A 540,093-nucleotide genomic window follows, 5' to 3' on the forward strand; every position below is an offset into this window, starting at 1 on the left:
CTGATCTGATGCCCTCTGCTCTTTCCCAGGGGTCACTTTGCCTTTTCCGTTTGCCTCAAGGGCCGTTATATTTCTCCCATTACACACACAAAATCTGTTTATTTTTAATCTTCCCATGTTCACATATCTTGTTTTTTTCCAAATTACTTTATCAGTACACATTTGTAGTACACAATGTTTATATAACTTGTAGGGAGCTAGTATCTGTAACACATCTCAATTCCTTTTATCATTCTATTTCCTGCCTCTGCCGCACTATTCGTCTCTTTCTTCTTTAAGAAAGACCTATCTCACCACTTCCACTAATTATCTTTTATTTTTCTCTTTATCAGTATAAGGGAATATAAGAGAAACCGTATGTCATTAAAGTCCATGAGTTTGATTTATTTCAATTAGCAATATCGTCTCAAGTACCTATTTTCCTAGAAGTGTCTCAGTTTTGTCCTTCTTTATAGTTGAGTAATATACCATTGTGTGTAAATACATTTTTATGTCCATCTGTTGATGGACATACAGGCCACTTCAAAGATTTAGTTGTTATGAATTGTGCTGCTACAAACTTGGGTATATATGTATCATTGTAATGTGAGGTCTTTAACAGTAAGATACCTAGAAGGGGACTAGTTAGTCCAAATGGAATTTCTACTTTAAGTTTTTTGAGGAATCCACCATACTGATTTCCATAATGATTGCACTAATTTACAATCCCATGAAAAATGTAGAAGAGTTTCTTTTTAATGCAGCTTGGCTGGCATTTATTATTATATGATTTCTTGATGATAGCCATTTTTTCTGGGATAAGATGAAATCTCAGTATTAATTTGCATTTCTTTAATGATCAGCAATGTTGAACATCTCTTCAAGTATTCACTAGGCATCTGTAATTCTTTTCTATGAAGTGTCTTTATATTTTACTTGAGCATTTTTTGATTGGGTCTTTTTTTAGCAGGGTGTATTTTTTAAAATATTTTTATATATTCTAGATATTAATCACCTTCCAAAAAAATAGTTGACAGAATTTTTTCCCATTCTGTAGATTGTCTTTTCACTCTTTTGGTTGTTTCTTTTGCTGCGTGTAGATATTTTCTTTATATATTCTAGATGTTAATTTGTTTCTATTTTTTTTTTCTTTAAAAACTAATTTTTATTAAGCCTACAAATATATCATTTATGTATGATTTATAAAAAAAGAAATGAAAACATTTTATAACACCTCTGTGTTTGAGGGTGTTTTCAGAAACATCTATGAACATATATTGAAAGCAATAATTTTATATTACTTTTACAGGTCTCCTCCACTTGAATAATTTTCAAGGTATTTTCCAAATAGTCTCTTACAATATGCATGATTTCCCTTAACTATGATTATTTTTGCCCATTTGACAATACGTGATTTAAATACAGTATCTTCTAATAGGGAAGAGAATAGTATCATTGGAAATCAGAGGTTCTTAATTTTAATGTCAACCTTTCAGTCTTATTTTTTTGTGTGATTTTGTATCTTAAAGAAATTTTTTCTTATCATTAATTTATAAAGATATCCGTTTATGTCAAACTAGAAACTTTGAATAAGAAGCAAAAACACAGATGCTACATATCGTAATTGATTGTGAGATCGATTACTCTCTGGGAGTTTAATGCAGGATGGCCAGCAACCATTGCCTACACTGAGAGTATTAACTGCTCGAGAGAAAAGAGGGATGTATTCGGGATTTGTTTTAAAAATACATTTCTGAGACTGTTGGTAGACTGCAACTCATTTCTCTCTTCCAACAAAGAAGGGTTTCAGAGAGGTTCCTAAAGGTTTGATACATGTTTTCTGCACTTAGGACCATGGAAGACTGGTACCTAATTCATACTTGACAGATCTAACGGGTGAGAAATTGTGTTTGGCTCTGATTGTGGAGGACCACCTAGACAACTCTTTCAACAAAGAGTAATAATCTCCACTTTGGCTCAACCTGGCTCTCTGTCCATATACTGATATGTATGGAGCCAGCTAGGCCATTTTCATTTAAATTGGCTCTCAGCAGTGTAAACAGGGCTGGTTGAGGTGTTGATGCATAAATCTTTGAAGCTAGGTAACAGTGGCTGTTTCCACATGTTGAGACTCCCAAAACATGGCTGAGTCTGACAAGATGAAAAGCCATGGCTCTGGGGCTGTCAAGTGGATTTGAGCCTCAAGGTAAGAGGCTAAGACTTCCCAGGGCAGAAATGTTAGCACGTCAGGGCTGAAGCACCACCCCTAAAACATTAAATGTTACTTCAGTTGTGTTATGCAGATTTGGTCTTTCTGCGTATCTTTGTCTCTGCATGTTGCAGAGGTGCTTTGAGGCCTCCTTCATAGCTCAGTTCTCAGTACTCATGCATTTCCACCACTCTCGGTCACTCATCCTCAAACCACTCTCTTCTTCACGAATTAAGAAAATTCTGCCTGTCTTTAATAAGAGGTGCTAGAAAAACTGGCTTTCCACATGCCAAAAAGTAAAACTAGATCCATGTCTATCACATTGCACTAAACTGAAGTAAAAATGAATCAAAGATCTAAATATTAAAACAGAAACATTCAATCTGCTGGAAGACAAAGTAGGTAGAAATCTTGATGACACAGAGGTAGCCAGAGAGTTCATGAACAAAACTCAAACTGAATGAGAAATATTTCCCAGAATCAACAACTAGGTTCTCTTCTTACTAAAAAGGTTTTGCATCGCAAAAGAAATCTCCAACAGAGTAAAAATAAAACCCACAAATTGGGAAAATGTCTTAGTCAACTGCCCCTCAGACAAAGGACTTTTATGTAGAACATATAAAGAATTAGAAAAAAATCAGGCCCCCCAAATTCAAAGACTCAATCCAAAAAATGGGCATCTGAGATGAATACACAAGTTTCAGATGAAGAAACACAAATGGAAAATACATATATGAAAAAATATTCAGCATCATGTCATTAGAGATATTAAAACAACATTGAGATTTCATCTCACTCCAGAAAGAATGGCCAAGATCAATAAATCAGCCAATAACAAATTCTGGAGGGGTTGTGGTGAAAAGGAACTCATCCCCACTAGGCATGTAGGCTGGTGCAAATGACTGAAAATCAGTGTGGAGATTCCTCAAAAAGTTAGGACCCAGCTTGACCCAGCTATCCCATGTCTGGGCATTTCCCCAGAATAATCGAAAACATACCACAGTGATATATGTGCATCCATTTTTATAGCAGCACTAATTTGTAATAGCCAAATCTTGGAAACAACCCAAGTGCCCATCAGTTGAGGAATGAATAAAAAAGATGTGGTATTATTACACAATGGAATAGTACTCAGTTATAAAGAAAGATTATATTGAGGCTTTTATAAGTAAATGGTCATGATTTGAGACCATACTAATAAGTGAAATAAATCAAACTCAAATGCAATAATACTATATTGTCTTCCTAGTGTAAGCAACTGTAAGAGCAAATATGATCCAAAATCTACAATAAATATTGTGTAAGGGTAAGAAACTCTCAAAGGGGAAAAATAATTGCTATGGGGAAAGAAAAGATGGGAAAAGGAAAAAAATACAAGTTCATATCTATATACATAAGATAGCTAAGATGACTATCCTACTAATTCTATTAGTTATTGGAAAAGACAGTTAATACTCAAATGATTAGATCAATTTGTATGTCTATATCTGGTTATCTAAGCAACCCTTTGAAGGTAACAATGTGCACTGTTACAACCACTATTAAATTTCTATCATCTTATTTTGAAAACCTATACTGTTATTGTTTTGGGTTTGCTGCTGCTGCTGCTGCTGCTGCTGTTGTTTGTCTCTTCTGCTTTTTGTTTTCTTTATGTGTCTTTTTTCTCTTAAATAAGTTTAAAAAAAAGAAGGAAAGGAACTGGGTCAAGGCCTTTGTTCTGATGAGTCATTAATCTAGGCTGGATTTACGACCTCCTAGGCTCCCCATAATTATGGGTATTTGTTAATGTCTTAATTCTCACTGTGGATAGACTGGAATTAACTTATTAGATTTCTAATAACATTTCCTGGGATTACAAGCATAAACTTCCTGGACTGTGATGAGGATGGGAAAAGGCTCTCTGTATCTTATGGTAGAGCAAAGGGAGTTAGCAGCGTGCATTATCTGAAATTTTTCAGGCAGAATTTTGTCTTAGGAGCTATGTATGGGATATTCTCAACAGAAAACCAGCCTGGTTAAATATTTTGTGCTCTTTATTCCAAAGATTAGGTAAGGGATCACAGAAATAGGGTAAATTCACTCACATTAAGGAAAGTGCAGTCAGGTCTCTAAAACATGACAAGATCATGTAGGAGAGAGCTAAGTTTAAACAATGCCAAACCCAGCTGTACACCTGTAAATATTTAACCAGCTGCCACCGAGGGTGAAGACAGAAAGTGTGAAAGAAAAACATTATTTAATACTTATGAAAGCACAGTAACATAAACATTTTTCAATGTTTATGATTTTGATGGGTATAGGAACCACTGCAAGCCAGTATTTATTTCTTTGAGGGACAAGGACTAGGCTCAACTCTAAGGGCAAGTGGAAATTTATCACCAAGAAGCGGTGTGGGGGTCAGTAGACAGAAAATTACTACTGAGTAGTAAAACATTAGGAGTAAGGAGGATTGTGGCCAAACAAATCTAATAGTATTCTTGTTGAAGACAGATCAGTATGATCAGATACCATTCTGGAAGAGGCTGAGGATGAGGAAATAATCAGATATTTAGGGTAATCAGATATACATTTGGGTGTTCTGGCTAAACTGAGTGATCAGAGCTCTTTGATAAAACTGGATTTTTCAAGGAAAGGTTGAGAAACATGACTAAAAATTTGTCTAAAGAAAGAATCTTTGTCAGAGAGAAAGCCTTGGCTTTTAGTTTGTGCAGAATCTGCTATGGAAATAACTTATCCTAAAACTTACTGAATAACATGATTTCTTCTTTTCTGCTTCTCCACTGAACTTATAGTAAAATGCAGCAAAACAGGAAATGTTAAATTTTTAGTGTGTATTACATTTATTTTTATATGATCTGTTTAATTACAAGTTTATGTACCCTAATGGCTACATGTAATAATGGAATTTGAAATTCCAGAAAATCTAGTAGTTATTCTTGGAACTAGTAAAATCTGGGTCTAGTGCCACATAGAAACGACTGTAGGAAGAACTTGCCTGCCTCTCTGTCTTTCCTGTGCATTGATTCTCAAAGGGTCACATTTCTTTTTTTTTTTTTTAAATTTTTTTTAAATTTTATTTAAGGAGAAAAGAAAAAAAAAGCAGAGAAAGGGTACAAGTTATACAGATTTACAGAAAAAAAACAAACAGTAGGAAATCACTAGTTAATGGATTACATATTGTCATCTTAGAAATAATTGTTCAAGTCACAAAATTAAAGCTTGTAAAGTAGACATTCCAACAATGATACTGCAAACAGTTCTGTTCAATGATCCAATAAAACTCTGTGATATCATTTTCTATCTTATACACTTAAATATACATGCAGTTATATAGTTTAGAACACTTTCTTTTCCTCTCTTTTGTACAATAACTATTACACATTTTGGGTTTCATTGCTCCCACGGTTCTTATTACTTTTTTGGAAGAGAGTAAAACCAAATGTGACATAACAGAACAGAATCGGTCAAGTCAAAAGGGTGGACATAATAGATAATGTAAAAACATAATACAAGGTGATCAACAATGGTTACCATAATGCCTCCCGCTATCTCTAATAGAATTGCCTATATCATTAGTTATAATACGATTGAACAAAACAGTAAAGAATAAAACTGACAAAACCAAAACATTGGAGACATTGTAGGTCTTCAAAAGTAGATAAAAGTCAACAAGAATGGGCATCATAATGAATCTCACTATCTTCACAGCTGTTGCCTAAACTTTCAAACCTGGTACTATCAAGCAAAACAGAATAGGGGGACATCAGTCAAAAACAAGATGGTGAGAGTAATACAGGGCTTTAAATCGAGATAATGGAAAGTCAAAGTGGGTTACTATAATATATCCTGCTCTTTTTTTTCCTTTAATTAAAAGGATAAAAATAAAAAAGTAAATAATGGAGTGGAGATTGAGATAAAGGAGGGCATAACAGTGAAACAGTGCAGATCAAAACATAACCATTTAAGCAGAATAGTGTTTCACCACAAGATAATCCTGACCTAAAAGTAGTTACCATATTGTCTCTTTCCTTGAAATCCTTGACTACAACTTCGTATACTGTAGCATTAAGTATATCAAAACAATGTAAAACCATTCAAGAGAATGACAGCATTACAGAGTATTTAGAATCGACTAACAGAAAATGAACAATGGTTTCTGTATAATCTCCTTGTTTTTAAAAGGTTTTTGCTTATACTATCGTACATAATAAAATCCAGTAAGATACAACCTATTTAGACCATTGGAGACAGAAGAACAAAAGCTAGATGAGACTTCAAAACAAGATGATACTAAATCAGTATTACCTATTAAGATGTCATTTTCTCCAAAATAGCTGTTCCTATCATCCAATCTTCTCTGCCTCATTTCTGTTGAGCTCTTTTTCTGTCAGTAGCTGTCAGTTTGTCTTCTTCATTTTGTTCTCTGCTCCATTCGTTGTGGCCTCCCCGCCACTATTTCTGGATTCTTTGTATTTTTCTTTTTTTAGAATATCCTGCAATACTCTCTGTAGAGTTGAATTGGTGGTTGCAAATTCCCCCAGTTCCTCTTTATCCTGGAAGCACCTTGTTTTTCCATCAATTTCCAGGGACAGTTGTGCAGGATATCTCAATCTTGGCTGGAGATTATTATCTTTCAAAGCTTGAATTATTTCCCCCCACGCTCTTCGTGATTTGATGGTTTGTGCAGAGAAATCTGCTGTAATTCTGATGGGCGTTCCCTTGTAAGTGGTCTGTTTCTTGTCTCTGACAGCTTTTAATATTCTGTTCTTGTATTGAATTTCTGGAATTTTTATTATTATATGCCTGGGTGTTTCTCTGTTTGGGTTGTAGGTAGCTGGGGTCCTGTATGCCTCATACATCTGAGTATCTTTACCTTTTGCTAAATTAGGAAAATTCTCCTGGATTATTTCTGTGAGTAGCTTTTGTAGTTCACTTGTTTGTGTCCCTATTTCTTCTTTTATGTTCTTAATCCTTAAATTATGGATCCTCTTATCATCTTCTTGTCTTTGTATTATTGCTGTTTGTTTCTTTGTTATTTTTAAGAAGTTTTCATTTCATTCTCCCATATTACAATTCTGCCCTCCAGTTCAGATAGTCTGTCCTTAGTTTCTTTCAAGCTGTTCTGCCAGGCTTCGATAGACTTCTTAGTTTTTTGGTAGTCCCTTTGAACCTGCTTCACGTATTCTATGCTTTCTCTGTTTTCTCCATCAAACAATTCTCCCCTCTTTTTCTGTTCTTCCATTCCACCATCTGTTTTTTTCTTGGGTGGTGCTTAGCATTTCTCTAACTATTCTGCATACTTCTAGCTTCAGGTCATTGATAACTTCATTCCTGAATTGATCTATGAGGCTCTCTATATGGCGCTTTATGTCTATTGGTGCGGTGTCCGCTATTGCCTGTTTCTCAGAATTGGGGGCCGAGGAGCCTTTCTTGTTGCTGCCTCTTCCCATATTCTCTGTTCCTTATATATGCAAGCTTATATAGGAGACCCAGCTTCTCTCCCTGTCAGCCACAGCCTGATCGAATTGCGCCGGTTAGGTGTTCCCACCCACCGCAGCGCACCAGGGAGTTACGGACCAGGCAGCCTACGTGGGGCCCGCCCCTCCCGGCCACTGTCAGGCTCTGGGATCTGGGTTGGGCCAGACTACTGGGTCCGCCAGCAGCATCATGCAGGCCAGGCACTTTTCACCAATCCCGCCCAAGAGGGGGATGTGTGGCTGGAGTTGCCACCGCACCCTGCTCCCGCAGGACTGCCCGGGCCCAGAAAGTCCTCTGCTGGAGTCAAACTGTGGTAGAGTGTCAGTTTCTCTCACTCACCTCATCACAAGTCAGTGCATGCCTCCCTGCCCGTCCTGTTTTCGACTCCGTTCGCAGATTGCCATTCTCAGAGCTTCCTCAAGTCTCTCTCCTTGCCGAGCCGCTGTAGAGGCAGCCAGCCACCGTGCGGCGGGAAACCCAAATCGAGGCTTCCAATGGCGCAGGGTCCAGCCTCCACACTGAGGCTTTTCTGTTCCTGTTTTAGCACTAGGACTGCATTCCAAGTTGGTTTCTCTCAGCCCAGTTCGTTCCTGAGTCAGCAGAGCATATCTCCACCTACTTATGTCTTCTTACTCTGCACCCTTCCTGACTTCTGAACCAAGCCTTTCAGAGAGCCTCCGTAGTATCTGTTATCTGTCCGCCATGTGCTCCCGGAAGTCAAAGGGTCACATTTCTAAAAGATCTTTCCTGTCCTGTTCACTATCTGCAATCTTGTCTTCAAGCTCTGAAATTCTATCTTCACTTTTGTTGAGGAGGTTTTGACAACTTTCAATGGAATGTTTGATTTCCTGTATATATCTCTTTGAATCTACTTCATGTATTGTTTGTTTCTTATATTGTTCATTGAGGGATTCTATCTTTTTGCATTGTTCCTCTAATTTTTTAACTGTGTCTTTAGATGTGTTCAGCATTTCTTTCATTACTTTTTTTACCTGGGATATTATTTCTAACTGGAATTCCTTTATAGCTTCCCTGAGTTGCTTTTTTATTTCAGTTGCTATTATTTCAGGCATTTCAGGTGTATGGCTTATATTTTCTTCTAGGTACATGGCTCCTAGGCTTTCTTGGGATGAGTTGGAGGTTTGAGATTGCATTTTGGTCTTTCGTCTTGTCATTTTCCTATATTACTGTGTTTTAAGTGATGTTCTAAAGATTCCCCTGGGCGTGCTGGAAATCAGCAACCTCCTGGGACTGAATGGAGGTTGCTGAGGATGGTCCAGTCAGGCCCACAGGACCTCCCATGCACCTCCGGTGTTCCAGGAAGCTGGGTGGGCTCCTAACCACTGTGGGTGATGGTCCAAGCTCTTCCCCAGCTAGCACCGATGTGCTGGAACTCACCTTACATTCCCTAAGCTCCCCTGATTGAAGAAGGTCACTGGGCATAGTCTATTTGGGCCCGTGAAACCTCCCGAGACTAGTTCAGTGTGTCTGGAAGTTGGACAGGCACTTAACCACTGGAGCGATGTTTTGAAACTCTTCTGGGGCCCGTGCCGATGTCAAAGGGTCAGATTTCATAGTTAGCTAAATGGAGAAGGACAACCAAGCTAGAAGAAATCAGAGGTGTTAAGTCTTGGAAGTCTCAGTTTTCTGAATGGCTTGGTTGAAAGAAAGTGAGTTAGTCCTTCATTCAACAATATAGACCTAGTATGGAGCACACATAAAAGTTGTAAGTCTGAAAGAGGGCAGTTAAAAAAGAAAAACAGGAGGTCAAATGAATGTTGAAGATGAAAGATGGCAAATAAAAATGGATTGCACTCTCATTGGGCTCATATTCATTACAATTGCATTGCTTGTGAATAACCTACCCCAGGCAAGACCCACTAGCATTTATCAGCTACTGCTTTTTTGTTTTGGTTTTGTTTTTGGTGGAATTGGAGACTGAAACCAGAGTCTTTGCACTGAGTTATATCCCAGCACATTTTCTTTTTTATTTTGAGACAGGGCCTCACTAGTCATACGAACTGAGCTCAAATCTGTGATGCTCCTGCCTCAGCCTTCCAGTGTGCTAGGATTATAGGTGTCTACCACGATCCCTGGCTATTGCTTCTTTACTCATGAACTTTCCAATAAATGATTAATTAGACCACAACTTTACATTGTTATAAAGAAATCATGTCATTTTTCTCTTTGCTAGCATATACTACTAAATGAAAAGGCAGTTTTCGTCTGCTGGCATTTGGTGCTTGTGCTATGACAGTCACTGTTTACATAGTCATATGTTGCTCAATAATGGAGGTGCATTCTGATGTGTCAACAGGTGCCCTTTCCACTGTGTGAACATAACGTGCTTGCACAAATTTAGATGGTACAACCCACCACACACCAAGGCTTTGTGGTATGGCCTATTGTTCCTAGGCTACATGCTTGTTAGTGTACAGAGTAATGCAGGCAGCTAGAACACAGTGCTGTGTCTAAACTTATCCATTTAAACATAGAAAAGGTATAGTAAAACATGCTATCAGCCATATGAAAGTGTACATTGTAGGGGACTTCCCATGGAAGGATCTTGTAGGACTAGAAGCTGTTCTGGGTCAGTGAGTAAGCAGTTGAATGGATATGAAGCCTGGAATGTCATTATGCACTGCTGTAGATTTAAACCTTGGACTACACTAGATTTATACAAATATTTTTCTTTTTTTAATAATAAATTAACCTTAGGTTATTGTGACTTGACTTGTAGTAAGCTTGTTTAAAACACAAACACGTATAGCTTTGCAAAAATATTTTCTTTATCTGCTTACTTTGTAAGCTTAGTTCTACTTTATTTTTTATGTTTTAAACTTTTTTGTTGAAAATTTAAGATGTGATTATCTGCATTATCCTGGGATCAGGGCCATTGATATCATGGTCTCCTATTTCCACACCTTGTATCTCTGGGTATCATCAGGTGCAGCAACATACATGATAATCTCCTGTAACAACAGTGCCTTCTAAAATCCTTCCTAAAGGAACTGCCTGGGTCTTTTCTTGTAGAGATGTCACTCTTACAAGAAATTTGCCTCGGATGCTTTTCTTGGTTTCTTTTTTCATTCTAGATGTATTTGTAAAGCACCATGAACATTCCCCTCTATTAGTGAAAACCTCTTCTCATTAATGGATATCCAGCTGTTCTAGCACTTAATGTGTAAAATGAGTGTTCCATTGAGCAACTGACCTAAAGCATCTAGGTTTGTGTAAGGACATTTTTCGTAAGATGTTGCAGTTGTAATCAGTTAAACTGAGGCTATAACATTGTAATGTGGGCTCTGATATAATAATTAGGGTCTCAGAAGACGAGACACAGAGCAGAGACCATGAAGGAGCACACATGATGATGAAAGTAGAGAACAGAGAGTCACACCTACAAGCCAAAGAACACTAAGAATTTCTTGTAACAGCAGCCTCATATATCTTATGCTCATGGCACTAGTGGATTGCATCAAGAGGTCACACTGAGTGACTGATTAGAACCTTGTCTAGGTTTATGTAAGTATAATCTATGATTTTTGCCAAATGATGATATAAATCTTGTAATCATACATTTTTCAGAATGGCTTCCTGCTCTTCATTGATGCATGACTGTACTGTCAAAATCCACTGAGCTGTATTGTTATACTACACCAAAACTGGTTTGGCTAGGACTTTTGTATTTCTTTTTCTACATCTGTACATCTATAAATACATTACTTTGAATATATTTACATGCCAAGTTTTAGTTATACACAAATGACTCATTTATTTGGCAATCTTACGAGAAACCATTAAAATTTCAATTACAGTTTTAAGATTCAAACTATCATGTATATATTACCTTTTCTCCACCTAGAACTCTCCTTCTCTTCCTTTAGGATTATGTGCACTAGTGTAAGAAACTTATCATGGAACAGCCAGGTATGGTGCTGTTTGGGAGGCCGAGGCAAGAGAAGTTCAAGTTTGAAGCCAGCCTAGACAACTTAGTGAGATCTTATCTCAAAACACAAAAAGAAAATGGAATAAAAAATAGAGTAGGGAGGGGATGTAGCCCAATGGTAGAGCACTCCTGGTTTCCATTCCCAATATCACAAAACAAAACCTACATGAGGTGAGATCAAAACATAGAGTGAATGCTGTTGCCAATGCCCTCCAAAGGGAAGGCCAATCTTCACTGTGAGAAATGAAGCAGTGCCTTGAACCTTAATAACAGTGCATGGCAAGATTCAACTTGATCAGTATAGTAGGTTGTTGAGCTACGATTGAGAAATGTTTTTTTTTTTAAAGTGTACGTGTATCACAGATCATGAGCAATACATTTCATTGGAATTGTGCAATCACGGCACTTCATATTCCATCAAATAAAAACCTGATGAGGTGTGTTCTCATCTACCTTATTCACTGCTTCTGTTACTTTGTGACTTTTGGCTCCTTCCAATGTCAAAATGACCACGAAAGATAAACATTTTGAATCAGCTTAGGACACAGAGGCAGTTTTGACAGCTCAATTAAAGACAGGAAAGAGAACGTCCAGAAATGCTTCAAAACTGGCAAGAAAAATGGGAGAAGTGTGTTTGAAATGAGAGTAATATTTTGAGAGATATTTATTTATGACACTGGTAATTTTTAAAATTAATAATTTTTAAAAGGTTTAAATATTCACTATATTTTTAATCACATCTTAAACATTTTCTATATTTATAAAACATAAACATGTATTTTAAATCTATATTTTATACATTTATAAACCACACACATATATTGAGCTGAATGATTTTCCATTTCATTGTATGTAAATTAACCCTTGACAAAGAGAAGAAATGTAAACGATGATGTCATTCTTCAGTAGCTGGTTAGGTGTGTCTTGGTTTGTGTAGAGGGCTTTATTCATTCTTACCTCTCCTAAAAAATCTTCACTTATAATCACAAACTGTTCATTTCAATGAATTAATAGAAATTAGTAGTATAATCAGCTGTCTTGTCTGTGTGCATGTGTATATATAGTTTTTCTTTTCTCGTTTTTTTCTTCTTTCTTCTATCCCAGTTGTTCTTTCCCTTTCACTATATCTATTGTTTGATCAATTTTGCATGCCTATAATTTTGTACTCTATGTAACTACTTTGAATATAACAAATCACAGCATATTAAGCACTAATTTCCTACTATCTTTTTTTTATAAGATATATATATATATTATTTTTTATTTAAGAGGAAAAAGAGAAAAACACAAAACAAAACAAAGCAGTGTAAGGTTACACATAATACAGAACTACAAAAAAAACATAACAGTAAGAAATCACCTGTTAATAGATTACATATTATCATCTTGGAAATAGTTGCTCAAATCACAGTATCAAAGAATACAAAGTAGACATTCAAACAGAGAGACTGCAAACAGCTGTGTTCAATGATCCAAAAACATTAATATAGTCAGCTATTTAACACCCCTAAACACACTTGCTGTTATATCCGTTAGAGCTCTTTTTTTTTCCTCCCTCTCTTTTTTACAACAAAATTTACACATTTTGGATTTTATTACTCCTTAGTTCTTATTACTTTTTTGGGGGGGGGGAGAATAAAGTCAAATATGGCAAAACAAAGCTGTAAGTCAAAACCAAGGATAGACATAGCACATGATGTAGAACAGAGTACAAGGTTATTAACAATGGTTATCAACATTGTCTCTTGTTTCCTTAAGAGGAATTGTCTATCTCATTAGATATTATAAAGTTGGACAAAACAGTGGAGAACAAGACCAATAAAACTTAGGCATTGTGAACATTACAGGACTTCCAAAGGAGACAATAGTCAAACCAGAATGGGCATCTTTATGAATCTTATTGCCTTCAAATTAGTTGCCTATACCCTCAGACTTGCTACTATCGCACAGAATGGAACAGAGTCTAATCAGTCAAAACAAGATCTTGGGAGTATTACAGGACTTTAATTTCCTACTATCTTGAAAATTAAAAAAAAACCTCTATGTAAACTACAAGCCAAGGTAAAGTCACAAATTCACTATGCAAGCAGGTAACAGAAAACAGTGTTTGCTACCTAAATACAATCTTCATTGAGGTTCTATAGCCATTACTTTCAAGGATAGTTCAGGTATGCCTCTTCTATATGGGACTCCAGAGCCGTCACTATGATTCCACTTTTTACTCTATTCTGTAAACAATACCACGCAGCTATAAATTCCCAAGTGGAGAACTGGACTTCATGCTTTTCAATAACAGTAGAAACATTTTACTGCATAATCTCCTACTGACGGACATTAGGTTTATAGATTTTAAAATTTAGTGGGGTGACTATGATGGAAATACAGGAATAAATTCTTAAAAGCGCAAAGACTATCTCTAAAGGTAGATATATGTGAAATATTTTGATAAAAGCTGTTAAATATCTTCAAAAACAGATTCAATAGCTGGGAGTGGTGGTCCACACCTTAATTCCAGCACTGGAGAGGCTAAGGCAGGATTGTTGCAATTTAGAGTTACAGTCTAGGCTACAAAGTGAGTTTAAGGTCACCTTGAACTGCATAGTGAGACCTGTCTCAAAAAGACAAAACAAAACAAAATGAAACAAAACAAAACAAAAAACCCACACCAGACAGCTGATCTATTTTCCCTCTAAGAATATATGACAGAACTTATTTTCCCCATTTAGCACTGTCAATCTTTTCTTTGCTATATTTGTCAAACTGGTAAAACTAATCAGCAAACAGCTCACTGGCTTTATAAATTATATTTAGCATATTTTAAAATCTAGTGTTTTAATCAATTATAACTACAGAGGAAAAAAGCATGAAGAAGAGAGATGAAGAGATAGAAATACAAACTTCTTAGTAGTTGAGCCATTGATGAGTGCTATGGTACTTGACAGGCAGATATGGAGCAATTTGTCAAACTAGTTGATAAAATGAAGTCATCGTCAGAGGGATGTTGCATTTGGGTTTCAGAGTCTGTCGTGGCCTTATTACTTTGGTCATCAATTTTTCATACCAATCTTACACTGTGTTTACATGGAAAAAAACTTTTAAAAATCTTTATGAGACCCTGATAATACCTGATAGTAGCTCAATAACATTTCTGGTGTTGTTTTTTTTTTTCAATATCCTCATAATTTATAAAACATTTAAAACATATTTCTTCCAAGACAAATAATGTATATGGTTTCCTCTTATTTGGACCCTTTGTATTGCTGCTTTTAAGGCAGTATGTTATTCAAGTTCTAATAGACTAAACAATGAACAACTATAATAACAAAGCTCATATAGAATGGCAATAACAGCTTGTAGGCATCTTGGGTAAATGGGCTGGAGAGGGTTATGGAAATTGTATTTTTGGGATTGTCATGTATGCTCTTATTTTTCCAATGCTAAGTGTTTTCTAATCATGTTCTGCTGGTTTCATAGGTTTCATTATATCTTTTTAACAATTGTCAGAATAAGAGGTCATTAGCTGCTAGTCATATTTTCTATTATGAGATACTAATTATATAATAAGCTATCATCTTAAATTTCATGTATGGCTTCTTGATAGAATCTATCACAAAAGACTGCCAGAACCACAACTTTACACCAACGCAGCTGCAATCTTACATAAAAATTACTTCTGTGAGGACGTCTACCTACAAACTATTTAGTCTCTGAATGGCACCACCCTCATCATTGGTTGTTGTGACTAAGAACTATTCTTTTAGAATGCATAATCTTTCTCAGTTTTGCCTTTAAAAACTTTTCTTTTGATCCACTGATCCATTGATACATGGATTAAAGCAGTGATTTTAGTAACTTTAGCATTTTTCTTAAATTTGTTCATTGTGACTTTTCTATAAAAATATATAATATATATTAACAAAATATAGTATTTTTCCTTATCAACTCTGGTTATCCTTAAATACAGCTTGGATCGGAAAGGCAAGATATATGGTTTATTTTTCCCCTTTATTAATTTTAGCATAAATGGTACTTTGTAAACTCCAAAACTATCTAATTAGTATTTTTAGTGAAATACTAGGTTTTTAATATTTGATGTGCTTCAACATATTTGAAAATCTTTAAGTTAAATTCATTAAAAAGGAAGCTGATTTCAAATACTTCAACTTGAAATGTCTGGGTAGCCTGACAAGTTTTGTAACTTGACTCATCCTGCTTTAAAGAATTGGAATTGGATTTGAACCTGTATTTCTAACACAGTTGCCTTGCCCATTTTTTCATCTCAGTCCTGAACTGCAATTTTGAATTTTATAAAAACAAAAAAGTTTTCTTTACAAATTAATTTTTTAAATTGTGAGTTTTACTTTAAAAAGCACTGGCATTATGAGGCTAATCTCTGCAATTCCTTCTTTATGCCTTGCATATTGGCAACATTTTTGTATAAAAGAACCAAAGACGTAAAAATAATAGGATTCTTTTCTGCCAAAAAGGAGAACATCATTTAAAAAAGGAATCTGAATTTCAGGCCCAGAACTCTTCTAAGCCTAGATTGAGTCACCAGATGCTTGGAGCAAGCTCTGTTACCAGTGAAGTCACTACTAGGCCCTCTGGAGTAAGGAACACCCTCTGCTGGGTGGGCATTCTTTGCTGCTGAGGCAGAGCTGGGACCATCACAAATGTGGAAGAACAGGTGAGCAGACAGGTATTTAGATGTGATTTAAATTTGCAGGATACAGCATAGACCAACAAGTGTGAAGAGAACAGAGATCTAGTTCTTTGTCTATTTAGTATGGTTCTGCTTACTTAGAGTTGAGATGAAGAATGCTTTATTTGGTTTAAAAGTCAGCAACTACCAACCTTTTAGGTTTTCCCCCCACCACGTGTTTTAAACAGCAGTAACTTAAATATAGATCTAAATAATAATAAAAAAACATAGTGAGAAAGTCACTCCAGCAATGATAAGTGCATCAAACCCTGAGGTCAGTAAACTCCAGTTTCATTTACTTTCTTTACAAAACTTTAAAGATTTAATATGTGCTAGAGACTAGAAACTTCAAGACAAATAACTAAATATTTGCTACAGTAAAGTGGCTCAGTTGTGTCTTTAATCTTCCTCTGCCTTGGTAAGTGGAAACTCATCTAGCTTTGTTTTAAATTAGTGTAGTACAGCTTAGTCACAGGTATAGGTTCTCTTGAGCGATTTCCTAGCAGTGTTATACGTTGTATTTACACATCTGAAACATCAGATGGCACTGGGCAATTAAAATTTATTGACCGAAATATCCTTATGCGGAGCCTGAATGTAGTTTTAAAACTTTCAAGTAGATTGAAACGCATCAAATACGCAAAATTCTAGTACTTCATCAAGAAAATAATTACTTTTGGAGGCCGCCAGGCAGCACTATTATTTCTAAAATTTAATAAAGGGAGGAAAGGGAGCCAATATACTCTTTCCTATACAATTTGTGTTTCGGGATTAAAGAAAGAAAACTACAAAAACACCAATTAGATAAATTGATCTGAAAGTTTCCCAAACCTTTCGGAATGGAGCATCGAAGGGATTAAGATAAAAGGAAGCGCCTGGCGAGTTTAAGGGTGGACTGCAAAATCACTCTTTAGGTCGAGCGGCATATTCTGGCTTTAGAACGATCCACGGATCCACTAATGGAGACCAGGGCCGCAGGGGCCCATGGCTCTTCTAGATAAAGATCACAAGCACTTGCTACATTGTAGGTGACCTGGCGCATGAACCTGGCCCGGGTTATGAAGGCGACACAGCTGTTTTCCTGGTCCCTTTGACAGTAAATCCACTTCCCTTGTCACCCAGCCAAAAAGTGGGAGAAACCACACAGATTAGCGGCGGCAGAGCCACTCCGGAAGTGGACCAGAAATCCAGTGTGCATGCTACAGAACACTTCCGGGTGCGAGGCTGGGGGCGGGGCGATGCGTAGCGCGCCTTGGACGTCTCTGACGTGTGATGCGCCTGCTCCCTGTGGGTGGAGCGGGCGACTCTGTAGAGGTCAGGCTACAGCTGTCGGCGTCTCGACGTTTGCTTCTCTCAGCGCACTCAGCTGCCTGGCGGCTATTGCCACAAATTTTGTTAGTATTTCTAAACTCTGAATTTCCACTCTGCTGTGAAGCATCTTTTTGTTTGTGAGAAAGAAGAAGTTCAAGGAGAGTTTAAAAAGACTTTAGGGTCGGGCAAAGATGGAAGAAGGCCCTCAGGGTCCCGACTGGGATAGTGATGAAACCGTGATTGAGGGGTCAGTGGCAGAGAGCGACCTGGAAGATGATGAGCTGCCCTGGAGAAGGTGACCGCTGTGCGATGCAGCCATGGGATGGAGCCCTGGCGCTGGGCCCGCGGGGTTGGGTGGACTCGGGCTGGAGCGTGGGGTGGGCCAGTGTGTGGGTGTGGAAAGCAACAAGCGCCCACCGCCCTCTTCCTGGCTAGGGAAGACTTGAGGTGCATGATGGGTGACTTTTGGCATTACCGTGAAGTCTTGCCTCTTACACTGGGGCTGGAGGTACTACTGCACGGGCAGAAAGTTTTGAGTCTCAATTCCTTTAATACATTCTGGTTTATGGAATTTCGCTCAGGAAAATGTGTGAAGGGGAAACTGGTTCTTACCACTTTTATTATGAATATTGTATTAGGATTTTTAGAAAGTTGATATTTGTTGAGCGTGATATTTGTTGAGTATATTCTTTGGGCTCCATGCTGGAAGAAAATTTAAAACATAGAGGTTACTACCTTTGAGAAACGTTCAAGACAAGAAAAAATACTTCAATGGGTTTATTTCATTATAACGTGGGAAGTCTGGGAGTGTATGTGTGTCTAGGATTGTTTAGGAGCCCAAAGGTCTCTTAGTTCAACCTAGGTCATTGTCAATTTGTTGGGTTTGATTTATGAATATAAGCTTGAGAGGTGGATCAGGAATTAGCCAGACGATGAAGACTGTTCTTGGACAAGAAACCACATGGGTAAAAGTGTAGAGGTGAGACCAACAGTCCAATTGTATAGAATTGTAAAGTGGGGAGAGGCAAAAGAGGAAGCAGGGATGTAAATGTGTTTTCTGCTGCGTCTGTACTGGTCACTGCACCCACTTATTTGAATTACTATTCTTCTTTTTCCTGCTTTCGAAACTTTTTATCTTTCATTCTCAAAAGTTTGATTACAATGGGAACAACTTTGTGTTTTTTCTCTTTTGGGTTCATGGAGCATGGTGAATCTGTATATTTATGTCTTTCATGTCAAGTTTAGGAAGTTTTCTTTTTTCAAATATATTTTCCTGCACCAGTTTCTTCTTTCCTTCTGACACTTCAGTGATATGAATGTTAGATCTTGTGACACTGTTCCCCAAATCACAGAGCTTCTATTCACTTAAATATTTAGACTTACATAACTTCTAATGCTATATTTTCAGGTTTACTCACGCTGTCCTTTGTCATTGCTATTCTGTTGAGCTCATTTGGCGAATTTTTTATTCCTGATCAGTGTTTTTCTTCTAAAATATTTGTGTGGTCCTTTTAAAAGGTTTTTAAAATTTCTCTCCTCAGTACCTTCCATCCATTTTACTAATGTTTATTTTTATTCTAAGGAGGATGGTTATACTAGCTGCTTGAAAGTCTTTGTTTTGTAAGTCTGGCAGCAGGGTTATAGGGTTAAGGATCTTTTTCATGTCGAGTAATTTTGGATTGTATTCTGGAAATTTTGAATTTTATGTTGTGGATTTTTGGCCTTGTTAAGACTCTTAGAGGCATGTCCAAGCTTTTTACTTACCTGAGATACATTCAGTGACGAGGATTTGTCTTAGGTTCCAAATAAAATATATGATATATTTAATGTATATAAGTAACAAACTTCCCTTTTAAAATGTTGTTAAATAACATTAAAGAAAAAGAAGGCAAATGCTCTGCATGCCACAGATTTGACATGCTTGCTGGGTAGGGTGTTGTTTTTGTTTTGACTAGGTTCAGACTGCATACTTTGTTTTGCTTGTTTGTTTTTGAGACACGGTCTTGCTATGTACTTCAGGTTGGGTTTGAACTCACTATGTAACCGAGGCTGGCCTTGAACCTGTGGCAATCCTACTGCTTCAACCTCTCGAGTGCTGGGATTACTGGAGTGTACCACCAGGGCCAGCTGTTTCGCCTTCTGTATGTGATGGTCATGTCACTCTTTCCTAATCTATTTGAATCTGATGTAAGATTTTAATCTGGGTGTTGGGCAGTAGATGATATTGTAGTTCAGTTTCTTAAGCCTTTGTTGTATTTCCTAGGTTCTGCACCACATGTGGATAGCTAAGGGTTTTGCTTGGTCCTTTCATTGGGTCATGTACAAGTGATTTCCCTTTCTCCTTTTTTTGCCAGGAATTTTTCCAGACAGGATCTCACTATGTTGCTGGCCTTCAGTGATCTTCTTGCTGCTGCCTGCTAAATGCTGGGATTACAGGCATAAGCCATCACAGCTGCCTGTTGCCAGGGTTCTTACAAGCTCTTTTTCATGATATCTTCTCTATCTCTTGTACCCACTTGCTGTTTCTTATGATCAGAATGACAGGTTTCTCTTAATGTCAGCCTTCTCATTAGAATAGTTCCCTAAACCTGGAGCGACCTTCAGAGCAGTGTTAGGAAAAGAAGTGGGAAAAAAAAAGAGATTTCTCACCATATTCTTTAGGCTACAAAGACTTTATGCTGCTATGGTTGTGAACAGTATAGCTTTGATGTTGGCTGAGAAGTAGGGGAAGAACAAAGAAAACCTGAGATTCCTTACACATCTTCTAACAGATTCCCCTTTCCTTAGTCTTCTGGTTAGAAACAGGGTTTTTGTTTTTTTTTGTGTGTCCTCTGTGTGGTTCTGGTATTAGGCCTTCGATTAAACCTGGAAGACAAACAAACAACCTGCTCCCCAAAAAACAAGACAAAGACAAAATAAAAAATAAATTGAAATTCACTATTTATACATGGTTATTTAGATTTCAACTTTGGCCCCCCAAATACCTGCTATTATTGACTTTTCAGAGTTCTGAGATAGCTTTTAAAATATGTTTTCCTGCAGTATTTAGTTGTGAGTAGAGAAATAGGTTATAAATACCTCACTTTATCTTGGCCTGCCAATCTTTTTCTTTAATTGATTTTTAAGCATTTGTTTCAGTGTCATAAAACATTATTTTTTAGACATTATAGCCTTAAGTTAAAAATTAGTGTTCTTTCATTAAAAATCTAAGCCAGTGCTTTTAGTCTAAGCCAGTGCTTTTAGTTTTTGTTTTCTTCTTCATCTTTATTAACTTGTATGTATCTTGTTCTTTGTTTTTATATGTAAGTTCTAATTTTGGGATGAGAAATACAGTATAGTAGAGATCTCCAGTAGGCAGAACATTATATAGTTGCATATAAACAATGCTTAAGAAGTTGTAACAGGCTGGAGGTTTAGCTCAGTGGCACAAGCGCCTGCTGGGCAAGTGCGAGATCATGAGTTTAAGAAGTTTTGTAGCTACTAAAATCTTTTTGCTGAGAACTGAGAGTTTGGTTCTCTTCAGGAGTGAAAGAGGCTAGGGTTTTGGAGACTCAAGATACCAGGTGTTAATTTTGTGTGATAGAGCACTGAAGAGCTCAAACTTTGCTGTTTTTGCTTCTACGTCTGGAAATTTTGATCAGTCTACTTTGGGGTTCTGGAGGAGTTGCTATTAATCTGTAAAAATTCAAGCGGCTATTACCTTTTTAGGAGTTGGTGAATGATGGAATTGAGCTCAGGGGAACTATACTGCTGAGATACATTCTTAGCCTTTTTTATTTTTTAATTTGGGACAGCGTGGTACTAAGTAACTTGTATTTTGTTTCTAATGTATGCAGTGTATGTTCGTGTTTGGGAATGGAAAATAAAAGATTTAGCAATATAAATTTTCTGACTAAAAGTTGTTTTTTACTTCTAAATCATCTGTAAGGTTTTAAAATTGGGTAGTTGTTATGATTTGTGTTTGGATGTTCCCCTAAAGCCTCATGTAGTCATGGAGGCAGCTGAATCTAGTGATTATGGTTGGTCATTGTCTAGCATTGGAATTGGTGGCGTGAGTGCTGTACTCACCCGGGGTGGGTAGCTGGCATACAATATAAGGAAGGAAAGGTGGCCTGCTTTTGCCCTTTTGCGCTTTTCACTTTTGTTTGCAGCCGCCATGATCGGTTGCTCCTCCGCCATTCCACCCTGCCTTGGATCCAGCTGAGTATGAACTGAAAACTCCAAAAAATTGTTGAGCTAAATAAACTGTTTCTTCTTTCATTTTGGGCATCAGGTATTTTGTCTCAACAATGATAGAAAAGTAACCAATAAAATAGTAATCTGCAAAGTGGGATGATATGAATTAATAAAAGGAATGAAGTATACCTCTACCCTTTAGAACAGTTGCTCTGTTAGATATATTGTTGAGGAAAAGGAGAGAAAAATACTTTTATAATATTAGTGCCTATGTAAGAATACATTTGTATATTAAGAAAATATTGGAGGCATAAGTCATATAATTAAAAAGAATGGAGAAACAGAAGGTAGGTGAATGGAGAGGGACAGAAGAATCTGTAGATATAAATACATCTTGTGTATTTGTCTTTGGAACAATGTAAATGTTTTATGCAATTTAAATCAAATTAGCATGAAAAAATTCCTAAAAAGCAAAAATTAGATAAAAATCCCAATTATGTCTTGATTTGATATCATAACTACATGAAAAGGATTATTTTATAGGCCTTTTATAAAACTTAGTTATGCCAAACAAGATAATACTCTAAGGACATAAAGAATTGAAAAATAACTTTCTTCCATAATCTGGTATTCTAGGCTCCATGAGAATAACCAGATGCAAGCCTAAGGTACTATATACCATTAGCCTGAATTACTTTATACTCAAAAACTAGTATTTTTATTTTGAGTGCTTTATATTGAAAAACTAATGCTGTTATCAGTTTTGTTGGTCTGCCTTAATATGATTATATAAATTAATTTTGTTATAGTTCTAGAGGCTTGAAGTTCACTGTTTCTCCTGAGGCCTTTAGGCTTGATTTATAGACAATGCTTTTTCCTTGTGTCCTCACATGGACATTTCTGGAGTCTGTAAGGAACCCGGTACATTTGATGAGGTCCTTGTGACTTCACTAATTTTGCTTTAAAGGCTTTATCTCTCAAATCTATCTATAATCACAGTAGGAGTTAAGATTTTTGGAGGTATGGTAACTTAGTCCATAACAAATGATGAGCCCTTTGAAGAAGCTCTTACTAGGTAAAGAAGGGACAGTTTGATCATTGTTAAGAATAATAACAGCAACTTAAATCTGTAAATTCTTAATGGTCCTTTAAAAACTCATATTTCATTTTGAAAACTTACAAATTTGTATTTTCCTGTGTAGGCTATCTGAATACCTTTTGAGTAGCATGGCTCAATTAAGGGTAATTGATAAATTGATGAGTAAAAGTTTTTTTTTAAATAATGTATTTCCAGTAATTAAGAAAGAATGTTAAATTGATATACTTTATTCCTAATTAATCAACAGACCAACATAATAGTCTCAGTGGCCACTAATATCACAAATAGTGATAACCATACTCTTGTTATCTCTTGGTAGAAGCACATGGTGTGTTAGCTTTGTGCTGTTGTGATAAAATACCTGAGAAAAACAATTTAAGGAAGAAAGGTTTGTTGAATTAGAGGTTTTAGTTCATGATCATCTGGCTTCCCTGATTTTAGGCCTGGGGTGAGGCAGAAGTATCATGGTAGAAGGGTGTAGCATAGAAAAGCTGTTAATTAATCTCTTAGTAACCAGAAAGCAAGAGAACGGGTAATAACAAGAGAGGAAGGGCAGGGGCCCAGACATAGTCCAGATCAGATATAATTATAGTTTGGAGATACATAGGTGAATAATTATTAGCACAGACTAGAGTTCCAGTATTTTCCAGTTCTCTGTGTCCCATGATTCGGTATATTCAGCCAAGCCCTACTTTCTGTTTCTGCACCTCCAGTAATGCCTTCAGATTATAATCTCAATAGATGAATTAATTTGATGAAGTTAGAACTCTCATAATCTGATCACCAAAAAGTCCATCAACTGGCAATTAAGCCTGGGATCATTGGTTGAGATATTCAACCAATGTGATTGATTATGTTAACACCAAAAGGGATTAATAAAATGTGTGTATCTTGGTGGGTCATGGAGCCATTAACCTTGAACACTATATGTGGTCTCTGCTTCCTTTCTCTGTCTGGTGCTTCTCCCTTGTTCTAATTCCTGGCTGTCATGAAATGAGTAGCTTAGCTATTTTACATCCTTCTGCCATGTTGTTTCTGACTTGAAGCCAGATAATTGGACTGAATCCTATGAAACTAGGAGCCAAATTAAGCTCCTTTTTAAAGTTGGGTGTCAGGTATTATGTCCCAGAGATGAGAAAGCTGAAAGACATACCCTTTATTCGCCACATGGGCTTTGGAGGACATTTTAAATCCATGCCCTCCAAATGTGAACTTTAATTATATCAAATCTGTAATTACCATTTTATAAGAAAATAAAAGAAAACATACTAAATGATGTGTCATCAACAATTTCATGTGTGGGAAACTGTAGGAAAAGCAACCTCAGTTTCAATAAATTGCAAGGAAAGAGGAAAGGAAAGATAAGAGATTTTTTTCATGTACTACTAAAATATTTATTTTAGTTTTTAAAGGATAAAACCAAACAAAATGAAACAGAATAAAGCCAGTCAAAACAAAACAATGAAAGTGGAACAGGACATCTAAACAAGACAATAAAAAATCAGTAGTGGCTACCATAATTTCTTGATTATAGTTATTCTTTATGGAATGAGGTGAAATCTTGCAGACTGTTAAGACCATTGCAGGATTTACTTCTTACTGACTGATGCTGGCTGTTGAGACTGGAGGCCACATTGAGCTTTTAGTTGCTTATATTTTTCCTGTAGACTTTTCCATAGGACAGTTTATAAAGTGGCAAGCTGGTGTCCATCAGAAGGAAAAATTGAGAGAATAAAAGGGAGAAGGAGAACAAGATGGACGCTAGTATCCTTTTGTGACTTAGTCTCAGAAGTAATATCGTACCATGTTTGTTCTGTTGTGTTTATTAGATATGTTATGGGATACAGCCTATACTCACAGGCTGGGATTACACAGGGGCACACATACCAGAAATTATTTTAGGTGGCTTACCAAAGATTAAATTTCATATTGTTAAGGAATTATTGACTTTTGGTGTAATATTTATGGTTGTTTTGAAAGGTATGGTAATTATAGTTATATTATAAAAGAATTTTATATTTTAAAAGTTATATATCAACATACTTCCCTATAAAATAAATTATGTCCAGGATTGGCTTTAATGTACTTCAGTGGGAGACTAGCAGAGGGAAGAGTTGGTGCTTAAATTTGAAATTTTCCATCAAATTGTAAAAAGAAGCATGACTAGGTAAGTAAACAAAAACCCTCAGCTCCAGAGAACATATTACTTATTATTGATGATTCATTTTTGTATTCTTGGGTACTGCAAAATTATTTTTTATTTTCATTATTGTAAAATTTGTATAAAATTTACCATTGTAACCATTTTTAAGTGTACAAATTAGTGGCATTAAGGGTATTCATGTTCTGCAGCCATTACCAGCATCTCTAGTACCTTTTCACCACCTCAAACTCTAGGCTCATTAAACTATGAGGAGATACTCTCCTCCACCCTTGCTTATGGTATCCCCCACTTTACTTTCTGTCTGTGAATTTGACCACATCATATGAATGGAGTCATGTAATATTTGTCCTTTTGTGTCTAGCTTATTTTTTTTTAACATAAGGTTCATTCAAGTTGTAGCATGTATTTGTATTTCTTTTTTAGGCAGAATAATATTGTGTTGTATACACACAATATGTGTGTGTGTGTGTGTGTGTGTGTGTATTTATTTATTTCATGTGTGCATTGGTGGATATTTGGTTTGTTTGCATCTTTTGACTATTAGAAATAACTGTTCCATTAGCGTATATATGCAAATTCTGCTTAGCTCCCTGTTCCCTACTAGCTCCCTACTAGCTGAAATGTCAGTGCTGGTTAGTTTTTTGAGAAACAGCCATAGATTTTGGTTTAACACCATTTCGCATACTCCAGCCATGTTTTGAGTTCTAGTTTTTTCACATCCTTTCTGAAGCATGTTTTTGTATTAAAATTAAAAAAAAATTTATAATAGCCATTTCAGTGCATGGGAAATGTTATCTAATTGCAGTTTTAATTTGTATTTCCCTACTGATTAGTGACATTAAGCATCTTTCCAGATACTTACTGTCCATTTTCACTTTATTATTACCAAAATGTCTGTTCAAATCCTTTGCCTATTTTTTAAACAGAAATTTAAGTCTATCAAGTAACATATTGACCGTGGAGAATCATTACTATTTGTTAGTTCCGTATCCCTCATTGAATGTAGAGCTTTCTGATTATATCTTTTCTATCACCTTGATGTTGCCTTCAACACAGAAATAAATTTTTGAAAATTGAAGAAATTCTGTTTGTTCTTGAATGTTTTAAAAATATATACAGGCTGGGGATTTAACTCAGTGGCATAAGCGCCTGCCTTGCAAGCAGGTAGTTGTGAGTTCAATCCCTGGTACCGATAAAAAGGAAAAAAGACCATATATATATAAATATATATATATATATATACTGAGTTTTAGCCCTAGAATTTAAAAAAGTTTTTTATTTTATTGATATATTTTAGATATATACATAGCAATAGTGTTCATCTTAGGAACTTTGTACCTGTACATGGTATATCTTGCTGCTTTTTTTCCATTCAGCTCCCCTCCCTTCAGCCACTCTTCCTTTCTTTACCTACAAAAGCTTTGTTTCCATTTTTCCATCTATTCTTTTTTGTCCCATCTTTCCTTCCCCTTCCCTTTTTCCCTTTCTCATTTAAACCTTTTCTTCTGATTTTCCAATATTACACATTTTAATCCTCATTTACACTTTTGTTTTCTCACACCAGAGAAACCATGTGATATTTATACATGTGTATCTAATTTATGTTACTTAAGAGTATGGTCTTATGGTGCAGTTATCTAGAATGGCTCAGGATACCTTAATTATGGCAGAGTAATTCTCCACAAAGTATGAAAACATCTTCATTCATTCATTGGTTGGTGGGTATTTGGGCTGCTTCCAAGATTTAACTGTTACAAACTATGCAGCTATAAACATGGATGTGCATGTATTGCTGTGCTGTCATGCTTTTTATTTTGTGGGAAAGATACTAAGAAGGGGAATAGTGGATTGAATGGAACCTCTAATTTTAGTATTTTGAGGAATCGCTACACAGATTCTACAATCGTTGCACCAGTCTACGCTCCCATTAACAGTGGAGAAATGTTCCTTTCTCTCCACAGCCCTGCCAGCATTTGTTACTGGTTGATTTCTTGATTATAGTCATTCTTTATAGAGTAAAATGAAATGTCAGTGTTGTTTAAATTCTCATCTTCTGAATGACCAGTGATAATGAACAGTATTTCAGATATTTATTTGCCATTTTTTCTTTATTTAAGAAGTATCTATTCATTTCAGATGCATATTTTTAGATTGGGTCTTTAAATCTGGAGGTCTGATTGTTTTTAGTTTTTATATATTCTACCAATTAATCGTTTTAGGAGGAACTGGCAAAAATCTTTTCTTACTCTGTGGGTTGTCTCTTCACTCTGTTTGTGGTATCAGTTGCTGTATGAAAGATTTTTAGTAAGATAAGATCCCAGTTGATACTTTGTGATAGTTCCTGTGCTGTAGCTCTGGGATTTTAATCTAAGTTTTCTGTGCTTTAGAAAATTACAGAGGAAAAACCCACCACAATTAGTCCCTCAAATAACCTCACTTCATTTCTATTAAACAGAATTAAAGATAGTTATAGCTTTTCCCCAAATACCAAAAATAGTAATAGAATATTGGTTAAAAAATGAGTATGATTATGTGAATGAGTATTTTTCTTCTTGGATTAGGTTTCAATTAAAGTACATTTCTGAAATAATTTTTTAAATAGAAATATTTAACATTTGAGAAAGTTTAGGTATAATAAGAAATGACCACCATTGGGGACAGTTCCCGCAGGTAACCAGCACAGGACTCGAAAGCAGCAGTGAGCCCTGCCCCAGTACACTCACAAGCTGCCATCTGGGATGTTTCTTGCTGATAACCATCACAGGCCAGTGCACCCAATGGCCACAATCAGATACCTGTAGCCAGCCAGCATTGGCCAGGAGAACCAACCAGTCACACTTTGGAGAAATTGTAGCCAATGTGGGAAGTGCCTGGGACTCCACTACCCACTTGACCAGAAAAACCCAGGAAAAATGTCAAGAGAAAGAAGCAAAAGGCAGTCTCTGGCTTCCAACCCAAACAGAGCAAGTCCAGGCAGGAGATGTAAATATGGAAGAGATTGGGAGTTGTACATCTGAAGTTTCTGAAGTGATGGCAACTGCAGTAAAGAAACAACTTCATGAGATTGTAAAAGATACCAGAACAGAGATACTGTCTCAGGTAAAAGAAGAAATGACAAATACAGTAAAAGGGTTGTAGAGTGTATCTAAAGAAGATATAGGTTAAATAAAAAAAAAAAAGAGCATAGGAGCGTGAGGGAAACCTTGAATGAACAATATAGAGAAGAATTGGAATCCATAAAACAGATTCAGAGCAATACCCAGGAAATTAAAAACTCCATGGAAAGGTGACAAAATTGCTTGAAAGAGACAGAAGATAGTCTTTCAAACCTTGAAGAAAAGTTTACAGCTAGTGATCACAAAAGGAAAGAGCTCTTAAAAATAATGAAGCAGGAAATAACAACTCAACAGCTGTAAGACGACGCAAGAAAAATAAAGTAAGAATGGTAGATGTCGGTGAAAAAGCAGGAGTCAACACAAATGACATAGACTATTTACAGAAGTAATGGCAGAGAACTTCCCAAGCATGGGGAAAGGACCTGTCATAAGTGAGGCATGTAGAACTCCAGTTAGCCATACCAAAATAAATCTACACTACACTTAGATATATAATCAAGATCCCAGAAATTCAGCACAAGAACAGAGTACTAAAAACTGTTAAGAGAAAAGAAACAGATCACTTATAAAGCAAAAGTCATCAGAATCATGAAAGGCTTCTTAGCACAAATTATCAAGTGAAGAAGAGGTTGTAGTGAAATGTCTCACCTCCTCAAATAAAACGGCTTCCAACCCAGACTGATGTACCCTGAAAAGCTGTCTTTCAAAGTTAACAGAGAAATGAGATACTTTCATGACAAAGAATCACTGAAGAAATTTATGACCACCAAACCATCTCTACAAAGATTAATGAAGGACATTCTAGAGAGAGATAAAAATGACGATTCCAGGAATAGTGACAGAGAGGGATCAACCAAACAAGGCAAGTAGTTGAATGGAAGGGAAAAGTAGGCAGCCAGAGGCAGGAAAAGAGCAAGGCAGAAATGAGCCAGTGCGTGTTGGCCATACCCATTAATGTAGATGGCCTCAATTGACCAATAAAAAGAAACCCGGGCAGAGTTTATCAGGCAACAGGATCCATCAATATGCTCTATACAAGAAACACATTTAACTCAAAAGGAAATTCATAGAATAAAAGACAAAGGAGAGAAAACAATGCTGTACATGACAGGGAATCAGAAAAAAAGAAGGGGTAGCACGCGCATCAACTGCAGAATAGATGAGGAAGATACAACATTTTTACACAGTGGAAAGCTATTCAGCTACAAGAGGGATAATTATGAGGCTCTTGTAAGTAAATGGATGCAACTTGTGATCATGCTGTTGGATGAAATGGTTCGGATTCACATAGGTGAACATTGTGTTTTCTCCCCAGCATAAAAGACTGAAAGAGTTAGTGGGGATTGAAAATATACAATAGATACTGTGAAAATGAAAGGGGAGGAAATGTCTAAAATAGGAAGGTGGCAGCCATTGTTAATTTCCTATTATCTTATTTTAAATCCTGTATCATTTTCATTGTTGTTTTGATAGGTTTTATTCATTTTTAAAAATTATATCTGATGGCATAGGCAGCTGTTTCAAAGATACAAGACATATTATGGTAGCTATTGTTGATTTCCTATTGTTTTGAAGTCCTGTATTACTTTTGATTGGCTTTATTCTGTTCTGGTTTGTTTGATTTTATTATGTATGGTGGCATGGACAGTTACTTTAAACATAACAAGAGGCATTATGGTAGCTATTGTTGATTTCCTTTATCTTGTTTTGAAGTCCTTTATCAAGTTCATTGTTTTGTTTTGATTGACTATTGTTTTGTTTGGTTTGATTTTATTCTCTTCAAAATAAAAAAGAAAGAACAAGAAAAGACACTTAAAATGTTAGTTTTTGTTTCTGAAACCTGAAAGTAACCCGTGCCTTTTTTTGTATTTGAAAGGTTGCTGTTTGATCGAGACCCAGCTTTTACGTCTGGTGTTCATCCTGGTATAAGTGGTAGGTACAAAGGTGAGAATGGTTCTCTTTCCTATTTTATTAAATTTTAATTTTATTGTACTTAATGTGCATTATGATTATATTCATCAAAGGAAGTTGGTACTTGTACATACCATCTTAATTTTTTAATATCCCTTTCCTCTTCATATAAATACCTTTCTTCATAATTCATATCATATGGTACATACTACATGTATTTCTTTGATTAGATTGATGTATAATTTTTTCATTTTAATTTTAAATAAGTAAAAAATAATATACTTGATTTGAAGGGAAACAGTGTTTTAAAAAGAATAATATAGCACTACTTAATGATAGATTGCTGTCTATGTAATAACTTTATACAAAAAAATTGCAGTTCTTGGTTTTGATATGACAAATGGAAAACATCAAAATTCTCCGATCAAACAGGTGTGAGGAATTTTTATGTTTTTTTTTTGGTTTTGGTTAAAATGGCAAAAAGAGTAACTTCTTAACCTATAAAAATAGAGTAAGCATACTACTAATTTAGGATAAGAGGGTTTTTTACAGAACTGGTATTTTTCGCATTCTGTCTGTGGTGGTTAGAGTGGAGTTTCACTTTGATTGGCTTTGGGATCTGCTTAGGTAGAAACTAGTGGAATGGGCTTCTTGGTGTGTCTGGGTGAGTCACGGGAGGCATTGCGGGGAGGCATTGCCTTGGGATTTCTGTCTGATCCCTCAATGGTTTAGCCTTTTGATGAATTCATAGAAAAATGAGCTCTTAGAAGGTAGAGTCTAATTGGAGGAAGTAGGTCATGGAGGACATGACATTGGCTCCCTAACTGGTTCCTGATCCCTTCTGCTCTGGTACTCTTTCCCTGGTCATCTTCTCAGCCTCAATGAACTAAGAAACTTTGCTCTGCCACTCCATTTGGCCTTGATATGTATGTCTTGGAGCCAGCAAATTATGGGCTGAAACTATGAGCCAATTAAGCCTTTCATGCTTTAAACTGTAGGTATTGGATATTGTATCTCACTGATAAGAAGACTGACTAATATTAAAAATTGGTACCCACAATGGGTTCATTGTTGTGACTATACTTTGATCATTTGGTTTAGAAACCTTGGGAACTAGTTTGCTAGAGGAGTTGGGAAAGGATTGAAGATATGAACTAGAGTTGCCATACAGTGTTTACAGAGTGTGATGAGTGATTCTAATCAGAGATTGGAATATAAGAATTCCAATAGGTATGTGGATAGTAAAAACCAGACTCAAGCAGTTTCAGTTGGGAACAAGGACTCCATTGGCAGTTGGGTTAGAGGCAATGTGTATTATTACACTGTGGCAGAAAATTCGTCTACATTTTCCCCATATTCTGAAACTTTGTATGAGACTGAGGTTAAGAACAGTGGGCTAATTAATGAAATGGCCAGCTTATTATTCAACCTGTGGCATAAGTACTACTTTTATCCAGCTTTGTAGTGAGAATCAGGGCAAAAAGTAGAGCTAAAAAAATTTTAAAACTTAAATTTTGGCTCAGAAGGAATCGTGTAAAGTTGGGACCAAAGGAAGCGTGGCTGCTGAAGAGATTAGTACCATTAGAAAGAAGGGCTGGAGGTTTAGCTCTGTGGTATAGGTGCCTGCCTGGCATGTACAAGATCGTGAGTTTAATTCTCCAGTACAAAAAAACCCCACACATTAAAAAGAAACGAGTACTTTGTACAGGGACAAGAAGAAAGGTACCTTGATGTATCTTAGGAATCAGAAAGACTCTACCTATTTCAGGGTCAAGAGTGTAAAGTGAGAAATATTATGTAGAAATAGTCCCTGAGACATCTGCTCAAGAAGGGCCTCACAGGTAATTTTTTTTGCAGGATTCATTTTACTGAACTCAGTTCTCCAAGCCCTCAGAGGCCATTGTACTCACAATCCAAAGGAGCCCTAATAACTGCTCCAGCTTACAATAAATTATGGCATTGTTCACATGATGTTGATGTTACTGACTTGTTGGGCCAGGAAGGCTTTCATCTAGATTTGAAAGGAAGAACTGGAAGGAAGGAACCCATGAAAAGGCAGTACCTAAACTATAAGAATGCAGTCAAAGGTGCAGTGGAGAAATCAGGAAGCTGAAGATCTCTGGAGCATGAAAAGATGTATGCTGTGGATAGAATCACTCTAAGAGAGAGGTCGTGGTGCTCCAGCTGGGAAAGTCTCAGGGATGGGGCTGCCCAAACCCTTTGGAACTGACATTTTGCTCCTGGGTGTCCTGGATGCCAAATACAGAGCTCTAGGACTTAACATTTGCCCTGCTGGGTTTCAGCATTGCTTCAGTCTGATTCTGTTACCCTATTCATTCCTTTTGGAATGGGAATGTTTACCTTGTAATCATTGTACCATGGAATTACATAACTGAATTTTGCTTTTATATAAGTTCAAGGCTAAGAGTTTAACTTGAATCTCAAATGAGACTGAACTTTTAGAAAATTTTAGGGCTGTTGGCCCTTTGGAGAAGGGATTATTGCTTTTCTGGTTGTATGAAGGATAGTCGTGTTATGTTAGGTGGAATAATGAATTCACTATTGTTTATTTGGATGTTGGTGTGGTTTAAGGAGTTGTATCTGTATAACAAGTTGAGAAGGGATGTGGTATGACAGGGTTAAGTTTCAACTTGATTGGTGTTTTAGTTAGTTCTTTCATTCCTTGGGCAAAATACCAGCCCACAGCTTAAAGAGGAAAGATTATTTTGGCTCATGTTTTAGAAATTTCAGCCCATGTTTGGCAGTTTCAAATGCAGGAAGCGGCATGATAGAAAGGCTTTTTGAGGATGAAAACTGCTCTTGTCATGGCAGCTAGGAAACAGAGGGAAGGTAGGACCTAAGGAGGGAGATATACCATCCCCTAGTAACCTGTGTCTTCTGGCTTTCAACAACACCCTCAGCTCCTGAACTCACTGCTAGATGATTCCACTGATGAGTACAGCATGCCAACGAATTAGTCACCTTCCACAAGCTCTACCTATGATTATATGAGATCTTTGGGGGACATTCTTAATCTATACTATAAAAAATTAACTTTGAGATCTATCCTGGGGACTGTGGACCCGGCTTCTAGGTATGTCTGGGTGGGCAATTGTTATGGCTTCTGTTTAGAAGTCACCCCAAAACTTCATGGGCTTTTTTTTCGAGGTGGCTGGATCTTGAGTGTGTGGCATTGAAATTGATGCATGGTGTAATATTAGGTTCAAGGGCACTAGGATTAAGGGTGTGAGTGCTCCTCACTCTGAGTAGCGTGGATAAGATATAAGGATTAAAAAGAGCTGTTGTCATCCCTTATTTGATTTGCCACTTTCTGCCTGCCCTGAATTGTTTCTTCTATGTGATGTCTGTCTGCTCTGTTACCCTGCCTTAGAGCCAGCCAATTATGGACTGAAATCTCAACAAACTGAGCTAAATTAACCTTTCCTCCCTTATTTTGTCAGTGTTGGATATTTTGTATTCAGCAAACCAACTAAGATAGAATTTGGTGCCAGAGAAGTGGGGTAATTGCTGTGACTGCCTGACCATGCAGTTCAAAAGCCTTTGTAACTGGTTCATGGAATGGGAAAGAGTTAGAAAAGGTTTGTAGATGGCGGGCTGACAAAGTAGAGTTGGAATGCCTTAGACTGTACTTGATGGGAGATTCTCATCAGAGTTTGGAAGACCAGAAGCCTGATAGAAATGTCGCTGGTAAAGACCGTGCTCACGAGGCTTCTGCTGGGAAGAAGGAGTGCATTGGTTGTTGGGACTCCAGCTATATGTCTTATGCTTGGCAGAATGTTTGTCTGCATTTTGTCCATGTCTAGAGACTTCTCCTGAGACTGAGATTAAGGGCAGTGGAGTAATTAATTTTGTAGAAGAAATTTCAAAGCAGTCTAATGTTGAGGTGATGGCATGACTATTGCTGGGGTCTTTTAGCCAGATTTATGTTGGGAATCAAGCAAAGGACTTTGCAGAATGATTTAAAACCTTTTGAGTTTGGCCAGAAATAAAGCTACAGTAAAGCTATGGACTGCAAAGATAGAGCAATGGAGATCTTGATTGCTGAGAAGAACGGAGAATAGGAAAGATGGCCTGAAGGCATCACACTTAGCAGCAGGACTCCACCTTTTGCGGCCTCAAAATTGCAAAAGTGAAAGACTGCTTTGAGAGGTGACAGTCTAGGGAAGTTCTTCCTTTGGATTTGGTTCATAGGTATTCCATCCCAACAGCCAGAAGAGAAGCAAGCGTGGTACTACTCCAGCTAGCAGTGGACCCCTGCATCGTCCATATGGTACTAGTTTGGGGTGCATGCGGAATGCAAAAGTTGTGGAATCAGGAAGGGTTTCACCCAGGTTTCAGGAGGCCTGGGACACCAGGCAGTATGCATGTGAGAGGCAATGTGTAAATCTGTGAGTGTAAAGCCAAAGGTGGATTGGCGACCCCAGAAGTTTGGAGAAGTCAGGAATTTGGGTCATCTGAAAAAAAATGCAAGGAGGAGCAAAGTGGACCCATGAGAGAAGCTGTGGAACTACTACCACTTGCGACAGTGCTATGGAGGATAACCACCCAGTCCTTGGAGTTCACAACTTGCCACAGATTGCTGAGGATGCTAGGAGTGGAACTATGGGATTTAATGTTTGCCCTGCTGGATTTTTCTCTTGCTTTGCTCCCATTACTTTCTACCTCTGTTTGTGACTTTTAGAATGAAAAGTGTTTATCTTGTGCCGTCAAGTGTTGGGAGTACTTTCTTTTTCATTTGTATCAGGGCTATAAGCCCTGATAAGAGTTTGCCTTAAATCTCAAAGAAGACTTTGGACTTGGACTTTTTAGCAGGGTTGAAACTATTACAGCTTTAGCAACTCTTAGAGATGGACTAAATATCTTTCACATAAAGGAATGTTCAGTCTTTGGGGGGCAGGGGTAGGATGCTATGGTTTGTGTCTTGATGTATTCCCTAAACTCATGCAGTCATAGGTAGGGTTTTTTTCAGAGTAGGACTTTTCAGAGTGTGTGATCTAGGATTGATTCATGGTTCAATGCTAGGCTCAAGGGCACTAAGATTCAGAGTGTGAGTGCTACTTGCACTAAGCAGCCTAGGTAAGATATAATGGTTAGAAAAAGCAATGGTCATCCCTTTTTGCTTTTCTGCTTTCTGCCCTCCATGAAGTATTTCTCCTCTGCTGGACTACACTGCCATAGAGCCAGCCAATTATGTACTAAAGCCGCTACAAACTGTGAGCTAAATAAATCTTTCCTCCCTTAACTTACGGGTGTTGGGTATTTTGTCTCAGAAACAAAAGAGTAACCAGGACAATCATGAAGATGTGGCCTTGGTGTCTGTGTTTGGTTCCTTACCCCTTCTGCTCTGGCACTTGCTCTGCCCTTCTTCCAGGATGCTGTGTACTAAGCAGCTTTGTTCTGCCACCCCTTTTGCCATGGTGTCTCTGATTGGAGCCAGCAATAAGTTGTTGGTTTGTGTATTATGTCTCAATGGTGAGAAAGGTGTCTAATAGATCAACTCTATCTGGTTTCCATCAAAATACACATTGGTTATTTAGTTAAGAAAAACATAAATATGCTTATGTATATGTGTGTGTGTGTGTGTGTATATATATATATAACACTCACAATGATTCTATCCTCCTAAGTTTTGGGTCTAACACTCCTAAGTTTTGGGTCTAACACTCACAGTGATTCTAGTCTCCTAAGTTTTGGGGTACTGGTATGTGCCACCATGCCAGTCATAATTTTTTATTTTGAAAAGCAGTTTCACTAAATTACCAGGCTGGATTTGAACTTCCCTCCTCCTGCTTCAATCTCCCAAAGTGCTGGGATTATAAGCATGTACCACCACACCCAGTCAAATTGTTGCTTTTTAATTGAGAATGCACTCTTAGTCTGTAATGGTGGTGTACTATAGTAAAGTAGCAAGTTTTCTTTTTGTCTGATACTGGTGTCAGCTGTATCTTCATCATTCACTGGTACCAGTGCAGATGTGTCTCACCTTGATTGGCTTCTTAAATGTCAACCTATTCTTGGTAGACTTTCATGAATTTACTAGGTTGTGTGTGCTACTTAACCTTAAGCTTCATGACAGAACCATACTGTTCCACCATCAGCATTGGTAAAATTATGGTTCTCAGTCTTGACTCCTTCTTTGGGCTTTCATTGCCATAGCAAGTGGTATATATCTCCCCAATTGCTGCTGTGTAAAAAAATGGTACCAGTTCTGCACCAAAGGTGTCTACTTTAATTTTTGAGGTTATATTATCCTGTATTACATATTATTTAATGAATTAATATTTCTGGTATTTCTTAGTATAATCACAAATATCACTGTCCTAATACTTGTACCATTGCTTACTTTTCTGACTATTATCATAGAATAATAGCCTGAAAAAAGTCTTGCTGTTGAGGAGTATAACTGTCAGCTTTTCTTACATATGACCTCTAAAAAGATGGATTTTACTACAACACAGGACAAATTCATGGACATCAATGTATTATTTATTTATAGTTATTTGTATTTCAATTGCCTGCATGTGTCCTAAATATTTCATTTTATTATTGATTTATAAGATCATTTTATATATTAAAGATAGCAAATTTGTATCAGACTTTATTGTAGATGCAGTAATTTCCAGGTTATTTTTTTTATTTAAGGAGAAAAAGAAAAAAACAGAAAAAGGGTACAAGTTATACAGAATTTCAGAAAAAATAAACAGTAGGAAATCACTAGTTAATAGATTACATATTGTTATCTTAGAAATAGTTGTTCAAGTTACAAAATTAAAGCATATAAAGTGGACTTTCAAACAGTGAGACTGGAAACAGTTTTGTTCAATGATCCCACAAAACTCAGTAATATGGTTATCTATCTTATTATATATGTAGTTATATTCTTTAGAGCACTTTCTTTTCCTTTCTTTTGTACAGTGACAATTACACATTTTCAGTTTTATTACTCTCACAGTTCTTATTACTTTTTTTTGGAAGAGAGTAAAACCAAATGTGACATAACAGAACAGAGTCAGATCAAGAGGATGGACATAATAGATAATGTAAAAATAAAATACTAGGTGATCAACAATGGTTACCATACTGCCTCTTGCTATCTTAAAAAGAATTGCCTATATCATCAGTTATGATAAAATTGAACAAAATAATAAAGAATAAAACCAAAACATTGGAGACATTACAGGACTTTAAAAGAAGGTAATAGTCAACCAGAATGGGTGTCATAATGAATCTTACTGTCTTTACAGTTTTGCCTATACTTTTGAACTTGGTACTATCAAGCAAAGCAGAATAGAGGAAAATCAGTCAAAGCAAGATGGTGAGGGCTATACAGGGTTTCAAATCAAGTTAATAGGAAATCAAAGTGGGTTACTATAATGTATCCTATTTTTTTATTTTTCCCTTAATTAAAAAGATAAAAATAAAAAAGTAAATAATTTAAAAAAAGGAGACTGAGATAAAAGAGGGCATAACAACAAAACAGTGCAGGTCAAAGCATAACCATTTAAGCAAAATAGTGTTTCACCACAAGATATCCTGACATAAAAGTAGTTACCATAGTGTCTCTTCTCTTGAAATCTTTGAGTATAACTTCATATACTGTAGCACCAAATATATCAAGACAATGTAAAACCATTCAAGAGAATGACAGTATTACAGGGTATTTAGAACTGTCTATCAGAAAATGAACAATGGTTTCTGTATAATCTCCTTGTCTATAAAAGTTTTTGCTTATCACATATAATAAAATCCAATAAGATACAACCTATTAAGACTGATGGAGACAGAAGAATAAAAGCTTGATGGGACTTCAAAGCAAGATGATACTAAATCAGCACTAGCTATTATGATGTCTTGTTTTCTCCAAAAATAGCTGTTTCTACCATCCAATCTTCTCTGCCTCATTTCAAGTTATGTTTTTAATGTTATGTGTGAAATACTTTATTTTGAAAAAATTTTAAGTATTTGTAGTATTTTATTTTGAAGAAGTTTTTTTTTTTAATTTAAGGAGAAAAGAAAAAAAAAGCAGAGAAAGGGTACAAGTTATACAGATTTACAGAAAAAAAACAGTAGGAAATCACTAGTTAATGGATTACATATTGTCATCTTAGAAATAATTGTTCAAGTCACAAAATTACAGCTTGTAAAGTGGACATTCGAACAATGATACTGCAAACAGTTCTGTTCAATGATCCAATAAAACTCTGTGATATCATTTTCTATCTTATACACTTAAATATACATGCAGTTATATAGTTTAGAGCACTTTCTTTTCCTCTTTTTTGTACAATGACTGTTACACATTTTGGGTTTCATTGCTCCCACGGTTCTTAATACTTTTTTGGAAGAGAGTAAAACCAAATGTGACATAACAGAACAGAATCGGTCAAGTCAAGAGGGTGGACATAATAGATAATGTAAAAACATAATACAAGGTGATCAACAATGGTTACCATAATGCCTCCCTCTATCTCTAATAGAATTGCCTATATCATTAGTTATAATACGATTGAACAAAACAGTAAAGAATAAAACTGACAAAACCAAAACATTGGAGACATTGTAGGTCTTCAAAAGTAGATAAAAGTCAACGAGAATGGGCATTATAATGAATCTCATTATCTTCACAGCTGACACCTAAACTTTCGAACCTGATACTACCCAGCAAAACAGAATAGGGGAACATCAGTCAAAAACAAGATGGTGAGAGTAATACAGGGCTTTAAATCGAGATAATGGAAAGTCAAAGTGGGTTACTATAATATATCCTGCTCTTTTTTTTCCTTTAATTAAAAGGATAAAAATAAAAAAGTAAATAATGGAGTGGAAATTGAGATAAAAGAGGGCATAACAGCGAAACAGTGCAGATCAAAACATAACCATTTAAGCAGAATAGTGTTTCACCACAAGATAATCCTGACCTAAAAGTAGTTACCATATTGTCTCTTTCCTTGAAATCCTTGACTACAACTTCGTATACTGTAGCATTAAGTATATCAAAACAATGTAAAACCATTCAAGAGAATGACAGCATTACAGAGTATTTACAATCGACTAACAGAAAATGAACAATGGTTTCTGTATAATCTCCTTGTCTTTAAAAGGTTTTTGCTTATACTATCGTACATAATAAAATCCAGTAAGATACAACCTATTTAGACCATTGGAGACAGAAGAACAAAAGCTAGATGAGACTTCAAAACAAGATGATACTAAATCAGTATTACCTATTAAGATGTCATTTTCTCCAAAATAGCTGTTCCTATCATCCAATCTTCTCTGCCTCATTTCTGTTGAGCTCTTTTTCTGTCAGTAGCTGTCAGTTTGTCTTCTTCATTTTGTTCTCTGCTCCATTCGTTGTGGCCTCCCCGCCACTATTTCTGGATTCTTTGTATTTTTCTTTTTTTAGAATATCCTGCAATACTCTCTGTAGAGTTGAATTGGTGGTTGCAAATTCCCCCAGTTCCTCTTTATCCTGGAAGCACCTTGTTTTTCCATCAATTTCCAGGGACAGTTGTGCAGGATATCTCAATCTTGGCTGGAGATTATTATCTTTCAAAGCTTGAATTATTTCCCCCCACGCTCTTCGTGATTTGATGGTTTGTGCAGAGAAATCTGCTGTAATTCTGATGGGCGTTCCCTTGTAAGTGGTCTATTTCTTGTCTCTGACAGCTTTTAATATTCTGTTCTTGTATTGAATTTCTGGAATTTTTATTATTATATGCCTGGGTGTTGCTCTGTTTGGGTTGTAGGTAGCTGGGGTCCTGTATGCCTCATACATCTGAGTATCTTTACCTTTTGCTAAATTAGGAAAATTCTCCTGGATTATTTCTGTGAGTAGCTTTTGTAGTTCACTTGTTTGTGTCCCTATTTCTTCTTTTATGTTCTTAATCCTTAAATTATGGATCCTCTTATCATCTTCTTGTCTTTGTATTATTGCTGTTTGTTTCTTTGTTATTTTTAAGAAGTTTTTCATTTCATTCTCCCATATTACAAGTCTGCCCTCCAGTTCAGATAGTCTGTCCTTAGTTTCTTTCAAGCTGTTATGCCAGTCTTCGATAGACTTCTTAGTTTTTTGGTAGTCCCTTTGAACCTGCTTCACGTATTCTATGCTTTCTCTGTTTTCTCCATCAAACAATTCTCCCCTCTTTTTCTGTTCTTTCATTCCACCATCTGTTTTTTCTTGGGTGGTGCTTAGCATTTCTCTAACTATTCTGCATACTTCTAGCTTCAGGTCATTGATAACTTCATTCCTGAATTGATCTATGAGGCTCTCTATATGGCGCTTTATGTCTATTGGTGCGGTGTCCGCTATTGCCTGTTTCTCAGAATTGGGGGCCGAGGAGCCTTTCTTGTTGCTGCCTCTTCCCATATTCTCTGTTCCTTATATATGCAAGCTTATATAGGAGACCCAGCTTCTCTCCCTGTCAGCCACAGCCTGATCGAATTGCGCCGGTTAGGTGTTCCCGCCCACCGCAGCGCACCAGGGAGTTACGGACCAGGCAGCCTATGCGGGGCCCGCCCATCCCGGCCACTGTCAGGCTCTGGGATCTGGGTTGGGCCAGACTACCGGGTCCGCCAGCAGCGTCACACAGGCCAGGCACTTCTCACCAATCCCGCCCGAAAGGGGGATGTGTGGCTGGAGTTGCCACCGCGCCCTGCTTCCGCAGGACTGCCCGGGCCCAGAAAGTCCTCCGCTGGAGTCAAACTGTGGTAGAGTGTCAGTTTCTCTCACTCACCTCACCACAAGTCAGTGCACACCTCCCTGCCCGTCCTGTTTTCGACTCCGTTCGCAGATTACCGTTCTCAGAGCTTCCGCGCGTCTCCCTCCTTGCTGAGCCTTGCTGTAGAGGCAGTCGCCGCATGGCGGGAAACCCAAATCGCGGCTTCCAATGGCGCAGGGTCCAGCCTCCACACTGAGGCTTTTCTGTTCCTGTTTTAGCACCAGGACTGCATTGCACGTTGGTTTCTCTCAGCCCAGTTCGTTCCTGAGTCAGCAGTTTATATCTCCACCTGCTCATGTCTCCTTACTCCGTACCCTTCCTGACTTCTGAACCAAGCCTTTCAGAGAGCCTCCGTAGTATCTGTTATCTGTCCACCATGTTCTCCCAGAAGTCTGAAGAAGTTTTAAGTATTTGTAGTCTAGTTTGCTTTCTCTCAAGAGTTTTTTTGGTCAAATAAAAATGTTACCTACTTTGGCACTATAAAATATATTTTTCTTTTTATTTTCATTTATTATACTTATATATTTTCTATTTATATGTTCTTTTTCTTTTTGGGGTTTTTTGATACCAGGAATTGAACCCAGGATGACTTGTGCTTGCCAGGCAAGTACTGTGCCACTGAGATATATCCCTAGTCCCTACAATTATGTCTTGAATGTGAGAAAAGAAAGGATATATTTTTTTCAAATGGTTAACCAGTTTTACTTCAGTATTGCTGAGTAATGCATAATCTGTTTATTTTATTTTAATTTTTTTAGTTTATTAAAGTTTATTGGTATAATTTATATAGAATAATCATATTCATTGTAGGAAATTTGTATCTGTACATGATATATTTTAATTCCTCTTTTCTCCCCATTCCTTTTCCTTCCTTTCAAACTCCCATCCCCTCCGCATTGACAAAGCTCTGTTTTCATTTTATCCTTTATTTCTCATTTTTCTCTTCTTTTTTTCCTCCTCCTCCATCCTTAGTTCCCTTTCTCTTTTGAACAGTTTCTTCCTATTTCACAATATCTGTTGTACATTTTTGTCCTTAGTTACATTTTCAGCTTGGAGATGCCTCAAAAAATTAGGATTAGAGGTCCCATTCCACCCAGCTATTCCCCTTCTAGGTATCTTCCTGGAAGAATTGAAAGCATCATACCACAGTGATATATGTATACTCCTCCTGTTCATAGTGGCACAATTTGTAGTAGTTAAAACTTGGAGACAGTCCAAATGCCCGTCAACCAATGAATGGATAAAAAATGTGGTTTTAAAAAAAATACGATGGCGTATTACTCAGCCATAAAGATAAAATTAAGACATTTATTCATAGCTAAATGGATGGACCTTGAGACTATAATCACAAGTGAAGTAAATCGTGTACACATGTAAATATCATATTATGTCTCTAGTGTGAGAAAGCCTTTAAAATGCATTATTGTCATATATTTTCATACACATATAAACACATTTTCTGAGTCACGGAAGTTGGGAAGTGCAGCATTGCTGCTAAAAGATTCAGTTCTTCTTCAAAATTTTTTTTTTCATTGAGACAGAGTCTTGCAGTGTAGTTCAGGCTGACCTTGAACTCACTATGTAGCACAAAGTGGCCTCAAATTTGTGGTGATTCTCCTGTCTCAGCTTGCCAAGTGCTAAGATTACAGGCATGCACCACCACACCTGGTCCAAGATTCAGTTCTTGATGATGATTCTCTTTCTCGCTTGCAGATAGCTGTTGTCTTGCTGTGTGCGTACATGTCTTCTTTGTGCTCACAAGAGAGATTCTAGACTTTCCTTTTTATAAAGATACTAATCCCATCATGAGAATTCTAGTCTCATGAATTGATCTCAACACAATTAACTCCTCAGCCCCTACAAAATGATTGTGTGTGTGTGTGTGTGTGTGTGTGTGTGTGTGTGATACTGAGGGTTGAACTAGGATCAACCCTCAGGATCAGGTTACCACTACCTGATATTACATATAGGTTCCATTGTACCCAGCTACAAAATGATTTTTTATGACATTTTTCAGTGTCATATGAGTGTCACTGAGTTATTGTTAAAGCAGATCAATAAAACTAATACAAATTTATGATTATATTTCATTCTAGGCACACTTTCTCCTGAGATTCAACTTGGAGGCAAACTCAGAGAAGACTCACAGCAAATGAATAAAGATAAAATGATGTCCATTCTTACTGAGGATTCAGTATTACAGGTGTGTAGCATGTTGACTGAATACATATTAAAAATCAGAAATGTTACTTCTCAAAGTGGCAAATTGCTAATGATAATTTTCTTTGTGTAGTATTTTGCTTCTTTTCCTAACAGTTTTTACCTCTCTGTTTGCTCTATATTGATGAAGGCTAGTTGTTATAGGTGGGATTAAAATACCTCCCTCATTGCTTTCTTCTTCTGGTTGAATTATGAAAATGAAACAAAGTTTAACATGGGATATGAAAATTGTAAACACCTTCTTCATTTTATGTTAGCAATCAAGTTAAATTAGAAGAAGACACTAAACTGTGTAGTATAACTTGAGATATGACCCACTAAGTTTTGTGAGTATATGTGTGAAAATACATATACACATAACCTACAAATTTTGTTTAAATGCAAGCACTATGGAAAAAAGTAATGTATGTTACCATTTGCCAGTTGGCACTTTGGCATACTTTTCTTAGTCATACAAAGATACCTACTTAACAAAATTGAGAGCATTTCCATAGAGTGATTCTGAGAGATAGTTTAATGTTATAGCCAGGAAGGTTTTGTCTTGGTTACTTTGCTGTCACTGCAGAGACAAAATACCTGATGCTCAAAATGAGGGAAGGAAAAGTGTACTTAACTTACGGTTTGTAGAGGTTTTAACGTATTCTCAGTTGGCTCCAATGCAGAGTGATGTGGCTGAAGGGCAACCATTCATGGTGACTCTAGCAGAAGACCACAGTGCAACAAAAACAAAAGGGGCAAAAGAGAGGAGCAAGCCTGTTTCCTTTCGTTATATTGTATACAGGCTATCTGCTCCAGGGTGAGTGCAGCACTCAAACTGGCAGCCCCAGTACTAGACAATGGACCAGCCACAAAGGTTAGATTCAGCCAACTTCGAGAAGCATGCCCCCATCACCAAATAAGGTTTTGGGAAGACATCCAGACACAAACCATATCATGGTTATTACATAGTTATCTCTGGTAAAAAAGAGAAATTCACTGGTTTTTTTTGAAATCGCTATTTATATTTGGCTTCTAATATGTTTAAAATTTTGCATGGCAACTCAGAGTAAAGAAAAAAATAACATTTTCCTTCTATCTTCAATAACTATTACCAGTCAGTGTAGGCCACCTGTAGAATCAGGTATAAAAGAATGCAAAAGAGCCCTCTACGTACTGGAGATCCAAAGGATCCAGTGAAAAGTCTAGGCCTGGCACTCACTGCAGAGTCCTGTGTGAGTCTGTGTCGCAGACCAAAGAATCTGTGCTGAAAAGCTGAAGAGTCTGTACTGACAGCCTGGAAGTGGGCATCCAAAGGGAATGGAGAAGACTGGAGCTTCTCTGAAGAAACAGAAGCAAGACTTCCTTCTTTTTCTTTTTATTACCCCCAGCTGCAAACCTTTTGGTTAGTGCCACTAATACCTGAGGAGTGGGTCTACCATTCAGTCATATCTAGAACTATGCTAAACCAGTCAACTGGGTGTTTTTTTTTTTTCTTCACATCAACACCTAAGGTAATTGTCACAGTAACTGTAAAATGAGACACATTTTTCCACTTGCTTTGTAAGCATTTGCTGTGTAATTGTCACACCAGGCCCTCAATTGTACCTTAGTGCATGGTTCTGAATACTGTCAAACTGCTGACTATTTTCAAAATAGGGATTGCTAGACCTGTACTTGGATAGAATTTGGCAATGTATATTTTTAAAAACCCTTCTGAGTAATCTCTGGTAGTCAGCTGGAACAGTTGCTTAGATTATTGAAAAGTTAATTAATCAAGAGGACTTGCAGAGTTAATGAATGTGTCATTCAGAAGTTTATCATCAGATGGTAAATAAGTCATCTGATATGTTATGGCTTATATCTATATGTCCCCCCCAAAGCCTCATGTGCTCATTGGTGTGGCTTTGGGGAAGTGGCTGTATGTACAGTGTTGTGATAATTAAATTGGTTTACCATGGTTCTTATCTGATTGTAAATAATGGAAGGCCCAACATGGGTGTGGATGGTATCAACCAATAGACTTATAGCCTGAATGGAATATAAAGGGACAGAAAAGAAAGCGGCTGCTTCTTGCTGCTTCCTGCCTGCCCTCTTATATACTTTTTCCCCTGCGATGTCCTTCTCATGCTGCTCTGCCTCGGAGCCAGCCAACAGTATGGAAAACACTACAGACTGTTTATTTTACAATAAACCTTTCCTCCTTTAACTTGTGAATATTGGATATTTTTTTTTTTTTTTTGTCATTGTCTTTTTCGTTTTTATCGGTACCAGGGATCAAACTCACGACTGCCTGCTTGCAAGGCAGGCGCTTATGTCACTGAGCTAAATCCCCAGCCCCAAATATTGATATTTTGTTCCAGCAACAAAGATGTAACTAAGACATGGTGATTATGAGTTTGTTTTAAAATTAGGATGAGAAGAATAAATGAAGTACTTAATATTTGTCTCTCTTTTCACTCATTGGAAAACTAGATTTCCCTTACATCCTTGCTTTCTTTTCTGTCTACAATAAAAATTAGACAGTGTAACATTATTTAAACATCTGTTACAATTGTTAGTATCATTTCCTAAATTGACATGTTGCTACTTTCATCCACTTTTTATGTTTATTCTGTGACAATAAACTGTTTGAAATTTATGAGAGAAATTGATTTTGTCAACTATAGAAGTGTAAAGCTCTGAGACACTTTCAAGTTACTTGAAAGAAAAGATACATCTGTATAACAAAGCAGATTTCTAAATAAATTCTAGTTACTCAGATTTGTAAATAAATTCTACCTAACGACTGAGATACCAAGTGACATTTCAACCTCAAAAGAGTATTTTAGAATTAATGTTCTGTTTCAAATAAGGATAAATAACACAAAATTAGAGATTTTTGTCTTGATTTATACCATGCTAATTTTTTAAATTCAGGCAAAAGAATTTTATATTTATTATTTTGGGAGAGGGTCTCATAATACCTTTTCTAGCTTTTACATGTGTTTTTAATTTCTTACAGTTTTAAAATTTTATGTGGATAAATTTTTATTTTCTTTGGAGAATTTAGTGATATATTGGGAAAGATGATTGAAAACATTGAATGTCAAAACAGTATATTTTATGGTTAATTTTGTATGTCAACTTGGCTCAGCTATGGGATATCCAGGTAATTGCTCAAATATTCTTTGATGATGTTTAGATGAGATTAGCATTTAAATTAGTGGTCTTCAGTAATTTAATGCCTTTCATCTTGTGGTGGGCTTCATGCAGTGCTTGTTTCAGGGAGAGGGAACAAGTGGGAAAAAGAATTCTTCAGAAAACTGCATTTGAATTTCATCAGAATCATCAGCTTTTCTGTGTTTTTGGATTTTGGTCTTCAGACTTCATCTGTATCATCAGCTATTCTGGTTGTCTGCCAGCTTTCAGATTATAATGCACCTTTGGCTCTGTGTATCTCAAACCTGATAGCCTACTGCAGATTTGGGCTTACAATCCATAATTGCAAGGGCCATCTCATTATAACAAATCTGTTTTTCTGTACACATATCATATTGGTATTTTTATCTGGAGATCCCTCAATAAAGAGTAGATATTTCTAGTCCCATAAACAAAGATCATCTGTAAGATGCTGGTTTGACAGGGAATAATTATTATTCAATCTTGCAATAATTTGAGCATGCCAATACTTCCACCTTTTTGCTCTCTGAAATACAGGACTTTTTTTATGTGAGAGATGTGAATCTAGGTTGAATTCTTCTCCTTTCTGCAGCCTCTTTTATTCATTCTTACTGGTTTTGAAGGTGGAATCAGTGGAGTTGTTTGATAAACATGTAATAGAAGAAGGATAAAGGTAGGAAAGACCCAAGTTTATGGAGAAATTGTATATATATGCATGCCATATGTTGTAACATACCTATTGGTATTAATATCTTTACCTAATTAGTCGTGCCTTACTTGTCCTATATCTGATCATTACCTTTAATGATCATTTTGACTTTGGGGAAAGCCAGGAAGTTGTATAGTGCTAGATCCAGTGAAGAAGGTGTGTTAAGACCCTATAATATTTCTATAAGTCCTTATTTCTGTCGAATGGCACCTGACAGCAGCATTCATTGTTTCTGATTATACCTTGTAAAGATACTCACAAAAGAGGACTTCCAGGCCTGTCCCAGAAAATGGCAAGAGTAATGGGGTAAGAATGTTCAAAGTGAGAGGGTATATTTTGAGGGAAATTAATGATATTATGTGTTTTACTGTGATATTTTTATAATTCAAACACTATTTTTAGATAGTACTTGGTATACCCTGTTGAATTAACGTTTGAGAATTTTAGGTTTATTTGATGAAATTCCTTCTTATCTGTGGGTCTCTTGAGTTTCATAAAGTCTGAGAGTAATAATAGTAACAATTCTTTTTATAGTGATGAATGTTAGTATGCTCTAAAACCTTAAAATGGAAGCATTTTATCAGTCAATTTCATCTTTACTTGAAACAGACACAGTGATTTCAGATTTTCTGACATAATTTGAGAACTTAGCAAAGTTAATGTATCATTTAATGTTATTAGCATTAAGGTTGTATGATTTCTGATCCTTGGAGATAGTAGTATAATTTACAGCTTGACAAAATGGTACTTTAGAATCTTGAGTCATGAAGAAAGGAAAAACTAAGACTAAAAAAGGAGCACTCAATTTTCTCTTCATTTAAGAGTTACAACTTCTTTTTAGAAGAGAGTTTAAGACAAAGACCCAGGGGCTAAAAATAAGCAACTCTTGGAAGAAAACATAGGTGGAGAGTATCATGACATTGAACTTGACAGTGATTTATTTCTCTAATATAATGCCACAAAGAATAGATGAGTTAGACAGTGAAAATGAAAAAGTTTTGTGTATTAAGAGATCTTATCAACAGAGTAAGAAGGATTTTACTCTGTGTTATAGGAGTAAACATTTGCAAATACACCTGATAAGAAATAGATACCCAGATAAAGAATTTTTACAATGCACCACCAACAAAAAAACCCCAAACCAACTAAAAAATAGACAAAGGGGTCCAATAGGTATTTAATCAAAGAAACTGTGTAGATGACCAATAAACACATGAAAAGATGCTCAATGTCATTAACCACTAGGGAAATGCAAACAAAACCACTTTGAGATACCATTTTGCTTTATTTTGTTTTATTTCATTTTACGAACAACTTATTTAAAAAGAAATAGAATGTAAGTATTGGCAAGGGTGAGAAACACTCACTTGCTCTAAAGTGAAAGTGAAACTTTGATCTTGGTGCAAGGCCTGGTATCCCCTAGATTGCAGGCACACCAGAAGGATTACAATAAGCTTTTCATCCCTGAAGTGCAAGTCTCCATTGGTTCCTCATTAGCTGAGTAGTAGGAATGAACAGTCATTCTAGTTGTCTCTCAAATCTCCTTGTCATCCCTTATCCCTTCCTTACCGCCTTCTTCCCTTGGCTAATGGTTATGTTTTTCAATAGAAGATGCTTTCTTGTTGATTTTATTCCTTCCCCAACATTCTTTTGAGGTGCATGAGCCATGCAGTTTGTCACATCTTTGGCTATTAGCTACTAGTATTTTTCACTCAGCTAACTTCTTTGGATTGAAAATGAACCATGTTGTGTTTCTCACAGTAAAGATGTGAAATTGAAACATTTTATTTTAGAAGTAGAAATGTAAAATGGTACAGCCATTGTGGAAAATATTATGGTGGTTTCCTCATTAAACAGTAAAATTACTGTGTAACTCAGCAGTTCCTCTTCTGAGTATATACTTGAAAGAAGTGAAAGCATGAACTTAAAGAAATATTGGTACATTTACATACATTGCTATTTTGTTTACAACAGCAGAAAAGGGCAGAAATACTGCAGAGGTCCATCAGTGACGAAAGGATAAGTAAAAATGTAGTACATACCTGCAAAGGAAAGTTATTCTGCCTTAAAAAAGGAAGAAATACTGATACATGCTACAACATGGATGAATCTTGAAGATGTAGTGGTATCTTGGTTTATGAACTTAATTCATTCTGTGATTGCGGGAAAGATGGCTATGATCATGTTTGTGAAAGAATGATGGCTGTGGGCATGTTCATCACCTGATGCAGAGTTCACATACAAAGTTTTGCCAAATGCCTCAGTTTACAAACCAGATTGTTCATTAATGAATGCATCCATGAACTGAGGTACCATGGTATGTACTATATGATATATGTTGATCAAAAATGATGAAATATTGTATGATCTTCTTAAGTCTGTTTTGCTCAGCTTAGTTTGCTCTTTGCTGACCAAATCAAAGGAGGTTAGTTATTTTGCTAAAAAGAAAAAAGGATTTTTCAAAGCTCGATGCAAGGAGGTGGAGAGTATCTCACCACCCAAATCACCATTTCAAGGTATGCAGATACATTAAGGTCTATTATAGCAAGAAACAGTTGGAAAGGGAAAAAAGTGAGGCAGTAGTTTTTTTTAATTTTCAAGAGAAACCCAACAAAACAAAACAGAATAAAGCCAATCAAAACAAGGCTGTGAAAGTGGTACAGAACTTCAAAACAGGATAATAGGAAATCAACAATGGCTACCATAGTATATCTTTCTATCTCCACAGTAGTTGTCCATACCATCAGACATGGCAAAATAAAACAAAACCAACCAAAATGTAATATTGAATAAAATAAAACTATAAATTGGAACAAAACAAAGTAATACTGCACATTGTCATCTTCAAAATATTTGCTCAAGTTACCAGATACAGAGATAAAACAGTAAAATGGAACAAAACATTGGATTTCAAAAATAAGACTGGAGGAAATCCCCCATAGTTGACACAATGCACACTGCCATCCTCCAAGTAGATGCCCAGACCAACAGCCCAGGCCTGCAGAGTCAGCCAGACAATACAAGCATCAAGGTATTACTTTTCCTAGTTGCTGAGTCCCTAGAATCTGTGTGTGTGGTGGGGGGTGGGGCAAAGGGAACGCTTTTCTGGTTTTTCAGCTGCACACCCGCTGGCTCATGGAAAAGTGTGGTTTCTCTTCTGACTGAGGCTCTTACACACTAGTGTGGTAGAGCCTGCTTTACAGGAAGGTATGGTTTCTTTTCTGGCTGAGGCTCTTACCCATCAGTGTGGCAGAGCCTGGTTCATGAGAAGGAATAGTTTTTCTTCTGATTGAGGTTTTTTTCCCATCCTCAAGGTGGATCCTGCTTCACAGGAAGGCTTGGTTTCTCTTCTGGCTGAGGTCCGTACTGGTCAGCAGCAGCAGAGCCTGCTTCCTGGGAAGATGTAATTTCTCTCTTGGCTGAGGCTGATTCTGATCAGAATGGTGTGGCTGGCTTCACTGAGGCAATAGATTTGTCCAGGCTTGTTTCATCTCTCTCTGTCCCCAGACTGCCTCCTTTCCCTGTGGAAATGAAACTGGTATTTTGATGCCTCCTGCTGGATCCATTAGAAAGATGATTGCCTCTTGTGCATGATAAGTAAAATGTTGCAAGTATACACCCAGTGGTAGAAAGAAAAAGCACTTGTATTTGTTGAAGATAATGGGAAGATTTGCTTATGACAGGTCCATGTCAGCAGAAACAAAAAGGATGGCACAAACAGAAAAATAGTGCCAGTGCAATATGAAAATAAAGAGTCCAGTGCACAGAAACATGAGGCTTTTGAATTTTAAAAGATGTGCACCCCAGCCTGAGTACCTCTTATTTAGTCTCTTGGAATATTGACAGGAGTGATTGTGACAGAGTGCTGAGTCACCTCAAAGGCTTTCAGTCAGCATGAATGTCCTAGAGTTCACGCCGATCAAATTACTTATACGAAGGGACTGGGGATTTAGCTCAACGGCATAAGCGCCTGCCTTGCAAGAGTGTGGTCCTGAGTTTGATCCCTGGTACTGGTAAAAATACAAAATACAAAAAAAAAAAAAAAAAAAAAATTTCTTATACGAGATGCAGTTCATATTTACTAATCTTTAACAAGGTTGGAGTGGAGAAAAAGGTCAGGTGAGGAGAGATTTAATACATATGCGCTCTGGCCTAGAGCCTCGGAGGTTTCTTGGGTCTTTGTAATTGTGCAGTAAGTCCCTGATTTGCATTTGAGTTGTGAACTTTCACAGGTAGAAATGAACATTTATAGATGTAAACAGATTGCATAAGTAGCTCCCATGTCTGCTGGACAGTGTCATAGTTGTGCTGCTGTGTGCTTATTGTATAGTGTGATAGTGTACAGTAGTACAGTGCTCAGTCAGAGACCGGGATGCCCAGAAGCAAGAGGATGAGCAGTGGTGATGTGGAGGAGGGGACTGCTAGGATACACAAAACAACGTGCATTGTATATTTGTATCCAAGGTGTAGGAGACTCACTTTGTTGGACTTACAAATGAACCTGACTCATGAATGTTTTCCTGGAATGAAGCTCATTCATTCCTAAGTTAGAGACTTACTGTATTTTTGCCCTCTCAGAACAATGAAAGAAGGATTTGCTGTGGGGTAATCCCAAATTCAAGTAACCCCCATTATGCCACTATAGTACCAGATGTTGTGAGTACCTACATATTCTGTCCATTCATTTGAGCTGAGGAGAAGCAGGCATAACAGTTTAGACTTGATTTAAGAAAGTTTGAAGAAGCTACTTGTCTCTAAAGGAAAAAAACCCTAACTTTTAGTTTCATTTTGCAATGCTGGTTACACTCATGCAATATTCTTACATGCACAACATGGTGATTGCCATGGATGAGGGTCAAAGGTAATGGGTATTTTTTATTTAACCTATATTGAATTTTAGTTTGGGAAGATGAAAAGTCCTAGACATAATCATGGTAATGGTTTCACAACAATGTAAATTAATACGATAAAACTGTACACTTAAAAACTATTAAGATAGTAAATTTTAAATGTGTTTACTGTAACAAAAATGTTAAGAGTGACATAATTTTAAGTGTTAATTTTTTGGACTGTTCCACAAGATTAGCACATATCAGTTGGGGAAAGAAAAGAAAAAACAGAAAAAAACAAAATGATTTTTCTTTTCAGCAACCTCAAGATGACACAACACAAAATCAAGGTGTATTACAGTAAGTACACACATTTTTGCCTTTATTGCATTGTGGAGTTTTTGGGTTATAAAATTGTTATATTATTGAATAATTACCTTTGGTAGCGTAAATATCTGTTGTTTTATAAGTGTTCTAATTAAGTTTTACTTCATAAAAAAGATTGAATCAGATTAACTTGATTCTGTCTATTAATATTGCTGAAAGCAATTTATGGCATAGCATAAAGGAAGAATTTGTTGAGTTTACTAAAATTAGTGTAACTATTGTACTTTAACAGAGTTTATTCTTTCAATTCTTTTAAGACAATGTTTCTCAAAGCGTGGTCTAACATTCCTTGGGAGTTCCTGAGATTCTTTTATAGAGCCTATTAGGTAAAAACTGTTTTCATAATGTTACTAACATTATTTGTCTGTTTTCATGGTATTTATCTTTGCACTGACACTATAAAGCAATAGTGGGTAAACTGCTAGAGCCTTAGTAGGAATCAAAATGTTGGCACCAAACATACTAGTAGTCATCTTGTATTTCATACATACTAGCTTAAAAAAGCCAGTTTCACTAAAGGCTGAGTTTGATAAAGCAGAAAAATTATACTTTATATCCACATTCACCTTTGAGTATGTATCTTTTTAATATTCTGTGTGATAAAAAAGGAAGTATGCTTAAAGCATCTTGATGCTGAATAAAGTTTGAAATAGTCTTGAGGAAGGTAGAAATGCACTTTTATGAGCTATAAATATTGTAAGAAAACTAATTTTCCTTTTTATAATTGACAAATTGGTGATTCATTGTTGGTTGTATGGCAGACATTTTCTTGAAAATGAAGTAAGCTGGTTACTTCAAAGAAAACAGATAGGAACACAGAAATTGAAGCTTTCAAGTTAGAATGTTAGAAAACTTGTGTGCACCATTTCACCTCAATAGTTTTCCAATTTTCAGATTTTCTGACTAGAACACTGGTAAAATTTACAAAGGTGATTTAAAATAAATTAGATCCCTAGAACTCAGTACTTCTAATAGATCAGCCAGTGTATGAAGTTACAAAATCATGCACAGATAAAAGATCCATTCAGATTTGAGAAGGACCATCGTGAACAACATAAGAAGTTCATAAGGTTTTTTTCCAGTTTCTACTTTTTAAGCAACTTTAAGAATCCTATAATGTGTAGAATTTTGGTGTAATACTAGTATTGACTATCCATGCTTATTCAAAAAGGCTGATAAAATACTCTTCCTTTTTTCAACTATATGAAATGTATATTGATAGGTTTTTAGCCATATAAATCTGCCAATCATCATGGTGAAGGTTCAGCATGGTGAGGAGACCACTAAAACAAGACACCTTACCAGTCTTTTTCCTCTAGTGCTCCAGATCCAAAATAGACTTCCTGCCTTTCCTTCTCTCTTGTGATAAAGGCACTCCATTCCCTAGATAAAATGTCACTCCTGCTCCACCGTCACCAGCTAGGTTAGCACCACCACAATGAGTTAATGTAAACAGCCCCCAGCCCTTTGTCTAGCAATTTCTCTGTAGCCCTGTGCCCCCTCATTAAAGGCCTCTTCATACTTTGTCTTCTTCTTATCTGTCCTGGGCTGCTTCAGATTGAGAGCCAAAAATATTAAGTCATATATGATGCCAGCTTTTTGTCACATTATTCAAACAAAACAATACTTGGCAATAGATTAAATGCAATAGCGGGTATAAGATGATAGCTGTCTTCTATTAAGCCAAATAATGTAGCGATTATTTTTTAAAATATGAAATATTTAAATTTTCTCACTGAGTTGTTTTTTCATTTGGGAAAATATAATTTTTTGTAAGAATATGTAAATATATAAGTCATGTTAAAATCAACAAATATTTAAACTTTCCTGTAATTTTTATATTTAAATATAAATAAATATAAACCACAGAAACAAAAGCTCTTTCTGATCCTCAGTGATTTTAAGAGTATAGAGAAAAAATTTACAACCATTGTTATAAAATAACCTTCTTACCAATATATTAGCAATATAAGCTAGTTAACAGAAGTGGAAAAAAGATCAAGGATGATTATATGATTCCTTCTCTCTCACTTTTGGGCAATCAATCCTGAGGTGGCACAGAGAAAATGAGAGAAAAGACAAAGATGAAGAGGCTTTTAATGTGGACACAGGAGAGGCTGCAGAAAGGAAGGGGTGCAAGGGCTTTCAGCGAGAACAAAGAAGTGGAACTACTTTTATCAGTTTTGGCCCAGGGAGGAGTTTGGGAGGTGGGCAAAAGGACATATTAACAGCTGATTTGAAGGAGCATTTGCCTGTGCAAAATAGGAAACAGAAAGGTTTACTGGGGGCTTGGGATTGGAAAGGGCTTGGTGCACTGCAAAAAGGAATCTGGAATGAGAAAAAATATATAGAAGTTACTGGTGGAGTGATAAGTTGCTTCTCTGGGTCTGGTACCAAGTTGGGTGGGTATTGTGTTACAGATAACTAAACCCTAGGCTACCAGGATTGCTCTATTCTTTCTCTTTTTCTCTCTCTCCCTCTCTTTTTTCTCCCTCCCTCTCTGTCTCTCTCTCTCTCTGTGTGTGTGTGTGTGTGTGTGTGTGTGTGTGTGCTTTTGCTCATGGTTTCTAAATAATTGGGATCATCCACAAATTTGTGTCTTGTTTTTAACTTTTAACTTTGTTTTTAATAATTTCTCATAGTTATTTTCACAGATCATTATTGTTTGTAAACACATGAATTTTAATGACCTCATAATTCACTGTATGATTGACTGTGATACCAAATGGTAGATCCAACAGATAGATTCCAGGCTCTTTTGTATGATGAACAAAAAATGGCAAGCATATACCCAATGGTAAAAAGAAAAAGCAGGTATATTTATTGAAGATAACAACATCCAGGCTAGGCCAATGCCTGCAGAAATAAAATGTTTGGCACAAATAGAAAAACAGTGTTGGGGCAACAGGAAGATAAAAAGGTACAGCACACAGATAAATCAGACTTTTGGATTTTAAAAGATGTGTATTCCAGCCTGGGTGCCTCTCATTGGATATGATTCATAGGGTGCTGAGTCATCTCAGGGGCTCAATATCATGCACATGGGTTCCACATTTTACCCTAATTTAATTTTATACCTGAGATGCATTCCATGTATATGAACCTTTAAAGAGGTTTGGGTGGGGAAAAGGTTACTTAGGCCAGGGGCTCTAACTTGCATATATTCTGGCAAGGAGATTCAGAGATTTCCTGGATCCCTGTTATTTTATTTACTACTTCTCTCAAAATAATGGAAGTGGGATTGGCTCTGGGGTATTGCCCAAATTCAAGTGGTTGGAGAGGAGAATCCTCCAAACCCAGGTGTGCTATCTGTACTAACTATATTGTGCAACTTGTTTAATCATTCATCTGTAATTGGACATTTAGATCATATGCAGTCTTGTCTACTATAAGTAATTATTTAAAATGACTTAGATAAAACTTGGCTGTATTTTCAGACTTGTATAAATTGCAGTTCAATGAAAAAAATCTTACTGGTTCACACTGTGCCTTTATTTTGTTTTAGGTCAGCTTGTTTTCAAAGAACCACATTTTTGAAAATGGTCAACATTGTTTTCTATTTGCCTCAGAAATTATCATTCCAAATGAGTAATTTCAGTTTGCAAGATAAGTTACATTGATTCCATTTTTTCAGCCGGAAAGAATGCTCAGTTTATTATTCTAGTTTGAGATTTAGGTGTCTAAGCCTGGTGCATAAACACTGCTCTTAAAACATCTGAAGAAGAGGCAGTTTTTAAAAATAAGGTGTCTTAATTCCATCATTGCAGCGAATTAGGTTGAAAAAATAGCCGATTGTCTTTCTTCAATAAACTCATAATTATCTAAAGGTGGAGAATCAAAATTACAAATTAGGCATGGACTTCACTTTGCTTTAAGCCTCTTTGTTTTTATATTTTTGCCCTTTCTTACCCTGCTGTGAATATCTGAGAAAGTTCTCATTAGTGACTTTCACTTATATCTAAAACTGTAATACTTACATACAAAACTATGATAATAAGTTGTGTTTAAGGATGTAGAAAGCCAAGCTACACTATCTAGTACCATTTTCTCCTTGATCCTGTTGCCAGATTTTGAGACTAGAGAGACCAGTGGGTGAAAGAGGAAAATTTCATGTCCACAGACAGAGCCCCAAACAAAGGGCTCTAGTTTATGCAAGTGGTCTGTCTAGTGGTGTGAAACTGGTAAGTGGGCAAGCAAGTTTACAGAAGAGACAAAAGCAGTTAACCAAGGGACAGTTTTGTAATTTAGCAGCAGCCACAGAGGGGAAAGTTTAAGGAGGAACTGCTTAAGATTGAGGAAACTTGTTTTCCTTTTTAAGATTTGCTTAAACCCCACTATCTGTCATAGAGCCATTTTTAAGTTTGCTTTCAGACATATTTTAGCTTGTTTATAAACCTGAGTTCACCCATTAGTTTTTCAATTCTGCCCTTCGTTTTTGCAGTTATTTGAATCATAAATGTTCAATTGATACTAGTTAGTAAAGATTGAAATAATATAGCCAAAAAAGAGGTCTTATTTGGAAAGTTTTTAAATTTTACTTTGGGAAGTAGTTTTTTCTTTCTACTTAATAGTTTATTTTTATTATTTTGACTTTTTAGGACTGGAAACAATTTTGCAGTGTTCACTGTGTCATCTCCCCAGGCTGGACTTTCATTGGAGGAGCAAAACATTGAAGGTAAGTGTACAGAGTAAAGGTATATAAAGAAAATTTGTTTTTGCATAAAGAGATTAACTATATATGGATTTGTTATTTATTTATTATATAGAGTGGGCCAGTGTACATTTAAAATATAAAATCAGTATTGCTTTTTTTGGTACGGGGGATCAAATTCACAACCTCGTACTTGCCAAGCAGGTGCTTATGCTGCTGAGCTATATCCCAGGCCCCAAAACCAGTATTGCATTTGACCTTGGATTGTTCTGCTTGTAGTTTTCCTTGGGAGAAATAGGTCAGTTGCCATCAGAACCTGCTCCAAATCTCTGCTATTTTCAGTTGTGACTTTGAGACTTAAATTTGATTTTAAAAAAAGTGTTTTTTCTGTTTATAATATTAATATGTATATCATGGTTTGCTTGACTGGTAATTACACAAGCCAGTTTTACTTTTGTTTGTTTTATTAGCAAATAATTGTCCTTTTTTGAGGTGTCTCTTACAGATTAAATTTTTGTGTCACAGTAAATATTTGTAGTGGTCTGTGAAACTATGTGTTATATAAGGAAAGAATATTAGTACATGTTAAAAAATTGACAAAGATAATTTTAAAAGCTCTGTTTTTTGCTTTGTATTACCACTTATGTTCATCACCATTCTATTATGCTTTCCTAATGCCTAGGTTTTGGTCTATAAAACTTACCATTATTTTTTGAGACAGCATCTCACTATGTATGTTAGACTGGCCTTGAACTCATAGCCTTCCATACCTGCTTCAACCTTCTGAGTGCTTGAATCACAGACATGTTCCACCATACATGGCTTGTTCGTTTTTTTTTTTTTTTTTTTTGGTCTTTTTCATTTTTATCGGTACCGAGGATTGAACTCACGACTGCCTGCTTGCAAGGCAGGTGCTTATGCTGCTGAGCTAAACCCCCAGCTCCCGGCTTGTTCATTTTTTAACAAGTATTTACTATGAGTACTAAGGGTACTGTGGTTGTTGGAGTTCTAAATAAACCAAGGATCCTTAAAGGTAGCTAATCTGTCTTACAGAATCAGTATATCAGGATAAATCTGAACCATCATGTCATTTCTGAAAAGCAAGAACATTTTATAATGTCTGGGGCGGGGCTGACAAAATAAAGACCTAGCTCATTGTTATTTTTACTGTCTTGAGCTGTGACACGTTAAGTAGGGGGAAGAATAAGTTTTAGTTCGTGCAAGTAAGTTTGTGAAAATATGTGTTCATGATAATACTCAGCAAATATTAAAAGTATACAAAAGCTCATCTCAGTACAAGAATAAAAATGTCTTTAAAAAGCCAGAATCTGTTAATATATGTGCATTTTATTTTCTTAAATATATGCCTATATGTAAAGTATAGGACATTTTTGTTTATGATTGTATAAATAGAGACAAGAAAACAGAACTATGAATAAATCAAGTAGTATTAGAAGTAAGAATCAAACTAAAGAGGGGAAGGATCACCTCTGCAATATCAACAGTAACACATAAAAAAACATATAAGAAGTGAGGTCTGATATGTCCTAAGATTATAAATACATGGTATCCAGTTAAGGAAAATTTTCTATAGTGGCTCAACCCTGCATCTCTTAAAAGTTTTAAATGGCCCTCTGGAAAATTTTCTATAGTGGCTCAATCCTGCATCTCTTAAAAGCTTTAAATGGCCCTGCTTATGATGATAAAGTACTAAGTATATGTTTACAGTAATAAGAGAATAGATCAATGTATAGTAAAGGAGAAATAAGCTTTTCTAACACAGCCAAATAAAAGTTAAAATTCTGGGACAAAAATTAATAAAAAATAACTGAACTTCAAGGTGTTAACTTGGTAAGCTAGCTAGATAATTGACTACTCAGGTTTTAATCCTTTTGGGAGAAATAGTCCCATGTCCCATCAAAAGGTCAGATAGTTAACAACCCACATCCTGTCTCCTCAACTGGTAAAAAAATTACTTGTTTTATGATTGATATAATTTATGTAATCCTGGGGAGGTACAAACATAACTATTGGTTTATTTTGTATGGGAAAACATGTATTTAGAATTAGCCAGGTAGAGTTGGTTTACTGCTCCTGGTGTTGTTGCAATATCCAAAGTGTCATGATCTGAAGCCAATTTGAAATACGCTCCCTTCTCCTAAACAGGCCTGATCAGAATATTGACCTTGGCATACTGATGTCCTAGAACTTCTTCACAAACCTGTGTGATCTGGGGCTTGTTGTATGTTGTTGTCTTTCTTTGCAGATTCATGGAGGCACTTGCTGGTGATATAGTGGTTAAATTTGTTTCACCTGAGGATACTCTCCTGGGAATATTTGGGCTCCCACTGCAGTGTCTGTGCTGCTTGGAATATGGGTGGCATGTGGATCTCTTTTTGCTTCTTTCCTGTGACTGCTTTCAGTGGTTTTCTTGACCTTCAAAGCTTTGACTTTGAGAGAGGGTAGGACTGTCCTTCTTCATTTCTGGTAATCTCTTAGTGAATAAGATCCAAAGTAAGTATAACTTTACTCTTTAGAAGTTATAGGATCAAGAATAAAAATAATTAAGAATGATTATCAATGTAGTTATATTAATGTGTGAGCAGTAATAAATTGTACAACCACTAGTGTGTACCTTTTCTTTTTCCTAAATTTTTATTATGCATATTTGCTGTGCATAATAATTACATTCATTGTGGGGAGCTGGTATGTATACATGGCACATCTTAATCTGTTTTATATTCCCATCTCTTCCCCTTCCTCATATCTTGGTCCTCTTTCCATTTGCAAAAGGTCTATCTCTGTTTGCTATTATTTGTCTTTTATTTTGCTCTTTAAATTATTTGTGCTTTGACTTTCTTATATGAGAAATCATGTGAAATTAAGCTTGTGTGTCTTGATTTTTTTACTCAGCATTATTATGGTACATGCATTTTCCTACAAATGACTTAAGTTTATCTTTATGGTACAGTACCACTGTATTCATAAAAGTGCATTTGGTTTATATGGCTGATGGGCATAAAGGCAGCTTCCAGTATTTGACTATTCTAAGTTGTAGTCCTATATATGTGAACATACATTAGTATAACATGAAGTCTTTGACTCTTTCAGGGAGATGCCTAGATGGGAAGTAACTAGGTTGAATAGAATTTCTAGTTTTAGTTTTTTGAGGAGTTTCTATACTGATATCCATAGTGGTTGTCCTAAGTTCACATTCCCACTAACAATGTGAAAAGGTTCTTTTATTCCCAAAACCCTTTCAACATTTATTATTTGATTTTTTAAAAACATTTTTCATTTTTATGACAAAAAGAAAATATTTTTCATAACCAAATAATAAGAGAATAACTATAGTTATTATACTGTATATCATCTTTAAAGTATTTATTCAGTATAAGACATAAACCAAAAAGATTCTTTAAAAAAAGAAGCATAACAGGAAAAAGTTTCTTGTCAGTGAACTAAGGAAACAATTAGTATAAATGGGACAATTTAGGATACATGCTGAAATGTTTTTAAGACAATGGAATGTGTAACTTGAGGAAGTATTTGAATTTCTACTTCCTATTTCTCTTCAGTTTTTCTGTATATATATATATACACTCACATAAGAGAAACCATGTGATATTTGAACTTGTGTGTCTTATTTCACTTAGCACTATGTTCTCAAATCACATCCATTTGCCTATGAATGTCCAAAGTTTATCTTTCTTTATGATAATGTAATATTCCATTGTGTTATAAATAATACATTTTTTTGGTCCATTTATGTCCCTGTTTCCAAGACCTTGCTATTGAAAATTATGCTGCTATAAACATGGATATGCACGTATCCTTGTATTAGGCTGATTTGAACTCTTTTGAAAGATACCTAGGAGTTGCATAGCTAGGGCAAATGGAATTTCTACTTTTAGTTTTTTAAGGAATCTCTGCACTGATATCTATAGAGACTTACATTCCTACCAAAGAGTTCCTTGTCCCCCTTGTCCTCACCACTGTTTGTTATAGTATCAGAGTTTTTGATAATAGTCCTTTTTTTCTGGGGTAAGCTGGTATCTAAGAATGGTTTTAATTTGTTTTTCCCTGGTGGAAAATGTTGTTGAACATTTTTTATGTATTTATTGGCCCTTTGTACTTCTTCTGAGGAATGTTTATTCATTTTGATTGCCCACTTTATGATTGGATCTTTTATTTGAGGGGTCTAATATTTTTCAGTTCTTCATATATTTCTGATGTTAACCTGTAGAATAACTGGAAAAATTTTTCCCCATTCTGTAGGTTGAGTGATTACTTTCTTGATTGTTTCCTTTGCTTTGCAGAAGCTTTTTACTTTTATATGATCCCATTTGTAAATTTTGGTATTATTTCTTGTGCCATTGGATTTTTTTTCAGAAAGTTGTGAAACCATCTTTCATAATTGATGGCCATACTTAAAACATGATCAACATTCCTCACATAACTAGAAAAAACAATCTTAGAATTCATATAGAACTAGAAGAGACTGACTGATTACAGTAAAAGCTTTCCTGGGCAGCAGCAGCAAAACACGAGGTATCACACTCCTGGATTTCAACTAATACTGCAAACCTACTGAGATCTAAAACACACAAACAAACAAACCAATAAAAGTAAACCAGCATATATTGGCACAAACAGCCACGTTAATCAAGGGAACAGAAATTGAAGATGCAGAAACAAGCCAAGGACATTCACCTATCTGTTCTTTGACAGCGAACCCAAAAACACGTTGGAAGGAAGATAACCTCTTTAACAAGTGGAGTTGGGAAAACTGGCTACATGCAGAAGTTTTTATCAATCGTGATAGGTAGTTTTGCATGATTTATTAGTCTGGGACAGCAAGGTTTTTTATTTTTATTTATTTTTATTTTACTTTATTTTTTTTTATCAGGCTCTTCTGGCCTTAAAGGATGGTGTGGAGATTTCTGCTATAAAAATGATTTGCCATGCAAATGATTTGTTGTTTTTCTCTTTTAAAATTCTATCCTTGTGTTGGACTTTATATGTGCTGTTAAAGAGAGTATACTCCAGGGATTTTGAATGTGATGAGTGATGAAGAAATTTTTTTCCACTTGTGGCTGTTTGGAGTTCTGTATGTTTCAGTTACCTGTATATTACATTTTCCCTCATATTTGGAAATTTTTCTTCTGTGATTTCTGTAAATAGATTTTTCATACCATTCATGCTGTCTTCTTCACTAATTTCAGTTAATCTTAGGTTAGTCCTCCTTCTATCATCTAGGAAGGTATTGAATCTATTTTCCATGATCTCTTGTTATTTTTGAGGTATGCTTGTATATGGTCACCTGCATCATCCCGATCTTTTGATTGCTATTAATTAATTTTTGATGTGTGTCAGCATGTTTGTCTTTATATCCTCCACATGACTGTGGTTCCTTTCCAGAGAACTGAGTGCTGAACCAGTTATACTGTACCCTCCCTTTGTTCTCAGACGGTCACTTTTGCTTCCAATATACTCAATAGAAATTTTTGTCTCCTGAATTTCTGTTTGGTACGTTTTCATGGACTCTAATTCTTTGCTTAACTGGTCATTTATGTGTTTTATTGTTTTGATTACTTTAGCTGATTATTATAAATGTCTTTAATAACTCATAGGTCATTTTATTTATTCTGTTGTCTGCTTAGTAATGTGAATTTTGAGCACCCTGACTGTATTATTGACCTATTTTTGTTTATTTCTTCCTGTATTGCTTTGTATAATTCAGTTGTTTGACTGTAGATTTTTCTTCTGCCCCATTCATCAGCTTTAGGGGTGGACTCTTATTGCCTTGTCTTCTCATTCTTCTGTTATGGTATTCAAGGTTTTTTTTTTTTTTTTTTTGTATATTTTGGAGGATTGAGGGTCAGTAAAGTTGGAAAGACTTTTTGGTAGTATGGAGATCTCTTTAGTTGGTGTGTGCTCTCCATTGTTGTACTGTGGGTGTTTCTAATTACAGGTCATTGTCTCTCTCCTATGATCTGACCACCTCTGTTAATTTGGGAGGATATAGGATAATTGGCCCAGCACCCTGTTCTCTGTAAATGAACTGCAGTAATGTTGATGGCACAAAGACAAACCATATATTAGGATGCAATAAAAAAAGCAACAACTGTATTACTACTTGAAATAGTAAGAAAATCAACAATAATAGACACAAATACAAACCATCAATATTTAAATTTTTAAGGAAGAGCAAATTTCAAATTTTTGTGATTAGTTTAATAAAGCAAATATAACTTATTTATTTTATCAAATAATTAAATATAAACACAAAAGGTAGTTGATAACTCCTCTCCAAGCACTAATGGTTTTATGATTTTTAAGCCATCAAATAAATTATCAGTCTCAAACTATATTTCAGATTATGCCAAATATAGCACATTTTCCAAATTTAGGGAAAACCTGTTTAACACCTTTTGCAAGATACAGTTATTGACAAATCAAAAGTCATATTTATAAAGCTGTAGAGTTAATATCTTAGAGATTAAAATCATTTTTATAAGCAAATGTTAAACTTTTGAGATGGATGTTATAGGTGACATTATGCCTTCAGCATTCTTTTTCTCCCTTGAAGCTTAACTGTGATAACAGGTGTTATCAATTATTACGTAAAGGATCCATTTCCATTGTTATATCTAACCCCAGTATTTATAAAATAGCAAGGTTCCAGAAGACCATGCATTTTCTCCTGCCCTTTTGGCCTGCTGTGAGTCAATAATCCCTTATGACGTTGTTGACATCTATCATCACCCTCATTGAAGTCACAGGTCTTCTTGGGTGTTTTTTCAAAAGTACTGTGCACACCAGGATTAGTATTGTGGTGTTTCTTGCTCCCTGAAGGTGCTATGCCTAGAAACCCATAGCACTGGTAGTTCCCTTCCCCTTTGGCATCTCCTTACAACTCCTTCTTGCCTTCCCTCCATCCAGAATGTTTGTACTAGAAGAATGATTATCTACTATGTTGTTAAATCTCATAAGTAAACTGTTAAATTGTTAGCTTTTGTAACTGACTGTTTTCAAATGTAGTGCTATACTTTCCCAATTCATAATTCTAAATTTATGGTACTATTATTGGTACTTTAGAATTATTTTTAATGTATATATTTATTTTTTGGTACTGTGAATCAAACTCACGATCTTGCACTTGCCAGGCAGGCAGTTATGCCACTGAGCTAAATCCTGGCCCTACTATTAGGTTTTGGTCTCTCTCTGATAAGTAGAAAATGCATCAATTCTTTTAATAATGTATTAAAGGGTAATTAAGAATTCAGGAAGGTTCCTTTGCTTAATTGTACATTTAAAGTAAAATTTTCAGTTAAAAAGTGAAAACTAAATATTTTTAATACAGTAATAAACTGAAAATATTTTATTATCAAGTTTAAAAATAGTATCAACTGGTATAAAAGTGATCATTCTGCTAAGGAAGTCGTTATAGACAGTTTGGGAAAGAGCTCTTTGAGGACTCTTTCTTTACCATTCAGGGGAAGAAGGTGAACTATTTTTTATTCTTGATTTCTAACTTCCCAAGGCTTTAAAATTTTATTAAAAGGAAAAAAAATACAACCTCCTTGCAAAAATAGTTGAAGTGGTACCAGTTTTCTTAAAATGCTTCTTTTTTGTTGATATTAAAATTTTATTTTTTTAGAGAATTTTTTTTTATTTAAAGAAAAGGAAACAAAAATACATGGAGATAAAAAGGGTAGAAATAATACAAAATTACAGAAAAACAAATGGTAAGAAATCGCTGGTTGATAAGTTACATATTGCTAATAGCTATTCAGGTTACAAAATTAAAGTATTTAAAATGACATTCAAAAAGTGACACTACAAACAGTTCTGCTCAATGATCAAACAAAAACTCAGTAATATGGTTATCAGTCCTACACACTTGTTTTACATCTCAAAGAGGGTAAGATTAAACATATCAAAACAGAACAAAACAGTTAAAAAAACAATTTAAAGAAATACAAATTTCAAAGCAAGTCCACTGGAGATCTTCACTGTCTATCTAACTGTCTCTAGTTTCTTACAAATAGTTGTCCCTATCTTCACCCACTTTATATACTTATTGCATATTATAGAACTAATCAAATCATTACAGGATGATGAAGGCTTTTTAGGTCTTCAAGATCCAACATTAGGGAAGACAATAATAACTACCATTGCATCTCTCATTCTCTTCGTGGTAGCCATCCCCATCTCTACATATGCTGAAATTGAACTCAAGAGACCAGACCAGTGTCATTCTAATCAGCGAACAATAGTATTGATAGAATTTATATCATAATGCTACAAAATTAGCATTGGGTTTCTTAGCATCTCTTCTTCAGAGTATCTGTTCATTACATCTTGCATTATATAATCTGTTCCCGTAAATAATTAAAAAAAAAAAAACTCATGTGTGAATTTCTACATACATATCTATCCTCTCTGTATTTTAGGGAAAAACAAGTCATAACAAGACAGCAAAACAAATTCCTAGAAAAACATGCAATGGATAAGACATGTATGACCACAATATAGGTGATCTTCCATAGTTACTATGTTTTCTCTTGTTATTTTCAATAGATTTGTCCACAACATCTGCTTAATATAGTTAAACATAATATTACCTATTTTTATAAAAACACAACTTTGAAAGCATTGTAGGATTTGAGAGTTGTTAATAATTAATACCAGTATGGATATCCTTTACATCTTGTCATCTTCAGAGTAGTTGCCTCTACTTTTAGGGTTGATACTAACAAGCATACCAAATTCAAATAAAATCAGCCAAGGCCAACCCATGGTCTTATGATTCAGATTCAATTAAGATCAGTCATAGTAAGGCAATGTAAGTAATACAGGGTTTCAGTTTAAGTTAATAGGAAAGTAAGGATAATTACCATGGTATAACCTGCTATTTTTGGGTCAGATGTCTGTATCTTCAAATCTGACATGAGTAGACAGACCAGAACAAATTAAATTCAAACTAAATATAGCGGTAAGACTACTGTGTCTTTTAAATCCTGATACACTATTAACAATGACCTCTGCCTTTTTTTATAGTGTTTCAGAGCTGTCTATATTAAAGACTATAGCTTACCGTCTCTGCCTCATGTCTGCTACTCCACTTCTCTGCTATAATTTGTCCACCTTATTCCCTCATTCCAATGTCTGCCCCGTTCATTGAGGCCTCTCTGCCACTGTTTCTGGAATCCTGGTATCCTTTCCTCTCTTTCTCTGAAATGTCCTTTAGCACTCTCTGTAGGGTTGGATTGGTGGCCACGAACTCCCACAATTCCTCCTTGTCTTGGAAGCATCTTATTTCTCCATTAATTTTGAGAGAGAGTTTTGACGGGTATGTGAGCTTTAGTTGCATATTATTTTCTTTCAGGACTTGGAATATTTCTCCCCTTTTCCTTCTTGACTTAAGAGTTTGTGTTGATAAGTCTGTTGTTATTTTGATAATTTTCCCATTGTAGGTAATCTGCTTCTTTTCTCTGGCTGCTTTTAATATTCTGTTCTTTTGGTGGATTTCTGGAATCTTGATTATTATATGTCTAGGCGTAGATTTGTTTTGGTTGTAGGTAGCTGGTGTTCTGTATGCCTCTTTTATCTGGATATCATTTCTTTTTGCTATACATGGGAAATTTTGCTTTAATATATCTGTGAATATTCTTTGTATTTCATTTTTGGTTGCTCCTGCTTCCTCACTCAGATTCTTTATTCTTAAGTTATGTATCTTTTTGTCATCTTCTAGCCTTTGAATTATTTCTTTCTGGTTCCTTGTTATTTTTAAGAGGCTTTTTCTTTCACGATCATATGTCATAAATCTCTCTTCAAGTTTCAGAAGGCTGTCTTTAGTTTCTGTCAGGATATTTTGCCAGTGTTCAATGGAGTTTTTAGTTTCCTGGTAATCTCTTGGGATCTGTTTCATGTATTCTAAGTTATGTTTAAATTCTTCTTCAGATGTTTCTCTTTTCTGATTTCCTCAGTTCTTCCATCTCTGTTCTCTTGGGCAGGGCTTTTCATTTCTTTAATTAATCTCTTTATATCTTGCCTCACTTGGATCAGGAATACAGCTTTAAATTCATCTATGAGGTCATGGAGGTATTTTTTAATTTTGGCTGATGCTGTGTCCAGTATTGAATGGTTACTGTGCTTGTTCTCTTTAGTGTTTACTTCTCCTGGGCTTATTTTCTCATGTTGGGCAGCTGGAGATTTTTTTTAAATTTTTATCTCTTGTCATGTTTCTGGTTTCTTTCAGACTGGAGTGTCCTGGAGGTCTCTGGCCCTCTTCGTATTGCTTAAGGCCTTTCAGAAGCATGCTGACTTGAGTTTTTGCTGTCCTCCCCAATTTGCTGTTATCTGGGGTAGGCTGGGATGCAGGGACGGTGCAGGCTAGCCTCCAGCCTCTGTGCCAGTCAATCCGTAAATTAGGCTGTACTTTCTGGATGTCACAGAGTTGCGCCTATTTTGTATCTGCTTATTGGGCCCCAAGCAGAGGCTTGCTTCAGCCCCAGCAGATCCTGCCAGTTCTCTCTGTGTCAGAAGCAGCTGACTAATGTCACCGTGGCACAGGGTTGTGCCCAAATCCCAGCTGTTCTCTTCCAGACCTCTCTGTGCCAGGAGCACCAGGACAGTGAGTCTGCCCAATTCTAAGATGTCTTCCACTAGTTCTCTGTATGACGCTGAAGCCAACAGGGCGTCAGGCTCTGCCCAATTTCAAGATGTCCTCCACCAGACCCCTCAACAGGGTTGACTCGGTGATGTCACCGAGCCGCAGGTTCTTCCCAACTCTAAGATGTCTTCCGCCAGACTCTCTGTGTTATTGATGTCCCTGTTGTGGCGGGCTCTGCCCAGTTCCAGGATGTTCTCTGGCCAACCCCAGCAGCCACGGGACCCAGTCCCCAGTACTCACCAGGGCTCGGTGCAGGTCCTCCTCTTGAGTGTACTGCACACCATGCCTCTTGCCCTCACTGTACTCCCGGCACAGCGTGGAATGGTCAGAAAACTGCACAGCGTTTGGCTTTGGAGCTCCAGAGCCTTTCACAATCTCGTTTGGTACAGTGGTGCAGTCCTGGCTCCTTCTCCGGGTCCCGGGTCTCAATTTCCAGCAGTCACCAAAAGCCAACACAACTTTTTCTGTTGGGTCCACTGGTCAGTTTGCTGCATTAAAGGCGCAGGATTTCCAGCCTCCTGGTATCAGCCTTCGAAGTCTCAGCATGACTTTAAATCCTCCAGCGATGCTGTCTTGGTTAATAGGAATCGTTATCCATTCATCTGGCCCTCTCCATGTTGTCATATTCTAGCATCCAATATGATTTCTCCAGATAGACTCTCCGCCCAGTCCCCTAGCAAGCTGCCATTTTCCAGAATCCTAGAGAATATTTTTGACATTAAATTGAAGGTCATCTCATTTCCTTGCCTGTCATGTTTTTGTTCTCTCACTGACTTCTGAGGAACATTATTTCTCCTGGTAAGTGCAAATTATTTTAGATATCTCCAGTCAGTTTTGCATTCTTTTTCAACTTCCTGGTTATCCCCAGCTATTCCATTGTGTGACTTGAGGGCAGCTCTGGTTCTTTGCAAAGCAGGCTACAGCGATTGGGAACCACAAAACGCAGTACAGCAAGCATCAGCCGATATTAAAATTTTAAATAGATATAATTTTAAATAACTTAGCCCACAGAACATAACACATTTTTTGTCATAAAGTCCCATAAGCATAGGTATGTCAAACTCATATTTAGTCTTTAGAATATTTCTTTTTAAAAATTTTATTTAATGAAAGACTAACCAAAACAGAAAACGGGTAGAAATAGTACATACTTTAAAAGAAAAATAAACAGTACGAAATCACTAGTTGATGATTACAGATTGTCTTCTTAAAAATAGTTGTTCAAGATACTAAATTGGAGCATATAAAGTAGGAATTCAAACAGTGAGACTGCAACCAAATCTGTTCAGCTCTCCAGAAAAATTTAGTAATATGGTTATCAATCATATACACTTAAACATACATGCAGTTATCCATATCTTTAATTATGTTGAGATTGAATAAACCCAAGCAGGCTAATATCATTCTGTGCAAAGAATAATACCATTGCTGGATTTCATATCATGACACTCTGGGATCAGCACTGGTTACTGTAGTGTCTCTTTTTCTTCAAAGTATCTGTTCATCAGGTGTCATAAGATCAGTTCTCATAAACTGTTTATAGATTCTACACATACATGAGCCTTAACATGTATTTCTATCCTTTCTATATTAGAGGGAGAAACAAAACAAAGCAAGACAAAACAAAACAAAACAAAACAGTCCTATAAACACATAAAACCAGAAAGACATATAAGGCCATTATACAAGGAGTTCTACCATAGTTCCTGTGTTGTCCCTTGTTACCTTTAATAGAATTGGCTATATCATCAGACATAGTATAATTGAATGTATCAGTACATACCAGTATCAATGAAAACAGAACTTCATATATAGTATAAAACTTCAAAAGCAGGCAGTTATTAAACCAGAATATGTATCGTAATGAGTCTTGTCATCTTTAGTGTAGTTGCCTATACTCTTCTGACTGGATACTATCAATCATATCAGTTTTGAGTAAAATCATCTTCATTCTGTTTTCTACTCCATTCATTGAGGCCTTTCTGCCACTGTTCCTGGAATCCTAGTACTTTTCTCTCTCTCTAGAATACCCTGCAGTATTCTCTATAGAGTTGGATTGGTGGTTGTGAATAGAACCCAAGTTCCTCTTTGTCTTGGAAGCATCTTGTGTCTCCATTAATTTCTAGAGACAGTTTAGCAGGGTATATCAATCTGGGATGGAGGTTATTTTCTTTCAGGGTTTGAAATATTTCACTCCAGGCTCTTGACTTGATGGTTTGTGTTGAGAAGTCTGCCATGATTCTGATGGGCCTTCCTTTATAGGTTATCTGTTTCTTGTCTCTAACAGCTTTTAACATTGTCTTCTTATATTGAATTTCTGGGATCTTGATTATTATATGCTCTGTATAGCATATATAGCTCTATTTTGGTTGTAAGTGGCTGGAGTCCTGTACGCCTCATACATCAGAATATCATTTCCTTTTCCTATGTTTGGGACGTTTTCCTTAATTATTTCTGTGAGTAGCCTTTGTAGTTCTTTTGTTTGTACCCCTGCTTCTTCATTCACATTTTTTATTCTCAAGTTATAGATCTTCTTGTCATCTTCTAGCCTTTGTATTGTTACTGCTTGTTTCCTTGTTATTTTTTAAAAGGTTTTCCCTTCATAATCACACATTGCAAAACTGTCCTCCAGTTTGAATAATCTATCCTTAGTTTCTTTCAAGCTGATTTGCCATCTTTCCATAGAGTTTTTAATTTTCTGGTGATCTCTTTGAATCTGCTTCATGTGTTCTATATTTTGTTTATATTTTTCATCAAATGGTTCTCTCTTTTGTTTGAGCTCCTCCATTCTCCGTCTGTGTCTGCTTGAGGGGTGCTTAGTATCTCTTTTATTAATCTTCTTATGTCTGGCTTTATTTGGCTAGATATTTCACTTTTGAACTCATCTATGAGTTCCCGAATATATCTCTTTATGTCCACTGGCGCCATGTCTGAGATTGCATGTTTGTTGTTCTCATTCTCCTTTGTATTTACCTGTCCTGGGTCAATGTTCTCAGAGTTGGCACCTGGGGACTTTTTGTTGTTGCTTCCTCTTCCCATCTTTTTTGTTTTTTTCAGGAGGCCCCAGTTTCTTCCTTTGTTGGTTACAATTTTTCTGAAGCAAGCTGGCTTGGTGACCCTTCCCACTGCAGTGTGCTAGTGAGTTGCCCACCGGGACAGTGTATCCTGGCCCCTCGCCTTTGGATCAGTCAAGCTGCTGAGGCCTGCACTGTATTAGTATGTGCCACCTCCCCTCCCGATCAGTCAAACCTCTGAGGCTTCACTACATTAGTGTGGTTAGTGTGTGCTGCCACTGAAGGGAATTGGTTTTGGATAACCTATTGGGTCTCAGCCAGGTCACATGTCCCAGGCCTAGCTCACTCCACCAATCTTGTTTGGGAAGGGAACAACTGACTGCAGTCACTGCTCTCCCTTGTACTTGCCAGTCCTGCCTGATCCCAGAATGTCATCCTTTCTGTGGAATGGCTCCACTCCCGTCACCACCGGTTGATGCAGGCTCCTGGCCAGGTCAGTTCTCCGTTCAGCTGGCCGACCCCCAACCTCTGTGTGAGTGCACTTCCAGTGAGTCGAAGCGGTGGGACCTCAGATGGCTTGGTATGTCACCCGCTGTGGTGGGAGCACTGAACCTGTAGCTGTTGCAATAATAGCACTGGGACTATCTATTTGTTTGGTTCTTCTCACCTTAGTTTCTTCTTGGGACGAGAGAATTCATCTTCCTCTGTTCGGGGCTCCCACGCTGTATTATGTTGAATTCTAAGTTGACTATTTCAGGGAGCCTCTGTAGCTAGCTGTTACCTATCCCTAGCATATTTCTATTGATGAATTATTATTCACTTAATTTTGAGTTTCTCACATTAAACTATGGGTACTTTAAAATAATTCTTGATGAATTTTATGAATTTAATACATTAAACAATGAATGCTTAACAAGAAAAATGTCACAAAAATACTGAGTTTTTAATACTTATTGAATGTTTATAAAACATGAAAAATTTCAAAATCATTTAGTTTTTAGTGTACAAAGTCTCAAAAAGAATTACAATTCTTGATTTGGCTGCATAAGTGCTAAAATATTCCTATATCAAATACAATGAAAATTTCAACAGCATTCTGCAAAAAAATAATCTTTAGTTATCACATGGAAGGCAGTTCTCACACATGACAACAGCATGTTCCATACACATGTTATTGCTCACACTGATAGCACATGTGTTTTGCTTTCCTTGGTACTTTGTAGGACATACTTGACATCTTGCTGGTCTTGCTGTTTTGTCTGGAGGCTATTATATTATGCAACGTGTAGTTTACAGGAACATCTTGTTTATGTATTATATGTTTAGAATAGACGTCAACATTTTCACATAAAGGTACAAAGGATTGAGACAAGCACCATGTGCTTTAGGGCTACAGGATAACTAGAATCCTTGGCAGAATTTGTAACTCTGCTAGCTGGCCAACCAACTGACACTAGGCAGCCCATATTTGATCAGAACAAGGAATTGAGAGGACAGTGAAGGAACCTGAACAGGATCTTGGGAGGGTTCAAGGGCAGATGGGTACAACAAGTCTGTTCACAACATCATTTAGTTTATAAGTATATAAAGAAGGACCTGATGGCTGAGTTCTAGGATAGATTTTTAAATTGAGAAGATAATAAGTCTTTACCTTCTTATGCCATATTTTGAACCATCTCTTTTCCATAAGTCTTTTGCATCCCTACAGTTACCATGAAAAATCTGTGCTAAGTGCAGCAGACCTATGAACGCATTCAGTTCAGCTAGTAACGTGTCATAATAAGTACATTTTTTACTATGGCTATTGGTATTTACAAAACATTTTACTTGTTTTTCAGCCTATATAGCGTCTTGTAGCATTTCATCTGTTACAATTTCCAATACTGAATGAGTGTGCTGGCATTCTGTCCCATACCTTTCATTCCTGCCAAGACCTTCACTATATTTTCAGTTCTACCATTGAACTTAGTTCTACCATTGGATCATTTCTTTTGGTTTTGTGGTCATTTTTACAACATTTCAACTAGTTTACTCACATTGCTATTTTCTTCATCATCTGAATCAAGGAGACCTGCATTGCCTGTGTATATATCAGTGGATTCTTACTCCATTTCGCTGTCATAGGAATATTGGCTCACATGGCCTACATCAAAATTGTCATCGTCATCATCATCATGCACCCATACAACTCTTCTATAATGGATCATTGTCATCATCCATGCATGAGTAATCTGATGATTCACTTTTGACCTCACCCAAAACTTGCAAATTTGTTTTTTTTGTATGCCATTGTACTGAATGAGGCTTTTTCTATCAGAAAAAATCAAAAGAAAACTTTTCTTGAAACAAATCTTAGAGTGGTGTGGTTGTATTGTAGTATTCTCTGTGATACCCAAGGAACCATACACCAAATTTGTTAAAGGGAACTTCATGTTGATGAAAATTTTGGTTAATACATTTCACATATACACACTTTGCCTTGCATCATACTGAGTAAACACAAAGTTTGCTTCCTGTTTTCCCCAGGCAAAGGTGCCAAGACACACAACTGGCCACTATTACACTAAAGCAAAAATTTACAATAGAAACGTAAGGGATGTGTTTGTGGAACCAGTGTTATGCTCTCCAGGTAATTAAGATATACATGTGAATATATCATCACTGCTCTGCATGATATTCCAAAGCAAGAATAATTATTTGTTCTTGTGACTTTTGCTCCTCATCCTGAGAATGAGTGGAATGTCTTGATTTTAATCCGCCTAGCTCTTCATCTTTTAATTCTCTTTTACTCTTTGTCAAAAGTGAAATAAGAAAAAAATTTTGGAGAATGTAAAGTTCAACCAATATATTTATGCTTGGTTTTCCTCTGGAAATGCCTGTCTTGCTTATAAGGATACTGTATTCTGAGGTTCAGTGGATAATTCCTTGCTTTTACATTAAGTAGATACTGACTAATCAGAAGAAACCAAAAGAATGTCCTGTGTGCTTGAACTGTCAGTGAGCCCTAAATTCCTTCCCAAGTAGGTCAAAATATCAGGGTCTTCATGGTGAGGGTAGAAGGCAAAAGGAGTATAGAGGAGCAATGCCTTTTTTTGCCCTGATCCTTCCTCAAGCTGATTTGACATGAACTGCTGTAAACCAGGTGAGTTTGGAGGGCCGAAATGAAAACAGCGAAGTCTCAAGGGTAAGACAGCAGTCCTCTCTGGTCTCTAGCATGACCTTCTGATTTTTTTCCCCCTATATGAAGTGTTCATGCCTAACTTTAGGTAGCATGTATAATGGAGGAAATAATGACCTTGTATAGTCACAAGTACTTACAATAAAGAATAGCTAGAAGCCAGTATACTCAAGTTGCTTTTTCACTAAATTAATTCCAAATAATAATAATTCTATTTAAACTGGTATAATTTTTTAAATGGAATAATGTTGTAACTTCATTTCCAAACTAACATTTTGTGAATGAGTAAATCGGTATGAACTATTTGATATGTGACTCGAATTGTCTGAGGAAGTTCAATTTATGTGATTATAAAATGCTTGTTGAAAGGGTATATTGCTACTGCTTTAATAAAACATATTCTTCTCTTCTAGGGTCTGAAGCTGAAAATTCTGAAGTTTTTCCAGACCTAGAAAAGGTTGGTGTATCTAATAGGTTAATTAGATTAGTTATCTGGATTTTGATTTTTAAAAAGCCATGCTGACTAAAGTATCAGCCTTACTTAGACCCTCTTCTGAGAAGAGATATGACTAATAATTTCAGTAGATAGAAATATGTTCTTTTTTATTACATTTCTGTAAAGCATAATAAATACATTTATCACAGAGAATTAGTACATACGCATATCACCTCTTGTTTCTTTTTATTTATTCCTGTCTTCTTCCACCTGTCTTCCCCTGCATTCCTAGATCACCTCCCATCTCCACAAAGACTGTGACTCTGTTCCTTATATTCTATTTTGCTCTTTAAATTTTTTATACTTTATGTTTTTCATATATGGGAAAACATGCAGTATTTAACCTTTTTTATGGGAGAGTAGTATTTTGTTCTCTGCACATTTTCTTTATCCATTCATTGATTTATAGGCTGCTTCCAAGGTTTATTATAAATTGTATTGCTATAAATATGGATATATATTTATAACTGTAATTAGGTTTCTTTACCTCTTTCAGGAAGATACCGAGAAGAAGTATAGCTGGGTCAAATGGAATTTTTAACTCTTAAGAAATATCCATGCTGATTTCATAGTGGTTGTACTAGTTTATGTTCCTACCAGTAATGTAGGAGAAAAGGTTCATTTTTCCCCATAACTATACCAGTATTCGTTGTTTTTTGAGGGGTTTTTTTGGTACCAGGGATTAAACTCACGATCTTGTACTTGCCAGGCAAGTGCTTGTACCACTGATGCAAATTCCTAGGCCTGTTTTTTGAGTTTTTGGTGGTAACCATTCTTTCTGAAGTAAGATGTAATCTCATTGTTTTATTGAATTTCTGTAATAGCCAAGTATATTGAACATTTTTTCATTTATTTATTGGACATTTGTATGTCTTCTGAGAAGTGTCTGTTCATTTCAGTTGCCAGTTTTTATTAGGTCTTTTATTTTGTGGAGTTCGCTATGTATTATAGACATTAACCCTGTGTCCATGGAGTAGTTGGAAAACATTTTTCCTGTTTTGTAAGTTGTTTCTTCCCTCTGTTATTTCGTTTGCTATGCAGGATTTTAGTTTTATATTATCCCATTTGTTAATTATTGGTGTAACTTCTTGTTCGATAGGGACTCTGTTCAGAATGTACTTGCCTATGCCCATGTCTTTAAGAATTTTGTCTATTTTATCTTCCAACAAATTGTTTCTGTTTTAGTACTTAGGACTTTGATTGATTTGCCTTGATTTTAATACAGAGTGAGAGACATGGGTCTAGATTCATTCTTCTGCATGTGGGTACCCAGTTTTCCCAGCACCTTTTGTTAATGACTGTGTTTTCTCCAGCATGTTTTTGGCCCCGTTATTGAAGACCAGATGGCTGAAAGTATCTCAGGTTGTTTCTGCATCCTCAGTCTAGTGCTGTTTATCAGCATGTTTGTTTTTGTGCTGTTACCATTCTGTTTTTATCACTGTTGCTCTGCAGTATAACTTAAAATCTAGAATTGCAATGCTTCATGCTTTGCTCTTGTTTCCCAGAAATGCTTTTGATATTATGGGTCTCTTCCATGTGAATTTTAGGATTTTTTTTAGTGAATAAAACTATTGGTATTTTGATTGGAATTACACTAAATCTGGGTATCAGTTTTTGTAATATATCTTTTGATGATATTGGTATTGCCTGTCCAGGAGCAGGGAATGGTTTTTCAAAAGATAGAAATATATTCTTGTCTAATACATCTTTGAGAATTTATTCTTTCTTTAATAAATAGTATTTTCTTGATACGTGTTTGATTCTGTCAGCTATACCTGTCAGCTATTTCCTGCTGTCAGGCTTTATTTTTTCCCTCTTGAGATCAGGAGTCAGAACGCAGGGGAAAGAGCATAAAATTTGGAACCATATCTAGGTTCTCAGGGTAACTCTATTGCTTGTATCTGTGAAATATTGACAGCGTTAACTGCTTCGCACAGTTATTATCCACACTGGGAGCAGCAATGTTTCATTGTGTCTGGCATCTAACATTACCAAATAAATATGTGCCCTTCCCTTCCTTCAGTTCTTTAAAAATCTTTAAATGTTTAGCGGAGGGCCATTATCCACTGTGGATTTGTTTCAGATGACTCTGGTAAGCTTGATAAAAGTAATTGTTTTTTTCCAGCATTCATTTTTCACTGATAGTGGTGCAGTATCTCCTAATCACTTGAACTCTCTGATATTAATAGCTCTTTTAAGGAAAAGCATTATTTAAATAAAAAAAAGTTCTGAGAGTTCTGTATCTTACAGGTCTCTCTCTTCTGTTAGGACAGATAATTTAAACAGTTGAACAGATTATTTGCCTTCTGTAAATATGTTGCAGCCAGTGTTATTCTTGGTTCTGTATTAATATTTAATCATATATTCAGCCACTAGGAATTTGGCATAGCAAAGTAGTAAGTAATATTCTTTAAGGGAGAAAGTTGATGAAAACTTTGAGGATAAGCTGCAATATACAAAAAAAGAATCCAACAAATTTTTCATTTTAAACATTTTCTTATTTATACTACAATGATGGAATTTCTATTTGGAAATACGCAGGAACTAAGTGAAGACAAAGACTCCCCTGAAATTAGCCTGCTCTCAAATTCTGCTACTATGGTATCTGGTATTGTTGCTGTAAAGGAGAAATTCTTAATAGAGCCAGAGAAGATCTTAGCAGCACCGAATACAGTTTATGACCCTGGAAAGGAAGTCACACTGACCATGTCTTCTAAAGAAACCAAGGACGAAGAAAGCTCACTTGAAACTTTTGTGTCTGCCTTAGAAAAGTTACTAACATCACCAGAAAGCACCCAAGAAAAAAGACTGTTTGAAACGGTGAATGATTTGGATCCTGGAGAACTGATGAACACACTGAGTAACTCATCGAGTTCTTTGTCAATATCTTTGAGTGCTTTGTCACCATATTGTAGAGATTTACTAGAAAATACAGAGGGTGATGCATTCCCACCTGAGTTGCTGGCAGCACTGAATGCATTGTCAGAAGACAAAACAGGGACCGTTTGTTGCAGAAAAGAAGGTGGCAGTCTCATTGGTAGAAATGAAGTTTTGGAAATGGAGCCTGATACGTTTCAGACAGATGAAGATTGTACACAAATAACAGAGGTGAATTTTGAGTGTTTTTGTTTTACTTCACTATTTTAAATACAATTCTAACTTAACTGAGCTGCAGAACAAAAGTGTTACCAGTGAGCCAAGTAAGTGCAAGTATGAGTCTGATTCTGCCACGTATAGTACCTTTTAATGTCTTCATTGTGTTAAATTTAAAACTTCTACCCAGTTGTCAACCTGAAGCATTCTGTGATCTTTTTAGGACTTATTAGGAAGAGGTTTTAAGGAGTTATAAAGTTAAAATAGATTATTCTCCAAAATCTGAGAAGTTTGCTTATATGTTAAAGAATTCTTTGCCATGATTTTCTGTGGTAGCTCAGAAAATCACCTTGTTTCTTTGGGTGCAGAATAGATATCTGAATTTATAGTTATACATTGAAAATGTGCAATTTGGGCTGCCAGGTGAGGGAAAAATGTATGCCTATCTTAAGCAGAACTTTATGTCTTTGGCTGAGAATACCACCAGATATAACTCTTGGCTTTAGAAATACGTTTCCCCAGTATGCCTGGAGGACCTGCCATGGCTTACAGTGTGCCAAGTTCTTTTTTCATATTTGTCATTTGCATTTTCACTATAAAAATTCAAACGTTATAGAATTATGTAATAAGCAACAAATAACTTTAAGTAATAAGTAACAGAAGGTTCCCCTCATTTCCACTCAAAATAACTGACACATTTATCTCTAGTTATTTATTATATCCTGTGTAAGTTTATTTTATGTAGTAGCATTAGGTTATACAAGATACTGTGCAACTTACATTTTTTAAATTTAATAATGTATGTTGGTTATCTAAATACCAGGAAATACAGCACTACTTAAATATTTTTAACTTACCGAATTATGGTATTATAATACATGAATATACCATAATTTAACCAACTCACTAATGATAGTCATTTGTATTCTTTTCTTTTCTCCTCTCACCCCTCTTTAGTCCACTCCCTGCAGGTTCCTTTTCTTCCTTTCCTTTTCCTTTCTGTTCCCTTTGCCTCTTGTTTTTTCTCCCCTACTCTCCTCTCTTACTAAGTGTTCCTTTGACCATACCCAAGAAGTGTGAAATAGTGTAATGCTGAGCTCGTGTTTTAATATACATATATGGAATAATAATTGCATGCCCTTCTGGTTAAAAAATCTCAAAACATGTAACAGGACTAAAAAAATTATAGGAAAAAGGCAATAATCATGAGTATAAGCATGAAGATTAAATATTCTAATGTTTAAATTTGGAAAGAAGGATTATGGATAAACCATAGGAAATTATAATTGGTATTAATAAAGTAAATACAAATTTAGCAAGCCTTCAAGTAAAAGAAACCCTTTAAAAGTAAAAAGATTTACTTAGGACAAATAAAGTTACTCTTTTACTCATCTGTAATAAAATATGGAAACATCTTCTGAACCTTTGCAAAATGGATATATAAATAAGAAAGTTTAGATAATAAGTCAAAATATAAATATCTTCACAAATTAAATTTTGATTATAAAGGGTAAGTAAAAGCAATTCATGATATTGCTAATCTTTTAAATCAACATAAAGGAGGTTATGATCTTGTCACTCAAAATACCACTATTGCTGCTGTCAAGTAATAAAATAGTAGGCTGAATAGAATAACTAACCTTCTATGATCTTTCTAGTATTTTTATGGGTTTTATTATTTGCATTACCTATTTCTTGCAAATTAAAGCAGTAATGACCTTAGGTCTTCCCTTGAATTTTAAGGATGGAATTATTTTTACTCGTGATCTTATGCTTTTAAATATGCATTTTCTTTTATTACAATAATTATTATAGATTTTTTCATCATAGTGACATTTTTAAATTCAATTACTTTCATCTTAGAGGCATTTTTAGTACCATACAAGAAGAGATAAAATTTAATTTCTTCTAGTTTTAATTTTTCATTGTTATAATATATTGTGAATGTATTTATATTTTACAGACTATAGAAAACTCAACTTCATTTGGATCCCAAAGTTGGGCTCATCAAAATGTCACCATTTGTGAGCCAATAAATAATAAAAATCCAAATCCCATGGATAATACTTCTCACCAGGAAACTCCATATGTTTTACGGAGATCATCTAGATTAGAAAAACTGAAAGCAAACCGAGATGCAAAGTGTACAGATGAGATGTATAAGATGCCAGAAAAGGTTGTATCAAATATATATACCTGTGAGGATCAAATAAATAAGTCAGCTGAAAATTCGGGGTATGTTATTAATTATAGATGTCTCTAGGCATTCTGTATACCTAATAAATATATGGTGGGAATGCGAGGGTCATTTAAAGTTATCCCTAAATACCTTTTTTTATGTTGGTATTTTTTTTTATTCTGCAGTTGTTGATTAGTGTCATGCCATATGGTAAATCTTTTACTATCCCAAAAAACTCCATTTTTCCCTTCGTAGGTGAGTAGATTATATAGGAGCATGCCATGTTGGGGAATGAGGAGCAGGAGTTGCAGAATCCTCATAGTTACAAGTAACTACTCCTAAGTTAGAAGTACAAAGAGAGAGCTGCAAGCCAACAAGACTGGGCTTGTTAGGCACAGAATTATTTTCAGCTTACTCATATTTAAAACTATGTTGCCTCTTCAGAATAATTCAGTATAATACCTTTGAATTTTTAAAATTTAGTCAAAATTTGGTAGGGCTTTCCATGAATGCTTATAAAAAATTACATAATTTAAAAGTATGTTTGATTTTTAAGAACTCAAGATCCTGTTTTAATGATTGAAGATAAAAAGAAGAATATGAATTCTTCCAGATTCAAGGGTGAACAGATCAGGAAAAATGAACGACTTATATTAAAAAAAGGTGAGGCATATTTTAAATATTTCTCCATTTTTAAAGTTACTTATAGAAATAGAACTTCGGTAGAGAACATTCAAAGATGATCTGTCTCAAAGTTCTGTTTTATTGATGAGGAAACTGAACTTCAGAGATAATAAGGCTTTTCAGAGCATCACATAGCTTATTAGTAGCATAACTAGGATTCGATCCTGAATTTCTGTCTCATAGGCTGATATTTTTTCCATCATCTTATTTTGGAGACAGCTGTAATATTCTTTTTAAATTTAGGCATGTTAACAACTTAATGAAAGGTTGTAAGAAAGCATAAAGAGGACCAGAGAAGAAGACAAGTCCAGATTCTTATTTTTAGGTTGTATTTCTGTTCCTGTAGAACTTGAAATATTGAACTGAAAACTCTCAGTTATAATAAGAAACTCTAGAAACACTGGCTAAAAAGTAATTGTGGAAAAGTGGCCAAAATTGAAATTTGGACTATAGATTATATTGTTCAATTCTGAGTTTGATAACTGGTTATATAATAATATTCTTTAAAAATACACACTTAAGTATTAGTGGTAAAAGGGGATGGTATATATAGTCACTAATTTTTTAATTTTATGTGCTCTATCTGTATATGCACATATAAAGAGCGATGTGGAATGACAAAGTTGTGACAAAAATGTCAACATTGGATGAATCCTTTATTTCTTAACTTTCTGTAGTGGAAATCAAACCCAGGGCCTAGCTCTGCCCACTTTGTTCTATTCTTACAACTTTTCTGTAAGTCTGAATTTATTATACCGTAAAATTTATAAAAATTCTATAAATCCAAAGTTTTAAAATTAATACATTTAATATATAAATATAAACTAAACAGAATGAGATATCATTTGTAATTGTTACAATGGACAGAAAATATCTATTTTTATAACTAATAAGAACTATGCCACTCCTATAAAATGAAAGTTTAAAAATTCTACTGAAGAAAAGTCAGACAGCACCTCCTGAGAATCAGCCATGCTGGGACTGGAAGGAGCTGACCAACAAGCAAACTAACCAGCCTTTCTGGTAATCCATACAGACTAGGTGGGAACCAGGAAGAGAAAAGTCAGATAGCATCTCCAGGGAGCTTATGGGTTCATGGGCTGAGAATCACACTCTGCGACCCTGACCACCATCATCCCCCATGCCAATTCCCCCATAAGCAGCTGGCTGGTTCGGAGGACAGACTGAGTTGATAGCAACTGAGGTACAAAAAGCAACTGAATGTTTATATTGTTTGTTTGACTGTGCAGTCCTGGGGCTGGCAGTGTATTTATAGGGAAGATAACTATGCAATACGGCAATTTATGGGGGATTTCTTCTGTTTTGTTTTTGAAATCCAGTATTGTTCTCACTATTTCATTTTGTTCTGAATAATTGTTTGACTTTATTCAGTGTTCAGTTTTGATTGGTTTTATTCTGTTTTGTTTTGGTTTGATTTTGTTGTATCTGATGGAATGGACAACTATTGGTAAGATAATAAGATATACTATGGTAACCATTGTTGTATTCCTATTATCCTACTTTGAAGTTCTGTACCAACTTCATGGCTTTGTTTGGATTTGATTCATTGTTTTGTTTTGGGTTTTTTTGGGTTTTATTGTTTTTAAAATAAAAGTAATTCTTCTGAAGGACTTAAAAAAAGAACAAATGAACAACTAAATAGAAGAAACTTGTTCAGCATTGTAAGCAGTTACTTCTCTATGTCAATAAAAAGATATATATAGCTAGAGGGGATAGTTATGAAAATGTTATGTGGACTCTGGTACTCTCAGCTACTCAGGAGTTTAAGGCAGAGGAGTACAAGTTCATTGCTACCCTAGGCAATTTAGTGACACCCTAAAATGAAAAATAAAAAGAAATGAGGATGTAGTTCAGTGCAGTGCCCTGAGTTCAATCTGTAGTACTGCCAAGCAAAGCAAAATTAAAAAAAAAAGATTTTAAAAATGGTGATTTTAGAGGGCTGGGGATGTAGCTCTGTAACAGAACACTTGCTATGCATGCATGAAGTTCCAGGTTCAATCTCTAGTACCACAAACAAACAAGCAAACAAACAAAAAATGGCAACTTTTAGTTTACTGATATTTAAAAACTAATTACACATCTCTTTCTCCTTTTTGTGTGTAAATATAACTGATTAATACATAAAATACTCTTTCGTAATGTAATACAGTATTCTTTACTTCCAGAGTATTGACTGGATTTATCCAATTACTTCTCTTTACCCTAATTTTCAAATAAATATTGTTTACTTTTCTTTATTCTCTCATTTCAGAAAAACTGAAGATTAATAAAATGCCTCTCTCTAGCATAAACCGCCGAAATGTTTTTGGAGAGAACTTACTATATCAGGCTGTCCTATATGATGATGCTGATCTTGTTCATTGTTGTATAAAAAAAGGTGCAAATGTTAATCAGCCAAGTTATGCTGGTAAGTTAGAGTTATCAACCATTGTTGTACTGAGAATGTGGTTAATTGAGTCACCTTCATGAAAGTACAGCAAAATGGGCCTAAATTTAGTTCCAAACAGAGTTTCCAGATAATTCCTTGTTTAAGAAGCTCTTCAAAATTACTTTTATCTATTTCTCAGGGAAGAGATAGAGGTGGTGGGCATCAGGAGAAAAATATATTTGTCCTTCAGAGATAATGCCAAGAGGGGCCATGAATAATGACATTGTGCAGGAGGGAACATAGTTCCTGAGGCTAGCATTGTATGGTCATTATCTGTGAAGCTCAACTTTAAATGGAGGAAGAAACATTGTGCACAAGGGAAAATTTATGATACAGTAGGAGAATTTAACTCTGGGGTTATACTGTACAAGCAAAAATAATGGCCAGGGAAGTGGAGAGAATATAGAGTATGAAATAGAATTGGTGGGATAGGGAACTCCAAAATAGAGCTTTAAGGGTGCATCTCTGGTATAGTCTGCCTTGAGGGAAGACCCTGACATGTTCTGGAGAGAAGTAGTGATTCTTTAAAGAAACTAAAGTACTTTAATGCATTGTGTTTCACTGGACCAGCCTAGCAAGTTCTTTTGGGTGTCTGTAGTTTTTCTTTTAGATTTTATCACTTTGTAAAACAACGCAAAAAGTCTTTAGTGCACACAGTTGATATACCACAGCCCCCGAACAAGCAAGTGATTATGGGTGGTGTTCTAGGACCGTGTTAGCAAGGATGTGGTTTACACTATGTTTTATTAAATATGCACTGATGTAACCACTATGGTGTTATAACACATACTTTGAATACCTATTTTTATCTAGGCCATGTGCTCCCTTGATTTTTAGAGCTTTGTATTTCTTTATTTAGTACTCTTTGTCTCGTCATTGAATCCAGGAATTGTTCTATGTGCAATCAACTACAGTTTCTCAGTCATCCCAACATCCTTTTTTTTGGCATTAGCCTCTATTTTTATGTCCTCTGTAGCCATTCTTTACTTGTCTTTAGCCAAGTTCCTCAGAGTTTCAGGCACTTCTGTGACCTTCATGCATTTTGTATACTTAATTTTCAAGTCTTTTTCTTGTCTTTTTGAGACAGGGTTTTGTTTCACAGTTTAGGCTGGCCTTGAATTAACTTTGTAATGCATGCTCACAGTGATCTTCCTGCCTCAGCCTCTCAAGTGCTGGGATTGTCAGTGTGCACCACCATGCCTGGCCTTTTCCAGGATTTTTGAATTCTCTTAGTCTGTACTTTTTGTTTTTTACTTTCCATCTTACCTGTTTTTTCTTATTTCTAGCTACTTCCTCCTTCATAATTACAGAGGGTAGTATTCCATAGGGTCATTTTTATCAGAATTGCCCACAGGGTTTATTTAAAATGGAGTCATTGCTGTCATGAACCAAGAAGAAGCCAGCTCCTTCCTGTGAGCCAGCTGGTGTTCTGGCTTGGAGACAAGAAGTGCTGAGCTGCCCCCACCCCTGCCATAAGCAACTGGCTGATTCGGAGGAACATAGGGTGAGATGATAGCCACTGAAGTACAAAAGCAACTTCATACCTGTATTGTTTGATTTATTTTTTAAAAGAGATTAAGACAAAAGACGACAGAACAAAGCAGATCAGAACAATGTAAGCAACATAGTACTTAACCACAAGACAACCCAATATTAACAGTAGCTACTGTAATGTCTCTTTCTTTGAAATAGTTGAGCATACCTTCACATACGATAGTATCAAACATAACAAAATAGTATAAAACCATTCAAGAGAATGAAAGTATACTCCTCCCTGGTAAGAGGCAGTAGTGTGGCCCACTGCAGCCCTTCCAGGGGGAGAACTAGCAGTGTCTCCTGAGATCCACGCCATGTTGGAACTTAGGACTCTGGGAAGCCAAGCCAGCACCTCCCCTCCCTGGTAAGTGGAGGCAGGGTGGCAGACTGCAACCCTTCCAGGGGGAGAACTAGCAGTGTCTCCTGAGATCCATGCCATGTTGGAACTTAGGACTCTAGGAAGCCAAGCCAACACCTCCCCTCCCTGGTAAGCGGCGGTAGTGTGGCCCACTGCAGCCCTTCCAGGGGGAGAACTAGCAGTGTCTCCTGAGATCCATGCCATGTTGGAACTTAGGACTCTAGGAAGCCAAGCCAGCACCTCCCCTCCCTGGTAAGTGGTGGTAGTGTGGCCCACTGTAGCCCTTCCAGTGGGAGAACTAGCAGTGTCTCCTGAGATCCACGCCATGTTGGAACTTAGGACTCTGGGAAGCCAAGCCAGCACCTCCCCTCCCTGTTAAGCGGAGGCAGGGTGGCAGACTGCAGCCCTTCCAGGGGGAGAACTAGCAGTGTCTCCTGAAATCCAAGCCATGTTGGAACTGAGGATGCTGTGAAAACAAATGACCATTCTGCCTTCCTGCTTAGCAATAGTGAACCTACTGCTACATGGCCTAGAGTCAAATATCCCACTTCCCCTATCCTCCTTTTCCTCCTCCTTCCATCCATTAGCAAGTGGGAACCAGAAATCTGAGCATCTCCTGGGAGGTTGACCATAGCAAATAAGGGGGACTTCCTTCTACCCTTTCTTTGAAGGCAAATATTTTTATTACTTTTATGCTGTTTTCTGATTAGTGGTACTGCTCTATTCAATATTCTGTTTTGATAAGTTCTATAGTGTTCTATATTTCATCTCATTTTGATATATGGGATTCAAAGAACAACTATTATAAAGATAACAAAATATACTGTGATACCTATTACTGTTATCCCGGTAACTTGCTGTGAAGTTCTGTACCAGTTTCACTGTACGATCTTAGTTGGCTTTATTCTGACTTAATCTATTGTATACTTTCAAAATAAAAATTAAAAAAAAAAGAATGAAAGTATTACAGGGCATTCAGAACCAAATAAAAAACTAACAATGGCTACTGTATTAGCTCCTTTTCCATAAAAAATTTATTTATACTGTCACACATATTAAAATCCAATAAGATACAACATGATAGAACCAATGGAAACAGAAGAACAAAAGCATAGCAAGCCTTCAAAGCAAGATGATATTAAATCAGCAATGGCTGCCATAATGTTTGTTTTCTTCAAAATAGCTGTTTATGCCATCACACATAATAAAGTCAAACAAAACAGAATAAAACCATTCCAACTAATGAATGAAAACATAAGGCTTCAAACCAATGTAATGGGGAATCATGATTACCATAAAATCTTATGTGCACTTACCATTTCTTACACTAGGGAGACTATACAGTATTTATACATGTGAGTTTGATTTATTTTGCTCATGAGTATGATCTCAAGTTGCGTCCATGTATTTATGAACATCTCAATGTGATCATTATTATAGCTGAATAGTACTCCACTGTATAAAAATACCACAACTTTTTTACCCATTCCTCAGTTGATGGACACTTAGGTTGTTTCCAAGATCTGGCTATTATAAATTGTGCTGCTATAAACATGGGTGCACATATATCACTGTGGTATGATGTTTGATTGATTTTGCAGGCCTAAAGTCAGTAATCTGAGCATCTAGAGGATAACAGTATTGCAATATAGCAACTATGGGGATTTCCTTCTGAAGGTGATATCCACTGTTAATTCCCTATTTTCGTGTTTTAAAGACCTGTATCATTTTCATTGTTTGTTTTGTTTGATTTTATTATATCTGATGGCATGATCAGTTATTTTGAACATAACAAGATATATAACGATAGACATTATTGACTTCCTATTATCTTGTTTTGAAGTCCTGTATCACTTTCATTGTTTTGATTGATTTTATTGTGTTCTATTTTGTTTGACTTTATTATATCTGATGGTATGGACAGCTATTTTGAACGTAACAACAAGGCATTATGGTAGCCATTTGATTTTTTGTTAACCTTGTTTTGAAGTGCTGTATCACTTTCATTGTTCTGTTTTGATTAGATTTATTCTGTTTTATTTTGTTGAGTTTTATTGTCTTTAAAATAAAAAAGTCAGCTGTTGTTTCACTTCCAGATATACATGGGCACATACATAAACATACACAGTGAAAATCTGTAGGTTAAAACCTATAAATCTGTAGTTTAACAAGTTTACCCAATTGATTTTTATGCTTTTGAAGTAAACCTGCTGATAAGAGGTGTAAAACTTTCATGAAATGTATCAGTTCAACTTGGTGAGTTTTTGTATTGTTTCCTATGTCTCAGATGTTTGGTCAACAAAAAAGATTAATAATTTCACAAGGCTTAAATGTATTTTATACATCTTTCTTCTAAAAAGCTATATCCCTGTAAGAAATGGACAAAATATAGTAATAGCAAACTCAATATTTTTTCATAGTGTTACAGTTTGTGTCTGAGTATCCCTCACAATGATTCATGTAGTCATGGAGGTGGTTGAGTCTAGTGTTTGTGATTGGTTTGTTGTTAGCATTAGGATTGGTGGTTTGAGTGCTTCACTTGTCCAGGGGTGGGTAGCTGGCATAAAATATGAGGGAGGGAAGGAAGCATGCTTTTCCCTATTGTGCTTTTGCTCTTGTTGCTTGTGGCCACCATGAATGGTTGACCCTTAGCCAGTCCATCTCGCCTTCGAACCAGCTGATTATGGACTGGAACCTCCAGATTATTTCATTTTACGAGTCAGGTATTTTATCTCATCAACGAGAGAAAAGTAAGATAGAATTTGGTACTGAAACTGGTGCTGTTACTGTGACTATACCTGACCATGTGGTTCAAGAACATTTGGGAACGGCTTGTGGGAAGAGTTTGGAAAGGTTTGGAGATGTTACCTGAAAGAGTAGCCCTGGAATGGCTTAGTCTGTTCTCTATTGGAGATTCTGGTCAGTGCTCAGAACACCAGAAGGCTGATAGAAAGCCTGCTGGTAAACACCAGGCTCGGGAGGTTTCTGCTTGGAAGCGGGACTGTACTAGGTGCTGGACTCCAGATGATGTGTGTTATGGCTTGGCAGAAAGTTTGTTTGCACTTTTCTTTTATCTTTAGACTTTGCCTGAGATTAAGATTAAGGGTGGCAGAGTGTTTCATCTGGCAGAAGAAATTTCAAAGCAGTTTAATGTTGAGGCAGTGACATGGCTATTGTTGGGGGCCTTTAGCTGATTTATGTTGCAAATCAAGAACAAAGAGCCCATCAGGATGATTTAAAATGTGAGTTTGATCAGAAAACTGTGAATTGTAAAGATAGAGCTAACACTTTGATTGCTGGGAAGGAACAGAGAAATAAAAAAGATGGCCTGGGGGTGTCATGGAAGCACTGGGTCTCCATGCTTTGCAGCTCCAAAACTACAAAAGTGAAAGACTTTGCTTGGAGGAAAAAACTGTAGAGCACCATGCTGCATAATGGCAGAGGCAGTCACACGAGGTTCCAAAATGGTGGCAGTCATACCAGGTTCCAGAATGGAGACAACAGAGAGATGCTGTTCCTCACAAGTTTAGAGTGCTCAGCGATCCAGACACTTGACCCCTCCAGCCAAGAGAGAAAGCCAGGCTACTGCTGCAGCTGGCAGCGGACCTTGGCAGCACCCTTGTGGCACTGGTTTTAGGTGCATACAGAATGCACAAGTTCTGAGGTTAAGGCAGCTTCTTCCCCAGTTTTAGAAGGCCTAGGAGGCCAAGTAGTGTGTGTGCCCCTGAGAGGGCAGTGTGTGAAGCTGTGAGTGTGAAGCCAGAGGTGCAGTGGCTTCACACCCAGAAGTTTGGAAAAGCCAAGAGTGTGGATCATCTGAGGAAAGCTGCAAAGATTGAACAGAGCAGGCCTAAAAGAGAAGCCCTGGGAGCTAAAATCACCAGAAGTGCCATGAGGATGGAGTCACTCAAGCCTTTTGGAGCTCACAACCAGATTGCTTCAGATGCTGAGCATGGAACTCCAGGGCTTAATGTTTGCCCTGCTGGATTTTGGACTTCCTTTGACACCATTCTTTCATATCCCTCTGTTCGTACCCTTTGGAATGGTAATGTTTATCTTGTATCATTGTATGTTGAAAGTGTTTAACTTTGTTTTCATTTGTACAGGAGGTTACAGCTAAGAGTTTGCCTTACAGTCTCACTAGAGACTTTAGGACCTGGACTTTTCAGCAGTGCTGAACCTGTTAGGATTTTGGCAACTTTTGGAGATGGACTAAAGGTCTTTTGTAAAAAAGGAATAAATATGCATGAGTCTTTGGGTGCCAGAGGTGGAATGTTATGGTTTGTGTCTGGGTATTCCCCCAAAACCTCATGTATTCATGAATTTGGCTGAGTGTCATGTTTGTGATTGGTTTGTTGTTTAGTACTGGGATTTTCTGTACTTCACCTGACCAGGGGCGGATAGCTAGCATACAATATAAGGGAGGGAAGGAAGCATGCTTTTCCCTTTTGTCCTTTTGCTCTTGTTGCTTGTGGCTACCATGAATGATTGTCTCTTAGCCATGCCATCCTACATTGGAACCAGCGAACCAGCTGAGTATGAATAAACCTCCAAAAACTGTAAGGTAAGTAAACTTTTCCTTCATTTGTTTTGGGAGTCAAGTATTTTATCTCAATAATGAGAGAAAAGTAACCAAGACACATAGGTAACATTGGTATTTTATAGGACCTCATTTACTTTTTTTAACATAGGTCTGTGTTGCCTCGGCTGATCTCAAACTTGTGAGCTTAAATGATCTTCCTGTTTCACCCTTTGGAGTAGCTGAGACTGTAGTTGTATACCATAGTGCCCAGCTAAATCTTTGGTTCCAGTTTTTTTGCAGCGATTTTTTACCTATCAAAAAACAGAGGTGACGGGAAACAGGCTGGAACAAAACTCTATAAGTACTCAAAGTGAATCTCATACAGACTCATTACTAAATCTCTCTCAGACCAGTGTGCTGAACTTTACACAGAATTCTGTTTAAGATGTTATAGGCTTAACATTAGGACTGAGAAAAAAAGCTAACACAGCTCATGACACTGTTAAGCTTAAACCAATAGCAAGGCTAGAAACAGGTAACAAGAAATAGGAGGTAAAATTTTTGTGGACTGTATATTGTAGAAGATAGTGTAGTTCATACCTGATTGTTTATAGTTGCTGCATTAGAACATACATCTATATTATGATCTGGCATCTTTCAAAATTTTAAAAATGATTTTTTACATTAACAGATCATGTTACATGTACTTACTATATAAAATGCAGTATTTTAAAATATATGTACATTGTGGGATGACTAGTTAATATATATAATACCTCATATTACTTTTTTGATGAGAACTCCCTACATCCACTTTTTTCAAGAATACAATATATTGTTATCTACAGTCACCATGTTGTGCAATGAACTTTTTGAACTCAGACTGTTATACTGAAATTTTGTATTCTTTGACCAATATCACCACAACCCTCTCCACTAAACACCTCAGCGCTAGGTAGTCACTATTCTACTCTGCTTCTATGTTACCAACTTTTTTTGACTCCACACAGAAGAGATCTTGTGGTACTTATCTTTCTTAACATAGTGACCTCTTGGTTCATCCATGTATTCTCAAATGACAGGATTTCATCTTTTTATTGTGGATAAATTATATTCTATTGGATATATATATATATATATATATACACACACACACACACATTTTCTTGCACATTTTCTATGTCCATTTATGTTGGTTGATTCCACATTTGACCATTACAAATAAGCTACAATAAACATGGGAGTGTAGCTGTCTTTAATGTGCTGATTTTGTTTTCTTTGGTTATATACCCAGGAGTTGGATAGCTGGATCATGTATGTCATGCTTTTAAGTTTTTGAGGAGCTTTCATTTGTTCTCCATAATAGCCCTAACTTACATCCCCACCAGTAGTGTATAATAGTACTCGTTTTTCCACATCCTTATGAGAATTTATTTTTATCTTTTTTGATTGTACATTATGATTGGCATGATGTTATATCTTACGGTAGTTTTCAATTTGTGTTTCTATGATTATTAATGATAGTTGAACATTTTTCTCATACATCTCAGCCATTTTTCCTGTCTTCTTTTAAAACGTGTCCATTCAGATCATTTGATTATGTGTGTGTGTGTGTGTGCGTGTGTGTGCACGTGCACACACTTTGTTAGGGATCAAAAGCACTGAGCTATATCCAAAATCATCATTTGAAAATTTTTGTCTATTTTTTGGTGCTGAGAATTGAAGCCTTACACATGCTATGTGTCTGCTCTACCAGTGAATTGTATCCCCATCTACTGTCCAATGCATTATTTAGCTTTTTGCCTTTTTTTCTGAGTCCCTTGTATATTCTGTATATTAATCACTTCTTGAATAGTTTGCAAATGTTTTCTCTTATTCTTTGGGCAGTTTCTGTATATGTTTTCTATACAGAAACTTCCTAGTTTATTATAAGCCCATTTGTCTGTTTTTGTTTGGGAGAGGGAATTTGTCCAAGCCTGTACCAATGATGTTGAGCCTTTAGAGCTTTACAGTGATCGAAACAGCCTGCTGTAGCATTATGTACCATAGCTTCACTGTCTCTTATCTATACTAATGTGCTGAAGTGTTTCTTATTTTCTTCTAGTAGTTTCATAGTGTGAGATTTTGCGTTTAGGTCTTTGATCCATTTTTAAGTTGATTTTTATGCTTGGTGAAATAGTTTCACTGTGTCACTTGGAGTGACTGTACAGAGGCAGGGCAAAGAGGATGAAACTGAGATTACTTAGGGAAGATAATTAATTTAGTCATCAAGAGTGCCCACCACCAAGCAGTCTCTGGGAGAAGAAAAAGCCACCAAGTGGAGAACTCTGTGGCTTTTTTTTAGGATATCAGTGTAAGAGGAAAAATACAGGAGAAATGCAGTTAGATCCAGGAGCTGTTTCAAGGCTAGGCAGTTTTTCTTGGGGGAAAGGGAAGAACAGTAGGTGGATACAACATACTTTACTAATGGAAACTTACTATTTTTTTTTTTTTACTATTTTTTTTTACTATTCTTTTTCCTTTTTATCGGTACCAGAGATCGAACTCACGACTTTTTTGTCTTTTTTGTCTTTTTCCTTTTTATCGGTACCGGAGATCGAACTCACGACTGCCTGCTTGCAAGGCAGGCACTTATGCCGCTGAGCTAAATCCCCAGCCCCTATACTAATGGAAACTTACTGTTTAACCATGGATTATCACACAGCCTGTGTGCTTTTGCCCATAGTTTAACCATTCACTCCACTCAAAACCTGTGTGCTTTTTGCCTCATGGTTTAATTCTTTATTTCTCACAGAGCCTCCATGGTGTTTGTTTACAGTTTAGTAATTTGTGTGCTTTTGCCCCATATTTTAACCATTCACTCTCCATAGAGCCTATGTGCTTTTCTCCTGCATTTAGTCATTTAGTTTAATCTTCTACTCCTGACCAAGTCCCCACAATACTACATGTGGATATCCCATTTTCCTAGAATCACTTACTGAAAGGACTTTCCTTTTTCCAGGGTATATTTTGGAACATTGGTAGAAGAGCAGTTGGTATTGTTTTGAATTTTTATCATAGTACTTATTGTCCTTCTTGATGTAGAACTCTGCTAAACATTTTTTCTAAGGGCAATATCAAGGTGTTGATTTTCCCTCCATTCCCCTCTCTTTTCAAAAGGTCTGTTTCTCTTTTATGCCTGAAAGATAGCTTTTCTGGGTATTATATTTTTGGTTTGTAGTTTTTTCTTTCAAGGTGTTGAGTATATCATCCTGTTGCCTTTCTTTTTTACTGATTTTTCTTTTTCTTTTTTTGCCTAATTGTGTTATTTCAAGACTTGTCTTCAAGCTCAGGTATTTTTTCTTTTGCTTGATCTAGTGTGTTGTTGATACTCAGCTACTTTTATTTTTTTTGGAACCGGGGATGGAACTCACGGTATGCTCACCAAGCAGGTGCTTATACCACTGAGCTAAATCCCAGCTCAGCTACATTTTTTACTTTGTTTATTGAATTCTTCAGATCTAGACTTTCTTTTTTGGCATCTTTCTTATGATTACCTGTCTGTTGAATTTCTCATTCAAATCATGAGTTGTTTTCCTGATTTTATTGAGTCATTTATCTGTATTCTCTTTTATCTCATTGAGTTTGCTGGATAGCACTATTTTGAAATCTTTCTAGGCAACTCATGATTGCCTTTTCTTTGGTGTTTGGTGCTGAAGAATGTATTGCAGAGTTCTGTTACCCATGGGTAGGGCCTTGTGGTTGCTGGGCTACCTCCTCTCTTCCTCAGCCACCCATACCTGCTTCTCTCTTCTCTTCTATGGCCTCTCTTCCTGATCACTGCTAGTTCTTCTAGTTTGTTGCCCAGTGGTAGGTCACACTACATATTCCACCTAGACAGCCTGGAGCATACCCTAGTATTCTGCAGAGTTTCTTTGGAGGTGTCATGTTGCCTGGCCTTTTCAAGGCTTTCAGTGTCCTTAGGTTGATATTTGCACATTAGGCAGACAGGTTGTCTCTATCAATTTTATAGTATGCCTGTCATGCTAAAAGACTTGTGAGGGCTTCAGGCTTCTCCCAGCAGCAAATACTTCACATATCAGTGGAATAGTGGATATGGCCAGGGACTTCCTGCAAATGCGTTCCTTGCCCTGTAAAGTCCCTCTTGATTCAGGGGCTATCTAAACTGGGTGAGTGGGACTACAGATGCTGTATGTCTAACTGTCTTTACTAGAAGGCCCTCCTGAGTCTCTGGTTTGCAGTGTCTCTGTCCTATTCCTATGCATTCCTGCACTGTCCCTCAATAGTGAAATAGTCATTATTTTTAGTTTGCCCTGGTCTTTTTTGCTGGGGGGAAGTAGGCCAAGCCCTTGTGCTTAGCAGTCTTGCTCACATCACGGTTTCTCTAGCTTAAGATAAAAAATGTGGATATTAATTTTGTCTCCTTTTCCTGTATTGTGAGATTTGAATCCTTTACGTTTCCCTCTAAGTACTGCTTTAGCTGCATCCTGCAGATATTGATGCTTTATTTTCAGTGTCATCAGTTTGAAGTACTGTCGATGTCCGCTCCCGGCCGGCAGGAAAGACACACGACAAGGTCTGGCGGTGGTCAGGCTTTTCTTTATTCTCTCCTTATACAGTCTGCCCCGAAGCCTCTACCGGTCCGCTCTCCGCGGCTCCTTCCGTGCTTCAGTCTGCCCCGAAGCCTCTACCGGTCCGCTCTCCGCGGCTCCTTCCGTGCTTCAGTCTCTCTCTCTCTCGGGGGTGGAGGCACTGGCTATATATAGGATTAATAGCTAGGCAGACTACCCTGTGAGGCGGGAACTTAGTGGGGTGATAAGAAACAGGTGCCACACAGGCGGGCTCGATGAGAGGGGTAATCTAGCTCAGGCTTTTGTACTTTCCCACAGGCCTCGCAATCACCGCGTCTGATGACTTGACAGTGCCACGGCTCCCAACAAAGTACTTTTAATTTTTTGTATAATTTGTCCTCCATATAGTGATTATATTAGACTTTGTTTAATTTCTAAGTATTGGGAGATTTTGCTGATATTTTCCTGTTAATTGGTTTCTGATTTCACTGTAAAGTATGTAAATAAAGTATATACTTTATATGGTATTGATCCTCTTATGTTTAATGAGAATTACTTTGTTTCCTGCTATATGTTCTGTCTTGGTGAATATCCTGTATGTGCTTGAATGTTTATTCTTTGGTTGTTGGGTATAATATGTATTCTATATAAGTTAGTTAGATAAAAGTTTTGATAATGTAGTTCAGGTCATTTATCTGTTGACTTTTGTTTCACTACTCCATCATTTCTTTAAAATCAGAGAGATGTTAAAATCTTCACACTATGCTTGCAGAATTGTATATTTCTCCCTTTAGTTCAGTCAATTTTTGCTTATATTTTGAAACTTTATTAGGTGTATTTATAGTGGTGATTGTCATATTTTCTGAAAAATGATTCTTTTCATCATTATGAAATGTCTGTCTTATTTGCTAGTAAATACATATTTATCATGAAATCTACTATATATGATATAAATAGACATCCTAACCATCTTGTTTTTGTAGCTTAACTGTTTTCACCCTTTTATTTTCCATGTCTTTATATTTATAATGTTACTTCTAACTGGCATACAGTTTTGCTTTTTAAAATTCATTCTGCCACTCTTCCTTTTAATTGAAAATTAGAGTAACTGGTCAATTTACATTTATTATTTATTTATTTATTTATTTTTGGTGCCAGGGATCAAACTCATGACCTCACGCTTGCTACTTATGCTGCTGAGTTAAACCTCTGGCCCTCAGGTTACATTTAATATAAAAGGTTGGATTAAGACTGCCGTTTTACTAATTGTATCCTGTGTTTGTTTTGTCTTTGCATTTTCCCCAAAGTGGTTATTATAAGGATAATATATAAACTTCTAATATTTTAGCCTTCTTAGAATTATTATTATTTTTTTTATCGGTACCGGGGATTGAACTCACAACTACCTGCTTGTAAGGCAGGTGCTTATGCTGCTGAGCTAAATCTCGAGCCCACCTTCTTAGAATTAATATTATAGTAACTTCACTATAAAATGAACAGTGACTCAATGTTATCCTTTATGCCATTAATCATTAATGTATCAGATCTCTGTACAGTGTGAATAGCAATGCATATGTTAGAATTTTTTCTGTGTACAGTGTATGCATTTAAAGGAAATATATAGGAAAAAAAGTCTCTATTAATTATTTACCACTTGGGTGCTTCTCATTTCTTCCTTAAGACTTCATAAATAGTCTCATAGCAGAAGCTCCTTTAGTAATGTTTTAATGATTTTCCCTCTAAGGAGCATTGGGGTGTTTTTTGAAGCATTTCTAGTAGTTACACTGAGGTGTGTGTGGTACATTGAGGCCAGGGTAGCTGCTAACTGTTCTGGTGAAGAAGATTGTAAAAAGAACACCCAAAATATAAGTTTAGGAAGGAGCGACGATGGCAGATAGATAACAGCAGGCTACAGGGGCTCCCTGAGATAGTCAAATTACAATTCAACATAATACAGTATGCGGAGTCCCAAACAGAGGGAGATGAATTCTCTCGTCCCAGTAAGAAACTAAGGTGAGAAGAACCAATCAAACGTATAGTCCCGGTTCTACTATTGGAACAGCTAAAGGTTCAGTGCTCCTACTGCAGTGCCCGAACTTGTATGGTGGTGGCTTACTAAGTCGTCTGAAATTCTGCCGCTTAGACTCACTGGAAACACTGAAGTCGGGGTCGGCGAGCTGAACAGAGAGCTGAGCTAGCAGGGAAACTGAATCGACCTGTGGTGAGTGATGGGAATAAAACCATTCCACAGAACAAGGGACTCGAACAGACAACATTTTGGGACCAGGCAGGACTGGCAAGAACAAGGGGCAGCAGTGACGGCAGTCAGTTGTTCCGTTCCCAAACAGGATTGGTGGAGTGAGTTTGGCATGGGTCACGTGACCTGGCTGAGACCCAATAGGTTATCCATAATCAATTCCCTATGGCGGCAGGACACCCTAATGCAGTGAGGGCCTCAGCACATTGACTGACCCAGAGGGGAGGGGCCAGCATATGCTGTCCCTATTTGCACCTCAATAGCACACTGCAGTGAGAAGGGTCACCTAGCCAGCTTCAGAAGAATTGTAACCACAAAGAAAGAAACTGGAGCCTCCTGGAAAAAACAAAAATGATGGGAAAAGGAAGCAACAACAAAAAGTCCCCAGGTGCCAACCCTGAGAACATTGACCCAGGACAGGTAAATACAAAGGAGAATGAGAACAGCAAACATGCAATATCAGACACAGCACAAGTGGACATAAAGAGATATCTTTGGGACCTAATAGATGAGTTCAAAAGTGAAATATTTAGCCAAATAAAGCAAGATATAAGAAGATTAATAAAAGAGATACTAAGCACCCCTCAAGAAGACACAGATGGAAGAATGGAGGAACTCAAACAAAGGAGAGAACCATTTGATGAAGAATATAAACAAAATATAGAATACATGAAGCAGATTCAAAGAGATTACCAGAAAATTAAAAACTCTATGGAAAGATGGCAAATCAGCTTGAAAGAAACTAAGGATAGATTATCCAAACTGGAGGACAGTTTTGCAATGTGGGATTATGAAGGGAAAACCTTTTTAAAAATAACAAGGAAACAAGCAGTAACAATACAAATGCTAAAAGATGACAAGAGGATCTATAACTTGAGAATAAAAAATGTGAATGAAGAAGCAGGGGTACAAACAAAAGAACTACAAAGGCTATTCACAGAAATAATTAAGGAAAACATCCCAAACATAGGAAAAGGAAATGATATTCTGATGTATGAGGCATACAGAACTCCAGCCACCTACAACCAAAACAAAGCTACACCCAGGCATATAATAATCAAGATCCCAGAAATTCAATATAAGAACAGAATGTTAAAAGGTGTTAGAGACAAGAAACAGATCACCTATAAAAGGAAGGCCCATCAGAATAATGGCAGACTTCTTGACACAAACCATCAAGTCAAGAAGAGCCTAGAGTGAAAAATTCCAAGCCTTGAAAGAAAATAACCTCCATCCCAGATTGATATACCCTGCTAAACTGTCTCTAAAAATTAATGGAGAGACAATATGCTTCCAAGACAAAGGGGAACTTGGGAAATTCACAACCACCAATCCAGCTCTACAGAGAATACTGCAGGGCATTCTAGAGAGAGAGAAAAGTACTAGGGTTCCAGGAACAGTAGCAGAGAAGCCTCAATGAATGGAGCAAAAAACAGAATGAAGACGTGAAGCAGACAACTGATGGCAAAAAAAGGGCATAACAGAAATGAGGCAGAGAAGGTTGGTTATCTCTAATATAGATGGCCTTGAAACACTAAATTAAAAAAAAATAAAAACCACACGTAGAGTAGGTCAGCAGGTAGGGCCCACCAAGATGCTATTTTTAGGAAATATAATTAACATGAAAAAGAATACATAGACTGAAAATCAAATATGAGAAAACAATGCTCTATGTGACGAGAATCAGAGAGTACTAGGGGAAACTAGACCAGTATTTGTGGATAGGTTGGAAAGACAGGCTTTAATAAGTAAAGGAATACAATTAGAGATCAAGTCCAAGAGAGAGAAGGTTCGGATCCACTTAGGTAAATAGAAGGTTGCCCCCCAATTTAAAACCAAAGGTCTTGGTGAGACCCACAAATACACAGTGTATCCTGGGGAAGTGAAAGGAGTGGGAGAGTCTTAAAAAAGATGGCAGAAGATATTGTTAATAGTGTAGCAGGACTTAAAACCCACATTACTCGCACCACTCTGCTTAGATAAGATTTTATTCTGTCCCAGTTTGTCTACTTGCATTAGATTTGAGATCTCAGACAGCTATCCCAGAAACATCAGGATAAAGCACAGTAATCATCTTTAATTTCATACTATCTAAGTCTAGAGCCCAGTATGACTTACACTGTTTTATCATGATTGATGTTAGTTAAATGTGGTTTGTTTGATTGCTGTTTGGTATCAACAGATTTTATTCAAAACTGATATGATATTATCAAGTCTGAGACAATAGGCAACTACACTGAAGATGACAACACTCACTATGATACGCATTCTAGTTTGATTACTGCCTGTTTTTGAAGTTTTATACTATATACAAAGTTGTGTTTTTATTAATTCTGTTATGTACTGATATATTCAATTATACTTTGTCTGATGATACAGCCAATTCTATTGAAGATAATGAGACAACACAGGAATTATGGTAGAACTCCTTGTACAACAGTCTTATATGTCTTTTTCCTTTCGTGTGTTTGTAGGAATATGTTTTGTTTTGTCTTGCTTTGTTTTGTTTCTCCCTCTAATGTAGAAAGGATAGAAATACGTGCTAAGACCCATGTATGTGTAGAATCTATAAACAGTTTATGAGAAACTGATCTTATGACACCTGATGAAATGAGCAGATACTTTGAAGAAAAAGAGACACTAGCATATGCAGTGCTGATCCTGGAGTGTCATAGTATGATACCCAGCAATGCTATTATTCTTTGTTCAGAATGATATTAGCTTGCTTGAGTTTGTTCAATCTCAACATAATTGAAGATACGGATAACTGCATGTATGTTTAAGTGTATAGGACTGATAACCATATTTCTAAGTTTTTGTTGGATAGTTTAACAGAACTGGTTGCAGTCTCACTGTTTGAATCCCCACTTTATCAACTAGTGATTTCTTACTGTTTATTTTTTCTTTGAACGTATATATTATTTCTACCTGTTTTCTGTTTTGTTTAGTCTTTCTTTATATGAAAGTTAAAAAAAGAGAAGAACAAAATATACTTTTAAAGGTTCCCTTCTATCTGTCATATGGTTTATTAGAAGTTAACAGTTATCTTTGTTATTCCATTATCTTTGGCTAACAAAATAAAAGCTGTTTTATATAAGGACAAATGATTTTCTTGGAGCAATTTGTTATTTTTTAGTTGAACTTCTATAAATAAATGTGTTTGCAAATAAGGAGAAAAAGTAATACAAATCTTTTGATTGACTGCTAATGTAGCCTTGATACCTGAATTACTTCAGTGAGGAGGATATAAAGCCTTCCCTCTCTTTTATGTGTAAAAGTAGCCTGTAGCCCGTATGCTTTATTAGCTAAAAATTGACCTACACAGCTTTTTATATGGAGGAATAAAAACACTTTAAATATTAGACTTCTTTTTATATTTTTTGTAATGAAGTTCAAAGTTAGGAATTTGATGTATTGCTCAGATTTATAGAATCTACCAAATTATACAGAGTGTATTCATTGTGGTATAATAACTAAAAATTTGTAGGGAAACTTTCTAGAATTAAACTTTTTAAAGGATACTACAAAACAGTGTTAAAGATGCCAAATATAAACAAATATCATTAACTTTTCTGTATAGGTTGGACTGCACTTCATGAAGCTAGTGCTGGGGGATTTTATCGGACAGCAAAAGAACTATTAAAAGGAGGAGCAGATGTAAATTTCAAAGGAATGTACCAGATCACACCCCTGCACGATGCTGTGATAAATGGACATTATAAGGTATTATAAATGCATTTGTTTATGGGGAAAATGCTACGTTCTGTAAATAATGAATGACTCTAGGATTATACAGTAGAATAACATTTTTCAGTTCATTCTGTTAATACTCAGGAAGAATTTAAAATAAAATTTTACTGGGTAAGAGGTTTGTCATGTTGTACCTAATATGGGTGATGTTGTTTTATATTTTCTTTATTAACATTTTTTTTTGAGATGGAGTATGGTTCTGTTGCCCAGACTAATTTTAAACTCCTCGGCTCAAAGAATATTCCTGCTTCAGCCTCCCAATTAGTTTGGACCACGTGTACATACTACAGTGCCTGGCTAATACCTGCCACTTCACATACTATTTTTTAATAACTATACTATGTTCATATGGAGCTTTATAGGCTTTATTACTATTACTATTATTATTTGTACTGGGAATTGAACTTACAACTTTGCACTTGCCAGATAGGTACTTATGCCGCTGAGCTAAATCCCCAGCCTGCTTTATAGGATTTAGAAGAATATTTTCTTTTTATAGTGTTACCCAGTGATGTTTGGTCAAATAGGAGGTTCATAGCCTCTTGGAGTTATTTAAAAATTTTTTTATTTTTAAGAAGCAAAATAATAACAATCAAGTTTCTTAATATCCTATTCAAAATTCCCAGTGTTGTATAGCAAGTGTTTATTTGAATTAGACTCCAGCAACATTCAAAATTACATGTGTTCATTATGTCTCCGAAGGATATTTTAATCTGTAAGGAAAGTAGATTATTTAATACTTAAGTAAAGGGAACATGTGTACATGTGTATATCTGGTATAATATTGATGTTAAAATGAGAACATATATATATATATATGTATATGTGGGTATGTATGGGTGTATTGGGTGCATGGGGTGTGTGTGTGTATGTGTACACATGTGCATGTGTGCATCTTATGTATTAAAAGTCATTAGGTTGCTGACTGTTAACGATCGTTTCATTTTATCAGGTGGTTGAGGGGGGCTGGTTTCCTGGTCTTTCATTTTTCTCACTCTTTTTTTGGTGAATTCTTACGGTAATTTTGTTAGCTGGAGCCTCTTTCAGTCTAGTTTTTCTCTCCTTCCTCTGTCTTTCTAATTTCTTAACAGCAGAGTCTACCTGTGAAAGCAGAAACTGCTTTTAATAAGTTTCCTTGTAGATCTTAATAAATCTCAGTGAGGCCTTTATCCTGTCTTTTTCCTACCTGCAGGCATCTGTGTCTGCATAGGGTGTGTTGCACCTGGAGGCCTGGCATTCTTCAAAGTTGCCTCCTTCTGGTCTTGGTGTCTCTTGTCTTCTGTGCTAGCTTCGATATAGATATAGGACCTCCAAATAATCCAGTAATATAGTGGAAATATTATAATTTCCAACTTGCTAGATGTCCAGTATGCTGAGTGCATGTCCCCCAAAATCAAGGAATGAATTCTAAGGGAACCTGGGCTTTGGACTAACTGTATGCTTTCAACATGTTACAGCAGTTTTACATTTACTAGAGGTGAAGAAATCGAGTGGCCCTTAAAGAAGTAGAGGGAACCAAACTTTGTTTTTCTGGCAGGCCCACAGGAGCTGCATACTCCACAGTCTGACCCTCGAGCCTTTATTTATGCTGTCTTAAACAGAAGTTTTAGGCAGGAATGCTCAATCTGAGTTACAGAGGCAGAAGAAGGTGTAGTTAAGCATATGGAGTTTAAGGTAGGCTGTACAACAAGATACTAACATGGGAATAGAAGCAAGGTAACAGAAGTAGAATAAGACAGTTACTCTATGCAAGCTATCTATTTTGGTCTTAAGTTTCAGTTTCCCAAAGTTTAGTTTCATCATTTCCCCCTTCGAACCCTATACACAGTTCTATAGAGCATTACCATCTCCCAGGGGACTATATGGGCGGGGTGCCCTGATCTGGGCAGTGGCCCTCCTAGTGTCATGGTCTCTGTGAATCTCATTAGGGAGTTCAGGAGACATGACCCTATTGTCATGCGTAACAGGATGGTCAGCAGTAGCCCTAGTAGGGGCAGGGGCCATGATTTCCATTGGCCTAGGATCCAACTCTACCCTTTTTTAGTTCTTCCCTTTTCCACTAGATCTTGTTTTCTAATTCCCTGACTTTGGTGGTGATCACCCTTGACTGATTTATATAATAGCAGTCTTCCCTCAGGGGGAAGGGGTGATCTTAGGCCTGTGATATAGCTAAACCAGAAGTGTGTATCCTTGGACTATGCTCACCAGTATATTGGCACGGAGTAGCTTTATGGCAGCAGTTAGCTGCCGTGTAGATGTAGGAGTGAAACCCAGTATCCACCGGAACCGTGGCATCCACCCATGGTTATTGGGAGATTGTAGGAATTAGGGCATACGACAGGCACAGATTAGGATGTCATTACTGCCCAGCAAATCCAGGGCCACTTTCTATGGCCAGTTGGACTAAGACTTTAAGTGAAAGTAGTCTGGGGGAGAGGAGGTATCAGTGGATGGCTGGGCAGAAACAGATGATATCAGTTAAAACACCCTACCCACAAGAAGGAGGTTAGGCCAGCAGACAACTTTCACTTTGTGTCCAATTGACCAGGGTGACCTCAGCCAGGTCTATAGCCAAGAACAATGTTATAGACCCAAGGGTTGCTAAGAACTAGGGATGACAGTGGATTACAATTGGAGATAGCCTCCCTGAAGGATGTTCTCAGGCTTCTCAGACTAGTCAGCTTCCAGTGTGAATACAGCAGGGAAGTTGTCTCATAGCAGTGTCCTTAGGGTTGCATTGTGTCCCAGCAGTTGCTGCTAGAGTTGAGTTTCGAGGGTGTCTTGCAGGTTGGAGTGAGCAGTCCAGGTGGCTGGGACGTCTTGGGGTAAGCCTTTTACAGTCTCATGTGGTGTACTTGCAACTTTAACAATAGCCAGGTTGACAAGCACAACAGTGTTAAGGCCGGTCCACAGAGGCTGAAGGGTTTCCTTTTTCTATTCTTTAACCCATACTGAACCCCCTGGCAGGAATGAGTATGCAGGGCTGCCTGAGTCATTTGAATTCTCTTGGAGACAAACTTGTTATAGGAGAACACTTTCTCTAGGGCCTATAATTCAGTAGTCAGATTTGATTAACCTAGCTGCCTGACATCTCCTTTGGAGGATCTAATTATGGAAGGGGGTCTTCTGAGCAGGATTTCGTAGGGGGAGTAGCCAGATGGTCCTGGTATACATCAGGTCCATAGTAGGGCCAGGGATAGCATGTTAACCCAGGGCAGGTAGGTTTCTTAACAGAACTTGGCAGGAGTGCTTTTTAGGATATGGTTCATGCACTGTACTTTCCCTGACTCTCAGGTCTATGAGCTGTATGGAGATTCTGTTTAATCTTCAGCAAATTCACCTGAATGTATTATTTCTGGTATGATGGCTGGTTCGTTGTCATTTCCGATAGTGAGGGTAAACCCATACCAGGGAATGATTTTCCATAAGACCTTGGCCACTTCTTGGGCTTCTTATGCTTGTCCATGTGGATATGGCTTCTACCTAGCATGACTGCATATAATATGGGTAAGGTCTAGTAGATATTTGTAGCCACGGCATGGGTTTACCTCTAAGTCTTTAAAAAGGGAAGTCCTGGTGTGTTATATCCCTAACATGGACGTTGGCTGTTGGAGGGATTGTTTGGGGCACAGGTGTGGCATCAGTTACTTATGGTGGCAACATTCCCAGCCAGCGAATGTAGAAGTACTGGCCCCACAAAGTCTCTAAAGCTATCTTTCCTAGATCAGTGAGTTCATGATATTGTTGGGCCAACGAGAAAGCCATCTTCTGGAGTACATAGGGTTTCTGATCAGGTCGACATCACCATCCTCCTAGAGTTTTATGTGCTCCTTTCCTCCCAGGCCCATTGATCTTCCTATGGGAAATCTATTGGCTCTCTAGGCTGGACAGAAGCAATGAACATTTTAGGAGTCTCTTAGTTTAGGGCTGTTTTGTTTTTCTGTGCTGACCAATCTACCAACCAATTCTTTCTAGTAATAGGATCTTGTCCTTTTAGATATCTCCTTCGTACATGGTGGCCACCATCTTCAGTTCCCAGATGGCCTCCAGGAATTGGAGTATCCCATCCTTGTTTTTTATCTTTTTTATGCCAGCAGTCAGTAGTCTTCTCTTTGTTTGTGGCCCTGCAGATGTCAATTGTGGCAAAGGTATACTTGGAGTCAGGGTAGATGTTAACAGTCTTTCCTTTTACCCATCAGAGGGCTGAATGAGAACCCAGAGTTCAGCCCGTTGTGCTGACCATCCCTTTGAGAGGGGGCTAGTTTCAGTGACGTGATCAGTGGTAGTGATTGCATACCTGGCCAGATGTTCTCCATCTTGGATGAAGCTCCTGCAGTATATGAACAGGGTGGCTTCTGGTCTGGGCTCCGGAATATGAATAAAATTGGGCCAACTGGACATTTCATCAGTGACTTCCTGACAGTCATGGTATGAATAAAATTGGGCCAACTGGACATTTCATCAGTGACTTCCTGACAGTCATGGTTAGGGTATCCCTCAGTCAGCAGAAAGGTGACTAGATTCAGGGTCTTAATGGTTTCCAAGGTGACTGGAGGGTTCTTACAAAGTAGCCCTTAGTATGGAGTCATTCTGGAATTTGAGACTCGTTTATGTCCTTGGCTATTCATCAGGCATGACAGAATGAGGAACCTTGACCTGAATGGCTTGTCCCATGGTTAACTCGTCTTTATTAAATAAGGACAACCATGGCTGCTAGAACACAGAGACAAGGGGGCTGCCCCATGGCAACGGCATTCAAATGGTTGGACATGTATGTCAGTGGCCTCTGCCAGGGTACAACCATTTGAGTTAAGATCCTGAATGCTACATGATTTTTTTCACAGACAAAGTGGGTGAATCTTGGCTTATGTCTAGTAGCTCTAGCACAGGGCACAAGCACATAGTTTGCCCTCTTTGAAGGCTTCCTCTTGTTGGTCCTTGTATTTGAGAACTGAATACAGTGGCTTAACCTTTTCAGAGAATCCTATTATCCATGTACTACAGAGCCCAGCTGCTGCCAAGAATTCCCTGCTTTTTTCTTATTGGTAGGCCTTGGGTTAGAGCAGATGACACTATTTTCTTTCTGGTCCCAGAGAACAGCAGCTTTTTGTTACGATAAATCCTAGGTATCAGACAGAGGAGAGCCATATCTGCCTTTACAGAACACTTTCTGTCCTGCATTGAGGAGCTGTTGTTCATGTCCCTTCCCAGCAGTCTTGTCTCTTGTAACTTGCTAGCAGAGGTCATCTACATATTGGAGCAGAACAGTTCAGCTTGTCTCTGGGAAGGCAACCAGGGGGTGTAGGGGGACTCATTGATTCCCTTGGGGAGCCTTGTACAAGTCAGCTGAGTCTTTTGTCCTGTATTGGGGTCTTCCCACTAAAAGGTGAATGGGGGCTGACTGTGGGACCAGGTACAAGCAGGAGAAAGCATTTTTGAGATCTAAATAGGTGAACCAGGTTGTCCCAAGTGGAAGTGGGCTCAGCAGCATGTAGGAGTTTGGGATGACAGGGTATGGGGTGATGGTGGTATTGTTGACTCCCCAGAGGTTCTATACTTGCCAGTAACCATTTCTATTGGGGTTTTACTGGTAGCAGAAGGATATTCAAAGGGGACTGACACTCTATTAGGATACCCACCTCCTTTAATCAACTGATGTATTCCTAGAGTCTGATTTGTGTTTCCCTGGGTATGGCATATTGTCTCAGTCTGGCAGGAGTTGTCCCAGTTTTGAGCTGTGCCAGGATCAGAGCTCCACTTTTATCCAGTCCTGGTGGAGATCACCCCATATGCCTGGGTAAGCTTCCAGTAAAAGTGGGGGTTTAGTTCCTCTCTGTTGGCATTTTATAATTTCCATCCTTCTTTCCTGGGGACCATCACAGACAAGATCAAGTTTTCCTGACAAATCTCCTAGGTGTGCAGGTTGTCTGGGCTCCAATTTTAGTTAGTAAGTCTCTTCCCAGGAGAGGAATGGGGCACTCAGGAGGATATAGGAATTCATGGATTATTTCATCTACCCCTAACTGCCAGGTTTGTGATTGACAAAACAGGTGAGCTACCTGAGTCCCCTCTGATTGTAGTCTCTCTCTTTGTGAAGGGTAGTATTGAATCTTCTGTCCTTGAGATCACTGTGAAAATCACTGAATGGTCCCCAGTGTAAATCGTCACTGTGATCTCCCACATACCTAAATCTAGGGAGCCCAGTCTCCCTTATTCAGACTCAGTTTCTCCAATCTAATTAGGTTCTTGACCTCAGACTCTGTTACTCTTCTCATGGGGGATCCCTTTGGCAACAGGGGCATTCTTGGGCTTTGAGCATTCATTTTTTCTGTATTCACTGACCTTGCAGTGTGTGTATTGATCTGAATGCAATCAATGGTTTTTTGGTTTTTCCCCATGAAGTGGTAGCCCTGATCTCTGGGTAGGATGTGATCTTTCCACCTTAGCAGCAAGAAGGGAATCTTCTGTTATAAATGTTTATCATCCTCTCTCTGAGCTTCTCAGTCCTGATTGATAGAGACCTTGTTGGCTACCTCCAGGAGTGATTGGCATTCATTCCATTGAGGCCCTCAAGCTTCTAGAGTTTTCTGTGAATATCAAAAGCCTTTTTGGCCCTGAAAGTGGCATTCACCATTCATTGCTTCTCAAGACCTTCAAGTTCAGAAGGATGAAGATATGGAACACCTCGCAGAGCCCCTCATAAAAGTCCCCAGGAAACTCCTCTGATTTCTATATTATGGAAACGACCTTTGACATATTGGTGGGCTTCTTTGCCCCTCTTGGATTTCCCTGAGGATTGTCTCCTGTATCCTAGAAGGAAACTTTTTCCCCATAAGTTGCAGTCATATCTTGGTTTGTTGTCGAGGGCCACTTTCTTTGCCAATCTTCAGGATCTAATATCATGGTTGTCTTTCCTCAGTATTAAAGAGCATGAGAAGTAGCTGCTGACAATTGACCCAGGTATGCTAATGGGTCTAAAAACTGATTCCATGAGGTTGATGAGGACTTGGGGCTTCTTTGAGTAGGTCAGTGTGTGGTGCTTGCAGTTCAGAAAGTCTGTGGTGCTGAAGGATTGATAATAGAGTACGACTTGACCAGTCTGCTCAGTTTTATTGTCTCTCATCTGTGCAGGTTGCCAGACCTCACAAAAACATCTGCAGGGTTGGTGGCTGTGCTGAACGTAGCCATCTGCCAAGGAGCTCATCTATGTGGTCTGATTCTTCAGCATCAGTGGTGGCAGTGTTAGGGTCAGGGAGATTTGGATGAGGTGGGAGGTCTGACAGGGGTAGGCTGTCTGGGAGGGTTGGTGGTAAAAGCACAGATGGTAGTCTGAGAAAATATAGTGGCAGCTGGGATTCTTCTTCAGATGTACCTTGGTGAATTGGCTTCTTTTGACTCTTCAAGATTTAGTTCAGGTCCTGGGCAATGAAAACTCTACCGTATCCCTTGCTATTCATGCAAAATCAGACTGGGAGGCTCTGAGCAATCTCTAGTCAGAGTCAATATATGGGAAATGGTTTGGATGGCCTGGACTTCCTATGACTAGTGTCCAAACTAGACATCCAGGGTCCCTTTGGGAGACCACCCAGACTCAGAACAAGGTCAGTCAGCCTCACAAAGGGTCCACAATTCGGCAAGTTTTAACAACACCATATTCACCACCAAATCCCTTCCTGAAATTTTTTATTATGCAGTCTAGGACACTTACTTGGACTGCATGATCCCCAATTCTTGAAGTGTTCCCCCATGCACGATGTTCCAACAGACAAAGAAAGGAGTCCCCAAAGGAAACCAATCATGTGTCTGCTTCATGGGAACTTAGGCACATCATGTCTAAGGAGTACCCCTGTAAACCCAGGCCTGTTCAGTTCCCTATTGTGGGGGATAAATCAGTTATGCTGTATGGCATTACCACAGAAACACAGGTTAGAGCCCACTCAGACTCTGTAGTTTGTGCCATGGAGCCACAAATATCTCCACACTCACTTACACAATCTTTCAGAGGTTAATAACATTCCTCTTCTTGGAGATCCCTGCCTGAAGTCTCTGGACTGAGACTTTCAGAGGTGATCGGTCTCCCTTTCCCAGACAGGCCTGACTTGGGGCAGACCCCGCAGCGTTAACCTTAATCAGACCATCCCCAGGAGAACCAGTCTACCTCTCTACCAGTTCTGGTCAGGAGGAGGTTGGAATGCCTGTCAACCATCCTTTCTTGGTGAAAGGTCCCACCAAGGAGGTAGAAAGTACACCATCTCATTCTCTTGGGGAAGGTGTCTGGCAGCTTTCCCTCTCAGAACTCTGAGCCAGTGATGCACAAAGCCAGCACAGTTGGCTTCCCAGTAGGAAACCAGAATGTTCCAGAGGTTTTAGGTGGCACTCAAAAGGCAGAGGGAACCAAACTTAACGTCAGTAGGCTCAGAGGGAGCAGCATACCCCAAAGTCTGAGCACTGAGCCTTAGTTGGGCTGTTTTATGCAGAGATTTTAGGCAGGAATGCGCAGGCAGACTCACAGAGGCAGAAAGGGCATGGTTAAATACAGAGGTTTGAGGTGGGCTATAGAAGCAAGATTCCAGCACTGGGCAGTGCAAGCAAGATAACAAAAATGGACTGAGACAGTTGTTTTGTGCACAATATTTGGTCTTAAATTTCAATTTCCTAAAATTTTGTTTTCCTCACCGAACAAGGTCCTGCCTGGTCTGTAATCTTACCTGGCCATCTATGGTGAGTTCCGTCCCCTCCCCTCCCTTCCCTCCCTTCCCTTCCCCTCCCTTCCCCTCCCTTCCCTTTCCCTTTCCCTTTCCCTTTCCCTTTCCCTTTCCTTTCCCTTTCCTCTCCTTTCCTATCTTTATTTTTTGGCAAAAATAATTTTTTTGAATTAAATTCAAAAAACATAAAAACCACCTTATAGGTGGTTCCCTCCTTCTTCCTCCTCCTCCCTCTGCCTTCCCCGGAGGATTGGCTTACTTGTTACTTTTTTCTTTGTAAACTCTCTTCCTTTGCTTCTTCTTTTTTTTTTTTTTTTTTGGTCTTTTTCCTTTTTTTATCGGTACCGGGGATCGAACTCACGACTGCTTGCTTGAAAGGCAGGCGCTTATGCCGCTGAGCTAAATCCCCAGCCCCCTCTTCCTTTGCTTCTGCCTCTGTGGATCTTGGCTTTAACCTTTCCTTAGTCCTTGTGTAACTTACATGTTATGTGAAATGTGATAGATGACTTGAGTGCCGAAAGCCTGGAATAAAAGAACCTATGATTGCTAAGCTCATTGACTATCAGATGAAATCTGGGGTGCTCATCAAGCTGAGGTTGACAAAACTGATGCAGTCTTTGAATTTATTATTACAGTTTCTGATGTTGTAGAAAGGTACAGATGGGTCCAGTCTGTGTCAATGGCATAGCTCACCAAGTATACACCAAAGCTTCAACCCAATAAGCATTTAGATAGTACAAACAAGAGAACTTCACAACTGGTTACCAGATGTGCTTCATGTAGACAATAGTACAAAAGACCAGGAGTTGCTATGAAACTGTGATATAGAGATGTTAAAGTTATTTAGAAAGGTGTTAGATTTTTATTTCTTTTTTTATACAAAATTTTGCGTATTCCATTATATTGTCTTCTTGCCTTTTGATAATGGGAATATATATTGTAAATCATAGCAGTAAGAATTGATTTTTGATTGGAAAGGAAGAATAAGCAGTTTCAGAGAGCAGCTAGGCATTGTAGAAAATAAAACTGTCACATTTTTGGGTGCACCATGAGTTGGAAAAAGTTCCATTCTTTTTTAACATCAATAGGGAAATACCAGGTGGGTTTATTCCAATCACCTTGGGAACTTTTCCTTCCATTTTAGAAAAAAACTCAAAATTATTCTCATAATTTCTAAAAATAAGTAGAGATACACGTTGTCGTGAGGTTTTGATGAGCACACTGCAATTGAGATAGATGCCTTGATGCTTAGGCCAAGTTCTAGATCGAGTTCTGAGCCTGAACCCAGAACCGCCAGCTACCCATAGTGTTAAAACTTTTATTTAATCCCACTGTGGCCCAGTCTCAACCCATTCCAATCTGTGGAGATGATATTGATGGTGCAGGTCCAGATGAGTTTCTAGATTCTTGTATGTGACCAAAAAAATTGAACATTGCACACAGTGGTACAGAAGCTGCAATTACGTTTAATAAAGTTTAAAGGGTGAACATGTGCTCAACCAGCAGGCTCATACCAGAGGAAAGGAAGAAGTTATTTATGAGGAAGAAAAATGGTGCCAGTGCCAAATGGGCTTCAGGGTTTGAAATATGTGCTGGGCCTAGGGCCCTTCTGTTCGGTCTTTTAGAGCATAATTGACAAAGTGATTGACAGGGTGCTGACTCAGGAGGTGGCAATGGGGTGTTGCTCAGATTCTGAGTGGAGGGGAATAGTCCCATAACCCCTAACTAGGGGCTATCTACATTAGAGCCAGAGCAAGGTCCCACTTTCATACCAATCACCTGGGGACAGTGACATCCCACGCTGTATGTCTGGTTTTTCTTCTGCCAAAGACTCAACAACTCTTGGAAATGAAGGCACAACCAGGCCTTGCAGTACACTGATACCTGAATGAGAGTAGGAGACCCTGAGGTCCCATCATAGCACTCCTTTCCCCATACCTGCATGGTTCCAAAGATCAAGAGAAATGAGATGTACTCCTGAAAGTCGCTGTATGTCTGGGTTTTCTTCTGCCAAAGACTTAACAACTCTTGGAAATGAAGGCACACCAGGCCTTGCAGTACACTGATAACCTGAATGAGAGTAGAAGACCCCGAGGTCCCATCATAGCACTACTCTCCCCATACCTGCATGGTTCCAGAGATCAAGAGAAATGAATTATACTCCTGAAAGTGAGGTAAACTGTGTCTGCTGCCAAGCTCTGAGACCAGGAGCCAGAGACTCTCAGCACATCCTGTTTCACATCCCCATACTCCTACATTATGACCCACATGTCTAGTACACCTAGAGGGCTCCCACCTCCTAATCTGTTTTCCTTCCCATGCACTCCTGCAAAGACACAGCCTGACAGAACCAGTCATAGTTTTTAAAAAAGAGCTTTTCCAGGTGAAATGTCTTTTCTCTTTTCTTTCCTCTTTTCACCCTTTCTTTTTTTCCATGCTAGGGGTCAGGCCTAGGGCTTAACATGAATTAGGCAAGGATTATACCTGTGAACCACATCCCTGGCTCAGCCATTATTTCCTTGAATATTTTTCTGCTCTTTTTACTGTTTCTTCTCTTTCTGAAACTTACATTCTGTGTATGTACATTTTTTCTGACTCTCTGTTGTCTTTCTGTTCTTCTGATGGTATAATACTTATTAATTTCTGCAAGTTCCCTGATTTTCTATTCTGCAACTCAAACCTATTATTGAGTTCCTATTATGAATTTAATCTTGGTTATTATAATTCCATTTTGTTCTTTTTTTGTAATTTGTCTCTTTTATTGCTTCATTTGATGAATCATTGTCACTCTTTCTTTATACATGGTTTCCTTAATTCTTTTAAATAATAGTGCTTATTCTTTAATTTTTTTAAAAATAATATTTATAATAGTACTTATCTAATAGTATTTATTAATAGTATTTAATAGTATAATAAGTATTTATTGGTAATACAGAATAGTGAAGTTTGTTTTGGTATCTTGGCACACTTACATAACATATTTTGATGATTTTCATCCCTTTACCTGTCTCATTTTACTCCTCCCAAGCGTGTTCCCCATCTTTAAAAATCTTTCTGCTTTCTTGTCATCTCATTTTATTTACTTTAGATTCCTCATGTAGAAGAAAATTACTTTCTGAGATTATTTCATTTAACATGATCTCCAGTTGTATGTATTTTCCTGCAAATGACATGATTTTTTCCTTATGGCTGAATAAAATTCCATAGTGTATATATACTACATTTTCTTTATCCACTTATCCGTTGGTAAATATCTAGATTCTTTCTACAACTGAGCTGTTGTGAATTGTGCCAGTATAAACATGGATATACATGTACCACTATGCTGTTTTTAATTCTTTCTGGAATATACCAGAGTATAGGTAAATCAAATGGAATTTTTATTTTTAGTTTTTGCAGAATCTCCATACTGATTTCCATAGTGATTGCACTAGTTTACATGCTCACCAACAGTGTAGAAACACACACACACACACACCTGCTGCCCATATTTACCAGCACTCATTGTTTCTTTTGTTCTTGATAATAGCTCTTTTGCCTGTAATCTCAGTATAGATTTGGTTTGCATTTCCATAATGGCTTAAGACACTGAACATTTCCCCCTATACTTTTTGGCCATTTGTTTTTCATTTGTGTATTTATTGGCTTAATGTTTTATGGAGTTGATTTTTTAAGTTCTTTGCATATTCTAGATATTAATTCTCTATCAGAAAAATGACTAGTAAAGATTTTTTCTTACTCTTTAGGTTCTCTTAATTTCATCGTTTTCTTTGCTGTTCAGAAGCTTTTACATTTGATGTAGTCTCATTTACTGATTCTTGATGTCATTTCCTGTGCCATTGAGTCCTATTCAGAAAGCCTTTGCTGTGCCTGTAGCTTCAGGATTACCCCTATGTTTTCTTGTAGAAGTTTTACAGATACAGGTCTTATATCTAGGTCTTTGATTTGATTTTAGTGCAATATGAGAGATAGTTTCAATCTTCTGCATGTGGATATCCAGTTTTCCCAGTGCTGTCTTTTCTATGGTATATGTTTTTGGCCCCTGTTTGCAAAATCAAGTGACTATAGGTCCCCGTATTTCTTACTGTATCTTCCATTCTGTTGTGTGTGTTATGGTTTAGATCTACGATGTCCACCCCCAATTCTCATGCTCAGAAGTAGGGTTTTTGAAAACTGATTGGATCATGGGGTGCTGTTCTCATCATTGAATTCATTCACTAATGAATTTAATAACTGAGTGTGCTATTAGGGGATGGGGCCTGATTGGGAGAGGTAGTTTTCAGGGTGAGGGCTGTATTGACTTGGAAGGGTATTCTCCATTCCCAGCTCTTCCCTCCTGTCTCTCTGCTTCCTGGCCACTATGATGTGAGTACCTCTTCTCCCAGGCCCTTCCATTATGCCATTCCTGCATTGGAGCCAGCTGACTCAGGACTGGAAAATGTGAGCCAAAATAAACGTCTTTAAATTGTGGATGTTTGTTATTTATCCCAGTGCTAAAGGAATTGACATTATTGATCTGCCTGCTTTTGTGCCAGTACTACATTTTTTTATTACCATAACAGGTCATATAATTTGAAATCAGGTGTTATAATACCTTCAGTAATGCTCTTTTATACAGAAGACTTCTTTGGCTATTTGGGCCCTTTTGTGCCTCTATGTAAATTTTAGGATTATAAAGTAATGTTATTGGTATTTTTAATAAGAATTGCATTGAAGCTGTAACTCTCTCTTGGTAATACAGCCTTCTCATAACATTAGTTCTTTTCATCCATGAAAAAGGAAATTCTTTCCTTTTCTGTCTTTAATTTCATTTTTCAGTGCTCTGTAATTTTCATTACAGAGGACTTTCACTTTCTTTATGAAATCCATTCCTAGCTATCCTTTTTCTTTGGAAGCTATTGTGACTATAATTGCTTTCCAGATTTGTTTCTCAGCAGATTCATGATTGGTGAGTAGCAAAACAAAAGGAAAGATACTGAGTCAATTTGAAGTCCAGGATTGTGATGCTCCCTGCCTTGCCCTTGTTGGCCAAAATTGCTTTTGCTATTCTAGGTATTTTCTGGTCCCATATTAATTTTAGGGTTGTTTTCCCTCGTTCGTGAGGCATGGTGTTGGTATTTGATGCAGATTGCATTAAATTCGTATAACAGTTTTAGAAGTATGTCCATTTTTACTATATTGTTTTTGCCTATCCAAGAATAGGGAATATTATTCCATGTTCTCTTTAATCTCCTTTTTCAAAGTACTATAATTTTCATTATAGAGGTCTTTTACTTCCTTACTTAGATTAATTGCTAATTAATTGTTAGATCATTTTTCTGAATGCTATTGTGAAAGGTATTATTTCCCTGATTTCTCTCTTGGTGAATTCATTATTACTGTTGACTTTATATCCCACGGTGCTACCAAATTTGGTTTTTAATTCTAGGAGACTTTTGGTAGAGTCTTTTTTGGGTCTCCTCTGTAGAGGATCATATCAGCACATTTTAATAATTTAACTTCTTCCATTTCTACCCATATTCCTTTTATTATTCTTGTTTAATTGTTCTCAATAACATTTCAAAAACTGTACTGAGCAAGAGTGGTGATAGTGAACATTCTTGGCTGCCTGAAATTGAAGAGAAAGCTTTCAGCTTTTCTCCACTTAGTATGGTCGTGGTTGTTGTTTTAATATATATGGCTTTTGTCGTCTACTTCATAAAGACCTTTTACTCCAATTTTTTAGAGATTTTTTTATCATGAATGGATGTTGGTTTTTGTCAAGTGCTTTTTCCATATCTATTGAAATGATCCTGGTATTTTCTTTCTTGCTTCTGTTAATTGTATTTATTGACTTGTGTATGTTGAGCCATCTCTGCTTCCCTGGAATGAATCCCAACTTGGTCATGGTCTGTAATCTTTTTGATGATTTGATGTCATCTGTTTGCCAGTATCTTATTGAGGATTTTTGCATCTATGTTCATTAAAGAGATTGACCTGTAGTTCTCTTTTTTGGTTGGGTTCTTTTCTGGTTTTGGAATCAGGGTAATACTTGTTTCCAGGAATGACTTTGAGAGTTCTGCTTCCCTTTCATTAAAGAGTTTGAGGAGAATTGGCATTAGATCCTTTCTAAAGTTCTTTTGGAATTCAACAATGAATTCACTAGGGCCTGGGTTTTTTTCTTAATTGGTAGTTATTTCTGTTTTGAGGTTTGTTTGTTTTACTTCTTCAGTTTCATGGAGATACTAGATTTTTATATCTTCTTGGATCAGCTTTGATTATGTACCTGGAAATCTGTTTCTTCTCAATTTCTCTTTTTTTTAAGAGTATAGATTCTCTTAAGTAGTTATCTATGATCTTCTGGATTTCTGAAGAATCCTTTATGATGTCTCCATTTTTATTTTTAATTGTATGGGGTTGTGTTTTATCTAAGATTTCCTTATTTTAATATGGTTGGATGAGGTTTTGTCTATTTCGTTCAATCTTTTTTTTTCTGTCTTTTTCCTTTTTATCGGGACCAGGGATCGAACTCACAACTGCCTGCTTGCAAGGCAGGCGCTTATGCCACTGAGCTAAATCCCCAGCCCCTTATTTAATCTTTTATAGAATAAACTATTCAGTTCATTGATTCTTGGCATTGTTTTTTAATATAAATTGCATTACTTTTTACTTTGCCCTTCATAATTCACTTCCTTGAAGTATCTTTGGGTTTGGATTGTTTTTGTTTTTCTAGAACAGTGAAGTGTATAATTAGGTTATTTATTTGAGCTTGCTCTGTTTTTCTGATATGGGAATTTACCATTATTAGCTTCCCTCTTTAGGACTGTTTTCATTGTGTCCCATTGATTCCAGGATATTGTAGTTGGCATTATCTTTTGGTTGAAGGAACTGTCTTAATTTCTTCTTTAATTTTATCTGTAGCTCATTGATTATATAAGAGGGTGGTATTTAATTTCCATGTATTTGCATAGTTTCTATGATGTCTTTTGCCATTGATTTGTATTCTCATCCCAACATGATATGCAAATATATAATATCTACCTGGTATAATTTCAGTTCCTTTGCATTTACTTAAGCATGCTCTAGGGGCTGATATATGATCTCTTTTGGCAGATATTCCATATGCTGCTGAGAACATGTATTCAGTTGTTGGGTGGAATACTCTGTAGATATCTGATAAGTCCATTTGTTGAAAGGTTTGGTTCAACTTTGCTATTTCTTTTGACTTTTTTTGTCTAGTTGATCTGTTCATTTGTGACAGTGGGGACTTCAGGTTCCCTATTACAATTGTAAGCAGTGAATTACACATAGTAGCTTGAAATCCACTTTGCAGTTAGGATTGCTATTCATCATTTTTCTAGGTTACTGCTGCATTGAATGCTTTTAAAATTTTATTTAAAGAAAGACTAAATAAAACAGAAAATAGGTAGAAATAATGCATTCAGAGAAAAAATAAACAGAAGTCACTAGTTGATGTTTACATATTGTTGTTTTACAAATAATTGTTCAAGGTACAAAAATGGAACATGTAAAGTGGGAATTCAAACAGTGAGACTGCAAACAGTTCTGTTCAACTGTCCAACAAAAACTTAGTAACATAGTTGTCAATCCTATATACTTAAACATACATGCAGTTACCCATATCTTCATTTATGTTGAGATTAAACAAACTAAAGCAGGTTAAAATCATTCTGAACAAAGAACAATAGTATTGCTGGATTTCACATCGTGACACTCCGTGATCAGCATTGGGTACTATAGTGTCTTTTTTTTTAAATTTAATTTAAAGAAAGACTAAACAAAACAGAAAACAGGTAGAAATAATAAATAATTTCAAAGAAAAAAATAAACAGTAAGAAATCACAAGTTGATGATTACACATTGTCTTCTTACAAATAGTTATTCAAGATACTAAAGTGGAGCATGTAAAGTGGAGATTCAAACAGTGAGATTGCAACCAGTTCTGTTCAACTATCCAACAAAAACTTAGAAATATGGTTATCAGTCCTATACACTTAAACATACATGCAGTTATCCATATCTTCAATTATGTTGACATTGAAGAAACCCAAGCAGGCTAGTATCATTCTGAACAAAGAATAATACTATTGCTGGGTTTCACATTATGACACTCCAGAATCAGCGCTGGGTATTTTAGTGTCTCTTTTTCTTCAGAGTATCTGTTCATTTCATTATGTGTCATAAGATCAGTTCTCATAAACTGTTTATAGATTCTACACATGCATGAGTCTTAACATGTATTTCTATCCTTTCTATATTAGAGGGAGAAACAAAACAAAGCAAGGCAGAACAAAACCTATTCCTATAAACACATGAAACAAAATAAACATGTAAGACCATTATACAAAGAGTTCTACCATGGTTCCTGTGTTGTCTCTTGTTGTCTTCAATAGAATTGGCTATATCATCAGACATAGTATAATTGAATGTATAAATACATACCAGTATTAATAAAAACACAATTTTGTATATAGTATAGAACCTTAAAAACTGGCAGGTATCAAACCAGAATGTGTATCGTAGAGTTTTGTCATCTTCAGTGTAGTTGCCTATACTTTCAGACTTGGTACTATCAATCATATCAGTTTTGAATAAAATCTTCTCTGCCTCATTAATGTTATGCTCTTTTTTGCCATCAATTATCTGCTTATCTTCTTCATTCTGCTCCATTCATTGAGACCTTTCTGCCACTCTTTCTGGAATCCTAGTACTTTACTCTCTCTCTAGAATGCCCTGCAGTGTTCTCTATAGAGTTGGATTGGTGGCTGCAAATTTCCCAAGTTCCTCTTTGTCTTTGGAAGTATCTTGTTTCTCCATTAATTTCTAGAGACAGTTTGAGTATATCAATCTGGGATGGAGGTTATTTTCTTTCAGGGCTTGGCATATTTCACTCCAGGCTCTTCTTTACTTGATGGTTTGTGTCAAGAAGTCTGCCGTTATTCTGATGGGCCTTCCTTTATAGGTGATCTGTTTCTTGTCTCTAACAGCTTTTAATATTCTCTTCTTATATTGAATTTCTGGGATCTTGATTATTATATGCCTGGGTGTAGCTCTGTTTTGGTTGTAGGTGGCTGGAGTTCTGTATGCCTCATGTATCAGAATATCATTTCCTTTTCCTACTTTTGGGACGTTTTCCTTAATTATTGCTGTGAATAACCTTTATAGTTATTTTGTTTTTACCCCTTCTTCTTCATTGACATTCTTTATTCTCAAGTTATAGGTCCTTTTGTCGTCTTCTAGCATTTGTATTGTTACTGCTTGTTTCCTTGTTATTTTTTAAATGTTTTCCCTTTTTTCTCCCACATTGCAAAGCTGTCCTCTGGTTTGGATAATCTATGCTTAGTTTCTCTCAAGTAGATTTGCCCTCTTTCCATAGTGTTTTTAATTTCCTGGTGATCTCTTTGAATTTGCTTCATGTATTCTATATTTTTTTGTATTCTTCATCAGGTGGTTCTCTCCTTTGTTTGAGTTCCTCCCTTCTTCTGCTGTGTCTTCTTGAGGGGTGCTTAGTATCTCTTTTATTAATCTTCTTATGTCTGGCTTTATTTGGCTAGATATTTCACTTTTGAACTCATCTATGAGATCCCGAATATATCTCTTTATGTCCACTGGCACTGTGTCTGATATTGCATGTTTGCTGTCCTCATTCTCCTTTGTATATACCTGTCCTGGTTCAATGGTCTCAGGGTTGGGACCTGTGGCTTTTTGTTGTTGCTTCCTCTTCCCATCTTTTTTGCTTCTTCCAGGAGGCCCTAGTTTCTTTCTTTGTTGGTTACAATTCTTCTGAAGCACGTTGGCTAGATGACCCTCCCCACTGCCATGTGCTAGTGAGGGACAGGGACAGCGTATGTTGGCCCCTCCCTTCCAGATCAGTCATGCTGCTGTGGCCTGCACTGTATTACTTTGCACAGCCTCCCCTCCAGATCAGTCAAACTTCTGAGGCATCACTGGGTTAGTGTGGTTAGTGTGTGCCACCACTGTAGGGACTTGATTTTGGATAAACTATTCGGTCTCAGCCAGGAGCTTACTCCACCAATCCCATTTGGGAAGGGAACAACTGACTGAAGTCACTGCTGCCCCTTCTCCTTTCCAGTCCTGCCCAGTCCCATACTGTCCTCTGCCGGAGCCCCCCTATTTATGGAATGGCTCCACTCCCATCATTCATCACAGATCGATGTAGGCATCCTGCCAGCTCGGCTCTCTGGCTCGCTGACCCCCTGACCCCCGAACTCAAGGTAACTGCACTTCCAGTGAGTTGAAGCGGCGGGACCTCGAACAGCTCAGCAAGTCGCAGTGGGACCTTTGCAAGTTGTGGCAATATCTCGGTCAATTGCAGCGGCACCCCGAATTGTCAGCAAGTTGCCTTAATTTCTTCTTGAGATGAGAGAATTCATCTCCCTCTGTTTGTGGCTCCCCACTCTGTATTATGTTGAATTCTAAGGTGACTATCAGGGAGCCTCTGTAGCCAGCTGTTATCTATCCAACATCTTTGCTCCTCTCCATCTGCATTAAATATTATTTTACATTCTTTGACCTTTCGTTTCTGACTTTTCTTTTTGCTTAAATGTGTTGCTTGAATGAAGCATATTGGATCTTGTTTCTTGATTCTTTTTCTGAGAATCTGTGTCTTTTCATTGGTGAATTGAGACAATTCATATTAATAGTTGTAAGTGAGCAGTATTGTTTTACACTTGTAATTGTATCTGTTTCCTGTTGTGGATTCTCTTTCTTTCCCTTCAATTTATTTGCCTTGCTTAGTGGATTCCTTATGTTAGAGCGTTTTGGCATTACTACCTTCATTTTCCCTTTCTAGAGAATTTTTTGGAGTGCTGGTTTATGAATTTCTTTTTGTGATGGAAGTGTCTTATTTTTCTACTAATTTTAATGGTAATTTTGCAAGATACTTTCATTTATTTTCTTTGAGGGCATAAAACACTTCAATCTGTGCTCTCTTTGATTTGGGGTCTGTGTTGAAAAATCTGTAATTCTTGTGGTTTTCTTTAATAAGTGATTGGTTTGTTTTCTCTAGTAACTTTTAAGATTTTGTTCTTGTGTTGAATTTCTGTAATCTTGTCTGTGATTTATCTTGCTGTATTTCTTTTCTGATCATGGCTGTTTGGAGTTTTATATGCCTCACTTATCTGTGTGTGAATTTTTTTTTTCATGTTTGGAAAGTTTTCTGCTGTTTCTTTTGTAAACATGTTTTTAATACTCTGTGTGATCTTCTGATTTTTCATTCATTAGTAGCTTTTTGGGGTATTTTGCTCCCATGTTTTCTTGTTTTTTATTTTTTATTTTCTATGTTGAGGTTTGCAGATGCTTATGGTAGGTGGCTTTATTGCTAATTTGAAGATCTTTTTAAGTAATTTCTACTTTTCAGGAAGGTCCTCTAGGTCTGGCTAGCTATTGACCTTTGGATCTAACCCAGGATCTAGCCTCCTCTGTTTATTAGAAAGAGTAGGAGGCAGCTTATGTTGCCCAGTACCCAGTTCTTTGGTAATAAATGGGCTGCAGTATTGTTTATAACCCACACACAATCTAAATATTGACATGTAGAGAAAAATAATTGATAGCAATAATTATTTTACTTTGATAAAATAGTAAAATCAGCAATAACTAAATACAAATGATAATAACAATCTCTAATAGCTAATACTTTACATAAAAATTTTATGTCTTTAATCATAAAGACACGCTCAGTAGTTACAGTACAAACTCTGAGACAAACAGGATACTGATTTACAATAAATGTCTACTAAACAGAGCAGTTTTACCTCCATTAACATTAGAAGTGTTTGGCTGTCTGATGGCAGTGGCTTATCAGAACTTATTAACCATTAGTGTCACTAAAGTTGGTATACCACCACCCCCCACTGCTAAATTTTGACTGGCTTTAAAAAAAAAAAAACAATAGAAGTGTTCAGCTATAGTAAAACACACTATAGAGTCAGTTATGACGTTCAGTTTGTTCTAAATTTGTGTTCAAACACTAAAATATCTGAGAAGTGAACATATTTTTCTCATAAGAAATAATAGAAAATCAAATAATTGGTTCTGACATTCAGAAATTACATTTATAAGTTCATTTTTCCAGGACTTTAACAAATTTTGTAATGATCTGTTTCTTTAACTCTGTCATGGTTCTCACAGTATTCTTCTTAGCTTTACTTGTGGTATCACTAACTTTCTTTGGAGTCATGGTCATGATGCTTTATGCATCTAAAATGTAAAACAATACACAAGTGTTTTCTTATACTATCATAGTTTGAACTTGGAGTTATTTCACAACTAAATATCACAACAAGTTTCTTACACTAACACAAGTTTGAACTTGGGGTTATTTTACAACTAAGTATCTATAGATTAAAGGATTAATGATTATTCTACTAAGGATACTGGTATAGGAAGGGGAACATAGAAAAATAAAATTTGAAAAGTTAAGCAATAAAATATGAAAAGAAGGTGATAAAATAAAAAGATCCTGTTAAGGAGCAAAAGAAAATTATTAGTATTAGGTCACAATAACAAAAAATTAGGAGTAGGATAAAAAGCAATACAGATTAAACTAGAGGGGAAAAAAAGAAAAAAATACTAAGGAAATAAATTGACAGCAAGATTCCAGTCAATTAAAGCAGAGAGAGAAAGACAGAGAGAGAGAGAGAGAGAGAGAGAGAGAGAGAGAGAGAGAGAGAGAGAGAGAGAATGAATCAGGCAACCCTAATCAAACTAGTAAAAAATAATATTAAAAAAGAGGGAAAATGGGTTACGGTAAAACCCCAAACTGCACCCCCCAAAAACTATAAAAGAAACATCAATAAGGAAGGGAAAATGGTGTAAAGTAGGGGAGAAAACAAATTTCCAGAAGTGGTTAGCAAGTCAATTTCTCTCTTTATAGCCTGTAGGCTTGTGTAGTGAAACAGGTCCCCTATCCCCGCCCCATTCAGTGGGTACCCCTGTCTATGAACGTTGCCCAAAGCTGGGACCCAGGCCCAATAAAAGTGTAGGGCTTTTGATTCCAGGTGAATGCTTGAGTGGGCTTGGAGGGTTTGGCATGGATTCTGGCTGATTGGGCACCAATGTTAAGTACATGATGGATACGCCTGTGTCCATGGGACCAGCTCAAAACAACCAGATAGAGCTTCATACCAGGCCAGGGCATTTAGTGGAAAATTAGGTGTACCTGAGGCTGACAGGAAATTCTGATAGGCCCAAGGAAAACACTGAGTGCTGAATGAAATCTCACACAGGTCTGGGTCACCAGGCAAATCTGGTAGGCCTTTAGCCAGTTCTGAGAGTCAAGCATAGTTCCATTGGGTATGAGGGCTCTAGCAGGCCTGAGGCACCGTGCAGAGACCATTGTGAGACTGAGACAGGTTAGGGCAATGAGATGTGAATTCCAAAGAGTTTAAGTGACCGTGTCCCTATGATAATGCCTGCCAGTGGTTGCAGCTCTCTGCTCACTCTCTGGGGCTTTCCTCAGACATTCCATGTTCCTGACTTCTCCAACTTCTTGGGGGTCTCCATTGAACTTTCAGCTTTACTGTTATAGCCTCATGTACCTCTCTTCTCAGGAGCACAGTGCCTGGCCTCCCAGGCCTTCTAAGTCTGTGTGAATACCTCTCTGACCCCTCAGCTCTTGGATTGTGCAGACCTGTAAAACCAGTACCATGTGGATATGCCTGGGACTGCTGTTAACTTGAGAAGTAGCCTAAGCCTTTTACATAATGGCTGCAGGGGCTTCTGAGTGCCTGGATGGCTAAGCATTGTGAACAAAATTTCAGGATGTCCATTCCTAGAAGACCTTACTCAAGCAGCATGCCTTAGGACTCCCTTCTTTTAAGCAGTGTGTTCAGTTTTTCTGCCCTGGCATCTGTGTCTGGTGAGGTCTTTCAAATTCCTTCCATGTTTTCAAGCCATTTTTCCTATTTTCCTTTTGTAAATTACTTAGCTTCTTTTTAATGCTGATCTTATCAGCAACCATGATCTCTGTTACTCTTAATACTGTAGTCTCCAGCTTTATTGGAGTTTTCCTTTTGGCCAAACTCAAAACTTTTAAATTTATTCAGTTATGCTCTTTGCTCTTGATTTTCTGCATAAAGTTGACTCAGCGGTATCCATGCCAAAGCCTGAATATTGAGCTGTCTTGAAATTAACTCTATCAGATTATGTATTCTTTCACTTTTAATCTCAGTCTCCAGCAAAGTTGCAGGATATGACCAAAATGTAGACAAACAGACGTGCCTGAGCATAACACATGTGGCCTGGCGTGAAACTGCCAGTGGAGTCATCAGCTGAAACTTCCTGAACCTTGTCATTATGATTTCCACTTCTGTCAGCATTCTTGACTTCTGAGCTTCAACCAGACTTTCCCATCATGATTTACTTTCCTACACCAATATTTTATGATGATACATGCATTCTTAAGACAGCAGAGGTTTTCTCTATTGTCTCCTCTTGTGCCATTAATATCAGAGCCTTTGACATCATGTTTCTTTCTAATATCTGCTCATGGTATTCCAGGCTTTTTTCAAATTCTGTTAGTCTGTATCTGTTAATTAATACGAAAAATTTTCTGTACTTAAGTATCTGTTAAAACAGCTCCTCATTTCTTAGGGATTTACTTTCTTCAGAAGCCATTGGGGAGAATTTGTTGCTTGTCTCTTACAGTTTCTAGAAGTGGCTGACATTTCTTCATTCCTTGACTCAAGGCTACATCATCCCATATTCTTCCTTAGTCTTCACATTGCCTTTTCCATTGTGTGTGTGCTTGTGAAATCTCCCTCTGCCTCTCTTGTATAAGGATAACTGTGATAATCTCCTCATCCCTAAATCTTTAATGTGATCACATTTCTAAAGATTTTCCAAATAGGGTAATACATACAGGTTCCACAAATGAGTATCTTTGGAGGAAAGAGCATTTTTAAACCTAGTTTCATAAATATGTAAGAGATTTTTACTTGCTACTTAATACTTCCCTATTTTTTTTAACTTTCTATGACATCAAACATACAAATAATGCTTTTCAAACATTAATGTTGATATGTGAAATGAATGTAAATGTGCATCCACATATACAACCCACAGCCCAGAATACAGACAAGATTAAAAAGTAGTCCAAAGAGTGGTGTTATACCTGAGATTATGTGCTTATATTCTCAAAAGGGAGATTGGTAACTTCTTTAACTCATGTATGATGATGATGAGACTAGCAGATAAAGGGGAGATTAGGATAAAAAGTAAGTAAACTAACTGAAAAAGCAAGTAAACTAAATAAACTTAATGTCAGGACCTTAATGGGCCAAAGGTAAGCCTTGGGAAGTGAGAGCACAAAGGACAAGTCCCTGGGTAAACTTTAAAAAAAAAAAAAAAGCCCCAGAGGCCTGAAATGCAAAGAACAAAGAAATAATAGTCTGTTTTCTGGGCAGCAAAAGCCTGACAGTAGCAGACAGCTGCAATTACTTACCTGCTTACCTGCACATTTTCCTACATTGTTCTCATGTCAAAGACGGCATAAAAATCTGTGGATTTCGCACTCGTGGTTTTCATCTTTTGGAGCCCCTCTAAACAACAGGTAGAGATTTCCTTTTGTTCTAATAAACCATACCCAGTCGTTCCCCACTGCTTGCTCTGTGTTGGTGCCTCTGTCTTTGTCATTCTCAGGACAAAAGCCCAAAGGGAAGGAGCTGGTTACAGTTTTTGTTTATACGGGAAGGTGGCAAAAGGATACCTGTTGTGTTTGTGCACGACACACATTTGGAGGCTCACTAATATCAAAGAGAAGAGAAGATGATACAAGCTGTTTTAGTCAGAATATTTTCTCATAAGGGGAAATGAATATATATTTTTAAGTGCATACAATGAATAGTAATTTAGATCTTCTCATTCCAGACATTATTGTAGGATTTCAGTCTTCTTTTAGTATAATATACACTTCATAGCTGCTTCTTACATTCTCCTATAGAGCCATTTATTTTATTAAATAGTATTTTGATCATTTACTCTGCACCAGATACTGAATCAGGCATTGGAAATATAAAGACAATTAAGACATTTATTTGTAGTTAAAGATTTGAAGCAACTTAATATTTATCAATAGGGTACTTGTTGAATAAATCATAATACATATAGTAGACTGTTACACTGTCAAAAAGAAAGAGGAAGACGACATTAGTATGGAACTAGCTCTAAGGAATATTGTTGGGATGATGTGAGAAAGAAGGCAAGATACAAAGAAGTATGTATAATATATGACCACTTGTATAAGAAAATCTGTGTGCATTTATGTGATATATATATGCATATAAATATATATGCTCATACTTGTTGAACTAGATTAATGCTGGAAAAATTCAAAGGAAACTATAACCAGGGCTGACTCAAGAAAAAATAGTTTTTCTGGAGGAAGGGCATGGAGAAGGAAAACTTAGTTTCTTTGTATGCTCTTCTGAGCTGTCTGTATCTTGAACTATATTCATTAATTTCCTATGCAAACATTATCAACTAATATAAAAGGAAAATCATAATCCTACCTTCAAGAAACTTAACAGTGCAGTAAGAGAGACATATAAAAGAAACATAACATCAAGTAAATATATTGGGGGTTATAATAAAATACGTGCATTAAAGATGGGGACATCATTTTTCCCTGGGGCAGCAGTGGGTAGAGAGTGGTCCCGAAGAGTTGATTGATCAGAGTTTGAGAATGAGTGACAGAATAATGATTAGCAAGTTTCTTCCTGATTGTCTGAGGATAAACAGCAGTACTATGTATACCTATATACAGATACAAAGATATAGTTATCCACTGAAACTTGTCAAGTCATATTTGCTACTGTAACTGTTTTTTCTGTACAAACTGAGCTGGTTGTCCATGAACAATGAAGAATGAAGTTATGAACCAAAGGAGAAAGTAATGAGTCTCAGTGAAAATAATATGAAGTAAAAGCCTTTGGTAGAGATTCACTAAGAGCGGAAAGATATCCAATATGCTTTCTTTGTCTTGGCCTTATGTACATAGGCCGAACCAGAGAACTTAATTCAAAGGAAATGAGTCTTCTCTGAAGGGGATAGTCCTTATTTCTGTGTTGTCATTTCAGCATTTTATCCTTGTTTTCTTTTAATTTCTAAGCTTTAGTGGCTTCTTGATTAACCAGCTATTGATTAAATTAGCTCTTTTATCTGCCCCTGTTGTTAGACTGTTTGCTTTAAGTGCCTACTCATAATAACTGTACTTCTACTCATAATAACTGTACTTCTACTATACCACTGCAGAGCCCAATCCTAATTCCTGACATATTCTCTAGCTTCATTTCACCAGCAACTGAACTTCAAATATTTCTAGCTTCCTTCCCTTTCTTGCATATTTTCCTTATCCCTCTACCATTCCTGTTTCTAGGGATCCCAGTAGATGGCATTAGGTCAACTATCACATTGAGAATAAGCAAAGACAACCCCAAAAGGAAAATGAATTTATTTACAGTTTGGCCAAAGTATGATGACAGCTAGTCTGCCTCCTGGAACCCTCAGAAGCAATAGGATAAATGGGAAAAGAGTAGAGGTGGGAAGCCCAGAGATAATGCATATGTATCAAGCTGTAGGGTTACCAATCCAGTGTTTTGGTTTGGTTTGGTTTCATTTTGGTTTCATTTGGCATCATTCGAGTGCCAAGGACCAACACTTTGGGGACAGTTTCCATTCAGCAATTGGTTCTCAGCATTAGATGGTTGCCTATAGGAACCAAAATGGAGATACAACTTAAAAACGATGAGCAAGGCAATAGCTTTGTCTCCTTTAAATTTTGAGTTAAAAAAATGCTACATTCCCCTCTTCCTTTCTTATTTACCTTCTTCCCCTCTCCTTTCAGTTTAAAAAAGAACAATTGCTACATTCCCTCTCTGCCCTCCATTTTTTTTGTAAGAGAAGGGACCTGTGGGCTAACAAATTAAGTTTACTGAATAACAACTACATTAATTTTTGTTGGCTAAAGATGTTACAAGTAATCCTAAAAATATCCTTGAAAGCATATATTTATTGTGTACTAGAACACATTTACAATCATCCACTTTTTCTGGACTATCTTACATAATCTTTTTCTAGGTGGCAGAGTTACTTCTTTTGAGTGGAGCTGACCCGTTATTTAGAAGTGACAATGGAAAGTGTGCTTTGGATAAGGCTAGAGACTCACGTATGAAGCGTCTCCTTGAGAAATATATTCCTAAGTATCAAAAACTTCTTGCATCAGGTAAGATTAAAGTTCCTTGTTATAGCTGTTTCATTATGTTGGTAGAATTATAGAAACTGAATTTAGAATGGCAGAAATTAAATTTTTTTTTATAAAAACCTATTCAGTGACATATTCGCTGTATTCTTTTAAAAACAGCATACTGACTTTAGTATAGTAAGAAACAAAGGAGCTGAGGGAATCACTCCCTCTGTCCCCATTAGACTAAGCAGCACCCTTGGTTATTCCTGCTTCCGTTATTCTCGGAGAAGTAGACAATAACACAATCCTAGAAGCTCACTGATGCTCTAGGCAAGAGCACAAATGCCAGAGCGTTAGCAGAAGAGAGAGATTCAGTGGGAAGAACCTAAAGGAGAGGTGTCTGGCCTTTTAATTCCAAAAGTCTGAGTTGTCTACTACTTTTTCCTGTTGCTGCTGTTACCTTTGACTTGTGTATAGTGTTTTTCTGTCACCCCAGCACCTTTCTTGGTCTGGGTTGTACCATTGTTGGCATGGCCTGGCCCCAAGCATGACTTCCCATGATCTTCAGAAAACGTACTACATGCTACTGGGTGCACATTTGGCAGTTCTTTGTTCCTCATACATAAGACCTTGAACTATTATTGGCCCACTCAACTGTAAAATCTGGTGAGCAGACAGGCAGGATATCACCAAACCTCAGAAGATCTCATTAGACAATGAGCCAAGACTCTACTGCCGTACTACCCTGAATGCACCTGATCTCCTCTGATCTTGGACAATGAACCAAGGACTTTGTTGTATAGCTTCATTGCCTAGAGGCCTCACCAGACATGAGGCATTAGCAGCTCAGAGACTTTTGGAGACCTCAATAGAAGCGGGAAACCTACAACTCCGCCAGCAAGGAAGGTAACTTTCCTATTCTCTCTGGAGACTTTCTTTCTTCCCCTTACTGTGCAAAGAATAGATTCCTGGGATGAAAGGCAAACCAGTCACCATGTGGAAATGACTGGATTGGAAAACAAAAGGCCCTGATGGGACATGAGGACCCCTACAAGACAACTGGGCTTATATTCTGTTACTCATCCATACAGTGTTGCAGCTGTGACATGGGCCTCAGTAGGGTAGGGCCTAAGCCAATTCAAGCAGAATAGGCGAGTGGTTTGACATAGCTGCCTACAGCAGGGAAATAGAAGACATGGATCTGGGCTGCCTAAATTGTTGATTTTCTCTATGGATTACTTAGTAATTTGCCTTGGATTCGGGCAGCTCTTTGTTTAATGTTGAGAGTGTTTGTGCTTCTCCATGGATCATGGGCTCAAGATGAGTGCTTCCTTTTCACAGGTTTTAGGGTTTTTTTTCCTTCTCTGTTTCTGGTCTTTTCTCTCCTTCAGCCTTTTGGCTATCAGGTGTTCCATTTATTTAGTTGTTGGTTCTGGATTACCCAAAAATTCAAGTTAAGAGGTATAATATCTTCTTGACAAAAGTGAGATTTGTCTTTTTTTTTCACAAAAGTGAAAAAAATTAGTCTGTTTTAAAACTCCAGCCACTTCATCAGCCAGCAGCAAGCAGCAGTCAAGTGGGCTTTAGCTGACTGTATTTCCTTGGGGTCCAAAAGTCCACCTAGAATTATTTCTGAAGTAGTTTGCTTATACTGGTTTACCCTCTTTGTTAGTTGGTTTGCTTTTGTTGTTGTATTTGTGGCCTTAAGTTTATGCTTCTATCAAAAAGGATGCATCACCTGTACTTGTTGACTGAATTTACCTAATTCCTGACTTTTATGTTGAGATGCTGTCACCAGATTTGTATATGCTTTGTGGGTTGATCTAATGAGATGAGTTTTCTTTTTGGATGGGTCCCTTTTGATTGCCTAAGAGACATCCATCTAGCCAGACATTCCAGTTATGGGATCTTCTAAGTTGTATTTATAGGAGAAGCTACCATGGGTCCAAAGAAAGTAACAGTGGTGCTCACTTAAGGCTGGAGACATAGCTGCAAAAGTTCCAGCTTTACTAGGAGATGCCCGACATGATTTCCAGGAGATTCCCTGTCAGGTCCGTGCTGATGGGCATTGGCCCAGGGAGAGGCCTGCTAGCAGGAGATGCCCTGTCAGGTTTCCACTCAGAGAGACTACCCTGTGATATCCAAAGGAATTCGGCCTTACCAAGTCATGGCCATAGAGCTTAAGGACTCAGGCTATCAGGAGATATCCTGTCAGGTCCCAGCTGTTGGACACTGACCCAAGGACAGGCCTACTGGTATCCTAGAACCTAATTTATATTACTTTGTCTGTGGCTGGGAACAACCTCATGTATTCCTTCTGAGTCCAACTCTGATTGCTTCTTAACCATTGGGGAAGTGTTCCACACTAAGACCTTTCAACGAGAATGCCTCATATTCCTGTGTTATAAAAAATGACATATATACAGTTAGGGAAACTGAGATGTGGTTGTCCCTGGGCAGCCTAGATGCCATATTTAAATTATATCTTCACTATAAGAAACAGAAAAATTGATCAGAGGTGCCTGATGTTTGTGGCCCTTTACCAGATGCCTGAACTGTACTCACAAAATCATCAACCCAAAGGAGCAGATGCTGCAGAAGGCTCCTCCTCCCCATTGCCACCTCCTTAGCAGGCTGATCAGTTAGTACCCTCAGGAGATAGAGTCCATTTCCTAGTCCACCCCATACCAGCTGTAGGTCTATCTACCATAGTACACCAGATTCAAGGAACTCAATGTCTAAATCTACTGTATCCCTTGTAGCCAAGCACCTATGATATGGGAATCTCGTGGGAATTCTCTTTGACCTCCTCCTTATAATCTTCAGGCCATTAAATCAGATCTATCCATCCCCTCCAAGTGACTTAGGAACTATAGGAGAGCCTCATCCCCCACAGGAAACAAGTATTCCATGTTCTTCACGCAGCCTTAAGTCCCACTGAGTACACAGATAGCTGAAGGTCTGCAGGAAGATCCTGAAGTGGTGCTTTTTACTCCTCTAATTCACCACTGACCATTTTTTTCTGTTACTGTTCATTTAATGAAACCAAATGAACTATACTGTTAGTGAGGGACCAAAAATGATGTCTACTATTATAGCTACTCTTACTATGGGGATGCAAAGGTGTATTAAGAAATCTGTTAATTATGGTAAAGTGAACAGAATCATATAGGCCAAAAAGGAAAATCCAGCTGTTTTCTGTAACTGATTAATAGAAGTCTTTCATAAATATACTAGATCCATCTTCCATGGAGGGAAAAGCACTATTGGGACATCATTGCATTTTTCAGTTAGCCTCTGATATTTGTAAATTACAGAAACTTCAGATGGGCCCACAGACATCCATGACTCTTGCTGCATAGTGACCTTTTCTATGTTCAGCTATCAGGATACAGTGAAGAGTTGTGGTGGATTGATAACTGCTGGTCAACTTGTAATACCAGCTGAACTGAATCAGCATGGGGCTGAGCATGGAAGACTCATCTGAGGACTGTTATCAACATAAAAGGAGAACTGAAAAGAAAGAAGTGTTGTTGGTTCTCTGTGGTATTGTTGGATCGCCTGTTCCTGTTGGCTTCCCTGGAGGAGCTTGTCAAGCTTCTTTCCTAAAATGAACTTGGCTTTTCTCATTGTCAGAGGAGCTTGGGACCTCATTGTCACTGAGAATACTTTGAGAGAGCTCTTACTTTTACTATATTGCTTCCTGGATCCACAAGTGTTCTGTTTAATATCCAGGTGTGCTATTTAATCTCCAGGAGAAGCTTGTCACACTGGCTACCTAATATGAACTTTGCTAATTCTCCTTGCCAGAGGAGCTTGGGACTCGTTGTCACAGAGTATGGCTGTGGTACTTTTCCGGAGGAGCCCTGGTCTTATCTTGAGCATTGCTACTTGAGTCCAGTGCAGAACCATTAACCAGCTGGTACAGACTCTTCATTCCACTGGCACAGACTTTCTAGCTTCCAGCACTGGCCTTCAGGCCTTCCCAGTGCAGATCCATGAAACAGACTTGCATGAGTCATTGTTGTGGGCTCTAGGCCACCAGTTGGACTCATTCGGGGCATTGTTGTGGGCTCTAGGTCTTCAGTTGGATTCATGCAGAACATTTATGTGGGATCCAGACCCTCAGCTGGATTCCTTAGGTCTTCGTATGTGGACAGATTTCCTGTACTTACTATATTTAACTCTTTGGGTGACTATTATAAAACAATACTATAAATTATGTGTCATATATAATTGTTTTCCTTGCAAATCCTGACCACAATAAAGGTCAAAAGAGAAAAGGCTTATATTGTGGCTATCACAGTTGGCAAACTCACTCAGGTCATCTAAGGGAGAACTCAAAGACAATGAAAAAATTCCTGCTTCAAATACAAGAAGACTGAACACAGAGTGCATAACTACTAGCTACTCCAAGCTACTACTAGACCCTCATGTAAGTGTGAGGCAACCAGTGTGTCTGACTTATGGCACTAGAGGGATAACTGTTCCTGTTCTCAGAGAGGGGCTAGGATAGACAAAAACTCTCATTTCCTGCTCTAATGATTGAAGTGGCCCCAGAGAACCTATAGTGCCCATGTCCATGGATATCAGCAAGGAACCCTAGGTGATCTTTGACATTATAAGTGATCCGGTTTGGTTACTTATTGACACAAGGGTAACTCATTCAATTTTTACTTCCTTCTCTGGAAAACTCTCCTCTAGATCTATAACTGTAGTTGGGGTTGAGAGACTAGAGTCAGAGATTCTTTACTCCTTTCTGATGTGTCAGGTTGAAGGCCACAATTTTTTAAGAATAGGAAAATTTACTGAGAAAAGGAATGGGGAATAGAAATAGCCCCTAAGAAACAAGAGGTGTCCTGAATGGGTTCCCAATGAGCCCACCTCTCAAAGGAAGATTTGTAGAGAAAAATCATGATGCAGGTACAATATGGGTCAAGCAATAAGATCACAAGTATAGTCACTTAGATAATATTGATGTAATGGTTGCAAGGGTACATGAGTAATATCATTAATCTTGGTTGATAAGGTATCATCTTGGTCTTGCCTTTAATCCTAGCAGTCTTAGTCTTAATAGGTAGAAGATGACCCACCCCTAATGAGATAATAGAAAATCTCAAAAAGATGATATCAATAATCCCAAGCCTCCCTTCAGCCCTTAGGGAAGTATGTAAAACTAGCCATTGTAGCTTTAATCTTCAGATGCACCTCCAGCCACAGTCTTAATGAATTCTCATCTTTTGCACTGACTCTCGAGGGCTCAACCCTGTCTGACTGCCTCCTGTATTTCTATCTAACTTACCTATTTATAATATTTCCCCCTCTGAAGCAGTATCCCTGACTACAGTTAGAAGAGGTGTAGTTTTCATCTAGCTGCTTCAAGCTGAAAATGATTAATATAGGGGAAATGGCAGTCAACTGCCTTTTCTAGAGAGCTGAGAAGGCCACATATTTAATCATGAGTTTCTAATTGTCCCATGGTGTCCTATTCCCTTGCTAGGAAGAATTTTACTAGAAAAATTAGGAGCAACTCTCAAATTCTAACAAACGCCGAACAGATTTTACCTGTTGGGACTACACTAGGTTTTCCTGACCAAATTAGCCAACAGGCAGATATTGCTGTGAGGTATAATGGAATACTTGGTAGGGCAAATTCAGCTATGTCAGTAGTTATAAAACTCCCATTATTCTTATAGTAAAGCCCTAAGGAGGATATGGGATATTACAAGCCCCCCATCTCATTAATAAAGCTGTTATCCCAATATACCCGCTGGTGGTAGATCTATATACAATTATCTTCTGCATTTCAGGGAATACTAGTTGGTTCCCAGTCTTAGATTTACAAGACACATTTTTTCCATTCCCCTACTTTGGACACTCAGTTTCTATTTGCCTTTGAATTGGAAAATCCCATTTCAAGATAAAAGCAGCAGTATACTTGGAAAACTCCCACAGGAGTTTAGAGGCAGTCCTCACCTTTTGGCTCAGGCCCTAAAGACCCTAGAGTTTAAATAGGGAATCATCCTATATATGCATATGGTATTCTGCTTTGCTGTACAATTTGGGAGTTATCCAACTGTAAATCTATACAAACTCTCTGATTTCTAGCTAAGAAACAATATGATATAGTCTCCAAAGAAGAGGCTTAGATATCTCTCCAAAAATGTCAGTATTTGGGATATGTCCTAGGTGAGGAATAACAGTTGTGTAGCATGTAGATCCAGGCTATCTGTGATCTTGGGTCTCCTGCTGCCAAATAACAGTTTCGTTCTTTTTTTGTGAACAGCTAGATTTTGTAGGATCTGGCCACCTAATTTTGGACTATTGGCAAAGCCTTTATATGAGGCTTTAAAGGCCCTGATTCTGTGTCCTTGCAAACAACAAAAGTGACTCTCAATTCCTTTAGAGAAATAATGCCCTTACTCAGCTTCCAGCACTGGGAATACCTAGCTTAAGGAAACTTTTCTTCCTGTACATATCAAAAAAATAGAAAAATTGTTTAGGGAGTCTTAATCCAAAGGCTTGGAAAAGAACTCCACTCAGTGACATACTTTTCAAAAAAGTTAGATAGAGTAGCTGTTGGATAGCCACCCTGCCTGAGAGCAGTGGCAGCCATAGCTGTGCTAACAGAGGAAGCTACAAAATTAACTTGAGACAAAGATTAGAAGTCCTAACTCCCCACCAAGTCAGAATGATTCTGGAGACAAATGCTTACTGTGGTTAACAGGTGCGCAGTTTACACGTATCAGGCCATGTTCCTGGGGTTTTGTGATAACCACGTGAGATTATTATAAAAATCTGCACTGCTTTTAATCCTTTTTCTTTGATATCTACAGGCCCAGAAGTTAGCCACTTCTATAAACAATTTATCTCCAAGATCTATGCAGGCAAGCAGGACATCAATAATTTTTGCCTCTTCAGGAACCTGAAGAATTATGAGTCACTGATGGAAGTAACTTTCTCTAAGAAAGACATCAGAAGGAAGTTTATGCAGTTCACAACATGGTATTAAAGCCAAACCTCTTATTCTTGCTCATAAGGCAGAACTAATAGCTCTTACTTGGAAACAGATGTTGGGAAAAGGCAAATATCTATATAGGCTCTGAATAAGCCTTTCTGGCACTACATGCCCATGCAGCAATCATTTATTGAGCAAAGGCAGGAAATTCTATGACTCCTAGAGGGAGTTCATCTTCCCAAGCATGTCACACTCATGTGCTGTAAGAGCCACCAAAGAGACACATCTGAAGTGTCCTTGGGAAATCAAAAGGCTGGTAGGGAAGCAAAAAGGGCAGCCTACAGCCCCTTAAGACTAGCCTTCTGCCCAGTTAACAAGAAACCATTAAAACCTGTCTATGCAGGAAGATTTAGTGGGCCCTACGACAAGGGGGAATTAAAAAAACTCTGGTGGTATTTAGAAAAAAGATTGGTCCTTCTTGGGAGACATAGTGGAAGGCTTTAGTACTTTATAATTCCTTCCATATGGGAAGAGGTGTCACATTGGAAATGGTCGCTCAAATTTTTACAGGTCTAAGACTAACAGCAGCCATCCAACAGCTCTGTAAAACTTGCCTGCTCTGTGTCTACAACAACGTGGGCAACCCCAAAACACTCCTTTTTTAGAACTTGTACAGTGGAGAGGACATTCCCTGCCGAGGACTGGTAGTTTGATTTTCTTACATAGCACCATGGGGAGAATTAAACAGATGTTGGTCCTAATGGACACCTTTACAGGCTGGATTGAAGCCTTTCCTATTTGTTCATAAAAGGCTTTGGGAATAGTCAAGGTAATTCTTAATAGAAACCATTTTGCAATTTAGACTACCCCAATCCCTTCAGAGTGACAGTTAGACTTCTTTTAGCTCTCAAATAATTCAAGGAGTGGCAAAGGCTTTAGGAAGACAGGAACATATGCATTCTGCATGGAGACCTCATCCTCTGTAAGGGTAGAAACAGACAATCAGACCCTAAAGTGAGCTCTGGTTTAATTTTGCCAAGAGATATCTGAGTCTTGCTTATGAGAGGACTCATAAGGGTCCAAAGACACACCCAAATGGGCTAATCTTGAGCAATTTGTGTTGTTAAATGGGAGGATATTTCTATCATCAGATACGATAGTAGACTACAAGGCTCTTGCAGGTTTTTTTATTATTCTAACCCAAGTACAACAGGCTATCCGAATGAGATCTGGTAGCTCCTGGTTCAGGTGACCACCTAGTGTTCACCCTGGAGACCCAAGTGGAAAGAAGAGGCTCCTGCAGACCAATGAAAGCCAAAATGGAAGGGCTCCTTTTCAGTAATCCTTGCCATACTCAAGTGGTAAAGGTGGCAGAGACTGATATATAGATTCATATTTTTAGAATATAGCCAGTTCTATTTCAACAGTCTGTAGAAAAAAGACCAATCAAAAGGAAAAACCTACTCCTGTAAGCTTGTGGAAGTCTTGAGCTAGCTCTTCAAAAAGCAAGACTGGAGTGCTGTTACAGATAAGTAACAACAGGATCTTGCTAACCAATGACTCTCAGGATCTCATACTTTATCAGACATACTTCTCTGGCATGATTCTTTTCCACAGAAACCTTGGAGATCTTACTTACTTCTCATACTGGGCTAACAGTAAAGTTTATTTCTTGTATCGAACGGGCAACTCAACCATCACTAATTCTTTTCTCATTGTCTCGTAACAGTTTTTCTCATCATCACAGACAGCCACAACATCCCAAGGTAGCCCATAATGCCCACTAGGCAGGGTCTACAACCTCCAACAGCTAGAAGAAGCCATACAAGATAGAGACTTTGACGCCTTTAGCACCCTATAAAGAATTAAGGGTTTTGTGACTCTCAGTGGAAATGAAATAAGAAGTTAGGGTATGGCTAAAACTAGATGGGAAGGAGGATGACAGGATCTTGGAGCACACATGCAGAATAGTTCTCAGAATCTGCCTGCAAACTTCTTGAGAGAATTCAAGCAGGTTATTGATAGGAGGACCTGGGCATTTTGTAAGCATGAGAAATACGAAAATGCAAGTTTGCTATTGCACCTTGTAATACCACGCTATCTGCTCTAGGGTATATTAGTTTTCCTTTTCTTTCACTCAGCCCAAATTACCTGCAAAGCGATCATTTGCTCTGTACTGTTTTATTGTTCCTACCTCTAATGAATGTGAAACCTTGCCTCCATTTTTACTTATTTCATTCAATTCTTTGTTTGGGAGAGAAATTGCCTCTAAGCAGAGACTCTGATGCCTCAGAATCCACCACACAATTATTCTAACATTCAGTAGCTTAAAATATCAGGAACATATTGTCTCAGTAATCTTAGGAGCGTTTTAGGCAAACTGTTCTCTCATTAGGTCTCTCCTAAGTTGCAGCTATCTCAAGGCTGGACTAGGGCAGGAAAACTCTTTTGGGCTCACTCACATATTTGTTAGCAGGCCCCTGCTCCTTGCTGATTGTTGGCTGGAGACTTCAGGTACTTACCACATAAATTGCTTCACAGGACTACTGACGGCCTGCCTGCTAGCTCAGAGCAGGTGATCCAAGAGAGAGAATACACCCAAAACAAATACCAACATTTTTCATAAACTAATCTCGGCAATGGTATACTGCCATTTTTGCCATGTTCTATTAGCTTGGTATACTCTGAATGGGAGAATTAACCTCAATTTCCTCATTTTTTACTGGATAATATATTGTGTATTGTTATATTAAAGTAGTTTGTTCAGATTACAACATATAGGCATGAAAACAATTATAAAATAGCCAAACAATGAAAGCATAAACTGCATGTTACGTGGTTACCTATCTCTCATATATGTGTGTATATGTGTACTACATATATAGGTATATAATCTTTCCTCTTCTTTCTTTTCTCCTTTTCCCTATCCCACTTATTATGACCGTTTGAGCAGTTTTTTCCATTTTTGCAATATCTATGTACATTTTGAATCTCATTTACTCCTTCAGTTTTTTATACTAGGAAGACAATACAATATTTACACATTTCTTATTTATTTGACTTGTGAATATGGTCTCAAGTTTTATCCATTTACCTATAAAAGCCTCAAGTTTACCCTTCTTTGTAGCTGAGTAATACTCCATTGTATAAAAATTCCACATCTTTTTTATCCATTCCATGGTTGATGGGCATTTGGGTTCTTTCCAAGATTTAGCTATTTGTGCTGCTCTGAACATGGTTACATGTATATGGCTGTGGCATGATGTTTTCAATTCTTCTGGCAAAATATCCAGGCTGGGACTATCTGCACTGAATGGGATCTCTAATCCTGGTTTTTGAGGAATCTCCACACAGATTTCTACAGTGGTGGTACTATTCTGCACTCCCAACAACAGATATTTTTTCCCCTCAACCCTGTCAGCATTGGTTGATTTCTTGATGATAGCCATTCTTTTTAGGGTGAGATGGAATCTCAGTGTTGTTTTGATTTGCATTTCTCTATTGACCATTTTTTCATATATTTATTTGCCATTTTTGTTTCCTCTGAAAAATGCTCATTTTTGGATGCTGTCTTTAAGTTTGGGGGTCTGATATTTTTCAATTCTTCATATGTTCTAGATAGCAGTCCTTTGTGTGAGGGGCAATTGGCCATGATATTTTCCCAATTCATGGGTTTTCTTTTCACTCTGTTGATTATTTCTTTTGATGTGCATTTTAGTAAGACGAGATCTGAATTGTTGATTCTTTGATGTAATTCTTTGGAGTTTTGGTTTTGGTCATGAACTCTTTGCCTTCTCTTGTGTCTTCAAGATTTCTTCCTACCTTGTCTTCCAGTACATTTTTTAAAAATTTTATTTAAGAGGAAAAAGAGAAAAACACAAAACAAAACAAAGCAGTGTAAGGGTACACATAATACAGAACTACAAAAAAAAAACCATAACATTAAGAAATCACCTGTTAATAGATTACATATTATCATCTTGAAAATAGTTGCTCAAATCACAGTATCTAAGAATACAAAGTAGACATTCAAACAGGGAGACTGCAAACAGCTGTGTTCAATGATCCAAAAACATTGATATAGTCAGCTATTTAACACCCCTAAACACACCTGCTGTTAAATCCGTTAGAGCTCTTCCCCCCCCCCCTCTTTTTTACAACAAAATTTACACATTTTGGATTTTATTACTCCTTAGTTCTTATTACTTTTTTGGGGGCGAGAGAATTCAGTCAAATATGGCAAAACAAAGCTGTCAGTCAAAACCAAGGATAGACATAGCACATGGTGTAGAACAGAGTACAAGGTTATCAATAATGGTTATCAACGTTGTCTCTTGTTTCCTTAAAAAGAATTGTCTATCTCATTAGATATTATAAAGTTGAACAAAACAGTAGAGAACAAGACCAATAAAACTTAGGCATTGTAAACATTACAGGACTTCCAAAGGAGACAATAGTCAAACCAGAATGGGCATCTTAGTGAATCTTATTGCCTTCAAAGTAGTTGCCTATACCCTCAAACTTGATACTATCATACAGAATGGAGCAGAGTTTAATCAGTGAAAACAAGATCGTGGCAGTATTACAGGACTTCAAAACAAGTTAATAGGAAATCAAAAAGAGTTACTATTATATATCCTAATTTTTAAAATTTTTCCCCTTAATTAAGACAAACATAAGAAATAACTAAATAATTTTTTTAAAGAATAAGGGGGAGATTGAGATAAAACAGGACATAACAATATAACAATAGAGGTCAAAGCATGACTGTTTCAGCAACCTAGTACTTCACCACCGTATAACCCGACTTAATAGTAGTTACCATAGTGTCTGTCTTTTTCCTTGAAATATTTGGATAAAACTTCATATACTATAGCTTCAAATATTTCCATATCAACAAGCCCAGAATAAAGCCTTTCTAATTAATGAGTGAAAACTTTATAAGGCTTCAAGGCCACATAATGGGGAATCATTATTACCACATATTTTTATATATTTGAATCATTACTTACATTAGGGAAACTATTCGGTATTCACAAATGCGAGATTGATTTATTTCACTTAGGAGTATGGTCTCAAGCTGCGCCCATTTATTTATAAATATCTCGATGTGATTCTTCTTTATAGCTGAATAATACTCCATTGTATAGAAATACCACAACTTTTTTATCCATTCCTCAGTTGATGGACACTTGGGTTGTTTCCAAGATCTGGCGATTACAAATTGTGCTGCTATAAACATAGGTGCACATATATCACTGTGGTATGATGCTTTCAGTTCTTCTGGGAATATGCCTAGAAGTGGAATAGCTGGAATAAATGGGATTTCCAATCCCAACTTTTTGAGAAATCTCCAGACAGACCTCCACAAAGGCTGTACCAGTCTACACTCCCACCAACAGTGCAGGAGAGTTCCTTTTTCCCCACAGCCTCTCCAGCATTTGTTGTTGGTTTTCTTGATCCTGGCCATTCTTTCAGGAGTGAGATGGTATCTCAGTGTGGTTTTAATTTGCATTTCTCTAATGACCAATGATGATGAGCATTTTTTCATGTATTTATTTGCCATTTGCATTTCTTCATCTGAGAATTGCGTATTCATCTCAGATGCCCATTTTTGGATTGGATCTTTGAACTTTGGAGGTCTGAGTTTTTTTAATTGTTTATATGGTTTAGACAAGAGTCCCTTGTCAGAGAGAGAGTTCACTAAAATCTTTTCCCAGTTTGTGGGTTTTCTTTTCACTATGCTGGAGATTTCTTTAGACATGCAGAAACTTTTTAATAAGAAGTGGTCCCAGTTATTGATTCTGGGAAGTATTTCCTGTGCGATATGAGTCCTGTTCATGAATTCTTTACCTACTCCTATGTCTCCAAGGTTTCTACCTAATTTGTCTTACAATAGATTTACTGTTTCTGTTTTAATATTCAGATCTTTGACCCATTTAGATTTTAATTTAGTACATGTTGATAGACATGGGTCTAGCTTTAGTTTTCGGCAAATGGAGAGCCAGTTTTTCCAGCACCGTTTATTAAAGAGACTGTCGTTCTTCCAGTGAACTTGCTTGGCTCCTTTATCAAAGATAAGGTGGTTGAGTGTGTTTGTAGTTGTGGTTGTATCTTCTAATCTATTCCACTGATCTTCGGTTCTGTTTTGATTCCAATACCATGTTGATTTTACTACTGTTGCTTTGTAGTATAACTTCAAGTCAGGGATTGTGATGCTTCCTGCTTTGTCTTTGCTGCTTAGAATTGCCTTTGCGATTCCAGGTCTCTTCTGGTTCCAGATGAAATTTAGGAGTGATTTCTCTAGATCTATAAGGTATGTTGATAGTATTTCTATTGGGATTGCATTGAATCTGTATAACAGTTTTGGGAGAATGGCCATTTTCACAATGTTTGTTCTTCCTATCCATGAGCAAGGGATGTCTTTCCATTTTCTGAGATCATCTTCAGTTTCCTTTTTCAGTGTATGAGGTCAGGGAACATGCAGTGGCAATGTAGGATAGTTTTCTGAAAAACATCACGGTGTGGTGCGCATTGTATGGGGGTGTGTTACATTACATTCACTAGTAGGAGTGAGAAAACCATCACGGGGTGGTGTCAATCGGAGGGTCTGAATTAGGATAGGCAGTGAGTGGCAATGTAGGATGGAGAAAAGCACCGCGGGGTGGTCAGCATGGGGAGGTCAGGGAACATGCAGTGGCAATGTAGGATAGGTTTCTGAAAAACATCGCGGGGTGGTGCGCATTGTATGGGTGTGTGTTACATTACATTCACTAGTAGGAGTGAGAAAAACATCATGGGGTGGTGCGCATTGTATGGGTGTGTGTTACATTACATTCACTATTAGGAGGGAGAAAAACATCACGGGGTGGTGTGAATCGGAGGGTCTGAATTAGGATAGGCAGTGAGTGGCAATGTAGGATGGAGAAAAGCACCGCGGGGTGGTCAGCATGGGGAGGTCAGGGAACATGCAGTGGCAGTGTAGGATAGGTTTCTGAAAAACATCGCGGGGTAGTGCGTATTGTATGGGTGTGTGTTACATTACATTCACTAGTAGGAGTGAGAAAAACATCACGGGGTGGTGCGCATTCTATGGGTGTGTGTTACATTACATTCACTAGTAGGAGTGAGAAAAACATCACGGGGTGGTGTGAATCGGAGGGTCTGAATTAGGGAAGGCAGTGAGTGGCAATGTAGGATGGAGAAAAGCACCGCGGGGTGGTCAGCATGGGGAGGTCAGGGAACATGCAGTGGCAATGTAGGATAGTTTTCTGAAAAACATCACGGGGTGGTGCGCATTGTATGGGTGTGTGTTACATTACATTCACTAGTAGGAGTGAGAAAAACATCACGGGGTGGTGTGAATCGGAGGGTCTGAATTAGGATAGGCAGTGAGTGGCAATGTAGGATGGAGAAAAGCACCGCGGGGTGGTCAGCATGGGGAGGTCAGGGAACATGCAGTGGCAATGTAGGATAGGTTTCTGAAAAACATCGCGGGGTGGTGCGCATTGTATGGGTGTGTGTTACATAACATTCACTAGTAGGAGTGAGAAAAACATCACGGTGTGGTGTGAATCGGAGGATCTGAATTAGGATAGGCAGTGAGTGGCAATGTAGGATGGTGAAAAGCACCGCGGGGTGGTCAGCATGGGAAGGTCAGGGAACATGCAGTGGCAATGTAGGATAGGTTTCTGAAAAACATCGCGGGGTGGTGCGCATTGTATGGGTGTGTGTTACATAACATTCACTAGTAGGAGTGAGAAAAACATCACGGTGTGGTGTGAATCGGAGGGTCTGAATTAGGATAGGCAGTGAGTGGCAATGTAGGATGGAGAAAAGCACCGCGGGGTGGTCAGCATGGGGAGGTCAGGGAACATGCAGTGGCAACGTAGGATATGTTTCTGAAAAACATCGCGGGGTGGTGCGCATTGTATGGGTGTGTGTTACATTACATTCACTAGTAGGAGTGAGAAAAACATCACGGGGTGGTGCGCATTGTATGGGTGTGTGTTACATTACATTCACTAGTAGGAGTGAGAAAAACATCACGGGGTGGTGCGCATTGTATGGGTGTGTGTTACATTTTTTTTTTTTCTTTTTCTTTTTTTTTTTTTTTAAGAGGAAAATGAGAAAAACACAAAACAAACCAAAGCGGCGTAAGGGTACACGCAATACAGAACTACAAAACAAAACAAAACAAAACAAAAAACCATAAAGTAAGAAATTACCTGCTAGTAGATTACACACTATTTTCTTGAAAATAGTTCCTCAAATCACAGTATCAAAGAACACAAGGTGGACATTCAAACAGGGAGACTTCAAACAGCTGTGTTCAATGTTCCAAAAACATTGATAAAGTCAGCTATTTAACACCCCCAAACACACTTGCTGTTATATCCGTTAGAGCTCCGTTTCTTTTTTTTTTCCCCCTCTCTTTTTTACAACAAAATTTACACATCTTGGATTTTATTACTCCTTAGTGCTTATTACTTTCTTTGGTTGGGGGGAAGAATACAGTCAAATATGGCAAAACAAAGCTGTCAGTCAATACCAAGGATAGACGTAGCACATGGTGTAGAACAGAGTACAAGTTTATCAACAATGGTTATCAACGTTGTCCCTTGTTTCCTTAAAAAGAATTGTCTATCTTATTAGATATTATAAAGTTGGACAAAACAGTAGAGAACAAGACCAATAAAACTTAGGCATTGTAAACATTACAGGACTTCCAAAGAAGACAATAGTCAAACCAGAATGGGTATCTTAGTGAATCTTATTGTCTTCAAAGTAGTTGCCTATGTCTTCAAACTTGATACTATCATATAGAATGGAACAGAGTCTAATCAGTCAAAACAAGATCGTGGGAGTACTACAGGACTTCAAAACAAGTTAATAGGAAATCGAAAAGAGTTACTATTTATGTATCCTAATTTTTTTGAATTTTTTCTTTAATTAAGACAAACATAAGAAATGACTAAATAATTTTTTTTGAAACAATAAGGGGGAGATTGAGATAAAACAGGACATAACAATATAACAATAGAGGTCACAGCATGACTGTTTCAATAACCTAGTACTTCACCACCTTATAACCTGACTTAATAGTAGTTACCATAGTGTCTTTTTCCTTGAAATATTTGGGTAAAACTTCATATACTCTAGCTTCAAATATTTTCATATCAAGAAGCCCAGAATAAAGCCTTTCTAATTAATGAGTGAAAACTTTATAAGGCTTCAAGGCCACCTAATGGGGAATCATGATTACCACATATTTTTATATATTTGAATCATTACTTACATTAGGGAAACTATTCGGTATTCACACATGCGAGATTGATTTATTTCACTTATGAGTATGGTCTCAAGCTGTGCCCATTTATTGATAAATATCTCAATGTGATCCTTCTTTATAGCTGAATAATACTCCATTGTATAGAAATACCACAACTTTTTTATCCATTCCTCAGTTGATGGGCACTTGGGTTGTTTCCAAGATCTGGCGATTACAAATTGTGCTGCTATAAACATAGGTGCACATATATCACTGTGGTATGATGCTTTCAGTTCTTCTGGGAATATGCCTAGAAGTGGAATAGCTGGAATAAATGGGATTTCCAGTCCCAACTTTTTGAGAAATCTCCAGACAGACCTCCACAAAGGCTGTACCAGTCTACACTCCCACCAGCAGTGCAGGAGAGTTCCTTTTTCCCCACAGCCTCTCCAGCATTTGTTGTTGGTTTTCTTGATCCTGGCCATTCTTTCAGGAGTGAGATGGTATCTCAGTGTGGTTTTAATTTGCATTTCTCTAATGACCAATGATGATGAGCATTTTTTCATGTATTTATTTGCCATTTGCATTTCTTCATCTGAGAATTGCATATTCATCTCAGATGCCCATTTTTGGATTGGATCTTTGAATTTCGGAGGTCTGAGTTTCTTTAATTCTTTGTATGTTTTAGACAAGAGGCCCTTGTCTGAGAGAGAGTTCACTAAAATCTTTTCCCAGTTTGTGGGTTTTCTTTTCACTATGCTGGAGATTTCTTTTGACATGCAGAAACTTTTTAATAAGAAGTGGTCCCAGTTATTGATTCTGGGAAGTATTTCCCGTGCGGTTTGAGTCCTGTTCATGAATTCTTTACCTACTCCTATGTCTCCAAGGTTTCTACCTATTTTGTCTTCCAATAGATTTAGTGTTTCTGTTTTAATATTCAGATCTTTGACCCATTTAGATTTTAATTTAGTACATGGTGATAGACATGGGTCTAGCTTTAGTTTTCGGCAAATGGAGAGCCAGTTTTTCCAGCACCGTTTATTAAAGAGACTGTCGTTCTTCCAGGGAACCTGCTTGGCTCCTTTATCAAAAATAAGGTGGTTGAGTGTGTTCGTAGTTGTGGTTGTATCTTCTAATCTATTCCACTGATCTTCGGCTCTGTTTTGATTCCAATACCATGTTGATTTTACTACTGTTGCTTTGTAGTATAACTTCAAGTCAGGGATTGTGATGCCTCCTGCTTTGTCTTTGCTGCTTAGAATTGCCTTTGCGATTCTAGGTCTCTTCTGGTTCCAGATGAAATTTAGGAGTGATTTCTCTAGATCTATAAGGTATGTTGATGGTATTTCTATTGGGATTGCATTGAATCTGTATAACAGTTTTGGGAGAATGGCCATTTTCACAATGTTTGTTCTTCCTATCCATGAGCAAGGGATGTCTTTCCATTTTCTGAGATCATCTTCAATTTCCTTTTTCAGTGTATTATAATTTTCACTGTAGAAGTCTTTCACTTCTTTCGTAAGAGTAATTCCTAAATATTTCATTTTTTTGCTTGCTAATGTGAATAGTCCAGTTTCTCTTATTTCCCTCTGTGTAATTTTGTTGTTCGTGTATAGGAATGCTATTGATTTCTGAGTATTGATTTTGTATCCAGCCACATTACTGAATTTATTTATTGTATCTAAGAGTATTTCAATGGAGTTTAGGGGGTCTTCTATGTAGAGTATCATGTCATCTGCAAACAATGATAATTTAACTTCTTCTTTTCCTATCTTTACCCCTTTTATTTCTCTTTCTTGCCTAATTGCTCTGGCTAGTACTTCCAGTACTATATTAAATAGGAGTGGTGATAAAGGACATCCTTGTCTTGTACCCGATTTTAAAGTAAAGGCTTTCAATTTTTGGCCATTTAGTATGATGCTGGCTGTTGGTTTGTCATAAATGGCCTTTATTATATTGAGGTAAAGACCATTTATTCCAATTTTCTGTAAAGTTCTTATCATGAATAAGTGTTGGACCTTATCGAAGGCTTTTTCTGCATCTATAGAGATGATCATGTGATTCTTATTTTTGGCTTTATTGATATGGTGGATTACATTTATTGATTTGCGTATGTTGAACCATCCTTGCATTCCTGGGATGAATCCCACATGGTCATGGTGTATAATCTTCTTGATGATTTGCTGGATCCTATTTGCCAATATTTTATTGAGGATTTTTGCATCTGTGTTCATTAGGGAGATCGGTCTATAGTTCTCTTTTATAGTTGGGTCTTTCTCAGGTTTTGGTACTAGAGTAATATTTGCTTCCAGGAATGACTTAGGAAGGATTGCTTCCCTTTCAATTTCATTGAATAGTTTGAGGAGTGTCGGCATTAGGTCTTCTTTATATTTCTTGTAGAATTCTGCAGTGAATCCATCTGGGCCTGGGCTCTTCTTGGTGGGCAAGGACCCAATTACATTCTCAATTTCATTAGCAGAGATTGGGTTATTCAACAGTTTTATATCCTCTTGATCTAGCTTTGGTACTTCATATGCTTCTAAGAATCTGTCTATTTCTTCTGTGTTATCAAACTTTTGAGAGTAGTGGTTTTCGAAATAGGTGTTGATGATCTTCTGTAGTGATTTCTCCTTTTTCATTTCTTATTGCATGAATTTGAGCTTTTTCTTCCCTTTTTTTAATAAGGTTGGCTAGGGGCTTATCGATTTTATTTATTCTTTCAAAGAACCAACTCTTTGATTCGTTGATTCTTTGGATTGTTTTCTTAGTCTCTATTGCATTGATTTCTGCTCTGATTTTTATAATTTCCTCTCTTCTTTTGGCTTTGGGCTTGACTTGCTCTTCTTTTTCTAGCTGTTTGAGGTGTAGCATCAAGTTATTTATTTGTATTCATTTTGTTTTCCTAATGTGGGAACTCAGTGCAATAAATTTTCCTCTGAGGACGGCTTTTATTGCATCCCACAGATTCCGGTAAGTTGTATCTGCATTTTCATTTTCTTTTAGATATTGTTTAATTTCTTCTTTAATTTCTTCTGTGACCCACTGATTACTCAAGAGTGTGTTATTCAGTTTCCATGTGTTTGTGGGATTTTTGCAGTATCTTTTATCATTAATTTCTAATTTCAGAGCGCTATGATCCGATAACATGCAAGGGATGATTTCAACTCTTTTGCATTTGTTTAAATATGTTCTGTGAGCTAATATATGGTCTATTTTAGAAAATGATCCATGCACTGCTGAGAAGAATGTGTATTCTAATGTTGTTGGGTGGAACATTCTGTATATGTCTATCAAACCCATTTGTTCACAGGTGTGATTCAGTTCTGTTATTTCTTTGCTCATTTTCTGTCTGGTTGATCTGTCCCTTGGTGTCAATGGTGTGTTAAGGTCTCCTGTTACAATTGTGTTACTGATAATTTGAGTTTTCATTTCTGTTAATAATTGTTTTATATAACTGGGTGCTCTAAAAGAGTTTGGTGCGTATATATTTAAGATAGCTATCTCTTCCTCTTGGAGTTTTCCTCTTGTGAGTATGTAGTGACCTTCTTTGTCCTTTACGGTTATTGTTGGTTTAAAGTTCACGTTGTCTGCAAACAGAATGGCTACTCCTGCCTTTTTTTGGATTCCTGCTGCATGAAGAATTGTTTTCCATCCTTTGACTTTCAGTCTGTGTGTATCCTTCTGGGTTAGATGGGTTTCCTGTAAACAGCATATGGTTGGATTTTGTTTCTTGATCCATTCTGCTAGTCTGTTTCTTTTGATTGGTGCATTGAGACCATTTACATTAATGGTTATTACTGTTAAATGCTGGTTAATTGTAGGAATGTTATCTCTCTGCTGTTGCATCTTTATCTTTCTGTTCTGTTTAATTATTTGCCTTGCTTAGTTGTTTTTTCCTTTGTGTATCTAAACTGTCTTTCAATATTTTTTGCAGGGTTGGTTTGGTGTTCATGAAGTTCTTCAGCCGTTCTTTGTCATGGAAGTGTCGTATTGCACCATCTATTTTGAATGATAGTTTTGCAGGATATATCAGTCTAGGTTGGAAATCATTTTGCTTTAGGATCTGGAATACTTCACTCCATGCTCTTCTTGACTTTATCGTTTGTGCTGAGAAGTCTGCTGTGATTCTGATAGGTTTTCCTTTATAAGTGATCTGTCTTTTCTCTCTGACAGCTTTTAATAATCTATTCTTGTGTTGGATTTCTGGGATGGTGCTTATTATATGTCTGGGTGTAGTTTTATTTTGGTTATGACTATTTGGAGTTGTATATGCTTCACTGATCCTGATGTCAGTTTCTGATCTCATGCTTGGGAAATTTTCAGCTATTACTTCTCTAAATATCCTCCTGACATCCTTCATGTTGTCTCCCTCTCTTTCATTAATCCCTATCATTCTTATGTTATTCTTCTTTGCATCGTCTTGCAGTTGTTGAATTGTTGTTTCCTGATTCCTTGTTATTTTCAAAAGATCTTTCCTTTCCTGTTCACTAGCTGCAATCCTGTCTTCAAGGTCTGAAATTCTATCTTCACTTTCATTAAGGCGGTTTTTACAACTTTCAGTGGAGTTTTTTATTTCCTGTATATCTCTGTGCATCTGCATTATGTATTCTGTTTGTTTCTTATATTGCTCGTCTAGGGATTCTATCTTTTTGTTTAGTTCCTCCAATTTTTTATCTGTGTTTTCTTTAGATATATTTAGAATCTCTTTCATTTCTTTTATCATTTCTTCTTTTATCTGGGAGATTATTTCGAGTTTGAATTTCTTTAAAGCTTCCTGGAGTTGCTTGTCAATTTCAGTGGCTATTGTGTCCGATATATGAGGTGGATGGGATATATTTTCTTCTATATACATCGCTCCTAGGGTTTCTTGAGATGGGCTGGAGGTTTGAGGTTGTAATTTGGTCTTTCGTTTTGTCATTTTCCTATATTTCTGTGTTTCAAGTGTTATTTGAAAGCTTCCTCAGTATCTGAAGATCCCCTTCTATGTTTGCAGCTACTGAGACTCTGGCACCACGTTACCCCAAGCCATTGGGCCTGCAGAACCAGTGGCCCTCCTCTGCCTGCTCAGAACTCTGCAGTTCCAGACAAGCTGGGCCTCAGGGACACTGTGCGCCTCCCTGCCCCTTGGAAGCTCCACAGTTCTTCAATCGCAGCCGGGTTAGGGTACTCACCACAGGCCCTGGTGCCTAAGGAACCTGTGATCCCTCCCTGCTTGCAGAGATATCCACAGTCCTCCAGACACATGGAGAGGCAGATGCAGGCACCCCAGATCTGCCCAGCTCCTCCTCTGCACACCGATGGCCGGGCGCGGCAGCAAAACAGGGTGTGCTTGATTGATAGAGTGGGCCCGCCCACCCGTCGGGAGCTCAGCAGTTCTCCAAGTGCAACTGGGATGGGGAGGCGGATGTAGAAGCCTCAAACCCACCTCTCCCCTTCACTGTACCTGGAAGTCTGGAGGGACTCCAACAGTCTGGGCGAAGATCTCCACAGTCCTCCAGACACAGCCTTCCAGTACATTTAATGTTTCAGTTTTAATATTTAGATCTTTGATCCATTTTGACTTTAGTGCATGGTGATAGACATGTGTCTAGTTTTAGTCTTTGGCCCGTGGAAAGCAAATTTTTCCAGCACCATTTATTAAAGAGGCTATCTGTCTTCCAATGAACATATTTGGCCTCGTTGTCAAAGGCAAGGTAGCCAAGTGTCTTTGTAGTTGTGTCTGCATCTTATAATCTGCTTCATTGATCCTCAGGTCTGTTTTTATTGCAGACCATGGTGATTTTATCACAGTGACTTTTGTAGTATAATTTCTAGTCAGGGATTGTGATGCCTCCTGCTTACCTTTGTTGTCTAGGATTGCCTTTGCTATTTTAGATTTCATTTTGTAATGAGTTTTAGAAATATTTTCTCCAGATCTCTGAGGTATGCTAATGCTATTTTGATTAGAAATGCATTAAGTCTGTAAAGCAGTCTTGCCAGTATGGGCATTTTCACAATGCTTGGTTTTCCTATGGGCGTTTCCATAACGCTTATTCTTCCTGTCTGAGAGCGAGGGATAGCTTTCCACTTTCTGATATCATTTTCAATTTCCTTTTTCACATTAGTGTAGTTTTCATTATGTAGCTCTTTTATGTCCTTTGTTATATCGATTCCTAAATATTTCAATATTTTAAATACTATTGTGAAAGGTGTTATTTCCACAATTCCTCTCTCATTCAGTTTCTTGTTTGGGTATAAGAATGCTGTTAATTTTTTACTTTGTATCTAGCTATGATGCTGACTCTAATATTTTGGTGGAGTTTTTGGAGTCTTCTATGTAGAGTATCATGTCATCTGCAAATAATGATAATTTAACTTCCTTTCTTATCTTTATTTCTTTTATTTTTCTCTCATGTCTAATTCCTCTGGCTACCATTTCCAGAAGTATATTGAATAGGAATGGACATCCTTGTCTTGTTCATGATTTTAGGGTGAAAGCCTTGAGTTTTTGTCCATTTAGTATGATGTCGACTGTTGGTTTATCCATTTAATATGATGTTGGCTTTTATCAGATTGAGATAGAGACCATCTATTCCAATTTTCTATAGAGTATTTATCATGAATGAGTGTTGGACTTTGGCAAAAGCTTTTTCTGCATCTATTGAGATGATCATGTGATTTTTGTCTTTGGCTCTGTTGATGTAGTATATTATTTTCAAAATTTTTTTTAACTTTTTATCGATACCAGGGATTGAACTCACGACTGCCTGCTTGCAAGATGTAGTATATTATTACACTTATTGATGTTTGTGCATTGAACCATTCCTGCATTCCTGGGATGAATCTCACTTGGTCGTGGTGTATGATCTTAAAGAATTGCTTCATTCTGCTTGCTAGTATTTTATTGAAAATTTGTGCCTCTGTGTTCATTAGGGAGATTGACTGGTAGCTCTCCTTTTTTTGGCTGACTCTTTCTCTGGTTTTGGTATCAGCGAAATACTTGCCTGCAGGAATGAGTTTGGGAGAATTGCTTCCCTTTTAATTTCATTCAGGCATTTGAAGAGTATTGGCATTAAATCTTTAAATTTTTTGTGGAATTCAGTCGTGAATCCATCAGGATATGGGCTGTTTTGGTTAGTTTCCCTTTATGTTTTCAAGTTCAGTAACTGATATAGAGTGATTTAAACTTTTTACATCTTCTTGATTCAGCTTTGATAATTCCTACATATCTAGATATCTGTTGATTTCTTCTGTGTTTTCCAACCTATTGTGTATTTCTTCTGTGTTTTTCTGTGTAAAGATTTCTTTACAGCCTATCTGTATTTCTTCTGTGTTTTCCAGCCTATTGTGTATTTCTTCTGTGTATTCCAACCTGTGGAATCCTTCAACCAATCCAGATGCCCTAATCCTACTCATCAAGGAGCCCCTTCACCCATCTACTTCCTCAGTATTCCTTTTTATCATAGCTCCAACTTTGAATTATCAAAGCTGAATCAAGAAGATGTAAAAAGTTTAAATCACTCTATATCAGTTACTGAAATTGAAAACATAAATGAAAACTAACCAAAACAGCTCATATCCTGATGGATTCACGACTGAATTCCACAAAAAGTTTAAAGGTTTAATGCCAGTACTCTTCAAACGCCTGAATGAAATTAAAAGGGAAGCAATTCTCCCAAACTCATTCCTGCAGGCAAGTATTTCGCTGATACCAAAACCAGAGAAAGACTCAGCCAAAAAAAGGAGAGCTACCAAAGCTATGATAGCTCCATAGCTCCAACCCTACCCCTGATACTAGCCCTATCCATATGAATCCCAACCCCTATACCATACCCATTAATCAATATAACTTTAGTTTTATTTATCTTAGCAACTTCAAAGGTAGAGAGTAAAGATTTTTAAAGTAGGTATTAATGATCTTTGAATTTTCATAGAATCTGTAGTAATTACACCTTTTTTATTTGGTCACATGAATTTGATTTTTTCCTTTTCTTGATAAAGTTGGCTAAGTGTTTATCACTTTTGTTTGTTCTTTGAAAGAACCAACTCTTTGATTCATTAATTCTTTGTACTGTTTTCTTAGTCTCAATTGTGTTAATTTCTCTTCTTATCTTTATAATTTCCTCCCTTCTGTGATCTTTGGTCTCAACTTGTTCTTCTTTTTGGAGAAACTTGAAGGGCAGCATAAGATTGTTTATTTATGCTCGTTCTGTTTTCCTGATGTGACAATTCCTTACTATATATTTTTCCCTTAGGACTGCTTTCATTGCATCCCCGAGTTCCAATATAATATATCTGAATTTCCGTTTAACTGTAGGTATTCTTTAATTTCTTATTTAATTTCATCTGTGACCTAATGGTTGTTTAGGAATGGTGTTATTTATTTCCATGTGTTTATGTAGTTTTTGCAATTTCTTTTGCCATTAATTTCCAGTTTCAGTGCCCTATGCCCAGATAATATACATAGGATAATTTCAGATCCTTTACATTTACTTAAGCATGTTCTATGGACTAATATATGGTCTATTTTATATATTTATTTGCCATTTGTATTTTTCATCTAAGAAGTGTGTATTCATTTCAGAGGCCCATTTTGGATTGGGTCCTTGAATTTTGGGGACCTGCCTTTTTAAAAAAAATTATTTATATGTTCTTGATAGGAGTCCTTTGTCTGCGGGATAATTGGCCAATATATTTTCCCAATTTGTGTGTTTTTATTTTCACTCTGTTGGAGATTTCTTTTTAAATAAAAAAACTTTTTAATAAGACAGGGTCCTAGTTGTTGATTCTCAAAAGTATTTCCTATTCAGTTTGAGTTTTATTCATGAAGTCTGTCTCTACCCCTATGTCATCAAGATTTCTACTTACCTTATCTTCCAGCAGATTTAGTGTTTCTGTTTTAATATTTAGGTCTTTGATCCATTTTGCCTTTAGTTTAGTATGTGCATTAATAGGACCGAGAGGAAAATAATAGCTAGGGTAACTTTGTAGGAGATGGTTTGAGCTTCTGCTTAGAATGTTCCAATTAGTGCATATTTAGAGTTAGATATTCATCCTGACCATAAGATGATATGTACAGCGAGGTTTGAAGTTGCTAGGATAAATAAAACTAAAGTTATATTAATTAATGAGTATGGTATAGGGGTTGGGATTCATATGGATAGGGCTAGTATCAGGGGTAGGGTTGGAGCTATGATAAAAAGGAATACTGAGGAAGTAGATGGGTGAAGGGGCTCCTTGATGAGTAGTATTAGGGCATCTGGATTGGTTGAAGGATTCCACAGGACCCAACAATGTTTGTTTTGGTCCTTCATGTAATTGTATATAGCCACGCATTTTTCGTTCTGTTAAGGTGCGAAATGCTATGGCTAAAAGGATAGGGATGATTAATTAAAAGAAATTGATTATGACCATAAGCGTTAAGGAGAGGAGTTGAACCACTGAGTATAAAGTTTTAAGTTTTATCCAGTTTACCAGGTTCTGCCACCTTAATAAACCCTTTTCTTGGGTTGTGGTTGGAATAATTATGAGATTTTTATAATATCATCTTTTGGTTATTGGGGCATAGCTGGTTTATTGACCCCCCCATTCTCTTAAACTTGTACTGGGAGAAATCATTAATAGATAGAAAGTGACCTAAATTACTCCGGTCTGAACTCAGATCACATAGGACTATTGAACAAATGAACCCTTAATAGTGGCTGCACCATTAGGATGTCCTGATCCAACATCGAGGTCACAAACCCTATTATCTATATGAACTCTAAAATAAGATTGTACTGTTATCCCTAGGTTAACTTAGTCATTGATCAAAAGTTTTTGGCTCAACTGGTGATAATGAACTTTGACTTGTAATTGATGGCTGCTTTTCGGCCAACTGGTGATTTTATTTGTTCACCTGCTGTTGAAGATTGTGTCCTTGTTTTTTTTTTTTTTTTATTTAAGAGGAAAAAGAGAAAAACACAAAACAAACCAAAGCGGCGTAAGGGTACACGCAATACAGAACTACAAAAAAACCAAACCAAAACAAAACAAAACAAAAAAACATAACAGTAAGAAATCACCTGCTAGTAGATTACACACTATCTTCTTGAAAATAGTTCCTCAAATCACAGTATCAAAGAACACAAGGTGGACATTCAAACAGGGAGTCCGCAAACAGCTGTGTTCAATGTTCCAAAAACATTGATATAGTCAGCTATTTAACACCCCCAAACACACTTGCTGTTATATCCGTTAGAGCTCTTTTTCTTTTTTTTTTTTTTCCCTCTCTTTTTTACAACAAAACCCCACATCCTGGATTTTACTACTCCTTAGTGCTCATTACTTTCTTTGGGGGGGGGGGAAGAATACAGTCAAATATGGCAAAACAAAGCTGTCAGTCAATACCAAGGATAGACATAGCACATGGTGCAGAACAGAGTACAAGTTTATCAACAATGGTTATCAACGTTGTCCCCTGTTTCCTTAAAAAGAATTGTCTATCTCACCAGATATCATAAAGTTGGACAAAACAGTAGAGAACAAGACCAATACAACTTAGGCATTGTAAACATTACAGGACTTCCAAAGAAGACAATAGTCAAACCAGAATGGGTATCTTAGTGAATCTTATTGTCTTCAAAGTAGTTGCCTATGTCTTCAAACTTGATACTATCATATAGAATGGAACAGAGTCTAATCAGTCAAAACAAGATCGTGGGAGTACTACAGGACTTCAAAACAAGTTAATAGGAAATCAAAAAGTTACTATTTATATATCCTAATTTTTTTGAATTTTTTCTTTAATTAAGACAAACATAAGAAATGACTAAATAATTTTTTTTGAAACAATAAGGGGAGATTGAGATAAAACAGGACATAACAATATAACAACAGAGGTCACAGCATGACTGTTTCAACAACCTAGTACTTCACCACCTTATAACCTGACTTAATAGTAGTTACCATAGTGTCTTTTTCCTTGAAATATTTGGATAAAACTTCGTATACTCTAGCTTCAAATATTTTCATATCAAGAAGCCCAGAATAAAGCCTTTCTAATTAATGAGTGAAAACTTTATAAGGCTTCAAGGCCACCTAATGGGGAATCATGATTACCACATATTTTTATATATTTGAATCATTATTTACATTAGGGAAACTATTCGGTATTCACACATGCGAGATTGATTTATTTCACTAATGAGTATGGTATCAAGCTGCGCCCATTTATTGATAAATATCTCAATGTGATCCTTCTTTATAGCTGAATAATACTCCATTGTATAGAAATACCACAACTTTTTTATCCATTCCTCAGTTGATGGACACTTGGGTTGTTTCCAAGATCTGGCGATTACAAATTGTGCTGCTATAAACATAGGTGCACATATATCACTGTGGTATGATGCTTTCAGTTCTTCTGGGAATATGCCTAGAAGTGGAATAGCTGGAATAAATGGGATTTCCAATCCCAACTTTTTGAGAAATCTCCAGACAGACCTCCACAAAGGCTGTACAAGTCTACACTCCCGCCAGCAGTGCAGGAGAGTTCCTTTTTCCCCACAGCCTCTCCAGCATTTGTTGTTGGTTTTCTTGATCCTGGCCATTCTTTCAGGAGTGAGATGGTATCTCAGTGTGGTTTTAATTTGCATTTCTCTAATGACCAATGATGATGAGCATTTTTTGATGTATTTATTTGCCATTTGCATTTCTTCATCTGAGAATTGCGTATTCATCTCAGATGCTCATTTTTGGATTGGATCTTTGAATTTTGGAGGTCTGAGTTTCTTTAATTCTTTATATGTTTTAGACAAGAGGCCGTTGTCTGAGAGAGAGTTCACTAAAATCTTTTCCCAGTTTGTGGGTTTTCTTTTCACTATGCTGGAGATTTCTTTTGACACGCAGAAACTTTTTAATAAGAAGTGGTCCCAGTTATTGATTCTGGGAAGTATTTCCCGTGCGGTTTGAGTCCTGTTCATGAATTCTTTACCTACTCCTATGTCTCCAAGGTTTCTACCTAATTTGTCTTCCAATAGATTTAGTGTTTCTGTTTTAATATTCAGATCTTTGACCCATTTAGATTTTAATTTAGTACATGGTGATAGACATGGGTCTAGCTTTAGTTTTCGGCAAATGGAGAGCCAGTTTTTCCAGCACCGTTTATTAAAGAGACTGTCGTTCTTCCAGTGAACCTGCTTGGCTCCTTTATCAAAAATAAGGTGCTTGAGTGTGTTCGTAGTTGTGGTTGTATCTTCTAATCTATTCCACTGATCTTCGGCTCTGTTTTGATTCCAATACCATGTTGATTTTACTACTGTTGCTTTGTAGTATAACTTCAAGTCAGGGATTGTGATGCCTCCTGCTTTGTCTTTGCTGCTTAGAATTGCCTTTGCGATTCTAGGTCTCTTCTGGTTCCAGATGAAATTTAGGAGTGATTTCTCTAGATCTATAAGGTATGTTGATGGTATTTCTATTGGGATTGCATTGAATCTGTATAACAGTTTTGGGAGAATGGCCATTTTCACAATGTTTGTTCTTCCTATCCATGAGCAAGGGATGTCTTTCCATTTTCTGAGATCATCTTCAGTTTCCTTTTTCAGTGTATTATAATTTTCACTGTAGAAGTCTTTCACTTCTTTCGTAAGAGTAATTCCTAAATATTTCATTTTTTTGCTTGCTAATGTGAATAGTCCAGTTTCTCTTATTTCCCTCTGTGTAATTTTGTTGTTCGTGTATAGGAATGCTATTGATTTCTGAGTATTGATTTTGTATCCAGCCACATTACTGAATTTATTTATTGTATCTAAGAGTATTTCAATGGAGTTTAGGGGGTCTTCTATGTAGAGTATCATGTCACCTGCAAACAATGATAATTTAACTTCTTCTTTTCCTATCTTTACCCCTTTTATTTCTCTTTCTTGCCTAATTGCCCTGGCTAGTACTTCCAGTACTATATTAAATAGGAGTGGTGATAAAGGACATCCTTGTCTTGTACCCGATTTTAAAGTAAAGGCTTTCAATTTTTGGCCATTTAGTATGATGCTGGCTGTTGGTTTGTCATAAATGGCCTTTATTATATTGAGGTAAAGACCATTTATTCCAATTTTCTGTAAAGTTCTTATCATGAATAAATGTTGGACCTTATCGAAGGCTTTTTCTGCATCTATAGAAATGATCATGTGATTCTTATTTTTGGCTTTATTGATATGGTAGATTACATTTATTGATTTGTGTATGTTGAACCATCCTTGCATTCCTTGGATGAATCCCACTTGGTCATGGTGTATAATCTTCTTGATGATTTGCTGGATCCTATTTCCCAGTATTTTATTGAGGATTTTTGCATCTGTGTTCATTAGGGAGATCGGTCTATAGTTCTCTTTTATAGTTGGGTCTTTCTCAGGTTTTGGTACTAGAGTAATATTTGCTTCCAGGAATGACTTAGGAAGGATTGCTTCCCTTTCAATTTCATTGAATAGTTTGAGGAGTGTCGGCATTAGGTCTTCTTTATATTTCTTGCAGAATTCTGCAGTGAATCCATCTGGGCCTGGGCTCTTCTTGGTGGGCAAGGACCCAATTACATTTTCAATTTCATTAGCAGAGATTAGGTTATTCAACAGTTTTATATCCTCTTGATCTAGCTTTGGTACTTCATATGCTTCTAAGAATCTGTCTATTTCTTCTGTGTTATCAAACTTTTGAGAGTAGAGGTTTTCGAAATAGGTGTTGATGATCCTCTGTATTTCTATTGGGTCTGTAGTGATTTCTCCTTTTTCATTTCTTATTGCATGAATTTGAGCTTTTTCTTTCCTTTTTTAATAAGGTTGGCTAGGGGCTTATCGATTTTATTTATTCTTTCAAAGAACCAACTCTTTGATTCGTTGATTCTTTGGATTGTTTTCTTAGTCTCTATTGCATTGATTTCTGCTCTGATTTTTATAATTTCCTCTCTTCTTTTGGCTTTGGGCTTGACTTGCTCTTCTTTTTCTAGTTGTTTGAGGTGTAGCATCAAGTTATTTATTTGTATTCGTTCTGTTTTCCTGATGTGGGAACTCAATGCAATAAATTTTCCTCTCAGAACGGCTTTCATTGCATCACACAGATTCCGGTAAGTTGTATCTGCATTTTCATTTTCTTTTAGATATTGTTTAATTTCTTCTTTAATTTCTTCTGTGACCCACTGATTACTCAAGAGTGTGTTATTTAGTTTCCATGTGTTTGCGGAATTTTTGCAGTATCCTTTGTCATTAATTTCTAATTTCAGAGCGCTATGATCCGATAATATGCAAGGGATGATTTCAACTCTTTTGCATTTGCTTAAATATGTTCTGTGAGCTAATATATGGTCTATTTTAGAAAATGATCCATGTACTGCTGAGAAGAATGTGTATTCTGATGTTGTTGGGTGGAACATTCTGTATATGTCTATCAAACCCATTTGTTCACAGGTGTGATTCAGTTCTGTTATTTCTTTGCTCATTTTCTGTCTGGTTGATCTGTCCCTTGGTGTCAGTGGTGTAATAAGGTCTCCTGTTACAATTGTGTTACTGATAATTTGAGTTTTCATTTCTGTTAATAATTGTTTTATATAACTGGGTGCTCTGGAGTTTGCTGCATATATATTTAAGATAGTTATCTCTTCCTCTTGGAGTTTTCCCCTTACGAGTATGTAGTGACCTTCTTTGTCCTTTATGGTCATTGTTGGTTTAAAGTTCACATTGTCTGCAAACAGAATGGCTACTCCTGCCTTTTTTTGGATTCCTGCTGCATGAAGAATTGTTTTCCATCCTTTGACTTTCAGTCTGTGAGTATCTTTCTGGGTTAGATGGGTTTCCTGTAAACAGCATATGGTTGGATTTTGTTTCTTGATCCATTCTGCTAGTCTGTTTCTTTTGATTGGTGCATTGAGACCATTTACATTAATGGTTATTACTGTTAAATGCTGGTTAATTGTAGGAATGTTATCTCTCTCTGTTGCATCTTTATCTTTCTGTTCTGTTTAATTATTTGTTTTGCTTAGTTGTTTTTTCCTTTGTGTATCTAAACTGTCTTTCAATATTTTTTGCAGGGTTGGTTTGGTGTTCATGAAGTTCTTCAGCTGTTCTTTGTCATGGAAGTATCGTATTGCACCATCTATTTTGAATGATAGTTTTGCAGGATATATCAGTCTTGGTTGGAAATCATTTTGCTTTAGGATCTGGAATACTTCACTCCATGCTCTTCTTGACTTTATTGTTTGTGCTGAGAAGTCTGCTGTGATTCTGATAGGTTTTCCTTTATAAGTGATCTGTCTTTTCTCTCTGACAGCTTTTAATAATCTATTCTTGTGTTGGATTTCTGGGATGGTGCTTATTATATGTCTGGGTGTAGTTTTATTTTGGTTATGACTGTTTGGAGTTCTATATGCTTCACTGATCCTGATGTCAGTTTCTGATCTCATGCTTGGGAAATTTTCAGCTATTACTTCTCTAAATATCCTCCTGACATCCTTCATGTTGTCTCCCTCTCTTCCATTAATCCCTATCATTCTTATGTTATTCTTCTTTGCATCGTCTTGCAGTTGTTGAATTGTTGTTTCCTGATTCCTTGTTATTTTCAAAAGATCTTTCCTTTCCTGTTCACTAGCTGCAATCCTGTCTTCAAGGTCTGAAATTCTATCTTCACTTTCATTAAGGTAGTTTTTACAACTTTCAGTGGAGTTTTTTATTTCCTGTATATCTCTGTGCATCTGCATTATGTATTCTGTTTGTTTCTTATATTGCTCGTCTAGGGATTCTATCTTTTTGTTTAGTTCCTCCAATTTTTTATCTGTGTTTTCTTTAGATATATTTAGAATCTCTTTCATTTCTTTTATCATTTCTTCTTTTATCTGGGAGATTATTTCGAGTTTGAATTTCTTTAAAGCTTCCTGGAGTTGCTTGTCAATTTCAGTGGCTATTGTGTCCGATATATGAGGTGGATGGGATATATTTTCTTCTATATACATCGCTCCTAGGGTTTCTTGAGATGGGCTGGAGGTTTGAGGATGTAATTTGGTCTTTCGTTTTGTCATTTTCCTATATTTCTGTGTTTCAAGTGTTATTTGAAAGCTTCCTCAGGATCTGTTGAAAATCCCCTTCTATGTTTGGAGCTACTGAGACTCTGGCGCCGCGCTACCCCAAGCCATTGGGCCTACAGAACCAGTGGCCCTCCTCTGCCTGCTCAGAACTCCGCAGTTCCAGACAAGCTGGGCATCAGGGACACTGTGCCCCCACCTGCCCCTTGGAAGCTCCACAGTTCTTCAATCGCAGCCGGATTAGGGTACTCACCACAGGCCGCAGTGCTTCAGGAACCTGTGGACCCTCCCTGGTTGCAGAGATATCCACAGTCCTCCAGACCCATGGAGAGGCCGATGCACGCACCCCAAATCTACCCAGCTCCTCCTCTGCAGTCCAATGGCCAGGCGCGGCAGCTAAACAGGCTGGGCTAGGCTGATAGTGTGGGCCCGCCCACCCGTCGGTAGCTCAGCAATTCTCCAAGTGTAACCAGAATGGGGAGGCTGATGTGGAAGCCTCAAACCCACCTCTCCCCTTCACTGCACCTGGAAGCCTGGGGGAACTCCAGCAGTCTGGGCGCAGATATCCAGAGTCCTCCAGACACGCAGAGAGGCCGGTGAGGGCACCCCAGATCTGCCCAGCTCCTCCTCTGCAGACCTATGGCCAGGCGTGGCAGCTAAACAGGCTGGGCTAGGCTGGTAGTGTGGGCCAGCCCACCCCCGGGAGCTCAGCAGGTCTCCAAGTGAAGCCGGAATGGGGAGGCTGATGTGGAAGCCTCAAACCCACCTCTCTCCTTCACTGCACCTGGAAGCCTGGGGGAACTCCAGCAGTCTGGGCGCAGATATCCAGAGTCCTCCAGACACGCAGAGAGGCCGGTGAGGGCACCCCAGATCTCGTGTCCTTGTTTTAAAGAGCTGTCCCTCTTTAAGTTTTGAGCTTTCATTTGAGTTGGGAGTATGTTGGGAAAACTTAAAGCTGAACAAAAATTCTTATTTGGATAACCAGCTATCACCAAACTCAGCTGGCTTTTCACCTCTATTTCTAAATCTTCTCACTGTTTTGCCACATAGACAAGTTAGTTCTGTTAGCTCTTTGAAAGTAGCTTGTTTGGTTTGAGGTGCTGACTTCAGTTCACTTTGCCAAGTAGATTCTGGTTAACACATTATAAAAAAGGTAGTAGGGATAATCTATGCTTTTTTTTTTTTTACTGTTTATTTATATCTTTCATCTTTCCCTTTACAGTACTGTCTCTATAGTGCCAAAAGAAATTTGTTAAGGCCCCCTATTATAACTGTATTATTGCTTATTTGATTTTTCATGTCTGTTAAGATTTGTCTTACATAGTTGGGTGCTTCCGTATTTGGTGCCTATATATTTATGATGATAATCTCTTCCTCCTTAAGTTTTCCCCTAACAAACATGTAGTGATCTTCTTTATTTCTTTTGATCATTCTTAAGTTCACATTGTCTGCAAACAGAATAGCTACCCATGTTTTCTGGGTTCCTGTTGCATTGAGTATTGTTTTCCATCCTTTGACGTTTAGTCTGTGAATTTCCTTTTGAATTAAATCTGTTTCTTGTACACAACCTGTTGGATTTTCTTTCTTAATCTACTCTACCAGTCTGTTTCTTTTCACTGGTGAGTTGAGACCATTTATATTGACAAATATAACTTGTATGTGCTAACTTATCCTTGTCATGTTATCTTTCTGTTGTTGGTTTTCTACTTTTAATTGTTTGCCCTGCTTAGTGGTTTCCTTCTGCTATTGTTTTTGGGGTTGCAGTCATCTTTGTCTCTTTCTAGATTGTCTTTCAGTATTCTTTGTAGTGTTGTGTTTGTTGGTCATGAATTTCTTTAGTTGTTCTTTTTTGTGAAAGTGTGATATTTCTCCATCGATTTTCAAAAATAGTTTTGTAGGATACATCAATCTACATTGAAAGTTGTTTTCTTTCAGGACCTAAAATACTTCACTCCAAGTTCTTCTTCACTTGAAAGTTTGTGTTAAGAAGTCTACTGTGATTCTGATAGGCTTTCTTTTGTAGGTGATCTGTTTCTTTTCTCTGACAGCTTTCAGTATTCTGTTCTTGTGCTGAATTTCTGATATCCCTAGTATTAAATATGTGGGTGGAGATATATTTTGGTTATGACTAACTGGGATTCTGTATGCCTCATTTTTTTCTCTGGTTCTAATTTTTTTATTTTGAAGAGAATAAGACCAAATGAAACAAAACAGAATAGAGTCAATCAAAACAAAAGGATGAACATGGTACATGACTTAAAAATGAAACACAAGGAGATCAGCAAGGGCTACCATACTCTTGTTATCTTCAAAAGAATTGCCCCTACCATCAGGCATAATAGAAGAAACAAATTAGTACAGAATAAAACAAATAAAAATGAAGCAGTGGATACAATATAGGACTTCAAAAGAAGATAATAGTAGATCCACAAGGGGTTTCAAAACGCATTTATTGTCTTCAGAGTACTTACCTATACCATCAAACATGATACAATCAAACATAATAAAATACAATAAAATCAATCAAAACAAAACAATAAAAGTAATACAGGGCTTCAAATCAAGCTAATAGGAAGTCAAAAATGGTTACCATAATATATTTTTTAATCTTTGAAATAGCTGTCCATGCCATGAAATATAGTATGATTAGACAAACTGAACCAGAATAAAACCAAACTAAACAAACAATGAAAGCAATATAGGATTCAAATCATAATAAAAAGGAAAGGCAGTGGCCATTGTGAATCTATTATTGTGATTTGAAGGAAAGATTCATAATGGCCACTGCCTTTCCTTTTTATAAACTTCCTCCCCTTTCTCAGGATATACTGTACATTTTGGATCCCACTAACTCCTTTAGTTTTTATACTACCAGAGGCACCATGCTATTCACCTGTGTACTCTGAACCTGTGTGACTCTGAACCTTTTTATCCCTAACAGATATCAAGTTGTATCCATTTACCTACAAGAGCCTCAGGGTTATCTTTCTTTATAGCTGAGTAGTTTTCCATTGCATAAAAGTGTCGTGGCTTTGTAACCAGTCTACAGCTGATGGGCAAGCTACCCCCACGTTTTTCTGGTGCCCTGTCACATAGAGCATTGTTTTCTCACCTTTGACTCTCAGTCTATAAACTCCCTTTTGGGTTGAATGTGTTTCTTGTGTAGTGAAGCATATTGGTGGACCCTGTCTCCTGAAACACTCTGCCTGTGTTTCTTTTTATTGATGAATTGAGGCCGTCTATATTAGTGATTATGGCCAACATTCTCTGCCTCATCTCTGCCACACTATTTTCCTGCCATTGATTGCCTACTTTTCCCTTTCATTCCATTGTCTATCCTGCTTACAGATCCCCCTGTGCTACTGTTCCTGAAAACATGGTCATTTTTTTTCCTCTCTCTAGAATGTTTTTCAGTATTTTTTTGTAGGCTTAGTTTGGTGGTCATGAATTCTTTCAGTTTTCTTCATCATGGAAGTATCTTGTTTCTCCATTAATTTTGAAAGATAGTTTTGCAGGGTATATCAATCTGGATTGGAAGTTATTTTTTTCAGGATTTGAAATACTTCTCTCCAACTCTTCTTGATTTGATGATTTGTGTCAAGATTCTGATAGCATTTTCTTTATAGGTGATCTGTTTCTTTTCTCTAACAGCTTTTTAAATATTTTGTTCTTGTATTGAATTTCGGATCTTGATTATTATCTGTCTGGGTGTAGATGTATTTTGGTTATGGCTGGCTGGTGTTCTGTTATGCCTCACTTACCTGAATATCATTTCCTTTTCCTGTGCTTGGGAAATTACTGTAATTATTTCTGTAAATAACCTTTCTATTTCATTTTTACTGACCCTTGCTTTTTCTCTCACATTTATTATTCTTAAATTATGCTTTTTGGCATCATCTTGTAGCCTTTGAATTTTTACTTCCTGTTAATTTGTTGTTTTTTAGAGATCTTTCACGATCGCAAGATGCAAACCTGTTTTCAAGGTTTAAAAGTCTATCTTTAGTTTCTTTCAAGCAGTTTTTTCAGCTTTCAGTGGAATTTTTAATTTCCTGGTAATCTCTTTGAATCTGTTTCATGTATTCTATGTCTTTTTTATATTCTTTGTTCAAAGTTTCCCTCTTTTTCCTGTGCTCTTCTATTTTTCCATCTATGTGTTCTTTAGAGGTGCTTAGCAATTCTTTCATTACATTTCTCATTTCTTCTTTTACCTGAGATACTATATCTGTTATAAATTCTTTTATAGTCTCATGAAGTCATTTCTTTATTTCAGTTGCCATTACTTGATAAACTTCAGGTTTGCAATTCCCAGTCTCATCCATGTTTACATCTCCTGGACCAGAACTGCTTGGGTTGGAGGCCAGAGACTGCCTTTTGCTTCTTCCTCTTGACATATTCCTGGGTTTTTCTAGACAAGTGGGTGGTGGGGTCCCTGGCACTTCCTCTGTTGGCTACAGTTTCTCTGGAGCAAGACTCTAATTTTTTTTAGTCAGTGCTGCCTAGGGATATCTCATGTTGACCATTGTGTGTGCTGGGGTAGGGCTGTCTGCTGCTTTTTCCAGCCTGCTTTGGCTCACTGGTGCTTGGAAGAGTTTTATGCCTCACGATTTTTCTTCCATGTTTGGAATATTTTCTGCTATTATTTCTGTAAATAGTCTTCTTATGTCATTTGTGTTGACCTCTGCTTTTTTGTTGACATCTATCAGTTTATGTTGTTTCTTCTCTCTGCATAATTTTGCAGTCATTGAATTGTTGTTTCCTGGTTCCTTGTTATTTTTAAGAGATTTTTTTCTTTCATGATCATAAGCTTCCATCATGTTTTTAAGATCTCAGTGTCTATCTTCTCTCTCATTGAAGCCATTTTGCCAGCTTTCACTGGAATTGTTAATTTCCCGAATATCCTTTTGAACCTGTTTCATGCCTTCTAATCGTCTTATATTGTTCATTCAAGGTTTCTATCATTTTCTTATATTCCTCTATTTTGTGATCTAGATCTTCTTTAGATTCACAAAGCATTTCTTCTTGTCATTTAGTTTTTTTACCTGAGAGATTATTTCTGATCTGATTTCTTCTATAGCTTCATGGAGTTGTTTCTTTCCTTCAGTTGCTATCATTTCAGAAAGTGAAGTTGTGTGACTTCCAGTGTCTTCCATTTCAGTGTCTCCTGGGTTTATTCTCAGTGGGCTGGAGGACTGAGAGTGCATCTTGCTCTTTGGATTTGTCATTTACTTATAGGACCTGTGCAGCTGGCCTGGCATGCTTCCAATGGATTGCACTGGATTGATGCACTGGGAAGAGCTTCAGTCCTCTGATATCCCTGTGGCTGCCCAGGGCGCACTCCTGAACTCTGTTGCCAAAGCCTTATGCTCTATGACCTGTGAAGCTGGCCAGGCAGTTCCCTGATGGATTGTGCTAGGATGCTGGACTGGGAAGATCTCAGATCCTCCATGCTCTGCTATTACTTTTGAAAATAGGGATTTTAAAAAAAATGTCATTTGCCTGCGCTGTTTTGTTGTTATGCCCTCTTTTATCTCAGTCTCCTTTTTTAAATTATTTACTTTTTTATTTTTTTCTTTTTAATTAAGGGAAAAATTTTTAAAAAGCAGGATACATTATAGTACCCCACTTTGATTTCCTATTAACTTGATTTGAAACCCTGCATAGCCCTCACCATCTTGCTTTGACTGATTTTCCTCTATTCTGCTTTGCTTGATAGTACCAAGTTCAAAAGTATAGGCAACAACTGTAAAGACAATAAGATTCATTATGATGCCCATTCTGGTTGACTATTATCTTCTTTTAAAGCCCTGTAATGTCTTGATTATTTTGGTTTCATTCTTTACTGTTTTGTTCAATTTATTATAACTGATGATATAGGCAATTCTTTTTAAGATAGCAAGAGGCAGTATGGTAACCATTGTTGATCACCTAGTATTTTGTTTTTATGTTATCTATTATGTTCATCCTTTTTTTTTTTTTTTTTAAATCGGTACTGGGGATCAAACTCACGTCTGCCTGCTTGCAAGGCAGGCGCTTGTGCCGCTGAGCTAAACCCCCAGCCCCTATGTTCATCCTTTTGATTTGACTGACTCTGTTCTGTTATGTCACATTTGGTTTTACTCTTTTCAAAAAAAGTAATTAAGGACCTGGGGATTTAGCTCAGCGGCATAAGCACCTGCCTTGTAAACAGGCGGTCATGAGTTCGATTCCCCAGTACCAATAAAAATGGAAAAAGACAAAAAAAAAAAGTAATAAGAACTGTGGAAGTAATAAAATCCAAAATGTGTAATTGTCATTGTACAAAAGAAAGGAAAAGAAAGTGCTCTAAAGAATATAACCGCATATATATTTAAGTGTATAAGATAGATAACCATATTACTGAGTTTTGTTGGATCATTGAACAAAACTGTTTCCAGTCTCACTGTTAGAAAGTCCACTTTGTATGCTTTGATTCTGTAACTTGAACAACTATTTCTAAGATGAAAATATGTAATCTATTAACTAGTGATTTCCTATTGTTTATTTTTTCTGAAATTCTGTATAACATGTACCCTATTTCTGTTTTTTTTCTTTTTCTCCTTAATAAAAAAAGAAGAATTTAAAAAAATGTCATTTGTGTTGACTCCTCCATTTTCATTGGCACCTATCAATCTTTCATTGTTTTTCTTTACATTGACTTGGACTTTGAATTGAATGGACTTGACTATTGAATTGTTATTTCATGGTCCCTTTTAATTTTTAAGAGAACTTTTCTTTCATGATCTCTTGCCACAATCCTGTCTTCAAGTAAGAAAATCTATGTTAAGTTTCATTCAAGCAGTTTTGCCACTGCTCAGTGGAATGTTGAATTTCCTGGATATCTCTTTGAATCTGTTTTATGCATTCTATTTCTTTCCCATACTGTTCATTCAAAGTTTCCATCATTTTCTAATGCTCCTATACTTTTTTTATATCTATGTGTTTTCTAGCTATTCTAAGCAATTCCTTAATTGTCATTTCTTTTTTTCCCCAGGAGATTATTTCTGATCTGATTTCCTCTATTGCCTCATGGATTTATTTCTTTAGTTCACTTGCTATCTTTTCAGAAATTTCGGTTGTGCACCTTCTAAATTATTCTATGTTGATGGCTGCTGTACTTTTTCCAGATGGGATACAGATCTGAGATTGCATTTTGCTTTTCCATCTTGTCATTTTCACCTCTTGTCTCATGTTTCAGTCTTTTCAATCTCCCTAGACTCCCCTGTCCATTGTGTACATCTTAGTCATTGTCTATACTATATGACTGATGTTCACCACTTGTTGGGTCCAACAGTGTAGGGAAGGGGCCAGTCACTAAATTCCTCCTGCAGGTCCAGTTGGGTGAGTCCTGGACTTTTCCTGGGCTGATTAGCCTAGGAATATTAATGTGAACCATCCCTTAGCTAATACTGTTACAGTGGCTTCAGACTGCTGTAGGCCACCAAACCCACCTGTCCGTGATACGTGCACCAGGTGGTTCCCTACTGTGTCGCTGGGGTCTTGGAGCCCCAGCCAATTTCTTCCAGATGGGTGGAGACCTCACTGGTGCTCTGGCTGGCCTGCTGAAGTCCCCTGTGTAGATTAAGGAGTTACCTGCACTCTTAATGACCAACCAAGGTCCTCCGGATGGTGGGAGGACACACATACACCCTTCCATGCCTGCTGAAGTCCTCTGAGTGGAAGGAGGGGTCACCGATGCTCTTGCCAGCCATTGAACTCTTCCAGGTGTGGAGGAGAGGTTGCCGATGTTCCTGTTGGCTGCTGAGCTCCCTCAGATATAACCTCCATTTCTTTTTTTCTCTACGTGTGTTTTTTTATTTTAAAAAGGATAAAACCAAACAAAATAAAACAGAATAAAGCCAATAAAAACAAAACAGTGAAAGTGAATGAGGACTTCAAAACACAGTAATAGGAAATCAACAATAGCTACCATTAATGCTTCTTATTTATCTTCAAAATAGCTACTCATACCTTCAGACATAATAAAATCAAACAAAACAGAACACAGTAAAACCAGTCAAAACTAAATAATGAATGAGATTCAGAACTTCAAGTCAGTAGGAAATCAACAATGGCTACCATAACATAGTACTCTCTTTGAAATAGTTGCTGATGCCATCAAATACTGAACCACCTCTCCTGAAATTTATCTGTTTTCTGTGAGCATTCATTCATTCATTCATTCATTCATTCATTCATTCATGGGTTGTTCTTGCAAACACCATGTAGTGCTAAAGCCTAATAATACAACATGAATAAGAAACAAGGATAGCAGACTGTTTGGTTCACCTTATAAGACTACATAAAAAAGATGTAACCCAGGCTTCTTCTAATCCAATAAGATATGTGACACAACTGCTAACATGTTTCATGGTTAGTGATTATCATCAGAAGCTGTTTGATAACTGTATTGGGAGAGATCTTTTCTTAATTTAAATCACTTGCAATAAAATGTAAATGTACCCCTTTCCCACTTAGATTTTATTTAGTATCAGACAGTTCTTCCAATTTTTGTTGGCTGTGGCAGCTACTGAAAATTTAGGCCAAAATAGCAATCTGACAATAGGGCAGTGAGACTAGTTTTCCTTTATGACCAAGTAGACCTATTATGGCTCATGTCTAGATATCTCCCCCAAGCCTCATAAAGTCTTAGGTGGGGTTTTTCATAGATGGATGGACCCAAATGCTGGGATTAAGTGTATTATTCTGGAATCAAGAGTGTCTAACTGAATTAGTTCTCAGATTGGTATGCATAGTTCTGGATAGGATTAAGATGTGTCATCCCGGGTGCCCTTGGGGATAAAAGGTAAGGAACAGAAAGTGTTGCTATAGAGCTGGGATTTAGCTCAGTTGCATAAGTGCCTGCTTTGCAAGTGTGTGGTCCTGAGTTCAATCCCTGGAATGAAAAAAAGAAAGGGCTGCTGTTACTTGCTGCTTGCTACTTCGCTGTTTTTTGCCTTCTGCTTGTCACAAACTATTTGTCCTCTGTGCTACCCCACTGCCATGCCACCTAATCCTGCAACCAGCCAGCTGTGAACTGAAACTTCTATAGACTGTGAACTGAAATAAACCTTTCCTTCTTTACCTTTGGGTATCAGGGATTTTGTCTCAGTAACCAAAAAAAACTAAAACAGGACCATTTTTATATATAGTGACTTATTTTTATAAACTGTTTATGTACTCAAGAAATGTAATTAGTTGAATAATACTGACTCAAAAGCAAGACCTAGATCAAAATATCCTACCTTTGTAAGAAAGAGAGAGGTTCATTGATTTTTGTTGTTTTTGAAGACAGGCATCTTATTCTATTTCCCTGGCTAGTCTGAAACTCTGATGCTCAGGCTATCTTTTGGCTTTAGTCCTGTGAGTGGCTGGCACTCATCTGCATGCCATTGTACCAAACTTTCAGTGATTATGCAAAACCAGTAATAAGCAATATGTTTTGTTTGGAACAGAGAATTCCCTCTATAGGAGCTAGATTATACCAGAGTCCTGCTCTGTCAAAGCCCACTGAAATAAATTAGTAAGTCAATCATATTTACATTTTAAACTGTATAAAAATTTGCAAATGAAACGTTCAATTGTAGGCAAAAATTTATATTTTGGGGGTTTTTGCTTTTTTGGTCTGCTTAATTGTTTAAATTATTTTGTGATGATATCCATTGCTTTACTCTTCTTAAAGTACTTTCTCCAGCTTTTTGATTCCTTCTCCATTTCAGAATCTCTTGTTCACTGTTGGCCACGTTTAAGCTATTACACAAGGCAACTTCCTTTTTGGAAATTTGCAATCCCTAATCTTTCGTATTGAGATATCTTTTCTTATGTGAGAGAATTTACTAAACAGTCACATCATTGTGCTTTACTAGATGGTTTAATTATCTCTGAAGTTTGAATATTGAGATTTTGTCTTTAATTATAAGCCTACTTTTCAGTGTAAGTGTGAAATTGTTTTACTTAAAGATTACTTGTTTACTTAACATATTGTGTTCATCTTAAAATTTTGTTTAAAGTATGTCTTTTCCCTTTTTGAGGTACTGGGGATTGAACCAAGGGCCTTGTAAGTACTGGTCCAGCATCCTACCACTGAGCTATATCTCCAGCCCTGAAGAGCTTTTTTATTTTACTTTATTTTATTTTATTTACTTACTTTGGTATTTATGAGACAGAGTCTTGCTATGCATTTCAGGGTGAACTTGAGCTCACTTCAACGAAGCCTAGGCTGGCCTCAGACTCCGGGGATCCTGTGGCCTCAGCCTTCTAGGATTGTGGGCATGCCCACCACACCCAGCTCTGAAGAGCTTTTTATGAAGCTTTCTTCATATAAGGAGCTTTCTTCATATAAAACATACTTAATGCTTTTCTCACTTAGATTAAAATACATCTCCTGTGATATTGGATGGGTGATTATTCTTACAGATTTTATAGCTTTGATTAACTTAATGTTCCCAGTTTTTGCCAGGCACAATGGTACTTGCCTTTCGTGCCAGCACTTGGAATGCTGAGGCAGGAGGATTGCCGTAAGTTTGAGGCCAGCCTAGGCGTCATAATGAATTCAAGGCCAGCCTGGACCTTGTCTCAAAAAAAATAAATAAATAAAACTCATGCCCAACTTTGTCATCAACAAATTTGGGCTTTTTGTGTCTACTCATCCAACTGCACATTGGTGGGCCTGTTCCTGTGAGGATTGGACTTAACGTATATAAAATACCTCTCATGTACCTGGCACACGACAGGGAGCACAGAGTGACAAATGAATAAGAATGAAGCTGCTTACCAGAACTTACCATTTCAAACTGAGAGTCTCAAACTGAGAGGGAATAAACATCTTTTTTCTTTCCAGATTCTCTTAAGTACTATGCTTGACAGGGTATTTTCTGGAAAATACTGCTTTTCTGCTGTTTAACAGCCACACTTTATAGAAGGCAATGTCCTTTATGTTCTTAATACCAACTGTAGTGACAATGGAGTGTTTTCTCTTTTCCAGGGAGCTCCTCTAAACTCATTACATTAATTTGGTTTTTTTAATTTTGGCATGTGTAGAAGCCAGGGACTGTTATTAACATTTATTTGTGGATATTGCATGGAGTAAGAGACATTAAAAAATCTTGCCTAAGGTCAACTACCTGATAAACAGATGAATCAACATTAGAAGGCAGGAATGAGGCTTCAAGGATTGTACTCCTATCCCTTTTGTTTGTTAGAATAATGTTCTATATGTCTTTTATCACCCAAATGAAATAAATGTTGCAAGTCATAATTTGATTCCAGTTGTGAAAATTATTCCCAAGAAATAACATGCTCCCAGCTATATCTTTGTTAAAGTATTTTACATATCTAATATGTAATATATCTAAGGAAACTTGTATTTTTGTGTATCACATCTAAGATACTCATTTATGGCTAAATGCATATGTAGGTAAATATAATTTCCACTTTCAATATTTAAAGGAGGCAAGAGAGATATACTAAAAACATTTCTTTATTATCGACCTAAGCTTTAAAATAAAAAACTATCCCCCTTTATATATTCATAATATGATTGACTTTTTCCATACATATACATTTGGCTTTGAGAAGCATGTAGTTTCCAAACTAGTACCTTGTAAATCAGACATATTAGGGAAAGATAATTTTGTAATTAAGAAATAATTTGCTTTATAAGAAAATATGCATAATCTCCTGAATGAAAAAAGCATATATAAATATACACAGAGAATATAAAAAATACTGAGTTCAGTGCTTACCTTTTAGTGTTAGTTTTGGCGCGGGGGGGTTGGTTTTGGTTGTTTTGTTTTGTTTTTTGTACTGGGAATAGAACTCATGACCTCATGCTTGCCAGGCAAGAGCTATGCTGCTGAGGTATCTATTTGCTTTTCCTGTAAAATTATCACTATCTCTCAGTATAGTATTTGGTTTCTAATTAACATGGAAGTATAGATTATATGAACACATTGTGCCAATTTTAATATAAATGCATAATTTTACCTGTTCCACTTGGTTTTTCTCTTGGCCAACTTTGTGAGCTCTAGAAGTTTAGGGTCTGACCACTAGAAGCCATTTTCTCTTTTCATTTACAGATCAAAGGAAAGGCACTGACCCAGGAGATGTAGAGGACATATGTCCACACAAGGTAAATGTATGTTTAGTAACAAATATTTCTATAGAGATAGCACTGCTGGTGGCTATTTTATAGATTATCCAAAAGAAAAGAAAGACATTTGAAGCACTAGTCAGGAGCAGTGATTTTATTTGTGGTTTTAAGACACTCTGGAATAATTACATGAGAATCAGGGCATTCTAAGCTATAAATTTGAGAAGCAGTTGAGTAAATGTAGAGTATCTGTTCACCCTGATGTATCAGTAGTCATTTCCTGAGGTTTATTGACCATGTCACATTTCCCCTGCTGTGAACATAATACAAGAATCAAAGGTATCATCCCACCCCTTCAGACTTAACATAGTAGGCCTTAACTCTTCATCTGTGACAAGTGAGAAGAAGCAGTGTTCCTATAATCTTAGCAGCACAGCCCACAAGAAATTTTCCAGACAGACAGGAGTACTTCTGTCCTGTAGTTATTAAGTTCCTTTTTCATTCAACCTGTAGTTCTAGAAAACAGAAACTCTCCTAATTCTAATATAACACTAAGCAGAGGAAAATGTTTCTAAAGCATTCTTGTAAATCTTCCTTTTAAAGGTCTGATTTAGTTTAAAAGACTAGAAAAATCAAGTTACTTACAATACAATGTTTTATCGTATTTAGTGTTATATATTAGTTGTGCTAAAATACTGATAAAAGGAATTAATATGTACAGTAAACAAATATTAATACATAGGCTGAGTCTAACTCTTATTATATTTTTTCTTTTATTTAGTCTACTACTTTGAAATGCCAGTTTCTATATATTCCAACAGGCCTTAGATTAGAGAAAATGATGCAATTGAATGCAATAATTGATTAATCAAAGAACCAGATTAAATTGAATAGAAGCCTGCATCTTAAAGTTAACTATCTATTTTTGTCTTATAGAAACCAAAATTTAGTCCTAAAAGTCACACTGGGTTTGTTTGTAATGAAAATTCCAGCAGACTGAGGCCAGAACATGTAGAAGTCAGCAAAAGAAGCAAAGAGGATTTATTTGTAAACGAAGATGTGTATGAACATTACTCCCAAAGTTCGAGAGTCACAAGATTTGGTAAATCCAAGCATAAGCAATCAGCTCTTAACCAAACACAGTCTACAGGACTCAGAAAGGGCAGTCTTTGTAACATTACAGATGCTAAAACACATGTTTTGAAAGTTAAAGGAAGGAAGAACACACAAGATAAAAGGACTCAATCAGATGATGGAGACTGCACTTCAAGACAGGCAATCACTGTCTCTTCCCCCAGAAAAATAAATAGATTGGTTACTCATCAGCAGCATATTCTTCAAACCCTTGATGGCCTTCAAGAAGAGTGCTATGAACCTTGCAGCCCAACTGTGTCAAGCCTGAAAGATGGACTAGGTAACAAAGTAAAGGTTTGTTCAGTTTCCAAAGAGGTACATACCCAAGAAGGTCAAGAAATGCAGTTTTTGGGGTTAGAGCACATTGGCCAAACTGAAGCTGGTTCTTTTTCTGGACCTTCATTACATAAAGAAGTCAGGTTACCACTTGTTTCTACAGATCAGCAGCTTCATGGTTACCAAGAACAACAGAATAGCCCTTATAAATCTCATGATAATAGCAACTTAGGTAAAAAAATTAAGACCTTTAATAAATGGGAAAGTTCTTTCTTATCCTTTATAAAGGATAGTTATGATGATTGCTGTGTCTCTGAGAAGCCTGTAACATCTGGAATGGCTATATGTTCTGCAGAATGCAAAAACCACTCTGAAGAAAATCTAAGAAATACAGAAGAAAGGAATTTTCAAAGGCTTTTACCTTCAGAAGACCATTTTTCACAGGAAAATGAATTAAAAGAAGGCGGTATAACCATGCTTCCACAACAGGAAGCTGTTAGTTTTTCTGATTTAGTTGAGGTAGTAATTTCTGAACAACCTGTTGCCAATTATGAACAATGCATGGATGGAACTTATTTTGACCAATCACTTGGCAATCCTAAGCAAACTTCCCTGACATGTAAAAGGACACTTTCAATACATGAAGTTTCAAAGTTGACTAGTCATGTGGAGTTATTAAAAAAGCCTCAAGATTATAACCCCAGAGAATCAACTCCTTTAATGAGTCAAACAGATACACATATTATGGAAAAGGTAATGAAAGAAGACACTGAAAGGCATTACAGTGACAAAGATGAAAAAGCAAGGCTTTTTTCCACTGTTGTTCATTCTCAAGAGATAGAAATAACTAATGTTGAGAGAAAGAGACAAGATCTTTCAGAGAGTGAGCCTATGACTAATACAAATGTTTGTTCCACTAACAATATAAATAAAGAATTGACTGACGTCTCAGGATGTAATCAGAAAGAAAAGGAAATTTCTCACAAACCAGGTATTAGTAGTATTTCTCAATCTGTACATATTTTCTAAACAGCACTTATTTAATATTAGGAAGCTTAACATTTTCATAGTAAATTGTTAGCTGTATTGATTTCTGCTGTGCATTTCAATGAGCAAACTTTGTTGTATAAAAACATTTTAAAGGCTCCCAATCTCTTAAATAGTACAGCTTAAAACAAATTTCTAAAAATATTAATTTTCCTGTCATGTGATCATTAAGGATAACCATAATACTGATACTGTACAATATTTTTTTTTCAGGTGAGGAATTAACTAGCGCTATCAATGAAAGTGAAAGCATTGTAACAAATTGTTTAGATAAAAAAGAAAAAGTTGACTCAGAAATTTACATGTCTCTCAATGCCCAAGAACACAAAAAATACCAGAATTTCAAAAAAAGAAAAGGTCTCTTGAAAGCTACCTGTAACCAAGGTTTGTATAGTTCTTTATGTAAAAATTTTGTCAAAGCCAACAACCAGGTCTTCTTGAAAGAATTTCTAAACTTTGAAGTTGCAGTGTTTTTTAAAATCACTCACTGTTATAAGATTATCTCACCTGTATTTGTTAAGCCATTACTTGAGAATTTATTAGACTTTAGATATGTTCTTGTCATATTTCTATGTTTGCTATGTTAGAGAAGGTAAAATAAACAGCAGAAACATCAAGACTATTCATTAGGAGTGACTGTGGTTAACCCAGGTTCCTTAGGTACTTGCATTCAACCATTTTAACATAAGGAGTATTAAATAAGCATTGCCACTAGAGTCTTTGTGTCAGACAAATGATTTGCAATATGAGAAGCTATTTCTTCTTTGAAGGTTTTTTAAACTAATTCTATGATGAAAAATAAATCTGGGCCACTTCAGGTTGAACAGTAAGCAATGAAAAGATGATTTACAGTGTTGAGGTAGGACAGTCGCTCAATTAGTTCACTATGAACCTTCTGCTTTCCTCCTTTTGTGTAAACTGAAGCCCTTCTTACATATCCTGTAGTGTACTGAGTGATGACCCTGAGAACATGTCTATTTCCTAACCCTGGAGCTATTAAATATTATATGGTGAAAACTGGGTATTAACATTTTTGGAAAAAGAATCTTTGTATATGTAATCAAGTTAAATACCTTGAGATTAGCTAGATCATCCTGGATAATTCCAGTAGACCTATATTAATGTCAAATATCCTTATTATAAGAGAAAAGTAGAGTGAGATTTGAGACTCAGGAGAGAGACCAAAGAATGATCTAGTGGTCAGCCAAGGAAGCAGAGGAATACCGACAGTCCTTAAGAGTGGAAGGAGCATGCAAGAATCTGCTAGAGCTTCTACAGGGTGTATAGATCTGCTGACATCTTGATTTTGGACTTCGGTTAGAAAACTTACCGTGACAGTGAATTTCTGCTGTTTCAAATCACTCAGTTTATTGTAATTTGTTACAGGTGCCATAAGAAATTGACATACTTCTCTAGTAATGCACTTAATTGCATGTAAATGTAATATTTATTATATTCTGTCATTCTACTAAGCCACTTGAACTTACCCAGAAATAACAATTTTAGATATGATATCCAAGGATTTCCTAACACAGACGTTAATTTATTTCCTTATCACCCAACAGTGAATCCAACCACGTTTTGAATTCTGTTGCATTACCTACAGGGATGCAGGTTTCCAGTCAGCATTTCACTGTCTCTCATTAGTACAGAAACAGTCCAAAATCAGCAGGTATTTTTGAAAAGCACTAATATGAAAGAAAGGTGAAAGTAAGCTAAATACACTCGGAAAAAACTGAAACAATGGGAGGACTGGGAAATATCAAAAACTTGGGAAAAAAAGATACAAAAAAGAAAGAACAGTCAGAGACCAATACTGAGTTTTTAGATATTAAGTAGCATAAATTTGAAGAGATACACAGGGACAGATAGATAGTAAGGTCTTATGAACTTTGCATAAAGAACAAAAAAAGAAAAGCAGGAAGGATAAGAAAATTGGGTGTCCACTCACTCCAGGAAACCTAAGAAGAACAATAAAAATAAGAAATCATCAAAGAAATAATACAAGAAATGAAGGACAGGCATTTCTATATTGAAAGGCCCATTAAGCATCCAGTACAGTGAACAGTATACTTCATTGTAGAATTTCAGAACAAAAATAAAAATGAGATTCATAGTCTTTAATTAGTGCAGTGTGAATCCAAACCACTTTACAAAGGGATATGGTGTGAGTACTGTTTGTTTCCTCTTGAGCTTCTGACAGATTTTATATTAAAATTTTAGTTAAATCCTATGGGAACTTATGATTATAGTAACATTCAATAGTTTTAAATTTTTTCTGTAAAAATCTTTCATCACATGATTGTCTTTGCTGCAGATACGCTAGAAACAAGGTAATAGGATTTGTGCCCTCAACAGTAAGAATTATTAGGGGAGCTTGTCAGTTTAAATATGTAATCTGAAGACCTGCACTGTTAGATATTTTATAATTTTAAAATATATTTTCTGTGTCTTTCTGTGTGTGTGTGTGTGTGTGTGTGTGTGTGTGTGTGTGTAGTGTGTCTTTTCCCAGTAAAGAATTTATGAATGCAATTATGCAATTCTCTTTAAAAAACATATGTTTGAGTCTGTGTGTCAGTGGAAGATAGCTATTGTCTGCCCTGGGAGTCAACAATCATTCTTTGGTGAATAACCCTCCAATCTTTTTGTCTCTTACCCTAAAATTGTTTTTGCAGCTTCCGGCATTTAGGAAATACAGTAAGAAAGTTTTTATGGTTTAATGCAGTGGATTTTTTTTCTTTTGAGATGGGGTGGGCATTTATGTTACTTAGGCTATCCTTGAACCCAAGATTTTTCTGCTTCAGCCTCTTCAGTGGCTGGGACCACAGGTGTATGCTACTCTACTCGGTTCAATGCAATGATTCTCAAACCTTAACTTGCATCAAAATCATCTGAAAAGTCTAAAAACTGATTACTGTGTCCCACTCTCAGAGAGTCTGATGTAGTATGTATCTTAGTTGTTTCTGTTGCTACCTAACAGATTATCAAAAATTTAATAGTTTAAAACAACATACATTTATTATCTCATGGTTTTGGTAAGTCAGGAATTGAGTAAAGCTTAACCAGCTCATCTGACAGAATCTTAAGGAGGCTGCAGTCAAGGGGTTGATGAGGACCAGTCTCATCTGAAAGCTGGCCTGGGGAAGGGTACACCTCCAAGCTCTTGTGGTGGTTAACAGAACTTACTTCCTGGAGGATAGTTAGCTTGAGGGCCTCAGTTCCTTATTGATGCTGCCTGGGCCTCTCTACCATGGCTGCTTGCTTTATCAAAGCAGACAAACTGAATGCAATAGAGCGAGTCTACAACAGGAAGGACATGTTAAACCTGTGGAATACTTTTAATATTAAAGTATTCTATTAGTTAGAAGCAACTTATTCATGAAGCCATAAGTGCCAAAATTGAGATATCATTAGGAGCTTTTTAAAAAAATTTGTGCTCCACTTGAGGCAATTTCTTTATTCACTGATAACACCACAAGAACAATCTATGACTTAAAAAGTCAAACAGCTGGATGAGGCAGCATGAAAATGCTGATACTTTCTGAGTTCTTAATGAGTGATTCACGTATTTCGAGAATAAAAGATAGTGTTTCAAGTTTTTGTCTTTTTTAATAGAAACATGAAATTTCAGTCCTGTAATACTTAAATGATCACTTGGCATTTCATTTCTATTCACTTTTTACTTCATCCCTTATTTCTTCATAATAAATCATCCCTGTTGCCAGCGGGGGTGAGTTACTGCACACCATCCCGAGCTCTGGGAGAGTTTAAGATCATCGCTCTCAGTAGCCAAGGACCACCCAGCTTCCAGCCACACTAGGCTGGGCTCTGCAATTTTCGGACCTGCCTGGGCCACACCCAGTGATCTTTCAATTGGGGAACTGGGCAACTGGCAGAGGTGAGTTCCTGCACACCATCCTGAGCTCCGGGAGAGTTTAAGATCATCGCTTCCAGTGGTCAAGGATCTGCCCAGCTTCCAGTGACACTAGACTAGGCTTGGGGAGATTTTGAGGCCTGACTAGATTACACCCAGCAACCTTCTTCAGAGGAGTTGAGGGAATGTGAATTCCAATGCATTGGTCCTTGCCCGGGCAGAGCTTTGCACCATCACCCACAGTGGTTAAGTACCTGCCCAGCTTCCTGGAACCTTATAATGCTTCCCTTCATTAGTTGGAGTGGTTTTATCCTGGGTTGTTTGATTTTATTATCTGTGATAGTATGAACAGCTATTTTGAAGAAAAAAGACATAATAGCCAGTGCTGATTTAGTATCATCTTGGAGTCCCACCATTCTTTTGTTCTTCTGTTTCCATTGGTTCTATCATGTAGTATCTTATTGGATTTTATTATATGTGGTAGTATAAGCAAATTTTTATGGACATGAGATAATATAGTAACCTGAGTATAGCAGGCTGAGATCTCAATTGAATATTGTTCATTTTCTATTACTTGGTTCTGAGTGCCCTGTAATACTTTCATTTTCTTTAATAGTTTTATACTATTTTGTTATGTTTCATACTATTGTATATGAAGATATGCTCAACTATTTCAAGGAAAGAGGCATGATGGTAGATACTGTTATGTCATATTGACTTGTGGTGAAATACTGTGTTGTTTAAATTGTTCTGTTCTGATCTACTTTGTTATGTCCTCTTTTATCTTAGTCTCTTTAAAATAAAAAAATTAAAAAACAAAAAAGGAGATTGAACAAAATATGAAAATGGAAGGATATTCCTTGCTGTTGGCTAGGAAGAACCATTATTATGAAAATGGCCATACTCCCAAAACTGTTATACAGATTTAAGGTAATTCCAATCAAAATACCATTGACATACCTCACAGATCTATATAAAACATTCCTAAAAATTCACGTGGAAACAAAAGAGACCTAGAATACCAAAGGCAAGGCAGGAGACATCTCAATTCCTGACTTGAAACTATACTGCAAAGCCACAGTGATAAATCAGCATAATACTGGCAAAGAAAGAGACCTGAGAATCAATGGAACAGATTAGAAAATGCCAGCACAACTACAGAGACGTTCAGCCACCTGATATTTAACAAAGGGACTAAGCATGTTCACTGGAAGAAGGATAGCCTCTTAAATAAATGGCATTGGAAAAATTAGCTCTCCACACTCTGAATTCTGAAACTAGACCCATGCATATCACTATGCACAAAACTAAAGTCTAAATGGATCAAAGATCTTCATATTAAAACACACTAAATCTACTGGAAGACAAGGTGAGTAGAAGTCTTGGAGACATAGGGGTAGGCAGAGAATTCATGAACACAATGCAAACTGCATGGGAAACACTGCAAAGAATCAACAGCTGAGATCTCATATTATTGAAAAGTTTCTGCACTTCAAAGAAATAACCAACAGAGTGAAAAGAAAACCCATAGAATGGGAAAGAATTATAGCCAGCAACCCCTCAGACAAAGAACTTATATCTAGAACATAAAAAGAATTGAAAAACATCAACCCCCCAAATTCAAACACCCTCTCCGAAAACGGGCATCTGAGATGAAAACATATTTCTCAGATGAAGATATACAAATGGCAAATAAATACATGAAGAAATGTTCACCATTTCTGGTCATTCAAGAAATGCAAATTAAAACAGCATTGAGATTTCATTTCACTCTGGAAAGAATAGCTACCATCAAGAAAACAACCGATAACAAATGGTGAGGCTGCGGAGAAAAAGGAACACTGCTCCATTGTTGGTGGGAATGTAGACTGGTGCAACCACTATGGAAATCAGTATGGAGAATTCTCAGAAGACTGGGATTGGAAGTTCCATTCAACCCAGCTATTCTCCTTCTGGGTATTTGCCTAGAAAACCTGAAAAGGTCGTGTGACAGTGATATATGTATACCTATGTTCATAGCAGCACAATTTGTAATAGCTAAATCCTGGAAACAACCAAAATGCCCATCAACTGCAGAATGGATGAAAAAGATGTGGTATTTTTATGCAATGGAATATTATTCAGCTATAAAAAGGATGATCTTGAGGCCTTCATAGGCAAATGGAGGCAACTTGAGACTCTCCTCATAAGTGAAATAAGAATCATATTTATAACTATCACCTTGTATCTCTAGTGTAAAAAGTAATAAAAACTGTCAGAGTAATAAAACCCAAAATGTGCAATTGCTATTGTAAAAAGAGAGGAAAAGAAAGTGCTATAAGGGATATAACTGTATGTATGTTTAAGTTTGTAAGATAGATGAACATATTACTAGGTTTTTGTTGGATTGTTGAGCAGAACTGTTTGCAGTCTCACTTGTTTGAATGTCCAGTTTGTATGCTTTAATTTTGTAACTTGAACAACTATTTCTAAGATGAAAGTATATAATTTATCAACTAGTGATTTCTTAGTTTTTTTTTTTTTTTTGGAATTCTGTATTGTTGCTACCCTTCTTTCTGTTTTGCTTTCTTTTCTCTTTATATAAAATTTTTAAAAATGAAACATACACAATTTAAGGCTGTGGTTTTCAGTACTGTATTATTTCTTGTCAATTCCAGGATATATATAAAGATTCCTGTAGTGCAAAAAATTTAGTTATAAAGATATTACATGTATATTGATTTATGGTAAGGAACAGCTTTTTCTTTTGTTTTTTTCTTTTTTCCTTTTTAGGTTGGACACCTCTTAAGGAATTCAGTGATGTAACTGTAGAGTTATTAAAAGCTGGTGCTGATGTTAATTGTGAAAGTATAGATGGAATTCTGCCCTTAGATGATGCTGCTGCAGGCAATCATTTAAAGGTAAGTATGTGATAAATTAGATTATTACTTTTAAGAAAATGAGTGAAGAAAATGTAGATATTTTAAACTGAGACCTAAAGTGATTCCTTAAGTCAACAAATGATTTTTGCAGCCTGCTAAAATATTGTATATGGATTGGAAAAGCCATATACAGGTAGATTGTGTATGGATTGGAAAATCAGTGTATATATAACTGAATAATTTTTCATGGTTTTAGGTATAATGAATGTAAGGCAGAAGAAAAAACATTCTATAAATCTGTTGTATTATCTAAAATGACTTTTGGTTTACACAGAAGAACCTAGTTACAGTGATTATACATGTAACATTTAGATTTTCTTAAACTGGGTTTTCCCAATGGGTATGAGCAGAAACATGAGTTTCTTCTTCTTTGAAGTTTAGAACCTCTTGTTTTTTTTCAGGTGCAGTCATAGTAAAAACGAGCACAAGAAAAGATACAAGGGTAATTTTTTGACACAGAATTTCAAATTTAGACCTTAAAAACTCATTATATTTTTAAACTCATCTTTTGATTTGACAAATCTAGAAGGAAACTTATCATTATCAGTGGATAATGTAGACCTTGGGAATAATTATTCACTTTGATAAAACAATGAAGAAAACCAGCAAAGAACAAATCAAGTCAGATTTCATATTTTTAAAAAAAACCTCTTTGGATCGCTCATATTTACTTATCTATCTCAATATTTTTATGAGCCTAGTGAATTTTATTTAACTTTGTCAAAGTATTCTTGTAATTTTAGCCTAAATAGTCATGTGGTGGAGTAATGTTACTGAACGTATTCCAAGATCAGAGATGCAAAGTAATAATCAAGAATAATACTTCAGGGGCCAGGGATTTAGCTCAACGGCATAAGAACCTGCCTTGCAAGCAGGTGGTCATGAGTTCAATCCCAGTACTGATTAAAAAAAAAAAAGAGTAATACTGAAATGGTTAATCTGGTGTTCAGTGTAGCTTATCTTTGGCCTTTAAGATATTTAAAGTAAAACAAGGCAATATTTTATAAAATTAATACACACTAATAAAAATATATTTAAAATAATAGACAAATTCTCAAAGTCCTATGGCCCTGAAATGGAAGAAACCAAAGAATAATTAAAGTGATGAACTTAGTAATTTTTTATACAAGGAAAGTGTAATTTAACATGAAATCACTTAAGAGAATAACATTTTCATAATGGACAAGTCACATTTTTGGACATTGTCCTGGAAAGTGCTACATTAAAAAAGTTAATTCTCATATTTGTGTTGGGAATCACCTTCATCAAGACTTTAAGAATTTGGTATATAGTTGTATGCATAGCTAAGATTTTTTTTATACCCACCACAGTAAGGACATGCATCTGGATTGTAAGAGGAAAGTACTGGTGAAATTCGGAGGTACCCATGAGAAAGTTTTCTTCTACACTTTTCCTCATGAGAGGTAACACAGAGCTTACTGTCTGTACCATCTCATCTTACCAGCAATGAAAATAGAGAGGTATATGTCCAAGTGATGTTTCTGCCCAGGGAAGCCCTTTACACTCAGTTCCCCTAGATTTTATTGTAAGCAACCTACCATTAGCACATATTAAGATTCAAGACTCCCAGAAACATAAACGACATTGTCTAAATAGGTAGTTTAAGTGTAGTGAGTTAGCCTCATCAGTTTTACACCAGCTTCAGAATGCTATTTACTAGCCAAGTTCATAGATGCCAACCAAGCAATACACATTCAGTAAAAACAATATCAAATTCATATTTTTCTATTTTTTTGGAGTGACAATATGTGGTATGACATGCTCAATTGAGACTCAGCTGCAAGCCACAGTTCTATCAACCACAGGATCACAAGGATAAACAGTAATGTCTTATAGTGTACTTTATTTCTAGGCTACAATATTATATATTATTAATTGTATTAAATGCATTTTGACATAGGTATTTTCAACTTAAAATAGCTATACTGGGGTGTATAAGCCATCATAAATTGAGGAATGGGTATGTTAAGGTTCCAATTGAAACGTACTAATTTCTAGAGCAGCAAAGGCTGAATAGAATTGGATTCTTTGGTATCATTTTTCTAGCAGGATTGTGTGACAGCACATAGGACATCTTTTTTTCACAGTTGACTTTAGCATCATGATCTCAAGGAAGATCTGAAAAGTTTTAACAGGCATCACAAGTCTTTTCTAGGTCCTCAATGAACTGTTTACAGGTGATTCTACCAAGTCATTAAGTTGCTGAATTGTCCATTTTGGTCTTGAACCTGCATGCCTCCTGCCTCAGCCTCCCAGTCTGTTGAGATTGTTGAGACAGCCACATTATTTTTTAATTTTATTTTTTATTAGTACATGTTTGCTATATATAATAATCACATTCATACTAGAAAATTTGTAGCTGTACATCATATATCCTAATTCTTCTTTCTCATACCCCTTGCCTCCCTTCAGCCCTTCTTCTGCCTCTCCATGTACAGAAGTTTGTTTCCATTCTTTTCCTTCTGTTCTCTTTTTTAAAAATTCTTTTTGCTGAGTATTGTGGCACATGCCCGTAATCCCAGCACTCGAGAGGCTGAGGCAGGAGGATGGCCATGAATTCAAAGCCAGTATGGACTATAAGTGAGTTCAAGGCCAGCCTGCACTACATAGCAAGACCCTGTTTCTAAAAGTAAAAGAAAAAATTTCCTCTGACCCCTTCACCTTCCCTTGCTTCCCCTTCCCATTTGAACATTTGTCTTGCTTTACAGTAGTTGTGCTCAATTACGCTCCTTATTTATTGTTTGGGTTTCTCACATAAGTGAAACAATGCCGTATTTACACTGTATGTCTGATTTATTTCATTTAAGATTATGGTTGTGAGGTACATCTGTTTACCTAAAAATGTCTCAAGTATATTCTTCTTTATGGCAAAGTGGTATGTCACAGTATATAGAACCACACTTTCTTTATCCATACAACTGTTTATCGGCATATGGGCTATCTCCAAGAATTAGCTGTTACAGATTGTGTTGCTAAAAACATGGATATACATGTATTACTGAGATATGAAGTTTCTGATTCTTTTTTTTTTTTTGGTACCAGCGGTCAAGCTCACGACCTTAAGCTTGTTAGGCAGGTGCTTATACTGTTGAGCCAAATCCCAAGCCCTACTTTTGATTCTTTTGGAAAGATGCTTAGAAGGAGAACAACTGTATCAAATGTAACCTCTAGTTTTAGTTTTTAAAGGACTCTCCATACTGATTTCCATAATGATTGTACCAATTTACATTCCCACCAACAGTGGAAAGGGGTTCCTTTTTTCCTATAGCCTCATCAGCATTTGTTACTGATTTTTTTTTATTTATTTAAAGGAAAAAAACCAAAACAATATAAGGATACAAGTAATATAGAATTATAAAAAAATGGTAAGAAATCACTAGTTAATAGATTATATATTGTCATCTTAGAAATAGTTGTTCAAGTTACAGGATTAAAGCATACAAAGTGAACATTCAAACAGTGAGACTGCAAACAGTTGTGTTCAATGATCCAACAAGAGCTTAGTAATATCGTCATCTATCTTAGCACACCTAAATACACTTGCAGTTGTATCCTTTAGAGCACTTTTTTTCCTCTCTTTTTTACAACAAAATGTACACACTTTGGTTTTATTACTCCCATAGCTTTATTATTTTTTTTGGAAGAGAATAAAACCAAATATGACAAAACAAAGCAATCATTCAAAACGAGGCATAGACATAGCACATGATGTAAAAACAGAATACTGAGTTATCAACAATGGTTACCATAATGCCTCTTGATTCCTTAAAAAGAATTGCCTATATCATTAGGTATAATAAAATTGAACAAAACAGTACAGAACAAGACCAATAAAACCTAAACATTGGAAACATTACAGGACTTCAAAAGAAGAAAATAGTCAAACCAGAGTGGACATCATAGTGAATCTTAGTGCCTTCAAAGTAGTTGCCTATACCCTCAAACTTGATACTATCAAACAGAATGAAACAGAGTATAATCAGTCAAAACAAGATAGTGGGAGTAATACAGGGCTTCAAATAAAGTTAATAGGAAATCAAAAAAGTTACTATAATATATCCTGCTAATTTTGATTTTTTCCCTTAATTAAAAAAATAATAATAAAAATCATTTTTTTTTTTATGAAAAAGGGGGAGATTGAGATAAAAGAGGACATAACAACCTAACAATACAGGTCAAAGCATGACGATTGCAGCAACCTAGTGCTTCACCACAAGATAACCCAACTTAATAGTAGTTACCATAGTGTCTCTTTCCTTGAAGTATTTGAATATAATTTCGTATACTATAGCATCAAACATTTCAAGACAGTGTGAAACCATTCAAGAGGATGAAAGTATAACAGGGTATTTAGAACCAGCTAACAGGAAACAAACAATGGTTTCTATATTTTCTCTTTGCCTATAAAAATTTTTGTTTATACTATCACATATAATAAAATCCAGTAAGATACAACATGATAAAACCAATGGAGACAGAAGAGAAACAGTTTGGTGGGATTTCAAAACAAGATAATATTAAATTAGCACTAGTTATTATGATGTCTTGTTTTCTTCAAAATATCTGTTCATATCATCACAGGTAATATATCAAACAGCCCAGAATAAAGCCATTCCAATTAATGAGTGAAAACTTTTTAAGGCTTCAAAGCCACATAATGGGAAATCATGATTACCATATTCTTTTATATATTTCAATCATTTCTTACAGTAGGGTAACTTCAGTATTCATACATGTGAGTTTGATTTATTTCACTTATGAATATGGTCTCAAGCTGCATCCATTTATTTATAAATATCTCAATGTGATCCTTCTTTATAGCTGAGTAGTACTCCATTGTATAAAAATACCACAACTTTTTTATCCATTTCTCAGTTAATGGACACTTGGGTTGTTTCCAAGATCTGGGGACTACAAATTGTGCTGCTATAAACATAGGTGCATGTATATCACTGTGGTATGATGCTTTCAGTTCTTGTGGGAATATACCTAGAAGTGGAATAGTTGCAAAATGGAACTTCCAATCTCAGCTTTTTGAAAAATCTCTAGACTGACTTCCACAATGGTTGCACCAGTCTACACTCCCATGAACAGTGCAGGAGAGTTCCTTTTTCCCCACAGCCTCTCCAGCATTTGTTGTTGTTGGTTTTCTTGATCCTGGCCATTCTTTTAGCAGTGAGATGGAATCTCAGTGTGGTTTTAATTTGCATTTCTCTAATGACTAATGATGATAAACATTTTTTCATGTATTTATTTTCCATTTATATTTCTTCATTTGAGAAGTGTGTATTCATCTCAGATGCCCATTTTTGTATTGGATCTTTGAATTTTGGGGTGTCTGATTTTTTAAAATTCTTTATATGTTTTAGACAGAAGTTCTTTGTCTGAGGGAGAGTTCACTAAGATTTTTTCCCAATTTGTGGGTTTTCTTTTCACTATGCTGGAGATTTCGTTTGACATGCAGAAACTTTTTAATAAGAAGTGGTCCCAGTTAGTGATTCTGGGAAGTGTTTCCCGTGCAGTTTGATTCCTGTTCATGAATTCTCTACCTACCCCTATGTCTTCAAGGTTTCTACCCAATTTGTCTTCAAATAGATTTAGTGTTTCTGTTTTAATATTCAGATCTTTGATCCATTTAGATTTTAATTTAGGACATGGTGATAGGCATGGGTCTCGTTTTAGTTTTCGGCATATGGAGAGCCAGTTTTCCAACACCATTTATTAAAGAGACTGTCATTCTTCCAGTGAACCTATTTGGCTCCTTTATCAAAGATAAGGGGGTTGAGTGTGTTTGTAGTTGTGGTTTTATCTTTTAATCTATTCCATTGATCTTCGGCTCTGTTTTGATTCCAGTACCGTGTTGATTTTATTACAGTTGCTTTGTAGTATAACTTCAAGTCAGGGATTGTGATGCCTCCTGCCTTGCCTTTGTTGCTTAGAACTGTCTTTGCTATTCTAGGTCTCTTCTCTCTCCAGATGAATATTAGGAGTGATTTCTCTAGATCTATGAGGTATGTTGATGGTATTTTTATTGGGATTGCAGTGAATCTGTCTAAGAGTTTTGGGAGAATGGCCATTTTCACAATATTTATTCTTCCTATTCATGAGCAAGGGATATCTTTCTATTTTCTGAGATCATATTCAATTTCCTTTTTTCAGTGTGTTATAATTTTCCCTGTATGGGTCTTTCACTTCTTTTGTAAGAGTAATTCCTAAATATTTCAATTTTTTGTTGCTCGTGTGAAGGGTGTGGCTTCTCTTATTTCTGTCTCTGTGATTTTGTTGTTAGTGTATAGAAATGCTATTGATTTTTGAGTATTGATTTTGTATCCAGCTACATTACTGAATTTATTATATCTAAGAGTCTTTCAATGGAGTTTAGGGGGTCTTCTATGTAGAGTATCATGTCATCTGCAAACTGATAATTTAACTTCTTCTTTTCCTATCTTTAACCCTTTTATTTCTCTCTCTTGTCTAATTGCTCTGGCTAGTATTTCCAGTACTATATTAAATAGGAGTGGTGATAAAGGACATCCTTATCTTGTGCCTGACTTTAAAGTAAAGGCTTTCAATTTTTGGCCATTTAGTATGATACTGGCTGTTGTTTTGTCGTAGATGACCTTTATTATATTGAGGTAAAGACCATCTATTCCAATTTTCTGTAAAGTTCTTATGAATGAATGTTGGATCTTATCAAAAGCTTTTTCTGCATCTATAGAAATGATCATGTGATTCTTACTATTGGCTTTATTGATATGGCGGATTACATTTATTGATTTATGTATGTTGAACCATCCCTGCATGCCTGGGATGAAACCCACTTGGTCATGGTGTATAATCTTCTTGATGATTTGCTGCATCCTATTTGCCAATATTTTATTGAGGATTTTTGCATCTGTGTTCATTAGGGAGATTGGTAAAAATATGGAACACTTCACGAATTTGCATGTCATCCTTGCGCAGGGGCCATGCTAATCTTCTCTGCATCATTCCAATTTTAGTATATGTGCTGCCGAACTGAGCACTTGTTACTGATTTCTCAATGATAGTTTTCTCTAGAGATTGAATCCCACAGTTGTTTGAATTTTCATTTCAGAAATGAGCAGTACTGTTGAACATTTTTTCATGTATTTATTTGTTTTTTGTACTTTTTCATTTGAGAAGTGTCTGATCATTTCAGATGCCAAAGTTTAGATTGGGCCTTTAGATGAGTATGATGTTTTTTTAGTTCTTTTAATATGTTCTAGATATTAGTCGTTTGAGGAATAGCTGGGGAAATTTTTTTCCCAGTCTATGGGTGTCTTCTCACTCTGATGGTAGTGTCTTTTGCTGTGCAAAAACTGTTCAATTTGCTGAAATCCCAATTGTTGATTTTTTGTAATAGTTCCTTTGTGATCAGTCTTCTTAAAGTTTTGACTTTATTTCTTCAAGAGTTTTACCTGCTCTATTTTTTAGCAGATTTTGTTTCTGTTTTATATTTAGATCATTGAAGCATTTTGATTTTATTTTAATGTATGCTGAGAGACATGGATCTACATTTAATCATCAGCATATAGAAAATAGTTTTCCAGCATTATTTATTAAAGAGGCTTATCTTGCTTTCAATGAAGGAATATGGCCTCTTTATCAAATATAAGGTAGCCAGGTAGGCTTCGAGTTGTTTTTGAATCTTCTGTTCCACTGATCCTTGAGTCTGCTTTTCTTTGCTTTGCTTGTTTTTTCGCCAGTACCATGCTGTTTTTATCTCAGTAGCTTCTAGTATAACTTCATCTCAGAGATTTTGACACCCCCAAACTTGCCCTTGTTGCCCAGAATAGCTTTTGCTATTCTAGGTCTGTCTTGGTTACTTTTCTGTTGTTGCTGAAACAAAATACCTGATGTTCAAAATTAGAGAAGAAAAGATTTGTTTAACTTAAAATTTTTTGGACTTTCAGTCCGTACACAGCTGCCTCTAAGGCAAGGTGGCATGGCTATGGGGCAGCTGTTCATGGCGGCTGCAAGCAACAAAAGTGAAAAGGGCAAAAAAGGAAAAGTACACCTCCTTCCCTCCTTTATATTTTATGCTGGCTTTCCATGCCTAGGCGGGTACAGCGTTCACACTGCCAATCCCAGCGCTAGACAATGAACCAATTGCAAATGCTAGATTCAGCCACTTCCATACTGCATGAGGCTTTCGGGGAATATTTGAAAAAGGCACTGCAAGTCTCTTCTGGTTCTGTATAGACTAGTCCTGTGAGATATGCTGTTCATATTTTGATTTGATTTAAGGAGAAAAAGAAAAAAAAAACAGAAAAAGTGCACAAGTTAAACAGAATTTCAGAAAAAAATAAACAGTAGAAAATCACTAGTTAATAGATTACATGTTGTCATCTTAGAAGTAGTTGTTCAAGTTACAAAATTAAAGCATATAAAGTGGACATTCAAACAGTGGACTGCAAACAGTTCTGTTCAGTGATCAAACAAAACTCAGTAATATGGTTATCTATCTTATACACTTAAATATACATGCAGTTATATCCTTTAGAGCACTTTCTTTTCCTCTCTTTTGTACAATGACAATTACACATTTTAGGTTTTATTACTCCCGCAGTTCTTATTACTTTATTTGAAGAGAATAAAACCAAACGTGACATAACAAAACAGAGTCAGTCAAATCAAAAGGATGGACATAATACATTCTGTAAAAACAAAATACAAAGTGATCAACAATGGTTACCTCTGTAACCAAATTGCAAATTCCCCTAGTTCCTCTTTATCCTGGAAGCACCTTGTTTTTCCATCAATTTCTAGGGACAGTTGTGCGGGATATATCAATCTTGGCTGGAGGTTATTATCTTTCAAAGCTTGAATTATTTCCCCCCATGATCTTCGTGATTTGATGGTTTGTGCTGAGAAGTCTGCTGTAATTCTGATGGGTGTTCCCTTGTAAGTGATCTGTTTCTTGTCTCTGGCGGCTTTTAATATTCTGTTCTTGTATTGAATTTCTGGAATTTTGATTATTATATGCCTGGGTGTTGCTCTGTTTGGGTTGTAGGTGGCTGGGGTCCTGTATGCCTCATACATCTGAGTATCTTACCTTTTGCTAAATTAGGAAAATTCTCCGGGATTATTTCTGTGAATAGCCTTTGTAGTTCATTTCTTTGTGTCCCTACTTCTTCTTTTATATTCTTAATTCTTGTTATAGATCCTCTTATCATCTTTAAGCCCTTGTATTATTGCTGTTTGTTTTCTTGTTATTTTAAAGACGTTTTTCATTTCATGCTCTCACATTACAAATCTGTCCTCCATTCAGATAAAGCTGTTATGCCAGCTTTCAATAGAGTTTTTAGTTTCCTGGTAATCTCTTTGAACCTGCTTCATGTATTCTATGTTTTCTCTATTTTCTCCATCAAACAATTCTCCCCTTTTTTTCTGTTCTTCCATTCCACCATTTGTTTTTTCTTGGGTGGTGCTTAGCATTTCTCTAACTATTCTACTTATATCTTGCTTTAGGTCATTAAATACTTCACTTTTGAACTCATCTATGAGGTTCCAGAGATATCGCTTTATGTCTATTGGTGCCGTGTCTGATTTTGCATGTTTTCTGTTCTCATTCTCCTTTGCGTTTACCTTTCCTGGATCAGTCTTCTGCAGATTGGGGGCCGAGGACCCTTTCTTGTTGCTCCCTCTTCCCATACTTTTTGTTCATTCCATACAATCATATATAGGAGGCCCAGTTTCTTTCTTTGTCGGTTACAGTTTGTTTGAATTGCACCAGCTAGGTGTTCCTGTGCACTGCAGTGTACTAGGGAGACACAGACCTGGGCAGCCTCTGCTGGGCCCGCCCCTCCAGGTCAGTCATCCTACTGAAGGCTTCACTTTTAGGGTGCACTGCCAGACGCTGGGACCTGGTTTGGGCTAGCCTACTGGTTCTTCATGCACGGTGTCACCCAGGCCAAGCACTCCCCACCAATCCCGCTTGAGAGGGGAATATGCGACTAAAGTCACTGCAGCATCCTGTTCTGGCTCGTCTCCCCAGTCCCAGAATGTCCTCTGTTAAAGCCTCCTACTCTATGGAAAGGTCCCCATTCTGCCAGTCCCGCTCTCAACTCTGTTCGCTGATTCCCGCTCTCAGAGGTTTTGCCTCTCTGTCCCTGATGTGCTGATTCAGACACAGCAGCGACAGCAGGAAATTCAAATCACACAAGTTCCAGTTTTGTCGCTGAGATTTTATCTGTTTCGGTTATCTCACCAGGATTGCATTTCTAGTTGGTTTCTCTCAGCTTAGTTCATTCCTGGGTTGGCAGGGTATATCTCCCCTTGCTTAGGACTCCTCACACCGCACCATTCCTGAATTCCAAACTGGCTAACTTAGAGAGCCTCCATAGCTGCTGTTATCTATCTGCCATGTTCTCCCGGAAGCCATATTTTGATTTGGATTGTATTAAATCTGTTTAACAAGTTTTGGAAGTATGGCCATTTCACTACATTGGTTCTGCCTAACCAAAAACAAGGGATATCTTTCTGGTTTTTGATACCCTCTTCAATCTTTTTTTTTTTTTTCCAGAGTCCAATAGCTTTCAATGTAGTGGTCTTTCACTTCCTTTGTTAGATTGATTCCTAAGTATTTCACTTTTCTTGATGCTGTTGTAAAATGTGTTGTTTCTCTAATTTCTCTCTCAGTGACTTTGTTATTCATATACATCAAGGCTGTTGAGTGTTGAATGTTGCCTTTGTATCCTGTTATGCTGCCAAATCTAGGAATTTTTGTGGAATTTTTCAAGAACCAGCCATATAATTTTTAAGTACTCAAAGAATATTGACCACTATAGACCACATTCTGGAGTATAAAACAAATTTGAGTAAGCTGAAGAGACTTGAAATTATGCAAAGTTCACTCTCTAAGCAAAATGGAATGCAACTGCTGTGTGCAATTATGACCAAAAGATGTCTGAAAAATCTCCAAATATTTAGAAACTTGACCATCTGCTTCTCTGGAATGTGTAATTCACAGAAAAAAATCACAAAAGAAATTTACAAATATTTTAAACTGAATTAAAATAACCCATGCTTTTTTTTTTTTTTTTTTTTGTCTTTTTCCTTTTTATCGGTACCGGGGATCAAACTCAGGACTGCCTGCTTGCAAGGCAGGCACTTATGCCGCTGAGCTAAATCGCCAGACCCAACACATGCATTTTTGACGTAGTATATTTTCAACTTACAGTGAGTATCGTGAGATGTATAACTCATCATCAATAAAGGATGCAACTGAAGCAGTACACAGATAGCAGTTTAAAACTTAAAATGGTTCTGTTAGAAAAAAATAAAGACACAAATTCAGTGATTATAGATCCCACCTTGAGAAGCTTAAAAAAACAATAACAAAGTAAGTAGAAATAACAGAAATCAATAAAATATAAAAAATGTATTAAAGTCAATGAAAACAAAGGTTGATTTGTTGAAAATTTTAGAATTTTATAAGTTTATAGGAGATTTTTAAACAAGAAAATACACGTTCCTAATATCAGGAATCAAGGAATATCACTGTAGATTATATAAACATCTTAAGGTTAATAGGGATGAGTACTATAGTCTTATGCCAGTAAATTCATCAATTTAAATAAGGTGGTAAACTTCTTTCAAAGAAACTGCCACAACTTACAAAGAATCTTTATAATCCAATGTGAGGGACAGTAAACGATAAATTTTGCCTACTATTTTAGGAGGAAAAAGTCCAACTGTATGTGAACTCATAAAAAGAATATTCTTAAGTTAGATTAGCATTATTTTGATAGCACGATCATGTACAAGGATTACTAGTAAGCATAACTATAGATTAATGTCCTTTGAGAACATATATACAAAAATTATAAAAATAATAATGATTAGAATCCGATAGTATAATGACCTATAACATGACTAAATGAAATTATCCTAGGAATGTAAGATTTGGTCAGCCTACAAGCTTGTACTTAACTAACGGCTGACAAAGATGAAACTCAAAGGACACAGAATGCATTAAAATGTAGGATGCCTCTTGTCTCTCTTCAACAAATAGCCCCAAGTGACCGGTGCACCTTGGGTTTATTCACTCAGACAGGCATAAGCAATAGGAGTACAACAGGATTCCTCTCTCCCACTGTTCATGGTGTGTATCCAAGTAAACAACACAATCTCAGCTGTATTAGTTTTCTCTGCAGCATGTAACATGCACTCACGCTTTGTCTCTAGTGTTCACAGAAGAGACCAGTTAGGCCTTACCTTCCTATCTGGTCTCCCACATTTGAAAATCACTATAACTTACCAAATCATTTGACTGTGTACAGAAAAGGACTTTTAAAAAAAAATCATCACTTGCTTCTGATTAAAATAAAAAAGCTCTCAGTAACCCAAGAGTAGAAATGAACTTCTTCAGTATGAAAAAGTTGACATCTCAAAAAACTCGCAGGTCACATCAAACTTAATGGTAAACAAACAACTGAACTTTTTTCCCTTAATATGAAGAATGTAACAAAAGTATGTACATTCAAAATTTCAAATCAATGCTGTACTGAAGATTATAACTAGTGCAGTTAAAAACAAAAAGACATCCAATTTTGAAACTATGGGTTTCTTTATTTTATACAGAATGACAAACACTGTTTCATATGACATAATTTTAAAAACTCATGAGAATGATAAGTATGCAATTCTAACAAGGATTTGATGGTATTTCTGTATACCAACAGTGAACAGTTGGAAGTTGAAATTTTAAAATACATTTATGACTATATAAAAATATTAAGTGCCTGGCAATTAATTTTATCAAATACATCAAGACCATTTCACCTTTATAATGCATGTGTGGAATTGTTGTGGCTTTAAAACTTGGCTGTCGGGTTGCCAGAGGACATGTTAAGGACATGAACCTTCTGTCTAGTGCAGGCGCAGAGCAAGACAACCTTATGTAACCATGACAGCGTTAGAAAACCACACATGCACTGGTTAGGCCAGTAGGTTCACAGGAGACACACTGACTTATTCTCTACCCTCATACATCTGTGGTTCATGCCACTTGGACATAAAATATTTACCCCCATTTGCCATTTCAGTAGTAAAAGTTAGTAAATCTCTTAATGTTTGCCTCTTTGGCCTGAGAGTTTGTTTTAGCCCAAATGTATCTAAGTGCAGCCCAGAGGTATGGTTTTGTTGGGTAAAGATTGAGTATTAGCAATCGTGATTGAATTGGACAGTTGGCAGGGGGGTTGTAAATCACTAGAGAATCATCACCCTCCAGTGATGCACTACTAGGGGTTCTAAAGGACTTGGAGTAGTCCCAACAATGAGTTCACTAGTTGTCACTGGAGAAAACAAAGGGGAGGTCCCAATGGACATAGCGTAAAGTGGGAGCTGTGAACTGATGTGGCCATGATTTAGGAATAGTCACCCCAAAAGTAGTAGAGGGAAGGCTCACGAGATGAAGGCTGGTGTTGAATGCTGGCTAGAAACAGCAAGACGGAGGAGTCTCCGGTCCCAGAAAGAGACAGGAGCAGAGAGGAAAGATCCATCAGCTGAGGGGGCAGATCACAGACTGGGGACAGACCCCCAGGAGCCACGAGCCATGCAGCTTTGGAGTCATGCACTGGACTCACATGGTGCTGCCACTGGAATCATGGCACCAACTGATTGAGTTAAACTTTGTACTCAGTCTAGAGCAGCGCAGGATATTAAAAGAGGAGGCAGCTAGGTAAGAGAGTTTATTGAGGGCACAGAGGCAGTCTCCACAAAGAAGGCTATCTCTCTGCAGACAAAAGGCAGGTTCTGCCTGATACAGGCTGTGATGGGGGTAGGGCTCTGGAGATTGATGTGAGCTGATTTATTTTGTGAAAGTACAAGGGATTGGGCAAACCTTTACATTCCTGAGCTTTGGCAAAGACTTTTGGGAAGAAGAAGCCATAGAGGCTGTGGGGAAGAAGTTATGCATTATCATGGCACAGTTTTGAACTGTTGCCATAATGATTGTGCTGTCTCTCAGACAGGGGCTGTTATCACAAAGAGCTCAAAATAACAAAGGATTTTTTTTTAAAGAACAATTTAGAGGATCCACCGTTATTTGTAGTGAATAGATGTTTATTCTACAGCCATAGTAATCAGGAAGTATGTTACTGTCATAAATTAGATCATGATTTCTCAACTTTGGTACTGCTGGCACTTTGAGCTGAATGTTTCTTTGTTACAAGTTGCTGTGCTGTACAATTTTTGGATGTTTAACTACATCTCTGACATCTGCCCACTGGAGGCCAGTAAGATCCATACTCCCCATTTTTAACAACTAGGAATATTTGCAGTCATTCATTGCTGAATGTATATTGGAGGACAAAATAATGCCTGGTTAAGAACTACTGAGTTTCATATATGGAACAAAATAAAGTACCTAGAAATAGATCCACAATTACATGGTCACCTGATTTTTGACAACACTATAAAGGCATTTTCAATAGAGAAAGAGCATTCTTTCAACAAATGGAGTTGTAGTCTTTGAATTTTCATTTGTTAAAAAAAAAGTTTTAGGGGGCTGGTGATTTAGCTCAGCGGCGTAAGTGCCTGCCTTGCAAGCATGTGGTCATGAGTTCTATACCTGGTACCGATAAAAAATAAAGAAAAGAAAAGGAAAACAAAACCTTTTCACCATTTATAAAAATTAATTTAAATGGATCATAGATCTAAATGAAAATGGCAAAACAGTAGTATTCTAAAAAACAACTTAGTGACTTATGAGGTAGGCAAATTTTTCATAAATAGAATATAAAAAACATGAATTCTGTATGACATTATTAAAAAAGCCTCTCAGACTAAGAACATATTTCTCCTAAATCATTTATCTGATAATAGCTTGTAACTAGGATGTATAAAGAATTCTTTAAACTCAATGGTTAGATTAACAATCCAATAGAAAATAGACAAAAGGTTCCAGTATCTGCTTCATCAAAGAATATACATGATATATATGGTGGCATGTAAGTATTTAAAAAGATATGCAACACTGTTCAGCACTGAGGCAATGCAAACGAAATCCATAATGAAATACCATTATATACCCACTGGAATGGCTGTAATTAAAAAAGATTGACAGTGCTAAGTGCTGTGTAACAACTAGAAGTATTACATAGATTTCTGGTAAAAATGCAGAATAGTACACTTGGAAAAACAGTGGCATTATTTTATTGCATCAAAAATATACTTACTGGGCTGCGGATGTAGTTAAGTGCTAGAGCACTTGCCTGGCAAGCATGAGGACCTGGGTTTGAGCTAGAGCAGTAAAATGTGCACATACACACCTATTAAAATGTATACATATAAAAATACAACATACAATTTTTGATCCACTGTTTGGTATTTACCAAAGAGAAATGAAAATTTTTTTGTTGCAAGCTTTGAACTAGACACCAAATATCTGTCACCTGGTAAATTCATAATTAAATTGTTAAAAAGAATAGACTATATTCACACATCAGTATGAGTGAATCTCAAAAACATCATGTTACGTCAGAGATACCAAATACAAAATAGTCATTTGGAAATGGCAAAATTTAAAGTGATAGAAACAGATCATGGGTTGTCTGAACTAAAAAATCTGGGGGCAAGCAGGAGATTTGACTGCAAAGAGGCAGAAGGGATTTTTGTGTGTGTGCGGAAGGAATGTTTCTAAGTCATGTTTGTAGTTATCACTTCAGGAAGCCTGTTTTGTTTTTTCATTTTTGTTTGTTTTAAAGAGGCATATTTCTTGTTCATCTAATCTTTGCCAGGTTTTTTGACCCTTGGACCTAGCCCATTATATTGTCTGGATCTGTCTTCCAAATTAGCCATAGCTTTTCCTGTTTAGTACTTTGCTCCTCTAAACAACCTTATTGTTATTTTCCTAAATTTTTCCTATTAATATTATTGATAAACAGCTGTTTAGGGTCTCAGAGTCTCTCTTCTTTGTGTCTTCCAAGATAATGTTTTCAATGAATACGTTCATATTAATACAGTATAAAAGGCAATTCCTAGAGAAGGCTTCATTGTAACACACTGGGAAAATAGTTAATAAGGCATAAATTTTTTAAGAATCTAAATGAGCTTCCTTATATGAAAATAAGTCTGTGTATGCCATATAATGCTGGAAATAAATTTCTGAAAATTTAAGGTTTAGATTTCTAATTTACAAAGTTAATTTCTGGGAATGATTTCAAGAATCTGTATTTTTAAAAACTCCGCAAGTTACTTTAATGATGAGTCAGGCTTACAGATAACTGAATTGAGGTTCTACAAACGCTAAAAAAGAAGTGGGACCAAGTGTATAGCTCTGCAGCATGGCAACTGCCTGGCAAGCACAAGGTCATGCATTTGATTCCCAATACCCCCGGAAAATAAAAGTAAAATTCCCTTCGATGCCATTATTCAGACTTAGCTAAGGTACATATATTGCAGACTTAATCAGAAGTCTTTGCAGGAGAATTCCATATACTCCACTTTATCTGTCCTTTCCACAGTTGGTCTTTTTACTTCTCTAGGGGAAAATAGGGAGTTGACAAGTTTTATTAAAATCTTTCGCTGTTCCAGATACTTTATAAAAGCTCACATTTATCATTCATAGTTTTTTTTTAAACAAAAATAAAAGATGGTAAGCAGCTTGCCCAAGGACAACCCTATTAAGTAGCAAGAGTTTTGCATGTTTGACTTTAAAACAAGGGCACTATCTAGATAGAACACAGAAAAGCTGTCCGTTGTCTTTTCTGATGACTTATTTGCTCCTGAATTTCTCTTCCTCTCTATCCCTGGACACAAGCAGGAAGACAAAAATCTATTGGTATGTTCCTGTAATCCCATGTGAGGCTAAGGGAGGAGGATTACAAATTCAAGGCTAGCCTGGGCAACTTAGTGAATCCATTTCTTAGAATAAAAACAGAAACAACTGGGACATAGGTCAGAGTAGTGGCTCTGGGTTCAATACCTAGTACCATCAAAGAACAAAATACAAAAACCTATCAGCATGTTTGGAGTGAATTGTGAATTGTGAATTGTGTCTGCATTTCCCTCTGTCTTTAATGCCATGTGATTATAACTGTTGTTTAGAATATATATTTACATACATATAATATTAGAATGAGTATTAGGTTGCTAGGTTAGAACATAGTACAAATAGAATACTGTCTAATGGGTTAGTTTTCCATCATTGTGACAGAGTACCTAATATAAATCGTTAAAGAAAGAAATACTTATTTTGACTCACAATCTCAGAAGTTTCAGTACATGGTTATTTGGCTCCATTACTGTGGACCTATGGCAGTGATGGTGAGCCTGTGACATGGTGGGACAGTGTGCTGTTTGTTATCGTTGAAAAGAAGTGTGCCAACATCTATGGCAAGGCAAAGCACTCTGGCAGAAGGATATATAAGAGGAAAATTGTTCATTTCATGGTATCCAGGAGACCGACAGAAACGGAGAAGTCAGAGAGGAAAGGGCAGGGACCAGATACGGTCTCCAAGGTTATACCCCCATGATCTACCCCATCTCCTGTTTCTATCACCTCCCATCAAATTATGATCTTATCAATGGATCCATTCATTTGATGAAGTTAGATTCCTTATGATACAGTCATTCCTCAGAAGCCTATCAGCTGGCAACTGAGTTTTAAGGATACAAAAACACCACGTAAGTTTTAGGGGTACAAATTGCAATCATAATTTATTATACAAAGCTGGGAATGATGGCACATGCCTGTAATCCTAACACTTGGGAGGCTGAGGCAGGAGAATCATTACAAGTTTGAGACCAGCCTAGGCTACAAAGACCAGCCTAAACTGCATAGTGAGACCTTGTCTCAAAAAGACAAAAAAGAAAAAAATCATAGTACAGTTCATAATATAGTCCTGAAACAGTTCTTGCCCTCTTCTCTATCCTGTCCCCAGCCGCTTGCAGAAGGGCAAAGTATTCTGTAACTGAACTGAGTAAATCTGAGCATCAGCAGTTGTACATTTGCCTACATGTGGCTGCATCTGCACAGGATCTAGACTTGTCTTACCTAGTAAGGTCGCTATATTCTAAATTTTATTATTTAAATTTGAGTTAAGTAAAATTTAAAGTTTAGTTCTTCAGTCACAGTGACCACATTTGAAATGCTCCATAGCCACATGTGAATGATGACTGTTTTATTGACCAGAGCAGATAGGGTGTTTCATCATCACAGAAAGTTCAGCTGTAAAGAACTGATCAGAAACTGGATCTCCTTGTGCACAAGTGTTACTGCAATGAAGGAAGAACACTGGACTTTCCTGTTAGTAGGTATTTTGTTTGTTTGTTTGTTTCTTTTTTGGTGGGGTTTTTTTTTTTTTTTTGGTATTTTTGAGACAGAGTCTTGCTATACAGTTGAAGCTGACCTTGAACTCACAATATAGCCCAGACTAGCCTCAAATTCACAGAGATCTGCCTGCCTCAGCCTCTCGAGTGCTGGGTTTACAGACATGCCTGGCTCATGTTAGCATGCTTTTTATGAGTATGTTTTATGAATATGGACTTACGAGGAACAATCAGGCCAAGTGGGTTAGTTTACAGCTGTTATATCAATTTTAATTTAAAAATTTTTAACCAGAGTTTGAAAACTTTTGTTAGTAATCTCTTTTTGTTAGTAATCTCTAATGCTTATTAATAGAATCTTGAGACAGATATGTGTAGAGATAACTTTGAAAAATTACATTGTAGGTAGCTGAGATACTACTACAACATAGAGCAAACCCTAATCCAAAGGATAAAACACAGAAGACTCCTTTGCATGAAGCAAATAATGAAAAAATGAAAGAGTTGCTAAAATCTTATGGTACTACTGAGACCAGTAATAAAGATGATAGTAATCCTGCAATGACTGGTATGTATGTCAGTATTACTTGCTATTTTTTTTAAATAGTAAAATACAACAAAACAAGACAGAACAAAGCTAATCAAGACAATGCATTGAAATTGGTATAGAACTTCAGAGCAGGCTACCAGGATAACAGTGAGAGCAACCATAATATATCTTGATATCCTCACAATAGTTGCCCATTCAGTCAAGTATAGCAAAATCAAACTAAAAACAGAACATTGTAAAACCAATCAAAACAGAATATTGCATAGAGAAAAACAATCAGAACAAAACAAAACAGTGAAAACAATAATTGGCCTTTAAAGACAAGGTAGAAAGAAATCCCCCTATCTGCTACATTAAATACTGTCATCCTTCCAAATGATGCTCAGCCCTCTGGCCCCAGGTCAACATAATCAACCCAACAGTACAAGCATTTAGTTGCTCTGTGCACCTCGCACCAGTAGGATCACAGGAGACACACTGACTTATTGTCTCCCTCCATGCGTCTGCGGCTTATGCCGCTTACCAGAAAGCGTGTTGCTTTCTTGGTTGGTCCCCCAGGTTCCAGCATGGCTGATTCTCAGGAGACACTGACTTGTCTCTTACTTGCTATTTTATAAGATGTTTAGATGTTTCTGGTTAGAAAAATAAAATTTTCACAACTGTAGTATAAATTGTTTCAAAACTGAAGAAAGATATTTCTTAAATTGTCAAAAATCTACTATGGACTGTTAGACATTGGCAGTGTGGTTTAATTCATAGATCATATGATCCTGTTGGGTTGGAGTTACATATTGAGATGAAATCTGTAGCAATAATTAATCAAATATAAATCTCCCTATCTTTGGGATTGAGATAGAGACTGAACTTAAACTCAGAAAGTTAATTTACTTGTAGTAGAGCTAGAAAGGGGCTAATGCCTTTGCAACTAAGATTTTATTACTTCAAAATGATTCATACATCTATTGGGCCCATACTAACATGTTTTTTTGTTTGGGGTTTTTTTGGTACCAGGGATAGAACTCAACCGCACACTTGCAAGACAGGCCATTGAGCTAAATCCTCAGCTTCCATGCTAACATTTTAAGAATAATATTCTAATATTAGAATATTAATTTGTTAAGCAGATATATTATACTTGCATATATGAGTAATGCATTTAATACTGAAAACTATTTCAAGGGAATGTATAGCCAAGGCAAAATATTATGGACCTTTTTATATTTTTTTAGTGGTAGTTTACATTTCATCAAGTGTTGAGGAAAGGCAAGTGTTTTTCTCTTTTCCTCAAGCTTGAGGCTTTGCTCATAGAAGCAGCAGCCTGAGTTTCTCAATGATGGAGAGTGATGAGGGTGAGAACCCCTGTCATATTCTGCCCCTTCAGCCTACCACACTCCTCACCAACCTATTAATTTTCAAGAGAGGAAAATTACTGATATGACTGGACTAATCAAGGATATTTACTGTGTAATATTTTACTAATTGCTAGATCATGTGGCCATGATCAAAACTAGAAAAAGTTTTCTATTTTTATTGCTTGCTACGCTATACTAAACTATAGGGTTAGGGCTTTTCGTAGGGTCATGGCTATTCTGTCTCCCTCGTCAAGGCATACCTGAAAGAAAGTTCATATTCAGTGAGTTAGCTGATCTCATAGTATTAGAGAAATTGTGCGTTTGGAATTATTAGAACTCTGTTATAAAGTACTGTATTTGTTGTTGTATGCCTTTTGTTTCTCACCTGTACATTTACTTGTTCAGATATCTCAGAAGGATGAGGGGTATAGAATAAATGGTAATATGAGGAAGGGGAATCCATCATAGGAGGAGGACTTAAGAGGACTTTAATAGTCATCATGGTTAAGAGCATAGATCTGCAGTCAGTAAGACCTGGTTTCTACTAGCTGTATGACATTGGGAAACTTCCTGAACTTTGTTGAAGGAAGGCCCACTTTCTTCTTTAAAATGGATGTAATGAACTACCCACCTTAAAGGATTCACAGGAAATTAAACAAGATGATCCACAGAAAATGTTTACCACCTAGCATGTGATAATGCTCAGTAGATGTTAGCCATATTATTCAATTAATAATAATGAGCTGCTAATTAGCATTAAGATATAATTGTAGACTTATTTTGTAGACTTCCTATTTTCTCAATATGAAAACTGATAAATGAAGCTAAACTTTTGCAATTCTTACTCTATTTTCCAACTTTATTTTTAAAGTAAAAAGTCCTGCTGTTCATTCAAAAAGATATAAACGGTGTTTGTGCGATGATGACAAAACTGTTGATCCATCTTCTTCTTCACAACAAGAAAAAGGAATAGAAGACTTTCCCTTGGTGAGTAAACTTGAAATTCATTTTATTCTTAACTCTACAAAATGCCATTCATTGAGCTAGCTAGCCATTGGCTATTGGTGGCAATCTCCTTTTTAAGAACACATAGGTTAACTGGTTTTGTCATAAGAAAATAAGCTATTATAATTGAACAGAATGAGCCAATAAGATAAGCTATGTGGTTGACCCTCAGTTGTCTGCGTGAAATACAGAACCATCTATTTCTGCTGACCTTCACACTTACTTTGAGTTGTTTGGCTACTTTCCAACAAACACTGCCACTGTCATCATGTATCTTCACTCACTCTTACAAGTGTTTAGAATAAGCGGTACATAGAAAAGACACTGGAACCCAACAAGAAAAAAGAAACCTGGTTTAGCTGTCCTGAATCCCATATGATTTGTAGTAATAGAATTTTCTATGAAACCCATCCTATAAAGGTAGATTTTTGCAAAAATACCCTATAAATTGCCTAATAAATTACATATTGATTGATAAGATAGAAACTCTTAGTGTGACAAAAAGAAACAGTTTACTAGACCCAAACTTCTTAAGTAAGGTAAAATCCTTAATGAAATACTGTTTTGAGTGAGTCTTGGCACATTGTAGTTAAGGTTGAATACATCTACAAGAAGATATTTTCTTTGTCCTAATCTATAGGTAGAAGCTTAACTTAGGCACAAATAAAGCTTTCAGTTTTCTTTTATAAGTTTTTTTAGTGTCATACACTATGTAAAGAAGTAAATCTTGGATTTTTTTGTTTTGCATATTTTTATTTTAGAGTTTGGCTTTGATGCACTTAAAATATGACAACAATGAAGTTTTACCAGATAACTAGACAATTTTATTGTTTACATTTTCCATATCCCCTGTAATCATCAAAGTAAAATTTTAGAGCCATGTACTTCAGAAGGCTTTGAGACCCTTGAAAGATGAATGTATTCAGAATTTCTGAAAGGATGGATAATATAAGTCAACCCATCAGTCTTCATTTATTGAGCAACTGTATATGTAGCAAGTATAAAAATTGTAGGTGCCTATAACACTCCATGTCTTACTGAGAAAATTTGTAAGATGATATGCATATTGTTATAGGTTAGATTTAAAATGGCCTCCAGAAGTCTCAAATTTTCAGAAGTGGGACTTTTGAAAGATGATTGAAACATGAGATTAATCTGTGGATGAGCTCATTGCTGAAGATGGTGTTAGGAGATGGGGCCTAGCTAGAGGCAGTGGGTAACTGGGGGTGTGAATTGAAAGCATGTTTTCTTGTCCCTGGTTCTTTATGTCTTTCTGCTTCCTGGCTGCCATAGGCTGAGCAGCTTGCCTTGCCATGCCACTCCACCACACCATGTCTGGCTTGGAGTCAATCACAACTGGACTGAACCCTCTGAAATTGCAAGCCAAAATAAATTTCTTTTCATATAAGTTTCAAGTGTTGGGTATTTTGTCCCAGCAAAGAGAAAGTGACTTTATATACATTAATACATATGAATATTAATAATAATATTAAGAAGAAGGTGGAGCAAAGATGGCAGATAGATAACAGCTGGCTACAGAGGCTCCCGGAGATAGTCAACTTAGAATTCAACATAATGCAGCATGGAGAGCCTTGAACTGAGGGAGAAGAATTTTCTCGTCCCAAGAAGAAACTAAGGTGAGAAAAACCAATCAAACAGACAGTCCTGGTGCTATTATTGGAACAGCTAAAGGTTCAGTGCTCTCACCACAGTGGGCAACTTGCCAAGCCAGCGAAGGTCCCGCTGCTTTGGCTCACTGGAGGTGCAGTCACACTGAGGTCAGGGGTTGGCCAGCCAAACGGAGAGCTGAGCTGGCTGGGAGCTTGCTCAGCCAGCAAGTGGTGAGTAACTGGAGTGGAGCCATTCTACAGAAATGGGGCCTCCAACGGATGGCATTCTGGGACCAAGCAGGACTGGCAAGTACAAAGGGCAACAGTGATTTCAGTCAGTTGTTCCCTTCCTGAACACGACTGGTGGAGTGAGCTAGGCCTGGGTCACATGACCTGGGTGAGACCCAATAGGTTGTCTGAAATCAATTCCCTGTGTGGTGGTGCACACTAACCACACTAATGCAGTGAAGCCTCAGAAGTTTGACTGATCCGGAAGAGAGGTGTGCATAGTAATACAGTGCAGGCCTCATCAGCTTGACTGATCCAAAAGGGAAGGGCCAGCATATGCACTAGCATACTGCAGTGGTGCTTCAGAAGAATAGTAACCAAAAAAGAAAGAAACTGGGGCCTTCTAGAAGAAAGAAAAAAGGATAGGAAGAGGAAGCAACAACAAAAAGTCCCCAGGTCCCAACCCTGAGAACATTGACCCAGGACAGGTAAATACAAAGGAGAATGAGAACAGCAAACATGCAATCTCAGACATGGCACCAGTAGACATAAAGAGATATCTTCAGGACCTCATGGACAAGTTCAAAAGTGAAATATTTAGCCAAATAAAACAAGATATCGGAAGATTAATAAAAGAGATACTAAGAACCCCTCAAGAAGACACAGACGGAAGAATGGAGGAACTCAGACAAAGGAGAGAACCATTTGATGAAGAATATAAACAAAATATAGAATACATGAAGCAGATTCAAAGAGATCACCAGGAAGTTAAAAACTTTATGGAAAGATGGCAAATCAGCTTGAAAGAAACTAAGGCTAGATTATCCAAATTGGAGGACAGTTTTGCAATGTGGGATTATGAAAGGAAAACCTTTTTAAAAATGACAAGGAAACAAGCAGTAACAATACAAAGGCTAGAAGATGACAAGAGGATGTATAACTTGAGAATAAAGAATGTGAATGAAGAAGCAGGGGTACAAACGAAAGAACTACAAAGGCTATTCACAGAAATAATTAAGGAAAACATCCCAAACATAGGAAAAGGAAATGATATTCTGATGTATGAGGTATACAGAACTCCAGCCACTTACAAACAAAACAGAGCTACACCCAGGCATATAATAATCAAGATCCCAGAAATTCAATATAAGAACAGAATGTTAAAAGCTGTTAGAGACAAGAAACAGCCTATAAAGGAAGGCTCATCAGAATCATGGCAGAGTTCTTGACACAAACCATCAAGTCAAGAGCCTGGAGCGAAATACTCCAAGCCCTGAAAGAAAATAACCTCCAACCCAGATTGATACACCCTGCTAAACTGTCTCTAGAAATTAATGGAGAAACAAGATGCTTCCAAGACAAAGAGGAACTTAAAAGTTCCTAACCACCAATCCAGCTCTACAGAGAATACTGCAAGGCATTCTAGAGAGAAAGAAAAGTACTAGGATTCCAGGAATAGTGGCAGAAAAGTCTCAATGAATGGAGCAGAAAACAGAATGAAGAAGATAAGCAGACAATTGATGATAAAAAAAAAGAGCATAACAGAAATGAGGCAGAGAAGGTTGGTTATAATCTCTAATGTAGATGGCCTTGATAGAATACTTTTTTTAAAAAAACACACGTGGAGTAGATCAGGAGGGAGGGTCCACCAAGATGCTATGTATAGGAAATATAATTAACATGAAAAAGAGTACATGGACTGAAAATCATATATGAGAAAACAATGCTCTATGTGACAGAACCAGAGAGTACTAGGGGCAGCTAGACTAGTATTTGTGGATAGGTTGGAAAGACAGGCTTTAATAGGTAAAGGAATACAATCAGAGATCAAGTCCAGGAGAGAGAAGGTTCAGAATCACTTAGATAAATAAAGGTTGCCCCCCCCCCCAATTTAAAACCAAGGGTCTTAATCAGACCCAAAAATGCACAGTGTACCCTGGGGAAGTAAAAGGGGAGGGAGAGACTTAAAAAAGATGGCAGAAGATATTGTTAATAATGTATCAGGATTTAAAACCCACATTACTCACACCACTCTGCTTAGATACATTTTATTCCTTTTTTGATAGATTTGATTCTGTTCCAGTTGTCTACTTGCATTAGATTTGAGGGCACAGACAGCTATCCCCAAAACATCAGGATATAGCACAGTAATCATCTTTAATTTCATATTATCTAAGTCTAGAGCCCAGTATGACTTATACTGTTTTATCATGGCTAATCTTAGTTAAATCTGGTTTGTTTGATTGCTGTTTGGTATCAACAGATTTTATTCAAAACTGATATAATTGATTGTATCAAGTCTGAGAGTATAGGCAACTACAACTGAAGATGACAGGACTCTACGATACACATTCTGGTTTGATAACTGTCTGCTTTTGATGTTTTATACTGTATATAAAGTTCTAGTTTTTGTTAATACTGTTAGGTACTGATATATTCAATTATACTGTGTCTCATGATGTAGCCAATTCTATTGAAGATAACAAGAGATAACACAGGAACTATGGTAGAACTCCTGTTACAATGGTCTTATATGTCTTTTTCATTTCATGTGTTTATAGGAATATGTTTTGTTTTGTCTTGCTTTGTTTTGTTTCTCCCTCTAACATAGAAAGGATAGAAATACATGTTAAGACTCATGCATGTGTAGAATCTATAAACAGTTTATGAGAACTGATCTTATGATACATGATGAAATGAAGAGATACTTTGAAGAAAAAAGAGACACTAAAGTACCCAGTGCCGATCCTGGAATGTCATAATATGAAACCCAGCAATAGTATTATTCTTTGTTCAGAGTGATATTAGCCTGCTTGAGTTTGTTCAATCTCAACATAATTGAAGATATGGATAACTGCATGTATGTTTAAGTGTATAGGATTGATAACCATATTTCTAAGTTTTTGTTGGATAGTTGAACAGAACTGGTTGCAGTCTTACTGTGTGAATCCCCACTTTACGTACTCCACTTTAGTGTCTTGAATAACTGTTTGTAAGAGGACAATCTGTAATCATCAGTTAGTGATTTCTTACTGTTTATTTTTTGCTTTGAAAGTATGTATTATTTCTACCCATTTTTTCTTTTGTTTAGTCTTTCTTTAAATAAAATTTAAAAAAATAACAACACCGTATTACCCAGTGCTCATCCTGGAGTATCATGATGTAAAATCCAGCAATACTATTATTCTGTGTTCAGAATGACTTTAACCTGCTTTAGTTTAATCCCACCATAAATGAAGATATGGATAACTGCATGTATGTTTAAGTGTACAGGATTCACAACCATATTACTAAGTTTTTATTGGATAGTTGAACAGAACTGTTTGCAGTCTCACTGTTTGAATTCCCACTTTATATGTTCCACTTTTGTATCTTAAACAACTGTTTGTAAAAGGACAGTATGTAAACATCAACTAGTGATTTCTTACTGTTTATTTTTTCTCTGAATGTCTGTATTATTTCTACCCATTTTCTGTTTTGTTTAGTCTTTAAATAAAATTTTAAAAATTGAAAATGAAAAAATATATATAATATTAAGTTACATAGCTCTGAAATCCTTAATTCTGAGAAAAGGAAAATCAGTGAGAATTAATCAGAGATTTCATATAAAGTGGGTTTTATATAACAATAATAAGCAATATTTGTTGAGCTCTTATTTTGTTTTATGTGTTGCTCATTTCAGAAATAGCAAAGGTAAGTAATTTGCTAGAATCACTCAGCTGGAAAGAGTTGGAGCCCGGATTACAACCAGGTGTCCATAATGTTCTCTCACCACAAAGAGAAGGATCTGGACAGAGTGAATTGAAGGCAGTCTAAGCAAGATGCAAAGTATGAACCCAAAATGAAGGGATAAAAGTACATCCCATTATTAGTTTTGAGTTATTTTTCCCAAATCTGCAATACTTATACCATTTATACAAAACATTTTGAGTCTATGGAGAATTGACCATTTTTAACATTTTGTATGTTTGTCAGCGGCATATCAGGGAACACATCTATCATCATAGTTAAAATTCTAATATTTCTATCTGATAGCATCAGACCATCAGTGCCATTCTACAAGATGTAGAAGAAAACCAAGAAAAGTTATTAGAGTTTGAAATAAGAAACCCTAAGGATGCAGGTAAGTGTGTTTTCATGCTCAAGAGTCAAGTATGATTGTTTCAGGCATTGAGGGTCATTGCTACCTCATTCTTAAAGTACGTGTCTATTTTAATGTTCTCACTGGCTGAAACAGTGGTCTCTTTTTATTTGAGAATATTTAAGGCATGACTAATTCTCAAAAGTCCGTGATACACACCAGTAGTTGTTCAGTTGTTAACAAAGATCTATATTCAAGATGATATGAATCATTTTTAGAGATATTCAGGACTGTGATCAAGGTAAGTAACTACAGGAGGTATATTTAGATGAAGACATGACCGAAAGTGTACCATATCACTAAAGATTATGTTGCTCCTTGGTTCTTTAGCTTTAATCAGCTATTGCAACCTCTAAAAACAGATCAGAATTTCATTGTGTAGTGGCAACATGGGCAGAGAAGATCCTCCTGCTTTTTAGATGAACACATATACTAGCTGACCATATAGGTCATGATTAACCTAGGCTCCCAGAACTTAGTAGGGCAGAACAATTAGAATTTAGGTGGGCTGCTTTTTCTTGGTGTAATTTTTTTACCTATAGTATGCCTTAAGGCATTTCCTTAGAATTATGTAATCAAGTAAGCTTTTATTTAGGTTTGGAAAAGTGAGTAGGTAGTAATTGCTTTTCAAAATTCAGCTGTAGAGTTGTGTGGCCAAATGTAAAATAAGCTTTCCTTGAATTAACTGACTTGTTATTACCATCTTCATAGAACAATACATTGAAAAGATGTTGGAGATAAAAGAGATTTTGGATAATGTGCTTGCCAAACAGAAAGCAGAAAGGGATGATTTGGCTAAAAAATACAGGTGAGTGAAGATGGAATAACTGAGTTTCTGTAGTGAATTCTTTTCCAGTTACAGTGCTGCAATAGTTGAGATTTTAGTGCCCCACTGGGCATTGTTGGGAAGTAGGGAGAACTCTGAGATGGGGCCTAGTGAAGTCTTCCAGTTGCTGAGGAAAGCCCTCAAAAGGGTTTTGGGACATTGGCTCCTCCTTTTTCATCTCTTCTTTCATGGCTTGACCTTGAAACAAACAGTAGCTTTGCTCTACTACTTGCTCCCACTATAATATTCTGCCTCATCACAGGCCCAAAACATTGGAGTCAATTGACCATGAACTAAAGCCTCTAAAACCAGTAGCCAAAATAAACCTTTTCTGTTTATAAGTTGGTTATCTACGGTATTTATTACAGTAAAAGAATGATGAATAACAGTTAGACCTAGGATTTTTTAAAGATACAAACATTGCTTAGGACCAAACAGTGACATTTTATGGTGGTCTCATCAGTTACATCCATGGGAAATTGTACTTTTCAGAAAGATATTTTTCTGCTTCATTACTTACATATTCATAAAAGAATGTTTTAATATCTGAAAAAGTTGGGCTAGGGATATAGCTCAGTGGCACACAAATGGCCTAGAAGTTGGTTTGTGTGTGTGTGTATACTTTCAATATTTCAGGGTCCTTATTATGGTTTCATCCTGATAATACTGCATTAGTTATATGCCTCTTCTCATGATTTTTTGGAAAAAAATGTTCTGTGTATGTTTTTTATTTGAGAATTTTTTATTAGTTTCCATAGACTTAGTTACATATGTACTCTTATTATTTTCACATTTAATTTTTCTATTTTCTTTATGTTGTCTGATAATCACTTAACATCTAATAAAGCTGTTTTCTGAAATTATTTGAAAATCACTTTCAATTTGTATTCCTAAGTCCATTGTCTTTTGTCTTCATTTTGCCTTTTCAACAGTGAGTAAATATCTTAAGTTTCTTTTTGTTTCCTAAATTGTTTTTCTGGCACCATCAAGCAGGTGAGCTTTTATGAGCTGCAGATGGGTAATTGACCAGAGAATATTTTCTAGGGATATTAGAGAAGCTAGTTTGATTTTTCCTTTAGTGTCCTATGGTGAACAATCTACTGAAATCTTGGAAAGTTTTTCATCAGTTGGGGTTGGAATTTGTAAATTCTTACTAATGTTGTTTTAAGACTCCAAATCTTGGTATGAGTAATCTAAAGAGAGCATCTTTGTTTTTTGTCTTAACTCTTTGTTTCACATAGATTTAAGTGTGATATTATCACTGGTTTTACTCTTTTATCCAGCTTTTTGCATTTTATGCTACCAGCTATTTGCTAATTTAATTTCTTCTTTCTTTTTCTCTCTTTCTGTGTGTGTAATTTTGACACATAATTTTTTGGCAGTTTAGTGCCAACAACTCTGAACTTTAATAGGAAAGGCAAAATAACTATTCTGTTGCTTTATTTTAAAACACCAGCTTTTAAAGAATGATGTAGAGATCCCTGGTGGATCTTTGATTTCAAGTAATATGTGAAATCAAAATTGTCTTTATAGTAATACCAAGGTATTATTTGCTCATGAGTATACAGTGGAATTTTCCATGGACTACCTGATGACCAATGTAATGTATACTTACATACTCTTGTATTTTATAGATTTTTCAGTTTCAATTTCTAAAACAGTAAATATTGATAATTATAATCTATATAAACAAAAATCTTTTGGGTTCCTCAATAAGTTTTTAATAGTGTAAATAGATACTGAGGCCAAAAAATTTGAGAACCATTGGAAACAAAGTCTCCTATACTGCAGTTCGGAGTGAGCTTGACCCACAGAGTCAGGAAGATGTGATGATCTGTTTTCTCTGGACCTCTAAGCGTCTGCATATAAGTTCAAAGTGCAATTACAGTAATGACTTTAAAAACTAATATTTCTTGTTTTAAAGATGGCGGCTTGATAGGGAGGCTGGATTGAGAGCCTCTGCAGGGAAGGCAGCTCAGATGCTAGAATTGGACAGCGTGGAGATGACCAGACGATTAGAGGATGATTTTTATTAAGCCAGGAGAAAACCAAAGGGAAAAATAAAAGTAGGAAGAGGAAGGAAAAGCTCAGGTGGAGGGCTGCAGCCTAAGGAATTCACTGAGACCCGTTCCACGCTGTGCTGGGCGGGCCCTGGAGTTGGACGATCCAAAGTCATGCTGAAGCTGCAGCTGCCGATAACAGGAGTCGATGAGTACCTGGGCCCTTGACGGGAAGACAAGGCACAATCTAAAGTGGAGCCAAGGGGGAGAGCTTTATTGGCTCTCAGTGAGTACTGGAAATTGGGTTCTGGGGCCCCACACTGGAGGAGGCCACAGAGAGGACCATGCGCCTGGGTGCCAAAGCCGAGCACCGCGCCGTACAGTTTTCTGAAGAGATAGGATGCTGATCTAGACATAGAAAAACCACATCAAGCTAAAATCTACCTCTGCGAAGGAAGGAAAAACATGAGTGTAGGGCTGGAGCCCTGTGCGCTCACTGAGACCAGTGTGTGCTGTGCTGGGAGCGCCGTAGAATCATGCAATTCAAGGTGGAGCTGAAGCCACAGCTGGCGATAACGGAAATTGTTGAGTCCTGAATCCTTGGCAGGAGGACGTGGCGCTGCGTGGAGTCAAGAGGAGAAGCTGCGTTGATTCTTGGTGAGTCCTGGGGTTTGGGTCCCGTGGCTGCTGTCGCTGGCTGGAGGACATTTTTGAGTTGGGCAGAGCCCAGCACCAAGGTGGTATCAGTCGGCTGCCCCTGGCGCAGAGAGGATAGGTGGCCTCTGCTGGGGCTAAGCTAGCCTCTGGTTGGGCCCAATAGCCAAGGACTAAAAGGTCATGACTCAGTGATGTCCACAAGGTACAACATAAGTCCCTGAAGGAAATTGTGGGTCGACTGGCTTAGAGGCTAGAGGCTAGCCTGTACCATCCCTGTGTCCTTGCTTGTACCTCAAATAACAGCAAATTGGAGAGGACAGCAAAACCCCAGTTAGCAAGCTTTGGAAAGACCCTAAGCAATACCCAGAGGGCCAGAGACCCTGAAGACACACCTGTCTGAAAGAAATCAGCAACATGACAGGAGATAGAAATTTTTAAAAAACCCTCCAGCCGCTGACCCTGGGAAAATAAGCCCAGGAGAGGTAAATAGAGAAGAGAACCAGTGCAGTAATCATGCAATATTAAACACAGCATCAGTGGACATAAAGAAATACCTTCGTGACCTCATAGACGAATTTAAAGCTGTACTTCTGATCCAAGTGAGGCAAGATATAAAAAGATTAATTAGAGAAATGATAAGCCCCTCCCAAGAGAACACAAATGGAAGAACAGAGGGACTCAGAAAAGAAAGAGAAACCCTTCATGAAGAATGTAGAATACATGAAATCTAGAATACATGAAACAGATCCAAAGAGATTATCAGGAAACTCAAAACTCCATTGAAAGCTGGCAAAATGCCTTGACAGAAACTAAAGTTAGCCTTTCGAAACTTGAAGAGACATTTATGATGTGTGATCATGAAAGAAAAGATCTCTTAAAAATAACAAGGAACCAGGAAGAAACAATTCAAATGCTAGAAGATGACAAGAGGATTTATAAATTAAGAATAAAAAACATAAACGAAGAAGCAGGAATAACTAAGTGTGCTACAAAGGAGTAACTAAGTGAACTACAAAGAATATTTACAGATATAATTAAGGAAAACTTCCTAAGCATAGGAAAAAGAAATGATATCCAGATACATGAGGCATATAGAACTCCAGCCACCTATAACCAAAACAGATCTACACCCAGACATATAATAATCAAGATACCAGAAATCCACCACAAGAACAGAATATTAAAAGCAGTTAGAGAAAAGAAGCAGATCACCTAAAAAGGATAAATCATCAAAATAATGACAGGCGTATCAACACAAACTCTCAAATCGAGAAGAGCCTGGGAGGAAATAATCAAGCCCTGCAACTTCCAACCAAGGCTGATGTACCTGTCAAAACTCTCTCTCAAAATTAATGGAGAAACAAGATATTTCCAAGACAAGGAGGAACTGTGGGAGTTCATGGCCACCAACCCAACCCTACAAAAAATACTGAAGGACATTCCAAAGAGAGAGAGAGGAAAAAATACCAAGATTCCAGCAACAGTGGCAGAGAGGCCTCAATGAATGGGGCATACAGTGGAATGAAGGATAAAGTAGACAAATAATAGCAAAAGAATAGCAGAGATGAGGCAGAGACGGTAAGCTATAATTTTTAATATAGATAGCCTTGATACACTAACAAAAAAGAAACACAGACAGAGTACATTAGGAGACAGGATCCATCAAGAGGCTCTGAATAGGAAATACACTCAACCTGAAAGAGGGTTAATAAACTGAAAGTCAAAGATGAGAAAACAATGCTATATGTGACAGAAAACCAGAAAAGGCAGATAGGTTGGAAAGTTATGACACATGTGCAGTGTAGAACTACGCAGCTGGAAGGAAGGAAAACCTTTGTGGCTTTGGTAAGTAAAGGAGTACAGGTCAAGATTAAGCTCAGGGGTAAAAAGGTTCAGCAACACTCAAGATAACAGGTTGACCCCCTAGTATTAAAAAGTATAGGAGCTAGTGGGACCCAAAATATACAAAGCATTGTATACAAATATACAAAATATACAAAGCATCCTGAGAAGGGGAAAAGTGAGGAATTGCCTAAAAAAGGAAGGCAGAGGACATTGTTATAAGTGTATCAGAATTTAAAAGCCACAAATAATCTTATCGCTCTGTTTAGTTAGATTATATTTTGTTCCGGTCTGTCAACTCATATGAGATTTGAGGGCATAGACAGCTAACCCAAAAATAACATAGTAACTATCCTTAATTTCTTATTAACTTAAACTGAAACCCTGTATTACTTACATTGTCTTACTATGACTGATCTTATTTGAAGCTGGTTTGTTAAACCACTATTTTGCCTTGACTGATTTTATTCAAATTTGGTATACTTGATAGTATCAAGTCTTAAGAGTAGAGACAACTACTCTGAAGATGACAAGATGTAAAAGATATCCATTCCGGTTTTGATTATTAACTGCTTTCAAATCCTACAGTATCTTCCAAGTTGTGTCTTTAATAAAATAGCTATGTAATGTTATGTTCAATTATGTTATGCCTGATGATGTGGACAATTCTATTGAAAATAACAAGAGAAAGCATAGTAACTACTGTATATCACCTAATATTGTGGTCCTATATGTCTTTTTCATTTCATATTTTTCTAGGAATTTATTTTGTTGTCTTGTTTTGATCTGTTTTTCCCTATAATACAGAAAAGATAGATATACAAGTAGAGAGTCACACATGAAAAGAATTTCTAAACTATTAACAGATTATATAATACACGATGTAATGAATGGATGCTCTGAAGAAGAAGAGACACTAAGAAACCCAGTGCTAATTCTGTAGTGTTATGATATGAAATCTAGCAACACTATCATTCACTGTTAAGAGTGATATTAGTCTAGTCTCTTATGTTCAATTTCAGCACACGTAAAGATAATGACAGCTTCTATAAAGAGACTGAGAAACATTATGGTAGACATTATTGATTTCCCCAAAATCAGGTCTTGAAAACCTAAAAAGCCTTCATCATCCTGTAATGATCTGATTAGTTCTATAATATCCAGTACATATTCAGTGTATGTGAAGATGGGGACAACTATTTGGAAGAAAACTAGCAATAAGATCTCCAGTGGACTTGCTTAGAAATCTGTGTTTCTTTAAATTGTTTCCTTATGAACTGTTTTGTTCTGTTTTGACATGTTTAATCTTACCCTCTTTAAAATAAAAATTAAGTGTATAGGAATGATAACCATATTACTTTTTGTTGAATCACAAAGCAGAACTGTTTGCAATGTCATTATTTGAATATCACTTTGTATGCTTTAATTTTGTAACTTGAACAACTATTTCTAAGATGACAATATGTAACTTATCAAATAGTGATTTCTTACTGTTTATTTTTCTGAAATTCTGTATTTCTACCCTTTTTTGTTTTTTTTCTCTTTAAATTAAAAAAAAACTAGTATTTCTCAAGTCTAATTGAGGTATGATTGTTGATAAAAGTCTTGTTCCTCTCTAGCTAAGGAAACCTAAGTAGAACTACTCCCAAAATGTACTTGCTAATACACCATTCCACTTATAAAAACACCCAAACATAATGAATGAGGGTATTCCTCAGTCACAAATTTCTTTGTACCTTTCACCAAAGATAGTAACAATCTAGACAGACAACCCAAGTTTTATTTCTCTTTTATGTTTGACTCAAAACTGATAAATGAAATGAATATAAATGAAATGAAATGAAATATCCTAAAAAACAGTACTCACTTTAAATAAAGGAGTTAGTTTCTTTCTTTCTTTCTTCCTGTCTTTCTGTCTTTTTCTTTTTATGTCAGTGACAGAACTCATGACTTTGTGCTTGCCAAAGAGGCACTTGTGCTGCTGAGCTAAATCCCTGGCTCTAAAGGTCGGTTTCCTCTCTGAAGTTACATACATTGTGAAGGTAGACTTTTATGTACTTCAAGCTGCTTAAAATTCAAAGAGTATCTTTAACATCTAAATAACTGCTAAAAAGTTTTCTACCATATTTATATTTTTCCTCTTTCTGTTTCTCCTGTAGGGTGTCCATAGAGTCATTTAAGCATGGAGTCCTGAGAGAACAACTGGCCAATTTGGCCACAAGACAGAGGAGACTTTTGGTTGCAGCAAAAAAACAGAAAAATATAAGCCTGAAAATTCAGAATTACAAGAATGTCACATCCTTGTCTATTCCTCATTTAAGGAAGTTACCATCCAGTTTAGACACCTCCAGTGACAAGGACAGCCAGGAGCTTTCCAGTCTGGAAAATTTAGTGAAGCCCCAATTAAGTCCATGTTCTTCTGTCAACCTTGATTGTGAAAGTGTACAAGGAACACTGTTATCTCCAGAGTCTTGGGATGATAGCCAAAATGCTAGCATCTGTCTAAATTCCAAGGCAGTGAGAAGGAAAGAATTTTCTGGAAATGAGATGAATTCAAAACAAAATGAAAATGATTGTACCTTGAATGGCTTATCAAAATCCAGATATTCAGATAGCACTGAGATTAAATTATCATCGCAGCATGTTACATTCATTGCTCAAGCAGAATACTCACAAAAAGAAAATGATCCTCCAGAAACTGTAGCCAAAAATCATGAATTTTGTGGTCCTTCTGCCACAGGCACATTAAATATTTCTGAATGCTCAAGTATCCTTTCCCAAAATGATACCCCTCTATCAACTGTTATTTCACACCAAGACCTTTCCCATTGTGATTCAAAAAGAGGAAACAAAACAGCTGGTGGGGCCTCAGAGTCTCTGCCACATCAAAGCAGTGCTGTCTTAGGCACTGATACTGGACATCCCATAAAACCGTGTCTTAAAAAAACAGCATCCACCATTTCATGTGCAAATGACAGGCAGATCTCTTCTTCCTCTGAGTCTGGTCATCAGCATTCTATGAAAAAGCCTTTAAGTTTCAGCACAACTCCTAAAAAGAAATTAATGCATATAAAAGATTTGATATTACTAGGAAGAATTAAACCAGGAAATGATGTTTTGGAATTCAGAACACAGGTATTTGTTTTTTTAATCTAAAATCATGCAAGTTTTTTGTAAGTAAATGTTGCTGTCACATTGTGTAGGTATTTACAGGTTTGCTTGGGCTTCTTGAGTGGAAGAACAGAACTACTGTATTTTTAGCAAGTGAAATCATGCTTATGAAATTGTCCTGATATAGTTTAGTCACAAGTACCTTTGGATTCTCAGGCACAAATAGTCAGTTATATTACTACAAAAATGATTTTAAAAAATGAACAGTGTACTGCTAAAGCATCACCTAAAGGTAGAAGTATAAATGCATCTTTTGTAGAAGCACAATTTAGAACCAAAGAGTGAGTTGGAGTTTAGGTAATGTGACTCAATTAAAAACACTACCATTTATTCATAAAAGTGAAAGAAGAAAAAAGATTCTGTTAGATATGTTAGATAGTTCAGTGGTGTAGCACCTGCCTGGCAGGCGTCCTGAGTTCAATTCCCAGTACTCCCTGCCCCATGCTTCCTGTCCTCTTCCATCACATTCACTTTTGGAAGAGGAATTTAGAGTGCTAAAGACTGCAGAGTCCTTGAATCCCTCTTTGGTTATGGATCAGTCTAACAGAAATGGGTCCAGGCAAACCAGAATTTAATTTGAATGATCCCTGTTTCCAGCACTTCTCACTTCTGGATAACAAAGCATTTTCTAGTCAGTAAGTTTTACTTGTAAGTTAATATAGCAACGTAATTTTAAAGGTGCGAATCACAGTTTTATGACCAAATTAATGACTTGATCTCAGATCTCTCAGTATTCTAGTTTGCTCATTTGTTGGCCAACTTATTGCTAAGTAGTACTAAGATTAGCCAGGGCACCTCAAATTTTAGTAGATTAGTTATATTAACTCAAATACTGAAAATTTTTACTTGTCTGGATCAGCCATACATAATTTTAGTAGAGTTTTTCATATTTAAACTGTTTTTCTTTCTTTAATAGCTTTATTGAGCTATAGCTGGCATGTTAAAACATGGTATATATTTAAAGTGTGCCATTTGGGAAGTTATGACGTGCAGACATCTATGAAGTCATGACCAAAAACAAGATTATAAACTATCCTTTAGTCCCAAAATGTCCCTTGTATGCCTCCTTTACTCCCCTCCTTTCCCTTACCAGTTCCTAGTTAAATACTGGTCTGCTTTGTGCATCTATGTACTAGATTTCATTGCTAAGAATTCTAGATAATTGGAGTTATACATTATATACTCATTTTATCTGACTTTTTCTCTGAATTTAATTATTTGAGATTCTTCTTGTAGGTATCAATAGTTTATTCCTCTCTTTATTCTTGGGTAGTATTACATGGTTTATCAGTTCACCTGTCATAGACACTTAGGTTGTTTCTAGTTGTTGCCTATTACATATAATACTTCTATGAATTTTGGTGCATAGCTTGTGGTATACCAAATGTGGTGTAACATAGGTTTTCTTTTTTCCTGGATAAATAGCTTGGAATAAAGTTAATAAATCATTATCATTTAACTTTTTAAGAAGAAAATGCTAAAGTTATTTGTAAATATTTTTACATTTTCACCAGTTGTATATAAGAGGTATAGTTCTATATCATCGTGAATGCCTAGTACTATCAGTCTTTCAATTTTAATTAACAGTCTTTCATGCTAATATGTAGTGTAAATGTGAGTATTGTATATAATGGGATAGGTATATATGTGTAATAGGTTATCATTGTGGGTTTAATTTGCATGTCCATAATGATTAATGATGCTGAACAGCTACATTATTTACTGTGCATATTTATTCTTTTGGTGAAGCATCTCTTCAAATTTGTTACCTATTTTCTAGTTGTGGCTTAGTGTGTTTTGAGATATACATGCATACAAGCATGTATGCAAATATCCATCTATCTAGCATGACTTCTCAGTGCCTTAAAATTGTCTCTTTAAACTTTTTCATGTTTAATAGATTTACTGAGAGGTTTTAAAAATGTTTTATTAGTACATGTTTGCGGTACATTCTTTGTGTGAAGTTGGTACATGTATATAACACGTCTCAGTTTGTCTTTGCATCTCTTTTCACTCCTTTCATGTTCCTCCATCTTTTGATCCTCTTCCCATTCAAGAAATATTTCTCTCTCTCTTTGCTTCCTATTGTCTGTCTTTTATTTTGCTCTGTATTTGTAGTTTTGGTTTCTCATATTGGAAAAACCATGTAATATTTAAACATGCATATCTGATTTATTTCACTTAATATTATGGTATCAGTGTGCATCCATTTTCCTGCAAATAACTCAACGTTATCCTTCTTTATGGCAGATAGTACTCCATTATGTGTAAATGCCACATTTTTTTCATTCATTCATTTGTTCATGGACTTATAGTCCACTTCTAATGATTTAACTATTATGAATTGAGCTCCTATAAATGTAGAAATCCATATACTGCTGTAGTATGATGTCTTGCTTTTTAAATTTTTCATTAGTATGTGTTTGCAGTAGATGCATTTTGCCATCCTTTTGGTAAGTAGAAGCATGGACATAATATAGCTTCTTTTTTTCAGTCCCCTTCCCATTCTCTCCTCATTACCTGCTTGTCTAATTTCCCTTCCCCCTTCTCATTCTTTGATATTATTAACCTTTGTTCATGTTTATGACATATAATGTTTACATTCTTTGAGATCATTAGGCTCCTATATATGGCTTGTCTTTATACTACTTATTTGTCCTTAATTCTACTTATTTGTCCTTTCATTCTCCCTCACCTCTCATCCTTGGTCTCGTGGACCCTTTCCCATTTATAAGAGATCCATCCCTTTGTCCCCTTCTATCTTATATTGTTCTCTTTATTTGTAATTTGCCTTACTGAAATGAGAGATACTTTAAGCTTGTATGTCTAGTTTATTTTGCTCATCTTTATATTTTCCAGGTGCATCTATTTTTTTACAAATATCTCAAATTTATCCTTCTTTATAACTGAATAGTATTCTATTATATACAGATACTGCATTTTCTTTATCCATTCACCTGTTGCTGGTTATACAGAGTGCTTCTAGAATGAAGCTATTAATTGTGTTGCTATTAAACTTTGGTTGGGGCTGGGGATTTAGCTCAGCGGCATAATCACCTGCCTTGCAAGCAGGCAATCATGAGTTCGATCCCTGGTACCAATAAAAAAAAAAAAAAACTGGTATACATGTGGCAATGTGGTGTGATGTCTTTAACTCCTTGGGGAGAATATCTAGAGAGGAAATAGCTTGGTCATATGGAATTTCTAACGTTAGTCCTTGAAGAAATTTCTGTACTAATTTCCATTCATAATGGTTATACTAGTTTGCAGTCCCATCAACAATGTAGGAGCATTTCTTGTTCACCACAGCCATGCCAGCATTTGTTGTTATTTGATGTCTTGATGGTTATTATTTCTGCAGTAAGATGGAATCTTAGTGTTGTTTTAATTTGCATTTCTCTAATGGCCAGACATACTGAACTTTTTTCATATATTTGTTGAACACTTACAATTCTTCCTCTGTGAAGTATCTGTTCATTTATCTTGTTTATTTTTGACTGGGTCTTTAAACAGTATAATTTTTTGAATTATTTATATTCCAGATATTAGTCCTATGAGTAGTAGCTGGAAAATTCTTCCTATTCTGCAAGTTATGTCTTCATTCTACTAATTGGTTCTTTTGCTGTGCAGAAGCTTTTCAGTCTGGCACAATCTCATTTGTTGATTCTTTGCTGTTACTTCTTGTGCACTTGAGAGTTTATATAGAAAATTCTTTCCTACACCTATCGCTTCAAGTATTTTACCTATTTTATCTTCCAGGATGTTTTATGTTTAGATATTTAATCTATTTTTAATTTAGTATATGCAAGAGGTAAGGGTCTATTTTCATTCTTCTGTGAACAGATATCCAATTTTCCCAACACCACTTGTTGAATAGGCCATCTTTCCTGCAACTACATAAATTTTTTGTCCCTTTACCAAAGATCAAATAGTTGAATTTTTTCTAGGGATGTTTTGTCTGTCCTCTTCCACTGATCTATGTGTATTTTTGATCCAGTAACATGCCATTTTTGTCACCATCACTTTGTAGGATAGCTTGAAGTCATATATTGTAAGGCCTCCTACTTTTCTCTTATTACCCAAAATTGTAAACTTCTTTCACTTCCTTCCTTAATTCCTAGATACTTCATTTTTCTTGAAGCCACTGTGAATGGTATTGCTTCCATAATTTCCTTCACGTTGAATTCATTATTGGTGTATTTAAATTCTAGCTATTTTGTATGTTGATTATGTATCCTGCTAAAATTATGAATGTGGATACTCTAAGAGACTTTTGGTAAAATTCTTTGGGTCTTCTATGTAGAGTATCATATAATCTGCACATAATGCCAGTTCGAGTTCTTCCTTTCGTATATGTATCACTTTTATTCTTTCTCTTGCCGAATTCCTCTGGCTAATGTTTCAATTACCATGTTGAATAGAAGAAATAATGGTGGACATCTTTATCTTATTCCTGATCTTAGGAAAGATCATTTTAATGTTCCCCCATAGAAGCTAGCTGTTGGTTTGTCATAAATAACCTTTAGCAAATTCAGGTATAATCTGTCTAAACCTGTTTCCTTCAGGGGTTTTATTGTGACAGGCTGCTGGATTTTGTCAAAAGCCTTTTCTGCATCTATTGATACAATCTTACGATTTTGATGTTGTTTCTGTTTGTGTGATGTATTAAATTTCTTGTTTTTTTTTTTTTTAACTGCAAATCAAATTCAGGACCTTGCACTTGCCAGGCAGGTGCTGTGCCACTGAGCTATTTCCCCAGCCCCTACATTGCTTGACTTATATATTTTGAATCATCCTTGTATCTCTGGGATAAGACCCACTTAGTTATTATGTATGATCTTTTAGATGATATGCTGCATTCTATTTGCTAATATCTTGAGTATTTTTCATCTATTTTTATTAATGAGATTGGCCCATTGATTTCTTTTTCATTTGGATCTGTGTTCAGTTTTGAAATCAGGGTGATGCTAATACTTCCATAAATGAATTTGGGAGTGCTCCATTACTTTCAGTTGCTGTGAAGAATTTGAGAAGTATTGATGATATAACATCCTTAAAGATTTTGTAGAATTCAGCAGTCAATCCATCAGGTCCTGAGTTTTTTTTAGTTGGTAGATTGTTTATTATTTTGTCAGTTTCATTGCTTGCTACTGGATTGTTAAGTGTATCATGTTTTCTTGGGTTAGCTTTGGTAATTTTTAGGAGTCCAAGAATGTGTCCATTTCTTCAAAATTTGCTAATTTTTTGGAATATAATTTTTCAAAATAGTTACTATCTTCTGAATTTCGATAATGTCTGTTGTAAGTTTACCTTTTTTATTTCTAATTGCATAGTGTACCAAGGTTTTGGTGCTTTCAACAGTCATTGGCATTAACTTCCAGAAATTTTTAAATTTCTTCTTTGATTTCTTCTGTAATCCACTGGTTGTTTAGGCATAAGTTGTTAATTTTCCAGGAGCCTCTCCATTTTCTCTGATTTCTTCTGTTATTGATTTCTATTTTCTGCATATCATTTCTTTTAACATTTTCAAGAAGATACTTAGAAGGGTCATATTTGAGTCAAATGGAATTTCTACTTTTAGTTTTTTGATAACTATCCATACTGATTTTCATGCTGGTTATACTAGTTTACATTCACACTAATAACCCAGAAGTGCTCCTTTTTCCCCATAGCCTTGCCAGCATTTGTGATTATTTGATTTCTTCATGATAGCCATTCTTCCTCGGATAGGATGGAATCTCAGTGTTGTTTTAATTTGCATTTCTCTAATAGCCAGCAATGTTGAGCATTTCTTTATGTTTTTATTGGGCATTTGTACTTCTGTGAAGTATCTGTTTATTTCACTTACCCATTTTTTGATTGGTTCTTTTTGGAGAGTAATTTTTTGAGTTCTTATATATTCTAGATATTAGTCCCCTGTGGAATCAGTGGCAGTATTTTTCCCCATTCAGTAATTTGTCTTTTCATTCTGTTGGGTGTTTCCTTCATTATGCAGAAATTTTTAACTTGATATGACCCCATTTGTTGATTCTTGGTACTATTTGATGTACAGCCAGAGTTATTTCCAGAAATTATTTGCCCATGCCTATAACTTGAAGTTATACTTACTTTATCTTATTGCAGGTTAAGATTTTGTGTTCCAATATTTAGTTCTTTGATTTTAGTTTGGTGAGAAATACGTGGCTAAATTCAGTCTTTGACATGTGGATAACCAGTTTTCCAAACACCATTTATAAGAGGCTATATTTTCTCCAGAGTATGTTTTTGGTCCCTTTATCAAAGATCAATACTTTAACACGCTTGGGCTTGTTTCTATATCCACTACTATGTTACATTGATCCTCAGGTCTGTTTTTGTGCAAGTACCATGCTGTTCTTTTGTTTTCTTTTTGTTGTTTATTTGGTTTGGGTTTTTTTTTTTTTTTTAACTTTTTGAGAAAAGGTCTCACTATACAATGCAGGCTGGCCTTAAGCTCGCTTCATAACCCAGGCTACTCTCAAACACTCAATGACTCTCCTGCCTCAGCCTCCCAAGTGATGGCATTATAGGTGTGTGCCACCATGCCCAGCCTTACCATGCTGTTTTTGCCCCAGTTTACAATATAACTTCATGTTCAAGATTGTGGAGTCTCCCTCTTTGCTTTTGTTATCCAGGGTTGGTTTTGCTATTCGGGGTCTCTTTTGGTTCCATATGAATTTTAGACTTGTTTTCTCCATTTCTGTGAAGAAGGCTGGTAGTATCTTGATTGTAACTTTGTGTCAATTTTGGATATGCGGCCATTTTGACTGTACTGGTTCTGTGGAATAATGGGATATCTTCCCCTTTTATGATGTCTTTGATTTTCTTTTTCAGAGTGCTGTAGTTTTCATTATAGAGGTCTTCCACTTCCCTAGTTACATTAATTCCTAAGTACAATAAAACCTTGATTTGCAAGAATAATTTGTTCCACTTGTAATCTAAAGCACTTATATATCAAAAGGGAGAGAGGACAACCAGTTGTGATCATGTGACATTGATCATAACATACTGCTTGTATTGCAAGACATCACTCATTTATCAATTTTAAATTTCTTAGAAATGTTTGCTTGTCTTGTAGAACATTCACAGACCATGCCACTCACAATTGAAATTTGGCTGTATTTAACATTTCTTGGTGCTATCATGAATGGTAGTGTTTTCCTGATTTATTTATCAATAGGTTCATTATTGGTATGCAGGACACTTTTGCGTTTTGTGTTGATTTTATATCATGCTACATTACTGAATTTAGTTATTCTAAGAGTCTTTTGGTGGATTTTGAGGGGTCTTCTAATAGAAGGATCATGTCATTTGCTAGCAGTGATAATTCAACTTCTTCCTTCTGAATACATAACCCTTTTGTTTCTTTTTCTTGCCTAATTGCTCTTGCTAATGTTCTGATTACTATGTTGAACAGGAGTTGTAACAGTAGATATCCTTGTCTTGTTCCTGATTCCTTGATTATAAGGAAAGCTTTCAGTTTTTCCTCATAAATACTTTGTATCAAGTTGGTATAAGCTCCTTCAGTATCTATTTTATTAAATTTTTTATCATGAAAGGATGTTGAATTTTATCAAAGGCTTTTTCATTTATTGAGATGATCATGGGATTTTTGTCTTTGCTTCTGTTTTTGTTATGTATAATATTTATTGATTTATGTGTAGACTCTTCTTTGCATCCCTAGACTGAAGCCTATTTGGTCTTGATGTGCAGTCTTTTTGCTGATTTATTGTATTCTGTTTGCCAGTATTTTATTGAGGATTTTCTCATCTATATTCATTGAAGAGATTGGTTTATTGTTTTCTTTTTTGGGCTGGCATTCCTGGTCCGTCACTATACTTGCATTTACGTTTATCTGATTTTATGTCCAGTAGTATTTATTTTATGAAATTATGTGTGTGGTTGTTCAGTGCATATATATTAGTAATTGTTACCTCTTCCTGTTCAGTGTTTCCCTTAGCCAATATGTTGTGACCATCTTTGCCTTTTTTGATCAGTTTTGACTGGATGACCACTTTATCTGAATGTAGGAGACCCAGAGACCCTTTTTCTCAGATTCTCATTCCATGGATTATTGTTTTCCATCCTCTATTTTTAGTCTATGAATTTCTTTTTGGGTTAAATGTATTTCTTTTATGTAACATTGCATTGGATTTTGTTCCTTGATACATTTTGTCACTGTCTTTTGATTGGCAATTCAAGACCATTTACATTGACAGTAAGTATGGGTGGGTATGGACTTCCTCTGCCATTGCCTTACCTTCCTGTTGCTCATTCCTTATCTTTCCTTTCTGCCACACTGCTTAAGCTTCCCGGTCTATTCAGTCTGTTAGACCTTTTGTCATTGTTAGTTTGTCTCTTTCTGAAATACCTTTGAGAATTTTTTGAAGTGTTGGGCATGAATTTCATTAGGTACTCTTTACCATGAAAATATCCTATTTCTCCATTAATTTTGAAAGGTAATTTTTCAGAATGTATCAACCTGGATTGGAAAATTTTTCTTTCAGGGTTTGAAACTGTTGACTCCAAACTGTGTGACCCATTAAGATTTGTGTTGAGTTTTTTAGATTTACCTTTAATAACAAGTTAATTGTTTTTCTCCAACCACTTTTAAGATTCTGTTCTTTTATTACACTTGCAATATGATGACTATAATGTATTATGGAGAGATTTTTTTCTGATCATGGCTATTTGAGGCTCTATACACCTCATTTAAATTCTTCTTACCTTTATTTGAAAGGTTTTTATTTTTATATCAGTAGGCAGGTTTTTTATGCCATTTGTGCTGTTTTCTGATTTTTCACTACTTCCAGTAAATCTTTTTTGCATCATCTAGGAGCTATTAGATCCATTTTTCATGTTCTCTTGTTCTTTTTAAGGTTCTCCTCATTAATTAGGTATCAACTACAGCCCTGTCTTGTAATCCTGACATTAATCTGAATTTATAGTTAGATCCTTTTTATGAACACTAATTGTTTTTTACACTGTTCATGTTTTGAATCATTTTGTTTAGCTGTGCTAGCTATTTATTTATTTATCTATTGTGAAAAAAACACCTCAAAAAACACTTTAATACCAGGCAATGTCAGGGGTCAGACTTTGGGTACAGTGCTCTGCATTCACACAGGACACTAAGAAGGCCCCCAAAGCTGGGCTTAACTTAAGGGACTGAGCCAAATAGAAGAGGGGTCTTGATGTGCAGAGCAGGGATAGACCTGGGGAAAAGGTGCTACTTCTTGACAAAGGAGATCTTCATTGCATTGTTCTGGGTGATCTTAAAGCCCTGCAGAATATCACTAGCAGCCCTTGCCAGCATCTAATTATTGTCAAACTTCACGAAGGCGATACCATGCCACCCAGGTTCCAGGGAGAGCTTCTTTCAGCCAGGAAAGTGGTTGAAGGGCATAGACAAATTGAGCTTATTGGTCTCCTCTGGCAGGTTGGTGAGGAACAGGATGTGATTTGGTGGATTCACCTAGAGAGGATAGGCAGGAAGCATCTGTCTTTTCATAAGCTGCTTTAGGGCATGGCCATAGGGGGAGTCTGCCCTGGTTCAAGGCCTGGAGACAGAATCATACCAGGAAGCAACACGTTTTGTGGTAGGCCCGGCATGTGATACATGATATGGGGGTCTGAGTTATTGGTGGCATGCCTGGGACAAGGTCCTGGACAGGTCCCACCACAGGGGCTACCACCCCACCCTGCACAGCCTTCTTGGCAATTGTGTCTCCTGGCTCTTGGGCTGTTCCACAAAAGTAACCTTCATCTTGGCAGTTATATCTGAGTCAGTCTTGGCATACTGGGTGTGCATGGGCTTGTCATAGAAGGGGAAACCCAGGGCATTGGTGGCACTGATAAAAATGATGAAGGCCTGAACTCTCATCTTCAAGACAACAGGATATCCAGTATCTGGCCAAACTGGGAGAAGATAGTGTACAGGGTGTCTTCAGCTCATCTTTCTTGATCTCATTAAGGTTGTTGATATAAGTAGTGTAGTAGGGACAGGTCTTGGGAACTGTTTTGGTAGGACAACAGGGCTGCAGGTTCAGCAAGGAGTGCCCACCAAACTCTTCAGACCAGACCACCTAGGTTTTTATTAATGTCTTCTGCAGACTCATTGATCATTTTGTTTGGCCCATTACCTTTTATTTCTGTCTTCTATGAGTTTTTTCCAAATACCTTATTATCTGCTTTTTATCTCCTTTGATATCACTTCAAATAATTTGACTGTGTGACTTGTGGTTTCTTCCCCTTTGAGTCTCCATCAATCTGCTTTGGGGAATTGGAAATGTGAGGAGGTATGTATGTATATATTTATTTATTTATTTTCACTTCCCATGTCTCTTTTTTTAATTTGTCAGTTTGTTTGTTTTTTGTTGAGACTTCCAGTTTCCCAGTTGACTGTAGTGGAAAGCTTTGTTTCTTCTATGGAATCATCTTTTGCTGATGTCTGTTTTTCAGTGGTATTTTCTGGGCATGTCTGTTTGCTTTGCCTCTGTTCCAGGATGTGACCACCTCCATTTACTTGGTATGGGAGGTTGCAGCATATTTGCCCAGTACTCCAAGGATTTCATTGAGGATTTTCTCATCTATATTCATTGAAGAGATTGATCTATTGTTTTCATTTTTTTTGGTTGGCGTTCTTTGTCACTCACTATATTTGCATTGATGTTTATCTGATTTTATGTCCAGTACTATTTATTTTATGACAATAGCACAGTATTGTTAATAACTCCAAACTAGATATTAGCATCCCAAGAAAAACAAGTAACAGCATGACTATACCAACTTGACTGTAGTATTAAAATCAGCATCAAATTGTAACCTATAGTAAATATCTATTAAATGGAACTTTACCTGTTCTAATGATAAAATAGTATTGAACAACAGTCATATAAACTTAACTAGCTACCTAGAGGTTCATAAAGTTTAGTAATTATACTATAAAGATAGAGGATATGGGAACCAGGGAATGAAAATTGTAAAACTTGAAAAAATAATCAGTGGGATATGAGGAGAGGAAAGTGAGGTAGGGGAACTCTAGTGATGCATAAAAAGAAATTAGTAGTATTAGAAAACAAATACAGGAAAGAGCAGATTCAAAAAGAAGACAAAAGAACAAAATATAGCCTGTAAAAGAATGATAGGCCATTCATGGACTGTGGGGAGAGAGAACAAGGCCACACCAGTAAACATGCTCAGTCTGGGAACCAGCACCATGCACAGGCCACCGCTGAACCAGAAACAGCCAGACCCATTCACAGTCAGTACCATTCACAGACTGAGAGTAGAAAAGACATGGTCATACCAGCAAACAAGCCCAGTCTAGGTACCAGCACCATGCACAGGCTGCCACCAAACTGGGAACAGCCAAACCTCAGCCCTTTCTAGTGCACAGGCTAGCAAACAAGAAGTACCAATTACCCCACCCCAGATAAGTGACCGGCTTATCCAGAGAAACACAGGCTATAATGATAGCTATGGAGGTGAAATGCAATTGGATGCACTGCTTTGGTGTTTCACTAACACTGCAGGTCTAGGGCCAGTGGTCTGATCATAGGTTCAGAGGATAGCAGTGCGGAGTGTGGCATCTAGGGGGGAATCTCCTTCTGAAGCCATTGTTGATTCACTATGGTCTTGTTATGAAGTTGTATATCATTTCCATTGTTTTGTTGGGTTGGGTTTTATTTTCTTTTGTTTGATTGTGTCAAATCTGATGACAGGAGCAGCTATTTCAAAGATAGCAAAATACAGTATGGTAGCAGTTTTGAATATGGGTTTGTTTTGAAATCCTTTATTATATTCATTGTTTGTTTTTATTGTTTCTATTCCATTCTATTCTGTTTGATCTTTACTATGTTGGAAGTTACCTGCAACTGTTTTGAAGACCTCAAAAGGCATTATGATAACTATTGTTAATTTCATAATGTTTTGAACTCCTGTATCTCTTAACACTGGTATGTTGTGATTTGTTTTATTCTGTTTTATCCTCTTTAAAATAAAAAAGAATGATAATAAGCAAGAGAAAAACGTTGAAAGGGAAAAAGAGAAAATATTAAAGAAATAAAAGTCAAACAAAGGGATAAAAAAACACAACCCCCTACCCAAAGAAAACCCAATGAACTAACGAGAAAATAATAAAATATGAAAATTGAAGAAGAGTTTAGTCAAAGAAAACATTCTTCTGTCTTTGGATGAGTGATTTCTTTCCAAGATCTGCAGTCTTGGGTTCCAGCCAGTCAAAACATTTTTCTCCTAGCTTAAGGGCCCTCTGTGTTTTTGAGGTCCCCTCCCTGCAGCAGAGGCTCCTATATCCATTCCCCTCAGACTGTGATTACTGTCCAAGTTAGGGTGTGTCCTTGCTGCCCTTGGTAGTTGGGAAGCATGATATTCCCTCAGTTCTTTGCTTAAGTAGGCCTTGGGGCAGGGCTTCCCATGGACTGTCATATTTCATGGCAGCACTCATGGGGTCTGATTGCTCCTTTCTGTCTAAGTGTATTATCTTTATCCAGTATCAGGTTGGTTGGTTAGTCCATGCCTCTGTTGTCCTGTGCCATCGAAAGCAAAATATAGAGGCAGTTTAGGTGGTCATGCCCTTAGGAATGCCACGTTGTCAGTGTGGGCCTGTTTGCTTATGTTAGGGAGGCCTCATATGCAACATTATCTTTTAAAAAACAGAAGCCTATCATTTTGATACAGTTTATATTTTTATAGGTTATACTTTTCATGTCATATAATTATTTGACTCAAAGTGACAGATTTTCTCTGAGTTTTAAAGTGTTTGGTTTACATTTAGGGATATAATTCATTTTTAATTAATTTTTATATATAGTATAAAGTAAAATCCTTTTTCATCTTTTTGAATTTGGATATTTGGGTGCTCCAACAGTATGTGTTGAAAAAGTATTCTCTCTTTTGAATTGCCTGTGTACTTTTGTCAAAAATCAGTAGATTCCCTATTCTGTTTTACTCATCTATTTGTCTACTTGTCAGTACTAAACTATCCTGATTATTGTAGCAATGTAATAAATCCTGAATTCCGGCAGTATTAGTCTTCGAATTGTTTTTCAAAAGTATTTTGGCTAGTCTAGGTTCTCTGTGATTCCATATGAATGAGTCTGTCAATTTCTACCCAAAAAAGGCTGTTACTATTTTAATTGGTGTTTCATTAAGTCTGTGGGTTCTTTCAGAGGAAATGACATCTTAGCAATATTAAATTGTTCGATCCATGAATGTGGTATGTCTTTAAATATTTAGATCTTCTTTGATTTGTCTAAGCAGTGTGGGAGTCAGTTTTTAGTTCTCTTATACCTTCTGTTAAGTTTATCCTGAAGTATTTCATTTATTTGATGATGTTGTAAGTGATACAGACCTTAAATTTTTAATTTTTAGAGTTTTATTGCTAATGTATAGGACTTGATTTTTGCTTGTTGAGCTCTAGTCGTCCAACCTTGCTAAACTTCCTACTTGTAGTAAATTTTTAGAAATTCCATTAAATTTTCTATATGAATTATATCTAATGAATGGATATATTTTCAATTCTTTCATTATTTTTTGAAGAGAATAAAACCAAATGAAATAAAACAGAATAGAGTCAATCAAAACAATACAATAAACATGGTACATGACTTCAGAACAAGATAAAAGGAGATCAGTAATGGCTACCATAATACCTCTTGTTATCTTCAAAATAACTGCCAATACCATCAGACATAATATACTCAAACAAAATAGTACAGAATAAAACCAATAAAAACAGTGAAAGCAATACAAAAACTTTAAAGCAATAGTAAAACAATAGCAACTACTGTAATATCTCTTGTTATGTTCAAAGTAGTTGTCTATATCATCAGGCATAATGCAATCAAACAAAACAATACAATAAAATCAATCAAAACAATGAAAGCAGTAGCAGGCTTCAAAACAAGATAATAGGAAATGAATAATGACTACTGTATTTTGTTATCTTTGAAATAACCGTCCATGCCGTCAAATATAATAAAATTAGACAAAGCAAAACAGAATAAACAGAACAATGAAAACAATACAGATTCAAATCACAATAATACATTAACAATGGCCACTGCCTTCCCTTTTTAGATACTTCCTCCCCTTTCACTTTCACAATATATATTGTGCATTTTGGATCCCACTAACTTGTTTAGTTTTTTTTGTACTAGGGAGAGAACATGATACTCACCCATGTGACTCAACCATTTCATCCATGAGCATGATTTAAGTTGTATCCATTTACCTACAAGAGCCTCAAGGTTATGTTTCTTTATAGCTGAAGAACTTTCTATTATATAAACATGCCGTACCTTTGTTGTCCACTCTGCGGCTGATGGGCAGGCTATCCCCACTTCTTTCTGGTTCCCTGTCACATAGAGTATTATTCTCTCTCCTTTGACTTTAAGTCTATGAACCAACCCCTCTTTTGAGTTAAATATGTTTCTCATATACCGCGTATTGATGGATCCTGTCTCCTGATATACTCTGCTTGTGTTTCTTTTTATTGGTGAATTGAGGCCATGTATATTAATGGTTATAGTGAACACGCACTGGCTCATCTTTGCCTTGCTATTTTCAAAGTAGGCAGCGGTCGCCACTGGCTGCCTACTTTTCCCCTCCATTCAATTGCTTGCCTTGCTTGGCTGATCAACCTCTGTCGCCATTCCTGGAATCATCATTTTTATCTCTCTCTAGAACGTCCTTCAGTAGGGTTGGCTTGACGTCATAAATTCCTTCAGTTGTTCTTTGTCATGGAAGTATCTTGTTTCTCCATTAATTTTGAAAGATAATATTGCAGGATACATCAATCTGGGTTGGAAGTTGTTTTCTTTCAGGACTTGAAATACTTCCCTCCAATCTCTTCTTAACTTGATAGTTTGGATTGAGACGTCTGTCATGAGTCTTACAGGTTTTCCTTTGTAGGTGATCTGTTTCTTTTTTCTAACAGCTTTTTAAATATTTTGTTCTTGTGTTGAATTTCTGGGATTTTGATTATTCTTGGTGTGGATTTATTTTGGTTGTCAGACTAGTGAAGTTTCTCACTACTCCCAGTTAGTTGAGTATTTTTATCATGAAAGAGTAGTGGATTTTGTCAAATGCTCTTTTATATAAAAAGATTGAGATGAACATGTATAATTTTTTTGTTTTTCTATTAATAGTAGAATATGCCATTAATTAATTTTACAATGTTAAATCAACCTTGCATTCCTGGAATAAACTCCATCCTGGGTCATGGTCTTTTTATATGTCACTGGATTTGATTTGCTAGTATTTTGCATCCTTATTTGTTAACGATATTGGTTTTTAGTTTTCGTATGTTGTCTTTGCTTTGCTTTGTCTACCCTTATAGAAAGACTTCAAAATGTTTCTCTTGTTTTTTGGAAGTATTTGTGAAGAATTGATATTAAGTGTTCTTTAAATGTTTTATTGTATTGAGCAATAAAACCATCTTGCTGTGTAGGTAATTTTTAAATGACTAATTCAGTCCATTTACTGATACAGTACTTTGGAGGTGTTTCTTTTTGAGTCAGTTTTGTTATTTTATCTTTCTATGAATTTGTCTGTTTCATCTGATTTATTGACATGCAAATATTCATAGCATTGTTTTGTAAACCTTTTTTATTTCTGTAAAATCATGTTTCCATTTTCATTTGTGATTTCTGTAATTTGAGACATTAATTTTCTAAGTCTTAAGTTAAAAGTTTACCAGTTTTGTTGGAACTTTTGAAAAAGTTAACTTTTGGTTTTACTGATTTTTGTCAACTGTTTCTATTATCTTACTTATTTTCACACCAATCCTTATGACTTAATTACTTCTGTTTATTTTGCTCTTTTTCCCACTGTCTGATGTTAAAAGTTAGGTTGTTCAACAGAGATCTTTTTTTTTTTTTAATGTAGGCATTTTTAAGCTGTATCTTTTCAACTCCTTGTTTTTGCTGCAGACTCTTAAGTTTCAGTGTTTTGTTTTCATCCTCTGAAAGTATTTTGTAATTTACATTTTGATTACTTGTTTGCTCCATTGTTTCTTTAGAGATAGGTTGTTTGATTTTCATACGATGGTGAGTATTCCAGTTTTTTTCAGTTATTTACTCCTAATTTCATTCCATTGCAAGGTAGGCGCTTATGCTGCTGAGCTAAATCCCCAGCCCCTGTTTCAGTTCTTATAAACATGTTTTGATTTATTTTATGGCCTTACTAGTTAATGCTTTATCCTGGAGAATGTTCATGTACAGTTGAGAATGTATCTTCCCTTCTGTTGAATGAAGTTTTATATAGATGCCTATTGCCTGGTTAGATTATAGTGTTGAAGTCTTCTTTTACTTCTGCCTTTTTGACTTGTATACCTTCTTGCTAAAAGTAGGGTATTGATGTTTTACAATTCTTATTTTTGAATTGTTTATTTTCCCTTCAGTTCAATTAATTCTGTGTTTTTGTTCTCTTCTGTATTTTAAGCGCATACATGTTTATAACTGTCTTATATTCTTGATTCAGTGGTTTTCTTAACATAAAATGTCCCTCTTTGTCTTTGTAGCAATTTTTGTTTTAAAGTCTTACTTTAAAATAAAGTAAGTCTGATACTGTATTAGAATATCTATTCCGGTTTTCTTATAGTTACTCTTTTTGTGTTATACTTTTCCATCTGTTTACTTTCAATCTACCTGATTTTGAATGTCATATCTGTCTCCTATATGCACTATATCATAGGATCTTTATGTTTAAATCCAATCAGACAGTATTTGACTTTTGATAAGATTACTTATTTTATGCTAATATTATTGAATTTGAGACTTGTTGGTTTTTTTAAATTGGATCTTACACACTGAAATTTGCCACACTGAATGCTGGATATTTTTTATTACTTATAAATTTTTTGGAAATTTGTTCTAGAATACCTTTAAATTATAAATATTGAAAGTAGTTTGATCCTTTTGAGTGTTGTTAAGATTTCTTGCACGTAATTGGTACAGCAAGTCTAGAGCTATTTTCTTTTTTTTTTTTTTTTTTTTTTTTTGGACTGGGAGGTTACACTTGTCATGCAGGTGCTTATGGCCCTAAGCTATATACCTGGCCCTGGGGCTATTTACTACTACTTACGTACCCTAAAAATGCCTCACCAGCCTTCAAGTTTTTATTTTCTTGTTATGGACATTTCTTCCTGCCCTGTGAGAATAATGACATCCTTACCTATAATCCTTCCTTCCTTCCTTTTTTTTCCCCATTCATTTGTTTGTTTATTTTTTTGAGACAGAGTTTCATTGTGCAGTTCAGGCTGGTCTTAAGCTCTCTTTGTAGCCCAAGCTATTCTCAAACTTGAAGCAATCCTCCTGCCTCTGCCTCCTGATGGCTGGGATTACAGGCATGCTCCACTATGCCTGGCAGCTCTAATCCTTTCAAGTGGTTATTTTTTCAAAAATCTTGGTCAGTTTCCTTACACATACCCACTGATCACTTAAGGAGGACCTTCTGACAAGTTACAAGATTCTTTTTTCTTTCTTTCTTCTTAGGTGCTTTGTCCTGCAGGTATTTGTCCCTGGAATTTTGGCACTGTCTTATCATCTTTGAGTCTACAGGCTTTGCCTGACTTCTCTTTCCTCACACTGTGACTTGGAAGCTGTCTCAGAGCAGTAACCTGAGGCACTTTTAGGACTTGTCACATGAAGTTCTTACCACACAGGGATCTCTGTCCTTTGTTGCTTTGTAGGCTTCTTGCAAACCTACTATTTCATATCAGCTTTTGATTAAGGCTAAATTTGGTCCCTCTTATTTCATCATGGCCAGAAACAAGTTCACTCATTGTAAAGATATCTTAACTTTTTTTTTTTTTTTACTTTAGGAGGCTACCCACAAGGCCAGTATTTTATTGAGTGGTAAAATTAAGGTAGAAAATGGTCAGATTTATCAAAACCCAGTCACATGGCTGAAGGATCTTCTTGGAGGTGACAGTCGTGTTACCTGGAATTATGCTTGGAGTAAGGTGAGTCTTTCTTAAATTTGTCTGTAACATCATATTCAATTGGAAAGATGTATATTTTTGTGACAAAATGTTTTTTAGAAGAAATATGAGCAGTCTCTAACCTGGTTTTGTGCTCATGTCTCTGTTGCGCTTTGCGTAGCAGCTGTATTTGCCAGCATTCCTGTGAGCACAGCCATGGGACTGACTGCATCCCCTCTTTCCCTCTCTTTACCTCAGCGTAAAGACTGTATTGCCACAATTGCCTTTTTTCCTCATCATAGATTTTAGGTCTTTGTGACTCCAGATAGAAAATTTGGGGCCACTAATGCATTAATAATGTAGTTAACACATGTTGCTATTATTCTAATAAAGCAAAATCTTCCCCTAAGTACAAAAGAACAGGCAAGAAGCCTAAGACTCACAGAAATTACACTGAACTTTCATTTCTGCCCATAGCAATATCCACAGGTTGCTGAAGAAATACTTTTCTCAAAAAGCAATGTTTTCATTCAGAGCCCCGCATTTTTGGCTTTTGCATTAAAAGCCCTGTCAGTCCTGACTGACACCCTGTGGTCCAGTAGTCATCCCATGGCCACGCTCAGGAACAGTGATTCATTCAGAAAAGTATATATTACTAGTCCTCTATTAGTGCTTCAAATAATAAAAGGTACCATTAACCTCTACAAGCCATTGCAGGAAGCCTCAAGACACTAGTAATAGGCAGTTTGTTTTCTTTTTTGTCTAACCCAGCTTTGCCCATGCCCATCACCAGCTCCTGCATTGTCCCAAACTCTGCCCCAACTCTGCATCCTGCATCCTGATCTCCTAGACCAGTGGTGGGAAATCTATGGCATGCATGCTGCAGCCAGCATTTTGTCATTGAAAACTTTGCAAGTTCACCATCACTGTCCTAGGCCACTGTGGTAGTTTTTGTACCCCCATCTCTAGAATACCAGGTCATCTGCTTTCAGTTCATCCTAGCCCCTTTGCTCAGTCCTTTTTATGGATTTATAATTAATTTGAATGTTAATAATCAACATTTGCTCATGAAAGTCCCTTTTCACTATAAGACTTTTTAAAATGATGGTAGAGAATACTGTTTTGCTGACAGTGAATCTTTGCTCACAGCGAGGTTACGTTACCATTTGCTGTGGCTTAGGTTCCTTTGACCTTGGCACCTCCATGATGCAATGTATCCAGTAACAACACAGTTCTCCCACTCTTTGGACATTTCCTGATTCTGCATTTCCTGCCTTTGAATAGCTGCTATTACATCATTAACACACACTGTAATAATGCCTCATTTACATATCACATTGCCTCATGTTTTCTCATCAGCCATACCAATTAGAGTCTTACTGTTTAGCACCCCAGTGGTAGTGAAGCCAAATGTGAATATGGACACCAAAATATGGGGCAATTCTTGGCCCCATATTTTGTAGGGTAAAGTAATCCTACAGATTTTTGTAGGATAAAGTAATCCTATAGATTAGTGAACAGGTTTAGATTACTTTAAGATTATCCAAAAAAAATGAAAACAGAGCACTAAAAACTTTTATGTCACACTCATGGACTTTCATTGAATACCTTAGGCTGCAAAACAACCCCAGTGAGTTTCTTACAGTATTTTTAAATTGCTTTTAAAATCTCTTTTAAAGTTTATCCCCCAAAACTTCTGCCTTCTCTTGTTTCAAAAGACTTTGATGGTCATTTCCTGATGAAAGGTGCTTTTAGCTGCACCAGTTAATGAACATATTTACTTACTAATTCTGAGAATTATGGTGAGGGTGTAGGGCAGGGATGATTGGTTGTCTGGCATGAAATGCCAGAAAACTTAAGTCTTGCTCTGCATCAGACAGAGCAACATAGCCACTAGACACAGAGATGACTCATTCCTCCCACTCAAGTGGCTGGAAGGCTCTGCAGCTTCACCAAAGGAATCTTGGCACTTACTCTCAGCAGGCATCCCTGATTTCTCCTTATGCTACTGCCTTCCAGCTGTAAAGCATCATTCCAGTATGGCACTGTAATTTCTGGATGGGAGGCCAAGCTACTTCCTGTTTTGAGTGTTTTAAAGTCAGACGATCTAATCAACAGCTTTTAATCATGGCTGTACATTAGAATGGGCTTTCAAAAAACACCCACGCTTAGGGAACCTCTGTTCCAGAGCATTCGATAGTCTGAATCAGGAACCATGTGGCAGTATTTAAAGCAATTCTAATCTGCACCCCACACTGCGAGTAATTGACTTAAATTGTTATTCAACCTTTCTAAACTTCAGTTTTTTATACAGTATATAAAATAAGTAGTGCTAGATCTCTAAAGAGCCTTTTAGCTTGAAGATTGTAGGACTTGCATATCCACTGTGTGATATATAAAGCATTTTTACACAGCTTCTTCATGGAGCAGGATTACAGTATTATCTCCATTTATGGATTCGAAAATAGCTGTAGGAAGTTAAGTTAAATTGATTAGCTTTCAGTCCAGTAGGTACCAGAACCAGAATCTAGTCTTTTGATTCTTGGCATACTATTTTCTGCACTTAAAATAATGGCACACAATAGGCCCACATTCCTTTCATTTGAAGTAGGAGTTACCATGAACTTGAAGAGCACCTACTGTCATCTGGCCACCTTTATGAAGGTATGCAAAGCCTCAGTTGCATGTACCAAATATGGCCTACTTCTGAAACAAAAATATGCCTTTACAGTCTGTGGTCCTATGACCCTGAATATGCCTGAACTCATCTAATTGCAGATGCTGAACAAGGTTGGGCCCTGCAAGTACTTGGGATAGGAAGAAAAATTCCTTTTTATAATAAAACTGCCATATGAAAATTCTAAGAATCCTAACCTTGCCAGTGACAGTTGTTTTGGAAATGCCCAAGAGCAAACTGATGGAGATGAAAAGTAGGCTGTCGTTTAGGTGGTTACTCAGGGAGCACTAAATCTCTTGTAAGCATACATCCCATCCAAGAAGCCTTGCTGGATTTCCACCCTGACACATTCATTCCTTTGGATTTAGCGATGATTTTTCTCTGTGGTTTCCCTCATGACCACTTTTACAAAGAAATTGCTCCAATGGCCATGATTAGGAATTGCAAGGTACAGAAGGATCAGAGAAGAGTATAGAAAGTAATGAAATGTTCACCTAGAGAGATGGCTTCATTCACTCAGTTATCTCAAAGTGTCTAATACTCAGTTGCATTAAAGAAGAAACAGAAGGAGATGGCTTAGAGATGTGGACCTTGTCTAAAATACAGATACCCAAGAATGGTGACTCTGCCCTGTGAACACTGTGAAGGGCTTTCTCTTGCCCTTGTCTCATGCAGTGTTGGAGAATGGGGAGAGTCTTGCAGCTGGAATGTGAAGAGCGGTACTCTGTAGAGATGAACTTTACCTGCTTCATCAGTTCCCTAAAGCAGTTTGAAGGCAGTAATTGTGCTTTGAAACAGCTTTTCAATTTTATTTATTTTCAATTCCTAAAGAAACTGCTTATTTCAGGAATAATTATTTTCTTAACCAAAGCATCTTTCATATTACAATGAATCTAAAAGGAAATCTGTAGTTTTCTCTTGTTTCTTTTTCTTTTTTTCCTCATTGTAAAATTTTTTAAAAATTATCCTTTTTTTGAGATAGTGAAAATTTGTAAGACTTGCTTCTTAAAACTTGTAGTGCAATTAAAACAGTCATTTGTTTGTCCCTGAACATATTCTTATTAGTCAATACTAGTGAATATTTTTCCTGAAGACGTATGAAAAATGGGCTGATGTTTTCAAACAAAATGAACTATAAATAGGGAAATACATTCCTGGACCTATTTAATACTCAAAGGTACATTATGTCTTGAATTTTTTTCTTGATGCATATTAGTATATAATATCGCCCTCACTTTGTTATGAGTTAATATTGGGCTTTGTGTCTTCATATCATACTAAAATAAAGTTAATTGATTTACTCTCATTATTTTCACTAAGTATGGTCCAGAAGAGCAGCTGGCTAAGCCATCCACCTCATCTGTATGTGTGCACATGCACATACAGTGCACACACCTAACTCCTTCCTCAGCCTCTGTTAGGAAAGCAGCACAGTCTGATGTCTGAGGAATAATGGTCCTTTTGCTGTAAGAGTCTTAAGAAAAGCATCAGTGGCCTTAGAACAAAGCACCTCGGCAGCTCTGCCTTTTAGAAAAGCCAGAGCACAGCAATTTACAGCTCTCATCACAGAATGCAGCTTACACTAATCTCATCTACCTCATTTATTCTTATTGGGGACAATGTCATGCCATCAGCTGTCCTTCACCAGTACGGGTTTAGGATTGCAAAGTTGCTGAGAGCATCAGAGGCCATGAAGTCCAAGAACCTAACAAACTAACTAACAGCTTTGCCTCTGTCACAGTAGGCATGTGAGTGAAATTTGGATCCAGTGAGATTTTTAAGAATCAGGATTTGAGTCAACAAAAGTGTGATGATTGTTGACTCTTATGCTCCAGCCAAGTGGAACACAGACACCCATGTGAAATGCACTTTCACACTGCCTGTTCACTATGAGGTCTATTTATTAACCTAGTCAATAAATCATCTCTTCCTTGTGGAGAATGTATTTTAATTAAGTGGATTTTCTTAAAGCATTTTTGTATCTCTAAATTACCTCTAGTAGTATGTGTAAGGCACTTTATATTACCACCTTATATTACCTGGTACTAAGTGATAAAAAAAAAAAAAAAACCTCTTTTTTAGTGCTGGGGATTTAACCCAAGCCTTTGCCATAAATATATCTCCAACTCCTTTTTATTTTTTATTTTGAGACAGGGTCTTGTTCAGGATGGGCTTATGTTACCCAAAGTATTTGGATTATAGGCATACGTCTCCATACCCAACTGAAATACATTTTTGAAGGATGAAATAGAGGTACAGACATACTAAGACTGTACTTTAATGGGTAGGTAAGGTGTGTTGGGCATTGTCAGGGTGTAACGTATGTAAAATACATTCTTTCTTATTGTTGTTTATTTGGAGAGGCATTTAGGGACATCTCATCTCCTTTCCTTGGCAAGTGAGGAAAGATAGGCACACCTTCCAGCTAGGCCAATGTCATCTAGGTTTATTGTAGTTGTGGGATTGAACATAGAGGGTTTCAATGCCTTATACATCGCCTATACTTTTCTCTTGCTGCTTGATTTAACAGGCCATCAGGATATGCTAGAGAATATACCAAATACTTTTTATTCATTATCTCTTCTAATAGTACGTGGTTAATTGAAGATTCGTGTTTTACCAGTGTACAAACTGACACTTAGAATTTAGAGATTTTGCTTTGGCATTGGAACGTCAGTCTTTTACTGAATAATGTTGGGTGTGAAATGCTGAAGGCATAAAAATGAACTTGACACAGAACATATCCTCAAGAAGCTATGGTTTATGGAAATGAGACCTATTAAAATATCATTTTATTTCATTTTATTTAAGTGAGATAAATATTATGGCAGGAATAGGAGCACTGAAATAAGAATTTAAGAAAAGAAACCATCCCTTATTCTGCAAAAGCCTAGAGCATGGCCATTACTTATGCTTAGTTACAATGAAGACAAGGAAAGGATGTCCAAGTTGAGACTTGATATTTTTACCACATTGAACCTGCCCCCAACCTAAGAGTGGAAGAATCCAAAGACCCCTGAGTCCACAATATTTTTGCCATCTGCCTCAGCCTTGCCCATTTATGTACAGATACTTTTAAACTCTGGCCTTTGAGGCTATAGTAATATTTGCATTCACAAACAATTTTTAAATAGATGTCTAGTCCTAAAATGTTATTAATCTCATCAGGTTGCTATCTCATTTCTTGAATGGTCTAATTGTATTACTGTGCTGTGACTTTTTTTGAAGTAATAAAGTATCAGATGCTATATTAGTAGTTGTTAGATAAGTAAATGTATGAGAGGATTAATGATAGTACCTCATAAATCAACAGAATGTTTTATAAAGGGCAAGATAGTAAACAATATTTTATATTTCATAAGCACATAGTCTCTTTCACAACTTCTCAATTCTGTTTCTGCACAAAAGTATCCAGAAATGCTAAAGAAATGAGTGCCACTTTATTTAATAAAATGTTCTTTAGAAAAAGAGGTGACAGCCTGAATTTGGTCATGAGCTATAGTTTTGTGTGTAATAGTTAATATTTTGCAAATTACTATTCTCAAGAAAAAGATGTATTTGCCTCTTATAGAATGTATGATTTTCGGTTATATTTTAAATTATGTGCAGGTAACATATCTTGGAAAGGAGCTTTTAAAGTATATTTCTGAGGAAATACCTGTACCTCCAGAACCAGACGTGGTACCTCAGCAGCATCAACCTTGTCTTCCAGGTATGTGTTGTGTTGTGTTGTGCTGTATTGTATTGTGTGCTGCAAATATTTTAATGATCATTGTTTAGCATACATTTTGGAAATTTATTACTTCAAACTGCAATAAGTTAAGTGTTTATAATATACAAAAATAATATAACCAAACATAAAACTTGCTTGAAATGTACCTTGCACCTGGACCAGTGCCCCCCCCATATCTTTATTTTTGACCTGCATAAACATACTTAATAATTTGATCATCACATTATGAAATAAAAATATGCTCCCACCTCAAAGAAATAATGTCCGTGATTGTATGCCAAACAAAAACGACTAGAATAATCTGGTAATACAAGCATCATTTTTAAAAAACTTTAGATGCTTATTAACTTTCTATGTTTTAAGAAAGGAAGATTTTGACCACATAGATTAAAAGCCAGCAAATTGGAAATCTATGATGGAAACTAAAGAGATGGAGAATGAAATGACAAACTTTATAGAAATACAGTTAGAAATTTACCAGCAAACACTAAAGAAGCTGCTCTTGGAATAGTCAAGTAGGGCCACTTATTCCAATTGTGTAGCCCTTATAAAGCAAGCAACACGTGTTCTATGCAATATAACTGCTATTTTATGCAGTAGAATAGGTCTTCTAGGTGGGTTGCAGTCCAAACCCCATTTGTTAGTCATGGGATTAAAAAAATACCCAAATCTACTGAGAAAGTACTGGGTTTGTTTTCCTTTAAAGCAAATTTACAATTGTTGGACTGGGGATTTAGCTCAGTGGCAGTAAGTCCCTGCCTGGCAAGCACAAGTTTGTGAGTTCAATCCACAGTACCAAAAAAAAAAATTTTACAATTGTTATAATTTTTCTAAAGGGAATAAAACAGAACAATAAAATGAAACAAAACAGTGATAAGATAGTAGGAAATCCACAATAGTTACTGTAAGAGTTTTGGCCCAGACAGGACTTTGTAGCCAGAAAAGCCTCCACCGGAACCAGGGAGCTCCTATCTCCCCCACCCTTAGGGATTTACCTGTGACTCTATCTCCCCTCACCCTTAGGAATTTGCCCCTGGTGCCAAACGTGTGCCAATGAGATAGCTGTGCATCTCTAATGGCCCTAGGGCACTACTCTAAGCTTAGGCTACTTTCTTATATACCCCTCCCCCAACGCCTCGTGTCCGCCAGAAGGAAGAGGGGGTGGTGTGTTGGTTTTTCTCTCTCTGCATTCTCAGAATAAAGGCTTGGGGGTTTTTTTGTTTTTGTTTTTTTGTCTTTTTCCTTTTTATCGGTACAGGAGATTGAACTCACAACTGCCTGCTTGCAAGGCAGGCGCTTATGCCACTGAGCTAAATCCCCAGCCCCTAAGGCCTCTTTTGTTTTATACTTCTCATCTTTTGGATGTAATTTTATCAGTTACTGTATTGCCTGTTGTTATCCTCTAAATAGTTGCTCAGACTTCAGGCTTGCAAAGTCAATCAAACAATATAAGTTTTAGGTTGTTTCTTTATTTCAGTTATTAGCATCTCAACCTGTATTCCTCCATCAATGTGTGTGTGTGGGGGGGAGGTTCTTCTCTCCCAGTGTGCACGCCAGCTGTCTCACAGAGTGGGACTGGGAGGGTGGCCTCCTTCCTGGTTTTCCCTGGACAGCTTGGCTGCCTCTGGCACACAGTGGGCTGCACAGCTTCCTTTCTGTTTCTCCTCAGCTAGCAGGGCTACCGCTGGTACACAGGGCACCACACTTGTTATAATTAACAATTAAAATTAGTAGTTTTAACGTGGAAAAACTCGGTGGCATTTAGTACATTCACAATGTGTGTAATCACCACTTCTTCAAAATGTTTTCTTCACCCCAGAAAGAAACCCTGAACCCATTTAGCAATTACTTTTTTTTCCTCTACTGTCCCTATTCCCTGGGAACCACTAACTAGTCCGCTTCCTGTCTGAGTGCGCATCCATATTCTGAATGTATTACATAGAAGAAACCATGCAATCTATGACCATCAGACTTCTTTGACTTAGTTTAATGTTTTTGGTGTCAGAGCTCAGAAGTCAAAACAATAAGACAGATGGTAAAGACCAAGCTCAGGAGTTTTCAGTAGGGAACAGGGACTCCATTAGCAGTGGGACTTCAGGCTCTTTATTAAGCCCTGGCAGAATATGTATCTACATTTTGCTCATCTTGAAATTGAGAGACTGAATAGGAGTGATGAATTAAATAATCTGACAAAGGAGATTTTAAAGTAGCCCCAATGTTTAGGTTGTAACATGAATATATTGTTGCTTTTTAACTGGGTTTATGCTTTAAAAAAATAGGAACAGGTAGCCCATTTATAAAGTTTTCAGTTTTGCCAAAAAGAACAGGTCTACAAAGTCGGAATAGAAGAGAGTTTGATTGCTGAAAAATACTAAAATCAAAAAGCAGATGAAAAAGTGACTAAGACTCTCAGGATGATGGAGGAGCTTTATTCTGAATTCTTTACAAAAACTATTAACTAGTGATTGAAGTAACTGTTTTGATGGACTTCAGTGTTACAATATGGTATATGAACTCATTAAGGGTATGTGTTGTGTGTAATTAAGAATTTTAAACATAAAAGGTCTCCCCATTTTATTTTTGTTTCTGAGGATTTGAACCCAAGGCCTTGTTCATAGTAGGCAAGGACTATCACTGAGCCAAAACTCAAGACCTTTTTATTTTTATTTTGAGACAGAATCTCACTAAATTTCCCAGATTGACTTCAAAAACCTATAATAATCCTACCTCAACCTTCCAAGTAGCTGGAATTACACCATGTGTGCCACCATGCCTAGTTTAAAACACAGGCCTTCATTACCTACTGTTTCAAGTTCAGAGTACCTATTACAGTGGAACATGATGAAATTGTTTCTCTTCAAGTTCTTGTTCCTTGAATTTCTCTAGGTAATCTATATGAATTTCATGTAAAAATTGAAAGAACTATAATCTTCTGCATAAGTGAATTAAAATGTAGTTCTGTTGATGAAACTCCAAAGCATCTATTATCCCAAAATCTTTTAAAGCTTAAAATGAAGTTAGTCTATGGTGCATTTTCCCTTGAAATTTCACAGCATTCTCCTAAGCCTCTTTCCGTGCCTGTGTGGCTGTGTCATTAGTAACTTTTCACTGATGGTACAACAAAAAGAAAAATGAGCATTCCCAAACTTCTAATAATTTGTGATTATTATATATTAACATATTTTTACACATTTACGGAAAGTGTCCTTTTAGGAGAGATCACATTTGACTGTCCCCTTGGAATCTAATTTTATGTATTTGTGTTTCCTGTTACCATAGTACCAAGATACTGTGAAGTCTTTCTTTTCCCACAGCATCACTTAAAACATACTAATTACATATTTTATGGAAACTTAGCATCATTTCTTCCTTTGAAAATAGAACATGCTTTTCCAGCGTCAATGAAAGAATATTTTACCTTCTGGTAATCTGTTGTAAATAAATGACTTTAAGGACAGTTTTCTTCATCTTGGTATCATTACTGTGCAGAAGTATACATAGTGGAACATATTCACAGGTGCTTCTCTTTGAAGTGTCTGAGAACAGAAAACCTAAGGAAGATGTGTTCCTGATACAGATCAGAGGGTGTTTATTTCAGCTTTTATTTGTAACTGTTGGTCCTTTTTCTTCTTGTAATCATAATTTTTTTTCATTCTGTCATCATGATTTGACCTAGTTTATAACTTAGAGAATATATCTGCTAATCAGGGAGGGATAAGAAGAAAAAACATCTGCCTGTCCCAGATCCCGTGCTAGCTTATTTCACATGTATTAGGTTATTTAGGAGGATTTTACCTCCTCTTTTTGGTGATGATGGTCAAACCCAGGACTTTGCATATGCTGGGCAAGCACTCTGTTACTCAGCTACACTGCCAGCCCTTCTTAAAATTTTATTTTGAGACAAAGTCTACTAAATTCCCTGGCCCCCTCCTGAAACTTCCAGTCTTCCTACCTTAGCCTCCTGAGTACCTGAGATTACAGGCTTCCAGCCAGACCCTGAAGAAGAGCTTCTTGTTAGTAGCATTTTGAGGTTCTTCCTGCACAACCAAGTGCACAGAAACCTGAAGACATTCTGTATAAAATCTAGTTCTCTGAACCCAATTGAGCTTAACAAACCTATTAGTATTATATTACCCTCTGAACTAAAAGCCTACATAATTTTAAACTTACAAGTAATTATACTTCAAATATATTTCTTGATTATAGTACAGTTTTAAAAGATTGTTTTTGATCTTATCAATACAAACCTATATCAAATCATTAATTTGCTCTTAAATATCAAATCATGTAATACTCTGTGATAATATTTTCCATATAAGATAGATTTTTTTTTTACTTAAAAAGACATCAGGGTCCAGGGATGCAGCTCAGGCAGCACAAACGCCTGCCTGTCAAGTGCAGCATCATGAGTTTGATTCTCAGTAAAAAAAATAAATAAATATAAAAATAAAATAAATCAGACCTTACATTAAAATAGCCATAATAGAATTTTTCCCACTATAAATAGAAAAGATATACATTTTACCATTTGTAGAAAGAATTGTTAAAAATCATTTTATTTGACTGAAATTATATTTCTGATCAGCATTATATTATAAGGATACTTGATCTTTGTCCCTGTTTCCTGCTACAGAGCTCTTAAAGCTCTTGAACATTTCCAACTGAAGAGATTCCTTTTTTCTAATGAGAAACTCAGGGCTGGTCCCTAAATAACATCAGAGTAGAGACTGATCACCAGAGAGACCAAACTTTGATTAGAAGCATTAGCTTTCAGTTTCCTCCTTTAGCCTCCAGGGAGGGGAGAAGAGCCAAAAATTGAGACTTCCATAAAAACCATTAGAGGACAAGATTTAGGGAGCTTTAGGAAAGTCATCAAGAAGTGGAAAGAGTGGCAGGCTCAGGAAAGACATGGAAGCTCCTTGCCATGTGCATTTCTTCTATCTGACTGTGCTGAATAATAGTATTATAATAAAGTACTAATACTAAGTAAAATACCTTTCTGAATTCTGTGAGTCATTCTAGAAGATTCTTCTTCAGTAGATTGTTGTGGAAACTCTCCAACTTAAGTTAGACAGAAATACACATAATTCAGGACTTAATAATTGCAACTGATATCTTCTTTTTTTAAAGCAAATAAAACCAAATAAATAAAACAATAAAGCCAATCAAAACAAATGTGAAAGTGACGCAAGATAATAGGAAATCACGGCTACCATAATACCTCTTGTTCTCTTTAAAATAGCTACATATGCCATCAGACATAATAAAATCAAACAAAGCAGTACATAAACCAATCAAAACAAAACAATGAAAGTGATACAAGGCTTTAAAAAATATAATAGAAAATCAGTGGCTACCATAATATATCTTGTTATCACTCTTCCTATAAGTGCCTTGAGGTGAACTGTGAAAATGGTTTGCTACTCTCTTGACCCAGAAAAGCCCACAAAATCACACAAATCATGAAGCTCTAGTCTTTGTGTTTAATTTAAGAACACCCATGAAACTTCCCAGGCCAACATCGGTATGCATATCTTGAAGGTCACCAGGTATCTGAAGGATGTCACATTAAAGAAGCAATGTATGCCATTCTAGTGTTACAATTGTAGACTTTGTAGCAGTGCCCAGGCCAAACGGGGGCTGGACACAGGGCGAGTGGCCCAAAAAGAGTGCTGAATTTTTGCTGCACATGCTTAAAAATACAAAGAGTAAAGGTGAACTAACGGGTTTAGATGTCTGGTCACTGAACACATGCAGGTGAACAAAGCAACCAAGATGTGCTGCTGCACTTACAGAGCTCATGGCCAGATTAACCCATATATAAGCTCCCCCTGCAACATTGAGATGATCCTTACTGAAAAAGAGTAAATTGTTCCTAAACCAGAGATGGAAGTTGCTCAGAAGAAAAGGATATCCCAGAAGAAACAAAAACTTATGAAACTAGAATAAATTAAGTATAAAATAAGCACAAATAAATAAAAGTAATATTGTTTGCCATTAAAATCTATATATAGATAGACATATATCTTGTTACCTTTGAAGTGGCTGCCTATACTATCAAATATTGTAAAATCAAAACAATCAAACAATAATGAAAATGATACAGGTATTTAAAACAAGATGGGAATTAACAGTGGTTACCACCTTCAGAAGGAAATCCCCCATAGTTGGTATTGTTATCCTCTAAATAGATGCTCAGAGACTACCAGCTTTAGATCAGCAAAGATAATCAAGCAATACAAGCATTAGGCTGTTATTTTTTTTTTAACTTTAGTAGCTATCATCTCAGCCTGTGTTTCTCCAAATCAACTGATTGCTTGGGCTGGGGGCAGCTTGGACCTCAGAGCTTCTTGTTTCCCAGCCTATGTGCCAGCTGGCTCACAGGAAGAGGTTGGGTTCGCAGTTCTCTTACTGGCCTGTATGACTGCCACAGGCTCACTGAAACTAGTATCTTGTGTGAGGGCAGTCATATAAGACTGAGTCCCAAAATTTAAAGAGCAAAATAAAAGATAATAGGAAACAGAGAGATAGATCTTTTTAAATGGGAAGGGGACCAAAAATGGATGTGGGAGGACCTTGATGTCTTGGTAATACGAATGTTGGATGGATGATACTTACCTCTTGGTAATATGAATGTTGAATGTTAAAAGCACTGAACAGGCTTTAAAAATATCTAAGATAACTTAACATGAAAGCAAATGTTCAGTTTGGTTTTAGAGGTTCTGGTCCATGATCATTTGGTCTTATGCTTAGGGCATAAGCAAGACAGCATATGATGGGAACATATAGAAACCAACCCTGCTGATCTCATGACCAGGAGTCAGAAGAGAGAGAAAAGGCCCATGGTCCCACAGTCCCCCTTCGGACACATCCCCAGTGATCTAAGGACCTTTCCCTGAGGCTCTACTGTTAGAAATTCCATTAGCTCCCAATTCCATCACCCTGGAGCCCAAGCCTTTGGCACACATTTGGAATACAAACACTAGCATGCACCTAGCTGATGTCAGAAAGTTAGACAAGTGGTTGGTGATTTGGAAAAGAATACATACTTTGGATGTCAGAATGTTTTGGATAAAAACATCCCATTAGAATAAGTATATATGTATAAGTATAATCATTTCTTTATATCCAAGGAAAGCCCATTTACATGCCATAATCTTAATATAAAGTACAGTGTTTAGTTTGTAAGAACAAGTACCAGAAGTCAGATTTTGAAAAATTTTAGATTAGAAGTGACACTCATGGGGCTGGGGATTTAACTCAGCAGCATAAGCGCCTGCCTTGCAGCCCGCTGTCATGAGTTTGATCCCTGCTACCAAAAAAAAAAAAAAAAAAAACCAAAAAAACACTCATATACAAGAATTAACCAGTTTAAGCATATTTTATAGATGATGAAATTCTAAGCTGTAGAGTACAATGGGTTAAATGAGAACAGTTCATAGATTCATGATGTTTCAGAAGTACAAATCTGATGTTTTTGTGTTTGATCTATTAAGTGAAAAAAGTAAGTATTAAAGGAAAAAACAAAAATGATTTTTATTAGTACATGTTTGCAGTACATAACGATTACATTTATTATGAGGAGTCAGTACATGTATAGCACACATATTAACTATGTTTCATCCCTTTCCCTTACCTCACCTCCCCATCCATCTCTTGGTCCCCTTCCCATTTGCAAAAGACCTATCTCCTTGTTTCCTATTATCTTTTATTTTGCTCTTTAAGTTATTTACACTTTGAATTTCTCCTCTAGGAGAAACCATGCACTATTTACCTTCTGTGTCAAATTTATTTCACTTTAACCATATTATCTCACAGTGTGTCCATTTTCCTACAAATGACTCATTTATCCTTCTTTTTAGCTGAGTAGTATTCCACTGTGTACAGATACATTTATTTTATTTGTTCATCTGTGGATGGACATATGCATCACATCCAAGATTTAGTTATGAATTGTGCTGCTAGATAGCATATATCACTGTAATGTGAAGTCTTTAACTTTCTGGGGAAGCTACCCAAAGAAGTCATAGCTGAATAGTTTTTTGAAGAAGCTCCATACAGATTTCCACTACCAATGTAGATGTGGGGTCCTTTTTCTCCACTGTTGAGAGTCACTGTAGCTGGAAATTGAACACGTGTGCAAGGCTTTGGCATGGGGGAACGGTTGTGGAATGACTGACACTGAGAACAAAAAGATGCCTCAAAGGGCAAGATAAGGCCATAGATAAGGACATCTGGCTCCAGCCCCAGTTAACAAGATAAAGACTGCAGCCACAGACATCTCCCTCCTGCTGTTTCCTACCACAATTGTCATCATGGAGATAAGACAGTTATTTTAGATTAGCATAGAATCCCACTTGGAGAAGTTGCTAAAGTGACTATCCAGGTCCTGCTCAGATCCTGTCCTTTCCTCAGTCTCCCAGCTCCTTTTTTGAAGACCTAATAAATATGGGCCACCCAGAGAAGTTTTTTGTCTCAAACCCCAGAATATCAAGCTCTGCTAGAGGGTTTTGATCCTCTTGGAGCCCTAAAATCATACTGCTTACCTCATTTATTTAAGCCTTTGCCATATATTCATTCGGGAGATTGGGGATCTTGGCCAGGTCCCCAGTACTCCACAGCTTCATCAGCTTTTATTATGATTTGATTTTTTGCTGCTAGCCATTCTTTCTGGAGTAAGATACAATCTAAATGCTTTCTTGACTTGCATTTCTCTAATAACTAAAGATGCTGAAGATTTTTTTCATGTATGTACTGGCTATTTGTAATTCTTGTGAGAAATGTGTATGTATTTCAGTTGCCTGTTTTTTTTTAACTAGATGTTTTTTACTTGGGAGATGTAATTTTTTTGAGTTCTTTATGTGGTCTAGATATTGAATATCTACCTGAAGGACAGCTGCAAAAAATTATTCCCATGAAGTTACCGCATCATTCTGTTGTTTCCTTTGCTGTGCAGATGCTTTTTAATTTTTCCCCTTCCCTTTCTCTTCCTCTCCCTTCAACCCATCCTTATTTACAAAACTTGCCCTCCTTATTTACAAAACTTTATTTCCATTTTATCATTTTTTCTTTTCCCTTCCTTCCTTTTTCTCTCCCCCTCCCTATTTCCCCTTTAGTTTTCAGCAGTCTCTTCCCATTTTACCATGTCTCTTGTATAATTTAATTCTTGTGTGTCTGATTTATTTCACTTTAGAGTATGGTCTCAAAATCCATCCATTTAGCAATAAATGTCTCAAGTTTATTCTTTATGACACATACTACTCCATATTTTAAAACACACACACACACACACACACATCTTTTTTTACCCACTCATCAATTGATGGACATTTGGGTTGTTTCCAAGATTCAACTATTACAAAATGTGGCACTATCAACATGGATGCACATATAATGCTGTGGTATTATGCTTTCAGTTCTCTTGGAAAAACACCAAGAAGGGGAATAGCTGGGTCAAATGGCACGTATAGTCCTAGTTTTTTGAGGCATCTCCACACTGATTTCCACAGTGGTTGTAGCAGTCTACACTCTCACCAGTAGTGCAGAAGTGTTCCCTTTTCCTCACAGCCCCAGCAGCATTTGGTTGATTTTTTTTATAATAGCCTCTTTTTTTTGAGTGAGATGGAATCTCAGTGTTGTTTTAGTTTGCATCTCTCAAAGGATCAATATGTTGAACATTTTTCATATATGTATTTGCCATTTGTATTTCTTCCTCTGAGAAGTGTGTATTCATCTCAGATACCCATTTTTAGATCGGGTCTTTAAATTTCAGGGGTCTGATTTTTTTCAGTTCTTTATATGTTCTAGATATTAGGTTCTTTGTCTGAGGGACAATGGGCTAAAATTTTTTCCCATTCTGTGGGTTATCTTTTCACTGTGTTGGTGATTTCTTTTGCTGTGAAAAAGCTTTTTTGTTTTATAGAATCCCATTTGTTCACTGTTGGTCTTATTTCTTGTGTATTCAGGGTTCTGTTCAGAAAGTCCTTGCCTATGCCTATGCCTTAAAGATTTTTATGTATTTCATCTTCCACTTTAACATTTAGCTCTTTGATTCACTTTGATTTTAGTTTAGTACATGGTGATTCAGTCATCTTCATATAGGCAGCTAGTTTTCCCAGCACAATTTGTTGAAAAGGCTCTTTCCTACAGTATATGTTTTGGGGTCCTTTGTTAAGAATTAAGTGGCTAAATATATCTGGAGTTATTTCTGCATTCTTTATGCTGTTCCATTGATCTGCAGTCCTCTTTTTGTGCCACTATTATGATGCTTTTATCACTGTAGCTTTGTAATATAATCTGAAGTTCAGTATTGTGATGCCTCCTGCTTTGCTTTTGTTACCCAGGATTGCTTTTAATATTTTGGGTATTGGGGCTGGGGATTTAGCTCAGCGGCATAAGCGCCTGCCTTGCAAGCAGGCAGTCCTGAGTTCGATCCCCGGTACTGATAAAAAAGGAAAAAAGACCAAAAAAAAAAAAAAATTCTGGGTATCTTCTGATTCCATATGAATTTTAGGATTGCTTTTTCTAGTTCTCTGAGGAATGCTTCTGGTATTGTAATTGGTATTACATTAAACCTATATATAAGTGTTTGACAATATTGATTCTATCGCTCCAGGAACAGGGAACATCTTTCTATTTTCTGATGTCCTCTTTGGTCTCTTTCTGGTGTAATTTAGTTTTAATTATTAGAGGTCTTTAACTTCCTTGGTTAGGTTAATTCCTAAGTATTTAATTTTTATTGAAGCTATTGTGAATGGTATTACTGTCTTAAATTCTTTTTGAGTGGGTTTATTGTTGATATACAGGAACCCTCCTGGTTTTTGTGTGTTTATCTTATATCCTGATACCCTGCTAAATATATTAGTTCTGGGAGTCCTTTGGTAGAACTCTTTGGGTCATCTATGAACAAAATCATGCTTCTGTAAATAACAAGTTTGCATTCTTCCTTTTCTATATGTATCCTTTTAAAAGTTTCATGCACTATATTGAACTGGAGTGGTGATAATAGACTTCCTTGTGTTGCTCCTAATTTTAGAGGAAAACCTTTCAATTTTTCCCATTTAATATGATGTTACCATAGTACGTCATAAATGGCTTTAATCAGATTGATACAAGGTCTTTCTTGTTTTCGTCAAGATTTTTGTCATGAAAAGATGTTTGAGATAATCATGTGATTTTTATCCTTGCTTCTATTTGTAATTATTATAGTTAATGGTTTGTATATGTTGAATCCTCCTTGAACCCAGGAATGACACATGTTTGGCCATGATATATGATCTTTTTAATGAGTTGCTACATTCTGTTTGCCAGTATCTTGAGGATCTTTGCATCTAAATTCATTAAACAGATTGGTCTTTAGTTTTCTTTTTTCAGTTGTTACTTTATCCAATTTGGAAATAAGGAAATGTTGGCTTTTAGGAATGATTTTGGCAGTGCTCCATCCCTTTCAGTTTCTTTAAAAATTTTCAAGAGTATTGGCATTCTCTCTTCCCTGAAATTCCCTGAATTCCTTGTGGAATTCAGTGATAAATCCTTCAGGTCTTGGGCTTTTCTTGATTGGGAGACTTTTTTTATTACTGTCTCAATTTTGTTATCTGCTATGGAGTTATTCAGATTTTTATGTCTTCTTGAGTCAGTTTTGGTAACTTTATATATATCTAGCAATCTGTCCTTTCTTTTGGCTTCTGCAATTTATTGGAGTATAACTTTTAAAGTAGTTTTTAATAATTTCCTGGATTTCAGTGATGTCCATTGTCATTCATGTTTTTTGTTTCCAGTTATATTGGTATGGGTTGGTTCTTTCTTTCTTTCTTTCTTTCTTTCTTTCTTTCTTTCTTTCTTTCTTTCTTCTTTGGTAAGATTGGCTGAGGGTTTGTGTATTTTGTTTATTCATTGTATATTTTGTTACTTAGCTTATTGATCCTTTGTATTTTTGTCACCATTTTATTAATTTCTGCTCTTTTATTTCCTTCCTTGCATTAGCTTTATATTTGGATTGTTTTTCTAGGATCTCTAATGAGGTGTATCATTAAACAGATTAGATTTTTTCTGGATGTGGATATTCATATTTATAAATTTCCCTGTTAGGAAATCCCTCATTGTGTTCTATAGGTACTCATATGCTGGACTGGCATTTTCTGTGGATTCTAGAGGCTAGTTTCTTCTTTGATTTTTTTTTTTTTTATGACCCACTGACTATTCAAAAGAATGTTTGATCTCTGTATGTTGACATTGTTTCTTTTTCCATTGATTTCTAGTATCTTTGTTGTGGGCGTTGTAACTGTGGCCTTTGCCTCTGTCCCAAGATCTAACCACTGCCATTAATTTGATGATAATTAATTTGTAGTTCTCCATTAATGAACTGCAATATTGTTGATATAAACATAAATATTGGCATAGAGTAACTGTTTCAAGCAGTAAGTTTGAAGTTCATGCTATTATATAATAAAATAATCTAGAAATATAACGTAGAAATTTTAGTTACTTAGAAAGTGAAACTGGGAACATGAATTTGAAATTAACTTCTATCCTTTTAAATTTACTTAAAAGGATCACTTTGTTTAACTCATTTTTCTATGTGTGTGTATGGTCCCACTCCCTTCCCTAGATATGTAGTATTTTCTTAGAGATAGCAAGAAAGAAAACTGGAAGCTAGATTAGCAGTTAACAAAAGGTGCAGAATCCTGGTGAAGTTGAAAATATAGGGCAGCACTGACTGGTAGGAAATGAGTGGGGCACGCAGCAGTGGAAGAGTGTGGGGAGACCTAGAGTGAAGGTGGAGAGGAAGAGCAAAGAGAAAGTGATAAATAAGATGAGAAATGTGTTGTCATAGCTACTGCCTTTTTTTCTTTCAGTTTGATCATTATGAAAGATAGTTACTTTTAAAAAATCGTGAAGTTGTCTTTTTTAAACATTTTATTAGTCTGAAATGCATAATACGTTTGTTGTGGGGTATTGGTACAGGCACATGTCGTACTTTATAGAGTGCTTTATGCTTTAAAGTACATATGTTTACAGCTGCATTTTCATGAGTTTATCCTGGAAGTGCCACCTTCTGATATTATTGAGCCACTTACAGTTGACAGTGAATTTGGGTAAAGACTGAGGGAGGGGAGCCCTGTTACTTTGAAAGAGAAGCCCAGGCATGGCTCCCAGCTAGAGTATCAACTATATGAACTGATCATGGCTAATCTGTTGGGGATATAAATGAAAACCATCACACCCTCTGGGCTTTAGAATGAAGTCACCCCTGCCTTTAAAAAAGAGGTGTTAAGCCTAATGTATTTCCTACATGTTACAGCCTTAAGAAGGAGAGAAGTAGTTTGTAGTGGAAAGTAGTACTGTGTATGTTATTTTCTCGTTGCTGAGACAAAATACCTAACACCCAGAGTTAGAGGAAAAGTTTGTTTTAGCTCACAGTTTGTAGAGGTTTCAATCCATAGTCAGCTGACTCTAAGGCAAGTGACATTGCAAAGGAACTCATAGAAGAGAAATAGTTCATGGCATGGCAAGCAGAAGCAAAGGACAGCATCAGCAGCCAGCAGAAGCAGCAAGCTTCCTTCTGTCTGTCCCTTTCTGTTCTATTTAGTCTGCAAGCCTGCTAATTGGTGCCACGTACACCCAGGGTGGGGCTGCCCGTTACCCATACCCAGAACAACACTAGACCAATTTAGTTAGCATGTGCCCTTAGTCCAAGTGGCACACACCCTACATCCAGCCAGTTCTAAAATGCCGCATCAATGAGCATATGAGGCTTTGGAGGACATTTAGACACAAGTCATAACATACTGACACTTTACAGTTATACAGAGAGACTTCACATATGTGGTATTTTCTTATTTGACAAAGGAGAATGGTGGGAATAGTAAGGGAAATGGAAGATAAAAGGATTAGCATATTTTATTGAAAACTCTACTTCAAAAAATTACTAGATTAATAAATGTCCATATGAAAGTGCTGTTTCCCAAACAATTTTTTATTTTATCACTTTAAGTATCCCAACTTTGGGCAACTCTATTTTTATTATATAATTGGGAAAACAGACAGTTTGCTTCCTTCGGAGCTGCTGCCTACCACCAAGCTAAGTGATCTCTGTGTAACAACAGCAATGAGTTCTTACTTGAAGTGCTGTTGGTCCTTAACAGCTTCTTTCTTTAAGTGCAGCTTTTAAGGCAAGGCTTATCTTTAGAAAAGATGCTAGTTTGTTTTGTGTAGGTGTGTGTATGTGTGTACAAATACACTTGCTCAAGTTTTCCCTAGCTTTCCCTATTTCCACATGCGACTGCAACACAGGCAAGAGGATCAAGTGAGATGATCCATAAAAGTTGCTGTGGGACAGTAGAGATTATTATAGTTATAAAAGTGGTTGTATTTACATAAACTATACCTTGCCGTCCAACACCATATAGCTATCTCCATGTGTATTAATATTTTGAGACATCCACTCAGTTGCCCTCACATATTGAAAGTTCTTAAAATACCTTATCATAGTAAAAAGAAATCAGAATTGGCCTACTGAATGATTTATATTTTTTCATGTCATGTTTTCCCATATGCCTAAATATTCAAGATCTCAGGCCAGCTGGAAGTCTAGATCTTTGCAAAAATCTTCTACTTCTTACAGTTAAAAAAGGTTTGTATTGTGTAGGATTAAGTTTGACTAAGTGTAGCGAAGTCCAAAATAACAAGTCATTTAAACACACAGATTTATTATTTCATAGAAAAGAGTGGATGTTGGCAACTCAGCAAGCATAACAGAACTTCAAGTTGTTTTGTCTTTCTGTTTCCTCCCCCTCACTACTGATTTACATCTTTACATTAATTCATGGCCCAAAATAATAATCAAATCTCCAGTTATCACACTGCATTCCAGGCATTAAAAGAGGATTGAGGGCTGGGGATTTAGCTCAGCGGCATAAGCGCCTGCCTTGTAAGCAGGCAGTCATGAGTTCGATCCCTGGTACCGATAAAAACGAAAAAGACCAAACAAACAAACAAACAAAAGAGGATTGAAAGGGAGGCAAAAGAGGGATGGCTAAGCAGCTGTCCCTGAAGTCTGACATTTTGGTTTACATCTGATTGGCTAGAATTTAGTCATATGTCATACCTAGCTGCAAAGGAAGGCTGAGAAGTACTGTTTTTCTACTTGACGTGTTGCCCCAAGATTCTGTTAACTGGAAGAGTGTGTGTGTGTGTGTGTGTGTGTGTGTGTGTGTGTGCGCGCGCGCATGTGTGTGTGTGTGTGTGTGTGTGTGTGTGTGTGTGTGAAAAATGGAGCAACTAATAGTCTGTGCCAAAGGTCTTTGTTAGGCATCTGTCAATAAGGAAGCCTAACTTAGACTCCTGGCTCGCGCTGAGCTGGGTAGTTTGGCGTATTGGAGGAATGTCACACCAGCAGCTCCAGCTGTGGGCCTTCTCTGAGCACTAGTTGAACAGCACAGTGAAGAGATGGGAGTTGGGCTGGCTCTGAGGAAGTCTGCCAGGGAGCTCCAGATTGAGGCCTAGCGCTTTGGGCCATGTGTTAAGTATGTGTCCTCCCAGTTGAGGGCCTTCCTGCTCTACCCTGTACTCAGGAGTTCCAGTGCCAGGCATCAGTAAAGCCCAGCATTATCCCATCATTTCTTCTGAACTTTATTAAGAACATTGTTTCTCAAATGTCAGTTAAGCTGTGTTTGAATTAAGCATTATGAACTTGATGATTTTGCTAGCAGTCCCAGATGACAGTGTAGGAGTCAGTAATCAACAGTACTGCATCTGCTTCCAACAGTCATTTTAATGTGTTGCTAAATGTATGTATGTATGTATGTATGTATATTATTATTAAATTGCTAAATATATATTTTAGGGCTGGGGATTTAGCTCAGTGGCATAAGCACCTGCCTTGCAAGCAGGCAGTCATGAGTTCGATCCCTGGTACCGATAAAAATGAAAAAGACAAAAAAAATAAATAAATAAATAAATAAAAAATAATATATATTTTAAAGTAAATTATTTACATATATTACATAATTATAATAAATATAATTATATTTAAATATAATTATTTAAAAGTAAGTTATTAAATATATATTTAAAAGTAATAAGGCTGGGTGTGGTGGGAATGCCTGTAATCTCAACACTCAGGAGGCTGAGGCAGGAAGATCACTGAGTTCAAGGCCAGTCTGTACTACACAGTGAGACCCTGCTATAAATAAGGAAATAAAAGTATTAAAAAAAAACTATTTCAAAACTTTATTTTAAGCCAGGCATGGCAGTGCGCACCTGTTATCCCAGCTACTTAGGAGGCAGAGGTGGGAGTATCTTTTGTACCTACAAGCAAGAGACCAGCCTGGGCAACATAATGAGACCTCATCCCAAAACAAAACAGTAAAACTGTTTTAGTCTTCATAGAATAAGAGCTTTACACAGTGATTCTCTGAAATAGTTGAGTTAAATATTCAAGTTATGCATATTTTCACAGTTAATCTTTGATTCTGTTGTTACCAAGACATGAGCTTTTAGCTTTCTCCCTCAGATACCAGATTTAACTAAACTACACTCCAGTGAAGATGTCTAGTGAACTAAGAAGTGAAGTTGTGCAGCTGAATTTTGAACCATTAAGAGTTAAATTTCTCACCTAAGTATTGACATGCTCTGATTAATGTGAGCTCAAATAGTTTCAGACAGAGTCTGAAACTCACTATGGCCTCAAGATACTTTAATAGACACTTTACTAGGTGAAGGAATTTTAAAGGACATTAAGATTACAAAAAGTGCTCCTGTTAAATAATAATCAGGAAGCTGCCAATGAAAGTAATAAACTATCAGCAGAGTGGTAAAGCTTAGAAACACTGATAATACTCAGTGTTGGCAAAGACACGGAGGAAAGAATAGACACTCTTGGGTACTGTAATGTACTGTTGGTGATAGTAAAAAAGGACTACCTAAGGATGCTCTGGCAGAGCCTTTCAGAAATAAAATGTGTATAACTGTTCAAACTAGTGATCCTCCCTTCCTCCTTTCTCCCCTTCCCTTGTCAGTATTGGGAATTGAACCCAGGGAGCACTGAGCTACATCTCAAGCCCTTTTTCAATTTTTCTTTTGAAACAAGGTTTCACTGATTTGCTCAGGCTGTCCTCAAACTTGATGTCCTCTTGCCTCAGCCTCCTGAGTAACTGGGATTATAGATATGTAAAACCATGACCAGTCAATTCTCTTTGTGAATAGCAATTTTACAGAAATATTTGTACACACCTGAAAATTAAAAAATTAAAGCAAATTGTGAATTATAGATAAACTACAGTAGATGCATTAAATTTGTCTGATGACAACTGACAAGAGGAAACCTTTAGAAACAAAGGAGCCAGGAGTGGTGGTACACACCCATAATCTCATCACTTGGGAGGCTGAGGCAGGAGGATCACTATGAGTTTGATACCAACCTAGGCTCCATAGTGAGTTTGAGGCCAGCCTGAAATGTATAGCAAGACCTGTCTCAAAAAAAGAAAGTTAGGTGAGTATAAATGATAGTTCTTAAATGATGAAACTAAGACAACTTTAATAAATTTAAATATGTAAAGCCTTATTTCTGAGGGTTTTTCTTGAGAGAAGAATGTTCCCTACACCAACTTTTGGGAGGGGTTTGTTTCAGAAAGTTTAGATGTGGACACAAAGTTATTTATTTGTGGGCCTTGTGTTAAAAAATTACAGTTCTTTAGGCAACTGTTGGAAATCTTGTACAGAGTGCAGAAACCTCCAAACAAGGATACTGATGCATATACACAAAAGGCCAGGAAAAGGTCAGGCTTTTCCCAAGGTTCAAACAACATGACAATAACAGTTTCTCTCCTTCCCATTTCTCATCTCTCGCTCCGTACTTTGGCCCTCTCCTCATCATCCCAAAGCTATGTGCTTCCAGATTCAAGTCAGAGAAGGACATTTATGTGACTCCCAGAAGATCCAGCAGGGTCTTATTGCCCCTTCCAGATGGGTCATGTTCTCATCTTGACTCGGTGCCTGCTCACCAACTGGCTCAGTCTAATTAAGTCAGGAGGTCGATAACTCCTCCACCAGGAGCACAGGGGCCAAGAATAGGAAAGCGGATGCTCACACAGAGGCAAGTGAGGGCAGGTCACCAGAGAAAGGTCACGTGGGTCTGCCCTGCAGGTACCAATTGTATGAAATACTTATATTGCTGAGGATAAAGAAGCTCTGCTTGTTGATCAGTGTGTTATAGCCTAGTAAAACTCCCTGGTTGAGGTCATACTTATATCAGTACTATCTGTACAAGATTCAATTTGCTGAATGTTGGATAGCCAATGACTGAGGCTATCAGGAAGCTTAAAGAAACCAGTTTAAGGATCGTTGACACTTTAGACTAGTAGAGCCAAAAGAACCTCCTTGATCACCAACCCTCTCACTTCTCAGAGAAGTAGGTCTGGATAAGCCATGTAATTTGCGTGAGATCACACACCAAGCCGTTCATCTTCTAACCAAGTACTCTCTTCAGTAATAATTAGAGTGTTAATAATAGCCATTCATATTTATGTTTGCCATATGCCAGACAATATGCTAAACATTACATGTGCAAAGTCTCATTTAGTCTTCACAGCTATCCTTTTCTTAATTTACTGGAAATAAAGGCAGAAAGGAGCTTGTTCAGTTGTCTTCAGATGCTTCCCCATGCTTTTCCACTTGTTATTTTAGGTTGCAAACAGCCCTCCCTTTTGTCAGAGTGAGTGAATGCTGGTTTATTGCTTCATCTGAGGTACAAAAAACAACTGAAGAAGACCCTGATCACAGAACCTGTGTGTGTGCCCTCGCATAGCCGTGACTGTAGGACTTATAATGACTGCATTTAAATCGAACAGAGTAAAAGGCAGTGTTTAATTTCCTTATGTCTTTAAACAGGTATTTCCAGAGAGTCAAGGGAAAGCATTCCTTATTATTTACAAATAAATGAAATACTTTTAATCAGCGATCAAGAATTTCTTCCATGCCATTTAATGGATCAACATTGGAAGTTCTTTGTGGAATGCGAGGAACTAACATTCTAAAGAAGGCTTGTTTTCTTAATTTTTTGATACCTGTTCATGTTATCAACAAATCTTCATCTCTTATCCTGTGTGGTAGACTTGTTTAACATACACTTTATATGTTGCAACTTAAGATGTACATTTACTGTTACAAGAAAAACACATTTCTTCCGCTGTTATTTTGCCATTGGAATAAAGGCATTTCTGAACTAGATTGTGTTGGCTCTCTGGGTTTCTTTTCTCTGAAATAAACTTGAAACTAACCTTCCAGTCAACGTGTCTACTTTTGTATTAATAACAGTTGTTTCCTAAGGAAAATAAGGACATAAGTACAAGTAATTCATGGAAAAAACCTAGGTAAAGTGAATCCACTTGAAGCAAGAACTTCAAGTCCCAGTATCTTGCCTCGTTTACTTTAATTTTTATCTCAAAAATTAAGCGTAAAATTATGAATGAATTTTATGTTGAGTTTCATAAAATTTAGTGGAGATAGAATTGTAACTGTGGTAAGCCTTAGAAGAAAGAAAGAACTGAGAATGAATGACTTTTGCTACATTGTCTTAAAGATTAAAAAACTAAATATATTCAAGATGTTTGTGAAGGCTGTCTCTTAATCTTTGATGACCAAATTCTTATTTACTCATCTTGCATTATCCCAGGTTCCCAAGTAAGCTGTTAGACTGGCAGTTCTATTCTCTTTCCTCTTGAGTAGGGAAGTCAAAATGGCAATAAAAATTGCCAGAATCTTTTTTGGGGGGGGGATGGTGCTACTTTTAGATATTTTCTTACAGTAAATGCATAGAACATTAAGTATCTTTGGTATATACAAGAAAAACTAACAGTTAACTCTGGGTAAGAGTTATAGGGCTGGGAAAAATGGGAAAGGAACACCTTCCCTCCTTGTTTTGGTGATACTGGGGGATTGACCCTCAGATCTTTGCAGTGAGCTACATCAGGCATTTTTATTTTTCATTTTGAGACAACTCTCCCTAAGTTGCTAAATTGAGCAGGCTAGATTTGAACTTGGAATCCTCCTGCCTCAGCTTTCTAGAGTGCTGGGATTTCAGGCATATGCCGCCACAGCCAGCCAAGAGTACCTATTGGCTAATATGTATCCTTTTGCAACTTGTGAAACTGGTGTTAGGTATGTGTCCTTTCTATTCAGATAAAAAAAAAATAATCTGAAAATAAAGCACTTACAAAGGTTAGCTTATTAACCTCTAGTGTTAAGACATTAGATCATTTTATTTTAAGAGTCCAATAAAATGTTAAGGATAGAATAATCCTACATGTTGAAATGTTAGAGAACTTATAAACACTTAGTTTGCCATTATAATTTCCTTAAGAATACTATATTTTCAAAGTTCTAAGTTTATATTAAGTGATATAGTTGTTTTTATTATTTAAGAACATACTTAAATATGTGCCAAATTATGGGTCAAGGTTCACTAGCCTGATTTCTGGAAATGTACAAGCATACATCTTTTCTCTTTTTTTCCATTCAGTCCTTTCATTCCTGACTCATGTTCAGTCCTTAATAGTGACTGTGTAGACTACACCGAATGATAATTCTAGCCCATTCCTCTTATTGTAGCTTTTTTTCTTTCCTTTTCTTTTCTTTTCTTTTAAAGAGAATAAAACCAAGCAAAATAAAAGAGAACAAAGCCAATCAAAGCAATCCAGTGTCAAGTGACCCAGGACCCCAAAACAACATGAAATCAACAATGGTTACCATAGTAACTCTTCCTGTCTTCAAAATAGCTGCAGATACCTTCAGACATAGTAAAACAAAACAAAATAGAACCAATAAAAACAAAACAATGAATGCAATAAAGAATCTCAAAACAAGACAATAGTAAATCCCAGATGGCTACCATAATATATATCTTTGAAATAGCTGCCTATGCCATCAGATATAACAAAATCAAACGAAACAAAACAATGATACAGGACTTCAAAACAAGACGATAGGGAATCATGTCACTACATACTGTGACGCTCAATAGGTGATTGGACCACAACACCACAAGCATCAAATTGCATTTCACCTCAATAGCTATGATCTCCGGATCAGTGGTCACTTACCAAGTGGGGTAGGGGGGTTGGCTCTTGCTTCTCAGCCCACACACCAGAAGAAGCTGGGGTCTGGATAGCCCCCTGGAGCAGCAGGCGGCCCACACATGGCACCGGTTTGCAGGGAGGGCTTGCTTCTTGGTGATTTCTTGTTCTCTTCCCTCTGTAGCATTTTTTCTTATAAAACATCAGTGGCAAAGTTTAAGTTTTGTCTTTTTTTTTTTTTTTTTTTTTTGTCTTTTTGAGACAGGGACTCACTATGTGTTTAGGCTGCCTTGAGCTTACTTTGTAGCCTAGGCTGATCTTGAACTTGCAATGATCCTCTTGCCTCAGCCTCCCAAGTGCTGGGATTACAGGCATGAGCCACTACGCCCAGCTAAATTTTGTTTTTGAGACAGGATCTCACTATGCAGTTCAGGCTGGCCTTGAGCTCACTTTGTAACCCAGGCTGTTCTTGAATTTGCAGTGATCCTCTTGCCTCAGCCTCCCAAATGCTGTGATTTTACAGGCATGCACCACCACACTCAGGTGATCATAAGGTCTAACTCTTAAACTTCTTTTTCATACCTGATATGAGCTGCATTGTGTTCCCTAAAATTTGTATTTTGAAGCCCCTAGCCCTATATTCCTCAGACTATGACTATCCAGGAGTATTTGAAAACTACAGTAAATATTTAAAATGTATTACAGTAAAAGACACAATGTCATTAATTTATCTCAAAGTATTCCTCCTCACTTGGAATACACTTATTCCATGATTCTTGCCACTTTTTGAAGCAGTTCTGGACTCCTGCTTTTCACATCTGTCATCACTGCCTCAGTGCCTTGAACCTATTGAAAATGTTAGCCTCTCATGGTCATTTCAATTTTGAAGAGCCAAAAATCACATGAAGTCACATAGTGCCAGTCCAGGAGGTAAGAAATAGGAGGACACACTCATGTTTTTACAAGCTTGCCTTTCTGTTGGATGGCACTCAGCAGTAGCATTCACCCTTTTTTCTTTTTAATCACACCTCATAAAAATAACTTTCTTAGTTAACTTTTTCATTGCTGAGACTAAATGTCCAACATCCATAGTTAAAGGAGGAAGAAATTATTTGGTGCACAGTTTGTTTTAGTTAATACATGATTAGGTCCAACGCAGGATAGCATGACAGACTGGGACATTGCAGAGGATAAACAATCCATGGCAAACAGGACAGGCAGAAGACCACAAGCAAGTGTCCCTTATATTCCAGCCAAGCTACCTACCCTTAGGGCAGATAACTCTGAGACCCAGGGTAGGAGCACTATTAATCCTACCCAGAGCTACGCCAAACCAATCAGTGGGCTAATTTAGTAATTCCAGCATCATACACACTAGATCCTGCCACCTCTGAAAAGCCCTACCTATGAAAACATGAGGCTTTGGGGATATCAAGGCATTACCTATAACATGCCCATAAGTTAAAGAAGGAAAGGTTTATTTTACCTCACACTTTGTAGAGGTTTTAGTCTATAGTCATCTGACTCCAAGGCAAAATAGGGGAGAAACAGTCCATGGCAGGCAGGAACCAACGGCAGCAAGCTTTCCTTTCTCTTTTATCTTACCCAGGCTAGAAGCCTATTGGATGGTATCATCCACACTCAGAACTGTGCTAAACCAATCAGCTGATTAATCCAATTATTAGATCCTTAATAAACCATCATACACACCCATGGTCTGGCCACTCAAAAAGTCCCTTGGAAGCTCATGAGGGAACATTTTAGATATAAACCATAACAGACATTCACTAAAGAGGATTTTCAGAACTGCCGTAGAAAGTGGCAAGAACAATGGAATAAGTGTGTTCAAAGTGGGGGATTAATGGCAATGTGTGTTTTACTATAATTTTAAGAATTTCAACCATATATATACATATTGATGGAAAAGGTTAGGATACGAGCTAATATTTTGAGCACAATGCATTCTAGTAATTGCTATAAATACTTCTGATATACTTACTTTACATTAACTTGTTTAATCCTTACTATACCCTATGAGGTATGAAACATCATTATCCCCGTTTATATATGAGGAAACTAAGATGCAAGGATGAAGCAATTTGGCTCTAAGTCAAACAGCTACCAAGTGATAGTTCTTGGAACCAAACCTAGTAATCAGAAGCTCACGCTGTTAAACACCATGTATTTTTCTCACTCAACCAAAAGTTATCTACCTCAAAAATACATGCTAAATGATTAGACCAGTGTTGGCATCATCCTGGTTGACAACTCTGTTGGCTCCTTCCACCTGCACATTCCACAATGGAGGCAGCTTGTCCACGGTGACGAATGCCAGGCCAGCAGGGCAGACAGAGACACCTGGGAGTGGGCAGCAGTCCAGTGAGTGGTTCTTCTGCTCTTCTGGCTCTTTCAGTCTAGGAACTCTCAAGTATTGCCCGAGCCCAGTGTGCACAGGAAACTGTTCACTGCTTTAAATGAAGGCATGTATGTACATGAGACGTGGATTGAAGGAACATGCAGTTTTCTATGCTATTGAGGGCTAATAGTGTATAACCTATGTATTTCTTTGGATTCTTCCTCCTGCTTTTTCACATTCTGTGTTTACTGATGCCTATTTTACAAGAGAGAACATATCTTTCATAAACATATAAAAACCAAGAAAATGTGGTTTGTGTCTGCTTAAATTTGAACAAAATGTTAAATCCTTAATTCTTTTACCGTCTAATTTGAGGCCATGTCACTTCAACTTGCATTATCTTTAAGTCCCAAGTGCAGGGCCTGTGGTTAATCTCCAAGTTCTTTGACATCTCTGTGAGTGCATATTCTTTCATTCAGGCTGCTTAGCCAAGGGCTGTGAGGTCGGACCAGTAGTTACAAACATTTGAAGCTGCAGGGTCAATAATGTACTTTAAAGGCAAGCCTTTTAAAGATGAGTACTCAAACGCAACCCAAAACCTACTTTTTTATGGAGAAAAGGTAAAACAAAATTTCTTAACAAGATGATAGAATAACAATAGTTAATGTATTGCACATTATCTTTAAAGTAGTTCCTCAGAGTATAAGATACGGGATAAAAAATTAGCCAATGGAAATTAGCACAAACCTTCCTTTTCTATAAACCAGGAGACACTAATAGTATAACTAACTTGTATTTTCTCTCCCTTTTCCCTTCCTTGCTCTCCCTTTCCCCCATCCTAGTTTCTTTTTCCTTTTTAACAATTTCTTCCCATTTCACAGTATCTGTTGTACATTTTAGAGCTTATTTACTTTTTCAATTCCTCACAGCAGGAAGAAAATACAATGATTACACATATGAGTCTGATTGACTTCGCTAATGAGTCACATCCATTTGCTTATAAAAGTCTCAAGTTATCCTTCTTTATGGTTCCCCTGTATAAAAATAACCACATCTTTTTATGCATTCCTTGGATGATGGGCACTTGGGTTGTTTCAGGATTTAGCTATTACAAATTGTGCTGCTATAAACATAGATGCACATATATCACTGTGATATGATGTTTTTAATTCTGGGAAAGATACCCAGAAGGCAAATACCTTGGTTAAATGGGGCCTTTACTCCTAGCTTTTTGAAGAATCTCCATACTGATTTCCACAGTGACTGCACCAATCTGCACTCCCACCAACAGAAGAAAAGTGTTCCTTTTTTCCACAGTTCCTCCAGGATTTGTTGATGGTTGGTTTTTTGATAACATTCTTTCTAGAGTGATATGGAATTTCTGTGTTGTTTTAATTTGCAATTTTGGCTTAAAAGAAAAATAACGTGCCTGCCATAGATTCACTACCACTGTTCTAGTTGATAAAAACTGTAAACATGTATGTTTTTGGCTGTTCACAAGACATCTTCAGGTTCCCTGACATATGCCAGTTTGGCTGAGATACAAAGCTGGGTCATGTCCCCAAAGTTGGAGGCAAGAACGTGGTAAAGCGAGGTGCCTCATTGGTGGGGGAGCCTTGCCAGTCATAACCTTTTTGTCTCAGCACAGCTTTTCTGTTTTCTGCTCATTATTGCCTACACAATAGCTGTCATGAAATGATTCAACAGAACAAGCCAAAACTATGGGGGTTTTTTGTTAAAAGTTGTCCCCAAAAGACATAAGAAATGCTAGTAATGGAAACAAAAAGTTTCAAGAAAACTTTTAGTTAGTTCTTAGGTGGGGGATAAATGAGAGTAAAGAAAGCCAAACTTAGAAGACCCCAGCACTGTCCCATGAATGACTTTCTACATCCTAGTGAAGCCTAAAGAGAACTGTGGACCTCCTTTTTTCCTGTAGAGGCCGCACAGAATGGTTTGAGCCTCTCCATCTACATACAAGTCAACTAGCACCTCACTGTAGGGCACCCTCACCCCTATTTCTCTACATTTCCAAGAAGGGACTTCCACTCTCCCACTTTTCTATGAAACTTTCCATCAGCCTGTTGGGCAGCTTGGTCACTGGGTAGTGCTCTCAGCTACTAGAAATTTCATCACTTCCCACACCCACCCGGCCACTTTCTCACCCCCACTTGCCAGGCGTGTGGATCAGGCTTTACTGTTGACTCACTGGTGAAGAGGGAAGAATTATAGAACAGCCCACTTAAATGACTGCAAATGTGTTTAAAGACTGCCATGAGCTTGCCACTTGCCACAGGCCATTTCTCCTTAAGGTTCTCTTCCAGACCTGCCTTGGGTTGAGACAGCAGGATAGGACAAAAAGAGTATGAGTATAGGCTCTAGGCTGACATCTGGGGTCTGCCACTTGCCAGTTATAAAGCTTTGCAACCCTCTTAGGGTCTGGCTCTGTATCTGCAAATAGGGCTACCCATATGCATCTTTTTTTGTTTTGTAAGGATTAACCTGTACAAAGCCAGTGTCCCAATGGCTAGCACATAGTGAGTGCTCAGTAAGTAACAGTTGCTGTGATTAGGATTATGTTGGATTCTCATGCCCAGACTCCCCTTTCTAAACCCTTAATTAATGACCCTGCTGCATTGCATGTGCTGGTACACACCCACATGCACACACTATAATGTTAATTTCTTAAAGCTCTCCAGGAGATTACAGTAAGTAGCCAGGTCGAAAAGCATTGCTATAGTCCGGATCTTTTACTTTTTCTTTCTTGTGCCACCCCTCACCTTTCTTCATGCCTCAGAGACTCAGAATTCTCTTGTGTTCCCCCCACTCCATGCACACAGAATTTTACTGTAAACATAAACCTTTTTGCTCTGTCTCTTCCAACAAAAATTTTTGACAAGTTCTTAGGTGAATCTCACTATGCAAATGTGAGAGACATTAATCGAGTTTTTTTCTTTTAAAATTCTTAATTGTACATATTTATGGGGAAGAGTATGATTTTTTTTGAGACAGGATTTCACCATGCAGTTCAGGCTGGACTTGAACTCACTTTGTAGCCCAGGCTGGTCTCAAACTCGAAGCAGTCCTGCCTCGGCCTCCCAAGTGCTGAGATTATAGGCATGTGCCACCATGCTCAGCATGCTATGATAATTTGATACACACATAAAATGTTTAATGATCATGTCAATATAATTAGCATTTCTAGCTTCTTAAGCATTTATCATTTGTTTTGAGAACCTTCATACACCTCTTTTATATACAGTACATTCCTACAAATTATGGTCACCCTTCTATCTACCTGCATTTTGGTACTATTTGCCAACTTCTCTCTATTCCTCCCCTCCCCTCCACTAGCAACCTCTAAATGACTACTATTCTCTCTGCCTCTATGAAATCAACAGCGCAAGTCTTAGTAAATTTTCAATCAAGTAATGTATCTCATTCATTATAGATTTTACAAATATTTAATGCACAACTAATATGTACCCACCATTGTTTTGTGTGCTAAGCATATAATAGAAAATGACAACATTCATGCATTCATGGATATTATGTCTAGGAGCAAAGAATTTTATTTCAGCAAGTGTCTGTTGAAAGGCAGAATACATCTTACCTATTGTCTTAGTTACTTGTCTCATTGATGAGACAAAATACCCAACATCCAAGGTTAAAAAAAGAAAGGTATATTGCAGCTCAAAGTAGAGGTTTCAGTCCATAGTTAGCTGGTTCCAAAGTTGGGCAGCATGGCAAAGAGGTACTACAAAGGAGAAACAGTCCATGCCATGGCAGGCGGGGAAGGCAGCAAGCAGCCAGCCAAAGCAGTGAGAAGCAGCAGCAGCCAGCCTTCTTTCTGTCCCCTCATATTCCATCTAGGTTACAAACCTATTGATTGGGGTCACCCACACCCAGGGTGGGGCTTCCATTACCACAGCCTTAATCCCAGTATCACATGCTTAATCCACATTCACACACCCTAATCCAGCCATATTTGAAAATCCCTACCTATGACTACACGAGGCTTTTGTGGGGACATCTAGATACAAGCCTAGTGTCACACTAGGTTTCTAATCCTAATGGGCTTTTACTTACCATTTTAGGATTACGTTGCTGTCCAGACCAGAAATGATTCACAATACTGCAAACCACCTCAACACATGCAGGTTATATTTAGAGCCAAAGGAAAGGAAGTAGCATACAGAAAACAGAAGTGAGGTCCAGCTGAATTGGTCATAGCTTGGCATTTGTTTTGACCACCTGTGATGGACTCAAGCTCAGTTGCTACAATTAGCTGAGACTCCGTTATTGTTACAAAGGCAAAGGCCTCGTGTCTGTACACTTAGTTAGGTTGTAGTTCATTACCTTAGGATTTTATTCATAGGGCCATTCTCAGATCACAATTAGTTTGACGCAATGACCTAATGCATATAGCATGACCAAAGCCAAAAGATGCTATGGTGGTAGAGAAAGCAAGTGTTTAAAGTGAGTGGTCAGGGAATGCTTGGTTTTGAGACGACATCTGAACAGAGAACTGAGTGATAAGGAAGACTCACAAATTCCATTGTAACCACATTTATATAATTTTTATTCTATATGTCTCATGTCTCTTAAATTACATAGGAATCTCTGAAGCCCAGTGACTACTTTTTATATTTTTACATTTTCCCATAGCAACCATGTAGCATTTTGTATAAGCAAGAACTCAGTGACTCACACTAGACTCAAAAGCATCTCAGCCTTTAAAATGCACATATCTTAAAAGAGTCAGCCATCAAAGGACCCAAGGTACCAAGGTACCTGCCTCCTAAGTAAAGAAAAATCCAGTGAAACACATGAGATCATTAGGTATCACCCCAAGGTTAGACTTTCTACTTGTCTCAGTTGCTTGTTATAGTTACAGATTCTTTATCAGCAAGGCTTCAAAATACTCCAAGGTTGCTTCTGGCTCACCATCCTGTGATATAATTTCTTCTCATATGTATTTGACTTCCTTACCAATGTCTCTATGTGCCTTTAATCTTCCTTTCTTTAAGATAATCAGCTGAATTCTGCAGAATCATATGATGTCTCTGAAGGCCAAAAGAAGAGTCTTCAATACATGAGGAAATCCTTACAAAATTTAGTGAAACCAGTTCAGAAACTTCTTGAAGATTCATTGTATTTTCATCTTGGGACTCACATACTTTCAGAGAGGCTTTCCATCTCTTGCAAGAATGTCTGTTTCTGTCAATGCCTTCCTTGGATCAGGACCCACACAACCCATATTGAAAAGCTGGCCCAAGAGGAAACATCTTTCGGTAGTGAAATTCTCGAACAACGAAAATCTAGACCAGTGTTAATACCAACTCTGCAGCTGATTTGCTGTTTCACCTGGGCAAGTTATGTGATTGCTTTGAGACTCACATCCTTGTTTATAAATAAGATACAACATTTTTTCTGATGGTGCTCAAGATTGTCATAAAGAGCAAGTGAAAATACTTTGAAAGAGACCTTTCCTCCCTTCCCTTTTTTCTTGTGCTGAGGGAATGGAACCCAGAGTCTCAAGTATTCTGGGCAAGCACTCTACTGAGGCTACATCTGCAGCTCTGAGAGTGCTTTAAAGCCGGCTAATTGCTATGACATTATAGCATACAGTAAAAGTAATTCATCATGTTTTTACGCCTGGTGCGGTAAGAATCTGCATTTCTTTGGCCTTCATGGTTAAGTATTTTCATTTCTGCATGACACATTACAAGTAAGATTCTGCCTCCCCACCCTAAATGTACTTCTAATAAGCTTTCAATCTTTATGTATTCAAAAATGTTTATTTTTTATAACTTTATTTTATTGGTAGACATTTGCAATTCACGCAGTTTACAGTCATCGTGGGAGTGGGTACATGTAGATACTACAGTTCCTTTCTTTTTTCTTTCTCCTTTCCCTTCCTTCCCCTCCCCTCTCCTCCTTCGGTTCCCATCCCCCTTTGTACACTTGTGGTTGTCTCACACAGTGTTTGCGTTAGTTGGGGTTATTAGGTTCCTGCACATGGTGCATCTTTATTCTTACTCTTCCTGTCCCCCTCACCTCTGCCCTTGTTCCCTTGGACTACTTCCCTACTGCAGGAGAGCCATCCCTCGTCCCTTTCTACCCATCCTACATCATTTTGTTTGTGTCTCATGCTTCATTCAAATGAGAGTACCATATGGTATTTAAGCTTGAGTGTCTGGTTTATGTTACTTTCCATTATACTTTGCAGGTGAATCTATTTTTCTACAAATTTTTCAAAGGTGTCATTCATTGTTTATAGCCAAGTATTATTCCACTATATATTGATATCACATTTTCTTTATCTAATCATTTGTTGGGTGGGTATACAGGCTGCTTCCAGGATTTAGTTATTATTAATTCTGGTGCTATAAATATTTGTATGATGCAGGGGATTTAGCACAGTGGTGTAAGCGCCTGCCTGGCAAGCATGAGGTCAGGAGTTCAATCCCCGGTACCAAAAAAAAAAAAAAAAAAAAAAAAAATTGTATGCTTGTATCACTGTTGTGTGATGTCTTAAGCTCTTTGAACAAGATACCTAGCAAAGGGATAGTAGGGTCATAGGGAATTTCTATTTTCAATTCTTTGAGAAATCTCCATGATGATTTCCATAAGGGTTGTGCTAGTTTACATTTCCACCAACAATGAAGGAGGGTTCCTTTTTCACCTTAGCCATACCAGCATTTGTTATTGTGTGATTTCCTATGACTGATTGCCATTGTTTCCCGAGTAAGATGGAGTCTTACCCTTGTTTTAATTTGCATTTCTCAAGCCTTCAATTTAATTTTTCTTTCAAAGATGTGCCTGTATCACCCTAAGAGTGAATGTCCCTACTACTCTCCTTTGGCTGTGTCTGGAGCACAGCTGCCATTTGGCCCCTGGATTGTCATGTGGCTCCAGGCTGTTGGCTCCTAGCATCTCCTAGCTTAGCTATCTGGTTGAGTGTAAGTCATACCTCTGTAACTAGAGTTTCTTTGCAGGTGGGGCTGTAATTTATACTTCTGCAGCCTCAGCTCAGGCAATATGTTTTCATTAACAGTGGCTTGCAGGTATGTACCAAGTTAGTGTTCTCCCAGAAATTCATATTTATCTAGAACCTGTGAATGTCACTTCCTTTGGAAATAGGGTCTGTATAAATCAGTGAAGAGGAGGGCACACTGGATGAGGATGGGCCCAATCCAATGACTGGTATCCTTGAAGAAAACAAAAATTTTAAGACAGGAGAAACACAGGAAAAGAAGGCTACGGGGCAGTGACCTTGTTAGGCAGAAATAGAATGACAGTGCTGCGCCAGAGAATGGGGGCCACTAGGAAGAGGCAGACAAGAGTTCTCCACGGGACCCCCCAGAGGGCCCACAGCCCTGCCAGCACATGCATTTCTATGTGTTAAGTCACCAACTTCATGCCAGTTCATTACAGCAGTCCTGGAACTGTGACATTGAGTGCCAGAGGCCTGCAGGAGTGATCCTTCCCCAGGGCCACCCAGCCTTGGCAACTCCCTGTCAGAAGACCTGGGGGGTGGGTGGAGCAAAGATTTCAGTGGTGGTAACTGAAGTCAATAAACGGAGAAGTCAGGAAAAGAGCTGTAGGGTCCCACTACAGAAACAGTTTGCTTTAGGATAAAGCAACTTTGCTTTAGGTTGGTTTGATAACTGGAGTGAGGGGAGCAGGTGACAGGGGCCTACTTGGGAGGGACGCGCAATGGTTTCCTGGGCAGGCAGGCTTGCTTGAGATAACTGGAGGCTTTGGTCCAGGGGTCTATGATGAGGGTCATCACTTTGATTTACAGGCCCAGGCGTGGGTTCCCTCTGTGATTAACCGCAACACATCCCGTTGGCCACCTGGGACTGAGTGCTGGCCCCACCACATATTGCTCCCCCTCTTTCCCCATTTGTAAAATCAGAGTAACAACAGCATTCAAACGAGGGTGGTGGGCAAGAAGAAGTTCATCTGCAGAAATGGTTATGAACCTTGAACCTGGAATCTTAGTTCTTTTCTTCCTCCTCGAAGGGCGACCTGGATAAATAACTTTACCGACTCTTCCCCAAACCAGAGGTCCCCCTTATAAATAGGAAGACAAACGCAAAGCTGGCTGTTGGCTTCAAAATTAAGTCAGTAAAATGGATATGAAAACATCTGCCCCTGATGTTCTTTTTAAAAGGCAGGGTTAGCCGACTGTCCGGCCGACGCGGGCCGACTCCAGGTACCCGGAGTAAAGGACAGAGGAGGCTGCCTCTTCAGGATTCGCCGGGTCCTAGCTGGCTCCCCATCTACCGGCCGGGCGTGTAGCTGTCCCGCGGTACCCAGGGATGGAAGGAGCAGGTAATTAACCAGCAGGACTCACTTGCCTGGTGCGGACCCTGGAGCTCCAGCAGAGTCCCGGTGGCACAGGGAGGCAAGCGCAGCGAGACGCTCCCCACTTTAAAAGGCAGCACTTTCCCAGGCGCCCGGAGAGGCCGGGTCAGCCTGCGGGGGCCCGGCGTGCGCCTCGGGACACCACGCCCCGCCGCGGGTAAAGAGGAAGCCCGGGCGGCAGGTAGGCGCTGGCTGGAAACGCCTCTGTGCCCCTGGTGCGGGCCGAGGCCCCGCCGGCCCCCGCTGGGGTGACACTTGGCCGGGCTGTGCCGGAAGTCCGAGGCTCCCGCTGGAGGGAGCCTGCGGTGCCCGAGCCGCGCACAGCCCGGCGCGCGGGGCGCAGGAGGCAGCCGGGCTGGGTCGGGCGCCGGTCGGGAGAGCTCCTCCTCCCACGTCACGCCCGCGGCCGCTCTCCCACCCCGGCCGAGGTGGGCCGCGGGGCCGGCGGAGCCGCAGCACGGCCCAGCTCCGCCCCGCGCTCGCGACCTCCGCTTCCCTGCGGGCGGGCGCGAGGCCGCCGCGTCCCTCTCGGCTGGGCCCGGCTCGGCGCCCGCAGGGACCCGCGGCTGGGACCGGAGGCCCGGCCGGCGGCGCCGCAACTTCGGGCCGGCGCGAGAAGTTCCGAGGAGGTGCGCGCTCCACGGGGCGGCTCCGGCTGCGTGGACCCCGGGGCCGAGGGGTCTCCGGGCTGCGCCCCGCAGGGACGGGCTCCGCGCTCCAAGGTCGAGTCCGCTGCGGCAGAGCCGGCCAGACCTCGCCGCCTCGGCGGGTCCCGCGCGCGGCAAACGGGCGAGTGGGTGCGGGTTGCTTTGTAAATGGACGAGCTCGCTTTCCGGGAAGGAGCAGCGTGGAAAAGGTGTGCACCGTTCGCCTGGGTCCGTGATGTTAGCCTTGGGGCGCTCGCACTCCTCATTCTTGGATCCGAAGAGAACTAACCAGAGGCTCTAGGGGTCACATCGGTTCGGTTAGACCGCTCTTTTTGATTTTATACGCGTAAAACATGCCCTTGTCATTAAACCATCTCTCAGCCTAGGCGTTTAGAAACTCACAGCCCACTTTGGCTGCTTCTGTTGAGTGTCTTGAGGAAGTAAAATCTTTTAAAAGTGAATTATTGCAGAGAGCTGTTTTTATATTGCACTTTCTGAGGATCCAGTTTTGTACCAGAAGTGACCAAGTGAGCGGGTGAGTTATCTTTTACTTGTGTCGGGAGAGAAACAGCGGAAGAATGGGATGAGATGGATGACACTGACCGTCCCAGTACCAGTTTCCTGAGATGAGGGGGTGCCTTTGGTTTGGGGAGACAAGGCTTTCTAGTAATTTGATAAATGCCACATCTGCCCCGAGGGGGATGAAGATCAGAAGGAACCTGGTGAGTCAGGCAGAGCTGTCCCTCAGGAAGCACCCAGTGCCTTCAGGATGGGCGGGCAGCCACTGCTTCACGAAGTGACCCCAGAAGACCTTCCTGTGAGAGTGCTGTCTGTCACCGTGCCTGGCCTGCTGGGGCTTACGGCAGCAGTAGCTTACAGGTTAGGAGGGAACCAGTGTCAGCTTCAGAGTTCTTCTCTTAAGCCTAAAGAAAGGAGCACAGCCAGTAACATTACACTGAGCTCCTCAACCCTGTGTTGTGTGCATTTACTGCGAGGCCAGGCAGCGCTGCTGGAGGCAAATGGGCTGTGCTTCTGGGGGAGACCAAAGAGGGACCTGAGTTTGCTTTAGGAGAGGGGCTCCAACCACGGGGTTTAGTGTGCCTGGAGCTCAGAGCCAGGGAGAGTGCTCATGGTAGGAGACGGCCAGGGTAGCTGAGGGAGGATGAGGGAGTAGGAAAGGGTCAGGATGGCTGAGGGACAAGGGACAGACCCATGCTGTGTGGGGGTCAGGGTAACGTTGTGTGGATGGATCCTTGGGACAGTTTCAACCCCAAAAGTATCATATCGGAATGAGATGTGAATTCATAACCCAACTCGGGCCACTGCCTGAGGAGTGGGTTTGAGAAACTCTGAAGTAACAGAGCAGAGGGTCCAGGAGGACGCCGAGGTGGACAGGAGACTGGCTGCGAAGTACACGGGGACTGTTTGTCCCTGCGTGAGCCTGCAGGGTAATGCCCTCTATGTTTGTGCTGCTATTTACAGAAATGAGAGCTCTGAGGGAGGAGGTTTCCGTAGGAGAGACAAGCTTGGTTTTTGTTGGGTCTGAGCAGCTTTCAGGGCTCCAGTAGAAACCCTTCCCAGGCGGCCAGATGGAACAGGCTGCTAGCTGGCTGCAGCCAGTTAGAGGTGATGTTTGAAGTCTGAGGCTGACAGGTGAGTGGGAGGAAGAAGAAGAGCTCCTGGCTGTGAACTGGTAGCTGCCCCTAGACCCAGAAGTGGCCTTTTATGGGTGAGGGAGAACTGTGAATGGAAGGACAAAGGTGGGAGAAGTTAGGAAAAGCAGGTGTCTGGAGCCCTCTCCCTTCGAGTATCAGGTAAAAGACAATTTGTGATGGTGTGCTGATATCAAACCCATACAGCAGAGTGACAGCTTCTCACAGGAACAGTATTTCGGAGTATGTATGACTGTGCAATTTGAGTTTTAACTTGGTAGACCACAGCAAATGTAATGTTTAGGGGAAACGCAGATGGTAATCACGCAGCAGTCACTGTGCAGAGAAAGGCTGCTGGGCTGAGACAGCCCAGCTCCTGGTTCTTGACCCTGTCACTCAGCGTATGGCCTGACACAAGTTCCTGGCCTTTCCGTCTTACTTTCTAGGTCTCTGAGATGGCACAGTACCTGAGGGATATGTGCTCTCTACCTCCTCGGGCCGTTGTAAGGATTACACACATGAGGTGGCTGAAACATATGATAAATGTTCAAAAGAATTTTTAAAGCATTACAGCAAGACACATTGTCAATAATCTGCCTCAAAATCAGCCCCCCACTTCAAACACTCTTATCCCATCATCCTGGCTGCTTTCGGAAGCAGTTCTGCAAGTCCTGTTCTGTGAGTGTCTATGTGAGGTGTGATCCAAGGGAAAGACAAGCTTGTAAGATCATTACATGGTTCACCAGATCTGACACCATGTGACTTCCGGATCTTCCCCAAACTCAGAAAGACCATGAAAGTTTAAAAGTTTTGAATTGATTCAGGACAGTAAGGCAGCCACCACAATGCAAGTGAAGACATTAATGAAAGGATTTCAAGAACTGCTTTAGCAAATGGTAGGATCAGTGAGGTAAGTGATTTCAAAAGAGGGAATATTTTTGAGGGATATTAGTAGCAATATATATTTTACTGTAATTTGAAAATTTTAAATAATCACCATATTTTTTATCACACCTCAGTTGCATCCTGCATATGCAGTGTGTGCATCATGTGGGCCTTGCACCCAACACACCAAGTGCTCTAAAGCCTGCCCCTGCTGGTGTTCTTATAGTGATGTGGTTTCTCTGTGTCATACCTGTCAGTTCCAGTCCCAGCATTGGGTCCTGGGAGAATTCTGAGACTTGTCCAAGGCCAGTGAGCTGCAGTCCCAAGTAGAGTCCAGGATCTTCTCACCTGACTCACAGGCACAGGCCTCTTCCACCTCATGTGTTGACAAGTGTGAGGCGCTGAATGCCACACAAGATCAGCTGTAATAAAGGGTCCAGTGTCGGCTCACTAACATGTAGTGAAGCAAAGCGGATAACATCAGTGGCAAAACTTTCAGCGTTTACCCAAGCAATTTCTCAAGATGTATGTTGGTGTTCGTTTGCATTGCTTTGCATGTCATATTATGTGCATTCCCATAGGTGGTAGTTTTCCTAGTAGGCTATAAAGGCTGAGATTCTAGTATACAAGAGAAAATAAAATCAGATGGAATGAATGTGGCTGTGGGGATGTTGGGCTTATTGTGGGCTTTGAGGTAAAGGATCCTTATTTACTATTTTGAAAAAGGGCTGGGAGCCAGATATCATTTGATGAAGGCAGGTCACATCTTAATATGTTGTTGTAGTCAAGATCTGCAAGGGAATGAAGTTAGTACAGGACACAATTTATAGGATTATTTTATAATACTCAACCAGAAAGTCAAATGCAGAAGAGTGGAAGCAATGTTCCCATGCACTAGAGACCCAGAAAATGCAGCTGAGGGCCTGGATCCCACCTCAGTGTCCAGGTGAACACTTAGAGCCACTTAGAGTGGCAGTACCCCCACCGGGATCTGCTCTGGGAAGGCTCGAAGGCCAATGATGGAAGCTAGAAAGTTCACTCTGGTGGGATGAAGAATCTGTGCCAGTAGGCTGAGGGATCCTCACTGTAGCCAAGAAGTAATGCTCAAGGTGAGACTCAGAGCTCCCCCAAAGTGAACCCCAGTCATCCTCAGCACTAGTGAGGACCTGAGCTCCTCTAATAATGAGAACAGCTGAGTTCCTATCAGGAAAACCAGTGTGACAAGCTTCTCCAGGAGAATCAACAGCACCATATTCCCCTCCAGTTCTTTTGTGGTGCTGACAGCAATCCTCAGGTGGGCCTTCCACACCAGAACCTGCTGATTCAGCTCAGCTGGGCGTTATGGGTTGACTGTTAGTTAATCTACCACAGATGTCCTGAAGCTTGATGTGCTGAACAAATAGAAGAATACTAGAAAAGAGGGAAAAAAGACTACAGGGCAATGGAAAGTGCCAGAAAATGATGCAGTAGCAGAACTGCTTCTGCTTCATGAAACTGAACTGACAAGAAATGCTACGTGTCAGAAAGTAAAGGTTGAATTACAGCTAAGCAGTATGAGATTTTAGAATGAACATAATCTTAAATGCAAATGTGTGAGCCTTTGAAACCAATAAATTCCCTTTAATTCAGATTTATTAGGAAATTTACTATCATGTCATAAAAATCTTAGGAATATAGAGTATTAAAAAACTATAAATTTGTTATTTAGAGCAGTCATGCTCAAGATGTGGTCACTGGGCCAGCTGTACCAGTTTCAGCTGGGTTTTAGAAATGCAGATTCTGTCTGGGTGTAGTGTAATTCCAGCACTCTGGAAAGCTGAGGCAGGAGAATCACAAGTTCAAACCTAGCTTGGACAGTAGAGTGACTTAGCAAAATAAACAAAACAGCTGAGTGGGCTGGTGCATGCCTATAATCCCAGCACTCAGGAGGCTGAGGCAGGAGGATTGCTTTGAGTTTGAGACCAGCCTAAATGCCCAGTCAGCCATAACACTGACTCATGCTCTGCAGATGCTGCTGTGAAGCCACATTCCTCTGTCGCACAATACATAAGTGAGTTCAGTTCTGGGCCTAAGTATGTGTTTTTGCATTTTTCTTTGTTGAATGTCATCTCACTGGATCCTAGTGTGGCTCCATCTGTTAAGGTCCTGTTCCTGTCAACTCAGCTGCAAACCAGGCCTCCCTCACCTTTGTGTCCTCTGCCCGTGCAGCTGTGACTTTGTTAGAGGTTTGCCTCATCGGTAGTTACCATGGCCTCTTGTGTAGTCTTCTGAGGTCAGAGTAGAGTAACAGGAGTCACCAGGCTCAGTGTCCTTAGCACTGGAGCTACTGTTACCCTAAAGTCTCCCTTAGGTATCTCATCTTCACAGGCCTGGCTCTGTGACGCAGTCCAGGTGTCCATCACAGCACCACCATTGCTGGAGTGTGATTAGTGACTGAGAAGGTGGCTTCCTGCCCCTTCTGCTGTGTAGACCATTGGCCACATAAATAGGCCACATAAAGATGGGTTTCTGCTTGCTTGTGATCAGATGAAGGTGCATTTGAAAATTTAGGAAGCAAAGATTTGTGTCTTGGAATTTTTCTCTGGTTTATGCTCTAAAACTCAACTTTGAAGTCTAGATATAGCTGGGCACATGAGTGTAATCCCAGGGAGGCTGAGGCAGGAGGATTCCTGCAAGTTTGAAGCTAGTCTGGACTGCATAGTGGGTTCAAGGCCAGCCTGAGCTACGCAGTGAAACATTGTCAAAAAAAAAATTTTTTTTGAAAAAGTGTAGATGTAGCCAGGAAACCCACGCCATCTAATTTTTTAAATTGTGAAATCTCAGTTCATACATGACTCTTAAAGGAGTATAATTATCAAATTGTACAATAAAGGTGTCAATGGCAAAAAGCAAAACAACTTTATAACAAGAATGCTTTTAGCAAGCTTCCTAGAGCATGGCTCCTGCCCTACTGTAGTAAGGTCCTTCTCCACTCCCAGCCCAGCCTTGTGCAGGGAAGTTCCCTCCATAAACCAGACTAAAGGATCCCTGAATCCAAGCTTATTTTCCTGCTCCTTACTATTTTTCTTCTGGTGATGGGAATTGAACCCAGGGCCTTGTGCATGCTGAACACATGGCTGTACCACTAAGCTGCACCCTAAGTCTGTCCCTTACCAAGGTCTCCCTCACTGTGAAAAGAAGTGTCTGGTGGCAATGAAGTTCTCCAGAATCTGCAATCTCTGGGGAAGGGAGGCACACTTCACCTTTATCTGCTTAGGGATTAGGCCTGAGAATTGAACTTAGGTAAGGAAGGTAACAGGAAAGCCTATGGTGACTTTGATAGGGGTCTCATGACCAGAAAGCTCTGGAAGGGAAAGAAGATCCAGAGACAGCCCCTGGGCTGAACAGATGGTGGTGAACTCAGAAAATGGAAGAAGCCATGGGACTAAGGGGACTGGGTAAGGAAATGGCCTGGGAGCTGATGGTTGGCACCACGAGGGCCTCAGCTTTCTGTCTGCAGTGATCATTGGTGTCATGTGCAAATTTCATCTCCTACTTTTAAGACTTGATAGGAGGTCGGATTGATCATGCCCTCTGTTTTTTAAGTCAAACTAGCAAGCCATAGTGCTGTTCCTGAAGCCCATACTCTTAATGCCTTCACACAAATGCTCTCCTTCTCTGCCTATTTCACCGTTTCTTATTCTCCCCAACCCTCTGGTTTCCTTTTTTTTTTAAATCTAGTAAAGGGAAACTCAAGGAGGTTGTCCCTTTGGGTAGTAGCTTTTTGAATGTGCTTGGGCCTGTGCACTCAGCCTATCTGTCCTTGATCTATCGTATCTGTTTCTGAAGGTCTCCCAGCCTGCATTTCTCCTGGGTGCCACTACATAGCCCCGGACCCAGGACCGAACAGCTCTGCAGACCGCAGCACAGGGTTCTGCCAGTGCCAGGAAGGAGCCGCTAGCCTGGCTCCCCCGTGCCCAGGACACCTCCTCCTCCTTCTGCCCCTCTGCACTCTGGCCCCATAAGGTAGTGTGTGCTGCAGCCACACCCCACATTCCACTTTGGTGGAGAAGCAGGGGCAGGTTCAGTAGGTCAGGAGCTTCCACCAGCTTCCCTCTGCCTGTGCCAGGTACCTGCCCTGCCTTGTCACATTCAGAGGGGTCAGGAGACAGGTGTGGATGATAGCAAGCAGACACAAATTAAGCTGGAAAGACTAGAACATAAAAAAAAACTTACTGGGATGGTAAGGAGTTGGTGGGGCTGGAGGAAGAGATGAACTGGGCAGCAGAGTGGGAGGAGGAGGAACAGAGGCATTTCCAAATGCTAGCTAGTGGTGCGTGGGTGGTTCAGTGGTAGAATTCTCAGCTGCCAAATGTTAGCTCGTGACTCGTCTTTTCTGGAAAACGGCCTCTATATAAACAAATTCAAATATATTACAGACTGATCAGGGCTGCAGCCTCCCAAAGGAGTGGATGGTGAAGGCTTAAATAAAAGAGACAAGTTAGATACAATGTTAGGGCTCCAGGAGGATCAAAACACTCCAGCAAAATCGAGATTCTCTGGGGACTGAGACAAAGAACTTCCTCAGGAGGTATTTTAGGAGAAACTCCATGTTACATTTCACTACAGGAGTGAGATGCCTGCAGCTACAGTCTTTATTAGTTAATTGGGGTGGGAGTCAGGCATCCTCATCTGTGACTTTATCCTGTCCTCTGAGGCATCACAGCATCATAGGCCACTACAGGCCTCAACCCGGACAGTAACCCATAGAATCTCACTTACTATGAGTCTGCTGCCCTTCTCTAGACAAGAAGTCTGGGCCTTGGACAGACTGACAAGTAAACATACAAAGCCAACTGGTTAATTTTAAATCCTGTTCAAAGCCACTTCGTATGGTCTTCATCACAAATATAACAACACAACTGGGGATTTTTTTTGGGGGGGGGGAATACCAAGACACCTAGGAACTCCCTGTTTATTTCTCTGTGTTCCTTGAGACAACACGGTGTGTAGCTGTTTCTTCCCGAAAGCTAGCAGAGTGCCTGCCTGGCCCTTGGTCAGCACATAGTACATGCTTATTGGGTGGGTGGGCATCCAATTGAAGGGCAATGGAAATAAGATACAGGAGAAGATAAAGTGCGTACTCAGAAGAAGCAAGACAAGAACTTGCACAGATACTGGGACCCGTGGGTTCACGGCAGTGTTATTCACTGTAGCCCAGGTGACGGTGGACAGATGCCCGGTTGAGCAGAACATGGTGGGATACACACAATACCATATTACTCAGTCTTAAAAAGGAAGCAAATCTTGGGACGTGCTACAACATGGGTACACCTTGAAGACATTAAGTGAAGTGACATACACCAGTCAAGCACTGCACGAGTGTTGTATGCCTCCTGCTGATAGATTCTTAAGACTTACGAAATCCACAGAGTTGAAAAGTAGAATGGTGCTGGAGATAGGAGAGAAGGCAGAGCCAGTGTATATTGGGTACAGATGCTCAGCTGGAGAGGATGGCAATGTGTGGGCGGGCGGTGCTGCTGGTTATACAACAGGAAGCTACTGCAGAACCGCGCACTTAGCAGTGGTTATGGTGACCCGTGTACACTGTGTGCGTGCCTGTAAAAATCCCATATGGTAATAACAGTTTCACATTGTGTGTGAAACTAGCATAATAAGTTATTATTGGCATAATAAAATGTTTTCATCATCATCAAGTCATAAACATGGAATGGTAAAAGTTACTTTTATAACAGTGAAATGAAAATGTAGATTGTAGGAAGAAGACAGCAATGATGCCAGACTTAAAACTGGATCTCCAAAAATGTGTCATCTGGGTTTAACACAGGGCAGGGACTTGCAGAGAGTTTTAGTCCTGTCCACTCTGCATAATCCCTATGGGTCTCTCAAAAAATAAAGAACATTTTATTTTGAACATTTCAGACCTGTAGGCAAATCAGAATAGCAACGTGGGCACATGTCCATCCTACTATGAGAAGTGTGGATACCTTTGGTGTGGGTTGGACACCAGCCTGTCCCGCAGCACCCCACAGCACCTGCCCCTCAGGCTGTTTCTGCTTGCAAGAGTTCGGGAGGCCCTACAAGCATGAGGCCAGGTCCCAGTCTGCAGAACAGTGTCCGGCAGTGTTACCCCACTGGTTTTTGAGTTGCCTTTGACCCTAGCCATCCTGTGTGGAGGTTAGTTTCCTGCCAGAACATAGGCAGGCAGTAGCATGTCCAGTCATCCCGGTGACATCGGTACAAGTTCATGTTCTCTAAAATTAAAGAATGAATTCTAGGAACAATGGGGGTTAAGAGCAGAATATATTTATTGAGAGAAAGAAAGCTTCTGTCAGAGAGAGAGACAGAAGGGGTCCCGAGTGGGTTGCCAAAGACCCCACCTTCTCTAAGGATTTTTATAGAGCAAAACCACGAGGTAAGGTGGGACAACTATGGTCAACCAATAAGATTATGAGTATAATTGCCCAGGTAACATTGATTAAATTGGAATCCAATAGGGAAGTGAGTCACATAGCAAGTCAGGACAAGGCCTTTGCCTTTAGGGGGTTGGATTGGTGGTTTCTCCTGGCTTTCTCAAAGTGATCAAGGTATCAAGATGATTGATAACTAGGTAGAGCATCAATCTCTGATGTTTAACCTTAGGGTATAGCTGCATTTGCTTGATCTTTTGTCTTGAGGCCTGGCACATATCTGGTCTTCTGCACAGGTCCCTTGGAGGTCCAGCCCTATCTGAATGCCTAGAATATGTCTAACTCAGTTTCCTGTAACACCAGCAGCCTGCGAGTCAGTGAGTGCCCTCCTCCCCCTGTCTTACTGATGAAGGGAGAGGTTCGTGACATCTCTCAGTTGGCTTGGGCCATAAGTGCAGAGCCATTCCTTTACTTTCCAGACCTGTAGGACAAGGCTAGGGTAAAGCAGGAGGGCCAGATGGAGGGGTTGAGTATGTGGAGCAGAGGTCAGGAAGGGACGGGGGAGGGATGTCCATGGCTTAGAATAACTTGCCCTGTTTGGAGTAGATGCCTGGTGTCTTTTCACGTATCTAAAGTGGGGACTGACATCTTTTTCTTGAAAAACGGGCTCTAAAATCCCTACTATATAAAAAGCTCTCAAGAAGACAGCCCGCCTGCGTGTGATCTTCAGGGACCACGTGGCCTCTTCCCACCGCCAGTGGAGCGGAGAGGTTTGTGATGCTTGCGGCAGGGAGTTAATTTGGTGAATCCTGCAGGCTCCTTCAGATGTTTATCCAGAGCTTCCCACTCCCTCCCAATACAGATGAAAAGTTCAGCACATTTTAGACTTGCTTTGCACTTGGCTATAAACAGGGCTGTACAAGTAGATACTTTAATCTGCTTTAAATTTAAGTTTGGCCTTTGGGGTGTTGTGTGTGTATATGTTAAGCATGACCCTTCTTCTGTGGCCATCTTTCAAAGCACAGGTTGCAGGAGCTCAGAGTGGGTGCCCACTGCTGCTGGCTCAGTAGCTTGCGCTACTGAGTGGGGGCCGAGATGGGTCTGTACCCTCTTGATTTTATAGAGTTCCAGTGGGAGGAAGAGGAAGGGAAAAAGTGGCTAACTTCCCACCTGAAAATCAAGATCCCTTTAATCTTTCCCCCAGTATCCCACACACCATTCTCTGGCCTTTCCTCTACAGTGGAAGTTGGGAAGAAATCTTTTTCTAGAGGTGCATTTCTGCCAGCAGCAGAGTACAGTGCCCTTAGTAAAGAAGCAAAGGAAGGTGTGTGTTGGAAGGTGCCTGGGCATCAGCCAGAGGCAGACCTGGGGGTCTGGGTCTGAATCACTGAAGCTGTCTTCCGCATCCGATCTCTTTGTTGTAATCTGATCCTACTGTTTTAATATCATCATCCATGGAAACAGTGGGGCCTGGCTTTCACTTCTATGTCTTGTGCAGCAGGTCTGTAAGCTTGCGTAGACACTGAGAGGCAAAGCCATCTTTTTGTAGCCTCTGCTACATTACCTACCTGTTGAGAGCTGCGTGTTAGAAGGCATCCTTCTTGGAGGTGTTGGCTGCCGTCAGGCATTTCTACAGGGACTTCTGCTGAGATGAAATCACTGCTTTTGAAATTCATAGGATGGCAAAATTTACCCATGTACCACTGATTCTTATTCCTTCTACTCCTTTGATTTAATTTTGAATTCCTAGGTTTTAATGTTATCTAAGAACTGAGAGCAATATGTAATTTTTAAAACCCAGAAACACAGATCGTGGCTAAATAATGAAGTCATGCCGGAGTTGCCAGTATTGTTTCTTCACGAGAGTAAAGAAGCATATTGAACTCTTGGGCCGTATTTGCACTGAATTGGCAGAACCCAGAAAATAAATGAATATGATCTTCTGCTGATGTGAGACTGAGTATGTCTGATCCATTCACGAACAATGCAGCCTGGCCTCTGGCCATTTCTCATGTTGGTACCCTTGATTCACATCTGTTTATGCTTATGCTGCCTCTGTGATGCAGGTATCTAAGGACCTTAAAGATCTACTTTAAATGCACATACTTGCATCTTAAGCCCTTAATGCTAAGTGGAATAAATCAGACACAAAAGGTTAAATATCACATGGCTTTTTTGTATGAGACACTCAAAGTATAAATAATTTAAAGAGCAAAATAAAAGATAGATAATAGGAAACAAGGAAATAGATCTTTTGTAAATGGGAAGGGATGGAGGGAGGTGGGAAGGAGGAAAGAGGTAGGAGATTTAAGAAAAATTAAGATGTGTTATGCATGTGTATAATTCTCCACAGTGAATGTATGGTAATCATTACGTACTGCAAATGTAATTTTGTAAACAAATATATACATGCTCATATAGAAATCAGTTACTCATACCTCTTCAGCTGACCAAAGAACCATTGAGGAATTAGTTTGTCCAGGATAAAATATAGAATTAACTGTATAATATCAAGTTAAATTCTGTGAGTGATTTCTAGAAAGAAAGAAAAATCCATCTTTATACTTTAGGTAGGGAAATCTTTCTTTCTAATACAATAAAAATACATTTAAACATAGGTGTAAATGTTTTTGCGTTCAGTTTTTATACTTAGTAAAAATGAACCATAAATATGCTGTACTCACATTTTAAACACAGAGCCCAAAATTTAGAATCTGTTTCAGTTTGCTACTGTGACCTGAGCTGAGTGAGCAGGACAAATGAGGGGAAGCTGGCACGGAAAGAAACGTTGTAGCCCCTTTGAGAGAGAGGAAGTATGATCACAGAGAGTCTTTAAATCCCTGACTACCAGTCTGCCTGCCCTGCCCTGACTGACTTTTGGTATTCACATTGCTGCCAGGTCCTCAGTACTGCTTTGTAGGGGATGTGGTCCTGAGGGTTCACTGCCAAACAGGTATCAAAAGTGAGTCACCAAAACTTTGCAATGCCAAGAGAGGAATTACCCCTTAAAACATTTTGAGTTTGGGAAGGAGGTTTATAGCTTCTGCAGTTCCCCATGGAGTGGATTAGGTGTGTCCTTGGGTATTATTTAAGGAAATTTATTTAAGGAAATTCCTTGGCTGTTGAGCTCTCCCAAACCATTGAGCATTTTGGAAAAAAAAACAAAACAAACAAACAAAAAAAAACCCAGCTCTAAAGATTAAAATATCTGTCTTCTTCTGGCTCAAAGTCTGACACAGGTATATATGTACATAATTCTGAAACTCCAGAAACGGTTTTGAAATTTCAGTGAAAACTACTTGAAACAAAAAAGAATACTGTCACATAAGTGAAAAACAGAATGTTTCGGAATGGTGTCCGAATGAAGGGAATAATGAACGAGCCATAAGTTTTTAGAAAAGTAAAGCTAAAAACCTACGGACTCTTGCAGTTTCGCAGGAAAGCCCTTCTCCTCTGGAGGTCCTGTATCTGACATTTGCATTTCTTCTGTTTTCCTGTAACTCTGCCCCGGGTACAGGGGAGTCCAGTATTGGTTAGGAACTGGGTTCCACAGCAGGAGGTAGGTGTCAGGTGAGCAGGGGAAGCTGCTTCTGTGTTTGCAGCTGATCCTCTGCCCTCACAAGCTTGGCTGCCAGAGCTGTGCCTCCTGTCCGGTCAGCTGGCATTGGATTCTCAAAGGAGCGCTAACCCTGCTGAAGCAGCGTATGCCCGCATGCACTCTGTGTGAGAGCCTAATGCCTGATGATCTGAGGTGAGGCCCACACCAGAATGCTGGTGCTGAAAAATGTAATTATTGTGTATCACAAACCCATGCTAAAATAAATAAATAATTTTTAAGAGTCCTGCTTTCTCTGTCTGTGGAAAAATTACCTTCCATGAAACCAGTTTCTGATGTCAGAAAGACTGGGGACTGACTTCACCTCACACTGTGGGATAGAAAAACCACTTTTACGTGTAGCACAGGAAATAAAGATTTCCAAGCTTAGTGGCTGGATTGGCTTAAGTCTTCTGCCTCTGTCCCATAGAACAGCTGTGCCATGCCAGGTACGGACGGATGTCTTTGAACAGAGCTTCGAGGGCCTCATGTTCTGGTTTGGGAGACAGATCGTGAGGACAGAGAGATGAGCTCTTATGTCAAGAGCTCAGAAGAAAACAAGCATGCAATAGACAGAAAAGATTTGAGAAAGGTGGTCAGAGATCACCCGAGGAAAATAATATCTTTAAACAACCGAGGATCTAAGCAGGCCAGAGTTCAGAGAAAAGTGTGATAGACTCAAGCCCGGTGAGTGCAGAGCCCACAAGGTTCCAGGTGGATTGCTGTCCTGAGGGACTTTAGACTCTGCTGTTACTTAGAGCTTTATGAGCAAGAAGAGTGGAGTACAGGGAACCTATAGAGGAAGACAGGCCCGGTCTTTCTGGCCGTGGAGGATTTCTGATTTTATTGTAAGTGAAGCAAAGTCCTAGTGAAGGATTTTCTGTGTAGGGAGTGGACTAGGGAGGGAAAATGATCTGAAATTCATTTTGGGTATGAAACCAGAAGAGTTCTACTGTGGCTTCCCATTGTGGGTAATGGTGAAGGCTCTGAAATAGGACCACAGCTACAAGTCCTGACTCCTCTACTGCCACCTGTTTAAGGTAAATTATATGTTTTCTGTGACTCAGTCTCCCAGCCTGATAAACATGGATAATGATGGTATTTACCATCCAGATTTATTGAGCAGATTAAATAAATTCATATCATAGGAGAGACAGGCATGTGCCACGGGCTGTGGCAATGTGAAAACTTCAGCCAGTGCGGTGTCAGTGGAGGAGAGAGAGGCGCCAGCCTGGACTGAATCACCACGAGGGACCTGGGTGAGGAGGTTGGCGGTCCTTCCTCTGTCCAGTCCCTTGGTGGGAAGATGTTCGATGAGCACTTCGTGCTGTGGTCTGAACGTGTCTTCCCCAGGATTCAGCAGGGTCACTTAATTAGCAGTGCAGTGACACTCAGGAGTGGGGCCTGTAGGAGGTGACTAGCCGTGAATGTGAATCTGTGATAAATGGAATTATTAGCCTTATAAGAGATGTGGGGGAGCTGCTTCCTCTTTCCACTCTTTCATCCTCGTGCCCTCCACCAAGTGGGGGTATAGCAACCAGGCGCCATCTTGGAAGCAGAGTGTGAGCCTGCACAAACACAGATGTGTGTTTTGATCTTGGATTTTCCAGCCTCCAACACTGTGAGACGCTTCTCTTCCTTATAATTAATAGGCAAAATATGTTCCAAACATCCCATGGAAGAACAGGGTTAAATGGTGGGTAGGTAGCCCTACAGAAGGAGGAATTTAGACTATTACCTTTAAAGTTCTTTTCATTGTTAGGATTTTACTTGTAGGCTTTTTCAGGAATTGTGGTTTTATTTATTCAACTGAGCAGAGAAAAATAAATTACTGAAGGATTTTTGTTTTTTTCCTGTTGAAAGGTATGTTTATGTCTGTTTAGAAATTGTGTACTCTAAGAATTTACAAACCAGCTTAGGGTAGGGTTCATTCACAGTGTATTGTGAAAGGAAAAAAATAGGTAGGATGGTGCCTATCCAGTGAGACTCTGCCAGGAAGCAAACCAAAAGGGGGAACAGGTGTGTTTATTAAAAGCAGTCTGGAAGAACAAGCTGCCCATACAATGTCATTGCCAGGGAATGGGTCACTGGTGAGCTTTATTTTTTCCACAGACTTTTCTAACACCCCAATTTTTATAAAATGAAAGTATTTACTTTTATAAATGAAGAACAGAAAACCTTTTTCTTTCCTTGCATAGACCGTACCCTCCTGTTATTTGCCTGTATTTTTAATCCAGTCATGGCCGGCTTGTGTTGTGTATAGTTGCTGTCTGATACTCACACTGAAAGAACTGTTTGCCTTTACTCCGTCCCCTCTGGAACAATGAGGATGTAAGGTCAAGAAACTTGTCTTTCTACCCTTTGCACGACTCTTGGTGTGCTGTGGGGGAGTCCAGGAAATGTCTCTGGGCTGAGTCATCCTCCTACCTAATGGTTTCCCTCCAGACTGGATGAGAAGTCATCACGGGGAGAGTGGTGACCTCACTGAAAACAAGGAGCTACGATAGAAGATCCTGGCACCTTCGGCCTGATGAGGCTTTTGGGTGAAGGTGGTGGGCTGTGTGTGTGAGTGTGTGTGTGTGTGTGTGTGTGTGTGTGTGTGTGTGTGAGTGTGTGTGTGTGTGTGTGTGTGTGTGTGCGCTTTCACATTACTTTTCCCAAGTGCTGATTCTTCTTTGTAATACTTTGGACAGAAGATTCTGAATGAATAAGTTCTTCAAATTTCTGAATGAGTAAGTTCTTCATGTCATATTTATTTTTCACACTGTCATATGATAAAAACAGAATTTGAGAACTCTTAAGATTGCTCTTAGAAGGAATAGACTCTGGGGAGAAATTTCACCAAAAGAGAAAACAACTTTAAAATAATTGATCATTCTCAGGCAGCCTAAGTTGTGTCTCAGATAACTCCGAAAAGAAATGACTCAGTAACTGGCTGTTGACCGCTTGTGAGATAAACATCACTGAGGGGAGAGTCTTTCAGGAGGAGCTTGCTTGCCTTTCCCGGTGTTCCCAGGGGCTGGAAGCTGGGCTGACTTCCTCCCTGGATCACTGCTGCCAGCACAGCTGTGACTCATGCCCAGCTTCCCACCAAGGCTGCCCTCTGTAAATTCTCTGCTAACTGGGTGGGAGTTCTCAGCGCCGCCCACATAGTGGGAGGTTCACTTCTCTGTCTGCTTAGCCCAGTTCAGTAAGACACAGAATGAGGAAAAGTAGACAAGGGCTAAAGTTCTGTGGAGAACTTTTTCTTTAGATTCCAAGTGGCAGGGCTGCATGGAGGGCAAAGAGTGTGTCTGTGTAACAAGACTCCGAGTTCAAATGTCACCTGAAGCACACCCCACGTGTTTCATTTTTTTTTTTAATTTTATGGGAAAGATGTTTATTATTGATTATATCAATAAAAATTACTTAAGTTTTCTCAGGGCTCTCTGGAGATATAAAATATACATCAAAATTATAACCCATGTTAAGAGTAATATGAAAACTTCTATACAATATGTAATAAGGATTTCCAATAACAAAACAAGGACTTCAGAACTCACCAGTAAAACAAAAGGAGCAGGGACTGAAGATGTAGCTCTGGATTACAGTGCTTGCCTAGAGTGTGTAAGGCCATAGAGTCAACCCCCAGCTCCAGAAACAAAAAAGGAAGCATTTGCACAATTATAAGGAGTAGAAACTCCAGATAAAATCTAACGCAGCAGCACATACTGCAAAATAGGGTCAGGCAACTATAACTTCTCCTGACTCTGAGCATCCTCCAGGATGGAGCCTGTGAAGATAAGATTAGTGACACCCAGAAGAAACGGGATGAGGAAAAGAACAGCGAGGTGGAAACCATGGGGCCAACAGTCGCCACAGAAAGAAAGCCAAGTGGGAACCTTAGAGCCTGTGGGCACAGGCCAGTCTTTAGCAGAGGATGAAGAACTGCTGTTACATCTGCTCAGCAGTCAAAGCTGCTCAGTCAGTCCTGTTGCTGTGTCTCCTTGATGCTTCCGGAGGTCATGATGTGGGCAAGAAGTTAAACAACTGATGCTGGTACACTTAGGTACCCTCAGTTCCCTTTCCAGACAGCATATGGATTGAAAAACAGGCTATTGAAAAATAAGCCAGTGAGTTAACTTAAATGATAGAGCTCTTGCCCAGTGTGCATGAGCCCTGGCTTCAGTCTCCAGTACCAAATACACACACACACAAGCAGAAGGCAGAGAGCCCTAGACATGGGTGGTATTTGTTGCTGAGTAGGAGTAGTAGGGTGGTTTGAGAAATTGGTGGCAGTGGATGAAGAAGCTGGTGCTCTCCAGGTGGGCAAGCTCTGGATCATGCTAGAGTGCTTTGTGTGCGCTGTCGCAACCGAGCATCAGAACTGTTTTACCCAGACCAGGCAGAAATGTGGAGGGGTTGAGAGCCCTTTCCGAGGTCCAGGTGCTGGATAGGCCATCCTGGAGCTGAGTGCAAGGCTTCCTTTGGGCTGAATGCCCCGCACTGCGGCCAGGACAGGTTGTGGCAGGACCGAGTGCAACCTCTTTTCTTGCTCAGTACCTGCATGAGCCCTTAGTGCTCAGCAGCTTTGTCCTTCTTTCCTGTCACCTGCTAGTCAGATCTAAACAGCTGAGGGCAGTCATTGTTCCTTAAGCCTGTCTGTGCCAGATAGCCTCAACTGTTGTCATCTTTGAAAAATAAGCTCAGCAAACCATGCGTAGAGTCCTGGAGAGCCCCAAGAGTGGAGTCTGGAGAGCAAGGTCCTGAAAACCAGGCTGCATAGAGATGCCAAGCCACAGTCCTGCAGCCGGGGCACCTGCCTTCCATTCCTAATTTGAAAACAGAAAACTCATCCTTCGAGCAGTTGCCTAGTTTAATCAAAGTTCTAGCTACAGAGTACTCCTTGGGTGGGGGTGGGAGGGTGGCATGCCCAGATCCGTGGCATCCCGGAGCCCAGCTACTTTCTTCTGTTTCCCCAGCAGCCCATGCCCTGTGAGGTATGGAAAGGATCGCAGGTGTGCAATTCTCAGGCCCTTCACTAAAACACACTCAGTACTTTTCTTCTCAACCTCCTTCTGCCTTTTTTTTTCCCATTTCCAAGTATTGAACCTGAAACTTGTCCTGAGCTACAGCCTCGCCCTGTTTTATTTTTGTAGTATTGAGACAGGGCTTCTCCAAATGATAAGCTAATCTGGGCCTGAACTTGCAGTCCTCCTGCATTAGCTTCCTGGGTGCTAGGGTTACAGGTGTGTGCAACCAAGCCAAGCTTCATTCTGCCTGTTTTCCATTTACCATTTCCCGCTTTTCTCTGTGAAAGGACGAATCCTATTTCAGTGATAGTCCTGGGTGTTCAAAGTGCTCATCAGAAAGCAGCTGATGGCTGTAGACTTTCCTGAATGGAAATCCTGCAGTTAGCTGCTGGGGCTTTTTGCTCCTGCTCCCTTGGAGGCCCAATGCTTGGGAGAGCTGGGGACAAGGGTGACTGGGGAAATGCTTTACACAACATCACTGTTGGGACTGCAGTGAGCAGTGATTTTTATTGAATTATCATAGACTCTATTTCACCTGAGCCTTCACCACCAAAGCTTGCTGTCATTTTCCTCCAGCAGTGGTCTTATCTATAGGAATTTGTTTCTGGTTAGCAATAAAACCCTCAGGCCCACTTCCTTGTCTGCCTGGTGCAGGAAGGAGGTACACTCCTTCTCTCAGGGAGTTGTGGATACTGTGACTGTGAGAGCAAAGCCCTGGGAGGGCCAGGGCAGCCAAGTCTCCTGAGAACCCAGCCAGCTGGAGGGCCTGCCAGCTCTGGTATCTTGCAGGCCTTGCTGGGGCTGGCAGGGGTGGGGCCATGGAGGCCTTGCCCACCTCCCTGTCTTTCCTGAGCTGTGACTTTGCAGTGGGTACCCCCTGAAGTGCCTGCCCACTGGGCCCGGGGTGCTACATGGGGTCCTTTTCCCAGGAAAGTCTCAGCCAAAGCATGGTTGGGAGTGTTGGACTTCTCACTTCTAGTCAGGTGACTGATCAGTACAAAGTTGCTGACTTCTGGCCACAGCTGGGGAAAGGTTCCTAGCCCCTGGCTGGATCTGAGGGAAGGAAGTACTTTTTCAGGTTGAGGATTTAGCTCAGCGGCATAAGCGCCTGCCTTGCAAGCTTGTGGTTGCGAGTTCGATCTCCGGTACCAATAAAAAATAAAAAAAATTTTTAAAAAGTACTTTTTTTAGTGAAAGGATTTTCTGGCCATGGTAAGCAAGCGAAGGGTGTTATTTTGTCTTGGCACAGGGTAGCACTGCAGCGCAGCTCCCTTCAGAGCTTAGCAAAGGCTGAACGCGAGAGAGGTACAGGTCTCCCAGTCAGGAAGAAGTGGTTGAGGGCTGCACTGGGCGACCCTTCTTTCTCCCTCTTCCTTCCCTCTCCTGCCCAGCTCAGACCTCCAGGACCCAGGCTGGCGTGGGAAGTGGGGGCCCAGGCCTTCCCAGCGCATAGGGCAGATGCAGGAGGGTGCAGAGGCCAGAGACCCAGGGCAGGGAGCCAGCCCAGGTGTCAGTTAAAGGACCTGACACTTTGGGAGGTTGTAAATCTCTTTAGGAGTGTGAGGTCTTTTTATTTTAGCAGGAGTGGAGGTGGGAGATTAACTAATGCCAACTAGGGAGCCCCAAACCAATAAAAGAAACAAAAGTTTACTTCGGGTCGGAAGGAAAACTCCAATTGCAGCCCTTTATGCAAGCTGCTTTCTATTTATGCCTACTTAGCAGAAGTAGGACAACGTACACAGCTCTGTTTGGAATCGCCTGGGCTTCCTCTCACCACACCCCTAGTTCCATACGTACACCCGTCTTCTGGAACCTCGCCTTTCGACCTTGAACCGAGCTGCCAGATTCTGCTCTGACAGCCGCAGCGAGGCCTCTGTGGTTGCCGCAGGCCCTTTTCCAGCTCACTGCTCTGGTCAGGCTCCCTGGCCTTCCTTGCTCTCTGGACTTTGGCTTCCGCACTTACATGAGCAACACCTCTCCAGCTCTCACCTCTGGCCACACTTCAGAGGTGACCATCAGGTTGGCTGTGGTCATCTGCTTTTGGACGTTCTATGGGCGCTCAGCCCCGAGGAGGCTGGAAGTGGGCGCGCATTCTTCTCTCCTTGCCTGCATTTCTGTCTGTACTGGCGAGACCATCACTCACCTCAAAGGCCTGAAACTCAAGAGTAAGCACTGTTCTCTTCCTCACACCCACGCTGACAGAGCCTCTCATAAATCTTCACCTCCATCCTGTGGGCGCTACCTGCACTGTCAGGTCGGGACGGGGTTCCCAGCTGGAGGGATCCAGGCAGCTAGGGTTCTTGGTCCCCTCCTAGGGCTCAGTTTCTGCTCTTCCCAGACCTTCCCAGGTTCTGTCCACTGGAGTCCAAGGTCAGGATTCCCATTGCTAGTACAAAGCTGTGGAAAGCTGACCCACTGGACATGGCAACACATTGCCCCTCCAAGGCCGAGATGAGATACAGTTAATACAGAGGAGGCAAAACGCTCCTGCTCTACCTGCTCACTTCTTACGACTGAGTTCTTTCAAAGGCAAGGACCTTGTTCATGTTTGACCCGCACCTGCTGGGCATATGGGAGATACTCAGTACATTTTGGGTGCATTGATTTTCTCTCTCTTTCTCTCTACTATTGAACTCACGACCTTGCAATTGCCAGGCAAGCACTTTTGCCACTGAGCTAAACCCCTGGCCCTCTGATTTTCTCTTCATTAATATTCTTCGATTAATTAATTAATATTTACTATCTTTTTCTTCTCCTCACAGAATGAAGATAGTCAAATGCTGTTTTAAGTACGTCCGCCAGCAGAAAGTTTTCATCCTGTTTTTAACCCTATGGCTGCTCTCCTTATTAAAGCTTCTAAATGTGGGCAGGTTGCTGTTTCCTCAGAGAGGCATTTACCTGGTGGAGTACTCCCTAAGCACCTCACCTTTTGTGAGGAACAGGTACCCCCACGTGAAGGAGCAAGGCGAGTATGAGGTGAACTGCTCCGGGATCTATGAGCAGGAGCCTCTGGAAATCGGCAAGAGTCTGGAGATCCGGAAACGAGCTATCATTGACTTGGAGGATGACGATGTTGTGGCAATGACCAGTGACTGTGACATTTATCAGAGTTTAAGAAGGTACCATCACAAGCTCATTTCCAGGGAGGAAAAGAGCTTCCCCATAGCTTATTCTTTGGTTGTCCATAAAGATGCGATTATGGTTGAAAGGCTCATCCGTGCTATCTACAACCAGCACAATATCTACTGCATCCATTACGACCTCAAGTCACCCGAGCCCTTCAAAGTGGCCATGAACAACCTAGCTAACTGCTTCCCTAACATTTTCATTGCTTCCAAGTTAGAGGCAGTGGAATATGCCCACATTTCCAGACTCCAAGCTGATTTAAATTGCTTATCAGACCTTCTGAGGTCTTCGGTTCCGTGGAAATACGTCATCAACCTCTGTGGGCAAGATTTTCCCCTGAAGTCAAACTTTGAATTAGTGTCAGAGTTGAAGAAACTCAATGGAGCAAACATGTTAGAGTCAGTGAAACCCCCTAACGGTAAAATGGAAAGATTTACTTATCACCATGAACTCAGACGAGTGCCTTATGAATACATGAAGCTACCAATAAGGACAAACATCTTCAAGGATGCACCACCCCATAACATTGAGATATTTGTGGGCAGTGCCTACTTCGTGTTGAGCCGAACATTTATTAAATATATTTTCAACAACTCCCTCATTGAAGACTTTCTTGCCTGGTCTAAAGACACATACTCCCCTGATGAGCACTTCTGGGCAACTCTAGTCAGGTTACCAGGAGTACCTGGGGGGATTTCCAGGTCAGCCCAGGATGTGTCTGACCTCCAGAGTAAGACCCGCCTGGTTAAATGGAATTATTTCGAGGGCTTTTTCTACCCCAGATGTACTGGTACTCATCTTCGAAGTGTGTGTATTTATGGTGCTGCAGAGTTAAGATGGCTTATAAAAGATGGGCATTGGTTCGCTAATAAATTTGATTCTAGGGTGGATCCTATCTTGATTAAATGCTTGGCAGAAAAGCTTGAAGAACAACAGAGAGAATGGATTGCTTTGTCTTCAGAAAGGTTATTTATGGATAAAAATCTCTCAGTCACGTCTTCATAGTAAAATGATGACGGAAATATGAGGATATCTGGTATATGAGAGTTAACATAGAAGTGTTTACTATCCCACATCCAATACCAATTTAATTTAATATTCTCAAAGATTGAAAGTAGTCTAAAATTGTGTGCACTGAAGAAAGCCATTCAGACTTTCATGTGATGAGCTTGTAGTTGGTTGGGTCTTTTAATATTTCTTTTTTGCTTGTATTCTTACTGAGTTAAATCAGAGCTTTTAAATATTCAGTGAGTTATCAAATATTTATTAAGCACCTACTGTGCACCAGACACTTTTTTAGAAAACATTCAGGAATTCAATCTAAGTTGTAATGAGTTGCACAATGCCCTCAGGAAGCCATGTGTTACCCTCATCACATGGTGATCTTGGTATCTTCGTGTTCTCCACATAAGGAGGATTCTGCTGATGACACTTACGGAGTATGTGGTGAACCTGTGAACCATCCATTCAGAACAATGTGTGGGGACAGTGACCAGCTCTCTGCCTGTCTCTCACTTTGGCTCCATAGATGTTTCTTAACCTCTAAAACCCTAGGAAGAGGGACGCCACTACCTCAACGAAGCTCAGAGACTCATCCAGTTGCCTGCTTGCCAAAGCTCAATTCACCTCTTGGTGCCTCATGTGTTGAATCCAGGGCCTCAAGGACTGTGCTGATGTGATATTTACAGTACATGCTGGGGAGGAACAAAGGACTTTTTTCAGCTTTTCCACCTGTCGCGCATGGAGACCATGAAAGGATTTTGTACATCAGCTGCTGCTTTAGAACTCGTGTACTGATGAAAACTAAGAATGGAGGAAAGAGTTCAAAGTGTCACCCACCAGAGCCTGGGACCTGCGTCTGTCATCCGGGGGTCAGCATGGGAGGTACAGATGGAACCCTGCCCCTGCACTAGGACTGCTGCCAGAGCTACTGAGGCACTAAATCCTCCGGGAAAGCTGGTTTGGTCTGTGATGCTTTCTGAGTTAATCATTATGTTTATTTAAACTTTTTCTTTTGTGACCTTTGCCTAAGTGGAATGCAAATTTGAAATGACAAAAGCTCTAAGTTCACTGTGGTCTTCTTCACAACTTTGATTCAAAAAGAAAAAAGATTTTCCTAAGGACACACACAACAAAAATATTAATGCTGTATTGTGAAACCCACACCATATATACATACATATATATATGACACAGTATATGTATACTATATATTAGTATCTATAGTACATACTAATATATGTTAGCATATATACATGTTATTATATATAAATGACTATATATACAGTAATATGTACTATACTAATATATAGTATACTGTGTATATATATATATATATGCTAATATATATCACACCATAGAGGGTGTATATATACTAATGTATATTATGAGTTTTATTTACATACACATGCATGCACACAATGGCTATATTATGCTGGAACAGGGTCCTGAAAGTAGACTATAAAATTTTCACAAGTCTTTTGGGAAAGAATGCATGTAAATAATGTCTCATGTTTTGAAGTCAACCTCAGGAACTACTTAGGGATGTATTCATTAGTCCAGGCCAAAATAAGGCTATTTAGAAGACTAAAGTATCTACGTTTCTTAAAAAAAAAAAAAAAAAACCCAACTTATTCTACATGGAAGATGCACTTTGCTTGCTGAAAAGCTCATGACACTACCTGCCAAGCGGCAGCCCTCACCTCTGGCACCCATTTCTCTTTCTCTTTGTTTCTCGTTTGCGTCAGTTGCTTCCTTCTTCAGGGGCTGCGTCCTACGGAGTCGAAAGCTCCCCTTTCCAGAAGCGAGGGCCCCCTCAGAGTGTGTGAGCCGGGCTCAGCTCTCTGGTCTCTGTGAGCTCGGCTCTGGTCTTTGTCGTAACTCTTGGGATGTCTTCTCTGGCTTCGTCACAAGTGTGGTCTTGTGTATGTGTGCAAATCGGTTGCAACAGCATGTGAAGTGGTTTGGAAGTGAGCATAATTTTGAAATATTGGACTGTGGTAAGTATAAGGCAAACTCGGAACCGGCTGCCTTGTAATGCTTGGTTACCTTTCTAAGGGAAGTGCCACAGAACAGAGGCAGCTGCTGTCACCAGGTTGGGATCTGAAAAGCCCAGTGTCCCACACCTGGGGTTTCTTCTGAATGCAGTGGAATTAGCAAGCTGGTCCCGAGGCTTAGTCTGGAGTGGGGCAGAAATGCTTTGCCCACTACCTGGGATGTAATACACAGGTCCTGGTGAAGCCTTATTTTTATAAGGCTTTGGCTTTAGAATAGACGTAAATGCTGACAGATGGGCAGGGCCTTCTGGGCCAGAGTCTTGCCTCCTGCTGAGAAATGATGGGGTGCCCAGTTTAGGCCTCACTGGTCACTATCATGCTCCCTCAAGTAGAGCAGGAAGCCATGCAGAGGTGGCAGTTCCTTCTCCCCCTTGGCACAGCCCCCTGGCTCAGTCTCTTCCGTCCAGGAAGCGTGTCAGACCGGGCTGTGCTCATGGATCTTGCAGTTTTCCCGATGCCTTCAAACCTTTCTTCCCTAAAGCCTTGGGTGTGATTCCCTCCCTGTCCGGAACTGTTCGCAGTCTATGCTGTAGAATTATTCTTTTTACTGTATTTATTGGATCTAGGCTTCTAATTACTGAGTGATGAGACTAGGACCTTGAAGTTTGTAAATTAAATGGGATATTAGATATTAGTAATGGGAAAACTACCAAAATATATCTGTATTATGTGAACAACCTACTGTAACATATGTTTAAAGGCCAGTGTTGCTCTTTTTATGATTTGCTTATTTTAAATTATATATATATATATATATATATATATATATATATATATATATTTAAAATTGAAGATTTCTTTTGCCTTCTAGAATGTGAAGATATATGTGATGGTGTATGAGTAAGAGAGAGAGGCATATTTCATGAACAAAAATGAAAATCTGTTTTGGGAATGTAAGGTGAATGTATTCTGATGTTCTTACAACTATTATTGTTTGCGTTGATGATAAAATGAGAGTTTTGATTTTTTCAAATAATTTTATTAACTGATCTCTAAATCTTTGTTGTTGTTGTTTTCCATTTTAGAAATATATTTCCCATTATATGTTTTAAATAGGTAGATGATTCATTTTTGTATTATGCTGCTAGTACATGTTAATTTTCTGGTATAAAATGTGCTCGGGGCTGGGGATTTAGCTCAGTGGCATGAGCGCCTGCCTTGCAAACAGGCAGTCGCGAGTTCGATCCCCCGTACTGATAAAACGAAAAAGACAAAAATAAATAAATAAATAAAATAAAATGTGCTCCTAAAACCAATCCCCTGGAATGAATGAGCTTTCTCTGGTTGTGCTGGATCCCTATGTGGATTCTTTTGGCATGTGACACTTACCAGTAGTGAAGAGCAGAGTTAATTTTGCCTTACTTTAAAAGAAAATTAGTGTGCATTGCACAAAGAATATAGGCACAGCAGCATAAATTGTTTAATTTGAAGAAGTCTCCCAAAATCTTCCAGTGTTTACCTGTATCCACTTTTCGCTAAAGTCAATTATCTGAGCAAATATTCTTGTTTGCTTGATTACTTGGTGGAAGTTAGTCTCAGTAGGGTAAGTTAAGCTCTCTCCTCTAGATTGCTAGAAAATTAAAAGACCCCTCTCTCTCTCTCTCTCTCTCTTTCTCTCTCTCTGGGTCTGTCTGTCTATCTCCCTCTCTCTCTCTCTCTCTCTCTCTCAGAAGGATTCTCCTGCCTCAATTTTAAGGCCGCAACCCACTGGATCCCATCTCCACCAGAGTCCCCAGGCTTTGCTGATGGCCACAGACCCTCTCTAACGCCTTCTCAGTTACCTGCCTGCCTGGTATACAGCATGCAAGGAATGTGCATGCCAGCCCACAAGTCAAATCCATCTCAACAGGAAAGGCCATTTTAGGAATCTTCAACATAATAAAAATTAATGTTCTACTCCGCCCAAGATTAATTCTAGCTCTTGGCAAACAGCAAGCTTACAAGGCCACAGTAGTTTCAGGAAGCATTTGAACTTACTTCGCAGTAGTGATGGTGGTGGCTGGGTACACAACATCATGTTACATAAGGACCTATAGCAGGCAGTTCTGTACTTTTCTTTTTGGGTGCCCACAAATGTATATCTCAGTTGCAACAATTGGCTTCTAGTCTCATGACACTGATCATGAGGAAGCTTTGGCAATGGAGAATGAGAAGATGGTTGTAGATTTGCTCCCACTGCCGTAAAGACATGATTGTGTTGATGCCCAGTACTGAATTTTTTGCAGAGGAGAAAGCACATAACAGGAACCTGCCTTGAAGGTCAGCCCAAGTGGTGGGGCACTCGCCTGGCCCCAGGCTTGGCCTGCCTTCTCATGGGAGCACCTTGGGTTGAATCATCTGGAAGATCAGAAAGCATTTGAGGAAAAATCATGTTCAGAAGCCTGGGGAAACTAATTTTTTTGTTGTTACCATTGTTGTTGCTTCCTATAGACGAATAAAATAAATTAAAGAGAAATAATTTATAGACATAATTATTGTCCTGACCAAACCATTAAAGTCTCAGAGCACTCTTAATTTTGTGTGCATACACGTATACCTTTTGTCTTGTTACAATCACTCTGCTGTGTTGCCACATGATCTCTCCAGCTCTGTAATGGCCATACTAAATTCATCCAGCCTTTACTATATTGTAGGACATTTGGATGATAAACAACTGAACTTTATGTACCTACTTATTGCTGTCATAGGTAACAGTCATTCCACCTTTGTACATAGTGTCTCCTCTGAATCACTTCCTTAGGATACAGTGCCAAGAGAGGAATTACACTCCTGCAGAGAGGCAGTTTTTATTTATTGCTTTCATATACATTACAAATTGCCCTCTCTGGAAACTGTGTAGGACGCTGGTTGGCTTCTACCTATGTGAGATAAACTGTGTTTATGTATTTTGATCAATGTGCACTCTGATTATAAAAGTCAGCAAAGACCTTTGCCTAAATCCAGAATGTGGACTTTGTGGTTTTTTAATGTGTGGTTAATAAAGAGCTATTCCAGAATAATGTTCTTGACGGTTTTAAATTGATGGCTGATCCCCTTCCAGGAAACCTTAGAGGGCTAGTTCCTTCCAGTACCCATTCTCCCTGGCTCCCCTGATTCTACTGTGAGCCCTGATATCAGCCTTTGTGAATTCCCAGGCCCCCTTGCAAAGAGAGGTAGCAGCTGAATGGTGAGCAGCAGTCCCTGGGCACCTGAGAGTGTGGAAGGTGGCTCGCCTACCCCACCCTCCCTTGCCTCCAACTTCCCCTCATGCCCAGGATGTTTGTAATAGCTGGAATTTCAGCAATGGTTTAAAAAATAAATGTGGAGGTTTTATGACAGGGATAGAGTAAAAATGACATCTGAACCTTCCAAGATCTACCACATCATCTTTGATGGATCAAGAAATTTGATACATACTTTACCTGCTTATCTCAGGTCTCGGTTACTCAAGGCCAAACCCTATACCTGGCTGTACACCATGTTTTTCTAGGGCAGTGTTTTTCACACTGTAGCCTAGTTCAGGACTACCTAGAGAGTGGAGTCTGGGTCCTAATCACCATCCCTAACACCACACTTAAAAAAACATTGCCACTGAGAAGGAGCCCACGGGTACTGTGTTGGTGAACAGTTCTCAATCAAAAAGAGAACCAGACCCAGGTCCTTCTGTCATATCATACACATATTATATTAAGTAATATCTGTGGGTGTATGTGAGTACCTAAGCTATATATCTCAGTGGGACATATACTCTGGCTCACACACTCTGCATTTGTAAGGTGGTTTCCATCCTTATTTTGTAGGTGAGGAAGGACCCCAAGAAAGTCAACTGATTTGCAAGGTTACCAGTTAGTAAGCAGCAGAGCTGAGATGGGGCTGTCTGGGGCTCCAAAGTCTAAGCATTTAGCTGCCAGCCCTACCCTCCCTGTGCTGTGAGCTCTCATCTTAGTAGTAAAGTGCCAGAAAAATGCCTATGCATATTTATTTCACAAATGTGTATTCAAACTCAGAGTGCTTTAACAAATGACCACTGATTGGCTTGAATGTTCATTGCTCACTGTCTTGGAATTCCAAGTCCAAAATCAAGCTATGGGCGGGATGGATGACATGAGGACACTCTTCCTGCTGCACAGGTAACTCTCACCAGCTCTTCACACATATGGCAGGCTGCAGACAGTGCCCACAAGCTCACTGGCTCTTCCTGTGGTGTCTTAGTCCTTTTCATAAGGGTTCCACCCCTCTGCCCAAAGGCCCACTTGGGGTTAGGGTTTCAAAATGCAGAGTTTGTGGAGGTGGTGACACAAGCATTCATCCACAGCAACTGTCTGTAGAGATCTTGTGGGGAAGGAAGACGGCCAAACTTTAGAAGTGAGGACTTAGGCAGGATGAGGACAGCGTCCATACGGTCAGGGAGCGGGTATCAGGACTGCCCATTCCACTTCCTCTCCCAGCTGCTGGCCCTCATTGCATGCTCCTCCTGTCCCATCTGGCCTGACTGTGGGCTTCCTCACTCCCTGGCTCATGTTGATTCCACCAGGTCTCTTGTTTTAGCTGCTTTTCAGCCCAAGTTCCTTTGGCCTCCTTCAAGCCCTATCTCTCAGTGGTTGCTCAAGAGCGCCTTGCTGTTTAGTTTCATTTTGGTTTGGTTTTAAATATGAGGCCTCACTGTGTTGTCAAGGTAGCTGGGCTCAAGTGAGCCTGCCTCCTAAGCAGCTATCCCATAGGTGCACATCACCATCCCTAGACAGTATTCTCTCTTTCTCAACCTCTCTCTCAAACTCTCTCACCCCCTAGTCTCTCTGTGTCTCTGTCTCTGTCTCTGTCTCTGTCTCTGTTTCTGTCTCTCTCATTTGTAGTACTGGCATTGAACCCAGGCTCTTCATACTGAGCAACATTTCCAGCCTCAGTCTCTCAAAATTCTGGGATTACAAGTTACGCCACCACACCCAACTCAGTACCGCATTTCTGCTCTGGCCTGGCCCCTGGGTCTCATGGCTCCAGTACCACTGTGCTGGGCCCAGGCTCCTTCCCTGTCATACCTAGTTCTTTCTCTTGGAAGTACATTCCACTCGGACACCTCTATGCTGGTGCTTTTGTCCCCGAGCTGCCAGTCTCACTTCTGTACTTCCCAGGGCACCGTCAGTGCTTCCAATCACTAGTGGGCATGGAAACTCCTGGGTACCATGTTAAAGCACAGCCTCTGATGGGGCAGGTCTCAGAGGGTCCCAGTGTCACCGGCCACCTAGCCTCACAGGCTCAGGTTCATCTGTTTGTCACTGACCAGAGCAGTGAAAGAGGCTATGTATCTGAGTAAAAAGAAGAAAGGATTTGTTCAAGGCTACCTCTGAGGTGGGGCCCACAGCTTCACATCACCATCTCATGGGGTGCAGGTGCAGAAAGGCTTCCCTAGCAAGGAGCAGAGGGGTGAGGGAGAGAGCAGAGATAATGTAGGTCTCCAGGCTTGCTGTGTCACTTGAGGCCATCTTCACCTCACTAACCCCTTTCTGGTTGAAAGGAAACTGGGCTCCAGGCTTCCTGGTACCAGCATCTGTTCACTCATCTGAACTGAGGAGTGTGGTGGGCGGGGGGAGGGGGGGTTATGCCTTAGGCCCCAGAAAGCCACTTGTCTCTAAAGGAAAACTAACTAGCTAACTGGAAGTTCGTGGCTACACCTTAGTTCCTGTAGGGTAGTAGTAGCAGAACAACCTTCCCACCCCCGCTCCCACCCCTGCACAGCACTCGAGCAGCAGCAGTGGGCTGTTTGTATCACTGGTTCGCCATCACTGCCCTATGGTGATTTCAGTTAGGGTACACTGGATACCGGAAGTTACAGCCACTCCCCAGTGAAGCCCAGGGAACCGCCAGAGTTGATCACCACCAGGCTGCAGGTGGAAGCAGGACCTGGCTGGCCAGTGGGAAGACTCCTTGGCCAGGAGGAGACAGGGTGTGACTGAAGGAAAGATGGGTCCCCATTCTTGAGCCTCTGTGTTTCTCTGTAGGCACTGTGCTTTCTTCACCATCCCTCACCTTTACTTCTTCTGTATCTCCCCCAGCCTGTTTACCCCTCCCAAACATCTTCTCAAGAACAAAAAGGTGGGACAAACTGAAAATAGACAGCTCTTCTTAGAGCTGTGCATGAGTTGAGGTCATATAGAAAACCATCACCATGAAAATTGGAAAGACAGGCAAATACAGAGAGTCCCCATGTCCCAGGAGTGGAAACCCTTGCCTGGAGCTGCACAGGTGGGAATACTCACAGTGAAAGTGGAAAATTGTTAGAGGCTCAGGGTTGAAATTGGGAGTTTAAAATTCAGGGTGTATTGGGGCACACTTTTGGGAGATCCCTACACTTTTTTTTTTTCTCTTTTTTTTTTTTTTAATTTTATTTAAGGAGAAAAGAAAAAAAAAGCAGGGAAAGGGTACAAGTTATACAGATTTACAGAAAAAAATGAACAGTAGGAAATCACTAGTTAATGGATTACATATTGTCATCTTAGAAATAATTGTTCAAGTCACAAAATTAAAGCTTGTAAAGTGGACATTCCATCAATGATACTGCAAACAGTTCTGTTCATTGATCCAATAAAACTCTGTGATATCATTTTCTATCTTATACACTTAAATATACATGCAGTTATATAGTTTGGAGCACTTTCTTTTCCTCTCTTTTGTACCATGACTATTACACATTTTGGGTTTCATTGCTCCCACTGTTCTTATTACTTTTTTGGAAGAGAGTAAAACCAAATGTGACATAACAGAACAGAATTGGTCAAGTCAAAAGGGTGGACATAATAGATAATGTAAAAACATAATACAAGGTGATCAACAATGGTTACTATAATGCCTCCCGCTATCTCTAATAGAATTGCCTATATCGTTAGTTATAATACAATTGAACAAAACAGTAAAGAATAAAACCGACAAAACCAAAACATTGGAGACATTGTAGGTCTTCAAAAGTAGATAAAAGTCAACAAGAATGGGCGTCATAATGAATCTCATTATCTTCACAGCTGATGCCTAAATTTTCGAACCTGATACTATCCAGCAAAACAGAATAGGAGAACATCAGTTAAAAACCAGATGGTGAGAGTAATACAGGGCTTTAAATCAAGGTAATGAAAAGTCAAAGTGGGTTACTATAATATATCCTGCTATTTTTTTCCTTTAATTAAAAGGATAAAGATAAAAAAGTAAATAATGGAGTAGAGATTGAGATAAAAGAGGGCATAACAACGAAACAGTGCAGATCAAAACATAACCATTTAAGCAGAATAGTGTTTCACCATCAGATAATCCTAACCTAAAAGTAGTTACCATATTGTCTCTTTCTTTGAAATCCTTGAGTACAACTTCATATACTGTAGCATTAAGTATATCAAAACAATGTAGAACCATTCAAGAGAATGACAGCATTACAGAGTATTTAAAATCGACTAACAGAAAATGAATAATGGTTTCTGTATAATCTCCTTGTCTTTACAAGGTTTTTGCTTATACTATCGTACATAATAAAATCCAGTAAGATACAACCTATTTAGACCATTAGAGACAGAAGGACGAAAGCTAGATGAGACTTCAAAACAAGATGATACTAAATCAGTATTACCTATTAAGATGTCATTTTCTCCAAAATAGCTGTTCCTATCATCCAATCTTCTCTGCCTCATTTCTGTTGAGCTCTTTTTCTGTCAGTAGCTGTCAGTTTGTCTTCTTCATTTTGTTCTCTGCTCCATTCGTTGTGGCCTCTCTGCCATTATTTCTGGATTCTTTGTATTTTTCTTTTTTTTAGAATATCCTGCAATACTCTCTGTAGAGTTGAATTGGTGGTTGCAAATTCTCCCAGTTCCTCTTTATCCTGGAAGCACCTTGTTTTTCCATCAATTTCCAGGGACAGTTGTGCAGGATATCTCAATCTTGGCTGGAGATTATTATCTTTCAAAGCTTGAATTATTTCCCCCCACGCTCTTCGTGATTTGATGGTTTGTGCCGAGAAATCTGCTGTAATTCTGATGGGTGTTCCCTTGTAAGTGGTCTGTTTCTTGTCTCTTACAGCTTTTAATATTCTGTTCTTGTATTGAATTTCTGGAATTTTTATTATTATATGCCTGGGTGTTGCTCTGTTTGGGTTGTAGGTAGCTGGGGTCCTGTATGCCTCATACATCTGAGTATCTTTACCTTTTGCTAAATTAGGAAAATTCTCCTGGATTATTTCTGTGAGTAGCTTTTGTAGTTCACTCGTTTGTGTCCCTACTTCTTCTTTTATGTTCTTAATCCTTAAGTTATGGATCCTCTTATCATCTTCTTGTCTTTGTATTATTGCTGTTTGTTTTTTTGTTATTTTTAAGAAGTTTTTCATTTCATTCTCCCATATTACAAGTCTGCCCTCCAGTTCAGATAGTCTGTCCTTAGTTTCTTTCAAGCTGTTATGCCAGTCTTCTATAGACTTCTTAGTATCTTGGTAGTCCCTTTGAACCTGTTTCACGTATTCTATGCTTTCTCTGTTTTCTCCATCAAACAATTCTCCCCTCTTTTTCTGTTCTTCCATTCCACCGCCTGTTTTTTCTTGGGTGGTACTTAGCATTTCTCTAACTATTCTGCATACTTCTAGCTTCAGGTCGTTGATAACTTCATTCCTGAATTGGTCTATGAGGCTCTCTATATGGTGCCTTATGTATATTGGTGCGGTGTCTGCTATTGCCTGTTTCTCAGAATTGGGGGCCGAGGAGCCTTTCTTGTTGCTGCCTCTTCCCATGCTGCCTCTTCTTCTCTGTTCCTTATATATGCAAGCTTATATAAGAGGCCCAGCTTCTCTCCCAGTCAGCCACAGCCTGATCGAATTGCGCCAGTTAGGTGTTCCCGCTCACCGCTGCGCACCAGGGAGTTACGGACCAGGCAGCCTACGCGTCTCCCCTCCCGGCCACCGTCAGGCTCTGGGATCTGGGTTAGGACAGTCTACCAGGTCCGCCGGCAGCGTCACGCAGGCCAGGCACTTTTCACCAATCCCGCCTGAGAGGGGGATGTGTGGCTGGAGTCGCCACCGCGCCCCGCTCCCGCAGGACTGCTCGGACCCAGAAAGTCCTCCGCTGGAGTCAAACTGTGGTAGAGTGTCAGCTTCTCTCACTCACCTCACCACAAGTCAGTGCACGCCTCCCTGCCGTTCGCAGATTTCTGTTCTCAGAGCTTCTGCGCGTCTCTCTCCTTGCCGAGCCACTGTAGAGGCAGCCAGCCGCCGTGCGGCGGGAAACCCAAATCGCGGCTTACAATGGCACGGGGTCTGGCCTCCACACCGAGGCTTTTCTGTTCCTGTTTTAGCACCAGGAATGCATTCCAAGTTGGTTTCTCTCAGCCCAGTTCGTTCCTGAGTCAGCGGAGCATATCTCCACCTGCTTATGTCTCCTTAGTCCGCACCATTCCTGGCTTCTGAGCCGAGTCTTTCAGAGAGCCTCCGGTAGTTGCTGTTATCTGTCCGCCATGTTTTCCCCGATCCCTACACTTTTTTAATTCAAGAAGACCCACCAAGCTTTTCTATTGAAGGCTGGAAAACATCCCCAATGCTTCCAGCAGAGAGGTGGTGGTGGGGGGGAGTATGGCTACTAGGAAATAAATCTAAAAAAGATAATGAGATTCCAAAACAACCTTAAAATTGAGCCAGTGATGGCCAGGTGTGGTGGTGCACACCTATAATCTCAGCACTCCAGAGGCTGAGGCAGGAGGATTGCTGCAAGTTCAAGGCCAGCTGAGGCTACATAATGAGTTTGAGGCCAGCCTGAATTGCATAGCGAGACCCTGTCTCAAAAAACTAAAACAAAAGCCGGTGTGTAATTTAGCAGGCTCATGGAATAGTCATTATATGCTGGGCACCAGGGTGGGTGTTGGCAGCAAACATGAATAAGACTGGTACCTGTTCCTCCAAATGTACTAGGAAATGTACTGCCAACAACTCTGTCAGGGACTGATAGTTACGGCCCCTCCCATGTCCCTTCTAATCACAGTCCTGGAACTCTCCTTTTTACCTGATTCCACATTTTTCAGAATGAAGTTGATAAGTCTCAGCCTTTCTTGTAAGGTAGGTGTGTTCCTGTGAGGAAGAGTTGGCCAGTAGGATGTAGATATGTGCAGCTTTCTGAGAAATGCCCTTAAAACACAGGACGTCCAAGTCCTAACCCTGTGCTGTCAGGTGACTTTATTTGGAGATCTCCATACATGGTCTTAGGGACTTTGACATGAGGTCAGCCTGGATAGGAAGGACAGCAGGTCTTTTCCTCCTACCCGCTTCTGCTTTTTTTTTTTTTTGGCTGGAAAGAAAACTACAGTGACTTGGAAAATGAGGTAGAAAAAGAGGTGGAAAAGAGCCCAGCATCCTGGTCATTCAGAAGTCACCATCCCAGCCTGCCAACATCACACCCGAGAGAGAACTCACTCCTAATTGAATTAAACCTTGGTTATTATTTCCGTCTCTTGCCATGAATCTTTGGTTAACAAATACACTACCTAACCATAGTGCAGTGGCTTCCTTCTTGGGTCTCTCATAAATATTAGAAATCAAAAGCATGACATTAAGCAGGTTCTTTTTAACTTACAGGAAAAGATAAACTCCTTAAAATGGTGAGACAGGTCCTGTGTGATCTGATCCTCTGCTCCCTCTCCCATTTCGCTGTAAGCTTCCTTTCTCTAGCTGGACAGCATTGTGGACTGAGCCTTGCACTAGGTCAGCTGCTTGTCAGGTATTGTGGTGGTGGGGTCGGGAGGTAGTCAGTGATGTGATACATCCAACCAGGGGTTGTTTGCATACATCGGGGCTCCTGAGCCAGGCAGGACAAGGGGTTGGCCAAGGAAGGCCCCTGGAGGAACTAACTGCTGGATCCATGTTCTTTGAGAGAGTTTGCTTACCAGGCAGAGACTGAGAGAGGAGACCCAGAGGAAGGAGGATGGCAACAGCACAGACCGGAGGGAGGCCAGTGTGACGTGTGGTCCATGTCTGTGTGGCTGGTGGGGTGAAGGGAGAAAGATATGGTGCACAGGAGATACTGGAACACAGAGTCCTGGGAATAAGGGCAGCTCTGAGAGATGACGTGGGACAGATGAGAATGCAGGCTGCTAAGTGACTTGGAATACAAGGGGCAAGAAAGGACACACAGGGACCTAAGAGGAGGCTTCTGGGGTCATCCAGGTGAGAGGTGGTGGAACTGGCCTAGGATAAGCAGGGGGGCAGGTCTTGGAGAGGTCAAGGAATCTGATGGGGACCCAGGCTACCTGGGATCATCATGTCAAAAAGCCTGAGTGTTCACCTTTCTCTTTCCTATTTAGGTGCATTCTGATTGCAGGAAGCTACACCAAATTCCCCCACTTTATCCTTGCACTCAAAACCTAGACCAACCCAGTGGCCAGCAATGTCTGCTCCAGCTTACACATGGAATCGGACAGTGTCCCCAGGTTCAGTTTAGGGCCTCTTCCCACCTAAGGTGCAATGGCCGGTGGGGGTCCATGGCATCAGCAGGGATGCTGGCGCTCTGGTGGGGTGGAGGTAGGGTGGGGGTCCTAGGAAAACCCGGACCACTGTGTGTGCTGAATGGACGTCTGAGGGGCTGGCAGATGATTTTACTCACAGGCATGGTGCCTCAAGATTGGTGGGCCAGTCCCTCTCCAGAGGGGATCTGCAGAGTCCCTGGGTGGGGTGCACAGGCCTTCTATCTGCTCTCTAGGCATGGGGCTGGCTTCCCTTGCCCTCAGTGAGCTGGCAAGAATGCTGCAGGAATGCAGCATCCCTGCGTTTGGAGGAGGAGTGATAGAGGGAAGGGCTGGTACACCAAGAGTCTGTCCCAGGAGCCCAGCCACCACGCTGTGTGTCCTGCACTGGGTCTATTTGACATGTGTTCTCACACTGGCTGCTCTCCAGAAGGACGGCAGAAATGTGTGGATCTGCTGCCTGGCTCTGCTCCCTGCTTTGAGTGATTCACATGTTAGGTGTGATCTACAGGGATCACCTTTTCTGATTTGGGGTGTAAGAGTATCTGCAGCTCAGTGACTCTTCTCTGAGCAGTTCTGATGTGACTCTTCTATGCAGTTACGTGGGGTCTCCGTTTTCATTATTTTTATTCATCAGTTCACTAATCTTTTCTTCTGGCTTATTCTTTCTTTTCTGTTTGTTTTTTGAGACAGGGTTTTGCTCTGTAATTTAAACTGACCTTGAACTCACTATGTACCCAAGGCTGGCCTTGAACTCACAGCAATCCTGTCTGAACCTCCAGAGTGCTAGGATGATATGCATGTGCCACCACATACAGCTTTGGCCCTATCCTTTCTCTAAAGTTATACATATTTCTTGGGACATGATTCTCAGATCTAGGACTTCTATTTGTTTCTTCTTTACACTTTGCATTTTCTGCTTTGATTCTCAAGATCTTTCTTTTATTATTGTATCTTTGAGCATATTTATAATAAATATTTTTCAATGCTCTAGATTGTTTCAGTATCTGAGCAATCTTTTCCTCTCTTTAATATTGCTTCTTTGCTCTTTATTTTCTTTCCAGTTACCCCAAGGACTTCACAAGGGGCCACATCTGCAGCCCATTTTAAATTCTTGATTCTGAGACAGGGTCTCAGGAAGTCACTAATTGCAAGGCTAGGCATGAACTTTCAATCCTCTCCCTCAGCTACTGTGACACTGATGGTAGGATGGGAACTTGGTTGCTTAGGTGATCTCACAGAAGGGGTTACCAGAAGGAGGAACACAGCTCTGGGTATATCTGGGTAGATCCTGGTGGGTTGGTCTAGGGGTCTGTGGCCCCGGTCCTATCTTCTGTTGTGATTTTCCGCAGCTCTGCTTCCCAGTCACCTTGAAACAAGCACCTTTGCTCTGTTGTACGCCTTTGCCATGATGGTTTTGTTTGTGAGCCAGCCAGTAGGGGACTGAGTCCTCAAAAACTGAGGTCCCAATGAAATATTTCCTTCTCAGTGTCTTGGTTACTTGTTTCATGTTGCTGGGACACAACACCCAACACCCTGAAATGAAGGAAAGAAAAGTTTATTTATCTGGTTTTGGAGGTTTCAGTCCCAAATCAGCTAACTCCAGGGCAAGGAGGGTAGCAGGGCACCAGGGATATGCTTCCAGGCAGCAGTCAGCAAAAGCAGCCAGCGTAAAAAGCCAGGAAACAAGACTCTTTACCTCCCCTATACTGCACACAGACCACCCCCACTGTAGGTTGGGTGTAGGGCTCACACCCTCTCCATGCTCTGCTCTTACCCATGCTCAGAACATTTACAAATATGCTGGCTCCCTGCAGAGTCTCTTAGGCAACCTTCTTCTAAACTTCTTAAACTGACACAGTGTATCCACCATAACACACAGAGGTGAGAAAGCTAATTATTCAGCCTCCCTAAGTGCCAGAGGTGTGTGCCACCATGCCCTGTTGGTTTGGGGTTTTTTCCACTTGACTTTGTCAGGGCTGGGGATCAAATTTAGGGCCTTGAGCACTGTAGGCAAGTGCTCTACTCATGAACTGCCTCTCCACCCCTATTTCAAAGTTTCTCTATACTTCTCAGTTAATGTCCATGGAGGATTGCTTCCAGTACACACACATCCATCCTGCCAAAACTATCCGAATGCAGATGCTCTCTTCCCTTATACAAAACGATGCACTGTGTGCTGCCCCCATACACTTTCAATCCTCACTAGATTATTATAATGCCTGAACCAATGCAAATGCTAGGGAAGTAGTTGTTATTCCACATTTTAGGAGGATAAAAAGGAAAGGAATTTGGTCATGGTCAGTTCAGGCACACTTTTTCCCCAAATATTTACGGTCTGGTTAGAGTTGCATCCACATGTTTTCAACCCCAGACATGAAGAGGCTACTATATGTAGAAAAACCGGTGATTGAGGAACACTGTGGTCTTGTATTCCAAGACTTTGAAGGGGTTTTAAAAAAAGCACAGAGCCTGAGGCAGCCCACTCAGAGATGGGTGTGCAGGAGTGCAGGAGAGAGAATTAGGAAGAACTTGTGCATCTGGGGACAGCTCCAGCCCATCTCACCAGACCAGTCAGGACAGCCATCCCCCTCCATCAAGCCTCACCTTGCCCCTGCAGCTCTCAATACCCTTGAACCTCTGAGGCTGTCTGTCCTGAGGGTTGGAGGAGGTTGCAGGTGAAGCAGAGAGGGTGGAGCACAGACCTCAGCTAACAGAGCCTGGGAGGTGAGAGGAAAATTAGATGGAGAGCCGCTCTCAAGCCCTGCAGAGCTTCAGATCCTGAAAGCACCCATTCAGGGCCTGGATTGTGTCCCCCAAGGATGCCTGACCTTTGTAATTTTTGGTGTCCTCTTATCCCTCTGAGTAGCACGTGTGTTCCCAGGCCCTTCTTGTCTGTCAGTGCAGTTTTGCCCCCACCATCACCTATCCCAGCCCTCATGCCCTGGCTGAGATGCTTTCTTCTGGCCCCCGCCACAAGCCCCAGTGGTTGGCTGACCAGCACCATGCACAAACATACCACACTCAGTCCCAGCTGCCACTACCCAGGATACCCACCCCCAGTACTGTCAATGCCATTGTCATCCTTCTGTCTTCTCAGACCTCACTCCTTAGGGCCATCTCTGAATCCTCTACCACTCTTCAACAAAGGAGCCACTCCTCAATATCCACAGCTGAAACTCAGCTTTGGTCTCTGGGGTGTCTTTGGTCCGTGCTCCCCTGGCCCTCCCCACGTGCGGTCAGAGCGTGTGTGAAGCCTGGGGCACAGCCGGTCCCTCCCATGCCTTGTACCTTGGTGCCCCCACTCCTGCTTCCCCTGCAAGCTCTCTTGGCATGCTGCCTTTGGACCCCTCACTCTCCTGGATTCTTCTACTGTCACCACACTCAGTCCCATGGCCCTGAGCCTCTGGGCTACTCCTACCTGAGTTATACCACCTGGCTCCTTGTCTCTGGTGAGTGAACCTCTCCCACCTGGGTATCTCCCAATGTCACCTTCCGGCCAGGGCCTCCTTGGTCACTTTGTTTAAAATGTCCTCCTTCCCTCCCATGCACACTGCTGTTTGCTCCTTACCGTCTGCCAGTGGAACTTGTCTGGAGCTCAGCTTGTCTGGGGGCCTTGGGGTTCACTGTTAGCACTGTTGGACCAACAGAAGGATGGGTGCTTGCACCTCTCCACACAGCGGGTGCTCTCTCCTGGCCTGCATGTGGAAAACCTGCAGATTGTATGAGCCAGCAGCCCCTTCCTCTAGCCTGTACGTGTGTGTCCTGTAGGGCATCCCTCTGTTCCACCTGAGTACTCTCATGCCTCCACACAGAAGGGGGCCTTGCTGGGCGTGGCTGAGGCATGGAGCTGCCAGTCTCCCTTGCCTTCCTGGATTACTGCACTTAGTAGGGTGCAGACATTGGACAGGGCTCATGAGGATGAGGAAAAAGAGGAGCTACATTGTGATCCAAATATTATATATTATAATCCAAATGCTGTATGCTGTAATCCAAATATTACATATTATAATCCAAATATTATAATTACTTTTGCATTCCTCCTCACAACCCGGAAAGGTATATTTAATTCCACTGTAACCTAATTGGCATCTCAGCAAGTTAACACCAACCTACCACCTCCAATAGAAGTCTTGGTGAGAGTAAAGACACTAAGCCCTAGTCTAAGTTCTGGGCAGCCAAGGAATCCCAAGTCTGATCCAAGTGAGGATACCCAGACAAAGGCGTTGATGTAAGGTCTCTCTCATGGTGTATTATCTCATGAAGAAACAGTGGTCCAAGGATGACTGACAGTGAGGATGGCCGGAACTACATGAGTAATTTTGTTTTACATGAGTACTTTGAGCCGGCTAGCCAGGTGGGGAGAAAAGCATCTTTTCAATATGCAAGGAGAATGATATGCAGAAGGACCAGTCTGCATAACCCAATGACGGTAGCATTTGAACAGTTTTAGGAGGGTTGCTTTGGGCTCTGCTACGCAAACTGTTTTACCCTGGGAGGTCACGGACTTTTATTTAGAGGCTCATACCCAGTGGACATTGCTGGAGCTCACTGCAGTGGTTCTGCCATCCCACTGTGTTCAACTGTTTAACAGGGAACCCAGTGTGAGGAAAATGTCACTTGGCCTTAAAGATTACATATCAGTATCTTGGCTGCCCTGATTTGCCTCGCTTGGAGCCAGTTGAAGGGTGATGGACATACCATAGCCAACTCTAAACATATCAGGGCATGGCAACAAGACTCAGTTGAACTAATGCTGAAGCAATTGTTCTGCATTGAAACGGAGCTGCTAAACATGGCTCCTACAGGGATGTCTAGATAGAGCCCTAGATCTGCCCTTCCCAACTGAGAGGCACCAAGGGAACAACCTCCCTCCTCAACCACAGGCAGTTATCAGGATTGGCACAGACTTTTCAGGAGCATGCAGACTGTCCCAGGGACCATTTCATCCTGCCATACCTGTACCAGCCAGCACCATGACCTGCAATCAGAAGGAAGAAGCCTGGAAACAAGGCCAGGAGAAAACACTGCAGACACTCAGGTGGCTGAGCCGTGGGAAGTGTGGATAGGAGGGCGCGTTCTTTCATAATTCACACTCTACTCGGTTTCAGAGTGCATCCCATGAAAGTATATTCCTCTTATGATGGAAACAATAACTTCCTTCTGTGCTCTCCAGGCACTAAGCTCTGTTTGTTCAGTATTTGCAGTGGATGTGGGAGATGGCAGGGGCCTGGCACACCACAGTGGAGCAGGAGTTTTCTGCCTCTTTTCTGCAGAGACTAAGGGAGCAGAGCCCCTGGCAGCCTCCGAGGCCAGGCATCCCAGACCCTGCTCCCCAGAAGCCAGCCCCTCCCCATCTGGATCCATGTGCTTACCTGTGTCCACATCTGCTATGCTCTGCCACTTGGATGGTGGGGGCCAGGGCTTTGCCTGGGGATGTGACCTGAGAGAGAGGGCCTGACTGTTGCAGACCCCTCCCTGGCACCCCAGCTGACCACGGGCCTGGGTCAGGTGGGCTCCGCTCTGTCACCACAATGTTTTTCTTCTGGTCTAACCTGTTCCAGCCTCAGAGGTTTGAGATCACTGAGAACGGTAGCTCGGACCAAGTCAGATCTCCTATGGCCTGTGTGGCCATTGGATGCTGATTCACATGAATGCTTTCCTCTGGGGGCACAGGGGTTACTGTCACTGGCATCAGGCATGGGAGGCTCATGTCGGGTAGTATGGGGCATGTGTGTGTCACGGTACCTCCACATAGTCTGGAGAAAATCTTGCGTAGGTTTCCCAAAACCATCCGAAGAGCTTGTCAGGGACATCCTTCAGACTGCACGTGGACAATGAGCTTCTGGCGGGTCAGAGCATCGCCTACCCCAGTCCTCTTATCTGGTTCTTCTTCCTACAATTTGGTCTGTGCCACCTCTGATTCGACCCTGTCATGCCCAGAATCTGCCCTGTCCTAGGCACAGTTTACGTCCTTGCTCCTGATGTCCCTGAGCTCCAGACCACATCCCTGTTGGTCTCAAACCAGGGGCAGGCAGGTCCAGCTCCTTTTGGTTAGTAAACAATTTCTCATGACCTATCTTTCTATCAAATGTAATAGGAATGAACAAACATTGTAAAAATGGCCATTCTCCCAAAATTGTTATACAGATTTAATGCAATCCCAATCAAAATGCTACTAGCATATTTCACAGGTCTACAGAAATCATTCTAAAAATTCATGTAGAACCAGAAAAGACCTAGAATAGCAAAGGTAATTATGGGTAACACAAAGGCAAGGCAGAAGGCATCACAGTCCCTGACTTAAAGTTACATTACACAGCTGCTATCATAAAGTCAGCCTGGTACTTCAATAAAAATAGACCTGAAGATCAACGGAATAGATTAGAAGATACATCTATACATCTATAACTACAAAGACACTCAGCCACGTTATCTTTGACAAAGGGACCAAATACGTTCACTGGAACAAAGACAGCCTTATTAATAACTGATGCTAGAAAAACTGGCTCTCCATATGCTGTAAACTAAAACGAGACCCTTGCCTATCACCATGTACTAAACTACAGTCAAAATGGATCAGAGATCTCAATATTAAAACAGAAACACTAAATCTGCTAGAAGACAGAGTAGGTAGAAATCTTGAAGGTAGTGAAGAGAATTCAACAAAAATCAAACAGCATGGGAAGTACTTCCCAGAATCAATAACTGAGATCTCTTCAAAAAGAAATCTCAAACAAAGTACAAAGAACCATGAATGTTAAAAAAAAAAATCTTAATCAACAGTTCCTCAGACAAAGGACTTCTGTCTAGAGCAGAAGGAACTTAAAAATCAGACCCCCGAAATACAAAGGCATCCAAAAATGGGCATCTGACATGAATACACACTTCTCAGATGAAGAAATACAAACGGCAAATACAGACATGAAGAAATGCTCAGCATCATTGGTCATTAGAGAAATGCAAATGAAAACCTGAGATTTCATCTCACTCACATCCTGAAAGAATGGCCAGGATCAAGAAAACTATCAACAACAAATCCTGGAGAGGCTGTGTGGAAAAGGAACTCTCCTGCACTGTTGCTGGGAGGTGTAGACTGGTGCAACTCTGTGGAGGTCAGATTGGAGGTTTCTCCAAAAGCTGGGATTGGAAGTCCCATTTGAACCAGCTATTCCACTTCTGGGCATATTAAAGAAGAACTGAAAACATGATATCACGGTGATATCTTTGCACCCATGTTCATAGCAGTACAATTTGTAATAGCCAGATATTGGAAATAACCTGAATGCCCATCAACTGAGCAATAGGTAAAAAGATGAGATACTTTTTTACAGTGGAATCCTACGCAGCTCTAAAGAATGATCACATTGAGATTTTTATAGGTAAATGGATGCAACTGGAGACCATACTCATAAGGGAAATAAATCAAAATCACATAAATACTATATTGTCTCCCTAGTGTAAAAAATGGTAAGATACAAAATCACAGCAAATTCTGTGAAAGGTTAAGAATCTGCTCAAAAGGGAAAATATCATGTCAGGGAAAATGAGAAAAAAAAAAAGGAAAGAAAAGCACAATATATATAAATTTGTATAAACCCACTTAAGATAACTAAGATGATTGTGCTGCAAGTTCTACTAGTTCTTGGGACAAAACAGTTAACACTCATAGGATTGGATCACTTTTGGCTGTTTATGTCTGGTGATCTGAAGAACTCTTTTGAAGATCCCTATGTAAAATAGTTCTGTTCTTACCACCTTGTTTTGAAGGACTATATCATCATTGTTTTAGGTATTTTGCTATTGTGGTCTTTTTTGTATCTTGTTTTTCTAGTATTTCGTTGTTTTGCTTTTCCCTTTCAAACAGAAAGATAGGTGTATATGTAAAGGCTTATACATGCCTAGAACTTCTCCCTAACAGTTCATGAGCATCGATTGTATTGCGTGTGATGAAATAAACAGCTACGTTGAAGAAAAAGAGCTGATTCCCGATCATCATGCTCTGAAATCCAGTAATGCTTTATTCTTTGTTCGGAGTGGCTTTAGTCCATTTTGTACTATTTAACTTCAACATACATGACGGTATGACAGCTATTTTGGAGAGAACAAGAGACATTATGGCAGCCATTGTTGATTTTCCTATTGTCTGGTTTTGAAGGCCTATAATGTCTTCATTATTAGGTTGTGATCTGTTTTATATTATTTTGTTTTGTATGAATTCATTGTGTGTGAAATATAGAAAACTATTTAGAAGAAAGCTACAGATATTATGGTAGCCCACTGGTGATGTCCTGTTGTTTTGCTTGGAAATCTATGCCACTTAGATTGTTTTCTTCTGATCTGCTTTGTTCTGTTTTATTTTACTGTCTTTAAATTTCTAAAAAATTTTTAAACATTCTTTGCTAGAACCTGCCATTATTCTGATACAAAACAAGATAAACCTCCACACAACAACTACAAGACGAAAACTACAGGCCAATCTCTTTAATGAACATAGATGCAAAATTCCTCAGAAATATCCAGGCAACCTTCTGTGTAATTATCAAAATGATCACATACCTTAATCAAGTTTACATCCCAGGGATAGAAGGATGTTTTGACCTATGAAATCAATAAATGTAATACACTACATAAAGAGATATCAGGAAAAACATCATACCATCATCTCAATAGATGCAGAAAAAGCTTTTGACAAAATCCATCCATTCATATTAAAAACGCTGATGAAAATAGCTATAAAAGGACATTATCTCAATCTGATAAAAGCCATGAGGACAAGCCAACAGCCAGAATCATACTAAATAGAGAGCAACAAATGAGGAAAAGTTCCTCCAAAAGTCTCCAAGCAAAGTCAAAATATAGCAGCAAAATATACAAAAGTCAGTAGTGTTCTTGTAGACCGGTAACGAACCAATTGAGAAATGAATTAAGAAAACAATCCTGTATTCACAATAACATAAAGAAAACCTAAATACTTAGGACTGACCTAACCAAGGAAATGAAAGACCTCTACAGTGAAAAGTACAGTACTCTGAACAAAAGGGATCGAAGGGGACACCAGGAAATGGAAAGAGATCCCATTCCTGGGTAAGCAGGGGTGATGTCATCAAAATGGTCGTACATACAACATTTAATGCAACCTCAATGAAAATGCCAACAGAACTCCTCACAGCACTAGAAAGTCATGTGGAATCAGAAGACACCTAGAATAGAAAATCCTGGGCAACAAAGACCAAAGCAAGAGACCTCAGCATGCCAGATTTCAAGGTATATTACAAAGCTACATGGATAGAAAGAGCATGGTAGTGGCATTAGAACAGATCTGTGAATCATTGGAACAGAATAGAAAATGTAGAAATGACCCCACAGGGCCTTGGCACTCAGGAAGCAGGAGGATCCCCACAAGCTCGAGGCCAGCCTGGCCTACACAGTCAGGTCGAGGCCAGCCTGAACTGCATAGTGAGAGCCTGTCTCAAAAAAACAAACACAAACAAAAATAAAAACAACTCCGGGCAGCTTCAGCCATCTGATGCTTGACAAAGGAGCCAAAAACATTCTGGAGGAAGATAGAGTCTTTAGCAAATGGTTCTAGGAAAACTGGCTGTCCATGTGCAGAACATTGAGCCTAGACCTGGGGACATCACCAGGTACTAAACTAAAATCAAAACACACCAGGTACATAAATATTAAAACAGAATCACTTAACATGCTAGAGGACAAAATATGTACAACTCTTGAAGTCAGGTTTGTAAGCAAGGACTTGTTGAACAGAACCTAATGACATGAGAAATAACATCAAGAATTCACAAATGGGATCACGTCAAATTAAAAAGCTTCTTCACACCCAAACAAACAACCAACAGAGTGCTGAGATACCTACAGGATGGCAAAAAAATTCTGCCACCTATGTTTCCAATAGATGACCAATATCTGGCGTATGTAAAATAAGAGAGAAATTAGATCTCCCAAAATCAAAGATCAAATATGGGCAACTGACAGGAATTGACACGTCCCTGAAGAAGAAAGAAACCCAAAGTATACATAAATTAAAGAGCAGGAGAAAAGATAGATAATAGGAAACAGGAATAGAGACCTTTTGCAAATGAGAAGAGGGCCAAGAAGGGAGGGGAAGGCGAGAGGAGCAGGGAGGCAAAGAGAATCAAGATGTGTCCCGCACAGGTACCATCGACCCATGATGGACACGGTCATTATATATCAGAAACACGCATGACTTCTTTAAAAGGTATCTGTATTTTGCTTCCAACCTGTCCCGGACCTGAGCGGCACCTGTGCTTTCATTCTTAAAGATCTTTTCGCTGGTCCTCCTGAGGAAAGAGCAGGTTTATCAACCAAATCGTCATCTTTGGCAGGAGCTGCAGAGCCTGGCTGCCAGGGTTAGCAGTTACCCTTGTGTAGACTTTGGGTGCTTTTAGGCCCCATCCCCTCGGATGAGACAGGGAAGGGAAGAGGCTGTCCTGAGGTGTCTGTGCCAATAACCTCAACTCTCAAGCTAAACACTCACTCAGTAGGACACCCCCAATACCACAGTGCTCAGCCTGAGCTACCGCCTCTGCTCACGCCAGGTCACTGCATGTCCTGTGGGCACCTCAGTTACTGATGCTTCCACCACAGGCCAGGCCTGCCCTTCTCCTGTCCAGTGCATGCCCCATTCCTTGATCACATGTTGCAAAAATACATCACACAAGCAGGCCATAGCATCTGCGTCCTAGCTGGCAACCAAAACAGAACGCTTACATACAAATTCTCTATGCCAAACATCAGATATTACTTTGTATTAATTTAAACTACCTTGTTATAGAGTTCAGATTTCATTGGTGCCTTCAGCTTCACTGTTAAACTTGGCAGGCTAAAGGCCCACGTGCTAAAGGTCAACCCAGGGCAGTGCCAGGGGGAGGGGTACGACCTTGAAGAGGTGTAGCCTAGTGAGAGATTTTGACTTCTTTCCATGAGTGGGGTGGTTTCTCTCTGCCACATAGGCCCACCATGATGTGCTGTTTGCCAAGGGCCAAAGCAGTAAGAACAACAGTGTAATGAACCCTGGACAGGAACCTTGCAAACTGAGCCAGTGGATATCGTTTCTATACAACATCATTCCCTACACATTTGCTATATTAGAAAACAGCTAATGAGGTAACCAATTCACATTTCTAAAATTAAACAGAAAAGGAATTGAGAAGGGAACCAAACCGATACGCCACAAAACAAGACACAGGCAATAATGGAGGAAATGAACAAAACTAATAGAGACATAAGACGTGAGAGGCAAAGGTCACAGTAAATAAAAATCAATGGAATAAAGTACGAAAGTCAAAGTCAGAGATTGAAGAATGGTAACAAAATGGGATCCAGCTCTATGCTGTCACTGTGCAGGTTAGACTCTAAACTAGGAATAAGTGGGAAGTGAAAGGACAGAAAATACCGAAGGACACACCACTGAACAATTCTAATAGAATTCTAGCACCAAAAATTCAATCATAAATATATGAACCACCAACCAGAGCAATAAAAAAAAGAACTGGAATAAAACTCTACAGTGGTTAGACCTCAGAGATATCCACTGTGCACCATTCAGGAGCGCCAACATAGGATTTTGTCCCAATTTTACATGAAACATGCCGTAAGTCCCATATGTGAGGTCATGCTCAGGATATTGTTGAAATCCCAAGTCATACAAAGTATCTTCTCTGACCACAGGGGTGCAGGACCCAGAAGTTGCACAGTGTTTGAAAACTTTGACTTCACAGGAAGTATCTTCTCTAAGCAGGTGGAATGACAGATGTTTCTAACCAAGGCACAAGAGGAAAACAAAAGAACTGTGCTGAAACTAAGTAACACACTTGGAAAGGCTGGGCTCCTGGGCTCCTGGGCTCCTGGGCTCCTGGGCTCCTGGGCTCCTGGGCTCCTGGGCTCCTGGGCTCCTGGGCTCCTGGGCTCCTGGGCTCCTGGGCTCCTGGGCTCCTGGGCTCCTGGGCTCCTGGGCTCCTGGGCTCCTGGGCTCCTGGGCTCCTGGGCTCCTGGGCTCCTGGGCTCCTGGGCTCCTGGGCTCCTGGGCTCCTGGGCTCCTGGGCTCCTGGGCTCCTGGGCTCCTGGGCTCCTGGGCTCCTGGGCTCCTGGGCTCCTGGGCTCCTGGGCTCCTGGGCTCCTGGGCTCCTGGGCTCCTGGGCTCCTGGGCTCCTGGGCTCCTGGGCTCCTGGGCTCCTGGGCTCCTGGGCTCCTGGGCTCCTGGGCTCCTGGGCTCCTGGGCTCCTGGGCTCCTGGGCTCCTGGGCTCCTGGGCTCCTGGGCTCCTGGGCTCCTGGGCTCCTGGGCTCCTGGGCTCCTGGGCTCCTGGGCTCCTGGGCTCCTGGGCTCCTGGGCTCCTGGGCTCCTGGGCTCCTGGGCTCCTGGGCTCCTGGGCTCCTGGGCTCCTGGGCTCCTGGGCTCCTGGGCTCCTGGGCTCCTGGGCTCCTGGGCTCCTGGGCTCCTGGGCTCCTGGGCTCCTGGGCTCCTGGGCTCCTGGGCTCCTGGGCTCCTGGGCTCCTGGGCGTGTCAGCGTCAGTGATGGTAGGAGCCCAGGAGCCCAGGAGCCCAGGAGCCCAGGAGCCCAGGAGCCCAGGAGCCCAGAAACCCAGGAGCCCAGGAGCCCAGGAGCCCAGGAGCCCAGGCATGACTTTGTACTTGGCAAGTCTACACTGCAGAGGAAAGTCTTCGTGTTCCCTTGTGCCACTAGACTGTGCTTTCTTGGCTTGTGCCTCAGAGGTGAGGCGTGTTCCCTGGGCTGAATCACATAGTCAGAGGTGGCTGGATCCTAGTAGCTGCCCTTCCCTGGTGAGGATGGAGACATCCAGTGCTGGTTTGTCTGGGCATTAGCATTTGGAGGAAACTTAGATATTTGTACATAGCTTGTTTATATTTACATCTCTTTTCCCTACTTTGTCAATTTATTCAATAATTTTAATTATATCGATATGGACTCACGAGTTTTTGTGGTATTGATTTGGTGGCTCACTGAGCAGCATTGTGTGCAGAGGCCTTGAAGGCCAGCTTCCTCCTAACTTTGCCCCCTTGAGAAGCAGGAAGGCCAAGGTTAGAGGCCGGCTTGGGTGGGTGGTTTGAGGCAGCCTTGCTTCTCACATCCCTGGGTTCCCCAAGGCCCTGTCTCCTCACATTGAAGACATGCTCAGTACCCTAACTGTGGCTATAAGTTCTGGGTGCACCCATAGCTTCCCTTGGCTTGGCCCCTTGTTGAACCGGAAGCTGTCACCGTCACTAAGCCTGAGCTCTAGCCAGGCTTTACCTTGGATAAGGGCTGAGCTTTACCTTGGAGAAAGGCCATCTGCTGTTCCAGACTTGGGTCAGAGCACTGGGCATGTAGGTGGCTGTGGCAGAGGCAGCTGCGATTGAAGTTCCAGAAGGGAAAAGAGCCTGGGTGACATTAGAAGCTGCCTGGGAGCTGTCCAAGATGCCTGAGGTCGTGTTTGTGAGACAGGATCCCCAAAGGCTGCCTGTGCTGGGCTACAGGAGGCTGGCTGACCTGAAACAGGAGGTGGGGCCAGGCCTAGCGCTGGAGCTGCCAGGGCCCAGAAACGGAGACCATGGGTAGGGGTGGCTGCTCCGTGCTGCTGCCCATCAGCGGCCCCCAGGGTGGGCAGGGTGCTAGAGGAACACTAAGAGCGCCGTTTATGTGGGGGCGCACCAAGGCTCAAGCTCTGTCCTAGCCAGGAAGAGGCTGCCCTCTTGCTGCCCCTGGTCCATGCCACATTCAGCTGTGCAGATGGGAAGGAGATCCCACTGGTGCCAGGGGGAGGCGCCGGAAAAAGAGAATTGTGTGGGGCTGCCACATATGCGGAGGTCGGCCCAAAGGGGGGCCACACCTGGGGACCAGAGCCCATGGCTATGGCTATGCTGCCACTGGGCGGTGCCACAGTCATCTGCACAGATGGGAAGGAGTTCCCACTGGTGCCAGCCGGAGCCCCCTGGGAAAGAAGATCAGGTGGAGGTGTGGTATCCATAGGCTCTACACCAGTGTCAGTCCCTGACTGGGGAGCAGAGGATGTGCCTGTGGCTGTACTGCCACTCGGTGGTGCCATAGTCATCTGTGCAGATGAAAAGGAGTTCCCACTGGTGCCAGTGGGTGCACCCCGGGGAAGAGGATCAGGTGGAGGTGTGGTATCCATTGGTTCTACACCAGTGTCAGTCCCTGTCTGCAGAGCAGAGGATGTGCCTGTGGCTGTGCTGCCCCTGGGTGGTGCCATAGACATCTGTACAGATGGAAAGGAGTTCCCACTGGTGCCAGCAGGAGCCCCCTGGGGAAGAGGATCAGCTGGAGGTGTGGTATCCATAGGTTCTACTCCGGTGTCAGTCCCTGTCTGGGGAGCAGAGGATGTGCCTGTGGCTGTGCTGCCACTGGGTGGTGCCACAGTCACCTGTGCAGAGGGGAAGTAGTTCACATTGGTGCCAGTGGGAGGCCCAGGAATAAGAGAATTGTGTGGGGGTGTGATATATATAGGTGTTTCCCCAAAGCTGTGCCCCATCTGGGGCCCAGAGCCCATGGCTATAGCTGTACTGCCACTGGGCGGTGCCACACTAATCTGTGTAGATGGGAAGGAGTTCCCACTGGTGCCAGTGGGAGGCCCCGGAAGAGGAGCATTGTGTGGGGGTGTGACGTATATAGAGGACGGCCCAAAGCTGGGCACCACCTGGGGACCAGAGCCCATGGCTATAGCTGTACTGCCACTGGGCGGTGCCACAGTCATCTGTGGAGATGGGAAGAAGTTCCCACTGGTGCCAGTGGGAGGCCCCGGAGGAGGAGCATTGTGTGGGGGTGTGACGTATATAGAGGACGGCCCAAAGCTGGGCACCACCTGGGGACCAGAGCCCATGGCTATAGCTGTACTGCCACTGGGCGGTGCCACAGTCATCTGTGTAGATGGGAAGGAGTTCCCACTGGTGCCAGTGGGAGGCCCCGGAGGAGGAGCATTGTGTGGGGGTGTGACGTATATAGAGGACGGCCCAAAGCTGGGCACCACCTGGGGACCAGAGCCCATGGCTATAGCTGTACTGCCACTGGGCGGTGCCACAGTCATCTGTGTAGATGGGAAGGAGTTCCCACTGGTGTGAGCGGGAGCCCCCTGGGAAAGAGGATCAGGTGGGGGTGTGGTATCCATAGGTTGTACACCAGTGTCAGCCCCTGACTGGGGAGCAGAGGATGTGCCTGTGGCTGTGCTGCCACTGGATGGTGCCACAGTCATCTGTGCAGATGGGAAGGAGCTCCCATTGGTGCCAGCGCGTGTACCCCGGGGAAGAGGATCAGGTGGGGGTGTCGTATCCATATGTTCTACACCAGTGTCAGTTCCTGACTGGGCACCGGAGCCCATGGCTATGGCTGTGCTGCCAAGGGGCAGTGTCACAGTTGGCTGTGCAGAGAGGAGGGAGCTGCCACTGGTGTCAGGGGCTAGAGGCCCAGAAAGGAAAGGATCAGGTGGAGGTGTGATGTCCATTGGAAGGTCTATTCTGTTAGTGTCTGTGTGTACAGCAGAGGCTGTAACTGTGGCTGGAGATGTCAGTGTCTTCCCAGAGCCCAGGAAGGGCTTCTCCTTTCTGTTCTTACTCTTCCCTGCAGGCACAGTGGATGGAGGTCCAGTCCCTGGGGCAGCCATGGGAGCAGAGCCCAAAGGCTCCATGCATTTGTTATCTTTGGGGGCCTTCTTTCTGTTCTTACCTTTCCCTGCTGGAATGGTGTCTGGAGGAGCAGTCCCTGGGGCATCCACGGGAGCAGAGCCTAAAGGCTCCCTGCTTGTCTTCTCTTTGGGGGCCTTCTTTCTGTTCTTACCTTTCCCTGCTGGAATGGTGTCTGGAGGAGCAGTCCCTGGGGCAGCCAGGGGAGCAGGAGAGAAAAGCCCTGAGAGGTCAAAGACCTCAGGGGACTTGTCCCTTTTGTTCTTAACCTTCCCCACTGTGTTGGTGTCTGGAAGATCAGTCTCTGAGGAAGCCAGGGGAGCACAGCAGAAAAGCCCTGAGAGGTCAAAGACCTCAGGGGACTTGTCCCTTTTGATCTTAACCTTCCCCACTGGATTGGTGTGTGGAACATCAGTCCCTGGGGCAGCCAGGGGAGCAGAGCCTAAAGGCTCCCTGCTTGTCTTCTCTTTGGGGGCCTTCTTTCTGTTCTTACCTTTCCCTGCTGGAATGGTGTCTGGAGGAGCAGTCCCTGGGGCAGCCAGGGGAGCAGGAGAGAAAAGCCCTGAGAGGTCAAAGACCTCAGGGGACTTGTCCCTTTTGTTCTTAACCTTCCCCACTGTGTTGGTGTCTGGGAGATCAGTCTCTGAGGAAGCCAGGGGAGCACAGCAGAAAAGCCCTGAGAGGTCAAAGACCTCAGGGGACTTGTCCCTTTTGATCTTAACCTTCCCCACTGGATTGGTGTGTGGAACATCAGTCCCTGGGGCAGCCAGGGGAGCAGAGCCTAAAGGCTCCCTGCTTGTCTTCTCTTTGGGGGCCTTCTTTCTGTTCTTACCTTTCCCTGCTGGAATGGTGTCTGGAGGAGCAGTCCCTGGGGCAGCCAGGGGAGCAGGAGAGAAAAGCCCTGAGAGGTCAAAGACCTCAGGGGACTTGTCCCTTTTGTTCTTAACCTTCCCCACTGTGTTGGTGTCTGGAAGATCAGTCTCTGAGGAAGCCAGGGGAGCACAGCAGAAAAGCCCTGAGAGGTCAAAGACCTCAGGGGACTTGTCCCTTTTGATCTTAACCTTCCCCACTGGATTGGTGTGTGGAACATCAGTCCCTGGGGCAGCCAGGGGAGCAGAGCAGGAAGGCTCTGTGGGGTCAAAGACCTCAGGGGCCTTCTCCCTTTTGTTCTTACCCTTCCCTGTTGGAATGGTGTCTGGAGGAGCAGTCCCTGGGGCAACCAGGGGAGCAGAGCAGGAAAGTTGTGTGGGGTCCAAGACCTCAGGGGCCTTCTCCCTTTTTTTCTTACCTGTCATAACCTTCCCTGTTGGAATGGTGTCTGGACGAGCTGTCCCTGGGGAAGCCAGGGGAGCAGAGCAGAAAAGCTGTGTGGGGTCAAAGACCTCAGGGGCCTTCTCCCTTTTCTTCTTACCTGTCATAACCTTCCCTGTTGGAATGGTGTCTGGAGGAGCTGTCCCTGGGGCAGCCAGGGGAGCAGAGTAGAAAAGCTGTGTGGGGTCAAAGACCTCAGGGGCCTTCTCCCTTTTCTTCTTACCTGTCATAACCTTCCCTGTTGGAATGGTGTCTGGAGGAGCTGTCCCTGGGGCAGCCAGGGGAGCAGAGTAGAAAAGCTGTGTGGGGTCCAAGACCTCAGGGGCCTTCTCCCTTTTGTTCTTACCCTTCCCTGTTGGAATGGTGTCTGGAGGAGCAGTCCCTGGGGCAACCAGGGGAGCAGAGCAGGAAAGTTGTGTGGGGTCCAAGACCTCAGGGGCCTTCTCCCTTTGTTTCTTACTCTTCCGTGTTGGAATAGTGTCTGGAGGAGCAGTCCCTGGGGCAGCCAGGGGAGCAGAGCAGGAAAGCTGTGTGGGGTCAAAGACCTCAGGGGCCTTCTCCCTTTTTTTCTTACCTGTCATAACCTTCCCTGTTGGAATGGTGTCTGGACGAGCTGTCCCTGGGGAAGCCAGGGGAGCAGAGCAGAAAAGCTGTGTGGGGTCAAAGACCTCAGGGGCCTTCTCCCTTTTCTTCTTACCTGTCATAACCTTCCCTGTTGGAATGGTGTGTGGAGGAGCTGTCCCTGGGGCAGCCAGGGGAGCAGAGTAGAAAAGCTGTGTGGGGTCAAAGACCTCAGGGGCCTTCTCCCTTTTCTTCTTACCTGTCATAACCTTCCCTGTTGGAATGGTGTGTGGAGGAGCTGTCCCTGGGGCAGCCAGGGGAGCAGAGCAGAAAAGCTCTGTGGGGTCAAAGACCTCAGGGGCCTTCTCCCTTTTCCTCTTACCTGTCACAACCTTCCCTGTTGGAATGGTGTGTGGAGGAGCTGTCCCTGGGGCAGCCAGGGGAGCAGAGCAGGAAGGCTCTGTGGCATCAAAGATCTTAGGGGCCCTTTCTGTTCTTAGGGCCCTCTTTCTTTTCTTACCTTTCCCTGCAGGGATCATGGGTGGATCAGTGCCTGGCAGAGGCTGGGAAGCAGAGCAGGAAGGCTGAGGGCTACTGGTGAGGGTGGAGTCCTGCTGCTTTCTGTGGTTACTCTCCCCCGCAGAGATCAAGGGTTCAGGAGCAGTACCTGTGGCAGGCAGGGGAGGAGGGCAGACAGGCTGTGGGGTGCTGCTGATGTCTAGGGCCTGCAACTTACCCATCAGCCTGGCATTCAGAAGTTTAAATGCTGCCTCCTTCTCCTGATCTATGTGCTCTGAGGTGATCTTAAAGCTTAGTTCCGGAGGTGGTGGCAGCCTGAGGGGTGGCCCTTGGCGAGGCCTCAGGAGAGGGATCTTTCTTCTTCCTAGGCCAGCACCCTCTGGTGTCATCTCGTGTTCCTTTCTGGTTTCTTCGTGTCTGGATGGTGTGTCTGCCACCACCTCGTTCCCGGTCTTGCGGGGAACTTGGGGGGTCGAACACGGTTGCTGGAGGCTGTCCTGCCTGGCCACCTTCAGATCTTTGGTGGAGCCCGGGGGCGGCCTGGTGTGCGAAGGGGCTGCAGCCCTCCTGCGCTGTCCCGGCAGCCCCCCGGTGGAGCTGTAGGAGCTGCTGATGGCATTTCGCTTGGTGGAGCTCACACAGGAGGGCCGGGGGGAGGGGGCAGCTGGAGCTCTGGCGCTCTGCCTGCGGTGGTTTGTGCTCAGAGGCCCAGGCCTGGGGACATAAGGCACCTGGCCTCGCCAGCCTACCACGGGCCTGAAGGCGGACGGGGGCCTCGCAGCCTCCTGGGCGGCCCTCCTCTGCTGAGCCTCCTGCTTCAAGAGCCAAATGCCCGAGCACTCCCTGCGGGAGGACCTACGGCTGCTGCTGCGGCGTGTCTGAAAATCCTCTGCGGGAAGCACTGGCCTCCCCAGAAGAGAGCCTACCTGTTGGCCCATGGGCCCCAAGGGCCGCAAGGGCCCCAAGGGCCTCAAGGGCCTCAAGGGCCAAAAGGGCCTGCAGGTAGGGGAACAGTGCTCCGGACACTCTTGCCCAGAGCACTGAGGTCAAGCCCGGGATGCCTGATGCCTGATGCCAGACGTCAGGACTGGATCCGCGGGCACACTGGCTAAGCGGGATGCGCCCACCCAGGGCTCTGGGCAGGTGCAGAGAGGGGCCCACAAAGGTGGGCCCTTGGGGCAAGTTCCTGCCCCCGCGGGCAGGGAGCAGGGCTGCGGGGCAAAGCTAGCCCGCCGCACTGCTCCCCGGAACTATTGGGGAATGGGGGTACTTCTATCCCAGACCTTGGCAGAGCACACTGCTTGAAGCAGCCAACTGCTCTGTGGCCTGAACCGCAATGCTTTGTTGCTGGGACGCGGCTTCGCAGCTCGAGACCAAAAACCGCCCCGCAGGCGGGTGCTCAGGCCCGCGTGCCCGCGTGCACAAACGGTCAAAAGCCACGAGGCGCGTTTGCAACATTTTGTAACTTTCCCGGGAGGGCGGTCCCTCTGCCTCTCTGCAGCAAGATGGGGACAGGAGTCCGCGACCCTGAGGGATTGCCATTGCTTGCAAACAGGCTGCAGGTTTCCCGCCCTCCTACCCGGGCTGAGGGGGACAGCTAAGGGGAAATGAGCTGCTGCAGTCCCTTGAGGGCCCTGATGCAGAGCCCTGGGGCTGTCACCTGTGGGCCCTGATTCTAGGAGGAGGGACTAGGGGAGCAGGGTTCCTGCCTGAGCCCCGCCTGGGACACTTGAAAGCTTTGGCATCAGGCTTTTGCATCTTCCTGCTCTTGCCCTGTGTGTGAACTGAAGAGGAGAGTAGCCAGCCTCTGGTATCCAAACAGGCAGCATTCCTTTCCTCCTCTTTGATTCCTGAAGTTACACCCTGCCTGTTCCTGCCTTTTACCCTCAACCTGAAGGAAATCCCTTCGTGTGTTTCTGTAGCAAGCTTTCTAGTAACAGATTCCCTTGCGTTTTTCTCCCCTCCTTTAACCTTCCTATTTATTTTCCTATGGGCCCCAGAACTTACATCACACACACACACACAGTGCCTGGGGGGACCTTTTCTTCTGGCCCTGCAAGGTGTTCTCTCAGTCTCTTGTGGCTGGTGTGTTTTCCATGGGAAGTTTTAAATTGACATTTCCTTGTATTGGGCCTGTTATTTTCTCTGAGTATTTTCCAGGTTGTCTTTATGCTTGTGTACTGAGTTGAGCGTGTCTTGGGTGAGACTTTTCCCAGCATCTTAGATGTGTTTTCCATGAATTGTGACCTATCTCCCACTTTTTCCTGTATCTCTCTTGTTCCTCAACTCCTCCTTTACCCATGAGGATGGTAAGATGTTAAAATCGTTTATGTTGCTTTGCATGTCTCTGAGACTCTTAATTGTTTTGTTCTTTTTTCTTTCTCTTTGTTTTTAGATTGGCATTTTAATGCCCCGCAGAGTCTTGGACTCTTGTTCTTTTTCTGATGGAAGCTTATTTATTTCCATTAAATGAATTCCATTGATGTCATATTCCATTCATGTCAAGGGTATTGGCCTCTCTCTCTCTTTCTCTCTCTCTCTCTCTCTCTCTCTCTCTCTCTCTCTTTCTCTCACTCTCTGTCTGTCTCTTTCTCTCTCTCTCTCTCTCTCTCTCTCTCTCTCTCTGTCTCTCTCTCTGTCTATGAGAATGGTTGTTTTTAGTGTTGTAGGGGAAACTGAGCCAACAGTAACCAGGAGCTCAGGAGAAGAAAGGAAATTTAGTGGTCTCCAGGGGAGTCATCCTCAAAGTCTGAGGTGGTGATTGCAGAGAGCTTGTCTTTTTTATAGAGTGGCAAACAGAGGTTGCAGGGAAGAGTTGCAAGCTTTTAGCTGAAGGTTGTGGTACAATGGCTATCTTGTGGTGAACATAGTTGTGTGTGGCAAAGTTGTCAGCACATTCCCAGGGCTTTCAGTTGCATGAAATCATATGATTTAGCTGAGTTCAGTGGCTGAGTACAGAATGGCTTTACCTTTGCTTTACAAAGTGTCTATGGTTTGATCAGGCTTTCTGCTTCCATGGTACGTGTTTTCCACGATCCTTCCTTTATGTGGGTTGTTTCAGGGCTGGATATTGCCCTTTCCCTTGAGGATTCCCTTGAGGATCGGTCCCTTCTGACCGATTGTCTTAATTTTCTATATGTACTATTGCTTAGTTTTGGATAGTGCCCTGGACAGTTTGCTGGTTGATTTAGGAGACTCTGGTTCCTATTAAAATCCTCAGGCAAACAATGATTTCTCTTGTTCTGTTGTTCTGCAAAGCTGTCAAGGCAGCAGGGTCAGACTGCATCCTGCATTTGCTTTGCAGGGTCCAGGTTGTGCTCAGGCCACAGTGCCCCACCCCCAGCCCCGGTGGTCTACTAGATGCCTGGTGGTTGATATCTCAGTCACTTCCCAAAGCCTTTGCCTTGCTTCTTTGGAACTATTCTGTGCAAGCCGCTCACTGTGAGTCTAGACCTGGTGCTGCCTCTTACACAGACTTCAATGATTTCTTTCTGCAGCTCTCTCCTCTTTAAAATGCCATTTACATTTTCCTGCTACAAGAGGAGAACTTCCCCATGACAGGTCAACCCTGAGGCCATCAGCAACAGGAAAAGAGTACAAACATGGTGGCAATTTCCCTCATTTTCTTCATACAGCAGAAGTCACTGCCTGTTCCTTTGTGGGCATAGGTCATTAGTTGGGGTTTTAGGTCCGTCTGCCACTCCTGAGGCTGCTGGACAACTTTGCAACCGGTGAGGAAAAAAACCACAAAAGTGGGGTGGGGATGACCCTTGTAGCCTCAGATGCATCCCCTCATCCCCACCCCGATCCGAAGTCCACATTTCTCTGGATACAAACAAGGATTGGGGTCCAGTATTTATTCTTTCAGTGATTACTGGAATTGATTTTCCCTAGACAAAGCAAGAAGACACAGTAGGAGAAATCCAACGTTACGGGCTGTTGTTCTCCTTTGGATTCCAGTCCCCATTTGCCTAGTCCTGCATGCTTGCAGCATTTTGAAGTACCACAGTGCTTTCTGTCTGTGTCTGGTTGCAGTTGTTTTTTGTGTGGGGAGAAGTTATCTGGGGCTTCCCACCTTTCCCTAACAAAGTTCTATGGCTACTAAATTAATTGAAAAGAAATGTATTTGCATTGTTACCTCTGACAGAGTTCCCCTTCTTCTTAGTGACAGAATGCTTTTGAATTATAGGAATCGTATGGCCTGGTTTTTATCCATTGCAACAGTAACGTTTATATTGCTTCTACATCTTGATTGTTACGGAAAGTGTTGCTGTGAACGTTGGTTTCTGTTGTTTTTGGAGAAGAGCCCAGAAAGTTTAGTGAAGTAGACCAATCACAGAAGGACAAATACTACACAATTTTCTTTATATGAGATGCTTAAAATACAGCAACCTTTCAAGGAGGCAGTAGAATGGTGATTTCCAGGGTCTGAGGATGAGGGGCATGTGAGTTGCCGGGAATTTGGTTTCAAAGATGTGGGAATTCTGTACTTCTGTTTACAACAGTGTGCCTATAGGCAATAAAACTGTAACAAATGTGCTTAGAAATTTTGTAGAAGTGCAGATTTCTATCTGGAAGATAGAAATTTCTAGTGCTGGACCCTAACATTGTCTATCATAATGAAAAGCAGCCTTAGGCAGTTTTGAATAACAACAAAAGATTTAAGGCTATAAAACTAAAGGACTGATTCCCTGAATAAATATCAAAGTCTATAATCAGGCAATTTCCAAGAAATGAAAGCTAGAATTATTTCACAACAAAGGAATTTAATGAGTATCGCACAAAATGTGTGCATGTAAGTGCGCATGAGAGATGTGTATATCTATTTTACTATAATCCTAGTATATTTAGATGTTCTAACTTTCCTATAAAACTAAAGTCACCTGGTTTGTAATTTTCTTTATTGTTCTATAATTTTGTGAGTGGAGGTATTATTGGTAATAAACCAGGAAACAGTCGTGGTTTTTGATGCAGCCTTCCTTGCTATTTCCTTTAGGTGTTTCATTCCTTGACTTAAAGAAACTGAACAGTAGAAGAAAGAACACTGGGTGGCAGATGGGGCCACAATGAAGTACAGGAGGAGGTGTCCCTGCGAGGTCAGCATCAGCCCCAGATCACCCTACGGGCCGCTCTTGGTATGAAATCCGCTTGAATTAGTGATAGGTTTCACTCATGTGGGAGCCTGCCAGACCTCACGTGGTGCCTGCCCAACATGGTGCTGGATCCTAACATGACAGCGTGTCCCTCTAATATTGATTTCTGTGTTCTTCCTCCGAGCTCCAGTTGACCTTTTTGCTTTTCGTGCATGTGTCAGCATCTCCACCATCAGCTGTCAGTAGCTCTTTCTGTACGCCTCTTCAAACACCATCCCCTGTCAAACCTAATCAAAGCCCCATGGCTTCTTTGTCTGCCTCAGAGGGATCTTGCACTCTTTGGCAGCTCTCCCATGCCCACTGATAAGGCCTTTTCTCTTGTCTGCCTTTGTTTCTCTACTGAACCAAAAAAGCCCCAACAATTAACATGCTCAGTTCTGGACAAATAACAAGTCTCATCCAGTGCAGGTGAATGCAGTCAAGAACATTGTTTTCATTGCACAGCATTAGTGCTTAAGGAGTGTGAGCAAGGCAGAAGAATATGGTGCATGATATAGTATCTCTCCCTCCTCTTGATATAGAAATAGAAACAAAAGGGCCAGGGATTTAGCTCAGTGGCATGAATGCCTGCCTGGCAAGCATGAGGCTGTGAGTTCCATCTCCAGTACCAAAAATGAATACAATAAAAAGCAAGAAAGAAAAGAAATAGAAATTCAGTGAACGTGTATCTTGGTGTCCTTCCTCACTTACCAACATTTCTCCAAACAAGCTCTGATGTCATGTGTTCTTTCTTGTATGCATTTCGTATTCTGTTAAGTAAGATGTATGCGGAGGGAGGGTAGCACAAGGCTCCCACCCCTCACCCCAGCTGTGGGTGTAGCGGGCAGCTTGTGGATAGTTCTCAGGGCAGGTCTTAATGGAGAGACGCATTCTTGGCAGGGCCTGCAGGGCTTGTTATGACAGAGTGCGGAATGGGACTGTGCCAAGGGAATCGGGCTTCAGGAAAGGGTCCAGCTTTACACTGGTCACAGGTCTCCTTCTAAGGCTACATGTTCAGCCTCTAAAGTCACCTCCAGAAGCCAGGGGAACTTCCCGAGAGCCCTGGGTGAGGGCCAGTGGACTGCTCCCTTGGGAGGTAGGGTCCCCTGGCATTCTCATCTCCAGAGCACATACACGGGACAGTAAGAGCCAGATGCTGTCTTAGTGTACCCTTGGATGCTTCCTGGGGCAGTGGTAGAGCACTTGGAGTCAGTGGAAGGGAGGTGCTCCGTCCACTGGCAAAAATGGTTGGGCTCCCTGAGTGCATCCTCCCTAGTGCAGACTGAAGGAAGTGCAGCCTTTCCTTCCCGTGTGATCAATCTGCTCATCCTTGACCACTCATGGAAACAGCTGGTGTTTTCTCCCTCCCTAGATACTATGTTCCCTACTCCAGAAATAGTATGGTTGGATCATAAGCTCCCAGCCTTGTCATACTGGTTTGTTTTCACTTGGTAATAGACCTTTTTTCTGTAGTCATGCAGTTTTCTTTTTTTTTTTTTAATTTATTTTTTATTTTTTATTTTTTAATTTTATTTAAGGAGAAAAGGAAAAAAAAAGCAGAGAAAGGGTACAAGTTATACAGATTTGCAGAAAAAAAATGAACAGTAGGAAATTACTAGTTAATGGATTACATATTGCCATCTTAGAAATAATTGTTCAAGTCACAAAATTAAAGCTTGTAAAGTGGACATTCCATCAATGATACTGCAAACAGTTCTGTACAATGATCCAATAAAACTCTGTGATATCATTTTCTATCTTATACACTTAAATATACATGCAGTTATATAGTTTAGAGCACTTTCTTTTCCTCTCTTTTGTACAATGACTATTACACATTTTGGGTTTCATTGCTCTCACGGTTCTTATTACTTTTTTGGAAGAGAGTAAAACCAAATGTAACATAACAGAACAGAATCGGTCAAGTCAAAAGGGTGGACATAATAGATAATGTGAAAACATAATACAAGGTGATCAACAATGGTTACCATAATGCCTCCCGCTATCTCTAATAGAATTGCCTATACCATTAGTTATAATACAATTGAACAAAACAGTAAAGAACAAATCCGACAAAACCAAACCATTGGAGACATTGTAGGTCTTCAAAAGTAGATAAAAGTCAACAAGAATGGGCGTTATAATGAATCTCATTATCTTCACAGCTGATGCCTAAATTTTCGAACCTGATACTATCCAGCAAAACAGAATAGGGGAACATCAGTTAAAAACAAGATGGTGAGAGTAATACAGGGCTTTAAATCGAGGTAATGGAAAGTCAAAGTGGGTTACTATAATATATCCTGTTATTTTTTTTTCCTTTAATTAAAAGGATAAAAATTTTAAAAAAAGTATTAAAAAAGTAAATAATGGAGTGGAGATTGAGATAAAAGAGGGCATAACAACGAAACAGCACAGATCAAAACATAACCATTTAAGCAGAATAGTGTTTCACTACCAGATAATCCTGACCTAAAAGTAGTTACCATATTGTCTCTTTCCTTGAAATCCTTGAGTACAACTTCGTATACTGTAGCATTAAGTATATCAAAACAATGTAAAACCATTTAAGAGAATGACAGCATTACAGAGTATTTAGAATCGACTAACAGAAAATCAATAATGGTTTCTGTATAATCTCCTTGTCTTTAAAAGGTTTTTGCTTATACTATCGTACATAATAAGATCCAGTAAGATACAACCTATTTAGACCATTGGAGACAGAAGGACAAAAGCTAGATGAGACTTCAAAACAAGATGATACTAAATCAGTATTACCTATTAAGATGTCATTTTCTCCAAAATAGCTGTTCCTATCATCCAATCTTCTCTGCCTCATTTCTGTTGAGCTCTTATTCTGTCAGTAGCTGTCAGTTTGTCTTCTTCACTTTGTTCTCTGCTCCATTAGTTGTGGCCTCCACTATTTCTGGATTCTTTGTATTTTTCTTTTTTTAGAATATCCTGCAATACTCTCTGTAGAGTTGAATTGGTGGTTGCAAATTCTCCCAGTTCCTCTTTATCCTGGAAGCACCTTGTTTTTCCATCAATTTCCAGGGACAGTTGTGCAGGATATCTCAATCTTGGCTGGAGATTATTATCTTTCAAAGCTTGAATTATTTCCCCCCACGCTCTTCGTGATTTGATGGTTTGTGCAGAGAAATCTGCTGTAATTCTGATGGGTGCTCCCTTATAAGTGGTCTGTTTCTTGTCGCTGACAGCTTTTAATATTCTGTTCTTGTATTGAATTTCTGGAATTTTTATTATTATATGCCTGGGTGTTGCTCTGTTTGGATTGTAGGTAGCTGGGGTCCTGTATGCCTCATACATCTGAGTATCTTTACCTTTTGCTAAATTAGGAAAATTCTCCTGGATTATTTCTGTGAGTAGCTTTTGTAGTTCACTTGTTTGTGTCCCTACTTCTTCTTTTATGTTCTTAATCCTTAAGTTATGGATCCTCTTATCATCTTCTTGTCTTTGTATTATTGCTGTTTGTTTCTTTGTTATTTTTAAGAAGTTTTTCATTTCATTCTCCCATATTACAATTCTGCCCTCCAGTTCAGATAGTCTGTCCTTAGTTTCTTTCAAGCTGTTATGCCAGTCTTCGATAGACTTCTTAGTTTCTTGGTAGTCCCTTTGAACCTGCTTCACGTATTCTATGCTTTCCCTGTTTTCTCCATCAAACAATTCTCCCCTCTTTTTCTGTTCTTCCATTCCACCATCTGTTTTTCTTGGGTGGGGCTTAGCATTTCTCTAACTATTTTGCATACTTCTAGCTTCAGGTCGTTGATAACTTCATTCCTGAATTGGTCTATGAGGCTCTCTATATGGTGCTTTATGTGTATTGGTGCAGTGTCCGCTATTGCCTGTTTCTCAGAGTTGGGGGCCGAGGAGCCTTTCTTGTTGCTGCCTCTTCCCATATTCTCTGTTCCTTATATATGCAAGCTTATATGAGAGGCCCAGCTTCTCTCCCTGTCAGCCACAGCCTGATCGAATTGCGCCGGTTAGGTGTTCCCACTCACCGCTGCGCACCAGGCAGCCTACGCGGGGCCCGCCCCTCCCGGCCTCCTCCGTCAGGCTCTGGGATCTGGTTTGGGCCAGCCTACGGGGTCCGCCGGCAGCGTCACGCAGGCCAGGCACTTTTCACCAATCCCGCCTGAGAGGGGAATGTGTGGCTGGAGTCGCCAGCACGCCCTGCTCCCGCAGGACTGCACGGGCCCAGAAAGTCCGCTGGAGTCAAACTGTGGTGGAGTGTCAGTTTCTCTCACTCACCTCGCCACAAGTCAGAACATGCCTCCCTGCCCATCCTGTTTTCGACTCCGTTCGCAGACTCCCGTTCTCAGAGTTTCCGCGCGTCTCTCTCCTTGCCGAGCTGATGTAGAGGCAGCCAGCCACTGCGTGGCGGGAAACCTAAATCGCGGCTTCCAATGGCGCAGGGTCCAGCCTCAGCAGCGAGACTTTTCTGTTCCTGTTTTAGCACCAGGACTGCATTCCAAGTTGGTTTCTCTCAGCCGAGTTCGTTCCTGAGTCAGCAGAGCATAACTCCACCTGCTTATGTCTCTTTTGTCCACACCATATCTGGCTTCTGAGCCTAGTTTTTCAGAGAGCCTCCGGTAGTTGCTGTTATCTGTCCGCCATGTTCTCCCGGAAGCTTAGTCATGCAGTTTTCAACTCCTCCGTGCCTCCCTATCTTGATCTGCTCTGCCCCAGCTCAGCAGGTAACACTTCATTTATAGTAGTCATGAAGTAGTGAACGAGTGAGGTACAGAAATAAATGAAGTGGATCATGTAACACGTGGTCATTTCTTTGATTTTTATTCACAGAGAGAATGAACTCTAAGACACCAAGAACGATGGTGTGAAACATTGTCTGACAATCTATGAAAACAGTGGTGTGGTTTCTTGGATAAGTGCATTTTGAAGTTTCTGGAGGAAATAAAAACTACATTTTTTATTTTAATGGGTTAGAATGCTCTTTATGTTCTTGGTTTTCGTCAAGAAATTCATTTAAAGTAGGGACCGTTTTGCCATGTTTCTGTCTATGTATTTAGGGTTAGTGATATCCAAACAGATGTACTGTTTGTTTTGTAATCTTGTATGCACTAAGAATAGCCATTATGATCATTTAACAGCAAAGGGAATTGTTTTTTGGATCAAACTTCTGACCACCTGCATTCCAGGCAGGCGCTTATACCACTGAGCTAAATCCCCAGGGCTGAAGAGCATGTTAATAATTTAACTAAAATGTCTGGGGGTTTAGCTCGGTGGTGTAAGCACCTGCCTGCCAAGTGTGAGGTTGTGAGTTGATCCTCAGTTCCAAAAAAACAAAACAAAACAAAACCACTTGAAAATCCCTTCTTTAATCATTTTTTATTTGATTTTACACTTGTTTCAGGGCATAGGGAACCACTGGCTCAGTTGTGATCATGTGACATTCAGTGTCAGATACTACTGGTATTGCAAGACATCACCTTTATAAAGTTAAAATTTATTAGAAATGCTTGCTTGTCTTACAAAACATTTGCACAAGTTACTCACAATCTAAGCATATTGAACTCAGATTGTTCACGAGCATCTCCAGTATCAGACTTTTCTTTTCTTCTTCTCTTCTTATTCTTCTTACCCATTCTCCTCCTCCTTCTCGTTCTTTGTTTCCTCCCCCGGTGCTTCCCCTGCTTCTTCTTTACTCTGGTTGCCAGTTTCTTAAATACACCCTATGTGAACCTTATTGTAGAGCTTTTAAAACATTGTTCACATACAGACTTGATAAAAATGTAGTTTATATAAAACCATCTGCAAACCTGAAATGAAAATAATACACTTAGTATAAATATATTAAACTGATAAATTGTTAGGAATCATTTTAATTTAATCCATCATGTGACAATGAAATATTAGGTGGGTTAATTTTCTTTCATGTGGTACCAGATACAGACTTAAAGAAACCACAGTCTGACAGAGTTGCTCATTTTAGAGGTGCAGATTGGCACACAACACAGGACTTTAACACCTAGTAAAGGTAATAAAGTTTAATTAACTGTTAATCAGCACATGAACTATTCCGTTAAAGAAAGAGAAAGTATAGAAGTTACCAAATCGGAAGAGCTTGGATTTCTCTTCTAAATAACTATAAAACACTTGCTTACAATGCTGGCATATATGCAAATGTAAGTACATCTTCCAAGCCATCACTGCCAACTCTGAGTTCATTTTCTAAGTCTTGTTTTCCTGCTTTCACAGGGAGACCTTTTAAGACCTCCAAAAGTCTCATTAAGATCGTTTCAAATGTGTCTCCTCCACTGTCCTTTGCTTATCACTGTTAAGCTGTAGAAAAACCCGGTCTCCATCCCAAGAATTTTTGAGTCTTCCAGCCTTGCCCTGGAGGAGCAGAGAAGGGCGCTCAGCTAGGGATGAATCATTCCAGGTAGTTCAAGCTATGAACGGGGCGCAGCCTCCCGCCCCTCCCCGACATCTCCCTGAATGTTCTGTCCCACCCTGGGCAGTTGTGCTAGTTCTCATCCTGGAGAATCAGGTGGTGCTGCTGCCCCTGCTGGTGTGTACAGATGATTGCACCCCGGGGGCATCTACTGCTGAGCTACATTCCCCACTCCTTTTTCTTTTTATTTAAATTGCCCAGAGGAGCCTGAACTTGTGATCCTCCAGGCTCAGCCTCCTTAGTGCTGGGATTACAGGTGCACAGCACACCTCATGTAAAGGGCTTATTTTGGCTCACTGTTGTGGAGTTACAGTCGGTCACTGCTTCACCCCAGTGCTTTTGGGCCCATGTTGAAGAGGCACATGATGGGAGGCTGTGACAGGAGAATCACAAGTTCAAGGCCAGCCTGGGGGGACTTCATGACTTAGTTGAACCTCGTCTCAAACTCGAAAATAAAAAAGGGCTGGGGATGTAGTTCAGATGAAACGTGTTAAAAGTATAGTTTAAATTTCTCTTAGAGTATTGCAGATTAAATGTCTTTTACTATCTTATGTTTGTACTTTTTCTGTGAATTTGCTTATGTGCTTATCCAAGAAAGAAAGAAAGAAAGAAAGAAAGAAAGAAAGAAAGAAAGAAAGAAAGAAAAGGCTGACTGAGCTGGCTGTGGAGGCCCATGTTTGTCCATACAATGGGCTGGGCAAGCAGCTCAGTGTGGTGGCCATGGGTCCAAACCTTGGGCCTAGGGATGAAAGAAGCAAAAACTGTCCGTGGAAATTGATGAGGTATTTGCAAACATCATAAGCATACCTTTACCCTGATGAAGCCTCTTGTAAGTAGAAATGAAGGCAACAGTGTATCATGCGCTGGGAATACAGGCAAGTGTCACAGCACCTGCCTGGCTAGCATGAGGTCCTGAGTTGAATTCTTGGGACAGAAAAAAAATTGTGTATTACTCTTTTCTGTAAATACAGAGCTACTGTACCTTTCTAGTAAATGTTAAAAAAAAATTAGATAAAGTTAGTGAAGGGATTATTTAACAAAAATCTTGTTAAAATTTTGAAGTGCTTGTATTTTAAAGTTGTTATATTTTGAGTTGTTTTTTGTTTTTATTTTAAACTATAGAACGTCATTTTGGGGTGTAAAGTCAACTGGGCAGCAGATCCAGCACTCAAGGAAACTGTTCTGCAGCTTGAAAGGCTCTCACCTCAATCTAACAAGAATTCCACTGGGCCAGGTGTTGCCATGTGTGCCTTTGATCTGAGCACTCAGGAGGCTGAAACAAGATTGCCACATGCTGAAGACCAGCAAAGATTTGTACCTTGCAGTTTTTGGAATTTTGTCTCTGTATGTCATTTAAATAGCAAGTTTCAAGTGAAATGAATTTGCGATGTTTGGGGAACTCTCTTAATCTGTAATTGCTTTTTAGCTTCAGTTAACACTCTAACCTAGAATCGGTCATTTTAAATAACAGTAAAGTGACTGTGTACTCTTCAAAGGGGAATGTCTTAGTCATAGAAAAGACACCTGGTCTGATATCTGAGGAGCAGGCGCAGTTTTGGACATTCACAAGGTCCCAGCATTCAATTGTAATACTTGTGTGCATTTCTGCATTTGTCAGTCAGGATGCAGAGAGGTCTCCAGAGTGTCAGCAGCTGGTATAATTCGTAGTGGGGTTCTGAGTAACTGTCTTCTGTTCTCTCTGTGTCTGTTTCTCCCCTCACACATCTGCGCATGCACATACATAATGGGGGTTGCACCCTGGCAATGCTGATGTACAGTAACATTCATGCCCATTTTCACTTCTGTTTAGAGACAAGCTCTTGCCAACTTACCAAGGCTGGCTTCAGACTTGGAACCCTCCTGAACAACTGGGATTACAAGCATGTACTGCCATGTCCAGTACAGCTCTTTATTAATTAGGAGCTATTGATCATATTTATGGACAGTGTGGTGTTTTCAGTATTCTTACTGGAATAAAGTGAAACTTGAAAAGATGTGCTCATTGGATAATAGCTCGTGAAATCTGTTCTTTAGATTAACAACAAAGAGAGATTTTCCTGAGCTGAAACAGTAGGCTTTTCTTTGAAATACTTATACCTTGTTTTCTTTGATCAATCTTACTGTGTGCATAGTTTTATTCTTTTTGTCAGTTATTGTTTTGAGGTAGAGTCTCACTGTGTCCTTCAGGGCCTTCTTGAACTCACTATGTAGCCCAGGCTGTCCTAGAACTTCCTGCAGTCCTCCTGCCTCAGCCTCCTGAGTAGTAAGGTTACAGGCATGTACCACCACACCTGACCTCTTGTTGTCTATATCAATTGTTATGAAGCAACCTACTTTTTGTGTGCAAATTATTATTTTGGAAAACGGTTTTCTGTTCCAGTAATCCACACAGGAACTGTTTGTTTGTTGTAGTACTGGGCATTGAACCCAGAGCCATTGTGCTAAGCTCTCTTCAGCCATTTATTTTTTTTTTAATTTGTTATTTTGAGATAGGATCTCATCAAGGTGCTGAGTTGCCCAGGCTGGGCTGAAACTTGATCCTCCTGCCTCAGCCCCTAGAAAACTGGCAGTCTAGCAGTGCACTACCACAGTCACTTGACACTGTATTAGTAAATTTCAAACCGCGGACCACCTGAAAAAGTGTGCCTTTATGTGGGACCTTAGTGGTCTTTGACTTGCCTGTTACCCAGCTCTGAGAGAGGAAGAGTAGGCTTTGCCTGAACTGTTGCTGAATAGGGACCTCACAGCTCACTGTTTTAAGCCATTTACTTCTGTCTGGGTTTGAGGTTCAGCCGCCCACTCTAGGACTCCATTTGAGGGAGCAGCCACTCCGCAGAAGGCAGGGGCTCCTTAGATCAGGTCAAGTGCATTCCACAAGCAGAATGTAATCCTCTGCTTGGGGAAGGCAGCCGTAGCCCCAACCCCACATCACAGAGGCCTTGGTTTTTCTCCGAGCAAGCGAATGCTGCATTTCAGAGTCAGGAAAAGGAAATGGGAATTTGCTACAAATGACATGATCTACCTTAGTCAGCTTTGCTCCATAAATAGACACCCAAGACTAGGGAGGTGCCGGCAGTCCTAGTGACTTGGGAAGCTAGGGCAGGACTGCTTCAGCCAGGGAGGTCAAATCCAGCCTGGGAAATACTGGAGACCTAATGTCTGGCTTATAACCACATCCACAAAAAGACACCCCTCTCCAGGAAGTAAGCCAACAGCACAGCCTCTCCTGGTGTTATTTCAAGCTTCAAGAGAGCTCTCTCTCTCCTCACTCTCTCTCTGTCTGTCTGTCTGTTTGTCTGTCTGTCTGACTCTCTCTTTCTCTCTCTCTGTTTCTCCCCCCTGTGTCTCTGTCTCTCTGTCTTTGTGTCTCTCTCTGTCTCTGTCTCTCTCTCTCTCTCCCTCCCTAATCCTGTTGCAGGCGGTCTCCTTATGTAACTGGCCTAGAACTCACAGGGATCCTCATGCCTCCGCCTCCCAAGTGCTGGAGTGAGAGGTGTGCTTTACACACACAGATTGTCTTGTTCTTCAATTGTTCTTCGCTTCAGTATCGGGGACTGATAACCTGGTTCATAGGCTGTTTTAGTATATGAAGTTTTACCGCAACAATGCCATGCCAGTATGTTCACATGTTAACTGGGCTTGCTTTCTTGCTATGATAAAATAGTGTAACCTAATGAAGTAACTGTAATAGTGACCCAAAGGCAGCTGCAATGCGCTTTTCCATAGGACAAGGTGTTGTGAAAAACAGGTTACCAGCCCTGTGGGAGCTGGCTTATGTTTGAGGGACAGCAAAGAAATACCAGCACGGCCCTCTCTCAAGGGCTCAGGGCTTTGCATGGGAATTGAAGAGGGGATTGTCACTACCTTCAGTCAGGGTTGCTTTGCGAATAGTGACCTCCATGCTGTTGTGCCCACATGTGTTTTTCTGCTCCTTTTCCTGTCATAAGGCCTCACGAACCTTGGTGGTACATGGGGTGGCAGTTCTGCCTCCCACATTTTTGCCTTGACATGTGCCCAGGCATCCTGGGGCTGGACCTAGTAATCCTCAGGTTTTCCTTCACAATGGATTGAAAAATCTAATTATGGTGTGGAAAGTTTATTTTGAATTACCTGAATTATTCTTAATTGTTTATGTGATTCATTTCACTACTGAATTACTACACCCTACATGTTAGATCCAAACATTTTATTAAAATATTTTTTATCAAGAGACCTCAGCCTGGACTAGGTACCTCCTGTCGCATCACCCACTGTGCTCTGGCCTGACTTCCAGCCAGCATTGGGGATGGAGTCACTGGCGGAGCAGAGGAAGGGCGAGGACAAGGAAGGTGGTGACACTCCGGGCACACAGGCTGAAGGTGGGCATAGGAGTGGAACAGGCAGGTGCGTGCACTAGGTCCTAGTCAGTCCTGGTGTGCACCCTGCCACCCAGGGAGCAGTGGGTACGGATGGCGCATCCCATGTCTTGTAAGCAGACACAGTGAAGATGAGGACAGACAGACTGAGCACTGATGGTGAATCATTGAATGACCTGATAGCAGTCTCTGGGCAGACTCTACCTGTGGGAAGTGAAGATAGAATTCCTGCTTTTGCTTCAGAAGCATTTACCATCCTCATCCTGTGGAAAAGTCATCTGCAAGGAGCCTGCATTGGGAATTCCGTGAAGTAGAGTCAGTGCCAGCGCTCTCCTGGCAGGATCCCTGAAACGGTCCATTCGGATGTGTTTGGGACTGTGATTCACTGAGCACTCTCTTATGCCTCCTGTGTGACTGTGTTTTGCTTAGTTTATATTTTTATTGGTATGTGATCACAGTACATAATGATTCTATTCATCAGAGGCAGTTGGTGGATATGCATGATAGATTTTTCCTTGATGTGGTAGAAAAACAAGAGTAAAGAAAGGCAAAAACAAAAAGGCCTTTATTGCTGGCATGGGAGGGCTGCAGAGGGGTGCAAGATCCCTTCAGGGCAGGCAAAGAAACCTGGAGCTTTTATTGAGTTTGAGAGGGGTGGAGTTCGAAGGGGTGGGCAGAGTGACATTTTGACAGTTACTGGAGGGATTGTTGATGTGTGCACAGCAAGTGGGAAGTTCACTTTTTGGGTTTGCAAGAACAATGTGGAAGTCAGTTTTGAAGTGAGGTACTGTCCAGTGCCATGTTGCACAGGCACCATGCTGAGCCTGGCAGTGCTCCACAGGAGCGGAATTCATCATTCCCATCTTTTGGGTGTTAGAGGCAGCCACTCTTAAACTGCTTCCTGCTGACTGAGGTGACATGATGGGCATTGAAGTAATCATTGTGATGACAGGTTGGACCCGTGTAGAATCTGGTACCAGGGGTCCCCTCAGGACAAGGAATTATCTTGTTATAAAGACCCACAACCTGGATTTGAGGAAATCTTCAGGAAAGTTTAAACAGACAAGGAGCTATAATCAAGAAATAACAAGTAGTATGAGAGGTCCTGCCAGGGGAAGAAGCTAGGAGGAAAGTGTTCCCTTTTCTATAATGGCAGCAGTTAGACGTTTTTGCAGATATTATTGTAATGTATTTTTTTAATTTTATTTAAAAGGAAAAAGAGAAAAACACAAAACAAAACAAAGCCGTGTAAGGATACAAGTAATACAGAACTACAAAAAAAAAAATTAAGAAATCACCAGTTAATAGATTACATATTATCATCTTAGAGATAGTTGCTCAAATCACAGTATCAAAGCATACAAAGTGGACATTCAAACAGTGAGACTGCAAACAGTTGTGTTCAATGATCCAACCAAAAATTAATATGGCCAGCTATTTAACACCCCTAAACACACTTGCTGTTGTATCCTTTAGAGCTCTTTTTTACAACAAACTTTACACATTTTGGGTTTTATTACTCCTTAGTTCTTATTACTTTTTGGGGGGGAGAGAATAAATCAAATGTGGCAAAACAGAGCTGTCGGTCAAAACCAAGGATAGACATAGCACATGATGTAAAACAGAGTACAAGGTTATCAACAATGGTTATCAACAATGTCTCTTGTTTCCTTAAAAAGAATTGTCTATCTCATTAGATATTATAAAGTTGAACAAAACAGTAGAGAACAAGACCAATAAAACTTAAGCATTGTAAACATTACAGGACTTCCAAAGGAGACAATAGTCAAACCAGAATGGGCATCTTAGTGAATCTTATTGCCTTCAAAGTAGTTGCCTATACCCTCAAACTTGATACTATCATACAGAATGGAACAGAGTCTAAACAGCCAAAACAAGATAGTGGGAGTATTACAGGACTTCAAAACAAGTTAATAGGAAATCAAAAAAGTTACTATTATATATCCTGCTACTTTTTTAAAATTTTTCCCCTTAATTATAACAAACATAAGAAATAAATAAATAATTTTTTTAAAGAATAAGGGAGAGATTGAGATAAAACAGGACATAACAATATAACAATACAGGTCAAAGCATGACTGTTTCAGCAACCTAGTGCTTCACCACCAAATAACCCGACTTAATAGTAGTTACCATAGTGTCTGTCTTTTTCCTTGAAATATTTGAATAAAACTTCATATACTATAGCTTCAAATATTTCCATATCAAGAAGCCCAGAATATAGCCTTTCCAATTAATAAGTGAAAACCTTATAAGGCTTCAAGGCCACATAATGGGGAATCATGATTACCACATATTTTTATATATTTGAATCATTACTTACATTAGGGAAATTATTCAGTATTCACACATGCGAGATTCGTTTATCTCACTTATGAGTATGGTCTCAAGCTGTGCCCATTTATTGATAAATATCTCAATGTGATCCTTCTTTATAGCTGAATAATACTCTATTGTATAGAAATACCACAACTTTTTTATCCATTCCTCAGTTGATGGACACTTGGGTTGTTTCCAAGATCTGGCGATTACAAATTGTGCTGCTATAAACATAGGTGCGCATATATCACTGTGGTATGATGCTTTCAATTCTTCTGGGAATATGCCTAGAAGTGGAATAGCTGGAATAAATGGGACTTCCAATCCCAGCTTTTTGAGAAATCTCCAGACTGACCTCCACAAAGGCTGCACCAGTCTACACTCTCACCAACAGTGTAGGAGAGTTCCTTTTTCCCCACAGCCTCTCCAGCATTTGTTGTTGTTGGTTTTCTTGATCCTGGCCATTCTTTCAGGAGTGAGATGGTATCTCAGTGTGGTTTTAATTTGCATTTCTCTAATGACCAATGATGATGAACATTTTTTCATGTATTTATTTGCCATTTGCGTTTCTTCATCTGAGAAGTGTGTATTCATCTCAGATGCCCATTTTTGGATTGGATCTTTGAATTTTGGGGGTCTGAGTTTTTAAAATTCTTTATATGTTTTAGACAAGAGTCCCTTGTCTGAGAGAGAGTTCACTAAAATCTTTTCCCAGTTTGTGGGTTTTCTTTTCACTATGCTGGAGATTTCTTTTGACATGCAGAAACTTTTTAATAAGAAGTGGTCCCAGTTATTGATTCTGGGAAATATTTCCTGTGCGGTTTGAGTCCTGTTCATGAATTCTCTACCTACTCCTATGTCTTCAAGGTTTCTACCCAATTTGTCTTCCAATAGATTTAGTGTTTCTGTTTTAATATTCAGATCTCTGACCCATTTAGATTTTAATTTAGTATATGGTGATAGACATGGTTCTAGCTTTAGTTTTCGGCAAATGGAGAGCCAGTTTTTCCAGCACCATTTATGAAAGAGACTGTTGTTCTTTCAGTGAACCTCTTGGCTCCTTTATCAAAGATAAGGTGGTTGAGTGTGTTTGTAGTTGTGGTTGTATCTTCTAATCTATTCCATTGATCTTCGGCTCTGTTTTGATTCCAATACCATGTTGATTTTACTACTCTTGCTTTGTAGTATAACTTCAAGTCATGGATTGTGATGCCTCCTGCTAAGAATTGCCTTTGCTATTCTAGGTCTCTTTTGGTTCCAGATGAAATTTAGCAGTGATTTCTCTAGATCTATAAGTTATGTTGATCCATGAGCAAGGGATGTCTTTCCATTTTCTGAGATCATCTTCAATTTCATTTTTCAGTGTATTATAATTTTCACTGTATAAGTCTTTCACTTCTTTCATAAGAGTAATTCCTAAATATTTCATTTTTTTGCTTGCTAATGTGAAGAGTGCAGTTTCTCTTATTTCCCTCTCTGTGATTTTGTTGTTCATGTATAGGAATGCTATTGATTTCTGAGTATTGATTTTGTATCCAGCCACATTACTGAATTTATTTATTGTATCTAAGAGTCTTTCCATGGAGTTTAGGGGGTCTTCTATGTAGAGTATCATGTCATCTGCAAACAATGATAATTTAACTTCTTCTTTTCCTATCTTTACCCCTTTTATTTCTCTCTCTTGCCTAATTGCTCTGGCTAATACTTCCAGTACTATATTCAATAGGACTGGTGATAAAGGACATCCTTGTCTTGTGCCTGATTTTAAAGTAAAGGCTTTCAATTTTTGGCCATTTAGTATGATGCTGGCTGTTGGTTTGTCATAAATGGCCTTTATTATATTGAGGCAAAGACCATCTATTCCAATTTTCTGTAAAGTTCTTATCATGAATAAATGTTGGACCTTATCAAAGGCTTTTTCTGCATCTATAGAAATGATCATGTGATTCTTATTTTTGGCTTTATTGATATGGTGGATTACATTTATTGATTTACGTATGTTGAACCATCCTGGGATGAATCCCACTTGGTCATGGTGTATAATCTTCTTGATGATTTGCTGCATCCTGTTTGCCAATATTTTATTGAGGATGTTTGCATCTGTGTTCATTAGGGAGATCGGTCTATAGTTCTCTTTTTTAGTTGGGTCTTTCTCAGGTATTGGTACTAGAGTAATATTTGCTTCCAGGAATGACTTAGGAAGGATTGCTTCCCTTTCAATTTCATTGAATAGTTTGAGGAGTGTCGGCATTAGGTCTTCTTTGAATTTCTTGTAGAATTCTGCAGTGAATCCATCTGAGCCTGGGCTCTTCTTGGTGGGTAAGGACTTAATTACATTTTCAATTTCATTAACAGAGATTGGGTTATTCAACAGTTTTACATCCTCTTGATCTAGCTTTGGTACTTCATATGTTTCTAAGAATCTGTCTATTTCTTCTGTGTTATCAAACTTTTGAGAGTAGAGGTTTTTGAAATAGGTGTTGATGGTCTTCTGTATTTCTATTGGATCTGTAGTGATTTCACCTTTTTCATTTCTTATTGCATGAATTTGAGCTTTTTCTTCCCTTTTTAAAATAAGGTTGGCTAGGGGCTTATTGATTTTATTTATTCTTTCAAAGAACCAACTCTTTGATTCGTTGATTCTTTGGATTGTTTTCTTAGTCTCTATTGCATTGATTTCTGCTCTGATTTTTATAATTTCCTCTCTTCTTTTGGCTTTGGGCTTGACTTGCTCTTCTTTTTCTAGCTGTTTGAGGTGTAGCATCAAGTTATTTATTTTTATTCGATCTGTTTTCCTGATGTGGGAACTCAGTGCAATAAATTTTCCTCTGAGGACGGCTTTCATTGCATCCCACAAATTCCAGTAAGTTGTATCTGCATTTTCATTTTCTTTTAGGTATTGTTTAATTTCTTCTCTAATTTCTTCTGTGACCCACTGATTACTCAAGAGTGTGTTATTCAGTTTCCATGTGTTTGCGGGATTTTTGCAGTATCTTTTATCATTAATTTCTAATTTCAGAGCGCAATCATCTGATAACATGCAAGGGATGATTTCAACTCTTTTGCATTTGTTTAAGTATGTTCTGTGAGCTAATATATGGTCTATTTTAGAGAATGATCCATGTACTGCTGAGAAGAATGTGTATTCTGATGTTGTTGGGTGGAACATTCTGTATATGTCTATCAAATCCATTTATTCACAGGTGTGATTCAATTCTGTTATTTCTTTGCTCATTTTCTGTCTGGTTGATCTGCCCTTGGTGTCAATGGCATATTAAGGTCTGCTGTTACAATTGTGTTACTGATAATTTGAGTTTTCATTTCTGTTAATAGTTGTTTTATATAACTGGGTGCTCTGGAGTTTGGTGCATATATATTTAAGATAGTTATCTCTTCCTCTTTGAGTTTTCCCCTTACGAGTATGGAGTGACCTTCTTTGTCCTTTATGGTCATTGTTGGTTTAAAGTTCACGTTGTCTGCAAACAGAATGGCTACTCCTGCCTTTTTTTTTTTTGGATTCCTGCTGCATGAAGTATTGTTTTCCATCCTTTGACTTTCAGTCTGTGAGTATCCTTCTGGGTTAGATGGGTTTCCTGTAAACAACATATGGTTGGATTTTGTTTCTTGATCCATTCTGCTAGTCTGTTTCTTTTGATGGGTGCATTGAGACCATTTACGTTAATGGTTATTACTGTTAAATGCTGGTTTCTTGTTGACATGTTATCTCTCTGCTGTTGCATCTTTATCTTTCTGTTCTGTTTAATTATCTGCTTTGCTTAGTGGTTTTTTCCTTTGTGGGTCTAAACTGTCTTTCAATATTTTTTGCAGGGTTGGTTTGGTGTTCATGAAGTTCTTCAGCTGTTCTTTGTCATTGAAGTATCGTATTTCACCATCAATTTTGAATGATAGTTTTTCAGGATACATCAGTCTTGGTTGGAAATCATTTTGCTTTAGGATTTGGAGTACTTCACTCCATGCTCTTCTTGACTTTATTGTTTGTGCTGAGAAGTCTGTTGTGATTCTTATAGGCTTTTCTTTATAAGTGATCTATCTTTTCTCTCTGACAGCTTTTAATAATCTATTCTTGGGTTGGATTTCTGGGATCATGATTATTATATGTCTGGGTGTAGTTTTATTTTGGTTATGACTATTTGGAGTTAAATATGATTCACTGATCCTGATGTCGGTTTCTGATCTCATGCTTGGGAAATTTTCAGCTATTACTTCTCTAAATATCTTCTTGACATCCTTTATGTTGTCTCCTTCTTTTTCATTAATCCCTATCATTCTTATGTTATTCTTCTTTGCATCGTCTTGCAGTTGTTGAATTGTTTCCTGATTCCTTGTTATTTTTAAAAGATCTTTCCTTTCCTGTTCATTAGCTGCAATCCTGTCTTCCAGGTCTGAAATTGTATCTTCCCTTTCATTAAGGTGGTTTTTACAACTTTCAGTGGAGTTTTTTATTTCCTGTATATCTCTGTGCATCTGCATTATGTATTCTGTTTGTTTCTTATATTGCTCATCTATGGATTCTTTTTGTTTAGTTCCTCCAATTTTTTATCTGTGTTTTCTTTAGATATATTCAGAGTCTCTTTCATTTGTTTTAACATTTTTTCTTTTACCTGGGAGATTATTTCGAGTTTGAATTTCTTTAAAGCTTCCTGGAGTTGCTTGTTAATTTCAGTAGCTACTGTGTCCGATATTTGAGGTAAATGGCATATATTTTCTTTTCTATACATTGCTCCTAGGGTTTCTTAAGATGGGCTGGAGGTTTGAGGTTGTAATTTGGTCTTTCATTTTGTCATTTTCCTATATTTCTGTGTTTCAAGTGTTATTTGAAAGTTTCCTCAGGATCTGTTGGAAATCCCCTTCTATGTTTGCAGCTCCTGAGACTCTGGCACCCGCTACCCCAAGCCACTGGGCCTGCAGAATCAATGGCCCTCCTCTGCCTGCTCAGAACTCCGCAGTTCCAGACAAGCTGGGCCTCAGGGACACTGTGCGCCCATCTGCCCTTGGAAGCTCCACAGTTCTCCAATCGCAGCTGGGATGTGGAGGCAGAGGGAGACGCCTCCAACCCACCTCTCCACTTCACTGCACCTGGAAGCCTGGAGGGACCCAAACAGTCTGGGCTCTGGGCAGAGTACGCTGAGCACTCACCATAGGATGCAGGGCCTCCAGAACCCGTGATGCTCCACTGCCCGTGGAGACATCCACAGTCCTCTAGACACACGGGGCTGCCGATGCAGGTGCCCCAGATCCGCCCAGCCCTTCCTCTGCACACTGATGGCTAGGCGTAGCAGTCCCAAACAGGCTGGGCTCCTGGGAGAGCTTGGCCCGCCCACCCCTTGGAAGCTCAGCAGTTCTCCAAGTGCAGCCAGGATGGGGAGGCGGATGTAGAGGCCTCAAACCCACTTCTCCACTTCACTGCACCCGGAAGCCTGGAGGGTCCGGAACAGTCTCTATTGTAATGTATTTTAATGTAATTTAATTGCCCACAACAGTTGTTAATTACTGGGATAGTTGAAAACTGCCTGAAGAATTTAAACTTGGAGCTCTTTTTATATTTTTAACTTATGACACACTTTTATAGCCTTTGATTATATTTTTTGCTGGATGTTTAAGACCAAGTTAAATTGAGACCTGTGTTAATTAAAACTAACCTCTTGCTATCTATCAAGGGCATGTAAGTCTCCTCAGGATTTGTCTTGGAACCATGTGTGGAGCCTCTCAGTTCTTGACAGTGTCAGCCATCAGGATGGTCAAGCAATGAGCCATTGCTTGACCAAGTTGGTTTCTGTGAAAGCTTGGGAGAGATTTCTCCTGGTGACTCTCCTTAGGCACACTGTATACTGTGTCACACTTTTTTGTAGTCCAATAATCTCCTTGATCACAAGACCCAAGGAGATAAGAAATGTCACTGCTGAGGTTCTCTTATATCCTGGATCTTCAGTGACCTCAGAAGGCTGGAATCAAAATAATGGTTGTCCTCCCAGCCCATTCTTCTTTTTAGTTTTTGGTCTCCAACTACCTATTGTTGAACATCCAGAAATAAGGATTGGTAATATTATAGTGTAATAAGGCAGCATGTTTAACATTATTACCTTCTCTGAATGTCAAGGACCTTAGAACACAAAATAGCAACCAATATTTCTATCAAGCATTGATGTCCTAGTACTTGAACCCACGGAAAATGTTAATGGTTACATAGTTTTCACAAAAATGACAATTATGACACTTTGTGTCAATCTGAATTGGAATTTTGACCTAAGATACCCCTTTTAGTCAAGCACCCCTATCTAGTATGTAACCTTTCACCCGACTGGTTACCTTTACTGGAATGTGCATGCAGTGTGTTTGTGTTACAGGCAGAGGTCTGAATCTGAAACAATTTTGTTAAACAGTCTGTGTTTTACATTTTTGGAAGGAAGACCTGTACATGTGGGAGCAAGAATACATTAATACACTGTAAAGTTAATAACAATCTATCATTTTATGTGAAACCTTTGTATCAGAGCATATTTAAATCAAAAAAATTATTGTATGATTTCTTTTGACAATGACCAATGTGAACATAACACAATACTGTGTTTTTGAATTTTAGTTGGGATGTCTCCCATAAGGCTATGGAGGTCATTGGAGCCTCTGATCAATGAACAAGAACTGGTTAAATGTTACCAAGTAGCCACTTTGTGAGTCAGCAACTCCATTGAAGTCCTATCCAATAATGCCCCCCACCCTACAGGATTTTAATTATCTTAACAATTTCCTAGTGACTTAGGAAAGACACAGACACAACATTTAAAATACAATTTTTAAACAATGAGAGACTGTTATGTCACGAAACATAAATGGCAGTATTATCAAATTTACATAACCAATTATAGCCTCATTTTGATGACCTGGCAACTTAGGTGGAAGCAGGTTTTCAGAAATATAACCCATAATAAATTTTGAATCCCATGATCCAAATATGGGAAAGGAAAAAATTATTGAGCTCAAGTAAAAACCAATTGTTCATGGATATGACAAGCAAATATATATACACAATGTGTACAGGACATAGAAACATACACACTTTTTTTGTTTTTCTATTTGTTTTTTAGTACCAGGAGTGAAACTCATAACCTCATGACCTTGTGCCTGCCAGAAAGGCACTTACGCTGCTGAGATTAATACACAGTCCAGAATATACACACTTTAACAGACAAATACAATCAGCGTGCACTCAAATATATTTGGCCAATTTGATTTCCCATAAATTGTATAGGTTGTACAATTGTAAATGTAGACTAGTGAGAACCTTTTTGCAAGCCATTTAACAGAGATCTCTTGAAATAACAACCAAAAGGAGCACAATGTTTTATACCTGTGAAAGAAAAGATAGTAGTAAAGCAAAGACAGCTATTAGGAAGTCATAGGAGTTTACCCTGAATTCAAGCTCTTTGACAGAATGACACGGGTTGGTAGCTAAGGACCTCAGTGCTGTGAGACACGGGAAAAGGCAGAGAGAGAAAAAAGGACGTAAACATGGACCAAGTCCTCAGTGCCTGTCACCTCACAGGCAGGAGGGAGAGGTTGGCTGAGTGACACTTTGAAGCAGGCTGGGGTGGAGATAGCAGCAGCCATGCAGAGCTGGCAGGTGGTGGCAAGCAGGAGGGGACACAGAGGCTGGGAGGGGTCAGAAGGCAGTGGAGGCTGGAGGAGTGAGTTGGGGTGTGATGGGCAGGTGGGGAAATGGCCAGAGCAGGAGGAGACACAAGGTGATGGGGAGGGGCGGAGAAGATGGCAACAGAGAAAAGCAGGAAGTTTCTTGGGGATATGGCAGAGGTCCATGGTGTGGAGCAGGCCAAAGAGCTGGGGCCACCCCATATGCTGAAGGAGGGAGGGACACGCCCTGAGAGCAAAACAGCCTCTACATGGGGTTGCCACTGTGATTGCACAAGTCATCCAGTTTGCAGAGAGTGGCCTAGTATATGTCACCCCCCTCAGGCCAGGGGTGGACATTATGGATACTGTGGCCAGCTGTCTGGCAGGAAATGAGTGTTTTGGGGAATGGGAAGAAGTATTTCCCATCGTGACCAAATGAGAGGTGAGTTGGCTGGAGGCTCCAAAAACTGAGCCACAATCCCTTAGACTCATCACCCTTCTCAGGCTTGTGGGAGAGAGAAATACTCTGTAGACCCCAACACCTGCCCCCGCCAGTTGTCACTTAGGGAAAAAGGAGTGTGGGTCCTGAAGGATGTGGGGGAAATCCTGACATGATCCCATGAGTTACAAGACAGGTACCCCAAAGCAAGAGGTGCCTCCCCTGTGAGAACGAGGTGGTTTGGTATTGGATGGAGGCTAGCAATGGCAGCCCCAGAGATGGGAGAAAGAAGAAAAACAGGGAAGAGAAAAAGCAGAGAGGGGGCTCATTGATGGGGAGCTCAATGACTTGTCCCTAGGAACCACTCTGCCTGTCAGTCTGAGTTATGACACCAAAAATGATAGATTTTTCCTTGCACAGCACAAACAAGAACAAAGAAAGGAAAACAGGAAACGACCTTTATTGCAGGTACAAGAGGGCTGTAGGAGAGTGCAAGGTCCCCTCTGCTCAAACAGAGAGAAGCCTGGAGCTTTTCTTCAGTTTGACAGGTGTAGTTTGAAGGGGTGGGCAGGGAGACAGTGAGACAGTTGACTTGGGGATGTTGGCTTGTGCAAGAAAAGCAGGGAGTTCAATTTTCAGGTTTGCAAGAACAATGTGGGAGTCAGTGTTGAAGGGAAGTGCTGTCCCTTGAAGGGAGGTGCTGTCCAGGGCCATATTGGCCAGGCTCCCTGCTGAGCCTGGCAGAGCTTCACACAGGCAGAACCTATCACGTAGCACATCTCAGTTCTTTTTATCTTCTCCTCTTCCATCTCAGTCCCCTTGAGCTCAGGGAGCACCAAGCTGCATACGTCCCCATAGCTTTGGATTGATTTTTAAATTCACTCATTGTTGCCAGTTGTGGTCGTGCACACCTGTAATCCCAGACTTGGGAGGCTGAGGCACGAGGGTCTCCATGAGTTCACGGCCAGCCTGGGCTAGATTAGATAAGCAAGTTCAAGGACAGCCTGCATTACATAGCAAGACATTGTCTCAAACAATCCAAAAAAAAAAAAAAACCTGAAAGAAAAAAAAATTAATTTACTACTGGGTTTCATTACATTGTGGTTGGATTTGGGGGTTGCTTTTTTCAAAGATGCTATACCATAGGTTGAGTCCAGGTATAATGTGTGTGTCTCTGCCTTGAGAACAAGATTCAACTCTCTGCAGAGCCCCAAAGATTGGGTGTTAAATCACTGCTATGCTGTTTTTGGATTTTGGGCTTTGCTGTTTTTTTTTTAAATTTTATTTAAGAAGAAAAAGGATACAAGTAATACAGAATTTCAAAAAAAATAAACAGTAGGAAACCACTGGTTCATAGATTACATATTGTCATCTTAGAAATAGTTGTTCAAGTTACAAAATTAAAGCATATAAAGTGGACATTCAAACAGTGAGACTGCAAACAGTTCTGTTCTAGGATGCAACAAAAACTCAGTAATATGGTAATCTATCTTATATGCTTAAATATGCATACAGTTATATCCTTTAGAGCACTTTCTTTTCCTCTCTCATTTACAATGACAATTACACATTTTGGGCTTTGCTGTTGTTTTAATTGTTGCTATGCAGTGCAGGCTGGCCTTGAACTCACTATGTATTTGCAGTGATCCTCCTACCTCAGCCTGCTGAGTGCTGGGATCATAGCTGTCCGTCACCACACCCATACAGTGGTTCTTACAAGTCCAGGGAAAGCATCTCACACTGAGACAAACTGAAATACCTGAATTACTGTAGCAGATAGTGGAGGAAGCACTCAAGGGGAAGGGCATTTTGGAGTGGAGATTTCTTGAGGCCAGAAAACCTAACGACAAACTGGGAAAAAATGAAGAGCCATTTCACCAAGAAATAGGCACTGAAGTAATGCAACACCATAAGACAAGCCCATGGGAAGCCCCTGGGGCCGGAAGCCACGGAGAGAGTGGCAGGGCACCACAAGGGACAGGGAAGGGGCAGTGCCCTGGGCTCCCAGGCCTGGAAGGTGGCCAGGCAGGGGCCACAGCTTTGTGTACCACTTCCAATGGGCCCGATAGCTCACAAAGTCTGCAACAGACTGCTCACCCCTGACTCTTCCTTTATTCCTCCCTCAGGACCACAAGAATGTGAAGTCACCCCAACAAGGACAGGTGAGGGGAGCACATGCCTGTGCCAGCTGGGGCTTGAAGGGGCCACCAGCTCGTCTGTTGAAAACTCACTGCAATGCATGCCCACCATGGTGTTGAGTCAGACTCAGGAGACCAAGATGTCACTGAAATCGATGGTTTGTTGAGCTGTGCTGATGTTGGCCAAAAGGTGATTGGCCACAAAAGGTGTCCTGGGACACATTCCATAAGCACTAGTGCCATAGCCAGAGAGCTGAGCAAAGAAGCCAGACTGTTCTTAGGGACATTTTGAGGAGAAGAAACATGAGCCTCTCACACTGAAGCTACATTAGCTATTATGAAACGTGCCGCTGTACACATGGGTCTGCATGTATCATTCAGTAGTTTATTTATTTATTATTCTGGCAGTGCGAATCTAATTGACAGCCTTGTGCTTAGCAGGCAAGTGCTTGAACCACTGAGCTAAATCCTCAGGCCTGCACATATCACTGTGTTATGACATGTTTTTGGGCGGAGGATACCTAGAAGAAGAATAGTTGAATCTTATGGAATTTCTATTTTCAGGGGGTTTTGTTTTGTGTTTTGTTTTTTAGTTTGAGACAGGGTCTTGCTGTGCAGTTCAGGCTGGCCTTGAGCTTACTTTGTAGCCCAGGCTGGTCTCAAACTTGCAGTGATCCTCCTGCTTCAGCCTCCCGAGTGCTGGGATGACACAAGAGCAGTTGACCCCCACTTTGAATCCTCATGAGTTGATTTAGAACTCCTATTTCACAGATTCCTAAACCCCCAGCAGTTACCTCACTCGCTCTCCCCTAGCTAACAAGTGGCAAGGGGTGCAGACCTGCTTAGCCTTTTAGTTCCAAGTGGAGTCCTGCTGAGACACTTTCCTTGTCAACCTCAGCACTGCTTCCCTTAAGAATTCTCCCTTCCTGCTCCTGGTTCCAGCAGATGCTCCGCTGTGCTTCCCCCACTCTCCCACTCTCCCACCTCCTTTTGCACACAGGCCAGTGTCCCCTTGAGGTCCTCCAGCGAGCTGACTTGTGTGCCGTGAATGGGACAGTCCCAGGGAAGTTACATGGGTCTCACATTGTGGGCTTGCTGACCACCTTGGAATCTGAGGACGGTCCAGACAGGACCAAGACTAACACATCCCAAGCCAAGATCCTCTCCTGATTGGGGCTGGCAGTTGAGATCAGGAAAGTCTGAGGCTCCAGCCTCAGAACACTTGGGGTGGGCCCTGCCATCTGATCACATTGGGCACATCTCTGCACCTCAGTCGGTTTTGCTGTAATGAGAACGAGATATTTTCAGTTAACATGCCCACAGCACAGGTCCTCTGTATTTTCTCCTTCCCCTTCACTTCCCGACTTTCTTTGCTCTTCTCCTTGGCACTTGGATGACGTGGGTTACCCTTCACTCTACGTTCTTTCTCATCCCTTCAATCCATCTCTCAGAGGTACCTTCGTATTCCTCAGGGATATCAGTGCAGTATGTTCTGTTTAATTAAACTAGTATTTTTTCTATGTGTTTACACCCCTGTAATTCCAGCACTCTGGGAGACTGAGGCAGGGAGATAGCACATTTGAGCCCAGCCTGGGCATCATAGTGACTAAATGAGGCCCAATCTCACAGTGAGAAAATTTGAGAGGCCTGGACATGCATCTCAGTATAAAGGTGCTAGGTTCAAACTCCAATTCTGTCCCCCAAAGGCTGGGGTAGCTGGGGTGATCTTCAAGGTTAGTTTTCTTTATTCAGTGGGACCTCCCAGAACATTGGCTGTACTGAAATCCTGGTCACACTCAAGAAATCAGGGGTATGGAGGAAGTGTGTAAGACAGGGAGAGAGAACCTTTTAGAGTATTCAGTGGCACAAACAGCCTGCTGCCACATGTGTTTATCACTGATGTAAGTCATTCTCTCAAGTGTATTTGACCCCAGAAACCTTTACTGGAAACATGCATCCTATGGCTTGTGAAATGCAGAACTCCCTCTGGAAGGAGTAGTTTATGCCTATAGCAGGATTTTAGAGAAGACCCCTGTGTCCTCCGCCTGGGTGGATGTGGTGGCCCTAACGGCTTTGGTCTTCCAGCCAGAGCTGCAGAAGCCAAGCTTGCATGGCGTGGCTCCTGTACCTGTGGGCAGCTGCTCCGGGAGCATACCTGGGGAGTGGAAAGCTGCCAGGGGACTCAGCATGAATACACACTGGCTCTCAAGCTCAGACTAAAAGAATTATTTTTCTTCTCACCAAAATAGTTACTTTCTAAGTTATAGAAGTAATGCTATCTTATGATAGCAGTTCACAGTATAAACAATGCAGATATATTAAATCTAAAAATTATATACTGTGATCTTGTTGTGCGTGCATGATGACTGACACTTGATGTGGAATGTTCTTTAGAGTTCAAACCCTCATCTACAGCATTTTCTACAACCTTCATTTTATAGCATTTTATATGTAGCTGTCGATACAGAGGCCTGTATAGATCTAATATATAGTCATAGATTTTCTATGTATCTGTAAGATATAATATGCTAAGCTTGCATATTATCTACCTATAATATATAAGATGTATAGGTTATCTGTATTGGTAGGCACAAATCTACCTAGTTGTATGTATGTAGCATTATAGATTTTATAGATTTCTGTCTGTGTGCATGTATATTACATCAACAGAGATGTTTTATCTATAGCTAGGTATCTATCTTATTTCTGATCTCTTATGAAATAATTATATAGAATATATGTTGATAAATCTATGTAAAGTATTACTGAGGAATAAAGTTCTGTGTCTCAATACTATGTATATGCACCTTACTATATCCCTTATTTTTAAATGTGCTTGTATTATGCATACTTGCATTGTAAGCCACCATCTTTTATGTCTATTGTATAGACACCCTCTGATTTCTAAACAAGATATTGAATGTTAGAACCTTGCACCACTTATGAATAGTCCATAATTTACTCACATCATTCCTGAACAACACACATCTATGTTCCTCCTTTCTCTTTTTAAACAGTTACTGCAAATGGTATTGCAGTTGATGTAACGATGAGCACAGACCTTTCTGCACCGGTATTGTTTTTTCACTTGTGTATATGGTGCGTCCTTTAGATGGTGGTTCATTTTTAGGCTGCAATGTCCAGTTACTCCAGTCCCCCATGTTGAAGCCAGTAGGGTTTGTCCACTGGGTTACTTTTGCACTTTTATTAAAAAACAGTCTGTGTGTGTGTGTGGGGTGTATGCTATTCTGGTTCCTCTACTCTGTTGTATGATTTCTGTGTCACTAGTACTGTCAGTAGCACGCTATCTACACTATGGTGAGACACACAAGAGTCTAAATATTTTAGAAGCCACATTTTAAAAAGCAGAAAGACAGGGCTGGGTGTGTATAGCTAAGTGGTAGAACACTTGCCTAGCATGTACCAGTCCCTGTTCGAATCCCCAGCACTGCAAAAATAAATAAATGAAGATGTAATGAATATCCTTAAACATTGTATTGTAAAATAATTGTAAGCTCATAAGAACTTACAAAAATCATACCGAAATCCTATTACCTACACTCAGGAGTAACGTCTTATGGAAAGGCAGTGATAGGTTCTGCTTATATGAGACTCTGCCAGGCTCAGTATGCCGCCTGCCCAACACGGCCCTGACACTTACAACAACAGCAAGTCTCTCCTACACTAACTCCCATGTTCATCTTTTGGTCCCAAAACAATAAACTTTCTATGTCCCTTCTGTGCATGTGCTTAAGGTTCTCCAAACCACTCACGGCACTGTCCACTCAGATAGTCTCCACCCCCTCTACCAAAGGTCCTCAAGTCCTCTCCCAACATCATGACATGTCCACTCATCCAGTCTCCACCCCTACCCCAAACTCTCCCTGACTTTTTTTTGAGGGCCCTTGAAATCTGCAAGAGTCCTTTTGCACCAACAATAAAGGTGTTTTTTTTTTAAATCTTTATTGATGTCTCTCAGCTGTGCAAAAGAGCTAACATTTGGTTGTGATGACTGAGACCATTTGAGGCCTGCAGCTCTGGGGGACTCCCCCAGTTGGCTCTCCCCATCCAATGAGCCAACCTCCATATTCCTCTCATCTCTGCCTTTGCCATTGTCTGCCCCCATCCAACACTGATCCAATCTGCTCCCCACAGGTGAGTCTCTCCTTTTACTCTCTCTCTCTCTCTCAAAATATGTGGGTCCCATGTCAGGACACCCCTCCATACTGTGGATGACAACCAATGGGTTTGATGGGGCACCTCTTTCTCTCTGTCACACCCCCAACTAGGGTGATAATCCCCCTTAGGGTTTGTGAGTAACTTTGGCCTTCAGATCACCTCTAATTTGATCACTATGAGAAATACTCATTCCCACCCAGAAAAACACACTCTACTCAGGTGTCCCTTAAAGAATTTAAACACTCTTGGTCTCAGAGAGAACTCTAAACTAAAATGACTAATCTCTTATTTCCCGACAGGTTGGATCCAATATAAAATGAACAATAACAGATTCTGGCTAGAACAGTGCACTTTCCATTTTAGCATTCTCTGCAACTTAGACAGCATTTGCTTTCACAACAGCAAGTGCTTGGAGACACCTTAGCTGCCAGCCTGTGATGCTTTTAGAATGCATCCCTCTCATTCAGACATGAGAGTTGGCCCCAACACTTCTGACCCACCCTACACCACTAAACCCTCCTGATAATCCTAACAATCCTATTGATGAAGTCATTTTTGCTTTCTCTCCTGCCTTTCACTATACCCACATGTTCCTCCCTCTGAACCTCTCCAACCATCTCCTTCTCACTCTGTGAGCCTCGCCACTGCATCCTCCTCCTCCTCCTCCTCCTCCTGTCCTCCATCACCATTTTCTCCCCTAGACACTCATACTCTATCTCTTCAGTCCACTGCCTCCACCACTTTCTCCTCCCCTACTCCTCCATTGCCATTTTTTCCTCCAGAAAACCACACCAAATCTCACTCCCACACCTCCAGCCATCTTCTCTCCAACCACCACTGTCTTCTGGCGACTGCCACCCCTGAAGCCCATAAAGGGCTAGTCCTTGTTCATGTCCCTTTTACTCTGTCCAAGCTGTGCCAGATCTCCCATAGGTGAGGCTCCTTCTCCACACATCCCCACAACTACATAAAAAAGCTCCAGTTTGGGACTAATTCCTATGATTTACAGTATACAGTTCTCTACATTGTTCTTATGGCTACCCTTTCTCCTTAAAAAAAAACACCTCAACTATGGAAAGGGGCCCAAAATGAGACTGACTATAGACCACCAACTAATCTTAACCATCCCTCTGGGGCCACTGCAGTACTGAATGCAGACTCCCCCCCCCATTGTGATTATCAAAGAGAACATGGCTCACAACATATGAATGACCATCTGCATTATTGTAGGTCTAAACCAAATTTCTCACAAAGTAACTAGCTTATATAATTTTATAATTCAAATCACACTCAACACACTGAGGAAAACCCTGTGGAATTTGTTTCTTATCTTACAGTTACTGTAACCAAATGCACTAATTTAAACCCCCAATCTTCTGAGGGAATAATCCTAAACCCCCATTTTATTACCAACCTGCAGGTGACATCCAAACTACAAAGAAACAAATTTTGGCCCCCTAATGCCCACAAAGAGATCTTCTCAATCTGACCTTTCATGTCTTCAATAATAGATAGGCACAACCACAACAAGATAATCTTGAGAAGACTAATATTGTATGCCCATTTTTGGGTGCAGCACTCAAGGCTTCGGGGAAAGACAAATCCAAATAAAATGGTACCACCCAAGCAACCTCTACACCATGCTTCATGCACAGGAAAGAAGGATGCTGGGCATGAGCCCGTCTCAAACCATGGCCACCACGAAGACTTGTCTCCTCTGCAATCCTGAGGGTCACTGGAACTACAACTGCCCTGTCTGCCAGAGAGCAGGTAAGTCATCAAACTGCCTACCCTCACAGGAGATCTCACTGCCACCACCACTGGACTCTTCCTTAGCTGTCCTGCTCAGTCTCACCACTGAAGAGGATTGATGGGATTGATGGGGTCATCAAGGTATCTCTCACAACCCCAACTTTCACTGAATATCTTAGGTAAGACACTCTCCTTCCTTACTGACACAGGGGCTGTTTGCAGTATTCTTCCTGAGTTCATTTGGTTCCTGTACCCAATCCATGATCTCCGCTGTAGGTGTTGAGGGAAAACCTGTACAACCCCTCTAAACAGGACCCATGCCCTCCTGATCCCAAACCTTTCTTCACCCAAAATTTACTTATACTTCCAAACTGACCAGCACCCCTATTAGGCAGAGATATCCTCCAAAAGTTCAGCTTCTGTTTCACTTCCTCCCTTCTCACTGCCCACTTTTTTGACTCAATCACCCTGTGCTGTCAGTACCACACAACTTCTTCCCCCTCCCTTATCAATCCTATAGTTTGGGATACCACCAGCCCATGCCGCTACATGCTATTGATGTCACTCCTGAGCTAATTCATCAGAGTCCCTTCAAACTTTCTGTGCATTCCCCAATATCCAATAGCCCCCAAACAACCACAGGGATTCAAACCTGTGATCTCACACCTATTAACCCATGGTTTCTTTAGCCAAAACACACAGTCAGCATTCTTCATTCCCAAGCTGCCATCTGGCAGAAAAGAAGCTTGATCAGTACTCAAGGAATCCCCATCACTAGTGTACCCCTCATCCTCAAACTACTAGAGGCAGCAAAACTCTTAAAACAGGTAGCAGTCATTCCCTGCAGGGGACACCAAACATTGTCAGATCCTGTTTCTCAGGGTAATATCTTTGCTGGCACACAGGCCAAGTTGAATGCACCATAGACATATATCCTTCTCATCTTCTCTCCCTTATCCCAAATATCCTGCTACCACCTCAATATTCACCTGCACACCTACAATTAATCCATAAATCTGCCTATTTAAACTTCTCACTCTGATCACTACCCACCCCTCTTTACAAACCCTCATGTGCCAACCCACGCACAATTGCCATCTCTGTGCCAAGACCTCTCCTCGGGGATATTTACCTCCTTCCTCTTTCCCAATTCACCAACTTTCTGGACACACTCCAGGCAAAGATTGGAAGATAGATTTTACACCCCTCCCTCATCATAAGACCTCCAAATATCTTCTTTCCTTTGTCTGCACTTTCTTGGGGTGGATAGAAGCCTTCCCAATGTCTCAGAGACTGGAGACATAAGTTATTAAAATTCGTATACAAGAGAGTATCTGCCATTGGCTTACCTCAAACTACCCAAACAGACAACAGATCACCTTTCCTCATTCAGATTACTTGACAGTTATCCTTGAAACTAAACATCAATCAGAATCTACACACACCATACCAACCACAATCCTCATGAAAAGCAGAAAAAGCAAACAGTCTTCTAAAGCCACACCTGGCAAAACTCATCCTAGAACTACATCTACCTTGGCCTGAACCTTTTCCCTTAGCACTAATCTGTCTTCAGAGTTGCCACTTCCTTCAGTGTCCACTCTTCTGAGTCCTTTTGAGCTCATGTATGGGTAGCCTCTTCCTGCTTCACAACTTACCTGTCCCATGGAACCTTGCCTGTTTTGCTGATTGTACCCCAATCCTCTCCATTTTTAGACATCTTTTATGACAATATGCCCATCTATGTCTCCCTCTACCAAAAGATAAACCAAAACCAGAACATTCTATAACTCCTGGAGACTTAATATATCTCAAATCCTCTAAAACCACAAGACTTCAACCAAAGTGCATGGGACCTTACCTGGTCAACCTCATGACACCAAGAGTGGGTAAGGTTGCCAGTCTTCCAACAGTGCTCAAGACTGCCAATCTCTCATCTTGGATTCACATCACCCATGTTAAGTGTTGCCCTGACAGTGCTAACCCCAAACCTCCATCCCCAGACTGGTCATCGCACCTTCTGTTCCCCACCCATCTTCAGCTCATGTGATTCTAAATCACAGTATTCTGTGACTCAATACCCTCTTTGCTGTTTTTGTACCACTGGTCTTTGTATTTGCTGAGGCACTTTGGACAGCCTCCCCTAGTGACACCAAGATGACCATAACCCTTCTCTTCCTTGCTAGATTCTTGCATAACCACTGTCCATTGTCTAAAATTATCATGATGGCAAGGGTATTAGCCTTAATATGCCCCTCCTTTCTAACCTTTATACAAATTTCACAGACTTTCTCATGGACCCTTCCCTTTCCTTTCCAAACCATTAGGGACAATTTTCCAGTTCACAAGATTATTAGAAATATAAACTCTTGATTTATGCAAAACGGCCTCTCTTATTGTGAACTGTGCTAGGAGATAAAGGAAAATACCTCACCATGGCCAGCGTCCTCACTGACTAAAAACCTCCTCCTCTAGTCCAAAACATTTTTAGTGCTCCAAATGGGACTGCAAGACTATTGGGGTCAGGGGCCCAAGTCCTACAAATGTTTGGAAATAACAGGACCCTTGGATCAACTTTTCTTGACACTTTGATCTGCAACACACTAGGTTCCTATAACCCTGTTACTTTAATGATTAGGCAATCCTCTTGGCTGATAGACCACACCTGGAGGATGAGACCCTGTAGTAGGGGAACAGACCTGGGAGTTAACTTGAATATAAAAATGATCCCAAACCAAACAAGATACCCATTCTTAACATCCCCACCTTTAGCTTACCTCTGCCCCTTCCCTCACTATACTTTACACCTCCACTATTCCTCAATCACTAAATCACACATATGCCCTTATATGGTCTTCACTTCACACAGACTGGACCCAATGCTGGTTCTGTCTCCCACTCAACCAAAACCTGTGGCTTGCCCCAGGGGTTCTTTGTTCTTGGGATGGCCATGCCACAGCCCTACACATGTGATCCATTTCCAACTTCAACAGCTTGTCGACACCCTGTAAATGTGTACAGCTGCTCCTTCTAGGTCAAACCTAGGAGGGACCTGGGATGCAGCAGGACACAGCATCTGTGCACCAGGGCATTTGCATAGCATGTGTGAATCCTGGGTTCCTTCCTGACCACCTGAAAGGGAGATTACCAAGTGCTGAGAAGGTGCTAGCCACACTGCCATACCAATCCCAGGATGACCCTTTCTCCTCGTGCAGTCAGAGCTGGGAGAGTTCAGGGTGAGATCTTCCTGAGGTTGCATAGGAGAATGTATGCAAGTGAACTGCAGTTCCCTTGGCTACTGTGCAAAAGATCTCCTGTTCCTTCCATGCCTTCTGGGTGCTGGGCACATGGCAACTGGGTAGCTGCACATCTGCAGGTGCACAGGTAAGCTGCTTGTCAGGTATTGTGGCGGTGGGGTCATGAGGTAGTCAGTGATGTGATACATGCCAACCAGGGGTTGTTTGCATACATCGGGGCTCCTGAGCCAGGCAGGACAAGGGGTTGGCCAAGGAAGGCCCCTGGAGGAACTAACTGCTGGATCCATGTTCTTTGAGAGAGTTTGCTTACCAGGCAGAGATGGAGAGGGGAGACCCAGAGGAAGGAGGATGGCAACAGCACAGACCGGAGGGAGGCCAGTGTGACGTGTGGTGCATGTCTGTGTGGCTGCTGGGGTGAAGGGAGAAAGCCATGGTGCACAGGAGATACTGGAACACAGAGTCCTGAGAATAAGGGCAGCTCTGAGAGATGACGTGGGACAGATGAGAATGCAGGCTGCTAAGTGACTTGGAATACAAGGGGCAAGACAGGACACACAGGGACCTAAGAGGAGGCTTCTGGGGTCATCCAGGTGAGAGGTGGTGGAACTGGCCTAGGATAAGCAGGGGGGCAGGTCTTGGAGAGGTCAAGGAATCTGATGGGGACCCAGGCCACCTGGGATCGTCATGTTAAAAAGCCTGAGTGTTCACCTTTCTCTTTCCTATTTAGGTGCATTCTGATTGCAGGAAGCTACACCAGATTCCCCCACTTTATCCTTGCACTCAAAACCTAGACCAACCCAGTAGCCAGCAATGTCTGCTCCAGCTTACACATGGAATCGGACAGTGTCCCCAGGTTCAGTTTAGGGCCTCTTCCCACCTAAGGTGCAATGGCCGGTGGGGGTCCATGGCATCAGCAGGGGTGCTGGCACTCTGGTGGGGTAGAGGTAGGGTGGGGGTCCTTGGAAAACCCAGAACCACTGTGTGTGCTGAATGGACGTCTGAGGGGCTGGCAGATGATTTTACTCACAGGCATGGTGCCTCAAGATTGGTGGGCCACTCACTCTCCAGAGGGGATCTGCAGAGTCCCTGGGTGGGGTGCACAGGCCTTCTATCTGCTCTCTAGGCATGGGGCTGGCTTCCCTTGCCCTCAGTGAGCTGGCAAGAATGCTGCAGGAATGCAGCATCCCTGCGTTTGGAGGAGGAGTGATAGAGGGAAGGGCTGGTACACCAAGAGTCTGTCCCAGGAGCCCAGCCACCACGCTGTGTGTCCTGCACTGAGTCTATTTGACATGTGTTCTCACACTGGCTGCTCTCCAGAAGGACGGCAGAAATGTGTGGATCTGCTGCATGGCTCTGCTCCCTGCTTTGAGTGATTTACATGTTGGGTGTGTTCTAGAGGGATCACCTTTTCTGATTTGGGGTGTAAGAGTATCTGCAGCTCAGTGACTCTTCTCTGAGCAGCTCTGATGTGACTCTTCTATGCAGTTAGGTGGGGTCTCCGTTTTCATTATTTTTATTCATCAGTTCACTAATCTTTTCTTTGGGCTTATTCTTTCTTTTCTGTTTGTTTTTTGAGACAGGGTTTTGCTCTGTAATTTAAACTAGCCTTGAACTCACTATGTACCCAAGGCTGGCCTTGAACTCACAGCAATCCTCCTGCCTGAACCTCCAGAGTGCTAGGATGATATGCATGTGCCACCACATACAGCTTTGGCCCTATCCTTTCTCTAAAGTTATACATATTTCTTAGGGCATGATTCTCAGATCTAGGACTTCTATTTGGTTCTTCTTTACACTTTGCACTTTCTGCTTTGATTCTCACAATCTTTCTTTTATTATTTTATCTTTGAGCATATTTATAATAAATATTTTTCAATGCTCTAGATTTTTTCAGTATCTGAGCAATCTTTTCCTCTCTCTTTAATCTTGCTTCTTTGCTCTTTATTTCCAGTTACCCCAAGGATTTCACAAGGGGCCACATCTGCAGCCCATTTTAAATTCTTGATTGTGAGACAGGGTCTCAGGAAGTCACTAAATTGCAAGGCTAGGCATGAACTTTCAATCCTCTCCCTCAGCTACTGTGACACTGATGGTAGGATGGGAACTTGGTTGCTTAGGTGATCTCACGGAAGGGGTTACCAGAAGGAGGAACACACCTCTGGGTATATCTGGGTAGATCCTGATGAGTGGGTCTAGGGGTCTGTGGTCCCGGTCCTGTCTTCTGTTGTGATTTTCCGCAGCTCTGCTTCCCAGTCACCTTGAAACCAGCACCTTTGCTCTGTCGCACCCCTTTGTCATGATGGTTTTGTGAGCCAGCGAGTCATGGACTGAGTCCTCAGAACGTGAGCTCCCAATGAAATATTTCCTTCCTTAAACTGTGGGGGTCAGTACTGTGTCTCAGTGTCTTGGTTACTTTTTTCTTGTTGCTGGGACAAAACACCCAACACCCTGTAATGAAGGAAGGAAAGGTTCATTTGTCTGGTTGTGGAGGTTTCAGACCAAAATCAGTTAACTCCAGGGCAAGGAGGGTAGCAGGGCACCAGGGATATGCTTCCAGGCAGCAGTCAGCAAAAGCAGCCAGCGTAAAAAGCCAGGAAACGAGACTCTTTACCTCCCCTATACTGCACACAGACCACCCCCACTCTAGGTTGGGTGTAGCGCTCACACCCTCTCCAGGCTCTGCTCTTACCCAGGCTCAGAACATTTACAAATATGCTGGCTCCCTGCAGAGTCTCTTAGGCAACCTTCTTCTGAACTTCTCAAACTGACACAGTATATCCACCATAACACACAGAGGTGAGAAAGCTAATTATTCAGCCTCCCTAAGTGCCACAGGTGTGTGCCGCCATGCCCTGTTGTTTTGGGGGTTTTTCCACTTGACTTTGTTAGGGCTGGGGATCAAATTTAGGGCCTTGAGCACTGTAGGCAAGTGCTCTACTCGTGAACTGCCTCTGCACCCTGCTTCAAAGTTTCTGTGCACTTCTCCGTTAATGTCCATGGAGGATTGCTTCCAGTACACACACATCCATCCAGCCAAAACTACCCAAATGTAGATGCTCTCTTCCCTTATACAAAACGATGCACTGTGTGCTGCCCCCATACACTTTCAATCCTCACTAGATTATTATAATGCCTGAACCAATGCAAATGCTAGGGAAGTAGTTGTTATTCCACATTTTAGGAGGATAAAAAGGAAAGGAATTTGGTCATGGTCAGTTCAGGCACACTTTTTCCCCAAATATATATGGTCTGCTTAGAGTTGCATCCACATGTTTTGAAACCCCAGACATGAAGGGGCTACTATATGTAGAAAAACTGGTGATTGAGGAGCACTGTTGTCTTTATTCCAAGACTTGGAAGGGGTTTTAAAAAAAGCACAGAGCCTGAGGCAGCCCACTCAGAGATGGGTGTGCAGGAGTGCAGGAGAGAGAATTAGGAAGAACTCCTGCATCTGGGGACAGCTCCAGCCCATCTCACCAGACCAGCCAGGACAGCCATCCCCCTCCATCAAGCCTCACCTTGCCCCTGTGCCTCTGAATACCCTTGAACCTCTGAGGCTGTCTGTTCCTGAGGGTTGGAGGAGGTTGCAGGTGAAGCAGAGAGGGTGGAGCACAGACCTCAGCTAACAGAGCCTGGGAGGTGAGAGGAAAATTAGATGGAGAGCTGCTCCCAAGCCCTGCAGAGCTTCAGATCCTGAAAGCACCCATTCAGGGCCTGGATTGTGCCACCCAAGGATGCCTGACCTTTGTAATTTTTGTTGTCCTCTTATCCCTCTGAGTAGCACGGGTGTCCCTGGGCCCTTCTCGTCTGTCAGTGCAGTTTTGCCCCCACCATCACCTATCCCAGCCCTCATGCCCTGGCTGAGATGCTTTCTTCTGGCCCCCACCACAGGCCTCCAGGGGTTGGCTGACCAGCATCATGCACAAACATACCACACTCAGCCCCAGCTGCCACTGCCCAGGATACCCACCCCCAGTATTGTCAAGGCCATTGTCATCCTTCAGTCTTCTCAGACCTCACTCCTTAGGGCCATCTCTGAATCCTCTACCACTCTTCAACAAAGGAGCCACTCCTCAATATCCACAGCTGAAACTCAGCTTTGGTCTCTGGGGTGTCTTTGGTCCGTGCTCCCCTGGCCCTCCCCACGTGCGGTCAGAGCGTGTGTGAAGCCTGGGGCACAGCCGGTCCCTTCCATGCCTTATACCTCGGTGCCCCCACTCCTGCTTCCCCTGCAAGCTCTCTTGGCATGCTGCCTTTGGACCCCTCACTCTCCTGGATTCTTCTACTGTCACCACACTCAGTCCCATGACCCTGAGCCTCTGGGCTACTCCTACTTGAGTTATACCACCTGGCTCCTTGTCTCTGGTGAGTGAACCTCTCCCAGCTGGGTATCTCCCAATGTCACCTTCCTGCCAGGTCCTCCTTGGTCACTTTGTTTAAAATGTCCTCCTTCCCTCCCATGCACACTGCTGTTTGCTCCTTACCATCTGCCAGTGGAACGTGTCTGGAGCTCAGCTTGTCTGGGGGCCTTGGGGTTCACTGTTAGCACTGTTGGACCAACAGAAGCATGGGTGCTTGCACCGCTCCACACAGCGGGTGCTCTCTCCTGGCCTGCATGTGGAAAACCTGCAGATTGTATGAGCCAGCAGCCCCTTCCTCTAGCCTGTACCTGTGTGTCCTGTAGGGCACCCCTCCGTTCCACCTGGGTACTCTCATGCCTCCACACAGAAGGGGGCCTTGCTGGGCATGGCTGAGGCATGGAGCTGCCAGTCTCCCTTGCCTTCCTGGATTACTGCACTTAGTAGGGTACAGGCATTGGACAGGGCTCATGAGGATGAGGAAAAAGAGGAGCTACATTGTGATCCAAATATTATATATTATAATCCAAATGCTGTATGCTGTAATCCAAATATTACATATTATAATCCAAATATTATAATTACTTTTGCATTCCTCCTCACAACCCGGAAAGGTATATTTTAATTCCACTGTAACTTAATTGGCATCTCAGCAAGTTAACACCAATCTACCACCTCCAATGCAAGTATTGGTGAGAGTAAAGACACTAAGCCCTAGTCTAAGTTCTGGGCAGCCAAGGAATCCTAAGTCTGATCCAAGTGAGGATACACAGACAAAGGCCTTGATGTAAGGTCTCTCCCATGGTGTATTATCTCATGAAGAAAGCAGTGCTCCAAGGATGACTGACAGTGAGGATGGCATGAACTACATGAGTAATTTTGTTTTACATGAGTACTTTGAGCCGGCTAGCCAGGTGGGGAGAAAAGCATCTTTTCAATATGCAAGGAGAATGATATGCAGAAGGACCAGTCTGCATAACCCAATGACGGTAGCATTTGAACAGTTTTAGGAGGGTTGCTTTGGGCTCTGCTACGCAAACTGTTTTACCCTGGGAGGTCACGGACTTTTATTTAGAGGCTCATACCCAGTGGACATTGCTGGAGCTCACTGCAGTGGTTCTGCCATCCCACTGTGTTCAACTGTTTAACAGGGAACCCAGTGTGAGGAAAATGTCACTTGGCCTTAAAGATTACATATCAGTATCTTGGCTGCCCTGATTTGCCTCGCTTGGAGCCAGTTGAAGGGTGATGGACATACCATAGCCAACTCTAAACATATCAGGGCATGGCAACAAGACTCAGTTGAACTAATGCTGAAGCAATTGTTCTGCATTGAAACGGAGCTGCTAAACATGGCTCCTACAGGGATGTCTAGATAGAGCCCTAGATCTGCCCTTCCCAACTGAGAGGCACCAAGGGAACAACCTCCCTCCTCAACCACAGGCAGTTATCAGGATTGGCACAGACTTTTCAGGAGCATGCAGACTGTCCCAGGGACCATTTCATCCTGCCATACCTGTACCAGCCAGCACCATGACCTGCAATCAGAAGGAAGAAGCCTGGAAACAAGGCCAGGAGAAAACACTGCAGACACTCAGGTGGCTGAGCCGTGGGAAGTGTGGATAGGAGGGCGCGTTCTTTCATAATTCACACTCTACTCGGTTTCAGAGTGCATCCCATGAAAGTATATTCCTCTTATGATGGAAACAATAACTTCCTTCTGTGCTCTCCAGGCACTAAGCTCTGTTTGTTCAGTATTTGCAGTGGATGTGGGAGATGGCAGGGGCCTGGCACACCACAGTGGAGCAGGAGTTTTCTGCCTCTTTTCTGCAGAGACTAAGGGAGCAGAGCCCCTGGCAGCCTCCGAGGCCAGGCATCCCAGACCCTGCTCCCCAGAAGCCAGCCCCTCCCCATCTGGATCCATGTGCTTACCTGTGTCCACATCTGCTATGCTCTGCCACTTGGATGGTGGGGGCCAGGGCTTTGCCTGGGGATGTGACCTGAGAGAGAGGGCCTGACTGTTGCAGACCCCTCCCTGGCACCCCAGCTGACCACGGGCCTGGGTCAGGTGGGCTCCGCTCTGTCACCACAATGTTTTTCTTCTGGTCTAACCTGTTCCAGCCTCAGAGGTTTGAGATCACTGAGAACGGTAGCTCGGACCAAGTCAGATCTCCTATGGCCTGTGTGGCCATTGGATGCTGATTCACATGAATGCTTTCCTCTGGGGGCACAGGGGTTACTGTCACTGGCATCAGGCATGGGAGGCTCATGTCGGGTAGTATGGGGCATGTGTGTGTCACGGTACCTCCACATAGTCTGGAGAAAATCTTGCGTAGGTTTCCCAAAACCATCCGAAGAGCTTGTCAGGGACATCCTTCAGACTGCACGTGGACAATGAGCTTCTGGCGGGTCAGAGCATCGCCTACCCCAGTCCTCTTATCTGGTTCTTCTTCCTACAATTTGGTCTGTGCCACCTCTGATTCGACCCTGTCATGCCCAGAATCTGCCCTGTCCTAGGCACAGTTTACGTCCTTGCTCCTGATGTCCCTGAGCTCCAGACCACATCCCTGTTGGTCTCAAACCAGGGGCAGGCAGGTCCAGCTCCTTTTGGTTAGTAAACAATTTCTCATGACCTATCTTTCTATCAAATGTAATAGGAATGAACAAACATTGTAAAAATGGCCATTCTCCCAAAATTGTTATACAGATTTAATGCAATCCCAATCAAAATGCTACTAGCATATTTCACAGGTCTACAGAAATCATTCTAAAAATTCATGTAGAACCAGAAAAGACCTAGAATAGCAAAGGTAATTATGGGTAACACAAAGGCAAGGCAGAAGGCATCACAGTCCCTGACTTAAAGTTACATTACACAGCTGCTATCATAAAGTCAGCCTGGTACTTCAATAAAAATAGACCTGAAGATCAACGGAATAGATTAGAAGATACATCTATACATCTATAACTACAAAGACACTCAGCCACGTTATCTTTGACAAAGGGACCAAATACGTTCACTGGAACAAAGACAGCCTTATTAATAACTGATGCTAGAAAAACTGGCTCTCCATATGCTGTAAACTAAAACGAGACCCTTGCCTATCACCATGTACTAAACTACAGTCAAAATGGATCAGAGATCTCAATATTAAAACAGAAACACTAAATCTGCTAGAAGACAGAGTAGGTAGAAATCTTGAAGGTAGTGAAGAGAATTCAACAAAAATCAAACAGCATGGGAAGTACTTCCCAGAATCAATAACTGAGATCTCTTCAAAAAGAAATCTCAAACAAAGTACAAAGAACCATGAATGTTAAAAAAAAAAATCTTAATCAACAGTTCCTCAGACAAAGGACTTCTGTCTAGAGCAGAAGGAACTTAAAAATCAGACCCCCGAAATACAAAGGCATCCAAAAATGGGCATCTGACATGAATACACACTTCTCAGATGAAGAAATACAAACGGCAAATACAGACATGAAGAAATGCTCAGCATCATTGGTCATTAGAGAAATGCAAATGAAAACCTGAGATTTCATCTCACTCACATCCTGAAAGAATGGCCAGGATCAAGAAAACTATCAACAACAAATCCTGGAGAGGCTGTGTGGAAAAGGAACTCTCCTGCACTGTTGCTGGGAGGTGTAGACTGGTGCAACTCTGTGGAGGTCAGATTGGAGGTTTCTCCAAAAGCTGGGATTGGAAGTCCCATTTGAACCAGCTATTCCACTTCTGGGCATATTAAAGAAGAACTGAAAACATGATATCACGGTGATATCTTTGCACCCATGTTCATAGCAGTACAATTTGTAATAGCCAGATATTGGAAATAACCTGAATGCCCATCAACTGAGCAATAGGTAAAAAGATGAGATACTTTTTTACAGTGGAATCCTACGCAGCTCTAAAGAATGATCACATTGAGATTTTTATAGGTAAATGGATGCAACTGGAGACCATACTCATAAGGGAAATAAATCAAAATCACATAAATACTATATTGTCTCCCTAGTGTAAAAAATGGTAAGATACAAAATCACAGCAAATTCTGTGAAAGGTTAAGAATCTGCTCAAAAGGGAAAATATCATGTCAGGGAAAATGAGAAAAAAAAAAAGGAAAGAAAAGCACAATATATATAAATTTGTATAAACCCACTTAAGATAACTAAGATGATTGTGCTGCAAGTTCTACTAGTTCTTGGGACAAAACAGTTAACACTCATAGGATTGGATCACTTTTGGCTGTTTATGTCTGGTGATCTGAAGAACTCTTTTGAAGATCCCTATGTAAAATAGTTCTGTTCTTACCACCTTGTTTTGAAGGACTATATCATCATTGTTTTAGGTATTTTGCTATTGTGGTCTTTTTTGTATCTTGTTTTTCTAGTATTTCGTTGTTTTGCTTTTCCCTTTCAAACAGAAAGATAGGTGTATATGTAAAGGCTTATACATGCCTAGAACTTCTCCCTAACAGTTCATGAGCATCGATTGTATTGCGTGTGATGAAATAAACAGCTACGTTGAAGAAAAAGAGCTGATTCCCGATCATCATGCTCTGAAATCCAGTAATGCTTTATTCTTTGTTCGGAGTGGCTTTAGTCCATTTTGTACTATTTAACTTCAACATACATGACGGTATGACAGCTATTTTGGAGAGAACAAGAGACATTATGGCAGCCATTGTTGATTTTCCTATTGTCTGGTTTTGAAGGCCTATAATGTCTTCATTATTAGGTTGTGATCTGTTTTATATTATTTTGTTTTGTATGAATTCATTGTGTGTGAAATATAGAAAACTATTTAGAAGAAAGCTACAGATATTATGGTAGCCCACTGGTGATGTCCTGTTGTTTTGCTTGGAAATCTATGCCACTTAGATTGTTTTCTTCTGATCTGCTTTGTTCTGTTTTATTTTACTGTCTTTAAATTTCTAAAAAATTTTTAAACATTCTTTGCTAGAACCTGCCATTATTCTGATACAAAACAAGATAAACCTCCACACAACAACTACAAGACGAAAACTACAGGCCAATCTCTTTAATGAACATAGATGCAAAATTCCTCAGAAATATCCAGGCAACCTTCTGTGTAATTATCAAAATGATCACATACCTTAATCAAGTTTACATCCCAGGGATAGAAGGATGTTTTGACCTATGAAATCAATAAATGTAATACACTACATAAAGAGATATCAGGAAAAACATCATACCATCATCTCAATAGATGCAGAAAAAGCTTTTGACAAAATCCATCCATTCATATTAAAAACGCTGATGAAAATAGCTATAAAAGGACATTATCTCAATCTGATAAAAGCCATGAGGACAAGCCAACAGCCAGAATCATACTAAATAGAGAGCAACAAATGAGGAAAAGTTCCTCCAAAAGTCTCCAAGCAAAGTCAAAATATAGCAGCAAAATATACAAAAGTCAGTAGTGTTCTTGTAGACCGGTAACGAACCAATTGAGAAATGAATTAAGAAAACAATCCTGTATTCACAATAACATAAAGAAAACCTAAATACTTAGGACTGACCTAACCAAGGAAATGAAAGACCTCTACAGTGAAAAGTACAGTACTCTGAACAAAAGGGATCGAAGGGGACACCAGGAAATGGAAAGAGATCCCATTCCTGGGTAAGCAGGGGTGATGTCATCAAAATGGTCGTACATACAACATTTAATGCAACCTCAATGAAAATGCCAACAGAACTCCTCACAGCACTAGAAAGTCATGTGGAATCAGAAGACACCTAGAATAGAAAATCCTGGGCAACAAAGACCAAAGCAAGAGACCTCAGCATGCCAGATTTCAAGGTATATTACAAAGCTACATGGATAGAAAGAGCATGGTAGTGGCATTAGAACAGATCTGTGAATCATTGGAACAGAATAGAAAATGTAGAAATGACCCCACAGGGCCTTGGCACTCAGGAAGCAGGAGGATCCCCACAAGCTCGAGGCCAGCCTGGCCTACACAGTCAGGTCGAGGCCAGCCTGAACTGCATAGTGAGAGCCTGTCTCAAAAAAACAAACACAAACAAAAATAAAAACAACTCCGGGCAGCTTCAGCCATCTGATGCTTGACAAAGGAGCCAAAAACATTCTGGAGGAAGATAGAGTCTTTAGCAAATGGTTCTAGGAAAACTGGCTGTCCATGTGCAGAACATTGAGCCTAGACCTGGGGACATCACCAGGTACTAAACTAAAATCAAAACACACCAGGTACATAAATATTAAAACAGAATCACTTAACATGCTAGAGGACAAAATATGTACAACTCTTGAAGTCAGGTTTGTAAGCAAGGACTTGTTGAACAGAACCTAATGACATGAGAAATAACATCAAGAATTCACAAATGGGATCACGTCAAATTAAAAAGCTTCTTCACACCCAAACAAACAACCAACAGAGTGCTGAGATACCTACAGGATGGCAAAAAAATTCTGCCACCTATGTTTCCAATAGATGACCAATATCTGGCGTATGTAAAATAAGAGAGAAATTAGATCTCCCAAAATCAAAGATCAAATATGGGCAACTGACAGGAATTGACACGTCCCTGAAGAAGAAAGAAACCCAAAGTATACATAAATTAAAGAGCAGGAGAAAAGATAGATAATAGGAAACAGGAATAGAGACCTTTTGCAAATGAGAAGAGGGCCAAGAAGGGAGGGGAAGGCGAGAGGAGCAGGGAGGCAAAGAGAATCAAGATGTGTCCCGCACAGGTACCATCGACCCATGATGGACACGGTCATTATATATCAGAAACACGCATGACTTCTTTAAAAGGTATCTGTATTTTGCTTCCAACCTGTCCCGGACCTGAGCGGCACCTGTGCTTTCATTCTTAAAGATCTTTTCGCTGGTCCTCCTGAGGAAAGAGCAGGTTTATCAACCAAATCGTCATCTTTGGCAGGAGCTGCAGAGCCTGGCTGCCAGGGTTAGCAGTTACCCTTGTGTAGACTTTGGGTGCTTTTAGGCCCCATCCCCTCGGATGAGACAGGGAAGGGAAGAGGCTGTCCTGAGGTGTCTGTGCCAATAACCTCAACTCTCAAGCTAAACACTCACTCAGTAGGACACCCCCAATACCACAGTGCTCAGCCTGAGCTACCGCCTCTGCTCACGCCAGGTCACTGCATGTCCTGTGGGCACCTCAGTTACTGATGCTTCCACCACAGGCCAGGCCTGCCCTTCTCGTGTCCAGTGCATGCCCCATTCCTTGATCACATGTTGCAAAAATACATCACACAAGCAGGCCATAGCATCTGCGTCCTAGCTGGCAACCAAAACAGAACGCTTACATACAAATTCTCTATGCCAAACATCAGATATTACTTTGTATTAATTTAAACTACCTTGTTATAGAGTTCAGATTTCATTGGTGCCTTCAGCTTCACTGTTAAACTTGGCAGGCTAAAGGCCCACGTGCTAAAGGTCAACCCAGGGCAGTGCCAGGGGGAGGGGTACGACCTTGAAGAGGTGTAGCCTAGTGAGAGATTTTGACTTCTTTCCATGAGTGGGGTGGTTTCTCTCTGCCACATAGGCCCACCATGATGTGCTGTTTGCCAAGGGCCAAAGCAGTAAGAACAACAGTGTAATGAACCCTGGACAGGAACCTTGCAAACTGAGCCAGTGGATATCGTTTCTATACAACATCATTCCCTACACATTTGCTATATTAGAAAACAGCTAATGAGGTAACCAATTCACATTTCTAAAATTAAACAGAAAAGGAATTGAGAAGGGAACCAAACCGATACGCCACAAAACAAGACACAGGCAATAATGGAGGAAATGAACAAAACTAATAGAGACATAAGACGTGAGAGGCAAAGGTCACAGTAAATAAAAATCAATGGAATAAAGTACGAAAGTCAAAGTCAGAGATTGAAGAATGGTAACAAAATGGGATCCAGCTCTATGCTGTCACTGTGCAGGTTAGACTCTAAACTAGGAATAAGTGGGAAGTGAAAGGACAGAAAATACCGAAGGACACACCACTGAACAATTCTAATAGAATTCTAGCACCAAAAATTCAATCATAAATATATGAACCACCAACCAGAGCAATAAAAAAAAGAACTGGAATAAAACTCTACAGTGGTTAGACCTCAGAGATATCCACTGTGCACCATTCAGGAGCGCCAACATAGGATTTTGTCCCAATTTTACATGAAACATGCCGTAAGTCCCATATGTGAGGTCATGCTCAGGATATTGTTGAAATCCCAAGTCATACAAAGTATCTTCTCTGACCACAGGGGTGCAGGACCCAGAAGTTGCACAGTGTTTGAAAACTTTGACTTCACAGGAAGTATCTTCTCTAAGCAGGTGGAATGACAGATGTTTCTAACCAAGGCACAAGAGGAAAACAAAAGAACTGTGCTGAAACTAAGTAACACACTTGGAAAGGCTGGGCTCCTGGGCTCCTGGGCTCCTGGGCTCCTGGGCTCCTGGGCTCCTGGGCTCCTGGGCTCCTGGGCTCCTGGGCTCCTGGGCTCCTGGGCTCCTGGGCTCCTGGGCTCCTGGGCTCCTGGGCTCCTGGGCTCCTGGGCTCCTGGGCTCCTGGGCTCCTGGGCTCCTGGGCTCCTGGGCTCCTGGGCTCCTGGGCTCCTGGGCTCCTGGGCTCCTGGGCTCCTGGGCTCCTGGGCTCCTGGGCTCCTGGGCTCCTGGGCTCCTGGGCTCCTGGGCTCCTGGGCTCCTGGGCTCCTGGGCTCCTGGGCTCCTGGGCTCCTGGGCTCCTGGGCTCCTGGGCTCCTGGGCTCCTGGGCTCCTGGGCTCCTGGGCTCCTGGGCTCCTGGGCTCCTGGGCTCCTGGGCTCCTGGGCTCCTGGGCTCCTGGGCTCCTGGGCTCCTGGGCTCCTGGGCTCCTGGGCTCCTGGGCTCCTGGGCTCCTGGGCTCCTGGGCTCCTGGGCTCCTGGGCTCCTGGGCTCCTGGGCTCCTGGGCTCCTGGGCTCCTGGGCTCCTGGGCGTGTCAGCGTCAGTGATGGTAGGAGCCCAGGAGCCCATGAGCCCAGGAGCCCAGGAGCCCAGGAGCCCAGGAGCCCAGAAACCCAGGAGCCCAGGAGCCCAGGAGCCCAGGAGCCCAGGCATGACTTTGTACTTGGCAAGTCTACACTGCAGAGGAAAGTCTTCGTGTTCCCTTGTGCCACTAGACTGTGCTTTCTTGGCTTGTGCCTCAGAGGTGAGGCGTGTTCCCTGGGCTGAATCACATAGTCAGAGGTGGCTGGATCCTAGTAGCTGCCCTTCCCTGGTGAGGATGGAGACATCCAGTGCTGGTTTGTCTGGGCATTAGCATTTGGAGGAAACTTAGATATTTGTACATAGCTTGTTTATATTTACATCTCTTTTCCCTACTTTGTCAATTTATTCAATAATTTTAATTATATCGATATGGACTCACGAGTTTTTGTGGTATTGATTTGGTGGCTCACTGAGCAGCATTGTGTGCAGAGGCCTTGAAGGCCAGCTTCCTCCTAACTTTGCCCCCTTGAGAAGCAGGAAGGCCAAGGTTAGAGGCCGGCTTGGGTGGGTGGTTTGAGGCAGCCTTGCTTCTCACATCCCTGGGTTCCCCAAGGCCCTGTCTCCTCACATTGAAGACATGCTCAGTACCCTAACTGTGGCTATAAGTTCTGGGTGCACCCATAGCTTCCCTTGGCTTGGCCCCTTGTTGAACCGGAAGCTGTCACCGTCACTAAGCCTGAGCTCTAGCCAGGCTTTACCTTGGATAAGGGCTGAGCTTTACCTTGGAGAAAGGCCATCTGCTGTTCCAGACTTGGGTCAGAGCACTGGGCATGTAGGTGGCTGTGGCAGAGGCAGCTGCGATTGAAGTTCCAGAAGGGAAAAGAGCCTGGGTGACATTAGAAGCTGCCTGGGAGCTGTCCAAGATGCCTGAGGTCGTGTTTGTGAGACAGGATCCCCAAAGGCTGCCTGTGCTGGGCTACAGGAGGCTGGCTGACCTGAAACAGGAGGTGGGGCCAGGCCTAGCGCTGGAGCTGCCAGGGCCCAGAAACGGAGACCATGGGTAGGGGTGGCTGCTCCGTGCTGCTGCCCATCAGCGGCCCCCAGGGTGGGCAGGGTGCTAGAGGAACACTAAGAGCGCCGTTTATGTGGGGGCGCACCAAGGCTCAAGCTCTGTCCTAGCCAGGAAGAGGCTGCCCTCTTGCTGCCCCTGGTCCATGCCACATTCAGCTGTGCAGATGGGAAGGAGATCCCACTGGTGCCAGGGGGAGGCGCCGGAAAAAGAGAATTGTGTGGGGCTGCCACATATGCGGAGGTCGGCCCAAAGGGGGGCCACACCTGGGGACCAGAGCCCATGGCTATGGCTATGCTGCCACTGGGCGGTGCCACAGTCATCTGCACAGATGGGAAGGAGTTCCCACTGGTGCCAGCCGGAGCCCCCTGGGAAAGAAGATCAGGTGGAGGTGTGGTATCCATAGGCTCTACACCAGTGTCAGTCCCTGACTGGGGAGCAGAGGATGTGCCTGTGGCTGTACTGCCACTCGGTGGTGCCATAGTCATCTGTGCAGATGAAAAGGAGTTCCCACTGGTGCCAGTGGGTGCACCCCGGGGAAGAGGATCAGGTGGAGGTGTGGTATCCATTGGTTCTACACCAGTGTCAGTCCCTGTCTGCAGAGCAGAGGATGTGCCTGTGGCTGTGCTGCCCCTGGGTGGTGCCATAGACATCTGTACAGATGGAAAGGAGTTCCCACTGGTGCCAGCAGGAGCCCCCTGGGGAAGAGGATCAGCTGGAGGTGTGGTATCCATAGGTTCTACTCCGGTGTCAGTCCCTGTCTGGGGAGCAGAGGATGTGCCTGTGGCTGTGCTGCCACTGGGTGGTGCCACAGTCACCTGTGCAGAGGGGAAGTAGTTCACATTGGTGCCAGTGGGAGGCCCAGGAATAAGAGAATTGTGTGGGGGTGTGATATATATAGGTGTTGCCCCAAAGCTGTGCCCCATCTGGGGCCCAGAGCCCATGGCTATAGCTGTACTGCCACTGGGCGGTGCCACACTAATCTGTGTAGATGGGAAGGAGTTCCCACTGGTGCCAGTGGGAGGCCCCGGAAGAGGAGCATTGTGTGGGGGTGTGACGTATATAGAGGACGGCCCAAAGCTGGGCACCACCTGGGGACCAGAGCCCATGGCTATAGCTGTACTGCCACTGGGCGGTGCCACAGTCATCTGTGGAGATGGGAAGAAGTTCCCACTGGTGCCAGTGGGAGGCCCCGGAGGAGGAGCATTGTGTGGGGGTGTGACGTATATAGAGGACGGCCCAAAGCTGGGCACCACCTGGGGACCAGAGCCCATGGCTATAGCTGTACTGCCACTGGGCGGTGCCACAGTCATCTGTGTAGATGGGAAGGAGTTCCCACTGGTGCCAGTGGGAGGCCCCGGAGGAGGAGCATTGTGTGGGGGTGTGACGTATATAGAGGACGGCCCAAAGCTGGGCACCACCTGGGGACCAGAGCCCATGGCTATAGCTGTACTGCCACTGGGCGGTGCCACAGTCATCTGTGTAGATGGGAAGGAGTTCCCACTGGTGTGAGCGGGAGCCCCCTGGGAAAGAGGATCAGGTGGGGGTGTGGTATCCATAGGTTGTACACCAGTGTCAGCCCCTGACTGGGGAGCAGAGGATGTGCCTGTGGCTGTGCTGCCACTGGATGGTGCCACAGTCATCTGTGCAGATGGGAAGGAGCTCCCATTGGTGCCAGCGCGTGTACCCCGGGGAAGAGGATCAGGTGGGGGTGTCGTATCCATATGTTCTACACCAGTGTCAGTTCCTGACTGGGCACCGGAGCCCATGGCTATGGCTGTGCTGCCAAGGGGCAGTGTCACAGTTGGCTGTGCAGAGAGGAGGGAGCTGCCACTGGTGTCAGGGGCTAGAGGCCCAGAAAGGAAAGGATCAGGTGGAGGTGTGATGTCCATTGGAAGGTCTATTCTGTTAGTGTCTGTGTGTACAGCAGAGGCTGTAACTGTGGCTGGAGATGTCAGTGTCTTCCCAGAGCCCAGGAAGGGCTTCTCCTTTCTGTTCTTACTCTTCCCTGCAGGCACAGTGGATGGAGGTCCAGTCCCTGGGGCAGCCATGGGAGCAGAGCCCAAAGGCTCCATGCATTTGTTATCTTTGGGGGCCTTCTTTCTGTTCTTACCTTTCCCTGCTGGAATGGTGTCTGGAGGAGCAGTCCCTGGGGCATCCACGGGAGCAGAGCCTAAAGGCTCCCTGCTTGTCTTCTCTTTGGGGGCCTTCTTTCTGTTCTTACCTTTCCCTGCTGGAATGGTGTCTGGAGGAGCAGTCCCTGGGGCAGCCAGGGGAGCAGGAGAGAAAAGCCCTGAGAGGTCAAAGACCTCAGGGGACTTGTCCCTTTTGTTCTTAACCTTCCCCACTGTGTTGGTGTCTGGAAGATCAGTCTCTGAGGAAGCCAGGGGAGCACAGCAGAAAAGCCCTGAGAGGTCAAAGACCTCAGGGGACTTGTCCCTTTTGATCTTAACCTTCCCCACTGGATTGGTGTGTGGAACATCAGTCCCTGGGGCAGCCAGGGGAGCAGAGCCTAAAGGCTCCCTGCTTGTCTTCTCTTTGGGGGCCTTCTTTCTGTTCTTACCTTTCCCTGCTGGAATGGTGTCTGGAGGAGCAGTCCCTGGGGCAGCCAGGGGAGCAGGAGAGAAAAGCCCTGAGAGGTCAAAGACCTCAGGGGACTTGTCCCTTTTGTTCTTAACCTTCCCCACTGTGTTGGTGTCTGGGAGATCAGTCTCTGAGGAAGCCAGGGGAGCACAGCAGAAAAGCCCTGAGAGGTCAAAGACCTCAGGGGACTTGTCCCTTTTGATCTTAACCTTCCCCACTGGATTGGTGTGTGGAACATCAGTCCCTGGGGCAGCCAGGGGAGCAGAGCAGGAAGGCTCTGTGGGGTCAAAGACCTCAGGGGCCTTCTCCCTTTTGTTCTTACCCTTCCCTGTTGGAATGGTGTCTGGAGGAGCAGTCCCTGGGGCAGCCAGGGGAGCAGAGCAGGAAAGCTGTGTGGGGTCAAAGACCTCAGGGGCCTTCTCCCTTTTTTTCTTACCTGTCATAACCTTCCCTGTTGGAATGGTGTCTGGACGAGCTGTCCCTGGGGAAGCCAGGGGAGCAGAGCAGAAAAGCTGTGTGGGGTCAAAGACCTCAGGGGCCTTCTCCCTTTTCTTCTTACCTCTCATAACCTTCCCTGTTGGAATGGTGTCTGGAGGAGCTGTCCCTGGGGCAGCCAGGGGAGCAGAGTAGAAAAGCTGTGTGGGGTCAAAGACCTCAGGGGCCTTCTCCCTTTTCTTCTTACCTGTCATAACCTTCCCTGTTGGAATGGTGTGTGGAGGAGCTGTCCCTGGGGCAGCCAGGGGAGCAGAGCAGAAAAGCTGTGTGGGGTCAAAGACCTCAGGGGCCTTCTCCCTTTTGTTCTTACCCTTCCCTGTTGGAATGGTGTCTGGAGGAGCAGTCCCTGGGGCAACCAGGGGAGCAGAGCAGGAAAGTTGTGTGGGGTCCAAGACCTCAGGGGCCTTCTCCCTTTTCCTCTTACCTGTCATAACCTTCCCTGTTGGAATGGTGTGTGGAGGAGCTGTCCCTGGGGCAGCCAGGGGAGCAGAGCAGGAAAGCTCTGTGGGGTCAAAGACCTCAGGGGCCTTCTCCCTTTTCCTCTTACCTGTCATAACCTTCCCTGTTGGAATGGTGTGTGGAGGAGCTGTCCCTGGGGCAGCCAGGGGAGCAGAGCAGGAAGGCTCTGTGGCATCAAAGATCTTAGGGGCCCTTTCTGTTCTTAGGGCCCTCTTACTTTTCTTACCTTTCCCTGCAGGGATCATGGGTGGATCAGTGCCTGGCAGAGGCTGGGAAGCAGAGCAGGAAGGCTGAGGGCTACTGGTGAGGGTGGAGTCCTGCTGCTTTCTGTGGTTACTCTCCCCCGCAGAGATCAAGGGTTCAGGAGCAGTACCTGTGGCAGGCAGGGGAGGAGGGCAGACAGGCTGTGGGGTGCTGCTGATGTCTAGGGCCTGCAACTTACCCATCAGCCTGGCATTCAGAAGTTTAAATGCTGCCTCCTTTTCCTGATCTATGTGCTCTGCGGTGATCTTAAAGCTTAGTTCGGGAGGTGGTGGCAGCCTGAGGGGTGGCCCTTGGCGAGGCCTCAGGAGAGGGATCTTTCTTCTTCCTAGGCCAGCACCCTCTGGTGTCATCTCGTGTTCCTTTCTGGTTTCTTCGTGTCTGGATGGTGTGTCTGCCACCACCTCGTTCCCGGTCTTGCGGGGAACTTGGGGGGTCGAACACGGTTGCTGGAGGCTGTCCGGCCTGGCCGCCTTCAGATCTTTGGTGGAGCCCGGGGGCGGCCTGGTGTGCGAAGGGGCTGCAGCCCTCCTGCGCTGTCCCGGCAGCCCCCCGGTGGAGCTGTAGGAGCTGCTGATGGCATCTCGCTTGGTGGAGCTCACACAGGAGGGCCGGGGGGAGGGGGCAGCTGGAGCTCTGGCGCTCTGCCTGCGGTGGTTTGTGCTCAGAGGCCCAGGCCTGGGGACATAAGGCACCTGGCCTCGCCAGCCTACCACGGGCCTGAAGGCGGACGGGGGCCTCGCAGCCTCCTGGGCGGCCCTCCTCTGCTGAGCCTCCTGCCTCAAGAGCCAAATGCCCGAGCACTCCCTGCGGGAGGACCTACGGCTGCTGCTGTGGCATGTCTGAAAATCCTCTGCGGGAAGCACTGGCCTCCCCAGAAGAGAGCCTACCTGTTGGCCCATGGGCCCCAAGGGCCTCAAGGGCCTCAAGGGCCAAAAGGGCCTGCAGGTAGGGGAACAGTGCTCCGGACACTCTTGCCCAGAGCACTGAGGTCAAGCCCGGGATGCCTGATGCCTGATGCCAGACGTCAGGACCGGATTCGCGGGCACACTGGCTAAGCGGGATGCGCCCACCCAGGGCTCTGGGCAGGTGCAGAGAGGGGCACACAAAGGTGGGCCCTTGGGGCAAGTTCCTGCCCCCGCGGGCAGGGAGCAGGGCTGCGGGGCAAAGCTAGCCCGCCGCACTGCTCCCCTGAACTATTGGGGAATGGGGGTACTTCTATCCCAGACCTTGGCAGAGCACACTGCTTGAAGCAGCCAACTGCTCTGCCGCCTGAACCGCAATGCTTTGTTGCTGGGACGCGGCTTCGCAGCTCGAGACCAAAACCCGCCCCGCAGGCGGGTGCTCAGGCCCGCGTGCCCGCGTGCACAAACGGTCAAAAGCCGCGCGGCGCGTTTGCAACATTTTGTAACTTTCCCGGGAGGGCGGTCCCTCTGCCTCTCTGCAGCAAGATGGGGACAGGAGTCCGCGACCCTGAGGGATTGCCATTGCTTGCAAACAGGCTGCAGGTTTCCCGCCCTCCTACCCGGGCTGAGGGGGACAGCTAAGGGGAAATGAGCTGCTGCAGTCCCTTGAGGGCCCTGATGCAGAGCCCTGGGGCTGTCACCTGTGGGCCCTGATCCTAGGAGGAGGGACTAGGGGAGCAGGGTTCCTGCCTGAGCCCTGCCTGGGACACTTGAAAGCTTTGGCATCAGGCTTTTGCATCTTCCTGCTCTTGCCCTGTGTGTGAACTGAAGAGGAGAGTAACCAGCCTCTGGTATCCAAACAGGTAGCACTCCTTTCCTCCTCTTTGATTCCTGAAGTTACACCCTGCCTGTTCCTGCCTTTGACCCTCAACCTGAAGGAAATCCCTTCGTGTGTTTCTGTAGCAAGCTTTCTAGTAACAGATTCCCTTGCGTTTTTCTCCCCTCCTTTAACCTTCCTATTTATTTTCCTATGGGCCCCAGAACTTACATCACACACACACACACAGTGCCTGGGGGGACCTTTTCTTCTGGCCCTGCAAGGTGTTCTCTCAGTCTCTTGTGGCTGGTGTGTTTTCCATGGGAAGTTTTAAATTGACATTTCCTTGTATTGGGCCTGTTATTTTCTCTGAGTATTTTCCAGGTTGTCTTTATGCTTGTGTACTGAGTTGAGCGTGTCTTGGGTGAGACTTTTCCCAGCATCTTAGATGTGTTTTCCATGAATTGTGACCTATCTCCCACTTTTTCCTGTATCTCTCTTGTTCCTCAACTCCTCCTTTACCCATGAGGATGGTAAGATGTTAAAATCGTTTATGTTGCTTTGCATGTCTCTTAGACTCTTAATTGTTTTGTTCTTTTTTCTTTCTCTTTGTTTTTAGATTGGCATTTTAATGCCCCGCAGAGTCTTGGACTCTTGTTCTTTTTCTGATGGAAGCTTATTTATTTCCATTAAATGAATTCAATTGATGTCATATTCCATTCATGTCAAGGGTATTGGCCTCTCTCTCTCTCTCTCTCTCTCTCTCTCTCTCTATCTATCTCTCTGTCTATGAGAATGGTTGTTTTTAGTGTTGTAGGGGAAACTGAGCCAACAGTAACCAGGTGCTCAGGAGGAGAAAGGAAATTTAGTGGTCTCCAGGGGAGTCATCCTCAAAGTCTGAGGTGGTGATTGCAGAGAGCTTGTCTTTTTTATAGAGTGGCAAACAGAGGTTGCAGGGAAGAGTTGCAAGCTTTTAGCTGAAGGTTGTGGTACAATGGCTATCTTGTGGTGAACATAGTTGTGTGTGGCAAAGTTGTCAGCACATTCCCAGGACTTTCAGTTGCATGAAATTATATGATTTAGCTGAGTTCAGTGGCTGAGTACAGAATGGCTTTACCTTTCCTGAACAAAGTGTCTATGGTTTGATCAGGCTTTCTGCTTCCATGGTACGTGTTTTCCATGATCCTTCCTTAATGTGGGTTGTTTCAGGGCTGGATATTGCCCTTTCCCTTGAGGATTGGTCAGATTGTCGTAATTTTCTATATGTACTATTGCTTAGTTTTGGATAGTGCCCTGGACAGTTTGCTGTTTGATTTAGGAGACTCTGGTTCCTATTAAAATCCTCAGGCAAGCAATGGTTTCTCTTGTTCTGTTGTTCTGCAAAGCTTTCAAAGCAGCAGGGTCAGACTGCATCCTGCATTTGCTTTGCAGGGTCCAGGTTGTGCTCAGGCCACAGTGCCCCACCCCCAGCCCCGGTGGTCTACTAGATGCCTGGTGGTTGATAGCTGAGTCACTTCCCAAAGCCTTTGCCTTGCTTCTTTGGAACTATTCTGTGCAAGCCACTCACTGTGAGTCTAGACCTTGTGCTGCCTCTTACACAGACTTCAATGATTTCTTTCTGCAGCTCTCCCCTCTTTAAAATGCCATTTACATTTTCCTGCTATAAGAGGAGAACTTCCCCATGGCAGGTCAACCCTGAGGCCATCAGCAACAGGAAAAGTGTACAAACATAGTGGCAATTTCCCTCATTCTCTTCATACAGCAGAAGTCACTGCCTGTTCCTTTGTGGGCACAGGTCATTTGTTGGGGCTTTAGGTCCCTCTGCCACTCCTGAGGCTGCTGGACAACTTTGCAACCGGTGAGGAAAAAAACCACAAAAGTGGGGTGGGGATGACCCTTGCAGCCTCAGATGCATCCCCCCATCCCCACCCTGAGCCGAAGTCCACACTTCTCTGGATACAAACAAGGATTGGGGTCCAGTATTTATTCTTTCAGTGATTAGTGGAATTGATTTTCCCTAGACAAAGCAAGAAGACACAGTAGGAGAAATCCAACATTATGGGCTGTTGTTCTCCTTTGGATTCCAGTCCCCATTTGCCTAGTCCTGCATGCTTGCAGCATTTTGAAGTACAGTACATGCTTTCTGTCTGTGTCTGGTTGCAGTTGTAATTTGTGTGGGAGAGAAGTTATCTGGGGCTTCCCATCTTTCCCTAAGAAAGTTCTGGCTACTAAATTAATTGAAAAGAAATGTATTTGCATTGTTACCTCTGACAGAGTTCCCCTTCTTCTTAGTGGCAGAATACTTTTGGATTGTAGGAATCGTATGGCCTGGTTTTTATCCACTGCAACAGTAACATTTATATTGCTTCTACATCTTGTTTGTTACAGAAAGTGTTGCTGTGAACATGGGAGCGCAGATCGTTTCACTCCTGGTTTCTGTTGTTTTTGGAGAAGAACCCAGAAAGGTTAGTGAAGTAGACCAATCACAGAAGGACAAATACTACACAGTTTTCTTTATATGAGATGCTTAAAATATAGCAACCTTTCAAGGAGGCAGTAGAATGGCGATTTCCAGGGTCTGAGGATGAGGGGCATGTGAGTTGCCGGGCATTTGGTTTCAAAGGTGTAGGAATTCTGTACTTCTGTTTATAACAGTGTGCCTATAGGCAATAAAATTGTAATAAATGTGCTTAGAACTTTTGTAGAAGTGCAGATTTCTATCTGGAAGATAGAAATTTCTAGTGCTGGACCCTAACATTGTCTATCATAATGAAAAGCAGTGTTAGGCAGTTTTGACTGACAAGACCAATGGAGACAGAAGAATAAAAGCTTGATGGGAATTCAAAGCAAGATGATACTAAATCAGCATTAGTTATTATGATGTCTTGTTTTCTCCAAAATAGCTGTTCCTACCATCCAATCTTCTCTGCCTCATTTCTGTTGAGCTCTTTTTCTGTCATTTGTTGTCAGTTTGTCTTCTTCATTTCGCTTTCTGCTCCATTCATTGTGACCTCTCTGCCACTGTTTCTGAAGTCTTGGTATTTTTCCTTTTTAAGAATATCCTGCAGTATTCTCTGTAGAGTTGAACTGGTGGTTGCAAATTCCCCTAGTTCCCCTTTATCCTCGAAGAATCTTGTTTTTCCATAGTTTCTAGGGAAAGTTGTGCAGGATCTACCAATCTTGGCTGGAGGTTGTTATCTTTCAAAGCTTGAATTATTTCCCCCCATGCTCTTCGATAGCCTCTTGTCTTTGAGGTTTGTACCCAGTTGACATTCTTGGAGCTATTTGCTCTAACATCTCGAGAGCTCAATCCTGTATTGTGTAGAGCACCATTCGAGGAAACAGGACTGTCTGATGGCTATAGGTTTTGCACATTAGCACCTCAGCTAGCCTTATTTGCAATGCTTAGAGCCAATTGAAGAGAGAAGGAAATATTCTAGCCAGCCTTTTATATACCAGAATAAGGAAATGAATCTCCAAGTAATTAAAGTTACAGCAATTGTTTTGGATTCAAAGGGAGTCACTGGAGTTGTCTCCCACAGTGTGGAGTGTTGGAAGAGATAAACAGCCTCTGGAGGAAATTCTCTGCCTTATTGGCGCCTGAGCTCCGAGATTATTCAGAAAACCCGACTAGAGAGATGTGAGCCCGTCTTGAAAACAGCAGCTTTTTCCTTACCTGCCCTCCACAGCCTGAAAATCTAGGAGGGGAAGCTCCAGGAGGAAGAAGACAGTAAAATCTAAGGGCCTGGAGCACATGGGCTGGAGTGCATTTCTTCATCTTTCTGAACCCCATCATTCTTGTCTATAAAATAAAAACACAAGTCAAGGGTCCCTATCCAAAATGCTTTAGTGCAGCAGAAATGTTTCATATTTCAAATAATTTTAGGTTTTAGAACGTTTACATGTTCCAAATGGAATGAAATATCTCAACTGGGACCCTAGCTAAAACATGAAATTCATCTATGTTTCATATACATCTTTTACACATGGCTGAAGGGCAATTCTGTACAATATTTTAGGATACCTGTGATTGGCTGTGGTCCAATGTAAAGTATTACCTTGGTGATGTACATTCACTCACCCAGTTACTGGTACAGTTGACAAGAAACAGACTCCTAAGAAGCAGGTTCTTTATTCTGGTCTGTTTGGGAACAGATTAGAAAATGCCCATCCTGAGAACATGGTTGCTCCAAAATAAATAGAAACTTACTTACTTTTTTTCTTTCTTCTTTTTTTAAAAATTATTTTAAGACATGGGTTTTGTACTTGGCTAGGCTCAAATTTGTGATCTTTCTGCTTCAGTCTCCCACAGTGCTTGTTGGTAACAAAGAAGTGGAGTCACAAAGAAGTGGTTATGACTGTACCTAACCATGTAGTTTGGAAGCCTTTGCTGCTGGCTTCTAGGAGGAGTTTACAAAGGCCTGGAGATGCCAGCTAGAGAAGCCCCAAAATGCTATAAGCTGAGCTTAGTGGGAGGTTCTAGTTAGAGCTCCAAAAACCAGATTGCAGGTGGGGACACATGTGTAATCTCTGCATTTAGGAGGCTCACTGGGAGTTCAAGGACAGCCTGGGCTACATAGTAAGTTCAAGTTCAGCCTTAAATTTGGGCTACGAGAACAGGCTCTCACTATGGATTACATAGTGAGACCTTGTCTCAAAAAAAAAAAAAAAAAAAAAAAAGGCAGAGGAGAGGGAGAGAAAAAGAGAGAGGAAGAAGAAGACAACAACAACCAGAATGCTGACAGAAATGTGGAAAGTAAAGGCACAAAGGCCAGGCTCCAGAGGTTCTTGCTGGTAACAAGGACTCCATTGGAAGTGGAATTTGAGACCTGCTCATCACACTCTAGCAGAATATCTGTCTACATTTTGCCCACATCCAGAGACTTTGTAGAAGACTGAGATTAAGTGTGGTAGACCAATTAATTTGGCAGAGGAAATTCCAAAGCGGCCCAACCTTCAGGCTGTGGTATGGGTACTTCTGGCTGCTTTCAGCCAGGTTCACAGTAAAAACCAGGAGCTCAAAGTCCATTTAAAAAGTTTTTAGTTTTAGGTCCCCCGTCTGAGAGAGCCAGAATGGAAGCAGCGTGCAGAGACAGAGGCAGTGGGCTGCCGCTGGGGTGGCCTGCTACCCCTCCTGGCACCCTGGCCACTCAGCCTTCAGGAGTCCAGCTGGTAGCTCGCCTCCACTCAGTCTTCCCCGCTCACACTGAAGTAGGTGACGCTACTGGGTCAAGAATGTGCAGCCGAGCCATTCCAGTACTTACTCATCTTGGCAGTTGTCTAGTTGTATGAGTTTACAACTTTTCTTTTCTTTTCTTTTCTTTTTCAGCCTGGGATTGAACTCATGACCTTGCACTTGCCAGGAAGATGCTTATGACGCTGAGCTAAATCTCTAGCCCCAAGTTTACAACTTTTCTAAGAACATTTGCATCCTCCATCAGATGAGAAGAGACAAAGGAGAGAGAACGGAGAAAGAAAGAAAAAAGGCCTTCATTGTGGCCTAGGAGGGCTGCGCCCTTTGACAAAGGGACAAAGAAAAACTGCAGGCTGTATTTGGAATTGATAGGGGTGAAGTTAAAGATTGGGGGAATACTCACGCATGCGCGAAAAGTGGGAGGTTCAAATTTTCGGGTTCTGCTAGAAGAAAACCAAAGGCCATGCTGAAGGGAGGTGCTGTCCAGCGCCAGGCTGACTGGCACTTGTCGAAAACCTGTCAGTTTGTACATAAATGAGCTGGGTTTTTAAAAGAGGCGTCGCTAGTTTATATTTAATCCAAAGAAGGATCTTGGGCATTTTAGGTTTTGGAGATTTTGACTTTGTTTCTGAGGTTTCCTTTTTCTTCGTTGACTCTGAGGTTTGAGGGCCTTCGCTGCCTCGGGCTCCCCAGGACCTTCCTGGCGCCACCTTAAGAGGAGCAGAGGACTCCGCGGTCCCGCTGACCCACAGAGTTGCTTCTGCCGTCTCGTCCTCCGCGCGCGCGGAGCCAGCGTGCCCTGCCCTGCACCGTGGGGCCCGCTCTGGATCCGGGCTGGCGGCCCGGAGACTCCCGCGTGGCGGGAGCGCGCGCCGCGGGCCAGCGCAGACCCGCGAGCCCTTCGGCGGCCTCGCGCCTGCGCCGGGTGCGCGTCCCGCCGCCAGGTGGCGCGCTGAGCGCAGGCGTGTGCCGCGGCTGTGCGCAGCTGCTCCGGCAGGCGGCGGCTGCCCGAGGTGGTCGGTGCCGGAAGCGGCCGGCCGCAGCCGCCGCTACAGCACGGCTGTTCCGGGGAGCGGCCGGCGGTGTCCCCCAGGTGGCAGGAGGCCCACGTGGGCGCTGGATCTCGCCCGGCTGGGGTACGCGCCTTCCCGCTGGGACGGCAGCTCGCGCGGGCTAACCCGACCCCGGGTCCCGGGTGCTCGGCAGGGCCGGCCACCCTGCCCTCCTCTCCCCGCTGCACTGCCCAGCCCTGCTGCGCCACAGGATGCAGCCGCAGGTCCCACCGCCGGATGCCAAGAGCGCCTGCCAGGGTTCCTGTAGGCCAGAGAGCCCCGCCAAAGAGGAAGACGGACGGCCGCCCACACGGGTGACCGGCGGCCACAGCGAACCCGGTGCGAAGAGCTGCTCCCCACACAGCTGAGCAGCCTGCGCAGCACTGGTGCGGCCCGGAGGAGCGCGGCTCCCCCGCAGGCGCCGGCGACGCCGCTTCCAGGGCCCGAAGTGCCACGGCCTCTTCTGGGTCCAGCTCCTCGCCTTACACACGAGCAGGCACTTTCAAATCCCAGAGAGCGGACATGACCCGCACAGCCCGCAGAGCATTCAGTGTTTTGAAAACAACATTTCATGCTGTCTTCTTTCCGAGGAAGACCCCCAGCTGGCAAGCGCAGCAATTAAGGTCAAGCACTCTGCAAGTCTGCTCTTACGGATAAGGAACCAGGAGGAAAGAGAAAGACGAAAGACAAAAATTGAAGACCAGACCGGGTCTGTGACTGGATCTTCTATCGTTACAATTCCAAAGCTAATTTGAATGTGTCCGTACTTACAAAACTGCGTGGGGGAGACGAAGTTGTGGACGTCCAAGTATAGATTAGATCCGTGAGCTGGAAAGGGCAGGAAGACCAGCATTCTCGACTTACATTTTAATGCAGTGTGAGTTTAAAGAACATCTTGTATTTTCTTAGCCTTCTAAAAGCATTAGTATGAAGTTTAAGAAGAGGAATAAATCCAGGTACAGAAAAATGTGTTTTTATATCCTACAGTTCTTGCTGAGTCTTGGTTCTAAAGGTACCAAACAGGCAGCTGGGGATTTAGCTCAGCGGCATAAGCGCCAGCCTTGCAAGCAGGCAGTCGTGGGTTTGATCCCAGTGCCGATAACAGGAAAAAGACAAAATAATAATAATAATAATAAAGGTACCAAACAAAAAAGCCAGAGTTTTCAGCGTGTTGCATACTTTGACAAAGAAAATTATTTTTCTCGTCCAATTTGTATTTAGGACCTAAGTCAAGTAATTTTGCTTTTTTTCTTTAGCATTTTTATGTTGATAGCCTGTTATGCACTGTGGTTTCAGATGTGCAATAATTTGTATAATACTCTATTTCCAAGTATGGCTTAAGCAGAACAAATATGTTTTTCTATATAGTTTCTTGCCTTAAAAAACATGTAATATAAATTTAAACTTCTATAGTGTACATTTATAAACTATGAAGTAAAGAAATGAACATTTTATGGCGTTCATATTTTGCACAGTCAAGGTAGAAATAAGCTTTAAATAACCCTAAAATATTTTATCTCAGAAAGAATTTTCAGTTTTCCCAAAAGGAAGCATTGGCAGTGTTGTAACCTTGGAAAGCATGGTTGCTAAAAAGAGAGAGAGAGAACATTATAAAGAAGCCATATATTTTGTATCAGGACTGTGGTACAGATGGCTTGAGGGCATCTCAAGAATGAGCAAGACACTATCTTTCACTGGCTTAAGGGTGCAAACGTTAAAGGTGAACCAAGAATGAGGTTTCACACCTAATTTCAGCACTCAGGAGACTGAGGCAGGAAAATTGCCTCAAATTTGAGGCCAGCCTGAGCTACATAGTAACTTCAAGGTCTGCCTGAACTACATAATGAGACCCTGTCTCAGAAAGGAGGGGGTGGTGGTAAAGGTAAAGTCCTCTGAAGGACTGCTTTGAGAGGAGAGCCCCAGGGAGCCTGACTCATTCAGGACCAAGTAGGAAAGAATTTCCCGTAGTTCAGCCATCCAAGTGCTGAGAGGCCTCGACAGTCATGTTGCAAGGGGACCTGGCTACTGATCAGGCAGGTGACAGACCTTAGTATCACCCACAAGGTGCTGCTTTTAGGTGCATGCAGAATGCAAGAATTATAGGATTAGGGAGGCTTCTACTGAGATTTCAGAAGAAGACCTAGAAGTCAGGCAGTGTGCCGCTGAGAGAGCAACGTGTGAAGCTGTTAGAGTGAAGCTGAAAGTGTGGTGGAGACCCCAGAAGCACGGAGAACTGAAGAATGTGGAGTGTCTGCTGAGGAAAGCCACAGGCTGTCAGCAAAGCCACCCTGAAAGAAATGGTCACTGGAGCAGTGATCCATCGCCCTCCTCATCCCCTGCTTCGGGCTCTGCTTGCCAGCTGCTGTAACATGAGCAGCTTCCCTCTGCTCTGCCCCTCAGGCCACTTCTGCCTTGGAACCAACGACTGTGGACTGAATCTTGTGAAACTGTGAGCCAAAGTAAACTCCTCTTGTAAGCTGCAGATGTCAGGCACTGTATTCAAATGGCAGGGAAGTGTCTAAGAGAGGAACAGAGAGCAAGTTCTGAGTCCTACATAATTGCAGTACCTTAAATTCCAAAAATGAAAATGCAAAAAACAGACACAGTAATACATACAACGGATTCTTATAATTTGGGCTCTTATACATCAGTGTATTGGAAATTAAATCCAACATCCAAGCAAACTGCTAGTCACAATCTATCTAATGGTGAATGTGTAGACTTTGAGGTAGCAAACCACCAAAAGCAACCCAACACCAAGAAGTGCCACTGCTCAGGAGTCTTCTGAATATGACACCAAATAGAACCCTTTGCAAACCCTTTGGAGAAATGGTCAAGCCAAAGAGGACAGAGAGAAAAGGAAGAGAACAAAGATGAGAAAAGACAGCTAAAGAAATACCTACTGCATGCCACATACTAGAAGATGCCCCTAATGCCATCTTTGGAAACCCATCTGACTGCTCCAGCCTCGAAGCACTGTTGTTCTCTGGTAAGATGCCATCAGTTAGCTCAGGTGTGAAGGTGAGATACTAAACCTTTGTTAGTGATAGATGATGTCTACATAAACTTAGCAACAATGCTATCAAAAAAGTTTAAGGCTGATTTCAGGAGAAAGAGAAAAGTGAAAACAAAAAATAAATAAACCAAAAAGAAAAAAAAATCAATTAATGGTTTCAGATGCATTTTCTCATTTTCCTCGTGTTCATTCCAAGGAAAAAAGTTAATTGCTATACAGCCAGTAACAACAACCCGCCCTGATGTCTGCTTTCTTGGAAACCTAGAAGAGTTTGGATTCTTTCTAAAGAAGCACTCATTAGCAGAGCCAACACTAATTTATTTAATCCCTTCCAAATCCATGTACGCAGTAAAGCAGCACAGCCTTTGTGGTTCACAAGTCTGTTTATAAAGCCTTGAGGCCCAGTGTTAGGAATGACAGATCAGCTGGCAGCTCCCACGAGCCAGTTTCCCACGTCAAATCCATGTCTGCAGAGAGGAGAGCAGAGTGTCTGCCTCTCCTGTTAAAGTCGTGTTAATGTAAATATGATGCTTTCATATATTTCCTATGCAACAAATCAGAACTAGTACATATCAACTCCAAGATGAGTTCCTCCCTTTCCAAAAGAGAAAATTAAAACCCTTGCTGGTTTTCCCCAATTCACAGAAGATATTTTTACGTTCTGGGGCTTGGGGCTGTACCCCTGATCTCACCAGAGCTTCATAAAAACAAACTGTGACCTCCCTCAGTTCTATGTGAACCCAGCACTCCACAGAGACTTCAGGCTTCCAAAGCATTTCGGGGGAGATGCAGAGCCTCCTGCTTACCAGAGGATGGAAAATACTGGAGGGGAAGGCAGTCCTTCCAGGAATGATTCCCCTCCTGGGTCCACCCACTGACCTCCTCCAGGCTGGGTGGACTGTGATGCCCCGTGTTTTGCTGGTGAGGAGGGGACGTACCAGACATGAACACAGCGGTGGAGGAGTAGGAAACTGACGCTCCTAAAGTGATGGGTTACTATGCACGCTTCTGAGCATGGAGAACGCACCCCAGAGGATCTGAATGGCCCCTTCCCTGTTCATATAAATCTATCCCTACGTGGGCATCATTTCTGCAATTCAAGTAAGGGGTCCTTATTCATATTCATTTCAATCACCAGTCATTGTACATGGCTTTCATGTTATACTAGATTTTTTTAAAAATCCATTTTGTTTCAAAGAGAAAGAAAAAACAAAATTTCAAAACACTTCTATCAGGAGGCAACAATGGTACGTACATTGTGCATTGTCATCCCCAAACTGTTCACCCAGAGCCCAAGACATCTGCATTCAGTTGGCTGAAGAATACCAATACAAATCTTTCTCTTCACTGAGCTCAGAGAAATGAGTAGTATGATTATCTTTACTATTTTTATGTACATATATATATATATATATATATGAATAGATATGTTGCTTCTCACACTAGTGAGACCATTTACCTATTAAAGTCTCCAATTTATCCCTCTTTATGGCTGAGTAATACTCCATTATCAAAAAATACCACATCTTGCTTATCCATTCCTCAGTCAATAACACATTTAGGTTGTTTCCAAGATCTTATTGCAAATTATGCCACTAGAAACATGGGTGCCCATATATCATTGTGGTATAATGTTTTTAATTCTTTTGGGAAGATACCCAGAAGGGGAATGACTGTATCAAATTGGACCTCCAGTCCTAGTTTTTTGAGGAATCTCCACGCTGATTTCCAGAGTGGTTGCATCAGTGTACACTCCCAAAAACAGTGGAGAAAGGTTCCTTTGTCCCCACATCCTTGCCAGCATTTGTTATTGCTTGATTTCTTGATAGCAGCCATTCTTTATAGGGTGAGGTGGAATCTCAGTGTTGTTTTAATTTGTATTTCTTGAATGACCAGTGATGTTGAACGTTTTTTCACATATTTATTTGCTGTGTGTATTTCTTCATTTGAGAAGTATGATTCATGTGAGATGCCCATTTTTAGACTGGATCTTTAAATCTGGGAGGACTGATTTTTTTGAGTTCTTTGTATGTACTCAATAGTAATCCTGTGTCTGAGGAACAGCTGGTAAACATTTTCTCCCATGTTGTGTGTTCCCTTTTCACTCTGTTGGTGGTTTCTCTTGCTGTGCAAAAGCTTTTCAACGGGATGAAATTCCATTTGTTGTTCTTTGTGATAGTTCCTGTGCAATCAGAGTTTTGTTCGTGAAGTCTTTGCCTTTACCATATCTTCGTGAGTTTTATCTACTCCATCTTCCAGAGGATTTAATATTTCTGTCTTAATATTAAGATCTTTGGCCCATTTTGATTTTCACTTAGTGCGTGGTGAAAGATATGGATCTAGTTTTAATCTTCAGCATGTGTAGAACCAGTTTTCCCGGCACCAGTTATTAAAGAGGCTCTTTATTTCAGTGAATGTGTTTGGCACCTTTTCAAAGTTAAGGTGGCTTAGTGTGTCTGGAGTTGTTTCTGCTTCTTCTAATCTGGTCCATTGATCTTCAGTTCTGTGTTTTTTGTTTGTTTGTTTTGTTTTGTTGCCAGTACCACGCTGTTTTCATTACAGTAGCTTTACATCATAATTTCAAGTCAGGAATTGTGACACTCCCTGTCTTTGCTTTGTTGCCTAGGATTGCCTTTGCTATTCTAGGTCTCTTTGGTTGCAGATGAATGTTAGGATGGTTTTTTCTAATTCTGTGAGATATGCTATTGGAATTTTGATTGGCATTGAATCTGTGTAACAGTTATGGAAGTACAGTCATTTTCACTATATTGATTCTTTCTACCAAAAAGTGTGGGATATCTCTCCACTTTCTAATATCCTCTTCAGCTTCCTTTCTTATAGTACTGTAGTTTTCAGTATAAAGATCTTTTATATTCTTTGTTAGATTGAGTCCATTTTTTTGGATGCTATTGTGAAAGATGTTGTTTCCCTGATTCTTCTCTGAGTGAGTTTGTTATCCATGTACCGGAAAGCTATTGATTTCTGAGTGTTGTCTTTGTAACCAACTACATTACTGAATTTTCTTATTAAATCTAGTGGTGTTTTGGTGGAATTTGGGGGATCTTCTATGCAAAATATGTCACCTGCAACTAATGATAATTTAACTTCTTCCTTCCTTTCCTATCTTTATTCTTTTTTTTTTTGGGGGGGGGGGAGTGTCTCACTTTGTAGCCCAGGCTTGTCTTGAACTTGCAAACAGTTCTCCTGCTGCAGCCTCCCAAATGCTGGAGTTACAGGAGTACACCACCCCCAGCTATTCCTTTTATTTCTTTCTCTTATCTAATTGCTCCAGCTAAAGTTTCCAGGACTATGTTGAAAAAGTGGACATTCTTGTCTTGTTCCTGATTTTAGGGAGAAAGCTTTCAGATTTTGTCCATTTAGTATGTTGGCTATTGGTTTGTCATAGATGGCTTTTATCAGATTGAGATAAAGAGCATCTATTCCAATTTTCAGTAGGGATTTTATCATGAATGGATGCTGGACTTTGTCAAAAGCTTTTTCTGCATCTATGGAGATGATCATATGATTTTTGTCCTTGGCTCTGTCAATAAAGTGTATTACATTCATGGATTTAAATATGTTGAATGAATGGAATGAATCCCATTTGATCGTGGTGTATAATCATCTCTGGAATGAATCCCATTTGATCGTGGTGTATAATCTTCTTAACAGTTTGCTGCTGTCTGTTCACCAGTATCTTATTAAGAATGTTTCTTTTTTTTTTTCATTTTTTTTTTTTATCGGTACCAGGGATCAAACTCACGACCGCACACTTGCAAGGAAGGGGCTTATGCCGCTGAGCTAAATCCCCAGCCCCTTAAGAATGTTTCTATCGAGAACTCCCGAGATTGGCCATGGTGGGATTTAGGCAGCTTATTCACCCACCCTCTTGGTAAGTGCCTGTGGCAAGGGCCAGAAGGAGACCCAGAACTCCCGAGATCCGGCCATGGTGGGATTCAGGCAGCTTATTCACCTGCCCTCTTGGTAAGCACCTGCGGTGAGGGCCAGGAGGAGAACCAGAACTCCCGAGATCCGGCCATGGTGGGACTCAGGCAGCTTATTTACCGGCCCTCTTGGTAAGCACCCCAGTGACAGCCACAAGGAGAACCATTACCTGTGAGCCTACTGCCACGGGGGCTGAAAATCAAGCACCCTTCCCCTTCCCACCCTACCCCTCAGTAGCTACTGGGGATAGATGTCTCAGCATCCCTTGGGAGGATGACCATATGCAGTATAGCAAATATGGGGGATTTCCTTCTATCTTCTGTTTGAAGGCATAGGTTGTTTTTACTGTTTTGTTATATTTCTTTTGCTCTATTCAGTATTCTCAATTGGTTTTATAATGTTCTATTTTTGGTTTGATTTTGCTATACCTAATTGACTGGACAACCATTGTGAAGTTAAAGAGACATACCATAGTACATATTACTACTATCCCAGTATCCTACTGTGAAATCCTGTACCAATTTCACTGCATTGTCTCGATTGGCTTTGTTCTGTCTTGTGCTGTTGCATTTTTACTACTTTCAAAAAAAAAAAAAAGATTGTATCTATGTTCAAGGGAGATTGGCCTCTAATTCTCTTTGTTGGGTCCTACTGTGGTTTTGGTAGCAGGGTAATGCTTGCTTCCAGGAATGAATTTGGATGAATTTGGGAGCATTACTTCCTTCCAATTTCATTATAAGAGTTTGAGAAGTAGTGGTGTTAGGTCTTCTCTAAATTTCTTGTAGAATTCAGCAGTGGGCTTCAGGGACTGGGCTTTTCTTTTTGATAGGTTTTTAATTACATTTTAAGTGTTATTGATTGATATTGGTTTATTTAGAAAACATACACACACACATATTGGATCTTAAAACACACTCTTGAAAACAGCATCTTCACTTTGACATCTTCAGGTTTTCCTTCATTTCTAAGAAAAAAGTTTGTGTGTTCTCAAATGCAGTTGAAATTTAAACTCCTGCTATGTAGTTTAGGGCTCTGGTATGTTAGAGTTAATCAAGTACTAATGAGAATTAATAGTTTGAATAGTTTGTTATATAATTTTCCATTGTAGAAATGCAATTCATATTTAAAATGAGAATAATTTCTAAACTTGAACATTGGTTTTTTTAATCATTCACACTTTTTAATCTGAATCATATACAAATGAATGCAAATTTATTAGCACATACTTCTATGAAGTTTTAGAAATTTTGGGAGTGGTAACTGTGGGCCAAAGAGGAAAACAGGAAATGCCCTTCCAGTGATCTGTGTGGTATGCAGGCTGTGAGCCAAGAAGAGCCAAGCCCCCTCTCCCTGTGTGCAACTGGCTAACTCAGGAACACAGACTGAGTTGACAGCAACTGAGATACAAAAGCAACTTACCGCTTATGTTGTTTGATTGACTTTGCACACCTAAAGGCAGTGGTCTGAGCATCTATTTAGAGGATAACAGTATGCAATGTAGCAACTATGGGGGATTTCCTTCTGTCTTGTTTTTGAAATCCAGTATTGTTCTCATTGTTTTGTTTCATTCTATTTTGTTTGGTTTTATTTTATTCAATGTTTTGTTTTTATTGGTTTTATTTGGTTCTGCTTTGTTCAATTTTATTATGTCTGATGGTATGGGCAGCAATTTTGAAGATAACAAGAGGCATTATGGCAGCAATGGTTGAATTCCTATTGTCCTGTTTTGAAATCTGTATCACTTTCACTGTTTTGTTTTGATTGACTTTATTCTGTTTTACTTGGTTTGGTTTTATTCTCTTTAAAATAAAAAAGAAAAGTGGGAAAAAAGGAAATTTTAGAACCACCAGTCCAGAGAGATGAGCTATTTTATAAATGGAATGGTTTGCTTAGAGTTGTCTTCTGTTAAGTCTTGTGACGTGCATGTGCTGACGTAGTTGGAGGGGCCTGGATATCAGTGTCTAGGTAAGCCTGGACAGTACCAGCCAATTGCACTTTGAGGGTTTTGTTCCCAAAGTGTTATTTATGAGGCTTAGGAGTGTTATTTATTTCAACTGGAGAATAACATTTGGAGTTTGTCAAATGGCTTCTTACCAAAATCACATCAATTTCTCCTTCATTTTTGATCTTACAGACCAAGGTGTCATGTCCATACTTTCCTATTGGGTGTTCGTTGGTGAAGATTTCAAACTCTGAACTTTTTCATCATCTCATAGTGTGTACTCACCCTGAAAAATACAACCACTGCTTCTTCACATTTATTTAATAAGCATACTGTGCAGAAGGTAAACTGCAGATATTTCCGTGTTCTGGGAGAGTTCAAGGTGCGTCAGCATTTAGCAGGGCCCCCTGGAGGAAAAGCTTAGTCCTCAGGGAAGCTGAAGGGCATGCAGGAGATGGGAGATGCATACATACTGCTGATAAATGTGTCAGTAAAGCCACTTGTTCTAATGGAGCAAAGACAAAGACAACAGAACCTGTGAACTGTGAATGTGCTACAGCTGTTTTTAAAAATATCAGTTCAAATATCAGTAACACTGGCAAAGAAAGAGCGCTGAAAGGCAACCTTGTTACCTCCGCACTTAAGAGGCTGAGGCAGGATGATTGCAAGTTTAAGGCCAGCCCAGACTGTATAATAGGTTCGAGAATGTCCTTGGTGTTTCTGTCCATTTGACATTCACTTTTGACAAGTTTGAAATTTGAATATGGATATTTATGTGTAAGTAGTTTTCATGATGTGAGTGGATTTCAGTGTTGTTTCTTCCTAATGTGAGTTTTCCAGTCTAGAGTTGTTGATTTTGAGTCATTGTACTGATGACTGGAATATATATTTGAGTAATATTTCCAACAAAGATTCATAAAAGGTAAGTTTGGGTTTTTTGTTTTATTTTGTTTTTTCCTTTTTTTTTTTTTTTTTTTTTTTGGTACGAGGAATCAAACTCAGGACCTTGCATTTGCCAGGCAGGCTGTGCTTATGCCACTGAGCTGTATCCGCAGCTCATGAAAGGTAGATTTTAAAAACTCCTACTTATTTGAGACTTCTGCAATAGTTTTCAAATAATTTTGCTTCCGTAATCTCTAAAAAAGGAAAACCTTTCTAAAACTGTAAGTCCTATAATATCCTTCTCACACATTTTTAATTGACAGATGAAATTTTATACCATATGTTTAGTTATAAAAGATGCCTATTTTTCTAGCATATGGTATCAAATTCTTAAAATTGCATTTTTGGTTTTTTGAATGTAGCAAGTGGAGCCTAATAACTCACAGCAATTTAACACCTCCCGTTATTTCTTTAACCACTTAACAGTTTATCCTGGGTGTTGCTGGCCAGCCAAATTATGTATTGATATCCTGGGCATCATGCAGGTAGATGTCATTTTTACATCTTGTTTTAGATAATTGGGCTGGCAAGCTCTTCTCTTTTCTTCTTTGTTTCTTTCTTTTTTGAAAAAGCTCTCACACTGTGTTTCAGGCTGGCCTTGACTTTGCAGTGATTCTCCTGCCTCAGCCTCCTGAGTGCTGAGATTACAGGCATGTGCTGTTATACCCAGCTAGTGAGTTTTTTGACAGTCAGAAAGTTTACATTACTCTTTTTGTCTTTAAACTCAGTTTTACATTGCCATACATCTTGATCCTAAAGTATTACGTGCTGGAAATTCTTTTACTGATCAGCCTGTCATATCTATGCAGTAAAGAGATGTGTATAAATTAAAATTTTAGAACAAATGTTTGTGATGAGAAGTGATAAAGTGGCAAAGCCCACACCAAGAACCAGATCACATGCTGCGAAGTCCACACGAGGGGCTGTAAGCAAGGGAAGCAGAAGTGATGCTTTACCCAGCGGACCAGGCCAAGGCACCAGTGGAGCAGAAGGAGCATCTTGTGTGGGGCGTAAGCGGGCTCGGGGCAGGAAGGGGGCCAGGCAGATGCGTCTTCTTTTGAGTGGTTGGCCAGTCTCCTTGCTGGGCTGTGGGCCTGCTTCAGTTGGGGGTTTCTGTTTTGCCTCTGTTACTTTTGATTATCTTTTGTCCTCACCGGAGCAGAAGCAACTTGTACTTTCTGAGTTTGGGGCCTCTTCCTCTTTCCAGGAGGGAGGGAGGGCTGATCAATAAGGCTTTGAAGTTATCTTAGGTTTTTATAACTATTTGTAATTAACCAAAACACATAAATATAAATTTTGATAAAATTATATAGAAGCACATCCCTTGAAGCAATGGATGAGACTGATTTTTCCTTTCTTGGTTCTTGTCTTTGTGGGGAGGTTTTACAAATAGAAGCACTGAGAAATTTCTCAAGTGGCAACATGACTCAGATTGTGCACTCCTCAATGTTATGCCAAAATTTTTATATCCATCCATATTGATAAAGGGAAGAGCTGGGAGCCACTTGTCTGACAACAGGCTTTTTAAAAACTCAGTAGATAGAATGGACAGAAATAGTTCAAACTCTTCTTTGGTTTTCAGCCCCAGATGCTGCCTCCGTCCCGCAAGGACTACACCATGGAATAATCTCGTTCGTTTATGAAGTGAGAAGAGGACAGGCGTGTTTGTCAGCTTTCTGTTGCTATAACAAATACCTGAAAAGTCAACTTTTAAGATCAAGAGTTAAATTTTTAAAAAATTTTTTAAAAGATCAAGGGTTTATTTTGAGTTCCTTGGTGCACTGCTTATCACGTTCACTTTATGAGGGTTTGTTTTGGCTTATCATTTTGGGGTTCCGAAAAGACTAGTGATCAGTCTGCACCAATGCTTTGGACCTATGACGAGCCCACACATTGTGGCTGCACAAAGCCTGCACATCAGGACTGAGGACAAAGAAGGGGCCAAGAACCCTCCTTCCCTTTGGGGGCACCCCGCCATCCCAAAGACCTCTGCGGCCGCCCCTGCAAGGTCCTTCCAGGTCCCCACCTCACCACCTGGAGACACAGGCCCTAGGAAGGCCCAGCTCGTGGAGCTGGGGTCTAAAGGAGGAGGTGGAAAGAGGACTGGGCTCTCCAGGCCCATTTGCAGCATTTTAGGAAAGGGCTGAGTGGCTGGCAGCTCATTTCCATCAGACTCCCCGTTCCTGGCAGCCTTAGGGGTCTTCTCAAGCCAGGCTTAGAGGGCGAGTGAGACTTAACAACAGTTGCCAGATGCATTCATCACATATCTGATGAAAGCTCTTGGTGATATATTTAAAGACTACCTCAATTTGTACAGCCTAATACTTACTTGAGTGTCTTTTCTTCATAATCAGCCATATATATATATATACATGCTAAGAGGGAACCCGGATGACTGGATCTGGAGAGACTGTAACCCAGGAGATCCAGTTCAGCGCGAACACCATGCTCCTGTTGACCCAGCAGTGTAGCTGTAGCTCAGTGTCATGGAGTTTTAATCTATCTCCGTATCTAGGAGAGAATCAACTGGCCTTCTTAGTGTGCTGTTTACAGCGTAACTAAGGTGACGAAGCGCCCACCCTTTCACTGGCCTTCCAGGGACAGCCAGCTGTCTGCAGCGCCCCTCCCCTGACTGCTGTCAAGACTCCCTCACCTGCTAAGCTGCTCTGAGAAGGTACGTCCCCCCTTTGAGTGACTGCCCCTCCTTCCCCTCCTACCCCACCGCTTCCAGCACACGGTGTCTCGGTTTGGCTTTCTTAGAAGGACATCCTGAAACAGAGGCCCCTGCGAGAGGGTGTGTGGGAGGGGACTGCAGGTGACACACCGCTACATTGCGGGCCTTGGATGTCTCCTGGAGACCTGTGTACAGAAGACTTTGCCTCCAGGCGGGGGTGCTACTGGGACAAAATGGGGCCTTTGCGAAGCAGGACCTGGTGGCAGGTCGCTGGGGGCGGCTCTTCGGGGGATCCTGGAACCCTGGCCCTTTCCTGTTTCCCCTCTTCACTTCCCAGCTGCTGTGAGGTGAGCAGCATTGCTCCCTGCCATAGCAGAGGTCCTTGTCACAAGCCTCAGACCAACCAGCCATGGACCAAAATCTCTGAAACGGTCTCAAGTTGTTGTCATGATACAATCCTAAGGACTGAAGGGTTGAACTCAGGACCTTTTGTGTGCTAGCAAGTGTTGGACCAATAAGCTATGCTACCAACTCTGCCCTCTCCCATTTTGGGGACAAGGTCTCACTAAGTTACCCAAGCTGATCTCAAACTCTTGATCCTCCTGCCTCAGCCTCCTGAGATGACAGATGTACGCCAGCAGATCCAGCTGCTTCACAGTATTGTGTCACAGTAAAAGTTGATTTACACACATGGTAAAGGAGCAGGGAAGTGAGCCAGGAAAGGGGGAAAGCCCCCAAAAGAGCGCATTATCAAGCGAGTCGTTGCTATGGTAACAAGGGCTCAATCCCACTGGGATCCTCTGTGAAACTCTAGAATGTGCTGTGGAAATTTCCCACCAAGAGGTGAAGAGCTGGGGTTGTTTCTTCCCGGTGCCCAGCAGTCATCCGTTGAAGGCCGCTGAAGGCAATTAACTGTCTGTCCTTGTGATCTGACACAGGCTGAGCTTGCTCTGGAATCACAGCAAGCGCTCAGGGAGAGAGAAAGTCAGAGGTAAGTGGAACAACGATCTTCCGCTGACTTCCAGAGCAGCTTGATGGGACTGTGTATGATAGAATCTGCTACAACTGTCAGTCAGAATCCCAGCACCCTCCCCTCAGGGTGCAGGCTGGGTATTACTAAAATCTGGATCAATCCTAGTCATTCTAGGGGCGTGGAGCTCTGTGGCACAGCGCCCGCCTGGCAAGCATTAGGTCCCGAGTTCACTTTCCAGTACAAAAAAAGAAAAAAAAAGCTACCAGCCACCTTCATCCTAATCGTTCTTAGATCAGTTTGAATTTTCCCTTTGAGAAATATGACAAATCTCTAGTGTCAACAAAGACATTGGATTTCTACACCTCTGGAAGCTGCCTTGACCTAAAGAGGCTGATGGGAAAGAGCAGTAACAGGGCCGGGGATTGAGCTCAGCCTGGTAGGGTAGGCCCCTGCCTGGCAAGCTGGGATCATGAGTTTGACCTCTGGTACAACAAAAAAAAGAAGTACCAAAGAGAAACAATGAAGCGAAACACAGAGAGAAATGATTCGACGGCACTGGGGACTCTATTTCCAAGAATCACCACACTCATTTTCTCCAGGTTTCCAGCTTAGATACATTTGAGTCAACAGAGTTAGCGAGTTCCAATTGGGTTTCCATGTCTTACAACTAGAAAATCTCAATCAAGCACTTTTGAACCACCATCTTTCCAAAAATATCTGCTCTTCCAATCTGTCAGATTTTCAATGGATCTTCCAATAGAACAAATGAAAGCATGGCACACAGGGATCTTCAGCGATGTACAAACAACCTCCATGCATTCAAAGCCAAGAACGAAACAACTAAAATAATGGAGTTCAGCTGGGTAATATACAAATTACAGATGGCGCTGACTTCATAATTAAATCTCTAACTTGAGGCATTTTGTCATACCCTGTAAAAGCTGCAGAATTTTAAAATGATGATGGACACTTTTCATTTGAAAACTAAGAACCAAACATGGGGGGAAAATGGGCTGTGTAAGACCAAAGTGTAAAAAAAAGCACTCTATCTGTACTGGTAAGAGAAGTTCTCCCACATATAGTTTGCTGGCTTTGGTGTAAGAAAGTAGGGTAATAATATAGATTTTTGTGTAACGCTTGTGTTTGCACAGAGAAACACTGGAATGTGGGGAGCTAATAAAAGTGCTTACCTGGGACAAGGTGTGAGGTTGTATAGACAAAAGCAGGCCAAGAAACAGGACTCCTCGAGGTCTGCTTCACATCTGCTTTGATTTTCATGTCTCTTATCTACTTAAAATGGACTTAAAATATAATCAAAGCTGACCCACTTTCCCCAAAAGTTTCCCTCACCACAGGCATGCAGCAAGGGGGCCATCCTTGGACTCAGGTCTCCAGCACTTGAGCCAAGATACACCTTTCTATTTTATAAGTTAATGGTCTCAGGTATATAATTATAGCAGCAAAATAAGTTCAATACAGCCTTATAGAGCATAGCCAGTGTGTTCCCATTTGCGTGTAAAAGGGATCTGACATGGATTTGTATTCTCTATTTTGCTGTGAGTAGGATACCACTGGAATATGCCGGAGATTGCTAACATAGTTTCTTCGGGGAGAGAAACTAAAGGGCTAGAGGTCCGAGATAGGAGGACAGTGTTATTTTGAGGGGGCGGGGAGGGGGGTGGATATTTTATCGTGCATGTGGATATAGTTTTTAATTTTAAAAATCTAGAGTTCTTGAAGGGGCTTTGACTTGTAGATTTCCAGCGAAAATGCATCACACCAAGGCTGCGTAGTCGCACTGCTCTGGGTCCGCACAGCCTTCTCCTGTGACGAACTCTGGCTTCACCTGAGCAAGGCGCGAGGGTTCCCCAAGGCAGGGTGGAGAAGGGCCTTCGCGTCCTGTCCACTGCTCTGTCCGCGGGCTGGTGCGGGCAGGCTGGCGACTCCCGCGGAGCGCGGGGCAGTCCCCGCCGGCCTCTGCCTAGGGGAAAGGAGGAGTATTTCCTTCGCCGTCCTCTCTCGCCCTTCAAGTCGACGGTAACGATTTTTCAGTTTAAAATGAGTATCTCTTCCTCTAAATAAAAATTAATACTCATTTAAATGAGTTTGAACTATAAATGCTAGTACGAAAACGTCTTCGAAAGATACAGTGAGGAAAGCTAATGTTACAACAGTTTTACAGTGTAGAACCAAGTTTAAAAATGTAAAGCCCCAACTAACATTTCGTAAAAAGGAAGCTGCATTATTTAATGTTTAATGCAACGCTCCTTGTTGAGATCTCGGCAAATGCAGAAAAGTTTAAAAAGGAAAATTGAAAATCACTCATAACTGCTTCCTCGCAGAAACGGTAGCTGTTGGCATTCGGGTAGATTTTCTTTCCTTCACTTCTTTCTTTAATCCTCTCTTTTTCCCTTCCTGCTCCTTCCTTTCTAGGTTCCCACATGTGGAGACAGAAAGACAGATGATAGGTTACAGGGGAGAGACAGAATTGCAATTGTTACACTCTCAGCATTGTGTTAACAGCGCTCCGGGGCGGGTTCAGCTCAGCAGCACAAGTGCCCGCCTGGCGAGCACAAGGCCATGAGTTCAACCCAATGCCCATTTTAAAAAAGCATTCTTTCACATCAATACATTGTACTTGAAACACAAATTTTAATGTTAAATAATATTTCTTTATATAGATTTATTAGCTATCTATTTTTTCACATTTCTCTGGGGTTTTTTTTTTCCTCCTTACTATGTAAATTGTGAAAATCCTAAAAGGTAAAACTTATCTCCATCTTCAGTCATTTCCATTGGAAAGATCTCTAGAAGTGAAATTAGTGGACCAGAAAATGTGAACACTTTAAAGCAACCTTATTTTTTCATTTATTATTGTTTATTGATTGTGAAGGGTCTTACTGTATAATTCAGTCTGGTCTTGAATTCACTATGTAGCCCAGGCGGGGCTCAAACACGCGGTGATCCACCTGCCTCAGCCACCCAAGTGCTGGGGTTACAGGCAGGCATCACCACACCAGGCTAAAGCCACTTTAATTTCTCTCTCAGATGGTTATATTAATGGTGTACACTGCCACCAAGCATGCAGGAAGGCCCATATCCTCATACAACACTACAGATAGATCTCTTTACAGTTGTGCTAAACACGCACAATTTAATTTAAATTCCTTTAACTACTATAGGTGGAAAACTTTTAGGTGTGTAACATCTGTCTATCGTCTTTTTAGTATATGTACTTATTTCCCGGATAGTTGTTTCACTTAGAGACTCTGTGTCTAGGTGCTGAGCGGTAATGTACAGAGAATTTCCACCAGAGGGCGCGACCACCCAAGTTATGCTGTAATCCGACTCCAGCCAGGCTCAGTACCAGCAGATCAGGGGCTGACAGGTCCCTAATTCCTATCAGGAGCTTCAGACACTTGTCCTGTCTTTGCAAGGACGGGACTCCGTCCTCTCCCTTCCACTCCCTCCTCCTCTTTTTTCTCGGTTCCTAGCAAGTGCCTGGCGCTGTCTACATGATTTAGATTTGTGTTCCCACCCTAAAATAGGTAGCTTCTCACTCATTCAATTCTATTTCCTGTGACATCTATTCAAGTCTTTCCTAATTTCACATTTGTTGGCATTTGATTTTCTTTTTAAGTATTTATTTATTTTGATAACACATGACTATACGAGTTACTGTGGTATAATGTGGTATTTCTGCTACCTTTTTGTGTGCAGGGGATTGAACGTGGGACCTTTATACTGAACTACATTTAGCTTTTTTTTTTTTTCTTTTAAACTTTTCAGACAAAGTTTTGCTAATTTGCCCAGTCTGGGTTTGAACTTTCAATCCTCCTGCCTCAGCCTTCCAGAGTGCTGGGACTACAGGTGTGTGCCTGGCTGTGATATTCAGTACATTCTCAGGGCAAACACTAAGCAAATCAGTGATCAGCAATTCCCTCACCCTGTCATTTCTCTATCTGTGGAGCTGTTAAGCTCCTCTCTGCCAGATCTTCATATAACACACGCTGTCCTGAGCCCCAGTGCCCTGCTGTGTTGCGGGACACCAGTTGACCCCTATCCAAGTGTTTGGGTACCCGTTGCCCACCCTCCCTGCCCCCTGCCCCCATCGTCCTGCCCAGGATCTAGTGATCACAGTTGGACATGCGGGTCCACTTGTTCTAGCCTCTGCATATGCATTAGTCAGCTTTGCACTGCTGTGACAAAATACCTGAGGTTGACCACGAAAAGGAGAGAAGCTCTATTTTAGCTCACGGCGTCGGGGGCTCTGCTTTTCAGCAGGCTACGTTTCTCCTCCTCTCCCTTTTGCTGCATCCAGGCACCCACCCTGCTGGCTGGAGCTGCCCACTCGCAGTGAGGGTGTCCCTCACGGATTGGCAGTCCTGCCTGCCAGTTGCCTCTGGAAGCAGCTCCTAGGCAGCCCCAGACTGGGCTTCACTACTTCCTAGGTGTTTCTCAGTCCAGTCACCTTCCCAGAGCCCATCAGCAACCAGGCGTTCAACACAGTGAGCCATTGAGAACCCGTTACATCCAAACTGAAAACATACAGGAGCAGACACCTGGTATTTGTCTGTCTGTGATTGGTTTATTTCACTTAACACCAGGTCTGTCCGTTCCATCCATTTTGCTGCAAAAAATACACATTTGTTGTTCTTTATAGATAAATATCAGGACCAGGGATGGGAGTGCACTCCTCTGATCCCACCACTTCGGAGGCTGAGGCAGGAGGATCACCACGAGTTCAAGGCCAGCCTGGGTTACATAGTGAGTTCACAGCCAGCCTGGACTGTACAGCAAGAGCTGTCTCAAAAAACTGAAGAAAAAAATTCAGAACAGGGATTCTGATGTCCTCTGAAGAGAACAAGGGCCAGTCACACCCTTCATCCCAACCTTCGCTCCCAAACCTCCTAAAACCTGACCCTCCTTGCTAGATACTTTTACTCTCGAATTAAAGAAAATGTGTTCCCTCTAAGTTGGGAATGCCCGTCAGTCGTTCATTTGATAGTTTATTGAGTGTTCATAGCTCTCTTCATAGTCAGGGGATGATACCTGTCATTTCCTTTTAACTCAACAGATAGATCCTAGCTGCCATGTGCCGCTGTCCTGGGTTCTGAGAACGTGAGGGTCAATACCACACTTTCCCAGCTCACACCAGCGACAGGGCCCTGCTCCGAGGGCGGGCTCCCGGGGTATTCACACCGATCCGTGGCTTTGCCTCCACAGGACACGGTGCGCAGCTCTGCACCCAGGCCGCACCCCACGGAGCCTGAACATCAGGCCCTCCAGCGTGTGTAAGAGATGGCGTGTTAATGGGTGTGCAAGGAACTTGAGAGCATTGTACACATACTATGGGAATGGAAGTGATGAGGGTGAAAAGCAGTCATATTGGCAGTCTTCATAGACGGGTGTTTTTAACAGGAGTTCTTTTCTCTCCTCTCTCTCCCGTGTGTGTGTGTGTGTGTGTGTGTGTGTGTGTGTGTGTGTGTGGTGTGTGTGTGTTTTACTGGAGATCAAACCCAGCTCCATCCCCAGCAGCAGCTGCTGCTGCTTCTTCTAATTCTCCTCCTCCTCCTCCTCCTGCTCCTCCTGCTCCTCCTGCTCCTCCTCCTCATCTCCCTCCTCCTCCTCCTGCTCCTCCTCCTCCTCATCTCCCTCCTCCTGCTCCTCCTGCTCCTCCTCATCCTCCTGCTCCTCCTCCTCCTGCTCCTCCTCCTCCTCCTGCTCCTGCTCCACCTCCTCCTCCTGCTCCTCCTGCTCCTCCTCCTCATCTCCCTCCTCCTCCTCCTGCTCCTCCTCCTCCTCATCTCCCTCCTCCTGCTCCTCCTGCTCCTCCTCCTCCTCTTCCTCCTCCTCCTGCTCCTCCTCCTCATCCTCCTGCTCCTCCTCCTGCTCCTCCTCCTCCTGCTCCTCCTCCTCCTGCTCCTCCTCCTCCTCTTCCGCCTCCTCCTCTTCCTCCTCCTCCTCTTCCCCCTCCTCCTGCTCCTCCTCCTGCTCCTCCTCCTCCTGCTCCTCCTCCTCCTGCTCCTCCTCCTCCTACTACTCCTCTTCCTCCTCCTCCTGCTCCTCCTCCTCATCCTCCTGCTCCTCCTCCTCATCCTCCTGCTCCTCCTCCTCATCCTCCTGCTCCTCCTCCTCATCCTCCTGCTCCTCCTCCTCCTGCTCCTCCTCCTCCTCATCTCCCTCCTCCTGCTCCTCCTGCTCCTCCTCATCCTCCTCCTCCTCCTGCTCCTCCTCCTGCACCTCCTCCTCCTTCTCTTCCTCCTCCTCCTCCTCTTCCTCTTCCTCCTCCTCCTGCTCCTCCTCCTGCTCCTCCTCCTCCTGCTCCTCCTCCTGCTCCTCCTCCTCCTGCTCCTCCTCCTTTTTTCGGTATCACTTATGGAGCTCACAAACTTGTGCTCGCCAGGCAGTTCTTTTTCTAATCAGATTTTATTGGCACACTTTAGATCTACACAAGGATCACACTCATCATAGAGAATTTGTACCTGTACATGATGGAACTTCTTTTTTTCCCGTTCTGCTGCCCTCCCTTCATCCTCTCCTCCCTTCCCCATTTACAAAAGCTTTGTTTCCATATTTTCCTTCTTTTAGCATTTTTAAACTTTTCCCTCTTTCCTTTCCCTCCCTTCTTCCCTTGTTCCCCTCATCTGAACATTTCATTCCTATTTCACAATATCTACTATGTATTTTGCTCCGTATTTACACTTTCAGTGTCTCACACCAGAGAAACAATGCACTATTTACACAGATGTGCCCGGTTTATTTCACTTAAGACTCTGGTCTCGAGGTGCAGCCTTTTACTTAGAAATATCTCAAGCTTATCCTTCCTTATGGCAGAGTAGTACTCCACTGCATTGTTTTTTTAAGACCGCATCTTAATCTGTTCACCAGTTGATAGACATTTAGACTGTTTCCAAGATTTGGTTATTACAAATTGTGTCACTGTAAACACAGGTGTGCATGGATTGTGGTGTGATGCTTTTAATTCTTTTGGAAAAATATCAAGAAGGGGAACAGCTGGGTCAAATGAAACCTCTAGCCCCAGTTTTCTGAGGAATCTCCACAGTGATTTGCACAGTGGTTGCACCAATCTGCACTCCCACCAACAGTGGAAATGTGTTTCTTTGTCCCCACTGCCCCTCCTGCATTGTTATTGCTTGATTTCTTAATGATAGACGTTCTTTCTGGGAAATCGCAGTGTTGTATTATTTTGTATCTCTCGAATGACCAGTGATGCTGAACATTTTTTCGTATGTTTATTTGCCTTTTGACTTTCTTCATCTGAGAAGTGTGATGCCCATTTTAGGAGTCGATCTTTAAATTTGGGAGAACGGACTTTTTTGTATTCTTTATATATTCTGGATAGTAACCCTTTGTCTGAGGAACAGCTCGCAAACATTTTTTTCCCACATTGTAGGTTCACTCTGTTGGTGGTTTCTTTTGATGTGCAAAAGCTTTTTAATAAGATGAGATCCCAGTTGTTGATTCTTTGTGATTCTTATGTGATCAGGGTTTTTTTCATAAAGCCTTTGCCTGCACCAATGTCTTCAAGAATTTTATCTACTTTCCAGCAAATTTAATGTTTCTGTTTTAATATTTAGATCTTTGATCCATTTTGATTTTAGTTTAATGGTAAGAGACATGGATCTAATTTTAGTCTTTGACATGTGGAAAGTCAATTTTTCCAGCACTATTCATGAAAGAGGTTATCCTTCTTCTAGTAAATGTGTTTGGCACCTTTGTCGATGATAAGGCTGCTAAGTATGTCTAGCCTTATTTCTGCATCCACTGATTTTCAGGTCTGCTGTTTTTTGTTTCTTTGTTCGTTTTCCAGTACCATGTTGCTTTTATCACAGTAGCTTTGTAGTGTTATTTGGAGTCAGGGATTGTGATGCCCCCTGCCTTGCCCTTGTTGCCCAGAATTGCCTTTGCTGTTTTAGGTCTCTTCTGATTCCAAATGAATTTTAGGAATGGTTCCACTAATTCTGTGAGATATGCTGTTGGAATTTTGATCAGTTAAATTAAATCTGAACAACAGTTTTGGAAGTGTGGCCATTTTCACTATATTGACTCTTTCTACCCAAGATCAAAGGATATCTTTCCATTTTCTTGGGGTTTTTTGGATTTTTACTTTTTGTATTGGCAACTGAACTCAAGACCTTGCACTTTCCAGGTAGGTGCTTATGCCACTGAGCTATATCCCTGGCCCCTTCTTTCCATTTTCTGATATCCTCTTCAATCTCCTTTTTCACAGCATTATAGTTTTCAATGCAAAGGTCTTTTACTCCCTTCATTAGATTGATTCTTAAGTATATCATTTTGGGGGGTGCTATTATGAAAAGTGTTGTTTCCTGAATTTCTCACTCAGTGAGTTTGTTATTTGTGTACAGGAATTCTATTATTTCTGAGAGTTGATTTTGTATCCAGCTGCACTGCTGAATTTGGTTACTAAATCTAGAAGTCTTTCGGTGGAGTTTTTGGGATCTTCTATGTAGAGTATCTTGTCATCCATAAATTATGATAATTTAACTTATTCCTTTCCTATCATTGTTCCTTTTATTTCTATCTCTTGTCTAATTGCCCTGGCTACAGTTTCCATAATTGTCTTGAGTAAGAGTGGTGGTAGAGGACAGCCTTGTCTTGTCCCTAACTTTCAAGTGAAAGCTTTCAGTTTTTGTCTTCTTTAGTGTGATGCTGGCTGTTAGTTATAGATGACTTTTATCAGATTGAGGTAAAGACCATAATTCCAATTTTTCTGTTGGCTTTTTTTTATTACAAATGGGTGTCACACTTGTTTTTCATTTTATTTTTGTTTTTGTTTTAGATTTTGAGACAGAGACTTGCTAAGTTGCCCAAGCTGGGTTTCAACTGTATCAGTCTTCCTGAGCCCCTTCCTGGGGATTACAAGCCTGGGCAACAATTCCCAGTCTTCTCTTTTTGTTTCTTTGTTTTTATTTTTGAGGCAGAGTCTGTTTATGTAATTCAGGGAACCCTTGAATTTGCTATCTAGTCATGCTGGCCTGGAACTTGTGATCTTTCTGCCTCTAACCATTTGTACACATTCAATGTTTAAAGGGTTGGTGATGTTTAAGAAAGTGGGGCAAATTGGAAGATCTCACGGATTCACTTTCTTATACTAAACTCTAATTTTCAAAAACAATTTCTAACAGATCTGAGATTTTCTTTCTTTCTTTCTTTCTTTTTTGTTTTTTTTTTCTGAGACATGGTCTTGCTGTGTAGTGTAGGCTGGCCTTGAATTCATGGTGATCTTCCTGCCTCAGCCTCTTAAGTGCCAGGATCACACCTGGCTTGAGCTTCTTACCTTGTTTCAGCCTATTGAGATTGAACATCAAACAGAGAGTTTTTTTAAAGCTAGAACTTGGACTTTTCTTTTTTCCCTAATCACTACTAGAACCCTGTGCACGCATATATTATTCTCATCAACCCCTTTGAAACTGACCACTTGGTAGCGATTCTTTTTTTTTAGTTCATGACTCATATGAAGATTTAGGTAGCAGCTGCTGGGATCCAGGCTACGTTCAGAGGTGATGTGAGGGAGCAGCGGGTTGCTGGGGGAGTGACCCGGAAGGGGACTCTCCCATCTCCTGCTCCTCCCTTCTCCCTGCTTCGTGGTCACAGTGGGCTCAGCAGCCTCCCACTTTCCTCTGCCGTGCTGTTCCCATGCCACCTCTAGTCGGAGCCAGCCAACCCCGGACTGAGCCACTTCAACGTCTCCTCCTTTAAGTTGCAGATGTTGGATGTTTTGAGAACAGGACTAATAGTGCAACTGTTTGGATTTTGAATACTAGAAACAAAAAATATTTGATAGAAACTTTCACCTGAGAAAGAACAAAGCAAGCTGATAAAGCATACTTACTGTTGTGGGAAGTAAAAATACTTTTAATTGGTCCATATTCCTTAACTGCTCTAATAAGCCACTATGCTTAGATTTAGTTTGGTCACTAGCAGACAAGAACACACAGGCTGTACAAAGGCTCACTCTGGAGATAAGCTTCTGGGGTAGAGGGTGATTGCTCACAAGTGTTCCCAAGTCCTGGGAAGCCCAAAGGCTGAAAATGACCACAAAGAGAAACACAGAGGAAGGAAGGGTAAAAAGAGAAAGGTGTTTGGGGAAGAAACAACAGGTGTGGGATGAAAGTGATTGCCCAGGACAGTCTGTGAGCCCCAGACGCCAGGCCCCAGCAGATGGGGGAGGAGCTCCTATGAGTCAGGCGTGAAAGCACACAGCCTCTCAGCGAGACTGTGCCCATCTCTACGTGGACCAACTTGTGTGAGCTCCATACTAATGGCCTCACAGTCACGGCCTCTGGAGTCCAGTCGCTCCTCCCCCCAGCAGTGATGGGGGTGTTCCTGAATAAGAGAGATTATTTATTACAGTGGAAACAAAGAAAAATGAAAGAAAACAAAATATCTAATAAGTAATACTAGCAGAAAATAAAAATGACCAGAGGTCAATGAAAAATAAAGACCAGTACTTAGAAATTTAATTTGAAAACTGAAGTCAAATATAGTCTGTATTTGTTTGTTTCTTTCCGTGTATTTTGTTTTATTTTTTTCTGAGGCAGGTTCTCAGTATATAGTTCAGGCTGGCCCTGCACACACTGTGTAGCCCACGCTGACTCTCAGGGACCCTCCTGCCTCAGCCTCCCAAGTGCTGGGTGTAAGCCATCATATCTGACTGAAATAAAGCATTTTAACTGAAGAGTTAGGAAAATGGGTTAAGACTACCTTCCCAGCACTGGGAGAAAAAGAAAGTGATTTAAAAGAAAAGAACAGGTTACAGAACATGGAAAAATCAAACCAAGAACGAGAAAAAGAAGGAAAACAGATGACACAAATATTTCAAGGAAAAAAGCACAAGAAAATCTCCCAAAACTGAAGGGTGTAGACTGTCTGGATTGGAAAGGCTCTCTGAGTGTCTGGCGTCATGGGTAGTCAGTACTTCAGGAATAAGCAGGCAATGTTTTTTTGTTTGTTTGTTTGTTTTGTTTTTGTTTTTTTGGTACGGGGGACAAACTCATGACCTCGTGCTTGCCAGGCAGGTGCTTGTGCTGCTGAGCTAACCCCCTGGCCGTGGCAATCTTAAAACCTTACAGAGTGACAAAACGGATTGTATATACAATAATGAGTCGGAGAGCCATGACATTTCTTACTGGACAGAAGAGATCATGAAATACACAGCACCTTTCAAAAGACCCCCCCAAACCACGAAGTAAGTGTGAGCAGGACTAAGACACTTTACTTCCTTGGAGCCTGCCAGGGTTGTGCTCCGGCACACACAGAAGGGAAACCCAGGGAAGACCAGCACTGGGTCCCGGAAAACCTACCGGACAGGACAGAGAGAAACCGCAGGGGAGAGGAGGGAATTCATGAGATGGTAGCTGTGCAGCAAGTTCTGCCAGGAGCTGTGCAGGCTGCAGGAAGGAGCAGGGTGAAGTGTGTGGAGGGGGCCCCAGCAGAGAAAGAGAAGGAGGGAAATGAAAGATTACCTAGCTTGCTTGAGTATCAAAGAAAACTCCAAGTTGTTTAACAGGGCAAATGGGCCACTTAGTGGGAAAACATTACAAGTAAAAAGTAGAATTTTAAAATCGTCAGTCCTAGAGAAACCAAAGTTTAGCTGAAGTACATAACGACTCAGATCATCACCAAGCCTATGTGCAGTCATAATGATACAGCAACCCCTGATTTATCTGGAGGAACAGGGAGGGTGGGAGATAACCGTGGACCAACTCATCGCCCACTTAATAGGAAGGTATAGCTTCAAATTGTTAAATCGAGAAACAAAAGCAGATGGCTAAGATATATGAAGATACATAAGTGCCAGGGTTTTTTTAAACAAGCTAAATTAGATCGAGTAGTTCTTCTAGGGGGACAGGGCATGTCTTCTTGCTATGATCTTCCACACTATTGCGAGCCCCTACTACATGCCTGACTTACACCTCACCCTCTCCTGTACCCTCGTCATCAGAGCCTGCGCTCCTCGGGAGACACAGCTGGAGCCCCTTTAATGTGCCCCCAGGGCCCTGCTTGGACCCTCATTGCTTCTTTCATTTGTATCACCAGCGAATGACCCTGGCTTCCTACCTTTGGCTTATAACAGTGTCCAAGAACTTCCAGGTTGGAAACTGACTGATGACTCTGGCCTTGTTCCCTGGGTTATGATCTCATTTCTTGGCACAGAATACTGCTGGAATGCTACCCACTATGAATGAGCTCCCCTGGGCCAACTCCAGGACCTCCCGCACAGGAGTGCTTGTCAAATCTGCTGTAGGCTACAGCTTGGGGTGCACAAAGCCAGCCCTACCCGCAGTGATGGGCAGGCACTTAGTTAGGCATGAGAAGTGCAGGAGCTGTGGCAATCACCTTAATACAGAGAGCAGTGGGACGAGAGAGTGAAGGGTGACTTTAAAGAGTGCGAGGTTGCTGGGCGTGGTGGTGCACGCCTGAACCCCAGCACCAGGGAAACCAAGGCAGGAGGATCACTGTGAGTTCAGTGCCACCCTGGGCTACATGGTGAGTTTAAGGCCAGCCTGAACTACGTAGTGAGACCCTGTCTCAAAAAATAAAGGTAATAAATCAAACCAAAAGTAAAGAATGCAGTCATTTCTGCCACTGGGAACTCAGGCACAGGGACCCTCAGTGAGAGAGCTAAGGCAGATGGATCTTTTTTCAAATCTATTTTATTTCAAAGAGAGAAAAAAAAGGAAAAAGTCAAACACTTCAAACAGGAGGCAACAATGATACATACATTACACATTGTTGTCTCTAAATCATCACCCAGAGCACAAGACATCTGCATTTAATGGCCTGAACAATACCAGCACAAATCTTTCTCTTCAGTGAACTTAGAGAAATCTTAACTATTTTTATATACATATATGTATATATTCATATGTTGTAGCTTTCAGCTTCTTGCACTACTGAGACAATATTCTATTTACACTTATTTCACCTATGAGTATGGTCTTAGTTGTTTCCACTTACCTATAAAAGCCTCAGGTTTATCCTTCTTTATAGCTAAGTAACACTCCATTGTATAAAATACCACTTTTTTTTTAATTTTATTTAAGGAGAAAAGGAAAAAAAAAAGCAGGGAAAGGGTACAAGTTATACAGATTTACAGAAAAAAAATGAACAGTAGGAAATCACTAGTTAATGGATTACATATTGTCATCTTAGAAATAATTGTTCAAGTCACAAAATTAAAGCTTGTAAAGTGGACATTACATCAATGATACTGCAAACAGTTCTGTTCATTGATCCAATAAAACTCTGTGATATCATTTTCTATCTTATACACTTAAATATACATGCAGTTATATAGTTTGGAGCACTTTCTTTTCCTCTCTTTTGTACCATGACTATTACACATTTTGGGTTTCATTGCTCCCACTGTTCTTATTACTTTTTTGGAAGGGAGTAAAACCAAATGTGACATAACAGAACAGAATTAGTCAAGTCAAAAGGGTGGACATAATAGATAATGTAAAAACATAATACAAGGTGATCAACAATGGTTACTATAATGCCTCCCGCTATCTCTAATAGAATTGCCTATATCGTTAGTTATAATACAATCGAACAAAACAGTAAAGAATAAAACCGACAAAACCAAAACATTGGAGACATTGTAGGTCTTCAAAAGTAGATAAAAGTCAACAAAAATGGGCGTCATAATAAATCTCATTATCTTCACAGCTGATGCCTAAACTTTCGAACCTGATACTATCCAGCAAAACAGAATAGGGGAACATCAGTTAAAAACCAGATGGTGAGAGTAATACAGGGCTTTAAATCAAGGTAATGAAAAGTCAAAGTGGGTTACTATAATATATCCTGCTATTTTTTTCCTTTAATTAAAAGGATAAAGATAAAAAAGTAAATAATGGAGTGGAGATTGAGATAAAAGAGGGCATAACAACGAAACAGCGCAGATCAAAACATAACCATTTAAGCAGAATAGTGTTTCACCACCAGATAATCCTAACCTAAAAGTAGTTACCATATTGTCTCTTTCTTTGAAATCCTTGAGTACAACTTCGTATACTGTAGCATTAAGTATATCAAAACAATGTAAAACCATTCAAGAGAATGACAGCATTACAGAGTATTTAGAATCGACTAACAGAAAATGAATAATGGTTTCTGTATAATCTCCTTGTCTTTACAAGGTTTTTGCTTATACTATTGTACATAATAAAATCCAGTAAGATACAACCTATTTAGACCATTGGAGACAGAAGGACAAAAGCTAGATGAGACTTCAAAACAAGATGATACTAAATCAGTATTACCTATTAAGATGTCATTTTCTCCAAAATAGCTGTTCCTATCATCCAATCTTCTCTGCCTCATTTCTGTTGAGCTCTTTTTCTGTCAGTAGCTGTCAGTTTGTCTTCTTCATTTTGTTCTCTGCTCCATTCGTTGTGGCCTCTCTGCCATTATTTCTGGATTCTTTGTATTTTTCTTTTTTTAGAATATCCTGCAATACTCTCTGTAGAGTTGAATTGGTGGTTGCAAATTCCCCCAGTTCCTCTTTATCCTGGAAGCACCTTGTTTTTCCATCAATTTCCAGGGACAGTTGTGCAGGATATCTCAATCTTGGCTGGAGATTATTATCTTTCAAAGCTTGAATTATTTCCCCCCACGCTCTTCGTGATTTGATGGTTTGTGCAGAGAAATCTGCTGTAATTCTGATGGGTGTTCCCTTGTAAGTGGTCTGTTTCTTGTCTCTTACAGCTTTTAATATTCTGTTCTTGTATTGAATTTCTGGAATTTTTATTATTATATGCCTGGGTGTTGCTCTGTTTGGGTTGTAGGTAGCTGGGGTCCTGTATGCCTCATACATCTGAGTATCTTTACCTTTTGCTAAATTAGGAAAATTCTCCTGGATTATTTCTGTGAGTAGCTTTTGTAGTTCACTTGTTTGTGTCCCTACTTCTTCTTTTATGTTCTTAATCCTTAAGTTATGGATCCTCTTATCATCTTCTTGTCTTTGTATTATTGCTGTTTGTTTCTTTGTTATTTTTAAGAAGTTTTTCATTTCATTCTCCCATATTACAAGTCTGCCCTCCAGTTCAGATAGTCTGTCCTTAGTTTCTTTCAAGCTGTTATGCCAGTCTTCTATAGACTTCTTAGTATCTTGGTAGTCCCTTTGAACCTGTTTCACGTATTCTATGCTTTCTCTGTTTTCTCCATCAAACAATTCTCCCCTTTTTTTCTGTTCTTCCATTCCACCGCCTGTTTTTTCTTGGGTGGTACTTAGCATTTCTCTAACTATTCTGCATACTTCTAGCTTCAGGTCATTGATAACTTCATTCCTGAATTGGTCTATGAGGCTCTCTATATGGTGCCTTATGTATATTGGTGCGGTGTCTGCTATTGCCTGTTTCTCAGAATTGGGGGCCGAGGAGCCTTTCTTGTTGCTGCCTCTTCCCATGCTGCCTCTTCTTCTCTGTTCCTTATATATGCAAGCTTATATAAGAGGCCCAGCTTCTCTCCCAGTCAGCCACAGCCTGATCGAATTGCGCCAGTTAGGTGTTCCCGCTCACCGCTGCGCACCAGGGAGTTACGGACCAGGCAGCCTACGCGTCTCCCCTCCCGGCCACCATCAGGCTCTGGGATCTGGGTTGGGACAGCCTACCAGGTCCACCAGCAGCGTCACGCAGGCCAGGCACTTTTCACCAATCTCGCCCGAGAGGGGGATGTGTGGCTGGAGTCACCACCGCGCCCTGCTCCCGCAGGACTGCTCGGACCCAGAAAGTCCTCCGCTGGAGTCAAACTGTGGTAGAGTGTCAGCTTCTCTCACTCACCTCACCACAAGTCAGTGCACGCCTCCCTGCCGTTCGCAGATTGCCGTTCTCAGAGCTTCTGCGCGTCTCTCTCCTTGCCGAGCCACTGTAGAGGCAGCCAGCCGCCGCGCGGCGGGAAACCCAAATCGCGGCTTACAATGGCGCGGGGTCCAGTCTCCACACTGAGGCTTTTCTGTTCCTGTTTTAGCACCAGGAATGCATTCCAAGTTGGTTTCTCTCAGCCCAGTTCATTCCTGAGTCAGCGGAGCATATCTCCACCTGCTTATGTCTCCTTAGTCCGCACCATTCCTGGCTTCTGAGCCGAGTCTTTCAGAGAGCCTCCGGTAGTTGCTGTTATCTGTCCGCCATGTTCTCGCCCTTCTAAAATACCACTTTTTAAAATCCATTCCTCGGTTGATGGGCATTTGTGTTGTTTGCAAGATTTCACTGTTGCAAACTGTGCTGCTATAAACATGGGTACACATATTGCACTGTGGTATGATGTATTTCATTCTTTTGGGAAAATACCCAGAAGGGAAATACCTGGATTGAATGGGACCGCCAATCCCAGTTTTTTGAGGAATCTCCACACTGATTTCCACAGTAGTTGTTATCATTCTACATTCCTACCAACACTGGAGAAGGGTTCATTTTTCCCTACAGCCCCACCAGCATTTGTTATTGATTTCTTGATGACAACCATGCTTTCTGGAGTAAGATGGAATCTCAGTGTTGCATTTCTCAAATGACCATTGATGTTGAGCATTTCTTCTTGTATAAATTTGACATTCATATTTCTTCATCTGAGAAGTATGTATTCATCTCAGATGTCCATTTTTGGATTGGACTTTTGAATTTGAGGGGCCTGTGTTTTCAATTCTTTAGGTGTTCTAGATAGAAGTCCTTTGTCTGAGGGACAGTTAACTAAAATTTTTTCCCATTCTGTGGATTTTCTTTTCACCCTGTTAGTGATTTCTTTTGATGTGCAAAAGTTTTTTTTAATAAGATGAGATCCCAGTTGTTGATTCTTTGACATATTTCCTATGCAGTTGGTATTTTGTTCATGAGCTCTTTGCCTACCTCTATGTCTTCAAGATTTCTACCTACCTTGTCTTCCAGTATATTTAGTGTTTGCTTTAATATTCAGATATTTGATCCATTTTGACTTTAGTTTAGCACAAGGTGGTAGACATGGGTTTAGTTTTAGTCTTTGGCATGTGAAAAGCCAATTTTTCCAGTACCATTTATTAAAGAGGCTATCCTTCTTCCAGTGAACATGGTTAGCCCCTTTGTCAAATGTAAGGTGGCTGAGTGTCTTTGTAGTTGTGCCTGAACCTTCTAATTTGTTCCACTGACCTTCAGGTTTGTTTTGTGGTTTTTGTTTTTGCCAGTACCATGCTGATTTATCACAGTAGCTTTGTAATGTAATTTCAAGTCAGGGATTGTGATGCCTCCTCACTTGCCTTCGTTGCCCAGGACTGCCTTTGGTATTCTAGATCTCTTCTGTTTCAAAGTGAGTTTTATGCACATTTCCTCTCAATCTGAGGTATGCTAAGGGTATTCTGAATGGAATTGCATTAAATCTATATAACAGTTTTGGGAGTATGGCCATTTTCACAATGTTGATTCTTCCTGTCCAAGAGCAAGGGATGTCTTTCTATTTTCTGATATCCTCTTAAATCTCCTTTTTTCAGAGTGCTGTAGTTTTCAATATATAGAATTTTTATATCCTTTGTTAGATTGATTCCTAAGTATTTCATTTGGGGGGATGCTATTGTGAAAGGTGTTGTTTCCATAATTTTTCTTTCAGTGAGTTTATTGTTTGTGTACAGGAATGCTTTTGATTTTTGAATGCTGACTTTCTATTCAGCTATGCTGCTGACTTTGCTTATTAATTCTAGTAGCCTTTTGGTGGAGTTTTTTGGGGTTTTCTATGTAGAGTAACGTGTCATCTGCAAATAGTGATAATTAAACTTCTTTCTTTCCTATTCTTATTCCTTTTGTTTCTCTCTCTTGTCTGATTGCTCTGGCTAAAATTTCCAGAACTATATTAAGTATGAGTGGTGATAATGGACATTCTTGTCTTGTTTGTGATTTTAGAGTGAAAGCCTTCAGTTTTTATCCATTTAATATGATGCTAGCTGTTGGGTTGTCATACACAGATTTTATCAGATTGAGGTAGAAACCATCTATTCTGACTTTCTGTAGGATTTTTATCATGAATGAGGCAATACTGTGTTTTAACTATTGTTACTCAATTATTTTGTTATAGAATTTTTTTTGTTAAAAAATGTGAAGAGCCCTATTGAGTCAATTTGAAAACAGAATAGTAAAACACATGGGTTTTTTTTTTAAAAAAATGTAATCATGATGTCTCTATGTGCATGATGTCTGTGCTCAGGATAAATGTATTCAGTTATGAAAATCTTTCATTTCAAAAAAAGAAACTGCAGTTCCCAATGTCTCCCAGTTTCCAGTTGAGTAACTTCTGAGTGCTACTTCTTAGAGTATTTTATGCCCAGACATTTTTTGGGAAAATCTTCCCTAAGTATCCCTTTCTTGGGCTGGATTTCTGTTATAAATGCTGCATGTATTCCCCAGGAAGCGGTTGGGGTAAAAGCGTTCTTCTTTATAAATCTCAGAAAGTGACAAGATAGAAGCTACTTGAGTGCTGCTATGCTTGGCTGGACAGGAGGCCACTGGACTGCGTGGAGGGGAGCCCCAGAGTTATGCAGCCATGCAGGACTTTCCCTCCCCAGGAAGCAGCTCTGGACCTTTCTGGCACCCAGCTTAGTTGTGTCAGCTGTCCTGTGCAGTTCTGTGGCTTCAAGCCCATCGTGATCTCCCCGGGTTTAGAAAGGGCTGCTCTGTATTTGCCAGCATTTCTGCTGAGTAGTGACTGCTCCTCCTTTTACAGTCAGGAAAATTTCTCAAACATAACAATGCCTTCAATAGAGCCGAAGGGAACAATCGAGCACAGAGGGACCTGGCAGTGATTTGAATCATTATGAGGCTCATTGCTAGATAACTGTAATGCTTGGCTAATAACGCTGGGTGAGGTTTTATTTCACAGAACAGCAAAGCGACTCAGTTCACTGAACATACATAGTCTTTGGTAGAACATTCATTTGTTAAGGCCTAGTAAACTTTATGAAAGCAATAGAAGAGTAATTCTTGAACATATGTTAACTATTAGCATTTGAAAACAGCCATAGGAATGAAAGTGGGTAAAAATGAAAGAAAAGTAAACATTAAAATCAAAATATCATATAAATGTTACCTACATGTTAGGTATTGGTTTTCACTTTTAGTGCCCGCACTGGAGACCAAACCCTGAGGCTTGCTCATGCGAGGCAAGCACTCTTTAGTGAGCTACACACCTAGCTCTAGGCAATATTTTAAGTACATTACATATATTAACTTGTTTGATAATATTACCTTCATTTTAGAGATGAAGACGCTGAGGAACATAGATTTTTTAAGTTCAAAAAGTAAGACAGAGACCACGAGAACACAACTCCCTCCCTCTCTCTGTCACTCTCTCTCTCTTCCTGCAAAAGAATACATCCACTAGGGAAAAAGGAAGGAAGAAGAAACTGAAGTGGCCAATAAACATAAAAGATGCACAATGTCAGCACTAATCAGAGCAATGCAAAGCAAAACCACAGCAGGACAGCATCCCCACTGCATCTGACTACCAAACATTTAAGCACGACAATGTCAAATGTTGCCAAGAATGGAGAACAACTGGAACATGTCACACCGTCCATTGCCACAGTCTGAAGCACCATTTGCCTCTGCTTAGTAAAGTGGAATCTCATGATTCAGTAACTCCATTTCAGGAGCAGAATACCCACGAGCAGTAACTGAAAGGAGGAAGGACTCACACTGGCTCGCAGTGTCAGTGGTGATAGTCCATGGTGACCTGCCCTGGTTACTGCGGTATTTAGTGAGGCTGAAATTCATAGCTGGGAACGACTTTAGAGCAGAGCATTCAGGAGGTAGAGAGAGCAGGAAGAAGGACATAAGCTCAGCACATTCCCTCCCATGGCACACCCTCAGTGACTCCCCACCTCCTAAGGTGTCCATCCGTCCCCAATAGTGCGGCAGCTGGGGACAAAGCCATCCACACAGGAGCCTTTGGAGGGGAAGCATTCTAGATTCATTCTAGACCTACTCCCAGACATGTATCTAGAAAGTACAAGCTCATGAGCGCAAGGATGCGAAAGGCTGTTGAGCACTGTTTATGATGACTACATACGGAAACCATCCTAATTTATACCTCTGGGAGTGTTATGGCTTAGGTCAAGAATCTCTCAAGGCCTCCTACCCTCATAGGCAGAGCTTTTAAGGGGTGACTGAGTCCTGGGGGCAATAGAGCTGATTTGCTACCAGGAGGCGTGGTCTAGTTAGAAGGAGCGCTCACCAGGGATGTGGCCTGGGAGGGTGTGTCTCTCTCCCCGGCTCCTTCCTTCTGTCTCCACTTCCCGGTCACCATGATGTGAACAGCTGTCCTCTGCCCAGGCGCTTCCACCACGCCATGCTACCTTGAAGCCAGCTGACCACGGACCGCATCATGAGCCAAAATAAACCTCTCTTTAAATGGTGAGAATTTCTCTCAGCAAAGAAGAGAGTAAGACAAGGAAACAAGCTGTAATCAACTCAAATGCTAGAATAATCTGCAGCAGCAGAAATGAATGCTGTGTACCTGCTGCCCTGTGCCTCTGCGTATCCTTGTCTCCCCGCTTTGTCCTCTGTGGCCCTTCCTGGTCTCACCAGGGAAGATGTGTGATGTAGATAAGGCCCACATAATTAATTGTGCTTATTTATAAAATTACTTATTCTCATATCGACTACTGAGATTAACAAATTTTCATACTCTTTTTAATGTGAGAATGTCCATATTTCTCAGTCGCATATTCATACACAGTTGGTTGGTCGCCTCCTTCAAAGCACTAATCCCATTAAACCATGGTGAACGGTGCCTGCTTGCTTTATTGCGGCAGCGCTGTTTCTAAATCTCTGGGTTGCAACGTCTCCCTGTGATCTCCGTATAGAAAAGATAGCTACTTTGGAAAGACAGCTGGAGTTCACCCAGCATCCGGGGTCAGCTGAGACATGGAAACAGTGAAAAGCACACTGATGCTAACAGCTGGGCTTGCGTGAGGACAGGTGAGCAGGTTATGAAGCACTGCGTGTGACTGCAGCAGTGTGGAGGCCCACTCCTAACATCCCAGGGGGATGGGGTGGCCCTGCGCAGTGTGGGAGGGAATGAAACACCAGCCGCTGCCCGTGACTGCCGTGCGCAATCCTGATCTTCCTTGTGCACTGCCCCCTGAGGGCTCCTCCTCATCACGGTGTGCAATCTAGCTGGCAATGTAATTTTGGAGAAATATGCTGAAAAGACACCCGTTTGCAAGAAAATGCTTAGGAGGGGTAGGCTTCCTTTTGTTCCACCTGCAGCAGAGCCCTCTGAAAAGTGAACAGCATGGAGGGGAGGAGGCTGGAAGCAGAGGCCTGACCACACAGGACTTGCATGGCAGGTGCAGAGCACACTCCTCACCTGTTCAGGGATGCACGGGCAGCAGGCGCTAGTGAGGGGTGTGTACCTTCTGAATAAACACCACAGTGTCCCATGTGGACACGTATGAGCATACGGGAGAGATTCCTCACAGTTAGACACAATGAGTAGATTTTTCAAGTATATATGCAAATATATTCACAAATAGTTGCCTAATTTAGTCCTATACATATGCATACATATAGGAATATACAGATGGATATATGGAGTATATGTATATACAAAGAATGTAATAGCATGTGCATGTATGATGTATGCACTTCGGCATATAACATACCTGTACATTGCTGCAGAGCAAACAATCCCAGAGAAACAGAAATAGAGACAGAGATGGAGAAACTAGGGGGACATTTCCCCAACCATGAACCACGGTTACCTCTGAGGGCTGGTTTGGAGAACTTTCAGTTCCTATTTTATATCCTTCTCTATTGTTTACATTTCCTGTGAGCATACACTTTGCCATATAAAAAACCTCAAAAGCATAAAGTCTTTAGACTATCGGGCATTCTCAAGCTAACTGTAGGAAATATCCCACCTTGCCTAGGAATCCAGGAGTCCTGGCAGCGGAGGCAAGGCAGAAGCAGCTAGGCCACAGGAGGGTGGATGTGGGGCTGGGCCGAGATGAGGCCAGCAGGCCTCGGAGCAGATCCAGGAGAGAATGAGACATGTGTGACCTGCACCCTCTCACTGCAGAGGTGTTGCTCCTGCTGCTCCCTAAACCTGGAGTCTGTCTACCACCCCAACTTCTCCCTTGACTCAGATAAGGCTGGTCCTTCAAGGCTGAGTTCAAACCTTCAGTATTGCCAAACCATTTTGTTTCCTCAAGGACACTGCTTCTTGCCTTAGTCTGTTCTTTGTTATTTGTATCTCTCAACTGGACTGTAACAACTTTGAAAGTAAGAATCATTTTCTAGCCAAACAAAAAAAGAAAAGAAAGCTCACACCAGACTATGTCACACATAGATTCTCAAGGAAAGTCATTCCAGGCACACTCCCCGTGATGAATGTGATCATAGTGCAAAATGTACTAATAAAAACAGTATCTTGTTCTGAGATTAGAAAGCTTTTTAAAGCTGTAATTGCTAGGTGCAGTGGTTCCATCAGTTGTCTTAGCAACTTGGGAGGCTAAAGCAAGAGGGTCCCTTGAGTCCAGGAGTTGGGGCCAACCTGGGCACCAAGCCAAGGCTGTCTGAGAAGAGAGAGAGAGAGAGAGAGAGAGAGAGAGAGACTTTTCTGTCCCCCTTACCTAATCCTTATTTTGGAAATTCTTCAGAGACTGCCAGCAGGCAGCCAGGGTTAAAGATACACCGATCTGTGTCCTTGACTTGCACCCCAAGGGAATGCCCTTAAACTGTTTTACCAATTCACAGGATTGTCTCAATCTCATTTGGTCATCTGGCTGGTTCTTTAGGCCCTCCTCATGCCATCAATATTGTAGCAATGATTTTAAAATATTATTTTATATATTATTTTATTTTTGGTTTTCTGAGACAGCCTCCCCAAGTAGCCCTGGCTGGCCTCAAACTCACAGCAGCTCTCCCCGCTCAGGCTCCGGAGTGCTGGGATTGTAGGCGTGCACCACTATTTGACAACTAAATTAGGTAGGCAGTTAGACAGGACTAGGCCATCAAAAGACTTAATACAAAAGATAAACATACATGACTGTAAGGTTCCAATCAGACTGACTCCCCCCAGCCTCCACTCCACACCCCGCTCTCCCTACCCCACCTGCTTGCCAGCAAAAGCATTACCCCTGCAGGAAACCCAGCTCTCAGCAGGAAACTCAGCTCAGTTCCCAGCCATGGCAAGCACAGCAAAGGAGGTACACAGGACAAAGAATCCAGCAGCTCCTGGAACATCTGCAAACATCTGGAGAGACCCCAAAATTTACACTGGACACTTCAAGGACTCTTCCCACAGAGATGAAAGAATGCCAGAGAACTTTGGGAGCTCCTTGCCTAATGTCCCCTGCCTTCTCTCCATCCCTATAAAGATGGACACACTTTTCTTTGTGGCAAATGGTCTTATTGTGCTCCCTGCCTGAACCCAGACACAATAAATTTCATGTCTTGTTGGCTTTACACAAACCTGTTGCTCTCCACAGCTTCCCCCTTCCCTCTGCCTGTTACAGTTACAGCTGGGGAGGGAGGCACATCTGTGGGCGGCCAGGCCTCATGATGTAGATGGAGTGACCAGGCCTACCTGCCTCCCCTAGTGATAAAATAAGTGATAACACCTGGTAAAATAAAGTCTAGATAGACAGCAGATAGATAGACCCAGACCCTCGGACGCATCCCTCCCTGAAAAGTGCTTTGTGTGAAAAGAACTTTCTTTCTCCCGTGCACACTGGCTTACCCATGGGATCAACATTACCTAAGTGGCTACACTTGTAATCTCACTGATTGATCACAGCTGCATCCTATCTAGTACCCATGTAGTTGTGCTCTATAAAACTTCCCCTGAGAAGTAGGGTTCTTGGTAATCTACTCGGGGCCCCTCTGCCTGTCAGGAGTTATCTCCCTCCCTCCCTCCCTCTCTCTCTCTCTCTCTCTCTCTCTCTCTCTCTCTCTCTCTCTCTCTCAATCAATACTTCCTACTCTTAACTTCTGTTGTTACTTAGAATTCATTCTTTGATATTCAAATGGGAAGGGGAACTAGGGAAGAGGCAGAGAAAAAGGAAGAAAAGGAAAAGAAAAAATGAGAAAAGAAAGAAAAAACGGAAGCAAAGATTTTGTAAATAAAGAGGGGACGGGAAAAGGTTGAACAGAGGGTAGAGGAAAGAGAATAATAAAATAATCAAGTTATGCCATGTACAGTTACAAATGTCCTATAATGAATGTGATTTAATACATAATTGTATACCTAAAATGTACCAATAAACTTAATTAATTAAAAAAGCATTAATTAAAAAAAGCATTTTGGGAAACACGAACTCGATATATGTGACATCCAGCAGATTGAGAGTTATAGTATCTCCCCTGTTTCATTTGGAGGTCTGAGGCCAACCCTGCATCACACCATGCCGGGCATTACACTGCACTACTGGCCGTGGCTGACCAGTGCACGCCCCCTCGTTCTCCAAAGCACTTGTACTGACGTATCCTCAGATCAGCAGGCCTTCAGGCCCATTGCTCATGTCTTCCCCTGACTAATGAGTGGAAGGAACAAATGCTGATGGATTTAAGATATATTCTTACTATGGTTTTAGTATATAATGTCCTAACTATAAGATTAAGAATATATGGAGGTTTATTAGCCATTGGGTTTATATTTCTATTTATTGACTGTCAATTTCTTATATATATGTGTATGCCTGTGTATAAGGTGGGTATTTATATGTAGAGTATATTTTTTAAAATATTAAATAGTAGATTTGGAAAAGGACTTGTACCCACAATATGTGAAGAGCTTCTACAGATCAGAAGAAAAAGACAAAAAAATTTTAAACACAAATGAGCAAAGATCTCAGGACGTTGCTCAGGGGTAGAATGCTTGACTGACTTGGGTGAGGCTGTGGGTTCAATATCCAGTAGCACCAAGAGGAAAAGCAATGAGCAAAGACTTGAACAGACCCTTCGCATAAGAGGATAATCTACTGTCTGATAAGTTTATCATGGTGGTGTTTGTCAAAGGAACAAGTTGAATATAAAAGTGGAAAAAGGCATCGTGCAGACAGCAAAAGAGAACTAGAATGGCTAAGCTATCACAGTAGACTTGAATACCAAGAAGATTTTACAGAAATGAACAAACTTTTTAATGACGAAAGGATCATTAAAACTAGATGCATGAGCTGGCTGTGGTGGTGGTGCATTCCTAGAATCCCAGCACTTGGGAGGCTGAAGCAGGAGGATTGTCAGGTATTAGGACCTCCTCAGACCCAGTCCAGTGACAGGCTGTAGACATTAAAACACATCTTACTAAATTTTAAAAATTTAAAATTATATAAAGTATGTCTCTGATGCCCGTGGAATGAAATTAGAAGTTAATGACACCTGAAATTTGGAAAACTCACAAACACATGCACATGAAACAATGCACACTTTAAAAAAATGGGATAAGAGAACAAATCTCTACAGATTTTTAAAAATGCTTTGAAATGAATAGGATGCAGCACAAATAGTGCACAAAGGGGAAAATATGCTAGTAAAAGCCTACATCACAAAATAAGAAAACTCTTAAATCAACCTAACCATCATTTTGAGAAAGTAGTAGTAACTTGCTTTTGCAAGATTAAAAATGTAAAGTACAAAGAAGAAAAAAGATGATAGATTTGAGTTGATAGTAGAAAAACAATACAGAAAATCAACAGAGTCAAACAATGGCTCTTTGGAAAAGATCAGCAAATCTGGCAAGTCTTTATTTATTTGGTTTTTTGAGATAGGGTCCCACTATGTAGCCGAAGCTGGCCTCAAATTCAGTTGATCTTCCTGCCTCAACCTACAAAATTCTGGGATTACAGGTGTGAGCCACCACACCTGGATCTGTCCTACTTTTAAAGAAAAATTAACACTAATCCTTCTCAAATACTGTCAAAAAATAGAACAGGAAATACTTCCTAAATCATTTTATGAAGCCAGTTTTACTCTGATAAAAAAAAAGATATCACAAGGAAAGAAAACTATGAACACAGATGCAAAAATGCTCAACAATTACTAGAAAAGTAAATCACAGTGTAATACAAAAAGGACTATGTACCATAACCAAGTGGGATTTATTTCACAACTACAAAATTGTTTACATTTGAAATTTAATCAGTGTAGTACATTGTGTGTTAGAATAAAAGAAATCCAGGATAATCTTAATAGAAAAAAATTCAACAATATCCAACTATTTTATGATAAGAACACTCAACACAATATGGTAGCAATTTCTTCAAATTAATAAAGGGCATTTATGTAACATTTACAGCTAACATTATACTTCTTGGTGAAGGACAGAGATTTTCCCATAAGACAAGGAACAAAAACAAAGTTGTTTGCTCGCATTGTTTCTATTAAAGACAAGGTGATCCAAAGTTTCATATAGAAATACCAGAGAATCTCGAAGTGACTGATGCTCACCAATGAAAGCTATAAATGGATGATGGAAGAAGATACTCTACATTCAACAACATGAAAGAGTCTCATACATAATTTTTATTAAAGAACATAGATTTACATGATGTTCAAAAATAGTCAAATCTACGATATCAGGCATCAGAATAATGGTTACCTCTTGGGAGGGATATTGTGGGTTCGAACCTACTGGAGTGTTCACAATTGCTGTCTATCTGGATTTGAAGACTTGTCTTAGCCTAGTCAGGCTTCTATAACAAATATACCAAACAGCAGGTGGATTACAAACATCAGAAATATATTTTTCACACTTCTAGCGATTGGAAGTCCAAAATCAGGGTGCCAGTGGAGGCTCTAGATGGTGTTTTCTTCAAGTTACAGATGGTCCACTTCTCAAAGCCTCACATGACAGAAAGCAAGATCTCTCATGGCTCATAAAGATACTAATTCCATTCCTGAAGGCTCCACCCTCAGGACCTCATCTAATCCTTTTTACCTTCCAAAGGCTTCCCCTCCTAATATTGTCATAAGAGGGCATTGCATAAAGTATGTTTCAATGTATGAAGTTTGGGGGCACATAAATATAAATTCATAGCCATAGTAGTTATCTAGGTGTCTACCAAGTAAATCTTCACTAAACGGTGCACTTAATAATACGTAATTTATGTATTTCCTGTTACTGTTAAATTTGAACACAGACTGTGGCAGTTAGAGAAGTATCAACCTGATAGGCTTTAAAATTTTTCTGGGAGATTGGTGGAGCATGCTTCTGGGTGTTTGTGTGGGTCATGTACTCATGGGTTTGGTCCCCACTCTTTGTCTCTGGCACTGTTCTGCTATACCTCCCAGCCACTACGAACTGAATAGTTTTTCCTGACTACACCATTTTGCCATGATGTTTCTGCTTTGAAGTCATGTTATCATTGACTGAATCCCCTTGAAATGTGAGCCAAATCAAATCTCTCTTCTTCTAACTTGTAGATGTTGGTTGTTATGCCTAGCATTGATAAGCAAACACAGAAAATTGGTATGAAGAGTGGGGTCATTGCTGTGACAGTGCCTGACCATGTGGTTTATGAGCTTTGAAAACTGGCTTGGAAAGTTTTGAAAATGTGAACTAGAGAAGTATTACAGTGTCATGAGCAGAATCTGATAGATAGTCAGATCCCAGAAGACCAGAATGCTGATAGGAATGCAGATAGTAAAGGCCAGGTACAGGAGGTTTCAGCTGGAAACAAGTAATCCATTAGCAGTTAGACTAACAGCCACAGGCACTACACTTTTACAGAAAATTCATCTACATTTTGCCAATGTCCTGAGACATTTGGGAAAATTAGATTAAGGGTGGTGAATCTACTGACCGAGAGGATGAAATTTCAAGGCAGCCCAACAGTCAGCCTATGGCATGGACACTGCTGCCTTCTTTAGCCAGATTTATAGTGAATATAGTATTAAAAGCGGAGCAGAAATTTTTGAAAAACTCATATTTGTCCCCACATGGAATCATGTGCAAAACTGGGGCCAAAAGAGGTGTGGCTGCGAAAGAGATTAGTGCTATTAAATAAAACTAGGAAGAAAGATGCATTGAGGGGATCTTAGAGAACAGCAAGACCCCACCCATGACAGGTTCAATGGTATAAAGTTAAATCTTTCATTGGAGGAAAGATCTCCTGGGAACCCTGCTTGAGAAGTGCAGCCTTGGGAATAGATTCCCAGGAATTAATGTCACTCTGCTCAGCTATCTAGAACTCAGAGGCAACTATAATCATGATCCAATCCAACCATGATCTCAGTCTGTTCTGATCAAACAGACTGGCATTGTCCTCATGATACTGATATTACCAGCATAAAGAATGTTAGTTAGTTGTGGGGTCAGGAAGGCTTCTACCCAGATTTTAAAGGAAGCCCTAGCAGGACAGGAAAGAAGCCCCTGAGAGGGCAGTGTGTGAATGAATCTGTGGGAATGAAGCAAAAGGTGCGGTGGAGACCCCAGGAAACTGAAGGTGCCAGGAGTATAACACATCTACCGAGGAAGGCTGAAGACTATGGATGGACTCAACCAAAGAGAGAGGCCACGTGGTCTGTGACCAGCAAGGCCAGAGGGGTGAGGCCACCCAACTTCTCTGAAACTCGCATCCTATAACTATATGCCCCTGGTGCTGGATATGGAGCTATAGGATGCAGTGTTTGCTGCATTTCAGTCCTGCGTTGGTTCTATATTTCTCCCTTCCTTCCTCCTCCCTTTTGGAATGAGAATGTTTATGCTGCCATTGTAACGTGAGATTTTGTAACTTGTTTTTTTTTTTTTTTTCATTTATTACAGCTAAGATTTTGCCTTAAATCTCAGAAAAGACTGACTTGGGCTTCTAAAAAGTGCAGGAACTGTTGAGACTTTGGGGAAGGGATCATTGTTGTTTTGATTGTGTGAAAAATCATATTATTCATGCAGAGTTAGGAGCTTGCATTGTCTGTATCTGGAGACTGAGTACAGTTTAACTAGATGTGCTCAGGTGTGAAAGTGACAAGGACTGGGAGGTGACAGTGTGTACTCCCCACTTGATTGGCTTTGGGGTCCAGCTGGAGAAGTAGAGCACATTTCTCAGGGTCTATGTCTGGTCCTTTGCCCCTTCCTCTCTGGTTCCCCTAGTCTGCTTCCCAGTCACTCTGAGCCAAGTGACTTCTCTGCACCAGTGTTTCTTGTTGGAGCCATCTGACCATTGACTGACTGAGTTTCCTTAAAATGTTAGTAAAATCCAACATCTCTTCCTATAAGTTGTACATGTTGGTATTGTCTTCAGCAACAGGAACTTGACTAATACCCAAGGAAAAGTTATAAGTTGAAATTTCTTTATTTTGCCATAAATATGATTTCTTTTTCCAGTTTCTTATCAGCTATTAGTTTTGATAAAGATAGCACCTAAGGTACTTTTTTGAAATACAGATTCAAGTAAAATGGGCAAATGCAGAACGACAAATATGATATGATCTGGCTCACACTTGACATAACTTATATCCAAATGCACCCCACCAAGGCTCATGAGTTCTTAGGTAGGGCTCTGGGGAGGTGAGTGGATCAAGGTGGTGGATTAGTGCACTGAAGAGCTTATAGCTAAATGCATGTTGGGAGGTGACACCTAGTCGGAGGAGGCCGGTCCCTGGGGATACGGCCTAGAAAGGTCTGTCTCCCTTCCTCCTGCTCCATCTGTCTCTTGGTGCTTCCTGCCTACCATTCTGTAAGCCAGGTCTCCTCTGCTACACCACCCTTCTGCCATGCCATCCTGCCTTGGAGACAGCTAGCTAAGAACTGAAACTTCTACAAATTGTAAGTAAAATAAACCTTTTTCCCTTTAAATTGCAGGTGTGAGGTACTGTGTTTCAGTGACTAGAAAGTCACCAAGACAATATCTAAATCCAAAACAGTTGATCTCACAGTAGAGAAAGTAGAATATGCTGCCTATCAAATGCAGAAGAGGAAAGGAAGGGAAAGGAGAGGTTAGTTACAGTTAGAAAGAATAAGTTCTGGTGTGCTTAGGGTCACTATAGATAATGATAATGTACTGTGTGTTTTAAATTAGCTCAAAGAAGGTTGTGTACATCCTCACCACAAAAAAAATGGTGTTTGAGGTGCTTGATATGCTAATTACCTCGATTTGATTATTACAATGTATACTTGTATCAGAGTATCATATTATACCCCACAAAAACACTTATTATGTGTCAGTTAAAAAGAATGTATATCTTTTTTTTAAAATGCAGTCTTTGGCTGTATTCTTGATCTCTTGGATTTGGAATTGTTAGAGCGAGGAGACCCAGGACCTTTCGCTTCAATACAGAAACTCAAGAACCAGTGCTAAATTTGTATGGGAGGCCCCAGAAACCAGTCCACACAGTCCACAATGAAGGCCTGATTCTGCGCATCCCCCAGCCCAGTGCTAATGGGTCTCACTGCGGCATTTTCAGACCAAGGCCAGGCTACAAAACTGAGACGCATTATGCATTGTTTCAGCCTTGATGTGGGGGAAGCAAAACTGTCCTTCCCTCAGCTTGGCAAGGCATGTTTTCCCCGAAGGAAATACTTCGTGTTCACTGAAAGTTCATCTCTGTTCCTGTCTCTCCTTTTGCATCTTTTCAATAAGAAACAATTCAAACATCCACTAGATCCTTTCTCCCCTAATTGTCCAAGCTGAGGTGGAGTATTTAGAGTTACACAGGCATTTGTTTGTCTGTTTGATTTTACTTTTAACCTGGAATGAAGAATTCATTGCTTTAGGTTTTTCTTGCTTACACCTGTTGCCTACATATGCAGATTTTTACTCTGAAAGCATATTAAGTTCTATCCTTATCTATAGGAGGGAATTTATTTTATCATATCCCTTGTTTGGATAACTAATCAGGATGCAGAAAACCAAGCACTAATATTGTTTCCTCCTGTGTTAGAAGATCTTTCTAAATGTATACAAGAAGCTAATGGAGTGATTGAAGAGTTGAGTAGAAGGATGATTGGTGTGTGTGGCTAGATTATAGTGTCTTTCTAAAGTTACTAAATACGGGGGTAAGTGTGCTATGGTTTAAATATGTAAAGACTCATGTATTTTTGGCCTTGGTTCCCGGTGCAGCATTGTCAGAAGGGTGATAGAGATACGACTGGATCATGAGGCTACTGACCTCATCAATCAATTAATCCATTCATGTGTTTATGACTGAATGGGTTTAGTAGGAGGTGGCACCTAACTGGATGAGGCCGGTCCCAGAAATCATGAATTTGAAGGTTATATGTTGTCCGCAGAGCCTTCTTTGTTTTCTCTGTCTCTCTCTGTATTTCTGTCTCTATGTCTCTCTCTGTCTCTGTCTTCCTCCCTTTTTCCCTCCCTCTCTCTCTCCTTTTTGGCTGCAATGAGATGAGCAGGTTTCTTCCCCCAAGCTCTTCAGCTCTGATGTTTCTGCCATACCTCAAGCCTAAAATCAATGGAACCCCGTAGCCATAGATTTAATCCTCTGAGCCTAAATAAATCTTTCTTCTTGTAAGTTGTATACCCCAGTTATTTGGTCCTAGCCATAGAAAGTTGACCAATACAAAACAAAGTACTACCCTTGTGTTCACTAACAGAGTGGTGCAAAGCATTGTCCTCAGAGTGTGGAATATGCCACCAAAACCCAAAATAATATGTTGAAATTAATATTCAGTTAGAATGAGACGTCTTGTCATAGGGCTACAAAGGTGTTCTTAAATTATGTTGGGTCTGTTTTTCAGTGTCAAAAATTTTTGACCTAATACAATTCTGGTCACTTTAATACAGAAAGATACTTTGTGTGTACGTGTGTGTGTGTGTGTGTGTGTGTGTGTGTGTGTGTGTGCTTATTAGAAAAACCTGTTTGCTTAGGTAGAAATATGCACCTCCCTCTGTCTGATGAAATTTACATTTTGGGCAGTCGGCTTGGTACCTGAACCTGGGTAAGATTGCGTCTTTTTTTCTTTGTTCCTTCCCTTTTTCCTTTCTTCTTTCCTTCTCTTCCCTTCCCTTCCTTTCTTCCTTCTTTCCTTCCCTTCACCCATTTTTAAATCTTTTTCTTTTACAAAGCAGCCTGCTATGTAGTTCAAATTGGCTTCAAACTTGCTGTGTAACTCTGGTGTGGTGGCACATACCTGTAATCCCAGCATTTGGCAGGCTGAGGCAGGAGGATCACTGCGAGTTCAAGGCCAGCTTGGGGAAAAGTGAGTTCAAGACCTACCTGAACTACATAGTGAGATCCTGTCTCAAAATGACAAAAACGAAACAAAACAAACAAAATAAAATAAATAAAACAAAATTTTAAAAACTTGCTGCATAATCCAGTTGGCCTTGAACTTGCAATCCTCTTGCCATACCCTGGCACTAGGATTACAGATATGTGCCCCTAAGGGATTGCAGACTTTTGCATGTGTGTGACCTTGTGCAAGGGACTACTGGGTGGAGAAGCCATAGCACAAGGAAAGTAAGGCATGCACCAAGATCTCCCACAAGTGGACCTTACTGGGCACTACAGGATTACAGCACAGGGAGTTCACATAATCGTGCAGAAAGACAACCCACTCAGTCGTCCCGGCTCTATCCCTACTTTTTGATCTTGTATATTAGCACAAATGCCTTCAGTCAAACCCCTGCCCTGAAAGTCTAGGCCAATTTCTGGCCATGCTTCAAGTAGCCCTTAGCCATGTCCCCTTGATGGACCAGGCTCAGGACTGCCAAAGAAATTTATCATTTTTTCCAGTCAAATCGGCTCTTGATGCATCCTTTGAAGCATTTATTTAAAAGACTGTAGAACTGTGAATTCTTCCCCTGCCCCTCTGAAGTGTATGTGTTTGTATCTTCTACAATTCCAGAGTGCCTTCTTTAAGAACTGAGAACCATTCCTTTGCATGTAATTAGCAGGAAGGACAGGGTGGCCTCTCTCTCCTGGACTTTCCATGGATGCATGCTAGTTAGCAGGTAAGGGGCTGGGGGCTCGACACACTGGCACTGACCATCTGCTCTACAACATTTTGCTTAATTTTTCAGTTCTCACACTGCTCCAGCTCAGGTCACTCCCCATTCTTGCTTCCTCACTTCCTTTTACAAGTCTGAATTAATCTCAGCTCTTTTCTGTACTGTAGTAGCTACCGAAAAATACTTATCTTTGCCATCTTTAGTTTCAGTTCTGTTTACCCTTGATGGCTCTTCTGCCAATGTCTTGTCCTGAAGTTTTCACTGTAAAGCCATGTAACTTGCTAGAATTTGATGTTACAGCATTCATATTTATATATTGCTGCTTGTTTCTATAAGTAAATGCAGTCACACAAGTTTCTTAGCCAAAAATCCATTAAATTTCCTTATTATGTTCACCATGAAAAATGAGAAGAATACAACAAACAAAATAAAACTCATCCATCTGGCAATCTCTGTACCCTGTCTTGCCTCTTTCTAATCTATCTGCAACTTTTTTTTCATCTCCAACTTTTGATGTTAACATTTCGTGTATATCCCTCTAGCTTAAGTATTCTGAATATATCTGTGTAATTTAGCATAATTCTATAAATTAAAGTGGCATCACACTTTTTAAACAGATGCCTTTTCTACTTGGCATTTTCCCATGTCACCTCAGAAATATGATCTAAAGCCACACAGGTCTCTACTACTGGACACGATAACATGATCTAACAACCACTTCACCATGGATCCCCTCCTTTTCCCTACTGCCAATGTTTGCCATTGCCGACAGTATGGAAGTCGTCTTGTGCTCACCATTAACTTTTTCCTTTAGATAAGTTATAAATCATAAAGGGAGCATTCATCTCTACTCATGATTCAACCTCTTCTTCCTTTCAGTTTCTGTGGCATCTTCCTTCTTTTCTTTCTTTCTTTCCTTCTCTCTCTTTCCTTCTTTTGAGACGCAGTCTCACTGTGTAGTTTAGGCTGGCCTCAAATTTATAGCAATTCTCCTGCCTCAGCTTCCCAAGTGTTGGAATTACAAGCATGTGCCACCACACCCAGTTATGTCACCATACCCTTTCTTGTCTCTGACCACATCTAGGATCCCTATCCTGGTCCTTGTGGTCCTATGAGAACTCAGGTGGGCCAGTTCTTTTCTTCCCCATTCTTTCTAAGCCAGCTCCATCATTCCAGTACCCTCCCCATGCAAACCTTTAGTGTAGATATCTCCCCTGAGCACCATCACTATTTTGGATGTCCCCACCTGGATAGCTCACAAGCCCATAAAATTCAGTGACAAAATTAAACTCATGACTATACTTTCTCTCACTAAGTCCTCATTCTGCAGTGATGTCTCTTTTAGTAAAAACACCAGCGTAGCCAGTGGATCGAGCAGAAACCTGGCTGTCTTGCTTCTCTATTATGTTGCACATTTTTCAGCTCCTGTTGAGTCTACTTTCCACCTTTGAGTTCTAGAATCCATTAACTTCTCTTCATCCTGTTGGCTCTAGACCAGGCTTTCATCTCTTTATTAACGTATAAATGTGGTTCTGTCTTCCTTAGACTTAAACTTTTTAAATGAGTCACCACTGTCCTCAGGCTTGGTCCCTGACTGGCCAGGATTTCTTAAAAAGACTAGCTTGTCTTGCCTGATCCTCCAGCTTCAGTTCTCAACTGCTCACATGCTGGTGTGTGTCACAGGTCCTCAGGCTACCTCTGTACTGTCTCTGTCTGTCCCATCTACCACTGTCACTTCACAGGGTCTGGACTTAACAAATGTATAAATATTAGGAGAAAAGTTGTCAATGCAGTATCTTCTGGAAGCTGAGTACTGACTGAGAAGCAGTACAACTAAGTTGATAGTTCATTCTCTAAAGTCTAGAGTAATTCAGAACCTTAGGTCAATTTCTTCACTTCGATAAGTCGATTTCCTCTCTGTGAAATGAGGATAACAGTACTTCAAATAGGTATTGTGGAGATCAAATAAGAGAGGTCACTTACGTATAATATTTAGTACTTGTGTTAGTACTTTTTAAAAAGGCCATTTTTATGGTTTAGATCTGAAATGTCCTGCATCTTCTCATGTTTGTGGAAGGTAATTGAAACATGGTGACGCTATCCTCACGGGTGGACTCATTCAGTGATGAGTTCAGTAACTGACTGAGCTATTGGAGATGGGGCCAGGCTGGAGGTGATCACTGGGGGTGTTATTTGGAGGGATATATTATTGTCCCTGCTTCTCATTTTCCTCTTTGGTTTCTGGCTTGCATGAGGTGAGTAGCCATTTTCTGCCCAGGTCAATCCTCCATGGTGTTTCTGCCTTAGAAACTGTAGACCATGGACTGAATCTTCTGAAATTGTGTGCCAAAATAAGACTCTCCTCCTTTAAATTGTAGGTGCTGGGTATTTTGTCCCAGAGACAAGGGAAATGACTAAGAAACCCTTGTTGATTACAGTAAGATAGCTGAAAAATGTATCTTTCTTTCATTTATAGTAATGTGCCTATTATTAGACATCCATGGTATTTGCACATTTTGGCTTCTTTTAAAGAACAACATGTTTCAGTGACATCTTTGTGCACATAATTTTTTCTTCTTAAAATATTTCCATGGATAAGTTTATAGGGTGATATTATGGGTAATACATTCACATTTTCAGCACTTTTGATACGTATTGCCAGGTTGATATCTAAAATACACAGACTACATTCTGTTATTCTTCTAGGTAGTGGGCACTGAACTCGGGACCTCATGCTTACCAGACAGGCACTGCACTGCTGAGCTGTATTCCCAGCCCCTACATCCTCTAATTTTAGAATCCTTCTTTATATCTTGATTCTTCTACTTGTTTTTAATTTTAAAAATGAAATTTATAAACCAAGCATGATGGTGCAAGCTTGTAATTCCAAGACTCTGGGAGGTTGAGACAGGAAGATTACAAATCTGAGGCCAGCCTAGGGTAACTTAGTGAGTCAGCAAAACCCTGGCTTAGAGGGAGAAAAAGTATAATTATACTTTTCCGTCTGCTTTTTATTGTTGGTTTGCCTCTTTCCTATTGGTGCATGTTGGTTATACAGACAAGTGGGTTTCATTTTGGCAGATTCATTTAAGCACATAGCATACTTTGATCATTTTCATCTGTCTAAGGCCCCCTTTGCTCCACCCACCCGCCCAGTTTCACATTTTTGGAGAGAGTTTCAATTCATGTAATATATTTTGATCTTATCTATCTTCTCTATTACCTATCCTTATTTCCCTCCCCTTACTCCCTTTCTCTTGTCTAATAATAGTTCCTATCTACCTTTTTTTCATCTTTTTTTGGGATTCTACATATTAGGGAGAACATGCAGTATTTGTCATCTGAGCCAGCTTCTTTTGCTCAACACAGTGGTCTCCAGGTCCATCTGTTTTCCTGAAAATGATGAATCATTGTTTTATCTATGACCAAATAGTACTTCATTAAGCACACAGTGCAGAGTGATCAGACGATATGGTGGTTGTTTAAATTAAAAAATTTATCACAGTGAAAGACACATTGTCTTTAGTCTCCCTCAAACTACTCACCGTTGCTTCAAACTTACTTATCCCATCTTGCTTGCCACTTTCTGAAGCAGTTCTGGAATTCCTCTTTTGTGAGTGTCTTTTATAGTGTGATAAAAAAAATATTGAAATTTTGTGCTACTTGTCATCCATCTGAAAGGTAGGCTGATAAAAAAAATTACAGTGTATTCTCATCCGCCTTATTTATAGGAGCTGGCATCATTTGACTCCTGGCTCTTTCCACAAAGTCATTGAGGTAGCCACAACAGGATAACTAAAGATTTTTACTTTTGGTTAATTTGGCCAAAGTTTTATGAATCTTATGTTTTCAAACCATCATATCTTCATTTCATTGATCCTGTCTATTGTTCTCATTAATTTAAGCTCTGATCTTTATTATTTCTTTCCTTTTGTTGCATTAGTTTTGGTTTGTTCTTATTTTTGTAGGATTTTGAAATGAATGATTAATTTACTTGAGATCTGCTCTTTTGATGTGGACACTCATAGCTATAAACTTTGCTCTAAGAACTGCCTTTGTTGTATTTCCATTCTCATTTGATTCTAGTTATTTCTGCATTTCCTTCCTGATTTCTTCAAAAACCCACCAATCATTCAAAAAAGTGAATTGTTCAATCTCTATGTGTTTGTATGGTTTCTGTGGTTTGTATTGATAGTGGTGTCTAGTTTCATCCCATTATGATCTGATAAGATGTAAGAAATTTATTTTTTAAAATTTGCTAAGGCTTGCTTTGTGGTCTATTTTCTGTCTTTCTTTACTTGGTATGGTGATAACTAATACCGTAACTTATTTCTACATTATTACAATTACCTGCTACCTGTCTCACTGTACAGTTAGAGACTTACCAAGACAATGCATGATATGAATAAAGTCACACCCACTAAATGAATATAAAATGTCCTTTCCTTTCCTTCTTCTACCTTCCTTTCCTTTTCTTCTTTTTCCTTTTCTTTGCAACTGGTGTCTTGTTATATTTCCCAGGTTTTCCTCAAACTTACACTCTTCCTGAGTAGCTGTGATTATAGGTGTGTACCATTTTGCCTGGATAAAGTTTGAAGTCAGGGTTTTATGAGTCTTCATTAAATTCTAGGTAGGTAAATTGTGGAGAATACTAAGTTCTGCAAGACAGTTACTTGGTCCAGAGGCAAAGTCAAAGGATAGGGTATGTATGTGTTTAGGGTAAGCTACAGATTTGTTCTTTTTTTTCTTCTGTACCAAAGACACAGTTTTGTTGTTGTTGTTGTTGTTGTTGTTGTTTGTTTTTTGGTTCTGGGGATTGAACTCACAACCTCGCGCTTGTCAGGCAGGCACTTATGCCACTAAGCTAATTCCTTGGCCCATAGACATAGTTTTTAACTTTGATATAAGTTAGGCTGTCCTTTGTTGCTAGCAACAAAGGAGAATGGTGGTATGGTCTGGAGCTGGTATAGAAACTCCATGACAACCTCATTGTCCCAGGTTTTTTTTTTTGAAGATAGTAAAACACAACAGAACATATCTAGCTGAGACAGTGTAGTGAAATTGGTACAGAATATCACAACAGGTTACCAGGATAACAGTAATAGGTACCATAGTATATCTCGTTATCTTCACAATAGTTGTCCTTTCAATCAGGTATAGCAAAATCAATCCAAATACAGAACTCCATAGAACTTATCAAAACAGAATATTGAATAGAGCAATACAATCAATCAGAACAAAGCAAAACAGTGATAACAATATTTGCCTTCAAAGAGATGGTAAAAGGAAATCCCCCCTATTTGCTATACTGCATATAGTCATCCTTCCAAGAGATGTGCAGACCTCTGGCTCCCATTTGCTAACGGGGGTGGAGGGGGCAGCGGAAAGTATATTCGATTCTCAGCCCGCATGCCAGTAGGCTCAGGGCTGCTTACCAGGGAGGTGGGCTGGTTGCTTGTTTCACAAGGCCCCAAGTTCCAACTGGCGTGGGAGACGCTGGGTGGCTCTCCCCTTGGGGCAGCCGCCACTTGCCTGAGCCACAGCTGCTTACCAGGGAGCTGGGCTGCTTGCTTTGGCCCAGGTTTCTATCTCTGACCTCTGCTATGTAAGTTTCATTTTCATGACCACAAAATAGCTGATCTGTTCCTAAACTTAAGTCCTCCTTCCAGGCAGGAAGGAAAGAGCACAAAGGGCAAAAAGTACATGCTAGTTGAAGTTGTCCTTTTTAATTGAAAAACAAATACTTTTTTGGAAACCATACCTCATAATCTGGTTATAGGTGAGTGGTTAAAATGGCCATGTACTATTCCAGCTACAAGAAGAGTAGCCCAGGGGAGAAGAGTTTCAGGTAGGCATGTTGCCCCCTGGAAAAACTGAGTTTGTCCAAAGAAGGAGGAAATGGATGTTGACTAGGCAGCTTGCTGTATGTACCATGAATGTGAATCCGTTCTTTTTCACTAGTAATATAAGGAACACCACATACTATTTCTCTTAAACCCATGCTAAACATATCAAGAACTATGTCCTTAAACTTAAACCCTATGCTGAGATAGTTAGACACTTCAATTGTGGGACAGAAGGCTAAAATTGCAAAATAAGCCCCTGGTGCAAAAATTATGATCACTGTAGCATGGCACATTTCAATACACTCATCATGAGATCCTAGGAAAACCACAAAAATAGTATGTTCGCATGAAGTGAAAAATTTTTGCCAAGAGTAAAATTCTTGTATCTTTATTAGTTCGTCAACTTAAAATCACTAAATTCAGAAGTCACACAGCTAGACCATGCATGATTACTTTCCCACTAGATGTGCTGTAGATTACACCTGTGACATATGGGTTATGAAAAGAGTTGCTTGGGTTTTTTCCCTGGGCATTGAAGGCCATCTCTGCTGAGAATATGGGCTCTCCACATGGGCCCCCAGATGTCTGATGTGTGACCGGAGTGGCTAAAAAGCTCAGAATTTCTGTCTTCATAATATGTCTGCCCCCTTTGCTGGCTTAAACCCTGAGTCAGATTCTTCTCAGCTCTGCACATGGATATGTCAAACATTGAAAAATTGTCTGTTCCAAGACTATGATGCAAGTTTGATTTGGTCTATTGTCTGTCAGAGCTGGTGTGTGTTTCTCCTACTCCAACCTCATATTTTTTCAGCAGCCCAAGCACTGAGTGTCTCATGCCCTATTACAAAGACAGGACATTTATACAAGATAAGAATACCTGGCAGAAGAGTTGAGTTACTCAGTTCCTGAGCAAAGTTGATCATCTGTTAATCAACCAACTGCAAAGCCAAACTGTTTCATTCAGAATGATGGTTCCAAATACACAAAAAGTCAACAGTCTCTATGATGAGTTGATGGTGAGCACCCAGTGGTCTTCCACATGAAAAAATATCTTTTGAAACCAGGTCCTTGACCAGTGACAATTCCTACACGTTATCCCTCCCCAACGAATCCATACAAACTTATTGCTCTCTGTTTTGTGAGCAGCAACTTGGTCACTCTCTGTCTATAATCCAGCTAAAGAACCCCAACACCCCTCCCCACCCTGTGCCTCCTGAAAAGGTTTTGCCCAACCCTTCCATAGAACAGGATGGTAGGTAGGTGAATTGTGGAGATAGTAAAACACAACAGTCTGCTGACTCTTGTTTCAGAGAAAGAAATTTTCGGGTGCACCGAGTGGCTCAGGAAGAGTTTATTAGGCAGAAATTTTAGTGGTATACACTCACATGTGGAGTGCAAGTATGCAAAGATGAGACTTTTTTGGGGATCAGGTACATTTATATTTCTTTTGAAGAGTGGAAACCTAGGAGAATGGGTGACCTAGCCCTTTAGGGGAGTACTCACTCATTCTGTATGTTTGGGTCCAGTTTGGTTTTTTGATAGGTAATTTAAAACATTTTTTGATTTTTCAACCTGTTCCTTTATCTTGGCATCAGGTTCCTGCTCTTCACTTTTTTAACTAACCCAGTTTATGACCTCTTAGTTTTCTTGAGAAATTTTTGATACCATGGATCTAGAAGGAAAAAAGCCTAAATTTAACCAAAGGAATTTTAATATGGATCACCTTAGGTAACTTCAACTTGGACCTAGAAGCTGTATTCTTTTTTAAAGCACAAATTTTAATTATTATTGTGTCTCTTTTTATTTTTTCTTTCCCTACATGGGCTGTCTCAGTCATAAAAAAACTTCTCATTTTGATTTTATGAATGTAAAACATATAACAGGGCTCATTTCTACCTTTTAAAATCTTAGCAGATTGTCAAAATTGGCTCTAAAACTTTTTGCAAGAAATGTTTCTTTCTATTCACTAAATGAATATAAATAAAACTTACAATTGTCTCTAAAACCCTGGAAAACAACAAGAACTCAGACCACAATTATCCCTAAAAGATGTGAAAAGAAAAAAAATGCACCTTTAAAAAACCAATAGATTATAAAATTTTGCTTAATATGTATCAGAGAAAGCCTTATAACTTCTTTCTTTTTCCTTTTTATTTGGAGGGATCTGGGGATTGAACCTAAGGCCTTCACACTGGGCTATATTCATGGTCCTTTTTAAAATTTTCAATTTTGAGACAGGGTCTCCCTAACTAATTAAGTTGGAAATAATTTAAGTATGAAAACATGGTGTACTGGATATGTTTCATAGCTTCACAGTACAGAATTATGGTTAAGGTAATATACTACTTTTTTTTTTTAAATTTGTGGTTACTAGTACATGTTTGCAGTACATGATGATTACACTCACGAGAGGGGCAGTATGTGAGAAGTTGGTGCCATCAATGGTAACAAGAATTTACCAATAGTCAAGGAATATAGAAAAGTTAGAGGTTTATTGATAAACTGCAAGAAAATAACAAGGGAGTCCAAGGAAATACTATGCTGTCAGGGTTAAAGGCTGCAGTTCTCACATTTGATCTTACGGTGAGGAGAGCGTCTCAAAATGCCATCCCAGGAATGCTATCATCACAGCAATTCTCCTATGCACGCTTCAGTTCTAAGGGCAGCCGGGTGTCATTTGAAGACTGAGAACTGTTTTGTTTGATAAAGTCCAGCGCTCCTGATGTTGGAAAAAAAAAAGAATAGTTCTAAATAGAATTAATTAACAAATGTATGAGCATTGAGTAACATTCGTGGTCAAGGTCTCACTGGATCGGGTCTGAGGAGGTCTCTACAGCTGACATGAAGGACATAAGCCACCCTAAACATAGAATGTTTGAAGGGTTCCTAATTCTCATTGTGGAAAATGAAGTTTTGGTCCAGTCAGTAACAAAGCATGGGGAAGGTTTTAATAGGCAGAAATTAGGCAATACACTCTCAAAGAAATAAAATAAGGGACCTCTGGAGAAAGTAATATACCACAATGTAGAGCTGGGAATATGTTTGGGATCTTGGGAGTATCTTTGTAGCCAGGTTTTGGGGTGCTGGAGTCCCTTTCCAGAGGTAGTTTCTAGGTTCTTTCTGTGAGTAAAGCATTGGTCAAGACAAGTATAAGGTAGCAAAATTTTACTTTATGAAAAGTGGAAAAGAACAGAAATACGTTCTGCAGAGAGATTGTGGGCCAATTAAAAATAGTAAAAGTAGACTCTGAAGGGTGAAGGAAGACTTCTGCGAAGAATGCGTGATGACCGAGATCTCACGATGGCCATCTTTGTACCTTCCTCATTTCAGGCTGAGGTCAGGTCAAGGCCTTCTATCAAAACTGGCCCCAGTTCTCCTGAGAAGAACTGAAGATAACACTTTCTGATTGGTTCCACATAAAGAGCTTTGGGTACTTACTGTCCTGGTACTTTGTAATTAAAAAATCACTCCCACTTCCCAGTCTGATCATCCTAATCTGCCTGTCTTCAAGGTGGGCAATGTAGGATGTGTATTCCCACTGTTTGTCAGCCTGCCCATTTGACAGGCTGTGTCAGAATGCAAATCATCTACAAGCGTTTGAAGTTGAGCTTTGTTTCTCACAGTACCACTTCTTCCTTGAGGATAGAAGGAGTACAATTTACTGGTGAGAAGGGCAGGTTCAGAGCCCTGTATCTTTAAAATCTTTAAGAAGCAAGCCAAGTAATAAGGGTACTGTACATGGGAGGAACAAAGAGCTTTCTAGGAACGGATGAGTCTGAGGGTCTTGACCACCCACTGAGGTGACTGATGTCTGTCTAGGCTGTATTAGACTAGGTGTCTGTCACTACTTATCCCAGGCCTGGTCATTCCATCTGTATCTTGAGGAGATGCCTCTAACAGATGTGCATCTGGCCACCGTTTTAATAAGTTTCATCTTTGCCCTGACTCCCAGGCAGCCCCAGCATCATCTTGACTGTCTATAATATTTCTGCCTAACCCAGCTGTCTATAATACTTCAGGTCTATAAATTACCTTAGTTGAGTAGGTAAAAGGCAGAAAGCTGACCTTAGGAAAGTAATAGACTGGCCCCCAATTTCTCCTGTGAAATGGGCTATCCTTTCACCCGTAAAATGAGTCATTACCCTTTTACCTGTGGGTGGGCCATTCTTGTTCTCTTGTAAACCAAGACAGAACTTTTTATGGATCCACAAATTCCATAGCTTTTCCACCCCCTCAGGAACAAACATTGTCTTACTTGTCTCCTTGCTGAGACAAAATCTAACACTCAAAGTTAAGGGGGGAAATGTTTGTTTAGTTCACAGTTTTTAGAGGTGTCAGTCCACAAGAGGTTGGCTCCAAAGCTGGGTGACTGCGAAGAGGGCCATCAGAGAGAAGAACAGTTGATGGCATCCACAAGGTAGAGAAAGCAACAGGGGCCTTAACAGTTTTTCTGCCCCTTACATTTTATCCAGACTACTTAGGGTAAGTAGTACTCACACCCTTCATCCTAGTACCCTTGAGCCTAGCATTGCACCAGGATTCAATTCCAGCATCACACATTCTAGAGCCAGCCATCCTTACCTAGGGATGCAAACCCCCACCTAGGATTCCATGAGGCTCTGGGAGGACATCTAAACACAAGTCATAGCAAACGGATGTATTCCCGGTTCTAGAAACTAATGTGCCTCTCTCTTGAGGGCTGACATGCTATCTCTTTGAATGTGTACTTTACATTCTAATAGATCTCTTTATGCCTCTTGCTGGGAAGTCCTGAAAATGTCTTTTCTGTCAGTGGACTTGTAGCCTGTCCCATGGGCAGGGGCAAGACCAGTTTCCTCAGCTCCGTTTGGGGACCTCCATGGACCCTTTCTGGTGACTCAGTCATTTCAAACATTTTAACACTAATTTTGTCATAAAGGCACTGGAGCACGGCTCTGTCAGACCCACATTTATTCTTTAGACTGTTTCCATTAATGAATTATTAACTTTAATTTTATGAGTTTATTTTATTAAATGAGTACTTAACAGTAAAAAAAATCACAAAAATAAAGTACTGAATTTGTAGTATCTAACAGTGTTTATATAAAAACATCAAAAATTTGAACATTGAATTTTTAGATGTATGAAGACTAAAAAAAAAAACCAACACAAATAAATTCTTATGAACTACAATGAAACACCATTAGCACTTTACAAAAAGTAATCTTTACTTCAATTACCACAGCTAGGGCAGTCTGCACATATGACAATAGCACATTCTATACACACATATTGCTTTTATTGACAGCACATGTATTTTGCTTTCCCGGATTTTTTGTAGGATATACTTGACATCTTACTAGTTTTGCTGTTTTGTCAGGAGGTTCTTATTATATTATGCAATGTGTACTTAACAGAAACATAAAATATCAATAAAATTAAGTATGAAGTTATTAACTGTATTGTATGCTTTAGAATAAACATCAACATTTTCATATCAGCTGTGTACTTGCCTGTAAAAACCTCAAAGATAACAGCAGAAATAGATTCTTATATGAACTACAATGAAAGTACTAACAGACTGCTACAAAAAAGTAACCTTTGCTTCAACTGTCACACTTAAGGCAGTCTGCACACATGATAACTGCATGCTCAATGCATGTTTTGCTTATATCGATAGCATATGTACTTAGCTTTCCTTTCCTATGTGGCAGTCTTGTCACTTCTTTTTCTGTTTTGGTTTGGTTTTTGGTACTGAGAATTGAACTCAGGATGTCACACTTGAAGGTAGGCACTTGTGCCACCGAAATATATTACCAGCTCCTCTTTTTCTGTTTTGTCATGAGTGTCCTACCATTGTATAACATGCACTTAGCAGGGAAATTAGATATCAATAAAATAAAATATCAAATCTGAAATGAGTGCTTAGAACAGACATAAACATTTTTACATCAACTGTTGGCCTTCTTACAAAACTTAACAGATAAAATAAAAAATAAAAACTTACATGAACTACAATGCAAATACAAACATCTACCACAGAAATAAGCTTTACTTCAACTGTCACACCCAACGCAGTCTTCATACGTGACAACTGCATATTCCATACACAAGTACCCTTTACACTGACGGAATGAATGTTGTCCTGTTATCGTAGGAGATTTTTGGGGTACTGCAACTACCTGTTCCCCTGTCAACTCACCAATGTGTTCCACAATTTTTTTGCATAGTTCCCTGGGCAAGAACATTTTGTTTTTCCTCTGCTGCAAATGATCTCCCCTGAGTTTTAATCTCAATCCAATAAGAAAATTTCTGCATGGTATTTTGCTGTGGAGGATGAAGAGTTACTCTGAGGCTCTGGCCCCCTCGTGACCTGCAATAAACAATAGCCCCCGGTATGCAGGACAGAGACGGGATGGGAAGGCCCGACTCCCAGTGTGGGAAAATGTTCCCCCCTCTAACTCATACTGTGTGACTTGGCTTTGTTTGCAGAGTCATGGGGAGGTGGCCGACCTTCAGGTGGCTAGAAAGAACAAACATAATTAAGAGCATTCTTGAGCTAATGGAGTGCATTCTTGGGCTAATGGGATTCCTCCTGGGTTAGTGTGGCTAGAAGAACTGTTTTTGCTGGTTTAAGAGAGATAAACATTGTAGTTGGTCACAAATCTTGTCACAAAGAATGTTTTTTCAAGATAATTGCCTGGGCTCTGTGAATTGACCTGTTTTACTATATAGGAGCCTTGGAATAAAGACTTAGTGTGCAGTTGCAATTGCTGTTTCTCTCTGCTGCTTCTTTTCTGCACGCTGCACCCCCCGTGTCCCGACTTGGTGTGTGTGTGTGCCTCTTCCCGGGATCCAGATTGCACTAGACACTCGTGACATTTTGCACATTTTATTTTCTTTGTAAATTATCAAACTATTTACGGATCAAGTAAAACAGAGCCATTTTAGCCAATGCTTTGTTTTTTGAGTAACATCATAGTCGCAGCATAATTCGGCAACAATATCTATTATACCTTGGTTCTGTTATAAAAGATTTCCATCTCAGGCTTTTGCTTTGTTGAGGTTTCCCTGTCAATATTTTCTCTTCACGATGCAATGTTGACATCAGCAGTACGAGTTTGTTTTTCTTTGTCATGTACAAGGCCAATGTTATATCTTTCTCCAAAAATTGTACTGTACAATTCTGCTTTGATATTACAACATTTCATTTGGAATTTCTGCTTTGTTCCTGTGTGTAATTCCTGTGCTGATTAACTTGTGCTGTTAGCAAAGGTAGCATCAAGTGCACTGGGGACCTGGCCTAGATCTCCAATCTCCCAAATGAGTATCTGGCAAAGACTTAAATAAGTGAGACAAGTAGTATGATTTTAGGGCGCCAGGAGGATCAAAGTTCTCTGCAGAGTTTGAGACCCTGGGGGCTAAGACAAGCAATGTCTCTGGGTAGCCCATATTTATGTAGAATTCAAATAAGGAAGAGGTAGGGGCTGGGGATTTAGCTCAGCGGCATAAGTACCTGACTTGCAAGCAGGCAGTCGTGAGTTTGATACCTGGTACCGATAAAAATGAAAAAGACAAAAAAATAAATAAATAAAGTAAAATAAGGAAGAGGTTAGAGTGGAAAATGCAAGAAACCTGAGCAAGACCTTGGGAGGGGTTCAAGGATCCCTCCAAGAACAGACTATGATAATTTAGAAGAACTCTTCTAGGAGAAAGTCTCCAGGTGGCTTTCACCACAAGAGTGAAATGCCTGCAGCTACAATCTCTGTCTTATCGACTGGGGTTGGAGCCAGGTGTCCACAGCTGTGGCCTATCTTGCCCTTTGAGATGTCTGTTGTTCTCAGTTTAGTTATGCCTCAGCCATGCCACAGCCTTGCATGTGTATTCAGCATCGAAGGCTCCAAAAAACTGGAAACTGGTAAGCCAACTGTGTAATGTCATATTCAGTTTAGTTTGGGAGATGGGAGCAACAAGTCTGTTCACAATGTCATTTGGTTTATTACTATATGAATAAAGACCTGATGGCTGAGTCTTAGGATAAACATCTAAATTTAAATATGTCTTTGCATCTACAAGGGCATAAATTTTTATGCAATATTTATGCTTTTCCATATGACTTTCACATTCTTACAGTTACTATGAGAAATCCCTGCTAAGTATAGCAGACATATAAATGCTTTTTGACTATGGCTATTGGTGCATATAGAACATTAGGTTTTCAGCCTTTGTGTACATTATGGTTTGTGTCTTAGTGTTCCCCCAGAGCTTCAAAGAGTTATCAGGTAGTGGACTTTCCAGAGGTGGCTGAATCTAGCTTGTGATTGATTCATGGCCCAATACTGGGATTAAAGGAGTGAGTGCTGTACCTTCCATAGGGCAGGTAGCCTGCTGGTATGGTTTGTGCCTAGATGTCCCCCAAAGCCTCATGTAGTCATGGGGGCAGTCTTCTAGAGTTTGTGATTGATTCATGGTCAAATGTTGACATTATGGGTGTGAGTCTACACTCACCCTAGAATGGGTAGCCTACATACAATATGAGGGATAGAAATCTTATCTCTTTGCTCCTTCCTTTTGGTTCTTGTTGCTTTTGCTGTTTTCTGGCCACCATGAACTGTTGCCCTCTGCCATGTTCCACTCTGCCTTGGAACCAGCTGAGTATTACCTGAAACTTCCACAAACTATTGGCTAAATAAACCTTTCTTTCCTTAATTTTGGACATCAAGTGTTTTGTCTCAGCAACAAGAGAAAAGTAACCAACACACCTGCATATAAAATAAAGGACAGAAAGAGGATTGTCCTTCTCTTTTTTGTTTGTTGCTTTCCATTGTTTTCCATCAACTGTTGCCTGTAGAGCCAGATGATTATGGACTCAAACCTCTACAGACTGTGAGTTAAGTAGACCTTTTCTCCCTTAACTCATAGATATGGGGTATTTTTCTCAGCAATGAGAGAAAAGCAACAAGTCAGTGTATTTCACAGCCTCTTGTAGCGTTTTGTCTGTTACAATTTCCAACACTGAATGGGAGTGCTGGCATTCTGTCCAGTATGTTTCACCCCTGCCAAGATCCTCACTATATTTTTCATCTAGTTCTAGCATTAAGTGGTTCCATTGGTTGGGTGGCGATTTTAAAACATTTTGACTAGTCAGATATGTATTTACATTGCCATTTTGTCATCTGAATTTGAATCAAGGAAGTCTGCATCTCCTATGTCTATATCAGTCGATTGTTTTCCATTTCACTTTCATAGGAACTTTGGCTCACACAGCCTACACCATCATCATCACCATCATCATCTTATATATGCACCATCCTTCTGTTATGAAAGCATGTACTTTACCATAGTGGATCATCTTTATCATCCATGATTGGACAATCTGATGATTCATTTTCAACTGCCTCAAAACTTGCAAATCTATTCATGTGCCATTGTACCAAGTTGTGTTACTTCTACCAGAAAAACTAAAAGAAAGCTTAAAAAGAAATTCTGGAAGGGTGTGGGTCTTTTGGACCCTTTGTGATGCTTGAATAAATGTATACAAAACCAACAAAATGGATAAAAATTCCATTTTATCACTTTTGCACAGGTGCATACACCTTGCAGTTTGCCATACCAAGTGGGTAAACATATAGATTTCTTCCTATATCCCTCTGGGAAAGGTACTGAGATGCACAGTCAGCTACCATAAAGCTAAAGTACAAATTTATGGTAGAAAAGTAAGGGATGGGCCCACTGGATCCAGTATTATACTGGTACTTTAAACAAAGTGCTACATCTCTAGATTTACATAATGACATAGGGGAATGAAACTCCCAACCTACTATATGTCCGGAATGAGTTCGTGTTCTCTAAAATTGAGGAATGAATTTTAGGAACAACGGAGGTTAAGAGCAGAAATGTTTATTTAGAGAAAGCAAGCTTCTTTCTGAGAGAGAGATAGAGGGGGTCCTGAGTGGGTTGCCAAAGATTCAGTATTATCTCAGGATTTTTACAGAGTAGAATCATGAGGTGAGGTGGGTCTAAAATTGGGGAAAACTGGAACTCATGAGGTAGACAAGCATGAGGTAGGACAGAGCTATGTTTAGCCAATAAGATTAATAGCTCAGGTAAAACAGACTGAACTGGGAACAAATGGAGAAGCAAGTCACATAGAAAGTAGACATTCTTAGAGATCAGTGACTCTTCCCTAGGGATTGGAATGGGGACTCCTGACTTCTCAAAGTGATCTAGATTTAATCCCTAAGGATTATACTTAAGGGGATGATTGCATTTGTTTTGCCTTCTGTCCTGAGAGCTGGCCCACAGCAGGAGCTATATGTTTCCTTCAAGGTCACCAGATGTCTGGTCCTCTGGGTCGGCTTCTTCTAGGACCTAGTCCTGTCTGACTGCTAATTCTAACTAACTCAGCTGCCTATAACACTAAAACCTAGGCTTCAACACCACTGGGGATAGATAGTCTGGCAGTTTAATAAGAGCACCTTCCTAAAATGACAAATTTTAGGGTTACACTGGGGACTGACTTACCAACAGATCTAGAAATGTAAATTCAAAATTATATAACTGAGTTCACTCATAATTTGCTGGGGGTATAACTGAACTATCCAAAATTCCTGCTAAAGTTTGGTGTGGTGGCTCATGCCTGTAATTCTAGCACTGGGGAGGCTAAGGCAGGAGGATCATTGTGAGTTCCAGGCCAGCCTAAGCTACAAAATGAATTCAAGGCCAGTGTGAACTGCATAGAGACCCTGTCTCAAAAAGAAAAACAAAACAAAACAAAAAAATCCCTGCTAAATCTAGTTTGTTAAGTTCCACTAGAAGTGGTAAATGATGTAATTAAGATTTCTGCTAATTATTACAAATTATACACAAGAATTGTGAGGTCGAGGCAGAAAACTGCGTTTGTTAAAAAAAAAAATGGAAGTTAGGGGCTGGGGATTTAGTTCAGTGGCATAAGCGCCTGCCTTGCAAGCAGGCAGTTCTGAGTTTAACTCCTGGTACCGATCAAAAGGAAAAAGACCAAAAAAAAAAAAAAAAAAAAAAAAAAAAAAAAAAAAAAAACCAAAGAAAAAAAATTAAAACAAATGGGAGTCAAATCCAAAGTACTGATTGATCTTATATATCATTAATAGATTTATGAAAGATCAGTAGTGTTCTCATTGCTTTTTCCCATAAAATATTTCAATGTTACATGGATGAAATGAAAACAGCTCCACAGCACTTGCATGATTTCATTTTCCAGAGTTTAAGTCTGGAAATTACTTCAGTTCTTGTTTCCCAGCACATCTACTAAATACATCTAAAGGACAGGCATCACTTTGAAGCAAATCCACCACATTTCCATGATGGCGAACCGGTTTTCCTGGAGGGCACACAAGACCTCCGGTGCGGTGGGGGAAGGGAGGGGACAGGAGGAGGACGGCGCCTGTTCTCGGGTAGGGGTCAGCTTCTGCGCCTCGGGCTTTGAATGTGGTGTCTTCTGGCTGTGCTAGAATTGGGATCCAGGCTTCTCCCGTGGTCTCCTTGGGTAGAAAGTGTCTAGGAAGGCGGCGCGGGGCGGAGGCCTCAGCATCCTATCTGCAGGGTTTTCCGAGGGCTACACGGGGAGGGGGGTCCACTGGCTCGGGGGCGCTACGGGGCTTCGGGGACTCCAGGCAGGCGCCCTAGGCTGATCCGCCTCTATTTTTGCGCCTAAACCAAGGTCATCCGCTAATCCCCGGCCCGCGCCCTGAGGGGGCGTCGCACACCTGCGGGCCCCGCGGGTGCGTGAGTCACGGCAGGACCGCGGGGCTGCAGCCCACCGAACCCGGACCTCGCGGCCTGGCGGGCGGGGTCGCTCGCGAGCTGCGGCCGGCTACATTCATTCGCGCGGCCCCGCCTCCCGCCGGCTGCAGCGGCTCTCGCGCCGCGTCTGGGAGAGTGCGAGGCCGAGGCGGAGGCGGAGCCCCCCGCCCGCCGTCTCCCGACTCGGGCCTGCGCAGGCCAGGTGCGCGGTGCCTCCATCTTGGGAGGGAGCCCGCCCGCCCCCTCCGTGGCCCGCGCCTCGCAGCCGCCGCCGCCGCCGCTGCCGTCGGCGTCGCCGTCCCGGCTCCGGCCGCCCGCGGGGCAGGTCCCCGGAGCTCTGACGCTTGCGCGCCCGTGGCCACCTCGGAACAGGTAGGCGCCCGGCCCCTCCCCCGTTTGGGTCTTTTCCGAGCGGATTCGCTCCCAGCGCCGGCGGCCTGCGCCTCGGGAGGCGCCAGGAGAATGCAGCCCTAAGCCCCGGGTGGTTCGCGACTCGCTCCGGATCCCATTTTCTTCTATATTGTCCTTGGAGAGGAACGGTGGAGCGGCGGAGCGGCGGAGCGTCTCGCCGGCGCTTCGGCCCGAGAAATTGGTGTGGGAGTCGGTTGTACGATAACCACCTGATGCAGGTTTCCTTCCCCGGGGAGCCTTTCACGGCCGGGACGGCTAAGCTCCAGTCAAAGGATGTTTTGAGGGGGTTGGGGCTGGAGGGAGGTATTCTTGGAAGATTATCCAAGGTAAAGTTTTCATTGTGATTCAGAACCTGTGGACGATTTGTCATTCTCCAGTTCCGGAGAATTTGATAATTCTTGCTTTAATTTTGTTGTCATGTAAATACTACTAAAGAACCGAATAGATTGTACCCTTGAGATTTTTATCACAGCATTACAGGCAGGGATTAACATCTGGAATGGAGACTGTTGCATAATGCATACATTTGAGCCCTGGAGGGATTTCTTCAAAATGGATTTGAATTTAGTGTGCTGTAAGTTTTGATTTCTCGAATTTTGTGCATATCATAGGATGTATAGGTAGTCCATATAATTATATCTTGTTAACCTGTTATGAAGCATTTACTAGGTGAAAGGCTTTCAGTGACAAAGATGGATGGAGCGGACGCAAATTTTATTTTATTTTATTTTTTGTCTTTGTTTTTTATCCGTACCGGGGATCGAACTCACGACTGCCTGCTTGCAAGGCAGGCGTTTGTGCTGCTGAGCTAAATCTCCAGCCCCCTTATTTTTTATTACTATTTTTAAATCTTTGCGTGTTTGGTTTAGAGGACAGAGAATGAGATGGTGAGAAACATCTGGGGAAAAGTCTATTCGTAACAAGACTTCCAGCCCAAAAAGAAATAAACGTTGTAGTGTTTCACAGGAAGCCCAGAGTTGTCATAGTGTGTGTGACAGTTTATGGTGAGGATTCATCTGGGAAATTTAGAAATATCGTATGTGAGTAACATTGACTTTTTCACGTGAGTGACATAAATTATGATCTTTTACCTGTGGGTTTTAGATCTTGGAAAGTTTCCAACTAGTCTGACTTTAGAAGTACTGTTCAAATAATTACAGATAGTATAATTTCTTTTAAAAAGGAAGAATATGCATCAAACAAAAGACTTAACTCTGATTTGGAGAAAACAAAATATGTAATAATTGTTTTGAGAGTATAATTTCTACATCTTTTTGAAGTTAATCTAAACTTTTTTCCTGTTGAGTCAGACTTACACTAACTCAACAAACACTGTACCATCTGTGGCAGAATGTTGTGCTGCCCAATCATGACACCTTCTATAGTGATGGTAGTGGAGGCAGAGGGCCGTTGGGCATTTTGAAAAGAGCCTCTAAGCCGAATGACTGCTAGGAATTGCCAGGGATTTGTCTGAACTATATCTAGGCCTATGGGGGCTGTGGTGTTGAGATTATTTGTTGTTGCAAAACCAGTTTGAAGTTAAACAGAATGTTACATTGATTCCATTATAACTGTTACAGAGCTTCACTGACTTGGTACAAATGGTATCTTAATGACTTTGGAGGTGATTTGGTGTGTTTTTTATCTTTATGTGGCTTGAGATTTTGGACATTATTTTACCATTGATTGAGAAATTGAAAAGAAAAAAGCTAGTATTTTTCATTAGCTCTCACGTGATAGCCCTTTAGAAGCCTTATTTGTGTTAAATTCAGTCATTGGTTTAAAAAAATGTGGAAAATTTACTGTTAAAGAGTAATTAAAAGAGTTTAATATTCAGGCACTGCTGAATATCTGCCAAGGATTCTGAAGAAAGGATTGTTCGTTGGGTTGGAAGTTAAAATCAACCTTCCTGTCCCTTTCATTTCTAAGATTTTATGATTCTAAGTAGAAAAGAGAAATGGAGTGATTGTTAAGGTAATGTTTTCTTCACACTACACACCAGTAGACTTTTGCAGGTTTATCTCTGAATTTAAGTTGGTACAGTGTTAGAGGGATATTTCATAACTTTGAAGACATTACTGAAGGTTGAATTCATGAAGGGGAAGGTGTGATGAGAAATAGAAGCTGATAATTTTACTCCAGACATCATAAGTATTGCATGAAATTTTAAGTTTGTGTATGAAAACCAAACGTTTATCAATTCTGTACACTGAACTGTTCATTCAGCTTAAGCTATGCTTTGGACTAGAAAGAATACCTGCAGTGTCTATATCTAAATATTTTAGTTTGTGAGCATAGTTTGTTCCAGAAACATGATTGTAACGTAAAGCACTTGTATATTAAAGGAAATTTCCCTATAAGATATAATGGAAACTCAAATGACTCACTCTACAACCTGAAAATAAGCATACAAACATGGCTACAATATTGTAATACAATACAGTACAAAGTAATAAGGAACATACAAAAGACAAAGAAAAATAAATTAACCTGCACTTAGCTTTAAAAAACCTAGTGGCCAGCGTCTGGCGTGAGAGACAAGAGGGTCATTGTGTAGACCAACTTTTACTGTCATTAATGGATTTGCTGCTATCACCTCAGTGGAGGTTTTTTTTTAAATTGTCTTGCAACTTTAACAAGGAACTTGCTTTTGCTTATTTTTGAAGATTTCTTGGAAATGTAACATTATATTGTTAAACAGATTCATTTCTCACACTGCCACAGCCTTATTTGAGTGGTGCTTTCCTACAAAATTTGCAGTTACCCACCTTTTACACATCTCCCTAATGTCATTTGAGGTGAGGGATTCCTCCACCTTTTTCTTCCCCTCTTACACAGATGAGATCCCTTCAGTAACCTCTTGCTGTTAGGAGATGATCACCCACAGTCTTGCAGAGGAAGAGGGAGAGAGATGGATAAGGAGGGAGAGAAAGATTGAGGCAGGGGGAGATTGAGGAGGGAGAGAGGAAGGAGGCAGGCAGAGAGAAACCATTAGGGCTGGGGATTTAGCTCAAAGGCATAAGCACCTGCCTTGCAAGCAGGCGGTCTTGAGTTCGATCCCTGGTACTGATAAAAATGAAAAAGACAAATAAAAATAAAGAGAAACCATTAACCCAGTTGTGATCATGTGACATTTGGCATCACAGCCTGTGTACTTGTAATTTACTAGAAATGTTTGTGTGTCTGGCAGAACATTCACAGAACAAGTTATTCGCAATCCAAGTTTTACTCTTATATTTACAGTATATTGTATACATACAGGGTGTGCTGAAGAGGGATGTATTGAGTTTGGATGGACTTCACAAAATAATAGTTGAACAATAGACAAAGAGTTTGCCTTGGAGGTGTGGGACGTGAGGAGAAGTATTCACAGCAAACACTAAAGTTTGAGTTAATGACTGGTATTGTTGGATAGCAGTGAAGTCAATTGAGTTGGCCCAGATCCCATGCTGGGTTGACGCCTGGTTGTGATTAGAGATGTGTAGGGGTTTTGCTCTATGGTGAAGAGAAGAGTTGTCAGATTTTTTTTTTAAGATCATTTTTAGATCACTCTATTGGATTTTAAAGGCTAGATTGAAGGAATGAGGAACTCTTCCCCCCCCCACCCCAACGCTAAGAGTCGTAGAATCAGGAACTCTCATGATAATCTGCAAGATTCTGAATCAAGGTGGTGACACTGGTCAACAAAGTAAGGTGGGGGGGAGACCCGCTGAAGTAGAAAGGCAGCCTTTCAGATGGCAAGAGCTCTCTGTGACACGATGTCAGACAGATTGGGTTCCAGAGGGCATCAGAACCCTGTTGCTTGTGTATCTGTGAACTTAAGCTTGCTTGAGGCATGGCTACTTTCTTTAGCTGTGAAATTAGTGAAAAATATTTTTTGTAAGCTTATTAGAAATAATGTATGTGGGAGACAACGCCAGTGACTCCCCTTGAAGGCAAAATAATTACTGCGACTTTATTTGGAGACTTATTTCCTTACACTGACATGTAGAGAGCTGGCTATGATATTTCCTTCTGTCTTGAATTGGCTCTAAGCATTGCAAATAAGGCAAGCTGAGGTACTGATATGTACTCTCTAAAGCCAACAGACAGTCCTGTTTCCTCGAATAGTGTTCTCAGGATATGAGCACAGTAGGATGTTAGAGCCAATAGCTCCAGAAATGTCAGCTGGGTATGAGCCTCAAGGTAAAGAGGCTATGACTCCCCAGGACACAAGAGTTTGCATATCGGAAACCCAAGCGACAGCCACCATAAAAAATTCAGCTGCTACCTTAATTAGATTATGAGAACTGATCTTTCTGCATATCTCTTTCACCTGGCTAGCCAGCTCAAGTTACTCATGTAATTCCTATCCTCCTCACTGTCACTCGTCCCTGAGCTACCACCTTCTTCACAAGATAATAAATTCTGGGAGTGGCTTAGGATCAAGGCCTTTGTCAGCACATCCTTTCGGGGATTGGATTTAGGACCCCTTGGCTGCCTTTAATTTGGAATACGTCTTGGTGTCTTTACTCTTTAATGGTTGCATTAGTGGTGGTAGATTGGAATTAATTTGTTGGGATTACAGTGTTGTCTCAATGGGATTACAAATATAACTTGTTGGATTGTGAGGAAAATTAAATAGAGGATTACAGTACTTGGGTTACTCTGCACAGTATTTGGGATTACTGTTATATATACAATTCACTGCCTGCCAGGTGACAAAAGTGTTTAATAATAGTGCAGCCAAATTCTGTTTGTAATGATAATAAATGATTGTGACCCTAAGGGAAAGGAATCATTGAGTGTAGGGTGCTTCCAACAGGTTTTGGCATGCAGTTTCCACCGGAGATGCTTCATTAACATAAGAAAAGAGGAAGAAGTGGGCTTGAAGAGGGAGAAAAGTTAATTTTGGATCTGTTTTAGTTTTGGATTGCTGGGGGAGAATCCAGGTAGAGACAGGGATACTGTCAAATTGATGTGGGCTGTTACAAATGTATGAATGACCTGGAGAGATCTAGGCATTAGTACAGATTTGGAAGCTACTGGTGGATATAGTTGGTTCATACAGCCATTAGACAAGATAACATTCCTAACAACCATCCTAAATACTGTGTATTAAAATGTGAAAGGTCTTTTATGTCTGCATACACAGAGGTTTTGAAAATTATGAATTGGGAATACATCAGTTTAATGGTTTGCATGAATTGATGGGCTTTGCAGAAGAGAGGGCTAATTCCCTGAAATTTGTGGATAGAAAGAATTGGGAGAGAGTATTGACCTGGGTGTCCAGGAACAAGAGAAACTTTTAGATAGCAGGAGATGGTTAGCTGGGTCTGGTCTGTGACATAGTCAACAAGAGTGATAAGGAAAATAACCAGTTGAACTTGGGAGTTGAAATGTTATCAGGAACCTTTAAGGATTTTTTTTTTAGATGTCTTGCTCTGCAGTTCACACATTAAATTTAGATCGGCCTCAGATATACCTCATGATCTTATTCTAAACTTAACAGTATTATCTAATTAATTTTTATTTATTTATTTATTTATTTATTTAGTTTTTTGGAGACAGTGTCTCACTGTGTAGTACAGCCTGGCTTTGAACTCACTGTGTATCCCAGGCTGGCCTCAAACCCAGGTGATCCTCATGCCTCTGTGCTTCAGGGATTACAGGTGTGTACCACTAAAAGCCAAATTGCCCAGACTGGCCTTTAATTTACAGTCCTCCAGCCTTAGCCTCCAGACTAAGGTGATAGCATCATCACGCCTGGCATGAACCTGTGTTGTAAAGTACTGTAACTGTAGTGGTGAAGATTATGCCAAACACTTGCTGATTTTTTTTTAAGTCACCAAATTGCACTGACTAGGCTTGAACTTGGGATTCTCCTTTCCTTCCAGAATACTACGATTGCAGACATTCACCACTGTGCTTGCTTCCTATTAATTTTAATAAAGCCCTGCGTAGGTTGATATATTGTTTGTTGAAGAAGCCAGGTATCATGGTTTATGTCTGTGTCCCCCAGGCCTCATTTGTGATTGGTTCATTGTCTAGTGCTTGGATTGATGGTGTCAGTGCTATACCCACATAGGGGTGGAGCCAGGATGTGATGTTAATGGCAGGAAGAAGGTGTGTCTTGCTCTTTGCTACTTCCTGTTGCTGTTTGTGGCTGCCACGAACTGCAACCCAGCCATGTCTGCCTGTCTTGGAGCCATCTGAGTGTGGACTGAAACCTCCAAAAACTGTAAGAGATAAACTTTCCTTTCCAAACTTGGGCTTCAGGTATTTGGTCTCAGCAGTGAGCATAAAGTAACTAAGACAAAATTTGGTACCAAGAAGTGGGGTCATTTGCTGTGACTATACCTGGCCATGTTTTTCAAGAAGCTTTTGAAATGGTTTATGGGCAGAGTTTGGAATGGCTCGGACATGTCGCCTGGATGCATAGAGCTGGAGCAGCTTAGGCTGTTCTATAGATGAGATTCTGGTCAGAGCTTAGGAGACCAGAAGGCTGATAGAAAGCCTGATGGTAAAGACCAGGCTTGGGAGGTTTCTGCTGGGAAGGACTGCATTGGTCGTTGGACTCCACATGATGTGTGTTATGGCTTGGCAGAAAGTTTGTCTGCATTTTGTTCCTGCCCAGAGACTTTGCCTGAGACTGAGACAAAGGGCAGTGGAATGATTAATCTTGAAAAAGAAATTAAAAAGCAGTTGAACATTGAGGCTGTGGCATGGCTATTGTTGGGGGCTTTTAGCCAGTTTTATGCAAATCAAGAGATAAGAGCCCAGCAGGATAATTTAAAATGCTGTGAATTTGGCCAGAAAGAAAATTCCAGGAAGGCTGTGGATTGTAAAGACAGAGTTGAGATTTTGATTGTTGATGGGAAACAGAGACATAAGAAAGATGGCCCCGGGGCATCCCAAAAAGCGGGTCCCCACCCTTTGCAGCCTTAAGACAAATGTGAAATAGTTTGCTCAGAGAAAAATAATTTGCTCAGAGAAAAAAGCTACCGAGTGCCATGCTCCAGAATGGCGACAGATACCAGTGAGGTTCCAGAATGGCGACAGAGGCCACATGAGTTTCCAGAATGGTGGCAACACAGAAAAGCTTTTCATCACAATCAGGTAAACAGAGCCCTGCGATCCAGGCAACTGACCCCTACAGCCAAGAGAGAGAAAAGCCTGGCTACTGGTTCAGCTAGCAGCAAACCTTGGTGGCATCCACAAGGTGCTGATTTTAGGTGCAAGTTAAATGCACAAATTCTGAGGGTAAGACAGCTTCCACCTCGATTGCAAAGGGCCTGGCTGGCCAAGCAGTGTGCCCCTGAGAGGGCAGTTTGTGAAGATGTAAGTGTGAAGCCAAAGATACAGTGGAGACCCCAGAAGTTTGGAAAATCCAGGAATGTGGATGATCCAAGGAAGGCTGCAAAAAGCAAGCAGAGAAGAGTGAAGAAAAAAGCTGCAGGAGTTGAAATTGCCAGAAGTGCCATGGGGGTGGAATCACCCAAGCCTTTTGGAGCTTGCAACTAGATTGCTTCAGATGCTGAGTGGTAAAATTCTAGCACTTAATGTTTGTCCTGCTGGATGTTGGACTTGCTTTGTTTCCAATGCTTTATATTCTCCTGTTTATAACTTTTGGAATGGTAATGTTTATCTTGTGCCTTTGCATTTCAGAAATGTTTAACCTCGTTTCATTTGTACAGGGGGTTACAGTTAAGAGTTTGCCATAGATCTTGGAGGAGACTTGGGACTTGGACTATTCAGCAATGTTGAAACTGTTAGGACTTTGGCAACTCTTGGAGGTGGACTAAATGTCTTTTGTATAAAGGATGTACATGAGTCCTGGGGACAAGGGGTGGAGTGTCATGGTTTATGTCTGTGTCCCCCAGGCCTCATGAGTTTGCATTGTGCATTTGTGATTGGTTCATTGTCTAGTGCTTGGATTGATGGTGTCAGTGCTACACCCACATAGGGGTGGAGCCAGGATGTGATGTAATGGCAGGAAGAAGGTGTGTCTTGCTCTTTGCTAGTTCCTGTTGCTGTTTGTGGCTGCCATGAACTGCAGCCCAGCCATGCCCACCTGTAATGGAGCCAACTGAGTGTGGACTGAAACCTCCAAAAACTGTAAGAAATAAACCTTTCCTTTCCCAACTTGGGCTTCAGGTATTTGGTCTCAGCAAGGAGCATAAAGTAACTAAGACACCAAGTATAAAGAATGTTAGAAAAATTGGTTAATGTTGAAATGCGTGAAGTTTTTATGAGGTATCCTATTAATAGTTCTTATTTTTTTTTCTTGAGCCTTGTAAACTGCTACCTATCTTATTAAATAGTGCTCATTAATCTGGACCATGAGGTACTACTGTTGTGTGTCTTAAAGGCAGATGTGTGGATTTCTTTACTGTGGCATGGTATGTATTAGGGTCAGGAGGAAGTTTTGACTCAAAACCTATTTTTTTTTAGATTATCTATTAATTTATAGTTAGACTTCTGCAAATAGATCTGAAGGATGAAGAAGCATTCTCTGTATCCGAATTTTACTGTATAGGTAGCAAGATAAGGTATTGTTTTATGTTCCTTAGTGTTATTTACTTTTTATTTTGCTTTCTGACTGTTTAGCACCTTTTAAGACTTTATCTATGAATATCATTTTAGTCTCATGAACCCTACTTTTTTGCACCAAGGTGGTTTGCCTTTCTCAGAGGTCAGATATAGTCATGTCATCTGTAGTTTGCCTGTGTAGTGCATCTGTGGGAGCCTGCTGTGCAAAGCTAGCTGCTGGAGAAACGGTGCTCAGGCTGGAGCTCACTTTCCTATATTTTCTCCACTGGGCTCCTTCCCTTCCTTCGTGAGGCACAATTACTGTTAACAATACTGTCCTTGTGTGTCTTTCCAAACTTTGCTTTATAAGCATACACTGATATTATCCATAAATTAAATTTTTTGTGGTACTAGGATTGAACCTGGGACCTTTGCAGTGAGCTATGTCTCTAACATATTTTCTTTTTCATTTTGAGACAGGGTCTTGTTCAAGCACTAAATTGCCCAGGCTGGGCTTGAACTTTTGATCCTACCTCCTTAGCTTCCCAGTGTGCTTGAATTATAGATGTGTATGACCATATCCATCCATAAACTATTTAAAAATTATATTCAGGATGATTTTTTACAGACACAGATATTGAGAACATTTGATATTTATTTTTCCTGTTCCATGAATTATCTATTATATCTTTTGCTTATGTTTTAGCTTTTAAAAAGAATTACTTTTATTTTTTTTCCCCCTGTAAGAATATTGGCCAGGTGTGGTGGCACATGCCTATAATTCCAGCACTTGGAAGGGGGAGGCAGGAAGATTGCTCTAAGTTAGAGGTCATCCTGGGCTACATATTAGCTCTTATGAGCGATCGGCCATATTGATTATACTTTGCCTCTGATTTTTCTTTAAAAATACCTCCCTATATAGTTCAGACTGACCTTGAACTCATTATATACTCCAAACTAACCTCAAACTTATGGTGCTCCTTTGGCTTTAACTTCATAGGTGTTGAGGTTACAGACATGCACAACCATTTTTCTGTTTCTTCATACAGGGTTGTTTTTAGTTTTGGTTTTGTTTTGATAGGGTCTTGCTTTGTTGCCCAGGATAGGTTCAAACTCTGTTCAAGAGATCCTTCTGACTCAGCCTTCTGAGTAGCTGAGACTACAGGCATATGTTGCTGTACCTAGCACAAATGCAAACATTTTAATATATACTTAGCAGTCAGTCACAGAGTGTTCCTTAACTCTTAGATTTTTTTTCCTCTGCATGTGTTTTGCATGTTCAAGTAATCTGCCCGTTGTTATACAGCTGGCAAGCCCATCCATTTGGTTCGAGCACATTCCCATGCCCAGGACTAGCGTCTTACACAACCTTCACACATGCAGAGCCTTAGGTCATCTGAGTTTGTTTTTGAAACTCAGTAGCAGACCACCTGCCTGGTACCTTTGTGTTTGGATGAGTATTCTCCTGGACATAAAGACTGAATTAAACCTCCTGTAAGAAAGAATACTCTCAACATTCCCCTTTTGTAAACAGTAAGCAGTTGTTGAGCCATCTCCTCCTAAGATATCATACTTCTAGCGACACTGTTGTGATTGAGAGAGCAGGCATCAGAATCAAATGCTGGCTCTGCTGCTTACTAGCTGTATGCCGAGAACACGTTACCCAACTGCTTTATTTCTTAGTTTCCTCATCTGTGAAAAAAATTAAAGAACCAATGTCTTTGGTTTGCAGTAACAGTGAGCTCAGGAAATGCAGCTGAAGTGTTTATAATAGAGCCTATTACTACTGGGTTAGTGAGTGTTACGTTAAAACATGGGTTTGCTTCCTACTTTAAGAGACAACACATGAATAGTGCTTGTCTTCCTGTCTATTGCCTACAAACTTTAGGCAGTCCTTAGCTAATTACCATATGTAATTAAATCTTTCTTCTTTCACAGAGGCTGAAACGAGATTGACAAGCAGTGTTGAGGTCATTGGAGATTTGGATAGTTGTAGTCTATTGAGTCATTTTGTTTTTGTCATACTCAGCATCTCAGCTCTCAGAGGAGATGAGTAGTACCTAGGTGAGCCTAGGATTTAGGGCCTTGTGTGGGGCAGGAGGGCTAGCAGAATAACGGGTAAGTACTAAGCTAAAGAGATCAGTTGAGCTGATGTAATGTGGGGCCTGTGTTAGGGAAGGAAATGATGGTAGCAAGAAAAAGAAGGGAGGAATTGAGAGAAAACTCAAAACTGATAGGTTGAGATAATTATGTTTCTCTGAGAATTCTTCCAATTTTGAAATCTCTTCCCTCTAAAGCCCTCAAACAATTGCACTAACCTATGAGAAGCCTGGAGTAATTCAGGAACTGAACATGTAAACATGTTTCCCTCTTTTTAGAGTAGAATTGACAACCAGTAATCAACAATAAATAGAACAAATCATAGTGATAGAAATTTATTTTCCAACTTAATTTTCAAATTTTTCTTAATAGCATCTTAATTCATAAATTAATTTGGACACTTTTTACACTTCATTCCATTTGTGGCAATATTTTGATGATTTGGCTAAGGCTACATTAATCTTTCTCAGTCATGTAGAATCTAGTTAGGCCTTTTGGTTTCTCATGGGCAGAGCATAAAGTGCTTGACAAAATTTGATCTGACAGCTTTACACTTATATAACATAGAACAGAAGCTTAAAAACAAACAAAAAAACAGAAAGAATTGAAGGATTTATCTTAACCTATATCTTAACCACTTCACTTGTCTCTTTAAACTGGAGCAGAACCATCATAACCCTAGTTGTTATGTAGCCTTAGATTTAGCAGGACTTTGAACAAACGCATGAGAAGCTTTTGGAGGTGAAAAGGTTTTAGGATTATCTTGTCTGACTGAATCACATTACCAGTGGGCACACCCAAGCCTGAAGAGAGGAAGTGCAGTACTTCCCTGGAAAAGCTAAAGAGGGGGTGGAACTGACCTGGGAACCAGGGTCACAGAAATTCAATTCCAGTGCTCTTTCTGGTACAATATGGAATAAACCAAGAACGGGTTATGATTTTACAAACGTAAATTTTGTATAACCACGATGTAATCCACTGATACTTGATTTTGCATATGGAATAAAAATAATTACATTGGAAGGTATAGCTGATTGCCTGGGTTCAGTTCTTCTGACCCTGCTAGTGGTGCGATGTGGTCAGGTCTCTTGAACCTCAAAGCTTTCTTGCTTCACTGATTAAGTAGGACTAATAGAAATGCTTGTCATATGTCAGATCCTGGCATATGGACACTTCAGTAAATGTTACCTGCTACTGCTAATCATTTAAAATTAATGAAAATTAGCATTCAGAGTGACTGTAGCAAAGTAAGGAATTTAATTAAGGACAGGTTGGTATGTGTGTGTGTAGGCTTCTGGAATTAGGGAAATAATTTATAATTTTTTTGTATTAAGAGTGGTGATGAATAGTGTTTTTATTTATTTTATTAGTTTTTTGGTTTTGGTGATTAAACTCAGGATTACATGCCTGCTAGACAGGCACTGTGCCATATCTCTGGCCCTGTTTGTTAATTTTTATTTTATCTTACTTTGTTTTGTTTGGTGTCATGACATGTTATGTTATGTTATTTTGAGACAGGGTCTTGCTTTGTAGCTCAGACTGGCCTTGAACTCCTGACTAGACTCCTGCCTCGGCCTCTATGGAACATTAGAATTACAGGTGTGTTCTTCCATGCCTGGCTGGGGTTTTTTTTGTAGTTGTTTTTTAAATTGTGTTTAGAAATCACAGCTTCTCTTTTTTTCTGGTTCTCTTTTGTGTGCAGATTTGAAGACCTAAGTAGTCACATGGAAACAGGATTGTTTTGCATTTGAATAACATTTTTGTATATTAAAAAATAACCTTCGACTAACAATAAAAAGTTATTTTTCTGTCCAGAAGTTTTAGGCACAAAGGGTAAGGAGTCCTGTTGCAAGCTGCAGTTTCCTTCCACTGGCCTGAGTAGGAGGCTTTGTGACAACAATCCCTCAGTGCAAGTTGCACTTTCTCCTGCGCTGATATCTGATAGTGAATTAGGTGCTTTTAGGTCAGACTCATGAACATTTATTTATTTATTTACTTCTTTATTTTTGATACTGGGATCGAACTCTCATATGAACATTTAAATAATGATAGGAATTTTAATGTTAGGAAAATATATAACCTAATCTGTCTAATCTAATAGAAACTTGTAGTTTAGGTCTAAATAGTTCCCTGGGCCACTGAGCAGCTTCCACGGCCCTGTCCCAAAACATAAAAAGGCTGGTGGCTGCAGCTGTGGCTTCAGTCCTCAGTACCAAACAAGAACATGGAACACAATGGGGAGCAAGAAAGCAAAAGAAGAAATAAACAAGCAAAGCCTTTGGAATACGCCTGCGTTTTTACCTGATGCCACAGGTAATTCTCTTTTGACCCAGGAATTCACAAAATGTTCTCCCTGAGGAAAAATAAATATATATTACTAATTGTTTAGCTTAGTTGATACACACCTATCTAGGAATAAGACCTGAAACCATTCTTCTCCTGCCATGAACAGTTTCGTTAGGCAGAATAGCAGAGTTGTTAAAGAAGCATATCCTTAATTGAATTAGGGAATTTTTAAAATTTTTTGAACTGGAAGTTGAACCCAGGCCTTTGCATTGAGTTATCTCCCTTCCCCTTTTTAAAATTTTAAGACAAAGTTTCACTAAATTGTTAAATTTCTAGGCTAGGCTCAACTTTTGATCCTCCTGCCTCAGCCTTCCAGAGCGCTGGGATTACAAATGCATGGCACCCAGCTAGAAAATGTTTTTAATGCAGTTTAAAACAACAGCAGTGAAATGTTTACCCGAACTCAGGAGGAAACTTCCTGAAGGCCCCTTTCACAGCTTACAAACAGAACTGCGTTTGATACCACAGAATTTTGATTAAGAAAGATCTAACAAGGAAAGTGAACTCAGAAGAGTTATATACTGAGCAACTAATCCCTCTGAGATAACTGCACCCAGATTTCTTCCTCCTCTACTTTTCATGCATGTTGTTGTTTTGTTCTATTTTTTTTTTTTTTTTTTTTTGAGACAGGGTCTCAAGTCCAAGCTGGCCTTGAATTCACTATATAGCACAGGCTGACCTCAAATAGCGATCCTTCTGCCTCAGTCTGCTGAGTGCCGGGATTCCAGGCATGTGCCACCATGCTTGGCATTCAGCCCATACTCTTTACAGGGTTTTGGTCTTCTAATTCACATAGCCAATAAATCTTTGTAGTTTTAGCCAGTTTGACCTGGGTTTCTGCTCACTTCCTGTAACCCTGACTGCTGCAGGTTAAAGTCCCAGCAGGAGCCCTCAGTGGTAGTGATGCCAGGCCAGGGCACCTTACTAGCAGCAGAGGTGCCAGGAGCATGGCCTCAGCTGCAGAGTGATGATCAGAAGGACAGGCAGAGGTGTCAAAGGTCAGCTTTCTCCAGTCCCTAGAAAAGGGACTGCTAAGTGCTCTGGAGTAGCAAAAGGATGTAAAAGATCATTTTCTTTTCTTTAACTACTCTGCAGATGAAAGGCAGAAGAATCCAAAGAGAAAGGAAAGAAGAAAAAACTCACAACATAAAAAGAATGCCTCTCCACTTGGGATTCAGGTACTAGGCAATCAAAAAAGACAGACTGAGGAAATAATTCTCATTTATGTTACCGTCACGCCAACAAATCCCTGGTAGCTTTGAATATACTGAGCAGTTTCCTCTGAGGACTTCTTTGAAGAAATTCACATCTGTAATTTAAAATGTAATTAAACTTTACACTGTGACATAAATGTTGTGGATTACATTAAACATAATGAACATGTTGAAGTCACCCTTCTATAAAACTGTCAAAATGTTTTACCACTAAACCTACTTTGAGAACTGTCACTGTTTTGATGAGAGTTACTATTCTTATCAGCAATAACATGTGTGATTATTTAAAAGTAAATCTGAAGATTATCTCCCCCCCAACTCACAAAACCAACCTATAATATCTATTGTTTCATAATTTATTCTACAGATTTTCAAACAAGACCTTATCTAATCTGAGGCATTACAATGTTTTTTGTTTGCATGTTTGTTTGTTTTTACAGTGCTGGGAATTAAACCCAGAGCCTCCTGTAGTTTAGACAAGAGCTGTACCACTGACCTACACATATCTCAGCCCCTTTTTGTCTCCTCTTTTGAGGTCAGGTCTTGCTGTATTGCCCAGGCAGGCCCTGAAGCTCTGATGCTCCTACATCAGCCACTCAAACAACTGGGATTACAAGTGTGCGCGCCACCACACCTAGTTATTTTAAAAGGCTTCGATACATCTGTTATAGTTCATGTTGCTTTTTCTACTTAGCCTATCATAGTTACCCTCCCTTTTTGTTTGCGTGGGTGCCCAGTACAAGATGACTTACAGATGTAAATACCTGCCCAGTCCTTGTAGGGCTGATCCAGAATCTAACCAGCAACTTTCTCACAAGCAGTAGACAGAGGTTGTTCAAGAAAAGAGAACCTGAACCTGGTCAAACAACTAATCCAAGGGTCAGGTTATTGGAACAGAGAAACTAGAGGAACACAGCCCAGTGTAGTGGTGCACATCTATAATCCCAGCAGTCAGGAGGCTGAGACAAAAGGATCGCCATGATTTTGAGGCCACCTAGGTTACACAGTGAGTCCAAGGCCAACTTGAACTACATAGTGGGACCCGTCTCAAAAAAAAAAAAAAAAGTAGGAAATACTAACTTGTGTCACAGAAACACAGTCAGCCAAATCTGGAGAACAGGCAACTTTACATGGCAGAGAATTTAGATTCTTTCCTGAATTAATGGGTGGGGGAGATGGTGAAGGTGATGAGTAAAAACTGCAAGAGAAAGAGAGAGGGTGGGGGCGCTGGAGCTCTGACTCGGTTGGTATGTTTCAAGAAGACTTAGTGATATTGTAGTTATGGTTTTTAAGACATATTCTTAGCAATTAGTTATGTACTAAAATAATAATATGAGCTAGCTGGGGTTGGCTTTACAATAATCTGGCTAATATTAATTCCAGGGGGAGAAAGGTGGGCGACATATGATTTGGCCATGTGTTGAAACAAACATTCACTATATTATTCTCTCCACAATTAAAGCTTAAAAATTTACTAAACTGATCTATATGTGGTACAAACAAAGTCATGTAGAAGATACTAGTAATGATAGTATTAAAAATAGTCAAAATATAAAAAATAAATACATTTTATTCTCTCTCTCTTTCTCTCTTTTGAGACAGGGTCTCACTATGTAGCTAGGCTGGATTCAGACTCAGTGATCTGCCTGCCTCAGCCTCCCAAGTGCTAGGACCACAGCCATGCATCACATCTGGCTAAGAGTTTTCTTTTGTAAGCAGGGAACTTAAAGACCACTGTAGTAATAAAAGCTGAGTTTCTGATAGAAAACATTTTCATTCAGAGCATTTTCACAAGTGTGTAAAATGATTTATAATAATATTTTATTTTATTTTACTTTTAGATAGAGTCACTATGTTATTCAGGCTCATCTTGAACTGATTATGTCCAGCCAGGCTGGTCTTAAACTTAAGGCAAAATCCTCCTGCCTCAGCTTCCCCAGTGCTGAGATTACAGGCATGTGCTGCCACACTTAGCTGTAAGTTTTGTTGTTGTTTTGCTGTGTTGGGAGGGTTTTTTTCTTTTTTCTTTTTTTCCTTGACACAAGGTCTTGCTACATAGTGCAGGCTGATCTTGACCTCACTATGTAGTCCAGACTGGCCTCAGACTTCAAACTTCTGGCAATCCTCCTGCCTCAGCTTCTTAACATGTGCTACCATGTCCAGCCGAGCTGTAATGTCTTACACATTTTACTTACTTTCTAACTTCCTTTTCAGTCACCGTTCATTAGGCCTATGCAAAGTATCTTCCTAATAAGGTGAATCATGGAAACTTCTACCTGGCAAAATATACCTTGGTATTTGGCATAATAAAACAATGTTCAAAAACTGTTTAGGGTCACAAACTTCAACCTTCTCATGGTATAAATAGGCCTCTTCCACCTGGATAATTCTGGGTGGTCCGATTTTGGAGAGAGAGTAATTCAACCCGAAGTGGATACTCAGCAAGGTTCTTTGTCTTTGTCTCTATAAAAACTAAAAAACGTAGAGGGGTGTGTTTCTACACACCTGTAATCACAGCTACTGAGGAGGCTGAAGCTAGAGGACTCCAAGTTTGATCCTAGCCTTGGCAACTTAGTAAGGCCCTGTCTCAAAATTAAAATATAAAATGAAAAGGCTCAGTGGTAGAGCATCCCCGGGGTTCAATCCCCAGCACTGCCAGGTAAAACCAACAAAGCAAAATGACACAAACAAAGGAAAAAAGCACAACACAACAGCAGACCTGACCAGTGTTAGCAGAAAAACACGCAAGCACTTACTTGGGAAACCACCTGGCATGTTCCTGCCAGGGGTCATCCCCTTCTTCCTAGTTTCCTAAGCATCCGCTGCAGGAGAAGCACTGCACGGTGTCCCTGTGACCTGTGGACACAGGACAGCGGCTCAGGGGCCAGCAGCGGCCCTGAGGGGCTCCCGGAGGTGACAGCTCTCCTCAGGGCCCAGCTGCCCCGCGTGCTGTTCCTCCAGGAGCGCTTGGCCACCCGGTCAGCCCTGCTGCGCCCCGCGAGCCCCCGCCTGCGCACATCCAGTCCACTGAGCTCCGCAGCTGCAAACCCTCGCTGTTAGTTTCTCCACGCTGCTTCTGTAAAATGCAGGCCCTTTTTTTGATTCTTGGTGAAAACAAAAACTGAAAGATCTCTGAATCTTGATGAAAACAACTCTGACTTGGGAAAGAAAGGGGCAAATGGTGCGGAATTAGAGTTCATCCGTGCCTCGCATGAAGCAGCCGCTCAGTAAGCCACGGTCGCTCTTAGGAAGCCTCGGTCTCCTGTCACCATCCATGGTGAGGCCAAGACATCAACACACAGGCGCCGGGACGGAGTTCAGCGGCACACGCACCTGCCTGGCAATTGTGACATTGTGTTCGATCCCCTGTACCGAGAGAGACAGAGACAGACAGAGAGACAGAGATACAGAGACAGAGAGATTGATTTTAAAAAACCTTCAAAACCTGTAGGAATTTTAAAAATCAAAGAAAGCTTATGTGAGAGCAGTGAAGAGCTCCTCATTCATGAGGAGACTGGATTGAACAGCAGTATTAGGGCCTAAAGAACACAGTCTGTGTCACCGAAGGACCCTATATATGGAAAGATAGTCTTCTAGTTTTATATACCTTTGACGAAGTAACACAAGGTGCACAAAACATCAAGAAAAATTACTGAAGTGGAATTTTGGGGGGGGTTGCTTGCTTTTTTTTGTTTGTTTATTTATTTATTTATTGAGTCAGGGTCATGCTGTGTAGTCCAGGCTGGCTTTTAACTCACTGTGTAGCCCAGACTGGCTTAAAATTCTGGGCAATCCTCCTGTTTCAGCCTTGCAAGTGCAGGATTACAGGCCTGTACCACCACACTCTGCTTGAAGCAGAATTTTAACAAAACAGATTTTTGTCTAATATAACACATTGAACAAGCAACGAAGGATTCACAAAGCAGCTCAAGAGCAACCAAAGCATGGAACCTCAAGTTAAAACTTGGGGAGAAGCCCTGTAGGAGATGATTTCAAGTTACCTGTAAAGACCAAGCCAGAAGCTGCGAGGCCCCGCGGGGACACTGCGTGGACGCAGAAGGGCCAGTCCTGGAAGGACACGAGCCTGGCCTCCTGCTCGCGGTACCTCATCGGCCACCGCTCGGCTCCTCCACTGGGGTCTTCACCCGCACATCGTACTTGCCCATGTTTCCCACGTCCCTGCCCAGCAGGAACTGGCAGCCGGGGTGGAACTCCCTGCGATGCTCCACGGGGACCCTCCCGCAGCTGCAGCCGGAGAGGACCAAGCTGCAGCAGAAGCACTGAACCCGGACTTGGGCTTCACCCAGTGCAGTAAAAGCCTGCTGCTGCCATGTCCTGCGGCGTCCAGGAGCTGTACAGTGGCAGGTGGCGACGGTCCTCGGCCGGCGGCCTCGCTGCGCGTCTGGGGTTGCAGCCCTCGCTCATCCGCCCGCTCTCTGTGCTCCTCCTCCTGCAGCTTCAGCAAGGCCACGGCGTCCACGCCCAGGAGCGCCCACATTTCCGGGGCCAGGCCTAGTCAAACTGGAGATCCTCTTCTCCGCCTCGTCCAGGGCGCTCATTTTCTGAAACAAGAGTTAGCGTCCTTGTCAAGGAGCCACAAACGCAGGAGAAAGCTGTGCTCCAGAGCAACGGTTTGATGAAATTACTCGTTTTTAAAACGACGTTGTTCTCACTGTGTCCACTTTCCAAGCAGTAGTGCTCTGTCCCCAAGCTCAAGAGGCCCCATAATTATGGCTATAGATGCTATGCATTTCATTTTATAAACTACTTACCTAATCAAAAATTATAAAACATCATCATATTGATAAATACATAGCTCTTTGTGCTTTTGAATGGCTTCATGTGGGACACTTAGGTTGTTGCCATTTTTCTCTTCATCAACAAAGTTCAATACGCTTAAAACAAAGTCTTTGTTCTTAATCTTTATTTCCCAGGCTGCATTTCCCAAAGAATAATGACTGAGGCAGTCACACCCTTTTTGGACTCCTGGAGTTTTTTGGTTGAACTGGGGGTTGAACACAGGGCTTTTCATTGAGCTACATCCCAGGCTTTTTAATCTTTTTACTTTTGAGACAGGGTCTTGCTAAGTAGTTTAGTTGCCCAGGCCAGCCTTGAACCTGTGATCCTCCTGCCTCAGCTTCCCAGAGTGCTGGGATCACAGGTGTTCACTATCACCCCCAGCTTCTACCATATTTTTTTAATAAACAGTTCATTATACTAGAACATCTGCATCTACTATGTTCTTAATTAGGGCTGAATCTCTTGGCTGTTTCCTAAATATCTTGTACTGTTACCAAGTGAATACATAGTTGGGTAGGCTTAAATAATTGTAAAGATTCTCAGGTGAGTGTGGTAGCACATGCCTGTAATCCCCGCACTCAGAAGGCTGAGGCAGGAGGGTTGCTGCAAGTTCCAGGCCATGAGTTCAAGGCCAGCCTTAACTACATAGTGAGACCCTGTCTCAAAAAAGGCCAAAAAAAAAAAAAAAAGGATTCCCATCTTACATCACTCATTAAAATCAGATGAAGACCAGATTTTCTGCATGAAATCTTTTCTTAAAGGGTTGGGCAAGGGATGTGTTAATTCAGATATCATGTTTATTCTAACAATGTGACAATGAAAGATGATACAATACCTAAAGTTTGCTCTTAGAACGTCCAACTTTGAGTCACTCCCTACTTTTTAAATCACAACTTTATTGAGATATAATCAACATACCATAAATCACCCATTTAAAATTTATTACTTAATAGAGCTGAACGTAGTCGTAGACTTGTGCAGTCATCCCCACAATCAATTTTAAACTTATCCCTCTCCAAAGAAATGCTGTATTCATTAGCAGTAGCTTCCTATGTTTCCTACACCCACCCAGCCCTATTCCAGGACTAATGTACTCTCTATATATTTATTTTGAGCCAGATGCAAGGGCACACACTTGCAGTCCCAGCAATGAGGGGGCTGAGGCAGAAGGATCACTGCAAGTTCAAGGCCAGTGTGGTCTATATAACGAACAAGTTCAAAACAAGCCTGAACTACATGAGAGACCCTATCTCAAAAAAATCAAAAGGAAAGAAAAATTCAATAATAACAAGAAATATACTTATTGCCAACATTTCATATGAATCATACAACATGTGGTCTTTGAGGGCTGGGGATGTAGCTCAATGGCACAGTGCCTGCCTGGCAAGCGCAAGGTGCTGAGTTTGATTCTTGGTACCAGGAAAAAAAAAAAAAGGCTTTGTAATCTGAGCAAGTGCTTTGAAGACAATGCCACACAACATGTTTACCATTGTTAATCTCCTATTATTGTGTCTTGAAATTCTCTATCATTTTTCTCTTAAACAGTAATGTTTGTTTTTCCTAAACAATTGATGTCTAGGCACATTCGTTTTAACGTTAAGGGTCAGCCCGGGGTCGCACCTATTAGGTACTAGGGTAGCGTTCCTTTTTGTGGTCAAACCCTGCTCCGTTCTGTGGCTGTGTTACATTTCATCTCCCTACCTGTCCACACCGGGTTTGTTTACACTCGGGGCTGTGAACAGCGCTAAAGTGCACTCTGAGCACATGTTTCCTATGGAAGTGTCTCGCTCCTGCAGCCACAGCGGCACTGTCCCATCACATTCACCGGATGGGAACCCCCTGACTTCTCATCAGCAGGCCTGCACGCAGCAACGCGTTTGCATTCCGGCCCCAAATGCCAGTGAGGTTTTCCTGCCACTTTCAGGCTATTTTATCTTTGCCAGTACAAAGGTCCTCAGGTTCCTGGCAAGGGCAGCACCAGAACTCACCAGCCTCTTCTTCACAGCAGATTGCTTTGAAGGGACAGTAGTTTTGGCTTTTGTGTCATTACAGGGTTTATTTGCTAGTAAATTAGGAATCTATTGTGGTCTTGGACGGTATGAGGAGAGGTTGGAGCAGACAGACCACCTAACCACTCCATCAGTGGTGGTGAGCCTGTGGCGTGCTTATTGCTGTGTTGTTTTTTTAAAGACAAAACACAGTAATGTTTAAGTTGTTTTTCCTAAATTGAAACCTCAGTACTCAGATTTAATTGCAGTGCTGGCATTTTGTGATAAACAAATGGGTTTGGAGTTGTACTTTGTTTTTTATTTTTCTTTTTTTTTTAATGTTTATTTATTTTTGGTACCAGGGATCAAACTCACGATCTCATGTTTGCTAGGCAGTGCTTACACTGCTGAGCTAAATCCCTAATCCTGCTTTGTTTTTTACAGGGTCTCTCTGCATAGTTCAGGCTGAACTTGAACTCATGGTGATCCCCTTGCCTCTGCCTCCTGAGTGCTGGGACTATAGGTGTGTGCCACCATGCCCACATAGGATTGCAGGTTGGCACTCATCTTTAAAAGGTTCATCATTAAAGAGATGCAAATGTGGCTGGGGATTTAGCTCAGTGGCACAAGTGCTTGCCTGGCAAGTGTAAGGTCATGAGTTCAATCCTCAGTATAGAGAGAAAGAGAGAGAGAGAGAGGCTAACAAATGCTGGTGGGGTTATGGGGAAAAGGAACCCTTCTCCACTGCTGGTGGAAGTGTAGACTGGTATAACCACTGTGGAGATCAGTGTGGAGATTCCTCAAAAAACTAGGACTATAGGTCCCATTCAACCCAGCTATTACCCTTCTGGGTACCTTCCCAGAAGAATTAAAAAGATCATACCACAGTGATGTATGTGCACCCATGTTTATAGTAGCACAATTTGTAATAGCTAAATCTTGGAAATAACCCAAATGCCCATCAGGCGAGGAATGGGTAAAAAGAGATGTGATATTTTTATACAATGGAGCACGACTCAGTCATAAAGTTAAGCTTGAGACATCTCTAGGTAAATGGTTGCAACTCAAGACCATACTCACATGTGAAATAAATCAGACTCACATGTGTAAACATCATATGCTCCTGGTTTGAGAAACTGAAAGAGTAAATAAGGTCCAAAATTTACAATATTGTGAAATGGGAAGAACCTGTTCAATAGGAAAGAGGAACTAGTGTGGGGGAAAGAGGAAAGGAAGGAAAGGTAAAGGAAAAAAAGTACAAGATGGTTATACTACTAGTTTCTCTAGTTCATTGAAAAGAAAGGCTTGTGCTCGTACCATTTGGAAAATTTTTTACATGCATATCTTGTACTCTGCGTAACTATTTAAATATAACAATATGCAATGTGTTAACTATTGTCATTCTCCAATTATTTTGTCATTCTCCAATTTTTTCATAAAATATACTATTAAAAAACAAAAGATTCACCACAGCACTATATAAACCATCTTATGGTGATATGTTAACATTTTGCTGTGCCTCCATTTTCATGTTTTTTTCCTTCCTTTTTCATGTCATTTCCTTGTTTTATTTTGATGTGATGGGGCCTGAGGCCAGGGCTTTGCACTTGCTAGGAAAATGCTTCACCACCAAGCTACACCCCAGCCCTTTCATGCCACTCTAATTATCCATCAGAACACTTCCACCTGACTGGCTAGTCCTGACATTTTAAAATCTCTTTTATTCAACTGTTTCCTTTCTCAGGGACAGTACTGATCTCACACACGCAGAGCAGATGGGCTGTTCTTCTCCAACGGTCCCTCCACTCCTCTCCCAACATGAGGAGTGTGAGTGGTTGGAGGCCTCCTGTCACAGTGTCTCTTAGGTCAAAGATGTGAAATCAGGAGCCCTAGTAGCATGATGGAACCAGTTCAAAGGTCCTTGTTCGCATTCTTAACATTTCAGCCACCTCACTCATAGGTAAAATTAAGTGATGGATTTCCTATGCCCAGAATGTTACCTAGCTCATCCAATTTGGAATTTGCCCATCACCCGCACTTCTGCAAAAGCTGCTGTGAGTTGAAGTTCTATATTAAGACCAAGCATTCCCTTTCATTTGAAGCACCATGAGATGGTACCTAATCAAAAGGAAAGAGCTTCTTTGTCTCTGGTAAGGTTCATTATAGCAGTGGTTCTTCAGGAAGCACTCTACATCACTCCACAGTTTATATTGCTTTAAATGGTTCTTTCTGTTGTCTCGTGATGGTCTCTCCAGACAGCGAGTCTTTGGTGATCACCCATAGGAGGACAGGCAGGTCCCCATCAGACCAGCACTTTAGTAGTAGCAGGAGGAACTGTCAGGTGGGCACTCTTCCTTGCTCACTTTGTTTCCACAACACCAGCAAACATACAGGATTCTTGGCTAACTTCCTCTGAACTTAGCTATTTCCTCTGGCTTTGGAGCTACCACATTCAGGTTCTACTGAGAAGTGCTTTCTCTTAAGAAGAACTTAAGTACTTGAGTGAACTCAAACCAGCAACCAGCCTGACACCAACAGTGTGAAATATTTCTCCCTCCCAGATAAAGCCTTTGATATCATTTAACTTATAAAGTAGCAGACTGCAGGGGAAGAGAACAAGAAGTCACCAAGAAGCAAGCCCTTCCTGCAAATAGTGCCATGCATGGGCTGGCGGGGGAGAGCCAGATGCCAGCCCTTCCCAGCACACAGGCTGGGAAACAAGAACAGTCAAATAACCCCCCTCCCCCACTGTAAGCAACTGGCTGAACCAGAGAAGCACAGGCTGCAATGATGGACACTAAGGTAAAATACAACTTCATGCTTTTAGTGTTTAGTGTCTCACTGACTTTGCAGGTCTAAACCTGGTAGTCTGATCATTGATTCAAAGGATAAAAATATACAATACAGCATCTATAGGGGATCTCCTTCTGAAGGTGGTAGCCATTGTTAATTCTCACTATCTTGTTGTGAAGTTCTGTGTCACTTTCATTGCTTTGTTGGGTTGGGTTTTATTCTGTTTTGTTTGATTTTATTATATCTGATGGCTTGGGCAGCTATTTCAAGAATGACAAGATATATTATTGAAGCCATTTTATATTTGCTATTATCTTGTTTTGAAGTCCTTTATTGCATTCATTGTTTTGCTTTTGTTGGTTCTATTCTGTTCTGTTTGATTTTTATTATGTCTAAAATATTTTGAAGACAATAAGAGGTATTATGGTAACCATTGCTGATTTCCTATTGTTTTGAAGTTCTGTGTCACACTGGTTTGATTTGATTGGTTTTATTCTGTTTTATTTTGCTTGGTTTTATTCTCTTTAAAATAAAAATGTTATAAAGTAAAACATTTATTTCAATGATCCTATTCGTAGTACCATCTTCAGCAATGACAAAAGGTTGAACAATCGACAGGAACTCGTGAGGCTCTCTCGGGTACCTAAGGGTTTGATGAAGCTCCAAACTCGCGCCAGACCAAAGGAAGCACCAGGCGCAGCTTAGTTCCTGGGAGCCTTTCTTAGTCCCATGAGACCAGCTTCATCTCTAGTAACGAACCACTCTGATGTAAACTCTGATCACAGCTCCTCCAATGTGCCCTGGTCTCTCACACTTAGCCAGTGTCCCATTAATCAAGTCTTGGGACATTCATTCCACTTGGCCAGTGAATGCCCACAAAGCTGGGGCCTCCCCAAAGATAATTAAGCACAAGCTCACAGCACTCTGACTGAGATCAGTGTTGTGACAAACCTTGGTGGCCAGTTTTGCTAGTCCTGGGACCATTTCCAGGGAGAAAAGATGATTTTTGGAGGCCCTTTCCAGACCTGATGTTCTTTGACTAAAAGTATTAAGAACACCAACAGGGAAAATATGTCACAGAGCTAGGATTTAAACCCACGTCTATGATCCCAGGGTCTGTCCTGCCTCTTCCCCACCAGGCTGCCTCCAAAGAGAGAAACAAGAACACACACAGACAGAAGAGCCAGGATTGTGCAGAAGTCAGAGCCCAGTGCTTTCTTGGAGGAGGCTGAAGCAGCAGCTGTAACCCCTGGCCTTTGGGATCAGGGGGTCACCATGGGGCTCTGAGGCCACACAGCCCCCTCACTTCTTGTGAACAGCGTGGACTTGCTGGCCAGACAGGTGGCCTGCCTTCCGGAGCAGCCAGTAAAGGTGGGCAGGGCTGCCACTGTGATCCCCTTGACAGGGCCTTGCAAACATTTAAGGATCAAGTGTTAGAAACCTGGACTGCATTTCTGTGCCGGTTATGAACTGCAGCAGGATCACTATCTGAGAAGGTGTTCTGCCCTTTCCAGGGGTTCTTTGGGGTTCACATGTTAGGGTCACTGCATGTGTTCCCGCCTTCCCACAGGGGGGTGCACAGAAGGGTGGGACCTTCAATGCCAGAGGCACCACACCTCTCCAGTAGGCTTGTGCAGCAAGAGTCAGGCCTCAGGGAGCCATGGGCTCTTTCTTCTGCACAGGGCAGAGTTGAGCCTGGGTCCCCATCACTTCCTAACACAGGGCGGATCCTTGGAGCACTCAGGAGGAAACTGGAGCCCTTTTCTCAAATGATTGTTTCTTGTGAAGGGCTGGAATGTCTTTTTTGATTACAGACACTATAGACGCTTAGAGCAAAAGCCTGTACTGTCAATCCCTAGACAGCGATGCAGCCATATCTGCAGCCTGATCTATGTGTGCACTCTGAGTCCTCCGAAAGCCATGAGCCTCTTCCACATCTGCACTGTGTGGCAGGGCACTGGTGACATTACAGAGCCTCTCTACCCAGGAATCTGTGCTGACAGTTTCACCGGCACAGCAGAGGTGCCCAGGAAGTGTCACCATGCATAAAGGCTGTAACTGCTCACCTCGGCTGTGTTCACAGACACCAAATAGGGCTCACCGCGCGGCTGCTTAGGTGCACCTGCCAAATGCTGGCTCCCTGCTCTCTGGCAGCGCCAGCTCTCCCGTGGTTTTACCAGGCTACGGGTTTTGACCAAGCTGGATTGTGAAATCTCTTTTGAAACTCATTTTCAAAGTTATGCATGAAGCAGAGCATTTATGGTCTTTGCCCATTTGTATCCCTTGCCTGCATTTACATTACGCATTTCCCCTTGTAGATCTCAACACGTCCTGATGGTGGCAGTGCGTCTGTGGACTCTTTCATCATTTCCCTGTAACGTAAACAGTTTTATATTTTGTACACATTCAACTTTATAATGTCCTTTAAAATATTTAAAAATACTACATGTCTGAAAAGAAAAGCTTGTGCTAATATTGTTAATATTGACAATGAAAAGCAAGTATCTCGTACTTAGAGTAACTAAAGATACCAATGGCAATGTATTAACCATTGTTACCCTCTTCTCTTGTTTTGAAATTTTATTTTTTTATCTTTAAAATTGAAAAAGAATACTAAGTGTCAGAATATTTGTATATTTGTGTCACATGACCCTTTGTGAAAATGTACGTGGCTCCTCTGCCTGGCATCCACCTGGGAACACTAAATTGTGTGTGCTTGCCTTTCTTCCAGAGCCTGCAATAGTTAACCTGCCCTTCTCTGTGCTAGCATCATTAAAGATGGCTGCCCCTTTAAAACATAAAAAAAAGAGCAGGAATGGGAAGAGCCAGTGGAGATGTGGAAGAAGCATTTCTACTCACCAATTGGACGGTCCCCAGGTCCTGGTTCCTGGAGGGAGAGCGCTGGCTGAAGAAAGAATGAGAGGGTGCATCTTAAGGGAAGATGCCCTGTGCTTCTCCGGTAACGGGAGCAGAGTTTTAGGGGAGGAACTGAAAGTGAAAACAAATGGCACATTGGAGAGGTTACTGGTACGGTCTTGAGGAAGCAGGGTCAGTCTGGACTCTACAGGAAGCATGAAACCGACCAAGTCTTGCATCACAAAGTAGAGTCCACCAAACAAATGTATACCCACTCCAGGACAAAAAATGGCACACTCTTTCCTCCACAGATGGGGTCACCCTCCTGTGAGAGACGCTAGAGGATGCCATGCATCACAGAAAACCCACTGCACCGCCGGCCCTGAGAGGAGAAATAAAAAATGTGTGTGCAGCAATCTCAGTGACTAAGGTGACACACACACGGGTTTGTTGTAGTAATAAATGTCAGGAAGCTGGTGGACACCACTGAGAGCACCTTTTGTAATTGTAGAGGCCAAAGGTAAAAAAGTAACGTACTAATCTCATGATGTCTGAATACATTTAGTATTAAAATATCTATATAAATTTTGGGCTTGGGATACAGCTCAGTGGCACAATTTGTGCGTGGCAAGAGTAAGGTCATGAGTTTGATTCTTGGTGTAAAAAAAATTATACGAGTTTTTCTTTTCCTAAAGTGTACACACATTTTTTTTTTGTCTTTTTTGTTTTATTGGTACCAGGAATCAAACTCAGACTGCACACTTGCAAGGCAGGTGCTTATGCCGCTGAGCTAAATCCCCAGCCCCGTGTACACACATTTTTTTGGTGAACTCTATTTGTTCTGAAGTTGGTAAAGATTGGTTGTTATGTTGTTGGTGTGTTTTTCTTTGATGGTGACAAGTTTCTACTCTGGTATCTTTTAGGATTTTCTTTTTAACTGTGAAGTTATAAAATTCCCAAATATTGTGTCTAGGTATAAGGTTTTTGTTTGTTTTGTTTTGTTTGAATCAGGGTCTTATTATGTAGTTTAGGCTACCCTTGAAGTCATCATGTGGGGGGGAGTAAAATTTATAGAGATCCTCCTGCCTCAGTCTCTCAAGTCACCTATCATTTCTTTGCCAATTTGCCTTTTTTGGGGGGTATTCTCACTTGTTAGGTGGGAATTTAGTCGGTCACTTAGGTTCTTTTTTTCCTCACATATATTCTTAGTGGTTTTGCCCTAATTACTGGATTTCCTCTTTTATTTTCCAATATTTCAATATTTTAAAATTTTATCAATTTCCCACAGTTCTCATCTTCTTTTCCATTTTTTCACATCTAATTTTTCTTATCCAATACAAACTTCTTGAATGTTTCATATGATACTAGCTCCTTTATTTGCTGAATTATCTATTTCTTCCATGATTGGTATAATTTACCTTGATGTTTATTTTTCCCATTACCAGATATCTTCAAGTGTGTAGAGATCCTTAATTTTCCATTCATGTTTAAGAAGTGGAAAATTTAAAAGCAAACTGGGGCTGAGCATTATGGCACAAGCCGGAGGATGACTGTGTATTTGAAGCCAGTCTGGGCTACAAAGTGCCTGAACTGAACAGTGAAACCCTGTCTCAAAAACTAAAATAAAATAGCAAATTGGTTATAATAATTGTTTAAAGAGTCTAACGAGGGAGGGGCTGGGGATTTAGCTCAGTGGCATAAGTGCCTGCCTAGCAAGCGCAAGGTCTTGAGTTCAATCCCCAGTACCACAAAAAAAAAAAAAAAAAAAAAGAAGAATCAAATGAGGGGGAGTAGCTTACTGGTAGAGTACTTGCCTAGCATAGATGTACTGGATTTGATCCCAGCATCAGGGAAAACACCAAATTAGGAACTACATAAATGTGATGTGAATGTTGGCCTTTCAGTTTAGAAAGAATAAATCAGGAAGCCAAGATTTAGCCTCAAGAAGACTAGGTGTCAGAGAAGCACCTCAGAAAATGATCAGGTTATCTGGAAAGATAAAGATAGCAGCTGAAAGCTCACCTGGGACAGTCCTTTGGCATGGAAAGGCTGTGCCCTTTACTTGTCAGAACTGTGACCGTCTAGGCAATGCCAGTATTGAATTAAACTGCAGAACATCTAGCAGGCGCCCTGTACTGCAGCATGAATACCTAGAGGGGTTGGTGAGGCTCAACACCTTGCACGGAGCTCTGCAGTGGCCTAACTTGGGTTGCCAGGTATGGAGGCAGCAATGGCACGAAGAGCAGAAAATAAGAGATGAGGGAGAAAGCTGATGTAGGGAGGAAGAGCACCAAGCTCCGTCCCTGCTCGGGCCATTTGTCGTGCCTGCGCACCACAGTGCCTCCCTGCCTCTGCCTCGTGGAGGAAGACCGCCGAGCCCTGCCCTGGCTCAGGCCACTGAGCCACTGAGTACGCCTGCGACCCAGCATGCTCCTCCAGTGTGCTGACCCAGAGGGCGCCCGCACCCACCCTGGCTCAACCCGCTGCCCTCAGCTACCCTCCCCATCTCTGAGACCAAGCACTGCTGTGAACGTTTGGTTCCCACTCTCCCTCCCAGAACCTTGAACTGCAGTGGACTGGCAGTGCTGGTTTGACAGGAGACTTGGTGACCCCTTGTCCAGACAGAGGACCCTGGAAGGTTCTGGTCACTACGTACCAAACAGTCGGGCAAATATCAACCACACAGTAGGACCCTGGGACATACACTGCCAACAGTTGTGACCATTGGGATTAAATAACCAGATATTGGCCCAGAAGATAAAAATGACAAAATGAAAAACCAAAATGCAATCTGAAACATCTAGTCCATCGGGTGCAAGAACAGGGGAGAGCGAAATGGAGGACTTTAAAAGTCATACACCAGAAATCTCTGATAAGGTAGCAAACAAAGTAAAGAAACAAATCCCTGAGGCTATAGGGGAAATCAAATTAAAAGTAATGTCTTAAGTAGCTAGGGAATAAATAGATTAAAAAAAAATACAGGAGCATGGGAAATTGATTGAAACTTTGAATGAACAATGTGGAAAACAAGCAGAATCCAGGAAACAAATTCAAAGAGATAGCCAAGAAACAAAAAATTCTATTTTTTCTATTTATTTTATTCTATCACATTGTCTCTCTAGTGTAAACAATAATAAAAACTGACAGAATAATGGGATCCAAAAAATATAATAGATAATGTGAAAGTGAAAGGGAAGGGAAGTGCTCTAAAGCATACAATGGAATGTACATTGTGTTAGATGACCATATTACTGAATTTCTGCTGGAACATTGAACAGAACGATTTGCACTGTCAATGTTGAGTGTCTAGCCACTATTTATGCTTTGATTTTGTGACTTTGGCAACTGTTTTTTAAGATGACAATGAGTAATGTATATACTAGTGATTCTATGATGATGATTTTTTTTTTTTGTCTTTTTCCTTTTTATTGGTACCGGGGATCGAACTCATGACTGCCTGCTTGCAAGGCAGGCGCTTATGCCGCTGAGCTAAATCCCCAGCCCCGATGATGATTTTTTTAATTCAGTATTGTCCTACCCTTCTTTTCTGTTTTTCTATTTTCTTTAATTTTATTTTATTTCTTTGAGAAAAAAGAGAACAATATGCAACATAACAAACATTCTTAAATTTCTTTCATTCTGTTTTGAAACCTATATTGTTATTCTTTTGAGTTTGCTATTGTTTATGTCTTTTGCTTTTTGTTTTACTTTTTTGACTTTTCTCTTTTTTAAATAAAAAAAGTAAAAGAAAATAAGGGGTGAATTGAAAATCCGTGCATGGGACAGTCACTTGGGTCTGTCTTGTCATCGGAATATTTGACATACAGGTATTACCATGAGATCAAAACATTCTTAAGAAAATTTCCCCTACTCCCACTCTCAAACTAAATATTCTGCTTTAGCAGACCTGGAGAACTAGTGTGTGCATTGGTACCCTGAATCAAAGAATTTTGGTTTAACACCGCTGACAGCCTAAACAAGTTAAGTATTATTATCTTCATCTTCCAGGTGAAGTAACTCAGGCACATGGCTCAAGATTTACCAGGCAGCCTAACCAGAGTCTGCATATTTGGCTGATACACTGTGCTGCCAAAGGGGATTTTTTCTTTTTCAAGACAGAGTCCACTATGTAGTCCAGGGTGGTCTCTAACTTGTGGCAATCATCCTGTCTCAGCCTTCCAACAGCTAGGATTACAGGTGTATACCACCAAACCAGGCAAGAGAACAATGTTTTTAAGGGTATTTTTTCCCAAATCCATTTTATTTCAAGTAGAAAAAGAAGAAAAAAACTAAAACAAAAATTCAAAACATGTCAATCAGAGGGTAATAATGGTACATACATCGCACATTGCTATACCCAAATTATTTACCCAGAGCACATTTGTGTTTAGTTGTCCAAACATTACCGGCACAAATCTTTCTCTTTAGTGTACTCAGAGAAATTTGTAGTATAACTATATGAACTATTTTTGTATAACATATACATATGCGTATGTTGTTTCTTTCAGCTTCTCACACAAATGAGGCAATACTATGTGTATCTTATTATTTCACTAATGAGTATGGTCTCAAGTTGCAGCCATATACCTATAAAGTCTCCACTTTATCCTTTTTATGGCTGAGTAGTACTCCATTGTATAAAATATCACATCTTTTTTATCCATTTCTCAGTTGGTGGGCATTTGGGTTGTTTCAAAGATGTAGCTATTACAAATTGTGCTGCTATAAACATGGGTGCATATATATCACTGTGGTATGATCTTTTTAATTCTTTTGGGAAGATGCCCAGAAGATAAATAGCTAGGTTGTACAGAACCTCTAAACCTAGTTTTTTGAGGAATCTCCACACTGATTTCCACAGTGGCTGCACCAGTCTACACTTCCACCAACAGTGGAGAAGGGTTCCTTTTTCCCCACAGCCCCTCCAGCATTTGTTATTGCTTGATTTCTTAATATTAGCCATTCTTTCTGGCATGAGATGGAATCTTAGTGTTGCCTTTACAATATAAATACTAACTGTAACATCTATTACATCTATTATCTTTTGTTACCTTGCGAACCAGCATGTGTATGTGTGTGTGTGTGTGTGTGTGTGTTTACAGGGAATATTAGTTTCTAGGCTTCAGCCAAGATTTATTAAATAAAATCTCTAAGACCAGGGATATAGCTCAGTAGCCCCACACCTGCCTGGCAAGCAAAAGGTCCTGAGTTTGATTTCCCCAACCCCTGGAGATTGAACTCACAATGTTATACTTGCCAGGCAGGCATTTATGCTGCTGAGCTAAATTCCCAGCCCCAATTTTTAAAATAATAATTTTAAAAAATAAAATCTCTAGCATGGAATTATATCATCATTACTGATAATGTCCTTCACTAAGAATTCTTATTTATAAGATCATAAACCTCATGGTGAAACTCTACCTAGAGTGACTAAAGTCTACAGATATAAAATACACAGTACACACCTTTGTTACAGAATGGAAGCGTTATTCACTCTCAACAGGGCACATCTTGAAGAGTTCTACCAACAATACAGCTGCACTGGACCTAAAAAAACAGATTTTGGGAGCTAGGGATTTAGCTCAGCGGCATAGGCACCTGCTTTGAAAGTGCCTAGTCATGAGTTCAAGCTCCGGTACCAAAACAAAAACAAAAAAACAGATCTTCTCAGCTAAATTTCCCTAGTGACCCAGCGCAGAATAATGGAAGACAATAATTAAACATTCAGTGAGGTTCAAAGAAGAAGATATCTCAACTTTGGTTTCATTTGCCTGAACTACACAAGCAAGACTCAGGTAACAACCAACCAAAATGGTGGCATTCAACATCCTGCATTCTGTATGGTATTTTAAAAGCAATCAGTGTAGCGCATAAAAGAGGCCAAAACCTTTTCCCACTGCATTGGAATTCCACTGTTGTTTAAGCATGGAAGCCCTGTGACCACGTAGAGAGAAGATGCCAGCCTTGCAGTTAAGAGACCCCTGCCTGCAAAGCTGTGTCCAGACCCCATGGCGGGAAGGGATATGCCCCTACTCCAGGTTGTGGTTCCCTTTCATCTCTTTCTTGGGAACTGGTGCCAAGCGTGGTGTGGGCTTGTGAGTTGGTGTATTAAACCTAAAAAGCCTCCTGTTGGTCACAGCCAGAGAACTTCACTTCAGATTTTATAATTGAACTCCAAATATTTTAAGTCCAAACAGAACACTCTGGAGGATGCAGCACTGCATTATTTCATATGTGTTACCATTTCATAATTATTATGTAATTTCCATCTTACAATGTGTTTTTTGTTTGTTTGGTTGGTTGTTTTTGTATCTGGCATCAAACTCACCATCCTACCCTTGCCAAGCAGGCACCTACAACTCTGAGCTTAACTCCCACCTCTTACAATGTGTTCTTAATGTCTTCTTACACTAAATTAATGAATTAAAATAAATCACAAACATTTAATGTACTTCAGTTATAATTTGCACATAGTAATGCACAAGGACTTTGAACACATGACTCTAAATAATACAAAATTCACTGAATGAAATACTATTGAATTCTAGGCATTTTGTGACAAGAAAAAAATAGTTTTGTAACAAAAGGTTGTTTTTTTCTTGCTGTGTAGTTCAGGCTGGCCTTGAGTTCACTATGCAGCTCAGGGTGGCCTCAAACTCACAGCTATCTTCCTGCCTCAGCTTCCCAAGTGCTGGGATTATAGGTATGTGCCAACACACCCAGCCACAAAAAAGTTTCTTATATCAGATTTTTCTCTTAAACTGTTCTTCATGTTTTAATTGGAGCTTTCTCTAAAGAATCACCTTATAGTTTCAAATGTTTTATTTCTTTTTCTTTTTTTTTTTTTTTGAGACAGAGTCATGCTATGTAGTTCATGGTGGCCTTGAACTTGCTATGTAACCCAGGCTGGCCTCAAACTCAATGATCCTTCTGCCTCAGCCTTCTGAGTGCTGGGATAATGGGTGTGCCCAACCCAAATTTCTTTTTGACACATTATGTATACTCATACTGGAATCAAATACCTGAAGGAATTGGAATCTTATGAATGCAGCCAAGACAACAGTGGACAGAGTCATGAACAAAAACATCACAGTCCACACAAAATACATTCTGGAACACAGTGCACACATAGACCTGCAACAGAAAGAAGCAAAAGGAATCAACCAAGATAGTGTCTAAAAGTTAAGTGAAAAAAATAAATAAAAAATAAACTGTTAAGTGAGCACAGCTAGAAGACATTTATGTTGCTTTGCTATTTATATTGGAAGCAAGCTTCCCTACCCACCTCGAGTACATATTTTCAAATCTGATGTGATTTATGTCCCCCCAACTATCCTTAGAAATAGAGAAATGACTCTGATTTGATTCCTCAAAGTCTATTTATTTATTTATTTATTTTTATTGGTACCGGAGATCAAACTCACGACTGCCTGCTTGCAAGGCAGGTTCTTATGCCGCTGAGCTAAATCCCCAGCTCCCCAAAGTCAATTTATTATAACATATTCTCAGCTACTTCATTTAAGTAACAACATAGAGGAGTCATGTGAGCACAAATCAGTGCTAGCTATCAATGTTTAGAGGTGGTCATCAGACAGATCCGAGTAAAAAGAGAAGCACAAAAATTTAACATGGGTTTAGTTCTTTTTTTAAGAGGCTTTTTTTGTTTTTTTTTTTTTGGCATCAGGAATTGAACTCGAGGTCTCAAACTTGCTAGGCAGGTGCTGCCCTGCTGAGCTGTATCTCCAGCCCTGGGTTTAGTTATTTTTAAGAGAACAACCTCACAACTGCAAAAATTATATTCCTCTTTGAACTAAGCCATTAGGCAATAGGTCAATTGACACATAGACAGTAAAAGCTCACAAGTCTATCAGCATTGCATATACAGATACCTCTGACTAGAGATAAAACTTACTCACTATATCCTAACACACAAGTAAAGATGATGTGTTGTTTTGTTTTGCTTTGTTTTAGAGAAGATCTCACTATGTAGTTCAGGCTGGCCTTTGACTCTGGGTGATCCTCAGCCTTCTAAGTGCTAATATTACAGGAATGAGCCACCACACTCAGCCAGATTATGTTCTTAGAAACTAGAAAACAAGGGTTAGGGATATGGCTCGGCAGCACAGTACCTGCCTGGCAAGCATGAGTTAGATTCCCAGTACAAAAACCAAAAAAAAACTGTAAAACAATTGAAAAAGTGATTTTAGTGAGGATAAACTACAGATGTCAAAGAGAAATGTTCTAGAGATTGAACCTTGGATCATACACATTAAGTAGGCTCTCTACCACTGAGCTATACCCCTCGTCTCAAGGACTGTAAAATTTAATAAAATTATTTTATGAAACATTCAAGTGGAATAAACAAGCAATTTTTGTTTTGTTTTGTGGGGTGCTGGTGACTGAACCCAGGATCTTAAAATACATACTGAACATGAGCTTTACAACTGAGCTACACTGCTAGCCTCAAACAAGTAATACTGCTAATTAACACTTGATAGACTTTGTATTTTTAAATATGGAAATGTCACTAAATATTAAAAATAGACATGACATTTGCATTTATGTAACTTTATATAATCACACTGACTACTTTCAAAAACTTCTTTTTAAGCTCTGCCATGGTTGCTTGACATGGAGCCTCGCTGTGTGGCTCAGGCCCATGAACTCCATCTCAGTCAGGCCCCTGACTGGCTGGGACTACAGGCAGGCACCACTAGCCTGGCTCTGTATTAAAAATTTTTAAAAATGCTTCCTAATACTAACAATTTTTATCTGTGGCCACCTTAAATGATAACTTCCAAAGGAGTCACAATGGGGCCAGGGCTGGGCTGTAGCTCAGTAGTAGACGACTTGCCTAGTGTGGGTTAGGCCCTGGTTCTACCCCCTAGTAATAAAAGCAAAACAAACACTTTAAATAAACAAAAGCAGTTAGTTTAAAAACAGAAGACAAAGCACTAAATGTCTTCATACCAAAATCAGAATGTAGAATTACAAAACTACTATTTAGATTATTTTTCCCCCATTTTATGTCTACTAATTAGTATATAACTATTTATAGAAAATAAGCTGATGTAAGCCTGGTCTTCAACAACCTCCAGAAAACTTATTATAATATTATTTTCTTATGCATAGCTTATTATTAGAAAGTCAAGACTCACATGTTGGTCCTTCAGTTGCCCCTGACATCCATAACAAAATCTGAAAAAGAAAGTTTGAGAATCATTTTTTAAAAAAGAATTCACTAGTTAAAATGATGTAACCAAGTTGGAGTAACTAGAATCCCTTACTAATTACTTCTATACCAAACTTTGGCAGAAAGAGTTAAGAATGCCAACAGTTTCTTAAAATTCTACAGTATGTTGGCTGTATGTGTCAATTGACCTACAGCCCAAAATGTAGTTTTTTTTTCATTAAGGTTAAATATGCATATACTTCCTAATTGGGGTTGTAGAAGAGAATTAAGCCCTACAGAAAATGATTTACTATTTTTAACTCTCCTATACTTAGTAGATACAATCCTAGATGAACAGAAGACACGTTAACTTCTTACACAGAATGGGGGCCTAATGGTTTTACTTTCTTTCTTTTCAAATTTTTGTTTGTTTTCTGGCTGGTTTTTGATATAGGGTCTCTCCAGGTAGTTCAGGGTGGCCTTAAACTTGTGGCAACCTTCCTTCCTCAGTCTCCTGAGTGCTGCAGGTGTGCATCCTCAAGGCTGGCAGTCTCACTTTCAAGGAACACTATAAAGACCTGGGACTCGGGGTTCAGTGCAGTGCACGCCAATTATATATGAGGCCCTGGCTTGATTCTACCCCAGAACTCTCAAAAAAACAAAGTTCTCTGTTTATTACTGAAAACAGCAATTCCCTGGCTCCTCCCCATTTCATTCCCAGCTCCCAGAGGCACTTTCAAAACTTTTAACCTTGTGCCAAGTGGGGTGGTGCATGCCTATAATCCCAACACTGAAGCAGGAGGACTGCCGTGAGTTTGGGCCAGTGAGTTTAAGGTCAGCCTGAGTTATAGAGTGATACCCTGTCTCAAAAATCCACAAACATGGAATTAAAAAAAACTAAACGAAAGGAAACTAAACTTGTAACTGTGATATTTACTTATGCTTATATAAGTGCTAACTTCTGCTCTGTGAATACTGGCTCTGAGCCTCCAACCATGGAAGATGAGAACTTAATTCCTTCAGACTTCTTGGACTAACAGTGCATACGTGTAAACTAATGTCATGCTCATCCTTCTCTGTAAGTCTTTTTTTTTTTTTTGAGACAGGGTCTCACTCTATAGCTCAGGCTGGCCTTGAACTCACAGCAGTTCTCCTGCTGCATTACAGGCATGCACCACCACACCTGCCTGAACTGTAATATATTTTCACTCCAAAGTCTGAACACTGAAATTCTCTGTTAGCATTCAATATTGTTGATGAAAAGCCGAGCAATTTTAATCCCAGATCCTTGACATATGACCTAATTTTTCTCCTCTGGAAATGTTTAGGGTATTTCACTACATATTTGGAAATTATACAGTTATATACTTTAGCGTGGATCTGGTTTTTTTCAATAAATTAACCACTTGACAGTCCTCTTTGACCAAGAAAATACTATTCTTCAATAGTAGAAAACTTCCTTAAACTATTTATTTGATGATCTCCTATTCTATATTTTCTCTTTTCTTTCTTTCTCACATATTCCTATACTGGACATTCTTGAAAAATCTACCAGTTTGGATTTTTTTGGTTTTTTACCTTTATTGGGTTCTTCATTTTATGCCATGTATTTTACTTCTTGGAATGTTTCTTCAATTCTATCTTTAAATCTGTCTACCTCAATCATAAGTAAATAAATAAATGCAAGTTAAAACAATAAGATTTTTTTTAAAAAGTTGGCCAATATAAAAAATTTCATAATCCTAATACTGTTCAAGTTTAAGCAAACAACAAATGAAACCTCCTTAAAGGATATCTTTACAACGTCTATTAAATCACTTGTTTTTTTTTTCCTTTTTGAGGCAGGGTCTCATTATGTAGACCAGGCTGCTCTGGAGCTTACTAGGTAGCCCAGGCTGGCCTCTAACTCATGGTGATTCTCCTGCCTCAGCCTTCCAAGTGCTGGGATTATACAGGTTTTTACCACCACAGCTGCCTTAAATTTCACATAACTTTTGATTCAGCTGTTCTACCTCTAAGAATTTGTCATGCATTTATACATATACAAAGTTAAAGTTATTAACATTATTTGTTAATATCAACTGATTGGGGCTGGGGATTTAGCTCAGTGGCACAAGCTCCTGCCTTGCAAGCATGTGGTACCGATTTAAAAAAAAAAGAACTGATTATATAAAACATGATAATATCTACATACACAATTTCGAAAAATATTCCTCTAAGTGTGCTTATATGAAACGATTTCCAAATGATTTTTCCGTTCTTATTTTTTGGGTCACAATTTTCTATTTAACCCAGACTGGCCTGGAACTCAAGATCCTTGTGCTTCAGTCTCCTAATTGCTAGGATTATGGCATGAACTATCATACAGTACATCACTCTCACTATGAAGGCTTCAGTACATCACTCTCACTATGAAGAGGTGAAAGTAAGGAAATTAACAATTTCTGGAGACACAGATGTGTTTAAAATGAGTTATTTCATTCATAAACAAGGATCCTCCCTGATTAAACCCAGGGGTATTCTACTGCAAATCACATCCCCATCCCTTTTGTTAAACTTTGAGACAGGATCTAAGTTGGTCAGGCTTTCCTTGAACTTGCAATCCACCTGCCTCAGCAGTCTCTACAGCTGTGTTACAGGTATACACCACTAGGTCCAGCTGTGTCTCATTTTCTATATCAGAAGTAATCTTACTCAAGTTAATAACTATTTTTTAAAAGGCAATGACAATCTACTCAAACATTAGTTCGCCATTATGAAGAGATATAAATAAATCAAAACTCATACCTTTCCCCTTTATATTCTTCTAGGGGAATTTCTTGAAAAGCATCCAAGGGAAATAAATGATGATACGACCACACCAAGTGGGGAGCAGAGACCAAAGTAAGACCTAACATACAAACAGAAGCATGTTTAATCAACCACACCTCATAGAGACAACAGCTAAGCAGCCAAATCTGTAACTCAGCTTAAGCACTTGCAAGTGTTTTTAGGGGAGTTTTGTTTTTTGCAGCGCTGAAGGCTGAAGCCAGGCCGTGCTGCAGGCTTGCCAGCCCTTCCACTGCTGAACTCCTTCCCTGGAGAGTGAGCGGCATCTGTTGCTGCTCGGTGCTCAGTTTCCTTGGGCCACAGGCGTGTCCAGGGGTGAGTAAGCTCTGTCACTACACATATTACCTCTCTAGGCCTAGTTGCTTACTTGTAAATGAAATAGACTTTATATATTATGTTTATTCTTGGTAATGTAGTACTGGACATTCAATTTAAAAAGTAATCTACTTCTCTTTGCAAAAAGTAAAGCCACACCAGGCCTGATGACACACACCTGTAATTCAACACTCCAGGAGGCTCAGCCAAACACTTTGCAAGTTTGAGCCCAGCATGGGCAACTTAGTCAGACGTTGTCTCACAAGTATAAAAAGGGCTGGGGATGCAGCTCAGAGCAGAGAGTGGGTACTGGGATCAAGCCTCAGTACCACACACACACACACACACACACACACACACACACACACACAAATACATACATACATATACACATAAATACCCAGAAACCTAGGTAGAATTCAACATTTACATTTTTTAACATTTATTTTTACCAGTATAATAGATAATAAATTATTTGAAATTAATTTACTAAATAATGAATAACTGGGTTCTTACCACATATTTTACATTCAACAGGAAGCTCACAGTACTTTGCCCAACACTGTGGGTAGAAATAGCCTCCTAATGCAAGTCCTGGTTCAGAACTGCTATCCAGGTGCCTGTGGGGGAAAAAATTACTTTAAAGATGATGCATATAAAGATGTAAAAAGTAAAAAAAAAAAATTTAAAATTCAAAACTAAAGAAAGTATGTTGCATTCCTGTAATCCCAGCACTTGGGAGGCTGAGGCAGGCGACTGTTGCACGTTTGAGACCAGCCTGGGCTACAAAGTGAGCCCAACACCAGCCTGAACTGCACAGTGAGATCTATCTCAAAAAAGACAAAAAAAAAAAAAAAAAAAGGAAAGAAAGAAAAAGAAAATATGTTACCTTGACTTTAAACTCTGGATTTCAAAAATTTTTAATTTTATTTGAAAATGTGTGTATCATTTAAGTGACCACATACCTCCCTCTTCCTCTTTTTTAAAAAATATTTATTGAGACAGGGTCTTGCCCAGCCTGGCCTTGAACTCTTTGATCTTCCTGCCTCAGCCTCCCCACTAGGATTACAGTTATGTGCCACCACACTTGTCTGTGTGACTATTTCCTCTAGAACAGTAAATGTAGTCCTTATTATACCTTTAATGGAAGGAGGCCTGTGACTTGGAAAAAATCACTTTCTTTTTGTTTTTTAATTATATAAAGTGCTGCAGTTCAAAGAAGGTATACTTAGTAGAAGTCCAGGTTCTATCACTTTGCCTTTCCTTAAACACCAACACACTCTTTAGTTTTCACTCCCTATATCCATTACTATTGTTTTTATGCTGAGCACAACTGAATCATCTCACATCGCTTCCTTCTTTTTAGATAGATGGTAGCAAATTATACACCTTCTCTCTTCCTTATACTAACATTTCCTGAAGATCTCACTACAGAAATATACTGTATATAGTCATTCCTTTTTATGGCTATCTAAACGGTAATTTTTTTTTTTTTTTTTTTTTTTTTTTTTTGAGACAGGGTCTCACTGTAATTCAGGCTGGGCTTGAATTCACAGTGATCTTCCTGCCTCAGCCTCTAGAGTGCTAAATTTACACATGTGTACCATCACACCCAGATCAAAAGGTAATTTTTAATTACAAGCCACATTTCAAGCCCATCTTTTAATTTATAATTTAGAGCAATGAATTTTAAGTGCTAAAAAATTACTGGTCTTTACTTACGCCATGCTGAAAGAAGGTTTTGCATCTTGATCAGCCAAAGCAGCAATGGTATGCTGAGGAAATCCTTCACAGAAAAGATAAAGTATTAATTTCTCTTACCAAGCAAAAAGCACAATTCTAGGGGTAGGAACCTAAAAATGTTTCTACCAGAGAGCCAACAAAGTTGTACAAAAGCTGTTTTCAAAAAAACAGTTGTTTTTCCATCTCTTAGGAGATATATGTGTATGCTTATTATCCTATCTGAGACTAACTGTAAACCTGTGCTACTGTAAAGAAAAAATAGAGGAATGAGGGAAAGATAGGTCTACACATGACCTCAGATTCTGAAGTTCTTACCTATATTTTCTTTTCTTCCTTTTTTTTTTTTTTTTTTTTTTTGGTACCAGAGATCAAACTCACAACTTCATACCTGCCAGGCAGGCAGTTGTGCCATTGAGCTAAACCTCCAGTTGCCTATATTTTCTTTTTGGGGGTTTTCTTTTTGCTTTGTTTTTTCCAAGGCAAGGTCTCTTGCTTTGTAGAGAGGGCTGGTCATGAGCTTGTAGTGATCCTCTTGCTTCAGCCCCAAGTGCTGGGATTATAGGTGTGTACCACCACATGCAGCATATCTATATCCTCTAATTTAATAACAACACTGTCTTTTTTGGGTGTGTGTGTGTGTGTGTGTGTGTGTGTGTGTGTGTGTGTGTTGTGCTAGGAACTGAATCCAAGGCCTTCACACTAAGCTACAACCTCATCCCTTTTTATAAATTTTGTGACAAGTCATTGTGCTAAGTCATTAAGCTGCCTCATGCTGGTCTCCAATGTGGGATTCCCCTGCCTTAGGCTTCCAGAGTGTTGGCATTACCAGTCAGTGTGTGACATAAAACATGGCCCCCAAAAAAATCCAACTCAAGTTTTAAAATAACTTAAGTAAATGAAAACAGAAAGCCTCATATGAATATGTATTTTTAAAATAACAAAATAAACACATACCCATATGAATAAGGGAGCATTCAGAACTTGAGCTGGCAGGAGGAGGACTAACATGATGCGTTAGCAATTCTTTGTAGTGGCTTTCATCTAAAATCTCATGGTACGTGCCTAACAAGAAACAAACAACAGCTTTACACATGTAAGAACACATTACAATTTCTATGTAGTCCTGTAAAAGCTTTAACATCTACAAATGCACATCTTCAAAATTAAGATTTTAGTTAAATTGTCATTTTTAAGAACTTTATCTCTAAATATCTCTAAGAACAGTAATTACAATTTGATTAAAAGCCATATTATGAAATCTTTAGAAAGTATTACACACAGTAAAATTTCTAGCTTTTCAAGAGTTATGCTTTCTCTAAACACAAACATTACTGAAATTTCCTTCCCCTTTGAGGTGATTTCTCAATGCAAAATATATTTAAGATGACTTCATATGCTAGACTATGGATATGAAATAATTTAGATTCAGTGGCTTACGACAGCCGCCTAGCTTAGTCAGTGAATCCTTACATGATGATTATGAATAGAGAGTGAACACAGTAGACATACACCTCCAGTTTCCCGAGCAAGTGCAGCGCAAACCCGAACCTCTGCCCACAGCCCAATGACGGACACTCTGATTTTAGCTGTTTTCAGGGTCTTCATCAAATCCAAGAAAAAGAAGAATTAAGAAAAGTATTTAATTAAGAATTAATGTACTTGAAAAATAATGCTCTGGACACAGTACAGAATTCTCTTTAGTGTTTTAACTTTGGGTTTTTTTGGTTTTGGGGGGCCCCAGGGATTAAGTCCAGGGTCTTTCCACTGAGCCACATTCGCAGCGCCCTTTTAAAAGTCTTATTTTTATAGCATTTAAAAAATCATTTTATCAGTACATGAATACAGTGCAAAATGTTCGTACTTTCTGTGTAGTGTACTTGTACATAAGACATTTTAATTCCTTTTTTCATCCCCTTTCACTTTCCCTTTCCTTTTTTCTTTTTGAGACAAGAGTCTCATTGTACAGTTTAGGTTGGGTTTAAACTCACTATGTAGCTCAGGCTAGCCTTAAACTCAAGGTAATCCTCCTGCCTCAGCCACCGGAGTGCTGGGATTACAGGGGCGTACAACCATGCCTGGCTCCTTCTCCCCTTAAAACAGTTTTTTTTGGTTTTGTTTTGTTTTGGGGAAACTGTTTCTTTTTGTAGTTTGGGCTGGCTTTGAACTCACTATGTGGCCTAAGCTGGCCTCAAACTCATGGCAATTCTCCTGCCTCAGCCTCCAGAGTGCTGGGATTATGGCTTGTGCCACAATGCCTGCCAAAAAAATTGTGAGATAGTGTCTCACTAAATCAGTAGGTTGCCCAGGCAAATGTACTCTCATTAAGTTATAGCAAACTGTACCCCCAAAAATGTATCTAAAAGGAACAATATTCATGCTTTATACATTCAGACTATAGAATATCTCATTTGTCTCAACATTGTAGGGAAATGAATTGAGAATGTTTTAAATACATTTTTTTTTTCTCTTTTTCAGTGCTGAGGACAGAGTTCAGGACTCGTGCATGACAGGCAAGTGCTCCTTATGTTCATTTTTCAAAAAATGAGCTATAAAGCCAGGTGCATTGGTGCACACCTGTCATCTCAGCACTTGGAAGGCTGAGGCAGGAGGACTGCTGTGAGTTCGAGGCCAGTCTGGGATACAAAGTGAGCCCAAGGCCAGCCTAAACTGCATAGAGAGACCCTGTCTCAAAAAGACTGAAAGAGGGGCTGAGGATTTAGCTCCATGGCATAAGCACCTGCCTTGCAAGTGCAAGGTCATAAGTTTGATCCCCAGTACAAAAAAACAGAAAAAAAAGAGCTATGTATTTTTTACATAATTATTCAAGGAAATACACAGAAAGTTCTCTCAAATTCTAGGGAAAGAATGATAAATGATACTGACTGAGCCCCTGACATTATGAAGCTTATAGTCCAATAGGCTTCTTTCATATGAAGTTGAACGTGTACAGTGAAAAACAAGACTATACAATAGGGTCAGCTTTAAGGTATGCACATGTGGTTTAACAATTAAATGATGACCCAATGAGGGGTGAAGCTGTGTGAGCTCTTTCTATGCTAGAAAGGGATTTCTGTCATTTTTGGAGCAAGTTTACCAGTTAATTATACGTTTTATTATTATCCTCCCCACTAACATTTGTAGATACCACTGAAGAGCTTGCTCTTATGATTTTTGTTATGTACTTATCTATCTCAAAAGTAAAAGTATTTTCTTTGGGGTTTGCTACAACCCACACAGCTGGACTTGCAGGAACCGTGTACTATTAATTTATAGATATACTATCAAACAGGTTAATAAATGTCAGTGAAGATACAATCAACTCATTATACTACACTACATGCCACTTGTGATCCCTAAACCTTTGGCAGCTCTGTACTGAGAAATGAGCCCAGGCCCTTCACACTGAGCTATATCCTCAGCCCACCTCCCACTCTCTTTCTGTGAGACAGGATCTTGCTAAGCTGCCCAGCCTGGGCTCAAATTTGCAATCCTCCTGCCTCAGCCTCTCAGGGTGCTGGAAGTATACATGCGCACTGCCACACACAGCTAGTTCTCTACTTACCCACTTTGTTATAACTGGCTTTATGGAGACTTCGGTTAACATAGTCTCATTTCAATTAATTTATTAAAAACTTCTAAACCAACTTTCAGTAAGAAATGTAAAATACTAACTTTAGAGTCTGCATGGCCATGCTTAAGGAATTATAAAGAGATGGTTCTCCATGACAGGTCATATCAATAGCTTTCTTCAAAGATGTTATGTGTTTCCTTAAATTAAATGGAACAATTTGCTTTTATCAAATGCCATTAAAAAATACCATACATACAATATGAACATGTTGGGCAACCCATTTGGGACCTCGCTTGTTTCTATTCCCCCCACCCATTTTCCCAATAAATTTTTCTATGCTTAATTTGTAAAAAAAAAAAAAAAAAAACCGAGCCAATTTTGTGTCGAGGTCTCACTGTCTCACTATGTAGTCTTGACCTTTCTGTGCAATCCAAGCTGGTCTTGATCTCAAGATCCTCCTGCCTAAGCCTCCAGAGCAGCTATGATTATAGACATGCCCACCATATCTGGCTCCAGAGGATTTTTAATCTTCATACATGTGACCTCAGTGGCACACAAAATTCCTCTACATCTGGGGTGGAAAAGTCAAGACAGGAGGGGCCAGCTCCTGCCACCATCATGTAACCATCCTGTTTGGCCCATGCTGTGCTGAGCCTGCGGCCATCCTGCCTCCATTCTGCTCGGGGCGCAGGAATACAACCCCAGGTGGTGGCCAAACTCCTCACTGTCCTGTGGTGCTGGTAGCTCATGGGTAGGCAAATGGTAAAACCAAAGTCCCTCTGCACCTGGGTGTAGCTGGACAAGGGCCATGCAGGCATAAGGCTGCTGTCAGAGACCTTTTCATCTCCCAGGAACCTGACCAAAGGCTGAAGCCAGACAAGGCCTGATGCTTAGAAACAACTACCACATGTGTCAGCACAGAACACAGAGGGCACAGAGGTCGTTGTGAGCTGCTGAAAGCTAGTTATGGCCCCACCTCTAGTGCTAGAGACCAACCCAAACTGGGGCCTTCCAGAGCCACACTTCCAACCAAGACTGTTATATTTTCTTGCAACTGAGTTTCTTGGATCAATCCATATAAATAAACCTCTTATTCCTTACAGTCATAGTGAAAAATTATTCGTAAGCACGGTGTGTCACTTCACTTATGCATTGCAAAGATGGAGAAATTGATTTAAGGTAGAGCTATTTTACAAAAAGTAAAGTGGAATTAAATGATGTCAATTTGTAGCAGCACCTATAGGTAAGAAAATAAAAATGGCCATTATTATCTTTTATGAAGTAAAATTCAGTTATGTGAGGTAAAATTCATGTTATGTAAATAGAAAAGTGGACTCAGTTAACAATAGCTATAATTCAGGCCAGGGATTTAGGTCAGTGGCAAGGTGCCTGCCTGGCAGGTGCAAGGTTCTGAGTTCAATCCCCAGTACCAAAAAAAGAAAGCTGTAATTCAGTTTTTATACATGTTGTCTTTAAATTCAATGTTTATGGATTTTATGAATGGTTTCAATAAGATTATTTTAATATTTTCAGAAAATATTGAAGACTGTACATATCTTAAAGAAACAGATTCACATTCACAGTAATACTATTCACCACTGTGCAGAACTCAGTTTAAAACAGTTAATCTTAGATTCCAAGAGTTTAATGGGAAAACAGGCATTATTAAGTTATTTCACCTAAAAGGCATACAGGAAGGTGTCATTTTACTTATGAAACACCCATAAGAACAAGGTTACACGTCTGGGTAATTAAGACAAAGTGCCTGTGTCCTGGAAAGGTAATATAACACATACCTGAGAGTTCAGTCAGTTTCTCAGCTCTTTTACTCTTAGTTACAATTAATTATTCCAATCTCAAAACAAAACAAAAAAAGATCATTAATTTAATATGACAAATTACTTCCTCTTGATAAAATTTATGTAAAATAAATTAGTATGCCTACAAAAGAAATAAGCAACACATGAGAAACTTTCCTTGTGGTATTTTGAACAAATAAATTTAGCTGAGTTTACCACCTACTGTTAAACTTTTAGTTATTTTGTTTTTTGCTAAATGTACCCAAAAAGAATATATAATCTAGATCACTTAGCAAATGATACAATGTATATCCTATTTTTTTAAAAAAAATTACTGTATATTTAGCAGCAAAATAGTTACGCAATTCTGAATTCTATCATTTATCTACATACCTGACTGATAGGATTTTGATCAAAATACTCTTCTACAAAGTACTCCAACAACTGTTCAAAGAGAACAAAAAGAAATATTACACAAGGGCAAAAAACAACCATACATACAAGTACAATTATGCTTTGATAAACCTGTTTATCAAGGATCCCTTCTGATATTGTTTTTTCTTTTTCTTTTTGTGCTGCTAGGGATGGAACCCAGGGCTCTGCACAAGCTAGGGAAGCACCTACCATTAAGCTACAATCCCAGGCCAAATGTCATTATTAAGTTATTTCACCCAAAAAGCATACAGGAAGGCTTCATTCCTTCAAACTCCCATAAGATATTTAAACTAACAGATTTTCAAGAAAATGTTTAGTTGCAAAAATATTAAATAGTAAAAACTATATTTGAAATAGAAGGTGACAAAACAATAATGACCCAGATTTTTTTAGATTTGATATTGCTTTATGGTATTGAAGACTGAATCCAAGGCCTTGGTACCAAGCTACATCCCATACCCTTTTTATTCATTTTGAGACAGGGTCTTGCTAAATCATTGAGTTGTTCAGGCTGGGCTCAAACTTGTAATCCTCCTGCTTCAGCCTCCAGCTGGGATTATAGGCGTTTCCTACCATGCCCAACTTGAATGAATTAGAAGTAAGCACAATGGCAAGCACCTTCCAATTCCAGCGGCTTAGCAAATTGAGGCAGGGGCTGGGGATACAGCTCAGCAGCACAGCAGCTGTGTGTGGCAAGTGCAAGGTCATGAGTCCAATTCCCAGTACCAAAAAAAAAAAAAAAAAAAAAGTAGAAGAAGAAAGAAAAAGGGCTGGGGATTTAGCTTAGTGTGGTGCAGCAGCTGCCTGATAAATACGAGGTCCTAAATTTCATTCTCAGTACAAAAAGAACAAAAAAACAAAAACAAAAAACTTGAGGCAGGGGCCCTCTTAGGTGGCCAGAAGTTCAATGCCAGCCAAGGTCCCAACTCAAGGAGAAAAACAAAACAAAAATAATTGAAAGAAAGAAAGACCCACTGAGGACAGGGAAGGGAGAACAGGAAGATGGAGGACGGGGCTTCATGAGTTAGGACAACTATGGATATGTCTGTAAGCTGAGAAGACAGATTCAAGGAAGTGAACGGAGAATGAAGATTCAGTGAAGGAAAGGGACAAGTGACAAAACAAGACCCTGACTTGGGACAGAAAGGCGGAAATCAGACTTACATAGTTAGCAGGTGAGGCTTATTATTCCCTTGTTTTTTTTTTTTTTTCTTAATTTAAGGAGAAAAGAAAAAAAAAGTGAAAGGGTACAAGTTATACAGATTTACAGAAGAAAAAAATGAACAGTAGGAAATCACTAGTTAAGGGATTACATATTGCCATCTTAAAAATAATTGTTCAAGTCACAAAATTAAAGCTTGTAGAGTGGACATTCCAACAATGATACTGCAAACAGTTCTGTTCAATGATCCAATAAAACTCTGTGATATCATCTTCTATCTTATACACTTAAATATACATGCAGTTATATAGTTTAGAGCACTTTCTTTTCCTCTCTTTTGTACAATGACTATTACACATTTTGGGTTTCATTGCTCCCATGGTTCTTATTGCTTTTTTGGAAGAGAGTAAAACCAAATGAGATAACAGGACAGAATCGGTCAAGTCAAAAGGGTGGACATAATAGATAATATAAAAACATAATACAAGGTGATCATCAATGGTTACCATAATGCCTCCCGCTATCTCTAATAGAATTGTCTATATCATTAGGTATAATACAATTGAACAAAATAGTAAAGAACAAAACCGACAAAACCAAAACATTGGAGACATTGTAGGTCTTCAAAAGTAGATAAAAGTCAACGAGAATGGGCGTTATAATGAATCTCATTATCTTCTCAGCTGATGCCTAAACTTTTGAACCTGATACTATCCATCAAAACAGAATAGGGGAACATCAGTCAAAAACAAGATGGTGAGAGTAATACAGGGCTTCAAATCCAGATAATAGAAAGTCAAAGTGGGTTACTATATTATATCCTGCTATTTTTTTCCCTTTAATTAAACGGATAAAAATAAAAAAGTAAACAATGGAGTGGAGATTGAGAAAAAAGAAGGCATAACAGCAAAACAGCACAGATCAGACATAACCATTTAAGCAGAATAGTGTTTCACCACCAGATAATTCCGACTTAAAAGTAGTTACCATATTGACTCTTTCCTTGAAGTCCTTGAGTACAACTTCGTATACTGTAGCATTAAATATATCAAAACAATGTAAAACCATTTAAGAGAATGACAGCATTACAGAGTATTTAGAATCGACTAACAGAAAATGAACAATGGTCTCTGTATAATCTCCTTGTCTTTAAAAGGTTTTTGCTTATACTATCGTACATAATAAAATCCAATAAAATACAACCTGTTTAGACCGTTGGAGACAGAAGAACAAAAGCTAGATGAGACTTCAAAACAAGATGATACTAAATCAGTATTACCTATTAAGATGTCATTTTCTCTAAAATAGCTGTTCCTATCATCCAATCTTCTCTGTCTCATTTCTGTTGAGCTCTTTTTCTGTCAGTAGGTGTCAGTTTGTCTTCTTCATTTTGTTCTCTGCTCCATTTGTTGTGGCCTCCCCGCCACTATTTCTGGGTTCTTTGTATTTTTCTTTTTTTAGAATATCCTGCAATACTTTCTGTAGAGTTGAATTGGTGGTTGCAAATTCCCCCAGTTCCTCTTTATCCTGGAAGCACCTTGTTTTTCCATCAATTTCCAGGGACAGTTGTGCAGGATATCTCAATCTTGGCTGGAGATTATTATCTTTCAAAGCTTGAATTATTTCCCCCCATGCTCTTCGTGATTTGATGGTTTGTGCAGAGAAATCTGCTGTAATTCTGATGGGTGTTCCCTTGTAAGTGGTCTGTTTCTTGTCTCTTACAGCTTTTAATATTCTGTTCTTGTATTGAATTTCTGGAATTTTTATTATTATATGCCTGGGTGTTTCCCTGTTAGGGTTATAGGTAGCTGGGGTCCTGTATGCCTCATACATCTGAGTATCTTTATCTTTTGCTAAATTAGGAAAATTCTCCTGGATTATTTCTGTGAGTAGCTTTTGTAGTTCACTTGTTTGTGTCCCTACTTCTTCTTTTATGTTCTTAATCCTTAAGTTATGGCTCCTCTTATCATCTTCTTGTCTTTGTATTATTGCTGTTTGTTTCTTTGTTATTTTTAAGAAGTTTTTCATTTCATTCTCCCATATTACAAGTCTGCCCTCCAGTTCAGATAGTCTGTCCTTAGTTTCTGTCAAGCTGTTATGCCAGTCTTGGATAGACTTCTTAATTTCTTGATAGTCCCTTTGAACCTGCTTCACGTACTCTATGCTTTCTCTGTTTTCTCCATCAAACAATTCTCCCCTCTTTTTCTGTTCTTCCATTCCACCATCTGTTTTTTCCTGGGTGGTGCTTAGCATTTCTCTAACTATTCTGGATACTTCTAGCTTCAGGTCATTGATAACTTCATTCCTGAATTGGTCTATGAGGCTCTCTATATGGCGCTTAATGTCTATTGGTGCGGTGTCCGCTATTGCCTGTTTCTCAGAATTGGGGGCCGAGGAGCCTTTCTTGTTGCTTCCCTTCCCCATTTTCTCCGTTCCTTATAAAATGCAAGCTTACATAGGAGGCCCAGCTTCCCTGCCTGTCAGCCACAGCCTGATCAAATTGCGCTGGCTAGGTGTTCCCGCCCACCGCTGCGCACCAGGGAGTTACGGACTAGGCAGCCTACGCGGGAGTTACCCCTCCGGGCCACCGTCAGGCTCTGGGATCTGGGTTAGGCCAGCCTACCAAGTCCGCCCGCAGCGTCACACAGGCCAGGCACTTTTCACCAATCCCGTCCGAGAGGGGAATGTGTGGCTGGAGTCGGCACCGCGCCCTGCTCTTACAGGACTGCCCGAGCCCAGAAAGTCCTCCGCTGGAGTCAAACTGTGGTGGAGTGTCAGTTTCTCTCACTCACCTCGCCACCAGTCAGTTTTCATGTACGCCTCCTTGTCCATCCTGTTTTGGTCTCCGTTCGCAGACTCCTGTTCTCAGAGCTTCTGCGCATCTCTCCTTGCCGAGTCGCTGTGGAGGCAGTCAGCCGCTGAGCGGCGGGAAATCCAAACTGCGGTTTCCAATGGCGCGGGGTCCAGCCTCCACACCGAGACTTTTCTGTTCCTATTTTAGCGCCAGGACTGCATTCCAAGTTGGTTTCTCTCAGCCCAGTTCGTTCCTGAGTCAGCAGAGCATATCTCTACCGGCTCATGTCTCCTTAGTCCGCATCATTCCTGATTTCTGAGCCGAGCCTTTCAGAGAGCCTCCGGTAGTTGCTGTTAACTATCCGCCATGTTCTCCCGGAAGCTTATTATTTCCTTGTACTATTTCCTTGTAGCATATCTCTTAGCTGTCACTTGTATCAACTAGAAAAAAATTTCCTGCACTTTTTTCCAGAATCCACTGTCCCTCCTGCATTTGGGACACATGTAAATGACTTTAAGTGATCTTTCTGTACCTTTCATGTACATGTCAGTCTATTAGGCTTTAAATCTTGGTCCTCCATTGTCCGCGATCCGTCTATCGCCACATAAAGGTGGCGCATCTACCAAAAAGGAAGGGAATAATCTCCGGTCACATCTTTCACCAAGAAGTAAAACCACATTCAATATTCACATTTCTGAACATAGCTTTTAATATATTCTTTTAAAAAGTTTGTTGCTTTATTATTGTTCATTCTATAGAGCCAGAATATTTCTGTAATCCAAACTAGTTCTGTACCAGTAAAAGAAAAAAGATAACATACCATTCCAAGTCGAACTTGTCCATGGTGTTCAAATACTCTGTTAAAATTATACAAGCATTTTAATGGAATATCATATGCTATCCAAAAAGTCAATACAACTTGCTAAATAATATGCATTTTTTTAGTGAAGTCAACTATTAAATTTTGGAATACACATAATTATAGAGATTGTAGATAATTCCTGAAACCCATTTCCCTACTGAGGTAAGGTATGATAGTACCAGTTCTTTCTGCCTATTCAGACAACTACCAGTCATTTTCTCTGAAACACAAAAGGAAATGAAGTTCTAAGATAGTCACAGGTGGGCCAAAAGGTTCAGGGACACAATTTCCTTTCATGAGAAACTTAGGAAGAATTTACCGGCCTTTTTCTTTTTGCCTTGAAAAGAATGTCTTCTATTGTAGCGTTAAGTGAGCCAGATTCATCTTCTTTAACAATTTCCCTGTAAGTAATAATGGTTTAAAATATAAGCTAAAAATAACCCAAGAAATAAAGAGGTGGATAGATATTTGTACATGTGTGTTCACAGTATGATTCTATGTAATTGTGAAAACTGTAAACAACCTAAATGTCCATCAGCTGCTGAACTGATAAAACAAAAATGTGTCTTAACAATATAATAGAATACTATTTGAAAGTTTAAAAAAACAAGTTTGGGGGGCTGGGGATTTAGCTCAGTGGCATAAGCACCTGCCTTGCAAGCAGATGGTCGTGAGTTTGACCCCCAGTACTGGAAAAAAGAAAAAAAAAAACTATTAAACCCCCCCCCCAAAAAAAAACCAAGCTTGGTGTGGTGGCACATGCCTATAATCCCAGCTGCTTGGGAGGCTGATGCAGGAGGATCAGAAGTTCAAGGCCAGCCTGAGCAACCTATACGTTAACTCAAAATAAAAAAATGAAAAGTGCAGTGAATATAGCTCAATGGTAAAGATCCCCAGTATAATCCCCAGTACTCATCCCCGTCATCTCGCAGGGAACCAATTCAGCTACTTAAGAGACTGCGGCAGAAAGACTGTGAGCTCAAGATCAGCCTGACCACACAGTAAGATCCCATCTCAAAGAAAAGGGAAAAAAAGAAACAAAGCACCAACATACTCTACAACATAGAAGAGCCTTGAAGTAGTATATTAAGTGAATGCCAGATACAACACACCACTTTTGTTTTGGTACCAGGGATTGAACTCACAACCTAGTGCTTGCCAGACAGGCACTTAGGCTGCTGAGCCCAATCCCCAGCCCAACACACCACGTATTATATGATTATGGGAAATAGAAAGGGAAAATCTATAATAAACAACATACATTAGTGGGTGTCTACAGGCAGTGAAAATGGAATTAAATGTAAGTAGCCATTAATTAAGTAGTCATTGGAGTAGTTAAAGTGTTCTTAAAACTGGTTTATAGGAGGAAAAAAAGGCTGATTTATGGTGCCACATGCCTGTAATCCCAGGTCTCAGGAGGCTGAGGCAGGACTGTGAGTTCGAGATCAGCCTGGGCTACAAAGTGAGCTCAAGGTCAGCCTGAACTGCATAGTGAAACCCTGTCTCAAAAAGACAATGGCTTATGATAGGAAATTTTCTGGCTTATGATAGTAAATTTTCTAAAAACAATCACTGAACTACACACTGGAAGTGGGCGATTTTTAACACATATAAAGTAATTTCAATAAAGATGTAAGCCAAAAGAGATATATCTACAAAAAAAAAGAGGCCTTAATGCCATACTTACTAAGTTCTCTCATAGCCTCCTTCCCATAGCTTAGTTCTTTCAGGTTCTTCATCCATATTTTACAAAGTGTGTATTATTCAGAACTCTGTAAAAGCCATAAGACTATGAATGTTCTAAACATGTCTGTACAAAATGCATCCACTTATTTAAAAGTTAAATGGCGGGGGGAAGGCATGGTGGCACACACCTGTAAACCCAGCACTCAGGAGTCTGAGGCAGGAGGACTGCAGTGAGTTCAAGGCCAGCCTGAACTACAAACACAGAGCATGTCTCAAAAACCCAAAAATGGGCTGAGGATACAGCTCAGTGGCGTAAGTGCCTGCCTGGCACGTGCAAGGTCATGACTTCAACCCCCAATACCAAAACCAACCAACCAACCAACCAAAAAAACTACTGATGGGTATGGCAGTGCATACTATATTACAAACTACTCTGGAGGATGAGGTAGAAGGCTTTCAAGCTCAAGGCCAGGGTGGGCAATTAAGCAAAACTGTCTCAAAATAAAATTCAAAAGAAGAGCTGTGGCTATAGCTCAAAAGCACTTGCCTGACATGCAAAAGGCCCTGGATTTAACCCCTAGAGCCAGAAGAAGAAAAATAAGAACGTAAGTACATCTTTTTTTTTTTTTTTTTTTTTTTGGTCTTTTTCTTTTTTATTGGTACCAGGGATCGAACTCACGACCACACACTTGCAAGGCAGGCACATACGCCGCTGAGCTAAATCCCCAGCCCCAAATGTAGGTACATCTTATTCTTTGTAGTTTACTCAATCATTTTTGTTAGGGCCAGAGATATAGCTCAGTGGCACAGTCCTTGCTTGAGCAAGTATGAAGTCATGAGTTTTTTGTTTTGTTTTTCTGTCCTGTCTTTTTTTTTGAGACAGGGTCTCGCTATTTGGTTCAGGCTGTCTTTGGGCTCACTTTGTAGTCCAGGCTGGTCTTGAACTTTTAACAATTCACCTCCCTCAGTCTCCTGAGTGCTGGGATTACAGGAGTGTGCCACCACACCCAGCAAGGTCATGAATTTGATCCCTAGCACCAAAAAAAGAGAAAAAACAAATTGTTGTTAGTGAAAATATCCAAATATGAATATTTATCAACAAACATGATTCCAATAGAAATAAACACCCTTTTACAATTTGTGAAAGAACAAAAATGCTTTATGGACATCACAAAACAAGAACACAGATTTATGGCAGTCAATAACAGGTGTCGCTGAAATATTATCCACAAGTGACAGTTACCACAATTGGTAAGTATCTGATGATTCATTATGTTCTCTCTCCACCTTTGTGTAGGTTGGAATTTTTTGTTTTGAGGCAGGGTCCCATTATGTAGCCCAGGCTGACCTTAAATTCATGCTGATCCTCCTGCCTTAGCCTCCCAAGTGCTGGGATTACAGGTGTGTGCCACCTCACCTGACTGTAGGTTTGAATTTTATTATCAAGTTTTTAAGAATGAAACATCATTTATAAATGGCTAAATGCTTAAATATCATAAGTCAAAAGAATAAAAATAAATAGCCAGGTGTGGTGGTACATACCCGTAATCCCAGGGGCTGAAGCAGGAATATCACCACAAGTTTGAGGCCACTCTGGGCTACATAGAAAGTCCAAAGTCAGCCTGAACTATATAAAAAACAAACAAAACCAAGAAACCAAAAAACAAAAATACCAAAATTGGTGGTAGAAAGAGGCCATGAGCCATAACCAAATAATACACATCTCTAGCACACCCAACCTCCACCCTCCCCAGTGGTGTCTCCTGGCCCAACCCAAGATGAGAGTCATATACCCTGTCCCTGGCCTGGATAAAGACAACTTTTTAGTCAGGATTAACTGTTTTCCAAAGGCTACTCTGCCTTCTTAGGCCTCTACTTGCTAGATAACATAGCAATAAGGAGTGCCTGACCACTGTACTCTCACTATATGAGTTAGATTCCAGAGTTGTATTGCATCCTAGGGGCCTTTGACTAAGAGGAAAAAACAGAAAACACCTATCCCTTGGCAAAAATCTTCCTTACCCTTTAAATTCCGTACAATTGTAAATGGAGAATGTACTGAAACTGTTCAGTATGACAAATATATTTAATATATTTGACACAGTCTATACTGACTAGATTTTCATTTCAAGAATGTCAACAGGAAGTTGACCAAGGACTGTTGTTTCAGAATTCAAGGATAAGTTTACAGAAATTTGCCAAAAATATGGAGTTGTTAAGGAAAACACTGTGACTGACCAATGTTTGCATGTGTGTTGAGACAGTCTCACTACATAGTTCAGGCTGGCCTTGAATTCACCATGTACTCCAGGCTGGCCTCAAACTTGTGGCAATCCTCTGCCTCAGTCCCCTCAGTGCTTGGGGGGTGCACTACTACACTTGGCTTTTGGGACTGACCTATGTTGATCGCTGTCTCCAGCCCTGAGCTGGAGGAGTGGCTGATCCTAAATTGAGTGAATATATCCCCACCTGGATTCATCCTTCTTCGCCTGTGTCTCAATGACTATGACTCTTACATATAAGGGTGTTATCCCTGCTCCTCCAGAATCTTCCCTAATTGCCCAGGAAGACTTATCAATTCACCAAAAATAAAGATTTTCTCTAAGTGCCCCTGTCTGCCTACCTCAGGTAATTGTATATCAATAAGATCTTCCTCTACCTGCTCGGTAATGATTAGCCTTGAAATAAATATATACAGAGAAAATCTGCCCAAAAAAGGTACACACATTTTAGAAAAACTTTTATCAGTATTTTAATACTTTATCTGTGGAGGACCCTAAAGGATGTCCTGTATCGCAGGACACTACACTGCTACCCTAACCCACTACACTGCTGGCCCTTAGAGAAGAAATTGAAAATGCATGGGCAGCAGTCTTAGCGACCAAGGTGACCCATGCAGCAGCAGTTCAATGTACTAATAAATGTCAGGAAACTAATAAGCACCACTTTGAGTACTTGTTGTAGAGACCAAAGGTAACGTATTAATCTTATGATGCCTCAATAAATTAACTATTAATAAAATATTCAACCAAGTGCGTTTTTTTTTTTTTTTTTGTAAACTTGTTTTATTTGTTTTGTTTTGCTTTATTTTTCATAAAAGGTCCTGCTATGTTTCCCAGTCTGGTCTCAAACTCCTGCCATCAAATAATTCTCCTGCCTCAGCCTCCAAAACACCTGGGGCCATAGGTAGTTGGCAGCAGGTACAGCTTTTGGAACAATTTTTTTTTTTTTTTTAAAGAATCTGCCTCTTAGAGCTGGGTGCAGTGGCACAGTTCTGTAATCCCAGCACTTGGAAAGTTTAAGTAGGCAGATTGTTGCAAATTTGAGACCAGCCTAGGCTACAAAGTGTTTCCAAGGCTAGCTTGAACCTCCCAAGGGTTCTTTTTGTTGTTGTTGTTGTTGTTTGGCCTTTTGTCTTTTTGAGACAAGGTCTCACTATGTTGTTCAGGCTAGTCTCCAGCTCCCTTTGTAGCCCAGGTTGGTCTCGAACTTGCAATGATCCTCCTGCTTCAGCCTCCAGAACGCTGGGATTAAGATGTGTGCACCACCATAGCTAAATTACAACTTTTTCTCTTCCTTACATATGTACACATATTTTTAGCAGACTCTGTATATATAGATAAGGAACATAACAATATTTTACCCTCCATTTGTATCATGCTTTTATAGAAAATACTTTAAAGAGGCGACCTATAAATGCACTTGTGAAATTAAAATCCACTGATAAATTGGGGACTCCTGCTAAGGTATCACTTTTTTGTGACACCTTATAATCAGATGTTATTAGCTAAAATTCCGAACAATTTCCTCTGGATTAACAAACCACACACTGTCTTTGTAAGAAATTAATTTCTTTCAGGAAATTTGGTGATCTGCTGTAACAACCTGAAAAACTAGAAATGACAATAATTTTAACACCTGTGCTATTCCGCACATGATAGCAGAGTATACAGTGACTAAACACTGTCCTATTTTCAGCATTTATCCTGCACATCAAAAAAAAAAAAAAAAAGGACACGTAGTGTTCAGTTATTTTGTTGGACAAGATCGAAATGGTATCTGCAAAGAAACGTGAGCTGCACCCAGCACCGCCCTCGGGAAGGCATTCGCTGATGAAACAGGCAAGTTAGCCCTGGGCCCGCCAAGTGCGAACTCAGGGCTCCGGGGTGGGCAACTCAATGGCTGCCACAGAGCCAGCCCAGAAGAGGGCTCGCACCCCGACCACCATTCCAGTCCTCCCGCAGGCGGAACCACGTCCGCGTTCGCGGCCCTGCGCGTCTTTCGCCACCTTCCCGCGCTCCCTGCCACAGTCCTTCCCTACTGGGCCAGCCAGGCCAAGTCGGCCGGTCCTCCGCCCGACAGCCTCCCAGGCCTCTCGCCCAACCTCCCGCCCGGCAGGCCAGGGCACACCGTAGCTGCACCAGCGGACTCACCGGCCCGGCGCGAACGACGCGCCGCCGGCCTAGAAGCGCACCGCTGAAGCTCTTCCGCAGAGCGCTGCAGCCTGGCAGAAACGTTCCGGCTGCTGCGGACAGCAGCTGCCAGAGCAGGGTGCAGGCCGGGGAGCGGCGGGGCCAGCTGAGTCGGCGGTGCAGCGGTAGCGCGCTCCGCTGGGGCCGGTTGGAGGAGACTGATTTGATTTCTAAAAGATTTCAGCGAAAGAGGCTGACTGTGCCTGTTCATCTCACAGGATGTATTAAGCTCCGACTTTGCGCTTGAAACCTCTTGAGCCACTGAGGAAACAGCAGTGAACTCTGACCAGAAAAACACTTTGGACTTGGAATTTCGCTTTAAGGACAGTGATCCAGAAGAGCGCACTGTGCACTGTAAGAATGGTGCTGCTGAGAGAAATTAAGATTGGAGAAGCAAAGGGTCGCAGTTAAAAGTAAAGGTGGTCAGAGGAAGTCTTCAGGACAGGAGGCGAGCCATAGTCCAGTGAAGGAAAATGTTCACCACACTCCTACCTGGGGAAAGAGCTGTGGAGGCAGAGGGGCTGGGAGTGCAAAGGCCCTGAGGCAGAAGCACCTCGGTGTGGATATGGGGACTCCAAGATGAGCATGTGGCAGCTGAGAGCAGTGCAGATGGTGAGGTGGTTTTACTCTAAATCTTGTGAATAGGGTGGCTGTATATTACGAAAGAAGAACCAGAGGTTTTAGCTGTGCAGCTTTAAGGGTGTAGTGCACCTTTGAGGTTGGTGGGGGGATCACATCAGTTTACTTTGGGCAAGCTGATATGCCTATTAACACGGTGGAGTTACTAACATTTCCAGGCTTGGGAAATGGAGAGGCAGGGAAGTTCCAGAGTCCCTGCAAAGGTTAGGACCAGGAGAGATAGTAGAAAGGAGCTCCATGAACTGGGACTTTTTCTTTCCCATCGGCATATCTACCCGTTGCTTATTTTGTTTTGTTGGTACCAAAATCTTCCCCATATGCATCAGGCCTCAATCAAAAATGTTGCCAAAAAAAAAAAAAAGTTGCCAAAAGGTTTCCTACATTGTACTGTAAATAAAAGAGCTGGATTTAAAATCAAGGTCTGGCCAGCATGGTAGCACATGCTTATAATCTCCACACTTTAGGAGGCCGAGGCAGGCCTGCAACATCAAACTCATCCTAAGCAACTGAGATTCTGACTTCAAATAAAAAATAAAAGGCCTGGGTTCAATCCCTAACGCCGTAAAAACACAAGTACATTAGATCAGGCTCTGATGCCATCTGTGGGCTTCAAGCAGTCACGGCCTAAACCAGGGAGGCCATCTGTAAAACACCAGGGAGGCCATCTGTAAAACAGAGGGCTCCACCTCCACAGGGCGTGGTGGCAGCAAGAGGGAAATGGAGAGATACTAGCACTGCTGCTTGTTTCTTTGTGCCCGGAGCCTTGTAGCCTGGCCGCCCTCATACCTTTCACCCTTGTCCAGGACACACAACTTACACTTTTCCTTTCTCTTTTTCTCTTACCTACCCACTCCTCTCTCATTCTTTCCCCTTGTCCTTTCTTCCTTGCCCTGTAATCAGCCATCCTATTCCAAGGAAGGGGGCGTGGCCATGAAGCAAAGAACTGTAACTCCAAACCCTGTTTGTTAGCCACCACTCTGGGAAGACTTTTTTTTTTTTCAAAAACCATGAAAAGGTCAGAAGATTCTCCCAACAAATCTGAAGCATCTTTGTGAAAGACTGACACATTAAGGATTTTCCCAACTGTAACTTGCATAAAGGAAGGGTTAGTAGAGGAGAGCAAAGCAAGTGTAAATCCATGGTAATCTCCCGGAGTAATTACAACTAATATTCTAATCATATCCAAAGTGGTAGAATAAAGGAACTATCCAATTTAGCCAAATGCTTTTCTCCACTTGTAAAACTAAGGAACTACAATAAAGAATGAATCTGTTCTTTGCCCATGGCTAGTGTCTTGGTTACTTTTTATCTTGTTGTTGAGACCAAAATACCTAATGCCTAATGTGAAGGGGAAAAAAAGTTTATTTCTTAGTTTTTGGAGGTTTCAGTCCATACTCAGCGGGGTCCAAGGCAGGGTGGCATGGCACTGGGGCAACACTTCAAGGCAGCAGCCAGAACAAAAAGGAAGAAAACAAGCCTTTTCTCCTGGTTTATATGGTACACAGGCCAGGCCCACACCCAGGGCTGGTGTAGCACTCAGGACATCTCCCTGCCCTCCTTTGCTCAGGATGAGGATATTTACAAAGTAAGGACCCTGCCTCCCTGCTGAGTCTCACACTTCTAAACTGCTCAAATTGACACAATGTATTAACCATAAGGACATAATCCGGAATGTGGAAGTTCATCAGCAGCTCAGCCAGTGCAACCTAAGTAAATAGACAATGGATGTGACCTGAAAGACCAGCAGAGATAGACTTTCTTTTCCTTTTTTTGAGACAAGGTCTCACTGTGTAGTTTAGGCTGGCCTTGAACTCATTCTTGTAGCCCCGGCAGGCCTCAACCTCACACAGTTCTTCTCCCTTTGCCTCCTGAAGTGCTAGAAAGTAACTCAGATCCACAGTTTGCTACAGCAGTTTAAAAATTTTTTTTTAAAATGTTATTTACTTTGTGGTACTGGAGACTGAACTCAGAGCTGTTACACTGAGCTACCTACCCAGCCTTTTTTTTTTTTTTTTTAAGTTTTAGTCTGGGGATGATAAAATAAATTGCTCAAACTGGGATAAAATTTGGGATCCTCCTGCTTCAGGCTTTCAGAGTTGGGAGTAGAAGCACATATACCACTCAGTTCATGATCTTCACTTGTAAATTCTATTTGTTCTATCCCTAGAGGCATTTGTTCACCACCTAGAAATAGTCACATGCCAAGCCTAGTGTTTACCTATATAGCATTAAGAGGATTTAAAGCTGCACCCAGCAAAGACTAAGCTATGGGATAGGAATATACATACTCCCCCCCACCCCCCCAACCCCCCCCCCTGCACTTCAGTGGTACTGGGGATTGAACCCAGGTCTTCTGCACTGAGCCACATCTCTAACCAATGTTTTTTTGAGACAGGGTCTTGCTAAATTGCCTGAACTGGGCTTGAATTTGCAATTCTTTGCCTCAGCCTCCCAAGTGCTGGGATTACTGGGATGCACTACACACTTGACTAAACATACACTTTTTTTGAGACTGGGTGCTGCTATGTAGTGTAGGGTACCAACACAGTCAGCTAAACATAGACATTTAAAAGCACAATTTGTTTTTGTTTTTGGTACCAGGGATCAAACTCATGACCTAGCACTGTGAGGCAGGCTAAATCTCTTGCTTTAAAAACACAGTTTGTTAAAAACTGTTAGTTTCAATTGGGTGTGGTGATGCATGCCTGTAATCCCTGTGGTCAGAAGGCTGTGGCACTCCTGCCACGTGGCACCCCAATTTAGAGGCCATCCTGGAATATATGGTAGGTTCCACTTCAATTTGGACTATATAGCAATACTGGTCTCAAAAACAAAACAGTAGAGCTTATTAATCTCACTCTTTGGAAGACTAACTGGACATACTATGTTTGGACAAGGATTGTTCATACATTCCCTTCACACTGAGATCACTGCATTTATCACACCTTCACAGTAAAATACTGTGAAGGTTTACAAATAACAGAAAATTGAGGTTCAGGAGGAGCTGGGGATTTAGCTCAGGACATAAGCAGGAGCTTGTTTTTATGTATATCTCCTACCTGTTCTTCTGGTAACTTAGAGCGAGTTCTGTTTACATGATGCCACTTGCAGCAGTTGTAGACAGCTGTCATGATCACACATAAATGTCCTGATCATTTCACTGAGGGAATTAAAATATTATAAGTCGGATTAGTGGCATCCAAGCTGTTTAGGAGTTAGAGGTGAAAATCAAAAAGTTTCAGGCCAGTCTCAGCAATGTAGCCAGAGCCTGTCTCAAAATGAACAAATTAAGCTGGAGCCAGCTGCGGTGGCACACACCTGTAATCCCAGCCCTCGGGAAAGCTGAGGCAGAAGGATCCCGACTTCAAACCCACCCTAGGCAATTTGGGAAGACCCTGTCTCCAAATATAACAGTGCTGAGAAAGTAGCCTCCTTTGAAGGCCCAAGGTGAAGTCCCCAGCACTGCAGAAAAATGAAACGGAGTGATGGCGTAGGCATGAAAAAGGGAAGTGCAAAGGCACTCCTGGATTTGATCTGCACTGCCAAAAAGTCTGGGGAGTCATTTTCAGATCAAAATAGAATGTACAACCTAGCTGCTATTAACTCAAATTTTTCTGTTGTCTGAAATAATTAGGAAATATTCGGCTGCTTGCTTTTTCAAGATCTTTGTTTATAGAATTCTCATATATAATATATTGTTAAATTTTAACCTAACAGAATTAAAAGATGCTTCAGAAAGTCAGCTTCTCAAACTACAAACCGAGAATAAAAAACCCGAGAAAGGAGCTGGACAGTATGGAAAATTCAGACAAGATAAACACCATGCAACAAAGCCTACAGACAGAGATGGAGCTTGCTATAGTTACTCAACATGTGTTCCAGGTAACATTTGTATAAATCAGGAAAGGAGGGATAAAGACCTTTTAAAAACACCACTGATATGAAGACCTTACCACGGTTTATGTTAGGCTGTGGTCATAAGCTAATTCAGTACAAGGTCTGAGTACGTAGCCGCACTGGAGAGCACTTGCCTAGCATTGGTGAAGCCCCGAATTCAGTCCCAGCATTGCAAAAATCATAATTGTCTACTGATATTTGCTGTACTCACATATGTAATGTTCATGTACAGTCAGCACATTTTTCATCGTGGTTAATCATTAGGATTTAGAACTGGCATGTTTTCTACAGCTCTGGAGGCAGGTTGGAGTACAGCTTTAGCCTCCAAGTTTAAGGGCGGAGTGGACCTGGGTGAGAGTGGCAGCTAAGAAGGTGACTGCTGCCACTGGGAATTTAGCTCAAGTGGGTGCTCAAGGACATGGGGTTGACCCCAACCCCATCACAAAGAGAAATATCAGCATGATGACTGGTCCAAGTAAACTCTAGTAAATGTTGCCATAAGATTTTTCCCCTGAGACATTAATGGAAAGAAAGAAAGAAAGAAAGAAAGAAAGAAAGAAAGAAAGAAAGAAAGAAAGAAAGAAAAGAAAGAGAGAGAGAGAGAAGGCTGACTGAGCTGACTATGGAGGCCCATGTTTGTCCACACAAAGGGCTGGGGAAGCAGCTCAGTGTGATGGCCATGGGTTCCACCCCTGGGCCTAGGGATGAAAGAAGCAAAAACTGTCTGTGGAAATTGATGAGATATTTGCAAACATCATAAACATACCTTCACCCTGCTGAAGCCTCTTGTAAGTAGAAATGAAGACAAAAGTGTATCACACACTGGGAATACAGGCAAGTGTCACAGCACCTGCCTGGCTAGCATGAGGTCCTGAGTTGAATTCTTGGGACAGAAAAAATAATTCTGTATCACTCTTTTCTGTGAATACAGAGCTACTGTACTTTTCTAGTAAATGTTTAAAACATTAGATAAGCTTAGTGAAGGGATTATTTAACAAAAATCTTGTTAAAATTTTAAAGTGCTTACATTTCAAAGTTGTTATATTTTGACTTGTTTTTTGTTTTTATTTTAAACTATAGAACGTCATTTTGGGGTGTAAAGTCAACTGGGCAGCAGATCCAGCACTCAAGGAAACTGTTCTGCAGGTGAAAAGGCTCTCACCACAATCTAACAAGAATTCCACTGGGCCAGGTGTTGCCATGTGTGCCTTGGATCTCAGCACTCAGGAGGCTGAAACAAGAGGATTGCCACATGCTGAAGACCAGCAAAGATTTGCACCTTGAAGTTTTTGGATTTTTGTCTCTGATATGTCATTTAAATAGCAAGTTTCAAGTGAAATGAATTTGCGATGTTTGGGGAACTCTCCTAATCTGTAATTGCTTTTTAGCTTCAGTTAACACTCTAACATAGAATCAGTGATTTTAAATAACACTAAAGTGACTGTGTACTCTTAAAAGGGGAATGTCTTAGTCATAGAAAAGACACCTGGTCTGATATCTGAGGAGCAGGCGCAGTTTTGGACATTCACAAGGTCCCAGCATTTGATTGTAATACTTGTGTGCATTTCTGCATTTGTCAGTCAGGATGCAGAGAAGTCTCCAGAGTGTCAGCAGGTGGTATAATTCGTAGTGGGGTTCTTAGTAACTGTCTTCTGTTCTCTCTGTGTCTGTTTCTCCTCTCACACATACTTCTGCGCACACACATACATAATGCTGGCTACACCCCGGCAATGCTGATGTACAGTGACATCCATGCCCATTCTCAGTTCTGTTTGGAGACAAGCTCTTGCCAACTTACCAAGGCTGGCTTCAGACTTGGAACCCTCCTGAACAACTGGGATTACAAGCATGTACTGCCATGTCCAGTACAGCTCTTTATTAATTAGGAGCTATTGATCATATTTATGGACAGTGTGGTGTTTTCAGTATTCTTATTGGAATAAAGTGAAACTTGAAAAGATGCGCTCATTGGATAATAGCTCATGAAATCTGTTCTTTAGATTAATAACAAAGAGAGATTTCCCTAAGCTCAAATAGTAGGCTTTTCTTTGAAATATTTATACCTTGCTTTCTTTCATCAATCATACTGTATGCATAGATTTATTCTTTTTGTCAGTTATTGTTTTGAGGTAGAGTCTCACTGTGTCCTTCAGGGCATTCTTGAACTCACTATGTAGCCCAGGCTGTCCTAGAACTTCCTGCAGTCCTCCTGCCTCAGCCTCCTGAGTAGTAGGTTACAGGGATGCACCACCACACCTGATCTGTTGTTGTCTATATCAATTTTTATGAAGTAACTTACATTTTGCGTGCAAATTATTATTTTGGAAAATGCTTTTCCATTCCAGTAATCCACACAGGAACTTTTGTTTGTTGTAGTACTGGGCATTGAACCCAGGGCTATTGTGCTAAGCTCTCTTGAGCCCTATATTTGTTTTTTTAATTTGTTATTTTGAGATAGGATCTCATCAAGTTGCTGAGTTGCCCAGGCTGGGCTGAAACTTGATCCTCCTGCCTCAGCCCCCTAGAAAGCTGGCATTCTAGCAGTGCACTACCACAGTCACTTGACACTGTATTAGTAAATTTCAACCTGTGGACCACCTGAAAAAGTGTATCTTCATATACTAAAACAGGTATATGTTTATCTGGGACCTTAGTGGTCTTTGACTTACCTGTTACCCAGCTCTGAGAGAGGAAGTGTGTAGGCTTTGCCTGAACTGTTGCTGAATACGGAACTCACAGCTCACTGTTTTAGGACATTTACTTCTGTGTGGGTTTGGGGTTCAGCCGCCCACTCTAGGACTCCATTTGAGGGAGCAGCCACTCAGCAGAAGGCAGGGGCTCCTTAGATCAAGTCAAGTGCATTCCACAAGCAGAATGTAATCGTCTGCTTGGGAAAGGCAGCCATGGCCCCAACCCCACATCACAGAGGCCTTGGGTTTTCTCCCAGCTAGCGAATGCTGCATTTCAGAGTCAGGAAAAGGAAATGGGAATTTACTACAAAGGACATGATCTACCTTACTCAGCTTTGCTCCATGAAATAGACACCCAAGAATAGGGAGGTGCCGGCAGTCCTAGTGACTTGGGAGGCTGGGGCAGAACTGCTTCAGCCATCAAGATCAATCCAGCCTGGGATACACTTGAGACCTAATGTCTGGCTTATAACCACATCCACAAAGACACTCTCTCCAGGAAGTAAGCCAACAGCGCAACCTCTCCTGGTGGTATTTCAAGCTTTAAGAGCTCTCTCTCTCTCTCTCTCTCTCCTGCTCTCTCTCTCTCTGTCTCTAGCTCTGCCTCTCGGTCTCTCTCTCTCCCCCTCCCTAATCCTGTTGCAGGGGGTCTCCTTATGTAACTGGCCTAGAACTCACCGGGATCCTCATGCCTCCGCCTCCCAAGTGCTGGAGTTACAGGTGTGCTTCACCACACTCAGATCGTCTTGTTCTTCAGTTGTTCTTCTCATCAGTATCAGGGACTGATAACCTGGCTCACAGGCTGTTTTAGTATATGAAGTTTTACCACCACAAGGCTGTGCCACTATGTTCACATGTTAACTGTGCTTGCTTTCTTGTTATGGTAAAATAGTGTAATCAAATGAAGTAGCTTAATGGTGACCCTGAGGTGGCTGCACTGCGCTTTTCCATAGGATAAGGTGTTGTGAAAGACAGGTTACCGAGCCCCGTGGGAGCTGGCTTCTGTTTGAGGGATGGCAAAGAAATACCAGCATGGCCCTCTCTCAAGGGCTCAGGGGCTTTGCATGGGATTTGAAGAGGGGATTGTCGCTACCTTGAGTCAGGGTAGCTTTGTGAACTGTGACTGTCATGCTGTTGGGCCCACGTGTGTTTATCTGCTCCTCTTACTGTCATAAGGACCCGTGGACCTTGGTGGTACCATGGGGTGGCAGTTCTGCCTCCCTCATTTTTGCCTTGACAAGGGCCCAGGCATCCTGGGGCTGGACCTAGTAATCCTCAGGTTTTCCCTCACAATGCATTGAAAAATCTAGTTATGCTGTAGAATGTTTATTCTGAATTACCCAAATACTTCTTGTTTATGCGATTTATTTTACTACTGAGTTACTGCACCCTACATGTTAGATCCAAGTATTTTATTAAAATATTTTTTATCAGGAAACCTCAGCCTGGACTAGATACCTCCTGTTCCATCACCCACTGTGCTCTGGCCTGGCTTCCAGCCAGCACTGGGGATGGGGTCACTGGCCAAGCAGAGGAAGGGTGAGGCCAAGGAAGGTCGTGGCACACCGTGACACAGGCCGAGTGTGGGTGGAGGAATGGAACAGGCGGGTGCGTGCACTAGGCTCTAGTCGGTCCTGGTGTGTGCTCTGCCACCCAGGGAGCAGTGGGTATGGATGGCGCATCCCATGCCTTGTAAGCAGACACAGTGAAGATGAGGACGGACAGACTGAGCACTGATGGTGAATCATTGAGTGACCGGATAGCAGTCTCTGGGCAGACTCTACCTGTGCAAAGTGAAGATAGAATTTCTGCTTTTGCTTCAGAAGCATTTACCATCCTCATGCTGTGGAAAAGTCATCTGCGAGGAGCCTACATTGGGAATTCCCTGAAGCAGAGTCAGAGCCAGCACTCTCCTGGCAGGATCCCTGAAACGTCCATTCGGATGTGATGGGGACTTTGTGTTGCACTGAACACTTTCTTATGCCTCCTGTGTGACTGCCTTTTGCTTAGTTTTTTTTATTGGTATGTGATCACAGTACACAACGATTATATTCATCAGAGATAGTTGGTGGATCTGCATGATAGACTTTTCCTCGTTGTGGTAGAAAAACAAGAGTAAAGAAAGGAAAGAACAAAAAGGCCTTTATTGCTGGCATGGGAGGGCTGCAGTGGGGCGCAAGATCCCTTCAGGGCAGACAAAGAAACCTGGAGCTTTTATTCAGTTTTTGGGGGGTGGAGTTCGAAGGGGTGGGCAGAGTGACATTTTGACAGTTATTTGAGGGATTGCTGATGTGTGCACAAGTGGGAAGTTCACTTTTTGGCTTTGCAAGAAGAACGTGGAAGTCAGTTTTGAAGTGAGGTACGGTCCAGTGCTATGTTGGGCAGGCACCATGCTAAGCCTAGCAGTGCTCCACAGGAGCGGAATCCATTATTCCCATCTTTTGGGTGTTAGAGGCAGCCACTCTTAAACTGCTTCCTGCTGACTGGGGTGACATGATGGGCATTGAAGTAGTCATTGTGATGACAGGTTGGACCCGTATAGAATCTGGTACCAGGGGTTCCCTTAGGACAAGGAGTTACCTTGTTATAAAGGCCCACAACCTGGATTGAAGAAATCTTGAGAATAGTTTAAACAGACAAGGAGCTATAATCAAAAAATAACAAGTAGTATGAGAGGTCCTTCCAGGGGAAGAAGCTAGGAGGAAAGTGTTCCCTTTTCTATAAGAACAGCAATCGGACTTTTTTGCAGATATTATCGTAATGTATTTTTAATTGCCCATAACAGTTGTTAATTACTGGGATAATTGGAAACTGCCTGAAGAGGTTAAACTTGGAGCCCTTTTTATATTTAACTTATACACATTTTTATATCCTTTGATTATATTTTATACTGGATGTTTAAGACCAAGTTAAATTGAGACCTGTGTTAATTAAAACTAACCTCTTGCTATCTATCAAGGTCAGGTAAGTCTCCTCAGGATTTGTCTTGGAACCATGTGTGGAGCCTCTCAGTTCTTGACAGTGTCAGCCATCAGGATGGTCAAGCAATGAGCCATTGCTTGACCAATTTTGTTTCTGTGAAAACTTGGGGGAATTTTCTCCTGGTGACTCTCCTTAGGCACACTATATATTGTGTCACACTTGTTTGTAGTCCCATAATCTCCTTGATCACAAGACCCATGGAGATAAGGAATGTCATTGCAGAGGTTCTCATATCCTGGATCTTCAGTGACCTCAGAGGGCTGCAACCAAAATATTGGTTGTCTCCTAGCCCACTCATCTTTTTAATTTTTGGTCTGCAAATATCTATTGTTGAACATCCAGAAGTAAAGATTGGTAATATTATAGTGTAATAAGGCAGCATGTTTAGCATTATTACCTTATCTGAATATCAGGCTCCTTAGAACATAAAATAGCAACCAATATTTCTATCAATCATCCATGTCCTAATACTTAAACCCATGGAAAATGTTAACAGTTACATAGTTTTCACAGAAAATTTGAAATAAAACCTATACATAATATATGTCATGCTACAGCATGACAATTATGACGCTTTGTGTCAATCTGAATTTGCATTTTGACCTAAGATACCCCTTTTAGTCGATCATCCCTATCTAGCACATAAGCTTTCACCTGACTGGTTTATCTTTAGTCGAATGTGCATGGAGTAAGTTTTTGTTACAGGCAGAGGTCTGAATCTGAAACAATTTTGTTAAACAATCTCTGTTTTACATTTTTGGAAGGAAGACCTGTATAAGTGGAAGCATGAATACATTAATACACTGTAAGGTTAATAACAATCGATCGTTTCATGTGAAACCTTTGTATGAGAGCATATTTAAATCAAAAAAATTATTGTATGAATTCTTTTGACAATGACCGATGTGAACATAATAGAATAATGTGTTTTTGAATTTTAGTTGGGATGTCTCCCATAAGCTATGGAGATCATTGGAGCCTCTGATCAATGAATAAGAACTGGTAAAATGTTACCAAGTAGCCAAGTTCTGAATCATCAACTCCACAGAAGTCCTATCCGATAATGCCTTTCATCCTATAGGATTTTAATTGTCTTAATAATTTCTTAGCGACTTATGAAAAATCCAGACACCACATTTAGCATACTGTTTTTAAACAATGAGAGACTGTTACATCACGAAACATAAATGACAGTATTATCAAATTTACATAACCAATTATAGCATCATTTTGTTGACCTGGTTACTCAGGTGGAAGCAGGGTTTTAGACATATAACCCATATTAAATTTTGAACCATTGATCCAAATATGGGAAAGGAAAAAATTGTTGAGCTTAAGTAAAAAACAATTGTTCAAGGATATGACAAATAGATATAGACAATCTGTACAAGACATAGAAACACACACAATTTTTTGTTTTGGTATTTGTTTTTTAGTACCAGGGGTGGAACTCATAACCTCATGTCCTTCTGCTTGACAGGCAGGCACTTAAGCAGCTATAAATCCACAGTCCAGAACATACACAGTTTAACATACAAACACAATCAGCGTGCACCCAAATATATTTGGCCTATTTGATTTCTCATAACTTTTATAAGTTGTACAATGGTAAATGTAGACTAGGGAGAACCTTTTTGCAAGCCATTTAACAGAGACCTCTTGAAATAACAACCAAAAGGAACACGTTTTATACCTGTGAAAGAAAAGATAGTAGCAAAGCAAAGACAGCTATTAGGAAGTCATAGGAGTTTACCCTGAATTCAAGCTCTTTGACAGAATGACACGGGTTGGTAGCTAAGGACCTCAGTGCTGTGAGACACGGGAAAAGGCAGAGAGAGAAAAAAGGACGTAAACATGGACCAAGTCCCCAGTGCCTGTCACCTCACAGACAGGAGGGAGAGGTTGGCTGAGTGACTCTTTGAAGCAGGCTGGGGTGGAGATAGCAGCAGCCATGCAGAGCTGGCAGGTGGTGGCAAGCAGGAGGGGACACAGAGGCTGGGAGGGGTCAGAAGGCAGTGGAGGCTGGAGGAGTGAGTTGGGGTGTGATGGGCAGGTGGGGAAATGGCCAGAGCAGGAGGAGACACAAGGCGATGGCGAGGGGCGGAGAAGATGGCAACAGAGAAAAGCAGGAAGTTTCTTCGGGATATGGCAGAGGTCGATGGTGTGGAGCAGCCCAAAGAGCTGGGGCCACCCCATATGCTGAAGGAGGGAGGGACATGCCCTGAGAGCAAAACAGCCTCTACATGGGGTTGCCACTATGATTGCAGAAGTCATCCAGTTTGCAGAGGGTGGCCTAGTGTATGTCACCCCCTCTGGCCAGTGGTGGACATTATGGATACAGTGGCCAGCTGTCTGGCAGGAAATGTGTGTTTTGGGGAGTGGGAAGAAGTATTTCCCATTGTGACCAAATGAGAGGTGAGCTGGATGGAGGCTCCAAAAACTGAGCCACAATCCCTTAGAGTCATCACCCTTCTCAGGCTTGTGGGAGAGAGAAATACTCAGTAGACCCCAACACCTGCACCCGCGAGTTGTCACTTAGGGAAAAAGGGGTGCAGGTCCTGAAGAATGTGGGGGAAATCCTGACATGAGCCCATGAGTTACAAGACAAGCACCCCAAAGCACGAAGTGCCTCCCTGTGAGAAAGAGGTGGTTTGGTATTGGATGGAGGCTAGCAATGGCAGCTGCAGAGATGAGAGAAAGAGGAAAAAAAGGGAAGAGAAAAAGCAGAGAAAGAGCTCATTGATGGGGAGCTCCAACGGGGACTTGTGCCCAGGAGCCACCCTGCCTGTCAGTCTGAGTTATGGCACCAAAAATGATAGATTTTTCCTCTCACGGCACAAAACAAGACCAAAGAAAGGAAAACAGGAAAAGGCCTTTATTGCAGGTACGGGAGGGCTGCAGGAGAGTGCAAGGTCCCCTCTGCTCAAACAGAGAAGCCCTGGGCTTTTCTTTAGTTTGACAGGTGGAGTTGAAGGGGTGGGCAGGGAGAGGTTGAGACAGCTGACTTGGGGATGTTGGCTTGTGCAAGAGAAGCAGGGATTTCAATTTTCACATTTGCAAGAAGAATGTGGGAGTCAGTCTTGAAGGGAGGCACTGTCCAGGGCCATATTGGCCAGGCTCATTGCAGAGCCTGGCAGAGCTTCACACAGGCAGAACCCATCATGTAGCACATCTCAGTCGTTTTTATGTTCTCCCCTTCCATCTCAGTCCCCTTGAGCTCAGGGAGCTCCGAGCTGCCTACATTCCCATAGCTTTGGATTGATTTTTATATTCACTCATTGTTGCCAGCTGTGGTGGTGCACACCTGTAATCCCAGACTTGGGAGGCCTAGGCAGGAGGATCTCCATGAGTTCAAGGCCAGCCGTTGCTAGATAACCAAGTTCAAGGACAGCCTGCATTATACAGCAAGACATTGTCTCAAACAACAAACAATCAAAAAACAACACCTGAAAGAAAAAAGAAAAATAACTTACTGCAGGGTTTGTTTACATTGTGGTTGGATTTGGGGGTTGCTTTTTTCAATGATGCTATCCCATAGGTTGAGGCTGAGTTTAGACACCAAACTAATCTTAACCATCCTGCTGGGGACACTGCAGTACCAAATGCAGACCCCAATTGGGATTAGCAAGGAGAACATGGCTCACAACATATGAACGACCATCTGCATTATTGTAGGCCTAACCCAAATTTCTCCCAAAGTAACTAGCTTATATAATTTTATAATTCAAAATCACACTCAACACACTGAGGGAAACCCTGTGGAATTTCTTTCTTATCTTACAGTTACTCTAACCAAATACACTAATTTTAACCCCCAATCTGCTGAGGGAATCACCCTCAACCCCCCTAATTATTACCAACCTACATGTGACATCCAAACTACAAAAAAACACATTTTGGCCCCCTAATGCCCACAAAGAGATCTTCTCAATCTGACCTTTCATGTCTTCAATAATAGATAGGACCAACCACAACAAGATAATCTTGAGAAGACTAATATTGTATGCCTACTTTTGGGGGCAGCACTCAAAGCTTCTGGGAAACATAAATCCAAACAAAATGGTGCCACCATAGCAACCTCTACACCATGCTTCATGCACAGGAAAGAAGGATGCTGGGCATGAGCCTGTCCCAAACCGTGGCCACCACCAAGACCTTGTCTCCTCTGCAACCAGGAGGGTCACTGGAACTACAACTGCCCTGTCTGCCAGAGAGCAGGTAAGTCATCAAACTGCCTACCCTCACAGGAGATCTCACTGCCACCACCACTGGACTCTTCCTTAGCTGTTCTACTCAGTCTCACCACTGAAGAGGACTGATGGGGATTGATGGGTCCATCAAGGTATCTCTCACAACCCCAACTTTCACTGAATATCTTAGGTAAGACACTCTCCTTCCTTATTCACACAGGGGCTGGTTACAGTATTCTTCCTGAGTTCGTTTGGTTCCTGTACCCAATCCATGATGTCCGCTGTAGGTGTTGAGGGAAAACCTGCACAACCCCTCCGGACAGGCCCCATCCCCTCCTGATTCCAAACCTTTCTTCCCCCATAATTTACTTATAATTCCAAACTGACTAGAACCCCTATTATGCAGAGATATCCTCCAAAAGTTCAGCTTCTGTTTCACTTCCTCCCTTTTCACAGCTCTCACTTTTTTGACTCAACCAACCTGTGCTGTTGCTACCATAAGCCGTGTTCCCCCTCCTTTATCAATCCTAAAGTTTGGGATACCACCAGCCCATGCCGCTACATGCTATTGATGCCACTCCTGTGCTAATTCATCTCAGAGAGCCTTCAAACTTTCTGTGCAATCACCAATATCCAACAGCCCCCAAAAATCCACAGGGACTCAAACCTATGATCTCACACCTATCAACCCGTGGCTTTCAAGTTTGCTTTTTTTTTTCTTTATTTCTTTTTCCTTTTTCCCTTTCCCTGGTACCAGGGATTGAACTCATGACCTCCTGCTTGCAAGGCAGGTGCTTATGCTGCTGAGCTAAATCCCCAGCCCCAACCCATGGCTTTCTTAAACCAAAACACACAGTCAGCATTCTTCATTCCCAAGCTGCCATCTGACAGAAAAGAAGCCTGATCAGTACTCAAAGAATCCCTATCACAAGTGCACCCTTTATCCTCAAACTACTAGAGGCAGCACAACTCTCAAAACAGGTAGCAGTCATTCCCTGCAGGGGACACCAAACATCCTCAGATCCTGTTTCTCAGGGTAATATCTTTGCTGGCACACAGGCCAAGTTGAATGCACCATAGCCATATATCCTTCTCATCTTCTCTCCCTCATCCCAAATATCCTGCCACCACCTCAATATTCACCTGCACAGCTACAATTAATCCATAAATCTACCTATAGCCTAAACACTCAGGGATGGATTTTCCCAGGACCGAAACTTCTCCTTTCAGAACAGCAGGCCTTAAACTTCATCACCTGCCCACACAACTGCTTTCGTGTAGGTACCCAGACTCTATATAAACTTCCATCTCTGATCACTACCCACCCCTCTTTAAAAACCCTCATGTGCCAAGCCATGCACAATTGCCGTCTCTGTGCCAAGACACCTCCTCAGGGATATTTACCTTCTCCTTTCCCAATTCACCAACTTTGTGGACACACTCCAGGCAAAGACTGGAAGATAGATTTTACACACCTCCCTCATCATGAGACCTCCAAATACCTTCTTACCTTTGTCTGCACTTTCTTGGGGTGAATAGAAGCCTTCCCAATGTCTGACAGACTGCAGAAATAGTTTCTAGAATTGATATACAAGAGAGTATCTGCCATTTGGCTTACCTCAAACTACCCAATCAGACAACAGATCACCTTTTCTCATTCAGATTACTCAATAGTTATCCTTGAAACTACACATCACTTGGAATCTACACAGACCAAACCACCCACAATCCTCAGGAAAAGCAGAAAAAGCAAACAGTCTTCTAAAGACACACCTCGCAAAACTCATCCTAGAACTACATCTACCTTGGCCTGAACCTTTTCCCTTAGGGCTAATTGTCTTCAGAGTGGCCACTTCCTTCAATGTCCACTTTCCTGAGTCCTTTTGAACTCATGTATGGGTATCGTCTTCCTGCTTCAGTATAGGGCCTCTTCCCACCTAAGGTGCAATGGCCGGTGGGGGTCCATGGCATTCAGCAGGGGTGGTGGTGCTTTGGTGGGGTAGAGGTAGGTTGGGAGTCCTTGGAAAACCCAGAACCAGTGTGTGTGCTGAATGGATGTCTGCGGGGCTGGCAGATGATTTTACTCACAGGCACGGTGCCTCAAGATTGGTGGGCCAGTCACTCTCCAGAGGGGATCTTCAGAGTCCCTCGGTGGGGTGCACAGGCCTTCTATCTGCTCTCTTGGCATGGGGCTGGCTTCCCTTGCCCTCAGTGAGCTGGCAAGAATGCTGCAGGAATGCAGCATCCCTGAGCTTGGAGGAGGAGAGATAGAGGGAAGGGGCTGGTACACCAAGAGTCTGTCCCAGGAGCCCAGCCACCACGCTGTGTGTCCTGCACTGGGTCTATTTGACATGTGCTCTCACACTGGCTGCTCTCCAGAAGGATGACAGAAATCGTGTGGATCCGCTGCATGGCTCTGCTCCCTGCTTTGAGTGATTCACATGTTAGGTGTGATCTATAGGGACTGCCTTTTCTGATTTGGGATGTAAGAGTATCTGCAGCTCAGTGACTCTTCTCTGACTAGATCTGATGTGACTCTTCTAGGCAGTTAGGTGGGATCTCCATTTTGGTTATTTTTATTCATGAGTTCACTAATCTTTTCTTCTGGCTTATTCTTTCTTTTCTTTTTTGAGACAGGGTTTTGCTCTGTAATTCAAACTGGCCTTGAACTCACTATGTACTCAGGGCTGGCCTTCAACTCAGAGCAATCTTCCTGCCTGAACCTCCAGAGTGCTGGGATGACATGCATGTGCCACCACATACAGCTTTGGCCATATCCTTTCTCTAAAATGATACATATTTCTTAGGACATGATTCTCAGATCTAGGACTTCTGTTTGATTCTTCTTTACACTTTGCCCTTTCTGCTTTGATTCTCAAGATCTTTCTTTTATTATTATATCTTTGAGCATATCTATAATAAATATTTTTCAATGGTCTAGATTGTTTCAGTATCTGAGAAAACTTTTCCTCTCTCTTTAATCTTGCTTCTTTGCTCTTTATTTTCTTACCAGTTACCCCAAGGACTTCACGAGGGGCCATATCAGCAGCTGATTTTAAATTTTTGATTCTGAGACAAGGTCTCAGGAAGTCACTAAATTGCAAGGCTAGACATGAACTTTCAATCCTCTGCCTCAGCTACTGTGACACTGAGGGTAGAATGGGAACTTGGTTGCTTTGGTGAACTCCTGGAAGCGGTTACCAGAAGGAGGAACACAGTTCTGGGTATATCTGGGTAGATCCTGGTGGGTTGGTCTAGGGGTCTGTGGCCCTGGCCCTGTCTTCTGTTGTGATTTTCCGCAGCTCTGCTTCCCAGTTACCTTGAAACGAGCACCTTTGCTCTGTTGCATCCCTTTACCATGATGGTTTTGTTTGTGAGCCAGCCAGTCGTGGACTGAGTCCTCAGAACCTGAGGTCCCAATGAAATATTTCCTTCGTTAAACTGTGGGGTTAGTACTGTGTCTCAGTGTCTTGGTTACTTTTTTCTTGTTGCTGGGACAAAACACCCAACACCCTGAAATGAAGGAAAGAAAGTTTTATTTATCTATTTGTGGAGGTTTCAGTCCATAATCAGCTAACTCCAGGGCAAGGAGGGGAGCAGGGCACCAGGGTTATCCTTCCAGGCAGCAGTCAGTTAAAGCAGCCAGAGTAAAAAGCCAGGAAACAAGACTCTTTTCCTCCCCTATACTGCACACAGACCACCCCCACTGTAGGTTGGGTGTAGGGCTCACACCCTCTCCATGCTCTGCTCTTACACAGGCTCAGAATGTTTACAAATATGCTGGCTCCCTGCAGAGTCTTTTAGGTAACCTTCTTCGAAACTTCTTAAACTGACACAGTGTATCAACCGTAACACACAGATGTAAGGAAGCTAATTATTCAGCCTCCCTAAGTGCCACAGGTGTATGCCACCATGCCCTGTTTGTGCGGGGTTTTTTCCACTTGACTTTGTCAGGGCTGGGGATCAAATTTAGGGCCTTGAGGGCTGTAGGCAAGTGCTCTACTCGTGAACTGCCTCTCCTCCCCTGCTTCAAAGTTTCTGTGTACTTCTCCATTAACGTCCATGGAGGACTGTCTCCAGTACACACACATCCATCCTGCCAAAACTATCTGACTGCAGATGCTCTCTTCCCTTACACAAAATGATGCACTGTGTGCTGCCCCTATACACTTTCACTCCTCACTAGATTATTATAATGCCTGAACCAATGCAAGTGCTAGGGAAGTAGTTGTTATTCCACATTTTAGGGGGATAAAAAGGAAAAGAAATTTGGTCGTGGTCAGTTCAGGCACACTTTTTCCCCAAATATTTACAGTCTGGTTAGAGTTGCATCCACATGTTTTGAACCACAGACATGAAGAGGCTACAATTTGTAGAAAAACTGGTGATTGAGGAGCACTGTTGTCTTGTTTTCCAAGCCTTTGAAGGGGTTTAATAAAAACACAGAGCCTGAGGCAGCCCACTCGGAGATGGGTGTAGAGGAGTGCAGGAGAGAAAACTACAAAGAACTCCTGCATCTGGGGACAGCTCCAGCCCATCTCACCAGACCAGTCAGGACAGCCATCCCCCTCCATCAAGCCTCACCTTGCCCCTGCGGCTCTGAATACCCTTGAACCTCTGAGGCTGTCTGTCCTGAGGGTTGGAGGAGGTTGCAGGTGAAGCAGAGAGGGTGGAGCACAGACCTCAGCTAACAGAGCCTGCGAGGTGAGAGGAAAATTAGATGGAGAGCTGCTCCCAAGCCCTGCAGAGCTTCAGATCTTGAAAGCACCCATCTGGGGCCTGGATTGTTCCCCCAAGGTCGTCCGACCTTTGAAATTTTTGGTGTCCTCTTATCCCTCTGAGTAGCACGGGTGTCCCCGGGCCCTTCTCATCTGTCAGTGCAGTTTTGCCCCCACCATCACTTCATGCCCTGGATGAGATGCTTTCTTCTGGCCTGTGCCACAAGCCCCCAGTGGTTGGCTGAACAGCACCATGCACAAACATACCACACTCAGCCCCAGCTGCCACTGGCCAGGCTACCCACCCCCAGTATGGTCAACCCAATTGTCATCCTTCTGTCTTCTCAGACCCAACCCCTTAGGGCCATCTCTGAATCCTCTACCACTCTTCAACAAAGGAGCCCCTCCCCAATATCCCCAGCTGAAACTCAGCCTTGGTCTCTGGGGTGACCCTCCTCCCCTGCTCCCCTGGCCCTCCCCACCTGGGGTCAGAGCATGTGTGAAGCCTGGGGCACAGCCGGTCCCTCCCATGCCTTGCACCACGGTGCCCCCACTCCTGATTGCCCTGCAAGCTCTCTTGGCATGCTATCTTTGGACCCCTCTCTCTCCTGGATTCTTCTACTGTCACCACACTCAGTCCCATGGCCCTGACCTTCTGGGCTACTCCTACCTGAGTTATACCACCTGGCTCCTTGTCTCTGGTGACTGAACCTCTCCCACCCGGGTGTCTCCCAATATCTTCCTGCCAGGGCCTCCATGGTCACTTTGTTTAAAATGTCCTCTTTCCCTCCCATGCACACTGCTGTTTGCTTCTTACCATCTGTCAGTGCCACGTGTCTGGAGCTCAGCTTGTCTGGGGGCCTTGGGGCTCACTGTTAGCATTGTGGGACCAACAGAAGCATGGGTACTTGCACTGCTTCATACAGCCGGTGCTCCCTCCTGGCCTGCATGTGGAAAACCTGCAGATTGTGTGAGCCAGCAGCCCCTTCCTCTAGCCTGTACCTGTGTGTCCTGTAAGCCGCCCATCTGTTCCACTTGCGTTCTCTCATGCTTCCACACAGAAGGGGACATGGCTGGGCGTGGCGGAGCCATGGAGCTGCCAGTCTCCCTTGCTTCCTGGATTACTGCACTTAGTAGGGTGCAGGCATTGGACAGGGCTCATGAGAATGAAGAAAAAGAGGAGCTACATTGCAATCCAAATATTATATATTATAATCCAAATGCTGTATGCTGTAATCCAAATTTTATATATTATAATCCAAATATTGTAATTCCTTTTGTAGTCCTCCTCACAATGCAGAAAGATATATTTTAGTTCCACTGAAACCGAACTGGAATCTCAGCAAGTTAACACCCATCTACCACCTCCAATGCAACTCTTGGTGAGAGTAAAGACACTAAGTCCTAGTCTAAGTTATGGGCAGCCAAGGAATCCCAAGTCTGATCCAAGTGAGGATACACAGACAAAGCCCTTGATGTAAGGTCTCTCCCACAGTGTATTATCTCATGAAGAAAACAGTGGTCCACGGATGACTGACAGTGAGGATGGCAGGAACTACATGAGTAATTTTGTTTTACATGAGTACTTTGAGCTGGCTAGCCAGGTGGGGAGAAAAGCATCTTTGCAATATGCAAGGAGAATGATATGCAAAAGGACCAGTCTGCATAACCCAGTCAGGGTAGCATTTGAACACTTTGAGGAGGCCGTTGCTTTGGTCTCTGATATGTAAACTTTTTTACCCTGGGAGGTCACGGACTTTTATTTAGAGGCTCATACCCAGTAGACATCCTGGAGCTGACTGGTTCTGCCCTCCCACTGTGTTCAACTGTTTAACAGGGAACACAGTGTGAGGAAAATGTCACTTGGCCTTAAGGATTACATGTCAGTATCTTGGCTGCCCTTATTTGCATTGCTTAGAGCCAGTTGAAGGGTGATGGACATACCATAGCCAACTCTGTACATAGCAGGGCATGGCAACAAGACTCGGTTGAACTAATGCTGAAGCAATTGTTCTGCATTCAAGCGGAGCTGCTCAAATTGGCTCCTACAGGGGTGTCTAGATAGAGCCCCAGATCTGCCCTTACCAACTGAGAGGCACCAAGGGAACAACCTCCCCTCCTCAAACACAAGCAGTTATCAGGATTGGCAAAGACTTTTCAGGAGCATGGAGACTGTCCCAGGGACCATGTCATCCTGCCATACCTGTACCAGCCAGCACCATGACCTGGAATCAGAAGAAAGAAGCCTGGAAACAAGGCCAGGAGAAAACACTGCAGACACTCAGGTGGCTGAGCCATGGGAAGTGCAGATAGGAAGGCGCATTCTTTCATAATTCACACTCTATTCAGTTTCAGAGTGCATCCCATGAAAGTATATTCCTCTTATGATGGAAACAATAACTTCCTTCTGTGCTCTCCAGGCACTAAGCTCTGTTTGTTCAGTACTTGCAGTGGATGTGGGAGATGGCAGAGGCCTGGCACACCACAGTGGAGCAGGAGTTTTCTGCCCCTTTTCCACAGAGACTAAGGGAGCAGAGCCCCTGGCAGCCTCCGAGGCCAGGCATCCCAGACCCTGCTCCCCAGAAGCCAGCCCCTCCCCATCTGGATCCATGTGCTTACCTGCGTCCACATCTGCTATGCTCTGCCACATGGATGGTGGGTCCAGGGCTTTGCCTGGGGATGTGACCTGAGAGAGAGGGCCTGACAGTTGCAGCCCCTTCCCTGCCACCCCAGCCGACCACAGGCCTGGGTCGGGTGGGCTCAGCTCTGTCACCACAATGTATATCTTCTGGCCTAACCTGTTCCAGCCTCAGAGGTTTGAGATCACTGAGAACTGCAGCTCTGACCAAGACGAGATCTCTTATGGCCTGTGTGGCCATCGGATGCTGATGCACATGAATAATTTCCTTTGTGGGCATGGGGGTTACTGTCACTGGCATCAGGCATGGGAGGATCATGTCGGGTAGTGTGGGGCGTGTGTGTGTCACGGTACCTCCACATAGTCTGGAGAAAATCTTGCGTAGGCTTCCCAAAACTATCAGAATGAGCTTGTCAGGGACATCCTTCAGGCTGCACGTGGACAATGAGCTTCTGGCGGGTCAGAGCATCTCCTACCCCAGTCCTCTTGTCTGGTCCTTCTTCCTAGAATTTGGTCTGTGCCGCCTCTGATTCGACCCTGTCGTGCCCAGAATCAGCCCTGTCCTAGGCACAGTGTAGAACCTTGCTCCTGATGTCCCTGAGCTCCAGACCACATCCTTGTTGGGGCTATGCCTCTCAAACCAGGGGCAGGCCGGTCTAGCTCTCTTTTGGTTAGTAAACAATTTCTCACATCCTACCCTTCTATCAAATGCAACAGGAATGAATTAGTAGAAAACAATCTGAACTTGGCCATCCCAGCTGTGTACAGTTGTCATGGTAATGACCAAAAACCCCATCTATGCCCGCTGTGACTCTTGGGGAGCAGCTGACCTGGAGGGTGAACAGCTGATCCAGAGGGTGAGCCATCCTCCAAAGCACAAACAAGGATGTCACCTCGCCCACACTGTGCCCTCCTCCTGTCCTCCCTTACTGCCCTCTGGGATGGCTTCCTGTCCTCTGCCCTTTTATGATCCAGAATCTGGCATTTTTGCTTCCCCCGGCAACCTATCTGGTCTCTTACTTGCTTTCACTTTGCCCTCACCACTTACACTTGGAACAAGCAGCTCCCTCACTGTCACTCTGCTCCTACCTACATCAGCTGTCCCCTGTGACTGACAGGAATGCTTTCTGATTCCTGTGACTCTGCTGGAATAGATGGTCACCTTGGGGGAGGCCTTGTTGCGCCATGGCCCTCTTCCTGCACCAGACCTGAGCGCAGCTCACTGTGCATGATCCTCCCAGGACCCCTAGTGCTGGCTCCTGCAGCCACTTCCCTGTAGACCCTTGTGCCTTGCTCCAGCCACTTGAGACACTGCTCCTCTTCAGGGCCATCTCCCTGCCAAATCAATCAACATCTGGAGTCCAACCTTCATAGAGCACCCCACTAGAACTAGATCCTTCCTTTGTGGGTTTTCGGTAGATTTTTATTCTACAGAGTTCTCTGTGACTCCCCCGCCAGGGTGATCCTGATCTCCCCTTCCCATTTTGGATTATAAACTCCTTGCAGACAGTTGCAGTTCCTCCCCACCATCCCTCACATCACCTTGCCCACAAGATAGCTTAGCAGGAACTAGGTGCTTCAGAAACAAGCAATTCTCCCTAACTCATTCCTGGAAGCAAGTATTACTCTAGTACCAAAACCAGACAGAGACCCATCCATGAAAGAGAACTTCACACCAATCTCCTTCATGAACACAGATGCAAAAATTCTCAATAAAATACTGGCAAACAAAAGGCAGCAAATCATCAAGAAGATTATATACCACAACCAAGTGGGGCTCATCCAAGGAACACAGGGGTGGTTTGACATATGCAAATCAATAAATGTAACCAACTGTAGTAATAGACCCAAAACTAAGAATCACTTGATCATTTCTATAGATGCAGAAAAAGCTTTTGATAAGGTCCAACACTCATTCATGATAAGAACCACACAAAAATCAAAATGGATGGTCTTTACCTCCAGATGATAAAAGCCTTCTATGACAAAACAACAGCCACCATCATATTAAATGGCCAAAACCTGAAAGCTTTTACTCTAAAATCAGGAACAAGACAACGATGTCCACTATGACTCCTCCTATTCAATAGAGTGCTAGAAATACTACCCAGAGCAATTAGACAAGAGAGAGAAACAAAAAGAGGAAGGATAGGAAAAGAAGGAGTTAAATCATCATTCCTTTCAGATGACATGATACTCTCCATAAAGATCCCCAAAACTCCATTGCAAGACTCCTCGCTATAATAACTAAATACGGTCATGTAGCTAGATGCAAAATCAATAGCATTCCTATACACAAACAATAAACTCACTGAGAGAGAAATAAAAGAAGCCACTCCTTCACGGTAACATCCAAACAAATGAAATACTTAGCAATCAACCTAAGAAAAGAAGAAAAGTACTTATTCAGGGAAAAGTATAATACCCTGATAAAAGAAATTGAAAAGGATCTGAGAAACTGGAAAGACATTCCTTCTTCATGGATAGCTAGAACAAACACTGTAAAAATGGCCCTTCTCCCAAATTGTTAAACAGATTTAATGCAATCCCAATCAAAATGCTACTAGCACATCTCACAGGTCTACAGAAATCATTCTTAAAATTCATGTAGAACCAGAAAAGACCTAGAATAGCAAAGGTAATTATGGGTAACAAAGGCAAGGCAGAAGGGGTCACAGTCCCTGACTTGAAGTTACATTACAAAGCTGCTATCATAAAGTCAGCATGGTACTTCAATAAAAATAGACCTGAAGATCAACGGAATAGATTAGAAGATACATCTACAACTACAAACACAATCAGCCACCTTACCTTTGACAAGGGGACCAAACACGTTCAGTGGAACAAAGACAGCCTCATTAATAACTGATGCTAGAAAAACTGGCTCTCCGTATGCTGTAAACTAAAACTAGACCCTTACTTATCACCATGTACTAAACTACAGTAAAAATGGATCAAAGATCTAAATATTAAAACAAGCACTAAATCTGCTAAAAGACAGACTAGGTAGAAATCTTGAAGGTAGTGAAGAGAATTCATGAACAAAAATCAAACAGCATGGGAAGTACTTCCCAGAATCAATAACTGAGATCTCGTCTTATTAAAAGGTTTTTGCATGTCAAAAGAAATCTCAAAGTAAAAAAGAACTCTTGAATGATAAAAAAATCATAGTCAACTGTCCCTCAAACAAAGGATTTCTGTTTAGAGCATAAGAGGCCCCCAAAATACAAAGGCCCAATCCAAAAATGGGCATCTGAGATGAATACACACTTCTCAGATGAAGAAATACACATGGCAAATACAGACATGAAGAAATGCTCAGCATCATTGGTCATTAGAGAAATGCAAATTAAAACCACACTGAGAGCCCATCTCGCTCCAGAAAGAATGGCAAGGATGAAGAAAATTACCAGCAACAAATCCTGGAGAGGCTGTGCGGAAAAGGAACTCTCCTGCACTGTTGGTGGGAGTGTAGACTGGTGCACCTCTGTGGAGTCCAGATTGGAAGTTTCTCCAAAAGCTGGGATTGGAAGTCCCATTTGAACCAGCTATTCCACTTCTGGGCATATTGAAGAAGAACTGAAAACATGATATCACAGTGATATATTTGCACCCATGTTCATAGCAGCACAATTTGTAATAGCCAGATCTTGGAAACAACCAAAATGCCCATCAACTGAGCAATAGATAAAAAGATGAGATACCTTTTTACAGTAGAATCCTACGCAGCTGTAAAGAATGATCACGTTTAGATTTGTATCGGTAAATGGATGCAACTGGAGACCATACTCATAAGTGAAATAAATCAAAATCACATATATAAATACTATTTTTTCTCCCTAGTGTGAGAAACAGTAAGGCACAAAATCCTCAACAAATCCTGTGAAAGGTTAAGAACCTGCTCAAAAAGGAAAACTGTATCATCTCAGGGAAAATGAGAAAAAAAAAGGAAAGAAAAACACAATATGCATAAATTTGTATAAACCCACTTAAGATAACTAAGATGATTGTGCTGCAAGTTCTATTGGTTCTTGGGACAAAACAGTTAACATTCATAGGACTGGATCAATTTTGGTTGTTTATGTCTGGTGATCTGAGGAACTCTTTTGAAGATCACTATGTAAGATAGTTCCGTTCCTACCACCTTGTTTTGAAGGACTATATCGTCATTGTTTTAGGTATTTTGCTATTGTTTAGTTGTCTTTTTTGTTTCTTGTTTTCTAGTATTTTGTTGTTTTGCTTTTCCCTTTCATGCAGAAAGATAGGTGTATATGTAAAGGCTTATACATGCCCAGAACTTCTCCATAACAGTTCATGAGCATCGATTGTATTGCGTGTGATGAAATAAACAGCTACGTTGAAGAAAAAGAGATACTATGGTTTCCATTGCTGATTCCCGATCGTTATGCTATGAAATCCAGTAATGCTTTTATTCTTTGTTCAGAGTGGCTTTAGTCCATTTTGTACTATTTAACTTCAACATACATGACGGTATGACAGCTTTTTGAAGAGAACAAGAGACATTATGGCAGCCATTGTTGATTTTCCTATTGTCTGGTTTGAAGGCCTATAAGGCCTTCATTATTATGTTGGGATCCGTTTTATACTATTTCATTTTGTATGAATTCATCGTGTGTGAAATATAGAAAACTATTTAGAAGAAAGCTACAGACATTATGGTACCACACTGGTGATGTCCTGTTGTTTTACTTTGAAATCTGTGCCACTTAGATTGTTTTCTTCTGATCTGCTTTGTTCTGTTTTATTTTACCATCTTTAAATTTCTAAAAAATTTTTAAACATTCATTCCTAGAAGCTGCCATTATTCTGATACAAAACAAGATAAACCTCCACACAGCAACTACAAAACGAAAACTACAGGCCAATCTCTTTAATGAATATAGATACAAAATTCCTCAGAAAGATCCAGGAAACCTGGTGTGTAATTATCCAAATGATCACATACTTTAATCAAGTTTGCATCCCACGGATAGAAGCATGTTTTGACCTATGCAAATCAATAAACGTAATACACTACATAAAGAGATATGAGGAAAAACATCACACAATCATCTCAATAGATGCAGAAAAACCTTTGGCAAAATCCACCCATTCATATTAAAAATGCTGAAGAAAATAGCTATAATAGGACATTATCTCAATCTGATAAAAGCCATGAGGACAAGCCAACAGCCAGAATCATACTAAATAGAGAGCAACAATGAGGAAAAGTTCCAACAAAAGTCTCCAAGCAAAGTCAAAATATAGCAGGAAAATATAAAAGTCAGTAGTGTTCTTGTAGACCGGTAATGAACCAATTGAGAAATGCATTAGGAAAACAATCCTGTATTCACAATAACATAAAGAAAACCTAAATACTTAGGACTGACCTAACCAAGGAAATGAAAGACCTCTACCATGAAAAGTATAGTACTCTGAACAAAAGGGATCGAAGGGGACACCAGGAAATGGACAGATATCCCACTCCTGGGTAAGCAGGGGTGATGTCATCAAAATGGCCGTACATACACCCATTTAATGCAACCTCGATGAAAATACCAACAGAACTCCTCACAGCACTAGAGAAAACAAACCTTAAAGTCATGTGGAATCAGAAGACACCTAGAATAGAAAATCCTGGGCAACAAAGACCAAAGCAAGAGACCTCAGCATGCCAGATTTCAAGGTATATTACAAAGCTACATGGATAGAAAGAGCATGGTAGTGGCATTAGAACAGATCTGTGAATCATTGGAACAGAATAAAAAATGTAGAAATGACCCCAGAGGGCCTTGGCACTCAGGAAGCAGGAGGATCCCCACAACTTCGAGGCCAGCCTGGCCTACATAGTCAGGTCAAGGCCAGGCTGAACTGCATAGTGAGAGCCTGTCTCAAAAAAAACAAACACACACAAACAAAAATAAAAAACAACTCCAGACACCTTCAGCCATCTGATGTTTGACAAAGGGGCCAAAAACATTCTGGAGGAAGACAGAGTCTTTAGCAAATGATTCTAGGAAAACTGGCTTTCCATGTGCAGAACATTGAGCATAGACTTGTGTATGTCACTAGGCACTAAACTATAATCAAAACACATCAGGTACATAAATATTAAAGCAGAATCACTTAACATGCTAGAGGACAAAATATGTACAACTCTTGTGGTCAGGGTTGTAGGCAAGGACTTGTTGAACAGAACCTAATGACATGAGAAATAACATCAAGAATTCACAAATGGGATCACATCAAATTAAAAAGCTTCTTCACACCCAAACAAACAACCAACAGAGTGCTGAGATAGCCTACAGGATGGCAAAAATATTCTCCCACCTATGTTTCCAATAGATGACCCATATCTGGTATATGTAAACCAAGAAAGAAATTAGATCTCCCAAAATCAAAGATCAAATCTGGGCAACTGACAGGAATAGACACGTCCCTGAAGAAGAAAGAAACCCAAAGTATATATCAATTAAAGAGCAAAAGAAAAGATACATGGTAGGAAACAGGAATAGAGACCTTTGCAAATGAGAAGAGGGCCAATAAACGCAGGGAGGGGAAGGCGAAAGGAGCAGGGAGGCAAAGAGAATCAAGATGTGTCCCGCACAGGTACCATCGACCCATGATGGACGCAATCATTATGTATCAAAAACACACATTACTTCTTTTAAAGGTATCTGTATTTTGCTTCCAACCTGTCCAGGACCTGAGCGGCACCTGTGCTTTCATTCTTTAAGATCTTTTCGCTGGTCCTCCTGAGGAAAGAGCAGGCTTATCAACCAAATCAGGTTTTGCAGGAGTTGCAGAGCCTGG

General features: G+C 40.4%; 3 protein-coding genes, 4 long non-coding RNA genes, 1 other non-coding gene and 2 pseudogenes across 11 annotated transcripts; 4 read left to right on the plus strand and 6 right to left on the minus strand.

Moving 5' to 3' along the window:
* The first annotated feature begins 17,622 nt into the window (after nt 1–17,622).
* On the plus strand, nt 17,623–259,344 carry Ankrd31 (ankyrin repeat domain 31). The gene is made up of 24 exons (XM_063258367.1): nt 17,623–17,923; nt 30,060–30,127; nt 42,933–43,039; nt 52,052–52,092; nt 56,718–56,794; nt 74,057–74,100; nt 76,681–77,247; nt 79,196–79,467; nt 79,968–80,074; nt 82,368–82,523; nt 99,369–99,511; nt 126,340–126,484; nt 170,785–170,837; nt 171,735–173,199; nt 173,469–173,639; nt 179,902–180,029; nt 198,771–198,933; nt 201,139–201,254; nt 207,146–207,233; nt 207,963–208,059; nt 214,736–215,711; nt 233,611–233,751; nt 239,996–240,098; nt 259,008–259,344. Exons 1-24 carry the CDS (start codon nt 17,820–17,822, stop codon nt 259,151–259,153), a joined length of 5,478 nt encoding a protein of 1,825 aa, XP_063114437.1. The 5' UTR covers nt 17,623–17,819; the 3' UTR covers nt 259,154–259,344.
* LOC111756311 (U6 spliceosomal RNA) lies at nt 186,990–187,096 on the minus strand. Its single transcript, XR_002790806.1, has one exon. It is a non-coding gene; the product is annotated as a U6 spliceosomal RNA (small nuclear RNA).
* LOC134478178 (U1 small nuclear ribonucleoprotein A-like) lies at nt 224,995–229,750 on the minus strand (annotated as a pseudogene).
* On the plus strand, nt 245,536–246,068 carry LOC111756306 (large ribosomal subunit protein uL22-like; annotated as a pseudogene).
* Nucleotides 259,345–271,651: 12,307 nt separating the features above from the next.
* Gcnt4 (glucosaminyl (N-acetyl) transferase 4) lies at nt 271,652–299,301 on the plus strand. 4 transcript variants are annotated; one of them, XR_010050575.1, is made up of 3 exons: nt 287,455–287,840; nt 292,883–295,210; nt 297,973–299,301. XR_010050575.1 is itself a non-coding variant. In XM_063258370.1 (2 exons), exon 2 carries the CDS (start codon nt 292,884–292,886, stop codon nt 294,249–294,251), a length of 1,368 nt encoding a protein of 455 aa, XP_063114440.1. In that variant the 5' UTR covers nt 271,652–272,100; nt 292,883; the 3' UTR covers nt 294,252–299,301. The 4 variants fall into 4 exon arrangements, 3 of the variants coding, with proteins under 3 accessions (XP_063114440.1, XP_063114439.1, XP_063114438.1); XM_063258370.1 differs by lacking the exon at nt 287,455–287,840 and adding an exon at nt 271,652–272,100 and having other exon boundaries at nt 292,883–299,301; XM_063258369.1 differs by lacking the exon at nt 287,455–287,840 and adding an exon at nt 273,178–286,148 and having other exon boundaries at nt 292,883–299,301.
* A 9,479-nt stretch (nt 299,302–308,780) lies between these two features.
* Nucleotides 308,781–311,693, minus strand: LOC134478017 (uncharacterized). Its single transcript, XR_010050359.1, has 3 exons — nt 311,322–311,693; nt 310,358–310,470; nt 308,781–309,286 (listed from the first exon to the last, which is right to left on the minus strand). It is a non-coding gene; the product is annotated as an uncharacterized LOC134478017 (long non-coding RNA).
* An 18,510-nt stretch (nt 311,694–330,203) lies between these two features.
* Nucleotides 330,204–335,879, plus strand: LOC134478018 (uncharacterized). Its single transcript, XR_010050360.1, has 3 exons — nt 330,204–330,263; nt 330,815–330,953; nt 335,772–335,879. It is a non-coding gene; the product is annotated as an uncharacterized LOC134478018 (long non-coding RNA).
* A 29,530-nt stretch (nt 335,880–365,409) lies between these two features.
* LOC134478019 (uncharacterized) lies at nt 365,410–368,337 on the minus strand. The gene is made up of 3 exons (XR_010050361.1): nt 367,975–368,337; nt 367,009–367,122; nt 365,410–365,938 (listed from the first exon to the last, which is right to left on the minus strand). It is a non-coding gene; the product is annotated as an uncharacterized LOC134478019 (long non-coding RNA).
* Nucleotides 368,338–465,008: 96,671 nt separating this feature from the next.
* Nucleotides 465,009–496,371, minus strand: LOC100720431 (general transcription factor IIH subunit 2-like; the record flags this gene model as incomplete). Its single annotated transcript, XM_063257893.1, has 9 exons — nt 465,009–472,811; nt 480,690–480,818; nt 487,709–487,820; nt 489,845–489,884; nt 492,646–492,748; nt 493,519–493,622; nt 494,725–494,788; nt 495,700–495,807; nt 496,257–496,371. Coding segments are annotated over 9 exons (825 nt in total), but the record flags the coding sequence as incomplete, so codon positions are not given.
* Nucleotides 496,372–524,610: 28,239 nt separating this feature from the next.
* Nucleotides 524,611–531,839, minus strand: LOC134478135 (uncharacterized). The gene is made up of 5 exons (XR_010050576.1): nt 531,460–531,839; nt 530,509–530,621; nt 529,244–529,437; nt 528,013–528,176; nt 524,611–525,180 (listed from the first exon to the last, which is right to left on the minus strand). It is a non-coding gene; the product is annotated as an uncharacterized LOC134478135 (long non-coding RNA).
* Between the last annotated feature and the right edge of the window lie 8,254 nt (nt 531,840–540,093).

This window comes from Cavia porcellus, unplaced genomic scaffold (assembly GCF_034190915.1).
Source record: "Cavia porcellus strain 051 isolate PalLab524CR breed Dunkin Hartley unplaced genomic scaffold, mCavPor4.1 scaffold_11, whole genome shotgun sequence".
Lineage (NCBI taxonomy): Eukaryota > Metazoa > Chordata > Mammalia > Rodentia > Caviidae > Cavia > Cavia porcellus.

What these genes read in the sequence shown, in the direction of transcription:
- Ankrd31 (XM_063258367.1), top strand. Translation starts at nt 17,820, where the DNA reads ATGGAAGAAGGCCCTCAGGGTCCCGACTGGGATAGTGATGAAACCGTG. An exon ending in TCAAAAACTTCTTGCATCAG is followed by an intron (nt 126,485 to 170,784) that starts GTAAGATTAAAG and finishes TTTCATTTACAG; the next exon opens with ATCAAAGGAAAGGCACTGAC. An exon ending in AGGACATATGTCCACACAAG is followed by an intron (nt 170,838 to 171,734) that starts GTAAATGTATGT and finishes TTTGTCTTATAG; the next exon opens with AAACCAAAATTTAGTCCTAA.
- Gcnt4 (XM_063258368.1), top strand. Translation starts at nt 287,812, where the DNA reads ATGAATAAGTTCTTCAAATTTCTGAATGA. An exon ending in TTCTTCAAATTTCTGAATGA is followed by an intron (nt 287,841 to 292,882) that starts GTAAGTTCTTCA and finishes TTCTCCTCACAG; the next exon opens with AATGAAGATAGTCAAATGCT.